The sequence below is a fragment of the Ambystoma mexicanum genome, chromosome 5p (genome assembly GCF_040938575.1).
Source record: "Ambystoma mexicanum isolate Mex_15411 chromosome 5p, UKY_AmexF1_1, whole genome shotgun sequence".
NCBI lineage: Eukaryota > Metazoa > Chordata > Amphibia > Caudata > Ambystomatidae > Ambystoma > Ambystoma mexicanum.
Genome location: NC_090930.1, coordinates 1,144,267,242 through 1,144,843,957, shown reverse-complemented (window position 1 = coordinate 1,144,843,957; position 576,716 = coordinate 1,144,267,242). Strand labels below are relative to the sequence as shown.

Here is a 576,716-nt window from a genome sequence, read left to right as displayed (position 1 = left end):
TTCACGACGCTTGCTTCCATGTGCAAAAGCACAGGAGATTGCCGAGGTTCCTCATAGGGGACAAGCACTATCAGTTCAAGGTGCTTCCCTTTGGGGTTGACCTCCTGGGTCGTCACCAAGCTCATGGCGGTAGTTGCGGTTCATCTCAGTAGATCCAGGGTCCATGTATTCCTGTACTTGGATGACTGGTTGAACCGAGGGAGGTTGGCAGAGCTGGTTTTATCCCATCTTGGGGACACCCGCTCATTACTCCACAGGCTGGGCTTTTCCCTGAACTTGCAGAAGTCCCGCACAACACCAGTTCAGAGGCTCCAAATCATCAGGGCAGTCCTAGACACTGCAGCAGGGAAGGTCTTTCCACCCAAGGAGAGAGTAGTCTGCATTGCACAGATGGTGCGGCTGTTCCAGAACCATGCCACCTTACCAGCTGCTTCCTTCCGCCTCTTAGGCCTCCTGTATTTTTCTAGTGCTAGAGGCCAGGCTGCGAATGAGATCGTTGCAATGGCTCCTACGAGGTCAGTGGCCCCAGTGCCTCGGAACCCTGATGGATGGTCTTTTAGGTGTCCAGGTCTGTGGTCAACCTTTCTTGGTGGGTCAGCAGCAGCAATTTAATAGCGGGGTAACCTTTCTGGCCTCCGTGGCCTCAAGTTCGAATGGTCACGGATGCATCCTTTGAAGGTTGGGGCGTTCACTGCGAGGTCTTGCAGTTGAGCAGCCTTTGGTCAGCAATGGAAGCCAGGTGGCACATCAACAGGCTGGAGTTGCAAGCCATCAGCTTAGCCCTGGAGTTGTTTACTCCGTCTCTGAAGGGGAAGCATGTCCTGATCTTGACCGACCATATGGTGGCCATGCACTATGTGAACAAGCAGGGTGGCCTGCGCTCCCTCTCCTCTGCAGAGAGGGGATGCAGATTTGGTTCTGGCTGTTAGTCTCTGCAGTTCATCTGGCAGGGACAGAGAGCAGTTTGGCAGATGTACTGAGCAGGCAGAGCACAGTCTCACACGACTGGGAAGTGTGTCAGTGTGAGAAACCTGAAGGGGGTTTCACCCACTTATCCCCGTGGATCTATCATCCAGGTGGCCAGGACACGGCAATCCCTTTTGGATCCAGTTCCCGGGGTGGACCAGTGCAGGAAGATCACCTGGATGAGGGGTCTTCGGGGAGTGGAAGTGGGACATTGGATGGCAAGACGCGGTATCTCCTTCCTTATAATTACTTTACCCCATCCTTCCAGGTATGTTACTTAGGAACTCACCCCCCTTAGCCTCCTTTTGCAACACAAACACTTTCTCATGGGCAGTTCACTGTGATAGAAAATGGACTAACACCATACACTATACCTGACGTGTCCCAATACAATAGTCAGGCCATTACTGATCATTACACACACCTGACTTCCATCACACAGATAAAAGGTGAAGCACGAAAGCACACTCTGAGCAAGACAAAGCACATGAAGAAGCAGCCGTTCCAAGATGGCTGTAACTTTCATGAGCCTTCCAGGTCTCTGGATCGAGGCTCTTTCTTCACGATCCCTGTAATGGCCCAATTCCTCAAGGGCATTGTGACTACGTTTCCGCCTGTTCCTTTTTCCTACGGGAATAATGTGTGTATGTATATATATATATCTCATAATAAAATGCTGCCGGAGGGACTGCACACCAGGGTCATGAGATACCAGAAAAATACAAAGACTCCACGTCTAATGAAGTATATTGAATAAGAGACACAGCAGAGGCAGGACAGTACAGGTACATGGCTCGCAGAGCGCTTGCTCACACAAAGGTAGCAAAACATGAATAGGCTTTAAAATGCACAAGAGTCCTTTCTCTCTGTTGGCGATGCATATTAGTGTGGAAGGAAAGACGTGCAAAACAGGTAGAGATCTTGGAACGGAAATAAATGCAGGCTGTACATAGCAAAGTGATATAATGTACAATTGAAATATAAATAAGATGTAAAAACACATTGCACATAGTATTCCGTACAACATATACAAAGGAAAATAAAAGTATAATTAATGGGCGAATCTCAAAGTGTAAGTGCTAGCAATTTGTTATACAAAATTCAAACGCATGGATGAAAAGCAGCATACCATGCAAAGTGCAAATGCAAGATTATTGCAACGTTCATGTAATTAAGAATGTAGATCAATGTCAAGCTAAAAAAACATATTCAATAAAGCACAAGTGCCTGCAACAGATACCAAGTAGCTGCATACGAAGAAACCATCATAAAGTGCTAATGCATGAAAGCTGCCCTCTAAACTACTAATGCAAGGGATTATCTTGTAACCCTCAATTGTGATTATCGAAAATAACCGACGACATGTTCCTGAGAACCACCATGCATATAACAACCCAATACAAAATATAACTGTAGATTCTTAAAAACACAGTGACCGTGGCCCACCAAACAAAATGTAAGATATGTATGCCGGCTGCCTATAGATCTTAAATGACCTAATTCCCCACCTAATGCCAACATCACTATAGATAAAATAAGTACAGGGCACCCCAGCCCAATCATTGCCGCATTGCAGGCGTCTGCAAAGTAAAAGGGGGGCCAAGTGGTGGAAAGGGACCAGCTGAGGGGGGCAAAACGCCATCCAAGCCTACCAGCCACCAAAATGTGCAACCAGAGAAGAGCGGGATGCAATGTACAAAAGATAATGACTCAATGTAAAATATGAAACAAGACCCACATACAACCCAATGCTATCTTACATGCAGGAACAAATACAATGAGAAGAAATAATGCCCACAGTACTGTACAGCTTAATGGAGCAGCACAATCTACACAGAAGACAACACAAATCAATAATTTATCAACACATGAGGCATCAGCGGAATGTAAAATATACAGAAGCCTACCCACATCAGTAAATATTCAAAGACCAAAGTATATATAAAAACGTAGACAAAAATATATGCATGTGTTGGCATACAAGAGAAACGGAAATAGAAAGAAAATAAGCAAATGAGAAAGTAAAAATGGAAAAGAAAACATCAGGGCCAGATCATGGAAACTTTCTAACCACATCAAGGAAAAGTATGGAAGGGACCAGATGGGCAAGAAATCCAACCGTAAGGAACACAAATGAAAATGTTTAAACCCCTATGAAAGTATACAATTTTTCATCGACATTATACCCAATTGGCATTTTGGTGTCGCAATCTAAAATGAATTTAGTCTCGAGCTGACACAACTGTAAATACCCATCTCCCCCCTCTCTGGGATGTTTGGCTATATGAGCAACCCCAAAGAACATAAGCAACTGGGGCTTGTAATCGTGATGCTCCTTAAAGTGCTTAGCCATAGGATACGAAGGATCAGATGTTTCAATGGCCCTCAAATGCGGAAGTATCCCCATCTGTAATTTACAGGCGGTGCTGCCCACCTACCATTTGTTGCAGGGGTAACCGAGGATGTAGACAGCAAATGTAGTATCGCATGTGATGAGCTGTTTAGTGACCTGTGGTAAGACTGTGATAGGATGTACAAAGCATTTTTTAACAATAGCATGAGGACATCCTTTGCACTTGTGACATTTCACAAAACCTGCAGGAGACACAGGGAGCCATGCATCGTCGGTTGGATTCTTAATAGTGCCAGGGGGAGGGGGGAGTCTGCAAAACACTCAAAACCAACTTCTCCTTAAATGAGGGTGCCCGCGGGACATTATTAAAGTAAAGGAGGTAGGTCTTTGTCCATTTTGAGGACTTGCCAATGCTTATGGACAATTTTTCTGACATTTCGTGCTGATGCATCAAATGTGACAATCAGTCGTGGGTCATCATTGATGGCAGGTTTGGGGAGTTTGTTCATGTTAAGTGAGGCACCTCTGTGAAGCTCTCTGGCCTTAACATATGCACTTTCGATGACACCCCTAGATTAACCTCGTGCTAGAAAGTTGAAAGAGGCTGCTGCACAACTTTTATCAAATTGCTTGATGTCAGTACAATACCTCAGATAACGGACAAATTCCCCTTAAGGGATGCTCCTTTTGCAACTGGCCGGATGACTACTGGTAGCATGTAGCGGAAGACCTGAACTGGTAGGTTTTTTGTAAACAGAGGTGTGTAACCAAGAGGTATCGAAAGTAACAATAACCTTCAGATACACAATCTCACTACAGCCGTGACTTTCAGTGAAGATCAAATTCACTCAATTGGTGTTGATGCTTTTATCAAAATCAACCCATTCACATTCGGTACTCTTCCAGATTAATATTTTTAAATTACAGATGATTCCCAGTCTGACGATGATGATTGGTTATTTTATAACGCGCTTAATGTGCTTAATACCCAGAGGTTTCTAAGCGCGGACCCGAGGATCCAACCTGTGTTGCTCCCTGTCGTTTGCTTCCAAAGCGAACACGTTGCCCCTGAGCTATCCTCCCAAGACATGGGGAACATTCAAGCTTGTGAATCTATGAAAGATACTTGTGCTGAAGAAATACAGTTACAGGCAAGTAACAAAGACTTGTATTCCTTCTCACCTTCCTTCAAACATTTCTTTCGCTCTCCCTTTCTGCTTCCCCCGCCCCCTTTTCTCATCCCTCTCTTGTGACATTTCTCCCCTCGTGGCATTACCCTCTTAAAGGGCTAGGAACACGCTCATGGCAGAGCACAGCATTGCCAAGTCATTCCAGTCACAGCTGTATGCTACACAAAACACTGATGACGTATTACAGCAAACCTGGAATATGTTCTCTTCTTTCCCCTAATTGCAAAAGCTGCCAGCCTGAAAACCCTCCCGAGAGTGCTGCCCTGCAGTTGGTGGAAACTGCTTTCTCACATATCCTTACACAAGGCTGGGGGCAATAGAGGCCCCCCTCTGCCTCATGCAGCCGCAACACTTAGCAAGGAGCTCTGCTGCTGGTGCCATCAATTTCAATTTATGCTGGCCCGAATGTTTAATTAAACAAAATCAATACCAAAAAGCATTTACATTAAGGTCTTGCGATAATTGCAGGTGGGCTACGCTTGATTGCCTGGCCTTGTTCAACAGCACTTAATCATTGTATGTTAAAAGGGAGTTCATTTTTCTTTTTTTTTTTTTTTTTTACAGATTAAGGAGATCCAGGACTTTAAAATAGATCAACGTTTTCACTGCAGCTGATTTTCTACAGAAGACATTAACAGATATATATATATATATATATATATATATTTGATTACCATCAATCCCTCTTAGTCTCGAATATAGTAAGAAGTTCATCCGAGTAAAACATCTTTGGTATAAACTATTTTTATAACCATCAATGGCACTTACTCTCGTTTCTAGCCGGTATTTGAATAGTGGTTATTTGTACCTAGTGTATCGACCACCTCAACATCTGTTGAGTTTGCCCTACCGGGATTTGAACCTTTCATGCAATTAGGAGCACAGATGTTTTGGGGCAAGTCCCGTAACATATCAAATGTGACCATCCTTCTGTGAGTGACAATACAACTCGAAAGATGCTTCCTTTTATTTTTGACTATCAACCTCTTCGCCAAAGGTAACATTGACCGCACCCCTATCGCACTTCGGCTGAACAAGGCACAGTTTTCTTTGAGTGAATGGCAGTGCAGTATTTTTCGATCTAGATCTGTCATTGTGGGTGTTGGGTGGGCGTCATAACCGAACCGTACCATATTGAACATTTATTTGCAATTATTATTTTTATATAGGAATCTGGAATTGATTACATTTTTATATTTTACTTGTTGGTATTCTATAAACCGTTACATTTCCCCAAAGGACTGACAGAAAAATCAAAATAACACCAATTTAGGAAACGATTGATCAACACAAGGTGAAAGATTGGGAAAAAAAGTAGCAGGTGTAAAAGAAGGGGTGAGAATTGAACAATGGAATGATGAGCAAGGAGTTTAGTCAGCCATAGGATCCACAAACCACTGCATTTCGGGAAAAGAAAGATCTTGAGCTTGCATGGAAATGCGAGCAAGGTAGACTGCAAACTAAGGTGTCACATGGTCAGAATGTGTGGGGAGCAGGGGTGCCACCGGGAACACTTGCTTCTCTATTGAGGATTTGCGAGAATTGGAAGAATTGGCTCTGGTGCTTCTCTCGGAGTCTCGCTTCTCACCCAATTCCTGCAATGTATGGCGAAGTAACTTGGTTGGTCCTCGTTCAATGATGAACAACTCAACCATCCAGACTTTAAAGATGTCCTAGAGCAATGGAGAACCAGTGAAGAGAATCCATCACCGGAGAGATGCTGCCAAACCTGCCAGTGCCAGTTACCAGATGGGCTGCTGAGTGACATGCTGATTGCAAAAGGTGCATGGATAGTCCAACCAAAGAAGCCTTGCCTTGTTAGCATGCAGTGGCGCTAAAGCCTGAACCTTTTGTGGGAATCATTCGCCCGGGAGACCGTCAACCGCTGGCGCTGATTTTATTTTGTGAGCAACTTTTAGCAGCATATTGATGCCTAAGAAAAAAAAAGAATAAAAGCATTTCAATGTTTCAATCATATTACTTTAAACAACCGAATCTTGCTGATCCTACAGAACAAAATAGTGCCCGTCTGATATATCAGTCGGGTTATGCCTGGAACAACACCCATCCTAAACCTGTGTCTGGAGAAATGGCATGTTCCAATGCTGGCTACATGATGCCCACCAGTGTGTCTGTGCCGGTGATTATCCGATAAGCATTTCTTATTAGCAGGCATTGGCCGATCCAATCATTCTGGCTTTTGGATAAGGAAAGCGTTTTCCATATTGCTATGTACTCCCTACACCGGGCAGATATTGCCATCATATCGCCAGATACTTCATCATTTACCCGGTAGTATCATCAGCTGCACTTTTACTCCATTAGGAGGTCTCCACATCCTAGAGAAGGTATGTCCATCAAATGCCCAGGGGAATTCTTGCAGAGCAGTGCTATCGTACGGCAGATATTGCTAGCATATAATAGATAGTATCTAACATCATATGCCTACGAATCCCTATCATTTGACACGATATTAACCTTAAATGCCAGTTGTACCATATGCCAGGTGTTGCCGTAGGACCATATAATCGCATCATATGGTATTGCCATTGTACGCAGCGACTTGCCCTATTTGACAGATATCGCCTCACATTTCAATCACAGGCCCATTCCGTTGTGCAGAAGTACTCGCACCATTTGCAAAATGTTGGCATTGTATGCCCAGGTGTATATCATTTGCCAGATATTGCAATCGCATGCTATTTGCAAAGTTTATAATATACCCAGATGCTTTGCCAGGTATTGCGGTCATATTAGAAGGCACCCACGACATTTGCCTGGTATCATGCCCAGGTACTCGCAGCATTTGCAAATTATTGGCATTGTATGCCCAGGTGTATATCATTTGCCAGATAGTGCAATCACATGCTATTTGCAAAGTGTATAATATACCCAGGTCATTTGCCAGGTATTGCGGTCACATTAGAAGTCCTCACACCATTTATTGTGGTGCCATTCTCCGGATAGTCCCATGATTGGCTGCTGGCATCGTTTGTAAGGTAATCGCAACGTGTGCCTGTTTTACCATCAAATGCATGAAGTGGTGATCACACACATTTATTGTGTCTTCTTTGCTTCGCCACTTGTTGCTGTGGTGTGTTGGAGATCTCCTTTCAGGTGCTTTTTCCTGAGCAGTGCTTTCTGTCCCCAACTACACTTTTCGTGAACAGTACATCATGGCTGAGCGGGAAGACTTGGACAGCAAAAAGCTCAAAAAGTCACTTTTAGGGCTTGCAAATCCTGTAACATGAAACCTATTTATAGCGATGACCAGCCTGAGGATGTATGTACCTTACACCTTCATCACGCTGTAGAAGACTGTCCCATCGGTGAGGAGTTCAGCGTTTAAACCGTAGGAGACAGGTTGATTTTCTGGGTGAATAAAGGCCGGTGGTAAGCACATGAGGCTGGGTCTTCCAAAAGTACCTCTTCACGAGAAAAGCGGCATGATTAAAACATCCCCAAAGCGGAGTTCGGAAGGGTGAAGGGTACCGTTCTGACATGGGGTTCTTTTCTTCATCAAAATCAGACCCCCTGCAACCACTGTGCTGTGGTCTCCATCAGCACTACCAATATTAAACGAGAAATTGGCCATGAGACTGTTGGCCTTAAGACTGGCAATTAACGGTTCCATGTGTTAATATCCCTGCAGAAATATCGCCATATTTTTGTGGCAATATTAAGCCATGGAGCCTGCAGGGGATACCCCCACAACTCCCGGTCCCATGTACTCCATAAATTATCCCCACCAATAATATCAGCTATGGCCTTACCCCACGACCAAATATATGGCAATATTATTGGTGGGGATAATATTACCTGATACCCAATTAGCCAGGTCCAACAATCCTATACTACACTGTCTGCAATCCACTCCAGCAACAACCAAGTAGTCGGTGTGCACTTCAAGCTTGTCGACGGTAGGGTGTCATCAGATGCTGTTGCCTGCCTGTCAATAACTCTGTTAGCTGTAGGGATATGTCCACATGGCAAGAACTGTACAGGGGAACATGCTGGTCCAATGGAAAAGTGCATCCGCCACGCTACTGTGTATTACCATTAAGGCTGTGACCTTGATGACAACCGTTCGGTCAATTACTGTATATTGATGGCAATGGCAGGCCCATCAACAACAATGATTTCAACAATGGCACTGGTATCGATGGTGGAGATATGAAGAAATGAGAAAAAGGTGCAGGGGCCAGTGGCGATCCAAACGGTGGTCAGGGCAAGTTTACTGGAGGGTTTGACGAAGCCACCAGTTCTTTGCCCAAGGAGAGAACTCAAATACCCTGGGGAGCCACTCACTCTGTAATGAGAGACCTGAAGGTGGGACTTGATAAATCCCCAGAGTTCCCCAGTACTGCTTCGAGTTAAGTAAAAGGACTGCATGCAGTCCAAATCCACACACAGCTCTTATACATCCTATGCAAAAATGTGTTTTGAGGGTCCAGCAGGGTCTGCCACTCTCCATGGCGAAAGACCCTCCAAGAAATTCAGCCACAGCACAACAGATAATAGAAACGTTTGGGTAAGAGGGTGCTATGATGTACAGTTCTGCTTTGGGCTATGGGGCCATGCAAATAGTACAAATCGACTAACAAGTTTGGTACACGAGTACCAGTGCGGAGTGCAAACTGGAGTCGAATTGCAATCGAACTGGAGCCCCAGAAAACACTTGCATCCCCACTCTGGGCAAAGATGGTGGGAACAGGAAGACACCGACAAACAGGAGAGTTTGCGCGCTGGATCAGGGGCCGTCATAACAATGCTGCGTCATCCTAACAAGGCGGCTGGGACTTTTGTAATCTCAGATCATGCAGCCTGGGCTGAAGCCAGCTACTGAAAGACACAACACCGGAATACAAGTGAAAGTTGTAGACAAACACATGGGAAAGAGGTGGCACCATAAGGGCTGACCTAGCTTGAGCCAAGAACAGACCCACCAACCAAAACACGGATTGCGACAATTACTCTACCACCACCTATACAAAAAGAGGCACATCCTTCTGACTTGCTGGTTGTTAGGATGGTGTGCCAGAGAAAGTTGTTGTAGTGAGTTGAAAGGAGTAATAGAGTTGGAACCCGTGATGGCCAGGCCAAAGATGACAATTAGATAGAGGACTACAGAACCAGGTGTGGCTATGCCAATTCAGCCACCTGATAGAACAGTCCAAGTTAAAAGGAAAGGTTAGACTACAGGGCCTGCTAGGAACAGAAGCCCAGGTGGGAGTTCTAGCCTAAATCCTGGTGGCAGCTGCAAGGTGACCAGCTCAATTAAAGACTCTTTCAACCCTTGATAACCCAGGTAATGGGAGAAATTCCTATCCAGAAGTGCTCAGGTAGGAGGGAGAATGAATACCTGCAAAAGCCAAGATCCCCCTCACCCCCAACGGCAAGAGTAGAAGTTATAGGTATTGCCCGGGTCATCACTGGAGAAACCCCTAGGGCAAGTGGGGTACAATACAAGGGTTGCCCCATTAGCAACTTCGAGACCACAGCATCAGCCCAAAGCTAAAAACCCAATCATAGATGCAGAACAAGGCCAAGACACAAAAGCCTAAAGGCCCAATCGCTGAGAGGGATTCCAAGTCTCAGATCTAGAGTCTACGATGGGGATTGCAATCTTTTTCTTAAATTCTGTTTTAGTTTTACAGATAGATGCAACTTATTATTGATTATAAAATCGCACCCGAATTTACTTAATTTTTCACGTTCAATATCAATGTTCCACTACAGGCGACCACCTTTTGCCAATTGGCGTCATATACAGTTTCTATGATTTATAGGTGCAGCAAAAGGTCGCCCAACATTTGGGAAATCCTACATGTACATATTACAATTTAGGGTCATGACCTTACATTTACAAACAAAACCATAACTATTAACTATGTTTGTCTGCTCCACTCCCCCCAAAAGCATCCGCCAGTCAGCACACCCTTGTCACAAGGAACAACATGCCATGCCTTACCGCTTGACACACAAACCTCCCCATTCTGTTAACCTGCTTAAAGGGGGCTTATCAGAGGGGGTGAACAATGGCTGTGTTAATGCATTCCAGGCTGTAACATCATCCCTAACTTCCCTATGTCCCCTATAAACCGCTCAGTGCCTTATGATCGTTTCTGCCATGACCCAACTCTTCAAGTCACCCCACCACGCCTCTATCCGTGGACCTCCAGTTGACTTCCATGCTAACGCAATCATGCGCTTGGCTAGTTACACATATTAGATATTTCGTTCTGGCAAGGTGTGTCACTGAGCGTCTGCACAGGAACATCGCTGACGGGCACCCTCTGGTGACCACTCCTGCATATCAATCCCTCCCCTAGCCACTTTGTCCGTAATTCCATGGCAAAAATCCCTGATCACCGGACAGGTCCAGAACATATGCATTATATACGCTTCATTAATTGCGCATCAAGGGAAGTTCTGTGCACTCGCTCCCTGGAATTGTGCTATTTTGTGTGGCGTAATATATGCTCTGTGTGTGACGTATATTGCTTAAGTTTGAGTCTAGCATTCCTAGACACCCTTCTTGTATACTTGAGTGCGTTAATCCCTTCTGCATCTATAAATGCCCTTCCCAGATCTGCCTCCCATTTAGCTTGTATCCGGAGTTCGTGTGTTTAGCGTATCCAGTAATATCTCATAGAGCCTGGAGACAACATGAGCACCCTCTGATAAGTCATACATAGAATCCAACAAAGTCTCCCTCTACACCATCTCGGAATCCCGCCCACCTTGCATCGATCATTTTAATCACACCCATGTATACCAAGAACTGGCCTTTAGGTATATCATACTCTGCTGTTAGTGCAGGGTAGTCCTTCAATGCGCCATCCTTAAATAGGTCTGAGTGAAGTCTCATACTCGGGAGGATAGCTCAGGGGCAACGTGCTCGCCTTGGAAGCAAGATGACACGGAGCAACGCAGGTTCGATCCTTGGGTCCGCGCTTAGAAACCTCTGGGTATTGAGCGCGTTATAAATAACCTATCATATCATATACAATGGACCTCACAGTGATGCCTCCCATACATTGCAGCTAAGTGTTTGTTCGCGGAGTACGGCTCCTACACATAAAGAAACCTCCAAAGTCTACGCCATACTGTCTTACCCAGCGTCAACTGCATGGACTTTTAAATCAGACTAGCATCGCGCACCCACCATAACGCCCACAAATGATACAGCCTAACTATCACCTGCAGGAGTAGCATATCCATTGAGGGCTCATCAGCCAGCCAGATCGTAACAAATTGCAATTGGCCTGCCAAATAATACAATTGGTAGTGCAGTTGTTTCATCCCACCATCTTTATAGTCCCTGCACAGAGCGCAAACCGATATTCTGCACCTTTTCCATCCCCAAATAAATCCTCTTATTGTGGAGTCCAGCATATGGAAAAATGCCCTGGGATATCATAGAGTATATTCACAAAGTGATACACCAGGCGGGGTAGTGCCACCATCTTGAGTAGCGCCGCCCTTCCCATTACTGATAGGGGAAGCTTCTTCCAGAAATCCATAGATTTCGCTATGCACTGGTAAGCCCTCAACGCGTTCTACGCGTGTGAGGTCCTGAGGTCATGCCATATGTTTACTCCAAGATCATGGAAGGTATCCGCTGCCCACTTCAGCTCTAAATGTGGCAGACAACTCGGCTCCAGTCCAGCCAGTTCCACAAGTGGGAATAGGCAAGATATCTCTGCTTATAGTTATTCCGGAGAGCCAAAAATGTTCTAGCACTTCGATTAAGTACAGTAGGTTAGTCTCCAGGTGTTCTACATAAAACAACATATCTACTGCATATAATGAGACAACGTGTGTGCTGTCGCCTATTGTTATACCGGCTCCTGCAAATTCTACCCTAAGGAATGCAGCCAGGGTCTCCAGGGCAAGGATGAACAACATAGGGGATGGTGGGCATCCTTGATTAATTCCCTTTCTCAAGTCCCATCTTTCTGATATATGCTTCCCAGTTCTCACGCAGGCCGTTGGTTTGGTGTATATCAGTTTTACCCATTGCAAGAATCGTGGACCCACTCCAAAGTGTTGCATTTCGCCAATCTCACCTTACAGAGTCGAACAACTTAATCGCATCCAGCGAAGCCACAACAGTCTATTCTTCGTCCTGTCTATGACATGGTGCAACCGCTGTAGGTTCCAAGAGGTGTTTCTACCCGGACCATATCCCGTCTGGTCCGGGTGTACACGAATACCCATCACGTTCTTCAATCTATTTGCTAGGATTGCAGTAAGGATCTTGCAGTCCTGGTTAACCATTGAGTGTGGTCTATATGAAACGCATTCCAGCGGAGGCTTGTTTGGTTTAAAAATCGGCACTATGATGGACTTGCTTAAGCTATGTGGTAACTCACCTGCCTCATATGTATCCTACAACATTTTTAAAGATTTAGGCATGAGTTCATTTATGTATTCTTTATAAAATTCTGCCGGGAGGCCATCAGCCCCTGGCATTTTGCCAGATGATAGGGAGAGTATGGCCGCTTTCAGCTCATCTTCAGAGAATGAGGCCTACAGAATTTCTGCCTGCTCCAAGCCCAAATGGGGAAATTGATCTGTGACAAGGCATCTTCTATATCCCGCAAACATCCTGCTGTGTCAGTGCCATATGTTTATAGAACCGGCTAAAGATATCATTTATCTCACTCTGGGCTCTCCATGTTCCACCACAGTCATCCTTGATGGCACTGATTATTTCTCTTTTCTCCTTGCTGTGACACAGCCATGCCAGTTTCCCAGGTTTATCCCCACTCTCATGTAGTTTCTCTGTATATGTGGCATAATCTTATTTGCCCAGTCGTTCCCAGTCTGCTATACAGGCCTGTCAGAGCTGAGTGAGCCTCCTCACACTCCCATCCGTGCGTGCTAACCTGTCCTCCATTTCTCGTTCTCGATCCTTGATATTCTGTTCTGCATATCCTTCCTGAGGCCTCCCATTTTGCTGATTGCCTCCCCCCCTTATTACCACCTTGAAAGACTCCCAGATGTTCCCAACACTAACCACACTGCCCAAGTTAAGTTCAAAGAACTCTCTACCTTTTCCCCAATATGATTCCTGAATGGTTTGTCCAGCAGAGCCTCAGTCCACATACGAATTGGTGGTCTGCACATTGTGCTTCGCCATGTCACCTCAAGTGGATCATAATTCGAGAACACCTTTGCTCTACATTCAGCTTCCGTAAACTCACCCAAGGACTCCTTCTCTGTGAATATAGAATCAATCCGTGTGCACGCTCTGTGCAGAATTGAATAATATGAGTAACCTCTCCTATTACCAAGCAGCATTCTCCAAACATCCCTAGGCCGAAGTCTGATAACAAGGATCCAAATACCCTTGCAAGTGGGGCCAGATTTCTTTGTTTCACATCTGACCTGTCCAACTTGGAGTCCAGGGTGCAGTTGAAATCTCTCCCCACCCCATATCCACAGGCCTCCTCTGTATGGTGCCAGCCTAGGGTATAGTGACTTGAATAAAGGGGTGGCATCCTGATCAGGATCATATATATTAATTATACAGACCTCTCCTTGTTCTAAAAAGCCATGCACAATGACCATTCTGCCCTCGTCCCCTCACTTGGTCTCAAGCAATTTGAAGGGTGCTGATGAAGCTATCCATATAAAGGTGCCTCTCACAAATGCCGAATAAGTGGATCCATTTCCTGGCCTCCCTTCCCTGGCAGTCGTGGCCTGGCAGCAGTGAGATGTGTTTCCTGTAGGAGGGCAATCCAGACCCAGTTCCTACACGGGTATGTATGCACTCTATTTTGTTTTGCATAACTATTTAACCCCCGAACATTCCAAGAGATAATCTCCAAGGCACTCCAAGGCACTCCTCTTTGCCATGTATTCCACATCACTCCCAGACGTCCCAGATGTCCCATTCGCATCAATCTGTCTCTATTCACCCATCGGTCCAGCATATGCCAATCCCGCTGCAGCCAGAGATCAGAAGTTCTAATATAAACCATATCCTGTCTCGGGTGCTGCCCTGACTTCCTCCCACTGTACACCACAAGCAGGGAAATGTGAACTACCAACATCACTGTCAGGGCTTCAGAGCAGTGCAACAAACAGCCTAAACAAACATAAAACCAAAACAAAGAAACTCAATAACCTTAAGAATCGCTCAACAGCACACAGCATGTTCAGGCTCAGCTGCTTCTCCCGCTCAACCAGCTCCCATCTTCCCTGTTCGCTAGGTCCACATGCAGCAGCAGGATACCCTTAACCAGTACCCAAATTAATGATTTTGGTGGGAGCACTGCCAGCATCCGTGGCAGCAGATCTGCTGGACTTTGTCTGAGCTCCTGTACTATTCCAGTCCTTACCCTCCCGCTTCGTGAGTAACACATTGTCGCCCCATGCTGTATTGTCAAGAAAGGTCACAATGACAGTACATCCTTTGGCTTCTACATTCCGGTTTCGCTGTTCTCTTTGAGCAGGGCAGCTCTCATATCCATCCAGGAGTGCGCATCTTCCATCCTGTCAAAGAAATGTGACTTGCCATTGTGCAGAACCTTAAGTCTGGCTGGATGAATTAACACGTACTTAAAGCCCGCCTTCCATAGGCGCTCCTTAGAGGGGCCAAACAGCGCTCTCTGGATCTGTACCTGCAGCGTGTAATCTCAGTATTGTGAAGGCATCTTGGAGTGAGACACAGACAACAGATTCTGAGTTAGAAATCAATTTTATTAACTTAAAAATCAGGATAGAAATAGGCCTAACATCCCCTATAGTATGGTGGGATTTCCCTACCAAAATAAAACTAAGTAAAGTCAAAGAGGAATCTGTCTGTGTCCAAAACCTATAATGGCACTCATAACTAATCTATATAATGTGTAGGGATGTCAGTAGCCAACAAAACAGTGTTCAGCCCAAGGTTCGGAGCTTCGTCCAGCTAGCAGCTTTGTTTCAGCCCCCTTCCCCAAGTATAAAACAGTTCCAACAAAAGTCTCAGGATTGCCTTAAATTCAGGATGAAATATTTTAACCAATACTCAGGATTCCCTTCCACAAGTTACAAATAACACAGTTCCAAACACAAAGGTATCTCGGGATTCCTTCCTCAAGTCAATCGTTAGATGAAACCTTAGGGTTCCCTTCCCCAAGATTCAATCTCAATGTCACAAGTCTTTTCCAGTTTTCTTAAAGTTCTGCACCCCACGTGCGCCCTTTGTATAAGATGAATCTTGGTATAAAATTATCTTGACTGGGAATTACAGTTCATTCAGCTTTCCAAATATGTTATTTACAATTTCTCCCACTCTGTTGTTAATTATGCCTTTCTTTGGTTCACTGTTAAAGTTCACCTCCAAAGTTTCATTCACTCTGAAGTTCAACATAGATTGGGTTCACTTGTATTGTTGAAGTTCCGTTCACTTTAAAGTTTGTTGTGTATTAAATTAATCTCAATTCCAAGTTATGTTCACTTGTAGGTTCAACATATATAGATTTTACTTGTATTAAAGTTGTATTCATTTCCAAGCTTGGCACATGGTTTTATTTGAAAGCTCCACTCACTTGAACTTCATAGTTAACAGTTCTGTGTATCTGTTAAGTTTTCCTTCAATTTGGTATTCAATAATCATGAAAATATATGTGTTAAAGTCTTTCATTCGGTTCGGAATGCAATGATCGTGAAGATATTTGTTAAGCTTTTATTCGACTCATCTGGTTTCATATCTTTGTAGATTGCCTTTTATTCAGTAGTTAATGAGAAGTTAATGAGAATTAGGATTGGAGACCTTCGAAAACATGTTTTATCATGCATATACAAAGTAATCCTATGTTTAATTTCAAACACTTGCATACCGGGTTTCCTCTTTCAAAGAAACTCACTAGTTGCTTCATTGGGTTTCCCTGCAGCGTAGATCTCTAGGTCTTCTGTTCTCCGTGCAGGGTTCCACCTCCTGCCCCTCAGGCACTCCTGTGCCGGCTTCTGTCTACAGGAGAATGAGCACTGCAAACACCAGGACAAGGGACAGCCCCTTTTTACGGCTCCCCTTCCAACGTTCATTCGGACGCTCTCTCAAAGAACCCACTGTGCCTGGAAAATGCCAGTATTCTATCCCTATCATTGTAGTTCATGATTTATCAATCAGTGGTCTTGGGGGTGCACAGGGCAGGAGTTTTCTGTTTAACGATCAGTGTGCACGCTCCACTGTGAAGCTCTGCGCTAGGGTGCCCGGAACCACTTCCTGCAGCAGCATGTTTTTTTAATATATCTCATATCTCATGGAGTCACTTTCCTCTTCTCCCTTCAGTAATCCAAGGATCCTAATGTTGTTCTGTCTGGACCTTCCTTTGGCATCTTCAGTCTTATTTTCCAATACCTTCACCTTCATCTTCAGGTCCTTTACATCCAACAGTGTGTCCGCAATGTGCTGTTTGTTCTCATCCACTTACGTCTCTGCTATTTTCATTTGCGTCTCTGCTATTTTCACCCTGTCAGCAAGCCCACGAACATATTGTCTGAGGAGGCCCATGTTGAGGATGATTTTGTAGATGTTCAGCTCCAGTGTTTTTTGCAATGCAGCAGCGGCTTCAGAATGTGATTCTCCTCTTTATGGCCAGGTAGTGCGGGTGTCTGCATAGCAGTGTCTCCATCTGAGTATGCGCTGATGCCCTCTCCTTCTTTGCGCAAAGGCCTCCATTTTGGTATGCCTGGCTTTGCCCTTCTGGTGTTTGTCCGGAATGTGGTTGTCTGAGATGTTTTTGCAGTGTGTAGATATGTTGCTGCTGGGCTCTCTAGAGTGTATGTAGTACTAGATGCAATGTGCGTAAATCCATGGTGTTCGGCTGCAAGCGTTGACCTGAGCTGCTCTGAGGTCCAGCCGCGTTATTCCAGTCCATAGGAGCCCAAGATCACCAAGGTGTACTTGGCTGCCAGCCTCTCCCAGACCCAGGTGCACCTCTGCAATCAGTGCACATATGTGGTGCGAATATGCACTCTGAGCGGTTCAGTCAACTCCAAATTAGCTCCACTTCCTCCCAGAGCCGCTAACTCATGGGCAGCCCTGGCCACAGCAATGGCCTGCCACATTTCCGTGGACTCCCTCGCCTCCTGCTGCCATCTTGATAGCGTGATCCCCGCAGCTGTCTTCTCCCGGTGAGGCTCTGCGGTCCCAGCAACTGAAAGAGCAACGCAGTTCCCAGACGGGGCAGCCGACGCCCACCTGCACTTCACTTCTGGCGCAGGCAGCACCCTCCAGCGATCTGTCGGGCGTCTCACCGCAACAAGTGGGCCATTTTGTTTGCTCGCTCTCCGGAACCAGGACCTTCATTCTCCAACAACAAACACTGCAGCTTCAAGATGTTACCCGCTGTGTCCCTCCCATCGACCGGTGCCGGAATCGGGCAGCAAATCATTCATTGCTTCTTGATCAGGCATTTCTTTGTCGGATTCTGCAGCAGCTCACAGGAGATGTCTTTACAGCATGGCTGCTGGGCACCCTCCCTCCCCCAGGGATTGGACTAAAAACAGAACTGAATGTATACCTATTTCTGCCCATGCTTACCTTAGTATCTTCTTTTGAGTCTGTTCCCAGCTCATAGTCGGGTTGTGGGGGGGGGGACACCACCCGCTTCTTGACCTAGGCCCCAGAAGAATTACACAGAAGATTCTCTACAGCCCGAAGTCAAACGCCACCCTCAGGGTAAAATGTAAGGACAGAACCCAGAGTGACTCAAAGTATCTAAACCCCACCTCTTTTATCTAAGTCCTGGATGGGTCACACATGAGGGATACAAAAAGGGATGATAGGACAGTCCAAGTCATCAGTTGGCACCTGGGGAAAGTGAGAACTATAATGCTTAGAATGCGTCTATTCCTTTCAACATATATGGTCAACACATGTTTCAGCATGTTTGATGAGCCATTTGATGCTCCAATTGAATCCGGTCTTCCTCAGGATGAGAGTGGAGCTCAGTTATGCCCAGCTCTTATGTAACTATGTGTTCACAGGTGTCTGTATCTATTCTACACTTTCCCTGGGTAGAAAGACTTTTGTGGACGTTTCCAATCACAAATTCTGGTGCTTCCATCAGTCTACCTTTACATCACAAAAATTATTTTAATGTACATTTCCTCTTAACATTCCATTTTTCAATTTCAACTTGCAGCATGAGGATGTAGAAAATGGCAGCGTCGCGCCAGAGTACTGAGATATTTCAGTAAATTCCACGAGACAGTGCAACTTCCTGAAATATCTCTGCATCAAATGGCTCATCAAACCGGCTGAAACACATGTCGACCATATATGATGAAAGGAATATAGACACATTGACACATTGCTAAACAGGTGTAGGCGTGATACATTTTTAATAAATTATTTTGGTTGTGAGCCCTGATCAATGGAAATACACTGAATGTGATGGTTTTCATGTTGTGATATTGTACACTGGGAGTCCTGTGTTTGTTGATTCATTGTATTAGGCTGTATGTGATTAATTTGTTTTTTCCATTGTTTTGATGTGCTTGTTTATTTTAGTCATCTCCCAACTGGCCCACCAGTCTGAACTGTTCAAAATCCGTATGGAATTCGCCAATCCTACTGCAGTTTTCACTTCTCCTCTTCCATCACAGGCCCTTTGTACAGCACTGGCCCACCATTTCACAACCAAAACCCAGGACATCCTGTCCTCATTCTCCTCTACCCCCCTCCCATCTTCCCCCACCTGCTCTCCGGCCTCCCTTGGCCCCCTCTCTGCCTCCCCCATATTCAAATCCTTCCCGCCCATAGAATCAGATGTGGTCTCCAAAGCTGTCCGCTCTATGAAGGTCTCCTCCAAACAGGTGCTCCCCTTCTCCTCCACCGCTATGAAGGACAACATTTCCCCTCTCGCTCCTGCCCTGGATGATTTCTGCAACTACTCCTTTGCCACTGGCTCCTTCCGACTATCTCTCAAGCACTCCCTTGTGCACCCTCTCCTAAGAAAGCTGTCTGCCGACCCCTCCTGCCTTGTTACCTACCACACTATCTCCACTACGGTCTTCCTGGGTAAACTCTTGGAGAATTTGGTTCTCTCCAAACTGACCCAACACACTGAATCTGGTGGCTGTTTCCATGACCTCCAGTCTGCCTTCAGAGCATCCAGAGGCATGGAAACTGCTCCCCTAAACACCTGTGACGACCTGCTCTCAAATTATTATTCCAACTCTCCTTCTATTCTCATCCTCCTTCATTTGACCACTGCCTTTGACACATCAATTATGCCATCCTCATAAAGCGGCTTCGTGATTCTTTTGGTATCACGGACCTGGCACTGGATTGGTTGATCTCCTTCCTATCTAACTGACATTGCCAGGTGCATCTGGCCCCTTTCCTCTCCTCCACCTCACTCTCTACCTGCGGTGTCCCTCTGGACTCTATCTCATTGCTCTTCAACATCTACCTTGCCCCTCTTGCCAACTTGATCTCCTCCATCTCTCATTTCCATTGTTATGCTGATGAAACACAACTCTCCTTCAAGCTTCCCTCCACTACCTCCTCTTCTTCCTCTGTCATTCCTGACAGTCTGTCTGCAATTCAGGCATGATGCACGGCTAATGATATCTGTCTTAATGCCAGTGAAACTAAGATCCTTCTGATTCGGACCCCTGCTTCCCTCCCACTCTCTGGCTGCCCTCTTTGGGTCCCCTTTTCTCCTTTCACCATCTTGTGAGGCAAAAAACCTTGGTGTCATCTTTGACTCCTCTCTCTCATTCTCCCCTCAAATTACAGACTTTGCCAGGAAGGCCTACTGTCAGCTTCACCTCCTCAGAGGCATTCTCCCTTTCCTTACCTTCCCCCAGAATCTCAATGTCTCCGAGCTCTGGTTCTCTCTAGGTTGTAAATGAACACAGACAGTTCTCAGTCTCAATGCGCTGAACAGTGCAATAGTGACAGGTGTTCCAAGTAATTCAAAGAAGGAGGGATTTCTCATGAGTCCAATGAGTTAATAACGAAGTAGCCTGACACGTGTTTCGAGTCATCACCGACTCTTCATCTGAGGCTAAATATAATGCACAACATAATGATGAACAAAAATAGTACAGCACAACATAAACAGTTTGAATGAAAGTCGTCCATTGTGAAAAGAAATCAATAATAAATTGATAAGGACATTAGTAAGGACATTCAACCAAAAGGGCAAACACAAGTGAAGGTAGGCCAAAAAGAACAGCAGTTACAGAATATATATTAAGATAAAATCAAATAGCAACAAACGAAAATAATAAAAAATAATAGATAAATAAGATTGGCACGGTACCATATTAGGAGGGGATTGAGTTGAATGGAGAATCCATAGGTTACGGGATGCATGTAAGAAACACGGGTAAAGAAACAAACAAGTTGCAAGGAGTTAGTTATAATGCATCCACGGAACAGCTATAGCAGCGCAGTCAAAGAGGCAAAAGCCACCAAAAAGAAACAAAATTGGAATCATAAATAAAAGGTACCTGAAAGTTTCAAGAGCTAGCCTAACCAATTAAGTATATCGTGGCCAGTGCCAGATGCACACTCTAAAAAGGAAGAGAGAAGAAAAGATTTTTATTTTATATGAAGTGTTTAAATACGCTGTTCAAGCACAAATGTGAAATTAAGGAAGAACAAGAGAGTGTGAGATTAAATGACAAATCATACCTCACTGCTTCGCTATTGCGGAACTCTGTAAGGGAAAAGAAATTAACGTAACAACTGTGATTGCTAAAATGCAGCTACTCGGAGTGCCAGAGGAAACCCAAAACGCAAAAGCATGGCATGCATGCGCAAATAAGAATGGGCAAAAGCTAAAAATTCACTTTCTCTAAACTTAATTGAGATGTGCTAATGCACTAATTAGAAGTATCATAGCAGCCAGGGGGCCTTGAAAACCCGTTTTACCTGTGCAATGCTGCTGAACTGAGTGAAATGAAAGTAAGCCCAGACCATAGAGACAGAAACAGGACTATTTAAATACACAAGGTATTTTAGAACATGGCCGATTAGGTCAGGAAAGAAAACCGCCATGTTGGAATGATGGAAATGAAATGAATACCTCAGGAGTGAATTTGCCCCAAAAAGTAAGGAGCTTACCAAACGCCGCAAAAAGGCAGAGATTAACCTGTTCTGAATTTAAAAATTAGGAGGGCTGGAATTCCACAAAAACGTATATAAAGTGCGTTGCACAGCAAAAAATGTACTAATTGCAAAAAATGGAGCCCCGGAGGGCACCAAGATAAATATATACTAGTAAGGCCTGAGAACGAAAGGAAATTTGCGCCTCTTGCACCAATTGCTTTTGAGCTGAATAACCAAAAGAAAAAATGGGTTCATATAGATGAAGGGGATTAAATCGCAGAGAATTGCGACTACTAGAGCATGCTAGTAGGAACCAAATTGGGGAAAGATGTTAAATAAATTGTGCATCTGCCATCTGTGAATGCACTGCTATAGAAAAATGGGAGGTAACAGGACTGCAAACAGTCATTGTAGAGGGATCACTAGACCCCACACGATTATAAATGACCACTTTGGTGTAAATAAAGTACTCATGTCCACAAAAAAAGGGAGGGAAAACATGATACCTGTGTAAAATAAAGAAGAGAACAACAGTAGGTTTTCACAAAAAGGTTGCAAATTCATGGTCTGAATTTAGACCTCTAAACACAGTACGATATTGACAGATGAGTCTCGCTTCTAACTGGCGTAATTTGAGCGTGAGATTGCCCCCTCTAGGCGGCAATGACACTTTGCAAAGGCCCACAAATCGAATGTCATCCTTACTATCTAATTGATGCAGTTTTTGCCTGTGATTGGCCAGTGGGTATTTGGATTCCTTGCTGCCAATTGTGGCAAGATGTTCCCGAATACGAGTCTTAAAGGGCCTGATGGTGCTGCCTATATATTGCAATCCACATGTACAAATAATACAGTCAACCACAAACTTTGAATTCCAATTGAGGAATGTTTTAATAGTGTGGTCTCCTCTATCTCCAAAGGAGACCTTTGAAGTTTCCAGAGTGCACTTGCACATGCTGCAGAATCCACATTGTGAAAAACAGCAGCACGGGCAGAGTCTAACCATATAGATTTAGGAGTGAGTGGACACATAAATGAAGGGCAGAGTTTATTTTTAAGAGATTTCCCTTTGCTAAATGTTATATTAACAGAGGGATCGAGCCAGTTGGCAATGTCAGAATCTAAATGGACCAAGTACCAATGTTTCTCCAGAATTCTGTGGATCTTGTGACTATCTGAATTGTATCTAGTAATAAACCTGATTTTTTGAGGCAGAAGCGATTTCTCGCGAGTTTTAGAAGTTAGCAGATCTGCTCTTTTCAGCTGACGTACTGACATGAGTGCCTTGTCGAGGCAGCTATGTTGATAGCCCCTCTCCAAGAACCGGGATTTGATGGCGATACTTTCTTGATCAAAGTACAAGGGTTCGGAACAGTTTCTCTTAGCGCGAATATACTCTCCTTTAGGAATATTCGCTATGACATGATTTTTGTGGCAGCTGTCTGCATGTAATATTGAATTCACAGGAGTGGATTTGTGAAAAGTTTTTGTCACCAACCCATTTGGAGTAACATCAATTGAAAGGTCCAAAAAATCTATGTGAGTCTGACTGTAGGTCAAAATAAATTGTATACCCCAATCATTATTGTTGAGAAAGGCCACAAATTCAAGCAAGAGTTCTTGTGTACCAGTCCAAATTAACAAAACATCATCAATATAACGTTTCCACAGTTTCATGTAAGGTAAAAAAGCTTCATTCCCAAATACACATTTTTGGTCAAATGAATGCATGAATGTGTTGGCCAAAGTTGGTGCGAAGCTAGCACCCATGGCCACTCCAATTAGTTGCTTAAAGTACATGTTATTGAAAACGAAAACATTATTCTGTAAAGTAAACAGCAAAAATTCTTTAACCATCAAAATGTGTTCGAAAAATGATGCAGAAAATTCACGGAAAAGAAAGTCCACAGTTGCTAATGCTTTGTGATGATCAATAGAGTTATATAATGCTTTTACATCCAGAGTAACAAGCCAGCTGTTATTTTGAAAATCTAAACTGTCAAGAATTTGTAAAGTGTGCATGGTATCTCTAATGTATGTAGGAGTGTTAAGCACCACTGGTAACAGGAATTCATTGATATATACAGAGATAGGTTCCAATGTTCCACCACTCCCACTCACTATTGGTCTCCCTTCTGGTATATTGATGAATTGTTTATGAATTTTTGGGAGGAAATAAATGGTGGGCATAATAGGTCCGTCTACAGTGAGAAATTGCCTTTCCACATCCGTAAGAAGGCCTATTTTATGCCATTTGGTAATCAGATCGTTGGCTGTCGCATGAATAGTCTTCAAAGGATTATTAGAAAGAATCAAACAACATCTGGCGGAATTCAAGTGCTGCATGCCCATAGTTATATAATCAGCACGAACCATGACAACAACGTTCCCGCCCTTGTCGGCCTCCTTAATAATCAATTCAGAATTGTCAGACAGATGTACCATTGCTTGAAACTCATCTTTATTAAGATTGTGCTTATAACACGGCTTGCGAATTGCACTGAAATCTTCCAATGAATGGATATCCTTAATGACTGCCAGATAGAAAGTATCTATGACGTTATCAGAAGGGAATGTAGGAGTAAACTTAGATTTCCTGGTTAATTCCTTGATGGAACCATTTTGTTGAACAACATCTAATTCTTAAGGAACTTCTGAAATGCTGGTTTGTGTTTGTGGTGCAACATCATCTAGGGTCATAAGGACATGAGTAGTAAGGAGGGTTTGCATAGAGATGTGAGACAGAATAGGAGTGGGAGCTAAAGGTTTATAATTGCGAACTTGCGTTGCAAAAACATTTTTAAGCCTGAGTTTATGTGTAAACTTAAAAAGATCAATGTGGATGTCCACAAAGTTGTTGGTAGCTGATGGCACAAACGAAAGACCCTTGTTGAGAACAGCCGTTTCGGCCGAGGAGAGCGGATGTGAGCTTAAGTTAGTAATTAAATTTATTGGTTCAGATTGATTGACTGTTGTAGGGACTGAGACATTGCTCGTGTCTGTCTTTTGCTGGGTGGAGCGTTTCCGCTGCCATGGCCTACCACCCCTTGTGCCCCTGGTAGTATGCCTGGGGCCAATATATTTGAAGCTACTGGCATTTGAAAACGCACCTTTTTTGCTGCTGCAATCCGATTGCCTTTCTTGAAGCATCTGAGCTGCTCCAAAAAAGGCGAAGGGCCTGATGGAACCGAAAAATTGGGTTCAGAGTCTAATAACTCGTCTTGTACTATGTCATGTGGTAAAGAATCAGAATGTATGGCATTGCCCAAATTAGATGTTGACGGGGTCTGAGGCTCTGAGTCACTATCTACTTCTGAACTTGCTGGGGTGGATGCCAGGCTGCTAGAGCGGGATCTGGAGACCTCGTCATATTTGGCCTGGTATGTATAGATGCGATTATCTCTATAGTCGCGATCATCGCGAGAAAATGTTCTTGATTTGCACATTTTTACCTCATCTTGGTGTTTGCGCGGGATTTCTGTTTCTATCTCTATGGTCTGGGCTTACTTTCATTTCATTCAGTTCAGCAGCATTGCACAGGTAAGACGGTTTTTCACGGTCCCCTGGCCGCTATGATACATCTAATTAGTGCATCAGCACGTCTCAATTAAGTGTAGAGAGAGTCAATTTTTAGCTTTTGCCCGTTCTTATTTGCGCATGCATGCCATGCTTTTGCGTTTTGGGTTTCCTCAGGCACTCCGGGTAGCTGCATTTTAGCAATCACAGTCATTACGTTAATTTGTCCATGTTTAAGTGATGATGAGGGAATTTCTTTTCCCTTACAGAGTTCCGCAATTGCAAAGCAGTGAGGTATGATTTGTCATTTAATCTCACACGCTCTTGTTCTTCCTTAATTTCACATTTGTGCTTGAACAGCGTATTTAAACACTTCATATAAAATAAAAATCTTTTCTTCTCTCTTCCTTTTTAGAGAGTGCATCTGGCACTGGCCACGATATACTTAATTGGTTAGGCTAGCTCTTGAAACTTTCAGGTACCTTTTATTTATGATTCCAATTTTGTTTTTTTTTTGGCGGCTTTTGCCTCTTTAACTGCGCTGCTATAGCTGTTCCGTGGATGCATTATAACTAACTCCTTGCACTTGTTTGTTTCTTTACCCGTGTTTCTTACATGCATCCCGTAACCTATGGATTCTCAATTCAATTCAATCCCCTCCTAATATGGTACTGTGCCAATCTTATTTATCTATTATTTTTTATTATTTTCGTTTGTTGCTATTTGATTTTATCTTAATATATATGCTGTAACTGCTGTTCTTTTTGGCCTACCTGCACTTGTGTTTGCCCTTTTGGTTGAATGTCCTTACCAATGTCCTTATCAATTTTTTGTTTTTTTTCACAATGGACGACTTTCATTCAAACTGTTTATGTTGGGCTGTACTATTTTTGTTCATCATTATGTTGTGCATTATGTTTAGCCTCAGATGAAGAGTCGGTGATGACTCGAAACACGTGTCAGGCTACTTCGTTATTAAACTCATTGGACTTATGAGAAATCCCTCCTTCTTTGAATTACTTGGAACACCTTTCGCTATTGCACTGTTCAGCGCAGTGAGACTGAGAACTGTCTGTGTTCATTTAGGTTCTTAACTGTGGGTGGCATCTGGCAGTGCTCCCACACCCCTCAGCCACCTGCAGCTTTAGTGCTTGCCTAATTTCTTCAGTGTACAAGCGCTGTGGACTTTGACTTGCTCTGCCAAACCTGTGTGTTTCCTTTCTCTCTAGGTTGGACTACTGCAACATCCTCTTCCTCAATTTGCCTCTTTCCTCTCTTCACCCCTTCAACTAATCTAGAATTGGACTACAACATTTATCCTTGGCCTCGAGTCCAGGGGTCGCATCTCTCCAGCCCTATAATATCTCCACTGGCTCCCAGTGGCTGCAAAGATCACATTCCAGACCCTCTGCATCATCATAAGGCTTTTCAGGGCCTGGCACCCTGCTACATCTAACTCTCACCCTAAATACCTTCCTCCAAGAGCCTTCTGCTCCTCTAACTCCAACTCCCTGCAGATCAGACATTTTTCCAAGCAGAGAATGGGGGGTAGATCTCGCATTGGACCTCCCGCTCAGACTTGAACCTGACCTCCTTAAGTTCCGGAAGCTTCTCAAGGCCCTGCTGTTCTCTACTTCCTGCCCTCTTTGACCAGTCTATACAGGCGTCCCCTAACCAGCACTGCCCCTCTGGCGCCCTTTCATCCTGGTGGTTTGGGCATCCCTTCTGTATCTGGTCCACCCCCGTCCTTGCACTTAGACAGTGGTCCACCCTCAAAATCCCATGGTACTTAGCCTCCTTGGGCTCCCCCCCGCACTTGCTCTTTCTTCCTTCTTCCCTGCCCCCCTGCATTGTGATGCCCCCTCCCATGAACATCACCTATCTCCCCCCTGCACTTCTTGTTACTGCACTGGCATGATCCAAATGTCACAAGGCCTAGTAGGACTGTTATTGTTCTTTATCTCCCTTGTCTCCCCCCCCCCCCTTCAACCCTGCTGATTGCTGGCCCCTCGAGATCTTGGCATAGTCCCAATGGAAACAAATGACATGCAGATGTCTTTGAGCACCAAAGGTGGTAGTGCTGACTTCACTCACTCTAGAGAAAGACATCCTGACAAGGCCTCAAAAGACCATTAAACTCCAAATGTTTTGGCCAGTAGTTGGCTGGGACTAAGGGAGAGAGGGATGGACTGATGGACTATGGTCCTCCAGAAAGCCTGATCTACTTCTATTGTTTTCAGATTCCCATTTGTTTCTGTTGCATCTAACCCCTTAGCTTTTGAGTAGTTTAATAAAGATTCATGTATCTTGATGTTGAGTTACTCGTAATAGAGGTAATGCACTGGATTTGATTATTTCGGACAAGACACTAACGGCTACTTTCAATTTGCTGCCAGTTACTTGGTTAGATCCTGTCTTCTTAATTTTTTTGTTTTAAATGCTTAAATTGAGCCTCACCATAGAGACTGTACTAGCCGGCATTATTGTGCTAAAGTATCTCCTACCTAATTTGCAGAGTCTTTCAAACTCAACGAGCAGACTGTTCTTAAGGAAAATCAGGTTGATGCTTGTGTACCCCTAATTAAAACCATGACTTTTCTGGCTGACTGTCTGGCCCCTTTTAAGCAGGGTTTGTGCTGCCAAAAACCTTCAGCTCCCTGGTTCTCTCCTGATCTTGGATCTCTTAATCAGGCTTGTCGCCGGGCAGAGCGTAGATTTTGTATTTGTTATGATCTTGCGGCCAAAGAGAAGTATAAACCGGTTCTACTTCAGTATAAATTGGTTAGTAAGCCAGCTTAATCTCACTATTATGCGGAATGCATGATATCAGTTCCATGTGCATCCCGAGAGCTGTTTAGAGTTACAAAGGAACTCTCAGCATTACGGCCCCCACTCGTTTGATCCTTCTCACTCCCAAGATATCTGCAATGTAATATGTACTTTTTTTGCAGACAATCTCAATAAGATTAGGAATTTGATTAAGTTGTCTGTCTTGGCCATAGTAGATTCTACTTCCCTGGAAGCATCTATTGGGGGTGTTTCTGCTGTCTTTTGTATGTTTGAGCCTGCTACTGATGAGATTGTCTATTCTGCAGTCTATAAGCTTAAATCAGCATTCCGATTCCACCGCATCTCATTCAATCTTTGCCTACGGATACCATTGTGCTTTTTACCGCCGCTATTCATTATTCATTTATGAACGATGTGAATCCAGTTTCTTTGAAACACGCAATGTTTGCCCCACTTCTGAAGAAGCCACAATTGGATCCATTATCTCCTGCCAACTGCCTCCCCATTTCTCTTTTGCCGGTAATCATGAAACTTGTGGAAGGTAATGTAACGCCTTAACTTTCAAGGTTTCTTGAAGAGTCGTCTTCTGCATCGCTATCAGTCTGGGCTTAGGCCTTCGATGGGGGTAGAATCTGTTATGATATCGATTCCAGATGATTTGGCGTTGCTTCAGGACCACAGGGAGGTCCGAGTTTTGATCCTCCTTTACCTCACTGTGACTTTTGATACAATTGATCATATGATTCTTCTGCATTTTCTGGAGCAAGCGTGAATGTCTGGTTCCTTCTTGGCATAGTTTTCTTTTTTTGACAGATTGTGTGCAGAACGTATTTCTCTTTCCTTTTCAAGCAGGTTCAACTCCCATTTTCGTGAGGCATCCCGCAGGGATCGTCCCTATCCACCTCTGATTTTTAATATATACTTATGTCCTTTGGCTGATTTTATTTCTTCTTTTGGAATATGTTTTATACATATGCCGACGGCATGTAATTGCTTTTTAGGTGAATTCTCCTGTATCTGACTCCCCTTCCAAATTAAGAGCTTGTCTGTCAGATTGGTGCCTGGATGTCACACAATTGGTTGAGGCTCAATGGCGAGAAAAGAGAGTCTGGTGGTTGGTCCTCTGAACACCTGCTCATTCGGATTTCTGGCCAGATTCCTTGGGACCTTGGACAGCTCCTAGCTCATCTGTTCCCAGCTTAGAGATAATGCGTTCCCTTCTGTTCCAAGAGCAGCACACAGATTGTAACAGTCTGCAATTCAGGCTTTTTGGAATTTAAACTTTTAAGGAAGGTGCTCCCTTTTTATTATACTGCAGTTTCGCTCGCATTCACTGCCTCTGTTATGGGTTGTTTGGACTACTACAATGGCATTTATTTTGCCCAACCAGACTTGTTGGTCCAGCGGCTCCAGATTCTGCAAAACTCTGTGGCGCATACGACTTTAATGCTCCTAGGCGGTCCTCTGCTTCCTCTCTATTGGCAAAGTTCCACTGGCTTCCAGTAGAAAAGCTGTATAAAATTCAAAATACTTTGCATTGTGCTTTTTGCTTTTCTGGGCCTACTTTTCTTCTGTCTAGATAATGCGTTCCCTTCTGTTCCAAGAGCAGCACACAGATTGTAACAGTCTGCAATTCAGGCTTTTTGGAATTTAAACTTTTAAGGAAGGTGCTCCCTTTTTATTATACTGCAGTTTCGCTCGCATTCACTGCCTCTGTTATGGGTTGTTTGGACTACTACAATGGCATTTATTTTGCCCAACCAGACTTGTTGGTCCAGCGGCTCCAGATTCTGCAAAACTCTGTGGCGCATACGACTTTAATGCTCCTAGGCGGTCCTCTGCTTCCTCTCTATTGGCAAAGTTCCACTGGCTTCCAGTAGAAAAGCTGTATAAAATTCAAAATACTTTGCATTGTGCTTTTTGCTTTTCTGGGCCTACTTTTCTTCTGTCTAAGTTGATCCGCTATGTTCCTCTATGAACTTTGTGCTCCGCTTCTTTGAATTTGCTGAAAGTTCTGAGATTTTGTAAAGCGCAAGCTGGAGGGCATTCTTTCTCGTTCTTAGCCCCCATGTTGTGGAACTCGCTCCATGCTCATTTGTGGGAGATTTTTGGACCATTTGTGTTTATGAAGAACTCTCAAGATGTTTTTGTTTTGAAGTTGGGATGTTTTTGTGGTGTTCCTACTATTGCTGCTAGCACCCAGATGCCTTTTGACCTTGGTGTACATGCTTAATAAATAACATTACATTGTCTGTTGATCAATTGGCCTTGAGTTAGGGTTTTAGAAGTTGCATCACATATACCTTGACCAACTGTAGGTTGACACACTTTTTCTATTTCTTACCGAGGATACAGTTTATCAAAGGGGTGTACTAATTGAGCCTGTTTATATTCACCCTTTCTTGCGATAGGGGAGTTACAGGTTCAGACAAAAAGTCTAACATCCCTGAAACCACCCCCACACACTCGCCCATCAGCCTTCCTCTGAAGCATCAGAACCAGTCCAGGAAGATGCAGAGGGACAAGAGACTTTGACACAGCCTCACTGACCTATGATTAAGCCACCATTTCCAGTGTGCAGACCTATTCCAAGCAAGGGTGGTCCATCTAATATCCATGAGAAGGGTCCAGCTGCTAAGACCCCACCCAGGAAGTCAAGTGCACATCAATGGTTTTTGAATTATCTGAAAAGGCGGAAACACAGTCAACCTTGAACTCTCCCAAGCTGAAGCTACCAGCGAGCGAGGCCCCACTTTAATTGGTACAGGAACAAGAAGGATCCTCTTTCGGTAATGGTCTACCTGCCCGTCTCAGACTTGAGCCGGATCTCCTTGAATTCGGGAAGCTCCTCAAGACCCTCCTCTTCTTGTCTTCCTATCCTCTCCCCTGCTAACACCACTGTCTGCCACAGCGACTGGCTGCCTGGTTCCCTGGTTCCCTTTGAGTTCTACCGGGCGCAACCCCCACCCAAGCCTTGCACTTTGCATGTGCACTTGCACCCCATGCATTTCCCTGGCACTTGCCCTCCTGGCCTCCACTTAGTACTCGCCTAGGCCCTTTACCCTCTTCCCTCCCCCGCCCCCATCCACTTGCACTCTCTACCTCTACCCTGCACTTACCTTCCCACCCTAGCATTTGTGTGACTGGCACTCCACCCCCCACCCCCTCGCACTTCTTGATACTGACTTGCATGATCCGAATGTCACAAGGCCGAGTAGGACAGTTATTGTTTTTTCTCCCTTGATCCCCCCTCCCCTTTTTTCACTTGTGGTGCCTTGAAACACCATTAGTTGTACAGACGCCTTACAAATAAAGCACCTAAACCAAGATCCACAGATTCATGCTTGGTTGTACCAGCAGATGATCCAGAGAGGTAATTCGAACAGTAGCAGCACCACGACCCTACAGTGATGGGAGAACTGGCACCCAGCCGAGAACTCACTAGAATGCCTTTAGAGAACAAATCGTTAATTAACTGACCTTTGGACAACTCTAAGTAATAGAAGAACTAAAAGACAAGGTATCTGTCATGATGCCTACCCCCGGGGAACCAGACCAGGTCCAGCAACCTCAGAAGCAGGCATCAAGTTATTTTGAGCAAGCCCAAAAACCCCTGCTAGGGGCTGTTTGGGTGCGGTCCTGGCGCCTATGGCGCCAGGCTCATATGGAGAGTCAGTCCTGGCGCCATAGGCACCAGGCTCATAGAGTAGAACTTACCTGATGCAGACCATGCTGCAGAGCTCCAAGCCAAATGAGGCTTGGAAGGGACTATTTTACTTAGGGACTATTTTTTACTCGGGTGGGGCTGGGGAGGAATACTTACCTGGGACTACTTTGGAGGCTATTTAAACCACGCTCACCGTGTCTGCAAGCCTGCATCCAGTCTTCTGCCACGCCCCCGCCTCAAGTCTGCAGCTCCTAGAAAAAGGGAGGAACAGAAGGAGAACAGGTTAGAAGAAGAGCAAAACCTTCGATCCTTACCTGAATTCCAGATCCACCGCGCCTTCGAGCTGGAAGAAAGAAGCATTTTACACGTGCCGCTTCTCCTGCTGCAGCGCCGCGCTGAACTCACCGGCCTTCACAGCATCCTCACGATCCACCGTATCCTTCTGCACTTTCCCGCCGCACTCTGGCACCTAAGGGGAACACAAGAACAGCAAAGGTGAGCCAAGGGAATAAACAGAGGCAATAGTAACTACCCCCATAGACTTACTGTAACGCTCACCTGATTCCCACGGAGGCGCGGGTCTTGGCAGGAAGCTGTCTGTGACTCGAAAAGTGATGTGCAGGACTCGATTGGCTTCTGGGGTCGAACCTCTTCGCACTGTGTGTCGGACTCGAAGAGTGAGGTTTCTGCAGGTGAAAGAATATGGGGGTTAATGGTCTGGGTAGTTGAATGTCTCTCTCTCTCTCTCTCTCTCCTCCCAGCTTTTTCGTAGAGTCCCCCCAGGTCAACGTGCTCACCTTATATAGGTGAATGCTGGGCTCTCCATCTGCGTCTGGTGCAGGGTGCCGTTGCCAGTTCCTTCACTGGTGAAACATAGGCCTCTTGAATTCAGAGGATGGTTACCGTCGTTATCTGCACGAGCGGTGAGTTTCTGGACACCTTTTGTCTTTATAGTCTTTAATTGCGTGGCACGTTTATATGCAGACTCTATATAATGCTTTTCCCTTATGTATTGCAGGGCTCTTGAGATGGAAGATGAAGTGAAGCGCCTGGAAGTTCGTAAGTATGGCAAGCGCTCTAACTGTCTCTTTCCTTGCAGCTTAGTTCGTGTTAAAGAGACGCCGGAGTATTTGCAGGGGTTTGATTGCGACGAGCGTGATGGACGTAAGTAAATACCTGCTTAATGTCTTTTCTTTTGCCTTTCAGATATTGGTTTGCAGCGCCGGAGTCCGCGGAATGCCAGTAAGTTGTTAACGATACTTTGTCTTTACAGGTGGCGATGCAGAACGAAGAAATCCGGAATTCACAGCGTGCTGGTAAGTATGGCAATGCTTTTGCCTTTGCATGTGGAGATGCGGCGTGAAGAAGCGGCCGCAGCCGATGGATCAGGTGAGTAAGTACTGCGTGTAAAGTTCGCCTTGCTAACCTGTTGTTTTCTGTTCTTTGCAGGTGCTGATGATGGCTGGATACTGAAATGGTAAGTAGGATTCTTGCAGGTCCAGGATCAGAAGAAGAAAAGCCGGAGCAGACTCGGTGAGCGTTCTGCTGCAGATGCAGAATAACCCGAAGCACGCTTCATCTATCGGGTGTGGTTTAAATAGCCTTGGAGTGATGAGGCGTCTTCTTCCACGGCCCCGCCTAGGTAAGAAAAGAGTTCCAGTTTCCAGAAGAGTTCCAGTGCTGTATCCAGGGAGTGGAGCTGCCCCACCCAGGTAAGAAAGTAGTTCCTGTTCTTAGATAGCTTCTAAGTGGCTGGTAAGTAAGCAGCATGGTCTGCTGCAGGTAAGTCCACCCAAGCATCCTCACACCTAATATGAGCCCGGCGCTTCCAGTGCCGGGACCAATGGTTTTGATGAGCCTGGTGCCACCGGCGCCAGGACAAGGTCCAAAAGGTCCCAGTGGGGACCGGCTGGTGCCTAGGATTAGGGTTAGGGGCCTGCTTCCAAGGACGTTGGGCTGGTCCTGGCTCCTTGGAAGCAGTGATCATGACAGTACCCCCCCTCAAGGCCCCTCCTAAGCGTGTCTTCTCCGGGGGTTTTGGCTTGTCGGGGTGATTCAGATGGAATTTTTTGACCAGACGAGGTGCGTGGACGTATTCTGAAGGTTCCCAAGACCTTTCCTGGGGGCCGTAACCTTTACAATCAACCAGATAATATAACTCAGATTTGGAGATTTTGGAGTCTAGGATGTTCTTTACTTCGAATTCAAGTTCTCCATCTACTAAAACCGGTTCTGGGAGTTCAGTCAATCGGGTTTCTGGTTGCACAGGTTTTAATAAGGAGACATGGAATACTGGGTGTATTTTCATATGCGTAGGTAACTCCAATTTGACAGCCACTGGATTAATTATGGCAGATATGAGATAGGGTCCAAGGTATCTCGGGATGAAGGTGCGGGGTCCCTTTAGAGGCAGGTGCTTAGTGGATAGCCAGTCTTGATCTCCTACAGCGTAGTGAGGAGCCTCTTTACGGTGTCGATCTGCTCCTCTTTTGAATTGAGCTTTAGCTCTTTGCAGATGGGCCGAGGCTTCCTTAAAAGCACGGGTGATCTCCGAGTGCAAGTGATCCACAGCAGGTGCTTCGAATTCTTGGGGAGGATCTAGGTTAGAGGTTCTAGGATGGTGTCCGTATAGTAAGAAGAAGGGAGTCTTTCCTGTTCCAGAATGAATCGAATTATTGTAAGCGTATTCAGCGATCCAAAGAATATCCTTCCAGGGGTTTTCAGTTTGTTGGAGCATGCAACGTAGATATTGCTCTAGAGTTTGATTTGTCCTTTCAGTTTGTCCGTCAGTTTGGGGATGGTGACTAGTTGAAAGTCTTACATCAATTTGGGCTAGACGACAGCAACTGCGCCAGAAGTGAGAGATGAATTGACTTCCCCTATCGGAGACTAAAACCGAGGGAAAACCGTGTAGCCGAACGATGTTTTCTAAGAATTCTCGGGCCAATACTGAGGCTGATGGTAGACCCTTTAGGGGAATGAAGTGAGCCATCTTGGAGAATAGATCCACGACTACTAAAATGGTAGTATACCCCGAGCATGGAGGTAAGTCCGTGATGAAATCCATGGACAGGGTATGCCATGGACAGGGAGGGATGTCTAGTGGCTGTAGTAGGCCTGCTGGTTTTTCCTTCTGACTTTTATTCTGGGCATACACACCGCAGGAGATTACAAAGTCTCTAATATCCTTTTTCCATGACGGCCACCAGAAATGTCTTTTAATCTTTTCCATGGTTTTGGTATTGCCAGGGTGACCCTCCATTAGAGAGTCGTGATAACAGGAGATTACTTGTTTTTGTATTTTCTCACAGGGTAAATGCAATCGTCCTCGGAAATATGGTAGGTCTTGATCCACTGAAAATTCTTTCCCCTTTAATTGCCAATCTTGTAAATCGCCCGGAGTTAGGAGTGATTTAACCATGGTCTTGATGTCTTCAAAAGATTGAGCGCTGACCAAACCCAAAATTCTTTGTTCTGGAATTATGGGTATTGGTTCTGGATTGGTCAAATGTTCATCTACTCCCATCCGGGAGAGGGCATCTGCTTTTCCGTTCTTACTGCCTGGTCGATAAGTAATTATAAAGTCAAATTCTGCTAGAAACAGAGCCCAGCGAAGCTGTCTGGAAGATTGAGCTTTGGCTGTCCTTAGATATTGTAAATTGCGGTGGTCAGTCATTACGGTGACTGTGTGTCTGGCTCCTAGAAGATAATGCCGCCAGGCTTTAAAGGCCGATCTGATGGCCAAAAGTTCCTTGTCTGTAATTGAATAGTTGATCTCGGGAGGCGAAAACTTGCGGGACCAAAAGGCAACAGGATGTAGTTGGTGTGTGACCGGATCTCTTTGTGATAACACTGCCCCCATAGCAAGACTAGAAGCATCCGTTTCCACGATGTAAGGAAGTTCTGGGCGAGGATGTTTTAAAACAGGTGCAGAAATGAATTTAGCTTTTAAGTCCTGAAAAGCTTGTTCTGCTTCAGAAGACCACTCAAAACGTTTGTTCTTTTTCAACAGAGCGGTGATGGGCTGGACTATCCGAGAAAATTCAGGAATGAATCTGCGGTAAAAGTTAGCGAATCCTAACATGCTTTGAACTCCTTTTACAGAGGTTGGTGATGGCCACTTGATAATTGCATCAACTTTCTTTGAATCCATATGGACTCTGTTAGGTGACAATATGAATCCCAGGAACTCTACTTCCGTTACGTTGAAAACGCATTTCTCAAGCTTAGCAAAAAGATTTTGTTGACGCAATCTCTCGAGAACCTTTTTAACGTGTCTCTGATCTTCTTCTTCAGATGATGAATAGACGAGGATGTCGTCAATGATAGACAACAACACACTAATGTCTATGAGTTCTCTAAGGACATCGTTCATAAAATATTGGAAAGCAGCAGGAGCATTACACAGTCCAAAGGGCATCACTTGATATTCGAATAGCCCGTACTTGGTGTGGAAGGCCGTTTTCCATTCATCGCCCTCTTTTATCCGTACCAAGTGGTAGGCTCCTCTGAGATCCAGCTTTGTGTATATACATGCATCTTTGACTTGGTCCAGGAGTTCAGGGATCAAAGGTAACGGGTATCTGTTTTTAACGGTGATCTGATTCAGGGCGCGGTAATCTATCAAGTCCTAAGGTCTCCTTCCTTTTTCGGAACGAAGAACAAAGCCAATGAAGCTGGAGATTTTGAAGCACTGATAAACCCGTTAGCTAGGTATTGGTCCAGGTACTGTCTGAGGTGAAGGTTCTCTGGCTCGGTGAGGGCATAAATCCTGCTGCAAGGAGGAGTTGTTCCAGGTATCAGATCTATTTGACAGTCGTAAGACCTATATGGAGGCAGGGTGTTAGCTTGATCCTTCCGGAAGACGTCTTGGAATTCCTGGTATTCGGGAGGTAATTTGGGAATCTCCTCAGAAGAGATTGCCGCCAGTGAAACATCAGACCGAGGATAACAAGTGGTAAAACACTCTGGAAACTGAACCGTCTTTGCTCACCAATCGATCTGAGGATTGTGCTTCTCTAACCAAGGGATTCCCAGAATGATCTGGAACTGAGGGGCCTTGATGACATCGAACACGATTCTCTCCCGGTGTCCATCTTGACTCACTAGCGCCACTTCTTGGGTGGCATGCGTTACTGGTCCGGAGGCTATCTCCGTGCCATCCACAGTAGTGATGACGTCTTTTACTGCCTTAGGGACAAGGGGTAGATTCATCCTTGATACCATTTCACGGTCCACATAGTTACCGATTGCTCCGCTGTCAATGTAAGCTTCAATTGCATGCAAACGATCCGGACGTTCAGGACTAATGAGGACCATGGGTATCACGAAATGCGAGGTCACGGGACAGATCTTAACGCTCGGCAAGAGGACCTCTACTCTTGTCGGGCGAGGTTGTTTCCCTGCTCAGACTTTGTGGTACAGGTATCCGCGGCTCCTACAGTCTTCTTAGCTGGTTTCACTGGACAGTCCCGAAGAAAGTGTCCTGAGTTTCCGCAATAGAGGCATAATTGCAGCTGCCTTCTTCTTTCCCGCTCTTTCTGGGTTAAAGGTCCTTTCATGCCCCCTATTTGCATGGATTCCACAGTGTCAGCTCCCTTATTCGAGGTCTGTGGTTTAGAAAACACTCGGGTATCAAATCTGGAACGATCTGCCTTCCTGTTCTGTAGTCTATGGTCCAATTGGACAACTAAGTCAATATAGTCAGAACATTCTTGTGGAGGATTCACAACTTGCGCTAACACATCCTTGAGCTCTCCACGCAGGCCTCTGTAGAAAAGCGTTATTCTCTTGTCCTCGGGCCATTGTGTTTTCACTATGAGTCTATTGAAGGAGGCTATATAAGTCAAGAGGTCTTGACTACCCTGTCGTAATGAGAGAAGTTCATTGTCCAAGGCCTGCCCTTGTGCATGTCTTGCGAACAGTTTCTCCATGCTGGACTGGAAGGCCTGAAAATCATGTAAAACTGGATCATCCTGGGTGACTAAAGGGATCGACCAATCTGCAGCGCTGCCACTGAGTTAAGAAAGCACGAAAGCCACCTCGGTCTGGTCTGTTGGGAATGCAGCTGGTCGACATAAGAAGGGTAGGCGGCACTGGTTGATGAACACTGCAAATTTCTTTGGATCACCAGAAAAGCGTTCGGGCGGAGCCAAGGGCACATTACCGGGCAGATTGATTTGCACTGGATTTGAAGCTGAGGCAGAAGGATAACTCCCTCCTGGAACGGGCAAAGGTGTCTGTCCTGCCTGCGTTTGTAACAACTGCCTAGCAAGGTCCTCTGTTCGCTCCTTGGAAATTATCAGTTCTCTTCTTAGAGAGTTTGTTTCCTGACGAGCTGCATGTACTTCTGCTCTTAATTCCCCGAGCAACTGGGCTAGTTGATCAGTGTCTGAGGTTTCCATTGCGCTTGGGTAGGAGTTTTGTGGTGGGCTTCGCGTTCTGTAACGCTCACCTGATTCCCACGGAGGCGCGGGTCTTGGCAGGAAGCTGTCTGTGACTCGAAAAGTGATGTGCAGGACTCGATTGGCTTCTGGGGTCGAACCTCTTCGCACTGTGTGTCGGACTCGAAGAGTGAGGTTTCTGCAGGTGAAAGAATATGGGGGTTAATGGTCTGGGTAGTTGAATGTCCCCCTCTCTCTCTCTCTCTCTCTCTTCCCAGCTTTTTCGTAGAGCCCCCCCAGGTCAACGTGCTCACCTTATATAGGTGAATGCTGGGCTCTCCATCTGCGTCTGGTGCAGGGTGCCGTTGCCAGTTCCTTCAATGGTGAAACATAGGCCTCTTGAATTCAGAGGATGGTTACCGTCGTTATCTGCATGAGCGGTGAGTTTCTGGACACCTTTTGTCTTTATAGTCTTTAAATGCGTGGCACGTTTATATGCAGACTCTATATAATGCTTTTCCCTTATGTATTGCAGGGCTCTTGAGATGGAAGATGAAGTGAAGTGCCTGGAAGTTCGTAAGTATGGCAAGCGCTCTAACTGTATCTTTCCTTGCAGCTTAGTTCGTGTTAAAGAGACGCCGGAGTATTTGCAGGCGTTTGATTGCGACGAGCGTGATGGACGTAAGTAAATACCTGCTTAATGTCTTTTCTTTTGCCTTTCAGATATTGGTTTGCAGCGCCGGAGTCCGCGGAATGCCAGTAAGTTAACGATACTTTGTCTTTACAGGTGGCGATGCAGAACGAAGAAATCCGGAATTCACAGCGTGCCGGTAAGTATGGCAATGCTTTTGCCTTTGCAGGTGGAGATGCGGCGTGAAGAAGCGGCCGCAGCCGATGGATCAGGTGAGTAAGTACTGCGTGTAAAGTTCGCCTTGCCTAACCTGTTGTTTTCTGTTCTTTGCAGGTGCTGATGATGTCTGGATAGTGAAATGGTAAGTAGGATTCTTGCAGGTCCAGGATCAGAAGAAGAAAAGCCGGAGCAGACTCGGTGAGCGTTCTGCTGCAGATGCAGAATAACGCGAAGCACGCTTCATCTATCGGGTGTGGTTTAAATAGCCTTGGAGTGATGAGGCGTCTTCTTCCACGGCCCCGCCTAGGTAAGAAAAGAGTTCCAGTTTCCAGAAGAGTTCCAGTGCTGTATCCAGGGAGTGGAGCTGCCCCACCCAGGTAAGAAAGTAGTTCCTGTTCTTAGATAGCTTCTAAGTGGCTGGTAAGTAAGCAGCATGGTCTGCTGCAGGTAAGTCCACCCAAGCATCCTCACACCTAATATGAGCCCGGCGCTTCCAGTGCCGGGACCAATGGTTTTGATGAGCCTGGTGCCACCGGCGCCAGGACAAGGTCCAAAAGGTCCCAGTGGGGACCGGCTGGTGCCTAGGATTAGGGTTAGGGGCCTGCTTCCAAGGACGTTGGGCTGGTCCTGGCTCCTTGGAAGCAGTGATCATGACACTTACCTGATTACCGCCGGGGGTACTATTCCTCTTCACCGGTCGGCGCAGTCTCCATTGCATCCTCGCCGTACCCCGTCCCCTAAGGGGAACAAAAGGACAACAAGGTGAGATGAAGGGACAAACAAGGGGAACTCTTCTCACCACAATAGACTTACCTAATTTTACCGCCGGAGGCATTATTCCCCGAACTTCATATTTTCTCTCCCTGAATAAGGGAGCAAGCCTCGGGTTACATTCTGGCCTTATTTTATTGAACTTCTGTAGGATAAGCTAAATCCTTACCTGAACTTAGTCAGCTACCGCGAGGAACTCTTCGCTGGGGTCAAGCTGCAAACTGCAAGGAATCGGACAAGAGTGAAAGTCAGACATGTGAACTCTTACGAACTACATACTTTTCGGAGTCAATATTGTTCTGGAACTCACCAATTCCTTCGAGCCAGTGAAGCAACTGGTTATCAATGCGCCCTTGCGCTCAATGCCGGATGGAGAGCTCATCTTTTCAAATCATCAGGTGAGACTATAAGAGGGGACATCAAAGGTGATCTGTGGGGAGAACAGCGGGGGTGGGGGAATTTACGCTCAACCCACGGGTGGTTAATTCCCTTTCTCCATTTACAGAAGAATATTCCTACAGGCCAAGCAAACGAAGCTAGGTGGGCCAGTCCAGTCCGTCATCTCAGCCCTACGCGTCACACTGGTGGAGACCGCAGCTGTCCGGTTTGGATCGACGCCTCTGTGGGAGCCAGGTGAGCGTAACAGTATCCCAGCCCCCACCGGCATCCTTGGCCCTGAAATGTTACACTATTAGAGAAGATCTTGATGCATTTTTCATTAACTTCCAGTAAATCGCAGAAACTACTGTTAGAATTCCACAGCCTCCAGCGGTTCATCAGTGGCACCGATAATTCTTTGCAGTCCTTATGCCCAACATCGGGGCCCATAAGGCTGCCGCTAACTCGGAGTATGCAAGCTCATTTGGGCCTAAAATCCATTATAAGAAGCACCACCACTTGAACACACAACTGGGGTATAATGCAAGCATCAATGTTCCCATTGGAGAACTAAGGGCATGCTTGTTTATCCAACAAAACGAGGATCTACATATCCCAGCCAGCATGCCCTGGGATCCCACCATAACACGGGAATCCTGGTGGCCATTTTGAAGTCCAGCTATGATAAGGACTTGCTGCACGTGCCAGTGTTTGGTGTTCTGGCACCAGAGAGGATGCACTACTTTATCTAGAGCTCCAGCATCTGAATGTATTCTCAGTGCTGCCACTGCAGAAAGCCTTCATACTGCTGCATCTGCTTCGGGTAGCCTTTCACCTGCAATGAAATACAGGACATTATAAAACCACTTGAATCTTCACCTGCTCATAGCACAGATACAATTGTAATAGCACATCTAAGGGCAGGATTGTTTACGCAACTGGATTAATCACGAATCTCAAAACCTGCATGAAACTAAAGTTGGAACCTCCACAAAGACATTGGCCCTAATTACAACTTTGCCCTTATTGCCTTATACTGGCACGGTGCTGCACCAGGAAAGGACAAGTTTGCCGGTGGGTTGGAGGAATTACCTCCAGCTAATTGGTGGAGGTAATTTTGACACTCTACTGGAAAGTAGCCGGTATTACCGGCACCGGAATGGCCGGTTATTCCGGGAAATCCCCCATGGTGTCCAATTGGACTCCATGGAAAGGGGATTAACCACCCTTGCCGGCACTCATATTCAGGCTGTAATTCCACCGAACTGAGTGCCGGTAACAGTAATACAGTTTGCCGGAATCCAGGTGGATTTACCGCCAGGATACAGGCAAACGTGTTGTGAGGCCTGTTGTCTCTTAGCAATATTAATAACCTGTATGAAGTAGTGTTGGGATATTCGCAAGGATATCTTTGCTTAGCAATCCTAATACTCTTGGGACATGGAGCAATTCCCAGGCCTTGCATGAAGTAAATGCAAAAGTGAAAACTCAGACTTCATTAGAACTTAAACTAGCCATCTGCTGCCGAAGATCATGCTAGCGCTTAAGTGCCCCAGAGAAATAATAATTAACCAGACAGACATGTTGATGCATCTGTTGTAGCAGGTAGAAAACTTGCCAGGGAAAGCAAGGAGAATCGGACACAGTACCATGGAACATGCATTATCGTTACAGGTAGCAAATATCCAGCCAAGAGAAACTGGGGTTCAGTTTATCTCAGAACTGTGGGCCAGAAACGTTGGGAGAAGAGACCTCTCACCAATCCTTTTCCACTGGGAAGCCTCTTGTATGCAGAATAACAGTATTGCACTTGGCCGAGTCCATAGGGAATCACTGAGGTCAAATGCAGGGCTTTTACACAGTGCCGCTGGAAGACCAAGTGAGGCAGTTCAACTATGACGTGAGGAAAAAGAACATTGGGAAAGGTTTGTGGCCCCTCTGCATACTGGAGACCACCAGGCTGCCTATCGGGTTTTAACTGTGGATGAGAAAATGGAGTATGACTTGTTAAAGAAGAGGAGGCCAAGGCTTAATCCCAAATACAAAAGATGTTGATTAGGGAATCTGACTAGAATCAGCTGAATCGCCACAGTCAACTGTCATATCGCGTAAACATTCTTTAGGAAAATGGCTAAGTTGCTTGACTTTGAAGAAAATCAGCGACCTGCTACTGTTACTCCAATTTTGCAATTCTCTTGCCCTTTATCACCAAAGATTGGTTCAGGGGGGTGTGGCCAGGGCTCATGGCGTGAAGACGACACCCGCCAGTGCTCCTGCCCGAGATCCTATAACGGACCGTACTGCCTTGGCAAAACACAACATACGGAAACAAATTCAGCAAGTACATGCAGGGGAAGCGTTTCCCTACCCCCGATGCTGCCTCAGAGAGGAAATCGGACTCGAGGAATACAGAAACGGAGAGGGATAAGTGAAGCCCCCCTACGACATACAAGATGGCAGTGCCCGCCGCCGGCTGGTGATCTGTGGCAAGGCTAAACAGACGTGTGGGAACCCCATCACACGCTAAAAGAAGGCAACGGCATATAACATCCTTCACTCCAGGCACGGTGGACGCCTCGGGCGGAGCCCGAACTTACTGCTGAACCTCCGATGATCAGGCGGGGCTGCGACCTGTGGGGGAGGACGCCGCCAGTCCCGCTACCCTGGGCTGCGCACCAACACGAGAACGCCGTCGATGTGGAGGGAGCACTAAAGCAAGAGGCAGGGCAGAAAACCCCTGGCAAGCCCAGGAGCGATCGTGCTGGTGGACTGCGGCTCGCCGGAGCTCTGCTGAAGAAGAGGAAGGTGCGGCCCGTGCTGCAGGCGCGCGCGGCGGGATGGAAGAGGTGATGTGTGCGGGCGGACGACGCAGCGGGCCCCATAGAGGAACTGTAAGGCCAAATACTGCATCAAATGAAAGTGAGTGACTGCACTAGGGGCCCCTAAACGAAAAGACCCAGACCGAGACGCAGGAGATCTACACCCTGCACCGGCAGCTGGGCCCAGGCGTGGTGGTAACCCTACCGAATAAATATGCTACCTAAACAGTAATGGGGTGAACGAGAGATTGGCTGGTGGGCACGGTGCGGGCCCAACAGGGAAAACCACCAGACTGTGGGGGAAGCAAACCAAAGGCAGCCGATAAGCGTGAGCACTGCCTGACCTGCGGCAGCTTGCCCCCCAAACGCCCAAGGCGAGATCAAGCACTGATCAGCACAACGTTCAATGCACCAACACTGGGATGGCAGATGGTAACAGGTGGCACGCAATGCCGAAAACCAACAAGCCCTGGAGACAACTTGCGTCTGCAGGTGACAAGCTGGCACAGAGGCTGAGCCATTACACTGTGTCCAGCGGCGCCTTGGTCCCAGTGAGCACTCACCGACCAACGCGACCTGGGCTCAACAAAACAGTGACCCTGCCGCCAAGAGGCCAACGCAATGGCAGCGGCACTGCTAAACAATAAACAATAAGCCGGACCCCTTCCAAGACAACTCACAACCGATACAAGTAGGCAAACCCGAAAGCCGGCAACATAACTCCACACAGCCAAACACCCGGCAAACAGTAAGCCCCGCCCGTGGCTCTCCCCCCAGGCCCGGCACAACTGCCAGAGGACTTGAAACCACCAACTAGATGGCTACCCCTCTCCCACAGCAACGGACCGAGAGTCCTGGGGCAAAGAGATGTCACCCCCGAAAAGCAAACTGAAGACTGCAACAATGGACTCAAACACGACGGTCAGGCCCAAACTGCAGCAAGATGCCATGGCCGCAGATGAACCACTGACCCAGGAAGGAGACCCTAAAGACACGCAAGTTTTGCAGGCCATGGCAGCGCTGCGCATGTTCATCGACACCAAAATACAAGAAGTTAAATTGGACATGCTGCTGATGCGACAGGATGCCCGCAATCTGGCCGAGAGAGTGACTACTGCGGAGACCACAATACAAGACACTGTTGAAAACACGCTAGACCTGAAAACCAGAGTCCAGCAACTTGAACTGTAAGTGGCACAACTAGAGGCGCGCTCGGAGGATGCGGAAGGATGTGCCTGCTGCAACAATATCTGAATTCTGGGAGTCCCGGAAGATATGGAAGGCACAGATGTAACAGAATTCATGGAAACAATGCTACAACAGGAAATCAGAGCAGGCAGACTTTCCCTGGGGTTCTCGATAGAGCGTGCTCACAGGTCACTACAGAAAAGACCTCCACCGGGCTCCTACCCACGTCCCATAATAGCAAAAGTCCTTAATTTCCACGACAGAGAAACAATACTGTGATTTTTGAGAGAAGGCGGGGAAATTAAACGTCAAGATGCCAAAATAGTCATGTACTCAGACGACACCCCCGCAGCACAATGCGCAAGAAACTCATTCATCCCAGTGAAAGCACAACTACGGAAACTTAAGCTCAAGTACATGCTACTATACCCATCACACCTTAAAGTAATATACAAGGGAAAAGCCATCTTCTTAGAGACTCCAGCTGCAGCGAACATGTGGCTTGAACATAACCTCGCAGACGACAACGAGGAACCAACAAAGGTGACCACAAGATAATGAACATTCAAAGTAACCAGAATTGTCTGATGCCAACATAACAATACATGGAATGGACTATCGGCCCGTACTAAGAACTGCAACACCATGAAAGCAACATCGGGCAGGAGCGCAAAGACCCAAGCATTCACAGATGGCAATGACCCACCCCTCCAGGAAACGTGTAGGCTGCACGCCAACACACCACCCGCACCGGAAGATCTGGCAAGGCCCAGAAGGCTGGGGAACCCCAGAGCGGTGCAAGTTAGAAGCAACTGCTGGGGGCAGTTCACAGTTGACCAATTTGTTGTTCTCATTCGCAAGAAGGAAGGTTATTATAGTTGGTAAGTCTCCAAGTTATACTATGCAAAAGGGGGGAGATGGCAGGGAGGGGGGGCAGGTGAGCCCACACACTAGCGATATCTCTGGCAACCAAATCACGACCCCGAAAACCATGACAGGGAAACAGCACACCCACAGAACCTTTTTTGAACCATCATGGCAGCAACAGTCAAAATAATGACATGGAATGTAAGGGGCCTGGGCACTTACCTCCGCAGGAACAGAATTAAATCCTACTTACATAGAAAAGGGGTGGAGATAGCACTGCTGCAGGAGACCCACTGCACGGCGGAATACATGGCCAGACTCCAGGTGCACTGGGGGGGACAAGGATTTGAAACCATCTACTCCAAATACGCTAGAGGTGTCTACACCTGGATCCACCCACACCTTCCATTCCACCTGACCAAGTCTGAAATAGACCCAGAAGGCCGATTCGTGATAATATGGGGATACATTGAACAAACAGAATTATGTATAGTGAATACCTACCTCCCCAACAACAACATCCCTGCCTACCTGAACTCTCTGTACACTAGACTCATACAATGCAGGAGTGGTCTTTTCATCTGGGGAGGAGATTTTAACTGTGTACACGACCCAGCACTAGACAGGTCCACGCTCCAACAGGCCCATCAGCAGCAACAACCTCCCTGGCTACCACGGTGGACAGACTAGACCTGGCAGATGTATGGCGGGAACTACACCCGGCAATGAGAGGCTATTCATATTTCTCGTCCCCGTATGGCCTCTACACGAGGTTAGATGATATCTTCATAAGCAGGGAACATTTACCCCAGGTGGATGGTGCGCAGTATCTGGGAAGAACTATCTTGGATCACTCTCCGCTCCTAACGGAATGGAATCATACTGTCCCCAGACCCCCGATCTCCATGTGGAGAATGCCCATAGAGGCCCTGAGGGACTCAGCGTTCAAAGATGAACTACAGGTCTCCGTCGACAACTACACGGAAGAGAACATGGGAAGTGTAGAACACGCTAGCACAATGTGGGATGCCCTAAAGGTAGTAACAAGGGGAGAGAGATCATGGCAAAAGTGAGGGGCATCAGGAAACTACTTTGAAAGGAACTAGGCCAACGGGAACGAGAGATAGAGAGGTTGGAGGCCACTCCCACAGACACGCACCAAAGGGAAGCTGAACTCAAAACACTTAGAGATGAAAGCACAAACACATGGAATAGAGTTGAGAAATTTGATTATGCCACCAGAACAAACGGAGCACACGTAGAGGCGGACAGGCCGAGTAGACTGCTGGCCTGGCTCTGCAAAAAAGAGCACCCCAGACATCCCACCACCACATTACGAGATGATGATGGAAATATGCACCAGGCACAACAGAGTATAAATGACACCTTTAAACACTTTTACGAACACCTGCACTCTCATAAGGACAGGGTCCCCCAAGACCAGATAATAGACACACTGGAAGAGATGGGGCTCCCAAAATTACCCCCCCACACAGGTTGGAACCCTAGATGCGGATATCACTCCCAAAGATATAACTGAAGCCATTAGGTCCCTGGCCACAAGCAAAGCCCCCGGTAACGATGGACTGCTTTCAGAGTTTTACAAAACATATGAACCTAGTGGTCCCGATCCTTAAGCCCAACAAACCAGCTGATAGATACGACTCCTACTGCCCACTCGCGATGCTTAATTACGATGTGAAAATCTTAACAACAATCCTTGCCAAGAGGCTGTCCAAAATAATAGGCGACATAATACACACAGATCAATGCGGATTTGTGCCGGGTCGCAACACATCCATGAACTTGCGCAGGTTACAGCACCTCATAGCGCAAACAGACAAAGACAGGGAATCATATGCACTACTATCCCTAGACGCCGTTAAGGCATTTGATTCCATACATTGGGAATGGCTGGTGGCGGTTCTAGAAAAATTCGGTTTCGGACCAGGGTTTATTAGATGGATCAAAATACTTTACACTAAACCAAGGGCACAGGTGAAATCCGGGAAACATTTGTCAGGGGCCTGGGACATCTGCAGAGGAACCAGACAGGGCTGCCCACTGTCTCCCATGCTCTACATATTAGGTTTAGAGACCATAGCCATCTACTTCAGGAAACAATTTTTTTACGCAGGTATGAGGTTGGGAGGGGTGGACCACATTATCTCGCTTTATGCAGACGAGATCCTTTTATACATTCAGAACCCACACCTCAATGTGCCCACTATGCTCAATATTTTAGATAATTACTCCAAGCTCTCTGGGATACAATTCAGCAAGTCAAAATCCTGCTTGTTTCCCTGAGCGGGTCTGAAAAACGTGGACATTGAGGAACTTCCCGCAGTGGGGATACAATGGCAGACCACCTCATTCCGATACCTTGGAGTCCATATAATGCACACACCCGAACTAATGCATGAGCACAACACAAAGGCAGCACTCCCAACAATGCGCAAATCAATAAACTTCTTGGCAAACTCCCATTATCATTGATGGCCAGGGCCTCGATAGTCAAGATGATTGTCCTCCCACGATTCCTCTACGGATTTCAGAATGTGCACTACTACATTAACAGACCTTACTTTCGTCTACTTGAGACAATAATACAAGGGTTCTTGTGGGGGAAGAACAGACACAGGATAGCACTATCCACACTAGTTTTACCATACAAACGGGGCAGAATTCAGCTCCCTAACCTAGAAAAATACTGTGTGGCTGCCCAACTCAGTTTTGTAACTAAATGGCTAGCGGATGAGCCTACATCCGAGACGCCAATGCTGCAAACGATGGTCTCCCCTTTACAACTAAAAGAGCTGATCTGGGCACCTCAACATCTGGTGGAAAACGCACCCTCACTAGTTGCCCTGGGGAGGAGACTATGGCACAGAGCCAAAACGCTTATCCACTCGCAACACTCCTATTCGCCAGAAGTGCCATTAATCGCAGACTTATGCACAACAAGCTTGGACCTGCAATACATTAGGCTATGGGAAAAGAAGGGGGTCTATACCTGGGGGGACCAATATGAAGAGGGCACCTTCAGGGAGTTTGTTTCGCTACAAGACTACAAAGATATCCAGGTCGGCCAATTCCTATGGTACCAAAGGGTCCGCAACGTAGCACGTCAAAAGTGGGGCACTTGGCCTGAAGAACCAGACACGGACCCACTTATAACGCTGCTATACAATTTGGGGGAAGGTTGGAAACCGGTATCCCAAATATACAGCCACCTGAACAACACTCCCAACCCCCGAAGCACGGAAATGAAAGGAAAGTGGGAAGCAGACATAGGTCGGGAAATGACAGATGGAGAGTGGAGTAGAGCGCTCACATTTCCCAAAGAAGTGTCCAGGAACCACAGATTCCGGCAGATACAGCTGAACGTTCTTCACCGCACTTACCTAACCCTGTGCAGAATGGTGAAATTTAAAAAGCAAATACAACCCAACTGCGTTTGGTGCAAGGGGGAGAAAGCCGACTTGATTCACATGCTGTGGGAGTGCCCTAAAACACTGACCCTGTGGGACAAAATAAAACATACATGCAAGAAAGCAGGCATGACCAAGTACAAATGGACCCCAGAAGAGTGCCTGCTGGGAACTTATCCTAGACTAGCCAAAATCAAGCACGTGGTAAGACTTATGGACATAACGTGCATACTGGCCAAAATAACAATTGCAATGACCTGGAAAAAACCTACGGGGCCACAATACAATGTATGGTACAGAGAACTGGAAAGATGGGTGGCCGCAGAGACAAGGGCATGGGAAGACAGTGTCACCAGGTCCACTGATGAATCCAGTATGGCACTAGAGGCATGGAAAGAACTCACCAGAAACATGTTCCAACCCTCAGATGACCAGCCCCCATGAACCATATGCCTCGGACAATGTTGACCTACAACCAAAGTAATGTTAACCCTGGAGATACTTGAACAGTCAGCGATGGTCCCCCGGGGGCCCCTCTTGAGGTCGCCTGGTTGTTCCCACCCCCCACTCCCTTTGGAAACACGCTACATATGCTGGCGTTATGAATGGACAAAATACGGAGACAGTTAATGTTGTCTTATTAAATGTTAATGTTATATTTTGGAATTATTGATAGTACTACGTATGAAAGGCAAATCCGAATGTCATGTGACAATTGTTGATAACAAATGCCAATAAACAAATTTAAAAATAAAAACCAAAGATTGGTTCAGCAACTGACGCTGGAGCAAGCGGTACAGGCAGCTACAGGACATCACCAAGTCTATCTGGCCTGGTCTAGCCCACCTACACCGCCTTCAAAGAGGAGCAGCACTGCCCCCTGACCAGACTTGGGGGGGCGGTGGGGATGATGTCGTGGCCTGTAATGGGAGTCACAGAATGACCACAAGTTAAGTGTGTCGATTGCGGAGAAATAGCCTTAGCCTCCCTTATAAAACCCACAGACAAACCTATGGAAACTTGCTATTGACAGTAGTGGCTTCCAATGATTCTGGAGATATCCTACAGTGGTGGTAGGTACCTGAGCGCCAAGGTGAAGATGACGTTTGCCTAGCGGAAATGCTTGCCCAGTGGACAGGGGGGGAAATAAATGTACTTCCCAGTTGGTGTGGATAAGACAGTAACATCATCCCTGGAATTCGTAAGACCCCAAACAGACATTTGGGTGGATCTTGTTTTCCTGCAGCAAATATTGTGGGAAAAAACTGTCGCCATAATCTGTCTTTGTGGCGCCCAAGAAGTATATCCAAAGGTTTGCGTCATGGTCCAAGTAGGGAGAAACCCAATGCTATTGTAAGCAGCAGCCATGTACATAGACGAGGAGGATATTACACCTGGAACAGATTAGCTGGACTTCTCAAAGTGGATGGACAAATCTCACCAAAAGAATTTACCACAGTTGTCCAAGGAAGAACTTAATTTCACCACAAAGAGTATAAGGCAGGTTAATGGCCTGGTTTCCTGATGGAAGTAAGGCTGATTATCGTGATGTGGCTAGTTGCTTTCTAGTTGAAACCTCAAGGAAGTGACTTTTGATGAGTGTGGGGATCCAAGGAAAGTGTGGAGGGTGTAACAAATTCTCGTGTTAGAGGTCGGGTGATGAGAACGCTGACACAACCTGCTCCATGTTGTAGGCCTTGGAGGAGAAGGTACACAGGATCCCCAGTCCATCATCAGCCACAGGGTAATGTCAAAGGTCAGAACCCCCAAGTGACCCTAATTCTTTCAGCTTTATTATGTTATCAAGACTCCAAAGTCCTGGTTGGGTCACGAATGAGGGAACCAGGAAGGGAGAACAGGAAGGCCTCACCCATCAGCTCTCATTAGAGAAAAAGGGAAAGAGGGACCTATCGGGATGAGGATTACAAAGAGCCTAGGTCCCTTAGGTATGGCAATTGCAACAAGCAAATCTACTGCACCAAGGGCAGAAAAAAGGGCACTGACTTTCCAACCACCAATAAACGCAGACTGTAGCCACACTTGAAGGTCCAGTCATCCAAACAGGTCTGATTAATCTGCCATCCCCCAGACATCCTTTGCCGTGGGAGAAACGACCGGTTCCAACCACCACTGAGCTCATGTTGCTATGGACAAGTCACTGCTATACATGCTTCAACACAGGCACATTGTAGGATTTGTAAAGAAGCTGCCAACAACACTGCCACCACTGGGCCTATAGCATCGGCCACAGGAGTTGTAGGAGGAAGTACAGCTCTTCATCTCAGAAGGCACTATTGAGTTGGCGCCATGCGCCAAAGTAAGCAACAATGTATATTTAGGAATAACAAGATGCAAAGGCCCATCCTGGAAATACAGTACCAGAAACCTGTTTTGAGGAAACAACATTTGAAGATGTTCACGCTTCAGAGCACAGTCCCTTTTCTAGAGAATGGTGACTTTTTAGCTACAATCGGCCTGGAAAATGCGTACTTCCGGTCTGTTTTGGAAACGGGCATGTGGAAGTTTCTGCGCTTTTCTTTTGGGCACGAAAATGACTCATCCAGGTGCTGGCTTTAGGAATGAAAGGCACACCACGAGCAGTCACAAGATCTCCAGCCCCAGTGGCAGTCCAGTTCAAGAGGAAGAGCCATCAAGCGTATGCCTGTTCTGACGAGTCAGTGATGTTTGTGGTAATGATATAGGCCACTCTAGCTCTCTTCACCAGACAATGGTCCTGCTGACGACTTAAGGAGTCCTCTTCAACGCAGACAAGTGCCAGCTCTTGTCCTCACAGGATCTGGCGATTTTGGGGTGCATTTCAATAGTGCAGAGATATATTTTGGGGGTCATCCTGAGACTGTGTTTTCTCGATCAACAACACGATTGAGTGTTTCTATGACAGGCGGGGGGGACTATGTTCTCATGCATCCCCAATTGCAGGCCACACTTGCAACATTTCTAAAGTACCTTGATAACATGCGGAAATGTGTCTGATGTGTGGCAAGTCACAATTCACTTAACAAGTCCATCAGAATGCATTTTTCCATGGTGGACAGGTGACTCCAATCTGCAGGGCACAGCATGACCCTATGACCCCCCCATTCACCCTCAGTACAGGACAATGGTGGCAGCGGATGAGACTGGGAATGGCTGGGAGGACCATTTGGGTGATTTTCATGTGCAAGTGGAGCCCGTCCAAAAGCTTACTTTTTATTAACATGCAGTAGTTGCAGGCAGTGAGGTGTGAACTGTGGTCCCTTCTCCCACTGGTCAAGGGGAAACTGGTACAGTTTTAGAATGACATCTCCATGATGTTTTACATCCTAAAACAAGAGTGGGCATGCTTCACAGCACTTGCCTAATAAGTGCAGATTTTGTGGCACAGGCCGTGCAAGAGAACATGTTCTTCAACTGCAATACTTTACAGGAGTCCAGAACCTGACCGCAGATCCCCTGAGCAAAACATTGTAGCGTTGAGACAATGGAAGGAAGTGACCAAGAAGGATGTAAATTACCTAAGTGCCTGGAAGCGGCTATGAGAATCATGGATGAACTCTAAACAAAAGTTTGATGACAGCAAAATGATGTCATAAAGAATATACATAAACCAAAACAATATGAAAATATTTAAGTGATGTAACAGAAGCATGTACCAAAAGATGTTGTTATGAAAATAAGATGAAGTAACTTGTCGACTCATAACTGTAAATACGCTGTAACGCAATGTAGAAAAAGAATGTGGAAGCTATCTAAAAAGAGGTGTGTGTGTGTATATATATATATATATCTCTAGAACTATTAGGGCGTTCATTGGAAGAAAATGGACGACGTCCTTTGTTTTCATGTGCAGAATAAGGGAGTACGTTGGCCTGAGTCAAGGAGGAGATTTCGATAGATGGGTACAAGGCATAAAGAGAGGCGAATGAATAGACCATGTACATGAGACATATTTCTGCTAAGATTAGGAGGGCAAGGACTTTTGCAGATGCCAAGTATTGGACAACCACAAAGGCAAAGGCATATGTGAGGTGGGGTGAACAAATCTCTAAAGGCCAGAGAGAGTAATGGCACCCTGTTTAAATCAAATAGCAGTAATTGAGAGGCTGAAATGGACAAAATCGCGGTCTCCTAACAGGTGATGAAAAACTAAAAAAAAAGGCTATTCATTAGAGTTTTGAGTTAAGAACAGTGGTGTGCTCACACTGCCTCGAATGTCCCAGAACAGTGAGCAGACTACAAGGTCAACTACAAACGATAGACCTCGTCTAAAGATCAGTTCGATGACATACAATGGAGTAATTAGGCAAACCGAGAACAAGTTGACGCAGCTTGAACACCTAGGTTTTTTTCCTTTCATGTGCTATTAGACGAGCCGAAAGTCCAAGGTTGGATAGGGTTGCCAACCAATAACAAGGCCTGCCACACACGTTCATAAACAATGTTGCAGTTACTAACCTGCTGCCATATTTTCTGTTATTATCTGTATGTGATTTACGAAGAAGTAACCCAGGTTGTGTCCTACAGACAACGGGCTGCCAATGAGATATTAATACTTATATCATTCTATAAGTAGATATGTTCCCCTAATCCTATCCCTCCCGGCGTTAGGTTTTTGTGAAATGCCAAAGCATATAAACTCTGTGCAAGCAAACTTAGTTGTGAATATCGAGCATCTACTATGAACTCTGTATTTCTCCTTGCTTTCTTTCATTGAGATTAAAGCAGTATTTTACCATCTTCCTTTGGTCTGTCCGATAATTTGGTCTGTGATAATTATTGGTAATTCCATCTAGCACAGAGATCTAGCTTCAAGGTGCTAGAGCACAGATCAGTGAAGTGAACCACGTAGCTACCTACCCTGACTGGCCTTTAACCACCTGACCAGGATTGCCAACAACACTACCCCACCCTGTCTGTACCTTGTATGATAAGGAAGCCAAAACCCAACACATGTGGCTGAAGAGTTCCTCAGCTGCAGAAACCTGGACACTAAATCCTTCTCGGAGAGGGACCTCTCTAAAGGGTGAAGAGGAATCCCAGCGGTGTGCCTGTCTGATCCTGAAGGACTGGAATATGGAGGGTCATCGAGTCGGCGAGGAGGCCAGCACTGTTGACTGATCCTAAAGCCTGCCCCCTCCTTATGACAATCTGTAACAGTCTATGACATGGGCCACGGCGAGAGGCGGGAGGGTGAACAGAGGTCTCAAAAACCAGACTCAAAGTTCCAGGGTTTTATTATACACAACAAAATGAGGAATTCGGTAACTGTGGTCACTTGGTGTTTTTTTCCCTAACAAACACAAATTGAGTCAGGTTTTTTTAGGACCATCATCCTGACTCCTTCCCTTCCCCCCCCTAAATGCTGCCTTCCTGTCAAACAAAGAGCCCGTGGCACTCTTTGGCTTTTAAGTGTCCCGCCCGTCTTTCTTTGGTCTGATAACGTTCTTGGCTCTTGTAGAATTGATCAGGATGTCACACTTCCCTTCCTCTGTTCTGGCAAAACCTGACACCGCTACCCACAGTGCCTTGAGTCATTTGAACGTGTACCAAGGGATCAAATTATTGAAATCACAGTGGGCCCTGGGGGTCTTCAGGTTGAACCCCTTGGTTCAGCTGTTGGAACCTATCTTGGGTGCTGTTCCCTCATCCAATTAGGAGCCTCCTGTGGAGCTTAGGTCTTGACCAGCCTGTTCTCCTGCGGATCCCCTTATTCGGCACCATCACCTCCTTGTCTCTTCTGCCTTTCCTGCTTTCTGATTTTCACCTCTTCTTGCTTATTCTTTCTCTTTTCTTTGCTGTGCTGCCTTGCTCTAAACTGCCCCTTCTCCTCTCCTCTGTCAATATTTGTATTGCTTTTCCCTCCAACCTCGCCAGTATTAACTTTCTCCCCTTCTTTTCCTCCTCACTATTCCTCTGCCACAACTCCTCCGGTCCCAACTCACTCCCCTCCCTGATGGTGATCAACTCCTCCTTAGGCCTTCCTGCTCTCATCTCCACTCACTCTTCCCCCTTTAAGACTTGTCTCGCCATCCTCCTCTGGTTTTAACTCTCTTCCCCTCAGATTGCCACTCTCCCTCCTCCTCCCACCTTTTCTTCAAGGCTCCTCTTACTGTCTTAACACATTACTGTCTCCTCTCCAACGCTACCACCTCTGCTCTGCCATCTCTCTGCATCTGTCCTCTTCAGTACACCACCACGCACTCTCTTTCTTTCTGCACATTTCAAGATCCCGATTTCTATATCAATACGTCTCGCTTATGTTTATCTATTGGTCATATGTAGTGCGCAATATACAGCAAACTTGTGTTTCAAGGCGCATACAGCAACATTGTGTTTCTTGTGCCCTTTTATACTTATGCAGAATGACCCGTTTAGCTTCACATTTTTTGGGGTCTCAGCTGTGTGAACACTGGTTGAGCATTGGGTTAGGCTCGCTCACCATGGACCTACAGATTTTTCATTTTTCTAGCGAGGCGAGATGCAGTTCCGTCCGGCTGTGGTTACCTCAGGGGAGGGATCCGCCATCTTGGATTTGCATTTTGCACTGGCGCGGTGGCCACTGCTTGTCAGCTTCACATGCTCTCCTCCTGGATTTGCTGTCGTGCATAGGGCATAGGGCTTCACAAATGCTTCCAGAAGAAGTCTTGGAGGTGGGTGTGAATTAAAGTCATGGACGTGTGATTCTCCAGCATGGGGTCTGGCATGGATTCACATGCTCATGAATATTCCCCGTCATCAGGCTGGGAATCCTCGGTAAAGAAAAAACCAGTATCAGTTTCGTTTCTGATCTGTCTTTCGTAGTAGTAACCAATCACTGATCTCTGCGTCATACTGACCACAGCCAATGACTGCCCTTTACCTAAGCCCCGCCTCTGGCAGCCATCTTCAGATTTTTACCGCACGTTCAAGTGTTGGGATCCTCGTGCTATTGCTCTCGAGCGTTAGTGCTATTTTTTCACGTTTTTTCTCAAAAACTTCGTTTTTTCTGTCAAAAAGAGCCTCAAGCTCCACCGATTCTTCATCCGATCAACGGGGACCCGTGTCGGATTCGTCTACGCCCCTCAAGGGTGAAGATTTCGTCGAGCTATGCTTTTGGAGGACTCCAGAAATTTCTCAGGCCCATCTCGGACATGGCCCAGGAGAAGGGAAGCTCGACGCCCGGAAAGCTGTTCAGGGTCTGCCCTGGATGCCAGCTTCAGAATGTCTTTAAGGAGGACGAACACTCCTTTTGTCTTTACTGCCTACATGAGGACAAGACGCACGTGGAGAAGGACTGTGCGTTTTGCGGCAATATGTCGGAGCGGACCATGAAGGACCGCCATCAACGTCTCGCCAACAGGCCCTTCTGGGAGCCCTCCCCCTAAGAGAAGAAGGATTCACGCTCCACCTCCTTTTCAGCCATCGCGCCCTGTTCAGCCCTCCTCCCCGTCCACGACTCGTGGGGATGATACGGGGACTGACACGGCCGCGACGGGTACAGACGACGAGGTTTACGACGAGGATCTGCCGTCGTCACCTCCCACCCGGGCTTCCCCGCCCGACGAGATTGGATCGTTTCACTCCATGATCGCCAGGGCATCCGAGCTCTTCCAGCTCTGCCCGGAGGAGAAGAAGAAGGAAGGTTTCCTTTATCAACGGCGCGAGGCCAAGAGGAAGACGGTCCTCACCGTGCCTCTACTGGACGATATTTGGGATGAGGGCCTCGCCCTCCTCAAGAACCCATCCACGACGCCGGCTAGAAGGGATCGGTACGAGAAGAAGTACTGGGTCCCGGACGCGGCCCCCTTGTGCCTCCGGGCACAGCCGACCCCGGACTCCGTCGTCTCCGCGGCGGCCAGGAAGAAAGCGGGGGGGGGCGGCCTCTACGTCGACTTCCCCGCTAGAAGGCGAGGGAAAGAAATTGGATACGATGGGACGCAGGGTCATCTCGTCTGCAGCGACGACGATTAAGGCGGCCAACGCCTTGGCTATCGTAGCCCGCTACGACAGGGAGCTGTGGTACAAACTGGTCCCCCTGCTGGACTTCCTACCGGACGACAAGAGGGCAGGGCGGATGCCCTAGAGATCTTGCAGGAAGGTGAGGTGGCGTCGGACCACGCCATTACGATTGCGACGGACATCGCCGACACTGGATTTCGCCAGTTGGGCAACAGCGTGTGCCTTAGGCGGCGTGGATGGCTCAAGGCTACTGACTTCCGTCAAGACGTGCAGACCAGAGTCTTGGACATGCCGTTCGATGGAAACAACCTGTTTGGGGAAAACAGTGGACGATTCCCTTCAAGCCATCAAAGCAGACACGGAGATGGCCCGGGCTCTTGGGGTTCTCCAGCAATGGCGGCCGCCCTTTCGGAGCGGTGGAGGCAAGGGTGCCTCCAAAGGTTTCCGCGGCGGATTTTCCACCTACCGTCAAGCGGCCTGTTCTTCGTCGCAGGAAGCTTACAGGGGACGAGGCAAGTCAGGCGGACCCCGCCGTCGTCGCCAAGGAGGTCAAGGCGGCAAAGCCTCGTCGAAGCAGGACTGAACCGGCCGTGGGGTCGGGCCCCCACCAAAGCACCCCGGTGGGAGGCCGGCTGGCGAGCTTCGTCAGCGTGTGGGAGTCCATTTCCACCGACCGTTGGGTGCTGGACGCCCCAGCCCAGGGTCACTCGCTCGAGTTTCAAAGAAGGTGCCCGCGCGTCCCCCCTGTGGCCAGGAAAGAACATCACGTCCCTCAACTTCTCTTGGAGGTAAAGGCGATGCTCAGGAAGGGCGCCATCGAGCTCGTCCCAAAGAGGCTTCGGGGCTCCGGAGTTTACTCAAGATACTTCCTCGTGAAGAAGACGACGGGAGGATGGCGTCCCATCCTGGACCTACGACGACTGAACAAATTCATCAAGGCACAGAAGTTCCGGATGGTCACCCTCCAACACGTCCTGGGTCAGCTGGAGGAGGGCGATTTCCTGTCGTCGTTGGATTTGGAGGATGCCTACTTCCATATTCCCATCCTAAAGGGACACCGAAAGTTTCTCAGGTTCATGGTCCAAGGGCGTCACTATCAGTTCAGAGCCCTTCCCTTCGGACTAAGGTCGGCACCCAGGGTGTTCACCAAGTGCCTCGCACCGGTGGCGGCGCAGTTGCGCCGAGAGGGGATCCACGTCTACCCCTACCTGGACGACTGGCTCATCCGAGCCAAGACGAGGGAGCTCGCCGTGGAGCACACGGCAAGGACCGTCCAACTTCTCACGGACCTGGGATTCTCCGTAAACTACGCCAAGTCCCACCTGGTGCCCGCGCAAGATGCACTGTTTCTGTGAGCGAAGCTCGACACAGTGCCGCTTCTGGCTTCCCCGTCGGAGGAAAGGACGAGGGCCATTCTGGGCAAGGTGCAGCGGACGCGGCCAGAGTGAGGTCCATCAAGTCCCTCCTCGGAATGATGTCTTCTTGCATTTACCTCATCCCCCTGTGCAGGCTCCGGATGCGCCCATTGCAGGAGTTCCTGGACGCGCGCTGGATCCAGACGACGGGCAGCTTCGAGGAGAGGATCACACTCGACGAGAGTTTCCGACGAGCGATCCGGTGGTGGGGCACTCGTGCACATCTGACGGCGGGCATGGACTTCGAGACCCCCGGCCACCAGGAGACAGTGACCACGGATGCCTCCCTGGAAGGGTGGGGAGCGCACACCGAGAATCTGCACGCGAGAGGCATTTGGCTCCCGACAGAGAAGGCCCTCCATATCAACGTCCTGGAGCTCCGTGCAGTGTTTTGGGCCCTCAGGTCCTTCCTTCCGTCCCTCAAGGGCAAGGTGGTGAGGATCTTCACCGACAACACCACCACCATGTTCTACATCAGGAAACAGGGTGGAACCAGGTCCCCAGCCCTGTCCAGGGAGACGCAGGATCTGTGGCATTGGGCCGTCGCCCAAAGGATGTTTCTGGTGCCGTTTCATCTGGCAGGGATAAAAAACACCATCGCCGACTCACTCAGCAGGGAGCTGCGCTCGTGCCACGAGTGGGAACTACGACAGGATCTAGTGGACCGCCTCTTCCGACGGTGGGGCACACCCCAGATCGATCTGTTCGCGACGGCGACGAACTCCAAGTGCCGGAGGTTCGCCAGCAGGTTTCCCCTGCCGAGGAGCATGGGCGATGCTTTCTCGTTCCCCTGGGAGGGCCTGTTCCTATACGCGTTCCCTCCATTGCCATTGCTGATCCGGCTCATCAACCAGCTCAAGAGGTCCCGGTGCAGGATGATCCTCGTCGCACCTGCGTGGCCGAGGCAGATATGGTTCCCGGACCTTCTGGACTTGTCAGCGTCCCCGTCAATCAAGCTGCCAGTGGACGCGGATCTGCTCTCCAGGGAAGGAGGCGCCATCCTCCATCACGACCCGAAGTCGCTGAACTTGCAGGCCTGGCTCCTGCAGCGTTAGAGTTTGGAGGATACGACATACCGGCCGACTGCAGAGAGGTTCTTGCAAAGGCCAGGGCGTCCTCAACTCTTAAATGCTACAGACACAAATGGAAGAGGTTCTCTGTCTGGTGCCACGCACAGAAGATTAACCCTCTGCGGATTACGGCTCCCCAAGTACTGCCGTACCTACTGACGCTGGCCAAAGCTGGACTGGCGCACGCGTCCATCAAGATTCATCTTGCTGCGATCTCCCGATACACCAGAACCACGGGGCGGACGTCCTTGTGGTCTCATCGTCTGGTGAAAGAGTTCATGAAGGGACTGTTCAGATCGTTCCCGCCGGTGAAGGCTCCGGCCCCGGCGTGGGAGCTCAACGTGGTGCTGACCAAGCTCATGGGACCTCCGTTCGAGCCTCTGCACTCGGGCCCGTTGAAGTTCTTGTTGTGCGAAACAGCGTTTCTTGTGGCCATCACCTCAGCACGACGGGTGGGAGAGATTCAGGCCCTTTCCTGCAAGGCCCCGTACTTGACTTTTCACAAAACGAGGGTAGTGCTCAGGACGCACCCCTCCTTCATGCCCAAGGTGCCGTCGGACTTCCACCTCAACGAACCCTTGGTGTTGCCTGTTTTCTTCCCGTCGCCTTTGTCGCCGGCTGAGAGGACTCTGCACTCGCTGGATGTGGCTAGAGCGCTGAAGTTCTACGTGGACCGCACGAAGGGTTTTCGGAAGACGTCACAACTCTTTGTGAACTTTGGACCTGTCAATCAGGGGAAGGCTCTCTCGAAGGCTTCCATTTCCAGATGGCTCTCCGACTGTATCATGTACTGTCATCGGTTGGCAAACTAACCCCTGCCTGGCCGTCCGAGAGCCCATTCCACCAGAGCGATCGCAGCTACCACGGCGTTCCTATCTAGTGTGCCCTTGCTGGACATCTGCAGGGTTGCTACGTGGAGGTCGACGCACACCTTCACGAAATTCTACTGCGTCAATCGGGATTCCAGGGAGGAGTCCAGGGTCAGCCAAGCAGTGCTGCGCAACCTGTTCGCCTAAGGTGAGCCTGGTGAGGAGGTAAGATTTGCTTAATGTTGAGTTTGATGTAATGCTTAATGTTGAGCCTTTGCCACCTCTCGTGGTTGTGCATGTGTGTACTGCTATGTATTCTTTATTCATGAGCATGTGAATCCATGCCAGACCCCATGCTGGAGAAGGAACAAGTTACTTACCTGTAACTGTTGTTCTCCAGCATGGGTCTGGCATGGATTCACATGCGAACCCTCCCGCCTACCCCTCTGCGGCTCTTCACTTGGTCATACTGCCACTTCACGTGCTACCAAATCTGAAGATGGCTGCCAGAGGCGGGGCTTAGGTAGAGGGCAGTCATTGGCTGTGGTCAGTATGACGCAGAGATCAGTGATTGGTTACTACTACGAAAGACAGATCAGAAACGAAACTGATACTGGTTTTTTCTTTACCGAGGATTCCCAGCCTGACGACGGGGAATATTCATGAGCATGTGAATCCATGCCAGACCCATGCTGGAGAACAACAGTTACAGGTAAGTAACTTGTTCCATCTTTGTTGAAATCATTCCTCTTCATTGATTTGGTGAGTTCTGCGGAGGCCTGTGTTCACCTGCAGCTTTGGAAGTCAAGGGCTGGCAGAGTTGGTAAGACTGCTAAATCTAGTGATGGGCTTGGGAGCCTCGGGGGTCTGCCATGCACCCCCTTCAGGGGCTTATTCATGTAATGGGTGGTGGTCCTTGGCCCCCGGGGCCTCCCAATCGCATCCTCTATACTGAAACATTGGACTTCATCACTGGCAGCGAACAGGGCGAAGGATAGGTGGAAGCATAATAATGCAACCTTGCGATTTGCCCTGTAGACCATACTCCCCATATTGGACTACTGTTGAAGAGGAATAGGATAGTCCTCACAAGCATCATGGAACTTCAAAAAGAGGGAGGGGTTTTTTATCAGGGGTGTTGCTAGGTCTGGAAAAGATCTGGGGCTTCTCTAATGTCAGGACTGTCAGGACTTGGGGCTAGCTAGCCTTTTGTTTGTAGCCCCTGAGCTTCTATCTGGGGCTATAACCAAAGGATCATGGGATATCGCCCCCCCCAGACCACCCCTAGCAACGCCTCTGGTCTTTATCTCCCTCAACCACTCCTTTGTTTAGGACAAATAGTGCAAGGAATAGCAGTGCCAAAATGTCCAGAGTTGGTCTGATCTAATCCTAAACGAAATTGAAAATGAACTCACCTGTTAATAACTGATACTGCAACAGAAATGCTTTCATGGCAGTGCCTAATGCAGCATTGGAATCGTCCTATAATGATTTCCAGTAGCTATTATAGAATAGAGAGAGAATAAAGGTAAAGAGGTTTAATAGGCTGTCCGCTCCATTTCATTCATTGATATTGACTTACAACTGTCTGCAACCGCTATAAACGAAGAGCAACTCCATACATCTTAGAAGAAGTGTAATAACCCGAGGAAGACTGAGATATAAAGCAATAGCACTCCCATCAGGATATGGTCTAGAAGGATGTCTGCTGCGAAAGAGCATTCAAGGAGAATACAAAAGAGTGACTGAGTTAACAATAAGGAAACGGGAACGATCATTAAAATGGTGTTGAAACAACCACACATCAAGCTCCTTGGTGCCCACGTAGTGGAGGTAAATTACCTAGAAACCAGAGAAGTAGTATGAAAGTGACGTGGAGAGTGCAGGTGAGTGCAGAGGAGAAGAGTGCATTTGTGTAGCCGGATTGCACATAGATAGAAATAATGACTACAATGTATCCATATGATGCATAAAGAAACAGTGCAGTATTTGGCTTCAATTGGTTGTACTGGATTTCTTTTATGTCTATACAGTATAGTGAGCGGGGTGTTGCAGGGGACACCCCTGCAGCTGACCCGATTTATTAAAAAAAAAAATAAAAAAAAATAAGGACCTTGCAGTGCCGGTTCCCATTCACGAAAGTGAAAGGGAACCAGAGTCGCATGGAAACAGCGCATCGCAATGACATGTAAGTAGGGTATTTGGGGTGGGGGTTAGTGTTTGGATATATTTGAGGTGGTTTTACTGTGGATGGAAATGTACGAACAATTTTGTGTCACGTACATTTCTCATGCAGTCATTTCCGTCGCGGACATTTCATCTGCAGTAAAACAACCCCAAATCAAAAATTCACCAGGTGGGAACTGTTGTGAAGTCCCCTGCTAGGGCCTGGGGTTGTGAATACTATTGTCATGGGGGCCGCCAACAGTCATGTAATACTGGGCACGGAGGAGATGCAAAGGGATCCTACAGCCCATCCAAGCTTACCCCAGGACTGAGGCCGAAGATTGTCACTGGTAGCACACCCTTAATTCCCATTGCCCCTTTACGGGGTTCTCATGTGCATAGGATGAACCTATACACAAATGTCATGTTACATGATGGCTCCCCTTTGTGGAGGCGTAGGCGGAGGAAAACGTCTGAAAGTCTTACGGGAACTGATCAACACGAGGGTGGCATACTGACAACATCTTCTGCAGAACAAGTGCGGCCATTGTCAGTGTGTGAGAGAACACGCAAAAGCAAGACTGCTCATCAGAGACCAGAATGTGTGCATGAAATCGAGGCTGGCAGCAGAGCTTAAAACTGATCGGTCCATGTTGCTGTGTGCAGAGTGGCGGAGATGTATTACAATTAGGTTAATTCAATACAAGAGCACCACTGCTCCAATTCTTCACAGCCTCAAAGTGCACATGCTGGTATCCCCCACTCCTCAGAAAGACGACCAAATGGGATGGTCTAGGTCCCTATAAGAGGAAAGAGAAGTTTGGCATTGTTGACGGTATTCAAAGGCACTCAATTTTACACAAATTATGCTGACGATACCCAGATCCTCATCCCCCTTACGGGCAATTTTACATCGGATACAGCCTTATTGAACAAAATCTACTTCCTCATTCAGGCATCGATGGCAACCCACGGCCTCTGCCTGAACGACGAAAAAACAGAAATCCTAATCCTGGGCTCAGCCAACAATCTAAAAAAACTTAACAACAATTACAATGCCTTTACCCTTGACGGCACCACAATCACTGTTTCCAAAGAAGTGAAGGCTCTAGGTTTTTACCTGGATTCCACACACTCCCTAAAAAAAACAAGTAAACGCCTTGGCCTCATCTACTGCCTACACCGGCAAACTCATCAAAGCTTGCAGACCTTTTCTTTCACCAGCAAGCTGTATCATTTTGGCCAATGCCTCTTAAAACTGGATTACAGCAACGCACTCTATGCAGGAGCCAATAAATCTATCACAAACAAACTTCAAATGCTGCAAAACAATGCGCTCAGAGCAGCCCTTAGCCTTCCCAAGAAAGAGCATATCTCCAATGCTAGAAGAAACCACAATTGACTAAAAATTACCGATCGGATCCTCCTCAAAATGGTGAACATTAACCTTTAAATGCCTAAAAAATACAGCACCTCCTTACCTAAAGGAAATAATAACTAGAAAACATTCTACCCGCCCAACCAGAACAGCCAATTCACACTGTCTCCTCATCCCCAGATTCCGCCTTCAAATAACAGGTGGAAATAGCTTCCCTGCAAAAGCAGCTCAACAATAGAATACCCTCCCAGTTGAGCTAAGAAGAGACCAGTCTTACAACAGCTTCAGGCGTAACACCTGCAAATGGCTACGACTCAAACATCTTTAACCAAGAGTTACATATCTTACATCATTACTCCCATTATCACTTCCTAAAATGATGTACTAACAATTATTACGTCTGCATACTAGTGTAATTTATGTAACTACTTCTGATTACTGCAACTACCGTGCCTATGTACATACTATAAACATGTGAATTGTAATATTATCTGCACCTGTATATATGTATCTATGCAAATGTAACCAAGCTATAAGTAACCTTGCCATGTTGTGCACCCAGCTACCTAAGGGTTCAGGGCGCCCTATAAATAATAAACAAACAAAACAAACACATAAATGAAGGACACGACACGGGAGGTTGGAACAATACACCTTTCTTTATTAACTTGCAACTCTTAAATAAACCCCTGTCAACTCCTCCCCTTCCTTTTTCTTACTCGCAGAGATCTATAACATCACCCCTGGACAAATGTTCGAATGTCGGGCTTAACACTCTTCTACCAAGCAAGCGGGTCTCCTGGTTGTGCGCTGGGGGTGTGCTCTTCTTTCACTGTGTCCTGGTGTGTCAAGTGTACCTTGCACCAGGTGTCGGTCCCCTTCTGGGGGAATCCACATGTCATCCTGCAGCTCCCTTGGCTCAGGGTCTGGTTCTGGAGGGGGTAACTCAGGTTCCTCTCTTTTGATGAGGTGTTTGAACTGCGAACTGTTCCTTGTGACTTCTCGATCCGAGTTCTGGGCTGTCACCATGGTTCCTTTAATGGCGACAATGTTTAGCGGTTTCTGTGAGTATCTTGAATCGATTTTCCTTGTCTTGGTCTGTTGAATGAGGATTTCATTCCCAACATGGAAATCTTTGGGCAGGGCTCGCCTTCTCATGTCTGAGTCCACTTTTTCCTGTTCGTTTCTTTTAGTGTCCCGCTTATGATTTCCGTGTTCATTTACTCCCATGCGCAAGTATTCCTCACAATGTGGGTGTGGACCTCATAGCGCATCATCAGTTCTGCTGGTGTCTTATTGGTGGCCTCATGTGGTGTGTTACGATAGTCTCGTATTAGCCTGCACAGCGCTTGATGTGGGTTGGTGCCTTCTATGCAAGCTCTTTGGACTGTCTTTTTAATGGAAGCCATGAAGCGTTCAGCCATTCCATTAGCCTGTGGCCATCTGGGGGTGATCCTGTGGTTCGTGAATCGCATGTGCTTTGCAAAAGCTGCAAATTTGTGGCTGTTGAAAGGGGGTCCGTTGTCAGATTTGATGGACAGTGGGATACCACACTCACTGAGTACTTCATCGAAAGTCACGGCCACTTGAGGGTTATGCTGTTGTTGTCACCCTCTTAACAATGGGGAAACTTGAGTATTCATCAATGAATAGCAAAAGGTATTTGTCCGACTCCATTGGGCCATAAAATTCGGGTCATCAGCTAGGGCCATCTTGTTGCAGTCAAATGCTCTCTGGCAGTCCTTGGACCATTCAAACACAGAGTCTTTCTGTAGAACCTCCGCAGGGGCTCGGTAAGGGACGCATAGTGAGGGATATAGCACGCTCAGTAGCCGGCCATATAGAGGAACAATTGTACATCTGCTGCTTGTGCTAGTTCTTGTAGGTTGGTGATTGTACTAAGTTTGTCGGGGTCAGGTATCATGACGTTGTTGTAGAAAATGTGGTAAAAACAATTTAGTGTGTGGCCGGCCTCATGTAGTGCTGTGCATGTCACTAGCAGGGCTGCATCATGGTCCTCTTGTGATGTCCCGAATACGAGGATATCGTGGCTGTAATTTAGTGCAGCCTTGATTGGTCTAATTACTTGTCTTATGGCCTCCTGGAAAATTTCGACCGCAGAGGAGATGCCGAAATGTAGACATCTGTAATGGAAAAGACCTTTGTGGATGGTAAATGTGGTGATGCTCCTCTACTCTGGGTGCAATTCTAGCTGGTGGTACCCTTGAATTAGGTTGAGTTTTGAGAACATTATTGACTTGTCGAGCATCACGATCATGTCTTCGATGCACAGGCCAGGGTGGTGTTCGATCTGTATGGTAGTGTTTGCCATCCTCATGTCTATGCACAGGCGTTGGCATCCACCTTCTTTCGGTACGATGACTAGAAGGGATACCCATGGAGCCTGTTGCTGGCTCAATGATGCTGTTGTGTAGTAGTTGGTCAAGTTCTTTTCAAGACGGCCTCCTGTAGGTGAAACCCTACCCTCCTGAGGTGTTGGGGAATTGGCCTGACGGATTTGTCAATATGCAGTTTGACAGGAGCTCCTTTGCGTTTTCCAAGTCCTTTACATAGGTGTGGGAACCAAGCCAGGATTGTCTCCTTTGTGATGTGGTTTGGCCGTATGGGGGCAGCAATGATCGTGTATACTTTCTCTCCCTTGTCACTTGTTAATGTGGCCGAATGGATCACCTCGCCTTCATTAAAGTGGATGTCAATAAAGCCTAGGCAGGATGCTGTATGGTAACTGAGTAGAAAGTGACCTTTTGTCGGGCTTCGGATGACATGAATGGTGGTGTCCATCGTTAGCCTGTTGTGTATGAGCCGTCTTTTGAAATGTCCAATTCAGTGAAGGGGTAGTGTTGCCCCCGCCAATGACAAATTCTGGCGTTGGTTCTCTCAAGTACCGGTCTCTTTTGTAGGAATTCTTGTTGCCCCATGATATTGACTGTTGTACCCGAGTCAAACTACCAAACGGAATTGTCTGTTCCTAAGGTTGACCGCTATTCTCTGCACCTCTCTCGCTTCGTGCTGGTCCTGGATAAGGTTGACAAATTCGTCTTGGTAGTCCTGGTCATAATCGTCTCTTCCGCGATATATGGCGGGCTGCTGGTGTTTGTCGTAGTCCTGATCGGCGTGAGGGGGTTCATCATATTCGTCCCCAAACTGGGGGGGGGTGCTCGTCATAGTGGTCATAGTTGTGGTCATAGTCTTGCGGGTGGTACTCTTCTACAGCCCTAACGCATCGCTGTTGTCCTTGATAGTAGGGCATGTTTTGGTGGGCTGGTGAGGGCTTCCTTACGTCCTGCTTTGTGGCTGCAGGTTCATTTGTGGGGTGGGGAATGGTTTCCCTTCCCTTCCCTACAGACTGACTGGAAATGACCTTCCCTGCCAAAATTGGCGCATCTTTGTGATAGTGCTGGGCAGATCCCTGAGTGTGGGAATCCCATTCCTCACCGGTAGCATTGTCTCTGTGGCCTGGGCCCTGTTTGGCTGGTAACTCTGTAGGGCATAGGCCCTCTGTCTCTGGGCCGCTGGGTTGCTGGTTGTACAGTGGCAATAAGTTGACCTTTGTCCTGTTTTGCGTTGGAGCTTCCTGTAATGGAAGCTGTCTACGCATCCACCCTCTCAAAGATTCTCACCATCTCACTCACTTTGTCAGTGGAGAGGGGCTTCTTCAGCAACTGTTTCCTGAGGGCTGGTGATAGGCATCCTTCTATCACTTGCAGCCATATTGCTTAATCGGCGGAGAATGCGTGAATTGGACAGTGAGCGCTCTTCACCCGGAGGTGGGTGATACATTCGTCAATGGTCTCTTCCGCCCTCTGTGTACACTGGTTAAACCTGTACCTTTCATAGTCTTGATTTGGTTCAATGATGAGTTTCCTGTTAAGGGAGGTGATTAGCGTGGCAAAGTCTGTTTGGTCCTATGGGGTAATAGTCTTGAGAATGGTCTTTATTTCACTGACAACTAGGTTGATGAACATGTCGTGCAGGTTTGGTGATTTCTCCTCTCCCGCCGCTTTCACAAAGTGGTTGAAGTCTTCTATCCATTCGATCCAGCTCAGGCCTTTGTCAGCCTGAAGCGTTATGGTTAACGGGAGTGGCTTGCGCAGCAAGGCTGCCTTGGACGTGGGGCCGGTAGGCAGTGTCCCTGGGTTGATCATGGTGGAAGTTGTTAGAGTTGTGGTGTGGGCCACAACTTTGAGCTGGCTTTATGCTGTAGCTGGTGTGGCTGCCCCTTTGGTGGTGCTGGGCATTGTAGGTGGGGTGGCTCTTGTGGGTTGCCCTTCTGCTTGTGTGTTTAGGGGTCTCGGCAAAATGGAGGTGTGGCTGCTGCTCTTTGGGCAGTGTGTGCCATGGGTCCTTATGTACGTGGAGGGCTATGTTGATCTTCCTATGAAGCTGACTTTTATTTTTTTTCCTTGGCTGGGCTGCCGGCGTTATCGCCGTTATCGAAGAGTGGGGGCGCTGCTTGCACTTACTGCCTTATTCGTGGTGGTAGCAGTGTGCGTAGCTGCCACTTGTCTACCAAGCCGCTGGTGGACAAAAGCGCGGTAAAACAGAAGATGGCAAAATGGAAGATGGCCGTTTGTCTCTGTCTCCCAACGGGATCGCCAGCACTGTGAAGCTCCAGAGGAGAGACGCTGCATGGGTGTGGTGTGCCATGGGATCACTGGCACCTGGCATCTATGTGTAGGAGGCATGGTTGCCTCGGAAGGATGAGCGGGGCAGTGGGATCACTGGCCAACTCGTGGCACTCTGGTTCACTGGAGAGTTGTTGACGATATTCAAAGGCACTCAAATGAAGGACGCAACACCAGAGGTTGGAACGATACAACTTTCTTTATTAACTTGCAACTCTTAACTAGCCCCCTTCCCTTTTCTCGCTCCAGCTTCCTGCTTCCCACCTGGAAACATGTCTCTGCTATAAAGGGGCAGGGACCTATAACTGGCATGGGTGAGTGTGTACAAATTTGGTGAGTGATTTGCGGAGGAGCAGCTAGTGGTGGTTGAAGGTGCATGGGGAGAGCTGGTTGAATGCAGATGCAGAGATGGTGGTGAAGAGAACATAGGACGGCAGATTGGTAGAAACACAATAGAGGAAGTTGGAATGTGAACGAGAGAGGTACAGGAGAGAACATCAAGAAGGAAAGACAACACAAGGAGGGAGTTGCTAACAAGATAATTGTGAACAGGAGGAAGATGAGAACATGACATTAGGGAATAAAGAAAGCAGAGTCCAGGCTCTAGCTAAAGTATGGTTACCAGTCTCTTGGTGGAAGCTCTGGGGTTTTGCCAACCTGATCATACCCAGCTTTTACCCTTGTTCATCCCTAGCATGTGAACACATGTAGGACCCAGAGACCCAGGAAAAGGGGGTCTTCCTGGAATCGAGGGTGAGATGTAAAGGACCAGAGTCTAAGGGGTGAAATGACAAAAGTGAAGTGCTTTGAACTCTTAGAAACCAAAGCACTGTAAACTGATGATCTGCGTGATGGAGGTAACCAAGACAGCAATTAACAAGCGAAGATACTAACGGCTGATGTTTTATGTTGCATTCTCCTAGCTTTATTTAAGCATCTTACCGCTTAGTGTCTGCCTCCTGTTGCTCTTACTAGAGTTTGTGATATAATACTTTTTAGAATAAACTAATCCTACTTCTAGCCAAGTCATGGTACCCCCTGGAAGGTCTCTATGGCAGGACCAAGCCAGGTGCCAAGCTCATGGTGAAGTGACACGCTACCAAGCTGGATCCTGGCGAGAGGATGTCGGGGTTTATGATGAGAACAGAGCAGATCCTTTACCTGGCACACACCAGTAGAGCTGTTTGCAAATTAACGCGCGTGGATGAATGCTGCTTGAAGCAGATTCTTAGTAGGGCGATATCTCATCCGAAGCAACTAATGCAGCTATGAATGAGAAGCCAGCTCTTCAACCCTCCAACATATATAGAGCTCATCAGGGAGATCCGCACTTTTGGGGGGGGAAAGGAAGAGGTTGACAACCACAGCCATCTTGCAGTAGGTCGTGCAACAGTATCTGACCCAAAGTGTGTACGTTGCAAACAGTATGAAGAACAGCAACATGTACAACAGAAGCTACTGGCTGAAATGGCGTTCAGAGACCCCACCTCTCCAGCAGCTTAGTAAGGTAGGCACGCTGTGCCGCTGCCCAGAGAATGAAGAGAACAACAGTTCCGGCAAGCCATGATCCTTGTGAGCTGGACCCTCGTGGTCCACCGTGGCGACCTTGTTATCAATACAGGCAAGAGGGGCATTCAGTGAGAATGTGTACTATACAACCTTATTGTGATGGAGTGATTGTCCGATTTATTGCAATACAACAACAAGCTCCTGTGCTATTGGGAAACTAGACAAGGTTGTACTGGGGCTGGTTTTGCTGGAATCACTGATGATGTGGGTTTAAAAAATGTCACCATTAGTCCAGATAAATCCTCTACCATATCTGGAGCCCAGAACACCAGGCCCCAGATGTAAGATTAAGGCAGAGCTATATGCCACCTTGAAGAGAAAAACACCCGCGAGTGTGACGGTGCTTCTTGTGTTTTAGAGAGCAGGGGCGTAGGAGACACATAAAATCTGAGTGTTAGGGGGGTGACAGGGTCACTTTGTGGACTTGCAGACTGTGTTCCCGTCCTGAATCCCACTCAGCTAATCTTGGGTGAATACATTGGTCTTGTAGTGGTTTGTTGTTAATTGGCCAAAGGAGCAAGCTCGCCATTTTTTTACCGACATTGCACTTGCTAATAAATTGCTACGAGTGCAACATCATCATGACACTTTGTAACTTCAGCCGCAGAACCAAATGCGCTACTATACATAACTGCACCTACATTATCTTTACAATTTCTCTAACTCATAATCAGGACTGAACATTAAACACAATCTGCATGGATGATGCCGATGGTTTAATTTTTATCGTAGCACTAAATGCCAAAGTGCTGCTAATAACATGCATCCTGCCTGGGTCAGGACATCGGTCGCCTGTTAGGCAAGATTGTATGTAGTAACCCCGTGGGAGAGTACACCAGCCTTGTCCTCTTGGCAATAGGTAACCCAACCTTTGGCAAAGGCCTGTACTACACAAGTTGGTAGTGTGACTGAGCAGCCAGGCTTATCTCAAGAGGGGTCAAAGTGAACTGTAGGGTTGTAACATAGAGATTCACAGTGACCTGTATTCAAACAACACTTATACTCAAGGTTTCTTGATAAAATAATTATTTATCAATTTAACAGTCAGTTTTAAAATAAGCTTTCTTCATAAGGGAGCAAATATGCAACACTTAAATATACTTCAAAAATACAGACTCTCAGTTTCAATAAATAAGTAGATACCCTTTTGGGGTGGAACACAGACACCTCCTACATCCTGAGGTGACTACAATAGTTTAGGACACTGTGGACATTGATATTTCACATGTACATTTAAAGCAATAATGAGATTTGTGGCAAAAGGAAAAGGTAAGGGAGGGAAGCAATGGTTAACAAGTTTCTCACACAGGTAAGCACTTTTCAATCCCCCAATGCAATGTAGGTTAACCCTTTCCCAGCTATACAAGTAAAGAATGTATGACTTTTTGGAGGGACAGTTACACAAAGTCAGAGGGGAATAAGAGTCTTCAGGGAGCCAGGACAGCCGATGTCAATTGAGCAAAGTCTAGGGGAGCTGAGGCACTTCTTGAAGATTAGCACACACATCTTGCACAATGTTAAAGATGGTTTGCTGCAAAAGATATCACTGTTGGGCCACAAGCTGGGAGGCTCGTGAAGGGCAAAGCTGCAAGCAACTCTGCAAAAGGCAGCAAATGCAAGTCTCAACTGAAAGCTAGCAAGCTACACACAACAAGAGGTAAGTAACCCTAGTTAACAGTACCTTGAGTCTGAAGAAAAGGTTCCAGCTGGCTTCTGTTCCGGTTGTAGTTCCTGCAGATCCTGTTGTTCCTGGGCCTCAGTCGTCGGGACAAGAGGGAGGAAGTCTGGGGGCTCCTGCACTACGGTTTGAAGGTCATCGAAAGCACTGGGCGCAATTTAGATCAGCGGCATTTCGCAGTTTCAGCTACTTGCAAATAGCACCACCGTGGTTCTTGGACAACTTGTGGGCTTCCTTCGCTTATGGGGTCCAGTTCTTCTTCGGTTCCTTCGTCCAGTGGTCGACTCTGCCTTCCTTGCAAAAGACCTCGCCTTTTATGCAGGTTTCTCCCATTCATTTGCAGCCTAGCTGTCACTCACACAGCAGGGTCCTCCAAGGACAGCCAGCCAGCCAATCACCTTTGGGTGCATTCTAGTAACAAAGGAGACTAAGCACAGGGAGTTTCGGGCACCTCCCTTGCTTCCTGCCCCTGCCAGACACGCTGGAGCCAGAGGTGGGCTTCACCAGTGAATCCCGCCAAAGATGAAATGAACAAAGGGACCAAACCTGATTTGGCGAGCAGAGTAAATCTCAAGAAGGAACTTTCCAACAAGAATTGGCAAAAAAGAATACTAGGGCCATTTTGACAAAATGGGCACCCATGGGTGCAATCCTGCATCTGAGGATTCAGCCTGCGGTAAAAACGGACAACGGTAGGAAAAATAAACCACTGCCACCAGCCATTCATTGTAGAAAGGGTAACATGAAAATGTTACTTGATAAAGTAGACAAAGGGGATACTAAGTACCCCCTCGAGAACGCCACATAATAGTGTGTGTTGTGGGTCTACAAAGTAACAAAAGGTAAGTAAAGTCAATTTCACTTTACTGCTCTTGGAAATAGTAGTTTATCCAAGAGAAGATATTTAAAACCTTAGAGAAAACCAAAGGACTTCTCTGTGACACTGCACTGAAGGTGATGTGTGTCAGAATACAACATGTGATGCCTATGGAGTTTGTCAGACTCCAAAAACAAAGAGAATACAGAATCCAAATCGAATAACAACGCATGGGTGAGTGAGAAAAAGAGCTCACTCACTCCAAGGTTAAAATTAAAAAGTCCAAAGGTCCAGCAAAAGAGCTGGGGGTCTCTAAGGTAGAAAGGAATTAACACATTTCTGAGAATTCTCCCTAACATTGCAGCAGCGAAGCAGAAGCACTCATTTTGTTTGCGGCGACAGCGTGGCACGGGTGCCGCACAATTCAGCCCATGTGGGCCGTCCAAGAGCAGATAAACAATGATTTTAACCAGGCAATGCAGCTTTAATGACTAGTGTGAAATATGCACCTGTAATTGCAAGCCCATCGCTTCTGGCCAGTGCTGCCAGGAAAGCATTGTGATGGTAATGGATAGCGGCTCACTAGCAGCTGCATCTTCAGGCTACAATTTAACAAAACGCAGTGAGTGTACACTGAAATCAAATACGAGCCCAAAACTAATTGTTAATAATGTTGCTTAGCTTGCCTCACAATGATCAGGTACTATAATAAAGTTGTTTAAATGCAATTTCAACTGTAATGGTTCATACTTTCAAAACTACGAGCTCAGTTGTCTGCGCTCTATAAAAAATCATTTATTTGCCCATCAAGGCCTGGACTGCTTTAGGTATAGGTATCACCTCCAGCCTGCTCATTAAGCAAAATGCTGGTCAGATAGCACAGAGAGTAGAGCGCTCACTTTGACATCCATGCAGAGCTTGCCGACGCAGGTTCGAATCCCGGCTTTGACATCCATGCAGAGCCTACCGACGCAGGTTTGAATCCCGACACGGCCAAACTCAGCTTTTCATCCTTCCGAGGTCGATACATGAGCACCACAAACTGTGGCTAATACTTAGCAGCTTTCAGAAGCCTGAGGGTTTGTAGCGCTATATAAATGCCAATTATTATTATGATCAGTCTGTATAAAGTCTCTCTTAAAACATGCAGCATCAAAAGGACATCAACATTATATAAGAGTTAGGGATTTGACACATTGGGCCTTATTACAAGTTTGCCGGTCCGGGAACTACAGTACCGGTAAGCTTGCTGGTACCATAGTTCCCGGACCGGCAAACTGTAAGTTCTGTGTGTGGGCGCCTTCCCGCCCGCCAGGTCAGACCTTGCGGGTGGAATGGCACCCACACACAGACCATGTTGGATGCACCAGCAACGTTACAAACGGTGCCGGTGCATCGGACCTCCCCATTCCCATTGAGCCCTATTGGCTCAAATGGGAATGGGGAGAATTTTTTTCCGGCGCCCGAGAAAGGGCAATTACCGGGTCAGGCGGGCTGTAATCACCCAGTAATTGCCCATTTGCGGGTGCCAAAAAAATGATACCAGTGGCAGCTGTGCCGGTTTTTACTGGCACGGCTAATGCCAGGTCATAATGACCCCCATTGTTAATCTAGAGATAGACTGAAGCTGGATAAAGTTGTTTAAATGTAATTTCAACAGTAATGGTTCATACTTTCAAAACTACAAGCTCCGCTGTCTGCGCGCCATAAAAAAACATTTATTTCGCAATCAATGCCGGACTGCTTTAGGTATAGGTGCCACCTCCAGCCTGCCCATTCAGCAAAATGCCTAGAATTTCATCCAATCAAAGAGGTGGGAACTGTTACGCTCACAAGCAGAAAAACCCCAGGAGCGCGTGCAGATAGAAAACAATTATGTGCACAGTCCGGACCGGTGCACCAGGCAGTCAGCCACATACAGCCAGCCAGTGTGACTGTCTCTGAGAAAGAGACAATGTATGAGCAGAGCCGAGCGAACATCCGCTCATACAGTGTCCAGCTCCAGCCCTGATTTTAAGTTAACACCGGCAGCGCTGCTAAAATTAAACCCCTGCTCCTCGCCTTGCTTCTGAATGTGGGAGGATGAATGGCATTATATCCCCCCGCCTACAATTGTGGGGGTGGTTTTGTCCCCCGCATGCCCTACACCTATGTGTTGCCCAGAGCATTTTTGCACTGGTGCACAGCCCTCAAGAAACCTGCAGGTCGCCTTCGTGAGTATGATGACATGCTTATTTCTTAAAGTGGCACAAGAAAAAACACTCATCTTCGGCGCTTTCATACTTTAGCCATTTAATGAGAATCTGGCACAAGCTCTTTTGAGGTCAGAGATTTGAACACTTATTTTCATTAAAAAAGACACAGAAGAGAAGTCTTATCTTGTCTTCATCAGATAATAAATATTCATTCTGCAAACAGAACTGTACGTAACACAGTAGCATGAAAGCTTTTGGAAGTTTATTCAGTGACCATACAATATTGCAAAGCAACAGACAACAATACGCCAGGCGGCAGCAAAAGCTGATTAGGATTCACTCAGCACGGTTGAGGTAATTGACCCAGTTTACTCTCTGTGTTGGGAAATTCATGTATGAACATAAAGACAAAATTGGATTCACCCAGAAAGGGGGGGGAAAAACCTTTTAGCCTGGAAGAAAAATGTCAATATATAGGTAAAGATTAACAATAGCACGGCTAAAGTTGGGATAAGACACGGTTTATAGTGATAGCATCGAATGCAAAAGCATTGAATTCAAAAGCATAGAAAAACATTCATTTTTTTCCATTTTTTGTTTAATAGGGCCCCCCCGAACCCTTGTTTTTTTTACCCCTTAAAACCTATTATAATAAAAATAAAACCTTTACCTTTAAAAAAATGCATTTTTTCAATGCTTTGTATTTGATGGAATCACTGGATACCATTAGACAAAGTAAATTACCCACTTAACAAGCCCCATAGTAGAACACAGAAGTGTAAAAAGTAAACACACATGTATATTGTTTCCTTTTGTAGTGTGCACCAAATGTCACTTATTGGGCGACTGCAATGATACTTCACCAAGAAATGATACGTCACACGCCAAAAAGAAATTGAAGATTAGTGATATAGATCCACCACGCAATAAATAGAGAAAAGATAACGGTACACATTATTTTTAATAACCAATATTATTTTTTGGTTTTTTTATAGTACGGCATGTAAATAAGAATATATGTCATCCAGCACGGCAAATTTGATAATGTTTTACCATTGAAGTGTGTTCTGAAGACTGGTTCAAAGGAACAAGTTACTTAGATTCAGCCAAGCACGTGTCACCCCAGTGGATCCAGAAACACTGTCAAGTGTTGACACACAAGATCATAAATAAATTGAGAGGCCAATGCATTGTTATAATTATACCCAACACTTTCTAATACTAACCTCATTTCTATCTCTATAACAACACAAGATTCCATTTTGAGGTACTAATGTGTTTTGTGATTAATATTTTTGGTTAATATCAAATACTGTTTGTTTTATATGTGTTTTAGTATGTTGATGAAGAGATTTTGTATATAACGATCAAAATATGTATTATTTTATGAAACTTTGTACCTCTGTCTAAACAAATTGAGACAGCTCTCTATATATATATTTTGCTTAGTGTGGACATTCACGCCTGGTGTTTGGGAAGGTGGGTAGCTGTTTTGTGGAACCTTTTTGTTCACTAGGTAACCAATGAGACAAATGATGACCTGTGGGCTTTGTATTCTCATGTAGAATTGAGTATTGCCAGCATATTGGTGGATGGCTATAATTGGGATCTTTGTGGAGTGTGTCCAATGGCTCCATGTGAAGGTTAAAAAGGATGGATGATAGAATAGAGCTTTGTGGTACTGTGCCGGAGACTGGGAGTCAGTTAGAATGCAACATGTTCCTCTGGCAGCCTGGTGTGCGCCCAAGAGGTAGGAGGTAAACCAATTCAGGACAGTGCCAGAGAATCCCATCCTATTGGCAAGGAGGGAGAAGAGGGTGCAGTAGTCAATACTGTTGAATGCAGCCGAGAAGTCAAGGAGGATAAGGAGGCATGCGTCGCCTTTATCCATGATTTGCAGGGCATCATCCACCACCTGGATGGCGGCTGTATCAATGCTACACTTAGGGCAGAAACCATACTGATATTTATTTCAGAGTCGTTTTTCAATTGTGGCGAGTAGTTGTGTATCAACTACTATTTCAATGAGTTTGCCAATAAACGGTAGGTTTGTAATGGGCCTGTAGTTGGCCAGGTCCTCTGAGTCTAGGGTCCATTTTTTCAAAAGAGATCATATGAAACCAGCCTTGAGGGTGTCCGGGAATGACCCTTCTGTGAGAGAGGCATTAATGATGGTGAGGAGTGCGTGAGTGAAGGACCCATCAAATGTTTAATGATGGAGGCTGGGATAATATTGTCAGAGTAGGAAGTAGATTAGAGGGATGCAATTCTTTTTAGGAGGTCTGGGGAGAGAGAGGAGAGAAGTTGTTCCAGGGTGGCAGTGTGCATGCCGAGGTGCACAGGGCTAATGCCATGGGAGGTTGATTTGATGATCTGTTGGATTTTGGTTTATTTTCCAATAAAAAAAGTTGTTGATTTTGTCACATTTCTCCTGAGTTACTGGCACATCGGGTTGGATGAGGGTTTGATAGGAGGATGTAGTGATGGTGGTGCTGTAGTAAGGAGCTTTGGCCTCAGTAATCAGAAAACTACGGTTGGCGTAGAGAGATTTGAGGTTGGTTAAGTCTCCACGAGTAAGGTTTTTGTGCCACCATTTCTCTGAGGTTCCGATTGGGCATTTGTTGGAGGCTAGCTTGGAGGTGTAACAATGCGAGGATGGTTTGGTCTTCACTTGGATGGTTTTTAGAGGAGCATGAGTGTCCACCAGTTTCATAGGGGAGTTGTTCAATAATTCTAAGAGGACTGAGACATTCCTATGATGGGGAAGTTTGCAAAGTTTGCTTCTAGCTCATTGTGCGGGAATGTTTTGAATGAGTGGCGCTGAGTGAAGGGGGTGTTAAGCCTTATTATATTGGACCGTAGTCAAGTGGGTTATTGATAGTGGAATGGCAGCATGGTCAGACAAGTCGAGTGGGATAGGGCCTGTGCAGGTGACGAGGGAGGACGATGTAAAGACTAGGTGCCTTTGTTGTCTGTGAGGGAGAGCACAATTTGTTGACGGTCGATGGATTTGGCCAGTGTGAAAATCATGTTTTGAGTGTGGTTGTCAAGTGTCACACTTGGGGAAGTTAAAATCTCAGAGAAAGGCAGTAAATTCCCAGTTTATTATGATTTGTTAAACAACATGTATGGGGGATAGAAATGCAAGTGTGACAGAAACTTTTGATACTGTGGTTGTCACATTAAATAAAAAAAGGCATGACAGGAGCAGAAATTACCCGTTTATGCGTTGTGCATCCCCTGCAACTGTTTCAAGCAGGCGCAAGGGAATTTGTTTTCCTATTTACGAATTCAGGATGTGCATTGAAATGAACACAAATGCACTCTTATTTGTGTGAATGTGCCTTGTGGGTGAAAAAGGGCACATAATGCTAACATTCAAACGCCATTTCTGAATAGAGATCTTTTTTGGCGCAATAAATGTGTTGCAGTGGGTTTGAGAAACTGGCTCATCATTTAGATGCACTGGGAGTCATTGTGCAAGTCCTGTGTATCGGGAGGGGGTTGGGGGGAGGGGGTCTACAGACAGACGTAAACCATGAATGCCTCTCTTCACAACTTTGTCCACGATTTGGGCGATTTTCCTTGTTTTGTGGTGTAGTTGATACAATGAACGGACTAACCATGTCAGTCATGCATCCCAGCACTACCTCAAAGCAACACATGGTTTTATGCCAGTATACATTTTTATGCAGGAATTAGACATCACCTTCCTGCCACAGGCGGCATTTCGGTCGCCTTGAAAACTGACTTGAACCACGTCTGGAAAGCCACTGATACTAACTAGAACATTAACTTGAATTTGAGCAGAGGGGCATTGCCTTTTGATGGCAGCCCCATGTACAAAAAAGGGCCGGGCTAAGATCATCTTAATGTCTTTGTCCACGTGTATTTACTTCCCTGGGGAACGGAAAGCCAGCAGTTGGCTGGGAAATCAGATGAGGAAGAAAGCCAATAGAAACAGAAAGGTGTGGTTGATGTGGGTGAGGTCAAGGGAGGAGAAGGACGACCAATAGACAAATCAGAGGAAGGAGAGTGTAGAGGAGGCTTTGCTGAAGCACTGGTCATGGTGAGGCACTGGTTGTTGAGAGAAAGTGATATGTGATTTGAATGTGTGTGCAAGGTGTGTGAGTGACAGAGGAAGAAAAGGAGTGAGGGGGCAGGCGGTTGTGGAAGTGAAAGGTCCAGGTACCCACTGAAGGCAGGTTCTCCATTGATGTTATGTTCCAATTCACAAAAAAGTAGAGGGTTGCCTGATTTTTTGATGTTTCTGTATGTTATGTTCTTTGACGTATAAGTAGACCAAATTGGCACCTCAGCGGGGCATGGACCATGTTAGACCATGGCAGGCTTTCTCGATACATGCCCTGCATGTTGAGCTTGTAAATGCATGCCATCTCTCCTGATTTAGGTGGGAGACTCCTGATTTTTCATTTTTAAATATTGATATTGATATTTTTATTTTTTCACGCCTAAAATAATTTCAACCCCAAAAAAATCCTATGGGAAAATTAATTTATCCTGCTTTCTGTGGTGCAATCTCCCTCCCAGGTGCTCCAGAATGTTGGCTTGTATCGGATCTATGTGATCACTGTGCCGCCGAAAATGTCGACTTAAAAAATGTTGACTGCAATTACGGCAAGGCACAGTGATCACATAGTAAAAGTATTGGAAATGCACAGAATGAAAAAAGTAAAGGTTCTGATTAGAAATATTAACAATATATTGCGCGTAACATTGACCTCTTAAACGCTACATTTACTTTGTTTATAGCGGGTCAGCAGAGAAGCTTGGTAGTCGGAAGAAACTATGCAAATGTTTCTTGCTTGATAGAAAGCTTCCAGGGCTTCTGTTAAATGCAATTTAGTTTGTAGTTTAATGCACCCTCGCGCATGCCAGGATACAAATAATCTTAATGACACGGATCGCACCTAAATTAAATTGAGGGAAAGGAACCTAGAAATCAAATGTGCAAATACATTGCATTTCTTGCGCAATTTGAACGATAAAATGAACATGCTGTCCTTTCATTAAAATAAAAGCAGGATCTGTCGGCCCGGCATGAATGCAGTGACAGCCAAAAAGCACACAGCTCTAACATGAGGGGCCCATGAAAGCTGCAGCAGTCAAAAAACACATTGGACTAACATGAGGGAAACGGCGGTGCAGCATGAATTCAGCGGCAGCTGAAAAACATGCAGCGCTGACTTGGGCCGGCAGCGCAGCATGAATGGGGCAAACATATGAATCGGCAAAACATAAAAACACACATGGCACTGAAATTAGAGATCTGGCAGCATTGGGCCAACATGAATTGGTAAAACAAAGTTGGAATTGTTGGAATTAGTTGCAATTTTGGCTTGGGGGAGCTGGGGAGGCTTAAAAGAAAACCACGGCAATCATAAATACAACAACGTATAATTGACTGGACTTTCACTTCACGTTTCCCAGGCTCTGGGAAATCATAACCCCACCCCCCCCCCGCCAACAAAAAAACACTTACCAGCACAGCAGCACATGGCAGGAAAGATCACAACTGCAGTCTCTGCTCTCCAGCTGTAGTAAGCAAAAGCCCCCAGTAAGGGGGTTTTGCTTCATTATTGCCACGAGGGCAGAACTTAACACAAGCACAGCAGGCTCATTTATTTCACAAAATGGATGCCTCCTAGTGCTTGACATTTTTGACTTTGAGCCTCATTTGCTCAAAATTTTACATAGGAACTTTCTTTAAAAATATTTTTTATATATATTTTTGCTTATGGCCCATCCCTTGAGACAATCACATTTTTGAGTGAACTTCCCCTTTAAGTATGTTGGAATATTTATGTCGACATTTTCGTATCATTCCCTTTTATCCATAGGCTAAGACAGTTGGCCTGGTACCGTTGACTAACTTCCAGTGTTTGCCCCTGCCCGACACACCTCATGCTCTCGTCTGGAGGCCCTACCTTTTCCTAAATTGCTTCAGTTTACAACCCATCTGGCCACTTTCAAGTTTTAAAAGTTTTATTTAAAGTGTTTATAAGACAGAGCAATGAACATTACAAACCTTACCTAGTCTCTCGCAGAGGGTGACATATTCGCATATAAGAAGAGTTCTTGATGTACACATGGGACCTGGTACCCTGGTACATAAGTACAACGCTCTACGCTCAGTGGTCGAAGTGGGCGGGAGCGGTTGGGAGCAGTGCTCCTCTACTTTTTTAAATTATGTTTTACTGTTCCTATACTTCTATTTTAAAAAGAAACTATTCCGGAATGGTTTCAATTTAAAATAAACATGTAGGAAGAAGTTGAAACTTGCACTTTCAGTACTTTGCACGTTCCCTTTGACACCAGGTCCATGTGTTTGGGGGTTTGTATTGTGTGCGGGAGGGGGTGGAGATCGGGTTTGTAGGGAGCAGGGGCAGGCCATTAGGGTACAAAGTTCCACTGCTTCTTTTCATACCCTTCGACCACTGTCTACGCTTGGTATACACGGAGAGCCACAATTTCTGAAACTGATATGGCCATTTTCCACTCATCCAGGAAAGCGCTGATGAAGCCTTCAGAATCGAAAGAAATATCGTTGTCCATCTGCTGCGCTTTACGGTATTTTACGACATCCATCATGTTGGCTGCCACTTGCTTATGCAGCTGCCTTCTCGTTGTTTTCTGAAGTAGTGCTTTCCGGCTGGCAGAGGGCCACGAGGACACGCTAATTATGAGGTAAAGATTGTAAGCCATGTTTTACCCAGCTAAAGCCTCGGCGACGTGCTGCCACAAATCTTGCGCCCATTCATTTTCATCCGAATATATAACATTGCATGCATATATTCCAACATTTAAATATGTATGTGTGCGTAAACTACGCTCGCCCATGTATCACGTTAGTTTTGATTAACATATTAAATTAAGTGCGAATATGAAATACTGTCTACCCTTTACAATGCCGAGGCGGTGAATATTGATAGCAGCTAATTCATCTTTTTCTGGAGCCATCAGTTAAAAGGGCCAGCTGGTGGTAAGAAAACAAATCAGTCCTGGCTTATAATTGGACCCTACCACTGGTATACAATGATGGCACAGTCCTGGCATAAAAGGACAGCTCAACCATGTCATACATTGGTGAGACAGTCTTGGCATATAACAGCCCTGTTATATGATATCAGTAGACCCCTGCTATATGATGGCGGTCCACCCCTGGTATATTACCCCATGGCAATGCTACCTCAGGGAGGACACTGCATCCTTCTCAGCATGATTTAACTACTAAAAAAAGAGATTGTGTGGCCATGCGGGGGCAACAACATCCCAATGTTATTGAGCACACACAGATATATTGTGTAGTGTGATGGTACATGTTGGCAGCACACACCTGTCATATGATGGTGTTGTGCCCATGGAAAATAATAGCGGCAATGCTATCGTATAATACCAGAAACCCCCCCAGATAATGAAAATGGCCCATTCTATTTTGTTACATATGGCTCTTTTTGTTGAACCCTTTGGAACTCAGTGCAAGAGTAAGGAACTGTGAATTCACCCTTTCAGTTAGGTTGTACTTAAGTTCAACATCTTTTCATTTTCTTTGAGAGTTGAGGTGCCTCAAGCGTTGAGCCTGGGAGTAATAAATGGGTACCAGAGGTAAATGCTGGGCCGTCATGTCACGCAAATTATAGGGGCAGTGACAGGGACATCACACAACCTTTGTTTGTTTGTTTGGGCATTTATATAGCGCTACGAACCATCAGGTATCTGAGCGCTGCTTATTTCCCACGGGGTGTGGTGCTCATTTATCAATGACACCTATGACATCACAGGAAGCAACGCCATCTTTGGCATAGATCACGAGCCATTGCTTATTTCCATTGTTCCTTTGCTACCAAGAGTGGACTGGGAACCAAAAGTGGCCCTGGAAATAATGTTCAAAGTGGCCCCATTTTGAACATTTTTCAGCAAGCCCAACCCTTTTCCTATGGCAAATAAGATAGGTTACCACACAAAAGAGGCCCAAGGTGCAGAGGCCTACCGGGAAATCTCAAAAGTTCCCTACAGACCAGTCCAGCCCTGTTTGCTACCTACTCGTATCCATTTTAGATTTTCTGCATGATCTGGTTTCCATATGTAACCTCTTATTTCCTAACATAGCACTTAAAACTAAGCAATGTCCTCCCTTCACGAGGGCTTTCTGGCGCTAACCTGTAACAGGAGAGGTGCACCCATGTTACCTGAGCTCTTAAACTTGGAGCATAAACCTGGAGCACAAAGGGTGTATGGTGAACATGCGCTGTTTGTATTATAGTATTTGTATACATTTTCTAATTTGTAGAGCGCTTTTCCTAAAGCGCTTTGACGATAATTAATGAGTAACAACGGTACAAAATAACAATGAAGGATATGTAAAGCATAACAGCAGGACTAAGGGTTGTAAGAACTATTGTCAACTTTTTTTCAGCAACCCACACTTTAAGCAATTTTTTCTGTTGGATTTGTTTTCTTCTGCTTTTTTATTTCAAAATACAGGGGCGACCCCCCTCCCCAGCCCCCCACACCTCCCCCGTACAACCTCCACCTCATATATACCCTAGCCCCACTTACCATCTGTATTTTAGCAGCAAACGTGGAAAAAAAAGTCTAACCTTTTTTGGTGGTGAAACTAGGTTGGGAAAGTGGCGTAGACCGGATTAAGCGTGGGAGAGCGACTGAAGGAAATGACTTTAACTGAGTCCGAGAGCCATGGAAGGAAGAGGAGGACCGAATATGAAAAGCAAGGGTGTTCCCAGTGTTTGGGTGCAAGGAGTGTGAATCAACGAAAATGAGAGGAGGCACAGCGTGGGTTGGTAAACAGAATGAAGAGGGACGGAGAGTAAAGGGAACGTGCAGAGGTGTTTAAGGAGACCAGAGAACAGAGATAGGGAGGAGCAAGACCATGCAATGATGCAAAGAAAGTGAAAGTAAACGTAAAGATCAAAGGAGAGAAGCGAGGCCGAGGTGGCAGAGCTAAAGACAGAGCGCAAGGGAGAAAGGGGAGGGGAGACCAAGAAAAAGAACAGAACAGTATTTATGCGGTGGCAGGAACATAGAGTACACCAAGAACTTTGTAGCCTAGAGAGAGAGGAACAGACGGGCACGCTGAAGATTACAAAGATGATAGAGAGCAGACAAAGCTGTGGTAGAGATATGAAGAGAGAAGAAAAGAGAGGGATCAAAAATCACCCCAAGATTGGGAGCAGAGGCGGGAAAAAGGGGAGCATAGTTTGGGGAACATAGATACCAGAGGACAGTGGAGAAGGGGAGACCGAACGGAAGTAGAGGATCTTGGTCTTCGAAGGGTTAAGATGAAAGAAGTGAGAGGACAGCCATGCCTTGAAAGAGAGAAAGAAACAGTGGGCCTCATTACAACGTAGGCGGTATGGGGTTAACGGCGCCGGTCGAGCTGCCGGTGCCGTTAACCCCCTACTGCCTCATTACGTCTGCTCGCGGGACCCGCTAAGGACGCCTGGTAAAACCAGGCGTCCTTAGCGGCTCCTGCGAGCAGACCAGGATTCTAACAATGGGCCCGTCATTAACGGGCCCGTTGTTAGCATCCTCCCCATTCCCATTGAGCTCTAAGGGGGCTCAAATGGGAATGGGGATGTACTGGGTCCAGGTTCCTTGAATGGGGAAATACCGGGCCCTCCAAGGTCGGAATGGCCCGGTATTTCCCCATTCAAGGAACCCAGACCAAGTACCTAGTATGGGGTAGCCATGCCGCTTTTAGCGGCATGGCTACCTCCATACGCGGAATGAGGCCCAGTGTCTTGGAGAGAGGGAGACAGAAGAGAAGAAAAAGAGGATTCGAGTGTCATCAGCACATAAGTGGCATCAGAGATTAAAGAAGCTGATGAGCGCAGAGAGGGGAATGGTGTACAAGGAGAAAAGACGGGGGCCAAGGACAGAACCCTGAGGGACTCCAAAAAGAAGCGGGCAGGAGGAGGAGAGTTGCCCATCCCAAGAGACTGAACGGTTTGAAAGATGGGATGCAAACCACTTGAAGACAGATCCAGAGAGGCCCAGAGAGGAAAGAGTGGAAAGAAGAATAGGGTGATCAACAGTATAAAAAAGGCAGCAGAAAGATTGAGAAGACTAAAGAATAGCTTGCTATTCCGAGATGCCGAGCAGAGAGAAGTGAATTTGAGACATGTTGAAGTCTCATATAGACTCTCATAGTGCCTCACATTTACCAATAATTAATGAACTCCTGGAATGGTTAAGTCCCATATTAAGGCCCACTCCTTTTTTTTAAATATAAAACTTTATTTGTATTTCTTCATAGGTCCTGCCACTGGATGCCAGAAACAAGTGTTTGTAATGAATGATGACGCACAAACTATGTGCAGACCAGCTAATCACTATGTCAGCAATATCTCCAGTAGACAATTGTCAGGAGAACACATCAGTTATATGGTCAATTTTACATGGGGCATGACACCCCACTCTCTGGAGCTGTGTAATGAAGACACCAAGCTGGGTATACAGAAATGAATGCAAGGATTGCCTCCCTGAACAATTGCTCCAGTCAACACTAAGGGAAGGTGTTGACCTCTTTGCAAGTTACTCTATCAGTGACAGGCTGCTAGAAGAGGAACAGAACCTTACTAGAGTCCCAGGAATTCAGCGCCAAGGCACTAGGAAGCAGTACATCTTATATCTAAGTGGTGAACTCTTATCTGGACATGGCCAAATGTAACTGACATTCTCCTCATGTAAGTCACAACACATCCCTAACGCGGATTAGGCAATCTTCCGTGTTGTGTGCTGACGTGCCCCGATAAAGCACTCTACCAGAAACCCCCAGTCAACCTTCATGTAGGAGGCTGTACCCCATCCTCAAACCTATCACCTATGGGACACTCATAGGGCTTAAGGCAGACAACCAAGGGAGAATGATTCCCTGGACACAGAAAGTACTGTTGCTGTTCTGTGCTTGTGGAACTCAGTGTCTGTCCCTCTTTGACTTGCCCCTTCGCTGTCCCTTTTTCATAAGAGTTATTGTTTTGCTATCAGCCCAGCTCTTTCTCTGGAGTTCTTTGTTACACTGTTCTGAGCTCCCATACCCGTGGGTTAGGTTCATGCAATGTAAAATAAAAAAATAAAAAATAAGAATAAAGAGTGCATATGCTGTCTGCAGAAATGGGGCTAGACGAGGTGAGTTAATAAACCCCCATCTCCATGATGCCAGAAGGGAGTATCTCTATAAGGGACTAAGCTCAATACAACCTTTTGTCATTACTCGATAGCATACCACTTTTCTCTTATATCCTCCTAAACCAGGGTTGTCCAACTCCAGACCTCAGGGGATGGAATCCTGAGGGGGGGGGTTTCAGGATGTAGCTCATGAGATAAAATGTGCATACATTTAGAATCATTGTATGCACATTTATCTCATGCATATTAATGAGGGGTAGCCTGAAAATCCACCCGGCCCTCGAGGCCTGTAGTTGGACAATCCTATCCTAGACTGAAATTGAATTATCTCTAACTAGGTAAGTCACAGAGAATCAGTCTTGCTCTGTGATCCCAAATGCTCAAAGCTCACAGGGCCTGTTCCATAAAACCACCCCCTCTTGAATGTTTGCTAGAATAATTAGAAAGCCATGCAGATGTAGTATAACACTCCTTCAGTTATATGTTTTGGAGCTCCCCTTCCAAGGCTAAATGAAAGTGGAGCTCCTGGACTTTAGAAACACAACCTTCTAGTCCAGGGACATTGCTGTAGGACCCCTTATGGCGAACACATTGGGCCTCATTCCAAGTCTGGCTGTCTGGAAGTAAGGTTGCTGGTAGCAACGTACCGGCATCCTTTCCGGACTGCGAGACTACGAGAATGCCTGCAGGGGCCGGATCTCCCACCAGGTCTGACCTGCCGGGAGTATGGAATCACTGGCACCGTTAGCAACAGTGCCAGTGCTTCCGTGCCCCCATTCCCGTGGAGTACTGTAGGACTCCACGGGAATGGGGTCTTACCGTTTCCACCGCCTGACATCCCGGTGCACCGCCGGTCATAATATCCCGTTGGCACCGGGGTGTCAGGTGGCGGAAATGGTGTTATGAGGTCGGTGACCTCATAATGAGGCCCATTGTCTTACATTCTTCTGCTCTCTTTTACTCACAGAACCGAGTCCTGGAAGAACTAACTTCCTACACAACAGAATATGCTTGCAATGGTACTGTGAAATTTGGCATTTCCTCAGAGTTCAACCTATGGTTTCAGCCTATCAATTATGTATGCCATGTAAAGTACTGCTTGGTATGTATTGTGTAGATATGTGCACGAAATGTGCATGCAATGTATTGCATAGCCCTCAACTGCAAACAGGTGCTCTAAGGATTGATAGTTCCGTATTTATACACTACGCCCTTCATCTTTTAGTGCAGTTTCCCCCTATCATTTAGCCGAGTGCCATGCCACATTCGGTCCTCCTGCCAGCAACTACATATTCACTGACACAGCATATTACGCATTGCCCTGCACCTAATGTTAATGTTAATGGATATTTGAACCACGCATTATCACCACCGAAGTGGACCCCTGGCGCTCTGGCGGCTCTGAAAAAAAGAGGGAGGGGAGGGTGAGTTAGTGGTGGTAAACTGGAAAAGTGCAAGAGAGCAGTGATGTGCTGTTGGCAGCCTCAGCCCGGTGGGTCCGTTGGTGTTTTATGGTCGGTAGTCGTCGTGTGCTGTTGTGCGAGTCTATGTGTGGTTTGTTTTGTTGTTGCAGTGTAGTGAAGTTTGTGCAGATTGTTGTGTTGTAGGCTTGTGGTTGGGTTTGGTTAGAGTTTGAGAGGTGCATGCAGAGGGGTGAAATTGTTAGTGCTTTGTTTAATTGGCATTGCTGTCCTCGCAGTTATATCTAGGTGTGATGCTTGCTATCATTCTCTATTCCATCTGAGTGTGGCACTTGCTAATCTTCAATATCCTATCTTAGACGTGAGGCAGGCTACTGATCATGATTCAATCTAAGTCAGGCCCTTGGTAACATTCACAGTTTAATTTTTGTGGCACATGCTTAACATTCACATTTCTATCCAGATGTGACGCAGGCTGAAGCTAAGAAATCCGTTTAAGTGGAGCACATGCTAACATTCACAATCCTATCTAGATGTGACGTAGGCTGAAGTTCAGAATTCTGTATAAGTGTGGCACATGCTAAAATTCATAATCCTATCTAGATGTGAGGCAGGCTAGTGATCACGATTCCATCTAAGTGAGGCCCTTGGTAACATTCACAGTTTCATTTAAGTGTGGCGCATGCTAACATTCACATTCCTATCTAGATGTGATGCAGGCTAAAGTTAAGAATTCCATCTAAGTGTGGCACTTGCTAACATTCACAATCCTATCTAGATGTGATGCAGGCTAAAGTTAAGAATTCCATCTAAGTGTGGCACATGCTAACATTCACAATCTTATCTAGATGCGACGCAGGCTTACATTTTGAATTACATCTAGGTGCAGCAGACACTAACATTGTTACAACTATCTAAATGTGACGCAGGCTAATCTTCACAGTTCCCTCTAGGTCTGGCACTAGTTAACCGTGGCAAGTATGTTAGTATGTAATGCAAGGCAATATTTACTGTCCAGCCATGAAGAGATTTAGGTTGGTGGTCACAAATTTCTCTAAGTATGCATGCTGTGCTTCTTTGCTAGTCTACGCTATGGAAAGATAAGGTAGAGAGGCAGCAGCTTTCTGGAGAAGAGTAATTGCTCTACACCCCACCTAAACACATAAAAACTGCTAATGAAAATGCTACAGTATTAGTCATCTCTGCCAGAAGTCCTAATTTTCAAGCAATCGTAAACTTCTCCTGAAATGCCTTGCACTGTTTATCATGTGTGTTCAGATTACGGTCTGCCGAATTCCTACTCGAGTCCCTTTGAGGGCATGACCAGGGAAGTGAGGTGCTATAAAAATATCACATAACATACCTGCCAAAAGGCTGCACTGCAAAGGGCCACTTAACCTGCCACTTAGTTTACACCCTCCCAGATTACTTGATGACACAAGGGCCAACTCTGCCCTTTGCTAGATACAATGCCACCTCACGCTCACCTCAGCTGTCCAATGAGACTGCCCACTGGAATTGATGACGCTGTGTTACAGCAAAAAGTAAGAACTGTAGCCTGTGCATGCTGCACCCACAAAGTAGTGAAATGCACAAATGACAAGCATTAATACTGTTCCCAGTCCCAATGTAGACAGGAGGTTCGATATAAGCACCCTGCATTCTGCAATTCCAGCCAAGGAGGAGCACATTATATTCTCACTCATGATCAAGGTATTTATACATCTCCTTTCCAATTGGCAGCAGTGCTGCTTGCCTAATTGTGTGCTGCCCGTGCTCGGTCACGTATATAATGGCAAAGAGCAGTGGTGGACCAGATCATATGACAAGGCCGCACTGTGCCAAAATATCCCCTCCATTTTTAGGGGTGGAAGATGATGCTGCATCTATTGACATCAAAGACATCTCTCCCCATGATCTTCATCCCTATACCCACCTGTTTAAAGTTGTAATTAAGGTTTATTATGTTGAATGCCTGTCTGTATTGTCCCCCTTTCATGCTCCTAACTTCATCCTCTGTCTCATGCTGCTCCCTAATTGTAAAGCATCTGGAAATGCAAAGCTTCTGCTGCATGTGTGTATATATGCACCTCTTAAACCGAGCTTATATTAGAAGCTCTCTCGCCACCTCAAATACATACAATAAGTGGTTTCTGGAAGGAAACACAATGATCCATCTCTGGGATTTATTTAATTTGTTAACTCAAAAGGATGAAGCATGCTTGATGGTAGCAGAAGCATAACACAAAATGGTGGGGTGCCCTGAAAAGTGTGTTGAGGGGCCCCAATATTCTCACGGCCCAAATATATACACTGGACTTGGGCCAATATGTTTGCCCTTGAATGATGGCGTCTCCCTTGTAGAGGAGCAGGTGGATACGTCAGCCCTAGCTCCCGCCCCCTCACCACCATCATACTGGAACAGCAGAAGACCCCTATGTGGGACAGCAGGTACCATCCTAATACCACATCAGGTGTATGAAAGACGATATGCACTCAGACAAATGTATCAAATGTACCCTCGCACTGAAAGGGTGGAAAGATGTCGGCACACACCAGTGGACATCATAGAGCTATAAGTGAAATCTGACAAGAGAAGAGAGACATCATGAAGGATAGCTACTGAGATGCACTGAAACGATATGCAAATACTTAAGAATAAAGATGTCATGGAAGTAATAAGAGAAACATGTAATTGAGTATGAAGAAATCATATATGCAAAGAAGATGAAGTAACCTGGTGACTAATAAGTGTATATACACAGAAACGCAAGGTAGATGACACATATAGAAGCTTGCTGCAGAAGAAAACATTAATATGGCTGGGGGAACATGATGGAAAGCTGGACGCCTGACTCGTATTAAAACCAATCAAGCTACCTCAGAGACAGACCAGGACTGCAGAATCGGGAAATGCTGGAAGAACAGTTTTGTGTGAGGAATAAAGAGGAGTCTATTGGCCTGGTATCAAGAATACTACTTCAAGGAATAATTGCATGGCACATGGGGAGTCAGAAGGATAAGAAATGTATGTAAGACACATGTCTCTTAGATTAAGTAAAGAAGAAAACATCTGCAAGAGCCAAGTAGTGGACATTTAAAGATGCAAAAGGCCCATGCAAGGTGGGGTGAGCAACTCTCTAGAGGCCGAGCGGAGCAATGGCATCCAGCATAATTGAATCAAAAAGCAGTAAATAGAAGGTCAGAATTGATGAATTTGTGGTCTCCTCACACATGATTCAGAAGTCGAAAACAAGGGCTATTCATTAAGCTCCAGCTGAAGATAATGGTGTGCCGACACTCCCTTAAAAGTTACAGAAACAATAACAGGCTGCAAGGTCAACTACAAAGGAGAAGCCTTGGCTTAGAGCCAGACCGAAGAGAGATGATGGACTAATTGGGAAGGTGGGGAGTAGTATGACGTTACTCTTGGACCCTTGGGTCAATTTTGCTTACGTGCTGTTAACAAGCCAAAAGTCCAAGGTTGGGAAAGCATGCCAACCAATCAGAGGGACTATGTAGTAACATGCAATACAATGTTGCATAGGCCAATCCTCTGCTATTATTCTGCTATTAACAGTATTATACGTATTTAGAGGTGGTTTGAGGTGTGCCTAACAGATAAGGAGCAGCCAATGATGTTATTACATCTTATACATACTATAGGTACATATGTTCTCTTAACCAATCCCTCCCTTCAATAGGTTTTATAGGTTGCTATATAGGATGACATCATAGCTGACGTACATTGAGGTATGAAACCTTTGTATAACCTGATTTGAGTGTGAGTGTGTAAAAAAGAGCTTGTTGTTCACCAGATTGCCCTACTTTATTTTATGTTAATAATAAAGTAGTACTTTGCTATATTCTTTGAATATGTCCGGTGATTTGGGCATGAGATCGTTATTGGTAATTCCATCTAGCACATGAGATGCTTGAAGGTGCTAGAGCACACCCTTCAGGCCCTTGGGTGCAGGGCTGTCCTTTACTCGACTGAATGGTAGGCAGAGACAAGAAGAGTCAGTCACTAAGTGCTTCTTTGGGAAAGGCCACTTCCTGCCACCTGTTATACAGCCTCCCCCTGTTATACTGCCTCCCCTCTGTTATCCCCCTGCATGTCTCTTGCTCAATGGAACCCAAGCCTGCTACTGGCATGGCACTGGGTGATATGCGCATTAGCTGGGAATGGCTGCTAGTGCTGAGATCTTCCCAGGCTGGAGTATTTACTGGCCTCAAGAAAGTATCCCTCTGTCAAGAAACCCCCCAACCTTTAGTAGGGTTTGTACAATGCAGTTTTACCAGTGCCCCATCAGTGACAGGGACCCCAAGTTTCACAACGTGGCAAATTGCTCATACATGATACCATCTTTCCATCATTAAAAAAAAACACCTAAGCATTTTATCGCTCATAATTGCGTTATAAGTAGCATGCAGCTTTGGGGAATATTGCCATGTTAAAGATCTGATCCTGTGTCAACAGCCCCGCCACGTTGGGCTACCGGGCTTTAATTCTAATTATGTCACGGGGGAGTGATGGGCACTCCTCCATTGGCTAATTTCTGGGCTATAGGAGCCGTTATGGCTCTGAAAATTCATACAGCCCGGAAATTGGCCAATGAGGGGAGCCTCACATTCCCCCCAGTTCACTGTACTGGCAGCATGGCTCTCAGTGTGGCACCCACTGTCAATATGAGAGTGCGGGGCTATCAGCTATGCTGCCAGCATCAAATGGCTTTCAGTGCAGTGCTCCGGTAATGAGAGGGAGTGCCAGTGCTGCATGTCTCTCAGCGCAGTGCTCCCACTCATCACGGGAGTGCCGCACTGATAGCCATGCTTTCATGGCTCTCGGCGCGGCACTCCCTCTTGTCATGGGGACAAGTCTGCCATGCAGGGGTAAGAGTAATTTGTAAGACACCATCTCATTTCAGAATATCACCTCATAATAGAAGATAGATTTTAGCATTGGCTTTAAAAGCACAGATAGAATATAGTACCTTGAATGAGATAAGCAAATAGCTTCCTAGATTATATCCTGTGTTATGTTTAAGTATAGGTAGCAATGATGGTAATATAATACATGCTTGAGGGCAGACAAACTGCAATACTTAAATCAACAACTGTAGTGCTTATCACTGCAGCAGTATACTCAAAGCACTTTAGTGCTCAAAGAGGTTCTTAGAGGCCTATATTAGCTTTGTAGTGAAAAGCCGCTATATAGCAGTGGAGATTTAGAAGTAATGTCTCAGACACAAAGAGAATGTGTTTTTGAGTTGGCATTCATTCATTCATTCATTCATTCATTCATTCATTCATTCATTCATTCATTCATTCATTCAATTCTGTAACCATTTAGCATAGCAAGGCACTAAGCAGCTTGACCATATCAAGTCCTACATACAGGCATGCGTGCTTACATGTGTAGTGTAGTTGGATTGAGCCTTTGCCACGTGGAGGACAGACAGAAAGACATCAATCGCCCACCTGCTGGATCAGGAAACACAATGAAGGTGTAACTCTCACCTGGGGAGAGGGAGGTTGCCACGCCGATTGTGCTTCCGCCAAGGAAAACAAAATGAAAATGAACCTTCCACATGGGGAGGAGAGTAGTGGTGTGTCCTCGCTGCCGCATTAAAGAAGTGAAGTCTCCCACCTAAGGGAGGAAGAGAGAGGTACGGCCTCTGCCGATGCCACAGGCACAGAAATTTAAAATATGTGATTGGAAATTAGAGCTCCTGCTTCGGAAGACAGATAGAGGACAGAGGAGCTGTCTGCCGCTCAGCATGCAGCCAAAGTACGCCTGCCTGGGGGAAAGGCGCACAGCCTATGCTGCTACAGTAATTTTGAGTTCTCCTGCCAGTGGGAGAGTGAGCGCTGTGGCCCCTGCTGCAAGTTGTGGAAAGTGGAACTCTTGCTTGGTGTAGAAGAGCGGCCCATGCTGCCACACTAGTTCGAACTCCTGCCTGGGGAGGGGAGAGGCCTGCGCTGCGACAGTAATTTGCTAAGATCCTGCCTGGGGGAGAAATGCAGCCTAAACCGCTACAATAATTGGGTTTGCTCCAGCCGTGGGAACACACAGAGGAATGGCCTGCCACTTTAGACACTTAGTAGAAAGACTCCTGCCTGTGGAAGCACATTGACACTAAGAGTACTCCTGCCTGGGGAGAGAGTCACCAAGTCATGGTGCTCCGGCCTGGCGGTGGGGGGGGGGGGGTACATTTATGCTAAAGGCACCCCTGTCTAGAGGAGATGTGCCTCATGTAAAGGCACTCCTGTCTGGGGGAGAGGTGCACTGCCTAAGGAAGCTCCTGCCTGGGGGAGATTAGTGGCCCACGCCACCACATACAAGTTAAGCTCCTGCCTTAGGGTGAGGAGCGGACCATGCCGCTACTGTAACATCGCACTACAGGTGCTGGTCTTGGTGGCGCCGTGGGAGGATCAGGTATACTGCATCATCATTAGCCCTTTCCAAGATGGGTGTTGGAAGCGTTGTTCTCTTTGTTCTCGACTTGCAGTTGCAGCTCGCGCTGTGTCTCTGCCCCCACCTGGTTACATGACAGTATTTCTGATGCCAGATACACAGCCACAGTGCGTCGCTACTCTACAGACAGACGCATCATAAGTACGCCAACTATGGCAAATTGTTTCTTCTTCTTTCCGTATTCCCTAGACCTTACAGAACCGTCTTTTCTCCCTAATTCTATTCTTCTTTAGTAGGGCATACGAAGCGAACGAAATTCCCTATTGCTTGCTCCCTCGCGCCCATTTCCCCCCGTCGGCGTTCCTTTCCAGCAGCTCCAGGAGAGCATACATTTGCTGCTGACACCGAGCCCAACTGCCATGACTTTGAACATGGTAAGGCTCGTTTCGTGACCTTTTTCCGTTCTACATCACAGCGGTCCCCGTCCTTACTTAGAATTGTTTTTAGGATCAAAGGCCGGTCTACAAGCCTATTCCCACGCAGCCATTAAGTTTACAAAGGAGCATGATTCTACAGAACACTGTATTCTAAGAAACAAACTCCCCGCAGAGTTACTAAGTAGGTTTTCCGGGCAAGACCTCTTTCTATCCGAGCTGATAGGGATTTCCTTTACTTACCGAATCTCTCGCTAACCGCATAGAATCACACCAGAGATTTGAGAACACATTCAGGAACAACCTGTCCCATGTCTACAGAAAGGTATGTCTTCTACGTGTTCTTGCAGTCAGTCCTTGGCTGCTGGACACTCAACTTTTCTGTTCTTTCTGGCAGACACGTTGAGACCGTCCTTCCCGGGATCTTCCAGTCCAGTCCAGGCAACAGTGACGCTTCGCATATCTACGTAACGAAATCCTGTTGCAGGGTTTTTTCCCTCAACCGGGGTTCCCTGGGAACTCAGGTTCCATTTGATCCTGTTCCTAGGCGGACTGGGGCAGAGTCTTCAGGGGATTTTCATAACTTCGGAGACTGAGATCTGAACCAGGTTAGTGACCCTCTGCATGCCTTCTTGCTTTCATGACAGATAGCGACGCCCAGAAAGCAGAGGTCATGGATCAGATGCAGCAGCTCAGGCTCCAATGCAGTCTCTGAATCAGTAGGTATAGAGTCTGAAACAAGAAAACGCATATCTCTGCCAACAAGTAGCCCGGGTCTCCCTTAACCCCGAACGACCCCCTTCCTCTATACCCAGTGGGAAGTATGATGGGAGTCCTCATAAGGTGAAGGAATTTTTGGATTGCTGCAGTTTAACTTTAAACCACATTTTTTTCTAACTGATAAAGACAAGGTAGGATTCCTTGTCTTTCATCTTGCCGGGGCATCCCTGGCATGGGCAACGCCTTTAGTGACTACCGGTAACCCCATCCTAGAGTCCTATCCTGCCTTTGCTAATAGTTTGCCATACATGTTCAATAGACAGGAAATTACCATCTCATCTCAAGTAAAACTACTAGATCTAAGACAAGGAGCACAAGATCTTTTGACGTATGTTACAAGATTTAAACAATTGTCAGCAGAAACAGCATGGCCGGACGATGCATTTATTACCCTCTTCCAGCGGGGTCTTTCCGAAGACCTGAAAGATGAGGTGTCAAGAGTCCCTCGACCAGCAAACCTGGTGGACATGATTACCTTGACCTTACAGATGGATTACTGGCTTCAAGAGCGCCAACAGGAACGCCTAAGAGGACAAACACCACGAACATGACCAGAAGGTCTTTTTATTCCTCCTAAGGCAGTTCCCACCGAAGGACCTATGCAATCAGGCACAGCCCAAGGGCCTCTTACCCCTGAAGAAAGGTAAAGAAGGCGTTCACGAGGACTATGCATATACTGCAGGGATTCCACACATGTAGTCAGAGAATGTCCCGTGGCCCCTCCTAGACGTACTGAATCAAGGAGATCTGGAAACTACCAAGTCCCGTCGTAAGCGGAACCGCGACTCAGGATTTAGGGAAAGGTTTCTCACACTCACCAATGTCATCACAGAACACCGGCATCACTGAAACCCCCATGGTGGTAATTCTTTTGAAACTAATTGTACAGGAGTAGGAGATTCCGAATATTCCGGCCCTTGTAGATTGCCGGGCGGCTGGAAATTTCATTGACAACCAGTGTGCCATGAGCAAGGGCATTGGAAGGGTACACAAGACAGTATCAATACCCATTCAAGGGGTCGATGGAAGTCCCCTGTTATCAGGTCCCATTAAAGAACAAACCTTACCTCTCATATGTCACATCTCCTCACATGAAGAAGTCATCTGCTTTGACCTTATTAAAGCTGCTCATTTTCCCATCATTTTAGGGTTACTCCGGCTCCACCTTCATAATCCGTTCATCAATTGGACGGCAGGCACACTCTTCCTGGGTTCTGAGCATTGTGTTGCCCATTGCCTATATCAATGGGTAGTTGGAGCACATACAGTACCCTCAAGATCTAGTCCAGGATCATCAACCATTTTGAGTCACCTCAGCGGCCTTCCTGAGTTCTATGCCCCATACGCCCAGGTATTTTCTCTTCCTCAATTTTCGACTCTACCTCCACACCGCAAAGACGATTGTCGGATCGACCTACTCCCTGATCATTTCGTTTTTTTGGGCGGCATGTACGTACTCTCACAAAGAGAGAAGGCAGTTCTCAAAGAATATCTTCGCACCAACTTACAAAATGGACTCATTGCTGAATCCACTGTTACGCTCACCTGGTTCCCACAGGGGCGTCGATCGGTCCCGGACAGCTGTGGTCTCCACCAACGTGATGCGTAGTGCAGAGATGACAGTCTGGACTGGCCCGCCTAATCTTCTCTGCTGGACTCATAGAAGTATTCTCCTGCAAGTGGAGAAAGGGATTTAGCCACCCGTGGACTTTAGTGATGGCCCCCCAACTGTTCTCGTTCTCCCCACTAACCACCTCCGATATCCCCTCTTGGTAACCTCACCTTATGTTTTTAAATGATGAGCTCTCCATCCTGCATGGCATGCAGGGGCGCGTAGATAATAGTTACTTCACTGGTTTGAAGGTACTGGAGGAGTTCCGGAGGAATATTGACTCCAGTGTCTATAAAGTTCAAAGAGTTCAATATGTCCGATGTTCACTCTTGTTCCATTCCCTCGTTAGGTTGCAGCTGGGTCCAAAAGAATATTGCCTGGAGGCAGCTGATGGCGTTCAGGTAAGAGTCTGTATTACCAAACACTGTCCGGTAAAAGTTGCATGAGTTTAACTTGCTGTTTTCTCTCCCTTTATAGGTGTGGCATAGGAAGATGCAGCGATAATACCTCCGGTGGTAAAGCAGGTAAGCCTATGGTGGCAAGAGATTGTCTTTGTCGGTTTTCTCGGCTCACCTTGTTATTCCTTTTGTTTTCCCCCCCAGGTGCTGGGTTTCGACGAAGAAAATGATGGAGGCAGCGCCGAGTCGAAAGATGCGGTGGACTGGTGAGTAAAATGTGGCGTTGCTGCTGGCAAAGCAATGCGTGCTGAAATAATGTCCTTTCCAGGCTCAGAGATGTGCTGGGTCTGGAATCAGGTAAGGAATCAAATAATATCCGTGATCTAACCTCTTCTCCTTTCTTTTCCTTTTGTCTAGGAGCTCCGGATTCGAGGCGGGCGCGGCAGAAGACTGGATGCTGACTTGCAGACACGGTGAGCGTTACGCTGCTGGATGCAGAATAACACGAAGCATGGGCTGCTGTTCAGGCGTGGTTTAAATAGCCTGCAAAGTAGTCCCAGGTAAGAAGTTCCCCAGAACCACACCCAAGTGGAAAATAGTCCCATCTAGGCCTCATGTTGGCTTGGACTCATTTGCAGCATGGTCTGCATAAGGTAAGTAAAGTCTATGAGCCTGGCGCCTATGGCGCCAGGACTGATTTCTATGATGAGCCCGGCGGCTAAGGTGCCAGTACTGAATCCAAACAGCCCCCAGCCGGGGCTGTTGGGGTTTTAATAAGTATCTGGATGCCTGCTCCCGGGGCTGATGGACTCGATCCGGATGCCCGGGGGAAGGCATCATGACAGCACTCCCCCCCCCAAGGCCGCTTCTAAAGTTGTTCTTCCCCTTGTCTGGGAAGTCCCGATGGAATTTTTTCACCAATCGAGGAGCATGAACGTGGTCACTAGGTTCCCATGACCTTTCTTGTGGTCCGCAACCCTTCCAGTTGATTAAATAAAAAAGTCTTTATTTAACCATTTTAGAGTCCAGGATGTTTTTTACCTTGAATTTAGGTTCTCCATCTATTCGGATGGGGCAGGTGGTTTGGTTAATCTTGTCCCGGGTTGAACTGGTTTTAGAAGTGAAACATGAAAGACAGGATGAATCCGCATATTAGAGGGTAATTATAATTTGACGGCCACCGGGTTGATAATGGCCTTAATGGTGTAAGGTCCCAAATATCTAGGATTAAAAGTCCGAGTTCCTTTCAGAGGTATATGTCTTGTAGCCAGCCAAACTTGGTCTCCGATTCGATATGATGGGGTCTCACTTCTATGTTGATCAGCATTTTTCTTGTATTTCTCTTTTGCTTGTTTCAAATGTTTTGTTGCCTCTTTAAAAGCTTGTGTAATAGTAGAATGCTGATGAGTTACTGCCGACATTTCTAAATGCTGGGGCGAATCGAGTTCTGAGGTTCGAGGATGATGTCCATATATGGTATAAGAGGTACTTTGTCCGGTTCCTGAATGTACAAAGTTATTGTATGCGTATTCAGAAATCCATAAAATGTCCTTCCAATTACTTTCGGTTTGGTGGAGCATACAACGTAGGTATTGTTCAAGAGTCTGGTTGCTTCTCTCCGTCTGACCATCGGTTTGGGGATGGTGACTGGTTGATATCCTTACGTCGATTTGTGCCAATTGACAACACTTCTGCCAAAATTGCGAAATTAACTGACTACCTCGGTCAGAGATCAATACGGAAGGAAATCCATGTATTCGAACAATATTTTCGAGAAATTCCTTGGCCAAGATTGAAGCAGAAGGTAATCCTTTTAAAGGAATAAAGTGGGCCATCTTAGAAAAAAGATCCACAATAACTAGAATGGTGTTGAATCCATTACATGGTGATAGATCTGTAATAAAGTCTAAAGACAAAGTGTGCCATGGTGTGGGTGGAATATCTAAAGGTTGTAAAAGACCAGCTGGTTTCTTCTTTTGACTTTTGTTCTGGGTGCAGATGCCACAAGACAGTACAAATGACTTTACATCTTTTCGCCAGGTGGGCTGCCAGAATTGTCTTTTAATTTTAGCTTCAGTTTTTGCAATACCTGGGTGCCCTTCCATCAGAGCTTCATGGTAGTTGGAGATGACTTGTTCTTGTAGTTCCTTGTGTGGTAGAAATAGACGCCCTTGATAGTAAGGTAGGTCATTCACAACTGAATAATCTTGGCCCTTTTTAACCCAGTCCTGCAGGGCTGCTGAATCGAAAAGTTGTTGGATCTTTAAATGAATATCTTCTAAGGTCTGTAGAGTAGTTATCCCAAGAATTCTTTGTTCAGGAATTATAGGCACCGGATCCGGGTTCGAATATGCTTCTCCCATCCCAATTCGGGATAAAGCATCTGCCTTAACATTCTTACAATCTGGTCGATAAGTGATCACGAAATCGAATTCGGCAAGGAATAAGGCCCATCGAAGTCGACGCGATGATTGGGCCTTGGCTGTTTTTAAATACTGCAAGTTTCTGTGATTGTTGATTACATTAATCGTATGCCTGGCACCGAGAAGATAATGCCGCCAAGCCTTGAAGGCGGATTTGATGGCTAACAACTCTTTATCGGTAACCGCATAGTTTAATTCGGGGGCCGAGAATTTTCTGGACCAAAATGCTACTGGATGAAGTTGACCGGTTTCCGGATCCTTCTGGGACAGGACAGCCCCCATGGCTAAACTGGATGCATCGGTTTCAACTATGTATGGGAGCTCGGGGCGTGGATGCTTTAAGACCGGTGCCGACGTGAATTTCAATTTCAGCCTCTTCGGTCCACAAGAAGCGTTTGTTTTTTCGCAAAAGTGCTGTGATGGTGTGTACAACATATGAGAAGTCAGGAATAAATCTGCGGTAGAAATTAGCAAATCCAAGCATGCTTTGCACCCCTTTAAATGAACTGGGTGATGGCCACTTGAGAATTGCGTCCACCTTTCGAGAGTCCATTCGGACTCCTTTTGGAGTCAGGATAAATCCAAGGAATTCAACTTCTGTAGCATGAAAAACACATTTTTCCAATTTTGCATATAACTTGTGCTGGCGTAGTTTCACAAGGACTGCACGAACAAGCTTAACATGGTCTGATTCGGAGGAGGAGTACAGTAGAATATCGTCTATGTATACGACAATACAGACGTCAATGAGTTCACGAAGGACATCGTTCATAAAATACTGGAAGGCTGCTGGTGCATTGCACAACCCAAAGGGCATCACCTGATATTCGAATAATGCGTACTTGGTGCGAAAAGCGGTCTTCCATTCGTCACCCTTCTTTACACGTACCAGATGATATGCCCCTTGGAGATCTAATTTAGTGTAGAAGCAAGCATCCTTTACTTGGTCTAGTAGTTTGGGGATCAGAGGCAATGGATATCGGTTCTTCACCGTGATCTGGTTTAATGCGCGGTAGTCTATGCACGTTCTGAGGTCACCTTCCTTTTTGGGCACGAAGAATGAAGCTGAAGATGCAGGGGACTTAGATGGACGAATGAAGCCATTAGCTAGGTATTGGTCCAAGTATTGTCGTAGGTGACGGTTTTCTGGTTCCGTAAGGGCGTAGATCCTGCTGCATGGATGTTGTGCACCGGGTATGAGGTCGATTTGACAATCGTATGATCTATGAGGTGGTAAGGTGTTTGCCTGTTCTTTTTGGAAAACATCCTGGAATTCTTGATATTCCTGAGGTAACTGCATGACTGGATTAGCGACTGTGGCCAGGCTTTTGTTCAAGGTTTTTTCCGGGTAACAGGTGTGTGCACACTCCGGGAAGGTTACTCTCTTCTCTCGCCAATCAATACAAGGATTATGTGTTTCCAACCAAGGTATCCCCAGTATTATTTGGAACTGCGGGGCTTTGATTAAGTCAAACACAATAGTCTCTCGATGTCCACCTTGACCCAACAGTGTCATCTCCGTGGTGGAATGAGTTACAGGCCAAGAGGCAATTTCAGTTCCATCGACTGTGGTGATAACATCCGAAGTGGTCTTTTTGCAGAGAGGTAGATTCATCCTAGAAGCCAATTTGTGGTCCACATAGTTTCCTACGGCCCCGGTATCAATGTATGCCCTAACTGCGTGTATACGTGATGGCTGCCTTGGATCAATAAGGACCATTGGTATGATTAAGTGGGAGGTCTGAGTGTCCTTCTTTAAGCTCAGCAAGCGGACCTCTACTCTTGTCGTGCGTGGTCATTTCCCGAATCAGGCCCTGTTTGATTTCTATCAGCAACTCCGACTACTTTCTTGGATGGTTTTATAGGGTAATCCCGTAGAAAATGTCCTGAGCCCCACAGTACAGCCAGAACTGCATCTGTCGTCTCCTATCTCTTTCTTTTTGAGCTAAGGGTCCCTTAACCCCCCGATCTGCATTGGTACTGATGCATCTGTTCCTTTGGGAATAACATTGGGTTTAACCAATACCCGATTCTCGAACTTAGCTCGATCGGCTTTTCTATTCTGAAGTCGGTGTCTAGCTGGACCACTAAGTCTATATATTCTGCGCAATCCTGAGGTGGGTTCACAACTTGGGCCAAAACATCTTTGAGTTCACCCCAAAGTCCACGATGAAATAATGTAATTCGCTTTACCTCTGGCCATCCGGTTTCCACCACCAACCTATTGAAGGTTGCGATATAAGTTAGCAGGTCCTGGTTTCCTTGTTTTAGGGATACAAGTTCGTTATGCAGGGCCTGTCCACGTGAATGTCTGGCGAATAGTCTTTCCATGCTCAATTGAAAACCCTGAAAATCCCGAAGAAGAGGGTCATCCTGGTTGACTAATGGAATCGACCAATCCACTGCGCTGCCACTAAGGTATGACAGTACAAAGGCTACTTTGGCTTGGTCGTTTGGAAAAGCTTCTGGTCTGCATAAAAAGTGCAAGCGCCATTGGTTCATGAACACGGCAAACCTTTTCGGGTCCCCAGCAAAGCGCTCGGGTGGAGCTAGAGGAATGCTCCCTGGTAGAACCACTTGCACAGGGCTGCTCGATAAAAAACAGGGGTTGAATACCCCCAAGTCCAGGTAGTGGTGTTTGCCCGGCTTGGTTTTGCAGCAGTTGTCTGGCAAGATCATCTGTGCGCTCCTTTAACATAATCAATTCTCTCCTGAGGGCGTTAGTTTCTTGGCGCGCGGAGTGCACTTCTGCCCTAAGTTCCCCTAACAATTGGGCTAGTTGGTCGGTTTCTGAGGTCTCCATTACGCCCGGGTGGGGATTTGTAGATAGGCTTCGTGTTCTGTTACGCTCACCTGGTTCCCACAGGGGCGTCAATCGGACCCGGACAGCTGCGGTCTCCACCAACGTGATGCGTAGTGCAGAGATGACAGTCTGGACTGGCCCGCCTAATCTTGTCTGCTGGACTCGTAGAAGTATTCTCTTGCAAGTGGAGAAAGGGATTTAGCCACCCGTGGACTTTAGTGATGGCCCCCCAACTGTTCTCGTTCTGCCCACTAATCACCTCCGATATCCTCTCTTGGTAACCTCACCTTATGTTTTTAAATGATGAGCTCTCCATCCTGCATGGCATGCAGGGGCGCGTAGATACCAGTTACTTCACTGGTTTGAAGGTACTGGAGGATTTCTGGAGGAAAATTGACTCCAGTGTCTATAAAGCTCAAAGAGTTCAATATGTCCGATGTTCACTCTTGTTCCATTCTCTCATTAGGTTGCAGCTGGGTCCAAAAGAATATTGCCTGGAGGCAGCTGATGGCGTTCAGGTAAGAGTCTGTATTAGCAAACACTGTCCGGTAAAAGTTGCAGGAGTTTAACTTGCTGTTTTCTCTCCCTTTATAGGTGCGGCATAGGCAGATGCAGCGAATTAAAGGGTAATACCTCCGGTGGTAAAGCAGGTAAGCCTATGGTGGCAAGAGATTGTCTTTGTCGGTTTTCTCGGCTCACCTTGTTATTCCTTTTGTTTTCCCCCCAGGTGCTGGGTTTCGACGAAGAAAATGATGGAGGCAGCGCCGAGTCGAAAGATGCAGTGGACTGGTGAGTATAATGTGGCGTTGCTGCTGGCGAAGCGACGCATGCTGAAATAATGTCCTTTCCAAGCTCGGAGATGTGCTGGGTCCGGAATCAGGTAAGGAATCAAATAATATCTGTGATCTAACCTCTTCTCCTTTCTTTTCCTTTTGTCTAGGAGCTCCGGATTCGAGGCGGGCGTGGCAGAAGACTGGATGCTGACTTGCAGACACGGTGAGCATTACGCTTCTGGATGCAGAATAACACGAAGCATGGGCTGCTGTTCGGGCGTGGTTTAAATAGCCTGCAAAGTAGTCCCAGGTAAGAAGTTCCCCAGAACCACACCTGAGTGAAAAATAGTCCCAGTAATAAAATAGTCCCCTCCAGGCCTCATGTTGGCTTGGACTCATTTGCAGCATGGTCTGCATAAGGTAAGTAAAGTCTATGAGCCCGGCGCCTAAGGCGCCAGGACTGATTTCTATGATGAGCCCGGCGCCTAAGGCGCCAGGACTGAATCCAAACAGCCCCCAGCCGGGCTGTTGGGGTTTTAATAAGTATCTGGATGCCTGCTCCCGGGGCTGATGGACTCGATCCAGATGCCCGGGGGTAGGCATCATGACATCCACTTCGCCAGCTGGGGACTCCTTCTTTTTTATTCCTGAAAAGAACACGGCTGAATTAAGGCCATGTATAGACTATAGGGGACTCAACAGGATTATGGTAAATATCCTATGCCGTTGATCCCCGATATCCTTGAGGCTGTAACCGGAGCCACCATCTATACCAAATTATATTTAAGAGGGGCCTACCATTTGATCAGGATAACTCCGGGTGACGAGTGGAAGACCGCCTTCAGGACACCTTTCGGGCATTTCGAGTATTGTGTGATGCCATTTTGCCTTTCCAATGCCCCTGTAGTATTCCAGTGTTTTATGGACCATCTATGAACCATCTATTCGCAGAGATCCTTCTTCATTTCGTAGTTGTCTACTTAGACGACATCGTAGTATTTTCACCCAATGAAACCGTGCACCACCAACATGTGAGTCAAATTCTGGAGCAATTACAAGCCAATTGCCTTTTCTGCAAGGCCGAAAAATGTGAATTCCACTCATCTATGGTCACATACCTAGGCTATGTGTTGTCAGCACAAGGAATCTCCCTGGATCCGGGCAAAATCTCTGCTGTTCTCAATTGGCCTCCCCCTTCATCCATCAAAGAAATCCAACAGATCGTTGGCTTTGCCAACTTTTATAGGAAATTCATTCCACACTTCTCGGACCTCATCGTCCACTCACCCGGGTTCTCAAAAAGAACACTCCATTCCTGTGGGTCTCCCAGGTCCAGAAGTCCTTTGAAGAACTAACGAGACAGTCACCTCTGCGCCTGTCCTGAGAACCCATGATCAAAGCAAGAGATTTATTTTGGAAACTGATGCATCTCATTATGCCCTGGGGGCGATTCTGCTTCAGGAAGACCCTACTGGAGGAGAATAGCCAGTGGCATACATGTCCAAGACATTTAACGATTCCAAAGTGAATTATTCAATTCTAGAAAAAGAACTATTGGCAATCCAAAGGGCATTCGAAGAGTGGAGACATCTTCTCCTGGGATCACCACACCCCATTGAAGTCCAGACGGACCACCAAAACTTGAAGGCTCTCCAATATGCACAGACTACTAACAGCAGGCAGGCTTGTTGGGCACATGTATTCTCCCCATACAATCTCCATTTCACCTTCCTGCCGGGGCACCTTAATCTACGGGCTGATGCTTTATCCCACAAAGAACACCAAACCGCCAGCTTTCACCCGGAGAAAATATTACCTAAGGCCATCTTCCTACATGTAATCACAGACTTCCTTCAAAGGGTTAGACAAGCTATGCAAGCCAATCAAGCCGTATGTTTGCAGCTTTCACAGACTCACCATTTAACTTGTGAAAGGGGATACTATTTCTATGGTTCACAGGTGTAAAACCCTTCCGCTGATCTTCAGAAGGAAGTTTTACAGATGAGTCACGACTCTCGAGCGGCAGGCCATCGAGGGGTGTCCACCATGATGGAGCACATTAAAAGACACTTTTGGTAGCCTTCTTAGGCAACGGATGTACAAGATTACGTATCATCCTGTACTTTGTGTCTTCAGTCAAAGACTCCTAGGTCTTTCCCTTTGGGCTTACTGTCTCGCATGCCTATCCCTATGAGACCCTGGCAGGTGATTTCTACGGATTTTATCGTTGACCTCCCTCCTTCAGAAAAGTGCAGAGCCATTATGGGTAACCATAGACTATTTCACGAAGACAGCTCATTTCATTTATCTACCTGGTGTGCCTACTGCAGCACAGATGGCCCAGATATTTCTTAGCAACATCTTTTCTTGACATGGTTTGCCCAACAAAATTGTGTCTGATAGAGTTCCTCAATGTACTTAACGATATTGCCAGAAACTATGCTCCCTTATCAACATTCATAGAGCCCTGAGCTTGGGTTTCCATCCACAAACAAACAAACAGACAGACAGACCACCTAAACCAAACCCTAGAAGGGTATCTGCGCTGTTTTGTGTACACTGCTCAGGATGATTGGGTGGAGCTCCTTCCCATGGCTGAGTTTGCATATAACAACGCATCTCACTCAGCTTTGAGGACTAGCCCTTTCCACTGCTCTTAAGGATTCCATCCTTCCTACGTCCCTACTGCAGTTCCCTTGTCCACCCAGTTTCCTGGAGTAGACTCATTGCTGTCTGACATTCAACAAGGGCATCAGTCAGCACGTCACGCTCTACAATATGCACTGGATCAGGCCAAACGATATGTCGATCGTAGGCGATGGGGACTCTGTCTGGCTTGCTTCCCGTTTCCTTCCCCGAAACCTGGTGCCATCCAAATTGTCCCCCCGCTATTTTGGACCCTTTGATATTCTACAGTTGATGGGCTCTGCTGCGATTCACCTACGGCTTCCCCGTTCTTGGTCTCAGATCCATCCGGTTTTTCATTTGTCTCAAATTAAGCATGTGGTTCATGATCGTTTTCAGTGGGGATCATCCTCACGTCCTCCTCCTGTGACTACTCCTTCGGGGTCTGAATATGAGGTTTCCAGCATTTGCGATTCTCGCTATTTCAGAGGCCGACTCCAGTTTTTGGTGGATTGAAAGGGATATTCTCCTACAGATAGGTCTTGGGAACCTGCTTCTGGATTTCACGCTCCGCGTTTGGTCAGGCGGTTTTACCGGCTTCATCCCGGTAAACAGTGTTGTCCGCCTCTGAGAGGGGGGCATACTGTAACATCGCACTACAGGGGCTGGACTTGGTGGCGCCGTGGGAGGATCAGGAATACTGTATCATCATTAGCCCTTTCCAAGAAGGTGGCTAGGAAGCGTTGTTCTCTTTGTTCGCCACTTGCAGTTGCGGCTCGTGCTGCGTCTCCGCCCCCACCTGGTAACATGACAGTATTTCTGATGGCGGATACACAGCCACAGTGCGTCGCTACTCTACAGACAGATGCCTCGTAAGTACGCCAACTAGGGCACATTGTTTCTTCTTTCCGCATCCCCTAGTCCTCACTGAACCTTCTTTTCTCCCTAATTCTGTTCTTCTTTAGTAGGGCATACAAAGCGACCAAAATTCCCTAATGCTTGCTCCCTCGTGCCTGTCTGCCTCCAGCTGGCGTTCCTTTCCAGCAGCTCCAGGAGAGCATACATTTGCTGCTGACACCGAGCCCAACTGCCATGACTTTGAACATGGTAAGGCTCGTTTCGTGACCTTTTTCCGTTCTACTTCACGGCGGTCCCCGTCCTTACTTAGAATTGTTTTTAGGATCAAAGGCCGGTCTACAAGCCTATTCCCACGCAGCCATTAAGTTTACAAAGAAGCATGATTCTACAGAACACTGTATTCTAAGAAACAAACTCCCTGCAGAGTTACTAAGTAGGTTTTCCGGGCAAGACCTCTTTCTATCCGAGCTGATAGGGATTTCCTTTACTTACCGAATCTCTCGCTAACCGCATAGAATCACACCAGAGATTTGAGAACACATTCAGGAACAACCTGTCCCGTGTCCACAGAAAGGTATATCCTCTACTGTTCTTGCAGTCAGTCCTTGGTTGCTGGACACTCACCTTTTCTGTTCTTTCTGGCAGACACATTGAGACCGTCCTTCCCGGGATCTTCCAGTCCAGGCAACAGTGACGTCTCGCATATCTACGTAACGAAATCCTCCTCGCAGGGTTTTTTCCCTCAAGAGGTGTTCCCTGGGAACTCTGCTTCCATCTGATCCTGTTCCTAGGCGGACTGGGGCAGAGTCTTTAAGGCAGGTTTTCATAACTTCGGAGACTGACATCTGAACCAGGTTAGTGACCCTCTGCATGCCTTCTTACTTTCATGACAGCTATAGTGAATTAACATTCAGGCCTGGGGGCGAGGCCTGGGGAGAGGAAGCCACAACCATGACCCTGCCTATCCTTGTGGCTAAAAAGCCAGCAGCAGCGGGGTACATCCCCAGCACCTTCAACGGGAGAAGAGCAGCGCAGCAAGAACCGGCAACTGCAGTGGTTGTACTCTCCCGCCTGAGGGAGCCTACAGTTGGCGTGACCTGGACCGCAGCCACAATGAACTCCCACCTAGGGGAAGCAACCATGATGCGACAATGCCAGTCTGATGGCGGCTCTCCCCTGAAAGAGCGCTTGTGTGGTTAGGCAGGAGGTGAGCCAGGTAAGACAGAGTGGCGCAAGTACGCTGTTGTCAAGTCCTACCTGGAGGAGCCTGGCCGTTATATATTCCTCACCTGGTGGCATACTCAAGGAGAGGGTCTTCGCTTTGCCCCTAACCTCATCCAAGAGGGGGGGCCCAAAAGACTCCAGACTGTTGGCCGCAAGGAATAAGGAACACCCAGGCTCTGCGGGCATGACCATCCTGCAGCACCGGGAGCGGGGAGGGGGGCTCTGAAGACCCTCCGCTGTCTCTGTAATGGCAGCCTGCGTGCTCAGCACAGACTGAGCAGTGACTTGCTGGCGAGACGACAAACAATGTTGCCCCCGATAACCTTGGGCGCGGCTTTGCCAGCTAGTGGAGCGCACTCCACCTTGGGTGAGCGGACAAAGAGGGTTTGACTTGTGACGACTGGCCGATTTGGACCTGGTGTCACCGGTGTGGCTTTTCCGACCAGTGGGGCAATCCTCACTCTCTTGTGGCCTGAGAACGAGGGGCTTCCCCATGACCACCCTGCCGATGTGGCCCCAGTGTCCCCGGTGCGACTTTGCCAGCTAGTGGGGCGGTCCCTACTCTTTTGCTGGACTAATAATGTGTGCAGTGATAAAGTTCTGAAAAGTGTGTGTTACACACCAATGTGTATATCTGTGTAAATTCATATCCTGACATCAAGGCATATTTACAATGCAGTGATACTGCAAACGTGCTACGCTTAAAGTGGACGCAGTAGTAATGTGTATTGAAGCTGTGATCCTGCGTATTTGTATTTTTATTTGTACTTATTCTTTCATTTGTAAAGTGCCTAATCCCAAAGGCATCAGGCCGTGTGTATGAATCCCCTGCTTAAAGTAGGCCCCGTATAATAACATGTCATCAGTGTTTGCCAGTCCTGCAAGTGGGTCAAGTAGTTACCATCATCGCTCACGAGATAATACACTGAACCGCCCAAACACTGGTAGTGGACCCCCTGTAAAGAGTGTGTAGCAGTGTTCTAAAATGACACGAGTGCAGTGTGAGTTTAGCAGTCACTATAACGCATTGCCATGTCATGTTGTCATTGTGTGAATTGTTTGTTTTTACCCTTGGCATGGGATGTTGTGACATCAGCAACGCGACACAGGGTTCGTGCTGAGTCGCACGTTATTGGTCACATTCATGAGCATGTGACCCACACCAGTAAAGGTGCGGAGCGGGCTTCGCTTGGCCATTGCAGCCTACCACTGTGTCTGTGTGTTTATTGCCGCCACAAGTGGCACCCAATGGGCCATCGGGCCGCCCCGCACCATGGGGCATCCTCACATGGTGGGGGCTGGCGACCTCGGCCCCCTAACAGAGCCCTCCTGCCATGAAGCAGGCAGCAGCTTGAGTTGCTGAGCCGGTTGCACCGGCAGAGGGAGCACTGCACACCCCTACCGCTCTGCTGTGGCATCTGAACTTGCCAGGAGGAGGCGATGCATCTTGACCGCTCATTACACAGGGGCCCGCGACTGTAGATAAAGGGAGGTGTAGGAGTTGACATCACTCCCATCGCAGAAAAAGGGACAACATAATCCTTTTTATGCTGGCTGATGGACACTAAGAAAACATAATTGCAGAGCCGTGCCTGCAGCTTTCTGAACCCCCGTCATTTCTGCTGCCGCGATATAGCGAACGATACTTGCCAAGCGCATGGCTTCCCCTCCTGCAAGGCCGAAACTGAACAAATAGGACCCCAGCTTTCTTAAAGGGTTAATTACTGCTGCGCAGCCTTTTAGTTTTTCGAAGTAGGCCCCGGAAATGAACCCTCCATTATCTTTTTGACAGGTCCCAAAAATAGACCTGGGAACCAATACGAATACAAATGGTCAACAATCATGAAGTGTTTTTTCATGACTTTTGCACCCAGTTCGTTTTAGTAATGCCCCAGGGGGGAATATCTTTGGTAAAATGTATCGCAAATGGTTTATCGTATGCCACATTGGATTGATAGGATTGGTCACACCTGCCGCCGCTGGGTGCATTAACTCAAAAATGTTCACGCTAGTCACATGGGCTGCCCCATTTGCCCCCTAGCCCAGTCTGAGCCTGTCCTGGGACAGAGGGGACAACCCCCCCCCTAGAATGGCCTTTATCCCCCTGCCCCCCCCCCCCCCAGAATAAAAGTGTTTGTTGGGTTGGGTTGCGCACACACCCAGTGCACTGCACCGCACTGTCTGCAGTTGCAAACGTCTGCAGGCTGCTGCAGCCGTCACTGCGTGCGTGCAAGGGCCATTGCCACCTGGTAATACCCTTGGAATGAAGCATTTTTGCTTAACAATGTTACAATTCATTGTGCTGAAAACAAGGGGTGGATAAACAATGCGACACCATTTATGACATGATGATGACATCTTAAACTTAATGAAGCCAACAGCACGATATCCTGCACAAAAATATGCTGCAATGGACTCCAATGTAAGTTCTTGTCCCGTGAAGACAATTTTCTCATTGGCTTGTTAAACCTTGCCTCTGGGGTACTCTATGTGCCTTAAATATCACAAACGTTTCCAATCTGACAAATGCCCTGTGGCCTGGACACAGCAGAAGGTAACAGTGGCAAGGTCAACACATGCAGACAGCCTTAAACATGGGCAGGCCAGCACATGAATGACCTATGTTGTGTGATGTTATCTTATGTAACGTTATGAGGATATGTATAGCACAGCACGGGCATGTTCATGCTCTCTTGTAGCCAGTCGGATGGGACACTGTGCCAGTGCACGTGCTGCAGAGAAACCAGTCAGATACACGTGATTGCATTCATAGTTTACATTACCTTTCACCCCATTTATTTAAATGCCTTTCCTCAAAAATAAGTATGTTTTCATGAAATGTACAATATCATCTATGTATTAGATAAACAAAAGAGATCAATAAAAAAATGTGGAAACATCAGACAGAAAAATAGACAGGTAGATAGGTAGATGGATAGGTAGGTAGGTAGATAGATATATAGGTAGACAGACAGATAGATAGATAACTACCACAGTGTTGAATGTGTTACCTTTAGAATTTTGGGGGGAAAGTACATGGGCGTAGGACATGGGGGGACAAATCCCCCCACAATTTTAAGTGGGGGGATAGAATGGCATTTATGCCCCCACCAGAATATAAGTGTTTGTTGGGTTGTGCATAAACCCAGTGCAGTGCACTGTACTGTCTGCAGTTGCAAATGTCTGCAGGCTGATGCAGCCGTCACTGCGTGCATGCAAAAGTCAAAGTTCTTCTGCAGACTGTCTGCAGGCTAAAGGTACATTTATTTGCTCGCAGCTCACTCTTGTGTGCTGCGCACCTGCACATTTGGAACATGCCCGGGCCGCCGGGGAACAAACTGCACGTGCCCCTGCGCAGTGCACTGCTGCGCACCCTCAGCCTTCATTTTTTTCCAAGAACGGAGTGAGCAGCCAGGCAGCAACATGTGCTCTCGTCATGCTGACTGAGAACTTGAAGGCTGGGCTGGCCTCCGCTGACAACGTTATTGAGGAGGGGGGAGAGAGAGACAGACAGACGGCCTCATTACACGGATGGCGGAGAACCATGGCGCTAGTAGCGCCATGGTTCATGCCGGGAAAATACCAGCACCGCCTTGGCGGAAAGGAGAATTACCGCCCATTCCAAGGTTGGCGGGGCGGTAATTCCCTCTTCCACCATTGCCCTTCCCCATTCCCATTCTTGCCCCATAGGGCTCAATGGGAATGGGGAAGGCGCTAATTACGGTACCGCAAATTGCGGTACCATAATTAGCTCCCTGGGTCCCTTTGCGGGTTGGTTTTTAACGCCTGCAAAAAGCAGGCGTTAAATCCCCCAACCCGCAAAGGGACCTCGTAGTAAGGCGGTAAGGATTTACCGGTACCGGTATTTTACCGGTACCGGTAAATCCTTACCGCCATCCATGTAATGAGGCCCAGAGACTCTACTCGACAGCTACGCGCTACTTAAGGTAAGTCAAGTCGCCAATCGGGCCTGCCTGGGCAGATACAACAGTCGTTTCCTAACTTTCCTGTTTGAGACGCATGTGTGTGTGTGTAACATGCTTCACAAACAGGAAAGTTAGGAAACTACAGTCGTATCTGCCCAGCAGGGCCCAACTGCCGACTTGATTTACCTTAAGTAGCACATAGCAGCTGATTAGAATCTCTGTCTCTCTCTCTCCCTCCTCGATAATGCGGTCAGCGGAGGCACCCTGTTTTTCATATAGCGCTTTCATCTAAGCGATTTACAAAGGACATATTTCGATACATTACTATTGTTACCCACTCAAAGTTGGTACTTTATTGATCTCAGTTGGATGTAATGCTTGTTGGCCTTTCTGGTATTTGGACCTGTATCCACACATCAAAAAGACTGATCCCCGCCTCAGAAGTCTTTAACCCATTGGGCCAGCTTGCTGTCTTTTTAGCTGTTTTCATTCATGGGGTGATATCTTTTAAACAAGAGCAGGATCCTTATTTGTCCTGATCCAGTTTTTTGGATTGCTTTGTATTACACTGAAACTTTTCTCACAAAGGCCAGCAGTTTCCCAGTCTGAGCCTTATACGAAAACACGAACATGTGAAATTGTCTCTATTTTCCACTATACTTTCCTAGTTTTCCCCACCAGAGGGGTTTGCTTTCTGCTGAATGTTAACATTTTCCACCCTTATGCCTCCATAAAAATATCTGGGACCGCAAACTACGCGGGCACACCTATCCCAGTGTCCTTTGCTAGGGGGTTTTCAATGTTGGCGTTCAATGTTCAGGGTTAAATTCATTTCCATTTGCATTACCCTGCATTCTGGAGCCTGTAACTCTTTTACTCACGGGAAAATAAATTATAATCCATTATCCCATACATTTTCTGTACGGTTGGATTGTCGACTAATCCCTCCCTATGGCACGCCCGAAATAACGTTAAAAAAAAGCAAGCCGGTGGAGGGTGCCCCGTTCATTTCTTCTGGGCACTGGGGTTGTCGTTGATGCTTGGAATATTACCTTTCATGATTAACTAGCGATCATTAAATGATATACGTGTTGCATATTTCCCCTTACCCTTAAAATGCAGCTTGTTACATACGATGTTTGTAGTTGGGGGGCGGGGCGGGAGAAAAGCTGACCAAAACATGCATGTAACCTGCCGTTTCTATAGATTCACGAGGACATAATGCTTAAATCCTTATGCTTTGGGAAAAGGGGGTGCATAATATGATTAATGCATACTGCCACATTTTATATAGCGCTTCCATATGCCGTAATCAGCCCACTTCTAAGTACTATAAACTGGGGTGTCCTTTTAACGCCATTTTATTTTATTGTTTTTTGTTTGTCATCATTAATTTAGGGGTGCAGTTTGCATATGTATAGCATAGTGCTGTGCCGCACTCTAAACCACTTCCCCAAAACACTATTAATTACACTTCAATGGTGGGGCCCCTCAGCATGTGACCGGGATCCAACCCTGTGACACTCTACAGTTGTTAGCTTTGGGGCCAAAGCGTTGCTCCCGGGCTATTTTCCCCAGCCCATCTGTAGCAACCAAACTACTCCTTGCAGGCCCGTTTACTGATGCTATCTCTGTAAATGAAACATGCGTGTTCAAGGTAATGGGACCCATCGACCCTTTAACACTTACCAAAACTTCGCAATTTTGCCGTGACGCTTGCAACAACACGGCTGTGCATTTTCATGCGCCTCTGCTGCCTGTGCTCTTGACACGGCTTACCCAAAGGCCCTTTTGTCCGCCTTCTTTAGTCTGCTGACTAGAATGTTGGCCCTCCATGTGCTCTTTGTAATGCTGAAAACAATCTTACTGCAACTGTTGCCTCGATTTGCTTCCGCGCTCAGTTTGATGAATTGCAACATTTCCCTGTGTTCACTTCAAACTTCCAACTTGCCGTATTTCGATTCCGCTGCCCACCATATCCAAATCGAGCAGAAGTGCGTGCGGAAAGGAACCAGGAGTCTGTCTGGAGTTGTGGGGTACACTGTATACGCCAAGCTGGCAGGGAATGTCAGCTAGTCGTTCCGGGCTCTGTGCCAGGGCCCATGTGCCCTGACCTGGTTAAACTCTCGTCCCTCTGGGCAGGCGTAGCATCGCCTGGCATGAGCCTGCTAGCATTGATTTAGGGTCCTCTTGCTGACACCGAGCAGGTCGGACAGGTGCGATTTTGATCTGGCTCGTGGGGACCGGTCACGGAAGAGAAGGGGGCTTCGGCCAGAAAGATATATGTGAAATGGCAGTGGCATTCAAAAGGGAAGAGAATGAAGGGCCTGGGAATGAGACAGTAGAGGAAGGGACCTTTGTGTGAGGGAATGAAACAGCAGGAAAGCGAAGGGGATGGGGGAAAGATGGGGAGGGGAAGAGAGGAGGAGGACGTTCATTAAATGAATGGAGAAAGAAAGAGAGAGAAAGAAAGAGAGAAATAAAGAGAGGAAGGGACAGTTTGAAGTCGGAGCGGTCTTTAAAGAGAGAACTCACTTGGAGAAGAGCGGCAATGGGGCGAAGCACAATGTCCATATCCTGGTTCCTTTCCTCACTGCTTTCCTTTTTCTTAATTTTCTTCTGTTTTCTTTTCTCTTGTTTTATACAGTAATGATATATGCAATTTAATACGTACTGCTATTTTAATTTTGTGAAAAGTCGAGTTCTTTGACTAAAACACAATAAATAAATAAAAAAAGCAAAGTCCCTAAGTTGTCTCCTGCCCCCCAAACCCCACCAGATTTTATGTGTCTCCTACGCCCCTGCCTTTGGGTGGCCTGTGCCTGTTTAGCGGGAGTGCTTATGCTTCGTCAGCACACTGTGGAAGACAGGCTCGAGTTCCCCGAACCGTAGCCTACTTGTCATAACTTTGAATGTATTTTCTATCACCCCAGCTAGGTCGGTGGTGGTTGGAGTCACACCACAGCCACATTGGTATTCATATAGCAGTGGAAGAGCCCCCCTCCGCCTCACCAACACCCTCAAAAGAAACAACGTCCCTTGAGGCAAGATAAAGGCAGTCATTTAATCTGCCCAGCCTCATTATTTGATAAACAGATCTAGGGGACATCGTCCAGCCTTCCTTCCCGCCCTGCTGATGGGGCGATTTGCGCGGGAACGCCGATAAGGGCCCACCTGAAAGAGCATCGTTTAGGAAATGCAATTGCATTACCGATAATTTGCAGATCCGTGTCCTGAAAGGGGGAGGAAAGCTCTGGAAACTTCCTCGACCAGAAGAGAGGCTATTGTACCTTCCCATTCCTGTTTTATGCCCGGCCCTTTTCCTCTTTACTCCAGCAGGCCTCATGTCTCTAACACACAGTGCCCAGGAAAAGGATTCCTTTGCAGCTGTGAAATATGTTTCTATTCCCATCAGAAGCTTGTACGGCTGCTAAACGCAATAGAGGCACAGTAGACACAGGTGTGTGCCACCGGGCAATAGTGTCTGCATACCACTTTGTGCATGCGTGCAAAATTACCCTTCCCAAATCCTCTGGCCCAAGAATAAACAGATGTTTTCGATTCTTGTTCAGGGGATGCAAAGCCCCTCAAAGTCATATTGCGAATTCCGTACCATATCATATGCCCGGTGGCTGCGAATATATATGTATGGTGCTCAAATATTCCCGCGTGCTGCCATCATATGCCAAATCGCTGCCTTCAAATATGTCTGGGTGCTCAAATTTTACGCAGTTCTGATAATAACATAATTTGAGTGTGAGGCCAGAGTAATGCTGAAGTAATGCTGGAGTGCTGCATTATGTATCAGCCCCCCAGGGATGGGATCCAAAAAGACCTGGGAAGTCCAATATGCCACGACTGCTCACTTAACCGCGGGAATGCTCAGTGTGCCATGTGCTGCTCATTGCTGCACGGCTATCATTGCGTCAGGAAGCTGCTTATTTGCGTTGGGACACCCTGTTAGGCAGAATCACATGCACCACCCTTGGGGAACACTACATGCAATTAAGACTACAAGTTTCAGTGCAATATCACCTTTGGTACAAGCCTGTACTACACAGTTATGTGGTAGCAGTGGCTGAGCAGCCAGACTTATCTCAAGAGTTGAGTGAGCAGTAGAACAAGTTACACATAGGACCAACAAATACAGTGATTCAAACAAACACTTACTCAAGATTTCTTGGTAAAAGAATATACATTTATTTACACAGTCAGTTTGAAAACATTACACTAGCAAGAACAGCGTAATATCATACCCTAATATACTACAATTACACAACCAATAAGTTACTGAACAAGGTCAGCTCCCCTGAAGTGGGAGCAAAATGGCACTTCAGATACTTTTAAAAGGGGTTAAAAGACAAGGTTATAAGAATCAACAGCACAAATACTTTCATAGGCAGGGCAAAGGGCTTCAGTAAACTACAACCAGCAATTCAGTTCATAGGCCTGGGCCAAAGTCAATGGTTCAGAGTCTTTGTATAGGATAGCACAGTTCTGGTAGTAAACGTTTAAGTCTTTGCCACAGATTTTAGAAGGATTTGGCTAGGCGAAAATTTTGACGAATGTTTAGGGAAGGACAAGCCTTTGAAGTCAGGAAAGTTTCACAAACTTCCACAGTGGACGAAAATATTTCCAGACCGCGTTTGCACAGTACCTTTAAAGTGAAGAAAAGCTGTAGCTGAGGCAGTTGTTCCTGGCAGTTCGAGCAGATCTCGCTGTTCCTGAGCTTCAGTCGTGTGGACAAGGACGACGTCGGGAGGTTCCTGCACTGCCCAGAGATGAGGCCACAAGCTTGGCAAAACGTTGGTTTAAGGTGTGAGTGCCTTAAAGTCCACAAGCTGGTTTCCTTCTCCCTGGCTATGCGGTTTTCAACAGCACTCTGAAGAAAATTCGACCAGGATGGGGACAGTGTCCAGGTGGCTTGCGAGTTGGTTGTACCCACCAAACTCAAGGGAAGAAGTTAACCTTGAAGGGCTTCTCTGTCGATGGAGTTTCAGGCAATTGAGACCTGCAGCAGGGCTTCACTGGTCGTCCAGGAGTTGCAGCAGTCCTCTTCCTTTAGCTCGTCTTCGGTTCTTTCGTTCCAGTGGTCGACTCTGCTTTCCAAGTCCCAGAGACCTGCTTTTAAACAGTTTTCCCCCATTCATTCCAGCCTGGCTGTTACTCACACATCAGGGTGGCTGTCCTTGCTGAACAGCCAGTCGGCCAATCATGCCAGAGTGCATCTAGGTCTCCTAGGAGACTAAGAACAGGGAGTTTCGGGCACCTCCCTCACATCCTGTTCATCCCAGACACTCAGGTACCAGAGGAGGGCTTCAGCACTGAAGCCTGCCAAAGGCCAACGAACAAAGGGACCAAACCTGGTTTGGTACACAGAGACAAACACAAGAAGACCTTTCCTAAAAGAAATGGCGAAAAAAGTCTAGCGGAGTCTGTTTTTACAGATAGGTCTTGGGCCCCATATTGAAAAACATGGCTGACTCGATTTGTAGCTACTGTTGTTCGCGGTCAGGAAAAATCATGGTAGTTTGATCTAAACCACTGCCACCAGGCATTTAAAGTAGGAAAGGGTAACATTTGACTGCTACACAAGTGTTTTGAGCCAGGGGAAGCTATGCAACCCCTTCAGCACTCTATAGGAAGATAGTGTGTACTGGGTCTGTACATTTAAAGAGACTAGTAAAGTCAATTTAACTTTACATGCTCTGGGAGAGAGTAGTCAGTCCCAGAGAAGGTATTTAAACCTTAGGAAGTGTAAAAGACATCCCTCTGCCACTGCACTGAAGGTGCTGTGTGACACACAGAAAAAGGTGATGCCTATGGAGTTGTTTTAAAACTCCATAACCAAAGAACACAAAAGTAAAACACATATCAAAATACATGGAAGAGTGGGGAAAGAAAAGGCTCACACTCTTCCCAGGTAAAAAATCAAATCCTCGAAATCCAGCAAAGTTGCTGGGGGTCTCAAAAGGTAAGGGAACTTAGCACATTCTTTAGTATTCCCCCTAACACTCGTCCCACTCTTTCAGAGTATGCCATGGTGATGCTCACTGGAACAGGCCATCATCACTGTCTCAGGGGGTTCACATTGCCCAGTGAGCTGCTCATTATGCCAGGCCTGTGCATGCTAATGGATCTGCTGGATGACTGCTAATTGTGTCAGGGTTGGTACAAATGTATCAGGAATGAAGAATTTGTGTCAGAGTCAGTGAATTATGTGTTATGTGCGAAAAGTAGAGAATGTGTGCCAGGAGTAGACTGTTGTGTGAAAATACGACAGTGACAGAAATTACATACCCAAGTTTAAAAATTGCCAGCTTGGCTCACTGGCCCACCCTGAGGGGCAAAGACAGGATTGCGTTTGTATTCCAGCTCTGCTCGCCTTGTGCTGGCAGACTGGAAAATCTGCATTTAAGAAAAATGTTTTGCCTGGTGCCATGCAATGCTATCATTATATAAAGGGTATCAGGTAATAGTGTCCCCATTCATTTGGTCGCCATACATAATGTCACCAGGAAAAGGTCATATGTGGCAAAGGAGCATGGGTCAAGGGGGTGTCCGCCATTCCCTTTAAAAAAAAAAACGCATGTTATAAGGTCCCAGCAAAAAAACTGCCATTTTTTGGCCACTTTTTTGCCAGGCGACATTTTTGTGGGGACATTATTACATGGAACCATATGAAGAGTATTATCACATACTACCCACACAGGTACACATTCAATTCTAGGATTATTAAGCATTTGCCCTTTTCTAATTAGCACTATGCTTTGATCACTCTATGCTAGGGGTGTCCAACTGATTTTGGCAGAGGGCCGAAAGTACCTTACATGATGGCTATAGTGGGCCGAAAAGTAAATGTGGGTGGGGCGGTAGGCGCAGTGGGGCGTGGCGTGGCAGGAGGCTTTTTCAAGCCCCAATTTTTATTAAACACATGGAAAAAGAATGCATTTTTGAGGTGTAACAATTTTTATTTGTATTTCAAGCTTACATTTTGTACTACACATTTTCCATTGTTATAATTTATTTCTATTTAGTTGTTGCATATCGTCTGTTTAATAAAATGATATATATTTTATTGACCCTTGATTGGACATTCTGTTATTCTGGACTGCTATACTTTGCTGTTTGAGTTGCCCAAGAGGAGTATGGCCTTCATTGAGTCAGGTTTCCACAAAAAACCAAAGGAGGTACATCTCCTATCTATGCCCGTTTTTGCTTTATTATTGGGTTCACTCTTGGAGTGAGACACTATGCCCCATGGCCCCCACCGCTCAACCAAACACTATGCCCCATGGCCCCCACTCCCCAACTAAACACTATGCCCCATGGCCCCCACCCCCAACAAAACACTATGCCTCATGGCTCCCACCCTCAACCAAACACTATGCCCCATGGCCCCCACTCCCCAATGAAACACTATGCACCATGGCCCCACCTTCAACCAAACCCTATGCCCCATAGTTCCCACCCCTCAACCATACCCTATGCCCCATGGCTCCTACCACTCAACCAAACACTATGCTCCATGGCCCCAATCTCCAACCAAACACTATGCCCCATGGCCCCCACCCCAACCAAACACTATGCCCCCTGGGCCCCACTCACCAACCAAACACTATGCCCCATGGCCCCCACCCCAACCAAACACTATGCCCCATGGCCCCCACCCCTCAACCAAACACTATGCCCTGTGGCCCCCCATCCCCAACCAAGCACTATGCCCCATCGCCCCCACCCCCCAACCAAACACTATGCCCCATGGCCCCCACTCCCCAACCAAACCCTATGCCTCCTACCCCTCAACCAAACACTATGCCCCATGGCTCCTACCACTCAACCAAACACTATGCCCCATGGCCCCCAATCCCCAACCAAACACTATGCCCCATGGTTCCCACCCCAACCAAACACTATGCCTTATGGCCCCCACCCCTCAACCAAACACTATGCCACATGGCCCCCGTCCCCAACCAAACACTATGCCCCATGGCTCCCACCCCAACCAAACACTGTGCCCCATGCCCCCCGCCCCCCAACCAAACACTATGCCTCATGGCCCCCACTCCCCAACCAAGCACTATGCCCCACCACCCCCAACTAAACACTATGTCTCATGGCCCCCACTCCCCAACCAAACACTATGCCCCATGGCACTCACCCCCAACCAAACACTATGCCCCATGTCTCCCACCCCTCAACCAAACACTATGCCCATGGCCCCACCCCCAACCAAACACTACGCCCCATGCCACCAAGCATGCACCATGCATACATACCCATACCGACCCCAACCCCCCACCCCTGCATACAGACTAACAAGCATACACCATGCACCCATACAGACCCGAACCACCCACCCCCAACTCAGCATAGAAACTAACAAGCATACACCATGCACCCATACTAACCTGAGCCCCCCAACACCCAATTCAGCATACAAACTCACAAGCATACACCATGCACCCATACAGACCCAAACCCCTCACCCCAACTCAACACACAACTCACAAGCATACACCAATACACTATGCACCCATACAGACCTGAACCCCCACCCCCCAACTCAGCACACAAACTCACAAGCATACACCATGCACCCATACAGACCCGAACCCCCATCCCAGCACACAATCTCACAAGCATACACCAATACACTATGCACCCATACAGTCACAAATACCCCACCCACCCCCAACTCAGCATTCAAACTCACAAGCATACACCAATACACCATGCACCCATACAGACCGGAACCCCACCCCGCATTTCAACATACACTGCACTTTCACACAAAAACAAACACTCAGGCAGACCTGGCCACCCCCCACCCCCGCATCACAACATACATTGCACTATCACTCAAAAAACAAACACTCAGTCAGACTCGACACTCCCCTCCCGCCCCCGCATCACAACATACACTGCACTTTCACACAAAAACAAACACTTAGGCAGGCCCGACATCCCCCCACCCCCGCATCTCAACACACACTGCACTTTCACACAAAAACAAACACTCAGACAGATCCGACACTCCCCCCACCCCTGCATCACAACATACACTGCACTTTCACACAAAAACAAACACTCAGTCAGACTCGACACTCCCCCCACCCCCGCATCACAACATACACTGCACTTTCACACAAAAACAAACACTCAGGCAGACCCGACATCCCCCCACCCCCGCATCACAACATACACTGCACTTCACACAAAAACAAACACTCAGGCAGACCAGACACTCCCCTCACCCCCGCATCACAACATACAGACACACAAACATACAGGCAGGACAGACCCGACACACAAACATACATGCCTTACTGACCACACCAGCCGTAGTGCTGGCTCTCCATTGGTGCAGCACACATGCACTACGTGACTCATAGGAGCTACGTGGTGCGTGTGCGCTGTGCCAATGAGCGCCAGTGTTTTGTCTGGCCTGGAAAACCAACAAATACTTTTCATAATGGAGGGCGGCCGCGGGCCGCACTCCATTAGGAAAGTCTTTTGTTGCTGACGGCCAGACAAAACAGCATGGCGGGCCGCAACTGGCCTGCGGCTTTAAATTGTGCACCCGTGCTCTATGCCTACACAACGGGCATGTGAACTATCACGATCGCTACCCTCAATCCCTTCTTAATGGCACAAATTGCTCATATGCACTCAACCTCACTCTCTTTTACCCTCTGCTGTGGCCCTTTTCAATCTCTCATAGACCAAGGTCTGGGTAATCCAGTTGGGAAATCAATATTCCACTCTCCAGACAAGTCCTAGAGCTTTGGACCACTAGGGTGGAGACTGGCACAGTATAAATACTCTTAAAATAATGTACGTACAAAACACCTTCGACATTGGCTCTTTCCTGTTCCCTTACTCATGCTCCACTTCATCTTCAGTGCTTTGAGATGGAATCCGTAGAAGTTTTGATTTTAAAAAATGAATGAGAGATTTGTTCAAATTTCGTACAGCCGAAGATTTTGAACAAACCTCCCATTCGGTGTCATTGTAGTGAACAAGGGGAGCAGGGTTTGTGGAGGTCCCCCGCAACCTTGTTCACTAAAATGGCTCCGGGTGTTGCAGGGGTGCACCCCACTTCCGAGAGGATAAAGTTTTAGGAAGAAAAAAAGAAAAAAAAAGGACCCTGCAGCAACAGTTCCCATGCACGTAAGTGAAGGGAGCGGCGTCACAGAGGGATGGAGGAGTCGGCGGCACACGACGAGGTGTGCAGCCAACCGGTAACTAAGGGGCAGGGGGAGCAGGTTTCCAGAAATTTCAGTGGGAGAAAAAAAGTAATTTTCGTTCAAATAACTTTCATTTTTTTCTTCCACAGACATTTTCTCATTCGATCATTTCATAGACAATCCTTTGAGATAGCCTAAACGCCTTGCAGGTAGTACACAAGTAAACAGCATAACAGTATCTTCTTCTACCGCTGCTTCTGTGCATGCATTCCTATGCCTCCTCTCCCTTCTCTCTGTTTCTTCTCAGCATGCTGAACTGGCCGGACCTCAGGGAAATTCAGCAGTTAGAAATCTGCACCCTAACTATGCAAATTGTCTTCCCAATTGTCCCCTTTAAAGACAGCGCAGAGCACCTTGAAATGGAAAGTTGGGGCACTGCTGCTTGGTTGAGGGCAAATCTTACCTTTTTGGGCTTGGATGTGGGTGACTTAGGCCAAATTGCTCTTAGACACAAAGCACATGCTTACAATCACTAAGATAGAGATCACATACTCCCTATCTCGCTTATGCGGAAATGCCAACCACACAAAGAATACATACAAATGCTTGCTTAATGCAGCGCGCAACTAAACTGAGTGTCCATGTAAAGCAAGTTGAAAGACGCAGCCATGGTAGATGGATGGGAGCCATTGAGAAGCATTACCACTTAACACTGTAAAAAGAAAGATCCAGTCTTGCTGAGCCAGCGAAAAAAGGCTTCCCGTGAGCCAGACCTGGAGAGCTCAGACAGCACGTGCACAATGCCAAAGTCGTCATGAGAAGGCAAGGTGGCGCCAGCATTGGAAAAGTACAGACAGTAAGCAAATCCCAGGTGAGAGATTTAACTCTATCTGTATAAACAACAAACAAATGTTGCAGAAATGTCAGTTCTCATCAACATACAACTGACACAAAATAGGAGACAGCCTGAACAAGTCCCCAGAGGCCAAGGGAGGTGAAAACATCTATAGTAAACCCAGCTAAAATCCTCACAAGGTACTGAGCAGGATAATACGAAATGCAATCCCTACACACGTAACTTGCAGTGACAGAGAAGGCCTGTTCAAAGAATCAATTTCAGTGGGACAAAAGAATACAATACAGCATGAAGGTTAAAGGTAGAAGGACCTTGCTTGCAGCCAGGGGAGTCAGAGAGTCGTAACTTTATTGGGAAAAGGCAGCACTCTGAAGCCCTTCTCTCACCACCCCCTATTGTGTTCATGTGCTGGCAACCTTCCAAGGCATCAAGGCTGAAAAAGCTCACACTGGCCAACCCCTCCCTGCCTCTAACGCTGCTCACACTTTGTTGCATCAGCTACTCACAACAAACTAGCATGACATGATTTCACTTGCAACATCTTGTAGCTGGTCACAGGCGGAGCTACCCGATATGGCCGGACCAATGAGATTATCCATCCCATATAGAATACATATCTATCCATACTATTCATCCAATCCCATCTCATGTGATGTCTTAGAAATGTGTCATTTCTTTCTGACATCACAGTTGAATACAACTCCCTGACAAGCCCTTAAACAAGTTGAGAAAGTATTGGAGAATGATATGTTGTCCATAACTTGATCCCTGTTACGAGAGCTCAAAATAAACAGTGGTTTTGTCACATTCCTAGACTCCTCCGTTACTTGGGCGTGGGGATTTCCCATGAGCCAGACCTCTTGCTTTCACATCACTTCAGATGCATGTGTTTGTGTGTGTTCAATAGAGTATTTATGGATGGATGGTAGGAGTGGGAGTGGAGGGTGGCATTTAAACCTCTATTTGCTTTTTCACTCCACTAAGTACACATAATTCTGTCTGCAGCCCCTTGCTCTCATTGGAAGCCCCTTAAAGAAAAAAGATTGTAGAGGAGCAGTTGGACGCATATACCCTAACTGCTGCCCCCCACCAGCATCATACTGGAACAGCAGGAGAAGAGCTGCGTGTGGGACATCCTGTGTTGTTTCTTTACCGCTCAGAGTGGACGAGAGACGATATGCACTCAGACAGCCATATCGAATGTACCCTTGCACTGAGAGAGTGGAAGGATGTCTGCCCGCACCATTGGACATCATGGAGCGCTGTGTGAAATCTGAAAAGGGCAGAGTGATGCCATAAAGAAGATATACGAGGACATATTGAAACAATATGACAATACTGGATAGTAACAATGTAACTGAAGTGACAAGACAAACATGTACAAAATGATAAAGTAATCATGAATGCAAAAGAAGATAAAGTAAGTTGCAGATCAATACTTGTAAATATGCAGTAAGGCAAGGTAGAAAAGACATATAGAAGCTTGCTACAGAGCAATATATAATGTGGCTAGGACGGCCAAATGGGAAAATGGACACCGGCTCATGCAAAGATTCAGTTCAGCTACCTCAGAAACAGACCAGGGCTGAAGAGTCAGGAGATGCTGGAAGAACAGCTTTGTGTGCAAAACAAAGAGGTGGCAATAATGCTATTTTTAAGGAATAGCTGCACAGCACAAAGGGAGGCAGACGGATAAGTCATGGACATGAGACACATTTCTCTTAGATTAAAGAAGACATTTGCAGGAGCCACGTATTGGCCAATTAACAGTGAATAAGGCTCATACAAGATGGAGTGAGCAAGTCTCTGAAGGCCAAGAAGAGCAATGATACTCAGCATGATTGAATCAAATAGCAGTAAATAAGAGGTCGAAATGGACACATTTGTGGTCCCTTCACATGCGATGCAGAAGTCGAAAACCAGAGCTATTCATTAAGCCTCAGATGAAGATAGTGATGTGCTTACACTCCCTTGAATGTCCCAAAACAGAGAGCAACTGCAAGGTCAACTACAGATGGGAATCTTTGGCTCATGGCCCGACTGATGAGAGATGATGGTCTAACCGGGAAAGTGGGTATTAATCTGACGTGATTCAAGCACTTGGGTTTCAGTTTCCTTACGTGCTGCTAGCCGAGCTGAAAGTCCAAGGATGGGTGAGAATACTAACCAATCAGTGGGTCTATTGGGCAACCTGCTATAAGTTACATAGACCAACCCACTGCCATTTTGTCCAATATAATTAGTATTATTTGTATTTAGAAATAGTTTGAGGCGTGTCTTACAGATAAGACATGCCTGACTTGTTGCTGCTAGTCTTATTGTGATTTTAAAAGAAAGAAAGATACTTAATTTTTAGACTGCATCATTCCACTGATGCACCTTAGATCATTGTTCGGGGACTGCCGGCTCGCCGCACTTCCATTAGTATTTTAAGTGGAGTCAGGGGCAGCAAGTCTTCTTTCCCTTTCTTTTTCTGCATTGCGTTCCCACTTACAAGGCATCATATAAACATCAGCCTAGATCGGACGTGGGGCAGGCACGCCCACCTTGCGCTGAGAGCGCGCCAATGCTGTGCAAAAGGCACGCACATCTCGGCGCGTCCGGGACCTAGATGGGCTATGGGCCTTGGCATTATGCCAAATTCATGATGCTCTCATTGAGGAATTCAATACTGGGGTGACTAACAGGGTAAGGTATACACATAGTGAACTCATTGATCTGGCACAAGGGGGGGACAAGGATCTGTAAGAGAGCCCAATGAAGTAGCTATGCAATTCAATACTGAGGTGACTAACAGGGTAAGGTATACACATAGTGAACACATTAATCTGGCACCAGGGGGGACAAGGATCTGTAAGAGAGCCCAATGTAGTAGCTATGCAAGGGGTGCTCAAGATATATGTGCTCCGATGGTAGAGACGAGGGAGGGAGAACCTGAGCTCTTACGGGCCCTCTTAAATGTTTGCTGATCAATGCAATATCTTTGTATGTGTTACAGAGACTTGGTTTTCACCTAGCTCTGACCCTGATCTTTGCCAGATGTTGCTGGAAGCTTATGTGCCATTGCGCTTATATAGGCCCCCCTAGGACGTGGCGGTGGCCAAGCAATAATTTATCTTGCTTCTCCAGTGCCAGCTTATCTTAATAGAGCACTCAATGTCCTGCAAACTTTTTCTGATCAGAGTGCAGGCCAATTGCTACATGACTATTCATTTTTTATTGGTATATAGACCACCTTCATATGGTCGAGCACATTTCTCTGTTAACTTTGCACAGTTGTTTGCTAATCTGGTTTCTGATACATCCTAATTTAGTTGTGCTGGGGGATTTATACTTCATCCAAATGACTCTACTGATCGGTGTGCTAGTCAAATGTTAACTCGCATATTAGACTTATCGTTAGGCCTACGTAATCATCTTCCCACCCATAAGAGTGGCTAATTTTTTCTGATGAGGGTCCGACAGCAAGTTTTACCCTTGTTCTGGTCACCCGGTCTGATCACTTTCTGGTTCCCTTAATTGTTAGAGTACCATCTGCTCTCCTGAGGCATACTTGCACGTTATGGCACAAAGTGGACCTGTCTCTTCTGGCAGATCAATTGTCAGAGGTTAACAAGAAGTTCATGGGAGATGGAGACAATCCCTGTACCTCTCTCCTTAAATCTCTTGCAAAGGTGGCAGATGCTTTGGCCCTTATTAAGTCTCATTTCGGGAAGAACAAAGTCTACGGTGGGCTGGTTTGCTCCTGATCTTCGGGCCAAAAATGAGGCTTGCCAAGGTCTTGAAAGTAATTGGAGGCTAGGCTATGGCTTGGAAGCTTGTACTGCCTTTAAACAAGCTGTGTCGTGCTACCACAAGATGATTGTGGAAGAAAAATAAAAATTCTATGCAAAACTGATATCAGAAGCATCATGTTCCTCTAGGGAACTGTGTATAGTGGCAAAATAACTGATTGTTTGTCCTTCTAACAGGCATGACAAACTACCAGATGCGCAATTGCAATGTAATGCGATTAGCGCGTTGTTTTCTGACAAAATTAGAGATATCGGCCAAGCTATTATGAGTGGTCAAACTGCTGCTGAGGTTGACCAGCCACAGGACCCTCCTTTAAAGGGATCTACCGTACCTACTTACGCAAATATTTTCTGTCTAGAGTCCATGGATGATGGGGTTATACTGAGGGTCCTGCATGTTCTGAAATCAGCTTTGCCTTTTGATGCAGTACCACTTCATATTCTAAAAGCCCTTCCACAGAGGGCTATCTGCATGTTTACAGCGGCCCGACAGTACTCTTTTACTGCAGGGGAAATTCCAGCTAAGCTGAAACATGCAGTGGTCACTCCTCTTTTAAAAAAATCAAATCTGGATCCCCGAGCGGTGGTCAATTAAAAGCCCATCTCTCTACTTCCAGCCATTATGCAACTCATGGAAGCTCTGATTACACTTCGGTTCTTGCAATTTTTGGAAAATAATAACTGCTTATATCTGTTTCAATTTGGATTCCATCCAGAAATGGGTACGGAATCAGTTATGACCTCACTGTTGGATGATTTAGCTCTTCTCCAGGAACGCAGAGATGTCAGAGTGTTAATTGACCTTGGCCTCTCCGCGGCTTTTGATACTGTGGATCACGCCATTCTATTGACCCGTCTGGGGCAAGCAGGTATTACAGGGCCCGTTCTGGTATGGTTTGAGTCATTTCTTGAGGGACGGTGCCAGACCATTTCCTTTCAGGCCTGCCAATCTCCAACTTCTGGTCTGACCTGTGGGGTTCCCCAAGGGTCAGCCTTGTCCCTTCTCCTTTTAAATTTGTATATGTGCCTATTGGCAGAACTGATTGCTGAGTCTGGAGTCCTATTTTACACCTATGCTGATGACACACAGTTAGTGTTTTGGTTTTGGCTGGACTCCCCAAAAGCTAAACCCTCTGGGAAACTTTGTGACTGCCTGGACAAGATAGGCAAGTGGATGTTTGCTAATTGGATAAAGCTGAATGGAAATAAAATGGAGATCTTGGTGTTCGGTCCCCAAACGGCTGATAGGCTCTGGAATTCTCAATTCTGGCCTGAATCACTGGTCCCCAGCCCAGTTGTATGCACATCTGTGAAAAACCTTGGAGTGAGGCTCCTTCCCAGTGCCTCACGAGAAGCACAGATGTCAGTAGTTTGTAATGCAGGGTTTGGGAAACTAAACATCTTGAGGAAAATACTACATTTGCTACGTCCAGACAGCCGAACTATGATGGTCACATCTACTACAGTGGGGTCAATGGACTACTGCAACAGGATGTATCTAGGGCAACCTAAATATCCGATACAACGTATGCAGGTACTTCAGAATTCAGCAGCAAGAGTGGCACTTATGGCGCCTCTTCTAGCCCCTTCTGCAGCCCTCTTGCATCCCCTTCACTGGCTCCCAGTGGTGGCACGGATTGAGTTTAAGGTTCTGTGTCACTCACCAGGCTTTACACAACACAGGCCCAGAGTATTTGAAGAAGAAGATGAGAGAGCTACTATCCAACTAGACATCTGCGCTTCGCCTCGCAGTTACTTCTTAAAATACTGAGGTATCGGTGGGCTCGGCTGGGAGGCTGCTCCTTTTCAGTCATGGCTCCTATATTGTGCAGTTTTCTTCCACTGTCACTGAGAGTCATAGAGGAGTACCTTCCCTTCCGCAGGGCATTCAAAACCCATCTGTTCTAACTTGTCATTGTGCAATTCGGTAACATTTTTCTCTCTGTACTGTCAATATCAGCACCTAGACGCCTTCTGGCCTTACTGTGTGCTTTATGAGTTTTAAATAAATAATTAAGAGACAGCTAATGAAGTACTAACCTGTATACATTCTACAAGTAGACATTGGGCCTCATTTCCAGATTGGAGGTAAAAATCTGTCATCACTGGCGTGCCAGTATGAAAATGTCTGAGTATCCTTGATGCTGCAAACAGCAGCTGATTATGAGTCCTCATGCATGCGCGTACCGGCATGCCGGTAACGGATGTAATGCCATGCCGGTAAGGACCCACATATTCCCTGATAGCGGCATCAAGAAAAGTGCTGATACCTCCTCCTCCATCGACATCCCCTAAATAACGGTACCGCTAATACCATTTATTACCGGGTCCGTCATTACCAGAACCGGAAGTAACGTCATCATGCAGGAACGGGAAATGCACCGGCGGCCATCTTCAAAAACACAATCCATTGCAATCCTCTGCAGACAAGACCTGTACAGGCAAAATCACAAACACACCTGGAAGAGGGTGTCCAAAGCAACCAAGAAAGCCGCAGCTCGCCTGCTTAAACCGAGATTTAGCAATCAGGAGCTAAATATGTTATCCGACACGCTATTGGAGCAGGCCGACGTTCTATTTTGTGCTGACCTGAGGCGTCCAGCACAGCTAAGGAAAAAACAGATATGGGAGGTTGTAGCGAGAAAGGTCAGTGCGGTTGGCACCACCGCACGCACCGGTAAGGACTGTAAAAAGCGGTGGGACGACCTGCGCCTGCGAGTACGCAACATTCTGTCGGCCAATCGCAGCCAGGTGTTGGCAACAGGCGGCGGTGCACAATCCCCCATAAAGTTAATAAGGTGGGAAGAGACGTGCAGCTCCACAATCGATATGGAAGGCATCGAAGGAGTAGGCAGAGCTGAGTATAGAGTCCCAATATCGGCTGATGAAGGTGAGTGACCCTTTGCGCACAACACAAGTCCCCACAAACACCTGACATCCCAAGTACAATGTAGAACAACAAATGTGAATCTGATGAGAGCCACTACATGGCCCATCATACTCACATTCACACATCCCTGTCTAAATGCTGGCCCCACCACTGTAACATCAAATTGCATGCTGCCCTTATACCTAATACACACCCGATACACAGCGCATGTCACACAGCACGCAAGCCACTACAGACCTGTAGGCCACACAGCAGAATCCATGCAAACATGTCAACACCTGAGTGATGCCAATACTACCCCCCCCACCAATCCTGCATGTACCGTATCCGCCAAAAAAACAAGCAATCAATGATCCACATGGCACAAACTGCACAAACACCAATGCATGCATGATGCAAGTACTCCCATCACTGATGCCCTGCCTCTCTCTGTCCCCCACAGGCACGGATGCAAACAGCGATGGGCATGATGCTGGTGCACAGCCCAGGACACCAGCCAAAACTTCCAGTGGTCGGGACGATGGCATCAGGCCATCCACATCCAGGGGCTCAAGGTTGGTCCAAGTGCCCCACAAGGCACACACCAGTGCCCAACCAGCTGCACAGCCCCCGATACATGCCCACCAAACATCTGCCCCTGCACCCCTGGAGACACACGTCTCACAGGACGAGCCCACATCTGTGGAGGCCGAGCATGAGGAGTCACAGTCGGCAGCCAATAGTTTTGTTGGAGAGGCAGCTGCATGGGCACCACAAAGTGCTGATGAGAAGAGGGCAATGAAGACTACACCCACGAGGGAAGCAACTTATTGGGCCAAGTTGTAGGAATGCCCATCCCGCAGGACACCCCACAGGCCACCCCACAGGCCACCCCTCAGCACGAACCTGAAGGCAAGGGCAGACATGCAGAGTGGGCTACATCAGAGGACAGCCACGTATTGGCCATATCAACACCAGCAAATGAACCATCCACCTCTACCGCAATACGGGACCTTGAGGGACGTTTGCCCAGGATGGAGGGCCGGCAACAGGAAATGCACAAACTCGTTAAGCAATATGTTGCCGACGGAGAGGCAACGCGCCGTGCAATGAGGGATAACACCGTGGCAATCATCTAGGCCCAGATCCTCAACAGCGTCCAGCGGCATGTGAGCCACAGCCATCAACTTCTTCATCTGCCACGCCTGCCAGCTCCACGCGGCTCCACGCAGACCAGCCCTGTACACAGGTCCCTGCGCAGCATGCGGCACACTGATATGCAACCCACTCCTCCAAAGAGGAGCCATCAGTAGCAAGGGAACCCTGCACGTGTCCACTGGCAGTGCATCTGGACACATGTTGTGCACTTGATGTGTGGGTGTGTTGAGGGTGAGGGTTTAGGGGGTATGTGGGGGTCTTGGGGGGATGGTGTAGGGGTTGTGTGGGGGTGTTGGGGGGAGAGGGCAGGGGGAGGGGGTGTGTGGGTGTGTTGGGGGGAGGGGGGAGGGTGTAGGGGTGCGTGGGGGTGCTGGGGTGGAGGGGGAGGGGTGAGGGTGTAGGGGGTGTGTGGGGATGTTGGGGGGAGGTGGGAGTGGGGATGGAGTGTTCATTCATGTTGTAATTGCCATCTGCACAATGCACCTGTTGTGTTAAAAAAAATTGCATGACTGGACATTGCTTCTTCAGCATGTGTCAATTTATTGAATGACAGTGTACCTTGCAAATTCATCCCCAAACCCAGTGCCCATATTCCCCCTGTCACAGTGCGCAGGGTCCCAATCCATGTCACCCTCTGCATACCAGTGCTTTAGAGACTATGGTTTATCAATGATTGGTGCACAGCACGTCCTTCATGTGCATCGCGGCCGTGCCGATGTGCAACAATTTCCTCTTCCTCATCTTCATCTTCACCTTTTGGTGGTTGCTCCATTTCAGGTAGCAGAGGAACGTTCTGCCGGATGCACATGTTGTGTAGCATGGCACATACCATGATGATCTTGCCCACCTTCTCAGGTCCGTAAATGAGTTTGCCACCCGACCTGCTGAGGCAGCGAAACCGTGCCTTCAGCAGGCCAAAGGTTTGCTCTATGACCACACGAGTGCGTGTATGGGCACGATTGTAGTCCTCTTCGTGCCTGTTCTGCGGATTCCTGACAGGGGTGAGGAGCCACGGCTTGGAGGGATAGCCAACCTCACCTACAAGGTATGTGTAAGTGTATTTTCTTCAGTTCCATTTGTGCTCAGCCTGTACATCGTTCAAGCTCATGTGCAGTATATTGTGAATGGCAGCTATTCACTTCACATCCACCCAACTATCTGCCAGGTACACAACTTGGCACTCCATTGTGCTGGTCTTGGGTGACGTACGCGATTTAGGGGGCCTGGCTTTGGATTCACCAACCACCCAGGTGGAGTGACAAGGTCCATGATGTAGTCACATATGAGGGTTGTGTGGCAGGGGATGAGACCAAATTCATGTTGGGCAATGTTTGATGCATTAGGCAAATGCCCAACTTGAAACAGCTTGTTTAGTGTTTAGTTTGCTTATGTATAATTGTTGACGCCATGCACGTGTCCCTCGACGTGTTCACACCAGACACATGGGCACAATATGAATGTTGGCAGGGTCCTCCAGTGTATGGATGTGTTCCTTGGATGTTGCAGGGTATCGACTTGCATGCTGGTACTCATGTACTGTGGGTGATTCCCCAACCATTCTCATCCATGTAGGTGTTGTTCAATAGTTAATGGCTCCAATTTGAGGCATCCATGTCACATGTGTTTTCCCATTTGTATTCATCTGCACATATTGCCATGGTGCTATGCAGTGTAACTGTCGGGGAAGGGCAGTGACAGGGGATTTCCCTGAGGGGGATTCCATACTACGCACGCATGGAGGCATGACCTGCGAGGTGCATTGATGCGGTCATGTGCATTCAGCTTTGTGACTGCATGATGGTGCATTGTGGTGATGTGGGTACGGGCAGGTGATGTCCAGTGGACCAATACACCTCCCTTTACTTTCCTGCCTCTCTTTCTCTCTCATCCTCTCACAGTTTTGTTCGTTCAGTGCTGTACAAAGACCAAGCTGACAACTAAGCTGAGCTTTTTTTCCAGAGTGATGTGGGTTCTCCCTAATGCCACCTGTTAACATAAACTAAGCAACTGCAGCTCATGGATTTGATTGGAAAGGGTGGACAGATCCCAGGGGAGCCTAGCACCCACCTCTGTGGGGCCCAGTCTCCACAACTCCCCAAGATTCTCCAAAGTTTTTCAGCTGGGCCCAAAGACTGCACAGGGAGCAGCCTCAAGGCTATTTCTTTCAGCAGGGAACTTGTATATTGAAGGCCACCCTAACATGTCATTTTCTTCATGGTCACCGATTTACAAGGATAGGAACTGGCCATTCGGGGGTGAGGAGACCTTTGGATGCGCTCGTGCTAACGTTGTTGGCCTGAAGCCTCAAAGACTCCTTCCTCATCCCTGAATTCCAATGCAGGGATGTGCCATTAATGCAGCATAAACCTCCATGCCAGCAACAAGCATGCCATAGTTGTATGTGGTAACAATCATACAATATGCACAGACCTCAGTACAGGAACCCAGAACTACCCAGTGACTTCTTGCTCAGACAATATATCACCAACTTGTTACACTAATCCTTTGCATTGCACCACTCTTTCACTACATGACCATGCAAGTCTGGGGTATTACCCAAATTGACCTTTTACAGTTGACCTTTTGTCCTAATTGACCTAATTATAGCGGTCCTAATTGACCTTCTGCACAATTGACCTTTATATTATTTTAGTTTTTTGTATATGTATTGGGTTGATTTTGTATTATAAATAATATAAGAGGATTGGGTGAGGGGTTGCGGGGGGGGGGTTTGGATTGGGTTGGGGGTTGCGGGGGGATTCCCCCCGCATATATGTCCTAATTGATCTTTTTAATTAGGTCAATTCTCCTGAGGTCAATTGTAAAAAGGTCAATTCGTATATATCCAAGTCTGGCACTCTGTGGGATGGACTACACGCCTGTTCTTCTACCCGTTGTGTCCCCCTCATTTCCCTTACACATAGCCCACTCTAGGATCTGTCACGTTTGACAGTCGGCTGAAACATCAAAGATCAATCAATCAATGTGACTTTTATTCGGCACAATGCCATAAAGAGTATACACAATTTCAAAGAACAGTTTTATATAGTATGCATTTTAAAACAATACGATCCCCTTAAAATATATAAAACAATGTAAAACAGATCAAATTAGCATTTGATGATTAAAACGAAGTTTAACCATCATGTCTACAAAACGTCATGACCTTAATTAGTCTATGGGCTGAACGAGGGACAGAACTACTCGCAGCCCTCACAACTCAACATGCCACTATCAAACAGCGTTACTACCCCGCCCCGAGTCTGTAGCATCCATACACTTGATGAATGATATCCTGGCTTGCACGTGTCGCTTTAGTAGCCAGGCACGATGGATATATTTGGCTGCTCTATATACTATATCTACATTACCCGTTCTTCTGCAAAGATCCAAAGCCTCAACAGTGGTTCAAATTCCTTCTAGTCTTAAACAAGGTTTAAGGTCTCAAGCCCCGTGACTGGGGGCAAAAGAACAGGACATGTGTGACTGTCTCCGTGCAGAAGGGGCAGACACCTGAGCTCCCCTTCCCCTTGTAAAATGTGGCAACTTAAGTGCATCCAATCTAAAATTAAGGAACAGGGCGCGACGAAATCGTGAGTTAACATAGTCCAGATATTTGTTTTTAACTAAATTCGTCTTTGATCCCGAGGTAACGGGAAGCTAGCTTCAAGCTGCTACATGCTTCCAGCATATTCTTCCTGTAGTGGGCTACACGCAAGTTGCGTTTCATTTTAGTGGACCTGGCTTTATTAATCGGCATAGGACACAACTGTAAATCATGCTCATTCAGGTCAATGAGTCCTTTTTTTTTGAAACTTTTATTTACATTACCATTGTTACAGATAGCAAGACAATCAACGGAAAATAAAACTAACAATGCAAATAACAAAGGAAAATCACAACTATTTACACAGGAAAAGTGTACAAGTCAAGAAACATAAATAATCAAGCCCCTCCTACCAAATATCAACAACACACAATCAAAATAACCAGAAAAACCTCCCCCCATATTTTCTCAAACAAACCCAATTTACCAATTCTCCGAAACAGTACCCGCTCCATGCTTGCTAGGTCATGCATCTCAGACAACCACGACCCAATGTCCAATGTTAAAGCATTCTTCCAATTTCTCAAGATAATTTTCTTTCCAATCATTGCCCCTCTGAACAACCACTTCTTCTCACTCGGAGTGAGATCATCCAAAGGCACATCACTACCCGAAATAATCACACTAAAGTCCAGATGAGGGAGACCTACAATCACCTCACCGAACACCCGTTCAATCACACCCCAGAACAGTCTCACCTGCCTACAGTCCCACAATAGATGTTCCAATGTCCCAGTCTCGCTCAAACATCTCCAAAAATCTGCATTTTCCAACAACCCCCTTTGATGCAGACTCTCGGGCGACCAATTGACTCGATTCAGAATTTTTATCTGTCTCGACCGCTCCGTGAGACCCAGCGAACATAACTTCACATTCATGCTCTTATTTTGCCACAAATTCTCAGTAACATCCAAGCCGATCCTCCTACCCCACACCTCTCGTAAAGAATAATTTCCTTGAAAGCAAGATACTTTAATGAGTCCTTTTTGAACATGAGCAACCCATGACAGATTCATGCTCCCCGATGTCACGGCGTGCAGGGCACACCCAGACAGCCCTACCATATTGTTGTGTGGGAGGGTTGCCGTTGCGGCCCTTTTACTCAGGGGAAACGACGTTGGGGTTAGGAAGGCGGGTGTTGGGGGAGAAAGGCAGTTCCAGGTTGTCCTTAAATAAAGAAGGACGTTTGACAACCTCTCTCCTCGTCCGTGTCTCATTAAGTATGCGTGGCCTGCATGTGTGATAGATAACCACAGGGCCCGCTGATCAGCCGAGCGAGCAGCCCGCTGAGGACACCACACCCTCCACACTCAACAGATGAATTATTTAATTCCTAAAGACAGCAAGTTCCAGAATCTGCCATAAGCACAGCCAGTATATAACCGGCCTCGTTGCAGCAAAAATATCTACAGGGCACACGTTAAGGCACTTGGCGTACCCTGTGACAGCAAAAGAAGGTTCTTTAAAAACGTATTTTCTACTAAGGCCAGACTCTTGGCATCAGTGTACCCCCAAAGTTCAGCCCCAAAGAGGGCAGCAGCTGTGGCCTGTTTCTCATACACATCCATCTATGGTCTTATTGCCCCTCTGACATGCCTATAAAAGAAAACACGTATCCCACCACTAAATTTTTCCACGGTAGCAGAGGCCTTTTCCAACGGACTTGTCCAGTGACCATTCTCGTGGGAACGGATTCGAGATCATAGACTTAACTTTCTCTAGGATAGTACCCTCGACACTGGCATCCAGTTTCTGGTGTTTTCCAAACTTGGGTTTAAAAACCAGGGTCTTGGTTTTATCAGTATTTAGGCTCAGCCTTAACTCCCCACACTTCTTCCTGAAAGAGGCCAAAAATGATCTTAGTCCCTGAGGAGTGGTGGATAAAATTACAGCGTTGTCCTCAAAGAAGAGGGCATTGTATTTATTTGAGCGTAATTTGGGCGGGGGGTCTGTGCCTTCCAGAAGCAGGGCTTTAATGACCTCCTCTCTATATACACGTGCAGAACAGGAGCGGGGCCAAGACACATCCCTGGCTTACTCATTTGGTCACATCAGGTGCAGTAACCTCTCTGCCTAACCCAAATTGGACTACTGCCTTGTTGTTCCGATACAGTGATTGAATATTTAAAATTAAGAATGATGGCATATTTCTTTTAGCTAGCACATCCCAAAGGAGGTCAGGTGGGACGCAGTCAAAAGCCATCCTGAGATCTACAAAAGTGGCATATAGATTTTCCTCAGGACGGTGTACTTTTTCGAAAAGGAGAAAGAGGTGAAAACTCTGATCTACGGTACCCTTACCGCTCTGGAACCCTGCCTGAAGTCTACTAATTATATAATTACGAGTTACCCATCTCTGAATATGCTTTAGAATCACTTTGGCAAAGACTTTGCTTGAACTGTTCAATAGGGATATTGAGCAGTAGTTTGTCAGATGTACTTTACCTTTTTATTTATAGATAGGCACAATTTCTGCAAATTGCCAAGATTCGGTTACAGTATTTGTATTGACGCAGGCTTTAAAATGCCTCCAGAGTACCGGGGCTCAGATGAATGGTTCATCTTTGAAGATATCTATTGGTACCCTATCGGGTCCTGCCGCCTTGCCTGCCTTCTGTGATTTAATGGCAATTATGAAATCTTCAATACTGAACAAGGCCCTCGCTCAGCTTCCATGGGCATTGTGTATGCTTCATCCACAGCCCCAGAGTCCCGCCCTCCACCAAATAATGCTGGAAAATGACTCTGCCAAGCCTGAGTGGTTATACCGCACTGTACATCAATATCCTCTTTAACTTCTACTCCCGACACTAATTTCCAAAGGATGGCACTATCAACTTTATCAAGAGTGCTTGCAAGAGAATCCTATTTAGACCGGAGATAGATCCCTTTTTTCTCTTGAACGATCTTCTGATACTGAAATCGTCTTGTCCACAGTACATTCCTGTCTATGGAAGATCCCAATGCTAAGCTAGCACCCAAGGCCTGCTTGACCAGGGTGCACTCCAGATCATAGCACTCAACCTTGGGCAGTGATTTATTTTGAACTAAAGATTTAGTGTAAGTGACAGGGAGAATTCCTTCACTTAGTTTCCTGAATTCTTGAATAACCTCAGCATCATGGACTCCAGTGGAACACATTTTCTGAATGTGGGGGGTAACCACCTCGTAAAGAGCTGGTTTGAAATCAGCCTGCACTAATGTTGCCCATTTATTGCCTCTTCAATCATGGCTAGTTATAGTTAAGACCTGGTTGGTAAAATGATGTTCTTGGATCGACAAGGGTCTAGACACTATGGTGAAAGAAGCTAGTAGGGTCTATGGTCACTATCCTGCTTGTTTAAAATCTCCAATTGAACTACTTTCTACCAAGCCTTAGCAGATACAAAAATATAATCAATCAAAGGTGAACCCTTGGGTCCAATATAAGTATTTTCAGTGGGATGATTGATGGTGAAACGGCCACCACAAGCTCTTAACTCCATCTCAAGCAGAATGTGAATTGTGTCATTTACTAATTTATGGGCTTTCTTGGGTTGGCCAGCTACTAAAGGTGGAATGTCCCACGGCTCGTCTTGGTTGTCCCAGATTCCCTCAAGCTCAGGCAATGCTTCCAGATGCATATTACAATCCCCTGTGACACCTGTAAGTGTAGTATGTGGATTAGAACCTTCCCATGTCAAAACCAGTTCCTGAATTTCTGTGAAAACCGTTACAGAACTTGGCCTATTGTAAACTTTATATAATAATATAAATTGACCCTATCAGGTAGAAACAGTAAGATGTTGAAGATCTGGAGTATTCATCATACGGAATTCTAGCCTCCAATTCAAAGTAGCTGGATCTATATAGGTTGGGTGACCTCTAGGGCCTTTTTGTGCTGGCATTTGAAATGTCTGGAATCCCTGCAATTCCACTAAATCTGTTGCCTAGGTTTCTTGAAAAAATATGAACTGGAAATGCCTGATGAAGGTAAGTTAGCCTGTAAATTAGTAAATTAGGTGTAAGCAGATGTTTCAAGAGACCTGCAATGTTCCAAGAAAGCATGTTGAGAGGTCGGGTCAAGACCTCCATTGTGCAATGTGACAAATGCCAATCAACACCCTCCTTCAGCTCCAGAAATAGAACTGGATTTCCTTGACTCAACAATGGCCCTAGAAGTCAGACGTGGTTTAGCAAATACACATTGCACCTCGAAACACATTGTGTATAGGACATTATAATTACCAAATTAAAAAATATATATATTGCTTTGGGAGTCCCTTTCACCCCTGAATCACCCCCGGTGTTGCTCCGAGCCCGCTCATAGATTGGTGGATATGCCCTCAGACTTATTACTGTTCCTTTGGGTGGACATGTTCTATTATCAATAGACAAGAGACCTTCTGAGAGATGTCAGTTAGCTAAAAATAGTTGGATGCGATCATAAAATTCATCAGGCTCCCTCATTCGCACACATGAGTATGTCCTCCCGTATTATAGAGGCACATCCTTTCACACTCCTAATCCAATAAATACATTTATTTATCAGAAATGCGTGGCTTTCAAAAGATTCAGGGGCAACCTAGAGACATTATACATTACCACAAACGGTGGATCCACCTTAGGGTGCCGCATACCCACTGGATCTAGCTCCTTCGTAGCAACTGTGCCCCTCCTAGAGCTGTTAATCCCCATGGGGTTCTACATGCTTGGGTGTTCCGGGCTGCATAGGATTCAATTACTTCTATAATAGGTGTTCTGACTTGAGTGTCGTGTAGACCGTTGAGACCTCCGTCCCCAAGTGACGCACAGGGAAACCAAAAGAAACCCGCGGTGCGACCTTTGGGGCCACAGGTGGGAGATGTTACTTCCCGGATCCACGGAACCTCTGGAACACCGATGCTGCTGCAAAAAGAACGAGGTTAAGTACCAGGCAATTACAATATATCACAAGAACCAAAGGATCTGAATAGTCTTACCTATCCGGTGTTTGGAAAACCTAGGAGGGAGGTTCGAGACTCAGATGAGGCGGTCCCTAGAACAAGAGCAACGCAGGCAAGCGTGGATACAGGATAAGCCACCTGTATAGCTGAAGGCGTAACTTGAATCCCAAGAGGGAAATAGCGTAGAAGTTCAACAAGGTACCAAGGGATGATCCGAAGACAAAGTGAGGGACGTGTCAAAATCCAGTAATAGGTAAGCAGTTCCAAGCAAAAGTACAGAAGGATAATCCGAAGGAGTCCAAGTGAGAGTTCCAAGATCAAGGTAAACCAGTAGTGTTTGTCAAAACGTAGCGCCAAACAGGGTCTGAAGACAGCTGAGAAGCGATGAGTGCTCCGTGCATCAGACTTTAAATACTGTGCGATTCGGGGTCATGTGACGTCCACCAAGGTCACGTGGGAAACGCCGCTCTGAATCACGTGAGCAAGTGAACGATCGGCGTGGAGGTGTTCCGCAGCCCCTTCTGCTGTATGTTCTCCATGACAACGGCCAATGCAGGAAGAGTTGCAACCGAGCCCGTAAATTGTACCTGGTACGGAACTTTCGGTCCTTTGGGTAAACCGAATCACATGAGCGTCGAACCCTGGAGGGAGCTGTGTGGGAACCCGAGGAAGGTGTTGGGGAGATGTGAGCAGTGTTCTGGTGTGCAGAGGATCGTCTAACATAGCCCCCCCAACGGCCCACGACCCCGTGGGCAGGACGGGTGATCCTTATGGAACCGGGCTATCAACCGAGGAGCGTGAAGATCCAAGGCGGAAACCCAAGAACGCTCCTCCGGTCCATAACCCTTCCAATCCACCAAATACTGGAGCCTACCCCTAAACCAACGGGAACCCAAAACAGCTGACATTTCAAAAACATCAGGGGAGGCCAGGGACACCGGGTCTGCTGGGGCCCGAAGGCAGGAAGAATCAGGACATGGCTTGAGGAGAGAGACATGAAAAACAGGATGGATTTGCCAAGAACTCAGGAGAACCAGATGGAAAGCCACTGGATTCACAACCTGAGAGATCACATACGGACCAACGAAGCGAGGCAGAAGTTTCCGACAACCCACCAGGCGAAGGTGACGGGAAGACAACCACACCCTGGAACCCACCGCAAGGGGAGGAGCAGCCAAGCGCTTGCCGTCAACACGGGACTTCATAGAGGCCTTTGCTTCAGTAAGATGGACCAAAGTACTAGCATGAACAGCAGACAGATCCCTAAAACAGGCCGTGGCCGCAGGATTCAAAGAGACAGAGGCGTCAGGGACAGGCAAGACCTTGGGGTGTTGGCCATAGAGGGCGTAGAAAGGAGAAAAACCTGTAGCAGAGTGAGCCGCGTTATTGTATGCGAACTCGGCCAGCCGTAAAGCACTCAACCAGGAGGCCTGCTGCTGCAAGATAAGACAACGAAGATACTGCTCCATAGATTGATTCGTCCTTTCAGTCTGCCCATCAGTCTCAGGGTGATAGGCCGAAGAATACCTGGTATCGATGCCAAGTAGTTTAGTCAAAGATCTCCAAAAACGAGAGGTGAACTGTGACCCACGATCGGACATAATGACAGAAGGAAGCCCAAACAACATGAACACAGATTCAAAAAACAAGTCCGCCAAGACTGGGGCCGAAGGGATCCCCCTACAAGGAACAAAGCGAGCCATTTTTGTGAATGTGTCTACCACCACCCAGATGGTGTCAAAACCCCGTACCTTGGGGAGATCGGTCACGAAATCCATCGTCAGTATATGCCAAGATCTTGGAGGTACCGGAAGCGGAAGTAGCAGTCCAACTGGACAACTTCTTAGATGTTTGGCCTGACCGCAAACAGCGCAAGAGTTGACATAGCATTCCACGTCGCGCTTCATAGAGGGCCACCAGCACCAGCGCTTTAGGAGATCCATAGTGCGCTCCTGGCCGGGATGGGCATTAAAGGGAGCATCATGCGACCATTCAAGGGCCAGGTTACGGGTGTCAGGCGTGGGAAGGAACAGACGTTCATGCACGAAAGGCAAACCATCACAATATACGGGATCCCAATCCCGCAGTTGGTCAGAATGATTGCTCGTCCATGCTCGCACAGAATCCAACAGTGACAGAGAGGGAGTGCAGAGACAAATCACATGATTCTTACCAAGAACCGTATCGGGGAAGGTTGGCAACTCGACTCCACCCGGAGAGCGGGACAAGGCGTCCGCTTTTCCATGAGTGATTCCAGGACGATGAGTAATATGAAAATCAAAGGCAGAAAAGAAGAGATGCCACCGGACCTGTCTGCTACTGATGCACTTTAAGGAGGCCAGATCCTGTAGATTCCGATGATCTGAGTATACAGTGATTGGATACTTAACCCCCAGGAGATGATGGCGCCAGACACGAAAGGCGTCCATGACAGCCAGAAGTTCCTTCTCCGTTACAGTATAATGGGTCTCAATATTGGAAAACTTGCGGGAGTGGTATGCCACCGGGTGCAACTTGCCTGTCGTAGGACATGTCTGAGACAACACCGCACCGAGGGCGAAAGAAGAGGCATCCGCCTCAACTATAAATGGAACATTGGGATTGGGGTGCTGGAGAATCGGTGCGGTGGTGAAAGCGGTTTTCAAAGCCTCAAAAGATTCCTGATGTTCCTTTTGCCACCGATAGGGTACCTGAGGGCTGGTCAAGGCCGTAAGTGGGGCCACAATTGTGGAAAAGGACGAAATAAAACGCCTGTAAAAATTGGCAAAGCCCAAAAAGGCCTGCAAGGCCTTGAGTGTCTGAGGAACTGGCCAATCTAGGACTGCCTTAACCTTGGATTCGTTCATGGATAGTGCCCCAGGGTTAATGTGGAAGCCCAGAAACTCAACAGCCGTTTTATGAAATTGACATTTCTCGGGTTTGGCAAATAGGGAATGTTCCCTCAGACACGGTATAAGACCTCCCGGACATGCTTTACATGGTCATCAAGATTCCGTGAAAAGATCAAGATATCGTCTAAATAAACAACCATGTATACGTCCAGAATGTCCCTGAATATGTCATTCATAAAACGCTGGAATGTTGCCGGGGCGTTGCATAGACCGAAGGGCATGACTAGATATTCATACAAGCCTTAACGGGTGCAAAAGGCAGCTTTCCACTCATCGCCTTCGCGAACGCGCACTAGATTATATGCGCCGCGAAGACCCAGCTTGGTGAAAACGGAGGCATGGGATAAGTGGTCCAGAAGAGGTGTGATCAAAGGAATTGGATACCTATCCTTTTTCGTGATGGCGTTAAGACGCCGGTAATCCACACAGGGACGTAAGTCCCCCTCTTTCTTAGGTACAAAGAAAATGGGACTTGCAGCAGGTGAAGTAGAGGGGCGGTTATGTCCTAATCGTAGGGCGTTCTGTACATAGTGCTTCAATGCTTGTTCTTCCGAGGGGGACAGAGAATAAATCCTGCCCGAAGGAATGGTAGAGTCCGGGATTAGTTCAATCGGGCAGTCATATGGTCTGTGTGGAGGAAGCGCCTCGGAAGAACCGCGATCGAATACTGATTCGAATGCTTTGTATTCAGATGGAATCCCGGTAACTACCCCTCCGACAGTGTGAGAATTCACAACCTCTGATCCATCATCATTCAACGTGAGTTGAGCAAGAGCTCCCAAGGCCCGTGAAGGAGTATCTGTTACCTGATGGGTTGGGAGACAATAGTTCTGGCAGATATCAGACTCAAAGAGCACCGTGCCTGTTTGCCAATTAATCAGAGGATTGTGCTCACGCAACAATGGTATTCCTAATATGATACCGAATTGAGGTGTGGTGTTCAAGTCAAAACTTAGCGTCTCTGTGTGAATATCTTGTATGGTCAATAGTAGAGGAGCAGTTTGGTGTCTGACGGGACCAGAGACTAGTGCAGTGCCATCTACGGCCTGAACCGGTTCAGGTCGGGTTTTTACCACTAAAGGTAGATTGAGAGAATGGGCTAAAGCAATGTCTATGTAATTCCCAGTGGCACCAGAGTCAATGATGATCGTGACTGCATGAGAGATACCCGTAGAGGGACAAAGAGTGGCCTGTACAAAGATGGGCTGGACACGAGCAAAAGCAAGAGTGGTACCCAGAGATGAAGACTGGAAACTCGACCTGGTCTCCGGATCTAAGGTCGAGCTGTCCGAAAAATCTGAGACTTCTTGGGACGTCGAGGGCATTCCTTCACATAATGTCCCGTGGTGCCACAATAAAAGCATGCATTATCCACCCTCCTACGTTCTCTCTCGGATGTTGTGATAGGGCTACGTAAACCTCCCACTTGCATAGGTTCCTCAGTACTAGAAGCAGGGGTACTAACAACTGTAGGATGAGAAGAAAGACCCAACTCAGCTCTGCGCTCTGATCGACGTGCATCAACCTGCAGGGCAAGATCCACTAGTTCCTGATACTGAGTGGGCACGGAAGGAATCACTGCTAAAGCATCTTTCATTGCGTTATTCAACCCGCTATAGAATATGACCGACCGCCCGCTTGCTTTCTGGCCATGAAGTCTCGGCGACCAATTGGTTGAAACGGGTGATGTAATCTATCAAGGTCCCTCTACCCTGGGTTAGCTCTAACAACTCCAAATCCCTAGACTGTGCCTTGTGTCGGGTATCGAAGACTCGAGACATCTCTAGAACTAACAAATCAAAACCATAGAGAACCGGGCTATTGTTCTCCAGTAAAGGGTTAGCCCAAGCGGCAGCTGTCCCAGCCAGGTGGGAAAGGGCAAAGGCCGCTTTAGCAGTGGAATTAGGAAAGGCCAGAGGTCTACACAGGAAGTGTAACTTGCACTGATTGATGAAAGTCCTGAACTTCTTTGGGTCACCTTGATAACGTTCAGGAGCGGCCAAAGGGGAAGGGGTTGGGAGGACCACCAGAGTTGGAGCTGGGGTACTTGCCAACGGAGGAGGTGTGGTTGAAGTGGCAGCATCCCCGAATTCAGAGTCTGCAGGAAGGGAATGCTGAACACTCTGTATGGAATCTAGCCTTTGGTGAATCACCGTATTAGCGGCGGCCATATCTGCCCATAACACTGTAATTGCCTGAACTAAAGCAGCTATGGGTTCTTCCATGGACCCCTGCATTATCTAACACGACTATATGGCTTCTCAGTCTGTTCTGACTTGAGTGTCGTGTAGACCGTTGAGACCTCCGTCCCCAAGTGACGCACAGGGAAACCAAAAGAAACCCGCTGTGCGACCTTTGGGGCCACAGGTAGGAGATGTTACTTCCCGGATCCACGGAACCTCTGGAACACCGATGCTGCTGCAAAAAGAACGAGGTTAAGTGCCAGGCAATTACAATATATCACAAGAACCAAAGGATCTGAATAGTCTTACCTATCCGGTGTTTGGAAAACCCAGGAAACCTAGGAGGGAGGTTCGAGACTCAGATGAGGCGGTCCCTAGAACAAGAGGAACGCAGGCAAGCGTGGATACAGGATAAGCCACCTGTATAGCTGAAGGCGTAACTTGGATCCCAAGAGGGAAATAGCGTAGAAGTTCAACAAGGTACCAAGGGATGATCCGAAGACAAAGTGAGGGACGTGTCAAAATCCAGTAATAGGTAAGCAGTTCCAAGCAAAGGTACAGAAGGATAATCCGAAGGAGTCCAAGTGAGAGTTCCAAGATCAAGGTAAACCAGTAGTGTTTGTCAAAACGTAGCTCCAAACAGGGTCTGAAGACAGCTGAGAAGCGATGAGTGCTCCGTGCATCAGGCTTTAAATACTGTGCGTTTCGGGGTCATGTGACGTCCACCAAGGTCACGTGGGAAACGCCGCTCTGAATCACGTGAGCAAGTGAACGATCGGCGTGGAGGTGTTCCGCCGCCCCTTCTGCTGTATGTTCTCCATGGCAACTGCCAATGCAGGAAGGGTTGCAACCGAGCCCGTAAATTGTACCTGGTACGGAACTTTCGGTCCTTTGGGTAAACCGAATCACATGAGCGTCGAACCCTGGAGGGAGCTGTGTGGGAACCCGAGAAAGGTGTTGGGGAGATGTGAGCAGTGTTCTGGTGTGCAGAGGATCGTCTAACAATAGGCCTCAAGCAGTTAGCAGATGATAGCCTCTAGTTGGAACAAATGGAATAAGGGGGTCCTGCTCAATTGGCCTTTTAATCTGTCCTGGAGCAGCTAAAATATGCTGATCCTGGGGTTGAGGCCGGATTAAACGCTGTCCCACTATGATGGTAGATTATCCTTCACTGCCCATCAGAGTCAAGGGTGCCTTGTCATCAGGGCATTCCCAGCAACCAAATTTCATTCCCGCGTCATGAATGCTACTACCCGAAAATCTAATCTGCGACATCAATTTGTGAAAAGTGCCAACTATCTGTCCCAAATTGAGCTGGATGATATGCTCCTTTATTTCATGCGGGTCCCTAATGGTGTTAAAGAGTAAAACATTGTCGGGTTGAGGGCTAACACAGCTCACACCTTGATGGTCCGCACCTTGATAATTCATATTACTTTCTTAATACACTTAGGGTTCCTGCCTCTTGGTAACATGATCTTTTTTGGAACTGTGCAAGTAGTGGCTTTATTGCCTTTTTTCTGCTTGCCCTGGTGTCCTTTACTTTGGTTAAGAGGAGTACCCTGCTACTGCTTAACACACTATTTGCAAAACTCCTCTTTGGAGGGTCTTGGGACACACACACACACACACACACACTAATAGCGGCAAGTCCGTGGCCGCGCACGCCCCAGACCGGAAATAGCGGCAGGGCGCTAATTGCACGGCATCACAAGCCATGCGGCCATGCGGACATGGCAATAGCGGCACGATAAAGACCCAAAAACCGCTTACCGGCATGGCGCTTATACCGGCATCACGAACCACCCGTTAAGAGACCTGAGCAGTGTTCCCACCTGCCACAGGTGGACACATCCAGCACAGGTGGAGGCAATGGAGACTTGCAGCACAAAAGAGAACACCACACCCCTTCCCACACACCTTCCCACAACAAAATGGTTCCAATACTGGCAGCATTACATGGGCTGGAGGACACGGTTGCAGTGCAGCAGCACCAACAACAGGCAGCACAGAGGAGACGCAGGAGGAGAAGGAGGAGGAGGAGGCCAAGACAGGCGCAGCAAGCACCACCAGGGCACCCAGAAATACCACAGAGCCAGCCACCAATACCCAGGATCGAAGCCAGTCCATTTAACCAAACACCTGAGCACATACATACCCTGTACCGTCTGCACCGGGATACCATCACCAGCATCGTGGATAAGATACATGACGACAGCGTGAGCCTCATAGACATCAGAACTGCAATCCCCCCTCTACTGAAGGTGGTGACTGTGCTCCACTTCCTGGCCACAGGCTCCTAGCAGCATACTGTGTGGCAGATGCATGGCATCTCACAACCAGTAGTCCCATGCACGCCGAACCAGGTACACAATGCCCTCCTGAAAGCTTGCACATGAACACATATCCCTGCCACGGACTGTCCAGGAGATCGCAAACACCAAAGTTTCCATCTATTCACGTGCAACCATCCCAAGTAGCATCGGGGCCATCAACTGTACCCATGTGGATTTGGTGGTCCCACATCACAATGAAGTAGTCCACCGAAACAGAAAACAATTCCACTCCATCATTGTCCGAATGGCATGTGACGCAAACAAAATAATCACACATTGTCACTCCAGATATCCTGGATCAACCCATGATTCAATGGTCCTGTAGAACTCAACCATACCACGAAACATGGAGCGACAAGTCGGCCAACAATCGTGGCAACTTGGTGATTAGCAGGGCATGTACATGGCGGTGTGATTGGGGGGGGAGAGAAACATACACCAACTGGGAATTGACTGTCTTGCGTGGGACAAATGGTCATACAGATGTACGCCAATGTCCATCGGGGGACCCCACATGAAATGTGAAGCTGCACAACATTGAATACAATCCAACTTTCGAAAGATTACACATCCATCCACACCCACATTTCACATCATGCCACACCACATAATACACAAATCAGCAACATGCCGTCAAGACAGTCATACAGAATTTGGCCAGCACAACATCAATACAGCAATGTGCCCTAGAATGCATGCAAAGGGATCACCCCTAGCCATAGCATCTGACCACAAACCCATAGCACCACTGAAGTGATGCTTCACAGCATAGCAACATGGATGTTGGAATGGCAGTACACTGGCATTGCGGTACTAAATTTGCCTGGGCCCAAGGACACCTGAGACCTGGCCTCACCCAGGACATATCTATTACTGTCGAAGGCATGATTCGGGCATGTCGACTTGCATGGGCGAGCTCAGCTTTGTACATTGCAGTCACGCAGATCGTCTGCATGCATGCTGTCAGTTGTGATTTCCAATCACAATGCAAAGACCATTTGTGTGACATGTATAGGCCGCACCATAGTTGGCCGGTAACAGGTACCCATTCTTCACCCCATACAGGCAAAGCCGGCTATCCCCTGAAGAGGTGGCTCCTAACCCCTGTCTGGAACCCACAGAACCAGCAGGAAGAGGACAACAATATTGCACATACCCTTACCCGCGTCGTGATGGAGCAGACATTTGGCCTTTCAAACACACAGCTCTGGTGCCTAAGCGTGCCGGGTGAGGCTCTCCTGTACGGCCATGACAAAGTGCCGAAGATAACCATGGCATGTGTGATGCAGCACAAAATGTGCATCAGATGGAATGTGCCTATGCTACCTGACAGGCAACCACCAGATGAGGATGATGTGGATGGTGATGAGGATGGTTGAAATGGCCCGCCAGGACATGCAAGAGGCGATGGCCAGGAGGGACACGATGTGCGTCAGCATCTGATGTATCAGATTCCATGAGATACAAGGGAAAACTATTATGGATGGAGATGGGTATTGTTGCTCTGATGCATGTGGTGAGTCCCACAAAGAACCATCTCCCCAATACAGTACACATACACAATGATGAAGACCAAGTCTGTGTTTCAACTTCTCAACAGTGTATTGTGAACATAATTCAAACAAAAAGTGCATGGCCCCAACTGTGCAAATGACCTCACCCCCCTCCCCCCACAACACTCCCAAAAACCCCCTTCCCCCTTCCCCCCACAACACTCCCAAAAACACCCTTACCCCCCTCCCCCCACAACACTCCCAAAAACACCCTTACCCTCCTCCCCCCACAATACCCCCATGTGAGCCTCATAGTGTGTACGTGTCCTTCTCCACATGTGCAACCTAGTCCTTGCTGGCCCTAATTCTCAGTGCCTCCTCCGCCATTGGGTGGTTGGAATGTGGTGCGCCTCAGGATGCGCAGAGAGTGGCGCAGGGGGCTTGTTTGCCAGGAACTTCCAGAGGAGGAGGTGCCCGGTTGATCCTGTGTTGTGGGTGGGCATTGGCGCTCAATCGTGTCCGATATACGGATCACGGCCTGCCTGAGTTGGGCCATTTCATTGCAAATCCTGTTCGTGCAGGCCTCCATGCCCTCCCTTGTCTGCCTTGCATACATACAGAGGTCCTCCCTCAGACGAGCTGCCTCGGCCACATGCTGCCCTACAAGCCCAGTGATCTCTACCTGCCTCTGGCTGATGGATGCAAGGTCATGTTGCGTGCTACGAGCAGGAGGGATGACTGCTGCTCCTTGGTCCATGCCTCTGGCATCAGGTGAGGACACCTGGGGGCTCCATGCACCTTCCACGGTGTGGGTGGCTGATCCTCCATGGCTACCTGACCCTGATGACAACCTTGGGCTTGCCTCAATGGGGCGTGTTGGGCTGGGGGTCTGGCTTCGCTCCACAATGTCAAGTGCTTCCTCCTCGTCCGAAAGGGGTGCAGTGGCTGCTGCCTCACCAGTTGAACTGGTGGAAGCAGAGTGCGTGCCCTCCGTGCTGATTTCACATGCAATGGGACACACTGCCGTGGGTGCAACAATGGCAGCAGCCATGGCCTCAGGCTTCGTGGAACTTGTGCTCCTGCTGCCTTTGTCCCTCTGCTGCTGGACACTCCTCCCGGTTACCCTTGAGGTGGTGGCGGTGTCCCCTGTCGCATCTCTCCTGGGCTTTTTTGTAGATGGGGGAGCAGGTGTCGCAGTGCGTGGGTCCTTAGTTTCTGTCTGTGATCCTGTAGGGGTGAGAAATGGGGAATATTGTTTATGGTTCTACCTGCCTTATGCTGAATGTTTACGTCATGCCGCTCTATGCATCGGGGCCTCTTTATTGTGGACTCCGGTAATGGGGATGTCGGGTAGGTCATGCATGAATGGGTCTGTGTTGCACGTGTATGTGGTGATGCATGCATGTATGTTTGTGGCTGGATCCATGGCCTCAATATGGACACATATTTGGGGGGCCCCTCACACTTCACTGTGCATTTTTTGATCTATACACTCACCGCCATCGGATGAAGTGGCCACACCATGCTCCATTTCTCCAACACCCTCTATCCATTCTACTCCATTTGTGGATACGCAAGTCTCCTCCCACTCACAGAGTTTCAGAGGTGAATCGCCGCCACCCCCTGTGCCCATTGCCAGCTTGCGGTTCACTGACAGTATATTTCTGAGACGGAACCGGAGGTCGTCCCACCTCTTACGGCAGTCCTTGGCTCTGCGGGTGGTGGTGCCCACCGCACTGACTTTGTGGGCAACCTCTGCCCAGATAGCCTTCTTCTTGAGGATGGTCTCCCACTGCATGTCATTGCTGAAGACTACATTTGCATTTGCCGATAGTGTCTCTGTGAGCATGATCAGCTCCTCATTGCTGAATTTTTCCTTACGTTGGCGATCAGCAGCTTTTTTTACGGCCTTGGGCATCTTTGGGCTATCCGGGATGGATTTGTGTCCGAGTTTCCTTGAAAGGGGTCCTGGATGCGGAGGATGGCAATGGATTGTGTTTTTAAAGATGGCCGCCGTGCTCTTTTCCGTCCCTGTGCGATGACACTATTTCCGGTTCCGTAATTTAATGGTGACCGCTAATAGCGGTGACCGCTAATAGCGGTGACTGCTATTTGCATGCAGCGTGAAGGCGGAGGTGCTATTAGCACTTTAGTCGAAGCCGGTAAAGGACTTTTTGGGGACTTTTACGGCATGGCGGTAGGGCCATTACCGGCATGGCGCTATGCTCGTGTCCGCGTACTCGTAATAGTATGCAATTAGCGGCCTCTTGCGAGGGCGGAGATGCAAATATCGGCATGCCGGTAAATGGCTTAATTTACCGCACAACGTGTAATGAGGCCCTTATTCTCGTTCATGGAAGGAATTTATGATTGTTTCATTACAGAAGGACACAAAGAGCAATTTACCTTTATTTTCAAGAGGAAAAAGAGAGAGGGAAAAAGTGTGCAACTATGCAAGGAATTAATGATTAATTTATCACAGAAGAAGGAACATTTCAACAAAAGAGTATTTCTTCATTAAAAAAGCATCCTACAAATCACATTAAATAAATGTACTTTGGCGCAACACAATTGGATCCAACTCTTTATTTATTGTGACTACAAGGCACTGGACAGCCTCAGTAGCATAGGACCAATACTGCTGCCTTTGTTCAACATCATTTAATTGGGATTCGCCAACAGCTAGTCTAAGGCTGTAATTCGATTTTTTGATATCTAACATTACTTGATCTACTTGCATTACAGCATCTGTACATTTATTGAACGGCTTGCATGTTCTGCAGTGCTCTTCACACATGCAATTTTCTTTTTGCATATGAAAGTTTACTTGATTATTTATTTCGCCATCAGTTTCTATAAAGGTCATACATCTTTTTCACCTAGTCTTCTCTGTGCGTCACACTCACTTCTTGTGACGTCACCAGCTCCTTTTCTTGCTCTCTTTCATATTCCTTTTGGGATTTCCTCCATGAGATTGTCATCTCCTTGGGAATACATCTGATAGGGTTTTCTTAGTGGATACCTTTTCTCGAAGATTCGCCGCGGAATGGTCACAAATGCTGGTGTCAAGCATGGCACAATCTCAGGCCGCCAACATAAATGTGGGAGGGGGGAGAACTTCCTGCAGGGACAGTTGGCTTCTGTTCTACACAGTAATATCACGAGCAATCCCCGCTAGTACACAATTAGAAGCACAGTTAGTCAAATTGGTATTTTCTACAACCCTCCTCCCTCTACTCCCATTAGTATCTAGGTAGTCAAAGGGCCTCATTACGACTTTGGCGGGCTGCCGCCGAAATCGGGTCCGGGTTCCCAGAATAGGGAATTACCGGGCCATTCCGAGTTTGGAGGGCCCGGTAATTCCTCCCTCCAGGAACCCGGGCCCAGACCTTCCCCATTCCCATCTGAGCCCCCATAGGGCTCAATAGGAATGGGAGAGGGTGCAAACAATGGGCTGATTACGAGTGGCCCGTTGTTTGCTCCCTCTTCCCCTCGCGGGACCCGGTAAGGACGCCTGGTTTGACCAGGCGTTACTTACCGAGTCCCGCGAGGAGAGCTTGTAATGAGGTGGAATGGGTTTAACGGATCCGCGTCCTTTAGCGGAGCCCGTTAACCCGTTCCGCCTCACTCGTAATGAGGCCGAATATCTTGGATTACATTTTTTATTTCAGTGATCAAAGACATTGACGTCTTTTATAGGGCCAAACACATTTTCTAAATCTTTTTATGTTGGTCAGGCGAAATTGAGGTTAGTATGTAATATTAAATGAGCAACAAGAAGAAAGTCCAGAGACTGGAGACCAAACTGCAGGTGCTGTAGACTGAGAATGCAATTCTCGACCAAAGCTTGACCAGGGGCAGGGCATGCCAAAATTGCTCAAGAGGCAGCCAGAGCCTGTCTCCTCCCGCCTGAAACCCTCTTCCACTTACTGTGCTTGAGCGGCAGATGTAACCAAGTCGGCAGCGAGAACCACAGTCCACAGTTACTCAAAAGGGAGCATAAAGCATGAAGCAATGAGTCCTTCCATTGCTCACCTTAATTGATTGTAAACACTTGCCACCTCAAGCATGAGTCAACAGCACTCTGCGTGCTTAAAATGGAGTATTCACCTCAAAGGTCCTCACAAGGCTAAGTCTTAAACAGTGCTTAAAGCGCTCCCACCAGTTACATATAGATATCAAAGAGGAGATAATAGGCAGATAGTAGGTCTTCGTTGGAAGTTAGGACCAGCATCCACAACGACACCTAACACCTGCGGCGCACAACAACGGAGCAAACAGCCCGGGATTTGCCGTTCCGGGCTGAAGGGGGGGGGGGGTTTAAAGTCAGGAGACTGAGATGACAAGCTTGCACCTGCGACACACAACACCGGAGCAAACAGCCCGCCCCTGGCAGCCCAGTCTCACAGATGTATCTTTCTAGGGGCCTGTCAGGTTATGATAACACTTAACAGACAATTAAGCACACTTTAATGGCACGCTGCAGCACCTCCCAAGTCCAGCAGGCAATCTAGTACTTCCCTGTAGGTAATTGACACCACCTACGGTTATACACTCATTCACAGGAGCATTAGGCATTTCACCTTTTCTGATCAGCCCTATGCTTTGATCCTTCTACACTGAGTCTACAGGCGCGCAAACTATCAGAGCCAACCCTAGCCCTCATTTTCTTCATTACGGGTACACATTGTTCGTTTGAGGTACACTTTACTCCCCCTTTGCCCTGGTCTCCTGCCCTTTTCTATTCTCTTGCAGGGACACAATATACGTGTCCGGCTCTCCAGAGAAGCCTTTGTGCTGTCAGACAAGCACACCTAGCGCAGTATAAACAACTCTTAACACAATATAACAGAGTGTGCACACTCTGGGACGGTACACACACTTCATGAACTCTTACATATTCAGTGCCACCTCTTCAATTCACTTGGCCTCTTTCTGAGTTTGGCAGCAAAGTCACTTTTGGGGCAGCTACGGAATGGCTGCCAGTTTTACTGCACAGGTGAATTCCGAGTTGGACTTAAAGTGGTGTGCTTACCACCAGCCGAGGGCTGGGGGTAAATACTCCACTTTAACACCGATGTTTGGAGGAATTATCACAGGCTTGGCGTCCATGGAATCTCATCCAAATTCTCCAGGAATGGGGACCAACCCCGCAATATATCTGACACTAATTCCGCCAGTGGCAGTAACTGTACTCACGTATAGCAGTAAGTCCCATGACTTTACATGCCCCAGTGTAAGTCTGCAAGTGTGCTACAAACATTTGATCTTTTGTAAATAAGTGGTGCAAATAAGTATCTTGGTTTACTGTGTTATGTTGGAAATTGGTAACTGGGTATTAAAACTGTTTTATTTATTTTTAACAGAAATTGAGGATATTTCCTACTTTTATTTTTTATGAAAGTGGCCTGTGTGCTCGTTTCATCCCTACAGTACTCCACAGTATCCCTTCCATAGCTCCTTCATGCCCAGAGAACTCTGTACCTGGGTGATGCCAGCTAACCACATGTTCTACCGGAATAGTGTGGGTTCCCCCTGGCAGAAATATCCCTAGAGAGCCCAATATGTATTCACTGTGAATGGGCTCGTTTCTGGGCCAGTCACCCCCACCGAGGGTTACTGGGATGGGTTCCCCTGTTTAACACTTGTGGTCGGGGCACCTGCTAAATGTGTAACCCTCTTATCAGTTTCTGGAGCCTGTCACTCTTCAGGAGTGGGAGTCCTGTTAATATTTACACACTAAGCATTTTAGATCCTGGTTCCATTTACAAATCTGATTTTGCATGTAATTACTTATTAGTATGCTTTGGGATCATAAACCTAACTCTTTCTTATAGCCAAATGTCCCTACATCAGGCATCCTCTTTGAATTATTTTAAAGGTAATACATTTCCTACAGCTGTGCAGTGCAGCATCCACATCGGTTTTAGCAGCGGATTCCAAATTGGATCCATTTGCAAACAAAGAGGTAGGACCTCAGTTTAGCATGGATTTAGAGTGGGGGTGGGGGGGGGCACCCAAACAGCTGGATGATGCGCCACATCTGCCACACTGTACGCCTGCCACTTCTAAACCAAGCAGTGGAAACCACCACCCGGTTTAGCGGCCTGCGTTGCGCTTGCATGCGTGGCAGCGGATAACCTGATGGGGTCTGGCAGAGGTGGCTCCCACTGGGGTCTGGCAGAGGTGGCTCCCACTGGGGTCTGGCAGAGGTGGCTCCCACTGGGGTCTGGCAGAGGTGGCTCCCACAAACGCAACTCCACCTCTGTGCTGTCACTCTGGCTCCTGGTGGCCAGGACGATGAGTTGATGTTCTGGTTGTCGACTCATTTCAAAATGGTGATTGTCATGGCACATAGCCTCTTTCAAAGCCTGCAACAGTCAGCGCTGGTCCAAGATACTCCAAGGGCCTGATTTACACAGCGTTTTCCTATGGGATTCCGCCACTATAAAATAGTTCTGTGAATCAGGCCCTTAGTGTCATTCATTGGTTTTGAGGATTACACCTTGGAGGGCAATCGAACTCTTGATCTGCCTCAATGACCTGCTGGCTCCCACCCAGAAATCATGGATTTTTTAAAGGAAAATGTTATCTTTGTTCCAAAGCCCACAAATGTTTTTCCTGTGAACTCTTGGGCTTTGAGATCTCTGCAGTTCAGCTGAAACCTGAAAACTCAACCGCCATTCAGTTTATCCCACAAAAACGGTTCTGATGACTGCAAACTGGAGTACAGACCCCCCTTCATGGTTTGAATGATTCCCCATACCCATTTACACGCTGTAGAAACACTCCGTAGAATGCACTCAAAGCAGGTTCCGCGCCCACTGAAGATGCTTGAGTGTAATCTGTTGACTGCAAGATGGAATCCTGACACGGACAACTGAAGGGCCTCGTTCACGGGTAGCTGAAGGTAGCAACTACAGGGCAGCTCATCCACAATTGGTGAGGGGGCGCTGACCTGCCACCCATGATTGATGGCCCACGCCAGCCCAGTGAAAATGCTGAATGCTCCCTCAGATGCAGCATGGCTGGCTTTAATCGTCAAAGAGGAACATTGTTTCCCTTTGACAGTTTCAGTATCCCACCGTGCATGCCCAATGGGCTATGCAAGGCTCAGGGCTTTTTTTCTTCCCCAGCTCTCATGTCCTGTTGGGGATGCAGGCTAGGGAACCAGAAGCCCAAATGTGCCTGTGGGACGGTCATGCACCTCCTTACACATTTAGGGGTTCTTGGCCAGTGTGATGGAGATGCTCCACCTCCACTGCGGATGTGCACGAACTACAATACCACTGCACGTGTGCACGAACCAGGAAGCTCTCCCCACTTCTTGCTGCATTGGAGTTGGAAGGCCTTTGTTGCAGAGAGTGTGGGAGCTGAAGGTGAGAAAACAATGTATACGTATATATGTGCATGCAAGGGTTTGCACCTGTAAGGGCGCATGTGAATGAGACGGTGCATATTTGTGTCAGCATGTGAATGAGAGTGTATGTTACATGTGTGCATGAGTGAATGAGTGTGTGTGCATGAGTGCTGTATGTGTGTACGGGTGAATGAGAGAGTGTATGAATGAATGCATCTTTGCCGGGGAGTGAGCCTCTGATACTGCACAAATGGACCCCATCACTTTCAGACAATCAGTCTTGATTGTCAGGGGGAAGGCGGGATGGGATCCATTTGTGCACCAAGAGCGAAGACATGTTTTCTTATTGTGGCATGGCATTTTGTTACTGGGCATCAAGAGTAAAGCTACTATGATGTGTGTTTTTACGTGGCCATACCGCCTACATTGGTAGTGCCAGTCTGGACATATATGCCTACTGTGGCATGGCATTTTCCACTGGGCATAAATGGTCTTAAAAGCCAGAATGATGAGGGTTCCTAAGTGGCCATACTGGCTTGCATTGGGAGAGCCAGCCTCGACATATCTTCTTACTGTGGCATGGAATTTTTTACTGGGCATGAATTGTACAGCCCACATGATGACTTTTTTTAAGTGGCAGTACTGGCCTACATTGGTAGAGGTAGTCCGGACATATTTTCTTATTGGGGCGTCACAATTTTTTACTGGCATTCTGGTCAACACCAGCATGATGAGTATTCTTAGATAGCCATACAGAACTGCATTTGACATTACATTTCGCGTTTAAGTCCCCACCTAGCAAGATCGTATCATCTTTATTCCTGCAGCATCAGTTTGTTAATATCGAGGTTATATGCTTGAAATTTGTATCTGTTAGCGTTGCCCTAGGAGGATCATAAACATTTATGATTAAAACGTGTTTGATTGGATTATCAGTTACCTGGACTTCAACAATCAATAGGTTATCCACACAACTTGAACGACCAACCTCTCTAGATATAAGATTGTTTTTTTAACCCTGTTATTAATCCACTATAGGGCCTCCCCTCTGGCCCTTTCTTAGCAAGCACCTGGAAGACTCGAAGCCATTGATATACAATAGCGAGGTCAGCCATGACTCCTGACAAAGAAAAATATTATTAGCAGTTAATTCACCAAGTGAGCAATCTTTGCTCAGAAGGTGCTGGTGGCCCCGAATATTCCAGGATATCCATTAACAAATTCACTCCCCCAATTTTGTTCTTGGGGGCAGGATCCCCATAAGCCACTCCCAACCCTGAACATTTTCATTTCCATAAAGAACATTAGTTACAAAACCTTTACCCCTTACAATATTGGCTTTAACAGCACCTTTACTTTTATCACAACAGGGTTTGGGAGAAGTGTCACATTTAACATCCAAGTCGTATCCCATTTTGGGGAAATTTCCTAAATGGGAACGACTGAGTGTTGCTGCATCTGCCATATAGCAGTGTAGGCAAGATGACCTCCCATCGCCCTGTTCAAGCGGCTCTACAAAGTAAATGGGCCTCATTACGAGGTGGGCGGTAAGGAATTACCGCCACCGGTAAGGGCACCGGTGCTGGTAATCCCTTACCACCCTACTACGAGTTCCCTTTGCGGGTCCTCCCTTAACGCCTGGTTTTACCAAGCATTAAGGACAAGACCCGCAAAGGGACTTTAGAGCTAATAAACGGTACCGCAATTTGCGGTACCATTATTAGCGCCTTCCCCATTCCCATTGAGCCCTATGGGGGCTCAAATGGGAATGGGGAAGGGCCCTGGTGAATGGGGAATTACCGGCCCCGCCAACCTTGGAATGGGGCGGTAATAGCTCCATTCACCAGGGCGGAGTCGGTAAGGTTTTGGAGGCAGCCATGGCGCTAATAGTAATGAGGCCCAGTGCTTTTGTGTTCAAAACTCCTAATGAGGGTATATGTTGGAGAAGTTGTAATAAGTCAGAGCAATTTGTTCTCTTCTTATGATGATTAGGGAGGATCCACGTTATAGTTAGAAGCTTTTCGTCCAGACCTGGCTCTTTGTTTCTATTTGAGCACTCTTTATTACTTACATGTGTCCTTGGCACTCAGGAAGTGTACACTGAACCGTTCCTCCGGTCTGGCTATCGCAACTCTCCCTCTCAATTATAGATTGATCCTCGAGACTGACTTCGTCATTTTCCGGGGCTTCATTATCCTTGATCAACCAGCTTGTCAATGTCCCCATGTTGTTAGTGAGTCTTTCTTGCACCGGTTCTCTTTCTTTCTTAATTTCTTGGACTCTCTTTTGGACGCAGATATAATGGTGGAATTCAAAGGGTCCGCCAGATCCGCCGTTTTTTGGTGCTTGACCTTTACCTTGCATGCTCTCTGTCACCTTAATAGCCGCCACTGCCTGTGTGTTTGATGGATTTCAGAGGTGTCCTTTGAGTCATCGACCTCGTTACTCATGCATGAGGCTCCCACAGCACTGACCACAAGTTTGTCGTCAGCTGTAGAAAGTATTGGCAGAACAGAAACCTCACGAGGAATATTGTTCATTATGCCTGCAGGACTCTCAAATGTCTCACCAATGATCTTCTCAATCGGCATCACCAACCCGCCCGGCAATTTCAAATCCTTGTGGATCCTGCTGCAAAGTATGAGTAGAATTGTGGCCGCAAATTGAAGCCTTGCCATGCTATTGGTGGCACCTGAAGACTCCCGCTATCCTAACTCAAGCTTTTCACATCTTCAGATTCTGCATATGACTGTGGGGTGGTGGATAAACGTTGGGTGGTGTTCTGACGAGCTTCTGTCAGTGCCACAAGCACTGGAATCGGTCCAGCAGTTGTCATAGCTGAAGTGGCATTGGTAGCAGTGGGTGCAGCGCTATTTTGCAGAGATTAACAGAGCTCTAGTCGCGAATTATTGTCTAGAGATTTTACGGCTGTTAAGCGCATCTGACGTTTCAGCAATTGTAGCCTTTGCCACCTCTTGCCCTCTCCTTGCAGCCACAGGAGCTGGGCTGCTGACTTCGGGCTGGAAGAAGGAAGTTATGTCCCCCCTGATCACCTTATTTATTACCAGCTGATTGCCCGCTGCCTCATTGGTGATTGTATGATATGTTTCGGGTCCCCCCAATACTTCAGGGTACATTTTAGGGGGATTCCCTGCCTTGCAGTATGGCTTATTTTTTTTTAATTATATGATTTGGTATTTGCCATCACTTTAACTGGCATGTTAAAGCAAGCGGCAGGATTGTTTTTGAAACTTTAATCAATCATCTTACTTTTTTGGGTGCAGAGAGACAAAGCACAGCCACTGCCTCTCACTGCGCTGCAGACTGTAAGACTGCGCTCACACTTGAAGAACACACTTCTGGACGCATGTGCTGACGCGCCAGTTTGCCTTATAAGTCCTCCAAGTCACTAGTGTGGACCGTAGATTCTCCAGCCCCCCATAAGCAATCCCAGCACAAAAGAGCAGCATCCTGCAAGCTGTTCACAAAAAGCACGGAATAGCCAACAGCAACCAAACAGGACTGCAAGACTGCGCTCACACTTACAGAACACTCTTCTGGACGCATGCGCTGATGCGGCAGTTTGCCTTTTAAGTCCTCCAAGGCACTAGTGTGGACCGAAGATTCTCCAACTCCAAATAAGTGACCCTAGCACACAAGAGCACCACCCTGAGAGCCTGCTCACAAAAAGCACAGAATGGCCAACAGCAACCAAACAGGACTGCAAGACTGCGCTCACACTTGAAGAGCAGACTTCTGGACTCATGCGCCAGTTTGCCTTATAAGTCCTCCAAGGAACTAGTGTGGACCTCAGATTCTCCAGCCCCCAATAAGTGATCCCAGCACAAAAGAGCACCATGCTGCGAGCCATTAATAAAAGGCACGGACTAGCCAACAGCAAACAAACAGAACTGCAAGACTGCGCTCACACTTGCAGAACGCACTTCCGGATGTGCCGGGTTTGCCTTTTAAGTCCTCCAAGGTACTAGTGTGGACCGCAGATTCTCAGCCCCCAATAAGCGATCCTAGCACACAAGCGCACCACCCTAAGAGCCTGTTCACAAAAAGCACAGAATAGCCAACATCAACCAAATGGGACTGCAAGACTGCGCTCAAACTTGCAGAATGCACTTCTGGAGCTGCATTGGAGGCGTCTGTCTGGACATATTTTCTTATAGTGGCAAGGCATTTTTTTACTGGCAAAGCCAACAAGAGTATTTTCTTATGGTATCCAGTGATTTTACCTAATACAAAATAGAGAATGAAATTTTAACGAATAGAAAATACTGAAAAAATACTGAATAAAAAAAAGATATGTGGGGTAAAGGGGTTAAGTCTCGTGGGGAGGGGGTTAGGGTGGGGTAATATACATGGGGAAACAGGGGGATGGGGAACCCCCCGCAAAAAATGATTGGTATTTTTTTCCAGTATTTTGGGTTAGCTAAAATGTCATTCTCTATTTTTGGGTGAGATAAAATCACACAGATACTTTTCTTATGTGGTGATACTGGCATATATTGGCAGAACCAGCAAGAACATGTTTTCTTAAAGTTACATCACTGCCATTTTGGGCAAAGCAAACGTGTATGTTCTGATATAGGCATATTGCCATAAACTGGTGCAGCTAGCCTAGAGATGTGTGGGCACAGCCAGTATCAAAATGTTTGGTTATACTTGCCTGCAAAGGCATCATGACAATGCATTGGAAAAAGGCACTCGTGCACTTTTAGTGACTTGCATCTATTAGATTGTTTCATGTGTTACCCATCAAAACCGATTGCAAACTTTGTGGCTTTTTGAAAAAAAATTCAAGGAACACGTGCTGTAAAATGCACCATTTTAACCCACTATTTAAAAAAATCTCTCAGTGGGAGGAATCCCAGAAACACCATTTGATGATTTAGGCTCCCTCGGTACATTCGGTCGGCCATGCATATCTGTGCCAAACATTTACGCCCCGCTAGTTAAAAAATGTACCCGCTGCTACTGAGCAATGGCTATCTGTATGTTTCTGCTTCCAGCCCCCCAGCTGCCCACCCCCTATGGATTGACCCACAGCCTACCTCAACCTAAATACTGCTCTATCAAAAGCAGACTGCTGTTGTGGTTTGACAATGTCAATAGTTTATCAAGGTTGTTGAAAACATTTGTGACATGGCCTGTCATTACTGGTCAAGGTTTGTGGGATGTCATTTCCTCTGAGCATATCGAAGGGCTGAAGGGTGCATTAATTCGCTAGTGCTACTGCTTTGATTTTGCTGAGGTGTTGACCTTCTGATACCTATGAGAGAGTCTATTAGGTTTGAAAACAGTAGCACTTACTATTCAAGCAATTGCACATGTGTTAGTCTATATAGTGGGATTTGCACATGGTCAGTCTTCTTTGTTGGGACCTACATGGATAACCTGATGCCTTTAAGATACAGACCGACCTTTGAAATGTATTTTATTTTTATTTATTTAATTGTGATATGATATGATAGGTTATTTATAACGCGCTTAATACCCAGAGGTTTCTTTACGCGAACGCAGGAATCAAACCTGTGTTGCTCGTCCCGAGACATTTGCAAGGCACTTATACATCAAGAAATTGTATTTCAAAACGCCCACAGGGCAAAGCTGAGGGAACATGGCAACACAGGTACATAGAATAAACCGATGAACAGGGAAGGGGCGGATCTACTAGGCCTTGTGAGCAGGGGCGCTGAGTACGGGGGTGCTGTGGGGCCTGGGCCCCCCCTGGCAGAATGAAGTTGGGGCTGAGCCCCCCACCCCCACGGGCTGCAGAGAAGAGACGCAGTATGGATGGCCCTTTGTTCCATCCATACTGTGTCTCTCTCTCTGGCGCCCCGGGGAAAAACGATGTTTAGAAATTGTGGGACAGATGCAAAGCAAGAGGCTCTTGCTTTGCATCTGTCCCTCAATTTCTAAACATCGTTTTGGGTTGGGTATACTTCTACATCTGTGCACCGGGGTGCACAGATGTAGAGGTACACCCAACCCAAAAACGATTTTTAGAAATGGAGGCACAGATGCAAAACAAGTCTGTCCCTCAATTTCTAAAAAATCATTTTGGGTTTGGTGTATTTGTACATCTGTGCACCCCTGTTGGCAAGAGGCGTGCACAGATGTAGAGGTACACCCAACCCAAAACGATATTTAGAAATGGAGGCACAGATGCAAAACAAGTCTGTCCCTCAATTTCTAAAAATCGTTTTGGGTTGGGTGTATTTGTACATCTGTGCACCCCTGTTGGCAGGAGGGGTGCACAGATGTAGAGGTACAGCCAACCCAAAACGATTTTTAGAAATGGAGCCACAGATGCAAAACAAGTCTGTCCCTCAATTTCTAAAAATCGTTTTGGGTTGGGTGTATTTGTACATCTGTGCACCCCTGTTGGCAGGAGGGGTGAACAGATGTAGAGGTACACCCAACCCAGAAGGATTTTTAGAAATGGAGGTACAGATGCAAAGCGAGGGAGGGGGCAGGGAGCAGGGGCAGGGAGAGGGCAAATGAGACTGTTTGCATGTCTCTGAGTGTGCACGTAGTGAGGGTGAATGCTATGGGCGGGGAGCAGAGGCGTATGAGCCAGCACTTTCTAGTAGAGCTGCCATATTTAAAATGGGGCAATCTGGTACTCCTCAGTTAGCTCGCTATACTCTTGATGGGATAGTACTGCTGTAACAGGGCTTCTATAATTGTAATTCTATGCTTTTGTTGAGGCAATGCTAGTTCATCTTAGTGGGGCTGCTATGCTTTTGATGGGACAACATCAGCACTTCTCAGTTGAGCTGCTACACTCTTATTGACAAGGCCCCAGCACTTCTCAACAGATGTATTTCTTTTTATTTTAATTGGTTATTTATAATGCGTGTACTACCCAGAGGTTTCTAAGCGCGGACCGAGGGAGCGAACCTGTGTTGCGCGGACCGAGGGAGCGAACCTGTGTTGCACGGACTGAGGGATCAAACCTGTGTTGCTTTGTGTCCTCTTGCTTGCAAGGCGAGCACGTTGCCCCTGAGCTATCCTTCCAATACTCTAAAGATCTGAAGTACTTTTAATGATACAGAACCAGAACTATTGAGCAAGTCTGTCATCAGAATAACTCAACACTGTCGTGGTTATACAAGAGCTCATATATTTAAAGGGATGGAATAACTCAGAATTTAGCAGCACTATTCACGAACCCAAAGTTCTTAAGCATAGTTAATGTGAAAATACTACACTTCTCACCATTGGGACAGTACTGCCACTTCTCACAGAGGCTTCTACATCTTTTATGGGGCAGCACTGATCCAGACTCCTGGACAGCTTCACTTTTAATGGCACTTCTCAATAGGACTGCTATACCTCAATAGGAAATGACCAACACTACCCCGCAGGGAATTGCATACTCTTGATGCCACCGAAGCAGCACTTCCACCCACCCACCACAGCTGCTTTATTTTTAATGGCACAGTGCGTGTACTTCTCAGCCCCTCTGCTTTACATTTAAACAGACCAAATTGCCATTTCTCAGCAGGACTGCAACACTATACCATTGTGTTCTGTATGTTGAGTGCTTCTTCATCACCAATGCGGGTTCATGGCACTCTCCCTGTGTCTAAATAGTAGATCTGCCTACATTCAATTGGCAACAGGCAGGTCCCGTGCTGCCTGCTGTACATAAGCTGCCGCTCAGAATGTTGGAAGCCGCGATGGGTCAAGGGATAGAAGGCTCGAGCCTGTAGGAGCAAAAAGATTTTTACCAAAGCATAAACAAAGTAAAAAACACTTTAATCAATTAATTTCAACACACAGACAGATATGGTGGGTACTTTCTGCAAGACACCACCTACATTTGGAAAAAAATCACAGTTTAAAGAAACACCAATTATAAAAAGTCTAGCAAAATCACATGTTCTACCAGTGGTGTCTAAAGTTAGTAGAGTGACACTTATGACAGATCACCTTAACACATTTCTTCTCAATATATTTTTCATATTGCAATTTCGGGGGAACAGACTATCAATGTACAGCATAAGAAAAAGGTACTTGTGCTGCAAGAAAAAGACACAGTTTCAATGTCTACAGGATGTCTACATATGTTTCGGCACAGAAATTACATCAACACCATCCCTGGCGTTCTGCTGTTTTATTTGTGGCCCTCTTCAGGACGATATATTGTTTGTTCAGGTTGACTGAAAGTTCAAAACAAATCCCCAGTTTATGCGCAAATGTTTTTATCGGGCGCTGTAAGAAATGTGAAATGAGTATTAGAGACTGGTCTGGTGATTCGCTAAAAAAAAATGACACTGTTAAAAAATATATTAAAAAATCTTTTGGCAACGTTTATATTTTAAGGGCTGTTTTGTTGCCCTTTTCCACTCTTTTGACTGACCTTTATGTTCTATCATAGTTGGACTGAAGCATGATTTCTTTGGCTGGAAAATGGAGGTTCATAGTGTTTTACACTGCTTGCCCAAAGAGCCTTTGCCAGAGTTTCACACTGAAGAAGTGAGCATGTGATCCGGGGTCTGCAGCCCACACAAACGCTGGGTATTCCCATGCTCCCACTTGCGAGATTTGCACCAAATTAGTGAGATTGTGCTCCAAGGTAGAAGGCACACGCACAGTCTTTGCTCTGACGTTTGACACACTCACAGGATGGGACAGCATTTCGTTCTCCCATCCTAGTTGTGTTGCTCTGCCTTTTGAGGGCTTCTACAACCTGGATGATAATAGAGGGGTGAAGTAGGGGCAGTGATGGCCTACTGGAATACAACTCGAAGGCTTAAATCTCCTTCTTACTTGACTTTAGTATATGCAGTAAATGCTAGCCAATGTTTCCACTGTTCTGCGCTGCGCGCGGCTCCACCTCCCCGCGCGCCGTTGCACCACGTTGGCGACTACATGGAAATTTGCGGTCCTATAACTGCCAGCGATGTCACTTCCTGTATTCGGGCCCCCCCCCCCCTGGGAAATTCATAAGACGGCTCCCCTGACAGGGAGAAAGGGGATATTACTTTACCTGCTCCGATGCAGCGTATGCCACAGAAGGGTTTTCTTTATGTAGTAAACAAAGTCTTCCCCCTAGGTTTTTTTTAATAGTGTGTGCATAAAGCAGAAGTACACAAAGCTGATTATATGATCAAAACACAGCATGGACTGTTCCACACCCTGAGAGTCTACTTATTTCCAGATGTAAGGGTTTACTCTGTGGCCTAGTTTGGAAGAATCCATGCAATCCTAATTGTGTGACAAATACACCAATCCTCCATGTCAGGGGCAGAGTTAAATGATATAAATGTTGGTGGTCTGACATGCATGGAGAGTCCAAAATGCCAATCAAAGCCCCAAATATCAACATGTGACATGTTTTTGCAGGGGCCATATCAAGCTACGCGGCAATAACACTTGGTTCAACTTTCTACGATCTTCCTAGAAATAGTCACTGTTTTAAGATGTTTTAGTATTATTTAAGAATCACCAGGCAATCCAAAGGTGCACACGTTGCTAAAATATATGTAATTTCATAGCTTTTGGAACTAGCTTCAAAACTACTCAACACAATGTGGATAATGTTGATGGCTTTCTGCCTCTTTGCTATAGTCTCGGGAATATAGCTCAGGGGCAACTGCTCGCCTTGGAAGCAAGACAACATGGAGTAACACAGGTTCGATTCCCCAGGTCTGTCCTTAGAAACCTATGGGTATTAAGTGCGTCATAATTATCATATCATATAAACCTTTATTGAGTATTAAGTTGTACTTTTCCATCCCAATCAGACCCGGTCCCCAGCATGTATGGCCCTCTTCCTGTGCCCCCCACATTCTCTTTCACCTCTGGCCGTTGGCTGGACAATCCTAGATTGTTCCTTCTGGGGAGGTCTGGCAGGTTACAATAACACCTAACAGACAAAGCAGCCTCCGTATTGCAGGGTGTGCTGTAGCATAAGTCAACTCCACCACGCATACACTTACTGATGAATTTCAGGACTCGTTGAAAGTACTAGAAACTTCTCCCAAGAGTTACACGCTCGTTCTTAGGAGGCTGACGTGTTAGCCCTTTTCCTGATCAGCGGTCCAGGAATGCAACACTCCCTACCTGCCGTCCTCTCATTTAGCCTATGGAAATCTTGAATGTTTGTTTTGCTCTGCTCTTCCTTCACCCTTCCTCTCCTCTGAAGCCCTTTTCTATTCCTCTGTAGGCTGGGCACTGGGTGCACTGTGCGGTGGCCCAATATGCCACTTTTGGGACAAGCCTCTCTGCTTTTATGCCCCTGCAGTGCTGACTGGTACAATATGAAAAACTATTAAAATCTGATAACATACCCATTAGACACTAAAGTGAGATCAATCAGTTAGCAGGCTTCGTAGGGTAAACAGCAGAGGGCACCCTTCCCACTGGGTACATCGATGACAACATTATCCATTTTATTCCTGAGACGCTAGTCTAGTTCTGGTGTTAACTTGGAATTCTACGACTTTAAGTCCTGCTTTTCAGCATTATAACTCCAGGACTACAAGTTCCAAAATGCAAAGTTAAAACTAGGACTGAACTTAAATCTCCTGAAAGGAATGAATACTGCTGGCATGCATGTGGGTAGTTTAGTTTAAAGAGAATCTGTGAAAGCACCTTCTGTTGTCACGAGAAAGCTTCAGCTTTTGAAGATGAGTGCTCTCATTGCCTTTGTCACTAACACAAGGACGCGTAAACGGGGGTGGACTGGGAACCAAAAGAGGCCCTGGGAATAATGTTCAAAGTGGCCCCAAGTTACACATTTTCAGAAAGCACAAGTGAGTTGGAGGTCACAATTAACCCCATGACCAAGCACCAACAGTGCCCCAAGGGCCGTTTATTTGATTATTAATGATTGCCTTGATACGGACCGCATAGGTCGAAACACGTGTTGGCAAACACAGTCTACCACTGTTTGGAATAAAGGAATTGCTAATATCACAATTACATGTTATGTACCTTTCTTGGACACGCGCATTGATAGTGGCACATCCACATTTGTCTGTCCAGAAGATAGTATTAAAATATCCTGCCGTTTCCTTCCCTATTTTACCTCTCCTATCCCACTGTAATGTACACTGCCTAATCTCTCTTCCCTTTTCGACCCTTCCCCTCCTTCCCCTGTCCTCTCCCCAGCCTTTCCTTTTCTTTCCCTTCACTTCTATTTTCTTTCTTCCCTTTTTAATTCTCCTGCCCTCCTCTTCTTCGACTTGCACCCCTCTGCCCTTATTGTTAATCAAGATAGACAGTGCTTTTGGGAGCAACACGTGTTATCTCCAAGCTCCGCCCTCAACCTGGAAGTCTAACACACAGGAATATGTAAGACATGAGTGGAGTGGAGTTCATACATACAGACATGCAGGGGGAAAGATGTTGCTGCACTAATCACAGGGTGTGGGGGGGGGCTGTGGGGGCTATAGCCCAGGGTCTATTGTTTGATGCCCCGGATGGGGGGGCCTCAGGGGGAACGCGAAGCGTTTCCCCCCGGGGAGGTTTTTGGCGCTGCACACGGCCAGCGAGTGGCCGTGGGGGCAGAGCGCCTCCCGGGGGGTATTTAAGGGCTCAGGGAAGGTTCGGGAGGCAGGCGACGGTTGGACTTGGTGATTGTCAAGTCCTGTTGCCTGCTCCCGAGCCTTCCCTGGTATTAGCTGGGCATAGAGGTGGGTGTGTTAGTTAAGTGAGGCAGGGGAGTGTTGCTAGAGTGGGCGGGTAGGTGGTAGTTTAGTTTAAAAAAAATATATATGTATATATTATAATTTTGTGTAAGGGTAGAAGGGGTGCCGTAGATAAGACACCCCTTGGCTGCTTACCGGTGGGTCCCGTGTGGGAGGGTGCGTGTCAGTGGGAAATCCAGGAAGTTGGTGGGATCGTGAGCTCTGGGGTGCCGTGGGAAGTAGGGGCAGCCTTCTGATGTTTACTTGTCGGTGGGGTGTTTTTGGTTTAGAAGCAGTGTGCTGGGTACTGTGTACACAGCGCCAGTGCCGTCTTCCTGGGTCCTCCTGGAGTGTGGGCGGCCACCCGTTAGTTGGAAGTAGACTGTATTAGAGTCTATGCTGCTGGATACACGGTAGCAGGTGAGGGACAGAGGGGGCAGTGTGGTTCCTTAAAGGGACAGTGCTAATTTTCTGGCTTCCCTATAGTGCGGTGCATCTTGCGATCCACCAGGGGGCAGTTTGACACGGTCTCTCCTATGCCCCAGTTCTAATTGGGCTGCTGGTTTTTGGGGCTTTCCTTTTCTTGTGGCTGTTTATTTGCCAGGGTAAGGGGTTTTAAGGGATAGGGCAGGATTTAGGGGGGTAATTATAAAAAAATAAAAAAATAAATAATAATTTTGGGAACAGTTTTGGTATTTTATATTACCTTTTTGGGTGATAGCAAGTGCTCGGTTACATTGGTGCAAAGCTGGTAGTTTGTCGTTTGGGGTATAGGTCCACGGGTAGATTTTGGCTCGGGAGCTTAGGGTAGTTAGTTTAATTTTCAAGGGGCATATTTTAGTGCACATCCAGACATTTGGTGCACTATGGTGGGACAGGGAGTGAGCAAGAAGGGTCTGTTTGATGCTAGGGCTCTGACGGAGGCCCTGGAAATAATTAGCAGGGCATCTAAGGCCCAATTGGAAGGGGCGGTAGGGGAAGTAACGGGAGAAAGAGAGGTAGGTGGGGAAGGTCGCAGCGTAGAGCTGCGGCAGATGGGGCTCTCGAGGCAGTGGTGGCTTGCACCCCCGCGGCGGGGAGAGGGGAGGTTTTGGAATCCAGGGGCAGGAAGGTGAGGAGGGAGATAGACAGGAGGGCATCCGGGGGAGAAATGATTTCGGGTGGGCAGCCAGTGAGGGAGGGAGTGATTGATAGCCCTATGGAAGCTGGGAGTGCTCAAAAGGAGTTGGCTCTAGGGAACCACAGTGGGGCCAGTGAGGGGGCGCGGAAGGGGGTGACAGGGCAGAGGGGAAGAGGGGGTAAATACCTGCAGAAGAGCGCAGGTGGGAGAAGGAGGGTGAGGTCCCCATCAATTGAGGAGGTTAGAGCGGGGTGCGGAACGGCCCCCCTGGGAAGGAGGAGTGAGGGCGGAGGGCGCTGCGCAGCCCCCGCTGGTCAGGTGGAGGTAGAGGGTTTCAGAACGGCCCCTCCTCGGTCAGCGCAAGGAGAGCCTAGAGGGTGCAGCACGGCCCCTAGTGATGAGGATTCCAGGGTGGAGGACGGAACTCCTTGCCCGAGAGAAGAGGACCAGGCAGGGGTTTCCGCGGCCCCACCGAGAAGACGTCAAAGGAGTGGCGGGGCGGACGCCCCAGGCTCGCAAGAGGAAGATCAACTCAACTCGGGCATGGGCTTGCATCCACAATGGTATTTAAGGGGTGATGAAGTTGGTTTGGAGGATTATGTGGGGCAATGGGAGGTAGAAGGTTATAGGGCGGTAAGGGAAAGGGGGGAGGAGAGAAGAAGTTGGAGGTGGGATCTGGAAAGGCAGGTGCAGGGTGGTCGGGGGGCAAGAGGTCGGGGGAACCATTGGCTGGGTGAGTCTGCTGACATGTTTTGTCACCGCAGTAGGAGCCCTCTAAGAAAAGAGATGAGGAGCATCGGTGTGGATGCCAGACCGCAGACGGCCTGCGTGGAAAGAGGTGAGCAGGAAAGGGAATGGTCATCTGCATGGCAGAGAGGGGTCACAAGAAGGGGGACGGGAAATGGAGGGTCCGGTCTGCAAGGGGTAAGGAAAGAAGTTGGTGTACAGGCCATTGGAGCCTTGGGGGTTGAGAAGAGCATTTGCTCAGTGCAGGTCCAAACAGACAAGGTGGTGGAGCCATTGGTGCTTGAGGTGCAAGTTGAAAAAGAAAAGGCGGTTGAAGTGAAAGGAAAGGGGAAAAACTGCCATACATGGGGATAACTAAACCGTTAGGGGCGCACTTGATGGCAGCGACCAGGGAGAAGATCCAGGCGGGGGAATTTGTAGATGTTTTTAAGTTGCTCCATAGGGAAGTGAGAGCAAAGGAGGGATCTAAAGAAGAAGAGAGGGAACTGGCTTCGCGCCCAAGGGTCCTGGTGAATATTGAGAATTGGACGTCAGCATTTATCATTTATGCCAGTGTTTATTGTGAAAAATTCCCTGAGCGTTGTGTGGCCCTGCTTAAATATATGGACGTAATTAGGAAGGCTTTCACGAGTTTTGGGGGCTTTGCCTGGGTAAGGTATGATGAGGAATTCAGAGCGAGAATGGCGGAGGACAGTCAGTCGGTCTGGGGGGAGATAGATATGGATCTTTGGCTGCAATGGATGGCTCCAACGAGGCCTGCCCCGACATTGCACACAGCAAGTGGGCTGCCTGTGCCTTTCCGGCCCTTTCTTGGTCGCCCCGCCCATGAGGGGGTGGGGTGAGGAGGCAGAGGGCAGTCCTCAGCAGCGTGCTGGGCGTTTAATAAGGACGGCTGCACGAGGTGGATGTGCAAATTTAAACACGAGTGCAGCAGGTGTGCGGGTCGGCATCCGGTTACGGATTGTTTTCAGGCAGGGGACAGTGGGTCAGGGCAAGGAGCGGGGCAAGGAGGTGTGGGGGAAGGACCGCATGCCAGGTAAATTGGGGTGTGCTGGTAGGTCGGGCTCGGTTTATCGTAATAGGAGGGGGGGCACAAGGTTTGATGAAAGGTTTTGGGGGCGATTTAAAGGGGGTAGGAGAGGGGTGAGGAGGAAGAATGGAAGGTAGGGGAGGGCCGCAGGGGGGTGTAACTGTGGAAATTGTTAAGGGGTGGTGGCCGTCGTTTGGAGGGCATGGTTGACGGTGGAGAAGCCCTCACGCTTGCCGCACAACAAGGTGAGTACGCTTCAGGCTGCATGGACGGAGGTGCGGGAGCGCCTCTGGTGCAGCAGGGGGAAGTGGAGATGGGTCTGCATGGACGGGGGTGCACTAGGGCCCCTGGTGCAGCTGGGGGGAAAAAGTGGAGCAACGAAGCAAGGTGCTGGAAGAGGAATTTATGTGGAATGGTCTGCATGGACCGGGGCGCATGTTTGGCCCCTGGTGCAGCGGTGGAGAGGAGTAAGGCAGAATAGGGGCCTGCATGGACGGGGGTGCACTAGGGCCCCTGGTGCAGGTGGGAAACAGGTGGTAATGGACGCAAGGAGGTTGAAGATTAGTTATATGGAAGGGACTGCATGGACAGGGTCCAGGTTTGGCCCCTGGTGCAGTGGCGAGAGGAGTAATAAAGTAAAGGGCCGCATGGATGGGGGTGCACGTGGGCCCACGGTGCAGGGGGGGGGCAACGCAGGGCCAAATTAATAAGGTGATGGAAGGTGGGGGGGCAAGGGTGAGCAGGAGGGTAATAGTTTAGTGGAAAGAGGGGGAGCTAAGTGGGTTAGGTGTATTGTTTAAAGGTTAGGTGAAAGGGGCGAAATATAGGGGGACAGGTAGGAGAGGACCTTGGGTGTTTCCGGAGAGGGTTAAGGAGATGGCCAGAAAGGATAGGGTACTGAGGAAGGTGTTACTAGTGGTGCGGGAAAGGTTAGGAGGATGGAACTTTAGGAGGGGTGCAGCATCTGAAGGTAGCAGGCTGGGCTATTCAGAGGAGTAGGTGAATAGGTTGGGACGCTGGGAGTAAAGGAGATACAAAGGGTATGCCAGGGACCGGGTCAAACGGAATGTCGTTAGAACATTTTTTCAGTAGGTAGCAGGAGTGTTGCATTTATTAGGATGTTGGTGATTTGTAAGTGATTTTGTAATTTCTTTTTCAGATGCTGCTAGGAGGTACGGTCAGATGTCAAAAATCTGGTTTTTGGGACATTCTAGGGTTAAGTGGGCGGGGAAAGAAGCTGAGGAAAGGGTTGTTGGCAGGCAACTTGGGTGTAACTATAAAGATGTTGTGGTAAGATGGTCCGGGTTTGAGGGGCTGGGCTGGGATCATTTGCTTCCTATGTTGGCTGGGTTGAGGGAAAACTATGGGCCTCCAGTTGGGGGGGATTAGTCTTGGTGGGGAAAATGATCTGGTAAGAGATACGGGTGTGGCTCTTCTTAGGAAAATATAAAGGGTTTTTTGTTATGGGTCTGACAAGGGTGGCCTCAAGCAACTGTAGGGGGGGACTAAGTGTTTGCCACAGAGAGTTGGGAGGGGAGCGAAAAATGAGGGTCCGATAGAGAGGGCAAGGAAGGGGATAAACCGAGAGATGGTAGAATTTTGTACATCAGTGTCAGTACAGGTTCTGGACCGTAAGGAGATGGTTTAGAAAGGATTGAGGAGAATTAGAGAGGATGGGTAAACTTTCTGGTTTGGGGAACAATCATTATCTGGCGGACTGGAGCTCTTGGCTGGGAGATTGGTTGAGGAGTTGGAGGTAGGAAAATTGGTGGGGGGGTGGGGCAGAAAGAACACCTCGGGGGACGGTTTTTCTGGTGCCGGGGGCATGGCCCCTTTTGATGTGGGGGGAGGGAAGCACATGGGGGAATGACACGGGAAAGGATGGGGTGGTGCTGTTTGCACAAGCGGGCCACCCTGGGGGAACAGGTATTGAGCCTGGAGGGGCATGGCCCCGGGGAGAAAGCGGGACGCCTGGAAAATGGGTAAGGAGACGGTAGGGTCCAAGGGATAGTTAGGGAGAAAATGGCTTTATTTAATTATTTAATTGTTGGGTAAAAAATGAGAATGTTTAATTATTTAATTGGTTGTTTAAAATATGTCTTTAGTTTGTAAGGCCATGGAGCCAGGTAAGCGTTTAATTGTAAGCTTTGGCCTGTCACATTAAAGCGACCTTTTCCACTTTTAAATGAGTCTGGGTTTTTGTGCAGTAAGCCAAAAGGGGGGCCCCGGGGGAACGCGAAGCATTTCCCCCCGGGGAGGATTTTGGCGCTGCACACGGCCTGCGAGTGGCCGTGGGGGGCAGAGCGCCTCCCTAGGGTATTTAAGGGGCCAGGGAAGGTTCGGGAGGCAGGCGACGGTTGGACTTGGTGATTGTCCCGCCCTCCCACCCCCTGCATTTTGGGTTAGGTCTGGTGTCTGGTTTTATTAAAGGGGGATGGGGGACCATTGTACTTGGTTTCTGCAGCGGTTTTTACGTCCCAGGTCAAGGTTTTACAGGGTTTTTTGGTCTGTTAAGGAGCTATTATATGGTAGTTTTGTGTGACAGGTCGGGGCATCAGTGAAGTTGTAAGGTACAATTTTGTTGCTGATGTGGCAGGTCAGACGGGCTGCAGGTCATAGGAAGGGGGAGATTGGTGTAGAGGGGAGTCTGAGGGGTATTGAAGTGGTCCTGGGCTCCGGGGACATGGCCCCTTTTGATGTGGGGGGAGGGAAGCACATTGGGGGAATGACACGGGAAAGGATGGATGGGGTGGCGCTGTTTGCACAAGCGGGCCACCACGGGGGAACAGGTATTGAGCCTGGAGGGGCATGGCCCCGGGGAGAAAGCGGGACGCCTGGAAAAGGGGTAAGGAGACGGTAGGGTCCAATGGATAGTTAGGGAGGAAATGGCTTTATTTAATTATTTAATTGTTGGGTAAAAAATGAGAATGTTTAATTATTTAATTGGTTGTTTAAAATATGTCTTTAGTTTGTAAGGCCATGGAGCCAGGTAAGCGTTTAATTGTAAGCTTTGGCCTGTCAAATTAAAGCGACCTTTTCCACTTTTAAATGAGTCTGGGTTTTTGTGCAGTAAGCCAAAAAGAAGCTCAAGGGCTACAACCAAGAGGCTAGCTAGCCCCGAATCCCGCCAGTCCCGACATTCGCCTAGCCCCGGATCTTTTCCAGACCTAGCAACACCCCAGCTATGCATCTCCGCTTGCTGAGCCTCCAGGTCACGCACTTGGTGCAGGGTCACTGTCAACCAAATGCAGAATGAAGGTCACCTCCAGTGCAGGAAATGGACCGAATGGACTGTGGGGGTCTGGGTGGGGTGAATGGGTCAGAGTGTTGTGGGCGGGGTGGAGTGGCGAGGGTAGGTGTACGTTCATGTGGGCTTCCCTGACTGTAGATGCTGGATGCATTGCATAAAATCAAAGTGCATTTTAGGAACTTACGAACGACCCCTTATTTGACAAATGTGTCTTTGATAGTAATTCCAGAATGCAATTGTTCTGAATTTGTAACGCCTAGTGGGCAGGGGTTGACTTGGAACCAAAACAGGCCCTGGAGATCATTTTCAAAGTGACCCCATTTTACACATTTTCAGCAAGTCCAACCCTTTTCCTATGGGAAAATGTGGCAATACCACACAAAAGAGGCCCAGTGTGCAGAGGCCTACCGGGAAATCTTCAGAGTTCCCTAAAGGCCAGTCCAGCCCTGCTAGTGGGTGTGGTGCCCATGGCATCTGTCTTACTCGCCTTAATAATAAAATGTCTGCACAGTAACAGCCATCTATCTTCTTTTGGGTCCCTCAGGCAGTTGGTTTTGAGCTCTGCTGATGAGCAAAGGGCGATGTTTCAGTGCAGCAAGTGAAACAATTGTATATTGCTGAATATGGAAAGTCAAAGCATTCAAACTTTAAAACTGAGCACAGGAGAAATTGCAGTCGGGGGAGGAGAGCTTCCTTAACGTGGTGGGTGTGGGCCTCGGAACCAGTGGTCGAAGTGTACGAAAAGAGGTAGTGGAACTATGTACCCTGCTGACCTGCCCCCGTTCCCCACAACCCCCATCACCACGCCCTCCCACAAACAATCCAAACCCCCAAACACACCTGCTATTTAAGGGAATGTTCAGTGCACTGCACTGAAGTGCAAGTTTCAACTTCTTCCTACACTTTTATTTTAAAACTAAACCATTCTGGAACGTTTTTTTTTTTTTAAAAAAGTATAAGAACAGGAAAACCTAAAAAAAAGAAGTAGAAGAGTACCGCTCCCAGCCGCTCCTGCTCACTTCCACCACTGCTGAGAACGCACTCTGGAAAACCATAGTGCAACTCTGTCTTGTTCCGGCCCAATTCTTCCACCGGTTCACATTCCGTCCAACTCATTGGAACGTATGAGATCGTGCAGTTGATGACACTCTCCTGTTCTGACGCTGCTGCCTCAGACACTGCGAACACCTACTGCATACGCCTTGCAACGCACAATTGCTTCGGTAAATACAAAATGGAGTTGGCAGGCCACAGCCTCTGGGTTCACACTGTGACAAACACTGAATCCCCAGAGACACTCACCTTGCTGGAAGGGACTACAGTAAGACAGACACCTTATGTTGTACCCCCTGGTGGACAACTAGTAAACACAGGGCATCATCACGAGTTTGGCAGTAACCCTTAAATCCGGCGGCCCTGCTATTACCGCCGGATTTAAGGGTCCTCCAAATCAGGGCTTCGGTGGATTTCTCCCAAGCTCTGAACTGTGGGGAAATCCGCCAACATTCGCGCTATTACCGCCAGCGGGAAATCCGCCGGCGGTAAGAGCGCAAAAATTCCCCATTGAGCCCAATGGGGAATGGGGCATTCCCGAATGGGCTCAGTGGGAAATGGGGAATTCCATTACCGCCAAACCCGTGATGTGGCGCTTATAGCGCCGGGGGGTTTGGCTTTAGGGCTAATACCGCTGGCGTTACCTCCCAACCCGTGATGAGGCCCACAGTGATCAATAAGCACACCCAATCAGACCTCTTTTCCGAGAAACACCACACAGCATGGAGCACGCCTGCATAATCGCCTAGCATGCTGACGTTAAGCAGCTATGCATTACCAGCAAGTCATAATATACCCATTCATCCAGACTCCAGAGCATGGCCGAAATGCACTGTGAACAATCCACAGCGCTAAGAGGCCTTACCAGTGTGCCATACCCTACGCAAATACCGGTAACATAGCATTACATAACGAAGTGACAACAGAAGAATGTCACAACATGGCTAGTCTATCTGGTAATTCCCCTGATTGTTCTATCAACTCGAATCCCTAGTTGGTCTCCAGCTTTACCTCCGATTACCCTTCATCTTTCCGAGGCTTTTTGAAATCCTGCTTCTTTGATGCTCACCCCTTTTAACCACGCTTCAGTTTCCCATTTAACCTCTGGAATGTGTTCCTGCCTGCTGCAAAGACTTCACAGGCCAATTTCAAGCGGGGGTGAATGCCATGGGCTACTTTTACGGCCCCCAAAAACTAGATGAGTTAACATTTGGGCACAGCCCCTTATGCAGCTTGATTTACCCGTTTCACATTCATCCGTGAGACCATCCCCCACCCATCGACTGACCCTTGAAACACGACTGCATCAACCTGGTCATTCCAGGGGACAACCCCATCTCCTCCAGTCACATGGTACGGTCCGCGACTACTAGAACCCCCATCCACACCATCCTTTCTGACCATAACTGTGAGTATTTCTGGGAGGGAGACATTAATAGTGGCCCTATGAAGAATGATTTGGGAGTGACGCCCAGCCGGCTTCCACCATTGAGATGGCGATCATAGAGGATTATGAACTTTTATTCTATTTCTTGTCAGGCTTATTTTTGTGTTTAGCAGCTCTGATTGTTCCAAGATAGGCTCCATCCTGAGCCTGGTAACAAGCTGATGTCTCAAACAGGATGCGCCGGCAGTACACCGCCCTTTCCCCACCACCCGCAAGAGATTGCATCTGCCCAACTGTAAACTACCTCCTGACATCAAAACTGCACCATTCGCCCAAGTGCAAATCTTTCTACCCCAGAAGTTCCATCTCCATCCATCTCCACCCATCGAGGTCTGCGATACGCCAGGGATCAGCATCCTTGAGCACTTCAGATGTGTTGGACTACAAATCCCATGATCCCTTCTGGAACTTCTGGAGAGCCAAAGGATTCCTACCCCTGTGATACACTGTTTACTTTTCAAAGAGGTAATCATACAGGACCTTGCATAAATTGATCACTGTGGAACCCACCTGCCACAAGGTTGCACCCCACCCCTAATTTATGAGTTCTGCAGCATTTTGATTGGGGTCATTGGCTGTGAGGTACCTTGAGAAACATATTTGGAGATTTATAAAAATCCAATTGAAAGCTTAGGTTAAAAATGGGAAATGTCTTCAGAAGGCGTGGCTGTAATGTCAGCATAACAGGGTATATGGGCGTAGATGCCAGGCGCTTCGTCCAGCCAAAGCACCAGGCCCCTCTGCCAAGAACGTGGATGTAAGATATAGACAAAGTGACTGCAAAAAGCAAGCACTGGCCATTTGATTCTTCTTGTTCCTTTCACATTGTTTTGCGATAATGTCTTCTGAAGTTGGCAGCTCTACTGCTATTAATTGATTGGCTGCCACAAAAATAGCATGTAGACATGGCGTCTGCAACCTTTCGCTATCTTGCCACTTTGCACTACAGTTCCCATCAGCCCAAGCAAGCATAGTCAATGGTGAGAGAGCAGTGGGGTTGTAGGCTAAAACAATCATCACTCCAGCTCTTATTGAGCTTATGTAGCTCTCACTGGATCAGGGGAATCAAGTTGAATTCTCTATGCACTTTACATAAAACTGCCTGCATCACGCTACTGCCAAGAGACATCCTGCCGGCCTCAGCAAGGAAGCTACAGTCCAAGTCCCAAACAACATAGACATTGCAAACAGGCACACGACATTTCTCCACCGAAATGTCCACACCCTGGAACAAACAACCATGAGACTTGAAATGTCAATAAAATCTCTTCAAGCTTTGGAGTCTCTCAAAAGGAAACCTTTCAAGCAATCATTCAACAAGACCTAGACGTCTGCTGTTCCCTAGTCTCTTTGGGTCAGAACCAGCTGTCCTGCTGAAGGTGGTAAGGTTGGCACCTCCAGCGGGGACAGACTCCAGCTGGAATCAGCCTCACACAAACGCTGTTCCCCTGACCTCCCCTCCTCCCTCCAGGGGTTGTTCCTGTCTATCCGCCCTTCCCTCTTGGCGCCTGAAATTATTGGTTCGCAGATGGCTCATTTGAAATAAATAACACATTACAGATACAGTTGCCTGTGCTGGATGTTGACCTGTGAGCTGCCCTTCCACCTCACACTAAGAACTCGAACACAAAAAAGGCGGGAATGAAGATGTAGGCGTGTTGTGTTTTTTTATACAAATCCTTGTTTTATTTTCGTATCCTGTAATGTCTCGTTGAAGCTCCACTGCTGCTCCTTTCGTTGATCTCTGCCTGTATACACAAAATGCCCCCCAGCTCTGCTTTTTTTTTTTTAATAATACTGCATGTTCTAATTCAAAGGGGTTTGAGGCTACTAGTGTGCCAAGGTGGCCTCAGTTTTCCACAGAACCCCCGAAACTTGAGCAAGGAGCATTGGTCGGCAAGCTAGAAGATGTGACCGCCTTGTCACTGACACTGTGGTGCGCACACAAATATCATTACATTGCAATGACAATAACACATGGTGCCCGGGTGCCCCCCGAAGACCTGAGGCGTACCTTGTGCACGCTTGCCCCTTTTGTCTGAAGGACGATATATCTGGGATCAAACAGGGGGGCCACCTCCAGCAGACCTGAAGGTCAGCATTGCACAAAATGACCTCAAAAGGAGTTTTGTTAAATTTTCAAAAAAGACCCCACTCGCCCTCCATGGGTAACTTGAACGCAAGGGCATGTCAAAGTTCTTCCGCGGCTCAGACTTCCCGTGGAGGGCAGATGTCTGACCGCATCTTGAAAAAGGAGCAAAGATTACATTTTTTAAAGGCACAAGTCTTAAAAGAGATTAACTAGTGCACGTGGTCCACTAATACAAACTGGTAAAGCTGATCAGTTCAGGTTTGGGTGTCACGCCATCGTTCTTCGTTAAGGACAGCTATTTCATTACTAGGTATATTTCTGAGGCTGTCTAAAAAGAAAGAAAAAGGTTTTCCGCGACAGAGGCCATCTCCAATAAAGGATCATAATGAACTGTTCTCCATTTCACGCTGCGAGGGGAACGTCTAGAGAATGAAGATGGTTTATTATCTTTTCGCATAAAAAGAAAAATGCATTTCCATTAAAAACAGTGATAAAAAAGAACACTTATAAATTTACAAGTACAAAAAAATCCAGCAACTTCTGACACCTTGGGTAATGGCTTTAAAGCGTGGCATAAGGAAAGGAATCTGATTGGCTGAAGGTGGCCGCGTGTTTCATTGGTTTCCAGGGGTGCACTGTTGGTGTGGACTTTAGCCCTGATGTGCCTCCACCCTAGCGTCTTGTGCCCCTCTAGAGTTCATCCAGCTTCTCCTGTGTTGATGGGCCACTGACATTCAACCACCAGGGAAGCCATTTTCTGGGCTTACACAGTCCATGCTAAGGGACGCGCAACGGAGCAACTGCTCTCTTTAGCGGGGTGACGTTCACCTCCAACATCTGCTTGCAATGCCCTGCTCCCTTCTGGATGATTCGACAAAGCTAGTGTTGCTGCCGTGAACGGGCACCCCAATTTTCCAATTGAATCCACAGCACTATGAAGCCTGATAAGAAACAGCAGCTCAGTCGAATGCTTGGTGGCCGGGTTGGGTTGACGCTGAAGTAGCTGGAACACGTGTTTTCCACACCATTTAATGGCCGTCACAATGTCTTAAGAAGTCCTTCAGGAGATAACGGGCATAAGGAAGTCCCTGTTGCCTTGTCAACCAATTTTCCAGGAAAGCCAATGACTTTCATCATAACACTGAGGTGAGAGCATATTTCTTCATTACATTTGAATAACACGCGGCCTTGGGGAGTTGGATCAGCCATCGGAGCAGAAAAACGTGAACACAGCAGTGGGACGTGAGCTGAAAGAACAATATGCTAGTGCCCCCCCCACCCTGGCGGAGCAAGCGGTATGTTCGGCGCCCTCAACCTTCCGCTCTTCATGCTGTCTGGGAAACTGGCTTGGTTAAGGTGTGGCACTGAGAGAACGCAATGATGGAAACAAAATTGCCTCTTGGAAGCTCATAAAATATATTACAAAAAGTCTGCGACAAGAAATCCACACAAGACTGCAACCATGGAACGATGTGAATCTGTTGACTAGAGGCCCCTCCATCACCATAGGCGGGCTGTGGATAGATATAAGGACGTTGTTGCGCCACGCATTTCAAAAAGCGTCTTTTTGGGACTGAGAGGTGGGAAAACAAGGCATTAGGAGTCTTTGTCACTGTCCACGCCACCGTACATGTCCGCCAGTTTTTTAAAGCGAGGCCCCCAGTCGCTGAGGTAATCATAGTCTTGGTCCGCGTCTGTGGTCACAGACTCCAGGGAGCTGAGGGACTCGGCCACAGAGCCGTTCCCTTCGTAGGCATAGGTCGCTAAAGAGTCGTAGGGGGGTGCCGTGGGGTTGTGGTCATTCTCCTTCAGCCTTTGGTTGATAAAGTCCCTGACATCCGCATTATCCTGGCCGGCGGCAGTCCGGCGAGGCAAGAAAAGAGCCTCTGGCACGATATCCCGCCGCAGCTTATTGTCCTCTACGGCTTCTGGGTTCCGCAGTGTGCCGATGTCGAAGGCTTGGGTGTCCTCTTCTCCGCCGCCTTCGTCGTTGTAGCTGACGATGTTGTCCCTGATGTCCTCTTTGGAAACGATCAGGGGCTCTTTCTTCCTCTGGCGTCTTAGAGTGGCAAATAGCACCACGGTCACTGCAAAACAATGAAACAAGCAGGTAAATAAAAGCGGCATATAAAAACTGTCCTCAAGTTGCACGCCTGTAACCACAAAATTGGTATAAGCCCCAGGATGGAGTTTCTTGCCCCCTACGTAACACACAATCGCCAATCTCGCTCATACTGGAGGAACTGCTGTCTGGGTACAACCATACAACTAGGTGAAGGTCTTGCTCCTATGCTTGAGTGGTCGTTGCATAAGACATTGCACATTGGTGGGAAGGAATGTATGCGCTAAGTACGTTTTCTACACAACAAGCAGATGTTGACCACAGTTCATTGGGAGGTACTAACTTACATGAGGGTTTGCCAAAGAAACCACAATCAACATCCGTTGCCAGGATGATTCTGATGCACAGTATCAAAGCCCAGTATGAAGGAAAGGCATTTAATTTCTTCGCTTATCACAGAAGCCATCCTTCGCTTATCACTTTCAACCGCAAGTCTCTCTTAATGCCCTATGTCCTTTTTGCATAATGTCCCACTTCAAACCTGGTAGAGCGGAATGTGTCCAGGTGGCCGAGTCATAGGGTCCCGAGTGCTAATCCTGGCCACTTGGTCTAGTGTGCATATGTATCTTCTGAATACACTGTCATTGCGTCTTGTGCTTACTTACAATCATATTGGGCCTCATTCCGAGTACGGCGCTGACCAATGGCGCTATTAACGCCTTGGTTGACGCCGTACCCGGACCGGCAGCGCCTTGGTGGATGGCGGAATTACCGCCCCATTCCAAGGTTGGCGGGGCGGTAATTCCCCATTCACCAAGGCCCTTCCCCATTCCCAAATGAGCCCCCATAGGGCTCAATGGGAATGGGGAAGATGCAAATAACGGTGACCGTTCATTACGGTCACCGTTATTGGCTTGGAGGCCCCTTTGCGCCCTCGACTTTAACACCTGCTCAAAGCAGGCGTTAAGGGCGAGGGCGCAAAGGGAACTCGGAGTATGGCGGTAAGGGATCACCGCCACCGGTCTCGTTACCGGTGGCCGCTATCCCTTACCGCCATACTCGGAATGAGGCCCATTGTCTGTGTATGGCGCGGTTTTTGCACTTTGGACCTTCTGTGCAGGTCTGAATTATAGATGCATTCTTTGGATATCAAAAAGTGAATCTCAAGATTGGCAAATCTGAATTGTATAAATGTTTGCTGAATACGCCCGTTCCAGGCTAAGGATACGTTTATTCCAAACATCTGGAAACTCGAAGCATACAATTTTGAAACATGCATACACAAAACATTATTTTGTTTAAGGACTATGGAACCCATCCGTTTTGGCTTTTGTGCGGGCATGGGAACAGCTTGTTTCTGGCACAGCCATACCTTCCCATAAAATGGCAATAGCAGGCCAATAGTGCAGGTAACTGGGTATATTATGCCAGTGCCTGGAAAATGCCTATCTAACGTCTATTCAATACACAAAACTGTGAGGTTTGTCAATGTTTATTTTAACCAATAATTCAGTGCCAGCAACAGATGCAAGGACACATACTGCATATAAATCAAATAATGATAATTTAGCATTTGTATAGCGCTATGAACTCTCGACCTCAGAATGATGAAAGGCTTAGTTTGGCCCTGCCGGGATTTGAACCTGTGTCAGCAGGCTCTGCACAGATGTCAAAGCCAGCGCTCTACTCACTGTGCTATTGGACAAGAAAGTGGATGAAGGCACACTTGGTTAAGAGACGTGTATTATTCAGGAGATGCTTTAGCTGGTATATAGCTGCAGTAAGACATTAGCTTTCAGAAAGCTGCCCCGGAAGCACAAAGCTAGACTGAAAGTGATCAGAGTGGGATTTGTTTGGGGCAGGGAGAGCATGGCAGTTGATCAGAGTTACCATAGGGACTAACATGGCCATGGGCAGTCAATGGCTGCGAAAATAACCAAACAACCCCAGAGCTTGTGTGTCCCTCCTCACATCTCATCTCTACCTTACAATCCTTCCTATGACAACTATTTCGGCTCACAGACAGCTCTTTCAGCTCCGCCCAATAGGCCAAACTAAAAAAGCGTTTTTCATCACATTACTTTGAATGTGACTACTACATGACAATACACTAACTTGTCCATGGGTTTTCAACGTGGCTAGCTTATTCTTTTTCCTAATTTGGTGAACTTTCATAGACAAGGTCAACAATTGATTTCTCACTTTTGAATGTTTAGTGTCATGTAACCTCGTCCATGAAAGCTCATCAAATTTGAGAAAAATAAATAGATTGGCTACATCCAAAACCACAAACAGGTTAAGGCCCTGATTCATGGAATATAATGCGTGCTATATCCCTTTAATTGATTCATGGAATCGACTGCGCAGTACTTTTCAGGGACTTGCATGGACTTCGCACAGGACTGGCACGCATCTGCAAGCAGTGGAGTGCCTTGCGCGAGACTCCTCGGAGATTGTGGGTTGGGCCTACTCAGAGACCTAAATAGGAGGTGGAAGATGCAGAATGACGAAGAACAAGGGAAAATGTGGGCGTTCCGAGGGACTGCACGCATGAGGCAATCTCACGCCCACAACTGCACAGTACAAATCGTATTCATGGATCTGACCGCGCAACCTCACATCTTGGAAATTACCATGCAAAGCTCCCAATCTATCCGCCACCCGAAGGCAGGCGTACAGACACCTGCGCATGGGAATCACTGTGCAGAGGGAAGATCGCATGTTGGATTAAGGGGTGCGTGCACAAGGTCAGGGTTCCGATCAGATAAGCAGTGTAGCGAGGTGCAGGCATGGTTTAGTGGGATTTGCACGCATATTTACCGGGAAATTACAACTTTTACGCTACATGGTACGCATTATGTGGGGGTGCTGGGGATTGTTACAGGGGTCCCTACACAGTGTCGCAGGGGTGCTGGCTTGGCTGCAGGGGACCCCATGCAGGATTACAGGGGTGCATGATTTCATGCCCGAGGACCGCGCCCAGGTAGCTATAAGTGGCTGGATCTGCTTTGCTAGGGGCATGTCGGGGGCGTTCCGGCCGTGACTTGGGTATAGGCTTACCTTGCAGGACCAATTCCATAAAAACACAGAGCGCACAGAAAACCATATGTGCACAGGCTCTTGCAGAGTCGTTCTTGGAGCGCAGGCTTTGCGGGATGTATGCACACTTTTCCATGAATCGGGCCCTTAGTGTACTTTCAGGGACAACGCTCACTTTAAATATTGGGTAGCTTCCATCAGTGCCATCGGTAAAGGGAGCCTTGTGAAGTAGGGATGCAGTGTCAGTTACGGTTTAATTTGTAGTGGTGTAGAGGAGCAGACGTACACATCCGCAGGAGGTCCTACCTCCTACATCCCCTGTATTGGAGACATGAGACCGTGCCCTGTCTAACACCAGCTATTTTACCAATACTGCAGCAAGTATTTAGAAGACGGTATCCATTAAGACAACCATATTGAATGCACCCTCGAGCATGGGCATAGGAAATGTGGGGACAGGGGGGATAAACCCCCCCCAATTTTAGGCAGGGGGGATACAATATGATTTATCCCCCCACAATCTGGAGCAAGGGGAAAGAAGGACTCTTTATATTTCCAATTGTGGCACAGGGCATCTTTTAAGAAATGCTTCAAATATATACAGACACCGCTTACCTTCCAGTGAACTGCTCAGTAAGGTCATTGGGCCTCATTACGAGTTTGCCGATCCGGTAACAACGGTCCCGGTAAGCTACCGGGACCGTTGTTACCGGACTGGCAAACTACGAGTTGTGCTCACGTGCCTTTTTGCCTGCCGGGTGCCGACCTGGCAGGCAGACCGGCACCCGCGAGCAGAACTCGACAGATGCACCGGCACCGTTCATGAATGATGCCGGTGCATCCGACCTCCCCATTCCCATTGAGCCCTATGGGGCACAAATAGGAATGGGGAGTAATGGGTACCGGCACCAAGCAATGGGTAATTACTGGGTGCCAGTAATTTCATGAGTTTGGCGCCAGCCATGCCGGTTTTACTGGCATGGCTACCGCTAAACTCATAAGGAGGCCCATTGTATCAGTAGAAAGGGGATGACTGGATGCACAGCTGTCACAACCCCTCCCACCTTTATGTAAGAGGCTGCATGGCAAATTAGCACCGTATCAAGCGTTGGGTGGTAATTGTTATTTTTGTCCAGTTGCTTCAAGTTTTTCTTCATGTCTTTTCTATTTTACAGGTCACTTTCTTCAGTTTTCAGAGTTCCTCTGTTAACCATCTGGCCACTACCTTTTTCAGTATGGGGTTGACATTTTGTTAAGGGTACCAATTGGTCTAATCCATCTGTGATCCATCTGTGAAGGTTCTTTTCAACAGTGTCTGGTGTCGTTTCGTGTAGTTGGGAGGAATCGGGTTTGGTGGTTTTCAGTAGTTGGGTTAGAGTTTCTAGATCTAGCCTTTCCAGTTATTTTTGTTTGTCATTGGTTGCTTTATGTTTATGGGTATTGTACTGGTTAGAGTTCTAACAGTGAATGGGATCATATGATGCTCCCTTCAGATGATTGGTACCAATGGGGAGGTAGTGGAGAGTCCATCACTGCAGAATATTGCATCAAGGGTGGGCCCAGATCTGTGGGTGGGCCCGTTCACCATTTCTTTGAGATGGAGAATTTCCAGGAGTGTGCCGATGGAGTTAGTTTTTGTTTCGTTTTCTTTTTCAAACCAAACGTAGAATGATGATGTCATCATGATTTATGGCTAGTCTGGCTATGGTATCAGGGAATTTTGGGGCAAAGTTAGGATTGTAGATGGGCATTCTCTAGATAAGAAGGAAGAGTAGGTTGGAATGTTCACTGAGTTTGAGGTTGACTAAGAGTGGTTCGCAGTTTCCTATGTCTGTTAAAGGTAAAAATGTGGAGGTGATTTGTTTTTTTTGTGCCACAGCAATGACTCCTCCTCATCTGCCTTCTCTGTTAGATTGTATTAGTTTATAGTTGCCTTGTATGGCTCCATGAGCGATTACTTTATAGTTGTCTGATAGCCATGTTTCCGTGAGGAAGAGGGCGTCAATGTTGCCTTCACTAATGAGGTCATCGTTTCCATTTGGTGTTTTGCCATAGATAGTACATTGAGCAGGCTGCAGTGCGCCATGTGTACTTTGGATGACACATTGTTGGATGCTTTTCCTGGTGGTCCAGTGGGGGTGAGGTGTGTGCATTGTTTGTCTACCAGTTTGGTGGGGTTGGTTGTTTCTTGATGTTTGTCTAGATCCTCTGTGCCTTTGTTGAGGTGTTCCAGGGGCTGTCACACATGAAATGAAAAATCATGAAAGAGTGAGAGATTACCCTTTCATGACTTGCACCTGCCCCCTGAGACTTTTTCCAAAGGCGCAGGGGGATGACCCTCATTTTAGGACATTTAAATGCCCTGAAACGTCCTCTTATTTCTGCAGATAAGCAAAGGGCATCTAGGTTGCGCTCATTCAGATGACCCTTGTGAATATGGCTTCTCCTTTTTTTGGCTCAATTGAGGAGATGTGCTAGCACATCTCACGCGTCAAAAAGGTTTTGAGAATATGACCCATTGAATTTTTCTAATGACACACCCTTGGCATCACGCCACATATATGCCAATTTCTATTCTTTTAGAGTTCAGCTAGGGCGAAATGGCACAAAAAGGGGCACACAAAGGTTGTAGGTGTTGTTTGGTTATTTGACCACCCATTGACTGCCCATGGCAATGCTAATCTCTATGGCCAAGTCCACCCAGTTCCTGCCCCTCCCTAGCCAAAACACCTCCTCATGGGAGCTCTTTGAGCTTGCTTTAATCAAGCCTTACCATCAAAACTTTGCACTCGAAGTGCCTGCCAATGTTTTTTCAAAGCAGTCTTCTGACAGTTAATTACTTAATTGTGAGTTAATTACAAATCAGTTAAATTGCCAGAATTTTGGATTGCTTGCCTGAACACAGACTGTCTTTCCACACACCTTGCACTGTTTCTCACATGGCAATGTAGTGAAACTTGCTTTAAGGATAATTAATCAAGAGGAAAGTGCTATATCATGGCAAAGAGGAAGTATGGTATATAAAGGTATAAAAGGTTATCCGGATTCCGCTGCCTGGCCGGTGTGTGGGTATAGTACTGAAAATGTGCCACATTTGTTAATATTTTGCCCGGGGTGCACCGGGATGAGGAGAGCGACATTAATTCCAGTTCTTAGGGAGTCTAAGATTCGCCATTACAGAGAAGCTGTTTTATTCCTGTTAAGTGCAGACTCTGGTTTGGTTGCATGGGTATTACTTACTGAAAAGAGGGATGTATTTTAGAAAGGGGATGATACTAAGGATTCAGGGTGAGGAATGCAGTTGATCACTATGTTGAGTGGTTTTGAACAGTGCATATTGTTTTTAGATAGGTTCTAAATTGTATCAGTATGGGAAGTATATATTGTGTTCTTGTGGTTCCTGTGGATGCTCTTAAAGGATGGGTTTTATTCATTGTATGTATTATGTTGGCTTTATGTGTTTTATGGATTTTTGGAATCCGTAATAAACTTGTTTGACTTGACTTGGAAAAGAGGAAGTATGGTATATAAACTGAATCAAATGTTTTAAATGATGTGATAAGTTAATTTGGCAAACATTAGTAAACGTTTTGAATTATGTGCACTATATATATGATGCTGTATATACTTATATATGTGTAAACACATTTCTCCTTTTTCTCTTTTGTGTAAAGCTTTTAATGAACTATAACACAATAAAGTATATATGGACATATATTAATTGGAGTTGTAAAGGTGTAACTGGTGTAATAAAAATGTCTTAACCAAGTCTGCCTCCAGCCACTCGATTTATAAGCACTATGCATGTCCTTCATTGAAGTCCTATGAAAAACAATGTTGGCTTCTGTATAAGTATTTGGCATTTGTCAAGCACTACTCTTGGATGCCCAGGTATTTTTCACCTGCTGCTATCAATGGCCAATTAATACCACAACAGCACTGCCTGGCAAGTGCCTTTCCCATGCCTACACAAATGCTTTTTGGCCAAAAGTTGGCAAAGCAGAACTTCTTTAAAAAGTCTGAGAATGCATTTATTTTTTATTTTAATTGGGTAAATTAAAAGGACATGGATTCTGAGATGTGGTCAACGATAACAAACTCCTTTAATTGTAATCTATGAAGCAGGCACAGCATATGCCCAAGTATGCTTTGGGAATAAACATGCTAGAACCTCATATGCAGCACTGCCCATCACTCTGTATGCACCCCATGCAGCACAGCACATACACACCTCTATCAAGTACATCTAAGAAAAGACTGAATCATATTGCCCTGCAATATACATAAAGATATCATGGATCTGGTAGAAATACAAGCAATAGCAAAATCATTTTCTATGGATTCTAAAGGATGCAAAGATGCAAACAATTTTGAAATATCAAAGCCCCCTTAAAACAATTACACTGAGAGCTTCAGCAAGATGAATAGTACTTTGTTTAGTTAAAATCCCTGCTGTAAGATCTCAAATGTTTGAAACTTAGTTTTAGTCGTCCACAAATACTTTATTTCTAACACTGTTTTGACGAACATTTATTTATAATGAGCTTTAAGTATTGTGCTTTTGATGAGAAATCTGCAACTTATTGGAAGTGTGACTGTTTTGAAAGCTATCATTATTTGTTTTTCTTTTTTTTAAATAAATCTAAGAACAAAGAACACATATATTTAAAGGGCTTTAAGGATTGGCACTCGGCCCTCTGGCGGTTTGGATTGGGATATGTTGTGTCTGTTGCCAAGTCCCAAAGGTGTCCCCTGTGCCCCCCAGATTTGATGTGCCTCCTACGCCCCTGCCCTCGAGTTGATGACAGCCTGCAGGAGGAGATCCCTGAAGGAATATGAGAAAGAGCTAAGAAAATGGACTGATGACGTCATAAGAAAGTGTGCACAGAGTCTTGAAATACTGAAGGAAGACAATGTATGGATCCTAGAGAGGAAATGACAAAGCAAAGAATCAAGTGAACCTTAAAAGTGTAAAAGAAGAAGATTACACGTTAGAACATGCTGCAGAAGTCAGAATTATAATGACTATACATATACTGAAACGCAAGATAGATGAAATCATTGTGTAGGCTAGCTACAAGTAGTGAATAGAATGCAGGCAGAGCCGCCATTGTACAGAAACTGGACATTGGTTTCATGAAATAATAAGCCAAAGAACCATGAAGGAAAAATGAAAGGCTGTCGCAGTAGAATAGCAGGTTGTTGGAGCTGCGCTGGGAGGCTGTCTGGCCTGAAGTCAGGAACTGGGAAGTAGAGGTCAGCTATCTACGCTGAAGAGGAACATGTGTGCAGAGGATGAATCCTCTCAAGTTAAGGTTCAAGAAAGAACACAGAAGATGACAAGTCTTAATTCATTAAAACATTTAAAAGCTTGCAGAATGAACGGAATCATGGTCTCTTGTCACATGAGTCGAGGCTGAAAATAGGGCTTGAACCTGGAGTTCCAGACACAATAGCGAGTGCCCTCACTCCCATTCCATTCCCAGGACAAGAATACTCTGCAAGGCCAAGTACTAAGAGAATGTCATGGCAGAAGGCATGGGTAATGAGAGATGCTGGGCTAATTGGGTGTTACTTGAACCTGGGTCTTGGTTTATGTGCTGCTAATTGAATCAACTGTACAAGGGTGCCGTTATAGTCCATATAACAAAGGACCCTACAGCTTGAGAAACCAATGAAACACTGTGTAACATATTTTTCTTAAATGACCCTTATGAAGAAGTAGTCATAAGTTGTCCACCTGATATCTGACAGCCAATAACACACCTAGCTGCTATATGATTGTATATCTAGATGTGTCCCTTAACCAATCCCAACCCTTGATAAGTTTTTCACTATTTGCCACGTAGCATGACGCCATTCTGACACACAAAGAAAGTATACACTTGTATTTCATGTGGAAATCACGGAGAGAATGAGTGTCCGTCAGTTGATGTTCGTTGTAAACTCCCCGTTTTGGAAAACAGCTAATAAAACAGCAACATGCCATCTTCTTGAGTTTGTCCGGTTATTTGGACGCAGAATTATTCTGGTGTAATCCCATCGAGTAACAGATGCACGTTTCAAAGGGCCATAAGCTCAATGGGATGAATCTTGTGCAAAATAGGCAAACCATGTTTCCCAAAAACATGTGTGAAAGTGGAAAAGCACATAAGCACAGCTTTCAGACTCTGCGCACCCTTGTTAGACTCAATACTGTTGGTTAATAATGAGCTGTTTCAGCCTGCTTTGACAGGCCGTAGCTGTTTTTGTTGGCTCACTCCCAAGCTAATAACCCCACGAAACGCTGAGGGCAGATAAAAAGGAGGGCCATTAATAAATGTTGTAGTCCAGTCAGGGCAGGCTGTAATGGCATTATTTCATTTTTAAGTGTTTTTATTGGCATTTGCAATAATATACATAGCAGTAGAGCACGAGGTGTGCTTTATGTTATTGACCATGTGTCGTGTCTGCCAAGAGAACAACAAATAACAACAAACTAACAAACAAAATGAACAGTGATAACAACCTTGACTGTGCACTCCCATGGAATCGTAACATGGTTTTTATTCTGCGTGTTTGGCCCAGAGCCAGGGCCACCCCTCTTCGTGGCCGTTTCAGGGCACGGCACTTGGAACGCACTCGGGCTCATCAGTCTGATCGTGGTATTTTACCTGGAATTTGTGTCCTGTTGGGCTATTCAGAGAGGTTTGAAGTCGGTCGAGAAGATCATGTCCCTCATGAGGGCTTTCCAGGACTCCAGTGTTGAGCTCACGTCATCCCCGCCTCTTTTGTTTCCCTCCTCCCAGGCCCAGGTTTCGGCCATGGTCCATCTTTCCATTTCCCTGATCCAAGGGCCGTATCTGGGGCCTGCGGGCGATTTCCAAGCCATCGCTATTGTTCTTTTCACAAGAATGGATGCCATGTCCATGAGCTTCACTAGATGTTTGATTTTGCCAAGTCTCGGGTGGGTGCCCAGGAGACACTCCTTAGGTGTCCATTCGTACCTTTCCAGTCCAGCTCTCCTGCAGGTTCGCTCGGCAGCAAGCCAGAGCTTCTGGGACCTGGGGCAAGCCCAGAACATGTGGATCAAGTCAGCTTGTTCGGAGGAGCACCATGGGCATGTCGAGTGGATTTTGTTGTTGAAGGTGGCTATCCTATGCGGGGTCATGTAGGTCCTGTAAAGGACATTCAGCTGGATCATCCTGAACCTGGCGTTCCGTGACACCTCCTTCGGGTACAACAGAGCTCTTGCCCATTCCTCCTCCGTGATTTCAATCCCCAAGTCGGTCTCCCACTTCTCTTTCAGGCGCGCTCTTCTGGGGTTAATTCGGTCGTTTATCTGGGCGTAGAGCCTCGATGTCGGCTTCCAGCCGTCACTCAAGTTATACATCTCCTGAACAAGGGGGTGGGTCTCTGGTTCCTCAGGCCATGTGTTCCATTTGGTCTTGGCTACGTGCCTCACCCTCTGGTAAAATAAGAATTGTCCCGAAGAGAGTCCATCCTTTAGTTGCAGCGAATCAAAGTCCCTAAAGGCTCCCTCGTCAAACATGTCTCCCCATGTGTAGAGGCCACAAGTCTCCCAGTTCCTCATTACTGGGAGGTCGATGGGGGTCCTGCACACGTCTGTCAGCATGGGGATTTCGGGCATGTACGGGTGATGGAGGCCTAGTAGTGTTCTAACCCTGTTCCAGACCCGCCTCCCCAAGGTTACTATCATGGGCGGGTCAGGAGGGCCCACCTGCGAGCCCCATATTATCTCCTTAGGGTGCGTAGGCCCGGTCAGTTGGCGAAGGAGGCCAGTCTCTGCGGAGGGTTCATCTGAGAGCCACTTCGTTACGTGTGTCAGTTGTGATGCGAGATAGTATCTCTGGAAGTCGGGTAGTTGGATGCCGCCCTCGGTGTGGGGGAGCGTGAGGATGTTCAGGGCGAGCCTGTGTCTGGACTGACCCCAAAGGAAGTCCCTGACCAGCGATTCCAGTTTCCTGAAGAAAGGCGGGGGGATGTAGTGAGTGATGTTGGTGAAATAGTAGAGGAATCTTGGGAGTATAATCATTTTGGAGATTGCAGCTCTACCCATCATTGAGAGGGGGAGCTTTGACCAGAATTTAATGGACCTTCGAACCCCGCACATTGCTGCTTCGGTGTTGCGCTCGTGGGTGGAGGCTGGCGTGTGCATAATGGTTAAGCCCAAGTAGCGGAAGGCCTCCGGTTGCCACTGGATCCCCATTCCGGGTAGTTCCTCTGTGTCCAGTCCTCTGAGTCCCGCAAGGGGGAAGAAGCATGATTTCTGTCTACTAAATTTTATCCCTGAGTATTTGGCGAAATTATCGAGGACATCCAGTGCTGTGGGGGCAGTTTCTCGGGGGTTCCTGAGGTATAGAAGGACATCGTCAGCATATAAGGAAATGATGTTGTATGTTCCGCCAATGCTGATGCCAGAGTCGAACAATTGCTTCCTGAAATAGATTGCCACTGGTTCCAGGCCCAGAATGTACAACATCGGCGATAGAGGGCACCCTTGCCTGGTTCCTCTTTGGATGGGCCATGCGCTTGATACCATGCCACCAGTCTTCACCCGGGCCACCGGGTTATTATAGAGTATCTCGACCCATCGGATGAAGTGTTCCCCTAGGCCAAACTCTCTCAGGGTCAGGATCAGCCATTCCCAATATATCGAATCGAAAGCTTTTACAGCGTCGAGCGAGAGTACCGCTAGGTCCTCCCTGCTCTCTGCTGTTTGTGCCGCAACATGTTGGAGCCTCCTCAGGTTGGCGGTGGTGTTGCGTCCTGGGACGAAGCCATTCTGGTCTTCATGTATTAGGGACCCTATCACCCTAGAGAGCCTCTTGGCTAGTATAGTCGTGAGGATTTTGCCATCATAGTTCAGCATAGCCAGGGGGCGGTACGAGTCGCACACGTCAGATGGTTTGCCCGGCTTGAGCATTGGTATTATGAGAGTCTCTCTCATACTGCTCGGCAAGGTTCCAGACTCATAAGCCTCCGAGTAGACTTCATGCAATATCGGGGTTAGGTTCTCCTCGTAAGCCTTATAGAATTCTGGAGTGAGGCCGTCCGTCCCGGGTGTCTTGCCGGTGGAGAGGGACCTGATCGCTTCCGATATGTCTTCTAATGTGATAGCCTCCTCCAGCCTGGCGCGGTGTTCTTGGCTCAGCTTGGGTAGTCCGATTTCGTCCAGGGTGTCTCTTATGTCTTCCTCAGGGATTCTCTCGTTGTGGGCGTAGAGTCTGGCGTAATAGCTTGAGAAGACCTCATTTATTGCTAGTTGCGTCCTCTGTGTTGTACCTCCCTCGTCTTTGATCTCTTTAAGGGCCTGCCTTGGGTTCTCCCTCTTACATAACCAGGCGAGTATCTTGCCGGGCTTGTCTGCTTCCTTGTGTGCACGCAGGGACCGTGTGGAGAAGTCGAACTTGGACAGCCTCTCCCAGGCTGTCCTGCATTCTTCCCTGATGTCCTTCAGTTTGGCTTCCCTGGCAGCGGTCGGAGGCGAAGCATCTTCCAGTTGCCTGATCTCATCCTCCTTGTCCTCCAGCTCCTTCCTCAGTTGCCTCCTGATGCCACCGGCCTCGGCTATTATCTCACCCCTCGTTACCACCTTCATGGCTTCCCAGAATGTGCTCCACTTCTGGACCGATCCTTTGTTGATCTGTACGTACTCGTCTAGTTTCCCTCTTAGGGTTTCCTTGAATGCAGGGTCCGTTAAGGTTTCAGTTGGCATGCGCCACATTGGGATAGGAGGCCGCGGGCCTCTCAGGTGAAGCTGTATCAGGAGAGGAGAATGGTCCGAGATCGATCTTCCCAGGTAGTTCGCCGACTCAACCAGCGGTATCAGTGCGTTATCGACGAAAAGGTGGTCTATCCTGGTGTGTAAATCGTGGGGGGCTGAGTAGAATGAGTAGGCCCTGTCGATAGGATGTAGGTCTCGCCAGGCATCAACCAGGAACAAGTCCGAGACCGCAGTGCGGAGAGCGCGAGAGGCAGGGCCGTTGGGGGTACGCGGCGTTAATGATCTGTCTGTGTCTTCGTTCATCACGCAGTTAAAGTCTCCCCCCCACAAGAGGGCGTCCTCCCTGTGGGGTGCGATCTTGGCGCATATCTGCCTGAGGTGGGAGGGTATGCCATGTTGCGGGAAGTATGAGTTGACTATGCATAGCAGGGAGTTTTCAAGCATGCCCCAGATCATCACATACCTGCCCTCTTCGTCCGTCTCCATCCCCATCTGGTGAAAGGGTGTGTCAGGGCTCACCCACGTGTATACGCCGCGTGCGTACTTCGAGTAAGAGGAGCCGCTGCCCTGGCCGCCCCAGTAGTCTGCCAATTTGTTCGCGGTGTCGGATGTGAGGTGCGTTTCCTGCAAGAGGGCAAACGATATCTTCTTCCTCTTCAAGTAGGAGTGTATTCGGTTTCTCCGCAGGTAGGATCCCATCCCTCTGACGTTCCATGTGATTATTCTGAAGCGTGTTGCCATTGCTTGGTTTTAATCATGGATGGGGGAGGCTCTCCGCCCACTTTCTGGGCTGGGCATACACTGCTGGGTGTCATGTTTCGATTTGCTTGCGTGGGGTGGTGGGCTCCAGTTTCCGGCCTTTGATCCTCCATAAATTGGGGGACAGTCTTCATGAGGAGTGCAGTCATAACAAAAACTGAACAAAAATAACCATAACTGGTGCACCCAGCTGCTGCCAAGGAGGGGCAGTGCTCGGGGGCTCTCGTGCTGTCTGTCCCCGTCCGGGTTTCTAGCACGAGTGGGTTCGTGCCGGCAGCTAGCCAGCACTGGTCTTGCGTGGGTGTGTGCTGGGCTCCCATGAGCGGGAGGCCGGGTGGGCCCCGTAGTCACTTGATGTCCTCAATGTAGTTTCCTCGGTGGTGATGTATACTCTTGTGATGGTGTACAGTGCTGGGTCAAGGGCAGTGGTGCCCAGGTGTCGGTCCGTCGCCCCTTGTGCTTTCGGTTCAGTTCTCGTGGGTGGGTTCAGGGGGGGCGTCCGCCAGGTTATTATGTTCCAGCCACATGGTGGCGGCGGCTGGAGTCTCCAGAAATATCGCTCTCCCCTTATGAATCACTTTCAGTCTGGAGGGATACAGCAGCATATATTTTAGATTTAGTTTTCTCAATCTAGCTTTGATTGGGACAAAAGAGTTCCTTGCTCGCTGTACTGACTGCGTGTAATCGGGGTAAATAGTGACTTTCGAGTTATCCCGCTCTATCTCTCCACCCTCTCTCGAAAACTTCAGGATCACCTCGCGGTCCCGGAAATTGAGGACTTTCGCTATGATGGGGCGAGGAAAGGAGCCCGGGGGGGGTTTCTTCTGGAGCGATCTGTGGGCCCTTTCGATGGCAAAGCCCTGAGAAAGTTTTTCCGCCCCAATTTCCTGCTGTATTAGGGATTCTATGTAGGCCGTCGGGTCCGTGGTCTCGGCTCCTTCGGGAATACCCAGTATCCTAATATTGTTACGCCTAGCGCGGCCCTCTGCCTCCTCCGATCTTGCCTCCAAGTAGCTCACCTTCCTCCGGAGGTCCGCCACCTCAGCCTTGAGGTCTTGTGTGTCCTCGACGATGTCCTTCTGGGTGGTTTCCATGTTGGTGACACGTTCCGTCAGATTGCGGGCATCTTGTCTTATAAGTTGGATGTCAGCCTTCACCTCGCCAATTTTCGTGTCAATAAATGTCCTTAGGGCAGCAATCGCCTCGAGTACCTGGTTGTCCTTGCCGCGTTCCTCTGGGCAGGTCTGCGGAGCTGTGCTTTTAGGCGTGGACTGGGCGCCCGGGTGGGGTTTCGGGGTGACGAAAGGATCCATGGTGGCATTCTTGGCCTTGCCCCTTGAGGTAGACATTACAGAGCCTCTGGTCCCCTTTGTCTGTTGTGAGTGCCCGGTCGTGTGGCTCTCCCCAGCCTGCAGCCCGCGGGGGGGGGGGTGGGGGGGTGCCTCAGCAGGCTAATCCGCCTGTTATGTTCGTCAGGATGGGGCGTCGGGCCAAGCCGGAGGGCGTCTTCGGTGTCTTCGGTGCTGGTTCCGGAGCGCGGTCCCCCGCGTGTTGTTGCAGTGGGCCTCGAGTGCCAGGAGGCCCGATATACCAGTTCAGGGGGTCCCCACAACCTCCCCCCGCTACGATCCGGAAGGGTCCCAGCGGGCGGGCCTCGGGTTCGCCGTCCGCCGTGGATAGAGAGTCTTGCCGGGAGGGTCCTGGGCCCCCCAGTGATGTTCTGTTGGGCGGCGCCACACGGTTCGGCTGATTTCACTCGAGCGGCAGGAAGTGTGAGCGTCCGACAGGTCCCGGGGAGAGGAGGTTCAGGCTCTCCCAGGCATCGAGGCCGCCATTTTGGATGTGCCGCTCGGAGAGGGGGGGAGCCGGGTAAAAGCGCCGTATCGGGGCTCCCGGGCTCCGATTTTCGTCGAAAACAGCTGCGGGGCACGGGTCTTCGCCTCAGCTTCGGTTAGGTTGTCGGAAGGGCAGCCCAGCGAGCATGAAGCACCTAATTCAGGATCAGACTACGGGGCTTGGCCGGAGCTCGAAAGTTCCGCGTCCTCACTCCATGAGCACCAAGCCACGCCCCCCGTAATGGCATTATAATGCTGGGAAAGTAGTTCAAAATGCAAATTTGGGACCTAAGTAAAATATACCAGGGAGCGTGACTCACTCGCGCGGTCCCGGCATTCATTATGATGCCACAAAAGAATGGTTAAGTTGAAGAATGACAGAATTGATGATGTCATGGGTGAAGGACAAGAGGTGAGGCATGTGCCAGGAGAAGCAGGAGGAGGTGGAGCCACGCAGCAGAGAGCAAGCACAGAAGTGCATAGGGCGGGCACATGGCTGTGACGATCTTGGAGCGGGGAGAGGAACCCCAGGACCAGGGATGAATGAGGCAGATATTGGGTACTGGCAGGTAAGGATGTATGGGAAAAGGATCTCACGAGAGATGTCGTTGGTTGAGCTACAGGCCCATAATATAGATCACATATGGAAAGGGGAATGCTGGCTGGAAGCCAGAATGGGCCTAATATTGGTAGATAAGGCCCGCTGCGGCCTCATTGTCCTCAATGGAACAGCCAACGTTCCAATGTTAATAATGAGGTGATATGCCCCGAGGTGGTGGGACATGTCCCCATTAGCATCAATGTAGTACGCTACATGGGAGCTAATGGTTTGAAAGAAAAGGAAAGTATTATAGTATTTTCTCTCTGTCAACGGGATGCCTCGCGGCGTCCCATTCAAGGAGAAAATACTACACCAACATGGCCGCCATGGAATCTTGCACTTCCATGTGGCCACACTGGTCCGGGAGCTGACAGAAGCTGTGGCGGCGGGTCCCCGCCGCTGCATTCAGTTAAGTGTGATGGGGGAGCGAGAGGGAAAAACCACACAAATAACAGGGTTGGCAGGGGGAAGATGGCGGGTGGGGGAACTAGCCATCAGGCGGCTTGGAACACGGGCTTACACTAGTAGTGGCAGCCCACGATCCGAGCTCCCTGATTGGCTGGCGCCCCCGCCCAAGGTGCTAATGTAGCTTTTCCCCCCAAATGACATCATAGTCAGTATATTGAATGGCAACAAGAAGATGAACAGGGCAATCAAAAGAAAAATATTTGGACATTTATCCTGGTGAAAAGGGTGTCAGAGAGGGAGAGCCCTTCTGCAAATTAGAGATCGGCCATTTTGGAACATTAAGCTGGCTGTCCTAGATATCATTGAAGGACTCCTGATTACAAACCAGCTATTGGGCCACAGACCTTCTGCTGCAAACATGGCAGATGCGAAGCACCTCGTTTTCAGTATCGTACAATTTTACTTTCTCTTAATATGATAATTTATTTTCCGTAATAATCATTTCTATAGCTTTAGATCCGAAGCATAGCGGGGACTTGGCATAAAGAATAAAATGGCTTCCGCCTGGTAGCATCTTTCGCTGACTGCACCGGCATTAGACAGTACGGCTCTTGCCAGTACCGGGTTATTAGACACGGCGCGGACACATGCCATGGACCTCTTCGAAAAACAGCAGAATTTATTGCAGGCACTAAGCATTCATTCTCGTAAATTGAGGGGAAAAAAGCCATGCTTGAAATTAAATAAAAATGATTATGCAGAACAATGCTGGCCGCGGGCCACTGCCCTCGCCGCAGTTTGCATCACACCGCCCCCCCCCCTCCGTGATTTGCATCTCTCGTCCGCGCCATAGATCCTAACGTAATTACCTCCAGCGAGAAACGAGATTTGCTGTCATTAAAACAAAATAGGCAAAACTCACTGATTCTCGAAGCTGCCTTTTTCTTTTTTGCTGAAGTGCCGCTTTGATAAATTGGCAGGCAAATTAAATATAAACTCACTACAGCACATTCAAAAGTCTACATCATAAAACACTCGTCTTCTGAGAAGCACGCTGCGTGTTGACATCCCTATTTTTCCGTGGCATCATGAAAACGAATGTCTAAATGAACAGCAGAGTGGGTTATAGTTAACCCTTAAGTGCTGGGCTATTATGCATGTCTATGCAAATAGGACGAACATACTCGTCCCCAGCACTAAAGAGGGGGTCCTGCACCTTTACAATTTTTATAGTGGACTATTTGGTCGTGGCAATTATATTGTCACATCATTATATATTTATATACATATACATATATAGGGAGGGGACGATGAGGAGCAGAGACAAGGGGGGGAAGTGGGTGTGCATGGCAGTTTGAAGGAGGGGTGGGCGGACCCCATCAGAAGAAAGAAGAGAATAATTACATGCCAAAGGTTAAATTACGACGACCAAACGAACCAATATAAAAAGGGTGGCGATGAAAAAAAATAGAAACGTTTAAAAGAACATACAGCCTCATTATAAGTCAGTCGGCCAGGAATTAAAGTGCTGCCATGAACATATACTGGCACGTTACCGGAGCGGCCGACTACAGGTTTGCCCGTGGGGTACTTGTGTTACGGTATGGCAGGCGGCCTACTGGCAAAACATGCCGTCATTACCAGCAATGGTATTGCCGGTGCCAGTAATGACGACAAATTCCCTCATGGAGTCCTATTGGACTCAATGAATGGGAATCAACACCGTCACTCTGGCACTTGTAATCTGGCGATAATGCCGCTGGACCGAGTGCCGCAAACGGTAATAACATTTGCCAGTTTCCTGATGGATTTACCGCCAGGATACCAGCAACCTTATAATGAGGCCCATAGTACTGTATCGGGTGGTGTGCTGAATGTGCATTAGTGCAGCAGTGATGGATGATTCCTGAAAAACAAGCATATGCATGCATGGGACAGGCATTTGCCAGATAACGGTACTACCCGACTTTAAGATGCACCATCTGGAAACAATGTGAGTAGCTTGGCATATGATAGCAGTGCCTGACAAATACCTATCAGATACCTATACACAAGTCAAAACTGTTGGCTATGCCAATCCTTGTTTTAAACAGGATTTCAGGGCAAGGAACAGATGTTAGGACATACACGCTGCTTATAAATCAAGTGGCTAAAGGCACATTTGGTTAAGGTTTTTTTATTACACGAGAAGTGCAATTATAGATGCAATTGAGCCATACGGCACACAGTTTGATGTTACTTCTTGATAGAGCTAGCTCAAAAAGATCCCAGGAGGATGTGTTTTAAGGAGCAGGGGTGGAGGTGTAGTGTGTGTGAATGGCCACAGGGATTAGCATGGTCATGGCCAGTCAATGGGTGGGTAAGGAACTAAACAACACACACACACACACACACGCTCTGTGTCCCTCCTTACATTCTATCTTTTCCCCATCTTTTCCAAAATATTAGTTTCAGCTTATTAGGTGGTGATTAAGCACAACTAAAAAGAGGTGTTCTGGGGACATACAGAATGGTGCTCTACAAGATCAGGCAGCATTACACTAAAGTTCAGTTTACTTAGTACCAAACTGCTCACCTCTATTTTCAAAAGACACTTCCGCATTAGGAGAAACTTCAGAAGAAACCTGCATGATTTTATTTCCCGTCGAATCCCTGTCTGCAAATCTTCTAATCGTTCACTGACTGTCACTTGGTACAGTGCAGAAGATGCTCCGATTCTCGGGGTTATGTTCTGAGGCTGGAGGGCATGCTTACTGAGAGAAGCCTTGCTTGTGCACTCACTCACTCGCAGTATAGGCAAGACGCCCCCGAGCACGGCCAGAGAATGGGGCGCCCTTTACCCCGGGGCAGAATATCGGCTGGTGAACTGGTGAGCATTTGGCGATCAGCCCTTGGAAAGCCACTTGAACTTCTTATCCTTTTTAACTTACATGCATATAATGCAACTTTTTGCTGTTTAAAGATTTTTAAACAAAAAACATGAATAACAAGTATACAGATTTAGGGCCCAATTCATGGAATCATTTTTGCAGTACAAAATGACTTTGCTCAGACTTTGCATGGCAAAAATACACTTTGCACAGTTCCATGAATCAGGGTTTGTGTCGGCAATGCAAAGTCACTTTTCAGCAGGGCAAATTCACTCAGAACCGGGCAAAAAGTCCATGAATCGGGCCCATTGTGTTGGTGGTTGTGTCCGTGTGAATGCAGGAGGCTGTTCATGCTGCAAGGCTACGGCGTACTGAACAGCTTCGGAGGGGCCAGACTAGGTGCTGGCAGGTGTTCAACCACTACTCTGGCTCCCAAGTGGTCGAAGTGGGCGGGAGTGGTGCTCCTCTACATTTTCTTTAAAGTTTTAACATTCGTATACTTTTATTTTAGAAAGAAACTGTTCCGGAATGGCTTCGTTTTAAAATAAGAGTGTAGGGAGAAGTTCCAACTTGCACTGCACTGAACGTTCCCTTAAACTGAAGGTACATTTGTTTGGAGGTTTGGATTGCGTGTGGAAGGGAGCGTTGCGATGGGGTTTGTGGGGAGCTCTGGCAGGCTAGCAGGGAACATACTTCCACTACCTCTGAAAGCGCACCAGCACGCTACAGCAACTTTCATCGCAGGACTCAAGAAATGTGTCCACATTTGTCCCACTCTCAGGCAGTGGTTGAAGTGGGTGGGAGAGGTTGTGAGCGGTGCTCCTCTGCTTCTTTTTATAGGTTTCACCGTTACTACACTTTTAAAAAAAAGAGTTACTGAATTTTTTCGTCTTAAAACAAAGTGTAGGAAGAAGTTGAAACTTGCACTTTGGTGCAATGTGTTTGCGGTCACACTGACAGAGGTACGATGTTTCACCAGCAGCCCCGTCTTTCTTGCTTTCTCCCTTCTGGGGATTCGAACCTGAGACTTGCTGGATCAGCTCCAATCTCACATCACAGTGACCTATCCTAGAACTGCTCAATTATGGTTCTGTTTTCTGCTATCAGGTCCTTTTGCCGACACAAAGGGTTGTGGGTGAAGGTAATTTTAAAAAAATTTAAATTAAGGGGGGAGACCCCCACCCCAAAAATATATTTTTTAAACTTTTGATACATTTTTACGGCAAAACTCCAGCGGCATAAACACCCGTCAGAAAAAAGGGGGTCGGCGAAATGACATGGAACATATTTTCTGTGGCCTGCTTGGGGCAAAGCCCATACCCAACCCCATCATATACTTGCTCCCGCAGTAATCAGAATTTGTGTTTTGCATTTAAGAAACCTTACGGGAAAATACTGCAGGCACAGCTGTATGTGTAGTTAATGGGTTGGTGGGAGGCGTGGCTTTAATCTTTAGCATGACCCTTCAGAGGTGTGAATGGTGGGTGATTGGAAAGGGGATGGTGCGTAAATCTGCGTGATGTGGGGACAATGAATAAAGGTAACGGGGGTCCATTGAAGTGCATTTTGCATTTTTTACATTGTGTTTCTTTCAGCCTTTCTACATTGGTGGGGTGGGGTGGGGGTGGAATGGAGTAGACACGGGACACAGGTATGGGGTTTGTGTTGCACGTGGGAGGGGGCATGGCAATGGGGTTTGTGGGGAGCAGGGCGGCAGCAGGAAACATAGTTGCACTACTTCTTTTAATAAATTTCGACCACTTCTCTCAAAGAACGACACTGGGAACAAGGAATTATACCCAAGCTTGCATCAGCTTCAAGACAGCCTGCATCACCTACAAAGCTACAATGTCAGAGACGCCATCAGACTTCACTGAAAAGACCACCATCTCCGAGTGGGAATGCAATACCAGGAGCCAAGGAACACAAGACGTGCACGAAATAAAAGTTCAGAAAACAAGCCATCTCCTGCTATGTCCCAAGACTTCCCATCCTAACATCAGGCTGGCTCCTTCCATCCTGCGATTCAGAAAATAACTGAAGAACCTGCTCTACAAGGAAAACATCATCGAGAAATGAGGACCATAGATCCACAAGACTATCATCCGCTCCTCCATGTTCGAATCTCCTTTTTGTACAGTGCTCCATTGTTTTCTAGCTAGGTTTGCGCTATATAAATCACCTACATACATGCTGAAGTCTATCTCCAACAGAACAACAGGGTATATGAAGAAAGTTAAACAAGGGAGGTGGCTTATATGTCTATTTATGTGATCGTCATGAAGGACCCAAATCTGACTTGAGGGAAGAAAGCATCTCATCTTGCAACAGTCGATGTAGAAGGAGTGAACCACAAAAAGAAGGTTACATATCACGTTGATGTGAGACTGGAGGGCATCATGTGCAAGTGAGCTGCTCATGTCTTTTAGAGATGGCCCGGCAGGTACTGTTTTTCCCCTGAATTTTAATTTGTCATGTTGCGCTCCTGTGTGGGTTTCTTTCAGCTCTAACACACCCCTGAGTGCCTTGTTGCTTACTTCATGCTCCCTGGTCGCACATGCTGATCATGCTCACGACGTTATCTGTGACGATGGTCCAGATATACTCTGTTTTACGGTAACCTGGCTAACAGCCACCTCAGCCCCCATGTTTCCACAATTCTTGCCTGAGGGGTATAAAAGCATTCATGAAGACTTAAAGCCACCCTTAAGGTTACTACTGTACCAGTAGTCCACGATTTGACCATGGAAGATTTTATAGTGTGCTTGGAAATCACTGCTTCTGACTTTGGTCATTTTCTGCTGGTCTATCGCATGCCTGGCCCGTAAACGCATTTCCTGCTACCTTTCCTGGAACTTCTGGCTTCGTTTCACCTGAAATATGTAAATCTTATAGTGCTAGGGGACTTTAATATCCACTTTAACCCTCCTCTTGTCCCTACACTAAATTCTTTTTTTGAGGGTTTTGTGGATCTAGGTTTAACTCAATATGTCACTGAACCCACCCATCTTCTTGGGGGGATCCTGGATCTTATTTCTTCAGCAGTCCTGTGTCGGGTAGTCCGCCCCTTAATGTCTGTCCTTTGGTCTGACCACTCTCTGATCCGCTTCTCAGTACCCCTTGGAGTTTCCCCTCCTACACCGTCTAGAGGCACGGTTCTTAAGAGGAAATGGCATGGCATTGATAAGTCTGTCTTGGCATCTGCAGTGAAGGGTAAATGTCTGAGTAACTTGCCTGTGGATTTTGCTACACTGTCTCAGACGCTGCTATCTACTGCCGATCAATTGGCACCCTCCAAAATCATGCAGCTGCATGGCCGTCCATCACATTGATGGTTCACAGAAGAACTGAGACTGGCTAAACTGGGGCTACGCCAAGCAGCGCGCAAGTGATAAATTGGCCTTCGTCCTGCTCTCAGAAACTATCATCTGGCTATTAAGTCAGCTAAACAGAAATGTTTTACTCTCAAGATTGAAACGGCACTCAATCAACCGAAAGAGCTATTTGCAGTCGTTAAATCCTTTTCTTCTACAGCTCGCTTTCTTCCCACAGCACCTGCTTCTCAGTCACACTGTGATGCACTTGCTGAGTTTTTCCATTCCAAAATTCTTAATATTCACAAAAATATTCATCCCACACAGGTTAACCTTGGTGTGACCGTTGTGGGCGCAGCCAGCTAGCTACCTCTGGCTGGGCTACCTTCCCTGTATTGAAGGCCATTGCTCACCTGAAATCTGCTGCCCCATCCAACCCTATTCCTCTATATATTCTTAAAGATCTCTTGCCTGAGATTATTCCTCTGGTGACCAAGGCACTAAACCATTCTTGTTGCTCTGGTGTGATCCCTAAAGAACTTAAACAGGCTATCGCGGTCCTTCTTTTAAAGAAGCAGTCACTGGATGCCTCTGTTCTGACCCAAATCCCCCCTATCTCTCTACTTCCCTGCTTTATGAAGCTTCTTGAGACCTTGATATCTTCACTTCTTTCCGGGTTTCTTGAGTTCTCCTCTGTGCTTGACCCCTTTCAGTCTGGTTTCCACCCCGGGAGAGTTACCAAAAGTGTCCTAGTTTCAGTATTCAATGATACAGGCAGGCTGGTTGATGGAGGTGGTATGGGGGTCCTAATTCTGCTTGATCTATCTGTGGCCTTCAACACTGTTGACCGCCCCATACTCCTATTCCCCCTGGCCTCTATCAGCATCTCGGGTCCTGTCCTTGCGTAGGTTACCTCTTTTTTGTCCGATCAGGACCAATCAGTAACTTTACCTCCTTTTCTCTCTTCTCTATATTCTCTTTCCTATGGGGTCCCCCAGGGCCCTGTCATGTCCCGATGTTATTTAACATCTTTGTGCAGCCTTTGGATGACCTCATCTGCTCTCACAGCTTCAGGTACTACTCATATGCAGATGACATGCAGATCCTGGTCCGTTTTGATCGGGACCGGGAGGAGGTGTCGTCCCGTCTGTGCGATGCCTGGCCCGGGGTTTGGGGGTGTGGATTGCCGCCAATTGGCTCAAATTCAACAGGGACAAGACAGAGGTCCTTGTGATGGGCGCCTCCTCTGAATCCTGTTCTTGGTGCTTGGCCATTTGTAGTTAAAAATCTTGGGTTCTACCTCTCTGCTTCTCTGTCCATGGTGTCAAAGGTGAGTGCAGTGGCCCAGACTGGCCACTTCTTACTGAGGGGCCTTGGAAAGATTCTGCCCTTTCTTCCTCCTTCTCTTCATCCTCCAGTTGTGGCTTCTCTTTTTTCCAGCAGGCTGGACTATTGTAATGCTCCCTACCTGGCCCAGCCCTCACCTGCAACTGCTGCAGAACCTGGCTGCTCGGACAACCACAACCTCCCCTTATGGTTCCCACATTAGTCCAGTGCTATGGCCTTTGCACTGGCTCCTGGTGAAACAAAGAATAGTCTTTAAAACTCTCTGTCTTGTTCACCGGGCATACTACCAGGCTGGTGCCGATTTCTTGTGGGATAAATTCACTCCTTTTATTCTTGGCTGCACTCTTCGGTCAAGCAGGGACTGTTTGGTCACTGTGCCCAATTTTGTCTTCAAAGAGTGGGCGTCCGAGCTTTTTCCGTGGAGGCTAGTAAGTTATGGAATGGTCTCCCTTTAACTTTGAGGCTGACCATGAACTACCTGCCCTTCTGTTGCTTGTTAAAAACTCTTTCATTTGCCCCCTAGATTGATGTTGTACTACTGTGACTATACTTGCGCCAAGATGCCTTCGGGTGTATGTTCGTGTTATAAGTCTGAGTAACATAACATAACTGGGGTACCCTTTTTGGCATGCTGCAATGTAGCATTTCTGAAACAGATGCATGCCACTCTATTGCAGATCATGTCTACGCAACACTCTCTAACACATGGTATGGCAATGCCGCCTCAAAAATCACAAAATAATCAGATTCGAATAACATGGACACCCTTAACTAATAAAATGGCAGAGTCGGCAGAAAAAATCTCAACTGCGATTAATTAAGGAAAAAGCAAGTGGATCAATTCATTTAAATTCCATCCTTTGAGCTATATCAAATTAAAAGTCGGTTCACAGAAAGTTCAACAGTGAGGAGAAATGTTGTGCCGATATGTGTGCTAACCGACCAGCGCAAATTACAGTCCACTGCAAAAACACATTTTTCATGTTTTGCTGTGCGCAGCTATCTGTGCTAAACTGACTAGCATTGTAATCACGTGATCTGGTCCTACAACTGCTTTGAGGAATCTGAGAACCAATTTCCAGATAAAGGGCCTCAACAAGAGTTTGGCGCAAAGCTTGTTTTCAGAGGACTGCCTGAGGATTTTGCGGGATGCACTGCATGGTAATTCCACGTGTGGGATGTCTGCCCAATTTTTGAGAAAAACGGGGAACAGGCAGTATATGGCATTACGGGCCTAACACATGGAACTTTTAGCACAGTGCAAAGTCACTTTGCACTGGAGCAAAGTCACTCTGCACTGAGCCAAATGGGTGGTGCAAAAGAGTACTTTGCACTGTGCTAAAAGTTCCATGAATTAGGCTCTATGTGCCAGATTCATGGCATTACTTGTGTGGAAAAACGGGAATTAGCACACCATTCTGTGTGCACAACCCTGTTCGTCGATTCATGGAATCGACTGTGCAGCACTTTTTTTTAATTTGTGGGGACTTTGCGCAGGCTCGGCACATCTCTGCGAGCAGTCGAGTGTCGTGTGAGACACCATGCAGAGCATGGGCGAGGCCTGCGCAGAGGGTGGAGTAGGAGCCGGAACTCAGAAAATGAGGACGAACAATGGAAAAAGTGGGCATTACGACGGACAGGCCGCAGGCAGTCCATAGCATGCCCTCAAATGAGCACGACAAAGTGTATTCAAGGATGTGACCGTGCAACCTCTCGCCTGCAAAATGCCCTCACAAATCCCTCCATCTCTCAGCCAGAACGTGCATAGGAATCACATTGGGGAGGTGGGTTTGCATGTTGGATTTAGGGGTGCGTGTACACTGCTGGGGATCCTATCGGACTTACGGGGGTGCGTCCGCAGTGTAGAACAGTTTGCCGGGGTTCACACCCAGCTTTTCTGAGTTTTACCAGAGTTTCAATATATCGTACTGATTTTGTCAGTGTGCCGGTAACAGTTAAGGGGCACCGTGCGCTGCAGGTCTGCTTGCAGAGGACCCCACACACTCTTTGAAGGGTATTCGTGCATTGGGGGGCATACAAAGGAAGCTGTTTTGGCTGTTTTTTCTTTGTCTGGGGTGTGTCGGAGGCGTGCCAGCCACGACTTGCATATACGGTTACTTTGCACAGAAAATTCCATGGATATGGGGGGGGCATGCATTTTTTATTATGCGTGCAGGCTCGCACACTGTTGTTCTCTGCGCGCAGCCTTTGCGGGAATAATTAGCACTTTTCCATTCATCGGCCCCTAAGTCTGTTTCCAACATTTTGCTGCCACTTTTTACAGAACCACCATACTCGTAATGAGGCCGAAAGTGCCTAACTACATCAATAGAGCTCTCCCGATTCAGAAGACGCTCCTAGATGCACCTCATTTTTATGTTCAGTCCCTAATTTTGAAGAACCCCCATAAATCCCAACCATCCTTAAACAAGAGCCCCTGCTAACATTCTGGTCGATGGAAGACTCAAGAAAGGCAGGGGATAAAGGGGATTATCCAGCGAGGGATTGATAGCCAGCAAAGGACAAAAGGAAGGGCAGCATTTTTCTCACTTGAAATAGGTAAGGATGGATATTGTTTGGGATTCTTTTCAATGTGAAATGTCCGCACCAAATGGCTGACCACACACCAATATGAAACAATATGTCTTCTGGCCAAAGTGACTGTCAATTTAACTGAAGCAGAATTGGGCTGAGGGATATTCAAGAAATCAGTGCAACAGATCAAAGAAGTAATTTGGTACTTCAACGTGAGCTGGCATAATAACATAATTTGGCAGTCCGGTGTGTAGGTAGAAGACAACAGTGTGTCAGTGAGTATTTCAACAGGAGATCAAATACTTACTACTCATCCTCATGTTTGAAAGGTGTTATGCCCTTAAAAATTCAAATGGTACTTTTTGTGGTTGCATATCAGCAATATGTATGCATGCCCTTTTCTCACAAAGCAGCATAAGATTGCGAAATAAGTGCTGGAAGATACATTTTTATATTCTTGGATTCATTCTAATGGGTTGTTGAATTTGGAATCTTTCTTGATTTGTGTATATTTGTATGTAGATGTATAATATATGTAGTATATAATGTGGATTGCTCTTATGTGTCCACACACACACACATGCTATGGAATGGCAAAGGCATGCCATTCCATGGTTTGAGGCCACGTGCCAAATTGACTGTGTAACCGGGAGTGAGTATTGAATGTATCACTTCACACTTTGGGATCGCCATTGTTAAACCGCATCTTCCACGTGCATATGGTGAGAGAAAGTAGGGTGGAGGGGGTCAAAATGAGGTTTAGAGCAGGCATTTTGACAGCCAAGTGTCCCTGCTGAGGGATTGCTTTATAAGTCGATCAGCTGATGCTGGCTAAAGTCAGCTGTCACAGCTGCCAGTAAGCGCCCATTGGGGATGCTGTGGCGTTATCTAAGCTCCCACAGCACTCTTTTAAGTCTTCTGACTGCTGGTATAGTTTGAATAGTCTACTGCATGGAGTTTAGACACACAAATCCAGTGCTTTCGTTTTCGAGGGAAATCTTGGGTGTTGCCCGACTGTTTTGGAGAGAGGAACATGCTAAGTGGTCCACTTGCATTTCTCATTACCATTGCTACTCCCTTCCCAACCCAGCAGCATCTGCTATCCCTGAACCCCCACATGTAGCTGGCCCCTTAGGTGTGTCCACTAGGTACAGCGCTCCATTGCTGTCTTCCCCTCTCAACACCTAGGCCATCACGTTGCCCCCGCGCCGCCGGCTCTCTCCTCCCTGACACCCTGTATAGCTGTAGCTCTCCTGTGTCCCTCTGTATCCCATCCACCACTCTGTTCTGTTGCATACCTCCATAAAGCGCTGTGTATTGTATCTGTATTGTTGTGTACCTCCGTAAAGCGCTCTGTATTGTATCTGTATTGTTGTGTACCTCCGTAAAGCGCTCTGTATTGCATCTGTATTGTTGTATACCTCTGTAAAGCGCTCTGTATTGTATCTGTATTGTTGTGTACCCCCGTAAAGCGCTCTGTATTGTATCTGTATTGTTGTATACCTCTGTAAAGTGCTCTGTATTGTATCTGTATTGTTGTATACCACCGTAAAGCGCTCTGTATTGTATCTGTATTGTTGTGTACCTCCGTAAAGCGCTCTTTATTGTATTTGTATTGTTGTGTACCTCCGTAAAGCGCTCTGTATTGTTCTATACCTCTGTAAAGTGCTACGTTGCTGCTCAAAGATAGATCAGCGCTCAATAAATGCCATAATAATATTATCCATGCAGAGTTGAGCTTTATGCATCATCTAGATACATACGTACAGGGCGTGTAGAGGGCTGAGGAATTGCAATAAGAAGAAAAAGAGGCTCAGCCGGAGAGGATAGCTCAGAGGCAATGCGTTTGTCTTGGAAGCAAGACGACGCAGAGCAACACAGGTTTGCTGCGCTTAGAAACCTCTGGGTATTAAGGACGTTATAAATAACCAATTATTATTATTATCTAGGCACACTGAGGCACTTTCTGTTAATCCCTTTCTTCTGTTTCCAGAAGACAAGCCTATACATCTGTCTATTATGTGCCAAGGCTGTGTGCAGAGCAGCTAGTTTGAGAGGTTGGGCAGCCATGTGACTGTGCTCAAAATCCTTCACAGATCACCCTGCACTGGGAAATCTCACAACATTTCCTTTACTCTCTGCCCCAGATTTTCTCAGCTCTAGCCATTGAGCTCTGGCGTAGGCAGCTATACCTATGTCTCTGAACAGCATTCTGCCTCTGAAAACTGCTTCCAAGTGAGAGGGCAAGAGAGCAAGGCTCCCCCTGCCGGCCTTCACCTGTATCCGGGGGGTGATGTGTGCTGCAAAGTTCCCATCGTCCCCCATAGACCCAGGATTGATGGAAGTTATCCCGGAGTCTAGAATGCATTCTGAGGAATATGACATATACATATACACACACACACACACACACACACAAACACACATACACACACACACATAGAATCCCAGCAAGTAAGATGTTCTAGCAATGCGCTATGGTGCGACTGCCATGATCGAATAAATCTTCGGTTTCCTTCCAAATACATTTTCGGATAGGCTTGTATGCAATAAATCTAACCATTGGCGACTACTTCGCCACTCCCCTGTACAGAAGGCCTCTCTTCCCCACCAGCAGATGGGAGTGGAAGAAATAAGGAGCCGCCATTTCGCAGACAGCTGACCCAAAGCACAGAACCTGGTCTCGCAGCCCCATAACGTCTAAACCGAGCCCCAAGGTTCTGATTCGTCCACATCGTTACAAAGACACAAAACCAGCAGCTCGTCACCTTTGCTTTTGTCTTCACCCATTAAAGTTCCAAATGACCACAAAACCAGCCCTGTCTTCATATACATGTGTGCATGCAAGCAGTACCGCCAGCCTTTTTACCTAGCAGTATGATGATGCAGAGGAGGATGGCGACGAGTGCTCCGGTGCTGAGGCCTGTGGGGAGGACCCGCGCTTCGGCGTTGCAGGACTGCTTGTTTCCCTGGCTGTCGCAGCCGCACACCCGGATGGTCATCGTACTGGTGCTGCTCTGGACTGGGAGGCCATTGTCTGATATCACCACCGGAAGGAGGTAGGAGCTCATTTCATGGCGACTGTATCCATTCCGTTTGGTGTACACTCCCGCCGTGCCATCTGCACAGAAACCCAAGTATGTCATCAAATACATCATCAAGCATGTTCTCAACAGCCTATGTAGCAGGACCGTAATGGCCCCCATGGTCCACAGACCCTAAACCTCATGTACCTTTGTTGTCCTGGATGGTAAAGTTGGCGCTGCTGGCGGATTCTGGAGGCAGGGAGAATGAAAACGGGAGTCCGCGGAGAAATTCATCCTTGTCGATGGCACCTATGGTTTGGATCATCTGTCGGAACACAGAGGAAAACATGAAGATGGCATTGCAATCTTACCAGCTTACTAGCACGATATGGGGCTTCAGGAATCAGTTTGCCCACTCTTCACTGCTAAAGAGGTTGAAAATCTACAACCCCACACAAGAAGTTGAGTGACCCTACAACTCAGCAATGAGTCACAATGCACACTCTCATCTTGAGTAGACCTGACAGTTTCCTAAGTGTGGCAGTAAAAAGACAGCATCTGGACCCATAGTGGAGGAAGTGAATGATGGACGCTCTACTGGGCGGGGGGGGGGGGGGAGATACTGCTTTTTTAAATGCTGAAGGAGAGAGATGAGAAGCCACCTCTTCATGTGACCAACAAAAGGAAGGATGTTTGTTTATAACTTGGAGCGAAGCACGGCTAGTGGCACAAACCATTGCCGGGCCTCTGTCTCAGAGCCCAGAGCTAATTTCCAGCTCTGGCCTGTGAGTCTTACAATACAATTCTGGAATCAAAATCTAATATGCAGTCAAAAAAGGAGCAAATAACATAAATGGATCAACAAAACCATAAAATCTCGACTTTCAAACACCAGCCGCTAAGCAACTCTTCTCTATTGGTCTTGCTTGAGCAGCAGCCGTGTGTAGGAAACATTCCCGCGAAGCATTTTCATGCACCGTAATGTTCAACAAATAACTATTGTTACTTTGTATGAGGCGCACTCTCCAACCAGTGTTCTGAATACTGGGGACCTGTCAAGCAGACAAGCAGGACAAGCAGAATGCATTTTGCTTGCACAATGCCCTGCGCATCTCAGCAGTCCGGACCCGCTGTGGCGTGTCCGCACGGGGCGCAAATGGAAAGGCTCTGTTCCTCAGCAGGCTTACAACTCTGCAGGGGAGCGGCACGCAGCCTCAACATACCTGCCCTGATTTGGCCCTTTCACACACGAAAGTCTCGTAGAACATGGCCAACTCCGGGGCATTGTCATTCACGTCCACAACCTTAATGTACACCGGAACCCTGCTGTTTTCTTTTGGATTGCCTGCAACAACAAAAAAAAAGAGAAAAGAGAAAGGTAAAATGGATGTATACAAGGGAGGGCTGTAAAATAATTACAGAAAGGTTGGAAAAGATTGTTGCGGCCTTTCTTGTAAGACCACTGACACAGCTCCGGAGGTGGGCATCCGGATGCAGCAATCAACAGAAAGAACAAACAGTGGTGGACGGGCTCATGGAAGGTAGCATAAAAGGCAGCCTTCTATATCCAACGCGTCAGGGAGTCCTAACCTCAATCATTCTGCAGCTTCAAAAGCTCGCCCAGGGTTTCGGACCAACCAGACTTTTGCCTCTGCTGTAGCTGCCACGGCTTCAAGAGACATGAAGAGGAGAGGTGGCTCCCAACAGGGCCTGCTCATCAATGTTCCTTTCCGAGTCCATGAGTAGGCGGTGCTGGGGGCCGGGGTACACGATACAACCATAGGCCAGGCCAGTGGTGTTGCTAGGTCTGGAAAAGATCAGAGGATACGCTAATGTCGAGGCTGTCGGTACTCGGGGCTAGCTAGCCTTGGCTTGTACCCCCTGAGCTTCTATCCGGGGCTAGAACCAAAAGACCTAGGGCTAAAGCCGCCCCCCCCTCGCGACGCCTCTGGGCCAGGCCATCAACAACTCTGGGAGACTGCATGGTTCCTTTCACACCTTGGAAAGCCACGCGCATTCTACCCCGCATGCACCAACATCCCACGGTAGTGTGATTTCATTCCATCCGTTCTTGCTATTTATGTTATTTATTTATTTTAATTCATGGATCACGAAATGTACGCCAGTGTGCCTTGGAGAGAATGTCTTTGGTTCCCTTCTGAAGCCCAGATCAGAAAGGGTCACATACGCTGTTAATAGCGGCTTCCGAGAAGCCGCAAGCAGCCATTTTATCTTCTTTAAGGCTCAGGGCTTTAAGCAGGATGGTCTCCTAATTCTGCAAGCATCTCGAACAATCTGACAATCTCAGCTTTTGAATGAGATATTTGGGTCTTTACCCATTTGCTCTGCCTCTGGCAGAACCATATCCTGGTAGGATGTGGGCCCATTTTCAAAGCTCCTCTTTGCAGCCTCTTTTTAGAAACTATGTTACCGAGCACGTGGGGGTCTCTGTTTAGCAGTACACTTCTTAAAATGAGATCACTCTGGACTAGACATAGGGCTGCATAAGTGACCGCTAAGGACTTAGCCCTTCTGTTCCTTCTGAATGGTGTCAGTCCGTATAATATTTTACTTTATGTTGGTTGAGTGCATTGTGGCCTTTCAGAGGCTGCAGAAGAGAGCGGGGCGGAGAGAGGGAAGGGGCGGAACGGTTCTATGTGATTTCATCGTTTTTTTTTCATCGAGTAAGAATTCATCTAATTGTTTTTTTGTACGACTTTTTACCACAAATGTATGCGGGGGAGACCCCTGCATGCCCCCCAAACACCACTACCTTTATTATTACCCTAACCCACTCCCCCACATAAAATTGTGGTAAAAAGCAGTGGTAATAATTAGACACATTCTGCCTTGATGGTAAAACCTGCGATGGAATCTTCCTATCCCGAGGGAACATAAGAGTGAGTCTCAGCGCGCCAAGGAGTCTGCGCTGTTCCGTAAGGCTCTGAAGCTCCCTCAAAGGTATACAAGTGTGCGTGTCTGATAGATACTCACATTAAAAGGGCCGTCCTCCGTGGCCGAAGCAGGGTTTTGGCGCCAGAGCGGGTGAAGGGCTTCTAATCGGGCAAGTGCCAGTGTTATTTCACTGCTTTGTCGTCGGCAGGGCATAGGGTGCATTAGGATCTGAATGGAGCCCCACGGACGCCAACCGCCATGCCCAGTCTTAGCTCCCCCACTGGCCTTCTTAAAAAGTGAACAATACGAAATAAAGTGGAGGCCGCAGAGTGTACCTGAGGCTAGCAGGTGATATGTTTTCTGCTTGTGGGCTTTTACCATAGTTGCCAACATCACCCAGTCCAATCTGTAGGTGCTTATCCACCCCTGGTTTTTTCTTTTCATTCTGGGACTTGTAGTATGAGTTTCATAATGGGAAAAGTAGAACTACAAGTCCCAGAATGCAAAGAAAAAACTCATGACTGTATAAGCAACTACAGATTGGATGGGTCATGTAGGCAAGCATGTTTTACCTACTGTCGAACGTAAACGTAGACTGTGCAATGAAGGCGTAGTGAGGGAGGGTGAAGCGTGAAAGTGTGAGGGAGAGGAAAGATTGAGAGCAGGAACACTTTTGCGGTTTCTTTTGGTTCACATATTCACATCTTGACTTTCTTTTAATTTTATGCCGATACAAACTGTGCACCGTGGTGGAGGCGCGCCACAGACCTGCTACAGTAGAAATGTCAAGTCACCTGGTTAATAAGTGTTTTTAGTAAGGGCTTTTATTTTTGAATACATGACTGACAAAAAGTAATATGCTTTGGGGGACTGTGGGATTGGGTCTTTCAGTGCAATGCTTGGCAGGCAAAAGGTGGGAGGCAGGCTCGATGAGGGGGATAGTGGTCATTACCAGCCACCAAGTTATTATTCAGTATCATGCCTCCGGAAAGAAAGTTTGGAAACACAGAGCCTGACTCATGGAAATGTGCGCAGAAATCCTGCAAGGACCGTGCACCGAGAAGGACACTGCGTGAGACTGCGTGCAGAATAAAACAAGCTCCCTCACGCACTCATGGAATTCACTGCACAAAGTGACTGTAATCTCGAGTCGCGGCATGAACGCCCCCGACACACACACACACACAAAACATAAACAGCCAGAACAGCTCCCTTTGCGCGCTCCCCTGGGAGCGAATACATGCACCCTATAAACAGTGCGTTGGGACCCCCGCAAGCAGTCCTACATCTCGGGGACCCTGTGTAGGGTCCCCCGTCACTGTTGCTGGCACCCCAACAACATGCGTATGAAAATTCGCAAGTCGGTCTTAACTGGGATCAGAACCTGGTTGCGTACACGCACCCCTAAATCCGACATGCAAACCCACCTCTGCGCTGCAAATCCTATGCACAAGTGTACTTAGGCCTACCTTTGGGTGGCATAGTGGCCGAGGGATTTGCCGGACCATTTCTCTGCCGAGAGGCTGTGCGGGGGGTTCTGTGAACACATGTCATTTGGAAAAATGTGGGCGTGCGAGGGACTGCCTGTGGGCCGTTTCTCATAACGCCCACTTTTTTGCATGTTCTTCCCCATTTTCTGTGTTTTCTGGCTTGCGCGGTCTTTCTCGCAAGGCGCTTGACAGATGTGCCGGGCCTGCGCAAACTCCACGCAAGTCCCAAGAAAGTCCCAAGCAGTCAGTTCCATGAATTGATGAGCAGTTGGTTCTATGAATCGACAAATGCAGATTTGCACGCAGTTTGGCGTGCAAATTCCCTATTTGCCACACAAATAATCCCATGAATCGGCCCCTGCGAGTTTTCGTTTTTATGCACAAGGAATACTTTGCTTTTGAGTGGATACGAACGTGAGATGGCCAAGTATTTTATTCCCAGGACCAGGTATTTAAAAGACAGTTTATTTTCTCTAAAATGTGCCCTAGTTGTCAGAATGTGTGCTTTGCGAGACAAAATAGGTTTTTCTCTGAGAAATTAAAAATTAGCTTTGGCGTCCATTTGATTGCTGTTGAACAGCACAGATAGGAGCTACAGAGTAAAAACCACAGCATGGTCAGAAATAAACCTTCTATGCATTGCACACCCATCCTCGCACCTGTTCTAAAGAGCCACATGGGAATGATTAGTGCATTACAGCTGTCATGAAAGAGCCGGAAATATCCGTCCCATTACCATTTGAGTAAAGCTGGTATAAATCATTTATATTATAATATGGATCTGTTAAATAGATTTTCGCAATAGAGTAATGGGTAATGGACACGCCCACAGGTTTTGGGTATACAACATTTCCATAATGTGTCTGACACGGCTTCAGGCTTACTACCAGCAGGGAACTAAAAGCCCATTGATGCCACATTCTTTTGCTCTAGTCACTTCTAGCTTGGACTGCTGTGTGGTACTGGCTACTTGACTGCCCTTAGCACATATCTATGTCTGTGAGTGTATGTATATATATATATATATATATATATATATATGTATCTTTTTTCAGTAAAAAACTTTAGTTAAGACAGAGTTAAGATGATCCAATTGATCACAACAAAAACCCAAGAAATTTGGCAGGTGTGTGCAGTGGGAGCAATCTTAACTCGGAGGTCCCCCCCATTGATGTCACACATGATGTCATTTCTTATCTCATTATTGATCGCTGTTGTGCTCCTGGAATGGCAACGGGGGAGAACTTCAAGTTAAACTTGTCCTCACATTGCACAAACCTCTGAATTTCCTGGGTTTTGTTGCAGTGAATTGGACCACCTTCACTGTCTTCACTAAAGATTGTGTATCTAATTTCATGGGCTTTCTTATACTTTATCTTCTCCAGGGCCCACTGGCCATGGCCACCGCCCATGTTTGCACTTGGGAACTGTTGGGTTCCCAGCATGCAATCTGCAGTTTGTGCAAGGTGGAGGGCAAAAGAAAAGACCAAAACCATGTGAAATCGCCTTTACTCCTCACTTTAACTCATTGTTTTGCAAGCAGCTTGGATTAATAGGCAATGGCTACTGTCCACTTTGCAACAATTAGGATATAAGGTGCTTGTCGAGCGGACAAGATCCTCGGCCATGGATCTTGTCCTATCTATAGCCCCTGCCTATAGCCGTGGCCCATATCCCGGTCACTGGTAAAAAAACATATCCCACTGGCCAGGGCCACTCTCTGTTGTAATAATTAGGGAAAATCACGGTTGCCCAGTGGCCTACCAACGTGGCCCATATCCCTTCTTGCTAGTAAATAATCAGGTTCCACCGGCCATGGCCTTCGGCCTCGGCCACTGTCCATTTTCAACAAATCTACCAAATTATTATGATCTACTGGTCATCATCAATTATAATAATGATTAAAAAAAATGTTATAACACGTTTAATACCCAGAGGTTTCTAAGCGCGGACCCAGGGATCGAACCTGTGTTGCTCCGTGTCGTCTTGCTTCCAAGGCGAGCGCGTTGGCCCTGAGCTATCCTCCCAAGTGCGCTTCCCAATGGCCCATGACAACTTCTTTTTTCCCCATACTTACATTTCTGCTGTAATTTCTCCCAAAACTTTCCAGCAGAAACCTCCCTGTGTTCAATGTAATACCGCCTTGTATTCGCACAGTAATACACGCTTGCCAATGATCCCATAATTAAACCCTGCTGTGACCTCATGTATGCACACATGGGCTGAGTTTCGGGAGGTTGGGTGGTGACTCCAAGTTAAGAGGGTCATCACTTTGCACCCCCAACACATTTTATGGGTTTTGTTGTAATGAATTTGATCATTTTAACTCTCTCTTACTTAAGTGAATGCCAAGGTTTGTGGGTTTTATGCTATATTTTATCAGAGCCAACTAAGCGTATGCCTTAGGTTATGGCCACTGTTCATCTTGCACTCATTATTTGTTAAAAAAAAGGCAGTCTCCCCGGGCTACAGCCCCTATTCCAGGCCAGGGCCATAGGTCGTGGCCTCTGTACATGTTGCAACATTTAGGCAAAAGACTATGGCCCACTGTCCATGAGCTACAGCTGAGGGCCCTATCCCCCGCACCAGTAAATGATCAGACCCCACCAGTAATGGACACTCGCCCTGTCACAGCAAAACATCTAGAAATGCATGGGCCACTAACCATTGGCCCATGCCCTCTATTTTCTTCTCTCCTTTCATTTTTGTGGTTTTCTACCCCGGGAAATTCCAACAGAAACAAACTGCAGTCACCTCAATACTGCCATCCACTACCACGGTAGTCATCACTGTCATCATTCCCGCGGCAATGCATCATTTCCCAATTACCTCAGTAAGGGGAGAACACTCAACATTTTAAAAGTCTTCCCCATCCCCACTGTCACTCTCAATACGCCCCCCATCTCAGCAGCTCTCAGTCTCCAGTCTGCCCCATTCGTGCAAATCCTCCCTGACCCGCTCCAATTACCCCCTTTCACTCACCAGTTCGTGTGATGTATTTTTTTCGAGCGCGCGTCCTGCAGATTTCCCGTGGGAAGTCTTCAGGGAATCTGCAGATTCCCCTGTTGAGATGATCATTTTTTTTGTCACAAAACGGGCTCTCCTCCCCACCCTTAACTCTCCCAAAATGTGGTCCTCTTTCACCCACCCGAACTCTATCCTAATGTGAAACCCCCTTGTGCCCCTCCAAATGTTGTTTTGAGCCGTTTTCTTTTTCGGCTTCCCACAGGATTACCGCGGTAATAACTAGCATCGAACACAAAAAAAAAGAATTGACAGATTTCATTTCTGAATAAGTCTCTGGACTGCAATGCAACATGTGAGATATATGAACGTTTTTTGGACTGGGGCACCCCCTTTGCCACTGAATTTTTAGAAAACAACTGGACGCATTTATAACAAACCCAAAAAATAAATATCTGCAATACTTTGTGCCCAACTTCTTATCACTACAGGTTTTAATAGGAAAATGAATGGAAGCAGGCTGAATATAGTTTTAAAAATGTTCTTAATAACTTTTCAACGGTATAACAAATGTTCCCCAATTTTTCGAGTTTGTAGGAGCTGGTGCCAGACATTTTCTTTAGGAAATTTCAGTCATAGCCGTCCACCAAGTCAAAAGTTATTAGCAACAGAATTCTGTGAAAAGTCAATGCAAATTGGTTTTATCCGAACATTAGGGCAGCGACTGCTGCCCTGTGAGCAGCCTTCGCTCCCCTCGGGAACCTAAGACAAGAAAACAGGTGGGATCTTATGGTTCAGAAAGTTAATAATAGCACATATTATTAGTAATGATAGTGACAATAATAATAAGACATTTGCATGAATGTCAAAGAAGCATCAATTTATTTCTACGTGATATGTGGAAGATCATTGATCACGCTCCGATAGAAATGGTACAAAATGCCAAGGCCATCTATAAAAGAGTTGAGGGAATGTAGAGCCCAGTATATTACGCGGTAAGCGCGTTCCTACCCTCCGCTACCTGATATTTTCAGTTTAGCAGCCGCTGCTCAGTCAGCATAGCGCAACGGGGCACCGCGCGGATGTTCATAAATCGGTGTATCCCATTTAAGGCCGGTGACGTCCATAAAATGTTTCCATGTACAGTTTCATTATATACAGCTGCCAGCGTCAGCAAGTTCAGCTAGGGGACATTATGGGTCCAAATGAATGATATAGCCAAGTCTCCCATCAGAAAGCACTTATAGGAATCAGATGATCGAAAGCTCAGCAAAGGGAGCAGAACATCCCAAATGAGAGATTGGCTTTCTGGAGAGAGGCCATTTTGCAGGAGCTACTGCTGTAGAAAGAAGTGCGTTGGCGAGAATGAGGGGAACGTATGAGTTTCAGGTGGATAACGTGGGGCCATATTGGGGCAAATGACTCCAGCGAACGATGGCACTGGTAGATACTGCACAGACCTGGCCCATTCTTGCTCTGTTCATGAACAGGTTAGGTACTGAGAGAAACATGGCTTTCGTTGGCGCTACGAAATGCTTAAGGCCGGGAAAATCGCTCTTGTGAAATAGAACCCTGCTATGATATGATATGATATTTTATTTATATCGCGCTCGTACACAAGTGTCTCTGAGCGCGACCAGACAAAAGGGAAGGGAACAAGGGAGAACAAAATAAAACCACAAAAAAAAAATCTTACTAGGCCCAGTGACATTAAGAGCACGCAAGTGCATGGGAAGGGGAAAAGGGGTAAAGTGCATGGATGGGGGGGAGTGGGAAGTGCGGATTCTCAGGATCAGCAGATGCGTGAGTGGTTCCCAGTCCTACTGTGGAGCAATCAGATGCACTTGAAAGTGCAGTCATTTTTAAATAACATGGGACGTCAATTCCCATTGAACATTCCACAATTGGTGCTTGGAAGCCAATTCCCATTGAACATTCCACAATTGGCGCTTGGAAAATCCAATAAGATCTATGGATGAAGGGGTGCACTGCAGAATGTACAGACGGATGGTGTGTAGTCAAACTGAGCCTACCCTGAAATGCCAGTTGCCCCTACATTTCCTTTAGCTGTTCTCCCTTACTACATACAGGCCGGCATTATCCATTCCATACAGGAAACATCAGTCCAGTCCTGGTTTTAGCTTTGCCTTTTGGGACTTGCAGTTTGGGTTTATAATGGGGAAATCCAGGACTACAAGTTGTAGAATGCAGAGTTAAAACCAGGACTGGACTAATGTCACCCGAATGAATAGGCTAATGTTGGTCAGTAGGTTACTACTCCCAGAAAGACATTCTTTGTGTGTGAACTAATTGTGTATTAACCACTCAACATATATTTCAGTAAACTTTAAGGTTCTGCTCGATGAGTATTCTGCCATTACACACTCCTCTGGTGGATTTCCAGGAGGATTTCCCTATGGTACATTAAAGACACTGGAATTCAAAGGATCCGTGAATTCACTCTGCAGGAACATGACTTAAAGTTGCTACCTGTGTACCACACTAAGGTGGAGATGTTGGATACCACCTACACATGTTACTCTGCAGTGATCGCAATTTATGATACGCTAAACCAAGGAAAACACATTTTGTATCCACACACATTTTTCCAGCATTAAAGGTTTTACAGTATATATGACTTGGCCCGCGCGTCACCCCTTGGAATCATATGCGCGTGCATGGCGGTGGCCCACAAAACAACATGGCCGCAGTGTCTTGCAATTACTTCTGTGGGTTATGGCATTATCTTAGTGGACCCACACATACAAACACGCTCACCCCCACCAAATACGCTCCATCTCCCACCCCCGTGGGACCTCGTTGACGTCAGCACCGCAGGGGACTTACTGATCTCGGTCGCGATGACTGTGATGTTGTGCCACATCGATGTTTCTCTGTCGAGGGACTTCAAGGTGAATATTGAGCCATTGTCAGCATAAATGTTGAACATCCGGTCCATATCTGTGTGCCGGTCCACGGCGTACCTGCAAACACAGAAATAGCGGGACAGTGAACTTGTGTCACTTCTTCGTATAGCTAATTCTCTTTCAGATAAAAATCAAAGCAGTTTTGGTCTGAAGGTGCGAACTGTGTGTCAGGGAATATGCTTTTTATCTCATTACAAAGGGACTGCACAAGCAATGCCATCTGTGAGGGTGTAAAAGCCTGAGTGTTTTTTTTTATCTGGCTAACGGTGACAAGAGGTGTTCCATCTACTCTTTGAAACTTCTGGTGGTAACCTCCTCTGATATTTGTGGTGATGATCTTATCCCCCACCCACTTTCCTAAGCAGGGGGACACCCGGGGGTGGGTGGAAGCTGGATGATGCAGAAGCGGGGGATTTATGGGAGTTCTTTTTTCAAGCGCGGTCCTACAGTACAAATTGCCTAACATCGAGATATATGATTGGCTACCGCAGCCTTGGAAATGCACCGCTACCCATCTTCTGCCCTGCCAATCGGAGGACAGCACCTGCCCAACTCCCCGCAACCAGTTTCACCGCATTTGGTGAACAGCCATTTGACTGCATTTTTACCAGGGGTGCAGGTTGAGGGGATATTTTATAAGGAAATGTAGGAGCAGTGGTTGTATGGCGGGGCAAACAAGAGAGGTATGGGGGCTTGCCCTCTATAACAAATACTACAAAAATTGGGTGAAATGGCCACCACAGCGAGTTTTCCCAGATCCTCAGGGTACACACACATTGCTGTGAGAAGGATGCAGGAGGGAGCTGTCTTTGGAGCTACCAATCTCTCTCTCTCTCTCTCTCTCTCTCTCTCTCTCTCTCTCTCTTTCTCTCTCTCTCTCTCTCTCTCTCTCTCTCTCTCTCTCTTTTCCCCCCGCCCCCCATGCTGTAAATGTTCTGCATGGATAGATGCTAATATCCCTACTTCAGTGCTTTGGGAAGAAAGGGGCCTTTGTGATGTCTTGAGCAAAAAAGGCCAAAAGAGCTGGAAACATACCCATCTGCTTTACTCGCCTTTACAGATTGCGATTTGCAGGCATACTTATTATTTGGGGTGCTACTCTTTTTTTGAAAAACTATCCTCATTTAGTCTTTTCAAAATATCTTACAATGTTCAGTATATGGATGCCTGCATGCTGTGGCACTCGAACCTGCAGTAAATCGTGACCCTGCCAGGGATGTCATTTCACCAAAATGCCAGGGGTAGCGGAAATGAAATCACATGACTCTTGACATCTGATGACATCACAGGAAGTGATGTCATTTGACCCCACCCCGAAGTGACATCACAGGAAGCGATGGAACATAAACTTTCACCTGTACACAAAATAGGAAGTGGCATCACATAGCATTGTTTCTAAGAACACTATGAAAAATATGGTTATGATATCACTGTCAAGTGATATACATTTCATACAAGATTGGATCACCATATGCATCATTTTTTTTTTTTTGAAAAATTTTTATTGGTTTTTCAAAACATATAACAAACAGTGCGTGGTATGGCGGTGTAATATGTGTAACACCCACACAAAAAAAAAAAAAAAAAAAAAAAAAAACCCCAACAACCTCAACAATCCCTCCCCACCCGTTCCGCCCCCCTCCCCCCGAGACCACAGGTCAGTCCCCAATCATTCAATATGCTCATGTGTCGAGCAGGGACTACCAGGACTGTTTGGAGTGCTGGCCGATGTCGCTGAACGGAGGAGCGGCTCAGTCAGTTCTACCCAGCGGAGAAGATCTGCACTGGAGTCAAGTTTTTGTACCTGGATGGCCATTTCCCAAGCCGCCGTCTCCGCGGCGACCCATCTCTTGAGATCGTACCACCAAAGGGCCTCACCAGGTCCTCGTGCGCTCTTCCAGCTCATGGCTATGCGCCTTTTCGCCGTTATGTAAATCAAGTCCAGGAGTCTATTTAGGGGCTTGTTCTTGGTGCTTCGCTTGTAAGCCCCCAGTATGCAAGCTGCTGGTTCGTGAATTTCGACTTCTATCCCGGCCAGCGCCACCCTATCTCGTACCTGGGTCCAGAACCTCAGGACCATGGGGCAGCTCCAGAACATATGGGTCATTCCTGCTTGTGGCGCATGGCACTTGGGGCATGATTGTGGCGAGGCCCCCTTGAACTTAGATATGGCGTCAGGTGTGAGGTAGGCTCGGTTCGTGATGTATAGCTGTATTAATTGGAGGCGTGCATTTCTGGAGGTCTTTTTGTGGTAGTGGGTAATCTTTTCCCATGCGTTGTCCTCGAATACAAGGCCCATTTCGCTCTCCCATCTCTTTTTGCATTTCAGTTCATTCGTTGTTGTTGCCTGTAACAGGGCCTCGTATATTCTGGAGGTTTCGTGGCCTCCCTCGGCTGTGTCCAGCAAGGTTTCGATGGTTTCATTCTCTGTAAATCGATTGTCTGCCTCAGGCCATCTCTTCCTTAAGGCCCGAGTTATTGCCCCGTGGAGCAAGAACTGCCCGATGGGCAGGCCCGTCGACTCGCAGAGGTCGGAGAATGTAGAAAGTTCGTGTTCGTGCATGAGGTCGCCCAGCGTCGCTACTCCGTGGGGCTCCCATACCGAGCGAGCCTCGGTGTGCCCCCATGAGGGTGTCGCCATGACTGCAGCGATGGGGATCTGTGGGGAGTACGGATCTCGCAGCCCCACAGCCTTACAGGCCCTCTTCCAGAGCTGGGTTCCCAACATGGCCAGGTATGGGTGACGTTGTGGAGCCCCCTTCCCGACCCACAACAAGTCTCTAAGTAGCAGTAGTGGCAGGGCCGGCTGGAGAAGTCTGGTGTCAGTGGTGGTTTCATCCGCCATCCAGTGCGTTACGTGTTTCAATTGGCTGGCCAGATAATATAGTTCGAAATTAGGGACTTTCAGTCCGCCCCTCTCGTAGGGTCTCTGGAGGATGTCAAGCCCCACCCTGTGCCTGCCTCCCTGCCACAGGAATTCTCTGCAGAGTTTGTTCAATTCTCTGAAAAAGGCTGAGGGGATGTTGTAGGGGACATTGGTGAAGCAATGCAGTAGGCGTGGGAGCGCTACCATTTTGAGGAGACCCGCCCTCCCCGCCACAGAAAGGGGAAGTTTGCCCCAGAAGGCCATGGAGTTGGTGAGTGCGTCCTTTGATCTGGCTGTGTTGAGGATGTGTTCTGTGTACGGGCTACGGTGTATGACAATGCCCAAGTATTTAAAGGACGTTACCTGCCACTGGAGAGCCAGTGGGGGCAGGGGTCCGCCCTCATTGCTGTGTAGCGCTGCGAGGGGGTAGAGACACGACTTGTCTTTGTTTATCTGGATGCCTGTGTGTTTTTGGAAGCAGTCCAGAGTCTCCAAGATGTAGGGCAGGAGATGCTCAGGGTTATTGAGGTAGAGGAGGGTGTCGTCCGCGTACATGGAGATGATGTGAGTCACTCCATCAAGTATAATGCCTCCCCCACCGTATTCCTGCCGGATGTACGCGGCCACTGGCTCAGCAGCAATGATATAGAGCATGGGAGATAAGGGACATCCCTGTCGTGTGCCTCTGTGGAGGGGCCATTTGTCAGAGTACGTCTTGTTGGTACGCACTCTAGCCTCGGGGTGTGTGTAAAGCAAATGGGTCCATTTAAGAAAGGCGGGTCCAATGCCCATCCTGGCCATGGTGGCGTACAACCATTCCCAATTAACCGAATCAAAGGCCTTGGTGGCGTCTAGTGATGCCACCGCGTATTTCTGGGTGTCATGCTCAGTGCGGTATATGATGTGGTGCAACCTGCGTAAATTTTCAGTGATAGAGCGCCCAGGTACATAGCCAGTTTGGTCGTGGTGAATCAACAGGGGGATCACCTTGCGTAGCCTGTTGGCGAGGAGTGCCGAAAGTATTTTGCAGTCGACATTGAGCATGGAGAGAGGTCTATAGGAACCGCAATCTGTTCCATCTTTGCCGGGCTTCAGCAAGGGGATGATTACAGCTTCCCTCATGGAGTCAGGGAGTATGCCGCGTTCGAAAGCCTCATTGTACACTTGTGCCAGCAGCGGGGCGAGGGTCTCCTCATATGTCTTATAGAATTCCCCCGGGAGACCATCCATACCTGGGGCTTTCCCAGAGGGTAAAGATCTAATGGTTGCCTTGACCTCGTCTGGGGTGATTGGGTCTTCCAGGGTTGCGGCCAACTGTGGGTCTAGTTTGGGTAACTCTATGCAGTCTAGGGCGTCCTCGATCCCGGTGTCTAACGGGGGCGGGGCTTGAGAATATAAGTCCTGGTAGTATTCGGAGAAGACCATATTAATATCAGCCTGGGTGTGCACCGCAGTGCCATCTGGTCTGAGGATGTGGCAGATGGGGGTCCTAGGGGATTCCCTTTTGTACAGCCAGGCCAGGAGTTTGCCGGGCTTGTCTCCCAGGGCGTGTGTCCTTTCCGTGTGCTTGGCGTAGCTTAGTTTCCCCAGGGACTCCCAGTGTGACAGACAGGCTTGTCTCTGCGCTATTATTTCCCGTACCTGCTCGGGGGTCGGGTTCGCTCTATTCTCCAGCTCCCCCAGCTTACTTTCTGCTTTTGCCAGGGCGTTCGTGATGGCCTTTTGGGTTCCCCCTACCGCTGCCAGCATGTCCCCTCTCATGACCACCTTATACGCCTCCCAAGCGGTGCTGATGCGATCTACGCTGCCTAGATTGTGTAGCCAATATTCGTCTGTGCTGTCTTGTACGTGGTCCCTGAAGGCCGCGTCAAGCAATGCTTCTGCTCGCAGTCTCCATGTAGGGATAGGGGGTCTGGGCGGGTGTACCTCCCAAGTGACCGACAGGGGTGAGTGGTCTGATAATACTCTGGGTAAGTATTGTGCCTCGCTGAAAGTGGCTTGCTGCTCCAGGCTGACTAGCATGTAGTCCAGCCTAGTGTGGACGTTATGTGGCGGGGAGAAGAAGGAGTATTCCCGTCTCTCCGGGTTCAGTTCCCTCCACAGGTCGCTAAGGGACAGATTGGAAATCAGTTTGGATAGTATCTTGGCGGGGGGGGACGGGCGGGAGTGTTTGGTGTCTGACCTATCTTTGAGGGGGTCTAAAGTGCAGTTGTGGTCCCCGCCCCAGATCATGGTGCTGTTTGCGTGGGGGCATAGTCTAGGGCTCAAGGAGCGGAAAAAAGCTGTGGCGTCATGGTTGGGTGCGTATGTGCTAATCAGGCATAGGTCTCTTCCCTCCATGGTACCCTGCACCAGCGCCATCCTACCCTCGTTATCCGTTTTTGTGTCCGTGACTTTAAAAGGGACTGACGGGTTAATCCACACCAGGACCCCCCTAGCATATGAGGAGTAGGAGGATCCCACCAAGGTCCCCCGCCAGGTTTTGGCTAGCGCAGTCAGTTTAGCCTCCGTTAGGTGAGTCTCCTGAAGCATGGCGATCCCTACCTTGCATCGTCGCAGGTATGCTTGAATTCTTCGCTGTTTCACGTAGCTATTCATGCCTCTGACGTTCCATGTCATCACTTTCACTCTCTCAGCCATAGTCAAGGTGGTGTACTCTCACTAGTCCAGGTCCCGGTCGAGGCCTCATTGGAGGTGCTGTGGTATTGGAGGAGTCCCGTGGTCTCGGTGTGTCAACTTTAGGGATCCCAACTAGGGTGCGGATATCCGGCACCCCTTTCCCTAAGAAAGAACTTCCCCAACAAATAACTGGTCTAACAAGGTGCTCCTCGTCGTGACTGTCCCGTTTCCGCTCCCTAGGACCTGGCATGGTCTTCGGGTGCCCTACGGGTGGGTAAACGTACCCTGAAAAAACAGAAAAACACAAGCTCCTGGGGGGTTGAGGGAGCTAAAACCTCGGTGTTCCGCGTGGTAGGATCCCTTCAGCTGCTCCTGGGGTTGGATTGCAGTGTTCTTATGGTGCGGTATAATACAGTAGTCTTAGGTAGGTGTATCAGCGCGGCCTGCGCCTCTTGTCGTCTATGTCTGGTAGTTGCTGCTCGTCCATCCAGTCCCGGGCTTGTTCCGGTGTGTCGAATAGGTGGGCTCTGTTCTTGTGTATTACTTTCAACCTAGCAGGGTAAAGGAGCATGTATTTCAAACCAGCGGCCTTCAACCTGGCTTTGGTGTAGATTAACTGGGCCCTGCTCATCTGCACTTGAAAAGTGTAGTCGGGGTAGATGGCGATCCTGGCCGAATTTCTCAATATCTGGCCCCCTGACCGAGAGTACGCCAGGACGACCTCGCGGTCTCTGTAGTTTAACACTTTAGCAATCATGGGCCTGGGTGGGCCACCTGGCGGGGGCCTCTTGGCAAGCGACCTATGGGCCCTTTCGATGGAGAACCCCTGCGATAGTTTCTCTGCGCCGATTTCCTGCAGCAGGAGGTTTTCCACGTAGTTGGTGGGGTCTGGGCCTTCGATGCCCTCAGGCAGTCCGAGCAGCCGGATGTTATTCCGGCGGGCCCTCCCTTCGGCCTCTTCCACCTTGTTCTCGAGGTTTTTGACCGTTTGCTGGAGGCCTTCCATGTCATGGAGAAGTTGGGTGTTCGCTTCGGAATTCTCGCGTACTTGAGTCTCGAGTGCCTCCGTTCGATTAGCCAGGGAGCGGACGTCTTGGCGGAGGAGTCCCAGATCTATGGCCACTGCGTCGATTTTATTCACCATAGTCGTTTGGATTAGCTTGATGGCCTCCAAGAGTTGCAAGTTAGTGGGTTCAGGCGTCGCTGGAGTAGCGCTCGTGTCCCCTGCGGCAGTCGCCATGGTCGGGCACTCAGGGCTGGGGGGTTCGGGGGCTGTGTAGGCATCCAGGGTGGTCTGCCGCTGTTTAGACCTGGTCCCCCTCCCCGCTGACTTATCCGGGCAGGACATCCCCTCACCTCGCTGTGGAAGTTGCCCGCTTGATGTCCTCCGGCGCTCGGAGGGTTATGGTCCACGCTTCGGGCCCTCCCGCGGGGCGTCAAGCGCTCCGGCGCCGGTTCTCAAGGGCCTCCAGGCACCGCGGGGTGCGATACGGCCTGGCTAGGCCTGATATGGTAGTTCGTGGAAAGTCTTCGCGTTTCGGCCCGCGCTGCTTTTCTCGGTGCCCGGTGGGGGGGGGGAACTCCTTTCTGTAGCTGCCCGTTCCGAATGCCGCGGTTCCAGCACTCCGCCCCCCGTGGCGCAATTCGGGCAGGGGTGCGCAGCTCCGGTGGTATCGCCAACCGGGGCAGCGCGAGGTGGCCGGTGCACTCGCACTCGGTGTAGTGCGCGATCTCTGGGCCTCGGTTCCAGCCGGGCCTCCGTCCCCTGCGGTTCCGACAGCGGGGCCAGCAGGCGCCCTCGTCCGCCTCAGTCGATCACTCGTTTTCGGGCTTGGGGCTCCCGAGCCTACCGCAGGGGTGGCCACCGGGGGGTCAGCAGGGGCACCCCCTCGCCGTTCCGCTCGGCGGCGCAGGGCGGCCCTCTCTCGGATGGCTCAGCAGATGTGAGCCGCCATCTTGGCTGTCCGCGTCGTGGGGTGTGCGATCCTCTCAGCTCGGCTCCCGGGCTTCCACCCTCGCGTGTGAAGGGTCCAGGAGGTTCTCGTCGCCGCCGGCGGCTCTCGGGATGATTTGTAGGCGCTGAGGCCGGCTTAAATACAGGAAAAACAGCTTATCGATGGCTCATCTTGCGGAGCTTGCCGAAGTCGCGTCCGCTCTACATGGCGGTTGGCCACGCCCCCCCACCATATGCATCATTAATATCAGTGCGTATAAGCCCATATTACCAAATCACTGTGAATGCAAGCAGACTTCCAAGGTCAAACGATAATGATGTGTTATTATATAGCACTTAAGCGCCTCATATACAACAAATATACATACAATATCCCCCAATCTGTGTTGGTACTCATTTATCAACCTCAGCATGATGAAAGGCTGAGTTGATCTTGCTAGGAATCGAACCTGCAACCTGCAGTTTACACACACATTGCAGCAGCCACCGCTGAACCAACTGAGCTATCTTACCAGCTATTGCTTCAGAAAACCAGCCACTCTAGAAACAAAGGGCCATATTAAGCTGGCCACAGCCCAGGAGCCTCAATGTAAAAAAAGAAATAAAAAATAAATGGAAAAAAAAATCTTTCTTTTAGGGGTAGCAAGGGAGACCTCAGGGGTCGAAGTTGCGACCCCTAGCGACACTTAAATGATATCCATAGGCCCTTCCCTGGGTGGCCGGCAGGCTATGGTCTGTGGGCTGAAAAGGAAACAGGGTCAAGATGAGTGTGAACGGGGGAGCGTAGGAAAGGTCAGGGAGACATAACTATACGGGAAATGAAAACATAACAGTGAGTGACAGTGATCGTGGGGATGAATGTTTAGTTTTTAGAGTGAAACAACACTATAGCTGGTTCAAACTTCTCTGAGAATGTTTGAAGACCATACCCATAGAACTAAATTCCATTTACGGGATGACAAATTTAAAATATTTGTGACTGACAAATGTGACGCATTAGACACAATGAGATAAAATGAGTTGCCCATGATCACAGACACAGGGCCTGATTCACACAAGCCTGTTATAATGGTGCAATCCCAATGGAAAACGCTCTGCGAGTCAGGCCCTTGGTGTCTGCAGGTTTGTACTTGGCCGTGTTGTTTCCCAATGCTAATACTCTGTTTTGTAGGCCTGGCTTGGGAAGTACAAAAATCACATGATACACCAAAATGACAAAAAAAAACGAAAAATCCTTAAATAAACATGCTATGCAAAAGGAGCATGAGTTTTGCTTTATTTTGGCAGTCATAAATGTCTCTCTAAAAGTATGAGAATACTAATTGACGTGAGCCTAAAGATCTCGTCTGGTTTCTTTTTTACTCTGGAAGATTTAAATACACCCAACAAAAAACACAGTGATACAGTGGCCTGCTTATAATCATTGTTTGACACAAATTCGCAGATTGTTATTCAGGATGTGAAGAAGAACATTTGAAATAGTAAAACAACATTTTTTGTGTCACATAAGCAGATGTCAAAATGAACTTGCTAGAGGCCAGTGACTTTTGGCCAGCCTAGGACCCATTCTCCTCAAAAGACCTAAATGACCATGTAAAATGGGCTAAACACTGCCGCCAGAATGTGTGAAGGCCAACCGTTTCACTGTAGACAGCACAACGCTATACAGCAGTGGTCTTCAAACTGGGGGTCCAAAATCGATTTAGATGACAGTTTGTAATATAAAAGATAAACAGATTTTCTACTGCTTATATTTCCTGTTAAATGCAGTCACCTAAATCATTTTTTTAAATATCCTGGGCCGCCCCTGGAGATCCTTTGGTTCCCCTTGGGGGGAGAGGGGATGTCGAAGAAGGGGAGCGGAAGAGGACAACCCCTAGGTGGGGGGCCCAGAAACAATATATGTACTCAAGGGGGGCTTGGTATGAAAATGTGTGAATACCACTGCTATACAGTGAGAAGATATTATCTGTCCAGGATCGCAGTAGGATACGTTGGGTCACATGTCTAGATAGAATTGCGCTACCAAATCACCTCCCACAGAGTACCGCACAATGATCGTTAGTGTAAGTGGCTGCCCAGTTTTTGCAAGCCTCTTTTGGAGGGACTATGCTCTAGACTAGCACCATAGGGAAGCTATCTTAGTTCCTATATTCTAGCATTTTCTATTGCAGGCATGCTGTGTTGTAGAACAGTAGGTGTTACTATCACCAATGTTTATATACTCAAGTTTTTCAACCTCAGAGAGAGGAAAGTCTAAGTAAGTCTGCCTTGCCGGCATATGTAGCTGTTATCTAGCATATGACACGGCTCCCTGTAACCCACACTTAAAACAGTGAGCTATCTTTTGAATCATCATAGAATTTAAAGCTATCAATCTGCAGGAGTATTGCACATGATCTGTATATTTGCCAAAGGATGTTGAAAGCACTACACAAGTTGTGCTACGTTACGATGAATGTATAGGGCCTGATTCATGGAACTGTTTGCGTGTGATTTGCACGCCATTCTGCATGCAAATCCCTGTTCGTCGATTCATGGAATCGACTGTGCAAGACTTTTCCAGGACTTGCATGGAGTTTGTGCAGACTCGCCACGTCTCTGTGAGCCGTCGAGCACCTTGCGCGAGAGTCCACACAGAGCAGAGCGTGGGAGTGGTTTGCATAGAAGGCTAGGAAGGGGTTGGAACACAAAAAATGGGGAAGAACATGCAACAAGATGGCCGTTATGCAGGACGGCCCACAGGCAGACCGTTGCACGCCCACTATTGCATGGAACAATACGTATTCAGGGATATGATCGCGCAACCTTCCGGCAGGGAAATGGCCATGCAAATCCTCCAATCTTTATGCCACCCGAAGGCAGGCGTACGGACACTGGCACATAGGAATCACTGCGCAGAGGTGGGATTGATTGTTGAATTTAGGGGTGCATGCACGGAGTCAGGGTTCCAATCTAACTTAGGGGTGCACCTACGCAGTGTAGCGTGGTGCAGGTATGGTTAACGTGGGTTCGCACAAAGCTGTTAAGATTTTTACCTGACTTGCGAAGTATCATAAGCATGTTGTCGGTGTGCCAGCAACAGTTACGGCAGACCCTGTGCATGGTTCCTGAGATGCAGGCCTGCTTGCAGGGACCCCATGCACTGTTTGAAGGGTGTGTGTGATTGCGCCTGGATGAGCATGCAAATGCAGCTGTTCTGGCTGTTTATGCTTTTGCATGGGGGGGGTTTCAGGGGCGTTCCAGGCACGACTTGCGAATAGAGTGACTTTTTGGTGACTTTTTGGAGTGGATTCCATGTGCATTTTTTATTCTGCGTGCAGGCTTGTGGTGTGTCCTTCTCGCAGCGAGGCCCCTGTGGGATTTCTGCCCACATTTCCATGAATCATGCACATAAGCTTTATGTACTGCATTGAACACAGGAAGCATTACAACATGAATTGATCAGATCAGTCCTTCATTGGCAGCAACAGGATTCCAAACTCTCGCCATGGCTCTTTAATGTCTATCTCGCTCTGCTTGCTCTCCTTATTTCCACTTTCTCCCCTCACTTCCAGTATTATGCAGATGACACCCAACTCTTCTTCAAACTTCCCTCTGATCCTCTCACTACTTCCTACACAATTCCTGAATGCGTTTCTGCCATCCAGTCCTGGGTTGCCTCTAATGTTCTCTGCCTCAATGCCAGCAAGACTGAGATCCTTCCTATTTGGACTCCTACTCCCTCTTTCATCCCTTGACTCTGGCCACCCTCTATGGGCTCTCCCCCCTTCTCCTGCATCTGAAGCCAGAAACCTTGGAGTTATCTTTGCCTCCTCTCTCTCTTTCCTCCCTCACATCCTGGACCTTGCCAAGAAGGCCCATGTTCAACTCCACCTCTTCAGAGGTATCCTTCCCTTCCTCACTTTTCCCATGAAGTTCAATGTCTCTAGAGCTCTGGTACTCTCTAGGCTGGACTACTGCAACAGCCTCTTCCTTAATCTGCCCTCTTCCTCTCTCCGCCCCCTCCATCTTATCCAGAATAGGACTGCAAGACTTTTCTAACGTATCTATCCAGCCCTAAAATCTTTCCACTGGCTCCCGGTTGCTGCAAAGATCAAATTCAAATCCCTCTGCATCATCCATAAGGCTGTCTGGGGTCAGGGACCATGCTGTCTCCTACTTGCTCTCACCAAATACTCTGCCTCCAGATCTTTATGCTCCTCCGGTTCCAAGTGTTTCTCTAAGCAGCGTGCTGGTGCCCTATCTCTTTCCTCGGCTGGCTCCCTCCTCTGGAACAGCCCCCCCCTTTCTCTCCGTCTTTGGCTGGAACATCTCCAATTCTGGAAGCTCCTCGAGACGTACCTCTTTACTCCCTCTGTCCCCCTCCCCCTCCCATGCTAAAACCCCACACTCAGTGATATTGGTGGCCTGGTCCCTTATGTGTCCTTCTGGGTCCTGGCCTTCTGCCCAATCACCCTCAGCCTCCCACCCTCTACCAGTACATGTCTTTGGGCACCCACTGGCCTGTGTTGTCTCATAGGCCTGCACTTACTATATTGGCAGGTGATCACTCCTTACCTAGAGATCCCTGCCAGGCACTTAACTGTTGCTCGCAATGGACTCACTGGCACTTTCCTCTGTGGAATTGCTAGCACTTTACCCCCTTCCATTGTCCCTTCTCACTCTCTGCACTTGCATGCTCCGAATGCTCACATGCGCTCTGGGCATTTGAAACACAATTTCTTGATTTATAAGCACCTTACAAATGCACAATGAATAAACAAATAAATACATATTAAAAATAAAATATGTCTCCCTTAACAGCAATGGTTTAATTTCTATTTCCTAGACAAAAAGTATTTCAATGGATCTCATTTTAACCTTTTATGTAAACAATGTGATTATTTTGGCTGTACCTCTACTGAACTACCATCCGTCTCTGAAACAGGAAGTGACATCAGAGCAGGTGAAGGAGTGCAGTCTAGACCTCTGTTACAGTAGCAAATCTATAATGTAAGTGGATTTTGCAAAGGGTTGTGTTTAAGGATTACACAGGCTCCCAAAAGCGCCCCACGGAGGGTGGGACCGTATTCTTGGCACTTGAACGTTACAATAAAGTCCATCAGATCAAGCCTGATTGTCTCCTCAGCTTTGAATTACAGTCTACTCCTGTCTGCGTTAATGGAGCTCCAGGGCTGCTATCTTCAGATCTCCCTACTCTCTCATGTTCCCATTCCTCCATCTGAACCCCTTCACCTTCCCGCCACCCAGTGCTCCGAAGAGGTATCTGGCAATCATGGGGTGCATAGTTTCCAACATGACCATTCCAATCTGTAGGTGGTTATCCAGTCCTGTTTTTTCTTTGCATTCTCAGAATTTTAGTTCCACTTTTCCCATTATAAAACTCAGACTACAAGTCCCAGAATGCAACGAAAAAAACCAGGACTGGATAAGCACCTACAGATTGGAATGGATCATGTTGGTAACTATGAGGGTGGAGACTGTGAGTTATTGGCTTCATGGGGGAAGCTTAAGAATGACTATGTTTGACATCTGCAATTTTTGTAACTTTAGAGAACCCAACCCAGCCACTAGATGGCAGAACTATGTCCAACATGTGAAACCATACACATTCACGCTGCACAGATCAGTTTCGTGTCCAGACTCTCTTGACTGGGGTGGCCCAAGTGGGGCACTGACTTATGCGTGGGTGGCATGAAATAAGAGCGCACACACAGATAATTATCATAGGTTAATAGAGTTGTACCTGTGATTGCCAATCAGATTACAGGGGTAGGTCGTGCCACCCCAGGCCACTCCCTGGACCCGCCACTGGCAAAGACAGGTCTCACGACTACCTGTCTCTCCAAAGCGAGAGAGGGCAAGCCAACTTCTTCTAGTATGAGGAAGAAGGTGATGCACGCATGTAGAGACGTGTAACATATTTATAGAGGCTTGGACAACACCCTAATAAAACGGTTACATGTTATAATGTCACCACAAAAATATCGCCATGCAAAAATATCGCCGAAAAATTGTCGTTTTCTGTCGTTTTCTGTGGAACATGGAACATGCGGGGGACACCCCCGCAACCCCCAAATGTTTTCTTATTTTTTTTTTAAAAAATGTGCCCCTGTCGCCATATATATGGTGTCACCCAAATAATATCGCCACGACATTTTCCCGGCGATATTATTTACGGCAACCATATATGTGGCGATATTATTACCTGATACCAATAAAACAGACCTCTGTACTGGGCGGGTGAATGACCCACCGGTTCTTTGGGAAAAGCCAAAGAAAAAAGTTTCTCTTCTTCATGAAGGCTAAACACCCATGTTCCTTCCGCTACATGGAGAAAGGCATGTAGCGGAAGGAACATGGGTGTTTAGCCAGGCAGCCACCAAAACAGCTCAGCGAGTAAGGGAAGGGGAGCGCTCTCTGCCTCCACAGCATTCGGATGACCGCTGAGCTGCCTGTAATAGGTTAGTCCATGATCAATCTGTTAATGGCAGCCGCTAGAAGACATTTTTAAATGAGGTATCGGGAAATTGTACAAACATGTTGTGGGATGTTTTTACCCATGCATCCGAGCCCTACCAAAAAAAAACTGTGCATTACTGGCATTGAAAACATCATGATGGCCAGAGCTTCCCAGAAAATGCACAGGGAAATGCATGAAGAATAGGCTGCCACCCATTTTTGCCGATGTTATGGGCACAGAAGGGCACTGCCTAAAACCACCATGGGCTACCCACACAGTAGCCTGAAACCATAGGGAATGGCAATGCTGAATGCCAAAAGCAACCTAGAACTGTGGGGAATTCATTTTCTTTAATCCCAAAAATGGTTGCATTACCAGTACTCACCACTATCAGAAAGCCGGCGTTTTCAAACAACACCAGACATTTGTGTAAAACTGAATAAATGAACCCAAAGCAGGCCAAAGAAAGACTTACTAAGAGGTGGGTACAATGTAAAGTTATATTCTGAAGTGACTTGAAGGTTTATAACAAGACTGGCTGAGCTCTGCAGGTCTGCAGCGGCTTAAACTGAAACTGGATTTAAAATTACCAAAAATCGAAATGTGTAAATAAACTGAGGGACAGACTTGTGACTGCCACATAGTTTGTCACTGTTAAAATGTCATAGTTTTGAACTTAGAATCAGCATTCCAGCTGCATGTGTAAACATTGTTAGTTTTATTTGAATGCAGAAAACTGGGGAACAAAAAGTGACATTTTACCTGAAACCTGGCTTAAGGAAACTGGAATTCTGCCAGTCAGCTACCCCCGACAGGAGTGGGGGCTTGCCCAACAAATGCATTCCCAGGCCTGGCTGCATTCTGTTGCTCCTGCCAAAAGGAGGTCACACACTCTCTGATTGAATTACCAGGGGATTGCAAGAAACTAAAGAAAGGGCCCAGGCAGATGGTTTATTTGGGTAGTCGTAAATGGCTTCCTTTTGAACAAAGCCCTTCCTTGACTCAGGCAGATGGTTTATTAGGGGGGCTGTAAAATAGCTTCCTCTTGGCAGAAGCTGGGAGGGGCAGGGTCTCTGAGCTTGGCTGAAACTGGATAAACTGGTTTCTACACCATGTGACCTGAAAAGACACACCCCTGTTGGCCAGAATATGATTCTAAGAAAGATGTATAACTCACAATGCGGACTTGTCAAAATTATTTAAATGATACCATAATTCTTGTGAATTTTCTGTGCACGTTTTAAGACGCGTTGGGAATTTGTGTGATGTTCTTGGGCAAAACCCCACTATTCATGGATACTACAGACTCTGTGTTTAAGCTAGAGACATGGGAATTTACTGGAGTATGTAAGGACAGGCCGTGTATATGTGCATAATTTTTAATGAAGAACCAAGGTTGCATAACCCACTAAAATCGAAAATAAGTTGCCATTTTTTAATGCAAGCCCTCAGGAAGAGCAGAGTTTGAACAGAGTATACCTCATGTGATAGGTAATATGTACATGCAATGACAAACCACTATGTATTTGAGAAATGTGTATTTTGATCAAATATAGATTTGTGTGCAATTTGACAGGGGAGTGTCCTTTCTGCAAGCCATTAAATGACATCATTCTGACACACAATCCTGCCCTCCAGTGAGAACGCAAAGAATTCTCCAACCTATCAGAACTCTGAAGGGGTTGGGCCTAGAAAGCTAGCCTCTCCACCCACTTTCAAAACACATAAAATGAGACTGCTGGGACAGGTAGGGACATTCAATTCCAGTTGCTGCGGAGCATGCTGACCGAAGACTTCACATCCAGATTCAACACTTAGACTTTAAAACTCCAAAGAACTTGATTCAGAACTCAAAGCAAGGGCCTAAACCCACAAACTGAGAACTCTTCTCAGTAGGCCTCAGCATCCAGCAACCCTAACAGCGGTAGCAGCATCCAGGAGCTGTGCAGATCAGCGCTGGGTCCAGAAAAAGCTGTGCAGACAGATCCAGAAGCAGTGCTATACCCAGAGAAAGCAGAGCAGTATCCAGAACCAGAGGCCAGAGATCCAGAGTGACCCAGACCGCTGTTAGCAGAACCAGAGAGCTGACCCAGATCACTGTGAAGTTCCGAGACCAGAACCGGAGTGGAGTCAAAAACCTGACCAGATCCGTGGGGAGGCCTATTTCAAAATATATTGTGAGTACCTAGCAGAACTGTGCAGAACCAATCTCTTAGTTAAAATAATATAATTCAATCTATTTTAATCTAACCAGAACTGCCTCCTAACTGTCACCTGTCATTTGCAAAGCTGTCACCTGTCATTTTCTAGGTGCAAGCTGTAACCTGTCGCTTTGAACTTTTAAAATTTCAAATCCGAAAAACAACCTTTATTTAATCGTCCGTATCTCTGGAACCGTTTGTGCTAGGAACTTGGTTTAAGCTTAGAATCTCAGCTTTTCAACAAGCGTAGAACCGACTTGCTACTCCTCATACTCGTAATCGTGATTCACGCATTCACGAATTTTGCCGCGATTCGCTATTTGGTTAAAAATCCAGCCACGTGTGAAAACAGCAGCTTCCTTACTTTCCTTTGCCAAAAATTCGTTTAACCTGCTAGTTACTCCTAGATCCTTGCTAAAGTTAGCCTGAACTCATCCCAAGTATATTTCACTCACCCTGAACCTCCTAAAGGGAATTAAAACCATGTTCAGCATATTCCTCACTTCATTGCCAGCACATATAAAAGCATTTTGGGCCTGTGTTTCAAACTTCTGTAGTCTAAGCTTGCTGGGGTGAAGTGAATTACATTTGATTGCATTTCTGAGAACTGTGTGCTTTCCTTCCATTTCCTTGCATTGCATAAAAGGGGGGGAGTGGATTGCCAGAGGAAAGTGATTACGTTGTCTTTTGCTGAAACCCTATCAAGTTATTTTCTGTACTGCATTTTCATTCCACTTTGCATCCATTTGAAACCATAAAAGTATTGTTGCTATCTTATCCATCCTATAACCACTCATCATTGATTATAACGAAGTGTGCTAGTGCCAGACTATCCATTATTCATTACTGCTCAGATTAAGTGTGATATTCAATTATTAATTTATTATAAAGTGTGATATATATATATATTGTTTAAATTCTCAAATAAACCTTTTAACTTGCAAAACAGAACTACTTCTTGGCTCAGTGGGGTCAGGGGGATTCCAAGAGAGGGGTGTTATATAGGGGTAGTCATCCAGAACTCATGAACTGGACATAAAGATATATCAATAAGGGTTTCCATTCTGTATCCCAGACTAGGCATTGACTTGGCTGTAGTGTTGAATTGAATCCTCTTACAATGTCAAGATTGCACGTAAGGGTTTCTTCAAGAAAATCTTGGGTTTGCCAAAAAGTACCTCAACCATATTAGTCCATGAGGAACTTCGATCTCGATGCTTAGATCAAATAGTGGCAATTGGACCGGCAATGTACCGGCTTAAGCTGTGGTTAGTGCCAAACTGGGGAAATACCAGGAGGGTCTGACTGACATATTAAGCCATTAAGGGGGCTTGGCATTACCCTGCGTCTTGCATTTTAAAGGTCTCCTAAGTGCAATGGGGTGCCTGGACCTCTGGGCTGACCCAACGAGAATTGAAGCCCACAGAAATAAATAGCAGGAGCTGTGTACCAACGAATTACGACGACAAATCCCCCTCTTAATACGCTTCCAGAAGTACTTGGTGATCAAAACTAGCACGGGGTGTATGAGTCTTACCTAGACAAGATGAGCTCATGAACAATGAGTTGCTTACACACCAAGTTGAGATGTGGAACTTTGCCCATGGCGGATAACAGCCCTGCGGATAAATGCCCGCATTGTGTGAGTAGAGTGGCATCTGAAGTACGTTGTATGCGTATCACACGTTTACTGCGGTTACTAAAATTCTGAATGCAAAAATGGCAAACTTTTTTTTCGGATTTCGCTGTAACTATATGCGGGGGGTGGGTTAGGGTAATCATTTAGGTAATGGGAGCTTGGGGGGGACTGCGGGGGTCTTCACTGCATATAATTGTGTGAAAAGAGAGAAAAAATTGACATGTTTGCATTCCGAATTTTTGTTTCCCAGTGATCACACAAATGCCATTTTATGCCATAGAAAGAGGTGCCTAAGTCATCACTTCCGAGAGCCCGGACACAGGAAAACTGAAGAAGCCATACAATTTTGCAAACGTACAGCAGTGGAAGCCGCTTTATTCGCTGTGGCTAGTTGTGTGCACAGAGCTTGGATGAGAAGACTGTCAGCCATTATTCTATTTGTACTATGTATCCACAACTCAAGACCTACTGCTCCCTGCACACCTTTGTAAACCACATGCTTTGACCTAGGTCTTCTTTATATTGTATTGATAGTACCTGATGTAACTAAGCTTAAAGTATTCTTATTTCTGTTGCGCCCAGCTATCCATGGGTTTGGAGTGCATTATCAAATAAATAAACAAACAAACAGTGTGTAGCGGGGTGAAATGAAAGAGCTGATACTCAGGTAAGGGAAGTGAACTTCTTTACTAAGTTCCCGTGACAAGGTTTATACATCAGGTAAGTCCAAGGGTAAGTAAGTCGCAAGGTGCATAGGAGAACTCCACCGGCCTCTTCTCTCACAGGCTGCTTCACTCCAACTGACCTTCATGGATCTTACAGGGGCACTCACCCCACAACATTCCACAGGCCTTCTCTCAGGCACGCATTCATGCAGGACCAAGGCAGGGAACACAAGACACACCACAGTGCAGCCCGGTGAACCGTATATTTCATACCCATGTGACACGAGCAATTGGATTATTGGATTCATCATAAGATTATGTATTGTAGACCAACATTTTTATCTGTATTGTTGTTTCAAAGACGTAACGATAAAGAGTGCTAAAGTAATTGATTTTGGGACCAAACCGACATCCCAGACGAGCAAAATGAACTGTTAAGAAAATGGTGCCCAATCATTAAAGAACTGTATAACATTGATTGTATGTATACTCGTGTGGGTGTGTACCCAAAATAAAGTGTGATTGATTGATTGCAATGTATTATGTTGTATTGGTATACCTTTATTGTAATCTATCTGCCTGTATGTTCTTTTCTTGCAACCCTGTACAAATTGCACCCTGATGCCCCCGGGCCTGATGGTCTGCGCGTTATAAATAAACAAATACAAATACAAATACAAATACAAATTAACATTGTTATTATTCCAGTGCTGGAATTGGGGCAGACTTTTTCAGATCCGGGATCTGGCAAAACATGTCTTGTCTGATCTCCATTGCAGGAACCTCTTTTGTCCGAGCTGCGGATGAGCCCTGCACATGGCAATCTTTACAATGTTCTGGCTGACCCGGATCTTTAGGACCAGGGGCGAGAAGACACGTATCTTAAAGGCCACGTGAAGTCGCTCGCCATGATTGTACACGGCAGCAATTATTTAAACACAGCTTTTAGCTTTAGAAAGAGTGTGCCTTGTATACTTTGCCAGCGAAATTGTAGAAAAAGCTCCTCTCTTGGGATATTTTCCACTTGTTCATCTTCTGAGAGGCAAATGTTCATGGGGGGTGAGGGGTTCCCCCTCGGGCTGGTTGGATCCTACAATAACAGATTCCCATTTCCAGCTCTGTTTTATACATTGTTCTCTTCCTTTGTCATGTTCTTGTGGAGTACTCATTAGATGGGTGCACTAGTTCTATTAACTCATGAAAACAATACTGATGTCATAGTATAAATGCATCCAGCTCTTTTGTGCATGATATTAATTATGCATTCCTTTGGCATAGCGCGAGCCGTACGGGACACCTCTTTTCTGAGCTGTTTGCAGCAGATCACTGGAACTAACCTGCCTGGCTGTGATAGGCCCTGCTCTCTGCGCAGGAATATCAATTGATTTTTTTGTTATTCTAAACACTTCCGCAACCTGTTAGTTGTGTCGGCGCGTCGTCTGTGTGGGGGCTTAATGGCTATGCCGTGTCGATGTTTGAACATAGCCTGCGTCGTCGCCGCCGCGCTTCATTTTCTGAGCACATCGCGCCGCCGCCAAAAGGAGAGATGTATAAATTGCCGGCAATTTTCTAGCGATGTTCCTTTCATCTGAAAGATTCCATTGTGGTCCTTGAAATGATACTGGGTCGCCGAGAAAAGCCGGGCAGAGTTGTGTTAGCAAGAAAGCCACGCCAACTTCCATCTGAGTACACTTTTCTCTTTTGTGTTTTTTTTTATTGAAATACTCAGCAGTAACTCATCCTTCCACAGGGATGTCATTTGGGGGTCGCCAGGGGTCGCAGCCAAGACCCCTGTGTTCTCCCTTTCTACCCCTGCAATCCCCTTGCTGCCCTGGTTAAAAAATAATTGTACATCATTTTTTGAGTAGCAGGGCCCTGCCACATCAGGTCTGGAGGTGCCCCGGCGCAGTCTTCAACCATCAGGGTAAAGGCTGGGCCGGGTCTTGCTGCGTGAGAAGGAAGCGCTCAGTAGGGGTTGGAACTGACCGTGAGACACGTTCCGCTCCAACTCCTTCTCCGGCTTCCTTGCGGCTCATGTATGGGAACCAGGAAGCGCTTCCAGATTCTTGGTTCCTGTTTGTGAGCAGCACAGAGCAGCCGAGGGTGGCCTGGAATGAAGGACCAAAGCTGGAACAACAGATAAGAAGGCTTTTAAAAAAAATGTGATGTGTATTTTGCTTGTGTGAAGTGCATGTCAGAAGTATGTATGTACTATGGGTCAGTGAGCGGTGGTTGAATGAGATGAAATGTGATAGTGTGTGTGTTTGAATGTTCTGGGTGTGTGTGTGTGTGTGTCTGTGTGGAGAATACAGTGTGAGTGGGTGTGAGAGAAGGTGTATGGTCAGTGAGTGGTGGGTGAATGAGTAGGAATCCGATAGTGTGTGTTTGAATGCTCTGGGTGGGTGCGTTCCTGTGTGGAGAATGCAGTGAATGTGAACGTGAGAGGTTTATGGGTGGGTGAATGAGTATGAATGTGAGTGTGTGTGTGTGGATGTTCTGGGTGGGTGTGTGCATGCCTGTGTGGTGAATGCAGTGTGAATGAATGTTAGAGGAGATGTATGGTGGGTGAAAAGGGATGTGTGTGTGTGTAAGGCTCTGGGGTACTGGGGATCACTGGAGCATTTCTGACACATCCTTTACTGACTTTGCTTGTTTGACTGGCTGTTTCGTACAGCCAAGTACATGTGTGCCATTACCTAGCTAGACTGCCAATTTGGTACAGCCAGTCTAGCCATTGCTTACTGTGGCATACCATTTATTACTCAGCATCTTTGATAAAGTAAGCATGATAAGTAGTATTACCTCGCTATACTAACGTTTAGGTGTAGCGGCCTGTATATTTCTTATTGTAGCATGACTTTTTATTAACTGAGCATTTATGATGAAGCAAGGATGTTAAGTCTAGACTGGCTTACATTGGAACCAGTTTGGACATGTTTTCTTATTGCGACATGTCACTTTGAATGACCAAACCAGACGGCGTATTTTCTTACACAGGAGTAGTGGCATATATTGGCAGAGCCAGCTTTCTGCCTAGCGCCAGTAATGATACTATAAAAAATATCTCAAAGTGAACATGAGTATGTTCTTATATGGCAAATCTAGTATATGCATGGAAATGTATTGGCATAACCAGCATGACTTTTTTTAATACTGGCACATATTGAAGGGATTGGCAAGTGACTTGCTTCTATTGCATTTTTTTCATGAGTTACCCTACACCCTACAAAACTGACTGCAAACTGTCTGGCCTCCTACCCACATTTTCACAGAAAGTGTGCTCTGTAATGCACCATTTTATCCCATTATTCAAAACATTTTTCTCATGGGAGGGGGAAGAATCCCCCTGACTCCCCCCAAACCCATTTTCGTTAGCTCAGGCCCCCTCGCTGTGCTCGGTCGCAATCGCGTATTTGTGGCAATTATTTACACCCTCCAATAAAACAACTCACCAGCCACCACTGGTGGCTGTTATATTGGGGACCAGGCACCACCCCCTTCTTTCTACGCTAGGTGAAACATTTAAGCTCGATTAAAAAAACATATTAACTTCTTTAACTTGGAGTAGTTTGGCAGCATAATCATCATGGGCATTGCGCACACATGGTGGTCCGGACCGGCCCGGGGAGTGGCATGCACTGTGCTTTGATCAGGAGCTTGGGAAGGGGGGTGGCTCAGAATAGCTCACATGAGGGCCCCCAAATGTTGTGCTACGCTATTGATTGGGCTCTGCTCACCTTGAATGCATTCAAGTGTGATGTGAATGGGTGAGAGGGGCTGCAAACTCCACCAGGACCCTGCTCGCGTGCAGAACTGTTTAAGAAAATAAGCGTTGGGCACAGAGTCTCAGAAGTGAGAGAGGCATGGAGTGGCCCACCCCTCCACACTTAAAAGCCTTCTTGGAAAGGGCTTTGGGAAAGTTTCATTCAGGGGCCGGCCATGGAGGGTCATTGAATAACGCATCTCGCACATAGAGCTCTGAAAATCATAGATGCATTGATCCCCACTCTTGAGGAAAGTGTAGCCCCCACTCCCCACACCTCACCCTGTTAAAAAAGATTGAAGAAGAGTCATGTCTCAAAGTCTAGGACATTAAGGTGTTATGCTCGTTTCTGGGTTGTGGGGACAACATATGGTTGCTTGTCACATAACTTAGAGATAAATGCACAGAGACAGATGGCCTCAGCTTACACCCACACAATAGGTTTTTTCTATCGTGGTGGTGGCTGACTCAAAGATACATTTATAACCAGGCAATTTTGTGGGTACTAAATCCTGGTCAAGCATTTAATTGTCAGGCCTTGCTCATACAGGATTTTTCTCCTGGGTAAACAGGCAGTGCACGCTTCCCCAGGTCAGTGTTTTTGTTGGCTTGTTTAACACATCAATGACACAGATAACGAGTACTTCGCTGTCCATTGATCTATAGATGTTACATACACTAGCTTCAGCCTACATTACAGATTTCAGTTACTCTGTTACAAGTACTGCATTATGTTTGTTTTACATATAGGCTCCACGTCGAATCTGGAAAATGACATATCCCAAATTGTGTGATCATGAACAAATCTCGCCGCACCCCTGTGTCTCGGTTCTTATATCTGGCTGAAATGAGAGCGCCTGGAATCATGGGTGTTAGACGCTTCTGAAGGTCGTGTGCCATCACCTCCCGCGATATCACTTGAGGTGTGGTCAAATGACATCACTTCCTGTGATGTAATCGGTGGTCAAGGGCCATGTGATGTCACTTCCGCTACCCCTAGCATTTTGGTGAAATGATGTCCCTGCCCTTCCAGTCTAATTATATGAGGATGTAATTTACACAGTGCTTTAAATGGGAAGGGGATAGCTGACTGTAAGTACCTGCATGTCTCTGATGTGGAAGGTAGAGAGCCAGCATTTTCCTCCAGATTATCAGCACTTTTCAGTCGGAATTAAATACTGTCAATGGCAGGGTACTGGCACTTCTCAGCAGGCGCACAATACTTTTAATAAGAGAGTATCAGCACTTTGCAGCCGGAATGCACTACTGTTAATGGGAGTGTACCACCACTTCTCAGCAGGAATACAATACTGATAATGGGAGAGCGCAGGCACTTCTCAGTGGGAGTGCAATACTGTTAATAGGAGAGTACTGGCACTTCTCAGTAGGAATGCAATTCTGATAATGAGAGAGCGCGGGCACTTCTCAGCAGGAAATGCAATACTGATAATGGGGGAGTGCGGGCATCTCTCAGCAGAAGTGCAATACTTTTAATGGGAGAGGACTGGCACTTTTCGGCAGGAGTGCAACCTTTTAATGGGCAAGTACCTGCACTTCTCAGCATGAATGCAATTCTGTTACTGGCAGAGTACTGTCGCTTCTCTGCAGGATTGCAATAATTTTAACATGAGAGTATCGGCACTTTCCAGGAGGAATGCAATATTGTTAATGGGAGATTATCGGCACTTCTGGGGAAGGAGGCAATACTGTTACTGGGGGCGTACCACCACTTCTCAGCAGAAATGCCATTCTTTTTTTAATAGGAGATTAAAGCGTTTCGGCACTTCACACATTGAGCCGGAAATCTTGAATAGTCTTGAATAGTGACCTAGTGGGATTATAACAAGGCTGTGCCTGTAGAAAGACAACAGGTCTTGCCCATAGTCAGAGGCACTTCTTTGTTTTATAATAAGTAAAATACATGCTCTTTTAGCAACTGATTGGTGGAGGCAGGAGATGGGTGTTGCATAGGCTCAGCTTGATTGACTGGTGTGGTCGACAATTGAAAATATGTAAAATATAATGCAAGAACAGTGTATGATAATCAGTAGTGCAGTGCAGTGTGCCTCTTTTCTCAATTACTGTTCCAGTGTGTCTTCCTTTGATTTTACATTTAATCACAATTCTCATAGATTGCTGAAGGAACAGCAGTGTGTGGGTTGGCTACAGTCTGTAGCATGTCTCTAATGAGGCGTAGATGTGAGATTAGAAAAGGGGCGCAGAAAGCTGAACACTCGGGAACAATGGCTACAAGCAGATGAAAGTATGATGCATTTTATCTCACTGTCTTTTTTTTCAATCTTGGGAGTACAGTTTAAAACATATGTTTTGGGGAACACATTTCTTTACAAGCTGGTCAATGTAGACGTCCATTGAGAAAGGGAATATAAAATTACATGTATTCTCTTATTTTGCTCAATAGGCCGCTGGAGTGATTTATACACTGTCAGGTTGGTTTATTGTGCAATTTGTACGTTCAAGTAAGCGCTGCACACTGAGTTTTATTTTAGCCCTGTGGTTTTTTTCACTTCTTTCAAGCGTATCACTGGCTTGTCACGTCTGCACCCCTTTCCCTACCCTGATGCTCCATGATGGAATCACCTAGCCATATGCGCAACGCAACCATTCCGCAGCTACTTGGCCTTCATATGCCAGAGGAATGTCCATGCTGTGCTTCAAGGCCAAAGGATGCCTGTTGGCTTTCGGCGCAATATAAACCATTAAATAAAAATAAGGACATGCGCTTCTTCATGGAGCAGGGATGGTTGCCAAGTCACTGCGGGTCTTTGTTAGGTTGACAATTGACTCCAGAAACAACTGACCTGGTAATGTTGAAATGGGCGCTTTTGTTGCGCATTAGCAACACGCCTCGCAGCCCCGCGCTGTGGCCTAATTACAGCAGCGGGTATACAGCAGCGCGCACGCTGATGCCTTCTGGCACCTGCCCCAAGATTGCCGCAAGCATTCAGCATTAGGCTTGGTAATTGCATCCCATTAATGCGCATCACACAATTATTTAATTATTTGGCTCTTTAAAATCCTCTGCCAAGCCCCACCGCCAGAAGTTCCTTATGCATTTGGTAAAAGCTATAGGTCCCAACCAGGCCATGGCCACCCGTAGAAGTAGGTTCAAACTATAGGGTTGCTGCAGGGGTCAGTGGGACGCCATGTTTTCAGTTCCGAGATTTGACATCACAAACTACTTACTGCATTCTGGGAATTGTAGTCCCACGTCTGCACCAATGTATCAATTGAATTTAAGTACCAAATTCCACTCTCCCAGCCTGGACTGGAAACATATTTATGAAACCCCTGGATATTTTCTCCGTCTTTTCGTGATTTATATTTTCAAATTCCATAATGTAATTATCACGTACATTGAGAACATCACATGACAGCCCTACACCTTCACAAACACACACACACACACACACACACCACTGCAGGTGCACGAAATCACACTAAAGAATGTTATGGTTCTATGTGTTTTTACACCTGCCGTTTTAACTGCTGATTTTTTTACCACCAGATTTTTTAAATTAATGTAACCCCCTTAAGAGCCAAGGATGAGTATGCTCCTCCTTTTAGCATAGACTTGCATAAAAGCCTGGCACTTAACTCATTTCGGCTGCATAATAAAGGGGTACAATCCTCACAATCCTCTTGTCAACACACAGCCTTCCCCCACCTTTGCAAACTCAATAACCCCTTTCCCAAAGTAACCATCTGTTTTTTTAAAATTATTTTTAAATGGTCGATGAATTTCAGTTCAATGAATATTCTGCATTGATGCCACTGGGTACCAATGTCACGCGTGTATATGCCAAGGCTGGCCTTGGAATGCCATACACAGCAAATCCCACCAGATGGTGAGGCCAAATACTTCATACATTTACTCCAAATGTAGCGCCTCGAGGCAGGTGAAAAGGGGGCGTGTCTGAAGCCCACCTTCCCCTTCCCCGTTGGCAATGCGGTACAGTGGCGGTGTGCTCTGCTGCTCTACAGAAACCATTTCATCACCAAAGGGAGGGTGGGAATTGTTTAAACAGAATAATAAAATGAACGCATGTGCATTTACCGACCTGCCGCATCTCTTGGGAGGATAGCTCAGGGGCCAGGCGCTCGCCTTGGAGGCCAGAAGACACGGAGCAACACAGGTGCGATCCCTGGCTCCGCACTTAGAAAGCGCATTATAAAGAACCAATTACAATGTACAATGTGTATTTCAGTAAACCTCCATCTGGTGTTCTCAAAGCCGGGCGTAATGGGCATTACCTCCAGGATTAAGAAACATGGGCCCATCTTTGGGTGGAACCCACATGTCCATACTCTTAACATGTAGACACTGCTCTCCACATGGGCTTAATGATTGGGATAGGGTAGTACTTAGGCGTTCACCAAGACATGGCCGCCACCTGTTCTCTTTAGTCTTTAATCAACGCACATGTGTGGAATCGAACATAACCCGAGAGATGCTTACTGATATAGTGTTTAGGCCTAAATACCGTACATAGAACATATTTACATGCATCATCCCAACCCAGGTTGGTACCCATTTATCGCCCTCAGAAGGATGAGAGGCTGAGTTGGCTCTGCCGGGATTCGAACCTGCGGCCTGCTGCTCGCACATAGATCACAGCCGCAAGCGCTCAACCGGCTGAGCTATCATACCGGCTGCGGGTGACGCATTGCAATGACTGGAACCCTGTACAGCACGTTCTCGGACTTACTTGATGGGACTTTTCATGGCGTCGGGGTCGTGGGCGCTCACTGCCCCTATGACACTCTCCAGCGTGGCGTCTTCCTTCACTTCAAAGACATAGGCTGGCCAGCTGAACACCGGGGGCTCGTCCACGTCTTCTACCATCACCCTGACCGTGGCCAGGTCTTTGAAGGGGCCCAGGCCAAAGAAGCGGGGGTCAATGTGGGTATTGGCAGCCTCCACTTTCAGCGTGTAGAGTCTTTTCTTCTCAAAGTCCAAAGTCTGCAAGGGAAAAAGGGAATTCACAGCACATTCAGTTAGGCAGGCGGGGCAGTTCGTTTTAACAGAGTGCTTCGTAGAGTCTGGCAGTGAGGCTGAAACGTAAACCGTGCACATCACTACACCCCAACCCCAGCTGAGCTCCCACGCCTTGCCCACCCAGCATAGGAACGGAGAAGTACACAGGATCACCATGCTTCATGAGAAGGGAAAGGGAGGCGTGTAAAGAGGCACAGGTGTGTGGAAGAGAGGGAGAGAGTGAAAGAGGGTGAGAGAACGGGCGAGATGGGGCGGGGGCGGGGTTGAGAGGAGAGTGAGAGAGGAGGGAGCAGAGCAGGTCAAGAGAGAATGAGAGAGGGAGAGTGACACGGGAGATTGAGAGAGGACAGAGAGAGGGAGCGAGGGGGAGGAGAGGGGAGTGCGGGGACAGAGGATAGGGAGAGAGCAGATTAGGAGAGAGAGAAGGAGAGGAAGAAAGTGGGAGGAGACAGAGAGAGGGAGAGATGAGAGGGTGAGACAGAGGGGGGAGAGATGGCGATGGACGGGGAGAGAGTGAGGAGGGAGTGAGAGAGAGGGGGAGAGGAAGAAAGGGAGAGGAGACAGAGAGAGACCAGAGGGGAGAGAACAGATTAAGAGAGAGCGGGGGAGAGGAATAAAGGGAGAGGCGACAGAGAGAAGGATAGATGCGAAGGGGAGAGAGAGATACGGATGGATGGGGAGAGACGAGTGGGTGAGAGCAGATTAAGAGAGAGAGAGGGTGAGAGGAATAAAGGGAGGGGATATTGAGAAGGAGAGATGAAAGGGGGAGGGAGAGATGCGGATGGATGGGGAGTGAGGAGTGGGAGAGAGCAGATTAAGAGAGAGAGAGGGTGAGAGGAAGAAAGGGAGAGGAGGCAGAGAGAGGGAGACATAAGCGAGAGAGGGGGGACGGGCGGGGAGAGAGGAGTGGGGGCGAGCAGATTAGTGAGAAAGTGGGAGAGAAGGGCAGAGGAAGAAAGGGGGAGGAGACAAGAGAGGGAGAGAGAGAGGGGGAAAGAGAGGAGGAGAGACGGAGAGAGCAGATTACGAGGGAGAGAGAGACAGGGGAGGGGAGAGGAGAAAGAGAGAGATTTTTTAAAGACTCTATAAGCAGGAGAGATACCCCCACACTGTGTGGGGGCAGTGGCTGGTGTCACTATATATACCAGTATATGCTGGCCTATTGGTGACAAGTGTGCATAGTTAATGCTACACTCTGCTCCATTAGGAGCACAGAGCCCTGGACTGTGTCCTGCAAAAAACTGTGCTGAGAATAGAATAGACCATGTATGGTACCCAAGGGATCCCAGCAAACTTGCATGCATATGATGAACGATGTTCATACAGAGAAGTGGGTACTAGTCCTGGAACCAGGGGCCTTGACAGTGCCACCCCCTCCATTTTTAAATCTCTTCAGGCATGAGAAAGGAAACCTGATGGGTGCAATTGTTTTTAATTCGATATATTTCAACTTGCGAAATGTGTTCTCCTGGGATGTGTTCTTTTTATGTGAATGATGGTTTTCTGCCGAGTATGCCCTGGGATATCGTGTGTCATTTCCCAGCATGCTCTTGGGTTTTGGGTATAGTGAACAGGAGTGCTTTAGCTGGGAGGGAGCCAGCCAGGGGAGGGCCCCGGCCGTCCCCCCCCAAAAATGCTAGTGAGCCGGGGCCCTGATAGGACTCACATAAGCTCCTCACAAGCCACGGCCTAGTCCTTCAAAAAAAGTGGGGGGGCTAGGATGCAGCACGCATTGGGGAGTGACGTCACATGAAGTGAACAGAATCGAAAAAATAAATATTCAAATTTCATGAAACTTGTCTTTGACAAATGAAAAAATGCACAGACCAAAGAAGTATTTCCCCAGAGAACATATTTCCTAATAACACTGCTGGCCAATTACACAAGGCACACACGTACGTGTTTAAGTACAAATCTTTAATAAAACATGTCATTTATAAGGGACTGTCAGCAGCCGATATTTCACAGGCCTCTTATCGGCGATTCCTGTGGTTAAGTCACTTGCATCTCACGTGTGCGACCTGGGTTTGAATCCTGGCCACATCAGCCATGCAGCGGAATGTTATAAAAAAAAAATCCTTATACACAGCAGGGACATGGTGCAAGCCCTTTCAGAAAAGTGGGCGGAGCCCCAGCCAGCATTCAAGAGCACATGGCACGTCAGGGTGTAGGTGTGATGTTCATCTGCTCGCAAAAGCAGTGATCACCCCTCCCCCTGCTCGCCTTGGTTAATGAGGAGAGATGCTTTTGTTATCAAAGGATAGTGGTTAGAATGACCAGATTTAAAAAAAAAATACCTGGACAGGCACTAGACATAGAAGTAGGACTAACGTAAACACAAGTAAAAGTGTAGTCCTACTTTTATGCCGCTGGCCTGTTGCAGGGGTGTGTGTTCACAGACACACTCCTCTCATTGAAGGAGAGCGACCGGGGTGGGGAAGGGGAAGGAAATGGTGGCGTGAAAAGCATTCACGCCCCCATTCACACGCAGGAAGAGTCGCGCCGGGTCTAATTTCGGGATTCTGGTCACCCTACTAGTGGCAGCATTGTGCAAAGTCTCGAGGGGTGAGACAATGAATTTACAAAGGAGCTTTCGGAAAACGAAGCATCTGCTTTTGCTGGGGCTCTGCACTCTAGACGGCAACAGGTTGAAAGCAGCCATCAACCTTTTTGAATCGAATATTGTTAGAAAGGTTTCAGTGCTGTGCTACTGGGAGCCAGATCACACGTTGTCAGGTTCTGTATTGTTTTTGTTGTTGCAGCAACCTGCCATCGCAAAAGCTGACTTCTCCCCCTTAAGCCACGCCCAATATTTTTAAGCCACACCCCTTGTTAGAGGTCCCCCTTGATTTCTCACCCCACTTAAAGCACTGGTGAAAGGTCACCTCACAATTCTGAACGGTTCCATGTCATTTTGCCAACAGGTCATTGAATTCAAAGTGATTACTTTGAAATGTTACATCGTTTTTTTTTTTTACTTAGGGCCTACCACCTTTAATCTCCCTTCCCTTTCACTACTGCCCCTACTCTAAACCCCTCCCCACCTCCCTTTAGCCCGTTAACCCACACGCCTATATATATTTAACCTATAAACCTGGCTCTTCAACATCACAGATTCAAACTGAAAAACCAAACCATCAAACGGGAAACACAATGAAAAGGATGACCAATCTAGGACGACAATGACAAACATCTACAACCAAATAAAGAAACTCTTACTACAACAAGAGAGACAACACTAAGTCTAATAGGACACAAGCAACACCCATGAAGACAGAATCCAGCATCCCTAGCCAACTCCCAGCGAACAACCTTCACCCACTCGATAAATGCTACTATGCATCATACCTGTATAAAGTTGGGTGAACGTTAGCACTTGTCACTCTAACAAAGCTGTGGATATTGGCAGGGGCATGGTCCGAAAAGAGTTGTGAATGAAGGCAGACGCCGCCCCTGGACATAATTGCAAGCGTTAGCATTGCCACATTCCAAAGGGGGTAGGAACGGTAACATGAATGAGCATCTAAATAAGATGATGAATTCCGAGCAGCCCCAACGCATGGAGGGAGTAAACCCGGGCTTACAGATACCACCCTCCTACTAGACTAGATTGGGAATGCTTTCTGGGCTAGACTGCAAGGGACGCAAAAACGCCTGCCTGCCCTGCATACAAACAGGGGCCACGTAGGCGGCCGGTACCCAAGTTGGGCAAGGTTATGCATATGAACGGATGCCATATGGGAAAGGGACCGTGAGTGCCGAACAGCCCTGATCTGGACATAGGCACGGAGACGCCCACACACCCCACCTAATTAGAAATATGGAAATTTAGCGCCTGACCTCAAGACAGCAACGCCAATTAACCAACCCACTAACAACTTCACCCTCTGCATACACCTCTTAAATTCTAACCAAAACACAACCACAAACCTACAACACAACAATCCGCACAAACTTCACTACACTGCAACAACAAAACAAAGCACACATAGACCCGCGCAACAGCACACAACGTCTTCCGACAGTATAACACCCCAAGCCCAGCCAACGGATTTCCGGGCTGAGGCCGCCAACAGCACATCACTGCTCTCTTGCACTTCTCCAGCTCATCCCACTAACCCCCCCCCCCGGACCTCCCTTGTTTTCAGAGCCACAAGAGCACCAGTGGACCACTCCAGTGGTGATAGTGTACGGTACTAATAACCTTTAACATTAACATATTTAGACATCTTTTCGAAGTAAGCACTTCCGAAGTAAATTAATTTGAAGTGATTTCCATCGGTAAACCCACGGGATGCTATTCTGAACATATCATTAAAGGAAAGTTTGGGCTGTGTTTTAGCAGATATTCTTCTCGGCTTGAAGCCTTAAGTAGTCAAAGCACTGGTGAACACTCAGTCTATGCAAACCCGAATTGTCACATCTTCCTGGGAAGCGTACAAGGGCCGATGCGCAACAATAGGGCCTCTAATTCCTTATTGTTATGCCATTGTTATTGCGATTTATATGGTAATCAACTAAAATACCGTATTTAAAATACTGCATCACCAAAGACCTGCATTTTTGGGACTACAAAAATCTTGTATTCCAAAGTACAGAATTAGGGGAACAGTGGATGCAGAGGTGACCCCGCTCTCCTAATTCAGTATTTTGGTCTGTGTGGGTCACGGGGTGTCCCCTGCATACACAAGTGTTGAGCGGGATACGACGAAAAAAAAATCTCGAATTACAAAATGCAAACCTATTGTGCTTGTTATGTTGTAGTTTGAGATTTTGGTTTTCGTGATATTAACGTACATCCGATTTATATCACACTGCTTCCATTTGCACGGTCTCCGGGCACTCTAGAGGATCTGAAAGGGAGGGAGGGGGCTGGGTTAGGCTAGTGTAGACAGAGAGGGAAAAATTCAAGATAGCGTGGGTTTTCCGTTGATGAATGCAGACCGGAAGAACCACGCAGGTTGCGTGAAGGTCAGCTTAGGGTCTAGAGCATAAAGGCATTTGTGCACAGAGGGGAGACTCGTGCACCATGGGTTCTAGGATGCATTTAGCGTGGCTATGGTATGTACATTGGTCTTAGAGGTGTGGTGTTCTGATGTTTGATGTCTGTTGGGGAGTGGGGTGTCCAATTGCCATGTGTGGGTGGCTTAGTTGGTATGCATATTGTGGGTTGGAACATAGACATGTGTGGATTAGTGTGGGGGGCCAGCAGTGGAATCCTGTTGGTGAGGGCTGCAGACCACCCTGAAGCCACACATCTCAAATCATAACATGGCATAAAAATTATGAAAAGGGTGTGAAACTTTCTATCTACACCCCAGAGTGGGAGAAAAGGAAAAGGCCCATGGAGAATAAAGGCAATGTCTCTTTTGACTGCTGTTCTATTACTTTTGAAACGAGCGAAGCACCAGTAAGACAAATGTTTACTCTGGAGCAGATTACGAGAAGACCCGAGACGTCAGATATACACCCGACTACTCCAACGTTGACATGTCTGCTCAACAGTGCACTGATCTCTGTGCATATTTAGGTCGGTGACATTTTAATGAGGGTTGTGCGAAGATACAGAAAAAACACGCAAGAAAGAAACATGTTGAAAAAAGAGCTTGTGGTTCTAGAAGGGGGAACAAAAAGGAGGATCTACCAAGTTTTTGTAAAAAAACAAACACACAAAAAAGCTACAAAAGCACAATGAAACAATGCACCGAGAATGAGGAACCGCCAAAAAGCCAGATCCATATTTGCACAAGAAAATTGGTTATCGCCCCTCTTTCTTCCCCGATTCACACCAGTGAGATTAGGACAATAGGCAACCAATCCAACCATGGGATACTGTGAATCTGGCCCAAAGTCCCCCAGCCCTGCAATGTGCAGAAGCATAGGGGCAACTACTGAACAAGGCCAGCAATTTTAGGCATGTGTCCCATGAAAGGGCAAACGCACCACACAAGGCTTGCATTGGTTTTCGCTGACTGGGGACAGTGGGGAAAATCCATGGAAACACATTTGTTTACACATGATACCGTGCACACTCCTCTGTGGGCTTGCTTTCCTCCAGTCCTGCCAAAAAGTGTTCATTGGACATCCCTGGTTGGCTGCTATAAATACAGTACGAGCGCTGACTTCAGACCTGCCCGTGGATTTTGAGTACCTTGGGAGTGGTGCAAATCATACAATATAAGTGCATAGATGACCTATCCCCACTAGTTTTATCACTCATCAGGTTGCATATATACAGTGCTGGAAATGGAAAACATTTATTGGGGGCCGTCCCTTCTTAGGAGGGGCAGGGCTTTGGGAAGCAGGGGGCGGGGCCAATGGGCGTGACCCCCGGCCAGATTGTGCAACAGAGTATCTCTAGATAGAACCCAATCCTAGCGATTTGCATAAAAGCAAAGAGCATTATGGGAACAACATGTCCACAATGTTGAACATATCTTATAGTGATTCATTAAGAAAACCTTTTAAGCAAATAATGGACTCTTCTGTTTTGATTGGTCACCCTAATCACCCGAATAAAGAGATGTCTGTAAAATGCAGGACATAAATACCAGTTTGAAAAGCTGTAAAAATGTATGTGAGACTTCGGCAGTTCGAAAGCCGAGTCTGAGCATTTTTTGCCGGAGCGCCGCTCCGTCTTGTTCCGGCCCATTTCCTGCACTGCATATATACTGTTGCCAAATAGTTCCCCATTGATATGTTGTACACGGGATTGCTTTGTCACGTCCTCCAGCTGGCTTCCAAAGCATTTCAAAGAGCCATGGCGTTCGCACCTTTTTCACCATGACGATTCCTTCCTGAGTCTCTCTGTCAGTGGTGATCTCGAAAGAGCCGGCGTCGTCCCCGTCGATAATGTTATACTCGATCTCCGCGTTCTCACCTACGTCGGCGTCATTGGCTTTTATCCTTCCAATCGGGTGCCCCACTGGGGCCGTCTCTAGAGTCCTGAACTGGTAGGTGCCTAGGAAAAAAACATTTTCAAAAGGCAGCAGGTTAGGTGTTAAAATGTAATCTGAACATGTACACATAGGACACAGGGACTCTAAATGTCAGAGCGGGCACGGCGGCGGCGGAGCGCGCTGCATCTCATTTCCGCCAAGTGACTTTCAGCAGAAAGGGGACATTGCAAAGAAAGTTCCAAAGGCACCAATCAATACTGTTCGTCCTGTAATTACTCCACATTTCAGCCACAGGCCCAGGAGGCTTGTGTTCATTATGTATTTCACCCCTGCCTTGACTTAGCTCAGTAAACAGCAGCTCGTCCCTTAGTGCACTTCCAGCAGCATCACATGCAAAAATAGCCTATGGATCAACCTATTGCAGCTTTGTACAATCCCATCCCATCTCTCCTGCGATGCAAGCGGGAAAGCAACGCAAGGTGGAGGGCTTCCCAACAATGCAAGGTTCTCCATGTTTTGGGCATCCCAAAGTAGTGCTTATTTGAGTCCCTCCCCAAGTCCCCTCGACCTCTGATAACATCTTATCTGTCTCCCCCCTTCCCTTCTCCTCCCACTCCCTCCCCAGCACTCCCTTGAATAGTCATTGACCTTTTAAGATAGTCACTTGTTCTGTTCCTTTCCTTATCCCTTCTCTCCACCCGCACACCTCCCCTCCTCCCCCTCCTCTTGTCATTCATGGACTGCAACAATTGTCAGGCCTTGTAATGTTACTGCTAGTCTTGTCTCCTTTTTTCCTTCCCCTTCTCTCCCTTATTGTTCCATGCACTTGTACTATCTGATATGATATGTTTATTTTTCACATTCCGATTTGCTTCAAGGACCTGTAAGAATGTAACTGTACCCTCCCATGTTCACTCCCTCCTTAAAGCGCTTTGAAACACATTGTGTATAGGTGCTATACAAATAAACAATCAATTCAATTTAATTCAAGGATCCCTCTCACTGGGCTCACAACTCTCTGAACGTAAAAACAGCAGCCCTCGGTCTAGACCGCTGTCTGCTGCCGTTACGGCGGGACCATGGCTGCCATCTTACTCTGGGGGAATCGCGGTGGGTTGTCGTTGACGTCGGTCAGAGTGATGTTCACGGTGGTGGTACCGGATAGTCCACCCATCTGGCCGCCCATGTCCTTGCCCAGAATGACCACCTGGTATCGCTTCTTGTTCTCTCGGTCCATGTTGGGCAAAGCGGTTTTGATGATGCCTGCAACAAGAGAATGCATGCTAGTTTTAAGAGAAGACTGCATGTATTGCATGAAGGGGAGAGAGCGCAGGGCCAGGAAGTCCTATGCTATATATGTCATGCTATAAATCTTATAAAAACGCCACCAATCACCACCACAGTGGTCTTACGGCACCAGTGCCTTTTCTGAGAAATTGGTATATTGTGCCCCCAACCAGGGTAACGAGAGTCTATTCTATGGAGGAATAAGGGAGCAAAAAGGAAAAGGTGAGGGGTAGGGAGATGCAGGACACACCTGGGAAGACACGCTGGGATTAAGGTAAAGGGAATGTGGTTGCAGGGGTGATTGTGTAATGGTAGACAGTGGATCAAATGGAAAGCTAATGAGAAAGAACACACATGCCTAATCGAACACCAGGTGTGGCCCGAGAGAAGGCGCTAGGGACATGATAAAGCAGCTAGTTTCACAATAAACAGAAGGCAGACAGACCTGTGATATTCGGCTTTTTAGACCTCAATTTTAATATATAAAACAACATGATAAAACACCTAAAACACCATGAGGCACCCGTTTGTGTTCTTGGTTCACACTGGCAATGTCCCGGTACTGCCCATTTCAAAGCAGGCCTATTTTTGCCAAAAGATGTTTAAAACCTTTTGTTTCGGTTCCATCGACCAATGTTATCTTTAAATAGTGTCACCACGGCCTAGTGTTGGGAGAGAGGGTGATGTGTGGAAGTAGACGGGGAGAAGTACTTATTCCAATTCTTCTCTCTGTCTCTCTCTGTCTCTCTCTCTCTCTCTCTCTCTCTCTCTCTCTCTCTCACACACACACACACCCCTGGTCAAAATTAAAAGTCTTTCTGCACCAGGAAGTCATGGTAATGGTTTGAGTGACAACGTCCGGTTTGAAAGAAGATGGCACCTCAATAGACCTCAAACCACACTGATCTGCGGGGAAGGTGTGAGGAATTCAACCATACACACGGTGGGTGTGCGTTCGCCTGGGCTTTTTTGAAATTTGAAATGAAATTGAATGATGGTAGATTAACCTCTGGAAAATGGGGTTGGGGCTAATTTGCACACATTTCCTATGCTCATTGCACGACATACGCATAGACCTGTGTACTCTGGGTGGACACAGCCTACTGATGCAGTCCTCTCTGTCATATTTAGTTGGGTTCTGACAGATGGAGTACATGATGCATCTCAGAAGGGGCAGGGACAAAACCTTCCTTCTGCCATGGCCGGCCTAATTAACTATCAAAGGCTCCATGGATCCCCCTGTCTGTTTGTTTACCCTCTGCAGATGGTGGCAGCAATTAACATAACTAACATACTAATAGAGTATATTTCAAACAGGCCCACACAGGGCCTGGCTGCAGAGGTATAACAAAAGACAGGAAAACCCCAGTAACCTTTGATATGTACTGTGTCAACCTGAAGCCAGCTTCTGCCTCTCAGTATTAAGGGCAGTGACCTGTCATGTCTGGGACTATGTGTTTACCTTAGGCAACCCCTGCAGGTGGAGCCCATTCAGAAGGTACGAGTATGTGGATTGATGTAGACAGAAAGTCTGTTTTTGCGCGACCTGTTGGTTTAATCAGGAACCACAGAGAGCTCCATTAACTAGAGAGACCCTTTGATCCACAACAGACAACAAGATGGGTGGGACTTAGTATTACATGTTTTCACCCCTTTGCCTTTTCTGTTGCAAAGCACTCTGGTTATGACTTATGGATACAAGATATTGTTGGTAGGGACCCAGGATTGGTTCATTTAGGTAGGCATAGCCTACACCAATCAATGTGGTCCATTTGGCTTTAAAATAGGGTCAAGCCCCTCTTTTGTGCAGATCGTCTGAAGACTTTGCAAGGAATAACAAGAAGAACTAATTTGGACCCTGGCTGAAGGTACAGGCTGCCTTACAGCTTCCACAGTGAAGGAAGGCCAGGATTTCCAAGAGGGAAGCAGGATCCCTCCCCTAAACATTTCCCAGGGAACAGAGGGAGATATTGACTCCAGAAGACTCTCCAGCAGCTCCAGAACCAGTACCCAGCCAGCACACAGCGTGCCCTGCTAGGCTCCGCAAGCAAGCTTCCTATGTGGGAAGTGCCAGAGAGTCTCTGAACCAAACCTAGTATAAGGCCGGTGCCTGCAACACTCTCCTCAGCTTTGGGCTGTCTGCCTTAAAGGATAACACGAGCCCAGTGAAGAAGCTAGGAGGAGTGCATTGACAAACATCAACCAATGTCCACCTTAAAGGACATTTTCAAGCAAGTCGAGCCCCTCGAGCGGCAACCAGCTGCGCCGCTGACTGTTGTTACGCCACAATCGCTCACACCATCCTAGACATCTCGACCAGTGCTCCAGACCCACCAAACAGCCCTGAGACAATGATTCCTGACCCTGAGCCACTGTGTTGTCCAGCCTTCTGCCGTCCAGCCTCACTGGCCGAACTGCCTGCCGCTTGATACCCGCAGCTGTCTCCCATCTTGAACCTGAAGCCGACTTGAAACTGTCGAGATCCAAGTACTTCTACAAGCACAAGGTACACAGTGGTTCTGTCCCCCTTCTCCGAAGGCCACTAGGGACAGTTTATGACCCATTGCACCCCTTGTGTTGAAACCAAGTATCCCTGAACTATTGAGATTAATTACTTTAACGACTACCCTCCTGTCAGTATCCAAAGTGCATCCCTTTTCCTTCTTGAAACTGTCTGTCCTCTGCATTCCTTTACAGGGTAGGTTATATTTTGTAGTGTGCTAGAACTGTCTGTTGTGGTAATAATAAAATAGATATTTTTAAACAAACTTGAATGGACAGTCCCTTTTATCATTTAGTTAGAATTGTATTTTCGGTGTGTTCCAACTAACCAACGGTGCACAACCTTGCAGAGATAAGCCTGTCGTTCCGTCCACGTTACCAAAATTGGACAAGGAGTTTTATAATTTGCTTGTATTTCCAATCTGTTCGGATCCCTTCTGGAGTACTAGGTGTTGGGTGATTGATGGTTTAGAAACTGATATTCATCTCTGGACCACTAGTGCCCCGGAAGTTGATTTGTCACAGAAGGTGGACTTTAACTTAACGTCCACAAGTGAGAATTTCTCAGGAGAAGGCATGGGCAAAATACACTCTGGCGAAAAAGGCATTGGCCAAATGCGCGTTAAATTTCACTTCACTGAAGTGGCGAAATTACCGCTGATTTCTTCTCTCCGGACAGAACTGAGTTTTGGTGAATTGTTAATTCAAGCCCACAAATATTTCAACTAATTGGGAGAGAGATATGTTTTTTACCGCCACAGTGGCTGACATATTTTCGTGCCAAAACAAGTAAAGGCCAAATGTGCAATTTCTTGTAGAAGAATCAGCAATTTTGCTTCACGGGAGATATGGGGAAGTGGTCGAATTTGGCCCAACATTTGCCATTACTTATGCTGATTAAATTTTAGACATTTCGCCTGCCTTACTCAGGAGCACTGTTTGCCTATGGTCAGGCAAAATATCAGACTGCCCGTGTGTTGTAGGGTCCTTCCTCTCAGCCAACTACCACGCCTAGAGCACGCTGATAAGTAAGTGCCGTTATTGGCAGTTACAAGTCAGCATAGTACAATGTTAATGTTAAAGGATATTTGTACCGCGCACCGGAGTGGTCCCCTGGTGCTCTGGCGGATCTGAAAAGGAACGGGAGTGGGAGGTGAGTTAGTGGGAACAAGCAGGATAAGTGCAAGAGAGCTGTGATGTGCTGTTGACAGCTTCAGTTCGGTTAACACTGTTCGCTGAGCATGGGGGTGCTATCCGGTCGGTAGCCGTCGTGTGAAGCTATGTGTGGTTTGTTTTGTAGTTGCGATGTAGTGAAGTTTGTGCGGTTTGTTGTGCTTTAGGGTTGTGCTTGTGTTTGGTTAGAGTTTGAGAGGTGCATGCAGAGGGGTGAAATTGTTAAAGGAAAGAAAGAGGAGACCCCCTTTGCATTTCTTCCAACTGTCCCCCAAAATTGATTGAATGATTCCCCACCTGATATGAGATGGTGGGCCTGATTCCCTCAGCATTTTCCAATGGGATTGCCCCCTTATAAAAACGCTTCTGTGAATCAGGCACGTTGTCTTGGTCGGCACACACGTTTATCTATATGTGGACATAACTATGCGGCGGGGCATATGGTCTATGCATTATGAACATGTGGGTTTTGCAGTATAGAGTGGTATGAATTCTCTATGGTTAGGAATGCATATGTGCATATGTGCAAACTAAGTACAACGGTCAGATGCACACCCTGCATTCAAAAAAGAATGACCAATGTAATATTTAATTATTTAATGCCTAAATAGTTGAATGGTTGTTATAAAAAAAAGCACTTAAGACTTTCACAGGTGCCAACTAGGGAGAAAGGAATCGATTCAATGTAAATAAGTCAAGGTTTTAGTGGCTGCATGTTACTTTACAAGTAATCTTGCCGCATTTACATTGGAGAGATGCCTTGTCCCATACTGAGGCATGGAGCGCACTGCCTGGTCGGTCCCCGCTGATTGGTTTAGCAATGGGGTGAAGTCCTAAAAAAAGAAGTGGGGGGACTCATTAACAAACGCAATTGGATGCAAGTCGCCAAAAATGAGCATATCAAGGTGAAATATCCACAATTCATTGAATTGGCTTTTAATAACCACCAAAATTTCACAGGACAAATGGCATTTGCCTTTCATAAAATCAACACACACACAAAAACAAGAGAGGATATTTTCATCTAATAGTGTTTTTAAAAACGTTTCAAGGTGTGCATGTTTTAAACTCCGAGAACCAATTATCAATGTTTTCCCTGGGACTTGCAGTACCGAAATGGGACATTTCACCTTCAGTTGTATGTTCATTTTCATCAGGTTATATAGTGCAGTGGTGAAGTGTCCGCCCTGTGAATCTAAACAATGTGGTTCAAGCTCTGAGGTTGGTGTTAATTCATGAATTCAAAGAAGACACTTTTGCTGGGGGGTCAGGGGGAGGGTCGGATGGGGTTGACTGAGTCCACCCTCTGAAAAAAGTGGGTGGACTCCGTCCACCCGCGTGCACCCTCGACTTGAGCCCTGTATGTGGCAAGATGTGTGTGAGCCGGTCGCCTCAGTGGGGAATGTGTGATTGCAGCTGCAGGGGCATGGGATGTGTTGCCACATAGACGCATGCGCCTGTCCCAATTGTATGAGTCTGTAATCATCCTTCCTGCGCCCCTCTCATTTGTCCTCACTTCACCCCACTCCCACACAAGCCCAGCGAAAGCCAGCTAACCCCTCCTGAAGGCTCTGTGTTTTTTCTCAGGCGGCTTCCTTAAGTGCTCGGTGCTCAGAGGAGGCGGGAACGGGCCGGAAACGGGTCTTCCAGAAGCGTGTTTCCATCCCATGATCTGTTCTTGGCGCACACTGGATCGCCTGAGTGGATTCCTAGTTATTTCACTTGGTGTCGATGCTCAGGTTGTGATGTTGTGATGTCGCTGGTGACGGGTGAGTTTGTCAGACAGTGGCAGGGATGAAGATTGAATTGATCTGAAGTCTGTGTCCATTATCCCCCTCTTCGGGCGACATGAAACTAATAACAGTGGCAAGGAGGGTAAGGGGGAAGGTGATGGGATGAGAGGGATGCTGGAGAGAGTGCACACTGACCTGTCTCAGACTCCACCGAGAAGTATGGCTGCCCCTGGAGGATGCTGTAGACCACGCGTGCGCTGTTCCCGTAGGTTGGATCATCGTCGTCGTTTGCGGTGACCTGCACGACAAATGTTCCTAGGAAAACAGGAATGACACAAGATAAAAACACAATTACTCTTGGCAAACAAGGAATACACAAGCGTGCAACGTTTAAAACCATCCTTAATGAGGACTTGACTTGGTGTTGAGTGGTTTCAGATCCAGAAAACTCTATACCGAGCCCAGGGCCTAGCGTGCAAAGGGCCCGCTAGACATTCAGACCACGAGAGGTCACTTCAAGCCGTTGAGAAGCATCAGATCTGGTACTTTAGCTAGGCCTGTGATGCTGGATTCTGGCTAGTATGTAGCATCAGATCTAGTACTCTAGCTAGGCCTGTGATGCTGGATTCTGGCTAGCATGTCGAGGTGGCCCACTAGCTGATCATGCCGCTAGCCATTGCAATGCCCTTTGTCTTTCCTTGCAAGACCAGCAAGCGTACCGTAGCACCTAGCGGTGGCAAACACTCATTATGGTTTCGCCGAGCCTGGCGACTTCTAGCCAGGAAACACTTGCACCAGCCTGGCTCCTCTCCTTCAAATTGTTGCCCATTCAAACTAGTTTTCATCGGTTGCCTCCAATCGGCTCTATTGTTGATCAGCTCCCAGTTTTTTTTCTTATCTCGTTAGTAACAACTCCATCATATGACACAATACAAACATCTGTATACACTTATCAGGGAACTGCCTTGGAAAGGAACTGCCTATTGCATGTGTCTATAACCCTGCTTCTCCCCAGCAGCGGGGTGTCCAGACTCAATTGATTCGGGTGGCCCAAGTGAAGGACTGATTTATGCAAGGGTGTATTGAAGTACGATTGCGCTTGTGCGCGCACACACACACACACGTGTCTGAATAGCATTAATGTACTATTTGCCTCCACTACCAATATCCACTTTAATTACTAACATTAGTGTCTTACATTCCGATGTTCAAAGTTTAATTATCATAGTTTAAGATAATGGGGTGGCACCCGGGTTAGCCAATCAGATTACTGGGGTAGCACGGGCCACCCCAGGCCACTCCCTGGACATGCCACTGCTTTCCAGGTGTTTTGAACCACAATTCCAATGATCCCTGTCCATTAACTATGCTAGCTGGGGCTAATTGGACTGGTAGTACAAAACACCTGAAGAGGCAGAGGTTGCAGACACCTGGCCTTTTCTCTACAGCAGGGAACCTTTATTGGGTAATGCGACTGACCTGAGGCGGTGTCCAGAAGTCTCAAGTGACCCTGCGGCAGGCAGGACTTTCTCAGCCAGTCCCGTTTAGTTCCTCTGCATTCTGGGACTTGTAGCAGAGCAGTCACAACTGCAAGTCCCAGAATAAAATTGCAAAATCAGAGTTGGTTAGCTATCTGAAAGTTATAGGGGCAGTTTGAGCGAGCTCTCAGTGACATTCTGTAGCCCATGAAATTGGCTTGCCTACATGTGTTTGCGGAATAGCGACCATTAACTTAGTAAATTATAAAACGTTATACGTTGATTTCAAGTGCAAACACCTCACAGAGAAAACCAGAGACTGGAGTTTTGCCTTTTAAACACATTTTCCTAAGTGACTGTTATTAGCAGTTGCCAAATTACTATTAGTACCCGGCGAGAGTCAAGCAGAATGAAACACGCATTCTGATTGGCTCTCGCCGGGTCCTTACCCGGCGAGAATCCGTCGGTTCTTGGCCGGGATCCCATGGTCTTGTCCTCTGCGTGGGGGCGTGGCAGACCCTCAGCCAATGAGGAGGCTCGAAGCAGGGCCATCCCCACTCCGAGCCTCCCCACGGCTGAAAGGCTGCCTTCGCCCCCACTGGGGACTCAGGTAAGCTTTTTTTTTTCCCCTTCCCTCCCTCCTCCCTACCCCACCCCACTTACCTTCTTGCTCCTGCGTCCCTGGTGGGGGACGATGGCAGCCTCCAGCAGTGTGGAGACTCCACGCCTCCACACAGCTGGAGGCTTCCATCATCCCCTGCCCGGGACGCAGGTATCTTTTTTTTTTTTTCTCTACCCCCTTCCCCTCCCTCCCGCCCTCCCAACTCCACTTACCTTCTGCTTCTTTTTTTTCGGGAGCGGAAGCGCTGGGAACACTTGTGGCCATGCAAAGGCCGCCATGGAAAGAGAATACAGACTCCCGTTTTCCCTTTCCCGGCGGCCATTTTTTTGGTAGTTTTTTTTTCTGTCCCGAAATGCCGCGGCTTTTCGGGGCAGAAAAAAATGCTTTTAGTGCCCCGGTCACGCATATATTGAGGGCCGTGGTACTAATAGCAGTATGACCCTCGTGGTGGGGGCATTACCAACTCATTAACTATGGGCCCTGGGACATTACCTGAGTCGGTAATGCCCCCGCCGCTCGGGTCATATTGCTAATTATTATTTATTTATTTGGTATTGGAAAATTGCCTCCCAAGAAAAACCAAAGCCATCTCTGATTGATTTAAAAGGAGCTTTAGCTGGCGCAAAGTGGGCATGCGCCAGATTTGTAATTGGATGCCTTTCATCAGCAAGATGACACTTTTCAGATTACGCCCAGCGTCTCCTCTTCTCTCAGCACATGGCATTGCCATGTCTCCTAGGCATGCCATAACGGTTCAACGTGAAAACACCTTGTTGAAAAACGTCTTACTCAATAATGCCTTTTTTATTATTAATACTTGAATTTAAGCACAAGATAATGATTTTTTTAAGGTTAAGAGAACCGATCAGAGACACCGGCCTCGTCCTCTAGAGGTAGATACTTCATTGTTAATTAGTCCACTGGCTAGCTATCCATGGAGTCTGGTCGAAAATGTACGAGTTTTCTTAAACTGGGCCATTTTCCATCATCTCGTTTGAGGATTGAATTGTCATTTTTAACGCCAGGTCTATAAGTTTCACCGCAGCTATGGTCCATCTTCTGGTTTCCCCAGATATGTCCAGGTCTGCCGTCCGAGGAACAATAAGCAATGATTCCAAGAAGATACGGCGATTCTGGGTTGTCTCTGGGCACATCAGAACACGATGCCTTTCTGCTTTTTTTAACGTTTGTTTCCACTTGTCCTTTTGAAGGGCACTTACCCCCTCCTCTCCTACCTACCAACCGTCCTTTAATTATCTCCCCTTTGTTCACGGTAGATGCAAATGAGAGACTTTTTTCAGAAGGCTTTTTAACCGGATACGCAGGGCCGGACTGGGGCATAAAATCGTCCCAGGCACCAATGAGAAAGTGGCCCACAGTTGCAAATGGCAATTCAGTCCTTTTGTCACAAACTGTTTGAATAGTACCCAAGGGGGAGTTTTTTGATAAAATGTGATGCAGATTGTGCATTTTAAAGAATATTTATTCAGCAGCACTGGTCAAATCTACTAACCACATGGTGAAGTAACTCATCAAACTGGCCCACACTGGCCAAAAAGTGGCCCACTTTGACCCAAAATTTAGCCCACACTAGCATTTTGCGTTTCTGGTTTGTGCATTGCCCCAGGCTTGGACTGGCCAATAGGGCAATAGGTCCATGGCCGAACCAAAAATGCAAAATGCTGGGCTGGCCCAGTTGTTTTGGTCAAAGTGGGACAATATGCAGCTAATAGTTTTGACCAGTTTTGCTGAATAAATATTCTTTAAAATGCACAATTTGCATCCCACTTTATCAAAAAACCTCCCCCTTGGTTACTATCCAAACAGGGTCACAAAAGGAATGAATAGCAACTGTGGGCCACTTAGCGGGGGCAGCCTAACACCCTTCGCCTCCGCCCCACAGCACTCACCACTCTTCCCTCCCGTCGTCCCGGTGTAGGGTAAGGCCGGCACCGCTGCCCCCCCCCCCCACCTCCCCCCATTCCCCTCTTGCCGGCCTTCCCCCTTCCACCTCCCTTCCAGGCGCAAACAATCATAGGCGGAGACAATTGTACGGTTGGAAAGTTAATGCCACAGCAGCTTTATTTTGCATAAAGTCTTGGAGTTATCTTACATACGATCCGTAATTCGCCACACCACAGGTTCTTCTACTCCGTGTGAGGTTACCTAGGGTCACCCCCCCCCCCCTCCCCGTCGTCGTCCCGAGGATGTCTCCGGGGTACCCCGTCCCTGTCTATCTTCTCTCTACCCCGTGCTCCGTTGTCGCTGATTGCCCCTTGCCCCATCTGTATCGTGCCGTACACCACTTAACTTTGTTCCGTAGGCCCCAACTTGCCTCTCCTCCCGCCCCCTCCCCTCTTTGCTTCCTCCCCGGTTCCCCTTCTATCTACCGCAGGCCGCCCCTTGGCGCCTGGCAAGTTAGTTCCTATACAGACACCACCGACAGTGCCCAATACATCACATACATACACCGGGCCGGCCCCGCCCTCCGGTGCCGACCCCCCACCACTTTCTCCCTGCCTAAACGGTCATCATCTTGCGATGTCCTTCTGCCTATTGTCCCGTGCTAATGAGACTCCCCGTCCCTCCTTCTGTAGCCCCGCCTCCACCGGAGGCCCTCTTACTCCAGTTCCTTCCCCCCCCTGGAGGGCTTCCCCTTGTATACCTTAGTTGTGTTTTGACTTCGTTCTTTTGCCCCCCCCCCCGACCCTCTCTTTTGAGTTTGGAATGGTTTCCAAGACCCCTATCACCCTCCCCTTTTCCCAGGGCCTCCCCCGAGTCTAGTACTCCGGGGGCACCGTATGATCTAATCTGTTGGCTGTGCCTTCCCCTATGGGCCGGACAGCGCTTTTCTACAGGGATCGCATTGTAACTCCGCCGGGCGACCTGAAAAAGAAAGAAATTGGTTACAACACATTTCTTCCTAACGGGAGGGCGGGTGGGAAAGCTTCTTCTTGTCCTTGGTCGTGGTGAGGGGGGGGAACAGGAACCCAGGAGACGAGATCGCTCTGGAGGCGATCCTGGCCCTTTTGTAGTGGTCTACCCCTCTCCGGCTTCCTGTTCCCCCCCCCCGGCGACCCCCTCCCCCTATAGCGCTCCACGTGTGCCCCCCAGCCACTTCCGGGCGTCCGCTTCCCTTCCGTCCCGCCCACCCCTTCCCCCCTTGCGAGTGATAGTTCCCCCCCCCCCTCCCCCCGCCCCCGCACACCGCCCGTGAAGGGGGGTGCCGCGTGGGGGGGGGGGGGGGGAGAGGGGCGGAAGGTCTCTGGCCCGGCAACCCCCACTAAGGGGCGGCGCCTGCCATGCCGCGTCCCGCGCGCATTCGCCCGCCGTAGCGGGGGCAGCCTAACACCCTTCGCCTCCGCCCCACAGCACTCACCACTCTTCCCTCCCGTCGTCCCGGTGTAGGGTAAGGCCGGCACCGCTGCCCCCCCCCCCACCTCCCCCCATTCCCCTCTTGCCGGCCTTCCCCCTTCCACCTCCCTTCCAGGCGCAAACAATCATAGGCGGAGACAATTGTACGGTTGGAAAGTTAATGCCACAGCAGCTTTATTTTGCATAAAGTCTTGGAGTTATCTTACATACGATCCGTAATTCGCCACACCACAGGTTCTTCTACTCCGTGTGAGGTTACCTAGGGTCACCCCCCCCCCCCTCCCCGTCGTCGTCCCGAGGATGTCTCCGGGGTACCCCGTCCCTGTCTATCTTCTCTCTACCCCGTGCTCCGTTGTCGCTGATTGCCCCTTGCCCCATCTGTATCGTGCCGTACACCACTTAACTTTGTTCCGTAGGCCCCAACTTGCCTCTCCTCCCGCCCCCTCCCCTCTTTGCTTCCTCCCCGGTTCCCCTTCTATCTACCGCAGGCCGCCCCTTGGCGCCTGGCAAGTTAGTTCCTATACAGACACCACCGACAGTGCCCAATACATCACATACATACACCGGGCCGGCCCCGCCCTCCGGTGCCGACCCCCCACCACTTTCTCCCTGCCTAAACGGTCATCATCTTGCGATGTCCTTCTGCCTATTGTCCCGTGCTAATGAGACTCCCCGTCCCTCCTTCTGTAGCCCCGCCTCCACCGGAGGCCCTCTTACTCCAGTTCCTTCCCCCCCCTGGAGGGCTTCCCCTTGTATACCTTAGTTGTGTTTTGACTTCGTTCTTTTGCCCCCCCCCCGACCCTCTCTTTTGAGTTTGGAATGGTTTCCAAGACCCCTATCACCCTCCCCTTTTCCCAGGGCCTCCCCCGAGTCTAGTACTCCGGGGGCACCGTATGATCTAATCTGTTGGCTGTGCCTTCCCCTATGGGCCGGACAGCGCTTTTCTACAGGGATCGCATTGTAACTCCTCCAAGACTCTCTGCGGGCAGCCGGCGGCAGAGAGTTCCCCCCACCCCCTTTCCCTCCTCCCCGCTTTCCATGCCCTTATGCACAACCCACTTTCCGTAGCCCTTCTATCCATTCCAGGCACATTAGCGCTGTTCCTACATCTGATAAGTGTGTTCCGTCAGAATCGAAATACCCAGGTACTTTTAGAGTTAACAGGGGATGCCTTACCCAGGCCATACCTCTGTTTTTTAGAAATCCCCCCATCTTCCCGTTGATCTTTCTTCTCGATTCCTCGATCGCCCCGTGTCGAGCCGCCCCCCTCCATACCTTTCTGGGGATGATTTCTGACCACATTGTTTCAGCCCCCCTAAATTCCCTGCCAATTCTGGTGAACAGGGCCCTTAACTGTGCGGATAAATCTTTGCGTCCCTTTGTAACCAGATCGTTCCCCCCCGTGTGAATCAGTATCACGTCGGGGTGACCGTGCATGTGTAAAGCCGCTACTAGAATATCCCACAGCTGGTCGCAATGGAGGCCGGCCTTTCCCAGCCACTGTATCCTTGTCTGCTGGAATCCCAGGTTCCCATCCCTGTGTGCCGTCCGCGCTCTACCCGCTGCCCGAGTCACGAAGGAATGTCCTACGATCCACACCAGTGCTGCATCTGGGAGGAAACATGACAGTGATTAACATGTGTACCCCTCCTTCTGTTCCCCCCCCCTCCCCCCCCCCTTCCCGTGCAGGCTGGTTTATAAGCGTACATAAACCTTGTATTTGTCGGACTCCCACCGGCCCAGCTTCTTGACTTCCTCCTCCCCCATACCCTCCCTACTGGCCGTGGTAGCCGCGCCTATGCGGAAAGAATGTGTTGAATATTGGGCTGGGTTTTCCCCGATACTGCGTAGTGTAGTAGCCAGTACCTGTCGGAACTGAAACTGCGTGAGGGGAGAGCCATTGGCGTGAGTGAATAGATACCCTGGTCCCTCCCTCCTTATCGCTAGGTACCGTTCCATGTTTTTTACTGGACAGAATGAGTCTTGCCCTAAACTAGCCAGGGCCAGGGGGCAGCCCTTGGCTCCCTGGTCGGTTTTTGATACCCTAATCCTTATGTGCAGTACCTCGCTCCTGATGGTGATGTCCCCTATTAACAACGCCTTGTACTCCCCATCGCCCTTCGCCGCCGCCACCCGCTCGCTCACCCGTAGAGCGCCAAAAAAGGCCGTGGCGAAGCAGGCCTTGAACATGGTATGCTCGTGGCCCGAATAACATACGTCTGCCAAAGCACTCATTAACCTCTTTAGCAAATGGAACTCAATGGGTCTCCTCTCGTGTGTTGTTCGTGGGGTATCCCTATCCCTGTCCCAGCCTTTCAGGGCAGACCTGACCAAAAAACCTTTGGTTGGGTCGGCCGTACCCTCCAGCTGATGATGGAAGGCCACTGCGCTGAGGTGCGCCGCCATCCATGACCTGGATTTTCCTTCCTCTTTTGCCCGGAGCGTAAAACCGTGTACCTTCGCCTCCCCGCTCACCTCCCCCAAGTGTCTGGTGTAATTTAGGAAAGTTGAAAAGTTATTTCGGTAACGTGCCCTAGTGCTCCCTGCCAATGCTCGGGTGGCTAACTGACGCATTCCTTGCTCCAGCTTACTAGTTGCCACAGCTGCTCGTTGAAGGGTGTCATGTTGTGATGCGCCAGCGGATGTGCCTTCCGGAATCGAACCATCTGCGAACGAGAAAGGGCGTCCGCCGCCGTATTAGTCACTCCTTCAATGTGCCTTGCGCTTATCGCTGCATTTATATACAAGCATTTGCGTACTAGGTTGCGCAGCAGGGAGAGTGTGGCTGGGCATCTTGCCGCGTTGTTATTGATCGCCTGTACGACGGCCATGTTATCCGACCATATCACCAAACGCTTGTTGGTCAATTCGCCCTGCCAAATGTGTAAAGCCGCCACGATCGGGAATAATTCCAATACTGTTATGTTCGTGCACAAACCCCTTCTACTCCACTGTTTAGGCCAGTCGCCCCTGCACCACTCCCTTCCCAATATGGCCCCGAACCCTCCCCGCCCTGCTGCGTCCGTGAACAGCTGTAGCTGAGCGCTGGATGTCCATGGTGTCTGCCATATGCATATCCCATTGAAATCCTTTAGGAAAGTGCGCCATACTTGGAGGTCCTCTTTCATGCCCTTCCCCATGCGCACCTTGTGCCATGCTGTTACGGATCCCCCTGTGGCCATGGCCAATCGCCTGGCGAACACCCTACCCGCCGGAATAACCCTTGCAGCGAAATTGAACTTCCCCACCAGGAATTGAATGTTCTTCACGGTGACACGGTCGCTAGCAAGTGCCGCGTCAATGTCCGCTATAAATTCCTCGATCTTGTCTCGTGGCAAGCGGCATGCTCCCTCCTCGGTATCTATTTCTATCCCCAAGTATGTTAGTTTGGTGCACGGCCCTTGGGTTTTGTCGTCCGCCAGAGGAACCCCCAGCTGGTGTGCCAGTGTAATGAATGTATCCAGTAACGAGGCGCAAATGTTTGTGCCCCGACTTCCTACAAACAAGAAGTCATCGAGGTAATGTGTTTTCCCGCCCCTCCCCTCCATTTTTCCCAGAACCCACTCCAAGAATGAGCTGAATGCCTCAAAGTATGCACACGAAATGCTGCACCCCATTGGCATGCATAAATCCACAAAGACTTGATTTTCAAACTGGAAACCTAGTAAATGGAAACTGTCCGGATGCACCGGCAGTAAGCGGAATGCGGCCTCTATGTCTACCTTAGCCAGTAAAGCGCCCTTGCCCGCCATCCGTGCAAGGCTGACGGCTTGGTCGAAAGATGCGTAAGAAACCGAACAGTCTGACACGTCCAGACCATCGTTCACCGAACCCCCTTTTGGGTATGATAAATTGTGTATGAGGCGAAACTTGCCCTTGTCCTTTTTTGGCACGATCCCCAGCGGAGATATGATGAAGTGTTCTAGCGGGGGGCTCGTGTAAGGTCCCGCCACCCTCCCTAGTTCTATTTCTTTGAATATTTTGTCCCTCACCACCGAAGGCCAATCTTTTATGGATTTGGCGTTCTCCGCATACCTTGACCCAATGGCCCCCTTGTAAGGAATACGAAAACCCATCGTGAAACCCTCGGCCAATCTGTTCCTTTCTTCTGAGTGGGGGTATTGTGATAGCCATGCCAACAACTTCTCTACCTTTATCGGTGAGAACCCTTTGTGATTTAGGACGTTCCGTGATCCCCTCCCTTCCCTGGCCCCTTTAGTTCCATCCCGCATTTCTTTACCGTGGCCGCCTTGTCTGAGCGGTCCCTTGGGAGTCCATGTCCCTGCCCCTGCCATCTGAGAAGTACCATCCACACAGTCACCTTTGAAAACAAAATTTTTTATGGATAACATATCGTTAGGTTACAGGATATTATAACTGCCAAGTTTGTACATATCATTAGGTTACAGGATATTATTAGCTGCAAAGTACGTACTAGTATACACCCTTCTACACCTTCGTGGCACCCCTCCCCTCCTGTCTGCCTTATCGCGTTTGTTTTGTTGGATCGGTCGCTAATCGGCTTCGGCAGCTCCGGGCTGCATGTCCCTGTACCCCACACAGTGAACAAGCGTGTCGGAATTTGCAACTCGGGCCCCAATTGCAGAGACCTCCCTCATTGAAAAATCGGCAATATGACTGGGTCCTCCCCATCGTCAGGGCCGGTGTCCCGCTGCCCCCCGTTCTAGCCGTCCCTTGTGTCAGTGCTGATGGTAATAAAGGCGCCCCTGGCCGGCCGGCTTGCGTTGCTCCCCCGTTATTAACCCAAGTGGATGCCTCGACCCTACTTCCCCCCCCAGGGCCTGTTTTGTTGAGAGCCGGTCCCATGGTTGTTCCCGGCCCGGGCAGGATCAATCCTTCGTGTGTGATCTCCAACTGGTTCCCCCGGCCTCCTGTGAATACTATGGACCCATCTGCCTGTTCAATGGTGCCCCTGGTAGAACCCAACCAATCCTCCACTGATTTGTGTACCCATTTTAAGTCTGGGTCATGTGCCATCCTGAGGCGGAATCGTTGGTCCCTTAAGAACCATTCGTTGCCACCCAGTATGTTGTGTTCTTGAATCACGCAGGCCCTGTAACCCATCAGTGCCGGGCTCAAGGAAGGATCTTTTAAGTGTATGGTCTGGGCCAGGATTTTAAACGCTGCCAGCCAGTTGGCTAAAGTTTTAGCCGGCCTCACCCTCTTTCTGGCTTTGACTGTCTCCCTCCCCCCAATGTCATGCAGTGTGTCCTCCCCCTCCATTTCGTGCTCCAATAGGGACAATAAATCTATAAATTTCCCATCCCAGATCTGCTTCTTTACCCTTCCTGGCAGTAACCAAGATGAATAGTCGTCGCCTGTGGCGGCCGGTAGCTTAGCCGGTGGCCCTGCGCCTGCCTCTCCTTGTACTGGCATTGACGATACGCCCGTTGCCATCTCTCTAGTCGCTCCACCTGTCGCCCCTGTGCCTCTCCAAACGTTGCTCACCCCTGCTGCGGGTGTGCCAATGTTGTTTGCCGCGGGGGGAGACCTGCCTGCTTTTTCAAGTAAGCCGGTTACCACCCGAGTAATGTCTTCTAATCCCGCCCCGTCGTGGTCCCACGTCCCAAAGCCACTGACCAAACAGTATCAAGAACTACGTTACCAACATATGTCCTTTGAAAAACACAAATAAAATTAACAGCGCCCTCCCAGCGCATGAAGCAGTAACCCAATAACCTCCATGTAAACGTTAACATGCCAACGGTTTAAACCCGTGCATGGCCCCCCCCTTTGAAACAGCGCGATCAACACACTTCAAACCACCCCCCCCCCCCGTTTTGCAAACCAGCATTCGCAATAAGCTTTCCCGAAACAGCACTGTGGTCTCTCAGCCAACCCTACGACATCAGATCGTGCGGCACGGCGGCCTGTAAGGGAACACCAAGCAATGGCATGCAACATCAAGCTCCACCGCGAATACCCTCCAGAGTTCTAAACCATTCCTGTATGCTCGTGCTGCCCCCCTGGCCACCACTCGCCCCTTAATACACTCCGTTTAATTTGCCTAGGAATTGTATTTGCCAGCCCTAGGTCCGTTTCCGCTTGGCCCCATTGCATTGTGGTATTTGTGGTACAGGGGGATGATGGTGTAACAGCAGGGCTGACTTATAAATTCCCTTCCCGCACCTCTGCTAATGTCTAGGGTGTGTACACGGGGCAGTGAGTGGTGGGAAATCCTGCCCCCACGCTCCCCCCCTCAGGCGACAAATTCCCGTCTCACTATTAAAGTATACCTCCACCGTGTCCATCCTGAGGTCTATCACGAACCCCCTGTGTTCGCAGACACCTAACCCTTGGCCACAGACAATGACACGACCGCCCGTACCGTTTCTTGCCCTATTAAGGCTGTGATTCCACGCTAGTCAATGCAAAATAAAAAATACCCACCGACACCATGCACCCTCCATTTATGCCTTTAGCAAGCCCCCAACTCGTTTTTTTTTTTTTTTTTTTTTTTATTTTTTTTTTTTTTTTTTTATTTTTTGCCCCCGTGTCGCACGAAATATTGCCGTATATCGCCTGTAATTTCATTTCACATAATTAACCCCCTTACCCAACGTACCGTATGCGGCACAAAATCCGAAATGCCCCTGTGAATGCTCGTGATGAACTTGCCCCGACGACACATAAGTTCCTCGGCGGCAAATGAATGGCAATAACACGCGACACTGAAATGATTCTTCTATTACGCACATTCTCAGTGCCTTGTCACTTGCACGGATTATATATGTTTATGTCTAAAATAGCTCAATTCCCTTCCTCATTAAACTACCGCACCCATAATGCTCCACACTCGATATGTTCTCAAACCTTAATAGTGTCACCCACACTTCGACACATCTAACAATTCCAACCGATTTCCGCCATTTGCCACGTGGCTGCCTCTCCCCACGGTTGCCCGTGTTGCCGGGATTGAAACCCATTTCTGACTGCATACCAGGCTCTGCATATCAACCTATCTATGAGCCCTCATGCACCGAGATCGCATACAGTGAGGTAGGCGAAGTACGCCATCCCGCCGCCCCTGACAATTACAGTAGTGTTGAGGACTCTGGCAAACGCGGTGGCTAACTGCCCTGTTTTCTTGTCATTGCGGCAAGTGATCCCCAGACACCCGCCACAGAAGAAGCCTGCTTGTGCACGCTTTTTTACATTGCCTAGTGCATTATAACCACATTTGTATCCCGGACCCAAGCGGACGCGCAGAGCAATCCCGAAACCCAACAATACAACACCCCTGCGGCTGCACCGGCACTCGCCTGCCATCACCCAACCACCAGCAAGGCGCAACGCTCGCTATGCGATTACCATGCATAATCACAGACGATCCCACCTCCTACCCCTATTCGCCATATGCCGCGGCTTCCGAACGCCCCCCTCCCCCCGGCCATGCACCGCCTACACCGCATATGCTGTGTACTCCCATGGGGGCCGGCTGCAGAACCCCCACCCGAGCACGGGCCCCCTGGGGCCCGCGCCGCAACAACACCGTGAAATCCTCCCCCCCATGTTCGCCCCTCGTGAACCCGTCAGCACGAAACCCACAACAACTGCCCCGGCACTCAAGCGCTCACCTGTAATCCCCCACGTGACGACCTACGATCTCCGGGACAGCAACTCTCGCTGGCGACGCCCGAACTCCTCGCTCCTACACCGGAACCCCGAACTCCTCGCTCCTTCAATCGAACCACGGGAAACCAGGACGCCAACAGCCGCTGGAACCGAAAGCTTCTTCTTGTCCTTGGTCGTGGTGAGGGGGGGGAACAGGAACCCAGGAGACGAGATCGCTCTGGAGGCGATCCTGGCCCTTTTGTAGTGGTCTACCCCTCTCCGGCTTCCTGTTCCCCCCCCCCGGCGACCCCCTCCCCCTATAGCGCTCCACGTGTGCCCCCCAGCCACTTCCGGGCGTCCGCTTCCCTTCCGTCCCGCCCACCCCTTCCCCCCTTGCGAGTGATAGTTCCCCCCCCCCCTCCCCCCGCCCCCGCACACCGCCCGTGAAGGGGGGTGCCGCGTGGGGGGGGGGGGGGGGAGAGGGGCGGAAGGTCTCTGGCCCGGCAACCCCCACTAAGGGGCGGCGCCTGCCATGCCGCGTCCCGCGCGCATTCGCCCGCCGTTTTCATTGGTGCCCGAGACAATTGTATGGCCCAGTCCGACCCTGCTTGCCCTGTAGGTCTGTCTGTCCGAGCGAACACGCCCCCTGATAACCAGGAGAGATCCATCCCCTCTCGAGACTTGCCTTTTGGCTTTTGCCATTGTAAATCCTGGGCCACCGGTCACAGAATGCAAAGAGAACGCAGGCCTGGACGCCCATCTCCCGCGTGACATGGCCGCCACGTGCACCTCCCATATCGTCCACTGATCTTCAGCAGGCAGCCGTCTGTTTTAGGAAGCTGCCATGATAATCAGTGTGGGACTGAAAGGTGGAGACGGAGCCTTCGGCGCCCAGGTGAGGCCCTTCTCCCCGTCTAATTCTGGGCTGGTCACTGCATCCGGGTGACAGATAGGCATGGCGCACTCTCCCCCCCCTCCATTTCGCAAGTGGCAATTAAATGGATGTGCACACGCAGGTTTGCACTTCCACAAACAGACACCAAATCATTCTAATTCATTTAAGCTTCAGTGAAATTGGTCGCTCCGGTCCAGCAAGCAACTTCAAGGGACTTTCAGTGAAGAATTGCGGTGACAAGAAGATTAACAAAAAACGTAAATGAGATATTCCCTCAAAGTTTCTGGGCAGGGCGGCGGGAGTGCATGCTCTTTGGGTGCCAGGGTCAGCCTGTTGCCTCATGTCAATGGCACTGGTGCGTGACTTTCACGTCAGCCTTTTCGGTGCCAGACTGAGTCACACACGCTTTTCCCGGCACCGCCTGTGGGTTTCGGAGAGCAACACATGCCCGCCTCCTCTATTAATTCTCGGGGGCCCATGGAGCAAGATTGTGTGTGTGTGGGGTGGCCAGGCTCGGACTGGCCTATAGGGCAATAGGCCAATGCCCGAACCAAAAACACAAAATGCTAGTGTCGGACCGTTTTTTTGGGTGAAAGTGGGCCACTTTTTTGGCCATTGGTGGCCAGTTTGATGAGTTACTTCACTATGTGGCTTATAGTTTTGACCAGTGTTGCTGAATAAATATTCTTTAAATTGCACAATTTGCAATACGTTTTATCAAAAAACTCCTCCTTGGTTAGTATTCAGTCTGTCATAAAAGGAATGAATTGCCAATTTGCAACTGTGGGCTACTTTTTCATTGTTGCCAGAGACAATTTAATGGCCCAGTCCGACACTGGGAGTGGCAAAGGACGGGGCACTCACAGTTAAAGCACACACAGTGAAGGTGAGGTGTATGTTTTTACGTAAGTGGTGAAAAAGGCATACAACTGCCTTGCAGCTGGAGTAGTGTGATCAAATCAGTAAACAATTGCACAAGGACATGGCTACACATAGGAAACTACTGTAGACTAGAGCATTACAGCCTGCCACCCAGGTCTACAACTGTCATGAGTTAAGGGCCTGGGGCACAGGCGAGCAGCTATACCAGTGGGAAAGGCATATAACAACCATTACATTCCAAGGCACAAGCGATGCAGTGCTCGTAGAACCTTCTACATATTGAGGTATAGGGTGTTCTCCTAAAAGCAGGCAAAGTCAAAGGAGAAACAACGGCCTGTTGAGGAAGAAGGCTTGGCCTGTTGAGGAAGAAGGCTTATAACAGCCCTCACAGCCCTCTGCCACTGCAATTTATTTATTTATTTACATTTGTAAAGCGCACAATCGGCTCTTAGGCATTGTGGGGCTGTTGCAGTGAACTTGCTTAGTTGCGAGAGTAGTACAGAGAAATGACAGTGAAGACAATTGAATACAATGATGATACAAAACGCAGTAGAGGTACATGTTGGAGAACAGGGTTGGCAGTATGTCCCTTGGTTACATTGGAACAGAGTTGAGAATTAAAAACTATAGACGTTTGCAAGCTAATTGAACAGTTTAGTTTTCAGAGCGTTATCTTTTATGGAGCTACCAGTACTCAAATGATCTAGTGAGAGCAAACAGGAAGTGAGAGGACCAGTGCCTGCTTCTTTCATATTGTGAACCGTCTGAGACAGGCACCCCTTCCATAGTCAAATAGGCAATCTGCACCAAACCATAGACACAACAATCCTTCCCGCTCCTAGGAGCCATTCTGGGACCTGCCAATGTCCCCTAGGTGCCCCTTGCAGAATCACCTCAAGCAATACTTCGTTAGGGACATCCCGAATGGACGGCTCCTAAGTCACTACCACATACATACAAACAAACACTTGGCACGATACACTACTTCATATTTTACTATATCTACCATCCCCCACTGCACATAAGCAGGTACTGCCAAGCACTGAAGGGTAGTGCCTAGAAAAAGCGAGGTGCTAAATACATACACTGCAAACCTGAAAGCAAGGCCCATTTTCATTGCTGCAAATATACAATAGGCTAGCTTAATTAACTACAATAGACTGCACCCCCTCACCCAAGGGCATCAGGGTACATCAAACTATGAATGGCAATAAGAGAACACATTATACATAACACATTTTCATGAGTCCAGCAAGTGTTCTTTGGGGAAGTCAGGTGGGTAGTCTTGAGTCTCGGGGTGTACCCTCTCTAGGGGCTGCTTGTGGGATAATTTAGCCCAAGGCAAAAGAAAATGCATTCAGCTATTTTGGGCCTAATAAATGCTGAACCTGGGAAACACACTGCTGGCTGACAGGCTTAAAAAACTAAAACGCAGTATCGCAGAAAACATACTGTGAGCTAAACCGAGAGCATTTCATTTTAAACTGCCACAACAACATGCGGTTTCAAAAGAACTGAAAACCAAAGCCCTTCCTTCATTATCTTGTGAAGAAAAATGAAAGGCGGTATTTTGCTTGCATCTAGCGCAAATTAAGATGCTGTGTTCAAATAAAGAGAAATGCACTTATTGAACAGGCCATGCCTGTGATCGTTAAAGCCCAACTACTACTAGTTTGAATATAAGTGACTGAGGTCTCAAAATGCATGTTTCCCACATGAAAGAAGTCATGGAGAAAGGTGTGCATTTCACAGTATGGAACAAGGTGGGCATTCTCTACAGTTTGGAAGGAAAGGAACTGTTTACCATTGAAATTCCTTGGCCTGATTCACTTACATATATATTATACGGCAAAGAGGACGTTGATGTCATGATGTGAGCTATTCAAAGGCCCCATGTGTTTAAAGTGTGAGTTTTGTGCATGGAGAAAGGCTCTGTGTGTACTCCGGAATTACATTTTTCATGAGATTTGAAGGCCCATGCAAAACTACTTTCCTCCCATTACACGCTCTCCTCTGCTATCTATCTGAAAGACAATTTCTTTGAAGTTTCAGGGCCAGAGAGAAGAGCTGCCATCATGCATAACAGATGAATTCATTGGTGTGGCTGGGTCAACAAAGGCCACCCTTCATGGGTAGACTCTTAAAAATACATGATTTTAAATTTAGGTGTGGCCTAGGACTGGATTGACAATCGACACATTATAGAACTGCCTCATGATGTTGAGAGAGCAGAGGAGAAACATATGGCTTAGCAAGATTAGATCTCTCTGACCTCTGACTTTGCAGGACTGATTAATGACATTATTGCAGGTCAAAATCATGAACAGAGTAGAGAGGCCTTTAACACATGTTTCAGGAGAAATGAAACCTAGGGGACAAAGGAACTGAAAAATATGCATATAATTAAGAGATGTCAATATGAGTGTATGCAGAATCATACTTTAGGGATTTTCTCAGCAAGTATGAGGACCTTTGAGGCCATTCGGTGTCATTTTAAAGCATATTATGAGGCAGTTTCGTTTGATTTAATTTGACCTTGGGAACTCAAGCTATAAACTAAAATGTATTTTTACCTCCCCAGAAAATGTGATGAAGCCGAAACTAAGAGAGACGTTAGCTTCGTGATTCATGTAGCTGTCTGTACAATTTGGTGATGCTGACCTTTATTATTTTTGTGTAAACTGCGAAAGAAATTGCAGTTTGCACCTGAAACCTTCTGCAATCTCCTGCAGAGACAGGACATAGCTCATTAAGTGTGGCATGATTAGAGGAACCCAAATATATATATGTTTTAATGGTTATGTGTAAAATAAAGAAAGTTGCAATGTAGGACTTTTTGAGTGCAGAATTGACATGTTCAAAAAATCCCTCACTTGATTTATTTTTCATAACTCCAAGAGCCTATCAACAGAGAGGGGCTGTACCTTGGTGGTGGAATTGACCATAAAGGTGCAATCAAAATTCAAGACTAATAAGTAGCACCTTCTAATTGTACTATTTCTGAGGTGTGGTTTTGTGCTTAAAAAGTGGTTGCACAATGAGAAAAGGGACAGCTGCCTGAAGTCATCTGGGTGAACTACCGAAAGCTTGATGGAGATTTAACATTGACTGGGAAACAACCTGACACTACATGGGTTGCAAATACTAATGAGATTGCTGAAGGAAAGCAGATAAACTGAGACAGATGCTAGGATCTTTACAAAGAGAGCCAAATAGAGGGTCCAGAAATGCTGATGTCTTTCCTGAGTGCCAAGCCCAGAGATATTCAATGAAAGTAGCTTGTGCAACACAACCAAGAGTATGGGGATCTGTGTGACATAATACCTTCTCCTTAATTAGTGGTGGTGGTATGGAAGTAGACCCTTAGCATATTTTGATAATTGATAATTTAATGAATTCCCTATAGCCAAATAACACAGAGTAATTTTGTTGGAGCTCGAAACCAACACCATGTCTTCCAGTGTGAATATAAATATAGTCATTTACAGTGTGTGGGTATTCCTAATTTCATTCCCAACCCCAAATCTCCCTAAAGGGAAGGCCTGTCCTTGTCTCAAAACATTGATTCATAATACCAATGTTATGGTAATAGGATGTGGCACAATTGGTCTAGTGTCCTGTTTAATTTTGTAGTGACACTTGGTTAGTCTCATTTTCTTGGACCAGTGCTAGCCTGTCCCTCTAGAAATTCCTAACTGTCAACATTCCGCAAAACTTGCCTTTAAGCAGATGGATGCTACATGAAAACTGAATGTCTGAGTTTGTGTGTTGGGGCAGAGAAGTGTTTGGCTAAATTTAACAAAGTGGAGTCCCAAATTGAAAGGTTCACTCTCTCCAGAGCGGGAGAGAGGGGTTCCTGAAAGGAAGAGATTCTGCATTGAATAGGGTCAAAGGAAGAAAAGTTCCATATGTGAAAAATTTGCCATTTTTCAAAGTCTGTTGTGCTGTCATATTGATTGTTTTGACATGCGCGTAGGGAGATAAATAAATAAAGAGCGGTGCTTATGGGAAATTGTTTTACATGTATATTCTTTTTTGCATGTTATCCAAATCCAACTTCATGTTTTTGTAATCTTCCATGTTATTGTTATTTTTGACATAAAGGGTTTGTGGGACAGGAGGTTTGAACTATTTGTCCTGTGTTTCCTGTACATGAGACCCAAAAAGTCAAATCCCAAGAAGTGAGTTTTTGTATTGAAGCCTTGTGTTGTGCCACACGGAATGTGGCACATCATGTGAAGTAGTGTAAATATTAAATTAGTTATAATAATTAATACAAATATATTCTTTTTGTACACCAGCCTGGTACTTGCCTTAACATTGCTAAAGGGTGAGAGATTCACTGGTTCTAGATGAGTCACTGACAGGGCTAGATAGAAAAACAAGGTCTATTTGTGTGGCGCTGCTGATTGGGGGGAGCACTCCCCACATTACCTGTGGTCCCATAAATAATTCCCATCGGCTTATTGTGGCTGACGGAAGTACTCGACCACTGCAGCAGATGTGTGATTTACAAATACCAATCAACATACACATAAAATAACATACTCATTGTGTCTTGACATGAGATACATGTTTATCTGTGTCTTTAAATACAAGCATCATTTACATTTTGCTCTGATTCTATAGGTGTTTATTATGTGACTGGTAGTTACAATAATAAAGTTGCCAAAACACCACATCATAATCAAACCGAGTCTGAGACAATAAGTGCCGGGGCTCAGAAATAATTGTGAGGGCTGAGCCCTAGCAAACATCTCCACAAATTAAGCACTGCGCAGTGATATTACTGACTCCTCTTTCATCCATGTTGCAATCCCTCCCCTAAGTTATTACAAGTTTGCACAGAGACCCCTCCAGTGATCTGGCCCTAGACCTGGGCTTGTGATGATAGGCAGAGCCTTGCCAGTGACTTATGCGACGGACTTATACCAGCTGTGGGTTCCACCGCCTCTACCTCCAGACATTCAAATGCTTTGGTTTGCCCTGTCAAATAGTTCAACGTGTTAAGTGCTGAGCTGACATTTGAGTTCACACTGAGGGTCACAAGTTTGAATCCCGGCAGCTTTTTTGTTTTTCTGAGGACTATCATTTGTGTACAATTGAGGTGGGAAATATTGCAACCTGTTTTTTGCAGCGCAATGAAACAGAAAAACTGTAGTATCAAGCGCTATACACAAAACTCATACTTAAGCCGACATCTAGCATGACTTCTTTTGCAAGGAAGGTTCGGTGGTCATAGAAAAAACATGTAAATTGATTGCAAATGGAAAATGTTTTTGCTCAAAGGCTAATTGCTAATGCAGCACTGTTTTCTTATTTTCTTTCGCTGATGGGCGAGCATCTCACTGATTTGCTGTCCGCCCACATCAAGACTGCTCAAGGAGAAAGAGATGCAAGCTCTGCCACAGCTGCATGCCAACAAGTAATTATAGGTGATTCACAGGCATTTTATTGTTCAGTGCACCACACTATGACACAGCGAAGTGCCAGGCCAAAACATGATGTGTTAGCCAAGGTTTACTGTTCACAGGGTCGTGCAAGGACTTATGCCACTCCATCTGAAGAAGTGCAATTTCAGAGCCCTGACTCCTTTACAACGGGGCCAGATCAGAGTGTCAAAATAGCACCCACCTCTGCCTCTCTGCTGGTGTCATCCCAGGCACCTGCCTAGAACCTCAGGGTTACATTGGGTATATATGCACCGTCCTTTGGGTGTCCCTTTGCCTGGGGCATCCAGAGCAAAGGGAAGACAGAGATACGGGTGGCTAATATATTCATCTCTATTTCATTCTGTGTTCCCAGTTGGCCCCTGTTTGCTACAAGTTGCCACACAAATGCCCTGCATACACCACACAAACAACATTCAAATCTAACTCCAACACTCCACTAAAACAACCTTTTGCATACACCTGCACGTGTGAATACCCCTAGCTTCCTGAGGACTGTACTGTGTCTTCACACTGTGCTACTCACATATAATGCCTTCACTCCTGCTCCTCCTGCTGCTCCTTCAACTCACCTCTCCCTATGCTTTCGCCACTCACGCTACAACTTTCTCCTTTCCTATCCCTATTATAAAACTCACAACTTGAAGCTCCCATTACTCCATCTCTCTTCCACCTCCTTCCAACGAACAAAGCGGACAAGCTTTCCATATCTCCCCTAACACCTATCCACCTCGCCTCTCTTTCTCTGGGACTCAACTTCTATACTCTTCCTTACATAGTGAACTGAACATTGCATTCTGGACTGCTCAGTCTATAAGCTACAAAACTTTCTTTATGACTGATTACTTTTACTACAGCTCTCCTCCTCTAGACCTTCTCGCTATCTCTGAAACCTGGATTTCTCCATTTCCCACTGCCACTATGGTGGCCCTACACAACTCCAAACTATCATTCATTCACTCTCCTTGACTGACTGGCAGAGGTGGAGCTGTTGGACACCTACCCTCTTCCCGCCTCAATCCCTCACACATCTTCAATGCCACTTCCTCTCCCACATCTTTTGAATTCACCATCTCTTCTATTGCTCTGCCTTACATGGTTCACATCATCTCCATCTATCGCCCTCCTGGTCCCACTGGACCATTCTTTGATGATATTGGGCAACTCCTTGATTCTCTTTCTACTAAACATCACCTCATTCTCTTAGGTGACTTTTAACATTTCCTCTCCAATCACTTCTCAAAAATCTGAACTCCACTATTTTCTTAGTGACCACGCTCTCCAATCTATTTATAACCCACACAGAGGGTAACGCTTTGGATCTCTTATTCATCTCCACCTCTCTCTCAGCCACTAATACTACTGCCACACCAGCTATATCTCATCTCTCAATTGTTTCCACCACCATCTCCTTTCCACCCTCTGATCTTTCCTCACCACTTGCTTCACCTATTACTAAAAGGAAATTTAAACCATCTGCCATTTCCCCCATTTCTCTCTGTTCTACAGTTCTCATTCTCCTCCTTCACACCCGATTCCTCTTCCACCAACACAGCCTTCTCCCGCATCCAACTCCTACTATAGGATGCATTCTCCTCTCACTTCCCACTGCTTACTTTCACCCCTAAGTCTCAGCAGTATCATCCATGGGTCACCCCATTCATAAGCTCTCTCTGCACATACATGCATTGGATCCTGTGCAAATGGAGGAGTACCCACTAGCATGCGGACCACCAACTCCACCTCTCTGCCCTGAACTCTCTCAAGTCCACGCTTGATAGAGAGCGAAACGGGAATTCTACCTAACCCTCATTGACTCTCACTCCTGCCACCCTCGCCAGCTACAGGGCACCATAATCTCACAAAAATTTCCAAAATAAGAAACTATCTCCTGACCTTCCTCACACTCCCTCCTCCTACATTTAACACTCTGCCTAATCTATCATCATGCTCTGCCTCTATCTCCCACTTTAGTCACACTAATACTGACAAAGTGCTATCTCTACTAATGAAGCCTAACCCTACTTGTGCCCCTCAGACCCCCTTGCCCCTTAGCTAGTCAAGCCTATTTCCCATTTAGTGGTCTCTCACCTAGCTGAACACTTCTCCAACTTCATTGCCTCTGCTAAGCACTCCAACCTATCCTCTATCCTAATTCTCCTTGACTTTTCTGCTGCCTTTGACATTGTCGATCACTCTGATCTCCTTAATACTCTCTTTCTTCTTGAGATTTGTGATTGAGCCCTTGCCTGGATTGAATCCTACCTTGCAACTTGCCAGTTCTCTGTCTCCTGGAGCAACAACACCTCTCAGCTCACTCCTCTAACTGTCGGTGTTCCAAAAGGCTCTGTCTTGGGTCGACTCCTCTTTACACTCTACACCTCTGCTCTTGGGGCCCTAATTTCCTCCATTGGATTCTCGTAACAACTCTTTGTGGATGACACCCACATCTTCTTCTCTTTTCTGAATTCTCCTCTGATCTCACTATCAAAATTTCAAACTGTCTCTCTGCCATTAAGTATTGGATGGATTCACCCTCTCTGATGTTAAACTCTACCAAAACAGAAGTGCTCTTCTTCCCTGCCAAACTCTCTCTCTTATCTCTTCCTCTTCCTATTCAGTTCCCAGTTGACACTCTCCCTACTCTTCTTCAGCTAGAAACCACAGCATAATCTATGACCCTTCTCACACCTTCTCTACTTTCATCTTCAAAACTGGAACAGCAGCTCGCCTAAATCTCCTAAATATTAGGAAAATCAGGCACCTCCTTCCTTTCAATACTGCCAAGCCTCTTTTAACCATTCTTGTCTTCTCTAAACTGGGCTACTGTGCCAGCATCCTCTTTGGTCTCCCCTACTATGCGTTCTGTCCCCTCGACAAGACCATTAACTTTGCTACCAGGCCTCTCTTTGAACTCCCTCACTTCACACCTACTTTGTCGTACCGTCCCCAGGCTGGATGGATGACGATGCAAAACAGGGCCAAATTTAAATGACTTTTCCCCGTTCATAAATCTATCCATGATACGGCACCACTGTATCTATCCTGCTCTATCCAACTCCACAAGCCTTCTCATAATCTCTGCTCTGCCTCCTCGACTACCCTTGTCACTCCTCGCCCTCCTTGGGCTTCCTCTCGCTTCCGCTCCTTCTGTCTTCTTGCACCACTCTTCCTATGGCCATCTGAGAAACAGTCCACATGGATTTGTTCAAAACCAAAATAAAAGCCTAGCTCCTCACCTCCAAATGAACCTCTTAACCTATGCCACTGAAAAACTCGACATGAGAGTCGCCTGCTACCTGCTGCCCAGCTCCAACGCAATACCTCACTACACTACATATGTGTTACCAAGCCTTTCCATCATTGACATTTATGCCATGGTCATGCAGTGACTTCTACTAGTATGTATACCTTATCAGGTATGAATCTTCATTATACCAATGGCGTTATGGTGAGGATTTTTATTTTATTTTAATGTAGACAGGATGAATGATCGGATTGATCTGTACCTTTCCTTTTAGGACCGCTGGCAAGTCGTGCAATTGACCTAATTGGATTTGGCCAAAATACCATTGGATTAAAACCAAACAGTGAGAGATATTTTGTGCAGGTATATCACCAATTTCTCATTTAACTCAGTGGAAACTCCAGCACTTGCATAAGCTCGATATTGATCGTGCTTTTTTACGTATCGCAGGACCTCTTTATCACTGCTATCAAGTAATTTTCGGGTAAGATAGTTTTGGCAACTAATCGTGATTACTTCACTACTTTACATTTGGTACTTGATTGGATTTTGGAACTCATTCACAGGGTGCTTTTGAGCTATACATTGAATATATCTATTTTCTCTTCTCATCTGGCTAATTTCTAGTAGGTGGTTTGTTGGTGAGCCCTGGTATAGGGTGTTGTTTGCCCGCATGAGACACAATAACTTATTTTTGCTATTTGGAGGCTAATGATTAGCATTTTTTATTCTTTGATTGACTACTTTAGGCTAGGTTGGTCAGTACTGTATTCTAATTTGTACCTTTTTATCCATTACTTGTACTTGCAAGTTCTGATCAACATGACAACTAACTGCTTTCCCTGCCCCCAACCTGAAATGTGATAAGGTCTTTTTGATTTACCAATATTCTCATTTATTCTATTATACATGCATTGTGTGTTTCATTTGCTTATGTGAATATGTTATTTCATTTGTTTATTTGATTTTGGCACGCCTACCATCTCATTGTGGTATTGTACCGATTATGTTAACCATTTTGTTCTCACTTAATATTGGTGGATTTACTATTTTTCATTATTCAGCCTTGAAAACGACCTGTGTGTCGAAACACGTGTCAGCTGTCCACAACTGTTTATTTGCAACTTGAATAAAAATATTCATGTTTCACATATCCTAGTGATTGAAATTTATTTTGACTTATATTTGGTGCTAAGCGCGTAACACCAGCCCATACCCCAAATCCTTAAATGAACTCAACTTGCACCATGTTACCACGTCCATATCAACCCTCAAAAATTGTCTGATCCAACACAGTCGCACTCAACACATCCCAAACTCTCACCTCAGGGAGTGATATTCCACTACTGAGCCTCCTTCGATGTAACTGCAGCCCTTTTCACTTCATAAACCACTGCCAGTGGGACACAAACACGACCAAACCATTGATATTCTATCAGCAGGGGTGGACTGTGCACCAAAAGTGGCCCAGCAAATGTTTTTCAAAGAGGCCCCATTTACGCCATGCAAGCAAACCTAACCCCAAGTAGGGTTTTTCCAACAAGAACATTTGGAAAAATGTATCCAAATGGTGAATTTTAAAGCACATTTGTTACTATATAGCGATTTAAATGTAGTAAACACAACAAAGGGATGTGAGGGAGAAGGAGAGATGGAAGGAAGCAGGTAAGAGTGCCTGGAAGAGAGGGTAAGTGCAGCAGAAAACTAGGGTACCCACAAAGAAGTGGATCATGGTGCCGAGGCCTAATGGAAATCTCCATAGTTCCCTGCAGGCCTGTCCGCCAACGCCTCTCAGGCCTTACACGCAGCATGTTCCCACCTTAAGTTCCATATATGGTGACTGCTGCTAGCGATGCCATTTACTAACAATTTGCTCACTGGCTACCATCTGTCGCAAGTCTAGAGGGATGCAGTCCTCTATGTAAAGTGACAAGAGTGCAACACTTCTAATTTACGGCCATTATCCAGAGTCTGAGGTCCGCCACACCATTTGTGAAGGTAGGCCCGTTCAGTGAATGCGCTCTGATGATCGAGGCAAGACTTCTCTATGCCTTCCACGGTTATCTTATCCTGCTCTTGCAGGGGATTAACAATATGCGGCAATGGGATAGGCTCGGGGGCTCTGGAGATATCTTGTTTTACCCAGGGGTGTTGCTACGTCTAGGAAAGATCTGGGGCTATGCTAATGTCAGGACTGTCGGGACTCAGGGCTAGGTAGCCTTTTGGTTGTAGGCCCTGAGCTTCTAGCCTGGGCTACAACCAAAATACCCAGGGCTATAGCCCCCTCAGCCCCCACCTAGCAACACATCCGGTTTTACCTTTTTGTGTGTTGCCCGCATATGACTTTTGTTTGCAGGCCTCAACATGGCATTGATTTCACGTTAGCAGATGCGCGGAGGAGCAAGCTGTCTTATCCATTTGACGAGGGAAGGGTTCCGTAAAACTGGAGTCACTATTTATGACAATAAGGTTCAGGACAAGAGTGACTGTGAGCCTGGAGGGTTGTGGGGGTGAGACTGGAGGAGTTGGTCTTGCTTTAAGTCCCAATTTCGTGCTGGTGGGTGGGAACCAGAGACCATCGCAGGTCGACCCAACAACTGAAGTACGGAGAGGCCTGTGGGTTTGACCTGGAAAGAAGTCTGGGAGTGGAGATCTCTCGCCGTGTCTTTCTTTACACATACTCCATTATGGGAGCGGCCCTGAATCTGATGCGATAGGATGTTGGACATGGTATCACAAAGAGGCAAAATAACCGAGTTCCACTCCTAGCTGACTTGAGCGACGTGGAGGATACACCGGAAGGTTTTCTGGCTGAAAGGTGAAAATACGACGCAACTAAATGAGTGAAAGTTTGAGCTCTGCCACTTGTGGATTCGGAGCTTCATCACAATTCCATAATGTGGCCCTCAAGGGCACACTATGTGCAGTCGCTGCCTGTGCACATTTGTTCATCTCTCAGACCACTCCCAGCTTCCTCATTTCCTGGATAGGACAGGTGCCGCCCTCAAAAGCATAATGCCGCTTTCCCCCACGGGTACAAATTGTGCTGCTTTTACTCACTACCTCCAAAGGAGAGCCATTTTGGGCTTGGTGGAGGCCTCTTTGAATAAACAGTCACCTCAATAGTGGAGGGAGTTATCAGAACCTTCAATTCCACAAATTTTAAATCCATGCCTCTGATGGGAAACCTCTAATGCGGTGCCACAAATATCTGCCAGTGTCCTTCAAGAATCACCACTGGGCACCTGACTGCCTTATCACTCAGTAAGTTCCTATTTTATTAACTTATTTTATTTCGTAGAACATGGTTTACAATCAAACCTTTTTGTACAAAAAAATCAAAAGAAAAAGCTAAAACACGTTTTCAATATACAAGATTACTAATATACCTATATGATGTGTACATTAAATGCATCACTCAATTAAGTTAAAACAAATCAGGCATCCAATCCACAAGGCTTCAGTATCCTTACATAGCAATACATTCATACATTTCCCGAAAAAAGAGTTCTCTTTGACCATTTATTTCAGGGCATATTTTTTAAGGCAATTTCTATTTGCTATCGCACAAGCTACATCAGACCTCACCGGAAATTCTAGCTTTGTGAAATTTCCTTGCAACTAATATTTTACTATCATTCTATGGAATATGATGGACAGCACTAAGTAGCCCTTGTGTTCGTCTCCTAAGAATTGAAGGATCACTGTTGTTTCTTTAAAAAAGAAATGACAAAAAAACACTACACACAAGATGGTTCAATTACTCGAAATTGAACAAATGTTCTGATCGCGTGAAATTAAGAGGGCATGGGGCATGAGAGCTGTGACAAGGGTGCTTATGTTTTCATGCCATTTCATTACCTGTTCACTCTAAATGATACTGACTGGTTTTCACCTTCAATTAGTATTTGAATTGTATTTGTGATAATACAATATGATACACTAAGGCCTATCTTGCTACAACTACGCAGACCACACCCAAATCGTCTATAAAATCCAAAGCACAATGCCTCCTCACCCCTGATCTCGCATCACATCTCACAGAAATCGAACAGTGGATGACTGCTAACTACCTCCTCTTCAGCCCAGAAAGAAACGAGATCTTGATCTGCAGGAAGACTGCCCTCTTCGCCCAACCCACCCCTTGGACGCTCGCTGTAGGTCCACCCCCACTACCTCCAACACAGAAAAAAAACCTGGGCTGCATCATGGATATGGACTTGACGCTACGACACCACATCAATTTGCCAGTAAAAACCTGCTAGCCACACATGTGCAGTCTCTGCTGCATCTTTCCTTACCTGACCTTCCCTCTTAGACTCTCCACAATCGTTGTTATCGTCCTCTCAAGCTTAGACGATGCTAACGCCCTATACCTGGGGGCCCCCACATCACAACTAGGAAAACTCCAACAGGTACAAAACACTGCAGCAAGTCTCTCCCTTGGCTCTAGGGAACACATCACACCTATCCTGTGTCCTTCACTGGCTGACGATAGGGCGACAATCCACTTTTAAGGCAATGCGCATCACCCACCGAGCTCTCCACGACACAACATGAATATCTGCAACTTCAACTTACATGCTACAGGCCGTCAGGAAACCTGAGGTCAGCCGCAGCACTCCTCCTCATCATCCCAGTGGCTAAATCAACCAGAATAAGGGGCTCGTCTTTCTCAGTTCAAGCACCCACCATCTGGAAATAAATAACATTTACCATCTGCTGCATAGAGGATCACCTCCCTTTCAGGAAAGCCCTGAAACCTGGTTTTTCCCCTCAGCATATTGACAGACTCGGTCCATCCCCTGGATAAACTATTAACTCCACCTGACAGGAATGCAGGGGCACCTGATGAGTCGACAAGATTGAACCTAGTCACTGACAGATAAACATTTCAGTCAGGCCTTACGAGAATCTCTGCAAGGCATCGCTCCACCTAGGTCTCAACCTTGCCTCTCTGTAACGTCTAGCACTCCATCACAATGGAACATAGCTGTACCGCTCCCGGGGCAGAGCCACTCACCCCCATACATCTCCAATAAACACTGCTCGACTTCACCCATCCAACACACATCACTGCTTCCAATTAAATGCAGCTGAGTCCCACGAAAGGAATGAGGTCCAGCTGTGCACATAATCAGCCTCCTTGACTCTCCCTCTGCCTTGACAGTTCATCACGGCACCCATCCTCTCGTCTGATTTCTATGGGCTGCCAGTATGAACCTAGCCACTCCCCAGTTAACTTCAGGCTGGCTAAAACAAAAATGCCCAAACGCTTTTTATAATGTTAGGGACCTAGCCACTCCCTACCTACCCCATGCTTTTTAGAATCCCAACGCCAAATCTCACATCTCGGACAGTGGTCCTCTAAAGAGCGTTCATCCCCATAGCGCTTCGAGGCCATACCAAAGGCAGTAGGCCCTATACAAATGCTATCAAACATAACATAGTAATAAAACTGACTTAGCGAATCAGAGAGGTTACAATGTGCATAGTGATAACCTCTGTGCCCTGCCTCACATTAAGCAATGGCTACACATCATAAGAATGTCCATTGACATGTAGTAGTAAACTACATGTTCCCAGCCAATGAAATGGTCTCATGTTGCAGAAGGAGTTTGAAGGGCAGCGGGAGATTGCACACGTGTGCATTGTCAAATAAGAAGGAGCGGGGCAGCCATCACGATTTAGATTAACACTGTTAAGCCATCTCAGCACCATTTAACTATTGAAAAACAATTCAATAATGAAGCCAAGCCATGTCTGAACAGCTCCATGTTATAATAACCCAGTCACATACAAACCAGACGTAATGTAGAGGCAAAGACAAAGAAGTAAAAAATAACTAATTGTACATTTGAAAGTCATGTAGACAGCCAGAATAACTTCATTTTAAAAGAGGAAAGTAAAAACAGGTACATTTCTTATTTTACTGGGCGTCTTAGTGAATGCATTTTGTCTTAAATATGTGTGTTTTGATTGGTATTGATTTTGTAGTATAGATAGAGGGAGCCCCACCCAGCTCAACTCAGCCCCCTTCTTTTGCACATACACATTGCCCTCTGTACATGTATATTTTTTTTACAACGGGGGACTCCCCTTTCATCTCCTACCCTCTGACACCCTCATCGCCTGCTCTAAACCCCACTGTTTCTGGAAGGAAGTGTTTTTCTTTTTGTTTCGGGCTCACCTGTTTTTAATGAAGTGGTTATTTGGGGTAACTTTGCGTTGTTCATTTTCTAGCTTGGTTATTTTCAGTAAACGTATTTTGCATCTTTATTTTCGGTGTTCTTTATTTTGGGGGATGTGCTGTTGCACCGTCGGGACTGAATATCCCACTAGTCTCTGGCACACATACGTTTAGTTCTGCATATGTTTTAATTTAAGAGAATTCAATGGATTCATGTCAGAAAATGTGTTGCCGGGACATATGTGGGTAGATTGTTGGGTGTACACGTCGCCACTGGACCACCATCAAGAGTCAATGCCAGGGTGTTTCCATGGCATGCACCACTACAAGGACTTCAATTGGCATGGGTTTATCATCAGAAACCACTGAACATTGATGGCATGTCGATAGATGCAAGTTACTGTTTCTATGTAAATGGCGTGCTCAGACTCATACACACAAGTGTGTGTGCTTTTGTGTATTGCTGATTTCCATGCAGCGGTTTGACCACATCTCAGTCGTATTGAAATACCTCCACTGACCTAATTCATGGATCTTTTAGCGCAGTGAAAAGTGACTTTGCACTGCCAACCAACCCCCTGATTCACAGAGTGGTGCAAAGTGTAATTTATGCGCAGCAAAGTCACTTTGCACTGAAAAAGTCCTCTTTGCACTGTGATTTAGGCCCATTAAGCGCTGTGTAAAGAGTACTTTTGCAGTGCAAAGTGACTTTGCACTGCCACCAAACACTGATTCACAGAGCGGTGCAAAGTGTATTTTTGTGGAGCAAAGTCATTTTGCACTGCGCTAAAAGTTCAATGAATCAGGCCCTGTATGTCTGACCCAGAAAGCAATCCACCGCCCCACACCTGACTACTTTACTTAAGCCTTCCCTCCTCTGCTAGTTGACTAGACATCTCTGTTTGACCTCACAAAGGGTGCAGGCTCCAGTCTGCACCCTTAACTCCCAAACATCCCTCATGGCGCACCTGTTAAGGACCGCCTATGGCATTTGAGGTGTCTTGTCTCCTTTGATTCCCCTGCTTTCCCCCTTCATGTACCCGGGCACTCTAAAAGGTTCTTACAGTTTTCAATAGCACATTAGAAAATTACCAAATAAAGAATAATTATGTTTGCTTGCATATGTGGGCGTCTGTGTATGCTTGAGTTTGCGGCTGGTGTATTTGGGTGGATGCGTGGCTGCCTATATGGGTAGCTTTGTCACTGTCCATGTGAGGTTGGCAAGTGAGGGAACATTAAGGCGCTTCCCATTACAATTCTCTTCGTAACTCGGTGTGATCACATACCCACTTCAGACATTTCCGGGACGCTGGCGGTGTAGACGTCCTTGGTAAACTTGGGCTCATTGTCATTGATGTCGTGGATCTTGATGACAAACTCAGACTCGGGTTCCACCGGTATGCCAGTGGCTCGGTTTACAGCCTGGGCACGGAGCGTGTACGCCGACTTCTCCTCCCGATCTAGTCGTTTTGTGGCCTGGATGTCCCCTGTGTTCTCGTTGATGATGAACAAGTCGCCGGCTCCGTCTCCCGAAAGGACGTACTTCAGTTTGCCGTCTCCCTTGTCCTGGTCTGAGTGAAGCTGGAAGTAGAAGACCAAGAAGATAACACATTGAGATATTATCCTGTCATTTCAGTCATCCTGTCCCATTTCTATTTCTATACATAGGAAAACATCTTTGGTGTCCATTCTAGCCCTTCCCTTTTAGAGCTCTTCCCGCCTCCAATGCTTTCTTGGCCCATTCGCTCCTCCCTCTTTCTTTACGCCTAATTTGATCTTAATACTTTTTCAGATCCTGACAAGAATGTTCATTGTGTAAGTACACAATTAGAATGCTTACAGATTCAGATGGCACAACACCGGTCAATCAGGGGCAATGCCTAGTGTTCACAGGCCCTGTCCCCGTAGCCCAGGAGCCTACACACTGGCTTCTAAACTGAGCTCTGCCTTGTTCGCTCTGGCACTCCTCATAGGGCACTTTTTTTAGTTGCCCTCTTCACATTGCTTCCTGTCTGCACCTTTTCTGCTCTTTCCGCTCTTAGGATGCTTTACATTGCCCTGCGGCATGCCGGATCATTTGCTGTGCATCAGCAACAGGGAATCGCCAAGGGGGTGGTCAATTTTGTAGCTACCAAGAGTGCAAACATGTCATTTGCACTTACTCTCCAGTCCAAAAAAGCAGCATTTTGCAGTGTTTGGTCAGTGTACATAACAGTGGTTAATTGCCCAGCGCCGGTGCAAAGTTGCCCCGCATCAGGGCTTTAAGTGGGCCTGGGCTAGGTGGGTCTAGCCCTGGCAGCCTCCAACAAACAGACATGATCCGGGAGCCCCCACTTCCACTGGGGGTTAAGCACATAGCACCTGACTGCACAGGCGACAGCCTCCACCCCCCTGCCACTAAGTCCCCACCACAAGTGAATCCCCAAGCCACCCTGCAAGGAATATCCTGGCATGCACAGTGACTGTAATGAGAACCACGAGAAAAAGGTTGGGACAGGAACACGTGCATGTGTCCAATGGTTATATATGACTCGTGGATAGCAGTCCTTTTGCTATTAGGCTGTTACTACACATTAAATAAGCAGGGAGATCAGTGTGCATTATGAGCTAAGAAGGGGGCTGCAGGTTTGAATCACTGTCATAGATGGGCCATATTTAAATGTTATGTTTATGCTTTCAAAATGCCCTCTGATTGTATGCAAAGCAGCCAGTATTCTTATTTGTGGTCTCAGGCTTAGGGGAAGTTGTGTGTGTGCTCGTGGTGGCTGTGCCCAGGCCCACCTACTTTACCAGGACCAGCACGGTTTTGCCACATGCTTTTTCCAGAGCCCCCCCCCCCCCCTGGATACCGTACCCTACTTAAAGCACTGCCCAGCATCGTTGCAATCTATATGCTGTGGCCTCTATTGCTGTTAAGTCTGTTTTCTATCCCAGCCCACCTTTTACGGTATCAGGTAATATAATGGCAGGAAAAAATGTCGCGGTGAAAAAATGACCCGGTAAAAGTGTGCCCCATTATAATATTTAAGGGGAGCGAGGGTTGCGGTGGTGTCCCCCGCATGTTTTACATGGACTGTGGCGCAAAAACGGCGGCTATTTTGTTACCACAGCAATTTTTGCCGTGATTATATCACATGGAACCCCTTTTGCTTATCTGAATTTGAATGTGGCAGCACAAACCTTCACCCATTGCAAGTTCTGGCTCTTATTAAGATGGGCATCAAGTGAGCATTCGTTGAGCAAAGTTGAAGGGAAATTGACACAATATAGAGAAACACATCCTTTCCTCTGACATTGACAGAATTTCAGCAGAACTGCCCCAGTCACATTACCCAGGCATGCTTCCAAAAACACACACGAATGGACTAAGGATTCTAAAATATGTCTCCGCACCCCATCCCACCCCACCCCACCCTATTGCACGCAACCCCACCCACCCCATGCCATCACATCCCAGCCCATCCTAGCCCATCCCACCTGGCTCTACCCCATTACACCCTCTTGCTTTCAATGTTTTTAGTTGCTGCTTTAACAGATAAGAGGGCTGACTCATGGAATTTGTAGCACAGTGCAATGTGACTTTCCACTGCAACAAACACCCTGATTCACAGAGGGTGCAGCGAGTATTTTTGCAGGTGCAAATTGACTTTGCACCAGTGGAAAGTCAGTGCAGAGTGACTTTTCACTGTCAACAAACACCCTGATTCACATAGCGGTGCAAAGTGCATTTTTGCAGGTGAAAATTGACTTTGCAGCAGTGGAAAGTCAGTGCAAAGTGACTTTTCACTGTCAAAAAAACACCCTGATTCACAGAGCGGTGCAAAGTGCATTTTTGCAGGTGCAAATTGACTTTGCACCGGTGGAAAGTCGGTGCAAAGTCACTTTGCATGCAAATAATACACTATACTAACAATTTTATGAATCAGGCCCTTAATTAAAAACATCATTTTCAGAATGATGGTGCAGCAATGTGGCAGTGACACCATTTGTCTTACAGCGATAATCGTTAGAATACTGATGGAGGGGGCCCTCGAGGCTTTGACAGCCGCAGTGGCGATGCTGCGGGATGATTTGGCAAGTAAGACTACAGAGGGAAAGCTGCTCAGCTAGTTCCTCACAGGAGAAGAGTGCTAAGCTCATGGCAAATGATCAATGGATTCCTTAAAATAAAGGCATGAGCTTGGTGAGTGTGCCCCTTGGGATTACGCCATCACACGCTTCAATCAAAAGGTTTCCTACAATACCCTTAATCCAGGAGAATGAGTTGTCTGATACTATTCTGAAAGGAAAGGAATATTTTGTATGGCTATGTGTTTCCGCTCTGGTGTACATTGGCTGCCATGCGGAATCCAGGCTGGAAAGACACAGCCATAACAGTGCGTTATATGTACCTTCAAACTTATGGTCTAAGATCAAGGGGTAAGGTGGGTCCAACAGGGCCACATTTTAATTACACAAATTACGCCTAAAGGGGTATCAGATCTCCCAGAAGAACGTACTAGTTCATGTTGCCAATTGTGAAGCTGATTTAGTAATAACCACGTACTATCTCACAAACAAACAGAATGAAAAATAAGAAAGTCACACATAGCAGCAATTGGCAGCTTTGCGCATAGAAACCGAGGAAAGACTTCTTGGCTTGGACTCACCTGCCCCAACGCAAAAACGCAAGAGCACATAGCCTGGCAAAACAGAGCTCCCATAAACATAGAAATAAAGGAAAGACTGGCATGCATGCCCACAAGCCTGCACCTTAGGCCTTAAAAAGAACTGGGTTGCAATACCCCAAGCAGGAGTCATATTAATAAACAACACCCCCAAGTTCTTAATATGCCCTTGCTTCACTGATACAAAAGCAAGCACCAGCGTGTCCCTTTCCTTATCCTGAGATTTCTTTTGAAATGTCTCAAAATGCAATGTAAAATGTTATAAACTGCTTAGCGAATGGTTAGTTTGCTTTTTTCTTCCAATGAATGCTCTAAAAAATAGAAGCAGCAGCCACATCCCAAGTATATGGCATGTGCAAGACTGAGGGCCTCATTACGACCCAGGCGGTAAGTTACCGCCTGGGTCGTACCTTTACCACCATGGCGTAAACTACGTTTACGCCATGGTGGGGCGTGGCTTGGAAGCCATGTGAGAGGACGCGCTCTTGGGAGAGCTCCCGGAGATCCTACATTTATCCTGTGCAATAGTGCATTGGCACTAACTCCCGCAGGCCAGAAACGAGAGCACCTGTCCATGAATGTGAGCTGCACAACTATGGAAGAGCTGAAACCTCCACAAGCCCGGCAACGGTAGATAAATGCCATCGAAGTTCCTGGAGTCGCGGACCGGACGGAGTGAAAATGGCGGCCACACCGGACAATGGAGGGGACACAAACGCGTTGAAAGGAACACCCTCGCGGTGATCGGCGGCGACGTGGGCGGTGCAGGCCGTGGAGATACAGATAAGCTTTTGGGAGAGCGTCAGCGCGTCTCTGTGGGCACCGATGACCTAACGCGGGCCTGGGAATCGGTCGGCGACGGTCGGCGGTCGGCACTAGGACCCGCCTGAGCTGACTGGTGCAACGGACTACATGCTTTGGCCCTGACCTTTGGGGGACACTCGGATAGTGGCTGATCCTACGACGGGGTCGCGTGTACGGGCCCACGGCTTACAGTGGCTGAGGAATGGCGAATAAGGCCGTCAGACAGAGAGCAAAACAGCCCACATTGGACGAGTTTACCAAGACACCGACGGGCCCAGAGAGTGCTCGGACCAAGGAGAAGCCACCCATGGCCGCGGCTAGCCCCAACCAGGACGTGCTGGCTGCTCTCGCTGAACTGAAAGCGGACTTGAAAAGCGCTTGGGAGGCCAAGCTTGAAATGGTGGTGGCGGACCTGAAAACAGCGCTCGACCTCAAAGTCGGAGAGGTTCGGGAGGAGGTGAACCTGCTTCGACAGGATGTGAAGGCCCTATCGGAGCGCACAGAGAGTCTGGAAAAGGAGGGCAGCGCCAACACGGCAGATTGTGCCTCACACAAGGCCGACCTGCATATTTTGGAACAGAAAGTACGCAACTTGGAGAACAGGGCCGAAGAAGCGGAGGGGCGCGCCCGAAGGAACAATATCCGTGTTGTGGGCATCCCGGAAGGATTGGAGGGTCATAACCCCACGGACTTCATTGAAAATATGTTGCTCCAAGAGATCACCGGGGGTGCGCTGTCGCAGGGTTTTGCGGTGGAGCGAGCACATAGAGCATTGGCTAGGAGGCCTCCACCGGGCGGTCCGCCCAGGCCAATGATAGCCAAAATCCTCAACTACCGTGACCGGGAAAGGATTTTGGAGCATTTTCGTAAAGGAGGAACCATCAAAAGGGGGGAGGCCACTATAACGGCCTACCCAGACTACACCATGATGGTGCAGAGGAGTCGGATGAACTTCGGGGCGGTCAAGAGAAGATTGAGAGAGGCAGGGAAGAAATATATGCTCCTCTACCCGGCCAAATTAAAGGTGATCCACAATAATAGATCCCTGTTTTTTGAGTCACCGGAGGAAGCCATGGGTTGGCTGGACATGCAGGGCAGCCCCCAGGAGTCGGAGGTCCGGGCGGATGAAGGTGGCAATGAGAGATAAGTGCTCTACGACGTGAGAGGGTGTTGCCGGAGACTATGGGACTTGACTATAGTTATTGCTATGGCCTGGGGAGGTCGGGCCTGGAACTGGATGTTAAATGCACTGTTTGCACTGTAATTGTTGTCGTACATGGGAACCTTTCAGGGCTGGTCCATTCACCCCCGTTTAGTATTTCTTAGTTAAGTGGCCGCTAGGGCGACTTTACCCTACTGGGCTCTGTGTGTAACAGCCGGAACTAGATGTGGGGGGGCCTGAGTTTCCGGGACGGAGCTGGGCAACAGTTGGGGAGGGAGTTGGGGGGGAGGGGATGGGCAGGGGGAATGGGGGGTGTGGGGGCAGTTGGGGTGTACATAGTGTTGGGAGGTTTGAACGGGATCGCGAGCCCTGAGGGAAGATTTTGGATGAGACTTCTGGATAGCATGAACGAGCAGGGATGGTCGGGGGGAAGAGTGCAGGATATCAGTACATCATGGGGGAGCTAAAATTGTTGACATGGAACGTCAGGGGCCTCAATAGCTATCTTAAACGGAATAAAGTTATGTTGTACTTGAGGCGACAAAAGATAGACGTCGCATTACTGCAAGAGACGCATTTGACCCGAGACAAATTAGAGCTGGTGAAGAAAAAGTGGGGTGGAACGGTGGTAGGATCCGCGTACTCAGCTTATGCTAGAGGCGTGCTGATCTGGGTGGCGCCGCATGTCCCGTTTCAACTGCAGCAGGAACGTGTGGATACTGAGGGGCGCCTGGCTATGGTGAGAGGGGTAGTCGAGAACAGAGAGATGTGTGTAGTGAACACGTATGCCCCGAACCAGGGCACGGCAGAGTACCTCCGGACCATGAGTACCAACTTGAGTTGGTGTGTGGGGAGTGCGGTGTTCTGGGGAGGGGATTTTAACTGTGTGTTGGACCCGGGGATGGACAGATCCGACGATAAGGTGATTAGGCCCGCCCCGGCAGCCCGGGTGCTGCGGACGCTGCTGCGGGACTTTGAGCTCGATGACGTGTGGAGGACCAAGCACCCCAATGAGAGACAGTACTCTCATTACTCGGCCCCGCAGCGGTTGCACACTAGGCTAGACTATATTTTTGCCACGTCGGACGTCTTGGGGGATGTGTCTAGTGCGGAATATAGAGCGAGGGTCCTCTCGGACCACTCGCCTATGGTGGTGGGATGGCAATATGGCCGCCCCAGAGCGCGGATCCCGACGTGGCGCCTGCGCGCAGAGGCGCTTAAAGACCAGGCTTTTAGGGAAGACATGCGGGAGGAAATAGTTAGCTATTTCGATACCAACACTGGCAGCGTTGACTCGGCGGGAACTCTGTGGGAGGCCTTTAAGGTTGTGATACGAGGGGTGGCGATTGCTAAATCGAAAGGTTTGCAGAATGGGGCCCTGGTCGATTTACAGAAGGCGGAGAGAGAGCTGGAAAAGGTGCTGAAGAGCGAGCATATAGATAACGAACTGGTGCTTAAACTGCAGCAGCAGTGTACAGAACATTGGGGGAGGCTCTGTAATCTAAATTACAAAAAGTATATTGAAAGGCAACATGCGGGAGGAGATAAAACGGGTCGTCTTTTGGCATGGTTATATAAAAGAGAAACCCCGAGGCCCCCGATTAGGACAATAACTAGAGAGGATGGGGAGCAGATAGATACCCAGGAGGGTGTCAATGAGGAATTCGTAAATTACTATAAAGCATTGTATGGGGATCCGGGCGGCGGCGACCGGGAGGAAATGGTGGAGACCCTGCAAGATTTCGGGCTGCCCAGGATAAGCACGGAGGAAAGAGAGGAACTAGATGCCCCAATAACACTAGGGGAGTTGGAGGCGGTCGTCCGGCAGCTACCCACTAGCAAGACCCCAGGAACGGACGGCCTGCCCAGTGAATTTTATAAAACTTTTGGAGCGGAAGTACTCCCCCCGATGCTTGATATGCTTAATGAGGCGTTCGAGAAGGGGAGGTTGCCGGAATCGCTCAGGGAAGCGATTATTATACCGCTCCCTAAGCCTAATAAACCCGGGCATAGTTGTGGGTCATACAGACCAATATCTATGCTGAAACAGGACAGCAAAATACTAACGGCTGTCCTGGCCAACAGACTGCGGAGGGTGATAGGCAAACTGGTACACCCGGACCAAACGGGATATGTCCCGGGGAGAAACATTGCCCAAAACCATAGACGACTCCACCGGGTGATTGAAATGGGATCTAACAGTGATGGGGAAATGGCGATAGTGTCGTTGGACGCTGTTAAAGCCTTCGACTCGGTTAATTGGAAGTGGCTGCTGGCGGCCTTGAGAGAATACGGACTGGGACCAGGATATATTAGATGGGCGGAGCTGCTGTACAGCGCTCCGCTGGCTAGAGTTCGGACGGGCATGATTATATCCGAGAGATGGCAGCTTAGTAGAGGCACCAGACAGGGGTGTCCTTGGTCCCCGATGTTGTATATCTTGGCCCTGGAGCCTCTGGCACTGTACTTACGGCAGCAGTATGATATCGTGGGCATTGAGGTGGGGGGAGAAAACCATCTGATATCCCTGTATGCGGATGACTTGTTATTGTACCTGAGTCATCCGGAGGAGAATTTACAATATATCCTGGACGTGATGGGGAGATATGCGAGGTTGTCGGGCATAGCGGTCAACCCCCAGAAATCGTACATTTTCCCGTTGGGCTGCTATAGGGGGGTTCCCACGGAGCGGCTGCCGGTGCTCCAGGTGCCCTGGTCAGTCAATACATTCCGTTACCTGGGAATAGACATCTACCACACGGTGGAGGAAGAATACAAGCGCAACACAGAGATGGCTGTTGAGAAGATACGCGCATGTATGAGCTTTTGGCAGAAGTTGCCCCTAGCGATGATGGGGCGTGGGGCGATGATCAAGATGGTAGTTCTGCCTAGGCTGCTACATTACTTTAGCAACATCCCATACATGATCCCTAAGGGTTTTTTCACTAAAATAGATGGGGTTTGCAGAGAGTTTCTGTGGCATGGTACTCGTAACAGAGTAGCGCTCTGGAAGTTACAGAACTTTCATGAAAAGGGGGGAGTCAAACTCCCAAACTTTGAGGCGTATTACATAGCGAGCCAACTACAGTTTGTGTCTAAATGGCTGTCCGACGAAGAGACCCCAGAACTCAGACTATTCGGGCAAGATTGTGCCCCATTTTTCTTAAAGGAGGTCATTTGGTTGCCCGAGGCTGTCACGAGAAGGTACCCGGCGATGGTGAAGCTGGGGTGGAAGGTGTGGAGACGGGCATGTACAATGATGGGTGACCCACGTCCGTGTTCTCCGCAGATTCCACTGGTTGCCCTTGCGGGGGTGGATGGACAGCTGAGGGAGATTATTAGGAACTACTGGGAATCGGTGGGGTTGGTGACATTGGGCGATGTGTGGCAGGAGGGTGCTATTAAGGGGTTTGTGGAACTTAGCGAGGAGATTGGATTGCACGAAGGCCAATATGTTACATACCACAGATTGGGGAAGAAAATTCGGGAACTGTGGCCTGAGAATATCATGGCAGACGAATCGGAGGTTACGATGGCGGGGATATATGATACAACGGAAGGGGGACATGAAATTTCTAGGCTATATGAGATGGTGATGTCGAAAGTCGGGAAGGAACTGACATGCCTACGATTGGAATGGGAGAGTGAGGTGGGGATCGAAATGGGAGATGGGATGTGGGAACGGGCTTTGGGGTACCACAGGAAAGTGTCTCGAAATGCCAGACTGCAGCAAATACAACTGTACGTCACGCACAGAGCGTACATGACCCCTCTGAGGATATCCAAATTTCGGAATGCAGGCAGACAGGCGTGCCCCAAATGCGACGAAGAAAATGCGGACATGACGCATATGTTTTGGGCGTGCCCAGTGATTGAGGGGTTCTGGAGGGAGGCGGCGCGCAAGCTGAGAGAGAGAGGGGTCACGTTTGCCATAGACACCGCCTGGGCATGCCTTCTGGGTGGGTTTCCCAGACCTCGGCAGCAGAAACATGTAAGCAAACTGAAAGACCTAGCGTATGTGCTGGCCAAACGACGAATAGCCATGGGCTGGAAAAAATGTAGCAAGCCACGGGTTGAGGTGTGGTGGAATGACCTACAGAAATGGGCGGAGGCTGAGACAGCGGTGTGGCAAGAGGCGAGTTGTATGTCTTGGGAGGAGGAACTGGGCTCTTTGATGGCATGGAAGACATTGATATCCTACACATTCGGGACAGGGGTTTTGGGAAATCCAGATGATGACGATGCCCGCTCATGTGCAACAGAAGCGGAACAAGACATGGAAAATGGCTCGCGAGGGGGGAGGGATCAGGGGAGTAGTGCGCACTAATGGTTATATGTTTATTGGAATATTGTTTATTGCACTGCTGTTTGGTTTGTATTGTTGTTTGCGTTGAAAAATCAATAAAAAAAAATTTAAAAAAAAAAAAAAAAAACTACGTTTACGCCATGGTGGTTGGCGGACTTACCGCCCCATTCCGAGGTTGGCGGGGCGGTAAGTCCCCAATCCCCATTTACCCTTCCCCATTCCCATTTTTGCCCCATAGGGCATAATGGGAGTGGGGAAGGCGTTAATTACGCCACCGTAAATTACGGTGGCGTAATTAACAACATGGTCCCTTAGCGCCATGGATTTTAACACCTGCAAAAAGCAGGTGTTAAATCCGCCATGGCGCTAAGGGACCTCGGAATCAGGCGGTAAGGGTCGGCGCTGTTTACGCCGCCGTAAACCCCTTACCACCTGGGTCCTAATGAGGCCCTGAGGTCATGACTGCTATCATAGTTTTATAGTGATTGCATCGAATGCCTACGCATCTAAAAAAAAGCAACGAAAAAAAACATCAAATGCATTTTTTCTTCATTTTTTTTTAATGGGGAGTCCCCCCCAGCCCCTGTTTTTTTACCCCTTAAAACCCATTATACTTAAAGTAAAACCTTTACCTTTGAAAAAAATGCATTCAATGCTTTTTTGATGCATTTTTTTTCGAAGCTTTTGCCTTTCAATGCTTTGTATTCGATGCAATGACTGGATACCACCATAATGAATGGGTCGATTTTGCATGAGACATTTGATTAGCAGTGTCTGTGCCATCTACTTTTCGGGCAGTGCTGTGTTTTTTTGTGCTTACAGCTCCTGTCAGAGAAGGCTATTAAAAGTTGAACTGTGGCTATCACGAGTCCCAGCTTTGATCCGCATTAGCAATTAACACATAATGCACTTGCGTGACAGCGTGATATTTGTTAGGCAAGTATTGCTGTTGTTCGTCGCAAGATTCCCTTTGCGAGAGCATATTAACGCCCTGAAGTCCACACCTTTACAGTTTGCTGGAACATTCTTATCACACGTCCTCCGGACCTCATAGAGCATCTTGTTGTGCCCATTCGCAGATAACTCTTTGAGTGGGACGGTGAGCCAGCAGTCGGTGTATTGCGTGACTTCTCTCGATTCGAAGAGTAAGGCTGTGAACAGTGCTCCAGATAAGATTTTGAAGTGGGAGTATTTTACTCCCTGTTTTTTAAAGTTGGGGTAAAATGATTTTTTAGGGAGTAAAAAAGTAAGTCCCATTCCCAATGGGATTATTGTATAAGTGACTAAAACATTTTTCACTGTAAATCAGAAAGGTTTTTGCACTAAATATTTCTTTGCACCTAGTTATGTATGCACATTAAAAGATGCATTTGTACCTCTTCGGATCCGGCAGTATTGTTAGTCATTTCTTTCTCTTGCATCATGCATGCTATTGGTCCAAGCATATCCATTGAGCTAGCAGTGTGGGTAAAAGCAGGGGCACAAGCTTCTATGTGTGGGTTTCCTGTTTTTTGTTGGGAGCATTTTTACTCCCTATTTTGTATTTTTGGGCAGTATTTGCCTAGCTTTAGGTAGTAAAAGTGACTGATACACGCCTTATCTGAAGGGCTGGCCATGACACTCAGTGAAGGACAAATAGGAGCCTGATGCTGCGTTATGTAACATGTGCACCCACACTGTCATGTTATGTTATGTTTGTTAAGTTATGTTGATTCATACCACGCACTGATACCACCCAAGGGCAGTCTCCAGGTGAACCTAGCGGCAGAGTAGACAGGTGAGTGAGGCCTCAGCAGCGCTATTTCGAAAGGCGCACCCTGCGTTCAGGTACGCCACATGCAGGAAGGGGAGGGGCAACTGACTGCTGCTGTTTTTAACTCGCCAGCTTCTTTCCAAGCTATGTTTGTTAGACAGAGCTGCTCGTTAGGCATGCTTGCAAAACATTTCAAATGTTGTCACATCATTCACAACCACAACCTTCATGACTGTGCCAAAAAATTGGTCAAAGCAGGTGGCTTTATCAGACAGTTTCCTTCGTCTGTCTTGAAAGTACAATAGTAAAGCCCATGGGAGATTTGCTTTAGGTTTACATTGTTTTGCATTCTGGTACTTGCAGTCTTCCAAGTTATGGTGAGGAAAATAAAGCCACAGGTATTGTACAGGAGTGGAAAGGACATGAATTTCAGAAGAGCACTCTAATGGGTAGCATTTGTTGTGAAAAGTGGGCAATGGTTTGTAAGCATGATTAGTTTAATGGGCTTCACAGAATGTTCTCACTCGACAGACAACTGTGTGACAGAACAGAAAACATGACAACGGCCTGATTCATGGAATATTTTGCACGGTGCAAAGTACTTTTCACTGGTGCAAAGTGACTTTGCACTGCGAACAAACACGCTGATTCATGGAACAGCGCAAAGTTTCTTTTTACCATGCAAATTAACTTTGCACGGCAAAAATACACTTTGCACTGCCCCACCCCGATCCACGGAACAGTGCAAAGTGTATTTTTGCTCTCCAAAGTGACTTGGCATGGAAAAAAGACACTTTGCACTGTTCCATGAATCAGGGTGTTGGCAGTGCAAAGTCACTTGGTACCAATGAAAAATACTTTGCACCGTGCAAAATATTCCATTAATCAGGCCATATTGTGTGCAAATCACATGGTCAGGTAGACACTTCAGGTATATCTCTGGGATCTGTGGTGATCTGTTTGCAACTTGCAAGAATGTACTGGATTTCCCACAGAGTCGACTGAGTTTTACAAGTTTTTGAGGTCGATGAAATTGATAGCTTTGAGTCTAGCAACAGTTACACATGCTATCAGCATTGCAATGAAGGAGCAACACTGCGGCAGCATGTCCTATAGAAACAAAGACAGTCGTTATGAAGGGAGCAGAGAGAATCGTGGAAGGAGATTATGGAGTGTTGAGTGTTGGTCAGAGCTGGATGGGGAAGAAGTCGGGAGGATAGCTCAGCAGCAACGGGCTCGCCTTGGAAGCAAGACGACACAAAGCAACACAGGTTCGATTCCCTGAGTCCGCGCTTAGAAACCTCTGGGCATTTAGACTCAAAGCAACACAGGTTCGATTCCCTGAGTCCGCGCTTAGAAACCTCTGGGTATTTAAGCACGTTGTAAACACGCAACTAAGACAAACAACTAAACAACTAAGATAAACAACTCCTGTAACAGCACCTCGATGCCCCTGGGCTGTGTGAGCGCTTTAAAAATGCAATAAATAAATAAAAAAATAAAGGGGTGTTGGAGTAGATTGAGCGAAACCGAAACGTTGTCTTAATACGGGGGATTGCCTTTGAAATATTGACCATCAAGAAGCAAAGGGGGCCTTTGGTTGAATTGAGTCTTTGTAACATTTAGTTAAAAGTATTTAGTAGATTATAAAAGCTCAACCTTCAGTACTGTACCGGGGAGCATGCAAGAGAAACAATTTCATACAATAAGTACATTTCCTTTTGTTTATCGGAAGCCATGTATCACCCCTTTGTATTAGCTGAGTTACATTTATTTTGTTGTATTTTTCTTTTTCATGTTCTGATCCTTCTTCACAAAATCTTCATGACATTTCAGTGTAAATAAATGACAGTGCTATCTTGACCGCGTTCGACTTAATATGTGTCATGGCCTCCATCACCCTGCTCCGTAATCAAGTGTTTACTAATCGCTCTCTACGATAGCTCTGCGCCGCGACAATCCCGTCTTTTGTCAGGCCTGTTGTCACCATCAATATCATAGTTATGTCTATTAGATATTGTTTTTATATTATTAATTCTTTCAGCTTTGCTGCCAACAGACTTGTACGTGTGTGTCCTAATTCATTAATAGCACACCTGGAGCAAGATTATCTAACATGCGCTAAATATTGAGCAAATGCAATGTTGTGCCACCATGGCTGCTTAGGTAATACGGAACAAATCATGTTTTTGTCCCAATCTGTACTATCTAAACATGTTTGTAGTAGGACAAAAATGAATGATATGATATGATATGTATCACGCGCTTAATACCCTGAGAGTTCTAAGTGCGGACCCAGGGATCGAACCTGTGTTGCTCCGTGTCGTCTTGCATCCAAGGCGAGCACGTTGCCCCCGAGCTATCCTCCCGAGACAATGAAACTGGTTTTAGCCCTATGTTTGCTGCACAACATAGAAAGAAATGTGTTTACTACATTTCTTTTTATTTTGCACAGTAAACCTAGTTAAAAAACAGTCTGCTTCATTATTGCCAAAATGAAAATATTTTTAGATAATACGGATTGAGGAAAACCCCAGTTGATGCATTCCCAAGTACAAGTAGCAAAATGTGCCTTAATTTCTTTTGCTGCACACAAACAAAGTTTCAATAATATGGCCAAAGTTTGAGACATGTTATGTGACTATTTTACTGGACAGTATAACAAATGATTATTTATTCTGCAATTGCGTACCCAATTGGGGACCTCTCATTTATTCAACAAACTTTTCCTGATCCCTAGTCTATCATCCCTAAGTTCTGTTACAAAGAATCTGCTTCTTCCTTCCTCCCATTGGTTAAATGTTTGCTTCGCTATCAGCCGGTGTAAACACCTGTGTCCTACAAAGTAACATATCAGTGTTGTAATATCTGTCTTGATGGGAAGTTGCTCGTCTGGAGTATTCTAAAGTGCTCAACCGGGCCGCCCTGTTATAGGGTACTGGTATGTATCAGACTTAATAGGTTTTGGTTTGTACCCGCCCCAAAGAATACAATTCAGTCAGGTTTTCGGAAAAACCAGCATATTTGCAAACCCTTTCTGGTGAAATTGATTGTACGTGCATGTTCCATATCAGTATCCTGAAACCCTAACTGAATTGTATTATTTGAAAATCCTGGAAAGCAATGTATTAGTGCGCTTGATTGTATATACTTGTGTAGGTTCATATAGTGCTCATAAAACAATGGTAAGTATAGTTTTGTTTAGATAGTTTCTTTTTGATCAGATATAGTAATCATATTAATTGGTGTCAATTTTGCCGACACATGTTTCGACCAACAAGGCCTTTGTCAAGGCAACTCTTACATCTAAGTTCTGACATGAAATTCGATTTCAACATACACAATTAACAAATGTGTCTGTACATGTTACAGTATCCTAATAATACATATACCATAACCAATACTGTTGTAAAAAGTAAAACCAATTTTTTTGTGGAAAGAAAAAAGGGAAACGTTGTAAAATGTCAAAATTGACACACTTCATCTATCTATTGGCCTAGTTTTATCATGAAAACACATGTAAAATTAGATAGTCTACTTTTGACATTCCCTGGAGTGGGCATGTCCTCTTCTGTGTACTTTTGTAATTTATTTTATTTATTTCTGCCATTTATCAAGATCAAACCTTACTCCAAGTTATCGATGGAGTGATTCCATCACAAATGCTACTTATGAAATGTACACAATCAACAATAGACCTTACTTACAACAATTGAGAAATTAATAAATGGTATAAACAGAAGGTTGCCCTGCAAAATGGGGATTGATAGCAGAGTGATTAGAATGCATAGTCTATTGCAATTTTTAAACAGGATACTTTTGGTTTCCAATCAGTATCTATGTATATATGCATTGGATTTATATAAAGGGCAAACTAGCTGGGAAGCAGTGGAGGGCTGAACCAAGCGGGCCCAGCCAGGGGTTACAATTAGGGTGCAGGGGTAGAAGAGGCGAGGTGACTCCTTTGAAAAAAGTATTCCTTTGTAAAAACGTGGATAGATTGCTCTCCAACACAGCCAATAGGGATGCAGTCTGTATGCCTGTCGCATTCTGGAATGTAGATGCTTTTAGAGGAGTTAGACCCCCCCCAAAATCGTACCTGCCCCAACCCCCTCATCAAGGCCATGCTCTGGAGATCCTCCCACGGTTCAAGCCCTGAATGGTTTGGAACATTATACTTATGATGACAGTTCTTTCATCTTTAATACTGTTGGCTACTTGGGGATCCAGCACTTTGGGCATTCCCTTTCACATCTCACCCTCCCACGAGTCTGGCGCGTAGCAGGAGCAGGAGCAGGAGCGGGAATACAGGATAAAGCCTCAATGTTACTGCCACCAGGTACTGAAGCGAATGTATGGCTCCATGTTGACATGAGGATTCGGATTACTATTCAGACTAATAAGCAGATCACCCCCAGATGTCAAGGACGTCGCAGCATGTTGGACATTATGTGAAGAGGAAAGTAATAATGGCGGAGTGGTTTGGGTCGAGCACCACATCTTCCTCTTGGAGACACAGTAGATGAGGTTTTGTTCAGTAGCGGAGGCAGCTTTCTCTGCCGGGGGTGGATAAAAGGGTGCCAGCAGGAGGTTGGGGGCACACTGGGCACCAGGGAGGATATAAGGAGGCAGCCGCCTCCCCATTCCGCCCCTTGGCTCCGCCACTTGTTCTGTGGTCAGTGAATGCTTTTTGAAGCTCCCATTTTGTTCAGCCGATCTCCAAACTTTGCACTTCCCTCGAGGACAACAATTCAGAGTGGGTAGAAGCAGGTGTAGGGCTAAGAGCACCCAAATCCATAGGTGCCTGACACACCTTCCAGTGGGCCATAGGGGAGAGGACAATGGCCTCCACTGTCCGGGTATACGTTGGATGAATTGGGGGGATTAGCTCTGGTCTAGTACCATGGTGGTTATGCTCAGCTTGTTGTGATGCCAGAGTTTGAAGGATTCAGCATGTGTCAAGGCAGCCCAGCCCCTGCAGGCACTTGTCTCTTGAATTCCCCTTCGACCTCTGGCCAATAGGGACTGTGTCCTCTGTTTACTCCTTAACATATTGGGCAAAAATTGCCCTATGAAAAAAAAGATGCATTTTCACTACATTTTTGCACCAGGGCAAAGTTTGCATTAGTGCTAATACAGAATGGTATTAGAACTAGGTCAAAGGTTACCCTGATGCAAAAATGCATCAAAAATGTATCTTTTAGCACTGGTGCAATTTTAGCCTTGGTGCTATTAATATGCCAAACTGCACTTGTTGAGGTGCAATGGTTTTTTAATGTATTCCAGTGTATATAAAAATAGGGCAAGCTTTGCCCTAGTGCTAATACCGTGCAAACTTTGCACTTGCGCTAGTACAAAGTTTCTGTAATCTGGCCCCAGGACGGATATCCACGGTGCAGGGCAGCAGATAAGAGGCGTGCGGATGTATGTTGGAGATTTATAAAGCCTAACCGCAGCTGGGACGCAAGGGAGCGCTGTACCTACGGGGCAACCCAGGGGTGCATTGCCCATGACCGTTTACACACCATACGGCTCAAAGATGCCCTTTAATGAGGGGATGGCACTAAAATCAAGGCACAAGCCTTCTGGTAATTTGCATCTTTCCAGGTTCTCATATTTTGTTTGAACTTTTTTCACTGTCACATCTAATAAGTACAGACACATCGACCACCTTTTTATATATTTATTTATTTGTGTTTCATGGTTTAAACATTTAAACCATAACACCAAAATCACACATAGCAAAACAACACACTTTAAAATACATTATAATATAGATAAATCAATACCACCTCTCACATAATAAGAACATATATACGTGTTCACATTTATAAATTCATAACTCAAGTCTACGGGCCTCATTCTGAGATTGGAGGTAGCCATGGCGCTAATAGCGCCATGGCTGCCTCCAATAACAGTACCGAGTCCGCCCTCATTCAATGGGGACATACCGGTCTAGTCGGACCTTTGCGGGACCGGTAAGTCCCCATTGAAAATACCATTCCCCATTCCCATTTGAGCCCCCATAGGGCTCAATGTGAATGGGGAAGGTGCTAATAACGGTACCGCAATTTGCGGTACCATTATTTGGTCCCTGGACCCTTTGCGGGTCCCGCTAAGGCCGCCTGGTAATACCAGGCGGCCTTAGCGGGACCTGTAAAGGGACCTCGGAATAGGGCGCAAAGGGATTACCGCCACCAATGTCCTTAACGGTGCCCGGTATCCCTTTGCGCCCACCTCGTAATGAGGCCCTACCTGTTTTGGAAAAAAAATGTTATTTTCTGTGCCCTTATTTCCATGTCTGCTTTTGAGACAAAACAGGAACGAATTTGCCATGTTAAGGCATTTCGTGGGAAACACATCAAGCATGCCCAGAAACTCCAGTGCCAAGAACCCTTGCGGGTGGCAACATAACATAACACAACACAACACAACACAACACAACATAACACAACATAACACAACATAACATAACATAACATAACATAACTGACACCATCCCACTTACAAGGCACATGTGTAAGGAGATCTAAAATGTTCTGGAGCTTTGAGCTTGCACTTCTGAAAACCCCTAAAGAAAGGGCACAGCTCGGGGATGGAAACCAGTAGCCCTTGAGGAATTCATTAGGAAGTTAAAATAACTCTTGCTAACATCTGAATATGGGCGTCACAGCCTTGCAGAGTGGTTAATTGGCCTCCCTAAGTGGGCCAGCAGACACTGCCTTCACCCCATGGCGTCTCTGCAAAGGAGCATGAAAGCTGATGCAAATTATGTGGACGTAAGCATTCATTAACAGCGCCTTGGAGGAGGTTCCAGGGCACACATGGACTTCCAAGAATCTGACGTGGCATCTGCATTGGAAGGTATGGTGGCATCCTACTGCAGCCAGTTGATGTTAATGTTTGCACTAATTAAAGTCTTCTGTGGGCGAATGGATCCTGCGGTTAAGAACCTTGAAAAAGGGCTGGAAGGGAGGAATATACATGTTCTACTGATGTCAACATTAGAAGGCACCGAAGGCACAAAGAGAGCTGCAGCGCAATGTCATTTCATTTCCACAGACTTCCATTGTGCCTTGTCGGCTCTGTGCAGTTTTCCCAGCGTGCACTCTGGCTCAGAAGGCATCCATGTTTCAAGAGACGAGGCACTATGTTTGGAGTTGGGCACCAGCTTTGAAGCCACCCCTCTCCGTCCACACGTCTCCTATGACGAAGTTATCGGAGGAATAGAACGGGTTTTAAGGTGGCACCCGTCGCCTATAAAAAAAATATATGATAGGTATGATATGATAGGTTATTTATAACTAATACCCAGAGGTTTCTAAGCGCGGAGCCGGGGATCGAACCTGTGGTGCTCTGTGTTGTCTTATGCTCATTAGTTGTGATAGATTAATCCTCTGGACTGAAAGCCAAAGAGTGGCTTTGAGAGCTCAGGGATGCAGATCACAGTTTGTTATCCCCTGCCACAAATAATGCCCAATCTTCTCGCAGCACGACTGCACGTGTTCCTCTCGGTATTCAATTTAGTTATCTATTTATTTTTTTATAACACGCCTAATGCTGTACCCGAGTTTGGTTTCTAAGCACGGACCAGGACTCAAAACTCTGTTGCTCTGTGTGGTCTTGCTTCCAAGACCAGGGTGCTGCCTCTGTGCTATCCTCCGTTCTAGTTGTTGCTAAACCTACAATGATACTGAAACAACTCTGTGGGTCGATATTAACAGACTCTACATGCAGGGGTGTTGCTAGGTCTGGAAATGACCCGGGGCTACGCTAACGTTGGGACTGTCGGGCCTCTGGGCTAGGTATCCTTTTAGTTGTAGCCCCTGAGATTCTATCCGGGACTACAACCAAAAGACCCGGGGCTATAGCCTCCTAAGACCCCCCCTCCCCCAGCAACACCTCTGTCTACATGGTGATAAATTGATGTTAAGTTCCATGGTACCAAACCTTGGCAGGAGTTTGCAGCAGCACCCATGTCATCTAGTCTTTGATGCCCAACATATAGAATTTCAGTTGGGTCACTTGGAGCAACGGGGACATATTCCACAGTGACATGTGATAGACATGACTGAGCCATCTATGATGTCACTCGCAATTCTGGCAGTGAAATAGTCTTCGTTCTTCACAGTCACAAAGCTACAATTGTGTTTTGTGCCCCTTTCTCAGCCCCTGTAGGGTCAGCATCAGCAGTATTGGGGCATGAGTTAAACATAGTCAATACAGGGCCACCTTAGGGTACTTTGTGGCCGGGGAACATACATTTCATCCGCACCCCCAGACCAAAGAATCAAGAGTTCCTTAATCTCTGGCAACCCTATGCCCCTCATCATGATCACAACCCATAGTTGGATATGCTCAGTTGCTGAAGTGTACAAAAAGAAGTAGTGGAACTATGTTCCCCACTGGCTTGCGCTGCTCCCCACAAACCCATTGCCACGCCCCCTCCCACGTGTAATGCAAACCCCCAAACAGATGCGCCTGCTGTATGAGGGAACGCGCAGTGCACTGAAAGTGCACCTTTCATCTTCTTCCTATACTTTTATTTTAAAACAAAAGTATTCCAGAGCAGGTTCTTTTCAAAATAAAAGTATACGAACAGTAAAAGGTAATAATAAATGTAGAGGAGCACCGCTCCAAACCGCTCCCGTCTACTTCGACCGCTGGATATGCAGAACTGCCTGCAATCAAAATAAACAAAGGTACTTCCTTCAAGTCCCCTTACCCCTCCATCCTAGCTGGAATCCGAACAATGAACAGGTGGCATTAAAAAAAATTAGCTGTCTACGACCAAGGTACATGTGTTCTAGCATAGGCGCAGGTCATTTTTAACAATTGCAGCCACAAGGAAGTTTTACGAGCCGTAGAGTGGAAGCAGGACACAGGTCTACAGCTGTATGAAACAAATGCATATTTCACAGCATAACAAAATGACATTGGCTTCTTACATCACACTTCCAGCCTCCGAGCAAGCGCAGGATCGGGTATTGAACCTGTGCTGCTTTCGAAGTTTTATGTATGCTATCCTCCCGGCACAAACAGACACAGAACTCAGGTTAACAGCCTCTCAGAATGTACAAGTGTTTAAACAAGGTTACAGGAGAAAGATTGAAACCAACAAGAAATGTAAACATACCACAGCATAGATAGTGCAAAAAGATTAGAAGCTACCAGGAAGGTGCATTTATCAGTACTGAGATTAGAAGAAGGCCCTGCCTTTCAATTGGTGGGCAAAGAAACAAATACTTAGTGATGTGAGGTCACTATTATTATATGTAAAACAACAACATAGCCAAATAAATCTTGAATGAGGATTTTTTTTAAGAGTATACCCTAAGAATTAAATTACTCTTAGGGGCTGAACATTTTCAAATATTAAGACTGGCGGTTTTGCCAGGTTAGATGCTATGAGAAGAAATGAGATGCCCAGGAACACACAGGTTAAACGATGAAGCTGGATTGCGTGCCAAGTGTGTAAACTCTGCACTTGATCACATTGTGTCCCGCCTCTTGTCATACAGCAAATTGCAACTATTTGTGAAGGTTTGACTTTCATGAACTGAAAAATAGTACAATTTGCAGACCTCATTTGGAAAGTGCAACAATCACATAACCCTTCAGGTCAACATTTGTTTTTAGAAAACTTAGAGAAACATGAACATTGAGAATTATTCTACTTTGTTTTTCTCTTTCAGCAAGGAAAATGTGCAAGTACCAGAATGCTAATTGATTTAAGGCTAAATCATCTCGGTTTCACTACTGTATTTAAAAGCTTTCAATAAAACGAACACACCGATTTAGGGGCCCAGATTACAGAAACTTTGTCTGGGTGCACAGGCAAAGTTGCACGGTATCAGCAGTAGGGCAACGTTTGCCCTATTTCTAAAAACACTGGACATGTTAGAAAACAGTTGCACCACCACAAGTGCAGTTTGGGATGGTATACGCACCAGGGCAAAAACTGCTCTGGTGCAAAAAATATACAAGTGCTAGTCTCTGTTTAGAGTCCCATGGCAGATATATTCAACCATTTAATGTCCGGAGAATGCCTATGTTGTCCATTTTACAAGTAAAAGTAGACAGCATGGGCGTTCCTTTCACACTATTCCTATTCTATGTGTGCTGGTAACCATACTGCTCGTTGATGCCTACGGTTTTAGATTGTTATTTTCTATGCAGTGTAGCGAAAACATTTCAGGCATGCAAATGTGTGTTACCAATAAAAGAATGCTGCTTTTATTTCAGAACGTGTGTGTGCCCAAGATTGATTGGAGAGGTGGGTGGGTCATTGGACTCTAAACAGATACAAGCACCAGAAAGGCCAGTACTGGGTTGGTACTTTTTGTCTTTGTGGGCTTGTAAATCTGATTAGATTCACATGCTATGCATTCATTAGCCAACAGTATTGGAGGTGGGTGTGCAGATACCACAACTGAAAATTCATTCCTTAGAACATCCTGCCCCACTTGGGTATCTACCCTTGTTTGAGTGTCAATACAGTAATGCCTTGTAAAGGTTTGTACAGAAGGCCATGTTGCTGCTTTGCAGATGATCTTCACGAGGATATCAGCCATACAAGCCAGTGTAGCCCCTTGGACTGACTCCAAGTGTTTGTTTTTGGCAAGGCGGTAGCATTCTTGGATGGAGTGCACAATCCATCTGGCTATCCTGGTTTTACTGACAGGGCTGCCCTACTGACCTGTTGCAAAGGGCACAAAAAACAGATTTATCTTTCGTGTAGTCTCTGTTCTATCCATATAGACTATTACAACTCTCTGCACATAAAGGGAGTGTCATGTTTTTTTGACTTGTGATTCTGTTTTTTGGAAAAAATGCCAGGAGTTCAATGAATTGGTTGATATTAAAATTGGAAATTTACTTTGGTAAGAAATCCAGGAGTGCTCTAAATACCACTTAGATTTTTGTGGAGAATACCAAATGGTTCTTCCACAGATACAGCTTTGAAGTTTGCTAACTCTTCTTGTATATATAATAGCAACAAGAAACGTCACGCCAGATCTTTAAGCATAAGCCTAGCAAACAGTGCACTTAGATCCCCCACAGGAACCGTGCTGGCTACTGGTGAATGGATTCTTCTGGCGCCTTTCATGAAGGCTTTAACTTCCGACACCCTCTCCTGTGCCACTCTGTTCTCTCAAGTGGTGCCTGTGGCTAATGCAGCCCAATGTACCTTCAGGGGGGTGTACAGAAGCTCTGAATCTAACTTATAAAGGAACTGTGTAACCACATCTTGCAGTGTGTAGTCGATTGAACTGTCCATTGTCCCATGGATGCGGGCTCCTGTAAATGAGCTGTTGTGATGGTCACTTGGATTGGAGGACTTGGGAATACTCTTCCCTTGACCATATGTGTGGGTTCCACAAGTGCAGAGCTTGTATGTCCTGATCTGACATTACCACCATGTCCTCCCAGTCCTCGTTCGCCAGTGACCATTGTGCATGGACCCATTCCTGTACTGGTCTCTTGTGTAGTCTTGCAAGCAATATCATATAAATAAACGATGGCATCATACTGACCAGAATCATGACTTTCCTTACCGCTATTGTGTGATATGGCTGATAAAGGGGAACCACAGCCTGCAAGGCTACCACCCGTTCTCTGCAGGGGTGTGCGTTTGCCTCCTGCATGTCTATTGTTACCCCCTAAGAATTGCTTGGTGAGGGCATTAGGCTTCACTTGGGAAGTGTTGACTGGAACGTCCAATTGATGCAGCAGATGAATTGTTTCTGGTCCCCTTTATAAGCCAATCATCTAGATAGGGTTACATATGCAAAGGTCGTCTGCATAAAAGGGCGGGCACTGCAGTCAATACCTTTGCGAACACACACGGTGCTGATGTTATCTCAAAAGGAAGAACTTTCAACTGCTAGGGTTTGTTGGCAAACTTGAATCTGGGATAGTTGAGATATTTGGGGTACCTGTAAATATGAAAGTATGCATCTCGCATATCTAAGGCATCATGTAATCTCTCCCTTTTACAAAATGACGTCTTTCAGAATCCAGAATGTTTGTGATTTAAATGTTTTTGTGGACTACAGGCCCATGACTTGAATGCATTGTGATGTTCTTCTTGGATACCAAAACATACGTTGAGTACATTCCTGTGTTTTGTTCCTGACCCAGGACAATTTTGAGGGCCCTCTTTTGTACTAATTCTATCGCTTCTGCCTGTAGAAGTAGGAAGTGCTCTGCCTGTATTCGTTTGCCCTATGATGGGGTGTTAGACAATAACATGTGAAATTCAATGGGTCTAACACCCATTGATAATTGGTTACTTCCTCCCACCCATAGGAACAATTCTTTATTCTTCCAGGCACCGGGGTTGCATGGGAGTGCAGAACATAGGGGAAGGCACTGTTCTGTGTGGGTCAACCTCTGGTGGGGCCTCTTTTAGCTCTCCTGTGGCTCTTATTGGCCGCCTGCAGGGGGTTTGGTAGGATTGGGAAATGTGGTGTATGTTGATACTGTGGCAATGAGCTTTGGGGTGAATGAATTCCCTAGTAGGGCGTGATATAATCTGTAGTGGGTTGAGGGCTATAGCCCCACCTTGTGATTCTCTGACCTCTGCTGAATGATTTCCCAGACATCTGTACTAAGGCCTTAAGGTTCTCGTGCTCCTGCGTTGCCTTCTCCTTGCATTTGCCAGCATTTTATCCACTGGGTTTTCTACATGACCACTCACCATCTAGTGGCTTCTTGATGAGTGTAGCCTGTGTTTCAGGCTTACGCCCCATGAGTTTGAACCACAAGTTTCTTTTTAGAGCAGTGGCACTAGTCATCTGTCTGCTGTCTGTGCTGTGTCAAGGCTCTTAAGATTCAAGATGCCCCCTCCCCTTTATGATGCCTTGTGCCTTTGTCTTTAAGCTCTCAGGGAATTCTGTAATCAACTTGTGCATGGCGTCCCATCGAAATCTGTCGTACTTGTTGACATTGGCAGCTGCATTAGTAATATGCACCTTGTGTGCAGCATTGGTGGGTGACTTCTTACCCATTAAGTAGATCCTCTTAATTCCATCTCTGTTGGAGCTTCCAAGGTTGACTCTGGGGCACCAGAATGTTGGCATGCTGTAGTCAGTATCATGTAGCCACTTAATAACGGTGCAGGGATCAGCTGGTGATGGTTGCTCATTTCTCCCAATGAAGTTGTTTACAGGATTGCTGTCACTGGAGCCTTCATAAAGACCTGAAGTGGTAATTGTACTGCTTCCACGGGCAGACAGACAAAGCCACACGTTATGGCTCTTGCAGAATGTCCTCTATGAAATCTTTGTCTTCCAGGCTCGGCTGAATATTGATGCCAAAGGATGCGGCAGCTCCTTTAAGCAACGTCCCATAAGAGCATTGCTCCTTAGCTGGGGAGACAAGAGGAGGGAGATCTGGGTCCTCTGGGGATGGCACTGTGAAATGCTGTGGATCAACAGAGTCGGTATCCCAATTTGAAGTCGGATTTATTTGGTGTGGGAGTGATTGGTCATCTTGGTTTTCCTGTGTTACTAGCTATACCTTAGGTGTCTTGGCTGGTGGGGTACAGCCTCCCTTTGCTTTTTCGATGCTATGGGTCTTCAGCTCCTTAGCGACATGTGTGTTTGCTGTGTTTGTATGTTTGCGGTCTAATGAACCCCTCTTGGGTAATTCTGCTTTGGCAGAACTTTTTCAGCTACAAAAAAGGCAGTCAATTCAGTCTGCTTGGAGACTGGCTAAACTCTAGCCTTCCTTTGCTTCTGTGGCAAAGGTGTGGGCTTCCCCTAGCCTTGTGGCTGCCATTTTGTGGCTCCTGAGTTTGCCTGATGACTTGTTCTAAAGAGATGGGCACTGGTTGTGATGGATCCTTTATGGCTCCATTTTTGGGAATCAGGCATGACTCTGTCTCTTTGGGGTCTGATTGCGCTTCTTCCCCCGCAGATTCGACCTTGTATACCTCTTTGCCTTCAGCAAGATATGCCTATCTTTCGGCTTCCATGGCAAACAGTACTGAATTCTACCGGTCTTTAGGATACTGGCCTTTAAACAAAGTGCAGGTCTTCTCCTTGTGGTCTATCTGTAGACACATATTACATATTCGATGGGTTTCACGCCATGGAAAACGCTTATTGTATTTTGGGCACAATTTAGATTGTATGCATTCGACAAAGGGATTAGAGATTGATAGATCATATGCACTAATTCAGTCATTCTCTTTCATGTGATGTGTCCCTAACGCCTTCATTGGTGCAGAGGAAAAGGCCGCAGCCTGCTCGACGTTTGCTCATGACTCCTTAAATGTTCCATCATTGCCGACGTATGATATTGAGTTTTTCCACCCGGTAACACAGGCATCTTAGGTTTGCCTTTCCCCTGCCCTCCTGCAACCATAGCAATGGTGGAAAGCAAACCTGAAAGCATAGGCACAGAGGGGCGGAATGGGTACTCAAACACGGAGACTATGGGTCCTGTGACAGGAACACTCCTGTCAACGCCTACTTTTACTTCTAAAAAGAGAACTGTAATACTCTGCACCTACCAGCAGATGGTGCTATATGCATAGCATGTGAATCTAAACAAATTCATAAGCCTCAGAAATACATCTATAGATATGCAAGTTTGTCAACCTAGGAGAGGGAAAACTGAATTGACTAGCCAGAATGTAGTATTGTGATATGACATATGAACTCAGATGTCTGCAACAAGTACTTAACACACTGAGCTATCTTCTGAATCATCCTGGCACTCACATCTATCAATATGCATGTTTACTTTGATTATTGCACGTGATCAATATGTTTGCCAGAGAAAGGTGAAAACGCTACACCACTTCAGTGAACGCAGAAACTCTCTGCCCAAAAGTGAACATGGAACGCATTACACGATTCATTGAAGAGCAGCCAGGAAGCAGGCTCAGAGCCTTGCAGTGCACTGTGCAATTTCATTATATGTGATATGTATGTTGTACTAAAAAATGGGCACTGACTTTATGACATCAGGGAGCTAGGAGCAGGAGCGGACTGGTCTATATGGAATTCTGGAGAGTTCCCGGTAGGCCTCTGCACCCCGGGCATCTTTTTTGGGGTATTCCCACATTTTTCCATAGGAAAAGTGTGGGGTTTGCTAAAAATGTGTAATAAAATGAGTAAAACATATTTCCAGGGCATCTTTTGGTTCCCAGTCCACCCCTGGCTATGAGGGGTTCCCTTCCCAAGGTGGTGATGCTGGGCACCAAGCCCTTTTCCCCAGCCATAAAGACGTCTCTGAATCAACCTTCAAAATACCAGGCCTCTTGCCCACCTCCCTGCCTTCTGGGGCCCACTCCCTTTGTGCCCATCACAGAAGGAAAAACATCCAGAACACCTGCCACCCTCTCTCACCTCTGTCTTTGGAGCCCCTCGCTATCCACCCGACTCCAAAAATAAACAGAAATACCTGGCATGCTGCCCCCAAACCCCACACACCTTTTGTTGCCAACTTCTACCTCCCCCACCCCAAAAAGGGTGAAAAATACATGGAATCTACCCTCGCAACCCTCACTTCCTGCCACTTTCCCTCCCTGCCCTCCTCCCCAGGGTATACACGCATTTCACTGCAGTATTTTTCATCGCGTGTTTTTTCATCGCCGTTTTATTTCGAAAAAAACTCATCGTTTTTTGTTTTTTTGGGGGGGTTAAAAAATTTAATATATGGTTGTGGGTGTAAGGGAATAAAAAAACAAAAAAGGGGGGCTTGTGGGGTAACGCCCCAAAAAATTAAAAAAAAATAAAACGAGTTTTTCTAAAAAAAAAAATGCGATGAAAAAACCCGCAATGAAAAATACAGCGGCAAAATAACGTAGAACCCTCCCCAGCTCCCATCACTACTGTTGAGAGTACTTTTCTAACTCAAAGCGCTGGAGCCCGGGGCAGTCACCATCCAACCCTCCGCTGCGGTACTCTAGATTAGCTGTAGGCTAACCAGAAATGGTGGTAGAAATATTCTGAGGACTTGTACTTCGAAAATACCACTCCTAGCTGCTGTATCAGGATTAGTCTAAATTCTGTTGGTCTCGGGAGGCTAGCTCAGGGGCAACGTGCTTGCATTGGAAGCAAGAGGACACGGAGCAGCACAGGTTCGATCCCCGGGTCCCTGCTTAGAAACCTCTGTGTAATATGTGCGTTATAAATAACCTATCATATCAGAAACATAAGGGCATACCCAACATCTAATAATGCTGCGTTCATTGGAACGCCTCTCGTAATACTGCCTCGGCCGCACTAACCTGCCACATCTCGCTCGGCACAGTGTAGAGCAACTATTCATCAAAATTGTTGTGCCCAACTTTACAAAGGACTACACTTATGCATTGTGTCTAAAGGAAGCTCTTGGCAGCCTTCGCTGAAGTGGAACCCCAACCCCCCCAGCCCCTGCTCATCGGCCCTGTGACAGTTTCAGAGCTTGTGATTCTTTTGCCTGATTTGCAATTCTTAATTAATCCTCAAGCGTAAGGAGTACTGTACCTGTACAAATTCCCTGTGACCTCCATAGATCATTTGTTTTTCACCTCTATTTTAGTGAACCGGGAGGTGATTTTACACCCATTCCCATATTGGCGTAAGACTTTGCTAATTCTAGTGATTCTGATATGGCCATTTGGAAATATCCATTGCCAGTCCTTGCTTGACCCAAAAATCACTCTCAGTGCCCCCCCAGCTAATCTTCAAACCAAATTGCTTTGAGCAACCCGAAAGGACGCGAGCAGGAGCGGACTAGAGACGTGTGCTGCCTGGATTAGTACCAAGACACACAGTCGAGCGCTGGTGAAGTCTTTCTGGAGCCTATTTTAAGCCCCAAGGGATACCCGCAGAAGAACTTTCAAGTCACGGACTAACGAAGAAGAGCCAGTGGACTCGAGGCTTATGAAGAAATGTAGGAGCCTTCCTAAAGCGGGCATCCAGAACTACAGTAGATATGAGTCGATATAAACGTATGCAGAGTATAATGGAAGAACCAAGGCCAGAAGCACCGCGCCTGCCTCGCCAAGAATATCACAGCCAATGATATTGCCTTGACGTAGAATGTGATACGCAATTTTTACAATATTAGACCCGAGCACGTGAATCTACAGACAGATGTGCTGGAACCAGATTAACAAGAAGATTTACTAATGGAACAAGACTCTTAAACAATGTACATGATGCTGAAAATGAGTGGCTACAAAAAGGAACGTGCAGACAGTGCTCCCCTGAAGAAATTCCTTCAAAAATATTTTTAGAGAACAGATGGAAGGAATGGAACATGTCGGGACAAATGCAATGAGACTGAATGAGTTGGTAGTGAGAATGAGTGACACAGTATTTTTTGCAGAGGTTTATGAAATAGTGTATTTGTAGATTGGTATATATATATATATATATTGAGATACATGTTATTTTTCAAAAGTCAAAACTTCTCCCAAATGAGGAGCTATCAGGTTTTGTCTGTTGTGTGGACCTAAGACGTCATAAGACCATCAAAGCACCAAGTGTTGATCGTCTCTTCTCTTAAGATCAGAAATGGATGCCTTTTCTCGCTCAAATTAACAGTACTCCACCACGGTGGGCATTAAGCTTCCATTCAAGCATGTTTTCTTTTCTTTAGGCAAACAGAAAATGTGCAATTCAGACTGTGACCACATTAGTACCCTGGTACAACATGCAGGTGTACTAATAGCAATAAAACACTCGGAGGGGGGCATTAACGGTCTGGTAATTTCCCTGGCGCTATGTTAAAGCTAGATCGAAAGCTATCAGCCCAGGGGCATTACCAGACTAGTAATGCCCCCCTCCGAGGGTTCCATTGCTTTAGTAGAACCATTTGTTCCTCTCCGAGCTTGTAGATCTCCAGCCAATCAACGAGCTTAGAATGGAGGCTCTAACCACCTATAAATCCTGTATTGCAAGCTTCCTTTTGTGATGTGTGCATGCATACTGGGCATGGGCCAAGGAAACTTGGAAAAACTATATGACAGGAAGCCACAAGTGAATAGAACCCTCTGGTGTGGGCTTTAACACTTCATTTAAAGCTCCCCCAACGTGCCTTGCCTGAAAGGTTTTCCTTTAATGGAGTGCATCGCAAGCAGCGCAAAGTCAGTGCAAAGTAATGTTGTACTGCCAAAATACACTTTGCACTGACTTTGCGTCGACTTTGCACATCAAAAATACACTTTGCACAGTTCCATGAATCAGAGTTTGTGTTGGCAGTGCAAGGTCACTTTTAAGCAGTGCAAAGTCACTTTGAACCGTGCAAAAATGTCCATGAATTGGGCCAATACTGTCATCATCCAGCCGCGCACTCACGATAACTGGCTCGTTACGCCTCATCGTCTACCTTCAAATCCTGTTAGTTACCCTCCATTATACTATTGGGTTTTGATGTGATTGGTTTAACACATTTCAAGATGCTATGGCAAGACTGACTATTCACATCTGAGGATGAGGCCCACGTTCCTGCACAGTGTGTATTATCTGGCTTGCCCACCAGGTTATTTAAATATTGTTATGTATTGTGGAGTGATGATCAAAATGAGACTGTTAACCTTTCTTGTTTGCTGCCCCTACATGTACATAGCTGTGTGCTGCCACCGAGGGGCTCCAATGTTCTTACACCTGATTCATGATCACCGTCATCTAGACCTTTCGCTCGCTAGATGTTTTGAACTATAACTCCCATCAGCCCTAGTCAGCAGAGTGAGCGGTGATGGATCATGGGAGACAAAGTCCAAAGCCTCTAGAGAGCTACAAGTTGCAGACCCCTGATCTAGACGCAAGTTTAAGAAATTCAGATGAGTTTGTATTCATGGATGCCCACCAGCGTAGTGCTGTAGTGTACCCTGGTGAGGGCGCTATAACTATAGCTTTCAGATGGATTTCCTGGGCATACGGCCATGACTGAATAATCAAATAAAGCCTCGATGTTCTGTATTGCGTTCTGCCAACCTGTGATACTCCTCGCCATTGCACACAGGGAGCTCTAAGTGAGGAGGCAGGAATGCTTCAACCATAAAACCAGATTATAAAACCCATAAAGCTGCCTTTCCCCCCTAGCTTTCCCCCCCATAAAGCTGCCTTCCCCCCCTAGCCTGCGCTGCGCTCCTCCCAGGAGAGCCAGGGGTTGGGCGCAAAGCCCTGGGTTCATTAAATATGCAGCAATCAAAATGTATTGAGAATAAAACAGACTGTATCCCAGGAAGGGAATTAGTTTTACAGAAGGGTTACGAGGAGGGGTGATTAAATGGGTGGTTGGCCATAGGCACTAAGTCGTTGAAATGAAGCTGCTGGAGACTCTGACACATACGTCACGCAGAAGAACATTCTAGTTAACTTCTGATACAAAGCACCTTTTCTACGGAGGATGGGTTTAGCAAAGGAAGGGCATTCAGATGAGCACAGAGTGGACATTTCTGCAGGGGCGTGGATCCGGGATGTTACACAATATAATAATTTTATACAGGTTGAGGAGAAGTCATCTTCCTGATTCTCGCCGTATCGGCTTGACAGAATCATTCGTTGTCGTGATTGCGCCTATGGAAACCAAAGTAATAATAGTACGAAAACATGCATTCTGCCCAAGGCAATATTAACTTTTTGCTAACACATCGCCTGCCAGGAATTTCTAATGCATGTCATTTGTCAAATCTGCTCTTCAAATACCACACGGACCAGCTGTGATATCTTTTGATTGAATATCTTAGCAAACCTTGTTATCGTTGTAGATGTAGCAGAAGCCGCGCGCGAATCGTCAGAGGAGCGCTGGAAATCCCTGCACGCGTAAAAAACCGCCTGCGCGTCTCGTTTCCGGGGAGCGAATGATGGAGATTGCTGCTGACATCCTTCATCTCCGTGAGTTATTGGGACTCCATCAGCAGTTAGAAGAAGATCCCCACTGGGGGGTTGCCAGCCTGAGTCGGTAATGTCTTCAAGAAAAACCAAACAGACGTATCTTCCCCTGGATGTATCCAACTAAAAAAAAGCACATCGCCTCAGCAGGTAGTATCTGCCTCCAGGGCTCCATGATGGATATACCTGAGAAGAAGGCCAAATCTACAGCTTGCCGACGACGCAAGCCCTTGAAATTGAAAGTGCCAGAGGACGACAGCACGCTCTGGGTGTTTTTGTGTGTCATTTCCAAGGCATCTGCCACATTTCACTCAAAGTCTAAACATCTTCAGCGTGTTAGAATACACTACATGGCGATCTTTCTGTTGCACCAGGTGGCTCCACATATGTATTGACGGTACTCCAATGATCCGCTCTTTGAAAATAAACTCTTGATTTTAAAGAATTATACAGGTGTGTGTCTGCTGGTGGTTTTGAGGTGGTGAAGCTCTGCAAAGAGACTTCAGCAAAAGCATCTCCTAATGACAAAGGAGTGTAGGAAGGATGACTACACATAGGCAGAGCAGGGTCAACCATTTGTGTAATTTACTAGGCAAGGGCAGCGGTAGCAATAGAAATCTTAACGCTCTGAGATAGCAGACCATGTCTTACTCTAACCGTGGCTTGGCTCGGCTATGTCCGCTATAGTTGGTTCTTTGCAGGCGTGACCGTCATCTAAGCCTCACCTGGCTTTAGTACAAATCTGTAAATAGATACTGGGCCTCATTACGACCCTTGCGGTCCCGTAATGTAGGGTCCCGGTACGGGACCGGCACCCTTCATTACGGGAGCGCTGATTACGAGGTTCCCTTTGCGGGACTCGGAACAGATGTCTGGTAAAACCAGACATCCTTTCCGGGTCCCGCGGGGGGAAGAGGGAGGTAATAACGGCCATTTGTAATGTGCCCATTATTACCTCCCTCCCCATTCCCATTGACCCCTATGGGGGCTCAAATGGGAATGGGGAATGGTTCCTTCAAGGAGGAATTACAGGGTCCTCCAATGTTGGAATGACCCGGTTGTTCCTCATTGAAGGAACCCGGTAATGGAGCCCGGTTTGGAGCACCATAGCTACCTCCAAACTCGTAATGACGCCCACTGTATTAATGAATATTTCATAACATGTTTCTACCGGATGCCCAGTCTCTAAGCATGGGACCAGGGTTTGAACATTTGTTGCTCTGCGTTGTCTTGCTTCCAAGACAAACATGTTTCCCTGAACTATTCTCCCTTACTGGTGGCAATGTTATGTTTTTCATACTTTGTGCTGTGCTAATCAGCACCATAGTTGTGTTACGGTGCCTGACCTTGTCCAATTGTACATGCATTGTAGTATCAGCACCCTGAATCCATGTGTGACACAAAGGATGCTGGGGTCGGGTGGAATGAAAAACTAACATGTACTTACGTTTTGAGATTTTCTAAACATAAAAAGCATGCAAACAAGTTGGGCAGAGAAGACGTGATGTGGAGGTCAGCAGTAATGCAGCAGAATGGGTTCGAAGCCAGCGGAGAGGCAGATGGTAACTGGCGCTGTTCGTGTGCGGTGGGAGACTGTTAAAAATCCAAAACACTAAAGAAAGTCATGATAGTCAAGGTCAAACTCTGGTCATTTACGGCAGACTAAAGTATGGATATTTATGATTTGGTATTGATCATGGAAACGGCAGAGGTGTTCACCGCAGGTTATATGTGAACTAGTTATTTGGTTGGTGAGAAATATCTTCTTGCTTGAAGGTGCAATTTCAGAGAGGCCATTCGGTCAACAATCCCTTGTAAGTTGTTTGTAATTTTTCTCTATCACTGCATATTGTGTTATTAAGCATCCAACATTTCCAGGAGACTTTGAGCACTAGATCAAATCAGGAGATGCCCATGAGAATCACAGGTCTGCACCCTAGCTTCTTTCAGATCCTCGAAGCCAAACAATTAGAGCAAATCTGAAGATCTATGGAGCATTTCCGAGATGGCCGTGAGCAAATCTCTGTGAATCGCATTCGCGTGTGAGTCTCAAAAGTGCTGCAGGCATATCTGGACTTCCTCCAGTTTGATGCTTTGGGAATCACGTGCAAAGTAGCAGGTTCAAATCAGAGATGCCCAGGGCTTCTCCTGAATTACTCCTTTGAAATTCTCTGTGACTCAATTTCTATCTATTTGTTTTACCCTCGAAGGGACCAAATCATCGAGTTTCTTCCTCAATGTAGCTTCTCTGAATGCATGTCACCACTGAACCCCAGAGCTAGTGTTGGGAAATTCCACACCTCTCAGGGAAATGTGTTGCAATATTTTCAGGTAGTTTCAGATAACAACTATCAGGGCCCGATAATCATAACCACTTTCAACGTATCACACTAAGAAGTGAACTTTTCAAGAGAGATATACACCACTCGCAAAGATTTACAGGGGTAGCACCAGCACCCTCGCCAGCCCATTTTTGGACCAGTGGACCTCACAGTGCCATGGATTAAATGGTCATGGACACGGATCTACTCATGCGTTTCTTCATTGCGGTAACACCAGGAGTAATATTGACAGCTCACCCCACCCAAACAACAATGCTAGAGTAAATCCCCTATTTGTGCTGAAAATGGACCTACTGACCTGCATAAAATCAATATGATATGCCCATTCAATAAAAGGGAACTGCTACTTCTTATATTCAGTATTCTATTTCGTCTCATATGCCAACAAGGACGTGCCATCTACATCAAAACAATTCACTTATTTGTGGCTTCCTCTTCTGGAAGCGCTTGGAATTACTTATGAATCTGTGAGCTCCTAGAGCCACGTTCTGCCATCTTTGGCTGCTCAGATGTTTTGGACTACGACTTCTCGATCCCTCAGTATTGACTATGCCGAATAGGCTGATGGAAGCTGTAGTCCAAAACACCCGGAGAGCCAATGGTTGCAGAACCCTGGCCTAGCGATTACTTGGCTCACAGTGTATGCTATCAAATTATTCCTTTCAGTTCAATGTGGCTGGGGGCTTAAAGGCAAGTCGGGTGACATCCTATCTATCTTAAAGCACTAGTGGTCAAGTGCACTTTAGGCAAAGGCTAAGATTTCTGAAAATGAAAAGTTGCGTTGCTCGTCCGCAGTAGACGGTCATCGGTGCTGTTGCCAAGCTATGTGGAGGTGGATGGCAGAAGAGTCTTTCATTTTCTGAGTGATTACCGCCTACCCAGAGTCATTCTTACTCTTACTCATTCTTACTCAATAGTGCAACATGCAAGCAACTTGGCTGTGGGTCCTTGTGTATCTGAATCGTAAACGATTGCATTGCCTGGATTATGATTTGCCGTCAATTTAGAAAATGGCGACACACACTGGCACATGTGATTGAGGGCTCTACTTGGTGCGATTCCAGAGATTTCGAAGGGTCCTGACCATTTCTCTGTATGTGGCTCAGTGGGAATGATGAAGGCCAAGAAAGACTAGGCTGAGTTCAGAGGTTTCAAACTAGGGGCATAAAGGAAATTGATACCGGGAGGAGAGCATGGCTTACCTCCAATAGACCAAAATTACATGAGAACATACATTTGAAAAAGGGTTACCCTCATTCTGGCCAGCATTTCATCGGTGCCTAGCAATGCCGTCCCTCTCGCCACTATTAGTGAAGTAGCTATGCAACTCTGTGGCACCAGGGCCCACCCTGCTGCAGCCCTGTTAGAGAAGGATGGAGAAGCCTGGATTATGCATGATGAACATCCAGAAGATTCCGGCTCAAGCCAAGAGACACCCACAACTGCATCCACCCATAGATACGTCACGGGTCTACCACCTTTGGCTCTACAGATATTTTCAACTACAACTCCCATGAACTCTTGCCAGCCTTCTCAACGGTGAGGGATCATGGAAGTCACAGTTCCAAACATCGGGGGAGCCGCAGATTGCAGAACACTACCCTATGGGGTTGAGCACGAATACAATCAGCCACTAGCGTCACAGTGACATGTGGAACCCTACGGCCAATGGGAAGAGCCCTCGAAGTAACATGTCTGTGAGTAGTGTTATGGGAGCCCCAAATGAGAAAGAGATTAGAATGTCAACCATCAAAGAGCAAACGTCACTATTTTAATAATCGGGCAAACATTGCTATTTTAAGATGTGGGTAATCTTTCTGGGCGACACCTGTATGCGGTGTCCCAATTTCTGCGGCTACCGCTTTCCTTCAAGCAAACTTGACTTTGTAGGCCGGTTTGCCGGCCAGTAATCGTCCTCATTTTAGGGACACCCGTTTTTCCAGTTTTTTTTAATAAACCCAGCACCGGAAAAACCTTCTGCGGAAACCGTAAAACATGTTTAGAGTGAAGTGGCTGATTCCCCTAATGCGCTGAACTACAAGCTTGGTGGGTGTGAATATTTGAGAAATTCCTCAACGATAAAAGTAGGCTTTTGTTACCAGAATCACTGAAATATGATTGCACTCGTCACATATCCGTGGCCATTTAAACAATGCTCACTTTTCCTCAGAAGGCGGGGATTGGGGCATGCGGGGGAGATAGAATTTGAGCTGGGTGTGTCTCTCATACCGACATCAGAAAATACGCGTTTCCGCATTAAGCCATTCTCGCATCTGGCTCCGAGGACAGGCAGACATCCGACCATCGTCCAAAGGGACGTTGGCCATATGCCTTGCCTGCGCTGGCGCAGCTGTTTACAAATCCCAGCACGCAGGTACAGCAAATGGCTTCTCGCTCAAAAAACTTCTCTTCGGAGAGTAGGGCTCAGATGGGAGCAGATGTTTGTTTCCGAGATAACGTTCCATTTTTTAGGAAGCTCTACGCTTGTGTGGAGAAAAAAAACCTCCACAGCGGCCCCTCAACATTTTGAAACATTCTTGAAGTTAAATAATGACGAGGTGGAACATTATTCATCTGAAGCAAGGCTGCGATTTGCTCACAGGGCAAAAGGACAGTTCGGGAAGGGTCGCCGCAACGTTTTCTGTGCCAATTTAATGGCTTAGTGCACTGTTCCGGTGATAATTTTAAGCAATGCTAATGACCCACTAGGCTTTTAAATGCATCATTTCCCACACATTTTCCCGAAAAATGTACTGCTCAGTTTGTCATGAAAGATTACGAATTGTGATACATAAAATCGGCCACATTTTAATGTGGTGCCCGGGACTGTTTCTTGTGTCAGCCAAACTCTGTCTGAAGCACCCATTTTAACAGAGGCAAAATTGCGCATTTACCCAATTTGCCCTTTGGGAAGTGTTCCATTAAACAGCTCCAGAACAATCTGGTACCTTCTGTTCATCTTGGTCTGATGCTCTGTGCTTATGCACGTGACGAACAGGTGGGGTGGTAGCTGGAACTCGGTTCCCAACGACTATTGTCCACGTTTTAAGATGGCTTCCTTCCATAACAATGCACTCTTCCAACTCAATGGAAGACTCATTTCCAGAAATTGCTATGTCGAACACCTTTTTAATTCGATGTGTTCCTTTTCGTCGCATGACGCGGCTTCAATTGCCTCAACTGACCGGCCTCCTAGCTCTTTAGCAGTTTGTTTTTTAGAAGTCAGTCGCTCAAGCTGAAAGTAATATGCTTGACGCGCAATGCTTTCCCCACATACCGGCAGGTTTTGCAATGAACATGAAGACATTCCCAGCCCCTGGGGTCAGCCTGTAAATCTCAGCTTCAGGTTCCAGGATTTTAGGCAGCAGGGCGCACTAATACAGTCTGGAGTCGAAAACTCTCCTGCCAAGAGTAAAGAGCATAGCAGGAATGTGGGCCTCCGTTGTACCAGTCTGAGATATGTTGCTTCTAAATGTACTGTAGTGTGACCCACATGCTGGCACCAAGTACACAATGTGTTTCGGTGTTCCCATGTAAATTAGACCATGCATGTTGCGGAAGCCCACTCAGACTGTCCGTGTAGGGGGAGTACATGTTTTCCGCTCTGTTTGTTCCAGTACATACATTTTAAATTGGCCACATTGTAGTATTAGCGGTTGGTGGCCACAGCTTGTAGAAATAAGGTCGCTGTGGCACCAAAGCCGCATTCTCTTTCGGTTCCACCATAGACAGAATCTCAATTTCATTTGGGAGCTCAGCACGCTACCGTAGTGGGCTTTCAGTACTTCTCTGTGTTTGGGTGTGAGTCTGTCTTCCATGCGAACCCCTGTGCCTCTCCATGGGATGAGATTTTAACCGGGCATCTGGTTTTCGTCCAAGCTGAGATAGCCCCACCGGCAAAGGATGTGGCTGAAGGGGCATCTCTCTGCCTGATCCCAGGCAAAGGTATGACTGGGATAGGGAGCACGTGCAGGTGGCACTCCCATCTAGGCAACATTCCTCTTCTGATCGGGGATTGTCCCCTGGTGGCCAAGATCACTCAAGGCTCTTTGCATAGGATGCGCAGCCTTTTGCAACACATGCCTGTCTTTTTCGATTAATAGCCTCCATCGTTAAAATTCCTTGTGCTGTCTCCAGGTTGCAGGTAAATCTTTTCTGTAGGTTGACCAGTTTTGGCAGATCGTTCCCATTTCTGACCTCCAAGCTTTGGCATAACCCATTACACAAGGTCAAAAAGATCAGTAAGGATCTGGCTCGGGTCTAATGTAGGCTCATCACAAGCCACTGAAAGATTAGTGAGGACTTGGCACGCGTCTGTTGTAGGCTCATCACAAGCCACCAACCACAAACACTTTGGCATGGCAGTACGTGCGCAAATGAAGACTATCCGTGATGTGCTTGGAGCTAAGATTGCATGCATGGGTTGCCACGCGTTTGCAATGCCAATTGCGGTGCATTGCAATTTGCATTGACAATTGTCTGGGCTTGGTCTTAGTTTTAAAGATGTCTTAGTCATTTAACTTTTTTGCAGGCAGGTAGGCAGTAACGATGGGCTGTTTGACAAGGAGCTTGCATTGCACCAGACACAAACCTTCCAAAGGAGCACCAACACATAAATGGGCAGGAAGGGAACTGAATCTTGTGAACTATACATCCCAACACCAGAGTGGGGTAACACACCTGCTTCAACCAGGTACACAAACCAATAAAGTAACACAGAATAAAAGTATCACCCCATCATACCTTCCAATGAGATGGACAAACTACAATACCAAACCCACAGGATAACGGCAGATGTGCTACAAAGAACAGATACGCAAAGATTAACGAGGTAAAAAAGTCAAAAGAAGAGAAAAAAAACCAATCCAAAACTAGACAAACCTGAACTTTCCCCATGCACTTTTCACACGGAAACCCACACAACCACTTCTCCGCACAGCAATCCGCACGTACTCCACCACACCGCAACAACAAACAACACATAACCGTATCAACAGCACATGGGACGGGTCACCGATCCAATAACCACACTCGAGCTCAGTGCACAGTGAAAACCAAACTGAAGCTGCCAACAGGACACCACAGCTCTCACTATCCTGCTCACGCTACCCTCTACTAATCCCACACCTACTCTTTCAGATCCGTCAGAGCGCCTGGGGACCACTTCCGGTGGTGACGGTGCGCAGTACACTACCTTTAACATAACATGACATAACATAACAATGTTACCCTGGATGTTTTGAACGCATTCAAACACATTGACCAGCGGTTGGTATTTAATCCTTTTGGCACAAAGCTGTGCCCATAACGCCAAGGTACCTTTGGGGGGTAGTGCTAGAGTATACCATGGCATAGCGTGGCATGCTTGTGACTATTCCTCAAAGCTGGTGGGCTTACCCATCATATCATCCCACACCGCCCACAGGCCCGCTTTGAGTGGGAATGCATTCCTGCTGAGGGATTCAGAATTCACACAGCACATTTGCATTTGCATGCAGGCTTTGCAATTTGCTTTTTCCCTGACTGGCCCCTGGATATTTATTTCTGAAAAATGCTCACATTTATCATGCTCGCAAATTACCTGAAGGCTGGCAAAAATGTATTGTGCACGTCCGTTGCAATAATGCGCTTAATGCATCCGCTGTCAGAAGTTATCAGTCTCTATCATTTTAAAACAAACCCTTATTTGTAATAAATAGTTGGCATCCATTATAAGCCCCCCCACCCTCCATAGGATTAGAAAGAAAATGTGCTAGGGTTTTAGGTCACGCGACGTGCGCGGCACATATGCAAATGATACCTTCTACTTACACAGCAAAGGCCATTTGTCACTGTCAGGTGATATATTCTCTTTCACTATCACTTCTCCTGCCTATAAGGCAGAAAATATACCCAATATGCTGGATAGGTTCCCTTTTTCATGATATCGGATTTTTTCCGCAGGTCATTTTAAGAGAGAAGCACCTTGTGAGGGACATCAGACTCCTGTGCCTCATGTCAGGCCACAGTATATTCGTGCTGGTCATTTGAGGGTCGCCTGGGGTAGTGGCAATTGCTTGATTTTTACAACCTATGTAATCTGGTTTGAAATGATTGCGATTTATCTAATCTTACTACTGGTTGATTAAAGGGGGGTGGTAAGCCTTTAGATTCGGCTTGTTTTAGCAGATGGGTGTTCCTGCCAGGTGGCAGACTAAAGATTTAATTGAACATTGTTTAAAAAAATCGAATGGCCCATTATTTTGGTCTCGGTGCTTTAGGATGTGGTTGAGGGTGGGGAAGAGGCGATGTGATGTTTCCAGGATTAGGCAAACTATTTTGAGGGAAACCCAAAACACTCCAATTTTGGATAGTTGGGGGTCCTTATACATTATCCCCCATGAGGACCCTGGTGGACCACAGCGGGGCTATAGGCTTTTGTTTTGGGTGTGATGCTTGGAGGTGGAGGCATAGGGGTCCTGGGGTCAACTAGAGGGGTGCTTTGAAGGTGTGGATTTGGCTAAATGTGTGACCCCCACAAGTGATCTAAGTGTATTCATGTCTCACAACATTTTCAAAACGGGGAACCACAGATCAATTTGTGGGGGTTTGGCCGAGATAATACGTCCGATACCACTATGATTTTGGTGAAATACCACCACTGAGTATATGTGCAAAATAATTGACCGACACTCTCGACAGCCAAAATAGCTGATGAGCGTGAGCCAGAATGAAAACCCCCAGATTACCACCCCTATTAACCCCTTAAGTGCCAGGCTATTATGCAAGCCTATGCAAAAAGGTATTTGAACTGGAAAAATATATAGATTCAATGTTTTAAAGTGTATCTGTTTCTTGGGCCGGCTTCACTGGCCAGAGAATAGGCGCCGGGGGAACGGCTTGCCGGTGGGCTGTACTTTGCGGGACAGCTCACAGCGCGGCATTGCGGAGACAGCGGGCCTGATTCACAAAACGTTTTCTGATTCACATGAGGAGGATGCTCCTCATTCGCGAGTGAACCGGTTGAGTCTGGTTTCTTCAGATGGGCTTCCACCCTGCGCCGTGGGCAGGTTTGCAAACCGGGAAGTGGAATGGGCTCATTCCTACACATTTAAAAAGCGCATTCCAATTCGCAAATGGGATGTACCGTGAAGCAGGTGAACATGAATAGCACCTCCCTGCACCTATTTGCAACAGGCACGTGGGGGTGGGTAATGCACGAGAGGGGGCATTTCTGGCTCTGTGCATTTGTTTGAACCTGGACAGCAGCGGAATGACCCCCTACTGTACTACTTGCATTTCCAGCCCTCAATACCGGGGGTACAGCTGCATATTTCTAGTTTTAAATGACAGTGGGCTTCATTATGATTGTGGCGGTAAGGCAACAACGGCGCCGGTGGTGCAACCGGCGCCGTTGTCATACCGCCACGTTACGAGTTCTGCTCTCGGGTGCCGCTCTGCATGCCTGCTCAGACCAGGCGTGCAGAGCGGCACCCGTGAGCAGAACAGGATGGTAGCAGCAGTACCGTTATGAACGGTACTGCTGCTACCATCCTCCCCATTCCCATTGAGCCCTATTGGGGCTCAAATGGGAATGGGGACGTACCGGCTCCGGGTCCCGCGCAATGGGAATTACCGGGCCCGCTGAGGTCGGAATGGCCCGCTAATTCCCCTTTCGCAGGACCCGGAGCCAGACCCGAGTTTGGGGGTAGCCATGCCGGTATAAACGTCATGGCCACCTCCAACCTCGTAATGAGGCCCAGTTTCTTTTAAGGCTTGTCATGGTCAAATGTGCTCCCAGCGCCCACGTGGGTCCTGAAAGCCTATGAATACATGGCCCCCATGAAAAGCGCAGGCCACCTTTGGGAATAAAGCGAGCTGCGCAACCTCGGCCCTCTTTTTAGATGCCCAAATCCTTGTGAGTCAGACACGGTGGTCGTTTTGCTTGGCAGTCAGGTGGGAAGGAGAGGATGACGCATCACCGCTTCAATGAGACGGAGAGTTACACATTATCCTTGCTTCGACTGGCAGGCAATGGAAGTCTGGGACTGGGAACGATAAGCCCTGATGGTGCGCAGCAAATAGGGAACTTGCACTAATATGACTCTTTGGATAATTAGATAAATTCCCCGGATGTTCTCCTGCAAGAAAGGCAGTCAGGCAGAGGCTCTGACAGGAGGCAACCTGGATAGCCCATGTGAATTTTACAGGTTGCCGCCTGCAGGGGTCGAAGCGGGCGGGAGCGGTTTGGAGAGGTGCTGCTCTACTTTTTTAATTAAGTTTTACTGTTCCTATATTTTTCTTTTAAAAAGAAACCTTTCCGGGATGATTTCGTTTGAAAATAAAACTGCTGGGAGAAGTTAACACTTGCACTTCAGTGCACTGAACATTCCTTTAAACAACAGGCGCATTTGTTTGCGGGTTTGTATTGTGCGTGGGAGGGGGCGTGGTGTGTGGGGGGCAGGCCAGCCGGGAACATAGTTCCACTACTTCTATTCATACACTTCGACCCCGGTCCGCCTCTTGCCGCGAGAGAATGAGGTTGAGTAGCTATGTTGTCTGACCCAGGCGTAACCGTTTTGATTCTGATTTCCCTATTTTACCACAAAGAAATCCCTCTATCTCCCTGTGCCTCAATCCAATTATCTGCCCTGCTGGGAAGGCAGCAGAGCCCGGGTGCCGGACCAGAAGGAAAACAGCATCAGCGGCCACTGTGACTGCTGGAGGGACCGTAAGTCAAGAGGTGGGTAGGAGAGCGGCGACGTTCATTAGAGGGACAAGCTGCCTGGTGCACGGCAGGACGGGAGAGCACATTACAAACACAGTGCAAGCCCTAGTGCGTATCGATGAGGCGGAGACCCTGTGTCAACACCTGACCCTCCGCCATCAGTTCCGACCACAGGCAGGAACATAAGTAACTGTAACCGCCTGCGACAGAACGCAGCAGGTGGGCAAGAACGGTTGCTGGCCCAGTCAACAGCGGCACATAAAGGGGCATACACACTTGAAACAAGTCGCAGACAGCACCGCCTACTGGAATCGACATCCATGTAGGCACAGACCAGGAGCAGGGGCGAAACATGAGCAGCACGCCGGAATACAACACACATATCCTCATAAGGATAAATAAAACTGGATTTAAGCTAGACACGTAACTGCACCATACAAGACAGCATACCCCAAGAAGCAGGACAAGCTACAAATAAAGACCGGTAATCCCAGCGAAACAGGGGGACCAGCTGGGTGCAATGCCTCCAGTATTGTGGGTAAGTGCACATATTTTACGGCTGATATATGTGCTCAAGAGACAACAAAGTGAGGATAAGCCCAAGCACAGACATCCCAGTAGTGTATGTGATAACGGTTGGCCTCCATTAGACATAGAAGACCCCAAAGAGGGGCCTGCATAGACACATGCACCAGCGGACACATATAGAAAGTGAGGCTCGCAGGCAAATGCCAACCTGCCGGAGGAAGACCGCGATAAACATTATCACGGGAATAACACACGTGGGGCACAAAGCCACCTCCTGAAGCGTCATACCAATGCCACTAATACTGAGACATAAGTGACGCAACCCAATGGCGTAATACGTCAGAGACACCTAGAAGGCAGTACAGCTTCTCTTGAGTACAGCGAACAGCCCTCAATACCAGCTGGCGACCTGTAGAACAACTAGTGGCGAGAGCATATTTAAAAGGGAGCGGAATAGCCGGCACTGTGAGAAACATCCATGGCGTCCAAGTCCCAATAAAACAAGTCTAAGCAGCGTACATTGGACACTTTCAAGAAATCCACAAACTTGGCAGAGAGCACCGCACCAGTGACTTTATCCTCACAAGGAGAGCAAAATCAAGAGAAAGGAGACCAGCCGGTCCTGGAGGCAATAGCAGCCTTAAAGATTGCACTGGAATCCAAAATGGATGCCATCAGTCTGGATGTGAATCTGCTGAGGGAAGATGTTCGGGCTCTCGCAGAACGCACAGGAACTCTGGAAAAAGAAGTTTTAGTGAACGCAGCCAGCCTGAAAGACACCTCGAGGGATGTAAGAATATTGCAGCAGCAATTGCGGAATCTGGAGGGTAGAGATGAATATGCAGAAGGGCGGGCCAGATGCAATAATGTAAGAATCATCGGACTCCCTGAAGGGGAAAAGGGCGCAAACCCCACCAACTTTATAGAGAACATGCTGTTACAGGAAATTGACCCAGGTACACTCACTCAGGGCTTCACTGTTGAAAGGACCCACAGATCAATGACAAAGAAACCACCACCAGGAGCCCTTCCACGGCCCATCATAGCCCAAATACTAAATTACAAAGATAGGGAAAAGATCCTTGAGTATTTTCGGAGAGGTGGCACAGTACAGCGAGCATTGGCCAATGTTACTGCATACCCAGATTATACCTTGCAGGTGCAGAAACAGAGGATGCACTTCACATCTGTCAAGAGGAGGCTGCGAGGGGCGAACCTTAAGTATATGCTACTATATCCAGCGAGGCTGAAAGTGTGGAATAAAGGCAGAGCCATCTTCTTTCACACCCCTGAGGACACGCACACATGGATGGACACAGAAAACTTGTCCATTGAAGTGGTCCAACAGACGACAGGAGAAGGGGATACACGCTGAATGGCCCACCGGTTCCGTGGGAATGAGACTGGACATGACCGACAGACAACCAGGGGCGCCGATCTTTTGCACACGATTCAGGCACCAACAATTATGTATAACAGAAGCCTGCATCTGTAAGCGCGCTGCGCAGAGGCATCCTTCACCTAAGAGTGGATTTGTTTTAGGGTACCAGTTGTTGAGTATCAGCTTGCCACACTCCAGACAAAAGCACAAGCAACTAGTGCAGAGGTGAGAAGCAGGGATGCCTGAGCACAAGGTATTGAGCTGGGCAATTGTTGGGGAGGGGTGGGCAGGGGTGTTGGGGTAGTTAGTGGGAAGTTAGCCCAAAGATCCACACATGGAATGTACAATATGCGCATAAGACTGTCGAGGAATGTGAAAATGCTTATTCTGGATGGGGGACTTTAGAATAGCCACGTGGAACATCAGGGGGCTCAACAGTTATATCAAACGTAAAAGAATAATGTCATATTTGAAGCGCCAGAAAATCGACATAGCACTCCTTCAGGAGACGCACCTTACGAAGGAAAGAAAAACTGCCCTAGCTATAAAATGGAGTGGCATAACTCTTGGCTCACCATATTCAGTGTTTGCAAGAGGGGTTTTGACATGGGTGGCGCCATCTGTACCAATTAAAGTCCTTAAGACTTTTTGAGATGACGATGGTAGAATGTTTATAATTCAGGGACTCTTGGTGCCTAGAGAGTCCTGTATCATCAATACATCGAACCAGGATACAGCCGCCTATTTTCATTCGCTATATCCCCAAATTGGCACATATAGGAATGGTGCAGAAGTATGGGGAGGACACTTTAACTGCACACTGAACCCGGTACTAGACATGTCAGACGAGAAATTCGTTCATCCAGGCCTGTCAGCCAAAGTCTTGAATATGTCATTGCGAGCAGTCAAATTGTCCGATATATGGAGAACTCTACACTCGCATGCTTGGGTATATTCTCATTTACACCGCTCCCAAAGATCTATATACTAGATGAGACTATGCATTCACAGGCGAAGAGACACAAGGGGAATTTAAGGTGGCGGAATATAGAGCACGGGTGCTATCAGATCATGCTCCCCTAGTGGTCATCTGGCAGAACCGCCCTCCGGGGGCATGCATGTCGACCTGAAAGTTTAGAAGCAAGTCCATCAGAGATGCAGTGTTCTGGGAACATTTGAGAGAAGGAGTGAAGAACTACTTCAGAAACAACACAGGAAGTGTAGACTCAGCGGGCACACTGTGGGAAGCCTTCAAGGTGGTGATTAGGGGGACAGCAATAGCTAAAGCAAAGGGTATGCAAGTTATGATAGAAAATGAGTTATGTAAGGCGGAAACCAAACTGGAGGCCATGGATTGCCCAGAGACTTGTCCAGAGGTAGGGCCCAAGAAATTGTCTGACTCCAGCAGGAATGTTTGATACACTGGGAAAGATTAAGCAAGCTAAACTATAAGAAATATGTAGAAAGACAACACGCTGAAGAGGATAAGCCGGGACACTTGTTGGCCTGGCTATACAAAGGTGAGTCTAAGCGGGAGGTGATAGCGGAGATCGTAGGTAGAGGTGGGGAGGCTTGTGTAACGCAAGAAAGCATTAACATGTGCTTATATGATTATTATAAGGATTTATATTCAGAAACATCTGCAACACCATCGTCAGAGATAGATGAGGCTCTGGCACAGATAGATCTCCCCAAGCTAGATGCAGAAGCAGTGGCTAGGTTAGAGGCTCCCATAACCATCAAGGAGCTAGAAGCTACCATAAGAGGGTTGCCAACCGGAAAAATCCCCGGGTGCAGATGGATTGTCCAGTGAATTTTACATGGAATTCATTGCAGATGTGGCGCCCCTGTTGTTGGCTATGTTGAATGAAGCACTGGACATGGGCATACTACCAGGGTCGCTGAGAGAGTCTATTATAGTCCCATTATTGAAGCCCAACAACCCGGACACTGACTGCTGATATTATAGACCCCTGTCGTTGCTCAATCAAGACAGGAACATTCTTACAGCCTTAATGGCCAATAGGCTCAAGCCGGTAATATCCAAACTTACACACCCAGACTAGTCGGGATACGTCCCAGACAGTAATATAACGTGTAACCTAAGGAGATTACACCATGCAATTGGTCATACCCAAGCCAGTACACGTCAATATGCTGTGGCCTCGCTTGACGAGGTCAAAGCCTTTGATTTGGTCAGATGGCCATGGCTACTAGCGGTGCTGCAGAGTTTCAGTGGGGGGCAACATACATAAAATGGGTATGGGTACTGTATTGCAGCCCAATAGTGAGAGTTAAGACAGGTACCCAAATTTCAGATCAATGGCAGTTGGGTAAAGGAACCAGACAGGGCTGTCCATGGTCTCCTATGCTATTTATACTGGCCTTGGAGCCATTGGCAGTGTATCTTCAGAAGGAATATCAGGTAGCGGGCATAGTCATACAGGGCAATAGTAACTTGATATCCTTATATGCTGATGATATGCTCTTATACTTACAACACCCAGAAACCAATTTACAATATATTTTGGACATGTTGGAGCGCTACGCAGACCTATCTGGCATCACGATTAATGCACAGAAATCATGTTGGTTCCCTTTAGCAGGGTACAGGGGGAAATCTTTGAGCACATTATGCTACCGATCCAATGGGAGCTGCGCAGATTCAGATACCTGGGAGTGGATATTTTCAATAACTCCAAGACAGAACACGCACAGAATACGCTTAAAGCGGTAGAGAAAGTAGAAAAGCCCACGGCTTTCGGGGCCCGATTGCTGCCCTCACTGATGGGGAGGGAAGCACTGTTAAAAATGGAGGTGCTACCGAGGCTTCTCCATGTCTTTACCAATGTTCCGTACAATATCCCCAAAGGCTTTTTTAATAGACTCAACACTAAATGCCGCAGCTTCTTATGGCACAATTCAAGGTGCCTGATGGCACTAACAAAATTGCAGAGGCCGTAGGATCAAGGAGGGATAAAGGTGCCCAATTTGGAAGCATATTTTCTGGCAAGCCAGCTGCAATTTGTCACAAACTGGGTGTTTGATGAACAGACCCAGGACACCTTGATGCTGCAGCCATCATGCGCCCCATTTTATTTGAAGGAGGCGATATGGACTGCAGCACTGCGTGCCCCAAAACCCCCACTGCTGCTGATGCTGGGTAGGAAGTTATGGCACAGGGCCTGTCGCTTTCTGGGGAAACAGTCACCCTACTCCTCCCACGTCCGATTAGTGGCACTAAAGGCAGAGGATTCACAATTCAGGTTAAATGTGAGGAAGTATTGGGAACCAATGGGGGTAGCGACGGTGGGAGACTTATTACGTGGAGGTAGAGCGCTGCACTTCAGCACACTCACCTTGGAAATAGGCATACACGAAGGGCAACACATAATGCACACTTCACTGCTCCCTAGTGTAAAACAGAAATGGCCGGATGCAGATGGAGCACTACAGGAAGATGACACAATAGAAACACTTTACGATATTTCAGAGGACGGGCATGCAGTGTCAAGAATGTATGAGCTATTAATGTCACAGAAGGGGGACATGCTGGTGCAGACCGGTCAAAGGTGGGAGGCACAGATGCAGCCTAGGGGAAGAGCACTAGCCTATCATATACAAGTGTCGAGGAACGCGAAGCTCTAGTTAATGTAACCCATAGGGCATACCTAACCCCAAAGGAGATTGCTAAATTTAGCAAGGCAACGGAACAGACCTGCCCGAAATGCGGACTGAGTATATGTTCTGGGCTTGTACGAAGATCCAGCAATATTGGAAGAGATAATGCAAGCCTTAGCCAAGGCAGGTATAACATTGGACACAAGTGCCCCTGCGGCCTGCATGCTCGGCATTGTTGCGAGACCGCAACAGGCTAGACATGTCAGCAAGCTAAAAGACTTAGCATATATCCTAGCGAAATGTAGAATAACAATGGGGTGGAAAGCGCACAAGAGTCCAGAAGTGCCTCTGTGGTGGAGTGATCTCCAAAAATGGATGCGCGCAGATACCTCAGTGTGGCAGGAAGAAGCCCGCCGAGGCCTAGGAGAAGAAAATGTAGACCTACACTCTTGGTAGCACATGGTGCTGTAACTGGTGGCCTTGGCGCACAGCGATACCTGAATAATAATAAAACGTCCCGCCACAGGCGGCGGATTGATGTAAACGTGTATACCTAATACAGGTTGATACAGGCGGGGGGGGCGGGAGGGTGTTGAGGAGTTAGGGTGGTGCGGGACTATACAGATGCAATTGGCTGGACATTATCATGCAAATGTATATATAAAAGTCTGTAAATTACATTGTTGTTTAAAAATCAATTAAAATGTTTTTTTTTCTTAATCTGCACGGTACCGTCCTCTTTCATTCAAATGATTTCCGGAATATCACTAATGCTGTTGAGGGATTGGCTGGGTCTATTACTCAAGAGACTCCAGAGGATGATTAATCACTGCCACTCTGAGCTGGTTGTGCCGAACAGGCCTCCAGTAATTATTATAATTGTTTATTTATAACACACTTAATACCCAGAGGTTTCTAAGCGCAGACCCAGGGATCGAACCTGTGTTGTTTCACGTCATTTAGTTTCCAAGGCGAGCGTGTTGCTCCTGGGCTATCCTCCGAAGACAGTAATACAAAGAACCTGTTTCCAGACAGACATTGGCCATAGACTCATCTCCTGGTTTGTTGTATGGTTTGGGCTTGCTCAAATGTAAACCATTTATTTTCAAAGAGTTGTCCGATATTTGAGATTTAGTGGCTCCCTTGTATTTTACACTTTGGAGTTTTCTCGACAGCTGGAAAGATTGGCATCAGTGGTCCTGATGGAACACATGCATCTTTTCTTCTGCTCCAAATTCTATCGTTTTCACCACTAGTGCCTTGTGCTTGCCATACGATTCTTTTCTTGTATTACCACAAATGTGCTACCTGAGTGAAGGGAAAAACGCACCACATCCCTAAATATCCAGTGGTACATATTCTTTTCTCATCGCCAACTCAAAAAAAGGCATAGCATGGCAGGCATGGACGTCATTTCACCAAAATGCCAGTGGAAGTGACATCACACGACCCTTGAACTCTGATGACATCGTAGGAAGTGATGCCATTTGGCCCAACCCCAAAGTGACATCACGGGAACAAATGGAACACAACCTTTCATCCCCTGGCAAAACAGGGAGTGGCATCACATAGCATTTTTCTTAAGTACACTACGAATAATATGGTTACGATATCACTACAATGTGATATACATTTCATACCAGAATGGATCACCATATGTATGTTAATATCAGTGTGTATAGGCCCATATTACCAAATTACCATGAATGCAAGCAGACTACCAAGGTCAAATGATACTGATGTGTTTTTATAACGCACTTACGCTTAAGCACTTTATATAGAACAAATATACATACAATATCACTTACCTGTGTTTGTACTCATTTATCAACCTCAGAAATATGAAAGGCTGAGTTGAGGTGTTTAAGAACAGACTAAGTCAGAGCCTCACCCCCTGAGGTGTGCCTGAAATAAACCTTTAATGACTCTAGCACCCAGGGTTAGCAAGGGAGACCTCAGGGGTCGCAGTTGCAACCCCCAAATGAAGTCCCTGATGGCCGGGCAAGCAAGCCACACTTAAAGACAGCAAAATAGGGAAACAAAGTATCCCATCCTCTTTATGTGACAGGGGAGGAAGATAAGTAGGGTGGGACAAGATGACAAGATGCCGTCATGGACTACATGAGAGCAGGCGAGGTCTCTGTAGAGAACTCACCCGTCTTCAGACGGGGGCATCCTTCTTGTCCTCCACCAACAACAAACTGTTTCCTCCTATGCCACTTGCCAAGCCGCTGGACCCTGCCTAGTGCAAGAGTGTGGCAAATCCCAGGACACGCCTCTCGGCAATGACCCCAAGCATTTCCCCACTCAGTCAAAGGCTTTAACATCCGAAGTGGGTGGTGCGGTGATCGTGCAACTGTGACCGCCTAAACTCTACTACGGTTTGGCCCCTCCTAGGACATGCTCTCTTCTCACCCACATCAACCGTCCAAAGCTCAATGTAAACAACTGGTGCACTATCTGCACGACAAGCACAACATGCATCAACCTACCTCGGCAGCAAGGATAACAAGCAGTGTTGTGCTTTTGCCAAGAAACCACTTCTGTGACTTCTCTTCCTCCATCCACGTCCGTGTGATTGTAGCGTGTGGTTTACTCTGGTCCAGTTTGCATACATATTTGCCAGGCGAGCTTCCCCTAGCCCAACCTTTTTGCCAACAGTACTTTTGATGAGACTTGTTGGTCAATGTCTACTGTGGGGAACACAAAACTGTAAGTCCCAGAATGCAAAGTGCAGTTGGCTGAAAATCCAAGAAACCCTGAAGGTGCCACACATGGTAAAGCCCTACTTGACATCTATGTGTATAACCCCAGTCCATTGTTTCACTACATGTGTGACCCTCTGCTTCAGAAATATAGGGATTGGTGTTGTCTTGTTCCTCTTGGTGTTGCCTCAAACCCATTACTCGGCACCCCATTTTCCTCACATCTGAGGGTTCAGAGTCATGTGGAGCCTTCAGTTATTCTCCATTTTGTAGTCGCATAGGACTCCGATAGAGGTCGCATAACACTGCAGGCAGCAATTACCACAAGAAGTAACATTGCACGCATTAGCGGTTTTGTGTGGCTAAAGCCAGGCAGTATTTGTAAGTTTCACTGTTAAAACTCTAAATTAGGTGGTGCAGTAAATGTGGCAGAAATCCTGTTACCTCACTTGGTGACCGCACCACCAAACTCTCAATGGGGCCCTTTGAGGTGTGGCATCACATGCTTGGTTAATAATCATGCATCACCGTGGGACAAGCACACATAATTCCAGTGGCCATGTCTCAAAGCCTTAGGAGAGTTAGGGCCTCATTCCGAGGCTGGCGCAAAGGGATTACCGGCACCAGTAAGGACACCGGTGCCGGTAATCCCTTTGCACCCTATTCCAAGGTCCCTTTGCGGGTCCCGCTAAGGCCGCAAAGGGTCCAGGGAGCAAATAACGGTACCGCTAATTTGCACCTTCCCCATTCCCATTGAGCCCTATAGGGGCTCAATGGGAATGGGGAATGGTATTTTCAATGGTGACTTACCGGTCCCGCAAAGGTCAGACTAGACCGGTAAGTCCCCATTGAATGAGGGCAGACTCAGTACCGTTATTGTAGGCAGCCATGGCGCTATTAGTGCCATGGCTGCCTCAAATCTCGGAATGATGCCCATAGTTCTGCAAACATGCAAACCATGTGACCACACCACCACAAATGCAGGTTTTTGATGATCTTACGCAGAATAGCGTACTCCCAAAAGTATGTTCTGAGGAGAATATGTATACGTCTTTGAGGCATTCTGCGCCGTAGAAAGCACACGTGACCAGTGTAATCAATGTGGAGCCCCCGTGGCACCCTCTGCTACCTAGAATTGCCTCATTGTAGCAACAGCCCTGAAAAAGTGAGGCCCCTGGCCGAGTGCCTCATAGAGACACAGAAGGCAAAGGAAGCTCATAATACCCTCAACATGCACTTGATGGCGGCACCGTATTGTATGGAATATCCACATGTTAATGGAAATTCATAGTTGAGGCGTTCAATATGTGCTTCATGCTATGAAAATGCGGTCCTAGTGGCAAAGACTTTCATTTTTCAATGCATAGAAATCAAGTATTTGTGAGTTAAAGCGCATGGGCACTTTGCCTCAAAGTGGACCAGGGATATCTCTGGCCTGCAGTTGTCTCCCTTGATCTTTGCGGCCAGTCCTGTAAATGTTGGCTACGATCACAAAGAGACGAGCATTCTATAATTGGGTATTGCCAAGAAGAGGATTATAAGCATTCTATGTCTGACTAACACAGCATTCATGTGAAGAGACACTTGCTATTAAAATATGCCTATTTTCTGTTTCTACCACTGCGTAGCCAACGATACAGCGATCAATACCCACATCATTTGCCTGTATGAATAAAGTCTCGGCGGAACCTACCTTGCCCACATATTGATTATCCGGGCCAGTGTACTCTTCCAGCAGAAAGAACTGGTTCCACATCCAGCTTCTCTTGGACCTGCTGAGCTCCGGGCCGTTGCCAGATGAATACTGCCAGGACTCTTCCATATCCAGTAAGTTGCTTGTAGTCCTTTTGGCTACTGGAGAGGTGAGGCTTTGTTGGAGTTGACCGACCCACATGAGCAGCAGCAGGAAGTCCTTGAAAGTCCTCATCCTGTAAAGGAGGTCCGTAACAAAGGTCGGCGGAACGACTGGCAGTCCTTCGTTCCCTTCTGTCCTTTAAATGGCCGACCTTTCTTCTCGGGAACCCAGCCACGGAGCTCCCGCCTTATTCCTCGCGGTGCCTGGGTTTGGTCTCTCAGGATCTCTGGAAGGAACAATGGCAAGGCATTAGTCATCTGCAGCGATACTTGTAATTCAGCATGACAGCGAAAGGGCGCAAAAAAAAGTAGAACAGAAAATGTAATTGCAACGAACCCCAGGACTAACTCTGAAATCTTATAATTGGCCTTCAAGAGCAGAACTGCACGCAGTGCTCCAAGAGTCGCTTACGTCCTCCCTCTCTCTATCAGACAAGCTGCTTAATTCCTCCCCAACCCCTTCCATGTCATTTAATTTAGATGGAGTCTATAAATCACGGATCTGTAGACCATTGGGTCCTGGGGAGTTGGTGCGCATTGGGACTTGTCACCTGGCTGGGTCCTCATGTCCTCTGTCTGAACAGGCAACATAATGGCGGCATGCTGGGGCACCAGACTTCAGCGCTTCCAAGTGGAAGATTGGATTGGGCCGCGGCAGTCACTTTTTGTGTATTTCTTTTGTTTTGTTTAACACGTCCGGTCACATGACGTGTTGAGAAATTCATGTGAACGGTGCACAAATTACACGAGGAATGTGTGGTGAAGACAAGGGAGTGGGAGTAGGAAAGGAGGAGAGGCTTTTGGTGAGGAAGGCCTACCTTATGGGCCAATACAAGTGCATTATATAGAGTAAATACTTAGACCTGATCATCCAACGCACTCAGGTTTCTAGGTCCGACACTTACAAAGGAAGTTTTCATGGGATAGATGGTGCAGTGACTAAGTGTCCACTATGGAACTGTAATACCAGAGCCCAACTTCCATATTTCCCACAAGAAAAGGGAATACCATACACTCACATGGAAACCTGGTTCAATGTGAAAGGGGGTGGCGTTATAATTTGCAATTGCCGTTGAGAAAACATTGGAGGATCACAAATGTGAGTGCGACTACCAATGTCCCCCATATGAGTTGCAAGAGGAATGTGCCTGAAATAAGGTGCAACCCCTTTAAGGAACTGTATCAATGGTTTGCAGCCACCAAATGTGTGATCCTGGACAAATGTACTTTACAAAGCTGTGCTTAAGATACAGTCAGCCTCATTATAAGTCGGCCGTCTGGTATTAATGTGCCGGTATTGACATATACCGGCACTTTACCAGACCGGCCGACTACAGGTTTGCCGATGGTGCACCTGTGTTACCTCCAGCTTCGAGCTGGCGGTAAGGCAGTCGCCCTACAGGCAAAAAACGATGCTTTACCGGCACCGGTATTGCCAGTACCGGTAATGACGGCAAATCCCCTCAGGACTCCATGAATGGGGATTAACACTGCCACTCGTAATCCGGCGGTAATGCCGCCGGGCCAAGTGCCGGAAACGGTAATTACATTTGCCAGTATCCTAGCGGATTTACCGCCAGGATAACGGCCAATTTATAATGAGGCCCATGATCTGCTAAAACTGAGAGTGCTTAAAAACGGGCAAAATGCGCTATCTGAAAATTACAAATTTATGTGAGAAACGAATCCCTTTGTAACTATTTCGGGGATCCGCTAGATAGTAAATTACAAAATGCTCGATAGATACGTTATTCAGCTCTTTTCAACTCATTCCTTATAAAGAAAAAACAATTCCAATCCACCTTAACAATATAGAACACACTATGGATAATTAAAACAATAAATAAAATGTCCATCAAAAAGCAGCAATCACCATGAGGGAGAGGGGTTTTGCCCATTATACTCACAAATGCCGTACCCGGAGGCTGCCACTGCTATGATAAATCACAAATCGAGAGAAGATGTGTTTGTGTCTTGTTACAGCTGCAAACTGTGCCTGCCAGAACTAATCACCTACGTGGCTTTTAATGTCCCTGGAAATCACAGATTCTGCCCCGTCATTTTGGTTTCTCATTTCACTTAGATAAGCTCCTTTTATTTTCTAAGGATAGGATATGTAAAGGATAAAGTGCCCACTGCCAGACTTTGTAAGGTTATTTGTGACCAAATAGGAGAACGAGGCCAAAGGCTGAGTCTGTTTATAAGGTCACCGAACCGCATAGTGATTTGCAATATCCTTTTTTTTATGTATGGTAGGAGTTTTTTGTTCCTCATAATACAAAGCTGCACCACCACCCCTTTTAGTGCTTGATCTCCTGCCTATTCTAATGCAAGAGAACTTCCATTTGATACACATAATGTAGAATCTATTGAGATGGAAAACAGACTAATATGCAGCTTGTAATGTGCCACAAGAAAAGACTTCAATGGTTGAATGCAATGCATTAAAAGGTCATTTTGTGGCTCAAAAGTAAGTGCCAAGAAGCAGATGTTGCTGTCTAGAGCAGTGCACAAAAGACACATGATACCATATACAGTTGCTTCACAATTAATTTCAGTCCAGCGCATCAAAATGTCATTTCAGTAGAAATGATTCTGAAAATATAGTCACTTCTAGTGCCCCCGGTGGTAACTGCATTCCTGATCTGTGCTGCATGCTCAGACCGCAGGCATTGCGACGTCATAATCCAACTGTAATAGGTGATAAGAGTTACAGGGGTGAGGTCATGTTCCTATTAAAGGTAAGTAGTGATGTCACTGATAAACTGTAATATATGGGATAAATTACCACTGCCATATGCTATAAGGATATTGCAAGTCATTGAGGAGTTACATCACCAAATAGATTAATGCGACCGATGGCCGAGTTTTGTTTATAAGGTCATGGAATTATGATGTGACTTGCAATATCCTTTTTACAAAATGCAGAGGGTATTTTATTTTTTTAAAATACATTGGGCCTCATTCCAAGTTTGCCGGTCCAGTACCAACGGTACCGGTAAGCTTGCCGGTACCATTGTTACCGGACCGGCAAACTACGAGTTCTGCTCGTGGGTGCCTTCCTGCCCGCGCAGGACTGACCTGCCGTGCGGACCGGCATCCGCGAGCAGACGATGTCGGATGCACCGGCAACATTGTGAATGGTGCCGTTGCATCCTGCCTCCCCTTTCCCATTGAGTCCAATGGGAATGGGAATGGGGATTAATTATTACCGGCACCCGGCAATAGGGAAATACAGGGTCCGCCAGGGCTGTAATGCCCCTGTAATTCCCCATTGCCAGGCGCCAGAATAATTCGCAATTTCAGCGGCAGCCTGCCCGTTTTACCGACAAGGCTACCACCAAACTTGTAATGAGGCCCATTGTCTCCTTGTCCCCATGGCCGCATCTGACAGAAGAGGCCCGGAAACTAAAAAAGCCTGCTCCCAGCCCTCCACTCGCCTTACCTTTTGGGTATTGGACTCCCCCCGACCCCCTGCAATCTTTGCCGGGCTGCACCTGGCAGACACGGCATGACCTGGCCTCCCTTACTCACCGCCCCCGGACTACCACTTAATTACATTGGTAGGCCACACCCGGCAGACGTGGCCCAGCCGTGTTGGAAACCCTGCCCCTTTATCCCCCTCAGCTATTGAGCACATGCTCACGCATTAGCATGTGAACCGTGCATTTTTTGGCACTACAACATGCATTAAAGGAGGGGCAGAGGGTGTTAAAAAAAATTCTCCGCTTGCTGGTCAAAGCCTGAACATTTTCAATTAGATAATAATTCTTTTTAAGCTCCTGTTGAACAGTTTCACGCTTTTGACCAGCAGGTAAAGATATTACTTTTTTTCTTTGTTAATTTAAACAACTACAGGTGCACTAATTTCCTTATAGCCCATGCTCTCAATCCGTACCAGGATTTATGGGTCTGTAAACTTTTGCTTGGTTTTCAGGGCCCATAACTCTCAGTACTGCCCGCAAGCATGTTCCATAAGGCTAAAGTATAACCTTTGGAATGCTATCAGAGCGTTCTCATTGGACTATCTGCAGGCAATAACGACCAGTATAGCTTCCAGATTGTTTTGAATACTACATTGCAAGGCTAGGAGAAGAGCAGGCTATACCTGCAGCCAATTCCCTGCAACAACCCAGGATACTTTTGTACTGATGCCACCTATATACTTTTATGTGCACCATTTTGAAGAGTAATGCGTGTTATGAAAACGTTATAGACCTTGCTCTTGGCCTGTACAAGGAGGTATGGGAGCAAATACCCCATAAAACGACCTCACTACTCTCATGCCTTTAATTCAGTATTTGGGCTCATACCTCCCTGTACAGCACCCTGCCTAGCTCCATAATTCTTAATTATTAATCTTGAGAAAGTCCTTGGACAATCTGCGGGCTATATGCACCAATACAGCTGGAAAATTGGTTTGTATAGCTTACATATTGTTCAGAATGTTACATCCCAAAGCTACCGGAGTGCAGCACGCAGGCACAAATAATTTCCTACCACCACACAAGTGGATTTATGTAGTAACCACACTTGTATATGCGTATATTTACTGGATACTATCACGAGCATTGTGGGTTATGGGCCCGTTAAACATCCTTGCTGCTCTCAGGCCTTTAACTGATCTTTACTGCTGATACTGGGCCTGATCACGACTTTGGCGGTAACCCTTAAATCCGGCGGTAGCGCTAATACTGCCGGATTTAAGGGTCTGCCGAATCAGGGCTTCGGCGGATTTCGCCCCAGCTCTGAGCTTGGGGGAAATCCACCGAAGATTCACGCTATTACCGCCGGCGGGAAATCCGCCAGCGGTAAGAGCGCGAAAATTCCCCATTGAGCCAAATGGGAAATGGGGCATTCCCGAATGGGCTCAATGGGGAATGGGGAATTACTTTACCGCCGAACTCGTGATCCGGCGCTATTAGCGCTGGGGAGTTCGGCGGTAGGGATATTACCGCCGGCGGTAATACCACCGGCGGTAACGGCCAAGTCGTGATCAGTCTGGTACGACCCTTGGGTAAGGTCCATAAAGCTTAATTAGCACATGGATTCCATTCTCAGTCAATCAGAATAGTCAGGATGCAGTCTATAATCTATGTTGTAGCCCTCATTCCAAAGATTGCGAACAGAGCAGGAGCCTGGCAAGAAGGTGCCTGACGAGAAGCACAAAAACAATTGCCTTCAGCTGTGTAAAAGCAGAGAGGAGCGTGGGCAGTTCAGTTCCCCGAGCTAAGAGAAATGTGTAAAGTTTATTGTTACTAGGCCCATGTCTATTCAATTACCATTAAGAGCTACTTGAGTGCCCTCATACATCCCCACAATAAGAACGCTTTCCTTTTTAGCGGCAACGCTTAATGTGCTTGGAGACCTCAGGAGGGTTAATTATCACTTGGGATAATGACCCCCCCAGCTGATAGTCCTCAGCTTTGCCTCTGGCAAGAACTTGGGATGGGTCATTATCCAGTGATAATGACCTCGGCCGAGGCACTCACCGATTAGACAGACTTCTCGCTGCATTTCCATGCAGTGCCTTCCAGCCTGCATGGATGGAAATAGGGGCTCTCGAGCTTCAAAAGTACATTCCCGAACCACCTCATCAAAAAGTCACTGAACCCCTTCTACTGACTTCTGTTTTACATTTTTTGTTGTTGATTTTTTGAGAACGGTTGTGCAATAAAATGTTGAAGTGGGCACCATTTTTTGCAAAATCCGTGCAATAAAGTAGGAAGCAAAATATTCCTTGACTGGCAAAATGGTGGCTTGTACACTTCTAGACACAATGCCATGTTACCAGGAACTCATTAAGAGGCTTTCCTCAACATGCCCTCTTTCAAACTCTCGAGTGGCCACAGTGGCATGCAGGCTTCTATACACATCTTTGTGATCAGGAGGATCAGTCATGGTTCAAGAGCTTGGACCAGCAACATGGGGCATGTTTACTGCAAGGTCATTGGTTCAAAAGGACACACGCCCATGGTGTAAACAATGAATTCCCTTATGTAGATGTGTTTGCAGAACTATGCAAAGCTAAAGTCAATGGCTCGGGCCTCTATGGCCATCTCTTGACTACTACTAAAAATGATAATCATATCAGGTTCTATTCAGCGCCTCATTCTGGTATCGTCCTGCTTAAGAGCTATTATTAGCGGTTATTGCCCACTGGCAGGGCTAGTGGGGCAGAGGATGTGAGAGGGACATGTTGGCTGTGGACAGCCGATAATGGCCTTTTGGGTGAAGTGCTTGAGTTTACTGCTGTCTGATCCTCTTAGCAGCAAAGTGAGCTTACCCCGGGCACATGCCGTACCACATAACACAAGCATGATATGTGCAGTGCTTAATTTGTGGGGGTGGTTGCCAGTGCCCAACACCGGCACTCTTTTTTGGGCACCGGAACTCATGCGGGGCCAGCGCACATGCAATTGCTTTGTTCGTTCTTCCACTTTGTTATGCTTCGATTTTAAATCATTGGGATTTGTCATTCTAGTCCAATGTTGGAATGACCCGGTTATTCCTCATTGAAGGAACCCGGTAATGGAGCCTGGTTTGGAGGCAGCCATGGTGCTAACAGCACCATGGCTGCCTCCAAGCTCGTAATGAGGCCAAATGTCTTGCAGAAATGACTTTTTCCAAGTTATACAACACCATGAAGGAAGGGTGAAGGGGGATGCATTTATGAGATGTGATGACTGATAAGGGCTTGAGAGTAAATTGATTATACAAAACACCTGGATGAGGTGACTGAAGAACGGGGTGAGGGGAGGGTGCTATTCCTGGAGGTAACCGATTAACAATACTTGGTTTACTTTAACAGACTGTGAGATGGGGCAGAAGGGGTAGAGACATATAAAGTGCAACAGTGACTGAAACAGAATGCTTTTTTATTTATTTGCATTTTTAAAGCGCTCACACAGCCTGGGGGCATCGAGGCGCAGTTACAGGAGGAGCATGTCTTAGTTGCGTATTTACTACTAGCCTGTGCCAGCATTGCTGCAGCGCCAAGCATGTGACATGGAGCAGCAGCAGTGGTTCCATGTAATAATGTCGCCACAAAAATCTCGCCATGCAAAAATGTCGCAGAAAAATTGCCGTTTTTTATTTTCCCCTGTCCCCATATATATGGTCACCCATATAATATCGCCATGACCTTTTCCCGGCGATATTATTTACGGCGACCATATATATATATGGGGATAATATTACCTGATACCGCAGCAGTGTGATGGGCTGGTGGTGGGCTGATCTAGTTAGGTCTAGCACTGAACTGGTGCGGCCAGTGCACCTGCGCCGAGGGCGGCGCCGTGCCCGCACTGCGGGCGGCGCCGCGCCCGGCATTATGGGGCCAATATTTTTGGGCACTGGCACTTATTTTTTTTACAAATTAAGCACTGGATATGTGTCTAGCGTAGCCCTGCCGTAGAGTTTGGACGCTTGATCATCTGTGTCTAGCAGAGGCCTGCTCCCTATCTACCAGGCTCTGGTCACTCTCTGGCAGAAGCCTGCCCTTGGCGGTCTCCTTATCTGGGAAAGACCTTCTTCCTCTTTACTCAGCGCTGTTTCTCTCAGACCTGCTACCTGTCTTGTAGATGCCATCTGTGTTGAGCCCAGGCCCACTGCTTCACTAACATATTGTTAGTCCTCTCCCTGTCGTGGCAATGACTTTCTGTGTCAAGCAAAGCTCCCTATATAAGACAATGGTGCGATAGCTTTTCACGTTTTGCACGAGCCCAATCTCCTGTAAAACAAAACAAGAGGCCCGCCGCCATAGGAAAAGGGACAATGAGCACCAGGACCAGACCACAAAACTCTGGTCCAGCAGGTAAGTGGTGGGGGAGTGGTGAGGGGGCGATGGGGTGGGGAAAGGGAGCGGGATATCTTTGCGGGTGTGGATGTGGGAGCCAACAGGGAGAGGCACAATCAAGATGGCGACACCTGGGAAAGAGCCTCAGGTGGCTGAAAAAAGCAGGCGGTACAATGTGTGTTCCCGCCTGCATTTCCAGCCACCTGGTTGGCTGAGGGCCCCTTGCTGGGTGCGTATATACTTGTAACCTGAGGGAAGCAGTCTGGAATTGTGCAACAGGAGACTTTGCTTTCTCTCCTTACAATGCTCATTGTAATACCTAATCTTTTTAAGTGGGTAAAAATAATGCGCAAATATGTCTAGGTTAAACGCTGCTTACCTTACTAACCATACATAATATAAATATTGTCTGCCAGAAAATGCGTTGATACACATATAAATACAGTAGGGCTAACAGAATGCCATAGCTGCTTGCTCACGGGTCTGAGCGTCCGCTTAATGCACATGTCTCTTTAAATACATATTTTAGGGCAGTTGGCTATAATAATGTTTAGGGCCACATTCCCCATCAGCTTCAGCCAGAGTAGTCAAGGGGGAGGTAGCATGGGAGCCGTAGTCCAAAATATCTGAAGAGCAACCGGTTGCAAACCCAGGGTTAATGCAGTCGTAAACTTAATGCCAGCATTCATCATGGCACACTGATGAGGCTAGTGTGCACTGCAAATATGACCATGCGCTGACTTTGCCCGGACTTTTCCCGGCAAAAATACACTTTGCACGGTTCCATGAATCAGGTTTTGTGTCGGCAGTGCAAAGTCACTTTTCAGCAGTGCAAATTCACTTTGAGCCGGGCAAGTATTCCTTGAATCGGGCCCTAAGTGCCTGCACTGTCCGGATGGGGAGTAACACGTAGCAGCGGCCATCAGGAACTAATGATCAGAATGTTTTACAAAGCATTTTTCACTCAGCAGGAGGAGCGTCCTAGAACTGCCGGTGTAATCAGCTGGCGCGCCGAAGATGTACTGATGACCAACGCTGTGAGCGATGCCTCTTATTATTCTCCGCCCGATGACATTTACACATGATGCTCTAATCTCGGGAGGACAATTACAGGGGAAAGAAGACAGGACCATTGATATGCATGAGTGCATTTACACTAGGGGGAGGCTGTCCCGGGGTGGCCGGGAGGGCGGCCAGGCCCTGAAGAATGCACGGCACAGAGCCGAAACATACCACAAGCTCTAGACGGGAGGAAATATGGACGCACTATAAAAAGGAGGAAAGAGGGGGTGAAGGGAAGAAAGAAACAACTGAAAGTGTGAAAGAGACACAAGGAAAAAGGTGGCAGTAAATCCATAAGAATATAAAATTAATGGAGAGAGGGAGGGAGGAAGGAATGATGAAAGAGGCACAGTAGGAGGGAATCATTACACGGGAGAGCTGATGGAACGATGAAGGAACAGAAGGAAGAAAATAAGGAAGAAATTAAAGCAAAGAAGAGAAGGAAGGAAGGAAGGAAGGAAGGAAGGAAGGAAGGAAGGAGGGAGGGAGGGAGGGAGGGAGGGAAGGAAGGAAGGAAGGAAGGAAGGAAGGAAGGAAGGAAGGAAGGAAGGAAGGAAGGAAGGAAGGAAGGAAGGGAGGGAGGGAGGGAGGGAGGGAGGGAGGGAGGGAGGGAGGGAGGGAGGGAGGGAGGGAGGGAGCAGGGGAGGGAGGCAAGGAGGGAGTGGGTGAAGTCAGGGAAGAATAGAGGGCGAACAAGAAAGAAAGAAATAGAGAAAGAAGGAAGGCGGCACGGAAGGAAGGGAGCGAAGGAAGAGGCAGAAGAAGGAAAGAAGAAAGGAGGGAAGAAAGAGAAGAAAGGAAGGGTACATGGATGGATGAAAGAGATGGGTAAGGGACGAATGAATAACAGACATGAAAAACAGCGTTACATAACATGAGAACAGGCACGACATACGATCCGCAGCTACGCAGTATTCTGAAGAGATACACACAGGCAGGAAATCTGCCATGCGACGTTAAGAAGCCATTTCAGCAATACAACAATGGCCTCTGAAAAGTTCCCTCGTGTGATAATGAAGACAAAGGCAGCGCCTGTCTGGTGCTGTACGTGTCTGAGCAATTGGAAAATGAGACGGGAGACAAGGGTTACAATGTCTGCAGAAACAAACGGATCGACCTACAAAAGGCCGCCTGCCAGGGCAGCCGCAGCGGAATCCTGCGCGCACAATAGCGGCTGCTCGCGCGCCCAGGGCCGCCCGGTGTCAAGCAGCTCTTCCCGCAGCAGCGGGCGCTTCTGAGCTCGGCCGAGCGGCGGAGAGCGGCCGATCAGCCTTCCCAGGCAGCGGCCTTTCAAATAGAAAGATCTACGATCGCACGGGTTCTCCTCTGCGCTTAACACATGCACTGCCATGAAGCACAAGCCTATCATAGGTTAACCTGCAACGGACAGACTGATGGTCCAGGGGAAAAAGACAGTGCTTGGCTTATGTTATGTGCGGTGACATCTGTATAGCACCTAACTGCCATTGTCATGGCCTCGAAGCGCTGTAGGTCGTCTGGCAATCCGGTAAAGCAGTCTGAAGATGATATGATAAACTGTGCATAATAGTGCAGACTAAAAAGGGCACGTTAGTGGTAGTGGTCAGTGTCGGATTGGGACATAAAATTGTCTTGGGCACCAATGAAAAAGTGGCACAGTTGCAAATGGCTATTCATTCCTTTTGTGACGCTGTTTGAATAGTAACCAAGGGTGAGTGGTTTGATAAAGTGGGATGCAAATCGTGCATTAAAAAAAATATTTATTCAGAAACACTGGTCAAAACTACCAGCTGCATAGTGAATGGACTCATCAAACTGCCCGAAATTGGCCAAAAAAAGTGGCCCACTTTGACCAAAAAAACTGGCCTAGACCAGCATTTTGTGTTTTTGTTCCGGCCATGGGCAAATTGTCCTATAGGTCAGTCCGAGTCTGCTAGTAGTAGTTCACTTCCCACTGTTGGTGCCCACAAGGCAGACGCACACCAAAAAGCGCCCTGGGAAACCAATTTTTATGCAAACATTTTTAAGACTATAAGAAAAGGGCGACAGAAAAATCAGCAAACTGATACTCCTGTAGAGGTGCAATGAGTGACAAAATGGCTGCGTGTTCTCAGTGACAGGCAAAGCCAAGTGAGGTTTATAAGAGCTGGCTGCTCAGCTCATCGTGCCTGGAACGGTTATTAGTGGTGGTAGCTGGTTAGCTGGTTGTGCCCTTAGGCTGGAGCGCGGGTTCAGCACTGCAGCCTACCGTCACAGAAATCTAACCAGCTACCACCTTTGGCTAACATGCCGGTTCTTACTCAAAAACCACACCTGACATGATGATCCTTAACTGCTACGAGTTATGAGGAAGCACATTGCGGCGAAACATGTGTCGGCTGATTAGAATGCGACCAAACAGCACGCTATGAATCCAACTCCCTTTGGATTAGTGACCCCTTCCATGTTGCAAGAACAAACGTACGAGTGCGCCTGAACCCCAAAAGACAGATTCTCTAAGTTGTTCTAAATTCTCATTGTGAGCGTAGGTTGAGGCGCCCCACCCAATCTTGCAAACAGAATCCTTGCTGTGTCCTCAGAACAGTAACATTTCTTGACACCCCGTCACCCAGAAAAGTGAACGCGTGAGAAGGACTCACAGGCTTGGCTAGAACTAGTCAACATGATAGCGTTGCTCAGCAGGCCGGCGGGTTAGACCCGTGGGGGTCGTAAACACAGGCGGACTGGGAACCAAGCAAGGACCTGCAAATCATTTTTCCAACTAGCCCCATATTACACATTTTCAGAAAACCCAACCCTTTTCCTTTGAGAACATTTGGAACTAAAATAGGCTACCCCACAAAAGAGGCCCTGGGTGCAGGGGCTTACCGGGAAACCTCCAGAGTGCCCTAGTTGGAAAAGTCTGCAACAGGGTATTCTTCAGAAGAAACCCAGAGGGGAGACAAGTCTTTGGGGTGCAGGTTATGTTTCTGGGTGCACAACGATCTAAACGGGAGAGGAAAACACTCCCATGTGCACCAAAGCCGCAGCAGTAGAAGTGTGGCAAACTCAGTGACCCAATTCCAAAGCGATGTTGGCCAAGCACGGTAATGGATCACCCTGCATGAACAGGGGCAGCTGTAGACGGAGTACTCCATCAAGTTCAAGCAGACTGGTAAGTGGAAGAGTTTAGGTGAGACTGGGGCTCCTGATCTGCTGTCAAACGCTATATCTATGTAATTATTGGTGATTTACAAGGCGCTAGCTGTGATCCCAGAACAGCACCATGCGTGTCTGTCTACCTTGTGGGCACGGATGTTCTGCCATCTTCCTATGGCATTTTATGTGAAGTATTAAGTAAACGCATATTTACGTGTCAGCAGTGGCGTTGCCAGGAATCAAATTTAGGAGGGGCACAGAGGGGGCCAAAGACAAAAGTAGGGGGGGCACAGACAAATGTAAGGGGAGAACATGGTCACTGCTCGTCTTAGGCAGGGAGGGCACAAGGGGGGGCACATGGTTTTCCAGGGGGTCCCTGCCCCCCCCCCAGATCACCCCTAGCGATGCCACTGCGTGTCAGGACACAGTTCACGGTATTATATACCATGAACGAACATATTCTTCTACTTCACCCAGGTGCCTGCCACCTGTGGATCTCCAGGTGTTGTGGACTAAGACTCCCATGACCCCTCACCATTGACTATGCTGGCTAGGGTTGATGGCATTTGTAGTTCAAAGCATCTGGAGAATTAAAGGTTAGACACTGCTCACATAACAGGTCCAGAATTTGAAGGGCTAAATCTGATTCATTCTATTTTAACGTCACGCGCTGTTCAAGTGATGATGTGCCATGACTCTGGTGGTCCTCAATCGGGGAGCCTCTCCGGCCTCTCAAGGCAGAGTGGCAGTGATGGCCCATGTGTGAAAGCTTGCCAGATATCGTACACACGACTGGAGAAGGAGAACTGCTAACAGGCAAAATCAGGATTAAGGAAACAGTAATGTTCCCATGAAGTCCACGCAATTGGTCAAGGCGTAAAAGCAAGCCCTTACATCACTGGAAACCACAATACTAATCCTGCGGGTGCTATTCCTGGCAACACTTGCTACGTTTGTTTCTGGCTCCGCCTTTGTGTCTTGCCGCCTTTAAAAAAAAAACATTTTTAAAGACAAATTGGATTCAGAAAAGGCTTCCAGGCCCCGCAAACCTTTTCAAGGAATGCATTGCCGGCATTAAATTACTGCACACAAGTAACTTGATTAGAAGCCTTGACCTTGGCTGAGCCAGCGGTGGCTGCACGTGTGGAACAAAGGACAGATTGCTGTCTCCATGGGACTAATCCACGACACCGAGCGGCACAATCAAACTAATCAACATGAGCATTTGGCTTGTGTTCGGTAAAAGGCCTTCAAAAGCCCTAGGCCGTGCCCCGTGCAGGCCCCGTGGTGGGCAACGTGGATCGGTACGTGATGTCAAGCTTCCGGGTGACCTTGGGAGTAGTTTGGGGATTAGGTGGGCCGATTGACCAGAGCATGCTTTCGTTCCTGGGACATGCGATTGGGTCGGTCCTGAATCGAAATCTTTATCAGAAGGGATTTGGGTGGTCTCCGCATTCAGTCTTCAATTGAAAGACTTCCCGGATCAGCCGCAGGGGATGGTTTGGGTTGGATGGGTCGTTTTTGGCGGGCTGTGCCTTCAGGAAGATCCTTCTTGCCATGATACGGGTCCGGAAGAGCGCAGAGGAATATAGAGGGGTCTGTACCCAACCTAGTCCTCTCCCTTCAATAAACACAGTCTTCCTAAGAAGCTGCAGACTTCTGTGCCCAGTTTAAGACTCAGGGCCTAATTCATGGAACGTTTAGCGCGGTGCAAAGTCAGTTTCCACTGCCAACAAACACCCTGATTCACAGAGCGGCGCAAAGTGTATCTTTGCAACCTGCAAAGGCACTTTGCACAGCAAAAATACACTTTGCACCGCTCTGTGAATCAGGGTTTATGCTGGCAGTGCAAAGTCACTCCGCACCGCGCTAAAAGTTCTGCGAATTGGGCCCTCAGTCTTGGCAGATGCAATTGCATGTTCATCGGCCGCTATGGTACATCTCCGGGCTCAGGGTGCGCCCTCGGACCGCCCGTTGCAAACTCATGCTTTGATTGGCAGCACTCTTTTTACGCATGTTCTTTCCTGCTCAAAATAAGCCGGAGTACAGGCTCGAACTCGTCGCAACCTTCACACAATGAATCTGCGTCCCGCTATACACTCCGCTGCTTCACACAAAGGAAACAGTGGCTGCGGAGCTCTCCACATCTTATGCACTGCCGGATAAACACCCCCCTGCATCAACCCAGGCCCTGGCTGCCTCGTGAGCAACTCTCGCCTCACACCCCTTCATACAATATCGCCACCGAAACCACCCCATTGTACACACAAATGGACAATCTCTGCCCAATACCGACAACTAGGAGGTGCAAAGGCCCCAAAGTCTGACCATCCTGTGGATACCATGAGGAGGCCAGGAAGCGGGAAACAAAGCGATGGGCATGCAAGTGCTGCACTTTCAACCACCGGCTTGTAAAGGAAATACCACGCTGGTATACAGCGGCACAGTGTTGCCAGCTCTGGAAAAGATCCGGGGCTATGCTATGTCTGGACTCGGGGCTAGCTAGCCTTTTGGTTGTAGCCCCTGAGCTTCTATCCAGGGCGACAACCAAAAGACCCAGGACTATGGCCCCCCCCTGCAACACCCCCCAGCAACGCCACTGCTTGGAAGGATGAGGGCAAGGAGGCATGTGTTACCTGGCAATTTCAAACCCTTGCTAGGTTAAAGAAGGAATATATCGAAGCCGTGTAGCTCTCCAGGGCAGTTTGTCTGAAACATTTCAAGAGAAATACATCATATTGCCTCATTTAAGAGAGCTAGACCTCTCCAGTGCACATCTTTCACCTATCTATAACACACTTATATCTGCGGCCTACTGCATCAGCGCCGGCTGCACAAATCACAAATGACAGCCAGGAAGACCGAACAGATTAGCTGCCTGAAAACAGGGAATAACATAAACAATAATAGCAAACAGGTGCATGCATCTAAGTGCATACAGAGGCAGCAGGGGCTAGGGGAAAACAGAAAGAAATTGACATGAACATTGGAATACCTGCACTGGGATCTCTGACAGACAAAGCCAAGGTCAGTATAGGCCAAAACCACATCCAAGCACCACCAACTAATGCAATGGTTGCTTAATTTAACTCTACCAGAAGGATCCTGGAGTACAGGCATTCCGACCGCGCACACCGGAGAGAGACCGCCGCTAATTACCAACTCTGCAGACTTACAGATGGTGCCAGACGCGCAAGGAGGAATCCTGATTTAATGTTGCATAAAGGGACATGCCAATTAGCAGTGAAGTAAAAACACTTTAATTGGGAGAGCGGTGAATAGTGGCAGAAGAATATTGTTCCTCGTCAGATCGCTATATTTGGTGCACGCTGCGCCTCTGGCCCCAAGTGCGTGCCAGTGTTGCTTGGTGTAGGCCCTTTCTCTGTGGCGGTTCTCAAAATGTTTCCATCGCTGTACGCGCTAAATATTTGATGCGGTTTGTCACATGCCCTCTGCGGGGAATCTTCGTTCCACAGGTTTGAGTGCAATCAGTATCGACTTTTAACGTTTCCTCCGTCCGAAGCTAATAGAAAGAGCACCCTTGAGTTGCGCAAACCGCTGTTACATCAAAATAAATGATTACACGGTAAGTTACTTTGCCAAAGGCTATTTCGTGGGGGCAAAATTGGTAGGTAAGTATAGAGGAGTCTGGGTTATAGAGGGGTGTGAATTGTTTGGGGGATCGTAAAGGGGCCCCTCATTAAAAGAAAAAAAACGCAAGAGTAATTGATTCTGGTGAAACCAAAAATAATCTTGTGTGGGGTAACAAAAAAACATTTGCTACTAAAGTAACAAGAGTCAGATCACTTTGTGGGACCTGCTAAATGATCCATCATTGGATAATAGTGTTGTCTATTCAGATCACTGAATTGGGCGTGCCAGCACTGATTAGAGTTCTACTTCTAAGCAACTGCTCCTTTCTGTTAGATGAAGTTACCAAATGACGTATTTGTGATTTGTAGTGCACACCACACAAAGACAGGTGGCTCGAGGGAGCTTGGCAGAGGAAAGTGTTGCTGATGAGGGGTGGGGGAAACGGAAATGTGTGAATAGTAAAGGTTCAATTGCGGGGTGACTAGTGATGCATCCCGGGTAGGCTTCTGGTATCTTTAGTCCAGTGGTCTTCAAACTGGGGGGCTAGCCCCCTCAATGGAGCCAAAAGGATGTCCAGGGGGGGCCCCAGACTCTTCAAAAATAGAATAAGATTACTGTTTTTAATATAAAAAAGGATTATGGTGACTGCGTTTGATAGGAAATACAAGCAGCAGAACATCCTCCCTGGACATCTGTTGGGACCCCCATGGGGGCCAACTCCTAATTGGGGGGAGGGGCAATAAACTATATTTCTACTCAAGGGTGGCTGGACACCACTGCTTATGTCCCATTTGCAGCTCAAGCATAATGTTAGATGACAGCACTATTGTACTCCTGTATATTGTATATTTTGTATATTTTGTATCTATGTGAGATTTATATATGCATATTAGCCACTGTATAACTGTTCTTATTCTGTAACTTGTAAGCTTTGCATTTTTCGTATTGCTGCACCCTGCTACCCATGGGTCTGGCGCGCATAACAAGTGAATAAACAAACAAACAATCAAACAAACACTACATTGTTGAGAGTGTCAAAAATGCACACAAGTCAGGGAACTGAGTGCCACGAAGCCACCGAACGGTAGAAGCGGCACCATATGAGACCCCGTTACTCCAGCAACTAAGTGTGCTTGTTTGACTGAGACAGCTGTGCTGGCCCTAGGCTGTCTGTCTGGGAACGCCATTTTCAGCAATTCTATCTTGAGTGTTTTCTGAGTTTGAGAAAGCCTCCCTGTTTTTATTGGAGCCAGCGGGTAGCAGACCTCGAAAGGGAAACATCTTCTCTCCAGTTTGTTTCTGGATGCTGAGTGAGGGAGGGAGTTTTCTCGTTGTTGAGAATCTTAAGAGAGCGGCACACCTTTATTGATGGAGACGTTTAATCAGCATTTGACAGTTAAATGTGATTCTCTGTTAGAGAGGTAACCAGTGCAGAGGTTGCAGGGCCTGTGTGATAGGATCTTTTAGTTGGGGACCCATGGCCAGTCTTGCTTTTTTGTTCTTCACTGGTTGTAGTTGGTAAGTCATCTTCTTTGTAGGGCTGGGTATAGACTCACAGTAGACCAGAAGGGATTGAACTAGAGGTCTCATTGCCCCCCCTGCATGGTTCAATTACCACATTTATTTTCTTGATGAGGCAAAGATGAAAATCTGCCTATGGGTCAGAGTATTAAATTGTGAGGTAAATATTAAGTTAGTATCGAATTCAAACCCAAGTTTTCTTTATCTACCAATGTTGCAGGGGAGAAGGAGGTGGTTGTCCAAGAGTTTGGGCCTTTTGAGCAGGCGAGTGATTGGGATTTGATTATTTGGGAATTGTATTCTGATAAAAGGCATCTCCGATTTGTAACAATTAACTTGTTGTTGTGTGAGCGATGAGTGAAGGCACCACACATCTCCAACAGATGCTACCAATGCATTCTGTCAGCAAAGAACTGTAGTATACGACAGTTAATCCCTCTTAAAAATTAACCCTAAAAGCCAGTCACTGTGTTTCTCCTTTTTTCAGTTATGTCATGCTCATGTATTCCTGGTGGCGGCCATTTTGAATGTTGCAACCAGCGGCAAGCCCATCTCTCACATAGTTGTTGGTATTTAAAAGGGCCAACACATCTGTTTATTTGGACATTAGCCTCAACCACATACAGTTGCTTATCATTTTGCTTTGCCATGTCACTGTGACGGCCTTGGGGAATGTGTACACTATCAACAGGCCTGCGTATGCTCATTTTAATAGATGCAGAGCTGCCATTACCTCCAGGAACTGAAGAACCCTAACCCTCTTTTAGAGAGGCATTTAAAGGCATTATTTGCAGCCACCATTTCTACACTATCACCTCTTTTTTTCTTTCTATAGGCCTCCATCCTTAGGCCTACCGGGCTGTTATGGGACTGTAAACCTTGTTCAACATCCTAGCCGGGCTCAACACTTAACGCCCAGCACAGTCCTTAGACCTGGTCTAAAAAGCTTAAACAGAAAACTGGAATGTTGGAAATTCCATTGCATACAATGTAGTGGGGAGAGGGCAATAGTGGTTGCTCTTAGTCTTCTCTCACAACATTGGAATGTTTCTTCTTTCTCCCTGCTTTAAAGACAGTATGCAACCCTGCAGTGGCAGCCGGCAACTCATCCCATTCATTTCTTTCTAAAATGGACCCGATGCTCAATGGGAGGGAAGCCATGTCTATGCACTTGCGGCACAAGAACAAACCAGGTGCCAATTTGGGGGATTCGGGAGGGGGGCAACAGGGGTGGACTGGGAACCAAAAGAAGCCCTGGAAAATGTTTTCAAAGTGGCCCCATATTACACATTTTCAGCAAGACCATTTTTTCCCATGAGAACATTTGGAAATATCACACAAAAGAGGCCCAGGGTGCAGAGGCCTACCGGGAAATCTCCAGAGTTGCTGATAGGCCAGTCCACCCCGGGCGGCATGGGACTACAGGAGATCTTTACTTGGCTAACTGAATGACAGCCTGAGCTGAGATTTTCAGTGCTGTCTCATTTGCCATCGCCCACAAAAACTACGGGCCGTTCATGGAATTTTTTGCACGGTTCAAAGTGACTTTGCACTGCTGAAAAGTGACTTTGCACTGCTGACACAAACCCTGATTCATGGAACTGTGCAAAGTGTATTTTTGCAGTGCATAGTCAGTGGAAAGTCACTTTGAACCGTGCAAAAAAATCCATGAATCAGGCCCTAAATCACAATTAAAGCAGACAGGAAGCCGCCATGCTCTTATTGTGGCGTGTGGTGCTGTCACACACTAAACACAGCCATTGGTGTTATCGATCACGGTTTATCCCACTTGCTGAGTGCAGGGTGCAGACAGCACAAGATAAATGGCTCCATTATACCTTTGCAATTGGTAACTGTGCACCAACATATCGCTTAATCCAATTTTGGTACCATTCCTCCACAGCCAGAAACGTGTTGAAGATGGACTGCGTCTAGCGCCACCTACCTCAGCTCCTAGGCCCTTGAGGTTTTTCCCATTAGCTATCCAGCTACTGTGAGTCAGAGAGTACGGCCTGCGGGGCGTGACACTCCTCACGTGTACCCGTGTGATTACGCCACAGCGTCGTATGCCTCGCGAGGGACCATGCATTACCCATCCTGTCTTGGGAAGCTGCTTCCGGCCTGAACAGTTTTTCCGAAGTCTTCTCCATTTCGATGCGCGTCATGCTCTAAACAGCATTTCCACCTGCTGCGTACATCTGACCCGCCATCTCTGGGGGCCAGGGAGCCACGTGGCGACAAAGGCGCGCGTTATTTATGGCAACAGCGCCGCTCGACGAGGATACAGTGCTTTTTTCTCTCTCAATGCAGATGCTCGACATGAACGGGTAGGAGACCCCGCTGTGATGCCCCCCTCTCTGTACATTCTATGGATACACAGAAACAAGGTCCCAACTGTCACCCTATTCACTTTCTATTATGTCTATGCCGCTTTCAGGAGCCATTTTTGGCGCCCATTCATCCTTTTTTGGTGTGCTAAAAATAGACCAACCCCTTCGCCCCCCCCCCCCCCCCCCAACCCTCTTTTCGAGGAGCAGAAGAGGTGACACGAATTTAGAAACGGCCGTTGGGGCACAAGGGACCTAGCGAGAGCAACATTGTCCCGCTGGATGACTGTGATTGACAGATTCGAGGTGTGTGTGTGTGTGGAAGGAAAGGGAAGGCAGCAAAGAGAATGAGGCGTCCCTGTTAAAACGAGGATTGGGTCAGCCCGTGTGAGGAGAAATGGCGCCGTCGTTTCCAGCTGAGGCGCCCTGTGCACGACACTGCGTATCACTGAAGCAGAAACCCATTAGCTACTGCGTAGCAAGATTGTCCCAGGACGCACTGCTGCCCGATAACACGGGCTCTCCCGCTTTGATCAGCAACAAACACACGTCGCTCTCGGTGAATGCGCCCGTTGAACAAAGTCAAGATGTGGGATGCACAAGGATTTAACCCTCAAATTGGATCTTAGAGCTCCAGCCAGCAGCGTTGCTCCTCTGATAGCTTTACTCGCTCTCATTTGCGTTTTCTTAAAAAAAACCCAAAAAAGCAGTCCCTTCGTCAGTAACTTTACCCCCAATCTTGCCCTTCCTCACTCTACGCGTGACCTACTTCCATGTGTGGCCTTTGCCCACATCTATCGAAAACACCCCATAACCCCCTTCACGAGGTCTTCTATTCATGTCTCTCATTCTTTTCTATCTCTCCCATGCTATGCCCTTCCCTCTCTTTGTTCTCTCTCTTCACCAGAATGCTCCCTCCTGTCTTTGCCTCACCGCTTTCATCTCTATTCATGTCTCTCATTCTTTTCTATCTCTCCCATGCTATGCCCTTCCCTCTCTTTGTTCTCTCTCTTCACCAGAATGCTCCCTCCTGTCTTTGCCTCACCGCTTTCATCTCCTTCAAAAGGGTCATCTTCTCCTTCCCCATCTCCCTCTTCAACCTCTCGCTCTCCTTCTTCCTCTCCCATGCTTGCTGTATCCTTTCCCCCTTCCCCCTCTTCCCTGTTGTGTGGTCCCTTTAAAAGACACAGCGTGAGTACATCACTGTGTTGTTCAAATAAAAAGGCGTCATGTCACGCAAGACATGTCTTTTAGACCGGAATCCCTGTCTCTGTGTTGTCATTCAGAATGACTCCAATTGATTATCGTGCGAGAGCCCCCGACCCCCTCCAACAATGGCTACAAGGTGGTTGTGGGTGCTGTGACATAAATCACAGCGGAACCACGAGGCCTGCTTCGGAGCTCAGTTTGAACGCTGTGTACGCGCTGCCTGCCGGCAGTGCGTACGCGGGTAGGAAAGCCGGTCCTGAAAGGCAGGGAGAATGTTCCGGCACACCTGGCCTGGGCCCCGGTGTGGAGTCAGCTCGGCTCACTGCGCAGTTACGCTCAGAACACAGCGGTAAGTACTGAAACACCCTCCTGTGGATTTGCAAAGATCTGGCACGGGTGCCAATAGACGTTGCGACTGCTGCGGGAGTGCTTGTGCGCCTCAGGATTTTTTCACTGGGACAATGTCCAGTACCATCTTGCTGGGCTAGTCACTGCTGTGTGACTCGTGTGCACATCGCACTGGAAGTTTGACATTTGGTCAATAACTGGGCGTAGGTAGCAACCATGGCTGTAGAGGCGGATGCAGCCCCAGGTGCTGGCAGATTGCCCTGACAGCAAGGGTTGTATGCCCCGTTGGTAACTGTGGATTGAGAGGCTCAAAATGTATTTCGATGCCACAAGAGAGCCGAACGATCATGCCAAGAAATCTCCCTTACTTAAACTTTACTCAGCTGATCCCGCTGGTCGATTGACGAAGAATGTAGAATGGAAGTATGTATTCAGCTGATCACAGAGGCCACAATTCCGAACTCAATGTCAGTCGAAGAAATGGTCTGAAGACGATTAGTGTTTTTGAATCATGCAAGATGCTATAACGAGCGGCGAATGGAACTGTGTGCTGGCAAATTTGGACAAGCACACAAACAGTGCCAGAGGTGCACTGGAGCAATTGTGGTGCATCAAGAATGAACTTACCTTCAGGGCTGATGTGTTATTACTGAGGGGATCATGGATGGTGGTGCTCTCCAAACTCATACCATGGGTGATTGCATTGACACACCATGGGCACCAGGGCAATGCCAAAAAGGATGAAGGTGTGGTTTACCGGCCTGGAGGAGCTAGTGGATGGGTTTGTTAAAGCTTGTATCTGGTGTAAGCGGCAGCTCTGGGAAGTTCTAGACCATGGGAAGAAATACGCATGGATTGTGTGTCCACCAGCAGAGATATCCACTTTCTGGTAATGGTTGACCAGTGGTCGAGGTATCACGAAGTTGAATGTGTGGCATCCATGGCCGTATCTGATGTAATCCCTGTGATGGGGAAGGTTTTTGTGACTCATTGCCTGCCGGAGGAAGTTTGTTCATAAAATGGACCCACATTTCAGGGAGAAGGATTGTCGTCTTTCATGCAAGCTTGTGGCGACCATCACAGAAAGATAACCTCTGTGTGGCCCAGAGCCAAAAGCGAAGAAGAAAGGTTTATGCAGACACTAAATAAGGTATTTAGGATCGCACACGGCCAAGGTACGTGCCTCAAGAGGGCCCTGTACCAGTTTTCACTTGAATATCGGACCACGCCTCATTGCTCCTTTGGAGTGCCACCGGCAGAGGCCCTCTTCCGGAGACGTCCCTGAGTTCTCATCCCAGATGTTGGCTGCCGGACCCCTGGTTAGATAGATAATCAGGCTGTATGGGACGAGAGAAGGAGGGCTAATGAGGAAGAGAGTAAAAGAAGAAAGTTGTGCAAGCACCAACTAGCCTAAGGGGATGAGGTGCTGATAAGATTCAGACATCCAGCAGGAAAACTCTCCCTGATGTATGAACCCCATCCATTTCAATGGGTCAATGGTCAATGGGTCAAATGCACGTGACAAAGTCACTAGAAATTCCTGTTTCTTTCGAAAGTTTGCAACTGCGTCATGTGACGAGCTTGGAAATGGCTCCACTGGTGAAGAGGACAGTGCCCCACGTTTGGTGGGGATGGACGATGAAGAGGAAAGTGATGATACCTAATGAATGGAAGAGGAATGGGTCCCTGAGATGCAAGGGGGGAGGATAAACTCCACTAGAAAGAGCACTGGAGCATGATGAGGAGCGAAGGTATACGCTAAGGGAATCCAGAGGGTGTACGCAATACCTGCAGGACTATGTGGTCGATGGCTGAAGTAGTGTTGGTGAACTGTGAAAAGCACAAATGGCAAAAGGTATTGTTGATATTATGTTTGGATTGTGGTTCGACGTTATGAAAAAGGAAAAGTGTTGTGTGGTCTCTTGAAGAGACACAGGACGAATACATCACTGCGCGGTTGGAATAAAAAGGGTCATACAAGGCACGTCTTTTAATGGACGAGCAGAGCCCGAGACTGGAATACCTGTCTCTGTGTGGTCATTCAGAATCACTCCAACTGATATGCTTCAATAGGTTATTTATAACGCGCTTAATAGCCAGAGGTTTCTAAGTGCGGACTCGGGGATCTAACTGTGTTGCTCTGTGTCGTCTTGCTTCCAAGGTGAGCACGTTGCTCCTGAGCTATCCTCCCGAGACGTGGGTGGGCCCACAAATCCTCCAACATCCACCTCTTTCTCTGACTCTCTTCATTTTCTTCACCCTCCCATTTTCTCCTTTTCTTTCTCTCCCTCTCAGGCCCGCTGTTTCTCTCTGCCTCAGCCATCCTCACACTCTCTTTCTCTCTCGCTTGCTCTCTCTCTGTCTCTTTCACACACAAGCGCGCTGGCTCTCTTTCCTTTCCCATGCCTCCCTTTCTTCCTCTTTTTTCACTTTCGCTTCCTTGCTCTGTCTCCTTTCTTCTGCATCCCTTTCACATTCTTTCTGTCTCTCACACACACACACACACACACACACACACACACACACACACACACACACACACACACACACACACACACACACACACACACACACACACACACACACACACACACACACACACACACACACACACTGTATCTCTTCCCTTTCCTCTGCCTCTCTCTCTTCCTCTTCTTCCCCCATTTTCTCTCCCTCGCACTCTCTCACATTCCTCCTCTGCTTCCCTTGCCAACGTCCTCTCTGCCCCCCTCCCCGCTCTCTCTCCGTCTCTTCGAGGAGGGTAACATGAAATGGGTGCGACAACACAACTTTATTTTACAATTAGGGTGGTATGATGCATTTGTATAAGACTTGACAGTTGTATTTCCCTTTGAGGCCACCATAGCAACAGGAAGGGAGCGCATTTGGTGATGCAGCCATGTTTGTCACTGGAGGAAGAGGATGCCAGAAAGGTGTAACAGAATTCAAGGTCGTGGTTAGCCTCAGGAGAAGCCCTGACACCCAGGGATTGGCTAAAGTTCACCACCCACGATTTAAACAAAATGTGGGTCAAAAGAAGGCGTGGGCTATGTATCTGTATTTTTTGTTTCCCCTGTATTTATTTAGAGTGCAAATGTAGCGGTTTGAATTGAAACATAGATCAAAACTGCAGGCGGTGCATCCTATTGCTGGGTTCTTTGCAATGAATGGGACTGTGTTTTGGAGGGGCAGGGGGTTGATACATCATGCCCCCATGGCAACCCTTGCACTCAGGGACTGTTTCTGTATCCCTACAGCCCCTACTAACACTTGACACCTGATGTCTGCACTTACCCTGCACTTGCCACCAGCTGGCCGCACTTTTATTTACTATTTATTGTCTCTATTTGTTTTACTGTTATCCTATGTACTGCACTGCCCCCTCCCCTTTCCCCCGCACTTTTCCCCTTCCCCCTTCCCCTGCACTTGCGAGATCTCAATATCACCTCGCCTACTAGGATAGCTGTCTCTGTCTTCCCTCTGTTTCCCCTCCCAGACTTCGTCACGCCTTGAAACACTTGTGTATAGGCGCGTTATAAATGCCATATCATATCATATCATATGAGGGGCGAGGCGGGGCAAGATCAACTTTGGGGACACAGAAGGGGGAATCGCACCAGTATCTCCACCATCACTTGTCTCCTGACTGGTCCAGTCACCAGGATGGGAGGCTGGGCTCAGCAGCGTAACACGAAATGAAACACTCCCATGAACAAAAAATGCGGTGGCAGTCCCCTGGGACTATGACCATCTAAAGACATACGTTGGCCTTGGACGAGTGCGGGCGGCGGGGGGCAACTGAATAGTGACGGCCCTGCTGCACTGCAGGTGTGTCTGTTTTACATTTCTCTTGACACCATACTGATTGGCTCCTGCTCTCCACAGGCTCCACAGGGGAGGATAGCTCAGGGGCAATGTGCTCACCTTGAAAGCAAGACAACATTAAGCAACACAGGTTCGATCCCCGGGTCCACGCTTAGTAATCTCTGGGTATTAAGCATGTTATAAATAAGCAATTACGAAATTCTGGCCTCCAGGCTTTCATCTAAGCATCCTGCTTGATCTCCAGTGTCATCAGGTGCCCCTGAATACCGGTACGCGATGCGTGGCCAACAGTGCCCAACATGAAGACCAGCACTGGGTGCGTGTAAAAGAACAGGCTAGGATCTATGAACTATTTCCTGTCCCAACCTTTCAATGTGACATGGTTACAGTGCCGCTCATAAACAGGAGACTTTTTTCAACCCTTTAATAGGTTGCCTGAATACTTTGAGTTTTTCTTAGCCCATTGCAACAGAAGCTCTGCAACACCCTGCTATTTTTCAGCACACGTGGAGGTGGCAATAATTGACAAAGCTGTGGAAAATTGCTTCAGTGTGGAGCAATGAAATGGGCGGGATATGAAGAGGAAGGGGGAGTAATCATAGAGCCTAAGGAGTAATAATATTAATTCGGCGACTCTATAGAGAAAAGCATAAAGGCTAAAGTGCTTGGCGGGGGGAGCCACACACGCACATATCGAATGAATGCCTTCCAAACATATATTTAAGACTGTGAGATAACATGGTATGCTCATGGCAATGCCACGCAATTGGCGGCTGGTCTCAAGCACTGTGAGCATAATTCAACCCTCCTCTCACCACCCAAACAAATTGGCTGACATTTTATGCCCCCTGTGTGATATCATTGAAGCACAGAGAAATCTTTAGAAAAAAGTTAGATTGCCTCCAGCTACAGAATACGTTTTTGGTGACCCTCCCTGAGCGAGATGGTTGGGATCACTGCTGGTTCAGTAGCAGTGTGAGGCCGAGTAGCCGGTTTAGCCACTACTCATCCCTATACTCCTGCAGAGCAGTAGTCATTTCATCACACTGTCAAACCTCACTCTCCACCCAACATCCTGTTAGTCCTTCTTTTCTCTTTACACTCAGAAGCTACTTGCCACCACTATCCTAAACGAGGCCACACCAGTAGAAAGATTGGGAATTGGAATGCCTGCTTAGTGGCCACAACAGCCGGTAAATCCCGCAAAACTGGAATTCATTCAAGGAACGGGTTCCAGAACAATCCTGCCAGGTCCAGAAGTGTTTAAAATCCATGACCATCTCTTCTTCTGTGCTGTGAAAAATGAATGGCTTCCATGGAAGAGGTTGGACGTAGGGTTTGCTAACATCATCCAAAAATAATAGTCTCCCCTTTAAAAATGATGAGGTAACACGTCTATCTTATAAGCCTCAAAGTCCTGGCAGCAGATTCAACCATTTCCTCTAGAGGCACTCATTTTATCAATCTTGTGAGGATGCCTGGCCTAGACAGGCCTGCCCGGATTACAGTCTGTGACCAAGAAGTTGGACCCAGTTCTCAAAAAATGCCCCACTCACCCATTGAGCTTCATCGCCAGGCTCTGGCAGGCATGATCATTCCCTAAAATGCGAAAGTCTTTATTTTTAGCAGGAAGTTCTCTGTGCTGTCTCAATGTTAAAGTGTGCGCAAAACCTAACACATCAAAGACAGGCTTCATGCTACCAGCTGTCTGTTTAGGGGAGCCATGGAGTCCTCGTGGAGTGGGTGGGATGGACCCACCCTTGCCAGCTCCGCTAAGTAAATGTGCTTTGTACTCGAATCCCACCTCTTTGAGATGTTCTACAAAGAACACTATGTGCGCAGCACATTACGTCTTAGCAAGTCAACTTTTCCAAAATCCACATTTCCAGGGAGTGGTGGGAAATATGACTACGTCCATGCTAGATTTTGGGAACTCTGCCATGGCCGGTCTTCTTAAGTGAACCCTTGCTCACCTGTGGTCATTAATGCACTCTGCCGACCGGGCCATTTCTGGGGCCTGGAGAATAGACCACACCCGTCTAGTGTGACCAACGTTTCACTGACATCACTTCCTATTTGGACACGGATTAAGGTGGGCTCTCTAATTTAGAAGGCAATCCAGTTCACTTGTCCGCCCAACAAACCCTCATGTGGCGACACAGTTAAACACTTACCGCAGTGTCATGGAATCCTGTCCAAGGCTTTTGCTGTTAGTGCCGCAACAACCTGCAATGGCCTTCCATTGGGATTGAAACTGTTGCGTGACTAACCGACTTCTTCCAAACAATGCAAGACAATGGAAGGCCATTTTGTTTGTTTTCTTTATAGTCCAGTCTCGCCCAGGAGTCTGGCGCTCCCTCCACCCCCTGTTTCGCTTATATTTCTTACTCCAGATGATTTTATAATCGTCCTTGGCAACCATTGTGTCTTATGCGTACACAGGGTTCCGTTGCATGTTTGCATCTGTGGTTGTGTATAAAATCAACAAATAGAATAAGCATTTACATTTAAGGCCTCTGTAAAATATAGTCCTAGGTTTTGTAGGGAGTTTATTGGCATTTTAGTAGCGGACAGTGGGTGCCCGCAGCTTTTGGTGGCAGCTTCTACGGTCGATGGGAATTCATATTTTGGAATCAATATTACTGAATCCACCCGGATACTGCCGGATGAGCGCACCTGCTCTGCCTGTCGCTCGTCTGGCCTTGTCTCTGTTTACTTCAGGTGATGTGAGGTAAACGGTTGCTTTCCTGATGTATTCTGTGTAATGGTTTCTTTTGATTGCCGCTGTTTTTGACTGCGGGCTATAATACCAGATAATTGACAGTTTTATGCGCTCCTGTCACTCATTTTTATGAGACAGTTTCCAAACTTGGACAGATATGGTGCTACATCGCCTGTATTGAAAGGAATGAAAAATGGCTCCTACGCGGGCTCCATTATGCCGGCGCAAAAGCATCCATTTACTTTAACTGTCAATTGATATCAATAGGGGCTGATGCTAGCCTTTCTGGCAGCCATTACTGCTTCGCCAGCCGCTGAAATTGAGATCATCCATTCAGAGTGCCAGCATGCAGCGGATGTCGTATTATCGGGCACCCTACATGACGGTCATCTCCCCGTACCCCGAGTTTTGGAGTTAAGTCCACCAAGGGGCTATAGGCCCACGTTCAGCTGAAACACTTGTGTACAGGCGTGTTATAAATGACATAGCATATCCTACGGGCGCTCAGTGTAGAATGTGGAAGGACATTGCGGCACTATTCCACTGCTCGGGTGCTGAGATGATCCTTGTTGACCATGGAAGGCTGTTGGAGCGCCGTAACCTACTCCGTGACTCGGCCCTGGGAGCCCAGTCTGGGATGTTGCTACTGAAAGTACATGACTTATTACCGAACCAAGTACAGCCCCAATTTAAGAATGTCACGGAAGCTAACTCTATTGCCTCCATTCAAACTTTAGTTGTACACGCGCATATAGTTCAGCATTTTGTGGTACAGTAGTGGCAAAAATCACCTGTCCCATCCCTTAAACTGAGATTGGCCCCTGCTTGGTTTAGCACTTTGGTGTACTGGCACCAAAACATGCCAGTTATTTTGTAATTTTTTTATAATACACCTAATACCATACCTGAGTTTGGTTTCTAAGTGCGGATACGGGATTTGATTCTCTGTTGCTCTGCGTGGTTGTGTTCCCAAGACAACAGCAAAGCACTTACGACACACATCAAAGGTACTTCACAGCACAACTACGCTCAGCAAACCACAACCTTTTTACAGGCCAGCGAACAAGAAACAAAAGATGAGTAGACAGGGTAAGGTGTGGGAATCCATCCCCTGATCCACTCCTTTAGTGGAGAAGAATTCCTGCGATTCTGTTTTGTTGTTTCCTTCTTCACACTGGCATTTTTCAGCCAATCAGGAGGCTGGAGTGATAAGCATGCTCTGATACGATGGAATGATTAGAATGTTGGCCAATCAGAGTTCATTTACCATTCAAGCCCCCTGATTTGCCATAAAGTACTGCGCATGCTGCTGGCGGACATGCCAGCCACAGATAGGGTGGATCGCTGCCAAATCGGAGAGGATCATGGGGCTAAAATCCAGTTACGGACCGAGGGCAGGTCTTCAGATGGAATGCACTATGCGCCACATCCGCAATTGTGATCCATGGTACGCGAATCAGGAATGTCACCCATCCCTAGACAGGAGGGTCTCAGTAATTGCCCCAGACTTTGGTGATTCTGGACCATTACATAATAAACATCACTGGCATCATTTAATTCTAAACTGCCAGTCAAATACTTTATTTCGTATAAAACGTCGGTGACAAAGATCAAAAACGTCAACATGATCAAATCAACAACATACACATTTCATGAAGAATAAAATTAGCTGTATATTGCCATGTCTTTAAAATTCTGTCGACCGAATACATATAAAATGCATCTACAAATCACACAAAATCATTCAATGGTCACATGTGGCTACATGTCTAAAGTTCCAGCACCCTAAACAAAGGACATACAAAGTGCGTGTGCATTGTAAGTACCAAAGGTATTCTTCCATCTTCTCGCATATTTCCATTTGTTGGTATTAAGGTAACCCATACATCACCGGGAAGCTCGATGTAGTATGAACATATTTGCCTCTCTTCAGAAGACCCCTGAGGCTAGGATCTCCCTCAGGCTAGGAGCTCCCTCAGGCTAGGAGCTCCCTCAGGCTAGGAGTTTCAAGAAAGCCGTTAATTTTAGTGAACATCTATGTGTGTAATTGGCTACTGCAAACACATTGGCTGGGTTTTTCTGACGTCCTGCCGAAAGACATAGCTTAGCTAACCACACTAATGCCGAACCAGGGAAATCTTGGCCTCAAGTGCATCTTCCTGTAGGGCATATACGGGGGGCCGGTAGTAAGAAATGTCCAAGCGATTGGATCCTATCCTCACAATACGAGCATTGGTGTGACCAAGAGACTCTCCCTTGGTTCCGTAGTGCAGCCACTGGGAGAATGCTGAACGTCAGTGTAACGTACAAGGAACGCAAGTACCTGGGTTTCATGAGGTCCCTTACTTGGACCTCAAGAAAACCCAGGTACTTGCGTTCTTTTGCTCTTGCCTTTTTTGCTCTTGTTCTCCCAATATGTTAGCAGTTTACAGGGGTTGGGGTGCGATCGTCAATAGATCATGCTCACACGTCAACCAGTAATCTCATTTGACTGTTTGTTTGGTACACCTCTCAATTTTCCCTGTAGATACCCAAAACTCACTATGCCCTATCTCACATAATGAACCCTTGACGCAGGAGAGCCATGGTAGGGAAAACCCCTGGACGTGTGCCTGCTCCTAAACCTAACATTTCTTCATAATAGCCTTAACTAACTAAGGAAGCCCTACCACAGAGGTTGATCCCCCATAATTATGCAGTCAATTCAGTACCGCGCTCCAATGGCTGGTAGTGGCGGCCAGGCTGGGTGCCATGTCAGCTTCGAGGCGAGTGGGGGTAAGCGGAGGGAGAAGGCAGGGAAGGAGTCCGCAAAAGCAGAGGGCAGAAGCAAAGTAGGAAATGGAAAGGTGGGTGATGGGGCAGAGGATGAGACAGCGGGGTGTGGAGGGGGGAACCCCTCCATCGAACAAAGAGGATGGCGGAGGGGTAGGAAATAAAGAGGGGAACCCCTGGTCGAGTGTTGAACGCCGCTCTGTGGAACAGGAGCCCCATGATAATGCGACGTTGCAATTCATCGTGCTTGAAAGGCCCGAGCCATAATAGCGGCGCAAGAGAAGCAACGAAACGGACATTGAACCCGGTTGCAGCAGCAAAATGCAATTTAGTTTGTGGTACCAATAAATAATCATAAAGAACTACATGGCGTGCATAACTCGGCTTATTTTAGGAATTGGTATTCTTTTGGCCAATATTATGCAAAGCACTTGCTTGATGGATCCAACCAAGACATCAACTTTTCAATGCATTGAGTACTAAGACGCGGAGGCCGCTCTATCAGAAACACCTATTGAGTGGCACCTACCTCACTGCTGTGCGTAGCCAAGTACTCCAGCTGTCACCTTGTCAGTCAAGCCATGGGCAACGGAACAGAACATGTCTGCCTTGGGAACGCTGTCATTATTACGTGCCTCCACCTCTCCTTCTAGGGTCTAATTGAACAGATGGGAATCGCGACTCCAGTGCTGCTTTTGATCTGCCTCCATCTTCGATCTGTGGTACACCGCAGAGATGAAGCCCTGAAGTGAGCTGCAGCGAAGGAAAGAGTGCAGGAAATGCAAGGCAGATGCTGGCCCGCATTCAATGCAGTAGTGGTATATGGCCGGCCTGTGATTTCTTGGGGACTCAGTCAGCGTTTCACTGGCACCTTACTTCGTTTTCAACGCTGACGCGTGGTGGATGAGTGCTCATGCTTGCAATTGTCAAGTCCAAGTGCATTAGCTAGAAGATGTGCGGCCTTACTTGTGTTGTTTGACCTGCAGGGTTGCACAATGTCATTACAGAATCAACCACATGAACCTTCTGTACAACCGAGACTATGGCCGCTACCTAAACAGACAGAGACTTTGCCGAGGGGATTGAGGGGGGCAGGAGCTTTACTCATAAGGGGACATTGCCCTACCTGGAATATGGCACGGATGGAGACGGCAGTGTGCGATGTATGGTGGTTGCAGGTGAATAGGTCGAGATTATTTGCTCGAGGTAGATTTAATCGAATTCCCCTTTAGGATCAAAAGGCAGGTTCAAAAGGCAGAATCCAGGCCATTGTTCGTTCCACAGGGTGGCTTTTTAGGCAGTCAGACCAGACACTAATACACATCAGTCCTGCCATAGCTGGACCCTGTGCACAACTGACACTAATGTGATATCACATTGCTCTGGCTGCATACTTGTGAGCTCTTAGTAGTCACCAGGCCCCAATCATGAATGGCTTACATTTCAAGATTTACATGCCACTAGACCGATTTAGGCAATAAACACCAATGGGCGGGGGGGGGGCTTTACCGGGCCAAGTAATGCCCCGGGATGAGTTAGAAGCCCAAGTGAGCCAAACAGCATGTTTGCAGTTTCTCAAATTGAAAAAAAACTACAATGCAAGATGGCAGCCATGGATTAGGGAGAAAGGAACTACATAGAGTCCATTTTCCCTTTCCATGGCAGCCATTGCGATGGAGATGCGCTGGGAATGTCGAGTGTTCCTTCTGGTGCCAGCAAGGGATAAAGGAGTACAAGATAAGTGGGGAGGGGTGGTAGATGTGGAAATTGGGTTTAGGGGGTAGGGAAAGAAGGTGAAAGGGAGCGCGGGAGCACACTTACCTGATTCCCAGTGGGGAAGATGTGGCCTCCTTCTTCCGAGGAGGCTTGGAGTGGGGGTTTTACCATGTGGTAAATCCCCCATTCTGAGCCTCCTGATTGGCTGGGAAGCTGCTAGACCCACCTCGCCGTGTACTAAAAAGGCTTACACCTATTATTTTTGAAAACAGAGGCACGGAAGATGAAAAGCCAGCTCTGTCTGCAGTAACTTTCTGTTGCAGCAGCTGTTAGGTATTCACATGTGACCTTTGACCCTTCCTTAGCCCCCTGCAGAGCTGGTGCTGTGGGTGCCCAGAGGCTGTCTAAGTAAAGGCAGATGTGTGCATTATAATGTTGGCATGAAGCAATTATGAAAGAGTCAGATTAGCAGACCTCCCTTTCGGAAACAGTATCATTTTATGAAATAAAACCCCCAAACTCACGCTTTTCACCCTCACCAGATGGCATTCTGTCATAGGCAGTGAGTATTTGTTTGGACAGAGAAACAAAATATCCTAGGAACATCTACGCCACCAAATTGTGCAATTAACTTGGACAAGTGCACGTTGCCTTTGTGCACAATGTACGCGCAGGTGCTCTATTCAGGGCCTACGCTGTATGTATAGTGCCTTGGATTTCAATTGTCTTCTGATCTGTTTCTTCACCCTCAGCCTGATTTGATTGTTCCTGTTAATGGAATCATCCTACCTATGGCCAGTCCTGTGTCGAAGTAGTGTACCGTCCTTGGCGAGGCGCGACTTCGACTCCTACTGGATATGTTACAAGAGAGCATGCTTTTTTAATTTCTTGCATTTTCTGAATTGGTTTACAGCAGCCTTACCCCATTGACCTGTCAGAATGTAAACATTCAAATGTATTAATCTTAATTTTTTTCCATTCGTAATCTACCTTTCGTTTCTCTTTTGCGTGTTTAATTTTACAGACTAAAGCATGTTTTTTGTGTGAAGAAAAGGTGACCAACTGTTATTCTTCACACATCCCAATTATTTAAAACAAAAAGTGCCTGATTCATGGAATTATTTGCGTGGTGCAGTGACTTGGCACTGCCAAAAAACACCCTGATTCACAGAGCCATGCAACGTGTATGTTTGCAGCGCAGTGACTTTGCACTGCCTTTGCACTGCAAAAATGCACTTTGCACCGCATACACTTTGCACCGCTCTGAGAATCGGGGTGTTTTTTTGGCAGTGCAAAGTTTTTTTTGCACCCAGTGCAAAGTCACTTTGAACTGTGCTAAAAATTCCATGAATCAGGCCCATAGTGTCAGGTCCCTTTTGGGGCTTTGTGGTGTTTTTCAGTATTGTGTACCATGTTTGGGATGAAAGCACTTCTCCAAAGGATATAGCATTGGGTTACTGCTTTGTCCTACGCTTATCGGGCGCAAGAGAGGTTAGCTGAAGTAGCTTTCACAATATTAAACCCTATTTTTACAAAAAGTCCAAAGGAAGTGAGTTTGTTGCTAGGTGAGCCTTTTCCCTGACCTGTGAAAACGCACATTTGGTATTTTTTTCTATTTTTTAAGATGTATGTGCTTATAAACCGACAAGGCCTACCAGGGAATGCAATGCAATCCTGCTTTGCTTTGCCCGACGTTCGTCACATGATTTATTTAACCGTAGACGTGAAAACGCAGGTGCAGTTGCACCCAGGGAAAAGGGCTTCAGCGGCAGATGGAAAGAAGCAGCTTCACTGTTAGTATGCAGGGCACTCCCCCTCCCAGCGCGCAGCCTTGAGAGTCACGCGCCATCACCGCTCCCCCAAGAGCTCAAATCAAATTCACCTCTCTATGGTTACAGGGAGCGCGCACTTAGCTTCCTAATGGCGCTAATGAGCGTAAAGAGACGCGAGTCTAGGGGGCTGCACTGAGAGAGCTCGCTTCCTGCTGTGGGTGTGGGGGGCTGCACAGGTAGGAAGAAGCAGAGGAGCAGCCAGGATTGTCTAACACGTGGCCCTGAAGCTAATGTAGTTGGGCCCACCGCAGTGACATTAACACCTGTAAATTCCACGCTGCTGAGTGGGCATTTACAGATTTTGGGTGGGCCTTGCCCGCTCAGACCCTACACTGTCTTCTACGCCTCTGGGAAGAAGCTGCCTGCAACTAATCTAAAAACAGTGGTGTTCTTTGAGTGCAAAGTAGGGACAGACTGGGCCAAAAAATGTGCCCAGTTAAAACCGTGGTTGGCTGGCCCGATATCGATTTTAGTACTGTCAGTCAGGGCAGGCCAACACAGGGGCTAGCATTTGCAGAGAAAACACAACAGTTATATTTTAAGCCGGCTCTCTAAACCGAAGTACTTGTGTGAAGAAAAGTGTTGCCATTTCATGAGGGCTTCTATTCCCCCTCCTGTACGTAGTTGTGTAAAGCAGTGGGGCTGAAGGGCGGGCATTTCTGTGCACTGCAAAATGTATTATGTTTTTTCCCCCATTAATTCATGTCCCACGTGCTTTTTTTGGAACAGGCGCAGAGGCATGCCCAATGCATCTGTGGATGTTTACTGACCCTTGCATGCATTTGTTTGCAAAGTGGAACTGCAGCATATGCACCTCGACCCGCTCACTTGCATTTCTATCACCCAGACAAGGATAGAGCATTTTTTTTACATTTCACAATGACTAGTCAGATAAGGGGCCTGTTGCTGTGAAATGCAAGCGAGGACACATCTGGGAGCCGAACCTTAATTTGTGCTAAGAATGTGCACGCCGGACACTAATATATGTAAGGGAGCTTGGCAGTGCACCATTTGCCTGGCACACAGCTCCCTGAAAGTGTGCATGCCACCTTTGTGAATAAGATGACCTCCAAAGTCCAGGTATCTGGCTTTAATAAGGTGCATGGTCTGCACTGGTTTTAGATGCCCTGCCGGGGCCCTGCAGTATTTATTTATTAGATGCAAGAGTTAGCTACTAGTTGGGGGTCTTGCCAGGCGTCCTGGATAGACTGTGGGCTAGAGTGGGCTCGGGGGCAACCATGTTATCAGGACTCTGTGCTGGGATGGGCCCAGAGCAAGGCTGGCCTGTCGCTGGGTTGGGCTCCAGGTGGCATTGTTCTGGGCAGGGCACTGACTGCACGCTGTGTGCTGGGTTCATTGTTGGGCCGGGGTCTTGCCAGATCACAGCACACATCTTGGTTTTCAGGCAAGTATGGGATCCACCCCTGACTGGTTCCCATGGCGGGCTCCCGGCTGACCATGGCTCTGGAATGGGATCTGGGCAGAGCTGAGCTTCAGGCTGGACTGTACACTAGGCAGGGTTGTGAGAGGGGAATTTTGAGTCAAGCTGGATTCAAATGCCAGGTTCTCAATTGGGCAGGGCTATAGAGAGGGCTTGATTTGGCACAGGCCTGGTATGTGGCAAAGGCTGGGAGAAGACAGGGCTGGGTTTGGTCCGTTCATGTTATATGTGGAAATGACCTGGCTGCAGAAAGGGCTGCCCTGGCGACAGGTTGGGCCTATGGGCAAAGCTGTTGTCAGTGCTGGGATGGATTCTAGGTGTGTGCTGGGCTGGACTCTAGTCTATCGAGCCCTAGTTTTCAAGGTTGGCTTTGAGCTGGTAGGGCTCTAGGTGGGACTGGATTCTGGACCTCCCTGCTGGTGGCGCCCTGGGACAGGGGGTGCTCTGATCAAAGATGGCATCAGTGCAGTGTGCTGAACTGGGGTCAGCACAGGGCTATGCTCTGGGCTTAGGCTTGAGTCTCTGCTCGACTCCAAGCATGGCCGGTCTCCAGTCTGAACTGTTCCCGGAGCTTGGTTTCAGGCATGCTTGGTGAATGGGACAGGCTGGACTGCAGACAGAGGGGGGCTGGGGAAAGGGTCTCTGAGCGGGAAGGGGTTCTGGGAAGGGCAATACTGAGAGATGCTTCTGAGCATGACAGGGCCTCATTACGACCCTGGCCCTAAGGGGTTAACGGCGCCGTTAACCCCTTAGTGCCTAATTACGAGGTCCCTTTGCGGCTCCCGACCTTAACGGCTGATCTGGACCAGCCGTTAAAGTAGGGACCCGCAAAGGGACCTTGGAGGTAATTACGGTATCGCAATTTGCGGTACCGTAATTACCGCCTTCCCCATTCCCATTGAGCCCTATGGGGCAAAAATCGGAATGGGGAAGGGCCAATGGTGCATACAGAATTACCGCCCCGCCAAACTTGGAATGGGGCGGTAATACCCCATTGCATCATGGCAGACTCGTTACAATACCGGCAGCAACCATGGTGCTAATAGCGCCATTGGTTACTGCCGGTGTTGTAATGAGGGCCAGAGTGTTCTCAGGGGTTGCCTTCGTTTGATCTCATTCAGAACTGAAAGTAAAAAAAACCCGGCCGCCATAGTGCTTATCAGCTATATTATTCGAAATAGCGAGTTTATGTTAAACCAATGTATTAATTACCCTTAACGGCATTTGTTAGCAACAGGCCTGGATCTAATTGAACCGGCCTGCAGATTGATGGTTAGATGTGACTGTCCGGGGTTTTCTGGATGCTTTTAATCGTGCTAAGCTTCTTCTTCAGAATAGAGGGTTGGGGGGGGGGACATGGGACTGTCTCCACACGTCTGTGTTGCCTGCAGCCCCTGATCAAGCTGCAAGAGAGAACTTTTGTGAGGGGGTGAGTCACCCCTGCCGTCTCCTCTCTGCCCCACAGTGGGACCCTCAGGCTCTCAATGGGACTGGCCTTTCACAAAGCATGCAGACTCCTGGATAGGCCAGTCAGACTCTAGCGGAACCATGCTCTTTGCATTTTCTTTAATGGTGCTACCAAGATGCCACTTTGACTTTGTTTGTTTGTTTGTTTATTAATTTATATAGTGCGCCTGACCCGTAGGTATCTGGGCGCTTTTACAAAGGTTACAAGTCCAAACAGGACAAAGTATACAGAGTAAACAGGTATAGGCAGTTGTTTACAACACATAATACACAATACACTTTGAACTTTGATAACTAGGAGCCCTTAATCACTTGCCTGAAGTCAGGCCTGATATGTTCTCTCCATCTCTTTGTATTATGGGACCTGCAGGTCTGTTTTTACCAATGAAAGTGTGGGCCTCAGTAGAGGTGCTCACCGTGGCGCAGGGCTGCTACACGGCACCTGTGCTTGCTATTCCCAGCAGTACCCAGACCAGTGCTTTAAATGGGCCGGTCCTACCCGGCCCTCAGTACCCGCACTTCTTATTTTGAGCATTTGAGTACCTGCACTACTTCTCAACGCCTGAAAGAGAGTACTGGTGCTCAACCAGGTGAAAATGAAAGCATTTCAATGTACGCTATCGCAACTGAACGTACTGAGCTTCTGCAGCCTTTGCTGGGGAAAGCAGCACCCTTTCCCTCCTGCTCTCCCCACCACTGGCAGTGCCCATAGTGTCTCCTTCAGGGCCCAGCCTGCAGGAGAAAAGCAGAGGCAAACATGCATCTACTGTGCTCTCAGCACCCCGGGCGCGAACACCGCTCCGCTAAGTGGGCTTCACCTGTGACCATGGGCGTCCTTTGATGGAGCAGGGATGGATTTGGAAAGCCTGGGAAACTACCTTTTAAGATCTTTCTTTGTTATTAGCAGCGCCTATTCTAATATGTAAATGTTTAATTGGAGTTGTGATGGAACGTTTTCGACTGAAAACCCACACACAGCTCCAGTTATCAAACAAATTTCTTAGTAGGCAATGCAAGCGAGCAATAGTAAAGCTTAGTTTACAGCGATGATATCTGCTAGCTTGGATATGCAAAAACAGGCGTCTCATTTAATATACATATTTAAGCATAACAGCAAACTGGAAGTTTCTGTGTAAGGATCTCAGAAACACTGTTTTACCAAAGTGTGTGCTCCTTGACACATAATGTAGTCTCACTGCTCATTGCCTACAAATAAAAGGCATCTGTGCCCAAGGTGCTGCACCGAAACGGCTGGGCACTGAAAGTGCTGCTCGGAATGTCCGGCTTCGTAGCTTGGAGAGTACCTGCACTTCTTTTTTTCCATTTAAAGCACTGACCCAGGCACACCAATAGATGTCCGGAGTAAGAACTTCTTGATATTACTTATAGACAGAATGCAGGGATGCTTGGGTTGTCTGGCTCAATTCTCCTCATACAACCACTAGTCAGCGGGTGGCGCAGCACACTCATAAATGGGATCACATTGATATTCTGATTTACACCATCACATTCATTTTTATTGATGAACTTATTTTAAGTTGCACTGCATGCCAGAGCGGTCCTTGGCACAGATTCTTAATATGATGTTGGGGCTGATTCGACTTGGGGACACCTCTATTTATGGACTCACTGGTCATTTCGGGGGTGCCACAGACTGCTCTTGGTCCAACGTTCTGCATCTTCCCCAGTGCTTCTAATTGGAATGTGATATTATGGGGTAGGGCTCAAACAAGGGGGTATGTCCTGAATGTTGGGGATGGCCTACATAGTGGTGGGTGTGCCCAAAGGGGCGCTGTCTGGCCCACACTATACACCATGAGACCCTGAAAACATCATTTGGGTCACTCAGCTCAGCTTATGTGCTGTTGTTGGCATCCAGTCTACATATTGCAAATTCAAACTCTCTCTATATACAAACAATGTAATCAGTGCGTAACTCACCCTCATTATGTAATAAATCTCCTTTGATAAAGGGAACGGGGACAAATAGTACCAATGTGGGTTCCTGGGGATTTGCATAAAATGAAAGCTTGTATCGGGAACATAAGAATGACCACAGAATAGTATATTTCAAATGTGCTTTTGATAGTGATTCAAACATGAACCACTTCTGAGGCTCTCTGCTAATATAAGATGTCACAATATACAGGAGAGCTGAATCAAATACTATGGCATTATCCAACACTGTTCTGAGAAACAAAAATACAGTACACAGATCTACTCCAAAGAAGCAAAACTTTGAAAGGATCTTTTGTTGGTCAGAAACACAAAAGAAATATTTTTAAATCCTGTGGATAGAGAAATGGAATAAAAATGGTTTTTCATCTATGAAGCAATTTTAAAACACGCAACCCCCCCAAAAAAACTCAAGAGGAGGGCGAACCTATAACAGAGTAAAAACGCTAAAAAATACTCTAGATACAATAGACTTGCCTGAGTCTTCTAATGTGTGAACATAATTGATAAGGGTGCACTCAGGTGTGAGACCCCCTTCCCGGTCCCTTTTAGTGCAAAGTGACAATATACACTCAACCAATAAAAGGCAAACTCACTCGGAAATTGTCAGAAATGGATGTGTGGCCAGGACTGTTCTGCTTGAGCGAGGACAACATCTCATTTCCCTAAATGCTTCATAAAACTTGTAAAGTCACTCAACCACAAGTCTCCTGAAACACGCTTTCACTCTAGGGGTGCATGCACACAAGTGACAGAGGGAGCCCCAGCTTGGGGGCAGTTTATTGAGACTGCCAGGGCCCTCTTAAAGCCCATATCGTCCCAGAGCTTCGACAATGATGCAAAGACACTACTTATGCCAGCGATGCTGATTTCACTGATGAGAGCTGAAACTGTGCCGCCCAGGTTTACGCAGATTGCTTAAACCCACTGAGCTGTACTCCTAGTATAGAATGATGAGCTGTTCTACTTGGAGGTCAATGAATGCAGGGTTTGGGTCTGAAATCCTTGGAACTGCGATCCGGCACAAGGTGTCTCTCTAGGTCGCCATTCCATGGAGAGGAAACCCATGCCTGACACCGACTAACAAGGGGGCTCATGCCCCTCCTACTTCTCTCATCACCTACTCTTTGCCGCCTAGAAGGAGGGCTGGGGCAGCAACTCAGGCAGGTTGGGCAGAGGCAGTGATGTGAGCTTGTGAGCTGACATGGATTAGTTAAATTTTTCAGCAGGTGGCTGGCTCCAATCACATCATATCAATGTGGGTCCCCCTAATACGCCCCTCTTGCCCTCAAACTCTGACCCATTTGCAAAGGTATGAAGCTGGAAAACAAGAATGTGAACGAGTCAGCCGCCCTGCCACCAGGGCCCAGGATCCTTGCCCTGCCACCGGGGCCCAGGATCCTTACCCTGCCACCGGGGCCCAGGATCCTTGCCCTGCCACCGGGGCCCAGGATCCTTGCCCTGCAACCAGGGCCCAGGATCCTCGCCCTGCCACCGGGGCCCAGGATCCTATCATTGCCCTGCCACCGGGGCCCAGGATCCTTGCCCTGCTACCGGGGCCCAGGATCCCTGCCCTGCCACCGGGGCCCAGGGTCTTTGCCCTGCCACCGGGGCCCAGGATCCTTGCCCTGCCACGGGGCACAGGATCCTTGCCCTGCCACCGGGCTCAGGATCCTTGCCCTGCCACCGGGGCCCAGGATCCTTGCCCTGCCACCGGGTCCAAGATCCTTGCCCTGCCACCGGGGCCCAGGATTCTTGCCCTGCCACCGGGGCTCAGGATCCTTGCCCTGCCACCGGGCCCAGGATCCTTGCCCTGCCACTGGGACCCAGGATCCTTGCCCTGCCACCAGGGTCCAGGATCCTTGCCCTGCCACCGGGCCCAGGATCCTTGCCCTGCAACCAGGGCCCAGGATCCTTGCCCTGCCACCGGGGCCCAGGATCCTATCATTGCCCTGGCCACCGGGGCCCAGGATCCTTGCCCTGCTACCGGGGCCCAGGATCCCTGCCCTGCCACCGGGGCCCAGGATCTTTGCCCTGCCACCGGGGCCCAGGATCCTTGCCCTGCCACGGGGCACAGGATCCTTGCCCTGCCACCGGGCTCAGGATCCTTGCCCTGCTACCGGGGCCCAAGATCCTTGCCCTGCCACCGGGCTCAGGATCCTTGCCCTGCCACCGGGCTCAGGATCCTTGCCCTGCCACCGGGGCCCAGGATCCTTGCCCTGCCACCGGGGCCCAGGATCCATGCCCTGTCACTGGGGCCCAGGATCCTTGCCCTGCCACTGGGGCCCAGGATCCTTGGCCTGCCCCCGGGGCCCAGGATCCTTGGCCTGCCCCCGGGGCCCAGGATCCTTGCCCTGCCACCGGGGCACAGGATCCTTGACCTGCCACAGGGGCCCAGGATCCTTGCCCTGCCACAGGGGCCCAGGATCCTTGCCCTTCCACCGGGGCCCAGGATCATTGCCCTGCTACCGGGGCCCAGGATCCTTGCCCTGCCACCGGGCCCAGGATCCTATCCTTCCCCTGCCACTGGGACCCAGGATTCTTGGCCTGCCCCCGGGGCCCAGGATCCTTGGCCTGCCCCCGGGGCCCAGGATCCTTGCCCTGCCACCGGGGCACAGGATCCTTGACCTGCCACAGGGGCCCAGGATCCTTGCCCTGCCACAGGGGCCCAGGATCCTTGCCCTTCCACCGGGGCCCAGGATCATTGCCCTGCTACCGGGGCCCAGGATCCTTGCCCTGCTACCGGGGCCCAGGATCATTGCCCTGCTACCGGGGCCCAGGATCCTTGCCCTGCCACCGGGCCCAGGATCCTATCCTTCCCCTGCCACTGGGGCCCAGGATCCTTGGCCTGCCCCCGGGGCCCAGGATCCTTGGCCTGCCCCCGGGGCCCAGGATCCTTGCCCTGCCACCGGGGCACAGGATCCTTGACCTGCCACAGGGGCCCAGGATCCTTGCCCTGCCACAGGGGCCCAGGATCCTTGCCCTTCCACCGGGGCCCAGGATCATTGCCCTGCTACCGGGGCCCAGGATCCTTGCCCTGCCACCGGGCCCAGGATCCTATCCTTCCCCTGCCACTGGGACCCAGGATCCTTGCCCTGCCACCGGGCCCAGGATTCTTGGCCTGCCCCCGGGGCCCAGGATCCTTGCCCTGCCACCGGGGCACAGGATCCTTGCCCTGCCACAGGGGCTCAGAATCCTTGCCCTGCCACAGGGGCCCAGGATCCTTGCCCTTCCACCGGGGCCCAGGATCATTGCCCTGCTACCGGGGCCCAGGATCCTTGCCCTGCCACCGGGCCCAGGATCCTATCCTTCCCCTGCCACTGGGGCCCAGGATCCTTGCCCTGCCACCGGGCCCAGGACCTTGGCCTGCCCCCGGGCCCAGAATCCTTGCCCTGCCACCGGGGCACAGGATCCTTGTCCTGCCACCGGGGCCCAGGATCCCTGCCCTGCTACCGGGGCCCAGGATCCTTGCCCTGTCACCGGGGCCCAGGATCCTTGCCCTGCCACCGGGGCACAGGATCCTTGCCCTGCTACCGGGGCCCAGGATCCTTGCTCTGCTACCGGGGCCCAGGATCCTTGCCCTGCCACCGGGCCCAGGATCCTATCCTTCCCCTGCCACTGGGGCCCAGGATCCTTGCCCTGCCACCGGGCCCAGGATCCTTGGCCTGCCCCCGGGGCCCAGGATCCTTGCCCTGCCACCGGGGCACATGATCCTTGCCCTGCCACAGGGGCCCAGGATCTTTGCCCTTCTACCGGGGCCCAGGATCCTTGTCCTCCCACCGGGGCCCAGGATCCCTGCCCTGCTACCGGGGGCCAGGATCCTTGCCCTGTCACTGGGGCCCAGGATCCTTGCCCTGCCACCGGGGCCCAGGATCCTTGTCCTGCCACCGGGGCACAGGATCCTTGCCCTGCCACCGGGGCCCCAGGATCCTTGCCCTGCCACCGGGGCCCAGGATCCTTGCCCTGCCACCGGGCCCAGGATCCTTGCCCTGCCACCGGGGCCCAGGATCCTTGCCCTGCCACCGGGGCACAGGATCCTTGCCCTGCCACAGGGGCCCAGGATCCTTGCCCTGCCACCGGGCCCAGGATCTTTGCCCTTCCACCGGGGCCCAGGGTCCTTGTCCTGCCACCGGGGCCCAGGATCCCTGCCCTGCTACCGGGGCCCAGGATCCTTGCCCTGTCACCGGGGCCCAGGATCCCTGCCCTGCTACCGGGACCCAGGATCCTTGCCCTGTCACCGGGGCCCAGGATCCTTGCCCTGCCACCGGGGCCCAGGATCCTTGACCTGCCACCGGGGCCCCAGGATCCTTGCCCTGCCACCAGGGCCCAGGATCGTTGCCCTGCCACCGGGGCCCCAGGATCCTTGCCCTGCCACCAGGGCCCAGGATACTTGCCCTGCCACCGGGGCCCAGGATCCTTGCCCTGCCACCGGGGCCCAGGATACTTGCCCTGCCACCAGGGCCCAGGATACTTGCCCTGCCACCGGGGCCCAGGATCCTTGACCTGCCACCGGGGCCCCAGGATCCTTGCCCTGCCACCAGGGCCCAGGATCGTTGCCCTGCCACCGGGGCCCCAGGATCCTTGCCCTGCCACCAGGGCCCAGGATACTTGCCCTGCCACCGGGGCCCAGGATCCTTGCCCTGCCACCGGGGCCCAGGATACTTGCCCTGCCACCAGGGCCCAGGATACTTGCCCTGCCAACGGGGCCCAGGAACCTTGCCCTGCCACCAGGGCCCAGGATACTTGCCCTGCTACCGGGGCCCAGGATCCTTGCCCTGTCACCGGGGCCCAGGATCCCTGCCCTGCTACCGGGACCCAGGATCCTTGCCCTGTCACTGGGGCCCAGGATCCTTGCCCTGCCACCGGGGCCCAGGATCCTTGACCTGCCACCGGGGCCCCAGGATCCTTGCCCTGCCACCAGGGCCCAGGATCGTTGCCCTGCCACCGGGGCCCCAGGATCCTTGCCCTGCCACCAGGGCCCAGGATACTTGCCCTGCCACCGGGGCCCAGGATCCTTGCCTTGCTTGCTTTTCTATCCTAGTACTCTTTCACCTCTTTTGCCATGTGTGGAATATTACATCATGTTCGGCAACTTCACAATGAGATACTCCGTGTTTCCCTTGACTTGCATTTGAAAATGTGCTGTGGCGAATAATACCTGCATTTTCAGCCTTTTAAATCCACATTATGTGTGATGAAGGATACTCGTTTGGCTCTAGACACATTCCTAAATAAGTGTACATTGGTGTAAAAGTAACCATGGGATGGGAGGGGGAAGTAGACTCCTACAAAAGTGCAAGTTTTCTCTGGGTGGATAGCTCAGGGGCAACACACCTGCCTTGAAAACAAAACTGCACTGAGCAGCGCTGGTTTGATACCCGGTCCTGAGCTTGGAGGATGGAATCCGATATATAAGAAGCCAATTTAATTTTTGTTTGTGTAACCAAGAAACCTGGTCTCAAAACCAGCTTCCCCACCTACACACCTGATGTAAAACTGGGCCAATTACTTTATCTCTCAGTGACTTGTATTAATTAGATGTTAAAGAGGACTTGTGCTAAGCTTTCAAAGTACAAAAAGCCCCACTCATGCATGTTCCAATAGAGTGACGTGTTTCTTAATAATAAAGAAGAATGGCCACTTGGAGGTTGCATTCTCACATGTGGGATGCAGATCGATCACAGAAAAGGACAAAAATGGACTACAGTGTTTGGTCGTTGGTGGATATTGGGTCCTGTCTGGCTGAAACATGACGACAGAGGTGAAAGAGTTGTATGCAGTCCTACGTTTCAACAGGAACATTCACATCATGCATGTCTACCCATAGAACATATTTAGGTAGAACTGCTGGTATCGAAGCTCCTTGTCTGTCAATGTTTGTGTCACAATTCTGAACTAGGGGCACAGGTTTGTATCCCGGTTTATCCCACATCATCACAGGCGTGTGATCCTGAACACATTTCCTTATTTCTCTATACCCCAGTCCACTTATTTGGCAAATTTAGCCCTGCATAAAACAGTAACCCTTATAAGAAAAACGTGATTTTAAAAACCTAAACATCAGGGCCTTTCTATTGTACATGGGAGAGTAACCGCAACGATGAATGCTCCCGTGAGCTCTACGCCAAATCTGCAGCCTGTGCACATTGCATACTAAGCATAGATTGCCCTGAGACTGCATTAAAGTAAGAGTTGTATTAAGATGTTTTTCTTCCAGATCAGCAAGGTTAGGAAAGCGCTACATTCTGATCTGATATCCGGCTTGTAGTTACACCTTTGGACTCCAAGACATTATTGATTAATTTAACATTTTGACATGCCACGTGTGAGGCTGTGGATCCGCGGGGCTACCAAGGATGTCCAGGGCTCTCACCCACACAGCGTCCCCCACAAGTAAAGGATGCCAAGATTGGGACGTCAATAACACTTCTTTATTCTCACTCTCCTCACCTTCCGCTCCCTTTACCCTTCGTCACTTCCTCTTCGGCCCTGCTGCCTAGCCCCGCCCCTCACGAAGAACTGGAGTGGTGCGTCCAGGACATAACACCGCAAAGAATAATCGAAATGTTCTCTTTATAATGTTCCAGTTGCAGTGCCATGGAAAATCTGCCTGATCCAATGACACCATCAGACAAAAGAGCCGCAAATGCATGCACTGGGCAGAGATCCGCAAGCGGCCACTAGGAGGCGAGCGCGGTCTTCCAAAGGGCTGTGCCACTCCTGCTGCCTCTTGGCAGCTCACAAATTACCGATCCGAGGGGACATGCGGCTGTGTAAATAATCTCTCGGCTGAAACGAAAAAATCAGCATTAAATACGGAGAAAAAAAGGACCGCTCGCTGTTTCAAGGAAGTGACAGGTAGCAAGGACGGATGGCCCTTTTAGTGATTCCAAATTATGTATTCAAATGTGAGCAAGAAACCTGTTTCTGAACTTCAAACAACCCAGCTGGAAGCACCGAAGTCAGTACAAAGTGAAATATTTATGGGGATTGTAATTCCCGTTAAGATTCAGCTTTTTCCAACGCCTTAAGAAACGAGGACCAATTACGCGGCCCCCATCAAACAGCAGCCACTTTCCTGCATAGAAATAAATTCGAGGGGAACGAGGCGCGCATTATCTACTTTGCCGCGTATAAGCGGCACTGAACAAATGAAAGCTGAGAGGTCACCCGTTTAAACTCCGTGACGTCACCAAGAGTCCTGGAAAAACACCGATTTTACGTACACGCATTTTTGTTAACAAGATGATGTCACACTGAGGGCCTGAATCATTGAAAAGTGCTCATTGATCCTGCGCACGCGAGAACAACATTGGGCGTCCCTGTGCGCAAAGTTTCCTATGCGCGCTCTGCGTATTCATGGAATTTAGACCGCAATGTAACGCTATGCGCAAGTAGTGGCCGGAACGCCCCCGACGCCAAGCAAATCCAGCCACCTATGCCAACCTATGCCACCTCCTTGTTTGCAAAGCAATGCTCCCCGGCAATATTGCGTGCAAAAACCCCCTTCCAAGGCAGCACCCCGGCAACACTGCGTGGGGTCCCCAGTAACTATTTACAGCACCCCGTCAATATGCGTACCATTTTTTGCAATTGTAATCAGTCCCTGGTAAAGCTACGTGTGAATGTCCATAAACCGTGGCCGCACCCGCTAATCTGCATACGTGCACCCATAACTCTGATCGGCACGCCAAGGGAAGTAAGGATAGCTCAGCGGCAAGGCATTTGTCTTGGCAGCAAGACAACCCAGCCCAACACAGGTTTGAATCCCGGTCCTGTGCTTAGGAACCACTCGTTGGTATTAAGTGTGTTATAAAAGAACAATTATAATAATAACTGCGTCCACACACCCCTAAATTCCTGATCCGACCGTACCTTTGTACAGTGATTCCTATGCAATTGGGGCCTTGCACCTGCTTTTACGTGGCAGTGTGATCGGGAGCTTTGTGTGCTGATTTCCTCGACGTGATGCTGCACGGCCAAATCCATGAATACGCTTAGTTTTGCGTGGTGGCGGGCGTGCAATTTCCTCACGCAAGCCGTCCCTCGACACGCCCCCACATAATGCCTTGTTCTTCCTCATTGTATGTGGAGAGTGGGGATTATGCATATTCCGCCCCTTATTTAAATCTCTGTGCAGGCCTGACCCAGACTCGGCATGGAGTATCGCGCAAGCTGCATGGACTTTGTGGGCCAGACCTGCGCAAAGTCCCTGCAAGTTCTGGAAAAGTCCTGCAAAGTCGATTCCATGAATTGACTGAGGGGGTTTTGCGCACGGAATGGCCCACAAAGTCCATGTTTGCCTTGCAAAATATTGCATGAATCAGGCCCCAAGTGTGTGGAGTACAAATGTGGCATCACATTTAATTGGGAAAAGGATGTCTTCTGTTTTGGTATGAGTTGATAACAACCACTGTCCTTCAACGCGTGGTATTGGGCATTTGTGCTTAGGAATCTCATATGGACTGACTGTTAGACGATGTTACATTATTGGGTGCTCCTATAACACTTATAGGGCATTGTGGACTCTTCAAAGACGCTAGGTATTTGGGCGCTTGTTTAGTGCTTGTATGGCTACGGGGACTGTCTGGTAGTGTTGTTATTGGACGCATATGGCAATTCATTGTATGACCCCCTCAAAGCACTTGATATAGCACTTTTTACCCAGGTGTTTTGGAGCCCATTCAACCGGATTTCCTAAGAGTCCCTGCCATGGGCGGCTACTTTTGAGTTTAACTATCAGGGCAAAAATCGTCCCGCCCACAAATATGAGCAAGCAACCAGGCTCCAACCCTTTCCAGTGCATTTTAGAAAGTATATTACAGAAATAATTTGAATAAAATAAAGGATTTTAGGTTGATCTCAACATATATCTCAGCAACAGTCAGCTAACCTGCTGTGCTACCTTGCAGCTTTCTGCTCTGGAGACTATGGGCCTGATTCACAGAACGTTTTCTAATGGGATTGCACCATTATAAAACGCTTCTGCGAATCAGGACCTTTCACTCAACTTTAAAGAAATCAACATTGCAGTTGAATCCCTGATCCTGCTCGCAGCCATTGTGCGTTATCTTCTGCGGGAATGGCAATGCATGCAATCTCACTTGGAAAGCACAGTCGGCAGCTTAAACAATGTAAACATCTCTAGTTGGGCAAGGTGTAGTTCCTGCCCCCTTGCTACAGAAGTAAGAGTACAGTTGCCCCTTTTGCCCCCCATTACTTGGTGCCTATGGTCACTCCCATCAATTGAAGCACACGCAAGTGCAGATGAAACACATTTACTTGCTCTCATCCTCTTCTCAGACCCTGGCTATGTTTCTTATTACATTTTTTTATTCCGTTTTTTCGAATAGGTCTCATACCAACCTGGGGCAAACCGTTTATGAAGTCAGGCTTCAGATCAACCGAGGCTCAGCTTAATGGATGAGAAATTAGAGTTTGCAGACGGTCATATAAGATTCTCAAAGGCCACAAAAAGGAGCCCCATCTAAAAGGTGAGAGGTGCCCCACTCTCCACCACTGTACATTCTTTTTGAATTTGCTCAATATTTCACATTATCTTCTACCAGAGGAAATCGATTTGACTAAGGATGTTGCAACTTGTCGCTCTTTCTAACTGCATTCCTGACAATGTTTTAGTGTTTGGTGGTGCGACGCTACTATTTCAAAGCTATCCCCCTCTCCGACCTTGCTTCTTGCCCAACAATGGCTCAATGACAAGCGCCTAGAAGGATTTGATCCACAACTCTCAGACTCAGCAACATCTTTAGGCTTCACCATTGACAGCAATCTGTCCTTCCAGAAACACATAGCCAAGAAGTCCCAAATAGCCTAGTTCAGAATCTCTACACTTCGAAAAATCAAACCCTTCATCCCGCTGCAGGACTTCTTGACCGCAGTGCATGCCCTTTTGGTCTCGCACATCGATGGGGGAAATGCTCTCCTGACAGGGCTCGCAGCTACTCACTTGGCTCCCCTAAAAGCAGTCCGACACGCAGCAGCGCGTTTTATTACGGGAGTACAGACATTTGACTGAATTACATCCATCCTGCGCAAACTACATTGGCTTCCAATCCAAGTCAGGAGACTGTTCAAGACTGCATGTATCATCTACAAAGCAGTCACGAGTAGCTGGCAGCTTAGCTCCACATGTCTGTTGGCACGCACTCCTCATGCAGCGAATTGATCAACCGGCTTGAATCAAACCTCGTCCCCAAAGAGAGGATGCACAAACAATCCTTCCCTGACGCTGCAAGTCTAATTTACTAACGAGTGGAACAGACACCACTTCGTACATGTGCAGTGGAAAGTGCAATAACTGATTAAAAGTACAAAAGGGCAAAGAGTGACATAGTGTGCGAACACACCCACTTTATCAGTCATTGTTTCAGACCCGTTGTCATGGTGGACTGGCCTACTGGGAACTCTGGAGATTTCCCGGTGGGCTTCTGCCTCATGGGCCTCTTTGGTGTGGTTCCCTATTTTATCTCACAATGTTCTTATAGGGAAGGGATTGGGCCCACTTTGACGATTATTTCCAGGGCCTCTTTTGGTTTTCCGCCTTCCGGTTTTCCCAGTTAAGAATGTACCCTTTATTCCATTTGTTTCCTTCTCCAGCCCCCTCGAAACTCTATTCAAGTAGAAGGGCGTCCGTTGTTGAGACAGCAGGGACACTCTTTTTAACTTTCCGAGGTCAGGGGGCATTTTGAGGGATGTTCTGAAGATGCACTGGGAATGCCATCTTGGCCCAATATACATAGCCAAGACACAGCAAGTGCAGTACTCTGCAGGGCTTCAAGATTGAAAATATACTCCCTCAGCACTTAAGGGGTTAAACCAATGGACACTTGTGGTAGCAGGGCCCACTGCCACAGCTTCTTTACCCATGGGCATGTTCCCATCAGTGTATGTCTTTAGAGTGGTGCTAAGCATGATGAACGCCCCTGCACGTCTTGTGCCATTCATTCTTTGCTAGGTGCCAAGCACACAAACTTGATGGGAGATGCCAACCCGAGGGCCAACGGCTGAAGGGGCTGCTCGTAGGGTTGTGTGCTTGTTGAGAACGCTTCAGCCCCCAAGAAGCTGCCTAGTTGGTGCAGCCCCTATTACGTGCCACAGAACCAATGGATATGCCTCCATGCGGATCCCCCTCGCTGTAATATGCCACCTACCCCCAAACTGCAAACCTCAAGTGTAAACTTGTGTCAGAACGAGCTATCCATACCAGGACTGTGAGCAGGAGATATTTTTTTGAGGCGAGGAAAACAAATCCTAAAAACATGAACTTTATGTCTTAGTATCGGCTCCGCCCCTCGTAAAGAGGGACAATGTGAGGCGCATTTGTCTCTGTTCTGAATTCTGGAGTGAGGCAATGCGTTGGGCTCCTCATTCGCTCTGGGCCTTTTCCCTTCATCTAGAGACCGCATTCTCCCTGCATAGGTGGGAGACTCAGCTGCAAACACTAAAATGCTCTCCCCTCCTCCTCTAAAGATGCAACTGACCAATATGCACTAGTAAAGAGATTTTTGATATTTTGTCTGGAATATTCTTTTCACAAAATGTTCTTTACTGCACTTTAAACCTTGATGATAACACAGGAAGTGACATCACATGACCTTTGAACTTAATGAAATCGCAAGTATATCCAAATCCTATAGGTGTAGTACAAATACATACTTCCAACATCTCACAGGAGCATAGGCAGAGTCAAGGCAAACTCCTGCGACCTTTACATGTTGCACGTGACAACAGTTGCTGTGCTGGACAATGGCAGGCTTTTGGTTCCGTGTTTGTCACAGCTGGATGGGCGTGGCACACCAATCATCCATTGCTCTGCTCCCACTGGTGGTGGAGACTGGGGAGGTGGATTCCATAGACACTGTGGCGACACTCTGCTAAACACCCCAGGGGAGTGTTATTCAGCATCAGAAATCCTTTGATGGGGCCCGTTACCTAGCAATAGACAGACATGGTCCTCAACGGCAGAGTGAGAGTAGGAGAGTGGCATATCACTTAACACTACAGATGCACTAGAGATGCGCGTTGCATAGCACTAGGAGCGTACTAGGGGGGCAGGTCACCGAGTAGCAGAAAGGCATGTTGCAAAGCTCCGGAGAGACATTAGAGAGACATGTTAATTAGCACTGTTGAGGCTCACTGGTTTGCACCAGTTACCTACGGTTTTGGTGCACCCTACAAATCAATAAACAAACAAACAAACACCAGGGGTGCAAATTAGTACTAGAGATGAATGTTAATTACTGTAGCACTAGAAAAGCACTAGTGAGGCATGGCACTTAGCAGTAGGAAGAGATGTTGCTTAGCACGTCGGAGACGGTAGACGTGTATGTTTTCTCCATGTTCTTCTTCTAATTCAGCTCTTCTATTTGTTTTGTGAGCGCCCTGACACCTACGGGTGTGTGGCGTGTTATACAAATTTAAGTAAACAAATAAATTATAAGATACAAGAGAACCGCCAAAGAGGCATGTTAATTAACTCTCAAGACTACCAGAGGTAGAGCGACACTAGAAAGGAACGGAATGTATCACTAGAGGAAGAGTGATACTGGAAGGGAACGTTTAGTGGCACCAGAGGGAGAGCATCACTAGAAAGGAACGTTACGTGATGATAGAGGGAGAGCAACACTAGAAAGGGGCGTAACATAGCACTAGAGGGAGAGTGACACTAGAAGGGAACGTTTAGTGCTGCTAGAGTGAGAGCAACACTAGAAAGGGACCTAACAGCACTAGAGGGAGAGCGACACTAGAAGGGAACGTTAAGTGGCACCAGAGGGAGAGCATCACTACCAACGAAAGTAACATAGAACAAGAGGGAGAGCAACACTAGAAAGGAACGTAACGTAGCACTGGAGGGAGAGCAACACTAGAAAGGAACGTAACGTAGCACTGGAGGGAGAGTGTAGAGGAGCAGGTGGACACGTCATCCCTAGCTCCCACCCCCTCACCTCCATCAATTTGGAACAGCAGGAGAAGAGGCCTAGGTGGGACACCAGGTATCATCCCACTACTGCATCAAGTGTACGAGAGGCGATATGCACTCAGACAATCATATTGAATGTGCCCTCACACTGAAAGGGTAGAAGGATGTCTGCACACACCATTGGACATCGAAAAGCTATAAGTAAAATTGGACAAGGGCAGATTGACATCATGAAAGAAAGACACAAAGACGCATTGAAACGATATGCAAATATTTAAAGAATGACGATGTAACTAGAATAATGAGGGAAACATGCGATCTATTACGGAGAAACCATATGCACCAAACAAATTAGTGATTAGAGATGAAGTGAATGTATATGTAGAAACGCAAGGTAGTTGAGACATATAGAATCGTGCTGCAGAAGAAAACATAACATGGCTAAGGCGGCCCTGAGGAAAAGATGGACGTCGGACTTATGTTAAAACCAATCGAGCACCTCAGAGACAGACCAGGGCTGCAGAGTCAGAAGATGCTGGAAAAACAGCTTTGTGTGAGGAACAAAGAGGAGTCTATTGGCCTGGGATCAAGATGCCACATCAAGGAATATTTGCAAGACACAAATGGAGTCAAGAGGATAAGCCATGTACGTAAGACATATTTCTCTTCGATTAAGCAAAGAAGAAAAAAACGCTACTGCCAAATAGTGGACAATTAAAGATACGAAAAACATCTGTGAGGAAGAGCAACCAAGTCTCCAGAGACCAAGAGGAGTAATGACATCCAAATTCATTAAATCAAATAGCAGTAAATAAAAGGTTGAAATAGATAAAATCGTGGTCTTCTAAAACGTGATTCAGAAGTCAAAAACAAGGGCTATTCATTAAGCTCCAGACAGATAAAATGGTGCACATACACTCCATTGAAAGTTCCAGAACAGAGAACAGACTGCAAGGTCAACTATAAAGAAGAAGCCTTGGCTTGGGGATGAACTGATGAGAGATAATGGACTAATTGGGCAAGTGGGTGCTCTCTGCACCTGAGTTTCGTTTTGCTTGCGTGCTGCTAATGAGCCAGAAGTCTAAGGTCGGGAGAGAATGCCAACCAATCAGAGGGTCTATGTAGCAACAAGCTATACAGTATTGCACATGTTAACCTGCTGCTGTAATTCTGCTATAATCTGTATTATACATATTTAAGAGGTGGTTCAAGGCGTGCCTACTACATATGGGGCATCCAGTGATATTACTTATACTTATATGATATATATAGGTACATATGTTGCCTCAACCAATCCCTCCCTTCAATAGGTTTTACAGTTTGCCACTTAGGATGATGCCATAGATGACATTCATCAAGGTATAAAACCTTTGTGTAGTCAAAGTTATAGCGTGAGTGTGTGGACTACGGTTTGTTGTTTGCCCGATTGCCCTACTTTATTCTGAGCTGATAATAAAGCAGTACTTTGCCATATTCTTTGAGTCTGTCCGGTTATTTGGGTCTGAGATCGTTATTGGTAATTTCATCTAGCACACGAGACGCTTCAAGGTGCTAGATCACAAGAGCGACACTGCAAGGGAATGTTAAGTGGCACCAGAGGGAGAGCGTCACTAAAACAGAATTTTATGTGATGCTAGAGGGTTAGTAACACTAGAAAGGAACGTTACATCATGCTAGAGGGAGAGCAACACTAGAAAGGAATGCAACATTGTACTAGAGGGTGATCGCAACACTAGATTAGAATGTTAACTGGTGCTAGAGGGAGAGCAACACTAGAAAGGAAGGTAACGTAGCACTAGAGGGAGAGCAACACTAGAAGGAAACGTTAAGTGGCAGCAGAGGGAGAGCGTCACTAGAAAGGAACATTGTGTGATGCTAGCGGGAGAGCAACACTAGAAAGGAATGCAACGTAGCACTAGAGAGAGAGTGACACAGGAACGGAACGTTAAGTGGTACCAAAGGGAGAGCGTCACTAGAAAAGAACCTTATGTGATATTAGAGGAAGAGCAACACTAGGAGGGAAAGCAATGTAGAGCTAGAGAGAAAGCAACACTAGAAAGGAATGCTATGTGATGCTAGAAGGAGAGCAACACTAGAAAGGAACATAACGTAGCACTACAGTGAGAGCGAAACTATATAGGAACATTAAGTGGTGCTAGAGGGAGAGCAAAACTAGAATGGAAGGTAACGTAGCACTAGAGGGAGAGTGACATTAGAGGGAATGTTAAGTGGCGCTAGAAGGAGAACAACACTAGAAAGGAAGTAAACATAGCCCTAGAGGGAGAGCGACACTAGAAGGGAATGTTAAGTGGTGCTAGAGAGAGAGCTACACTAGAAAGAAACATTAAGTGACACTAAAGAGAGAGCAACCCTAGAAAGGAAGGTAATGTAGCACTAGACGGAGAGCGGCACTAAAAAGGAATGTAACGTATAACTAGAGAGAGAGCAAAACTAGAAAGGAATGTTATGTGTTGCTAGAGGCAGAGCAAAACTAGAAAGGAAGGTAACGTAGCACTAGAGGGAGAGTGACACTAGAAGGGAACGTTAAGTGACGCTAGCGGAAGGGCGACACTAGAAAAGAAGGTAACATGGCTCTAGAGGGAGAGCGCCACTAGAAGGGAATGTTAAGTGATGCTAGAGACAGAGCGACACTAGAAAGGAACGGAATGTAGAACTAGTTGGAGTGCGACACTAGAAAGAAACGTGAAGTGGGTCTAAAGAGAGAGCAACACTAAAAAGGAACTTAATGTAGCACTAGACGGAGAGCGGCACTAAAAAGGAATGTAACGTATAACTAGTGAGAGAGCCACAACAGAAAGGAATGTAACATAGCACTAGAGGGAGAGCGACACTAGAAGGGAATCTTAAGTGGCACTAGATATAGAGTGACACTAGAAGGGAATCGTAAGTGGAACTAGAGGGAGAGCAACACTAGAAGGAAACTTTAAGTGGTGCTAGAGGGAGAGCGAAAATAAAAAGAAATGTTACTTAGCCCTAGAGCAGCTGTATTCAAACTCTGGGGCACACCCCCTGGTGGGCCGCAGCCTCATGTCCAGGGGGTCGCGCACCCACACTCTAAAAGGGAAAAAAAGATTTTTTTTGTGGGGAGTCTAGAATCTTGAGTCAAGATTCCAGGGTAAAAAAATAAATAAAAAAGATCATGTCATCAGGGGTGTCAAACGGCAAAGAATGCTATGGGGCATGTAGACAGGGTCAACATTACCCTGAGGCTATTGGTTTTGCCTGGCAAAAGAGAAGCTAAACGTGTGTTTCTCAATGGACCTTTTCATATCAACATCTTCAGCTTGTGCACTATGTTTTGGATTTAAACCACTCAACAGAGAGGGCAGTATGTGTGTGTGTGTGTATGCGCGCACACGCGTGCGTGCATGTGTGGGCATGCCACGGATATGAGCATCAACTTCAGTTGGGATGATAATTGTATGCAAATAGGTTCTAAAACCAGCTCTTTGGCGAAAGCGCTATATAAATAACAAATCATTATCATAATTATTATTTTAGTTTGGATCTAAAAGCCAAACTAAACCCAAAATGGCAAAAGAACGACGATAAACCATCTGCCAAAGTGCAAACCTGTACTTGCCGTTCTGCCTCCCCACCCCTACAATAAAAACCTTGCCTTGCAACCTGCCTTTTCAACCCCGCAACACAAGGCCCATATATTGCACCCTGCCCACCCCCAAAACACAAAACTCATTACTGGCATCCTGCCTTCCCATCACAACTCTAATACCCTCAACGCAAAACATATATCTTTAATCCCAAATTTGGCGGATACTGGCCATTGAGGTAAAATCATCTTCCGAGGATCACACATTGTAGAAAAACAGTGACGCCTGGATATGAACCCAATCTCCACTTTAGAAATGTGAAAAACATAGCTCCACTGCTCTAACAGTGCAACTATGAGTTAATGTTCGAATTTAAGGAGCTAAAATAATACTTTGTTTTGATCAGATACTTGAAATTCCAAACCCTACTAAATAGTGTAGCTGTTTAAAAAATATATTACTGTTCTCTTTGGGTAAAAGGGTCATCATACCCTGCGCACTTGTGACACTTATTTTATTTATTTATTTGCATTTATATAGCGCACAAGTAGCCCGGAGGCATCGCGGCACTGTTCCAAGAAAATGGCTTAGTTACTTTACAGAGAAAACGGCTAGGTTACATTGGCCAATACATGAGTTTACATATTCATGATTGGTTACCCATCTGATATAGCAGCATAGGGTTACAAGTTTAGGCTGTATATCTTGATTCAATGTCAATAGTATACAGAGGTTGCATTAGGACACACAGGATTAGCTGGGTAAAGGTCTTAGTGGCGTGTGTGCGAGGTTTTACACAAATAGTCTGGTTTTCGTTGCTTTGCGGAAGGCGAGATGTGAAGGTCCGCCTCTAAGAGCACGTGGGAGAGAGTTCCAGTGCCTGGAGGCAATGAAGGGGGAGCTAGCAACGCCACCTCTGGCATGCATAACTCGAGAAACAGGCAGTAATACTGCAACATTCCATTCAGCCTTTGTTTACATTCTAGTTATCTTTGGAATTGCTTCTTAGCCTATTGCGTGTTAGTGGCATTCTCAGTTTTTAGAACATAAATGGATCCTAGAGAAATACAGCAGCTGTCACTCATGTCCAGTAAAAAATGCCATGCCTCCCCTGGGCCCCCTGTGCCAATTGCAAACTGTATGGCTTTTTGCCCATTTTTTTGTTTAAAAGTGTGTGCTAAAATGCAGCATTTTAACCCATTATTTAAAAATAAATCCTGGGGGGGTATCCACCCTAAACCCCCTTGATTGTTTTGGCACCCTCGCTATGCTCGGTCGCTATGGCATACCTGGGGAAAATATGTATGCCCCTCCACTTAAAAAATCACCAGCCGCCACTGGTCCTGGAATTGTGATGAGAGCAGGGTGGGGGAGCCCAAGGACTGTGGTGGGAGCCAGATGCGGGGGGAACCATGGGATAGTGGTGCGGGCAGGGTGCGGAGAGCCCATGGACTTTGGTGGGAGCACGGTGGGGAGAGTCCAGGGTCTGTGGTGGGGTGGGGAGAACCTAGGGACTGGGCTAGGAGTGGAATATTGGAGTCCAGAGACGGTGATGGGAGAAGGTGCGGGAGCCCAGGGACTATACTGGGAGTAGGGTGCAGTGACGGCGCGTGATAGTTCATAGTAATTTGGCCTTACTGTCCATTTGGCATTTTTAGAAGGGCTATTCCTGCCTACATTTTGCTCATGGGAGCCTTGGCCAAAAAAGATTGAAGACCACGGCCTTAGAGGGACAACTTACAAAGCGCAGCACCACCGTCAGGCCAGGTGATGTGTTGCTTCTTTATTGTACATACACACAGGGTCTGATTCATGGAATAGTTGCCCGGTTCAAAGTGAATTTGCATTGCTGAAAAGTAACTTTGCACTGCCAACAAAAACCCTGATTCATGGAACCGTGCAAAGTCATTTTGTACTGCAAAAAGGACTATGCGCTGACTTTGCCCTGCAAAAATACACTTTGCACAGTTCGATGAATCAGGGTTTGTGTCGGCAGTGCAAAGTCACTTTTCAGAAGTGCAAATTCATTTTTGAACCGGGCAAATATTCCATGAACCGGGCCCACAGCCTTTCCTGAGGACATCAACAAAACGTGTGCAAATTCACATTAAGTAAAGGACGCCGTGTATTCTGTATCCTGAGAATCAATACATTTAAACCTCTAAATTGGATATCACACTTCACACCTTAACCCACAAAGATGGTGGCAACAGGTTAAATCGTAGAGAAACAACAACTGCATGTCTTAGACAATACCTTTCATTTTAACTCAAATATTCACAATCGATGAAGACATCTCTTTTATATAACAACATCAAACAAAAGTAGGTATCAGAACATATAATTAACAAAAACAAGGACACCGACAAAACATAGACCAGAAGCCCATTCAATACAATCAAATGTAAAAACACTGCAGATAATCAGAGCACCTGCAAAGGTCGAACCAGTGACTACACGTACATGCATAAGCCATTCAATCTAGGCTCAAAGGATGGCAAAACATGTTTCCACTGGGTGGTATCATTATGCCAGCCTTTATCAGGGTGACGCGGTCAACAACAGGCAATGCCTTTGATTAGCGTGGCGCAGAGTGACTGGCATGAGTGACTCAATAGTCGCAGCAGAAGACACCGTTGAAAGAGATGTGGTACAGGAACTTGATTAAACCCATGTCAATTACTGTGTATCTCAAGAAAAGACTTCAGATGTGAAACATAAATGCTGTAATTACTCATGCCAGCTGAATTAATCAGGTTTTCTTAATCACCACCGGGCTAATTACTTTTCCTTTGGGTGTATCAAAGTTGTCAACACTGGAATAATGTGTCTATTTCATGGCGTGCCAGGCTGGAAGGGGCTGTCCGCCATTTCGTAAAGTCGTCAACTTGCGCTTACACTGCCAACATGGCCTCTGTAAGGAAAACAAGTTCTACTCTTTGGTTGTGGGAGTCCCGGCGCATGTTCTACCCACAGGGTTCGACTGCATTACTTCTTCTTGTTATTTTCTGCCACAGTGCTCACCACCCTTGAACATGACGCATGGGAACCAGGCTACTTTTGTGCAGATGGCGATCGCATGCACATGTTCATGCGTGCACACATTGCACGACAGCCACTTGCTCTTTAGAAAACTCTTCCGGGCTGCATTATTCAAGCACACCTTTAAGTGATGACCTGACTCATTGAGTACAGCACCCATAGCCTGCCAAATGCCACAAGCCTCTGCTGGGCCTGGCTGATCCATGCACTATTATTTCCTGCCCCCTGTGCATTAATGCACTGCTCTTTTGCTCGAGAAAAATATGATGGGAGAATACTAGGCACACAGATATGAAAGTAAATTAATAAATTACGTCACACACACACACACACACAAAAGCATGGTTACACACACACACACACACACGCGCGCGAACATTTGCACACAAATCGACACAAAACATCCCCCTCCACACACACGCAAACATACATTAACCCGTGAACAATTGCACATAGGTGGAAAGGTGTTCACACGTCAACACACATACGCACACAACCATGTACAATTCTGCAGAATTGTGCGCACACTTGTGTGCATCCTAACACTGAATGTTAACCCACCCATGATTATGCACACGGATACGCAAATCCACCCACGGCATGCCCAGGCGGCTGCATTCCTGGCTGCACCATGCGTTGCACACGGAAAGCCCGGCTGATCTTACATGAAGGGTGCACGGCGGCATTTATGTATACACGCCTCGGGTAACCCAAGACAGAATACCGCTGAGCTGGTGCCTCTCCTGTTCGCACGCGCCTCACGCATTCATCGCTCGTATCCGCAGCCGGGGGGGTAGCAGGCGTTGCTTCCTCGGGTATGAGGCCTTTCCCTGGAAAGCGGGCGCCCTTTTCCCGCAGCCCTCAGCTTGCTTTGAGGATGTTTCCATATTCTGGGATTTACAGTGTGTGTTACAGGAGCCTAATTACATTATTGACACCCTGAGTAATCGTGGCGGCAGTGCCTTGTGAGCTAATACCGAGGAACACACCGACTTTACCCCTCCCTTCGCACCCAGTATTTCAGAGAGGATGTCGTTAAAATTCCTAATTGTTTCTTGTTCTGACTGCTTTCATTTCCTTTCCAACGTGTTTCATTTCGTGCGGAGGCTTTTTTGTGTGCATCTCCACGCTGTGTTTACGAGAGCAGCGAAGGTTCATGGTTTTTAATTTTCTTGGCAAGCGACGCGCGCTCTATAGCTTTGCTTCTGAGATGCGCCTTTTGTGATGCAGGGGCAATTATCCACATATCACAGCCGTGGCACGTTGGATTTCACTTCCATTCGGTTTTATTTTTAAACAAAGCCATAGATCCTCAACACCACATGTTGTGAGATCGCGCAGAAAGCACAGTAACCAAGAAGTGATCCTGGGCCGTCCTCTCCAGCATGCCAGCGGTGGCAGAAATTATTCCGTGGCTAGTAACATTGTCTGGTGGCCTGAGCGTCCGCAGAGAGGCATGGGGTCCCCAGAGAGGCGTAGAGGTCCACAGAGGGGCGTAGAGGTCGGCAGAGAGACATAGAGGTCCCCAGAGAGGCGTAGAGGTCCACAGAGAGGCGCAGTGATCCCCAGAGAGGCCTTGAAGTCCCCCAGAGAGGCGTACAGGTCACCTGGAGAGGCATAGAGCCCCCCCCAGAGAGGCACAGAGGTCCGCAGAGAGTAATAGAGGTCACCAGAGATGCATAGAGGTTCGTATAGAAGCATCAAGGTCCCCCAGAGAGGTGTGGAGATGTTCAGAGAGGCACAGAGGTCCTCGGAGAGGCATAAAGGTCCCTTGAGTCTCTTGAGAATTATGAAGGTCCCCCAGAGAGGCATAGAGGTGCCTAGAGTGTCATAGAGGTCCCGCAGAGAGGCATAGCGGTCCCCCTAGAGGCATAGGGGTCCGCAGAGGGGCATATAGGTCCCCTGAGAGGCATAGAGGTCCCCCAGAGTGGTGTAGTGGTTACCCAGAGAGGCATAGAGGTTCCCCAGAGAGGTAGAGGTCTGCAGAGAGGCATATAGGACCCCAGAGAGACATAGAGGTCCACAGAGAGGCATAGAGTTCCCCAGGGAGGCGTAGAGGCCCATAGAGAGGCATAGAGTACCCCGGAGAGGTGTAGATGTCCACAGAGAGGCATAGAGGTCTCCAGAGAGGCTAAGCAGTCCGCAGAGAGACATTGAAGTCCCCAGGGGGGCATAGTGGTCCCCAGAGAGTTATAGACGTCCCTCAGAGAGGCATAGAGGTCCCTAGCGAGTCATAGAGGTCCCCCAGACAGGCATAGAGGTCCCCATAGAGGTCTGGATGAAGGCATAGATGTTCCCAGAGAGGCGCAGAGGTCCCCAGGGAGGCATAGAGGTCTCTGATATAAATTGTGCTATGGCCGACTGCATCTTTTGTTCTCCTACTATTGATAACATTTGGACCATCTCGAATGTTTAAGCACCAACGAACATTTTTTTGTTGGGCCCTGTGCCAATTCGACAGCCATTATTGTTAAATCCGCCAACTCGGGTATACGATTGTGGAAACTGGGAATACAGTCCACAGAAGGCCAGCTAAACCTGGAACCAACAGTCAATCCTAGTTTGGGCAGGATGGAGGGAGTTGCCCTGCCCGGTGAGCATGGCTACCGTGTCAGTCTAGATATTTCTGGTTCTCTGCTTCTGGACCTCAGGCATAGTAACAGTAAGACCCGTGGAGGTTAGGCTGATGGCAGGAGAGATGGTTTACATGTTTAATTGGGCCTCCCCTTTAATGACCCTGGAAGTGAGTGTCCCGGCATAAAATTGGCCCAGGCACCAACGAAAAGGTGAGCCCCAACAGCAAATGGCAATTCATTCCTTTTGTGACCAACTGTTTGAGTAATGCTCAAGCAGGAGTTTTATTTGTTAAACTATGTCACATATTGCGCATCTTAAAGAATATCTGTTCAGTAACACTGGTGAAAACGACCAGCTTCACAATGAAGGAGCTCAACAAACTGGGCCAGTATGGACAAAAACATGGCCTACTTTGACCCCAAAAACTGGTTTACACTATTAGGATGGTCTTGCACTTTGTGCATTGCCTTCCCTACAGGCCTGTCTGAGCCTGACGGAAACGTACCCAGAAGCCCTAGCAGCGAAGTACAGAGCTAGGCATCTGTGACACAGACATCCTTGCGTGCAGCCTGTGAATGCATTTAGCTTTTGTTGCAAACGCTCCAATGAAATGCAATGGTCGCTTCAGAGTGTGTGAGCTGGACATGCAGAAATCCATGTGGGATGGGAGCCTTATCCTAAAGGAGGGAACCTGGGGTTATCACTTCTGACTGGGCCTTAACAGCTGTGCACAGGGCGATAGGGCTCGAAGGTGCAGCAGGAAGGTTGGGGTCATCCTGGTGATTTGCATAAAAGCAAAGAGCATTATGGGAACATCATAATGTCCACAATTTTAAATGTTAAACATGTCTTGTAGTGATTCAGAAAGAAACCCTTTTAAGCGAATAATGGAAGCTGGACTCTTCTGTTTTGATTGGTCACAATATTCACTCTAATAAACAGATGTCTGTAAATTGCAGGACATATATATACACCAGTTTGGACAGCTGCAGCACTGTATTTGAGGCTTTGGCAGTTTCTGCACGCAGTCTCTAGTGTTGAGTCTTCTGAAAGCTCCTTGAAAAACAGGTTACAAATACAGCTTAAGAACGGATCTGGTAGGTAGTGTTCTGTGTTAGTCCCTAGGCTTTGGACTTCCTGTTTTGGTGCATAGCATGAGCAAGGTGGATGGGCCATGGATCAGGCATGCCCTCACAGGAACTAGAAGGAATCACTAAAAGCCTGATGGTACAGGGCCATGCGGATCCAGAGCTGCACGCTCTAAAAAGGCACCTTCGGGCCAGACCATTCAACTGATTCCCCAATAGGACGGTCTTGTGAGAGAGTGAGGGGTTGTCGCCCTGCTCCAGAGCTCAATGTTTGTCGCTGCTGAGGGAAGGTGGTGAGTTTTCATTGCCAGAAGACAAAGGCCAGTGGAAATTGATTCCCAGTTGATATCGTGACATTAAGGGATCTGTCCACTTCCTTGCACCCCGACAAGCCTATCGTTCCAGAAATGAGGCAGCAGCCCCGGCTCTCTCATATTCCCACACTTTTCCAAATGGCACTTGCCTTCGAGTGTAAGAGTTCGGATTTGAAGAGCCCAAATAGCCCTATTGAAGGCATTTGTTTCATTATGTATTTTAGAATTCTGTTCTGTCTAGTGTAGTTCAAAACGCGGCTGGAACGTGTCCCGCGTTCTCATGCCCAATGCCCTCCTTCTCAACCCTCTAATGTTGGCAGTTGCACTCGTGCAAAGGAGCCGCAAGCAGGTTTGAGGCATTGTTTATGTTGAAAACAAGAAAGATATGCTGTTTACACCTCGTGAATCTGGCGTTAGCAATACAGACAGGAGGGGAGTGCCCACCACCTGGACAGTATCAAAATATATGAATCCCCAGCAGCAGGTGTGGAGGCCGAGCACAGAATGTTTCGCAGTCACGGACATGTCATGTTTTTCCGAGAACCCGTTGAAACACTTCCCAAGAGAATATAGCCATGACAATCAGATTACCCAACATTATAATGTACAGGAGGACTGCCCCTGAAAGATTTGCATCCTTGAAAGAACCAACTGAAATGTACAACTAAACTGCCCCATTGGAAACAACGGTTACCCAAAGGCATCTGATGGGGAAGGGTTATTTTTCTTTTCTCCTCATTCAACATGAAGTAAAATTGTTGTAAATGTTCCGATAGCTAGTGGTACATAAGAGTCATTGATATCACGTGGATCCCTCTGCGTTTATATTATTATATGTTTCTGTTGTTTTCCATAGGGACAACCACGTTATATTTTGACGCTTCACCCAGAACACATTGTCGTACAGAAATAGTGCATTGTATGATTCGGTACATCGGTCTGAGATACGTGATATACTCTTAGTGTTGAAAAAAAAACCCCACACAATTCAGTGTGTCGGTTTCGGATTCTGAATTGCAGCAGGAGAGGGGAAGCAGTTGTGCTGATGTTCATTGATCGAGAGTCAGTGAAGTATTAAAGGGGTGCTGTTGTGTATAGTTTTTCTTTTAAACCATTGAAGTGACCATCAATGGTACCTTGTAGAGTAGCAATTGGCAATCTGCAAATACGTAATTTATCCCCCAAATGATCACTCATACTGACTCCCATGCGTAGCCATTTTAGAGTGAGTATTTGCCACTCTATTTCTATTGCTATTTCTATGTATTATTTACATGGTGCCTCACACCCGCAGGGCTCAGACCGCTGACAAGACGTACATACAGGAACACAAAAAAAGAGAGGCTACTATGTCTAAAACCACATGAATCTACGCCTTTGTCAAATAATGTATGCCTTTGTCGCCTGTTACTAAGTGTCAAGAATAGATGGATTGCTGGAAGACTGGCATTGTTCTTCGCAACCTACATCCTGCCTGAAAGGAAATGCAGGACCGCATTGTATCACTGCACTATATAGGAGACAACACAACTGAAAAAGAAGTATGGGTCTAGGGATACCTCTCTCTCTCTCAAGGTAGGTAGGTGTGTGTGAGAGAGAGCTTGTGTGAGTCTCGGGAGGATAGCTAAGGGGCAACGTGCTCACCTTGGAAGCAAGACGACACGGAGGACCACAGGTTCGATCCCGGGTCTGCGCTTAGAAACCTCTGGGTATCAAGCACGTTATAAATAACCTATCATATCAGTCTACGTTGCAGCGCGCTGTGTTCACCTTATGCCAGTCTTCATGCAAACCATCAACTCTTGTTACTTTCTAACAGTTGCTGCAGCGTGGCAGGTTCTCCGGGGGTCAGCACGAGTGCTTATTGGGGCGCATACACACTTCCATAGTCTTGGCAGTGGTTTCCAAATGTTGTTATACTGTGCCTCCCTCCTCGAGCTGTTGGTGAGATCCCAATGCCAGAACGACTTATATTTTCTATTAGCCCACCTTTGCGAACGTTCCTGTTGCGTCACTAATCAGGAAGGTGACATTGGCTACTGGGTGAATAGGACCGTTGGGGGCATCCGAGCCATAGAAAGAGGGGGATGGATGCCCTGCGGCTGAACTGATGACTCAGCGAGACCAGGGCACAGAGCAGGCCTCCCTGGAGCCAGACGCCTGCCATCTTCCTAAGGCCACACTTGGGATTCATTCAAAACGATCCATTGTTTCAAAGTTTCACGCGAAGCGAGTTTGGCGCTGCAGGGACTGACTCTCGTGACCTGTACACTATCTAGGCAGCTTTGCAGCAAGCCCTGTTTGCCCACTGTTTTTTGGGCCTTATCCTAAACCTGCCCGCAAACCATGCTCGTTTGACCTACAATACACGGCAACTGATGCAGAAATGCTTCTTGCATTGCCTGTGTTGCATGTGATGGTCTCCCTTGTAGACACAAGCCCTGTTTCTGGTTTTACGAGACGTGAAGGGTATAATACATCTAGAAGTGGGGAATTGTGGGAAGAGATTCTGTGGGTATTTTACTACTCTATTTCCCTTCTTTCCGTTTTTAGTGATGGCTCAGACATGGTGCTTACTGCCATCTGCAGGGGGGCTAGGACAAGGGCTGGGGTGAAAGTGGGATGTGGGATGCAGCAGACAGCGCACCATTTGTTGTTTCCTTCCTCCAGTGCTTCCGTCATTCCTTGTCGGTTCAGTATCAGGTAATATTGTCCCCACATGTAATGTCGCCACACATATAGTCGCCGGGAAACCGGATAGGCAACATTATATATGGGGACAATATATGAGGTAAATGGGAGCGGGGGTTGCAAGGGTGTCCCCTGCTCTCTTTAAAAATACAAAATGTATGGCGACATTTTTGCATGGATATTATCACATGGAACCGTCGGTTGTGCAATAGCACTGCGGCACCCATTGGTCATACGACTGCTCTTGGTAGAAACATGCTTGAAAAGTGCAGCATCCATGCAGCCCCTGGCCTGCTCATGGCTCTTCGATTCGGGCACCTGTCCTTCTACAGCAATGGGCCGGGAGGATAGCTCAGGGGACACACTCTCTTCTTGGAAGCAAGACAACACAGAGCCACACAGGTTCGAATCGCAGTCTGGCGCTTAGAGACTGGTCTCTGGTATTGAGTCCGTTATAAAAGATTAATCAATTAATATCTGGCGTGATGTGAGTGCTTAGCATTTGGCGGGCATGCCTGGTATATGGTGTTAAGCCCTGGCTTTTGATGGTGCTAGCCAAATTTATTTATTTATTTCATTTGTAAAGCGGACAGGCAACCCGTACGCATTGAGGCGCTGTTGCAAAAATATGATTTTAATACCCGCACCTTCTGCCAGTGCCTTGGGTGTTATCATTCGATACCTGGGCGCAGTTACGTGGATGATCGCACGGCATGGCTTCGATCTACTGAACATCACTGTAGACGCGGCTCGTCTTCTCTGCTTGCATTTGCCGACATTTTGTATTTTTCCAGTTCTCACCGCCCTGAAGACCTATCCCTTTCACACCCGCAAGCACAAAGTGCCCTATTCCATAACTGCTTATCAAATCATAGTATTAGGTGTCATGTACTGTTCAGCAGAAGAGCTGAATGTGTAACCTTAGGGTATTGAATTAGAGCGCATTACTGAACAGCTTTGAAAACATGGAGGGCTTCCAAAGCCGAAGTAAATAGGATCGAAATACGATCAGGCATTTCAGGTCTTAGGACTGGCCACACAACTGCATACCTTCACCCTGGAGCGAGAGTTAAAGTCATGGGGTTCTCTCGTGGGCCCTGTGCGATATTACCTAATTGCAACAGATTTGTAGGCCATTCTCCAGGAAGGAGTGACATTCCGAGCAAGCCTTGTGTGGAAGGGAACCCTGCAGACTCTGTGGTGTAAATAGCATTAAATCAGGAGTGTCTCAGGCCACCGTGACTACTTAAAGGGATACATTGCTGGGACACTGCTGGCTGCTTTTTACTCAGAGGACCACTCATTGAAAGCCACTTCCGAGAAATCGGAGCCGTCCATTTGGAGGCGGCTGTTTTGGAAGGATAAAGAGTCCCAGGCAGGCATTTGGAGTTGTGGCTGCCTTGCCTTGCCTTTGCTGTGCTAGTAACTGTCTGCATTGTGTGGCGCTCGCTTACTCACGTCTCAGTAGTGACATTGATGCTTGCTTCTACTGGAAATGACAGGCATGTGCAGCCCCCAGTGGGCGTGGGAGATAGGCAGCCCCCTTTCTGCAGATACTTTAATTCAAGGTCAACCGTTGGAAACTCAGACTGGGAAAACCATGCCGCCCCGCGGAGTGAATGGCTGCTCCGGCTGGACCATTGAGGCTGTCACTGCTCACAAAGCTAGGGTGCTATGGCAACCGGCTTCAATGCACCCTGCCACCATGTGATGAATGGGGAATGAGGGTTGTGTAGTTTCGCTCAGTCCTTCTGTTTTTATTTCATACTGGCTGCACAGCCTACCGGGTAAGGGCAGTTCCATGCCCGTATGGTGATCCGGGTTCGAATCTGTGATATTCTCGTGCACACAAACATGTTGTGTAGGGTGCATACTGGACTCCAGGGAAGGTCAAGTTGTAAGAGAACCCTCCACTGGACCGTGCTTGCTTCCAGTGCGGAATGCTGATAAGTAATTTAGGGCCTAATTCATGACTTTGCTTCGCCAACAAACACGTTGGTTGAACCGGGCCTAATTCACAGAGCGGTGTAAAGTTTATTTTTAAGGAGCAAAGTCACTTTGCACTGGAAAAGTACTCTTTGCACCAGGCTAAATGGGGCTAATTCGTGCTTTATTTGTGAATTGGTCCCATTTAGCACAGTGCAAAAAGTACTTTTGCCATGCAAAGTGACTTTGCTCTGCAAAAATACACTTTACACCGCTCTGTGAATTAGGCCCGGTTCAACGTGTTTGTTAGCAGTGCAAAGTCACTTTGCACCACGCTAAACGTCCCACAAATTAGGCCCTAAGTGGCCCCCACCTCTCCTGAGTTGTCCACTGACCGCAGATGGTTTTTCTCTGATAGTGCATTCAGATGAATGCTGCAATGGTGGGAGGCAGACCAGGGCTGGAAGTAGGGGGCTTACTTCACATAACGTCTTATGTCTAGTTCATGTCTCAACACCTATTTTTTTGTTTGTTTGTTTGTTTATTTATGTTTGTATGGTGCACCAAACCCGAGGGTAACTGGGCGCAGGCAGTACAAGGAGGCTTTAGGCTTGAGATACATTGGGGGTCATTATGAGGTTGGAGGTAGCCATGGCGCTGTTAGCGCCATGGCTGCCTCCAAAATCGTTCCGACTCCGGTCTGGTGGAGGGAGCTATTACCTCCCATTCCAAGGTTGGCGGGACTGGTAATTCCCCATTCACCAGAGCCATTCCCCATTTCCATTTGAGCCCCCATAGGGCTGAATGGGAAGGTGGCAATAACGGTACTGCAAATTGCGGTACCGTTATTGACCCCGGTATCCCTTTGCGGGTCCCGTCCTTAACGCCTGGCAAAACCAGGTGTTAAGGGAGGACCCGCAAAGGGAACTTGTAGTAGGGCGGTAAGGGATTACCAGCACCGGTGCCCTTACCGGTGCCGGTAATCCCTTACCGCCCACCTCGTAATGAGGCCCATTATGTCCTATGCCCCCCACCTGCACCTCATTTACATGCACATGGACAAATACACTGTGTGCACTGCAGAAGTGTATTTGTATTCATTTGAAGAGCAGGGACGTCAATTTTGTTCAGAAATAACTTACAATAACACATTTAAAGATGGCGGACGCATTCCTACAAACGGTGTCTGTACAATAGCATCAAGAGGAGAAGAAGTGTTGAGACAGTTTATGAGGTTGTATAAAAAAAGTGAGACATATGCCCAGGACAAAACAAACAGAAAAATATGTATGTAAGAAACAGGTGACATACAAAGGAAACATTAACCTATGGGTGCAAATGCTTCAAACTAAAGAGAAGGTCTATGTAAACAAACAAAATCAGATTATTAAAACCCCTTAAGTGCCAAAGACGAGTATGCTTGTCCTTTTTGCATAGACTTGCATAATAGCCTGGCAGTTAAGGTTTTAAGAGACACTGGAGGGCATGGTGGGGGTCAAGTTGGTAAGATGGTGGAGAGGACAGGGAGACCTTCATCTTTAACAAGTAAGAAGGAAGGAAGGAAGGAAGGGAAGGAAGGAAGGGAAGGAAGGAAGGAAGGAAGGAAGGAAGGAAGGAAGGAAGGAAGGAAGGAAGGAAGGAAGGAAGGAAGGAAGGAAGGTGAAAAGAGAGCAGTTGTGCATGGAGATCAAAGCAGCATGATGTCGGTAGGTAGAGGTGGGTGGGGGTCAGGTTAAATTATATAGAACGCTGTATGAAAGTCGAGGACTTTGTCTAGAGGGAAAAGGAGGAGAGAGGAAGGTCAAAGAGTGGGCTTGAGTAGTAGCCAAGTTTGCTGAGCATGAGGTTGGACTGTCCAGTCAGTTCACAGATACGGCAAGCCTGTACCCTCCCAAAAACTTCAATGGGCTGCAACACACCAAAATCATCGGATTTCACATGTCCTGCCAACTGAAAAGTTGAGAGGTATGGATTCACACAACTGAGCACTTTCCATAAGGGGATCGAGATCATGCAAAGTGCAAGAGGACAGAAGATTGCTGTGAGCAAGTCCGCCCAGTTTGTCTGTCCACAATGGGCGGTGATTCGCTGGTGTAGTGCCAGTTTACCACCTAAAAAGAGGCACTTCAAGAGAGCAGACGATAGGGTGACCACTCCCTGAAGTGGTCACAGCATCTAGCGCGGGAGACAAAGCAAGGAATTGCTTCAATATGGTCAATCAATGAGGACCGTTTGGGAGGTTGCTGCAGATGCTACCTACCCAAGCGGGCCTCTGACTGCACTTAAGCACTATGCCCATACTGCACGAGAAGCTGCTGTGCATCGACAGAGACACTGGCATCGGCATGTTGCTCCTGCCATCTTGGCTCTCTACATGGCAGTCTCCGTAGGGCAGATGTACAGAAGCCTGACTGGAAATAAATCATATACCCTAGGGTAGGCTTTTTGCTAGGGTACAAAGTGGGGGAGACACGTTGCTCTTCTGGGTGATGTACTGGGTAAGGTGCGGAACCTTGAGGGGAAGTGCAACCTTCTGGCCCTCAGCAACACCTGATCTGGTGTGAACCCCTGCATCTCAGTGTGGTTTTCTTGCTATGTTTCAGATGAAGATTCCTAAACAGAACCCCTGGTTAATAATTATGAGACGTTGTGTTGTTATATAGCGCTTCATGCTGGATTCCTCTAGCTTCGAAGAGCTTTCCTAACAGGTGTTGTAACCCTGATTTTAAATTCTATTTGGCTGGTGAAGTGTGCATGGTTATTCAAGGAGCACACTGCTGGAAGTGGACAAAATGTACTGCAGGAACTGCCCCCCCTTCCCACGCAGGTGGGCCGGTTTGTCAGTGGTGTGGGCGGGACTATGGCAGGATTGCCAATGGTGTGGGCAGGACTAAGTGACAGAGCTAAGTGTCAAATGATGTACATGCCCTGAATAGAGGATGCTGGATGCTTTGCATGAAAACAAAGTGCATTTTGGGAGCATAAGAATGGCCACCAATGTATCAAACATGTCTGTGCTAGCAATTCAAATGTGCATTCCTTCTGAGCATGCAATGTGCATTTGGTGTGGTGCTCATTTCCTCTGTCAGAATAATCACCCTCACAGTAAAATGTGTGCAAAGCAGGAGCTATATATACAGCGTTGGGCAGTTTAATTGTCCAAGTTTGGGCTGTTGAGCAAAGGATGACTTTCAGATGCAGTCTATGAAGACATGCTACTCAACTGCACGCATTGAGACTGTTTGGGAGACTCAAGGCAGTCAGGGGCAGAGAGCTTCTTCAACTTGGGGGGGTTAGGAGCACAGCTCCATCTTGTTTAGGCCCAATTAGACCCCTACGAGAGCACAGATCTTCTGGGGTCAGGCCTATGCTGCTGATGAGGTCAGAGTATGAAGCAGATTTAAATTGTTGTCCAGCTAAACAGTGCCCTTTGTTGTTGTTTTAATTATGGTAAACGGATAATCCCATGGCTCCCCACTCGTGGAACGGTTTGCGATCCACAGATATCGTGAAGCGTACACCCACTAGAGCTGAACGCCGCAGATCAATACCATTTATCTCCCTAGTGTTAAGCCTTACGCTGCAAGCTTCTACTTGAAGCCACGCCATTTAGCCGTCCACACCATTGCCTGCTCGCGGGCGCATCACAGTCATTTGCAATTGTAACATGGCCACCTTTCTTTAACAAACACACACAGCTCCTAACATAGTGGACCCATTTGTACGCTATATTGCCAAGCCTTATAAGAACACATATGAACAGGTTCCACCTCCATCCTTTCTCCATTTAATCCCAATCTTTCACTCCACATTCTCCTCTTCCACAATCTACTCTTGACTCAGCATCTCTTTGCAGCCAGCCAGGGCGGTCCCAGAATCAGTGCTCTAGATAAGATTTGGAGGTGAGGGTATTTTACTCCCTATTTTTTTTAATTGGGTATAAAATGATTTTTTAATGAGTATAATTTAAGTCCAATTTCCAAGTGGTTTTTACAAGTGGGTAAACATATGGTTTAACTGGAAAACAGAAATAATGTTGTAATAATGATTTCTTTGCACCTTAAAAGACACATGTTTACTTCTTCCGATCAGGCAGTAATAATAGTAGGCTCTTCCTGCGGTACTATGTGCACTACTGCTCCAAACATATCCATGGAGCTGTGTGGGTGAAAGCAGGGGCTCATGGTCCTATGTGGCCGTTTCTTATTTTTTTGTTGGGAGTATTTTTACTCCCTATTTTTATTTTTGGGGAGTATTTGTCTAGTTTTAGGGAGTAAAAGAGGCCAGTAAACCCATTATCTGTAGAACTGCCCGGAATCATTATTTCAGGGTTTGCTTTGGGACATTAATAGCACACCCAGACAAAATGGCCTCCACGCTACAAGCACGAGAACATCTCAACCTATCACACAACCGCACGCCACTTCTGGGAGATTATCAGTGGGAACTGCCTTCCTGTAAGCTCCCTCATTTGTACAGACACATGATCACGGGGACTCCTGGCAATCTGCACTCCCTCACCACAGGTTCGATCCCCGGGTCCGCGCTTAGAAACCTCTGGGTATTAAGCACGTTATAAATAACCTATCATATCAGCCTAAGCTCCCCCTCTTCGCATAATGCGGTACTCACGTCACCCCTCTTTCCCCGTCACAGATCATTGTCTGCATCCCCCCTGGTGGGGCCACAGTGCCAGCAAGCCTGTGAAACCGCAATGCTGGTGATTTTACACACAACCTCAAAGATACAGTAACTAAAGAAATTGAGAAATGCCTTCTCCACTACCAGGCACAGTTTAAAAGGAGCCGTCCCCGCGCCATTTTGAGAAGCACGTCGCCCCACAGTTCAGGCTCTGGTGGCAGCTGCGGGTGTGCACTCTTTCGTTCGGAAAATGCTCACATCTACCGCTTCGCCCTGTGGTTATATACCAGCATGCAGTGCGGCAGAAAGCGGGGGTGGGCGTGCAATGTGAGCACCTTGTGGTCTGCTGCCTAAGTTGGCAAATGGTCAAGAGTTGGAGCGGCGTCCGAGCGTTGGCACTGCTATGAATTACTACTTGATCTTGGACTAATCCCTCATCTGCGGGTGCCTTCTTTCCCCTTATCTGCAGAACTCTGCTGCTTAGAAACAGGCCCCCTGTCAGCGGTAAATGCTGCACGAAGGATTGGAGGAGCGTAAACTCCTGGCCCACGGAGCTCCCTGCCCCCCTTTGATCTCCAGTTTACCCTTTTACGGGGCCTGGCCACTCAGGGTGGGGTGGAGGGGGGCGCATGGTCTTATCTGAAGGGAACTTTAGTCTGTCTGGCCCTAAAGGGGAACCCCCACCCCCATGGCGGTTGTGAATGGAATCTTATGCCAGGCCTGCTTTGCCATGAGTCTCACGGGCCTGGCATCCGGCAGATACCAGCCAGGCCTTTGAACACAGGAAATGGCAGGGCCTGGCCATCCCTGCTAGGCCCTCTCTGGGTATCTGGAGACAGAGTCTCTGCCAACCACTCAACCGACGGGGCTATCAATTGTCTGGGCAATGTAGTGTTTCTTGAAGTGCACACCCAAACTCACCCATTCCTGTGAAGGACTGCGTGGGGGGAGGAGGGTGGGGGGGGGGGTAGCGGCATAGAGTGCCATCTGGCATCTACAGTAAAATTGGGCTGGCACGCTGTGTTTTAACGCGCGCTTTCGTCACTTGCCGTTTTGCCATGGCGATTTGGGCGCAGGTCTCTTTTTGGGGCACATTGTTGGCCGTGGGAAACAGGGCGCAGCAAGCCCATATTTATAACCCGGCCGCACCTGACCCTTGTCCCTCGGAAGGAGATCAGACAGCTAATAACTCCCATTTCCAGCAACGATTGTGGGTACATTTTAACGCACGCTTGCAGCGCCCTCTAGCGCCCTCATCTTGGTCAACGCAGTGGTGGGGAAAACATGTATTGAAGGGGTTTCCATTTTGTTTACCCCCATTAGTTGAGTATTCCCGATGAGCTGCCCTGCCAGCGCCGTGTCTTCATGTCCATGGATTACCCATCCATGGGGACGCCTCGAAGGCAGTCGCTAGATTGGACAATCAGGACAATTCTGCTCGCAGCTGAGCTGTTATGGCTGCCTGGCATTCCCAGAAAGATTCTGCCCTACCTCAGACCTAGGTGGCAAACCATTGGCGAGGCTAGGTTTGCTTTCACAAATGGGCTTCCTGAGGTGTGAGGGGGTGTAAGATGGGAGCAGGAGAGGAGGTGATTAAGGCTTCCGGATGTGCAAGCAGTGGGGCACGCTGGGATTGGGAGAAGGGGGTGCTATCAGGGCCAGCCCTAGGGTGCGTGGGGCAAAGTGCAGCAAATTCATTGTGGGGCCCCTTCATTTGCATGAAGTGACATCACAGGAAGTGACATCGTAGGAGAATCACCACTATGTATGTAGGCAGCAGCGAACACGTGTGTGTGTCTGTGTGTGCATATATATACATGTAGGAAAGTTCATTTGAGCCAAGTCACACATTCCACAATGTCACCTAGTAGCCATCGCTGCAAGTTCACCTCCAGTTCTGAAACACAGGCCGGCTTCCCCAACATCGTGCATGATGAAGCTTAAGCCGCTCGTGTCCTCAGGGTGCACTGCAGCATGCTTAGCTACTCGGAGCACGCGGCCCACGCTGCAGCCTGCAAAACAGGGAGTCACTGGAACCCTCTGCGCGGGGCCCCACCAGCGCGGGGCCAAGTGCAGTTGCACATGCTGCACACGCCTGGTGCTGGCTCTGGCTGCTATCCGTGTGCCTCTCTGCCTCACTCACTCGCCCTCGCACTCTGTATGCATGCAGGAAGGTTTCGCGGGCTGCGGCGGGGCCTTCCTGGGCACTGACAGCGATTCCACTAATAAAAAAGATGCCCCAGATCTACCAACTTCCCAACCCTCCCCAAATTAAAGACAAGGCCGGAGAGATGGGGTGGGGAGATTAGAGCTAAAGAAGGAGGCCAGGGAGCTAGAGGGAGAGAGATTACCGCTGAGAGCGCAAGAGAGAGGGAGAGAGACAGAGGGAGAGAAAGACAGAAAGAGAGAGGGGGCGAGAAAGGAAGAGTGGAAGACAGTGAGAGAGAGACAGAGCGGGAGAGAAAGATAGCGAGAGAGAGAGACAGTACCAGTGAGAGCTTAAGAGAAAGGGAGCGAGACAGAGGGAGAGAAAGAGAGAGCGGGGGAGAGAGGAAGAGAGAGTGAGAGAGAGACAGAGCGAGAAAGGCAGAGAGAGACAGTGCCAGTGAGAGCATAAAAGAGAGGGAGCGAGACAGAAGGATAGACAGACAGAGAGGTGGCCCGAGGAAAGTGAGTGGTTAAGAAGGGAGACAGAGAAATAAATGTAAACCTCAGAGAGAGAGCGAGACAGACACAGATGTCGAGAAAGACAAATAGAGATAGAAAGAAGGAGAGAGACAGAGAAAGACAGAGAGATGGGTCAGGGGAAAGTGAAAGTTATAGAAGGAGGACAGGGAGCTAGATGAAAAGAGAGAGAGATTACCAATGAGAGCGCAAGAGAGAGGAAGCTAAAGACAGAGGGAGAAAGACAAAAAAGGAGAGAGAGAAAGCGGGAGAGAGGGACAGAGGCTGAGAACAAGATACGTAGAAAGACAGAGAAAGAGTGGTGAATTAGCGAGAAATGAAAGGGAAGATTGACAGAAAGAAAGAGAGAGAGAGGGAGAGCTAGGGATAGGGAAGTGGCAGTCATGCATAAAGATAATTAGATGGAAAAGGAAGGAGAAGGAAAGGGAACGTGAATGGGTTAGAGAGAATCAGGGGAGCTCTTGGGAGTCTCTGGGCAGCTGAGAATGGCAGAGACAAGGACAGGGGAATATTTAAACTGTCTGGCAAACTCAGTAGCGGGCATTAAAACAATTTGATTCTATTTGCAATGCAAATGCGCTGGAATATCTGGCGGGATGCCTGAGCTATTCCTGTCAGAGGAGAACAAAGGGGGAGGGGGTATCGTGCCTCCTTCACGCCCCCGTCCCCACATCTTGAGCTCTGCTAGCAGCTCTCGACGTGCAGCACAGAGAAGGGTGAGGCCTGTACCTGGGCAGCAGAACCGAAGACAGAAAGGTCGCTGGCTCTGCCAACTTGGGTCCGCGGACTTCGATCCCCGCTCGACAGCGAATGTCACCCTATGACCGAGAGCTGCTGCTGAATACAGACAACTCATTACCGGCGGCAATGCCCAGCGGGGCCGTTCTCCCATATCACGCATGCAAATACAAAGACCTGGGGCCTTATTACGGTCCCCTCGCTGGACCCGATCTGTAGGTCTGGTTTTACCAAACGTCCTTTGCGGGCCCTGCGAGCGGCCCAGCATGCTAACAACGGGCACATCATTAACGGGCCCATTGTTAGCATGCTCCCCATTCCCACTGAGCCCTGTAGGAGCTCAAATGGGAATGGGCATGGTCCGGGTTCCCTGAATGGGGAAATACCGGTCCCTCCAAAGATGGAATGGCCCGGTATTTCCACATTCAGGGACCCCGGGCCCTTGTTAAGGGCATGGCAGCCTCCAAACTCGTAATGAGGCCCCTGGTATCATTCATGCGTGTGTCTTAGCCCCTGATTCACAGAGAGTTTTTCAATGGGATTGCACCATTATAAAATGCTTCTGTGAATCAGGCCCTTAGTGTATTAACTTACTATAGCGCCCACAACCTCGAGAGGTGCAGCACAGTAAAATCACAATAGCCGAAAATAAAAATAGAAAAATAAAATGAAAAAAATGTAGGAAAAAAATATGCTTGCAAACAATTCATACTGTCAGAAACAGCGCCATAGATTGTGTAGGAGCCACATACATCATAGGTTGCCAATTGGAAAACAATGTGTGGGATGTACCGGGCGGGGGGAGGCGGCAGAGCTTTTCTCACTGTATGTATCTTTAAATCAGCCGGTCACGGTCTACTCCTCTCATACCCTTTCAGTCATGATGGAGGTGTTCGGGGGGGGGGGGGGGAAATGGTTGACGTGGGAGCATGGGTATTGGGGAAATGGTGCCATATAAATCACCCATTCAATGGCATGCCATTCTAAGGCATATGCCTACACCGCTAACTCCTTAATGACGACAGGGGGTGGATCTACTTCAGCTATACCTGGCCACAAAAACAGGAATGTTTGGGTTCGCTGGGTGATGCCCAAAGGTTGACTTTAAAATGGCACTCGGTCTATTATGAGATCGCCACAAAGTCACCTTTCTATGCTTTTAATGGACTGTCAGGGAAAGTCAACTTGTGAGGTCACCATTTTCGATAATCAACCGTTATAAATGTTATTTGTCAATGGGGTTATCCCTCGTGTCCCCATTTTCCTTCCCAGACGCCCCCTTCACCTGCTGAACTCTCGTCCTCCCCACCTCACAGGGTAATACTACCCTTTTACCTTCAACCCTAAACTCTAACTGCGAATCCCAAAATGTAACCTTTGACACCAACCTAACAGAAACTCTTAACCAACCACTAACAATCAGCCGACCTCTAACCCTAAACAGCGTTTTGCCTCCTACCGAGGTCAATAAAAGTAGCACCCTTGTGTTCACACGTGTAATTGCAAAGAGGCCCATTAAAGTGTTGTTGACATTATATAAAATGAACACAGATAACTGAGGTGGCGGACCTAGGGATCCCTGCGTGTTGCCTGGGCACAGCGTGTGATCTTGTACACATACGACTATCCCGTAGTGCCTCCCGTGGATGATATGTTCTTGTGTGATTTAAATAACTTTACTGACTGAGTGTTATAAAAGGAGCGTGTCTCAGTTTGAGGACAGGCATTGCAGCTGTCTGACTGGCTGAACCCCATCTCTACGCAGATTGTTGTGTTGATAAGGGCATGGTGATGGAGCAAAGCACAGCCATACAACCTAAGCAGACTGCGTAGCATCCACGAATACCCAAGATTTTCCCTTTCAAGACACTGTGCTTGCCACATCATAGAGATTACAAACACAAGACAATCTAGAAAAACCTCGAAACTCTGACACGGAAGAGTGAGCAGGCTAGGGTCACAATGGGATCAGCTTAGAACCTCCAACTTGCTACGAAGGGCCATCCTCTGTACATGCTCATCTAACCCATGTGAGAGGGGATTGGCCCCACATGCCCACCCCATCCCATCAAAGCACAGGCGGAGAGAGAGAGGAACCCGCCTGAGGCCGGGTGAAGTGCCATTTTGGCCACAATATGGCCAGATTTAATGTTTGAGGGGCCCTTGACAGCCAGCATTGCCTTTTTGTAGAACTGGCCCTGTATATATATTCATACATGTGTGTAAAAGCCTCAGAAACAACATACACCGTCCTTTCCTTCCTTCACCCATGTATTGGCTGTAGGATTAGGTGTAGCATAGCTTCCAAACCGTGTCCCTAAAGAGTTATCTCTGAACGCGCCCCTCCCCCGCATACCAATCCTGGCAGTGCTGTCCAGCAACTGACATTTGATTTATTTAGAATGTTATTCTACCATAGCTTCTCTCCACCCCCCTCGCCCCAGACTAGCAGCCTAGCTAAAGGGCTAGAACATTCGGTAACCCATGGCAGCCATCGCTCTCTGAAACACTTGTGTCGCGCTCTGAAACACTTGTGTATGAGCGCGATAGAAATAAAATATCAATCACCACTGGGGAAACCGTATCAGTTTACCTTGCACCTGTTCTAAATTTGGACCCACAAAACAAACACACCACAAACTTGTTGATCATCAATGGGCCTCATTATGAGGTCGCCTGTAACACTTTTTACGCTGCCTGATATCCCGGTGCTACCGGGATATCATAATTGGCGGTGAAACAGTAAATCCCCATTCCCATGGAGTCCCATAGAACTCCATGGGTATGGGTTCACTGAAGCACCGGCACAGTTTTTCAGTGATAACCATGCCAGCAGGGGCCTAAAACCCAACAGCTCAGGCCTTCTGGGAGTTCTGTGCCCCTAACGGCATTGTTGTGGTATGGCGGGCCGGAAAGGGTGCCGGTACGTTGCTACCGGCACCTTTATTTCCGGATCACCATACTTATGAGGGCCAGAGTGTTTTTTTGTTCACGTTTTGCAGAAGCAAGATGCCTCGAACACAACAGAGGACAATACTCACAAAAAGTACAGAGAAGATAGTGAGATGACTCAGTGGGTTAATGCATCTGTTGAAGAAATATTTGTGTAACCTGCAGTGAAACGGATTATAATGGTAGCAATCTTTATCAGTCGTTCATTACTTGTAGGTTTACAAAATAAGTAATAGCAAGCTGTGTAAGTAACATTGTATCATTAAATCCCATACTCGAGGGCCGGACAAGTTATTATGTTATGCTTTCTTGCATTTGGATAGCGCCTGCTGCCATAGTTCATGGCGTCAAAGCGCTTTTGCTTGTCGGAGAGGCAAAGGAGGAGTATGATAGCACATGCATTAGTGGCAGGGAGAAGGAACGCCGGGTCAATGGCTGGGATGAGGGATAGATAAGGTGCTCAGGATGGCATGAGGTGGAAAAGGTGGAGGAGCTATGTGTACAATTGGACCACATTTATTGTGGGACTCAACTGTATTCGTTGGGTTGCATCACCAAAAGGAGCGACGGCTGAAGAAGAGGTGTTCGCTGCACCAGGAGCTATATCTGGAATCTATTTATTTACTTATAAGCAGTGCTGGTCACTGGGCCGGCTCTCGGCGGATCTGAGATCCGGCACCAGATGTGGAGCCGGATCTCGGGAATCCGGCCAGAGTCGGCCGCCCAAGCCCATGAACCGCGCTGAAATACTTAAAAAAAAAGACGCCAGCGACGGCAGCATTGCCTTTTACCGCCGGGGTTGGCACTGGTGTGTAATGCACAATGCTTGCTACATGCACAACTGGTAGCGAGCATTATGCATTACACACCAGTGCCAAAGCCGGCGGTAAAGGGCAATGCAGCCGCCGCGGGCGTCTTTTTTTTCTTTCTTTTTTTGAAGTATTCATTTGATCGGCGGTCCACTGAAAGCCACGCCCCTCTAGGCCACGCCCCTTCGGTCTCCCCCACGCCCCCCCAAACTCCTCCCCCACCCTAGCCCTTGTGGGATCCCACACCACATTTTTTCCATTTCCACCACTGCTTATAAGTGCTCTGAAACTCCAGTATCTTCGGTGGAGCAGCCATCATGCCATTTTGTATGTAGTGCGCAAACCTCATGCCAGCACACTGGAGTGCCTTGCGGTTCTCAACGCTTCAGTGTTCCATTATGCCATCTTATTAGAAGATGGGGGTCGCGTAGGTGGCACACGGCTAAGCGTAGCATCTGAAAGAAGCAATCAGGCCTAGGGCATGGAAGAGAGTCTTCCGGGAGCATCCAGGCTTGAATTGGAAGCGAGTCGCACTTTGTTCTCGGTGCCACCGGCCGCCCTCCCCATCCCTGACCCCGGAGCCCGGGCGCCTTTCATGCCGCAATTCCATTTCCAAGGAACTCGTTGGAAGGCAATCTAAGGAGGCAGCAGCGCGCGCGGTCACGAGGAGTTCCCAAGCGCTGGCGCGCGCTGACCGGAACGGACACCGCGCTGTGATGAAAAGGGCGCCAAGGCGATGCCTCCTCGCAGCCAGTCAGATGTGCACGGGCATCAAAGGCCCAGCGCCGGCCCGGAGCCACCAGGCCTGATTTCTGGATCGGCAATGGCTCGTCAGACGGAGCAGGGGGAGGAACACACGACATACTGCGCTGCAGGAACACGTCCAGGGCACAAATACAATAAAAAGGGATATCATGAATATTGATTTGTGTCGGCAATGCGTGGTCACAGCCCCTTCTCCTCAAGTCATGCGTGCCATGTACTCTGCACACCCCCTGGTCGCATGTCAAAGGGCCTGCTGGCTCGCTTTTGACTTCAACCCTTGTCAAACGTTTGCAGCAACAGAAAGCCTGACCTAGGAAGGGGTGGGGGGGGGGGGGTTCATCTTTCAAATAAGGCAGTCAAATGTGACTGTGGTGGAAATGAAAACAATTTAAAGGGGGGTCGGAGTTCCGAGGGGGCGGAGCTGGCAAATTAACTCTGTTGCAAGGAAATGTTCAAAATAATAGTTTAAAAAGGTGCCATTTCTTTCGCGCTGCTTCTTTCCAAACTCCACACTGTACACCCATTCCACTTTAAATCACTTCCATGGCACTGGTGCACCCAAAATACTGTTCCTAATGCAGTGATTTTTAATACTTAAGGGGTCCATAGACACGCTCTGCACTAGAAGCCTACCAGGGTAGCTCAGCAGGTTGAGAGACCGTTGCTGAGATGTTATATATTAAAAATGGATTGTTAATCGTATGACTTTTTGCAAGCCCTTATAAAAAAACAAGTGCTATAAAATGTGTTTGGCCAGCGCATGGGTTGGGCTGGTCGCTTGCTTATATTCAGGGTGGAGGTGGGGGTATTTCTGCCCCTGTACTGAAAATCAAAAGTTGGCACCCATGAACCCACAGTTTAATGTCCTAATAACTGCTGTCAGCACAGCAAAAGCATTTATTTCTGATTTAAGCAGGGTGAGAAGCATATAACATCTTTATAAATATAACTGTGATAAAACACAAAGAAAGGGGCTCCAACAATTACAGGGTATTTGTGTGGTAGTCTGACACAAAAAGAAACACATTTCTAAGAAAACCAGTGAAAGTGAGTTTAAGCAGCATTTGAGTTTGGAAATGCCTTTTTTTCTATGAAAGTGTAAGATGCCCATTTGGAAAACAATAGTGTGCCCAGCATGTAGAAAGGCGGCTTCCAACAGTGATGGTCTCGACCCCAGTGATAGTCATGGCCCATTGATTCCTGTGGTGTCCCTTTCAGGCCACAAGAAAGTAACAGCCTGAGCAAATAGAACCTGCAAACGCACGAATGACGGCTGGAGAAAGGAGCATTAGACCACTGAGCCCCGATGAGATGGTAATTGAATGACTTGCGTGACGCGGCGCATAAGGGAAGAAAAACACGTTACGATGTCTGATGTCAGCATGAAAAACGTGCTACCTCCTCACACTGTACACACTGGGTTTCTCAAGTGCATTTATCATGTGCCCGTCCAAACACTGGGTCAATGGGCCCTACTTTTCGCTTTCATATTGATTAATCAGGGTTATTGGCTACATTCTGTTTGTTCTTCAAGGAATGGCAAACCTTTAATACAGAGGTCCACACACCCTCCACTCCCCCACCTCCCCTTCTACAGGGTGCTCTTGTCCCCCGTGGCTCCCCTGGTTGCTTGTAGATCCCTTGCTGGTAAACTGTCTGTCGGCCTCTCCACCCCTTGTTAGCTCACCGCTCCCTTGAATTGATCCCTTGCGTTCTGCTTCCCTCACTCTGTACTTTCCCCAGTACTTGTAAAGCACTCTCTTGCTTCCCGAAGCTATTCCACACTCAATAAATGCATGCAACTCATTGCTCTCAGGTCAATGTAACCTGGAACACTCACCACTCACAACATTTTGGAGTTCTCAGGAGGTGCAAAGCGGCCTTGGGGTGAGACTCCAGACTAGAATCGGCTTTAAAGGCCTCAGCACTGAATGGCGGATTAAAAAAGCCAACTCAGAAAGGGTGGCAGTAGTGAGGAACCAGCCAGGGTAAAGTTGGAGACCGAGGAGGGTGCCTCTCCCTGAGTACTGTAATAGGGGAGGACATTGGTGGTATAGATGGACCCGGGGATCCTTCTTTCCAGGTGCTGTCTAGGAACCTATGCATATGAACAACCTTGTGTAAACTGCCCCGCCCTTCCTGCCTAAGGTCCGCTGAGTAAGAATTGCATGTTTACCAGCTTAGCACAGGCATCTAGGATTGCAATGTCACAGCCAACCTGCAATGTCTACACACATCCTTTGCGGCAGGCACCCAGCCCTCCTCATTGCACCTTCCCTCCTGATGCATTATTTCAATGGACGAAGCTGCAGTCACGGCCCCATGCACTGTCTCGTGAAACTGATCATGGCTCAGCGTCCCCCCTTCTATGTTGTGTCAATAGATTTTATACTGCACCAGTCTCCACTGTAGTGGCCTCACAGCATTGTGACTTGCCCAGTAACCATTATGTCCTGATTTCGAGTTTAGCAGAAGTGGCAAAACATCCCCCAAAAAAATTGAATTATGGGGGGTTTTACTACTTGGCGAAATCCAGAGATTTGCTTTCAAAACTCTTGTTAGCGGAAGCCTTATTGTGTGGAGGGAATTACCCCCACACAAAAGCAGTACTGCATGTGGTAATTGCTTGGTGTGGTAATTATCATACAGAGTACTTAGCAGACCCCAAGCAGCCCTATAGGACTCCAACATTGGAAGAAAAGGAAACGTATGCATGATTTGGAATCGCGCAGACCTTTTGTAATCACCCCATGGGTTAACGGTAACTGAATTTGGCCGTAGTACCAGACGTAATACTGTCAAACTCGTAATCAGGCCCATATGTGTTTATATAAACACTTACATGGCTATGTATTGTCCATTTTTAAAGCCATTTGATTTCACATTTTTCATTATATTGCACAACTAATAGATACCAGTTGTCCCATTTGAGAGTTCAGCTTTTTTCTTTTAAGATTTTCATCATTCTATCTTTTAACAGCCAATATTTTCACATGGAATCGGCTAAGCGCTGGTTCTACTCAAGGACGCAGCCGATCCAGTGCTTGATGGCATTGGCCGCCTCTATCCTTCTAGCCCATTCCAGTATGGCGGGACTAGGAATCAAAGGCGGCGACGCCTTCCTCTCTGTGAAACAAGTTGCCATTTTCAAGGTGCCTTTGACAAACCTGCAACCCCAGCGATACCAATGACGAAGAGCGTGCTAAGGGGAAAGACATAGGTCCGCTGACTCATCGAAAACAAAATGGAACCCTCACTTTCTCGCGCATCCCTGCAAACCGAAATACCGGTCAATCTTGTGCTGCATAGTTCTTTTCTTTGCAAGGCCCCTTGTGGAGCATTGTCCCGCGTGGGAGTCCTTCCACTCAACACACACCAGTGCCTTTATTGCTTTTTCCCAGTTCTGTCTGAACTATGCTCTCTTCTGACCCAAATACTTCCGGGGGCACTATTTCCTGCCTGGGCACTGCATGAGGTCGAGCGTTCAAAGGAGTTTTGTGGCGATTTTCAGGGAGTGACAGGGTGCAATTGTTTCCACTTCTGTGAGACTTTGACACTTGTTTAAAAAAATTCAGCATAAACTTTATAATTTCCAAGATTTTGAAAAGATTCAAAAAATGGAACCCGATATGATATGCAGAGAAAAGATCTGGGTGGAATTCAACAAAATGAAAGTTGGGGGATGGCATTCGGCTCGGCCCAGACGAGATACAACCGCAGATATATCGAAGGAACTTGGGCGGGTGTTGTCAGCACCACTGGTAATGTGTCTTAACCAGTCATTGAGAGCCGCAGGGCCTGATTCAATGAATTTTTAGCGCAGTGGTGCAAAGTGACTTTACACTGCCGTCAAACACATAGGCCCTATTCATGGAATATTTACCCGGTTCAAAGTGAATTTGCACTGCTGAAAAGTGACTTTGCACTGCCGACACAAACCCTGATTCATGGAACTGCGCAATGTGCATTTTTGCAGTGCAAAATACACACTGCACTGCACAAGAAAACTGTAGTTAATTGCTTAAAATGGGAGTGATAAACGACAAAAAAAGGGAACCCGTCAAGGTCCCGACCCTCGTGTATATGCAACGTTTTTGCCTTCTTTTCTGAATTCCTCAGCGGAAGAGCCACAAGCTGTGTTTCAAAAGAGTTCCGCATTAGTGGAGCTCAGGGCACAGGCTCTCCGCACCACTGGAACGCACACTTCATCATGCTGCTGGGGAACTCCAGAGCGGCGGCGGAAACTGAAATATTACCATCGCCCGTGAAGCTTTCAGCGCAGCACTTACTGGTGGGGCTCAGCGGACTGAAATAATCCGTTCCTTCCTTGGAGCCAGGCAAGCCACTGACCCTGCCTAAGTAAGTGTTCCCTCAACACGGCCGGCTAGGAGACGAATGCGCCCAGCCGCACGTAGCAACCGGTCGCGCCGAGGAACGGCCTCCCCCTCTTTTTCTCGATATGAATATCTTTGCTGGACTTCAGTGCACACCAGAGCAGGACAAAGGCAGCCCCATCCCGTTCTGGGATTGCAACGATCTGTTATTTATATAACTGTTTCTCCAAAGGCATGTACATACAATTATCACCCAACCGAAGTTGGTACTCGTTTATTAACCTCAGAAGGAAAAAAAAACGAAGTTGGCCGTGGCAGGATTTGAACCTGCAACCTGCCCATCAAAGCAACGAACACTCAGCCTGCTAAGCTATCTTACCAGCATTTTCCAGCAGCGGTTTGTTAATATTATTGTTTTATTTATTGTGTGCGGGCCTAGCTTCGAGAAGCAATGGAGCGCTTTACAGAGGAATACAACAATACAGATACACAACTGAGTGCTTTAAAGAGGTATTCAGCAGTACAGATGCATAACAGAGCGCTTTTCAGAGGTAACAACAGAACAGACATACAGAGGGGGTAGGATACTGAGGGCGCAGTGGAGGGGTACAGCTGTACAGGGTGGCAGGGAGGAGAGGGGTGGACAGGGCCTAGCGAGTCAGGTAGCGTGGGTTGTAACCTGTAATCTACAGGCTGCACACCGATATGAGCAAGGGGTGCCTATGTCATTGAGCCGACTGTACGGTTGTATCTATGGAAGCCGAGCGGGTTGGGGCAGCTGCTTTCACCATACCTGAGCTTCTCAATGTTTTCAATAACCTGCTTTCGAGTGTGCTTCTCCTTATTAACACTTTTTCATCTTTATTAAATGTTGTCATCTAAAACCTATTCTTCTGTTTTTAAGCAATCAGCAAGGTGCATTTCTTTTATTTTAAAATGAGATTGTTTTTTGGTCTTTTATAAGCTCCAAAGAAAGTTAATGCTGGTAATACTGTGCTAAGGTACTGTGCTGAGTTCCATTTTAGGTTGCTGTTTGGAGGCATGCAACCTATTTTTTTCCTTGCGGTGAAGAATCCGTAGGGACGAGCTCGACCGCTCTGGCTTCCACAGTGCTGGTTCTTTCCAGGGGATTCCAATGATTCACTTCAAAATACTGTGATAGCCGCGGAATCCTGGACGCGCTGGCGTGCTGAATACGGCCCCACATTGGGCATTCAAGCATGGCTCTCTGCCCCTGATGGCAAGGATTCATTGGGTTCGCCCCCAAATTAAGGCCGTCCCTTCGATATAAAAAGTCACAAGGAAGACTGCGCACAGCTGATCCACTCCCAACAGTTAGAACTCAGGGGTGGAGCCCGCCTAAACATTTTGGGGTGAGGGTCCGGATGACAGTTTTCAACGTTGGTCATGAGTGGGGCCCAACATTACATCGTGCTGTCTACACCCCCATTCCTTATGGGCACAGATGGCTGAATAGCTGTTACCCTTCCTTTGGCCCGTTAGATGCATCTTTCACCCCAAATCAGAGAGTGTGTAGTTTCACAAAGAGATGCTAATTATTGGGGGCATGGGGCCATTGTCCCAGGAGGATAGCTCAGCGGCAACGTGCTCGCCTTGGAAGCAAGAGGACACGGAGCAACACGGGTTTGATCCCTGGGTCGGCGCTTAGAAACCTCTGGGTATTAAGCATGTTATAAATAACCTATCATATCATATCTAAAAGCTGAGCCCAGCAGTCAAGCTTTCGGCTTCATGATAGGTCTATATTGATGTCTCCTGGGTGGGATGTTGTTCTCTGGCACTGTACCTTTGCTGCTTCTGCTGTCATGGTAATGATTGTTTAAAGGTAAATACCCTGCCCTCCCAGGTGAGGCTCTTGAGGTAGTACCCCTTTCCAATTAACCCTGGGCTGAGTGTCGCAGCAGAGTGCTACCTTCGGCCTTCAACCTCCTCCCTTTAGGAGGGCTTACACCTTCCCAAGCCAGGGGCTCTGCTTATAATCAAGTGCTCTTCGGCCCATCCTTTTTGTCCTGCCTACCCAAACCAGTGGTCAAAGTTGGCGGGAGCGATTGGGAGCGGTGCTCCTTTACTTTTATTTTTTAACTTTTACTGTTCCTATACCTTTTTTTTTTAAACCATCCAGGGATGGTTTCGTTTTAAAATAAACGTCTAGGAACAGTTGAGTGCACTGCACTGAACATTCCCTTAAACAGCAGGTGTGTTTTTGGGGGGTTTCGATTGTGTATCGGAAGGGGTGTGGTGATGGGTTTTGTGGGGAATGGGGGCCGACCAGCAGGGGACATAGTTGCACTACTTCTTTTTGTACACTTCAGCCACTGACCACGAACACAAAGCTCTTAGAAGAGGCTGAAACACATGGAGCGCTTTTGCAAAACCTCAACGGTTAATAAAGAAACCTGATACTTGGCAGCATGGTGGCTACATCACTGTCACGTGATACACTGCTCGGTAGCCGCGGAGTAACACTTGGAACATTAAAGGCACTGTTTGATGTCAGTCTGAACTGGGAAATGGATGGGCTTGTCTGGAAGCGCAGCCGCCGCCATGCGCGTGTTTGTATTGAATGTCGGTTGGCGTGCTGCAAGCAACTGCACGCTTTCTAAACGCGCAGACGGGGATGCCGGAAATCACAGATGGACGCCATTTGAGAACCCACTCTATTTTCCACAGACCGATGTAGGCAACGTGGTGTGAGCCGAGGCAGGTGACGAGAATGTGAGAACAACTGTAGAACTTAGGGCCTGCCCGCCTCCTGCAGTGGTGGCAGTTTACCAAATAACTGCCCCCATGCTCTAAAATATATCTGCCCTCCGTTGCTAGTAAGCCCGAGTTGATGATTTGAGGCAAAATGGCACCCTCATGAACTCCTCTGCTGGTGGCACAAGGGAATGGACTTGTTGTAGTCTTGTCCCTGGCCAGTGGTTTGGGAGAAAGTGAGATGCAGAGGGACCCAAAAAGTACCTTAATGTAGCACTGACCATGATCAGAGGTACAGGAGGAGATGTTGTCAGCACCCTAAAATTGCCTTATTTTATAGTAGTCCCTGGCCAGCGGACTGGGAGGAAATGCTGGCAGCACCCAATGAATGCCTTATTGTAGCGTAGGTCCTAGTCAGCAAATTGGAAGGAGATGATGGCGGTACCGAATAATTGCCTTATTGAAGCACTTTGCCTTGGAAAAAGGTAGGGAGGAAACGCTAGCGACACCCTATAATTGCCTTATTGTAGCCTTAGCTAGCAGATTTGAAGAAGGCGCTGGTGGCACCCTAGAATGTACTTATTGTTGCCCCAGCAGTGGCCATTGAATTGGGAGGAGCTAGCAGTGGCACGCCAGAATTCGCTTATTATAGCACTGGTATGGGACATCAAATTGGGAAAAGGAGGTGGTGGTGTAATAGAATGGCTTTGTTGTAGCGCTGTTATGGTCCAACGAATCGGGAGGAGTTGGTGGAGGAACACTAGAATTGCGTTATCATAGCACCAGACCAAGCCATCAACTTTGAAGGAAATGGTGGTGGCGTGCTAGAATTGCTTTGTTGTATAACCGGCACTAGCCAGTGAACTGGGAGGAATTATTGGAGGAACACTAGAATTGCCTTATTGTAACCTAGGCCAGCATACTTGGAGGAGATGCTAGCGACACCCTAGAATAGCCTTATTATAGTATCTGCCCTGCCATTGAATTGGGAGGTGATGGTGGTGGCGTGCTAGAATTGCCGTGTTGTGTAACCGACAGTAGCCAGTCAACTTGGAGAAGTTGGTGGAGGCACACTAGAATTGCCTTATTGTAACCCAGGCCAGCATACTTGGAGGAGATGCTAGCAATGCCCTATAATTGCCTTGTTGTAGCACCGGCCCTGGCCAGTGAATTGTGAGTCGTTGGTGGATGCACACTAGAATTGACTTATTGTTTCCCAGGCCGGCATACTGGGAGGAGATGCTGGCAACACCCTAGAATTGCCTTATTATAGTGTCTGCCCTGCCATTGAATTGGGAGGAGATGGTGGTGGTGTGCTAGAATTGCTTTGTTGTATAACCGGCACTAGCCATTGGATTGGGAGGAGTTAGTGGAGGTACACTAGAATTGACTTATTGTTTCCCAGGCCGGCATACTGGGAGGAGATGCTGGCAACACCCTAGAATTGCCTTTTTATAGTGTCTGCCCTGCCATTGAATTGGGAGGAGATGGTGGTGGTGTGCTAGAATTGCTTTGTTGTATAACCGGCACTAGCCATTGGATTGGGAGGAGTTAGTGGAGGCACACTAGAATTGCCTTATTGTTGTCCAGGCCAACATCCCGGGAGGAGATGCTAGCGGCACCCTAGAATTTCCTTATTATAACACCAGCCCAAGTCATTGACTTTGGAGGAGATGTGGTGGAACGCTATAATTTCCTTGTTGTAGCACCCGTCCGGGCCAGCAAATTGGGAGGAGATGGTGGAGGAACCCATGAATCACCTTGTTCGATTTAATTGAATTTTATTTCTGAATTTATCGGTTTAAAAAACCTTTATACCCATCTCTCCCAGTTAATATTAATGAAGCCCTATCATGATCATGACAACACCTTAACATGTTCTCAAATTAAATTCATCTTAGTCACTTTTTCACATTGGGCAGCGGGGATGCAAATGTAAGTCGTGGCTGGCTCCTTCCATTCACATGGTTCATAAATCCCCTTCCAATGACGTATTGTTAAAACTGCATCATTTATTAAAGGGCAATCTTCATCAGCTGCCTAAGCACTCACAAGATCTAATCAGATGTTTCAATGATTCCAAGCAATACACTTTTGAACATAAAAGGCAATTGAGTTTCTCACATTCATCCATTACCGTGACAATTTCTCCTCCCAAAAAATGATTAAATCTGAAATTCATGCATATTCTTCTTGTATCAAGGCATAGGGCGAGCCGCAAGCCTTACATAAGGCTGGACATATTGCCAGCTACTGATATCATCATTACATATCAGGACACTCTCATGTTATCTTCAATTCAGGCATAGTATGCCCAATAGTTTTCATGGTACGTTCATCTTTTCAGTTCTTTTTAAAATTCTAAATGATTAAAATCCTCAAACTTTATTCCTAGTTTGTCCAAGAAAAAGCTCTTCTTGTCTGCGCATACCAATATCCGGCTGCCACAGTGTCCGAAATACTACACATTTTAAAATGATCATAATCAAAGTTTACCACAGTATGGTAAATATCTAGTGTATGCCAAGCTTGACAGCGAAGATAGACCAAATTCCACCCAAATAAACACCACTGACTTATTTCTGAATAGCCCCAAAGATTTCAGCCATATAATACCCTGGGGAACACCAGGCCATATTTGATAATGTGATGCCCAACCCGACACTTAACTCCACTTTACAAATCCAATTTACCTCTTTAATCATATAGAGGTAAAATGCGTAAGATGTAGAGCTGCATAGCTCAAGGCCTATCACATTTACTTAATTGAGGATCTTATAGCGATGAGCACCCACAGCAAACATTTAAACGTATTAGGGCTGCCAACAATGTTAATCCTTCTTCGTGGGATTTTTTCAGAGTCAATTTGTCCTACAATACAACACCAACATATTTAGCAACCACTGTAGTCCAATGCTGGGAGTATCTAGTAAAATGGTATCATAAGCGCATCCCAGAGTTTAGGGATGGACAAAGACCAACTGTGGGAGATATGCGCCAGCCATTGTTAGTGTAATGGGAAGACCTGCTAAGTATAAACTAAAAAAGTAAAGGTGATAAAGTTCAAATTGAGCACTACATGACTAGTAAGTGATCCTTTCTGTGATTGGCCAACTCTAACAGTCGATCCATTGTCGAGTGCCTTGATCATTTTTATCAATCCTTGATCAAAAGTCCGCAGGATGGGGCAATTCTATACATAATCTATGGGCCTCATTACGAGGACGGCAGTAACTTGCTGGTGCTACTGGCAGGTTGCTGCTGTCCTCGTAACACTGAATCCGCTGCCTGGTATCCCACTGCCACTGGGACATTACAAGTCCTGGTGGCCCGGGATATCAGGTGGCGGATTCAGGAAGCCCCCATTCCGGTGGATTCCCATAGTACTCCACGGGAATGGGTTCACGGAAGCACCCATCCGTGAAAACTCTGCCGCCCGGGGCTGCTGTGCCCGGCAAGTAAGACCTGCTGGGCGCAACGGCCCCAGAAGACATACTTGTAGTGTGGCGTTCTGGAAAGCGTGCCGGCATGCTGCAACCGGCACCGTTATTGACAGATCGCCACACTTAGAAGGAGGCCTAATGTCTGATCAATATTGGCCCTCATAAGTTTTCTGGTATTCTTGCGGTAATTCCACCAGGATACCGACAAATGGTAATACTGTTACCGGCTCTCAGTCCGGTGGAATGTCCACTAGATTCTGAGTGCCAGTAATGGTGGTAACTCTCCATTCCATAAGACTCCATGGGGGAGTTTGCCGGTATTAGATGTGCCGGTATTACTGGCACCCGTAATACCAGCCCTTTTTTCCATTAAGGTCCACCCACCTCACTCACAAACTTGTAGTTAGCTGGTGCGGTAATGTGCCAGTATACGGTAATAAAGGCATGTTATTAATACCACACCGCCCCACTTATAATGAGGGCCAATGTGGCAGCCAGCATTCAGTGGATTTTTGTTCAGGGGGCCTATAATATAGCTTTATAGACCTGCAGCGAGGGTCGTACCGGGCGTTATGGGCCCTGAAGTCCGAGTTAATGGCCCGAGCGAAGCAAGGGCCTTTAACGAGGTATGATGGACCATAATGCTCGGTACGACCCGAGCTGCAGGTCTATAAAGCTATTAGTACACCCTCAGGGCCCGATTCTGAACTTGGCACAGTGAATGTGCTAAAGAGCAGGTTCACTGCGCCCAATCAGTACGCCCAGGCTCCACCAGTATTTTCAAGTGAGCCTGAGTGTCCTCATAATGCACAACAGTGCACCTTCATGATTGCGTCTGTTTGTCATAACGGGCACAATCCTGAAATCTCAGCAGCATTTTTGTAAAATAACGACATATTCGTTATTTTACAAAAATGCTGCAGAGAACATCGGTGTATATGAACACATTCATATAAACCAAAGTAAGCAGCTTCAACGTTGCAGAATACAACGTGGAAGCTGCTTGCTTTGCAAACACCCGATTTACGGGCTGTAATCAATCTGCGGGCTATATCAATGCGTATAGCTTGCAGATTGACCAATCAGCTTCCCAGAAACACCACTTAGAGTTAAATTGTTACAATATTGAGCTACTGGTACCTTTTTGGTTTAAGAGTAAAATTCACATTTTCTTCGCTAACAACATATTCCCTTAATAATAATGCCGCTTCATTTTCCCAGGAATACATTATAAAGCAATTAAGCTCAATGGGGAAGACCTTTCTCCGCTTTTAAACATTTAGCAATTCGTAATTGCTTCCGCAACCTTTTTTTGGGGGGCCTTAATATCCCATCACTGTACAGCCTACACATTACTTCCCCTGCCACCTTATTTCTTCAATCATCTGGATGGCAAAATGAGTCTTGAATAAATCCCATTAAATGTTCATATTTATCTAGCCATGAAAAGGGTCCAGTGTCCTTACTATGCAGACCTTTTAATGAGTCAAACCACATGTGTAGACATCCCACTGAGGGGCTCATCTCTTTAGGAGAGCATTTAATCCGAATGCAGACTAGGTGAGTGAAAAGGCCCCCAGCCACTGGATTGGGAGTACAGGTGGTCAGGTCATGATGGTTCTGCCAATGGAGCAAGAGTTTTAACCGCAGCTTCTGCACTTGACCACATTTTGTAAACAGGGGCAACCATTTTATCATCCTGCAATGATAGGGTGACCAGATTTCCAAAACGGAAAACCGGGACGACCAACAACATAAAAGAGGGACTGCCCCATCGCAGCCTACCAATTACTGTCCCTCCCCAACACGCCCCCACAACAACCACCCAACCATATTTCCAGCACTTCTCCTTTCCATAAACTGCATATGATTTCATTGGTGCAGTTTAGTCTGTGAATCTTGGCATGCTAATTCAAATCACGCATTAGCTCTGATTGATATTACATGGCTTGCTGAACAACAGTTTCCAAGCTAGTCTCTGTGGCACAGTCAGTAAGTGTTGTGACTTGTACCTGAAAGGTTGGGGGTTCAAGCCAAACCTCCAATTTTAATTACCGTAGCCACCCAACCATGCAAACCCCGGACAGGGTTTCTAAAATGAAAAAAACTCCTGGGACCCTGGGAAAGAAGGCGGTTTCCCCGGACTGTCCGGGAAAACCGGGATGTCTGGTCACCCTATGTAATGAGGACAAATGGCAAAAATTGGCAATAAAAGCTATATGAGTGGCAAAAATCCCATTAACAAAACAAAGAAACAGACATTTACATATGCCAGTTACAAAGACACGCACGCCTTCAGGGTCGCTGATTCCAGTAGGCGAGTCAGGTGAAATAATATATTTATATAATTCGTTATTTCTAACGTGTTTAATACCCTAAGCGCAGACCCGGGGATCGAACCTGTGCTGCTCCGCGTCGTCTTGCCAGAGACTCTGTAGCGGTATTGGTACTTTCGAATTCACCTTCACAAAGATGAACCAAGTGCTAATTTTCTGGGGTACTTTCAATAATGTCTTGAGAATGTCAAGGACTTTGAAAGTGCTGTGTTATTTTCCACATTTTTCAATTGTCATTTGCTAATGTACAGTATGGCCTGGAAGCAGGTGTTTGCTAATGTGACACGTTTCACTTTCCATGGCATTTAAGAGTAGAATGGGCCCTTTCAGCACGCGTCACAGCGCCGTTTTGTCCTCACATTTTTTACGCAATCGTAACATTGATGGTGTTATGTTTTTATAAATCAGAGAGACAGGCAGCCAGATGTGGCGCAGTTGGGTGGAGTGGTGTGGGAAGCAACTATGGCGGTGTCAGCGAGTGCTGCTGCTGTAATGAGTTAAGTGGGATGGGGGGGGGGTTACTTAAAAACGAGTCTGCGGGTGGGGGGAAGCGGCAATCAGGCGGCTTGGAACGCGGGCTAACATCGGGAGATCCAGCCTGCGTACCTGGCCTCCTGATTGGCTGGCTCCTCCAGCGAGGGTGCTGATTCACAGTGAATCCCTCTTCTGCGTCGATAGTGAAAACAAAAACACCTACTCACCACCACTAAACTGACACCAGACTATCAATCTGGTTGTGTAAACTGTCCTAGACATTGTCACTTGTCCTGAGAGCTCGCCGAGTTACGCATATTAAACTTTGACAAAAGCTGTCAGTGTGGTGTCAATCACACCAGGGAAAGAGATTGTCAGTCTAAGAATCGTCCAAAAACGGCGCCAACTTCTTCCCCTTTATGTTGTTCTGCTGCTTACGCCTTAGATATTATATGTGCGTCATGTCACCCTGAACCCCCGGATTATTGGGTTGTTGAACAACAGAACTGAACCCCCGGCTGTCCTTGTAAAGTGTGTTTACGGGACACGCCCGGTATGGCTTCATTCTTTAATAGGCGCTGAGCCAGATCGATACTTAAGTTTACATGACACTGAGCTGGAGCCTCCAACTCAGTGTCATGTAAACTGGAGGCAAGGCACCCTTTATTTGCTGCGCCGTGGAGGCACCCTTGTACGGCTGCACCCCCAAGCGCCCCTTGAGCCGGCGCTGATGTGAGGAGCGTCAACAACAAAAAATCCCAGACTCCCTTGCCTTTCATAGAAGAGGGTACTCTTCACTGCCCAGAGAACCTCACGTCTTATATTCGCACACATATAGTATGTTTTGCCAGTGCTTTTTTGGTATCATCGGTTACTAGTGAGTTATAATAGCCTGCCACTGAGGGCTTTAACAGCCAGTAATGCCCTCTGCGATGCCTTGACTGCAATGGAACTTCCGACATCCTAGACACTCTGAACGCTACACCGCCACAGTGCTGCAAGCTGCCGTTATGTTGATGTGATATTCTGATGCGTTACTGCCGCTGGCTTTTCTCGGCTGCTGACGAGGCGCACAGTAACAGCATCCAGTTGCACTAGTGAGCACTAAAGCAGTGACCGCTGAATGCGGAAGAACCCAGGAGGAGCTCCAGCAAACGTGCATATTGCTCCGGGGACTACAACCCACCAGAGTTTGGAGGCTGTGCCTGCATTATTTAGTCATGTTCGGTAGTGAGATTAGCAGGCAAGCACATTAATCAGGCGCGGCCTATCAGACGGTGCCTGCCAACCTTCAATCCGCCTCTGGGGGATGGCCAATTCATTCAAACATTTACTAAGCACTGTTAGCTCTTAATTATACGCGAGCTCCCAAATCCCTGTGGTGCCCGACTCATTTTTAACCCTCTCATCCGAGGTACATTTTTTTAGGCAGAAACCTGGCTTCTGCAAGGCGCGTGCAGTCAGTCAGCAACCGCAGGCACAGCGGCAGAACGGTTAGGTTTCTGAAAGGATGTGTCTCGAAGCAGTTTGATTGGCCAATGAACGGAAACACCTAAGAGGGAGGGAAATGAGGCCGCGTGAACTCACAGAGTCAGAGATGGGCTGGGACAGACATACACACACGCGAGTATATATAGAGCAAAGGTCTGCAACCCGTGACTCACAGATTTAGTGGACTACGACTCCCATGCGCCCTTACCATTGACTCTGCTGGCTAGGGCTGATGGGAAATGTAGTGCAGAACAACTGGAGAGCCAAAGGTCGCAGCACCACTGCTATAGTGCTGGGGCTGGGGGCTAAGTTCGGGCTGCAGGGTTGCAGCAGGCCGACAGGTGCAGTGGCATGCTAAAGGGGCCAGGCTCTCAATATTTACGCGTCTGTGTTATTGCAAAAACCACACCCTTTAAGTTTGAATGGTTGCAATGTTATAGAACATTTTAAATCTACAGGCGACTGGAGAATCATACGCTTTCCAAGACTGAAGGAGAAAAAAATACTTTTATCTTTCATCAAAGCATCATTGGCTTCAAAGAGAGCTCAAGCTGAGAGAACATGTTTCGGTGCCCTGCTACCTTAAGATGAATGTGGCTTAAAGCTGGTGGTGCCACGGTACCTCCAGGAGGGGCAGGGAACATACCAGCAGGCGTCTTACAAGCCAGCTGATGTCTGTAAGCCAGTGGTCGAAGTATACAAAAAGAAGTACTGGAACTATGTTCCCTGCTGCTGGCCTGCCCCGCTCCCCACGAAGCCCATCGCCAAACCTCTCCCATGCGCAATCCAAACCCCCAAACACACCTGCTGTTTAAGGGAATGTTCAGTGAAGCGGCACCAAAATGCAATTTTCAACTTCTTCCTTCACTTATATTTTAAAACGAAGTCATTCCGGAATGGTTTCTTTTTAAGATGAAAGTATAGGAACGGGAAATCTATTTTTTTTTTTTAAATAGAGGCGCACCGCTCCTAACGGCTTCCGCCCACTTCGACCGCTACTGTAAGCTTTGGTTCCCAACAGAAACACGCAAAAAGAGGCCTACCCATATCCAGGTCCGGACTGGCCTATAGGGTAATAGGCCCACGGACAAGCCAAAAAACGCAAAATGCTGGTGTGGTGCAGTTTTTTTGGGCAAAGTGGGCCACTTTTTTGGGCTAATGTGGGCCAGTTTGATGAGTTACCTCACTATGCGCCTATTAGTTTTGACCAGTGTTGCTGAATAAATATTCTTCAAAATGCACAATTTGCATCACATTGTATCAAAAATCTCCCCCTTGGGTACTATTGAAACAGTCTGTCACAAACGGAATGGATTCCCATTTGACACTGTGGGCCACTTTTTCAATGGCGCCCTACTTCTCCTTGCAGTAAATGAGTTGGGTTGTTAAATGGAGGCGTTAAAGCACAGGTCCTCGCTTTAACACCTCCATTTGACACCTCGCATCATTAAAATGAGTTTGATAATGTCTCCTAGGGGGCTGGTAGGGTCATTACAGAATGAAAAGCCTATGGCGCGAAAGATAACGCAGTGGTGGATGGCATGAAGAGCACCATTGGTAGCAGATGTCCCTCCGGGAGGGGGGCGCGGAGGGGGGGTGCTTTTGGGGGTTTCATTCAATCTGGTCATCTTCATTCGCCCTAGACCTACTATTGCGTGCCACAGTCCTTACTTTTCTGAAATAATCCTACTTCGTGACAGGCATGGTCCTAAGTAAGTGAGCATATGCCATTTTTCACCCCTAGCCAGTTTGTAAACACAGCATTACAAGTGCGAGAATGCAATATGATGTGAGCCTAAATGCCAAGACTGTTAGACCTGGCATGGGACAACTTGAGTCTCTGCCTAGTGGGCTGTACAACTTTCAAGACTTGGACACACCCAACAAAAGCCTGTATGATAAAGTTAACTGCTTGGAGATATTGCTCCCATGCCCTGCCCTCTTCCCCCCTCCCTCCCTTCCTCCTTCCTTCCTCCCTCCCTCCCTTCCTTTCTTCCCTCCTTCCTCCCTCCCTCCCTCCCTCCCTCCCTCCCTCCCTTCCTTCCTTCCTTCCTTCCTTCCTTCCTTCCTTCCTTCCTTCCTTCCTTCCTTCCTTCCTTCCTTCCTTCCTTCCTTCCTTCCTTCCTTCCTTCCCTCTCCCCTTCCTCTCAGGCCCCCCTCCCTCAATCCGTCCTTCCTTCCTTCCTTCCTTCCTTCCTTCCTTCCTTCCTTCCTTCCTTCCTTCCTTCCTTCCTTCCTTCCTTCCTTCCTTCCTTCCTTCCTTCCTTCCTTCCTTCCTTCATTCCTCCCCCCTTCCTGCCTACCTCCCTCTCTCCTTCTCCCTTCCTTCCTTCCTTCCTTCCTTCCTTCCTTCCTTCCTTCCTTCCTTCCTTCCTTCCTTCCTTCCTTCCTTCCTTCCTTCCTTCCTTCCTCCCTCCCTCCCTCCCTTCCTTCCTTCCTTCCTTCCTTCCTTCCTTCCTTCCTTCCTTCCTTCCTTCCTTCCTCTCCCTACCCACCTCCCCTTATATCTCTCCTTCCTTCCTTCCTTCCTTCCTTCCTTCCTTCCTTCCTTCCTTCCTTCCTTCCTTCCTTCCTTCCTTCCTTCCTTCCTTCCTTCCTTCCTTCCTTCCTTCCTTCTCCCCTTCTCTCCCTCCCTCCCTCCCTCCCTTCCTTCCTTCCTTCCTTCCTTCCTTCCTTCCTTCCTTCCTTCCTTCCTTCCTTCCTTCCTTCCTTCCTTCCTTCCTTCCTTCCTTCCTTCCTTCCTTCCTTCCTTCCTTCCTTCCTTCCTTCCTTCCCTCTCCCCTTCTCTCCCTCCCTCTCTTCCTCCCTCCCTCCCTCCCTCCCTTCCTTCCTTCCTTCCTTCCTTCCTTCCTTCCTTCCTTCCTTCCTTCCTTCCTTCCTTCCTTCCTTCCTTCCTTCCTTCCTTCCTTCCTTCCTTCGCGCCCCGGGCCTCGCGCTTGTGGGGGGCCTCGCGGAACCCTCTCCTAAGTAGAAGGCAGCACAGTCCACCCGTGTCCTTTTATGCACACGGGGGATTGTGCTGCTCCTGCAATGATTTTGCGGTTTGTTGTGAAGCCGTTTGGCTCCGCAACAAGCAGCAAAATAATGGGAGGCAGCAGGGCTCAGAAGTGAGCTCTGCTGCCTCCCATTATTCAGCTGTCAATGTGGACATGCTGAATGACAAGGGAGAACTCGCTGACTGATGGGAGAGGAGTTCTCTCTTGTCAGTCAGTGTGTTCATGTTGTCAGTGTGACCACGCTGACTGATGGGAAAGGAGTTCTCTTTTGTCAGTCAGTGTTCACGTTGCTCAGCATGACCACGCTGACTGATAGGAGAGGAGTTCTCTCTTGTCAGTCAGTGTGTTCATGTTGTCAGTGTGACCACGCTGACTGATGGGAGAGGAGTTCTCTCTTGTCAGTCAGTATGTTCATGTTGCTCAGCGTGATGACGCTGACTGATGGGAGAGGAGTTCTGTCTTGTCAGTCAGTGTGTTCATGTTGTCAGTGTGACCACGCTGACTGATGGGAGAGGAGTTCTCTCTTGTCAGTCAGTGTGTTCACGTAGCTCAGCATGACCACGCTGACTGACAGGAGAGGACTCCTCTTCTGTCAGTCAGTGTGTTCATGTTGTCAGCGGGATCACGCTGACTGATCGGAGAGGAGTTCTCTCTTGTCAGTCAGTGTGTTCACGTTGCTCAGCATGACCATGCTGACTGACAGGAGAGGAGTTTGCTCTTGTCAGTCAGTGTGTTCATGGTATCAGTGTGACCATGCTTACTGATGGGAGAGGAGTTCTCTCTTGTCAGTCGGTGTGTTCACGTTGCTCAGCATGACCACGCTGACTGATAGGAAAGGAGTTCTCTCTTGTCAGTCAGTGTGTTCACGTTGCTCAGCATGACCTTGCTGACTGACAGGAGAGGAGTTCTCTCTTGTCAGTCAGTGTGTTCATGTTGTCAGTGTGACCACGCTAACTGATGGGAGAGGAGTTCTCTCTTGTCAGTCAGTGTGTTCATGTTGTCAATGTGACCACACTGACTAATGGGAGAGGAGTTCTCTCTTGTCAGTCAGTGTGTTCACATTGAGTTCTCTCTTGTCAGTCAGTGTGTTCACGTTTCTCAGCATGACCACGCTGACTGATGGGAGAGGAGTTCTCTCTTGTCAGTCAGTGTGTTCACGTTGCTCAGCATGACCACGCTGATTGACAGGAGAGGAGTTCTCTCTTGTCAGTCAGTGTGTTCATGTTGTCAGTGTGACCACGCTAACTGATGGGAGAGGAGTTCTCTCTTGTCAGTCAGTGTGTTCATGTTGTCAGTGTGACCACGCTGCCTGATGGGAGAGGATTTCTCTCTTGTCAGTCAGTGTGTTCACGTTGCTCAGCGTGACCACGCTGCCTGATGGGAGAGGAGTTCTCTCTTGTCAGTCTGTGTGTTCACATTGAGTTCTCTCTTGTCAGTCAGTGTGTTCACGTTGCTCAGCGTGACCACGCTGACTGATGGGAGAGGAGTTCTCTCTTGTCAGTCAGTGTGTTCACGCTGCTCAGCATGACCACGCTGACTAACAGGAGAGGACTCCTCTCCTGTCAGCCAGTGTGTTCATGATGTCAGCGCGATCACGCTGACTGATGGGAGAGGAGTTCTCTCTTGTCAGGCAGCATGTCTACGTGTCGGCTGCGTGGATGCTTTTTAAGGGTGCATGGAGGTAAGGTAAGTGTTTTTTATTTTAAATTAAAAGTGTATATGTGCATTTAAATTAAATTAATATGTTTATGTGTATGTATGTATGAATGCATGCGTGCATGTTGGTGTTTGTGTCAATGCTTATGTATACATGCATGCATGGAGTTGTGTAACTGGTGGATGAATGCATGGGTGAAAGTGTTTTTTGTGAGTGTGTGTTCAGCACCACCCCTAAATGTAGCTGCCCTGGGGCCCACTTCATTAAGGGGTGGGTTCATGACATCAGAGGTGCACCTAAGCTAAAATGTCAGGGGGTAAAGGGGACTAACACTTCAAATGTTGGGAGAGGCGCTAATGTCAGTAGCTGTGAGGAAGGGGCAAACTTCCTTGTGTGGGGGCACCTAACATCTTTCCACATTTCGAATTAGACTATTCTGGTGAAGCTTCAATGTAACAAGCAGCTATGTCTTGCCTTCATTTCTGAAACGTCACACTTAAGGACTGCTGTGAGAATGAGATGTCTCATGTCACCACTTCCCTTCTAATCACTCCCCTAGCATGCAAGTGCTAACTCCACATCACAATTTTAATTACCTAAAAATGTATGGATATGAATTCAGGTGCTAACAGTGAAATGACTTCTCATGGCCATGCTAATCCCTATGGCAATTCTCACCCAGTCCCTGCCCTCACCACGCAAAACACCTCCTCACTGGAACTCTTTGAGATAGCTTTAAACATGGCTAGCCATCAAACTCTGCCCTCAATGTGCCTGCAAGTGTTTCCTCAAAGGAGTCTTCTGAGAGTTCATTACTTCATTGGAGTTGTAAATACGTAACTGGTATAATAAAAATGTCTCAATCAGGTCTGCCTTTGGCCACTCAATTTAAAAACACTCTGCGTGTCTTTCGCTGAAGTTCTTTTAAAAATAAGCATTGGCAAAGCCAACAGTTTTGGCTTGTGTATAAGTGCATTTACCTGGCACTGCTATTAGCTGCTCAGGTACTCAAACCATTTTGCACTGGCACTATCAATGGCCAGCCAATACCAAAACAGAAGTGCCTTTCCCATGCCTACACGAATGCCCAAATGTTTAGGATTGCCAGTGCTCTTTTTGCTTTACCCTTGATGCACAGGACTATGCATCAAGGTTAAAGCAAACATACTACTTGGCTAAATTGGCCCACATTGAATGTAGGCCAATCTAGCCAGTAATAACACTTATGGTACACAGTCAGCCTGGATACACTTTCTTTGGCATGGCATTTCTACTGGCTGGGAGTCCATACATGGTAATAATGGCAAATATTGATGCAGCCTGCATCAACATAATTAGAACAACCAGCATGAATATATTTTTATACTAGCATATATCGCGTGGAAAGGCGGCATGAAATGCATTGGAAAATGTTCCTATGCACAATTTGTGATTTGCAACTTTTGGGAATATCCATGTCCTTCTATACAAAACCAATTGCAAACTGTGTGGATTTCTACCCAATTTTGCAAAGAAAGTGCTGTAAAATGCATACTTTTAACCCAATGTTTCAAACATGTTCTTGGGAGTGAGAACCCCCCTCAAGCAACCTTTGTTTGGTTTGGGCTCCCTCACTGTGCTATGTTGATCCTGCCTAATTGGAACAAACATTTAAGCCTCTTAAGTTCAGAAATGTACCAGCATCCACTGTACATCATTTGTCACTGTGTATGATGTGTGTTTTAATGCGCACACGGGGGCAGGGTGCTCCTTAATGATATGATATGGCATTTATAACATGCCTGTACACAAGTGTTTCTAGGCGCGACAAGGCAAGGAGGGAGAAACAAAAGAGTAGGACAAAACACAGATCGTACTAGGCCTTGTGTCATTCAGATCGCGCAAGAGCTGGGAAGGGGGGAGGGGAGAAGTGCCGAGGGTGGGGTAGGATGCAGAAGTGCAGGAACAAAGGAGAAACAAGAGTGCAGCCAACAGGTGGCAAGTGTGGGTACTCATAAGTGCAGCCAACGGGTGGAGAATAAGTGCAAGAGAGGGACTGTAGGGTTACAGATACAGACCACAAGTGCAGGGGAGCCAAGGGGCAGAGCGGGATTGCAACAGGACAGGCAGGGACCTGGGCCCGAATTCAGAGCTTGACCAGGTGACCAGTGAATGGATCAGGCAGGTGATCATCAAGGGAGAGGAAGAGAGAAGGCAGAAGCAAATAAACAGGTCTTGAGGTGCTTCCGGAACCAGAGATGGTTCTCCTCAAGTTTCAGCAAGGCAGGGAGGCTATTTCCAGAGGGAGGCCCCAGCCGAAGAAAGAGATCGGCCCTCAACTCTTTGCTTGGAAAAGTGACTGACCCTCAGAGAATTGGAGGTGACGCAGTGGAGAGCTCATGCCCTCCTATATATATTTATTCATATGATAAAAAAGTTAGTCTGCCATGAACCTTTCTTCAGTAGAGAAAGTAGTAATAAACCGTATTTGGGATCCTGCACACAAACTCAAGGGTAGATTTCTCGAGTCTCCTGTTTGCAGATGTGCCGCTGCTGGCCGAGTGGAAACAATTGTAAGGGGGCCTCACCAAATGTTTTGCCCCGGGCCTCACCACAATTTCTGACAGCCCTGTGCCAGGCTGAGCTCCCACTTGCTCAGCATCACGGCACAGCTACCCCCAGCTCCACCAGGGAGAGGAGGAGACGGTGTTCCCTCCAGCTCGCGACCAGCCCCCTCTCTGGGTGCAGGAGCTTCCCATGGGGGGCGCCGCAACTAAACACACCGCGCAAGTTGCTGCTACCCAGAACCCCCTTCGCCTGGCAGACGTTCCCAGTGACGTCACGGACATTAGCGCGTTCTTCTTAATTACAGCACAGTGCAGCCATTTTCATGCTCGGCTTGCTCTCTCTACCGGGCCCAGACAATCATTTTGCCACACGGAGGCAGATAAAAGGCGTGTACAGTAAACAATTTAGAGTCGCATTTTAATTGAATAATGAAGGGGAAGCCGCACTTGATGCTCAAACGAGCACCCAGAGCCTCATATCCATGCAAAGCAGCGCTCCCCCTTCGTTACGGTTTAATTAAGCAGTCGTGTTTCTGTTTACGCTGAAGTTTCTCTCTCTAAGTGGCATCTGCGGTGGCCAATATTTCATCCGCAGCGCACCGTGCTGCTCCGGCGTCCGCGTGCCTCCACGGCAGGCCATACCAGGACTACGGGCCAACGCGGCGCGTGCCGCGTATGCCACCCAATGCGGGCCCGAAGGGTCATTCACTTTAGCCCAAGCCCCAAGCAAATGGTATTGGGACCACAGTATAAAACCTAACACCATACGATGCTCTAGCGCTTGAGAAGGGTGTGGGGTCCAGTGGCATCGGCGGAGACTGTGGAAGCAGCAAGAGAACTAATTCAACTTCTCAACTTGTTGTGTGAACTTGAGCAAATCATGTTTTTACGCTTTGTGCATCAGTTCCGTATGCTCTTAAAAGTGCGTGTGTTAAGTGCTATATCACAAATTCATACTGACGTTCTGGTTCCCTGATGGGCCTGAAAAGTGGATTTTTGCGTCCGCATTTCCTGATTGGTCAGAAAGCCTGCTACACCATGCATGCAATGAAGGAACACACAATCTGAGAAGACAAGATTCATGTAGAGTTCCATGGAACCAATGATGAAACCTGGAGGGGACAAGCTCAGCACACAGTGGCCAGCAGTCTCTCCTAGCACAGGAGTCTATTGGCTCTTATTTCAAGGCACTGCTTGCATTCCCATGCAGCCATGTTCCAATGGTCGAGTGTTAGGACATGTATACAGGTCAACGGTTTGTATAAAGTGCTTAAGGGTCTACTGCTTCAAGGCTCTCCCACTGCCACTGCATCAGGAACCCGGGACTGACAGTGATTCCTTGCTCGCTAATCTCTTGCACTTTACTAAGAACCTGCCAAAAAACGTACGACTGTCTCGCCATTGTCCGACTCATTCCTGACCAACAGCTCCCACCCGATCCACCTGCCGCGAGATCCCAAGCATCCCAGCATTCTCCATATTCCCGACCTAGCTAAATTCCCTGCCACGGGCGATCAGCCCCTTCTGTTCCCTTCCTTCCTCTCACCCTCTCTGTTTTTCTTTTGCCCTCCACAGACCTGTGTCTGTTTCCCCCAGGCGTGTCACAATTCATAGTTTGGTCATGTCTAGGTGCCGAGAGACCACGCAGGCGGGAACTGAAGGATCAGTATACATGACTATCATATTACATTTGCCCAAGATCACAACTTTTGGTAAAGGCAGTGCTTAATTACGGGATTATGAGCCAGGACTGCTCGTTCCATGCCCGTTGCCTCAACCACTAGACCGCACTACTTTTAAAACTCGCCTCCTGAAGTGCAAAGTTGTCAGACTTTCGTTTCAAAACATAGATGGAAATCTCCTGGCTCTCTTGGGCACTAGGGCCTAACTCTTGGGCCCAAATATGGCCTGCGCTCTTCGGGGGCCCGGTACACTGTAAATAAATCCCTGCTGCGAGGACAGACGCGGCCCGTCCTGCTTTGTATCATATCCCAGCCAGCACGGAGGCCTCGTGCGCTGCTAGGTGGCTGCGACCGTTGACAGACAATAAAACATTCACTTCGGCGGCCTGACCACCAGAGACGCTGCTCTGAGGAGAAGCAGAGCCGCGCGCGACGTTTTAAATATTCCTGCCGTTGGTCGGGCGGGACGTGGAGCCGCGTTGTTATGGATCAGACACCCAGGCGGGCCGAGTCTCTGACGAGAAACACCACGTCCTCCTCTCTAAACATGAAACGTCGGTGGCCACAGATAACGGTCAGACTACACAGCCTTCATTTCAGGTTTCGGGAAAGTGTGCTGGTGTTTATTCCCCTCTTCTTGACAAAGCGACAGTGTTCCTTTCAACAAAACACGGCTGCCCTTGGTAACCCCCTAACCCACAGGAATGGCAGATTATGTACCTTAATGATACTTTTCCCACTTCCGTCCAACCTACTCGTCTCACATTCCGTACTAGTCAAGATGTCGACAGCAGAGGCTTCATTCCTCCACAACGGGCAATATTCAAACGTCTGAGCTCTGAATTAATTAATTAATCTTTTATAACGCGCTCAATTCCTTTTATAGCACGCTCAATTCCGGAGAGTAGTCTCTTAGCGCAAGACCGAGATTCAAACCTGTGTTGCTCTGTGTTGTCTTGCTTCCAAGACAAATGCATTACCCTGAGCTATCCTCCTGTCTCTAAACTACAAAACACACTTTATTTAGTACTTCATGAGATGCCCGCATGCAGGATGCGGGGTCCAGGAACTGCTGAGAGGCATCTCCCCGTGACAGCCGATAATGCTGCCTAAATGCACGAGGATTTGCACTGTTGCATCGTTGCATATGCCTTTAGTGGACACCTGATGGACCGGTGCCGAGGAGGCCGCCACACTCCTTTTTTGCTTGCGGGAGTGGGAAATTAGCCTTGTTGTAAGATGCAGTGATTGCACAAGGTATCCATCAGAAGTGGGTAGTGGTGGGTGGTTTACTTTTCCTGGCTGCACCCCCCAACAGATACAAACTACGCGGCCATCCCTTAAGAGGCAGCTGAGCAGTCCTTGTATGTCTTCCAGAATCGGGATAGTGCAGGCCCCTTTCTTCTTCTGGTTTTAGGTTAAAGTGAGAAGAACCACCTCTTGGTTTGCGTGAAATTTTGGTACACAATTTAGGGAGGAATTCCATGTGAGTGCGAAGGATTACCTTACCTGGAAGGAAACGTAGATAAGGTTCTGACATCATCAGTGCTCCAAGCTCTCCAATTCTTCTGGCTCATGCAACCGTGACAAAAATATCACCTTGTAGATCATGGGCCTCATTACAAATGAGGCGGAACGGGTTAACGGGGGCCGCAAAAGGAGGCGGACCCGTAAAACCCGTTCCGCCTCATTACAAGCTCCCCTCGCGGGACAAACGAGGCATGCTTACCGGGTCCCGCGAGGGGAAGAGGGAGCAAACAACGGGCCGCTCGTAACTGGCCCGTTGTTGGCTCCCTCCCCCATTCCCATTCAGCCCTATGGGGCCGAAATGGGAATGGGGAAGGTCCGGGCCTGGGTTCCTGGAGGGAGGAATTACCGGGCCCTCCGAACTCGGAATGGCCCGGTAATTCCCCATTCTGGGAACCCGAACCTGGACCCGGACCCGATTTCGGCGGCAGCCATGCCGCCAATAGCGGCATGGCTACCGCCAAAATCGTAATGAGGCCCCATGAGTCACATTTCCACCTGGAGCCAACTTTAACAAGGACCTCCACTGAGGTCTGAAAAATCAGACTCAACCTGCCTCTACATCAGGGCCATCTTAAGCACTTTTGGGGCTCTGGGCACGGACATCTTTGGGGCCCCCTCCACCAAACCAAAGGAATTAAGTTATCAAGATTATCTGGTCACACCCCCCATCCTCCTGGTCGTGATCACAAGCCATAGGTTGATATGCTGCCTCGCAGCATTTAAAATAAGCATGTTCACTCCCTTTAAGTCCTCTTACCCTCTTTAATTCTTGCTCTAATAATGATGATAAACCAGTAGCATTTGAAGGCCAACTTTAGCAGTCTATGAATAGGTTACTTCTGTTCTACTAAAGATACAGGAGACGTTTTTTTTCAATAGCATCCAAGAAGGTATGCAGCCTTCAGTATTAATGCAGGACCGTCTGTAAAAGGTACATGTAACCCAGAATAGGCAGAGCACTCACGTTGGCTGTTTAACAGAATGCAAAAGTACTCAAGTATGGACAGAAGAGACCAACTGGAAGGATGGAGAAAGCTACACATATCATGGCATGGATAGTGGATGCAGATTAGAAATTACGAGGAAGGTGTCTGTATCCAGGCAGAGATTAGAAGTGGGACATGATTTGCATAATAGTGTTGCCATCAGAGATCAAAGGAACAAGTGCCTGTGGTGTGCAATATATCAAGGCTCACTGTTATAGTGGACACAGCATTATAGCCAGTGAAAACATGATTGAGATTTTTTGAAGATCATACCCTAAGAAGGAAATCACTCTGAAAGGCTGACCATTTTGAAAGGTTTAGGGACTTTGAATTTTGAGAGGTTATGCAAAATAAGATTACATGAGATGCCCAGTATCACACATTGGTTAAGGGATGAAGCTGGGATATGTGCCAACACTGCAATTTCTGCATTTGAACATTTTCTTTTCCAGTTCTTACCATGAACTAAAATAATGTCATTTTATAAAACTGACTTGGAAAGTACACAAATCACATTACCAAACATGACAATTTATAAAAAACAAAATATTATATTTAGGAGTTACGCAAAATGGGAATGATTCTTGCTTCATTCTCTCCAGCAAGGGAAGTATATACGTACCAGCATACCAATCGATGTGATTTAACATATTTAATCTGGGTTTGTCTTATGTATTTTAAAGCTTCAAATACTTCTAAAACACTGGCTTGGGAAATTGTCATTTATAAACGTGCAGAAAAACCTTTGGCTTGTACAAAAAAGCAAACCGTTTTTGTGTCAAACAAGCAGACCTTAAGATATGCTTGCACAAGGCCTGCGACATCTGGTCCACTCTCTTCTCTTTACCACCCCTTCCACTCAAATGGCCTACATAAGAATCTCACAGAAGACAGCACAGTGATGTAAGAGATATTAGATGATTTGACCAGGATCACTGTATCAAGCGTCTGCTGGCAAAGCCAGGATGCAAGCATGAAAGCTTTGGTGCCACAGTTTTGAATTTGGACACTGATTCACTTCTTGGACTAGCAGTTTACGCTCATCATTAGATGTGACTGCTCTGTTTTACAACACCCCACCTGAACAAACCAATTTCTAGACCTACACAATACAGATGAGAGTTTAGTTTTTATAACAACCCCTATCTGGTGCAGGTAAATTGTTGATAGATAATAGCAGCTGTTGTGCTGAAAAACCAAGTACATGTGCAGGCAGGTTTATAAACGTCAGACATAGGCAAGGCTCAGCCAGCCTTGCTGGAATGTGCTATTCTAATCTTGCATATGAATACATATTTCTGCAATGAGTGCTTAACGCACTGAGCTAACTTCTGAACCATTGAGGCACTCAATTTATCAATATGTATTTCAACATTGGCTATTGCACGTGATCAACATAATTCCCACAGGTAGGGAAGAATGCTACAGGAGTTGTGCCGTAAGGAACACACAAACTATGTATACCACAGTGAACACAGAAAGCATTACATGATGAATTGATGGAGGTACAATGTACTTGTCAAAACAGACAGGCAATAGGTTTAGAGCCTCAGCACCACGCCATAAAATATCCTAATGTGTGCTATTTAAGTCTGGTGAACAAAGGAATCTTACTTCTTTAGACCTGCAACTTTGTGGGGCTCCCCTCCAAGGTGGGGGCTGGGGGCAAGTGCCCCTTTTGCCTTCCTATAAAAAAACGTCTCTGCTCAGGATCCTGGAGAAGTTGTTCTGCACAAGAACCTCTTGAGAAATTGAGAACATGCCCCTTCTGGTTAGTTCCCGTTTGCCTTGCTCACCTGATTGTCTGTTCGGACCAAGACCTACTTGTTCAGTAAAAAGAACGGAACATGGATTAATGCTCTGAAAACCACAATCCGATCCCTCCAGTTGGGAGACCTCCTGCTTTCTGTGTGAGACCATCCAACCTGAACTGTCTAATAGTGGAATGTTGGTGTCAACCCCTTCCCGCTGGCATCAGTGATCAGGATCCACAGATGTCCTGGTTCCAGGCTGACCCCTCTCTGCATACTTGACTTGGTCTTTAACCATGAGAGATGATGTCGGAACCACGCAGCCAGTGGGGTTCTTACGATTGTATCTCCTGGTGCCGGGGGAACAAATCTCGAGACGTTAGTTCACAAGTCTCTTCAAGGAAACCCAGTCCAAGTGGCTTTAGCGGTGCAGGATGATAGGCCTCCTTGAAGGTGAATCCATATCCTGGCAGGAACTTCCCGCTGCCCTGGCATTCCCGGCGGGCTGTGGACAAGGAGCACTGGTTTGCTTTACTGCCCATAGTGAGTAGTGTGAAATTTTTGGAATTGTTATTAATCCATTTGTTTCTGTCTGAAAGGCAGATTGCCTTTAGTAGTAAGGACTGTGACGGGAATATGGCTGATCGAAAGTAATGGGTCATCCAACTTGCCTAAAATGTCTGTGTGGTCACCACAGAGTTTATCCAAGCGCATTGTTTGTAATCCAGTTGCTTCCAACGCAAGCGCAAATTTGACTTTGGTTATAAAGTAGGTGATAGGGATGATATTGTGTTTCAGACACAAGGTGGCGACATTGGTAAAAACAAAATGGAGGTACATAATCAGAGAGTAAAGATTGAAACGAAGATTTGATGAGCAGGAGTTAAAGCAGCTCTAGTGTATAGTGAGCAGGACCCTCCTCTGGAGAATGAGGAACTAACACGTAGCATATACCAGATCTAACTTCCATATGCGATGCATCTTTTCTCCATTTTATATGACACATTAGCATCTAAGCTGGCGGATAAGGTAGCTTTTAAACCGGGTAGTAACCGCTGATTTTGCACAGAACCACCTTCCATGCCACGGCACCAGTGCTGTTTCCTCCCCACTTGCTTGCTATGTTCTGCCCTGCTTCCTCTGCCCATCCTCCTGATTCCGCCTACCCCCTCTGGCCGCACCATGTTCTCCTCATCCGATGCCCGCCCCACCTCCCTGGAAATGGAAAGGGAACTCTGTCAACCCTGATGGAGCTCACAAAGGAGAAGGTTCTGTTGATTGATGCGACTGGGTAGTCAGGACAGCGTAGTCAATTTCATGGGATGAAGTACCCCTGCCCCGTCCCACAGCTCTCTAACTGGCCATCCAATCCCTGGCCCAGGGAAGGCATCAGTGCGCCCCACTCTGGGCCTGTGGAGGTCAGTAAGTGGATGGGGGATAGCAGGCGCAAGCTTAATGCTTGTAACTCTGAGCATCTTTTTCTTTTCCATAATCTCTCACAAATCCATGCCTACCTGCGCCAACTATCATCTTTGGCCAGGATCTTGGAGCTGGCAAAGCATCTGGCAGTTGTTTGAGTGTCTGATCTGAGTCAGAAGTGCTAGATCACTCCGTTTTTAAAACCTTCTTTCGCTTTGCCAGCTTAGTTGGGCTCTGCCATTTAATCCTAATTTTCCTCATCTAGAACAGGGGTACGTTGTGCTCTAGTTGTTTTGGACTACAATTCCCAGCAATCCAAACCAGCACAGTCTGTGGTGACAGATCCTCGGGGGGGGGAGCCAGGAGGGGAGGGTGAAGCCATTAGTTGCAGACCACTGATCTAGAGGTTGGGTTATGCCAGTCTTATCAATAAAGGTGTGCTGGCCTGCCAAATTCAATGCGTTCAGAAGATTCAAAGCACTGGAACCTGGCTTATTTTCTGTTTGAAGAAAGGAGGCCCCATCAGACCCTTACAGAGCTCACTACATCAGCTTCTAATTAACAGTCGTATTCCTTTTGAGGTCTACCTGATTACCTTTAAAAGCAGGTAAGGACTCATCCCCTCCTTACCTTACATCCAAAATAAAGCCTTACTTGCCAAAAGACCTCTCCACTGCTCAAGTCATTTGCGGTTCATGCTTCCCCCCACTGGGTCCAAAAGTAGAGGAGGCAGAAGATTCTCAGTACAGGCCCCAGCAGCTTTGGAACACCCTACCTAATGAAATGTATAGTATTACTGTTTGGATCACTTTAAAATCCTGATATAATCCTGAACGAGCCTTTCCGCTCCTGTCAATGTTCTCCCTTCCTTTTCGATGTGCCTACATTTAGAAGCTATTTGGGTTTTCAGAGTTGTGCTTCATGAATTCCCCATAAAATCACATCCAGATCAAGCTGCGTAGCGCTACCGTCCCACTAAGATTCTGGTGGTCTGGCTCAAAAGAGTGGCAGTGATAGGATTACTGTCACTTTTACTGCCCCGCCAGATTTAGAGGTCCAAATCTGAAACCTGCAAAAAATAGACCTGATTTAGTGCGAAGGAGATTTCCTGCACACAAAACCATTCCAGCACGTGATATTACGGCGTGTGATATTACTGCGTATCCCAACAGAGCCTTGTGGAACTCCAAAGTGAGAACTAACTGAAGGGTCCACATGGCTCTGCATCATGCTGACCCTTTGGTGGTATTACCTCTTATGGTAGAGAAGATAGGCGACAACCGCGATTCCAATTTACCAATGAGACCGGATATAGCAGCTGTGGTGGGAAAGGCTCCTAGCCATGTAGACACGAGGCCTATCTTCCCAATCCCATGGCAATGGCCAGTACTAGTGTGTTCTTGGTCTTCCCTAAACACCTCATTGGCCCTCAGCCCTGGTTACAGAGCACGGGAACCGCCACCTCCTGCTTTTGAAGACACACCACCACATCCTGACCGCACCATGATCTCTGCATCGACTCCTTGTTGTGAACCAAATAGAATGCAAAGCTTTGTGCATGAGACACCAGTCGCCTAGGATGATGGCCATTAAGCCCTCAGTAGGACTTGCAATGCCATGCTGTTGGTGCATGTCTACTTCTGACGATTGCCATTGGTTTGACCCGGTTGTGCTGTGTGTATATCCAGGTTACGAAAGAAGAGAGTCTGAGGCTGGGCCTCCTCCATGCTGGCATCCTCCTTAAGCAACACCCTCTACTTCAGTTGAGAGACTTTAGTAAACACGTCCAGCTTAACTTGACTTTGACTGCCAAATTCACTCCTGCACCCAGAATAAATGTAGCTGTTGTCATGTTATGTTTATTCTCAGTAATTCCGTCAACACTTCAGTTATAAAAACATCTTTTGGTGAGGTTAAAATCTTTTACAAAATGAATTGCGGGTCCCTTTTTAGCACAACACTTTCAAAATTGGATAGTCACAATACAAAACTACCCTGCAAATCTACTCCCAACAAAAACCATAACCAAATAAAAAAAGACCCAACTTGTCACACTGTATTCCAAGAATACAGGTTGAACAAAACCAAAAAACAAAGACAGCTGTGTGAATTGTACTCAATAAGTAATAAATAACACAACACAACACACTTCAGTGCCCACAGATAGCTATGAGGGAGAAGGGCGGGTTTTAGTAGGCAGCCATGTTAGGACGAGGGGTTTTACTTTCCACTCACTCTCATCACCTATCCCCTTTCTGGATTTGATGTTGCGTCCTCTCTCATTCGAAAGATGCTCTGAGCACAGCTGGGTGTAAAACGTGTGGAATCTGCAACACATGTGTAGTGACACGCGGAGAGGTTCATGCACACCTCTCCTCCTACCCAGCAGTGCGCTAAACGAAGAGCAGAGCAAGCATGTGTCCCCCCCCTCGACACATGCCTATCGAATGGGACAGAGAGCTCATGCAGACGGATTCGGAGAACAATGCTTGAGTGGCAGTTGCTAATGTTTTTAGAGAGATGCTTTTAGCCCTCTGGCAGCAAGCATGACACGTCCGAAGTCACCTGTGACAAGATGTTGCAAGCAGCTGCTTCTTCTAAGTTACCTGTAACAAGCTGTCGCAAGCTGCTTCTTCTAAGTCATCTGTAACAAGCTGTCGCAAGCTGCTTCTTCTAAGTCATCTGTAACAAGCTGTTGCAAGCTGCTTCTTCTAAGTCATTGCAAGCTGTTTCTTATAGGTCATCTGTAACAACCTGTTGCAAGCTGCTTCTTCTAAGTCATCTGTAATAAGCTGTTGCAAGCTGCTTCTTCGAGCATCAGAATCAGCCTCATTTACAGAAATGATAGTCAGATACATGTCCGTAGCCCACAATAGCAAATTGATAGTCAAGTTCTTGAAGCAAACACAATTGGTGACGCGTTTTAACAGATTTCTCATGAAGCTATAGGTCACACTCTTACTTATTTATGTGGCAAGAACCTTTTATGCAATCTAGTTCTTTAATGCAAACACAACAACAGCAAAGAAAAATGTTAAAAGAAGCACCAGCTAATACAGAAGCATGGGTGAAAGATGCCAATCAAAGTGAAGGACAATACATGATCACAAGGCTGTTTCAGATATAGATTGAGGTGTGAGGCAATGCCAGCCACCTCTCTATGGAAATCCACATAAGGAACGTCATCACCCCAAGAGACAATAGGGCAACACAAACAAGCATGTGCAAAGCATGGGGTGGGCATTTTCTGGCACTGCAATATTGGCACTAACTTGTCATAAGATGGTAATAAGATGGCAATAGCTGGCAAATAGCTTAGAACCTAGGAATATTATGGCAGTGACTTGCAAATGCCCACCTAAAGCCTATATAACAGCCAACACTGTTTTTAACAGGAATTTAATGCAAGGAACAGATTCAAGGACACACATTTCTAAAGAATCAAGTGGCTGAATTAAGGCCCACCTGGGCAACACCATTTTTTATTTAAAAAGGACTGGTTTAGAGCTGCAATCAAGTCATTACCTTTCAGAAGAATGTTCAGATATAACAGAGGCATCGCCTTAAAAGTACAGAACTAGCTTTTTGATTGATTGATATTTTATTTCTATCGCACTCGTACACAAGTGTTTCAGAGGGCGACAAGGCAAGGGAGGGGAACGGGGAGAACAGAACAGCGATCTTACTAGGCCCAGTGACATTGAGAACGCGCAAGTGCATGGGAGAGGGGGGAGGGGAAAAGTGCATGGAAGGGGGGAGAGGTGGAAAGTGCGAAGCAGAGGAGAAACAGATAAATAACAATAAATAAATAATAAAGGCAACAAACAGTGGTAATGCAGCCAGCAATTTGACCCATCGATCCCGCGGTGTGTGTTTTGGGTGGGGAGGTACAGGTAGTGGCTGGGAATGGACATAAGGCCTAGCAGGGACATGGGTGTCCAATAGGTGAAGACAAACCCAAACAACACCTACAGGCTGTGTGTGTCCCTCCTCACATTCCATTTCTCCTATCTTCACTTCCCATGCCAATAGTTTTGGCTTATAGGCAGGACTTACAGCACCACCTAAAATGCTAAACCAAAAATTATAAAGTAGAACGTGGAGTGACATAGGAAGATAATATTTGCCAATCCCCTAATTATTTAAGACCACGGCATTGACATCACAGGAAGTGATGTCACATGTTCGTACGCCAGATTACAGGCAAGCATGTGTTTTTTTAAATAATGCTTTAGAACACGAGGCCACATTGTGTTAATAACCATTGATTGACAACAGGCACATACAGCATACTACTAGGACTAGCCAAAGTTGACTTATTTACATTTTAATAGATGAGTAGCCAGAAGATCTATTAGAATCCTGCACAAATACCCCCTTAAGCAGAGCAAAAGTGCAGCAAATGATATAAATGGTGCCCTTTCAGCAGCCAAAGAAGAAGCGGTGTGGTGCCTTGCCAGCAGACAGCAGCCAAAGAAGAAGCGGTGTGGCACCTTGCCAGCAGACAGCAGCCAAAGAAGAAGCGGTGTGGTGCCTTGCCAGCAGACAGCAGCCAAAGAAGAAGCGGTGTGGCGCCTTGCCAGCAGACAGCAGCCAAAGAAGAAGCGGTGTGGCGCCTTGCCAGCAGACAGCAGCCAAAGAAGAAGCGGTGTGGCGCCTTGCCAGCAGACAGCAGCCAAAGAAGAAGCGGTGTGGCGCCTTGCCAGCAGACAGCAGCCAAAGAAGAAGCGGTGTGGCGCCTTGCCAGCAGACAGCAGCCAAAGAAGAAGCGGTGTGGTGCCTTGCCAGCAGACAGCAGCCAAAAAAGAAGCAGTGTGGTGCCTTGCCAGCAGACAGCAGCCAAAGAAGAAGCAGTGTGGTGCCTTGCCAGCAGACTTCTATAAAGGGAGTGGAGACAATGCAAGCAGAGGAAACGTAACAAGGATGTGACCAAAGGCAGTCCTAGGGCCAATCACTGAGTGAGGAGATGGTGTGGAACTGTACAAAACCAAGTGTGAGTAAAGGTCTCCAACCTCACTCCAGAGCCAATGGCATCCTCCATCCACTGACCTGGGCTCATGCCACCCATGGACGAGAGCCACTTCCATTCTCCAATGATAGAAAAAGGCTAATGCCATCATCCATCAAGAGACCGGGAACGGGCCTGGGCATGGTTCATGGCAATGCCATTGTGATCAATAGACCAGTGCAAATACAATGCCCATTCGCACCGAATGCTCAATCCATCAAATGCACATGGGCGTCAGATTCCTCCATCCGTAGGCTAGAACCAACTCCATCTTCTATCCACGGACCAAGGCCAGCGAATCTCGACATCCATAGAACAGAGTCAACACTATCGGCTGTCCAAAGACATGGGGCAATATCAATGGACCAGGGCGTGCGCCATCATTGCTCTGTAGAATAGGGCCGATATGAACATCTGGCCATGGGCAAGGGCGCTATCCCCCCACCAGGGCCAATACATCCTCCAATAATACCACACTTCAAATATCATCAACAACCATCCTAAGGCCGGGTTCAGTACCGACCCCGCTGTATGGATCTTGGTTGTATCATCCTCATCAATAGACTAGGATGAATGGCATCCCCGGCCAACCAAGAAGGGGTAACACCATGCCCAATTCCATACTCCATCCATAGACCATGGCCAGCATAGCCATAGTATAGGGCCAAACGCTATCCTTCGTTCATAATCTAGAGCTGATGACCTCCACCATCCGTAGTCCAGGGCCAGTACCATCCTCGATGCATCCATAGGGAGAACATGAACCTATATACATGGACGATTGGAAATACCTTCACCGTCCGTACACCCGAGACGAAACAATCTTCTTTCCATTGATGGGTGCTAGTGTTCATTTACAAGGCAGGGACGGTATCATTCTCTGCCCACATAATGGGGCCAATCCCAACCTCTCGCCATAGAAGAGGACTAATCCCACCACGCACCTATAGGTTAGAGCCTTTAGCATCCTCATTCCATATTAAAGGGCCAACGCCATCTTAAGTCAATTGTCAGTATCACTTTATGCCCATAATATAGGGCCAGCCTCATCTTCTGTCCATGGAATCGGCCAATACCATCTCCCCTAAGTAGGCCAGGACCATCCTTCAATCATAGTACAGGGCAAACACCATCCCCTGGCCATGTATCTTGGCCATGACCATCCCCATCCAGAGAACAGTGCCAGTGCAAATCTCCAACCATCCATGTGGGCAGTACAATCCTTTATCCATAGACCACGGTTAGTAATATCACCACCCGCAGAACCGAGCCTAAGGAAACATCTTCCTTTCACCGACCATGCCCGATACCATCCTCTAGCCATAGGCTAAGGCTAGTACTCTGCTCTGTCCATTCCATACTGACAAAGTAATCCTCTCCCCAAACACCAGTACCCTCTGCCCAAAGATCAGGGCCAAACCAAACATTGATAGACATTGACCAGTGCCATCGTTCATTGATAAACCAGAGCCAGCGCCATCTTCTCCACAAGTTCAGGGCTAAGAGCATTCCCGGCACATATCGTCTGCTGCATATCTGGGTCAACAGTACACACATCTTCAGAGCAGGGCCAATACGGTCTGGCGGATCCAATACCTTACTTCTCCTGTAGACCAACGCCAAAACCATCCCTGCTCCAGAGTGACCAACATCAATAGCCCAGGGCCAACACCAAGGCTGATCCTTGCGTGTAGCTCAATGTACTCCACACGGCCTATGCTTAGTAAGTGGCAACCCCACACACATAGAGAATTCGGTTATCCGATCTGGTCCAGCGCCAGGTTTCGCTTTTCCGAAGGGCAGCACATTTTGTGGTTAGCAGGCCCTCTGTGCAGAAGTGTGGTGCCCTGGCATCTCGCCCCTCCCTTCCACGCACGGGGGCCTGCTCTGTGTGCAAGACCCATTACATTTCCCTTTCATGCTGCGCCTTCCTTCATGGCGCGCCCCGGCCTAAACCTTTAAGACGCTCCACCTCGCCATCAGCGTGGGGAAGGCTGTACAGCCAACGCTGTTCATTATCTGTCAGCCAGCTGTAAGCATTCCCGAGGGATAACGGGATTAGCTCTGCAGAGGCAGGAGGGGGAGGGCGAGGGGTTCAAGTGCGCACAGAACCTGCCCATATCTTGCAGACAGGTGACCTTTCTCTGGCTGGCGCTCGCACACAGCGTGGGCCCGGCTGGTTTTCCCGCGCAAGGGCGATCACGGCCTGACGCTCTGGACTAGGGTCTCCGTCATGATCCGGAAGCACAAGTGCACGCTCTAGGGAGGGCAAATGTTAGAGCGGAATTCATCGCATTGTTGCGCAGCCTATCATAGAGGGGCGTCGGCTGGCGACCACTTGGGAGCCATAGCAAGGCTGCCCAAACGAGCTGTGAAGTTCTACACGATATGAAAAATAACACTCATTTCTGGTCTGCTGCGTGCTAGTATAATAACAGCGTAAATGATCCCCCTTTGCTATTCTTATTCACAGGAGACACTGAGTCGGACCTATGAACATTTTGATTTCACAGGTGTGTGTGGACCGAACGCATTTACCCGCTGAGCTACCTACCAAGTGTTTGCGCGCGGTCAAGGGCGGTGGCTGTGTCCGAGCCCTGCCTTGCAGCAGCGAGCCCGTTCGCTGGTGACGAGGCCCTACCGTGACGAGCAAGGGGTGTTTCAGCACACGTGGGGGTGTCCACACGCTTCAGCACACGTTGGGCTACCCACACGCTTCAAGGGCAAGGGAGCCGGGGCGCGCCTGCCTACCACACCTCCAACGTTACGTTGAGAGGGACAGGTCACCCTATTGTGAGGTATATTTTGATAATTACGAACTGAGCACTGGTTGGTTCCAGGAACTGGCTGCGTGCGTTTTCCCGTGAAAGAGTCCAATGCCGTTGTCCGGCTTCAAACGAGACCTGCTATATCACCCGCATCCTTCCCCCCAGCCACGAGACGAAATGGCCTGTGTCCGTACTGGGTGCACGCCCGCCACCTAGCGGCCTATTGAAGTTTCACCCTAGAGCCACCTCTGGGACATTGTTCTCATATAAAAAAAGACAAAAAAACTGCAGCACCTTAGAATTATTTTAAGAAATAAAAAGTCTGCACCTTTTATTCCGGAAACGCAGTAGTTATTGTAATATCTGCTATCGATAGACCATTTTTATTGGGGGGTGCTTATGAAGTAAGGATGAGCTCAAGTCACAGAAGCTTACCCGCAGGGGCATGCGTAACTAGAATACAACCCTCAGCGAAGCATGGATGTGATATGATAGGTTATTTATAACACGCTTAATACCCAGAGGTTTCTAAGAGCAGGAAGCTTTCTTGTTTGGGAGTGAAGACGTGCAAACGTCCAGTCACCAGAGTGTGCGCACCTTGGTCGACGCAGGGGTGAAAAGGGGCGCGATATTAATTAAGCTTGAAGGAGCTTGCAGGATCCCGTGCATGCAAATATTGGTTTCGGAAATAAGGTGACGCCCTCCCCCCCCTCTCCCCAGTGCATCAAGTGCATTCGAACTGACAGGCCCATGGCTCCATTTGTAAAGCCCCATTAAGTCCTGTCGCTTAACACGTCATTTTACTTGAGTGAAATGTTTGCGGTAGGTCACCAATCAATTCCTTCATCTTTGTGACGCCACCACATAAAACAAATGTGCGAGGGAGGGGTGGGGTAGAAGGCACTTCGTGTATAGAGTAAACGCCCCCCCGAGCCCCTGCGGGGGGTGAGGCGGCGGGGGCAGGCCTGCTTCCCGCGAGCTCCCGTGTCTTGCGGCGAGCACATTTCAGCGGCTGGAATCGGCGTTTCACAGACACTGACACCCCGCAGTAATCATCAGTGGGCGGCATTGATTCGCCGGCCCAGGGCGCGCACGGCTCAGCCCGCGTGTGGCAGCCAGGGGGTAAATATACAGGGGGGGGGGGGCGCTCAGCACACTCCACAGCAAACCTGCTGGAAATGTAGGTGGCTAGGTAGGTTGGGTGTGAGAAACACACTATTGCGCACACCTCCCTCAGGAGACGGCTTATGCGTAGAGCATTTCTGGCGTGCTCCACACCGACGCACCCACACTCGACAGAGGCACACCTCGACCAGAGTTCAAACCTCGGAGCCCACTCTATCTCTATCACCTCTTTAGGCCGCATGGCTCACGCGAAGTGGGCCATGTCTATTTGTTAGGGTAAAAGATGTCTTTGCTATCTATCTCTCTGCGACTTCCGGTCACCCCAACCTTTAGTTAGAAAGGCCCTGGGTTCTAAGCCACGCGGGCCCCACATGCTGAGGCGGCATGTTCTCTTTGATCTGCGACTGCCCCTTAAGGCACACCAGCTCGTGTGAGGTCAAAGGCCCTCTGGACACCACCCCATTGTGTGGCCTTCAGAATAGGCGCTCCTGTTCATTTTGTACCCCCCAGCTCCCCCCCCCCCCCCCCCCCCCCCAGCACCCGCGCCCCTTGCGTTCTTGTTTCTCATCGCCATCTGGACTGGCTTCACGCCTGTCACACCTGCAGGCAATCGCGGAAAGCTGTGTAGCTCCTTGGGTGCTTTGCGAGTAACTAATATCCCTTGAAAAATACACACTATCTTAAACCCTCGGCTACAGTCACAAACCACACATCAACTGTAATTGCACTTGTGCACCTCCACATCCCGACACACACACACACACACAGAAATCACGGCCCACGCACGCGTGTCCTGCGAGCTCCCTCGCATGGCACTTGGAACAGTAGCCTGGCCGCTTCCCCAGAGACACCCCCCCTCCCCCCCACACACACATGCTAACCACACAGAGCAGTACACACTACCTAATCATACACATGAGTGCACACGCGTAGGCTCACCAGTTTACGCACACGCACGAAAGCTTACACACATAGATGTACAAAGAGGCAGACACGCACTAATACACACAGGCACACGCACACACGTTCGTGCTCGCAGGCGCAGACCATAGTTGCGGACTCACACACGATCGATCAGCGGCAGCGCCGGCGCAAGTGCAGAACGCTGCGCATTTTAAAGATGCCGCTTATTAAATTAGTTCCTAGATCAGCGCTTAGTCAAACTAATTGAAATTCCGAGGCAAGGACCCGGAAGCCGGCAGCAAGACGCGCGCGATGCAGAGCTCTGGCCGAGGGGCTGCAATAGCGGGGACCCGTGTGGTGTGACGGGCACGCCGCAAACCGCGCCCAGAAACAGGGGTGAGAGGGGTCGGGGGCACGTGTGCAGGGCGCTAGCGCTAACGCCAGGCAAAGGTGTGGGGCAGCGTGTGCAGCGGTCAGGATGTGGATGGGGGTAGTGGGCGAAACATTTGCACGGAAGGGTCTGCCTCTTCACTCGGGAGGGTGGCGAGGCATAGCCTGGCAGATGGCACGATGCCTGACAGACGAGGGGGCGGGGAGGTTGGGGGGGCGGTATGCAAGGCAATTCCCAGACCGCGAGTGTGGGGCTGAGAGTCAAGCAGCACGCGGATCAAGGCTGTGCTCCTACACCCAAAGGTGTGGCGCCCTGCCCTCTGCACGGCCTTTGGGGCTTAGGGAAAATCAGGGCAATGCCCTCGGTTAAATAACGAACCCTTGAATGTAATATAGGCCGCTGCGCCCCAAAAACAAAACCCAGTGTGCCACTGGAGTCAATAGGACCCCTTGCCACGGTGGTGGCAGTTTAGAGCGGCAGGCAACCCCCAGGGCCACGACAACTGGATCCAGTAGAAACTCTTTGCAGCTGGAGGTTCACTAGTGTGACACGTGCTGTGCACTTCCGCCGGGCGAGGCGCTCAATGCATGCATTAAGGACCACCAATGGCCTGCCGCGGGCCGGCACCGCGCTCCGTAGCGGGCAGCCCCTGGGTGCCAGGCAGCACGCGGCCGGTTCAGCCCCGAGGGGGGGTGGGGGGGAGGGGCAGCGCTTTGATGATGCCCTCCCTGGGCATCACGGATCTGACTCCTCGCTGTGCGCACTGAACCGAACACTCGAAGAATGGGAGAGCTCGGCGGACGGAATGATAGTCACCGTGCGGGCCGACTCAGCCTTTCATCTTCCCACATATTATCCGGGTGCATACAATACATCCCTGTGCTGTGTATGAATATATGAACGCATCTTTATTATTTAGTCACTAGGGAGGGACTGCCAGTGCAGTGAGTGACGCGCATATCAACAATCTATTAGAAGGGGGCAGTAACTCAGCATTCACGCGCTGTAATAGTGTAGGACTAGGGCGCACTCGGGCTCAACGAACGCCCCTCAAATATACACATGACACGGTCACGTGCAAGGCAAGGCGCGAGATGCCCCCCTCTCAGACAGAGGTGTCTGCATCTAACTGTCGACTAGAAGTGGGTCAATCGGTCTAAATGCACACATCCTTGATTGGCGTTCCCGTGGGCGGGTGTCAAGATACCTGCTACATTCACTGGCAATTCTTTCAAAATAATGGTGGCAGCGGCTCCGCCTTTCATCTGCGCGATGAGCGTGATTTAGTCTGCGCTACCACGCGCACCTAACATTTATATGCTCACGATGTATTTCATTATTGCACAATAGAGCATTCTTTCCATGAAGCACGAGCCGCAGGCTGAAGCCCGGCGCCGCTGGTGCTCGGACTGCGCTGCAGAAAATGAAGCCCCTAGGACTGTTCCCTGCCCGCAACCTCCCCGCCCCCTCCCCGCAGCGGGACAGCCCGCGCCACTGCGCCCGAGTGCGCGCGTGCAGAGACAGACGGGGCCAGAGACAGGCCTCCCGTGTGCCTGGCACCGTGTGGGGTGCAGTGGAGGGGGACAGAAGGGACCCCGTGAGAAGGGCGTGCAGCAGGGGGAATTCATTCATGGGTATAAAGTGTAAGATTGGGAACAGGACGAGTGGAGAAAACCACACCACGTATATTAAATGCAACACATAGCCCATCCATCCATCCATGCATCCATCTATCCATCCATCCATCCAGACATCCATCCATGTATCCACACATCCATCCATGTATCCATCCATGCATCCATCTATCCATGCATCTATCCATCCCTACATCCAGGCATCCATCTATGCCTCCATCCATGTATCCATCCATGCATCCATCCATGGATCCATCTATCCATCCATACATCCAGGCATCCATCCATGCATCCATCCATCCATGCATCCATCCATGCATCCATCTATCCATGCATCTAGCCATCCATACATCCAGGCATCCATCATGCATCCATCCATGTATCCATCCATCCATCCATGCATCCATCCATGCATCCATCTATCCATGCATCTATCCATCCATACATCCAGGCATCCATCCATGCACCCATCCATTCATGCACCCATCCATGTATCCATCCATCCATGCATCCATCCAGCCATGCATTCACCCATCCATGCATCGATCTATCCATGCATCCATCCATGAATCTATCCTCCTATCTGTCCGTCTACCCACCTAGCCATAGTTCTCCTAATAAATCCATCCTTCCCTCTATCTTTCAGCTATCCCTCCATCACCCCCTCGGTGGCGGGGACTTTAGAGGGCAGGTCTGAAGGGGAGGAGGTGGGCCGGTGTGTGCCCTAGTCTCCGCGCGCCGTGTTATCGATCCCCTCGCTCTATTTTCATCTTTTTATAAGCACAAGCCCATAAATAAAGCATCCGCTGGTTGGGTTATACCCCCCATCCCCCCCCCCCCCCAACCTTCCCGGCCGCATAGAGATACAGAGATGAAACTTTGACAGTGCGCGACAGAGGTCCAATGCAAGCGCCCCGCTCATCAAGGGAAATAAAATGTACGCAGTGCCCGTGCAACCCCCCCTTCCCATGTCACATTCTCGGGGTAGGTGGGCTGCATGCCCGCAGGGCACGGGCAGTGCCCTCCTGCGGGCAGCCGCTGCGGTGCCTCGTCAGGTGCCTCGCCAGGAGTAGCGGGGAGAGCAGCCTCCCCACGCTCCCCGGGTCAGCACCGCCACTGCACGACCCCACCTCAGCCGCGGAGGGTGATGCTGAGCCCACCAAGCAGCAGCAGATCCAGAAACATTGCCCGCCTCTCTCAGACCAGCCGCAAACCCCACTGGGGAGGAGTGTATGTGCCCTCCCTCCGTGGCGCCAGGGGATCGGAGCCCGGCCCCAGTCGGGCTCAGCCTGCCTTGCATCCTCCAGCGCAGGCGGGCTGGGTACCAGTCTCCGCCTCGGATGCGAGCCCTGGTCTGGTCCAACTTTAGAGCCCCGCGGCGAGCTGCTCCCATCCCGCATCTGCCGCAGCGACCCACCTGACACCCACACACAGCAAAGAGTAACCAACCCACGGCGTCCGGCCAGGGTGACCTTCAGGGGCCGGCGGCGCAGCGCCGCAGGGCGATGATGCCCAGGTCACAGATGCAAAGCGCTAGAATGCAGGTCCCCTTACCGGAGAGCATGAGGATGAGGACGGGGCCGCCGCTGCCAGTCCGCTCTGCCGGGGCTCCCGCATCCCCCGGGCAGGGGAGGAGGAGGGCTGCTGTCCCGGGCGGAGCCTGAGTGAGTGGGATGGATGTGTGGGGGGGTGGGGGGGAGGGGGGCACTCCTTCCCCGCTGCTGCTGCCGCCGCCGCTGCTGATGCTGCCTCCGCGCTCCGCCGGGCTCAGGCTGGGGGCGCTGCTGGGCTGGGGGAGGCTCCTGTCTCCTCCGCACGCTCCTGTGCGAGTGAGGGCGGTGGGAGGGTGCGGGAGAGGAGGGCTGCTGCTCTGCCGGGGACCCCCGTCCTCTGCTGCCTCCTCCCCCCACCGTCTCTGTCTGAAGTCAGCCCCAGCCCGCCCCCTCAGATCTCTTGTCAAGCAGCTCCCACAACTTGCCCGTGTCTTGTGTTCCTGGATGGGATTTTTTTTAATGTGCCCTCCTAACGAGTTGCCTTCCCCCAGAAAGCATCTTTCCCAGCCAGCCCCAGCACTTAAGCATTCAGCGCGCGCTGCTCCCGGTGACATATTAACTCGTCTGCAATTACCCCGCTCCGGGGCCTGCTTCCATGGCTATTTACTTTCTTTTATCATCACAACGCCTTTGCTTCTGCTCAAATAAACCCCTTTACCCCCTCCCCCCACACGCACAAACGGGGATCGCTGGTGCAAATTCCCGTACATTTCAGGTGCACGCTACCGTACACTATATATATATATATTTTATTGGTGTCTTTTGGTTGCAGTGGGTGCGTTGGTTTAATCACGAATTGTAACTTCCCTTGCCTGTTGCGTTATATTGCATCTCACACGCCCCCTCCTTCAAATCTTGAAAGTGGTTCTAAAAATAGATAACTGGTCAACTGAAATCCAACTAAAAATGTGTCACGTGATGCTTACGCCCAAAGAAAAGGGGGCGAGGTGGTTGTGGGGTGCTGTATTAGGTGCTCAGTTTGACCTGTGTGTGTAGATAGTACATATTCACCCCCACTTTCTCACCATGGGACAGCAGGCACCTCCAAACTCGCCCAAACTCTGATAGCCGTGCCACACGAGTGCAAGAATTAGCCCTCGGTTGCGCTCCAGTGTCGTCTTTTCAGTTGTGAAGCGCCCAGAGGCGCGTCGGGTTCACGGAGTTGCGCTATCAAATCTTCTCACGTATTCACTCATCGCCCCTGCATAATAGGTACACGTTGTGGGAAAGCGATGCATTGTGGGGGTAAATACATCTCGTTTGTTATTTCCCCGCACCCTGCCACAGTGACAGGGGGCGCGCGCGTGCGCTGTGTGCGCGCCCGCGCGCCGAGCTGCCAGGCCGGGGATCGAATCTTCCCAGCCATTTATCCTTCTCGAGGCGCGCCCTGGGATTAGCCGTCACGGACTGTCCCAGCAGCACCCGCGAGCCTCGCTTTGACTTTTCCAAATTTGGTTTCTTTGTGGTGCAGAACATTCCTAAGGATTTATGGGCCTGCAACGAAGAAAACAAATACAAGAATAACCGTCATTGTTTATTTTCTACAGCGTCCACTGTCATGGTCACGTGGTTTAGTAACCCTACACATAAGACGTGTTGTGATCTCGGGGCACTTTCTGTGCCTCTGACGCACTAAGGTAACCCACCGAGGGCCACTTCGTGGTCGGAGGGGCAGCTAGGGAAGCCCCAAAGTAGACATTTTGTGCGTGGAAGATAGCTCAGCGAAAAGTGGGGAGCACAGGCAAACCCCTTCAGCAGAGTTCTATTCCTGGGTCTACTCAGCTTTTCATCATTCCATGGTCGATATAATGAGTACCGATTGTATTGGGTGTTAACAATTGTGTCTACAAAGTGCTTAGAAGTCTACACCAAGACAAAAAGCTCTGTTCAAGTTAAGGGCCTCATGTCTGTATCTAGGCCTGTAAGATCCAGGGTATTCAGGGTTAGAGTCGAGCCAGACCTGGGTCTGGCCTGGCTTTTAGGGCAAAACACGAGCTGAGCGAAAAGGCCGTGTAGAACGCGGGAGGGCCTGTGTCAGGGGTTGGGGGCAAGAAAATGCGCTAAAAGGGTCTAAAAGGGTCAAGAAAGGGGTGTAAAAGGGACTGAAATGAGAAAATGGGCGGAAGGGACCAAGAAAAGGGACCGGGGCAAGAAAAGAGAGGGAGCAGTAATAGGCGATAAAGTAGGCTATAAATGGGGTAACGGAGGCTAGAAAGGGGTTTGGGGGAAACAAAAAGGGGATAAAAGGGCAGAAAAGGGGCTAAAGAGTGCTGGGGCAAGAAAAGGGGCTAAAGTGACTGGGGGTAACAAAAGGGGCTCATCAGGGCTGGGGCAAGAAAAGAGGCTAAAGAGTGCTGGCGCAAGAAAAGGGTCTGGGACTGGGGTGTAGGGACAACACCAGTGTTTTGTAGAGGGCGAGGGGGCTGCGAGAGGAAAGGGGGATAGTGGCTTTTGAGGGGCCAGGGGTTGGGGGGGGGGGTAGTGAAACGCTTGGGAAGGGCAGCGAGCGCCGGAGGAGCACAGAGTGTTTGTAGGCACTGCCTGCCAAATATTTGTGCTCACTTTCCTATGAAATTGCCACCAGTCGCTGCACGGTCAGGCCGGGAAGCACTCCTGTTCTGACCAGCCAAGGAATGAATGGCTGGGACAGGACAAGAAGTCAGGCAGCATGCATGAACCGGAAGTCAAGCAGAGCACTATTTTTTTAAATCACATTTTTCCGAGGGGCAGCCGGCAGGAGAAGTTTTTGGGCAGGCACTGCCCTGAGAGGAGGTTCAGGCCAGAGCCCAAGCTTTGACCCAGGCCGGCCTGTGGCCCGTTGGGCTCTCCCACCTCCATCTGTATGTGGTGTCTTCTCATCACCCACAACAGAGGGGCAAGTCGAGGAGCAACTGCAGCGCCCGATGAGCTGGCATCCCCGAGGTGGTCTGCCCTGCACAAGGGCCTCGTTCATGATTTCAATGTGATTTGATTTTAGCAGCCCTACCAGCCCATATCCTTTTGTGCGCGCAAACAAAAAACAGAGAGGGCAGAGAAAAGTTTCTGGAAAGGGATTTCACACCTGCACGTTAAAAGCAACACAAGCAAGGAACGGGGATAAGGACATCCTTTTCCTTCCACAGAGTCAGCTATGGATACCCTGGGTGGGGCAGAGTGTGGCAACTCTTGGACAAGCCTAAGGGCTCTGAGACTACTACAGTGGCGATTTGGTGCAGTCTAGAAAACATTAGCGTAACATGAGCGGGACCGATAGCAAATCCAGAAGAAACAGTGGGGAGAACAAGGCAGGGCGGGGCATGGAACAAACTCGGGTAGATGTGCCTTCTTCCCGCTCACCAGGGGTGTACTGGCCTATAGGGAACTCTGGAGAATTCCAGGTGGGCCTCTGCACCTAGGGCCTCTTTTGTGTGATATTTCCATAGTTTCTCATAGGAAAAGCATTGAGCTTGCTGAAATTGTGTCATATGGGGCCACTTTGAAAGTTATTTCCAGGGCCGCTTTTAGTTCCCAGTCCACCCTGGCCGCTCACAAATGTTGTTCACTCCCAAACGTGTCGACACCAAGTATTTCGGTTCTTGTGTGTAGAGATCCGCTCATCCTACAGCATTCTCTTCCATTAATATGCATGGGCCTTCATCAGGACAGCGGGTATAGTTTCCTGAAGAATTGTATTCTACCCCTTTCATGTTGCCACATTATTTAATCTCGCTATTACCTGGGGACAAATGTGTTCTTATTCTGACTTTTCAAACAAATATATTTTCAATTTTTATTACCTTATCTTCTTTCCCCAATGTATATTCAATTTCATGTTGAAGATGGTCAGATTTTTTCGGTGATACGAGTGCAAACCAGGTTTAGAAGAACGTTTTGTCCTGCAAGAAAAACAAAAATGTTTGTCTTTAGAGGACTATCCAAAAATGGGAAAGGCCTGAGATCTTGAAAATGAATATAAATTGGGAAAAGAAAGACAAGGTAATAAAAACTGAAAATATGTTCATTTGAAAAGTCCTAATAAGAACACATATGTCCCCAGGCAGTAGCGAGATTAAGGGCCCGATGCATGGAATTCTTTTCACGGTTCAAAGTGACTGTGCACTGCTGAGAAGTGACTGTGCACTGCTGAGAAGTGACTTTGCACTGCTGAGAAGTGACTGTGCACTGCTGAGAAGTGACTGTGCATTGCTGAGAAGTGACTCTGCACTGCTGAGAAGTGACTTTGCACTGCTGAGAAGTGACTTTGCACTGCCGACACATTGTGGCAAAATCAAAGTAGTATCTAAAAGAATGAAATTCCCCAGGGAACGATACCTCCTGCCCTGTTGAAGGCCCATGCATATCAATAGAAGAGAATGCTGTGGGATGGGCGGATCTCTACACAAAAGGGCCGAAACACGTTTTGAGAGTAGCATCCTTTGTTAGTGTGAATTATGAATGTACTTTACCCATAGAGAGAATTTGGACTAGTCATTCCAAATCTCTGGACAATGACGATAAGAGCTTTAGGCCCTAAAGTTGAGAAGTGTAAGAAAAAGTAGGACAGTTTGGAACACACACCATTAAGAACAATGTTAGGGATGACAGTCTAGTGCTAAAACAACAATAGAAAAAATCAAGGTTTGTGGTGGAAAAATAAGCATTTTTGAAAGAGTTGGCCGCTTCTACTAACCCTGAAAGGCACTTTGTTCAGTATTGTTTCACACGAGTTACTTAGCAGGTTTTGCACACTGCATGATTGATGATTGATTTTAACTATGCTTTTCATTGGTTTTGTAATAATTGTGTGGTGCAAAAATGAAAAATAAACTGGTTTTATATGTGTAATGCGTGAAGATAATTTTTGGGGTGACTAATAGTCCACCAACATTCTTTTCTCAGGTTGTGAAAAATTCATGCTTAGAGGGAGGGGTAGCCGACAACCCCTATGTATTATTAATGGGTGCACCCCAAAGCAAGGTGCAGCCCTTTGAGAGAGCCTAAGGGGTCATAGGCAAGCATCTAACGTTAGCGGTGTCCGCTCACCCCTCTGTGACAGTCTTTCCAGCTTTGGCTTCATGATGTTTCCATGTTCTCCTCGATTTTATCCAAATGACACCGGAACAGGCTTGGACTGTCCAAGGACTGGACCAACTGGACAGTTTTGTGGCCAATTTTGATGAGTTAGTGTACTGTGCAGATGGTAACTTTGACCAATGTTGCTGACCTAGAGTGGTCCAAAAACCTCTATTTGCCACAAAAGTTTACTAAATATGTGGCATGTGCAGTAGTTAAATACTTTGGTGCTGACTTTGACAGACCCTCAGATCGTAATGTATTCCCAATGGCTATCCTTGTGCAGTTGGGTGATTTGGTACATGGAGTTGGCAGCCGGGGAGCATAAAGTCTGCATCCTGCTCACCCAGCTGCTTTGTGTACCAAATCCGTGTCCATCTCCACATGCATCTCCAGATGCATTGCTTTCACATGTTGGAGAAGGTGCAGGCATTCGTATGGATTGTGCTTGACTTTTACAACTGAAAGAAAAGGCAGAATCTGCAGGGATCCATGTTAATGCCCTCCTGCCCAACCGAGCCAGGAAATCCAAGGCTCACCAGATTTCCATGCCTGCCTTGCAGATCCTCACAGCAATAGTTAGGGCCTCATGTTAATCAAAAGTGTAACTTGGCGGTGGGGAGCCGTTACGTGTTGACTTACACGTAGGAGGCTCCCCGCTGCCAAATTTGTATAATTTGCCCTGCACTTTTGCACTCTGTCATGCAAAGTGAGTAAACACTGCAAGGCAGCGTTTACTTTTAATTGTGAAGGCTGCGTGCCATGTTTGCACGGCAAGCGGCGCTCACAATTTCAAATAAATCCTGCCCGACATGCGAGCATGTCGGCATGGTTTTATTTCAATCGTGAACGCTGCTTACCATCCTTGCATGGTAAGCAGTGTTCACAATTACAATTTAACCCTGCCCTACATGCAAGCATGTTGGGCAAGGTTTACTTGTAACTGAACACACTGCCTGCCATGCTAGTAGAATGGATTCCTATGGGGTCCAGCTTTTTTAACTTGTGCATAAAGCCAGCTGACCCCCATAGGGATCTCCAGCATTTGTGCTAGTGTGAAAATCCATGCCGACACAAATGCTGCAGCATTGGCATTGCAGAGACGAAGGGAGGGAGGCGGCGGAAACGCAAATTGCGTTCCTCCCCTCATCTCAGCTATAGAATTGATTGAAAATGTGCCATAACGTGAATGAATGTCGTAAAAGCCTAACTATGCAAGGCATTTGGGTCATTCATTTCCCCTAAGTGCTCATTGAACATGAGCTCTTCGATATTGTGCAAAAAGGGCTGCTTCTCATCCAAGCGTAACTGGTCCTTCCGATACATTTAACGTTTTTTTCATTTAAAAAAATGAACCAGTCCCTTTGTTGCGAAAATCAACGAATAGCGATTTGCGCGCAGGGGGCACTCTTCCAATATGCGCGGAGGGTGCGGCGATGGGGAGGGGGAGTGGGGTAGGTTGTTGTGGGCTATCTTTTTTTGCAGTTTAACCCAGCCCTGACTGGAGTTATGAAGTTTTGCCAAATGCAACCATCCGCAGAGTGGCTTGATCTGGCAAAATGCTGACATTTGATTGATCGTCCATTACCAAATGTCGTCATACATACCATGGCGTAGACACATCGCGCCCCTTTACAGATGTTGGCGATTATCCCGTGTGGCGCACTTTACTTTCTATCCTGACACCCATTTCTGTCTCCACTTTACTTAAATTCTCTGGTATAGCGCTGCATGCGGGAGCCTCGCAGCGCCTGTGTGATGACAGCACTGTGATAGATGCCAGACCTTCGCGCGCTGCCCTTCTTGTACGCCCTGCCCTCCTCAGAGTGACCCTCCCCCCTGCCCGGGACCGGCGAAGGCTCGCAACACAGCGCCCCCTTGAGTCACGTCGGCGACCGATTCCCGCCATGGCACAGCGCGGGCATCTCGGCCGCTCTTGCAGCGTGCGGGAGACGACTGGGGCTGTTTACGTTGGAAGCACCGTGCCCTGAGGGGAAGAATATACCAGTACAGGCTGGGGCACCAAGGGGGGGGGGGGATAAGCGAACAGCCCCACACTATTTCTCTTTCTTTAGAGGTGCAGAGGCGCCGGTCGCACGCTGGGAGCCCCGAGGGTAGGTGCGCCCCAATAGGACGGCGACCGTCCGCGCTTCCCGGAAGGCTAGTGGTGCACGGACGTCGGTCTCCCCGTGGGCTTCTCGCAAGCAGTGCTCCTCGCAGCACCGATCCGCCGCTCACCTCGCCTGCCCCGCCACCAGCAGCACTGGCACTCGCGAGCGACTCTGTGGCAGTGACTGGCGCTGAGTGGGAGGCGAGAGAATGAATGCGGTGGGAGGGCCAGGATACACAGAGGCTGAGGGTGGCAGAGTCTGGGAAGAGACGCGGGAGGAGGAAAAGAAGGAAAGCGCAGGGAGAGACACAGACAGATGACCGATGACGAGAGGGTAGGTGGAAGGGCGAGAGGGAGAATGCGAAGACAGATTGGTGCGTGAGGATGATGATGACGAAGAAGAGAACTTAAAAGGAAAAGGATGGAAGGCAGAAGACGCAAGAAGAAGGCTAAAAAGGTAAACCGGAGAATGAAGGGGCGAGCAAAGGCACAGAAAACGACTCGGTGGAAAATAAAGAATAGCAGGAAGAAATAGAAGAGGAAGAAACGAGGAAGAAGAAAACCGGCCGCCCAGAGGAACGTGTGAAGAAGAAGAAGAGGGCTACTACGAGAACGGGGAGGATGGGGAAGAAAAGAAGAGCCACAAAGAATGGGAGCGAAGTTAAAAGGGGGGCGTGTCACGCTGCAAATGCCGAAATAGTGTCAGGCAGAGAAAACGAGCCATAAATCGCGGGTTAGCCCTCTCTAAGACCCCCTGACATACGTGGGGTATTTTCATGAGGGTGCGGACAGTGTCCTGGTAATAACTCAACTCTCCCCTGCACAACACTGAGCCCGAGGAGGGGCTGGCATGCACGTGGTCCACGCATACTGCTGCAGAATCACACATGTTTGTAATGGAAGCTGTGTGTGAAATCTAATTGGGGATTCCTGCATGAGCCCCTTGAATTTTTTCACCTGTCTGTAAACGATGATTGTGTTCCCTCCACAAACACACAAATTAATGCACTCCTGGTCCTTTTTTATTCCCACTGAGCATATGGCCCTTTGGGTATCGTGCATGCAATGGATGTGGGTGCAGAATAACCCTGACACCAAATAATCGAACCAATTCAGGAAGATAGCAAAGTTTGCTGTTTTAATATCAATTGTCCAAAACCGGGAGTTACAACTGATATCAACCGATGTTCATTCGAGCTCTCAGAACATTTCACATACAAACAACCATCTATACAAAAAATACGTCAGACGTGACGTCATACTATGTGGCAAATTATAAAAACCCTTGAGAAGTTGTGATAAGCTCAAGGCGAACATCCAAGTATACTTTCTGTAAGGGGTGGGATTATGATTGGGTAGTTACTGGCAGGTGATATCTTATGTCTACCTCTAAAACATGACATCTTCAACACTATTAAGTACACAGTATATCATTGGTTCTCAAACTATACGGCCCTTCGTTATATGGTTCTCTACAATTGCTTGGCTCGCTTATGCATGTCTGGAACATTCGGTTCACTTAGCAGCACTTAAGCTCAAACTCAGGTGCTCGGAGGTGGACTTTACCTCTGCACCCAATTAGCCCAACGTCTCTCATCACCCATGCCTTCTGCCATGAAGATTGTCTTTGAACTTGGCCTTGCAAAGTATTCTTGTCTCTGGGAATATAAGGGAGTGTGAGCATGCACTATCGCTGTTCTAGGACTCCAAGCTCTGTCGTGGGTTATTACGCGGTCACACTCAATTCAAAGAGTTCCTTTCCCCTCAATGAATGTGGTGCACAACAAATCACAATGATTTTGATTCAGGTCCTATTTAGTAAAGCCTCCAACCCATCTCGCGCCCAACCCCAACAAATACCCAGTGCCACAATGGACTAGAAACCAGGCCCGTGTGTAGCAAGAACATAGATTTATTCATTTATTTAAACCAAATTTGACAACAGACTAACATCAGCCACCAGTGCTGTGGCAACACAATAAAAAATAACTTCTCTAAAGGCACCAACACAGAGACAATACTGGGATATGCAGTCACGATGTCCCGCAGCTTTCTTGTCAAATCACCCACCAATACAAAAATAGAACAGTTCAAGACACACAGTGATAGGTGATTTGGTTATAATACTTTTTCTCCCAGCAATCACCACCACCCAAACATCAATTAGACTTGAAACCCTCTGAATTGAAGGCCAGTGGCAGAGAGTGTGAACACAATGGAAAAATCGTTTTGGGATGCTGAAAAAATGCACTCTTTGGAAAAAGGGATTCAAGGGGAAAAATCATCTTTCTACTGATGACCCCAGATGCAATATGAGGGAAAGAAAAGCAATGGAAACATTTGTTTCACCACACCTAAAAAGAATATGCAGGGCTTTGTGGTTTTGGTCAGAGCACAATGGGAACAAAGGGAAAATTTCATTTTTTTAAAATCTCAAATGCAAAGGAAATACCAGGCTTCACACGTCTGATTTAAAATGAAGGGGATCAATGGGGGAATATCGTTTTGCACCCCGCACACTCACGTGGAACCAGGGTTTTGGGATTAATTCCTTTGGCAGATCTTTATGTCTATACTAGCTCAAAATGCACTAGCAAAAGCTTGTTAGTTTTGAATGCCAACAAAACACATCCCACTATTTTTATAGGGGAATTAATTGATTTACTTTCATTAAGTATGATAAGGATCTACACAGACAAACAGGATTTTTTGCTACGGGGAAATAACTAAAACAATACTTGAAAATGCACGGTCTACACAATCTATTTCTTTGGGGATAGTTTTACTTACAGGAGAGGCATTGTAATGAACATCAGGGAACAGCAGGCCACCTCTGGGATAGAAAATGTGTCAGTCAAGGATAGTCTCCTCTGAATCCTCCAATGGGTCCCATTCAGCTTCTAAGTCTCCTGGTCCCTGTCTCCAATGCAAAATTTGGGGCCTCTCTGCCTGGATGTTTCTCGCAAGAGTTCAGCAGCAGGCTGCCTCCCGGAATAAGGGAAAAAGCCAAGTTCTAATGCAAACTGGTCTACTTATAGGGCACATGATATCTCAAACCTGTCATGATTCCTGCGAAAGGGATTGGTTGGTTTTCTCTACCTACCCCCCACCTGTGTGCTACTAGGACAAGGAGATGAGGGGTGCGAGTTAGGAAAGCTGTGGGAGGAGAACGCTTTGTCATCCCAAACTGACATGTGGGCTTGGCATGTTCAAAACACTAAAAATGTATCAACATGGTAAGTACCCTAATTTTTCAAAACTTTGCATGTATGAATATATTTTTCAGCATTACATTTTAAGGCAAATCAGATAATGCTAATCCGAGGTCGGCATGCCCTTCCTATGCAGTGATATTTTTTTTTCATTTACTCAGGAGGCGTATAAGTAAAAAATATGCCACTTCTTAGTTCCCATGTTAATAATTTCCTTCACCCTCACATCAACTTTCAAATCTCTCGGAATCAAGGAAAGGCCTGAATCAGATTTTCATTAATAATTTTAGTTATGTTTATCACACAAAAATTGTTTTAGCATGGTTCAAGGGGGTTACTGACACCTTTAATAAAAGTCTAGAATGACTGTTGTGGCACATACGCTGCCCTGTTTGTGCAATAATGTGTATTTTTCTATTAACTGAACTGCATTTTTTTTTCTTCATTCACTTTCAGTTTCATTTTCCCTTAAGAATGGGACCAACCAGAGGCTGGCTCATGTTTATGCTCACCCCCCCCTTCAAGGCATGTGATGGCCTTGATTGCAACTCTAATGGACATTTTATGGGAATTGTGACCTCAAGGTCACTTCTGCTGAAAGAACAGGCATGGCCTTATCTGTATCCACCCTGGTTTAAATCTAAGAAGTGTATTTCTTTCTATATTTTTAAGTAATGACCCTGATTGATGGTTGACAACCAGATCTCTCTCTCCAGTGTAGTAGATGAAAGGTCTTGGAGGTTGAAATGACCGCCTGCATGTCAACATTTTGCAAGCATTGGCTTTTAAACTCACACACAATGGCCCTCATTACGACCCTGGCGGAAATGGAAAAACGATGGCGGAAATGCAATACAGCCATCGAATAGCGCTCGGTGCGATTATGACCCGTCACCGCAAAGTACGATGCCATTAGCGACACCGCAGTGAACGCCAACGCTAACTGCACCAAGTACGCGCGCGCGCGCCATGGCAAACCGCAATTACCACCATGGCGCAACGGTACGCGAATTCTGACCCCAGCGGACATGCACCTAACGCCATCAAGCACGGCGGAAAGTACCATTCCGCCATGGTGAGAAGTACGGCATCGCGAACCAACCGTAAACGGCCCTACTGAGTGCATGTACACCGCTCCCTGGCCACATTGTACAACTCCCCGTAGGTTCAATGAAGCCACACAATGCAACCAGTGAAATGTACAAGTCATCCATGCCTGCCAACGAACAAATGAATCTCAAGAGGGGCCAATGGAAGCTGCAGGGCACAGATGGCACGAATACAGAAGCCACACAAATGGACATGACCTCAGTCTCCCTCCAGGAAACGCACGCAAACACAGGCACCTGTGACCAGCCATATTCTGATAATCACATCATACCACCAATCCAACTGGCTGACCGGCATCTGGTACACAAAAGCCATTCCCCTGCCCCTGAGCATCACATCATCAAAACAGTCACATTGGCAGCCCTCATCCCTGACCTCACTGGGCTTCGTAGGCAAATGCGCCCAGCACAGTACCACGCAACTATACTCCGAAGCTGGAACCCAATGCAGATCTCCTCACAATACATCGCTCCCCAAATAGGAATATGACACATCACCTGCAAAGAAGAACGCTACACGGTTCATATCAGAATAGGAATTTAATGCACAACAAATTCACCAAGGCCATACAGCCATCAGGCCATGAACCCCAAAATACATTTCACCATTGTGGGCTGCATCCGCAATAAATGACCAGCTACTTCTTGTGTGACGCCCTGTACCCTCATGGCACACAGGGGCTACATTCTCGTACGAAAAGGCAACATGGAAGCGCCTCGACCCGCAGGGCCGTCCCAATAGGGAGGCACTAGTCCAGCTGAAAGGCCGAAATGTTGCTCCTAGCCACTAGTACTGCGTAAGGGCATGTGGCCCATTGGCGATCGTCCCATAAGATCGCAATGCTGCTCCACTGATTAACACGAAGCAGCAGGTGTCGGGAGTAAAATCCATCTGCAGGAGTGGCATACAGATGGCAGTGGCAAAAGGGGAGGAGATACCTGTCACCCAAACGAAATGAAAAAGAATAGAATGGCCATCAGAACTACATTTGAATTACTCACTTCAATGATCACACCAAATCCACAGCCATATGCATGCTAGCCCACTCCAAAGGACCATCACCAACCAAAAACCACTAGCGAATCATAACTATCTATATCGAGGTGAAAACACTATCACAAACGCCTGCTTCCATACTCACATGACATGTGAAACTTCCATTGAGTCTGTGCGTAATGCAGCCTGCAAAATCCACTGTTCCCCCAGCCCGTAATTCCAGTGTTGTGAAGCAACATGTAATTGGGAACGTCCGGCCTTATCACCCACTTCGCTATTGCGCATCCCATACTATTCATATCAATCATTGCATCCTCGCCATGGCCCCTGTCCCAAGGACATTGAACAATAGAACGTTATATTCGCAGTCAGACCTGTGGGCATCTCCTCGCCGCTAGCTGAAAACCGAAAGCGCCGTCCTTCGAATTCCTCATTTGCAACATCACGTCGAAAAGGCATCTGTGGCCGCTTGAAATCACTAATTAATCCATCTAGTGCGGCTGTGTGTGAAAATGGCAACTGCCTTCACTCACAAATGGGACGCCCCGCCCGTCGGCGAACCTCGGTGCAGTGTTGCATGAGGGTCCACCGTTACTCGAGTACTACGTTCCACTGACCCTTCACAAGTCTGTTCGCGACTGCAAAGATAGTATGTGAAACAATGGGACCAAAGCAGAATGAACATATCAACCAATGTTACACTGCCATCGGGTACAAATACATGATTGTAATGGCAAGATGCCATTCGTCGAATTGCAGCGTTGTGTGCGGGACGTGCTCGCCCAAAGGGGAGAGCAGCTTGCACAGGTGGAATGAATCACCACAGGTGGAGGCCATACAGCCTGGAAACACATTAATTGCACACCCACCCCCTCCCACAACCACACCCACTCCGAAATGCTACCGGCAGGACTAGCCATGTTGGCCCTGGGGGACCTGATAGCACTGCAAGTACTCCAACTTCAAGAAGAAGACGAACACCGACTACAACCGGCCGCACGGAGGAGACGCAGGAGGAGGAGGAGGAGGAGGGCAAGGCAGGGCCAGCAAGGGCCGCCAGCACAGCCACTACCACCACGCAGGCAGCCCGCTATCCCACGCCTCCGAGCACATCCGTTCAATCTCACTGATGAGCAGATCCACACCCTCTACCGTTTGGACCGGGACACCATAACCGCCATTGTGGACATGACACAGGCTGACCTTGTCAGCATGATAGATAGCCCAACCGCCATCCCACCCCTACTGAAGGTGGTGTCTGTACTCCACTTCCTGGCCACAGGCACCTACCAGCACACAGTCGGACAGTTGCATGGCATTTCACAGCCACTGTTCTCACGGACACTATTGCAAGTGCTCGATGCCCTCCTGCTGCACGCAGACGACTACATCTCTCTACCACGCTCGGAGCAGGAAATTACGAACGCAAAAGTGGGATTCCATGCACTTGGCGGTATACCGGGTTGCATTGGTGCCATCGACTGCACCCATGTGGAATTGGTAGTCCCACATGCCATGGAGGCCCAGTACCGCAACCGAAAACAATTTCATTCCCTGAATGTACAAATGGTGTGTGACTCCAACAGGATCATTACACATTGTTGTGCCCGATTCCCAGGATCCACCCATGATTCTATGGTCTTGAGGAACTCTACTATACCACGCTACATGGACCGACACGCAGGGAACAGATCCTGGCTACTCGGTGAGTCTCATTTCAAGCATGATAGTGTGGGGTATGTGATGCGGCAATGACCTGGCAGGAAGGGGGGGGTGCGTACGTAGCAATGGCATTCCTCTAAATACCTTCATTGTCCACATACAGGTGATGCCGGGTATCCACTGAAGAGATGGCTCCTTACACCAGTCCGCAACCCACGGGACCAGCATGAGGAGGACTACACCATGCCCACTCACGTACCCGTGTAGTCATTGAACAGGCATTCGGCCTACTGAAGACTCGTTTCCGCTGCCTCAGCAGGTCTGGCGGGGCACTCCTGTACCGACATTGGAAGGTTGCAAAGATGGTCATGGCATGTGTCATGCTACACAACATGTGCGTACGTAGAAATGTGCCCATGCCCCCATGACGCAGAACCGCAAGCACCTGAAGATGGTCATGATGAGGGTGGGCATGTGGCAGCACCTCAAGGAGTCTGCGAGGCACAGGAGGGCCGTGACATTCGTCAGCATATCATAGATGCATGCTTCTAGCACTCACGCCTGGTGGCTGATACATGGACACGGGACTTGTGGCACTGTGTGTGTCTGGAACATGCACAATATGGACTGTACGCCTATAATGGCCACGTACACAAAGATCAATGTCCACGCATCTCATTGTATGATCGTGCATTGTACATGGCATATGTGATATCGTGTTAAACACCCTATCGACCCGCCACCCAAGTAAGCCCAACACACCCCCTCCACCCTCCTACCTCCCACCCGAACACCAGTGTCCAAAGATGCTCATTGTCAGTGGGCAGTCGCTATTGCAAGCCCCCTCTCCGGGTATCAGGGGCACCCCTGCCTGTGGAGCGCAGGTTCCTCCCAGATCTACGTTGGGGGCTGCCCTGGACGGAACTTGCAACGGATGATGTCTCTGCCTGCTCACGTCCATGCATGTCCCTAAGGGTTTGTGTGAGCTCAGTGAGCACACGGCGCACAGCGGCAAGTTCAACACATACGTCTTTGGACGTCGCATGCAGTTCCCCCCTCAGGCTCTCGGTGCTTCTCTCCATTTGTACTCTCAGGCTCTCGGTGCTTCTCTCCATTTGTACTCTCAGGCTCTCGGTGCTTCTCTCCATTTGTGCCCTTAGTGTCTCTGTACTTCTCTCCATTACTGCCCTAAGTGTCTCAGTTGATGTTTCTATGGCTGCCTTAGTACCCCCACATTCATCAGCATGGTCCTTGAGGAGCGTGGCCAGTTGCTGCTGTTGCACGATCACCTGGTCGAGGGACTGTTGCCTCTGCTGTGCCATGGCCATTTGCGGTGGTGTCACAGAGGGGCTGGTCACCTCATGTTGCCTTGCCACAGGGCTTGTGGGGGATGGCCAGTCGTCGTCTTGTGGGTGCCCCTGCGTGGTATCCTCATGGTGTACGGGATGAAACAGACAGGGGGATTGAGACAGGTCATGGATGGATCTAACTTCAACATCCCCGTTTTCTGTGTCGGAGCATGCTGCCATTAATGCAGTGTCACCTATGGTGCTGCTGCCACCAGAAGCAGTGCCTTCTGTGGCATCCATTGGGGGGGCCTGTGGTGGTGGTGGTGTTGTGGCCATGCTGGCTGCTGGGGTGCCTGTTGAAGTCCCCTCCTGTGTGCTGCCACTCGATTTGTGCTGATGCCGTGTCTTGATGCGTGCAGCTGAGGTGGAGGGTCTTTGGCCGTTGGTCTTGGCCCTCTTTGCAGGTGTGCTGGTAGGGGTGTCCTGGAGCTCGTCGTTTGAATCGGACCCTGTGGTGGAGTAAAGGAGGGCGAGCGTTATTAATGGGTCTGTGGAAATTGGAATGGCAATGTATCACATGCATTGGGGTGGTACCTGAGGGTGATTTGGGTTGGGGCCTTGGAGGTGGTTTCATTTGTGTGTGGAGTGAGGGTGCAGTTGTTTTGCAGCCTGCAGTTAGGGTGTGCCTGCTGCACGTGTAGAGGGTGTTTTTAGGATTTTTAATTATTTATGTATTTAATGTGACTTTTAAAGTGTGCTATCAGGCCTATGCATGTGGCCGTTCTCCTGGACATGTGTTACTGTTGCACTATGTGGACACGTGGTACTTCACATGATTGGACATTGTGGTTTTGGCATTGTTTTATTTGGGGCACTTACCTGATTCTTCGGTTGTCTGCACTCCTTTCTCCATCCCTCCGACTCCCTCTATTCTCTCCATTCCAATGGTGGAGGCACAGATTTCTTCCCAGGGGGTCAACTTGATGGGTGATTCCGATCCCCCACCGGTAGCTGTGGCAATGTTGCGGTTGGCAGAAGGTATGCTACGGACGCGGATCCGCAGGTCGTCCCATCGCTTTCTGCATTGCTGTGGGTTGCGGGGTGCGGTCCCCACCGCACTTACCCGCTGTGCCACCAGGGCCCATATGGCCTTCTTGTTCGCAAGTGCCGTCCTGGTCATTTGCGTGGAGAAGACGGCGGCAGCATTCTCCTGGAGGGTCTCTGTGAGCACGGTGAGTTCCTCACGGGAGAAGTGGACCTGCCGCTTGCGGTCGCACGCTTTCTTCGCTACTTTTCCCATTGTTCTTGGTTTCACTAGGGTGGCTGACGGGTTGGGATGTGTCTCAGGGTAGTGTTTTTAATGGTTGTGTGGAAATAGTGTTTTTATAGGTGTACGGCGTGATGTTTCCCGTTCCGGGACCATGTTTTTACTTCCGTTTCCGTATATTTCCGGTCACCGTACTTTCCGGTTGCCGCTCATTGCGGTGACCGCTAAGATGGGTGGCGGAATTGCACCTAGGGCGCCGTACGGCGGCGGTGTGGGCCGTTTTGGGGTCATTTCCGCCATCGCGGACTTTGCACTTCCGCCATGGCGTGGTGCTCGTGCCCGATGGGTCGGAATGACCCGCACTTTGCTCCGTCGTGCAATGGCGGAAACGCTATTTACGCTATGGCGGTCCGGTCGGTCGATTTCCGCAAGGGTCGTAATGAGGGCCAATGCATTTTACATGACATTTTATAAGGCACCTTGGCCTTATATCCAGGTGTAATGTACTTCTTTAATCTCACAGTTGCACAATACATGAATATCACTTCTGGACTGTCCATATGTATAGGGCAGTTATATGAGAAAACCGTGTTCAAACTCTGAAAGTCTAGTGAGCCCTTCTCTCTGCATACTGTCATTTGGATGAAGAAAAACAAAAAAAGGACATTCTTTTATTTCTTGTAAATGCAAGAAGCTTGGTTTCAATTACAATTTCGGATCACCGTCTCATGTTGCATAAAGATATTGTACATGCTGCTGTCTGTCCCTTTAAGTAAATGTGCAGCTCTCCATAGATTTAGTAAAACAGCATTGTCAGCCACATGTCTTTCTTTTCCTTGATGAAATGCATTGTGCATATTTTCACACTTTTGAGATTTAAGTCCACTTTCTTTCCTTTTGAGATTTAAACCTGTTTTTGGCTCAATAGGCCTTATGTGTGACATCATAATTTCTGTGCTGGCCTTATACTTCAATGGGATTTTATAAATCGCTCTGGCCTCTTTATTTCTAGAATTCATGGGCTATATTTCACCCCACAGCTCAACCCTATTTCCATCCTTGGCTCACGTGATAGGAGATCACGATTTGGTCCATTTTACAGCATTTAATGTCTTAAATGAATAAAACTTGGCATGCTTGGTGTTCTTTCTTTGCACCTTAACAAAGGATGATTCAGCTTCTCACGTTCACTGGCTTTGAGAATAGATAACCGGCCTTGGCTGCTTCAAATTTGATACCAGGCCAAACAGCCTCGCCATTCATTACCACAATCTCAGCTTATTCTTTCTGCAACACAGTTTTCGGCCTTTCCTCTCCATGGTTCCGGGCTTACTAAAATTCATGACACTGATGTCCAGCTTCTATACAATGGCGACTTCGCCTGCAGTCTATTTCCTACATATAGCTAGCTTCGAAGATTAAATCTACTTGGGCTGCTGCATCTGTACCGTTCTTGAAGCTTTCATTTTCTGCTGTGGGTCACACATGTGCAATCTTCTCTACGCATATGAAAGTTTACTCGATTCTTAACTTCGTCATCAGTTTCTATAAGGCCCATGCATTTTCTTCAGCCAGTATTCTCAGTGCGTCACACTCATCTCTTGTGATGTCACCAGCTCCTCTTTCACTCGTTCTCATATTCCTTCAGGGAGTTCCTCCCTCAGTTTATCGTCTCTTCGGGAATACATTTGATAGGGTTTTCTCAGTGGGTATCCTCTCTCGACTATTCGCTGTGGTATGGTCACGACTGCTGGTGTCAAGCATGGCACAATCTCAGGCTTCCAACATACACGAGGTAGGGGGGCGGAGGTCCTGCAGAGGCATGTAACTGTTCCTCTACACCACCATTACACCCTTTACCAGACAGTCTGCTTCAATAAAAGTAACCCCATCGCTGGCACCTATTTAATGAAATTACCCACCTGTGACAGAGCAATCTGGTGAGGGTGGGATAACTTGAGCTTTTTAGATGTCCAAGTAATAAAACAATGGGCCTCATTACGAGATTGGCAGTAATGTGCTGGTGCTACCAATGGGTTGCCGCCGACCTCGTAACAGTTTCTGCCACCTGATGTCCCAGTGCCACAGGGATATTACAAGTCCTGGTGGCCTGGAATGTCAGGCGGCGGGACTCCATGGGAATGGGGACACGGAAGCACCGGCACAGTTGGTAATGGGGCCTGTGCTTCTGTGAAAACCAGGCCTGCAGGGGCAGGTGCTCCCGGCAGGCCAGGCCCCTGCAGACATTCTCATAGTCTGGCGGTCCGGAAAGGATGCCGATATGTTGCTACCGGCACCCTTATTTCCAGACCGCCAGACTTGTAATGAGGCCCAATGCGTCTAATTCTCTTTCTGAAAAGGAGTTCGGCTAATCAGACCAACCCCCTTTTCATAATGCACCATGCCAAAATTATAGTGCACTGATGTGCCTTAGCTGAGACAGTCTCCCTACAAACCAAGCACTAGCCCAGCAGTGGTAACAGGTCAGGCTCATAAGCCACATGTGCATTCGTGATAGCTTCTAGAAGACAAAGGCCTAAAGACAGGTGACTTTTGAATTTCAACGCTAATTCAAACTATAATAATTGTGTATCTTTGTCAACCTTGCAGCACATTAAGGTGTAGATATCATCCATGCCTGTTTATGGAATGGCGGCTACTGGGGTGACACAATTATACAGCTGGAGCATTTGGATATCATATTGGTGTCAGCTCGGTGAGCAGTGCTTTAGCTATGACAAGGCTGATGTGTATTAGCTGTCTGGCCAGGATATCTCCTACACAGCCATGTGGTACAATGACTGGGAAGCTACTTTTTTGATCACCTGAGTGTAAGAGGATTCAATTCAACACTACAGCTAAGTCAACGCCTAGTCTATAATACTGAATGAAAACCCTTATTGATATATCTTTATGTCCAGTTCATGCGTTCTGGATGACTACCCCTATATAACACCCCTCTCTTGGAATCCTCCTGACCCCACTGAGCCAAGAAGTAGTTCTGTTTTGCAAGTTAAAAGGTCCAAATCTGCTCTTCCTGGGGGCTTGCATTCAAAAATGGCACATATTTCACTTTTTAACTGGTTTCGCAATTTCGGACATTAACCCAAATTTACACACATGTGCGCAAGGAGTATGGACATTAGTTGATGAAGTGTCAGATTTTTCACATGCACACATTTTGAGTAATATCCTCTTTTCCGCTAAAACCCCCCTGAACATGCCACCGGTTCTAAAAACCTCTTAAAATGTGGGCAGAAAAATCACAAGAATTATGGTGTCATTTATACAATTTTCACATGTCCGCTCTATGAGTTATTCATCTTTTTAGAGTTATGTTCTGGCCCCAAAGGGGTGTGGTTTTCCTCCAGCACAAGGTTGAATTTCTGGTTTTTCCAGTTCTGCCAAGCCAGCTTGCTCTCACAGGCAGTGCCCCTCCCCTGTGCTTCCAGGAGAAATCTCCATTTACGACTCCCGCCATAAAACATTTGCCTGAGTCAAGACAGGGCTTTGTTCAATTTCCTGCAGAGCCCAGGTAATTCAATCAGGGAAGTGTCATATCCCTTTTGGTGTGAGCAGCAAAAGGGCAGCTAGGCCTGGGAAAACAGCTGTGACTCAAGTTTCACTCCTGATGGGGGTAGTTGCCAGGCAAATTGGAATCTCTTTAAGCCAGTTTTTAGCTACATGTCATTTCTGTTCCCCAGTTTCTGCATTCAAATAAACTAACATTTTCACATATGCAGCTAGGATGCTGATTCTAAGTTTAAAACTATGACATTTAAACAATTGCAACCTATGTGACATTCAAAAGTAGGTCACTCATTTCTCTTAAACATTGAGATTTTTAGTGTCTTTCAGTCCAAATTTACTTAAACTGCTGAAATCCACAGCTCAGCCAGTCTTGCTATAAACCTTCAAGTCACTTCAGAATATAACTTTACATTGGATCCACCTCTCAGTAAGTCTTTCTTTGGCATGTTTTGGGTTCATTTATTCAGTTTTGCAAAAAGTAAAATCTGGTGTTGTTTTAAAACGCCGGCTTTTGGATAGTGGTGAGTACTGGTACTGCACCCATTTTTGGGATTTAAGAAAAAGAATTCCCAACAGTTATGGGTTTGCTTTTGGCAATCAGCATTGCCACTCCCAATGGTTTCAGACTACTGTGTGGGTAGTCCAATGGTGGTTTTAGGCAGTTTCCTTCTGTGCCCATAACATCGGCAAAAATGAGTGGCAGCCTATTCTTCATGCATTTCCCTGTGCATTTTCTGGGAAGCTCTGGCCATCATGATGTTTTCATGTCAGTACTGCACAGTTTTGAGGTAGGGCTCGGATGCATGGGTAAATACATCCCACAAGCCCCCCTTCTTGCGGTGGCCATCTGATCCTTCACTGGTGGGACCCGCAAGATCTGGGATGTTCCCTCATCTTCTTCCAATAGATGGCACAGTTCAGCATCTTTTTCTCCATCCGGTCGGATCGATCGGTTCTCCTCGCCGGTCCTGATGGGAATATTGGGCGGTACACTGGGCCCGTTGCGTCTCTGCTCCCGGTCTCCGGATCGTCCTCCTTGGCCCGTTTCCAGGTTTTCTTTCTCCTAGGACGACAAAGGAAGAGCGGCAATACCTATCCATAGACATTTTTCCCCCACCATTGATATAGTGGGGCAGCATATGCATTTCATCATAACGAAACATTACATTCTTATTTTGAAAAAAAAACAGTATAACTAAGAGACAGTTTCATGCAAATCACAATATTTTAGAGACTAGATGTGGTATGTTTTATGGTTGGAACTGAATTAGTCTGAGACAGTACCCGCTAGGATTCCAGAGGATTCCTCCAGTTGTTGCAGAGCGTGCCTGGGATGGCAACATTTCAACTGGTTTATGTGGACCCACTTGTCTTCCCCCGCTGCCAAAGGACCTTTGGGGATGTGTATTTTGTAGGCCACAGGGGAGATCTTGTTGATGATCTCAAAGGGTCCCTTCCACGTAGGCAAAAATTTCCGCTGTTTTGCCTGGTTTCTTTGGAAGTTGTATAGATAGACCCGGTCTCCCACCTGATATTCCTTCCTGGAAGTCTTCAGGTCATAGTGGGTCTTCATGCTATCAGCTGATCTTTCTAGATTCCGCTGAGCATAAGCAAAAGCATGTTGGAGGTGTTTCCTTAACTTCTCCACATACTCATGAGTAGTGGAGGCATTTATCAGTGTCTGCTCTTGAGTCCTATAGAGCAAATGCTGCGGAAGCACCATCTTGCGCCCAGTCATCAACTCAAATGGTGACATTTTGGTTGCAGATGAAGGGGTAGATCTGATGGCCATTAGGACCAGAGGTAATCGGATATCCCAACTTGGCCCAGAATCTGCCACAAACTTCTTTAATATGCTCACAATTGTCCGGTTATATCTCTCTACTGCCCCAGAAGAAGCTGGCCTGTAAGCAATATGCAATTCCTTTTGACCCCCAGTATCTCCCACATCTTTGTCATTACTTCACTGGTGAAGTGGCTACCCCTGTCTGACTCAATCCTTTGAGGTAGACCGAAACGGGAAAAGATGTGGTTAATCATCAGGGCAGCTGCAGTTTCTGCCTTGCAATTTGGGGCTGGGAGACATTCCACCCACTTGGTAAACAAGCATGTCACAGTCAACATGTACTTATTCCCCCTAGCAGAGCGAATCACGGGGCCTACAGTCGATTTGTAAATCTGACCATGGCAGTGTCATCCCCCGCTTTTGGAGAGGCGCGCGGTGCGTGAGGGATGATGGCTGAAATTGTGCACACACAAGACACCCCTTCAAGTATTGGTCGAGGTCCTGCCCCATGTGTGGCCAGTATGCAACCTCTCTTAAGATTTCCAATGTTGTGTGAAACCCCCTATGACCGGCGGTGGCCGCATCATGGGCGTGACTTAACATCAGGCTTCGGAATGAGGTAGGAACCACCCACTGATCGTGGCCAGCTTTGGATTTCCTTACCAGCAAACCGTCTTGGATTCGGAACATTTTTGGACATTTCATCAACACTCTTAGGTCCTCTTTCCCAATGTAATCGGTATCCGTCAGGGGAAAGTTCTCAGGGTCCTCAAGGTGCTGGTAAAATTTACCAATTATTGGATCCCCCTTCTGAGCGGTGATCAAATCAGCATCAGGGGTCTCCTTACTCCATTGTGCAATTGAAAGGTCGTTGTGAGCATTTGTCTGGGACCTAGTGATAGCAGTGACCTGGATTTCCCCCAAGAGGGACTCAATCTCAATTAGATCCCCTTGGATGGCCCCGGTTTTGGCCAGCTGATCAGCTAAGTCATTTCCAGTTTTGTCTGGTCCCTCTACTTTGGAATGACCCTTGATCTTTTTCCAATAGATGGTCATCTCATTCGAGGTGACCAGATCATCAATGTTTTGGATCAACTTCCCATGTTTCAAGGGTTTGTTGTTAGCACATAACATGCCTCTGGTTTTCCAATTAACCAGGTGCTCCATGAACCCGTTCCGTACATAATCCGAATCTGTGATTATGATCAGTTCGCGGAGTTGATGCTGGACAGCAGTGAGGATGGCCTGATGCACAGCCATCAATTCTGCCACCTGACTACTTCGGGGACCAATTTTGTATCAAGCGGAGGGTTCTGGGGACTCATTCACCCATGCATTCCCTACGCCAGCCACCAGTTCTTTCTCCCCGTCGTTGTCAACATGGTAAGAGCATCCATCCACATAGACAGTGGGCATTCCCTCACACTTGTCTTCTTCAAAGACTTTGTGTGGGGAATTAAGGTATGCCTCCATGTTGTCCTTTATTTTTAGACTTTCGTCCTCGAGACAGTTTTCTCTGGCACAATCATGCAAGTCAGCCAGACCTTGCGCGAGGGGACTCTTCTTGTTTTGGCCATATCTGACCTCCACAGGAAAGCCTTGCATTGACAGAATCCAGGAAGTAATTCGGGAATTACTCACATTTCTGGCCCGGATTCTGTCACTTTGGAGATATTGCAGAGGCTGGTGTGGAGTCTCCACTATGATGTGTTCCCCCTGGATAAACGGGCGGTAATTCTTCAATGCCCACACCGTTGCCAGGAGTGCCTTCTCACAATCGTTGAATTTTTCCTCCACAGAGGATAAAGTTTTGCTCGCATAGGAGATTACTTTATTGACCTTGTCATGCTTTTGGTATAATACTGCCGTCAAGCACGTATTAGAGAACCCCGTCTCCAGGAAGAACTCCTTGTTTCTGACAGGGTAAGCTAGGCATGGCGCTTGCGAGAGGCTTCTTTTGAGTTGTCTTACTGCCTCGGATTGTTCTGGACCCCATTCCCACTTGACCCCCCCCCCTTCAGGAGATGAATCAGGGGTCTGGTGATCTCTGCATAGCCCTCAATGAACTTTCTGCTGTAATTAGTCAGTCCAAGGAGGCTCCTTAGTTCCCGCAGAGTTGTGGGGTCTTTCAGTTTCTGAAGTGCTTCCACTTTCTTTTCCTGGGGACAGAGACCCTGAGGAGTAATCTCATGCCCCAAGAAATTAACACGGGTTCTACACCACTCTGCTTTCTGAAAGGAAAGTTTCGCTCCGGCGGCCCTCAACTGCGTCAGAACATAACGGATCTCCGCTATGTGTTCCTCCACAGATGAACTTTTGATGAGGACATCATCTACATAAGCCAGGTTACCCCTCGCACCAAGGTCGGGCATGGCCTTATGTAGGAAAATGTTGAATTCATTGCCGGAGTTGAGGTATCCGAAGGGAGTCCGGGTCCATGTGTACTGCTGGCCCCCAAAGGTGAAAGCCAGTTTGTATTGGTCCTCCCTACTGACAGGCACGGTCCAGTACCCATTGGTCAGGTCTATTGCAGTGAATACCTGTGACCCCTGGATCTGGGCCAGCCCTTGGTCAATGTAGGGCAGTGGCCATCGGGAAGTATGGACCCGTTTGTTGAGTTCCCTAAGGTCAGCGCAGAGTCTCCACTAGATGTATGTAAGCATCAGGGTTTTGCAAATATTGTCCTCTTTTAACTTTCACTTCCAGGGGGAATTGTCGGGTCCTTTCGGGGATGGTGACTTCCTCTTTGATCTGAATTTCAACTGCATAAGGTAGCAATTGAGCTGACCTAAATGCTTTTTCTGGATCATCAAAGCCCATGGGATTATCCGCTAATCGGGACCAAGCTTTGAAGTTTATTAGGTCCAAACTAATGGCAAAGCGATTGAGAATGTCACTGCCTAAGTAAAAGGCGGCAGTGACAACTCGCACGACCCAACAATTATGGACTATGCTCTTGTTGCCAATGGAGATTTTGAGCATACACCTGCTTGGCAGGAGATGTTTGGAATTAGGCGCTTCCAGGTCCATTTCCCATTTGTCTATCAGTTTGAATGTGGGAATGGCTGGATCTTTTGGGAGTTGGCGGAACATGGCTTCGCTGATGAAGCTCTTACCGTTGTTCACACACACTCGAGCGAGAACAGAGTCCTTCCCATCATTTAACTGAACAGGGATGAACAACTGCTCTCCAATTTGCTGAATATCAGCCAGGCTCTGAGCTGATTTCACATCTTTCTGGACTATAGGAGTGGGAGTTTCTGATTGTGGATTAGTATAGAATCTCAGAGTGTTTCCTTCCAGCGTGGAGTACCACTTTAGACTGGAAGGAAGGTTGATTTTCAGAAATAGAGAGGACCCTCCATCACCAGTCTGTTGTCCTACTGCTATTACTGTCACGTCTGGAATTTGGCTATTCTGGAAGTGGAATTCTACTTGGTCAGATTTTTGTTCAACCATGTGGCATGTGCCGTTTAAACTAACATGGTTGACACTCTGTTTTAATTTTATTGGTCGGCTAGTCTGGGTCCAGAGGACCTTGTTTACGCAATCTATTAGGGGTGACAACCTTCTCAGGAGGTAATTCCCTAGTAAACAAGGGGTGCCCTCTGGAGTCACAACTATGACTGGGTGTTTCAACTTGTGTCGCCCAATTTTAATGTCCAAATCTGCAGTCCCCTCAACAGGAATTTCCTTCCCGTCAAAGTTCTGGAGTTGTCCAGGAAGTGAGGTGAGAGGAATTTGGTAATTCTCTCCCCTTCCTGCATTCAGTTCGTCAAAGGCCCTTCTGGACAGAAGGGTAGCTTGAGATCCAGTGTCCACCAGTGCCAACATTGTACCCTGCCCCTGTACTTGTACCGGGGCATAATGTTAGGAAAGATTTCGTAATTGTAGGGAATTTTCCTTCCATGTGGCAACCCCTAAACTTTTTGCTATTGTTTTTAACCTTGTTGTTGACTTTGCCAGAGAAGTACAGCCTTCTGCCGCACTTCTCTGGGCTTTCGCTCCTTTCTTACGGGGAAACTGACATGCCCTTAAGACAGTCAGTACCGGGGAACGTGGTTTCCCGTAGTTTCTTTTATCGTGTCGCAGCTTTAGTGCAACACGACACAAGAGGGCACTGTAAGCTAAGTTACAGCTCTCTTGGGTCTCTAGCCTTCTACAGGCCCTAGATACTCTTTTAGGATGGTATTTGATCGGTGCAAGTCATTCAGGGACTCGAATGGTGGCAGCGATCGTTTTGTTTATTTTGAGCTCCTTTTGGCGTTCTGAGCACGTTTTTGCACTGAACCCAAAATGGTGGCCTGGCTCCCAAAATGGCCAGACCGCGAGGCTCCTTTGTCTTGTCCACTGACCGTCTTGCTCCCTTCACCTTCCCCAGGTCAGACGACCCGGGGCCTTCCTTATTTGGGCATGTACTTTCCCGCGAAACGTGGTTGCTTTCGCGGGCTTCTACATGTCGTTTGTGTGCCTCCAGGGTGTGGGCTGGGATGTCTGGTCCCAATACACATCCTGGGTGCCAGAGAGTCTGGGGTGGTGTGAATGCCTGGGACCACCGTGGTCCGTGATTGGTCCACGTATGGTATGTGTGTTGATGTGCGGATCTCCCATTGGCTCCCCTCCGTTTTGGCGCGAAGGGAACCGTGGATAAGAGGGAGCTGGAAACACCACTGCCATGTCGATCTCCTGAGTTCTCACGAACAAAGGAATACAGGAGCCAAGTATCCTGCAACCCAGAGGCTGGACCGAGGAATCGCTGGTGACCCGCTGAAGGAATCCTCCTTTGCACTGCTGTCGTCCTGTGAAACCCTTTCCTCCTTGGATCGAACCAGAAGGCCTGTACTGGTGCTTCGACCTTTGGAATAGCAGGAACAGCTATTCTCGGCGACTTCATCATCTCCTGCCAAGTAAGCCTTCGGAAGTGTCTCTGGGCCATCCAGTTGACTGACCAGCTTACCAGGGAGTCCTGCTCTGTAACTGCCGCCAGGTTGTGTTGTATTTCGAGTCCTTGTCACTCTCCCACGCTTCGTACACTTGGCGTTCCCAAGTCTGAAGGGAGGAGTGTACATTTGGCTTGAATACACACGGCCGCTCCGTTGTCCTGCTGCGGCAACAAAACTGTGCTGGTTTCGTCGATTGGGACGTCTTTTTGCTCTACACGACTACAAGGCGTTCCCTGCTCTTCTGAACCTGCCAGCTGCTGAAACAAACGTGGAGAAGCCTGGGTCTGCTTGCTTCGGGGACCGGTGAGTAGTTTATCTAGGATCTGGTCGCCCTCCTGCAGTATCCCATTGCTTTTCCCTGCTGCGTAAAAACAGCACCCTTTTGGCCGTACTCGCGCTCTGCTTCTGCCTGCTGTGGAGGCTGCGCTTGAGTTGCGGAACCTGTTCTCCTTCTGCTGTGCACTAACCCGAACTGCCTGACTTCCTCCGAAGAGCTTCCCCTTTTGCCCGTTGGCACCGGCGTGGCAGGTACTTTGAGCACAAGGCTCCACTCTTCGCAGGGCTCGGACTTCCATCTAGTTAGGTGCCTCTAAAGGCGAACTGAGTCTAAAGCGTTCTCGCACTGCCTGTTTTCCTTCCCTGGCAGGTGGACTACATATTTCGTGCTTTAAACGCTTGCGACTGTGTATTTGTATATATATTGTGTTGATTTGGTATGTGTTGGCTTAATATTGTGATATTGTGATTTTCTTGCTACGGTCATTGTTTTAAAGGCCTTAAAATAAATGTGTATCTATTTTTGATATAACAACTGTTTGGAGTAGTTTGTAAGCGCTCTTGCTTTGTGTGCTCATTGCGGGCTTTCAGTCACCCTCACCCCTCTTGAGACCTAGTCTTGACCGCCGCGATCGCTACCTTGATTGGTCTGGCTTGTCCAGAGGTTACCCTGTTCCAAGTAATTAGGTTGGCCTTCTGAACTTCTGCGCCACCAGGACAGAGTTCAGAAATCCGTCTTAACAAATTGGTGTACAGCGGTGGGATATGACTGAAGGTATCCAGTGTTGCGCTCGAACTAAGGCATTTCAGGTTATTCCAAACAGTACACGTAGTGAATTGTTGTAATATAACTTTAAAAAGGCCATAGTCCTATCAAACAGTATGGAAACAAATACGTTGTTAACTTTAAATGCTTCCAAATCAGAAACGCTGAAAAAGATGTGTGCGGAGAGAGGTGTTTCCTCTCAAGGCACAAAATTGGAAATGATCCAGAGAATCGTGGCGTGGCAAGAAGCGCAGCTTGACGCTATAACTTCCGAGGACAGTGCAGAAGGTGGTGGGGCTGCTCTCACTGGTAGAACCGACGGTTCTGCCGCTGCACTGATCCATCACGACCACGAGGACAGGGAGGATGTAATGTCTAATGTTTCCTCTGCCAGTGTTGATGGGGAGGCTATGCTTGAATTCAAGAAGCAAGAGCTGCGGTTTAGGCAGCAGGAGCTTGAATTCAGCATAGCCAAACTAAAAATCGAACAGGCAGAAAAACAGAAAGACAGGGATCACCAGTTGGAACTGGCCAAGCTTCAGGTTGCAAATGGATCCAAGGGTCCTAGACATGGGTCTGGGGCTTCCTCTCATCCACGGTTTCCAAAAGATCTGCTCAGTGTGTATGAAGAGAGGAATGACATTATGGACTGGCTGAATGCGTTTGAGTATGCATGCGAGGTCCAGGAAGTTGACAATGCTGATAAGATTGCGTGGTTGCTCAGTAGACTGCCCCATTCTGGCTGCAGTGCCATTATGGAAATGTCGAAGGCTGAGCGGGCTGATTTCGCAATGTTAAAGCAGACTCTCATTTTAAAGTTTGGGAAGACTCCGGCCCAATATTTAAAGCGTTTTCGAGAGTATAAGAAAAAGGAAGGTGGTACTTGGGTATCTTATGTCGCTGAATCTTTGAAAAACTTAACTGGCTGGGTTGAAGGTTATAAGGTTTCTACCTTCGAAGGCATGATCAATCTGGTCATGCTGGAACACATTTTTGCTTCTTCTTCCCCGGAGCTTAAGCAGCATTTGGCCGATTCGAAGGAGATAGATCCTAAGAAGCTGGCCATTGCAGCAGACCTATGGGTGTCACATCGAGTGTCCCATAAGGACAAAACTCATCCTGGTAAGCAGGAGGAAGGGAAAAAGTCCAAAGATATGGAGGGTGGGGAATCTGCTAAATCTTCTTCCCATAAGGGCCACAAAAAGAAAAACAAGGGTAAGACACAAGAGAACTCACAGGGTAGTGGAGGTCAGCCTCCAAAACAGAACTCTGGTTACAATAAGCCTCCCTACGTAAACAGACCCACTGGGGCTTGTTTTTCTTGTGGAGCAACTGACCATGTGAAGGGGGATCCCCGTTGTAAGGTTAGACCTTTGGGGGTCCACTCCGCTAATCTGGCCTTCTCCTCCTACGAGGAAGAAGAGATTACAGGAGCATCCTTCTCCTCAGACTCATTTCCCAGCGGAATAGAGGCTGAGGTAGTTTTAGTGTCCCTGGGTTCCTGGGAGCCTAAAGTCGCAGAGGCTTATGCTAGGATTCCGGATAATACCAAGCACTACTTTAAAGACAGTGTGCTGATCAATGGAGTGGATACTCCAGCTCTTAGGGATAGTGGGTGCAGTCGAACTGTAGTGGATTCTACCTTGGTAGACTCAGAGGAAGTTGCCAGAGCTACTCTGATGCCCACTAAGTTGACTGACGGCCCCCTCCGTATGTTTCCCGTGATCCCTGTAAATCTTACTTTAAATGGTACAGCAGTCAGGATTCCAGTGAGCATTCAGAGAAACGTCCCGGGAAAGGTCTTGTTGGGTAATGATCTCAGAGCTTTAGGGCTCGTAGGAGACACTGCCGAAAGACCCTACACACGGTCTCAAGCACGGGCAGCATTGGCCAAGCCCAATACGCCGCCCCAGCCGAAGGGGAAACCCAAGGCGAAAGGAGTCTACAAGTCAAGACGAGGGAAAGAGAATATTCCCCCGAGCTCGCCTACCACTGCGGTGGAGGAAGTTGGTCAATCGCCCGGGCCTGACGAGGAGGTGGCGATGCCTGAAGTATTCGACCCCAACGATCATCCTGAACTAAAAGACTTGTTAGTTGAAGGAGGTCCTGATAGGGACGAATTCAGTAAAGGCCAACGTGAGTGCCCATCTCTGGAAGGCCTAAGGAGACAGGCCTGCTCCCAGCTTGAGGGTGAACCTCCTGGGATGCATAGGATTTACCAGGAAGGTGGACTCCTGTATAGTGAGCCCACAGAGTCTACAGAAGGAGACCATAGGAGGTTGGTGGTTCCCCTTGCTGTTAGGCCCTTCCTCCTGCAGTTGGCGCATGAAGTTCCCCTTGCTGGTCACCTCGGTATGAGGAAGACCAAGCAAAGGTTATCCATGCACTTCTACTGGCCCAAGATGGGGGAGCAAGTAGAAAGTCACTGCAGGAGTTGTGCCTCCTGCCAGTTGTCTGGTAAGGTTGGCGCGACAATCCAAGCTCCGTTGGTACCGCTCCCAGTTGTGGGGGTACCATTTGAAAGGGTAGGGATCGACATGGTTGGTCCCCTTGACCCGCAAACATCCTCGGGCAATAGGTTTATCCTGGTGCTGGTCGACCATGCAACCCGGTATCCTGAGGCCGTCCCATTTACAACTGTAACTGCCAAGCCAGTTGCAGAAGCTTTACTCGGCATGTTTACTAGGGTTGGCTTCCCTAAAGAAGTTGTGCCGGATGATGGCAGCAACTTTATGTCGAAGTATAGGCAGGCTATGTGGATAGAATGTAGGGTCACCTACAGGTTCTCTTCTGCATACCACCCCCAGACCAATGGTCTGGGGGGGCGTTTTAACAGGACGTTAAAGAGCATGATTGGGGCTCTGGAGGAGCCTCAGAGAAGGAAATGGGATCTTCTTGTTTCATGCTTACTGTTTGCCTACCGAGAGGTACCACAGGAGGGTGTTGGCTTCAGCCCCTTCGAACTTCTGTTCGGTCATCCCGTACGGGGACCCTTAGCCATCGTCAAAGAGGGATGGGAGATGCCCACTCCCCCTGTTACTACCAACGTAGTTGATTATGTGCTAGGGCTCAGAAAACAGATGGTACTTCTGATGGGCTTGGCCAGTGATGAATTGAAGGCAGGGCAAGCGCTGGTGAAACATTGGTACGACCAGAAAGCTTCCCTCATCAACTTTACACTTGGTCAGCAAGTCCTGATCATGAATCTCATAAGGCCTCGAGCTTTACAGGACAAATGGTCAGGCCCTTACCCAGTGGTGGAGCCCCTGGGTGAGGTTAACTATTCAGTGGACCTTGGAAGGCCTGGACAGGCTCCAAAAGTGCTTCCCGTGAATAGGCTGAAGGCTTTCGGCCCAAGCGTCGAAATCGCAGCACTGCTACTGGCTTCAGATGTTGGGGAAGAGGAGTCTGAACCTCTCCCCGACCTGTTCCCAAGCAGTCCTTCAGTTAGCTCTTTTGAGGGTGTCCGAGTGGCCCCTCACCAAAATGGACAAGGCTCAGTGGTTTACCTTGGACATGAAGTAGTTGGAGGGAGGAGACAGCCTCTACCCAGTAAAGTACAAGCAGTACAAGACTGGCCTACCCCCACTACGCACACCCAAGTGACAGCCTTTTTAGGACTCACGGGGTATTATCGCAATTTTGTGGCAGACTATGGCACCATAGCTGCTCCTCTGACTGCCCTCACAACTCCGAAGAAACCCAAGAAGGTAACTTGGACCGACGAGTGTGAGAAGGCCTTCAATGGCTTAAAAGACTCCTTGTGCCAGGCGCCTGTGCTCAGGGCCCCTGATTATCAAAGACCTTTTATCGTGCAGACGGATGCCTCTGACACTGGGATAGGAGCTGTACTATCACAAGTAGATGAGAAGGGTAAGGAACACCCTATCGGTTTTATTAGTCGCCAGCTTAAGGACAGAGAGCTCAGATGGTCCACGGTAGAGAAAGAATGTTTCTCTGTTGTGTGGGCCCTAAGGAAGCTGAGGCCCTACCTCTATGGGACCCACTTCACTGTGCAGACTGACCATAAGCCGTTAAAGTGGCTAATGAACATGAAGGGGGAGAATCCAAAGTTGCTTAGGTGGTCCATAAGTCTACAAGGCTTCGACTTCACTATTGAGCATAGGCCAGGTGTCCAACATAGCAATGCTGATGGGTTGTCCAGAATGTTTTACCGACCTGAACAAGAGACTCATCCAGGGGTGGATTAGTTCCCCCTGTCCATAGTCTGGGAGGGGCGAGTGTTAGGAAAGATTTCGTAATTGTAGGGAATTTTCCTTCCATGTGGCAACCCCTAAACTTTTTGCTATTGTTTTTAACCTTGTTGTTGACTTTGCCAGAGAAGTACAGCCTTCTGCCGCACTTCTCTGGGCTTTCGCTCCTTTCTTACGGGGAAACTGACATGCCCTTAAGACAGTCAGTACCGGGGAACGTGGTTTCCCGTAGTTTCTTTTATCGTGTCACAGCTTTAGTGCAACACGACACAAGAGGGCACTGTAAGCTAAGTTACAGCTCTCTTGGGTCTCTAGCCTTCTACAGGCCCTAGATACTCTTTTAGGATGGTATTTGATCGGTGCAAGTCATTCAGGGACTCGAATGGTGGCAGCGATCGTTTTGTTTATTTTGAGCTCCTTTTGGCGTTCTGAGCACGTTTTTGCACTGAACCCAAAATGGTGGCCTGGCTCCCAAAATGGCCAGGCCGCGAGGCTCCTTTGTCTTGTCCACTGACCGTCTTGCTCCCTTCACCTTCCCCAGAACAGACGACCCGGGGCCTTCCTTATTTGGGCATGTACTTTACCGCGAAACGTGGTTGCTTTCGCGGGCTTCTACATGTCGTTTGTGTGCCTCCAGGGTGTGGGCTGGGATGTCTGGTCCCAATACACATCCTGGGTGCCAGAGAGTCTGGGGTGGTGTGAATGCCTGGGACCACCGTGGTCCGTGATTGGTCCACGTATGGTATGTGTGTTGATGTGCGGATCTCCCATTGGCTCCCCTCCGTTTTGGCGCGAAGGGAACCGTGGATAAGAGGGAGCTGGAAACACCCCTGCCATGTCGATCTCCTGAGTTCTCACGAACAAAGGAATACAGGAGCCAAGTATCCTGCAACCCAGAGGCTGGACCGAGGAATCGCTGGTGACCCGCTGAAGGAATCCTCCTTTGCACTGCTGTCGTCCTGTGAAACCCTTTCCTCCTTGGATCGAACCAGAAGGCCTGTACTGGTGCTTCGACCTTTGGAATAGCAGGAACAGCTATTCTCGGCGACTTCATCATCTCCTGCCAAGTAAGCCTTCGGAAGTGTCTCTGGGCCATCCAGTTGACTGACCAGCTTACCAGGGAGTCCTGCTCTGTAACTGCCGCCAGGTTGTGTTGTATTTCGAGTCCTTGTCACTCTCCCACGCTTCGTACACTTGGCGTTCCCAAGTCTGAAGGGAGGAGTGTACATTTGGCTTGAATACACACGGCCGCTCCGTTGTCCTGCTGCGGCAACAAAACTCTGCTGGTTTCGTCGATTGGGACGTCTTTTTGCTCTACACGACTACAAGGCGTTCCCTGCTCTTCTGAACCTGCCAGCTGCTGAAACAAACGTGGAGAAGCCTGGGTCTGCTTGCTTCGGGGACCAGTGAGTAGTTTAGCTAGGATCTGGTCGCCCTCCTGCAGTATCCCATTGCTTTTCCCTGCTGCGTAAAAACAGCACCCTTTTGGCCGTACTCGCGCTCTGCTTCTGCCTGCTGTGGAGGCTGCGCTTGAGTTGCGGAACCTGTTCTCCTTCTGCTGTGCACTAACCCGAACTGCCTGACTTCCTCCGAAGAGCTTCCCCTTTTGCCCGTTGGCACCGGCGTGGCAGGTACTTTGAGCACAAGGCTCCACTCTTCGCAGGGCTCGGACTTCCATCTAGTTAGGTGCCTCTAAAGGCGAACTGAGTCTAAAGCGTTCTCGCACTGCCTGTTTTCCTTCCCTGGCAGGTGGACTACATATTTCGTGCTTTAAACGCTTGCGACTGTGTATTTGTATATATATTGTGTTGATTTGGTATGTGTTGGCTTAATATTGTGATATTGTGATTTTCTTGCTACGGTCATTGTTTTAAAGGCCTTAAAATAAATGTGTATCTATTTTTGATATAACAACTGTTTGGAGTAGTTTGTAAGCGCTCTTGCTTTGTGTGCTCATTGCGGGCTTTCAGTCACCCTCACCCCTCTTGAGACCTAGTCTTGACCGCCGCGATCGCTACCTTGATTGGTCTGGCTTGTCCAGAGGTTACCCTGTTCCAAGTAATTAGGTTGGCCTTCTGAACTTCTGCGCCACCAGGACAGAGTTCAGAAATCCGTCTTAACACATAATATCTTCCCTCCTTCTCCTCAAAGGGGCACAGATAATGCACATTTTTGGACAACTGGTGGGCTAACTTTCTGGTTTTGGACATCGCTAGCGAAGAGATTTGGGCAGAATTCTGTGGAGAGCCTTGGGAATCTGAAAGAAAAAGTTGGCAACTGGAGATCAGAGCCATTGTGGGTTCCCCTGGCTCCGGTTCCGGGCCGCCCCCCCCTTTTTGGAGGCAGTCACCAGGATGGGTTTGAACCAGGGGATTTTCTTGCTGTGGGTTCTGGGATGAGATGGTGGGCGGCGGTCGCTCAGTCTCCACATCTCCCCAGTCTGGATTTGCATCCCTAGGGACCCATTTTTCTTTGGGAGGAGTTCCCCCCTCTCTGAAGGAGAAGATCCTTTTCCCAGGATCCTCTGAGGATCCCTCTCCCTCAAATTGGAAGACCTGTACCTCCTCCTCAAACTGAGTCTGTTTGGGTCTTTTGTTTCTCCTACCCCCCCTCTGCTCCTTAGGAGGCAGACTTTCAGGGGCAAGAGATTTTGTTTCCAGTTCCTGGGTTTCCAGGGGCTGTTTACAAGTGAGGAAGGAAGCTTCCTACAAGGATTTACACCCCCCTTCCCTTTGTGCCTCCTCCCTGGGAACCGGTGAGTTATCGGGGTGCTGCCCCCGTCATTGTTCTGGAGCACCAGGTCCAGAGTTGGGTGCGTTCTGCGCCGGCACGCCCATCTGAGGGTTCTGCTGAGCCCTCAGTATGTGACCCAGATCCCGCGCCATGTTTTGAACCTGGCGCTCTAACTGGGAAACCCGCTCAGGCTGATACGGGGCCCTGTTTTCTCCCCTGGGCTGATCCCGGGAAGGGTAGCTGTCCCTCCTCTGGTAATACCCCGGGTTGGGAAGATTTGGGTACCCCTCCACCCTTGGCCTCCCCTCTCCCGGATTCAGTGGTCTGGGCTCAGGGAATTGGGGAAAGAAGGATGGATGGTTTTGGGGCTGAAAGTCGGGTGGATATCTGGGGAAAAAGTTCTGCCCAGGGTTTGGTAAATTTCTGCCCTCCTGTGGGAAGTTTGGAGGGAAGTTCCCTGGGTTAGGTGCTTGGCTGGATCCCCCCCCTTGGGCTGGAGGAGTCCGCACATAACCCAGGATGGGTCGATTTCCCTTGTAACGGGGACTTACATAATCAGGAGAGCGAGGGACCCCATTTGTGGGGCTGCCTCCTTGGCTCCCTGTCTGTGACTGACCCGAGGACCTCCTGGGCCTAGCATTATTAGGTGCAGGTAGGTTTTTAGGCCCCCCCATCTCCAAATCCAAAACGGGGGTGACCTTTACCTCTGCCACCTTGGCAGCAGCAGGGGTGCTGTTGGCTTTGGGGTTTTTCTGGGCATTACTTTTGCTATCTATCGGTTTCTGCACCTCATAGATCCGGGTAGCCTGTTCAATGACCCAGTCTAAAGATCTTTTCTCGTGAAAATCCCTCACGAGCTGGGTCATGATATATTTGGGCAAGGCATGGAAAAACGTATTAATAAATTCTCTGCTATCCGTGCGCACCCTTCTTGTGGTCTGTGCAAAAGCACGCTTTAACTCCTGCACAAATTCTTGTGGGGCCTGATCCTCCCCACAATGCAAATTGTAGGCTGCCTTGCGAGCCTCTTGAGGATTTCTGTGAACAGAAAAATGTTTCAAGATGGCCGCCTTATAGGTGGACCATCTTAAATGATTTTGGTCCTCCAGCCCCGCAAAGAAACTGGAGTATTCCGGGGAGAAGGTCCACTTTACATATTGAATACAGCTTTGGCTGTCCTTCAAATGGAAAGTCTCCATCATTTGTTCAAACAACTCTAAGTGCTCCCAAACAGAATACTTAGCGTTCTTATGGTAAGGCGTGATGACGCTCCTGATCGCCTTAATCTGCTTTAAGGGGTCCTTAAGCAAGGCCCTTTTTGCCTTATTGGCCTTTTTGGTTCGGGTAACCCTTGTCCATTCGTCCTCGGACTCAGAGGCACTGTTCCCAGAGGTTCCCGTCTGTTCTTCCAGGTTTTCCCGGATTCTGCGAGCCTGGGAATGGCTGGCAGAATGTGGGGACCTGGTCTCCTGTGTCCTGCGCAGTTCAGAGGAGTCTTCAGATTCCTCCTTGCTGCCAGGATTTGATGGGTACCCCCTCCACTGACCTAACTGGGCAGAGGTTTTCAGGATGCCCTTAATGGGCCTACTCTCCTGGGGTTCCCCATTGAACTGTACTGTACTTGGGTGCCCATACCCGGATGCCCACCCCTCCATTCCTGAGTAGTACTGGCCTATGAGCCCCATACTCTTAGCTGGATAGTAATCTGCCATCCCTGTGGCCCTGTGCTCATGTGCGCCAGGGGACATGGGGGTGGTAGAGTCCAGGGACTGGGGGAGATGAAGGCCCCTGGTGTTAGGGCTCCTGCGGTTATGGTCAGGAATCTCTCTTTCCCAGCGGACCTCATCTCTATCCGCCCCTGCTCCCTGTTGCAATGCAAGAGCCTGCATTTGTGCTTTCAGTTCCTCTGTTAAGGCCTTACTCGACTCTATCAGTTTCTCCTGCATCGCTACCTGTTGCTGGAGCCTCTCATTGTGTTGACAGAGGGCCATTTTCCCTCTGTGCTTCCTGGTTGGTCCTGGAGAACTGGGCCAGTCTTTGCTGCAGGAGGGTTACCTCCTGAGCTGTGTCCCTATTGGCCTGTTCCTTTCTTGCCAGAGCATCCTCCACCCTCCTGGGGTACTCTAGCAAGTCCTGGTGTTCTTTTTGGAGGTCACCTAGTCCCTGGTGGGCCAGGTGATTTTCTTCCATTTTCCTTTTTAAATGGCAGACTTCCTGGCCTAAGGCGTCTCTTTCCTGACTAAGAGCCTGCATTTGTGCCGCCAGGTCGTCCCTCTGCCTTTGAAAGGCACCAGCTTTCTGGCGTTCTTCATCAAACTCTGCCTGGGCATCCAGGTCTTTCAAAATCAGCTTGTTGCTCTCTGCCTTCTCCCTATCTAGGTGGCTTTGCAGGGTGACTACCTGCTCAGCACATGCCCTATTGAAGTCTAGCTGTTGCTCCAGCTTTTTCTGGCTTTGCAGTAGGGAGTCCAAACCTTCTTGGTGTTCCTTCTGCAAGGCCAGAAATCTGGTATCCTGTTCTGACTTTTCCTTTTGCAGCACATCCATATCCTCCTTTATTTTAGTGATGTACTGTCTGGTCTCATTTTCTGACTCCTGGCTTCTGTGCAGCCTTTGCTCAGAAGAGTCCAGATCAGATTGGGCCTTCTCTAACGCCATCTGTTGCCTTTTTGCCAGATCATGGCCTTCAGCACATTTATTCTGTATGGCTCCCATATATAAATATAAATATGCCGCTATCCTAACGATCTTGTCGTGTTCATCTTTGGCCTTAGGAGCCATATATAGTTCACTCAGGGCCACATGTAATGGACCCTGATCTCTCCATAAGTCTGACCCTGTTTCAGTGACCTGTCGCGTGATGGCCTGCAACCAGGCATCCTGGCCCTGCTCAGCCCATTCACCTCTCACAAATAGTTTATGTAAGAAGTGCTCTCTGGCTATTTTCATATCTACCAAGGTCGTCATTCTAGAGATTGGTCTCTGTCCTGACTTACAGAAGTTAGTATTTTATTTTTGCAGAACAGAACTTTTCTTGGACTGTCCCTTTTGAGGAATGCTTCACAGCGTAATGCAGCGTGGTGATCCGACTGGATGTATGTATCCCGTCAGTTAGCACACTGTATTAAGCCGCACAAGTGGTATTCTAACCCAGAATCCCGGATACGAGCCCCCAATTTGTAAGAGGATTCAATTCAACACTACAGCTAAGTCAACGCCTAGTCTATAATACTGAATGAAAACCCTTATTGATATATCTTTATGTCCAGTTCATGCGTTCTGGATGACTACCCCTATATAACACCCCTCTCTTGGAATCCTCCTGACCCCACTGAGCCAAGAAGTAGTTCTGTTTTGCAAGTTAAAAGGTTTATTTGATAATTTAAACAATAGATATATATATCAGACTTTATAATAAATTAATAATTGAATATCACACTTAATCTGGTATGATAAAGATTAACAACGGAGAATCTGGCACTAGCACACTTCTTGATAATCACTAAGGAGTTGACATGAAATGGATAAGATAGCAACAATACTTTTATGGTTTCAAATGGATGCAATGTGGAATGAAATGCAGTAAAGAAAATAACTTGATAGAATTTCAGCAAGGACAATGTAATCACTTTCTTGTACAATTCCCCTCCCCCCCTTGATGCAATGCAAGGAAATGGAAGGAAAGCACACAGTTCTCAGAAATGCAATCAAATGTGATTCGGTTCACCCAGCAACTTAGACTACAGACGTTGAAAACACAGGCCCAAATGCTTTTAAATGTGCTGGCAATGTAGAAAAAAAATATGCTAAAATGCTTTTAATTCCCTCTAGGAGGTTCAGGGTGAGTAAAATCAAGTTAATATTAGTCCAGGCTCACTTTAGCAAGGATCTAGGGTGTAACTAGCAGGTTAAACGAATTTCTGGCAAATGGAAGGCAAGCAAACTGCTGTTTCACACGTTGAGAAATTTGAAAATCGCGGCAAAATTCGCGAGTGCGTTTTTCACGATTGCGGCAAAACTATATGGGGTAGGAATGCGGTTCTAGGTTCGTGGAAAAGCCACGATTCCCAGCTTTCTGAGGAAAGTTACTGCAAGTCTCTAGCACAAACGGTCACGGAGATATGAGCGATTAAATAAAGGTCGTTTTTCAGATTTGAAATTTTAAAGTTCAAAAAGACAAGTGCAGCTTGCAACTAAAAAATGACAAGTGACAGCTTTACAAATGACAGGTGACAGTTAGGAGACAGTTCTACTTAGATTAAAATAGGATTGAATTATATTATTTTAACTAAGAGATTGGTTCTGCACAGTTTACTATGTACTCACACTATATTCTTGAATTAGAATGGGCCACGCCACGGATCTGGTCAGGTTTTAGACTCGCCTCTGGTCTCTGCACTTCACAGTGATCTGGGTCAGCTCTCTCTGGTTCTGCTAACAGGTCAGCTCTCCTCTGCTGGTCTGGTCTGGGTCTCTGGTTCTGGATAGATTGAAGTCTCTAGTTTGGCTCTCTGGAGGTTTGATGGAGGCAAGGTATGGATTTTCCCGGCAGAGCTTCCAGCTGCAAATGGATTTGAAGGTCCCTATCTGTCCTGTCTGTCTGCTTTTATGTGTTTTGAAAATGGGTGTGTGTGAGCAGCATCACTAGCCAGCCCCTCTCCACTTGTCATTGGCCACTTCATCCGCTTCAACTTGATTGAGGGAATGAAATGAAGTGTCATCATGATGAGGTCTGTTTATGATACAGAGAACCCACCCCTGTCAACTTTACACACAATCTATATTTGCTCAAAAAAACATATTTGCATAGGTACACATTTGTTTAAAATTACATGCACCCTTCACATATCACAGGAGGTATACCCTGTCCAAATCTGCTCTTCCTGGGGGCTTGCATTCAAAAATGGCACATATTTCACTTTTTAACTGGTTTCGCAATTTCGGACATTAACCCAAATTTACACACATGTGCGCAAGGAGTATGGACATTAGTTGATGAAGTGTCAGATTTTTCACATGCACACATTTTGAGTAATATCCTCTTTTCCGCTAAAACCCCCCTGAACATGCCACCGGTTCTAAAAACCTCTTAAAATGTGGGCAGAAAAATCACAAGAATTATGGTGTCATTTATACAATTTTCACATGTCCGCTCTATGAGTTATTCATCTTTTTAGAGTTATGTTCTGGCCCCAAAGGGGTGTGGTTTTCCTCCAGCACAAGGTTGAATTTCTGGTTTTTCCAGTTCTGCCAAGCCAGCTTGCTCTCACAGGCAGTGCCCCTCCCCTGTGCTTCCAGGAGAAATCTCCATTTACGACTCCCGCCATAAAACATTTGCCTGAGTCAAGACAGGGCTTTGTTCAATTTCCTGCAGAGCCCAGGTAATTCAATCAGGGAAGTGTCATATCCCTTTTGGTGTGAGCAGCAAAAGAGCAGCTAGGCCTGGGAACACAGCTGTGACTCAAGTTTCACTCCTGATGGGGGTAGTTGCCAGGCAAATTGGAATCTCTTTAAGCCAGTTTTTAGCTACATGTCATTTCTGTTCCCCAGTTTCTGCATTCAAATAAACTAACATTTTCACATATGCAGCTAGGATGCTGATTCTAAGTTTAAAACTATGACATTTAAACAATTGCAACCTATGTGACACTCAAAAGTAGGTCACTCATTTCTCTTAAACATTGAGATTTTTAGTGTCTTTCAGTCCAAATTTACTTAAACTGCTGAAATCCACAGCTCAGCCAGTCTTGCTATAAACCTTCAAGTCACTTCAGAATATAACTTTACATTGGATCCACCTCTCAGTAAGTCTTTCTTTGGCATGTTTTGGGTTCATTTATTCAGTTTTGCAAAAAGTAAAATCTGGTGTTGTTTTAAAACGCCGGCTTTTGGATAGTGGTGAGTACTGGTACTGCACCCATTTTTGGGATTTAAGAAAAAGAATTCCCAACAGTTATGGGTTTGCTTTTGGCAATCAGCATTGCCACTCCCAATGGTTTCAGACTACTGTGTGGGTAGTCCAATGGTGGTTTTAGGCAGTTTCCTTCTGTGCCCATAACATCGGCAAAAATGAGTGGCAGCCTATTCTTCATGCATTTCCCTGTGCATTTTCTGGGAAGCTCTGGCCATCATGATGTTTTCATGTCAGTACTGCACAGGGATATTACAAGTCCTGGTGGCCTGGAATGTCAGGCGGCGGGACTCCATGGGAATGGGGACACGGAAGCACCGGCACAGTTGGTAATGGGGCCTGTGCTTCTGTGAAAACCAGGCCTGCAGGGGCAGGTGCTCCCGGCAGGCCAGGCCCCTGCAGACATTCTCATAGTCTGGCGGTCCGGAAAGGATGGCGATATGTTGCTACCGGCACCCTTATTTCCAGACCGCCAGACTTGTAATGAGGCCCAATGCGTCTAATTCTCTTTCTGAAAAGGAGTTCGGCTAATCAGACCAACCCCCTTTTCATAATGCACCATGCCAAAATTATAGTGCACTGATGTGCCTTAGCTGAGACAGTCTCCCTACAAACCAAGCACTAGCCCAGCAGTGGTAACAGGTCAGGCTCATAAGCCACATGTGCATTCGTGATAGCTTCTAGAAGACAAAGGCCTAAAGACAGGTGAATTTTGAATTTCAACGCTAATTCAAACTATAATAATTGTGTATCTTTGTCAACCTTGCAGCACATTAAGGTGTAGATATCATCCATGCCTGTTTATGGAATGGCGGCTACTGGGGTGACACAATTATACAGCTGGAGCATTTGGATATCATATTGGTGTCAGCTCGGTGAGCAGTGCTTTAGCTATGACAAGGCTGATGTGTATTAGCTGTCTGGCCAGGATATCTCCTACACAGCCATGTGGTACAATGACTGGGAAGCTACTTTTTTGATCACCTGAGGGAGGCAATGCCTTCCTCCCAGGCTACAGGAAACCTCCCCAGAATGGCCCCTCGGAACCAATTCTTGAAAAGTAGCCCCGACATAACAAAGCCACACTCACAGGGTGCTGATCACTGGAGTCCTTTTGAAGTCAACAAACATGGGAAGGGAGTGGGGTAGAGTATCCCAGAAGAAAGTGTAAGCCTGGAGAGGGCTTCCATCCTCCTGGTTTCTACTAGGGCTCTCTCCAATTTCCTGCCCTTACCCACTTCATGCAAACAAAGCACTCTAGGTATGAAATCAGAAGGCAAATAACACTTGTTCCAGCAGCCTAGATTGGACTCTTTGTTGTCAGGGTCCAATCCATGCTGCTGTAACACTTGTCTTTTGGCTTCTGACATAATACCCAGATGCATGGTCCGCAGTAACTTGGGAGGGGAAAGAAGTTGTAGAGAGCCCTAGCAGAAATCAAGATGATGGCTTGCTTTGGACCAGTCCCCAGTAGCAAGCTCTGCTCCCTAACTATCCACAGGCAACACTGGGGGTGACACTGCTGTGGACCAAGACCTCCCTTCTGCCTGTGCACTGGAACCAGGATCATGCTCCTTGGAGGTAAGGAACCCTAGCAGATGTCAAACAAACTTCCTGAAGTGGAAGTGCAGGCCTCCCAGCAACCCAGTAGCCCAAAATCAGCTGGAACTCTGTTTACCACCTTGAGACATCTTCAAGCCAGCTCGACTCACATTGAGCTGCTATGGCAACAATGGTGCTGCTTATGGCACTCTACAAATTCTGAACTGCTTACATGCTTCTTTAAGCTGTCTCAACGCTGACTCAACCCAGTGAAGCGCATCACAGTTGCGACTTGAGCGTAGGTTCGCTGCTGTGGAAGCACCCAACAGAACTCATCTTGTTTGCTGACTCGACCAAATAGAAACATTATCTCAACCCAACTTGAAAGCTACCTCGACCCACTGGAAGCCATCGACTTGCCCTCCTCGCACCCTGACTCGATTCAGCAGATGCATCGTTTCGACCAGACCCGGCCTCTGACTCAAACGGTTTTAATTCATCAAATTGAAATGTCTCGTCTAGAGGAGCAGCTGCATACCTCCGCAGGAAACCCTGCCCCCGTTCCTCCCATATGTTGGAAACATGAGACCGTGCCGTGTTTGACACCAGCAGTTGTACCAATACCGCCACCCGTGTTCAAAAGAAGATACCTGTTGAGACAACCCTACCGAATGTATCCCTGAAGTGATGACTACTTAAGGGAGGAGCTCCCTGAAGGAATATGAGAAAGAGCAGAAAAAGAAAGCTACTGACATCATAAAAAGTATGTGTAACGTCCTAAGATACTGACTGAAGAAGATGTATAGATCCTAAAGAAGCTAGCGACTAAGTAAAGAAGCAAGTGAAGGCTTAAATACAAAAAAGAAGATAACTCATGCACAAAGTGCTGCAGAAAATCAACTGTTCAATAGATGTACAGATGTTGAAACGCAATTTAGACCAAGTCATCATAGAAGCTGGCTATACGTACTGAGTAGAATGCAGGTAAACCCGCCATTCTATAGAAGCTGGACATCGGTATCATAAATTTAGTAAGCCAGGACCTGTGAAGCGAGAAGGAAAAACTGTGTTGCAGCAAGAATCAGCAGTATCGTGGAGCTGCAAGGCAAGGCTGTCTGGCCTGGAGTCAAGACTGAAGCAGCCATGTTCAGCTATCTATTCTCAAAATGAGCGAACGTGTGAAAAATGAATCATCCCTTGTTAAGCTGCAAAGAAAGAACATCAAGAGTGGCAAGTACAATTCATTTAGAGCAGTTTAAAACCTGCAAAATGGACAAAGTCGTGGTCTCCTGTCACGTGAGCCAAGGATGAAAATAGAGTTCAAACGTGGATTCCCAGAACACAATAGTGAGTGCTCTCACTCCCATGTATTCTGAAAGACAAGGATACATTGCAAGGCCAAGTTCGAAGACAACAATGAGAGATGCAGTGCTAATTGGGTGGGAGGTAGTGTCATGCCCCGTCTCCTTGCACCTGGGTCTGTATGAGTCCATATAAAGAAGGACTTTATAGTTTGAAGACCAATGAGAAACTGTATCTAATGTTTCTGAAGATGAAATGTTTTAGAGGTAGGCATATTTCGTCCACCTGATAGTGGACAGACAATCACAATCCTTGTCCCTATAGAAAGATATACTTAGATGTTCCCCATAGCCAATCCCGACCCTTGATAGGTTTTTCATTATTGCCACGAAGTATGACGTCACATCTGACGCATTTTTGGTATAAAGTCTATGTTATGTGAAAAGATTGCTGAGAGAAACTGAGCGTACATCCTTTGATGTTCATTGTAAACTCCCTGTTTTAGAGAATTGTTAATAAAACAGTACTTTGCCATCTTCCTAAATTGGTTCGATTATTTGGACCCGGAAATTATTCTGTTTGATGCCATCCATTACATATGCACCTTCCTAAAGGGGCCTAAACTCACTCGAATGCCTACCCAACCCACTGAGAGTCCCATCTCAAAGCTGACTCGCTGTCGACTTGCCACTGGGTTAACATGCCTTGACTGGCTTGATATAGGCTTGCGTACAGGAAAGTACCCAAAAGCCTGTCTCAATGCTGTCGTACACCCAAGGCAAAGAGACACTGGTATTTGAAGAGAACCTGTCCACCTTAATCGAACATAATGACTTTTAAGCCCCCTTCTTTACCTTTGTAGAGGAGCAGCCGAATGCCTCTGCAGGAAGTCCCGCCCTCCTACTAACTGTATGCTGGCAGCCTGAAATTGTGCCAAGCGTGACACCAGCAGTTGTGACTATTCTGCGTTGAATCTTCAAGAAAAGGTACCCGCTATGAAAACCCTGTCAGATGTATTCCAGAAGAGATGACAATCTCTTGGAGGAGACCCCCAAAGGAATATGAAAAAAGAAGAAAGAGAAGTTGGTGACGTCAGAAGAAATGAGCGTGACACGCAGAGAAGACTGGCTAAAGAAGAGAATGCATGGACCTTATAGAAACTGATGATGAAGTAAAGAATCAAGTAAGCTTTCATGTGCAAAACAAACATTGCACATGTGTGACACACTGAAGAAAATGCAATAGTTCGATAGTTGTACAGATGCAGCAACGCAAGTAGACTAAGTGATCATAGAAGCTGGCTATGCGTAGGGAATAGACTGCATGCATAGCCACCATTATATAGAAGCTGGACATCAGTGTCAAAATATGAGTGAATTCAAACCCATGAAGATAAGGACTGAAAGCTGTGTTACAGCAGAGAATTAGCTGGGAGCATGGAGGAATCGAGAAGGGCAGTCTGGCCTGATATCAAGACTGAAAGGCAGCCAAGACTGGTTATCTATTCCTGAAGGCAGAGAACGTGAGAAGCTGAATTATCCCTTGTTAATGTGCAACGAAAGAACACCACGAGTGCCAAGTTTTATTCATTCAAGACGAATAAAATGCAGTAAAATGGGCCAAATTGCAGTCTCCTGTCACGTGAGCCCAGGATCGAAAAAGAGTTGGGCACACTGTTCTGGAACTATGATAAGCGTGTGCTCATACTTCCTTATATTCCCAGAAACGAGAATACATTGCAAGGCCAAGTTGAAAGACAATCTGCATGGCAGAAGGCATGGGTGATGAGAGATGTTGGGACTAATTAGGTGTGGAGGTACAGTCCAGTCTACCCCTTGCACCTGGGCCTGAGCTCACATGCTGTTAAGTGAACCGAATGTTCCAGAAGGGCACGAGCGTGCCAACCAATTTTAGAGGGCATATAACGAAGGGCCTTATAGTTTGAGAGCCAATGGAGTACCGTGTTTCTGATAACTGTTGAAGATGACTTGCACCACTGGTGGGCATGGGTTGTTCACCTGAGAGTAGAGACCCAATCACAACACAATCCCTTATAGAAAGTATACTTAGAAGTCCCCTTGAACCAACCACAATCCCCTGTAGGTTCTCCTTATTTGCCTCGTAGTATGATGTCACGTATGACGTGTTTTTGCTGTAAAAGTGTTGTTTTTTATTAAATGCTTTGAGAGAATGCTGTGTGATGTCCGTTGATGTCCGTTGTAACTCCCTGTTTTAGATAATTGATAATAAAACAGTAAGCAAACATTGCCATCTTACTGAGTTGGTCTGATTATTGGTGCACAGAGTTATTCTGTTTCCCATCCACCTACATGACATGCTAACTACCTAAGGGCCCTAAGCTCATGCGGTAGCAGTGATAGGATGGTTCAGACCCAATGATTTTCGGACGATCTGACATCCTTTGCCATCTAGCCGGAAGATCTCAGGGTTTCTTGTGGAAATCTTGCAAGAACAACTGAGACGTTGGGCAGGGTCTATCTTTGATGAAATCCCTACCTTGTTTCCATTGGCGCTCTGCGTACGTAAGGCGAAAGGGGTCGGCTGGAGGAGGAGACAATACCGAAGATTTTGAGTCAAAGAACAACCGAATGGTGAGTAGAATGAGGGGAATGACAAATTAAGAGAACAGGAGTGTGCTAATTTAAAAGTAACAGTAAATATTGTGTGGAGATAGAGATAGAAGCGCCCAGAAGCCTGACCTAAGGGGGTCTAGAAGAAGTCGTCTCACACTCCAGTCAGAGTCCCTAGGCTATGTGTGAACAGGTTCACCTAAGGAGACGAGTTAAATCCTGTGACAGGATATTTGATTAGGGGCGAGAAGAAAAAGGGTGATCACAGAGTATTTTTAGTAAATGTGTAAAGTTGGCTAGTCTGTCTGTATTATGTGTTAAAGTAAAAGTTTTGAAGAAGTGACAAAAGTTGTGAAGGAATTGAAACAAAGTTAAGGAGCTAAAATGTTACCAATCCAGAGATAGACACAGATAATTGAAAAGGTAGAGGCCTGAGCAGCGATTGTTGGAGCACTCTCATATTTGTTGTTTTAAGAATATTGAAAAGTGGTGAAAGTATTTTATAAAACCTGGTAAGTATTGACAGTCAATTGAGACTCGTTACAATGGGAGACACTCCCCTGATACATTTATGTAAGACATTGCCAAAGCACATGCCCAAGCTCAAACAGTATAGTGCGTAATGTGTGAAAGGCACAGCAATAAGATGTTCATGCCATGGCCACAAGGGGGATCACTGTCAAAAGCCGTATTGCAACACATGACCACATACTTGCAAGCTGCGTACACGGGGAAGACATTGGAGAAAAGATTAGCGTACCAGGAAGAAAGGGAAGATCTGCCACCTGAGGAGTGGATGCTTAATCAGTGTAAGGAGGAAGGCGTTGAGCCTTCAGCTCCCCTTACCTCGCTGGAAATAAAAGGTGCTAGTGCGGAAAAAGTAGGGTTGTACCCTCAGGAACTGAAGTCAGCTGCAGGGTATAGTAATCTGATATACAAACCGCCTGCTTATAGCAGTGACGATAGTGCAGTGGAGAGTAAGAGAAAAGAGGAGATCTTTAAGATCATACATGACAAAGAAGAGAAGAGTGAGTGGTTGAATATATTGACAGAAATAGAAAGAGAGATTAAGAGATGGAAAGGGTAAAAGGATAAAGCTGACGAGGTAACACTTGTGCAGAATGAATGGATGGGAGGACAGATATTACTCAAGCTAGATGGGAAAAGCATTGAGGAATTAAAGCAAAGAGAAGATAAGGACGAACAGGATAGGAAATGCAGAGAGCGAGAAAAGAGGTTCTAGGAAGATAAGCATAAAAGAAAGAGCAAGGAACGGCGAGAACCAATGTATCAGAAGGAGCAAGAGAAAAAACATGAGCAAAGAACGTATGACACTAGGCAGAGAGCAATAGAAGAAAGGGACAGAAAAGAAAGGAAGAGAGAGGAGGAGGAAGCACAGAATTTAAGGGATAAAAGGATACAGAGACAAAGAGAAGAGGAGGAAAGAAGAGCAGAAGTGAGGAGAGAAGAGCGAAGACAAGAAGAAAAGAGAATTAGAAGGGAGGTGAGAAAATGAAGAGAATTAGATGAAGAGTTGGAACGAAGAAGGAGGCAGCAGGGGTCTGAGTCCAGCCTAATTCGAAGGTAGCCAGCAGGGCCGACTTCACTGATACGATGGGACAGAATAGAAGAGTTTCTTCTGTTAAAGGAGCAACATCAGGGGTATCTAGAGTAGTATTAAATGAAGAAAACTTTGATATAGGAAGTCTCAGAGACAGGATCGATAAAGCCTATCAAGAATTAAAGGAAATCTGGAATCTGAGGGAAGGGAGATCAGTCCCTAGTATTTCAATCATGAAGCGAAGAAGAAAATCCATTTAGCCCCAAGCACAGAGCCTTATCCTTAAGCAGACTGACCTTAGATAAGGGTGATGGGGACGAGAGTCACACTAGTTGGGGACTAGATATGTCCGATGAGGAAAGAGAATCCTTCCTTGGGGAAGAGGAAGGGAGCACGTGTGCCCCAGAGGGAAGCTTGTAGACAGACAAAGAAGTAAGATGGACCGATCTAGAGCATCCTGAGGATAGGATGCAGATCCCACAGCGTATCCAAATCTTCCCAGAGGACGATCATATACTGAGAAGGGAGAATCACTGACATATTTGAGCAGGTTAAGATTGCTACCATCAAGGAGACGGACAGGGTCGATTGTGCCTGCCATGAATAGGCAGACGGTGGGAGCCCACTGCGGGTTAGGGTTTACGTTTTTTCCCTTATTGGAAAAAGTGGGCATGAGACCACAGTATATTCCATGGGCACAGATGGATATGGATGATTTAAGGTGTAAAGTCCTGAGTTTGACTTTGGGAGCTGGAAAATGGACATATGAGTTAGAAAAAAATGACAGGAGGAAATACGCTGGCCATAGGGGACATTCAGGGTCTCTTGACAGCTTTTCTTGGGGAGAGAGCTGGTGACATATGGAGGAGAGCAGGCTATTCAAGTGTGACAGCACAAGACACAGCGCACGATGGATGCCATTCAATAATTGTAGAGCAGATGTTTGGAGGGCTCATAGAGTGCAGTATTCACACGCATCAGATATGGATGCAATCATGACACGTAAGATGAAGGATATTCAAAAGCGTTGGCTGGTTGAAACGCATGAGCTGTGGGAAAAAACAGTGGCATAATTTTACCACATTTTATGACAGGAGTTGCCCGAGCAAGTACAGAGGCAAATGAAGAAACAAGTGGGAATGGAAGCGAACACGTGGGCTGAAATACAGTTGACGATAGTGCATCACTGTCAGCTACTGTAGGAGAAAAACAAGAAGAAAGATGAGGCTAAGAAAATTGATTCAGAAAAAACTGTCAAAATATGCCATGGACGGGTGGTGTTGACAAGTGGAGAAGGATTGGGAATGCAGAAAGCAGTGGGTGCATCACAGGTGAATAATCAACGCCCGATGGACCAAGGAGGGAATGGGTTCATGCCACGAGGCAGAGGTATGGGCTATAGAGGATGGGGTGGATTCCAAAACAATCAAGGTGGGTTTCAAAATGCACAGAAGGAGAATCAGAATGCACAACAACGATTCAAATAAGGGGGACTAGTCAGGCGGCCTCCCCCTGTATGTTGGACTTGTGGGATGACAGGACACCTTTCACGAGTATGTGGGAGCCAAGGGAATGTACAGACTGGTCAGTTCTCAAGAGGAGGGACAGTTTATCCTTCACCATATAGTCACAAAGTAGCGAGAGGTTTGCCCAAGATCAGACAGTGTATCAGACACAAGTGCCACGAATGCAACAGACACAGCAACCAGAGCGATTGCAAATGAATCCACCAAAAGGGAAGTCGCAACATGGCCCCATGCAGACACAACAGTATGCAAACACAGGACAATTACTGAAACTAGAATAGGAGGTGCTACTGTGGTAGGAGGAAATCCCTTCACAGGTACAGGGGTATGCATGTACGCACAGTAGGAGGTTCCATGTGTTAATATCCCTGCGAGAATGGCGCCATATTTTTGTGTCAATATTAACCCATTAAACCTGCGGGGGACACCTCTGAAACCCCAAATTATTTTAAAGGGAGCGGGGGACACCCCCACAACACACGCTCCCATTTACCCCAAATATTATCCCCACTAATAATATTGCCTATGGCCGTTCCCGACGACCAAATATATGGCGATATTATTGGCCGGGATAATATTACCTGATACCCAGTAGGACAGCTCACAGAGCGACTTGATGTGTTCAGTACTATCAGTGACACCAGACCCCCAAGAGGAACGGAGAGTTGATGTGATGGTAGGAGGCAAATCTTTTTCTTTTTTCAAGTAGACACTTGGGGTACTCATTCATGTATATGAGAGGGAAAATATCCAATGTCGGGAATCCCCATGAATGCTCAAGAGTTCTCTGGAGCTACGAGTCGAGTTCCTTTTACTGATGTATTACCAGTCTCTATAGGAAAATGTGACATGTCTGTTCCATTGTTTTATTCATGACAGACATCAGTTAACATTTTGGGAAGAGATTTGATGACAAAACTTAACATGACGATTTCATTTACTGACAAGGGAATAGTGTGTTCGACTCCTGGAATACCCTACCTAACTGTGGATGAATTCATACTGGCGTTCACAGGGTAAATGGCTCTGTGAGGCGTTCCAGTAAAGCCAGAGTTTTTTCTTTATGGGGTGAGCATTTTACTAATATGGCTACCTGGTTTAGTGGGGAAGACTGTGAGGATACCTGATGAATTCTTGTTCAGACCATGGATACCTATGGACGAAGAGGGGGGACAGACTATCCCTCTAGAGTTAGAAGCAGCTATAGTACGAAGGGAAATGGTGATGCTCGAAGGAAAGGATGATGAGAGTAGACAATTGGAGGACAGTAATAGCTCTCGAAGAAGAAGGGTACAGGTTGACTGACATTACTGATGATGATATGTTTAGAGAAGACCCAACAGACAATGAAGTAGTGTTCTTTATGAGCATTACATACTGGATAAGACTAGAGAAAAGGGAAATCCCACAGGGAATGGCAATAACGCAGCAGTGTCTAGCATTTTCTGAAGAGGACTTGGAGAAGGTGCCCAGCATCCTATGGACTACTGGCCCTTATGATGCAGGGTTATTAAAGGGAATAGGGGAAGTTAAAATAAAGCTGAAGCCAGGAGCAATTTTACCCTGAGCAAGACAGTACCCCATGTCTCGAGAGGCTGATGAGTGTATATTCAAGACCGTTTCAGCACTGTTGAAACAAGGTATTCTGGTGCCATCAGAATCATTGTGCAACACCGCGGTGTATCCTATAAAAAATCAAAGGGAGGGTTGTGGAGATTCATACAAGATATGAGACAGATTAATGAAATTGTAGAGGCAGAGTTTTGTATAGTTCCTAATCCGGCGACGATACTATACAGTATCCCAGTAGAAGCACGATATTTGACGGTGATCGATTTGAAAAATGCGTTTTTCTCAATCCCATTGCACAAGGACTCATAAGACTTGACTTAATTTATGTTTTGTCAAACTCAGCTGAAACACACTAGGCGGCCTCAAGGGTACTGTGAATCTCCATCAATCTTTAACAGGGTCCTCCAGATGGACCTAGGCAATGCTGATCTGAAAAGTGCAGTGATACAATATGTAGATGACATTTTAATTTGTAGCACTATAGAAGATGAGTGCAGACAGGACTCGATTCAGTTGATGACTATCTTAGCAGACAAAGGATATAAGGTAGACAAGGAGCAGCTACAATATTTTCAAGAAGAGGTATTATACATAGGACAGTTGATTTTACATGAGGGAAAAAAGCTGATTATGAAAACTGCAAAACCGCACACAGTAAAACAGATGCAACCAGTTTTGGGACTATTTAATTATGTTAGACCCTGGGTGTTTGACTCCAGTTCATACACGAGACCCCTTTGCAGGCTTAAAAGAAAGCACAGATGAATGTGGTTCAAATCGAATGGACGGAGGGGATGGAGGAAGGGTGTGGGAATTGAAGAAAGTGATTTGTACAGCCCCTGTTTTAGGAATTCCCAAATATGCTGAGGAATTCTTTTTATTTTTGCACACAAATGGGACAGTCACGACAGCAGTGCTTACACAGAGGACTACATTGGGGTACAAGCCTCTAGCGTAGTAAAGTGTAAATTTAGACCCAGTTATGAAAGGACACTTTCCTTTGCGAACAGTCATTGGCAGGCACCACATTTGCAATTGAGAAGTCTACAGGTATTGGTTTGGGCTGCTCTATTACTCTCTTCGTGCAACATGATCTGTTTGACATTTTAGAGAAACCCAAAGGTACATTGACAACTCAGAGAGCCTCAGCCTATGAAGTAATGAATTTGAATGCAACGCTTAAAATTGTCAGATGTAAAATAGTGAATTCTGCTACATTGTAGCTGAGCCAGTAATGGAAGGCTATCATGTGCATGAATGTGCAAATTATGTTGAATTTTATGATGATATACCTTGTGTGAAAGAAAATGCATTGCCAAGAGGGGACATTCTTTTTATTGATGGTTCTTCGAAAATTGGACAGACTAGTGAAGAAAGGCATTCTGGTGCAGCTGTATGGAGGCATACATTAAATAGAGAATTTGAAGTTGTAGCAAGTGCCAGGCTACCATCTCACTTTTCAGCGCAAGTGGCAGAATTAGTAGCGTTTATTGTTGTGCTTGAGAAACACAAAGGTCATGAAATGACGGTGTACAGTGACTCTGCCTACGTGATGTCAATCGTACATGCAGGATTAGCACTTTGGAATAAGAGGGGCTACCTCAGATCGTACGGCACTCCAGTGCAGCACGCATGCTTATTGGACAGGTTTATTAAGGCACTACAACTCCCAGTAGCTAGAGCGGTCATTAAATGTGCCACGCACACTAAGTGAACAGATTTTATTTCTTGCGGGAATGAAGCCACAGAATACAAAATGGTTACGTATTCCTCAGAGATCTCAAGTTTTGACACTACAAATATCAAAGAGAAAGTAGTCACGATTATGGTACTGCAGGAAGGGTTTAACCATTTGCCAAATACCCAATTAATGGAGATTCAAGGGAGTGCACCGCAGGAAGAGCAGGAGTTATAAAAACAAAGGGGCTGTTCTTTATCCCCCACAAAAGCATTATGGTGACAGGATAGCACTGGAAAGCCGTTGATGCCAGTAGCATTGTTAAAAGTAGCACTTGAACAGCTGCATTATCCCACACATCTAACTAGGGAAAGTCTTGCTGCAACAATTGTGGAAGACTGGTTTATTCCAAATTTGTTAGAACATGTTTCATTCTTTGTAGTGAATTGCATCGTGTGTCAAACGTTTACAGCTGGGCATACACTGAGAACGATTAACGGAGTAATACCTCGACCAAATGGTCCTTTTCAGCATTGGTGTGTCCGTTCTCTAGGTGGATTTAGGCAGGTCCATGTACACACCCTGATGTCACTGCTCAGCAAAGCTTTTAGTATGTGAAGTCTTTCCAAGATGGGTTGTGTGAAGTGCTTAGATCCGATAATGGGACACATATTGTCAATGAAGTGTTCGAATAAATAGGACTATTATTGAGTATTAAACACAAGTTTTCTTCTTCTTATCACCTGCTTGCAAATGGGATATGTGAGAGACTCAACAGCCTCCTTAAAGAAAGGGTTGGTAAGATCAAGCTAACTTTGAAGAAGGAGTGGCTATATTGCCTTCCCTTAGCTTTATATGCCCTAAGGAATCAGCCTGGTTCGGACCACCACCTCACCCCACATGAAATAGTGACTGGGAGGTGAATGAGAATGCCCCTTACACCTCCATTGAGGAGTAGAAGTGATGCCCAGAGTACAGCAAAACTGTTAGGCAATGAATTGCACAATTATTTGACATGTGTGACCTCTAGCATCTCTCTAATTTCAGATCAACTTTGGCGTCAGGGGGGTCGGTCTCAGAACACAGATGAAGACAATCCTGCAACTGAATCTCCAAAACTTTTATTGGCACCTAAATAGTTTGTTGGTGATACCGTTCTGATTAAAAACGTTATCCGAAAGTGCTATGAGCCATGTTTCAATGGTCCCTTTGTTGTTGAAAATATAACCCCCTAAGCAGTAAAAGTCCAAGGCAGGTGAGCTTGGCTTCACTTGAACAATGTGAAATTGTACAACAGCGAGACCACCCTTCCTACTCCTCCTCCTACTGTTGCCTATTCAGAAGCAAGACAAGAAGAATTTCAACATGTGCAGACTTGATTGATGATGAAGAAGAAGGATGACAGACCTACTAGCTGTTAAATGCAGATTTTGCATTTGGACTGCAACTCATTTGGACACACTGTAGAGATATTATAGCAGGAGTCCAAAACATGTGCTGGAAGTCAAAGGAATATTTGAAATGAACTTTAGAGAAATATTGATGTATCATGATTATGCCTAAATAACAGCACCTAATTAAGAATTGGAAACGAGAACAATACCCTGATTCTTTTTTCACTGAGTACCTATTTGGTTAGACCCATGGTCCCGACTGATGGGGATATACACAGGCTTATATTAGCTGTATTTGTAGTTATGCTTCAAGCTTACCCTGCTCTTGCCGAAGAAATGTTGATGTTCACACTTTTTTACAGGATCCTAAAAATGGCCCAGTGATTAGGAGGTTGTTAATTGTATTCCTTGAGCATATACTGCCACACCAGGAGATATTGCAATTGCAGGAGTAAAAACGTGTTTCTTTTTACTTAAATGATCACAGTAGAAATGAGTAATGATGAGGCAAACACGATTTTAGGGAATTAACAAGCACAACCAGTACCAGGATGGCGAAAAAGGTGGATGTCAATAATCTTATGCATATTGTATGCATGTATAATTTCTATTTTTGTCTTTCTGTTTCTCATGGCTCACAATCCTTTGGTCCTCCCCACTACAGGAACTACTTCTGATTTGTTTATTTCCACTGAGGCAGCGGTCCCTATAACCTCCTCCATCCCACATTAGGAGAACTGCTTTTGACTTGCTTCATGAGTATTACACAACCTTTACATTTGGGAGACACTAGAGAAATGCAGTGGAAGATAATGAAGGGATAAATGCCTATCTAGATAATACATCACACCTGGGTAATAATAACATGTGGTATCAACACATGAAAAGGGTGGGAGAGAGAACATCTAAGGAGGGTTGCTACATGTGCTTTAGAAACCTCTAAAATATTCATAGCCAAAGAAGTATCAGTGAAAAAAGCCCATTGCCTGACACATCTCGCACTTTGCCTGATAAGAGGACATTTCCAAGGAAGAACAGCATCCTTGGTGTGGATGAATAAAGCGACATCTCAAAGAGGAGAATTATGTGCAAGATTTAAAGACAAGATAGAATCCAGAAATAAAGCATCAAATAATAAAATTTGAACAGCCTGGAATGAATTGATCTGGAATCAAGATTGAAGAAGCCAAGATTCTGCACTGTAAAGATAAGAATGGGGAGGAAATATGAGAATGTTGAGAAAGAGGTCAGCTACAAATTAAAGGAACAGTGCTTACTCACGAAGGATGGGATGATGAACTGGTTGTGTGCAGAGCAACAGCATTAACCAGACAGTGGGAAGCAGTTGTGGTAAATGCAGAAAAAGAATGCAAAGATCCATGGCCGAAGATTGCAAGATTGTTGACATGGGCCAACAATAAAGGAGGACCAGTGCAGATACTACCCCTGAAGGATGCATCTTTATGTTTCAGAAATACTGGTACAAGGAAGGTTGTAGAGAATCGCCAATGTGGCCGAATCTTTGATGTACCAGGTATGAAAGAAGGCACAGCTGTCCTGATGGATAATTATTGGGTTTGTGGGTCTAGAGCTTACATGAAGTGGCCCAAGGACTGGGGAGGGATGTATTCCTTAGTGCTCATCCATGTTCCAGGGTTAGTGATTCCTCAGAGTGACCTGAACATTGGAGAATTTCTGAAAGCAGATGGCCATTTAAGAAGAAAAAGATTGCTCGAATTTCTCAATCGAACAAGGGGGGAAAATTATTTTGCAGCAACATCAATAGAAGTCTTTGATGCTATCCAATATGAGCACAGGTTGTTCAGCAAGACTGCCTCAATATTCACAGTTATCTTTATGCCTGGGATCCAGACGATGGCCAATACCAAATGGTTACAGATTACCAGATAGGAACTTCTGCAGACCATCAAAACCACCATAAAGGGATTCAATGCTATCAGGGAAGAATTGAGAGCCATATGACTAATGACCCTGCAGAACAGATATGTCCTTGACATGATCACAGCAATGGATGGAGGAGTTTGTGCCAAAATCGGGCCATCATGTTGCACGTTCATACCTTCTCGTGATGACGAGAATGGGAACTTGGCAGAGGCCATAATGTTGCCGACAAACCTGCACAACAAGATGAAAGATGAGGGAGAAGATATCACAGATGATGGATGGTTCACGTCAATATTCTCATGGGTTCCACGGTGGATGGCGAACATCTTCAAGTTTCGTGGAGCAGTATTGGTGATGGTGATGTTTGGATTCTGTGTGAGCGGGATAATAATTACCCAATGTAATAAGACAGCGAAGAAGGCAGTAGGAATGAAGATCATGTTCAATGTCGAATCAGGGTTAAGACCCAAAGAGTTGACAAACGAAGACATCAGAAAATACATAGGGGCTAGCATCATAGCACCTGAGGGAACCAAGTTCTAGTACCCAAAGAAACACATGAAGTACGTGGGACAATGGGTCTATTGTAATCTGAATGGACAATGCAGCTACATGACCTGGAGTGTGGACGAATATGTAAAATCTGCCAAATTCCTAAAAAGTGATGACTATCTGGACCCTGAAGAAGCACTTCTTCAAAAGAAGAAATCAAGAAGTGGAGACAGGAGAAGATATGGTCGATGACTCTACCAGAGGGGGGAGTGTAGAGAATCAGCTGAATGCCTCTGTAGGAAGTCCCACCCCCCTACTACCTGTATGCCAGGAGCGTGAAATTGTGCCATGCTTGATACCAGCAGTTGTGACTATTCTGCATCGAATCATCGAGAAATGGTACCCGCTAATAAAACCCTACCAGATGTATTCCAGAAGAGATGACAATCTCTTGGAGAAGACCCCCGAAGGAATATGAGAAAGGAGAAAGAGAAGTTGGCGACGTCACAAGAAACAAGCGTGATGTGCAGAGAAGACTGGCTAAAGAAGAGAATGCATGGATCTTATAGAAACTGATGACGAAGTAAAGAATCAAGTAAGCTTTCATGTGTGAAACAAAGATTGCACATGTGTGGCACACTGAAGAAAATGCAATTGTTCGATAGTCTACTTGCGTTGCTGCATCTGTACAGCTAACTGATCATTGAAGCTAGCTATACGTAGGGAATAGACTGCAGCCAAAGCCGCCATTATATAGAAGCTGGACATCGGTGACACAGTTTTAGTCAATTCAAACCCATGAAGAGAAGGGCTGAAAGCTGTGTCACAGCAGAGAATTAGCTGGGAGCATAGTGGAACCGAGAAGGGCTGTCTGGCCTGATGTCAAGACTGGAAGGCAGCCAAGACTGGTTATCTATTCTCCAAGGCAGAGAACATGAGAAGCTGGATCATCCCTTGTTAAGGTGCAACGAAAGAACACCAAGAGTGTCAAATTGTATTAATTCAAGACAAATAAATGCAGTAAAATGGGCCAAATTGCAGTCTCCTGTCACATGAGCCCAGGCTGGAAATAGAGTTGGGCACACAGTTCTAGAACTATGATAAGCTTGCGCTCATACTCCCTTATATTCCCAGAGAAGAGAATACATTGCAAGGCCAAGTTCAAAGACAATGTGCATGGCAGAAGGCATGGGTGATGAGAGATGTTGGGACTGATTGGGTGGGGAGATACAGTCCAGTCTACCCCCTGGCATCTGGGTCTGAGCTCACATGCTGCTAAGTGAACTGAATGTTCCAGAAGGGCACCAGCGTGCCAACCAATTGTAGAGGGCCATACAACGAAGGGCCTTACAGTTTGAGAGCCAATGGAGTACCGTGTTTCCAAAAACTATTGAAGATAACTTGCACTAGGGGTGGGCATGAGTTTTCCACCTGACTGTAGAAACCCAGTCAGAACCCGATTCCTCATAGACTGTATACTTAGAAGTTCCACTTGAACCAACCACAATCCCCTGTAGGTTTTCCTGTTTTTCCACGTAGTATGACATCACATATGATGAGTTTTTGCTATAAAAGTGATGTTTTTTATGAAATGCTTTGAGAGAACCCTGTGCAATGTCCGTTGATGTCCGTTGTAACTCCCTGTTTTTCGATAATTGACATTAAAGCAGTAAACAAACTTTGCCATCTTCCTGACTTGGTCTGATTATTGGTACACAGAGTTATTCTGTTTCCCATCCAACTGCATAACACGCTACTTAATTAAGGGCCCTAAGCTCACCTTTGGATCTTTTGCCTGAACACCCCTGCGTATCAACCCAGGGCACTCTTTCTTCTCAAAGTCTCTATTGTCTGTGTTTCCTTAATAGGGGTGGGTCTTTAGGGATTTTAATTATTTGGGTGGATTGATTATTTTTTATTAAAGCCCCTATTTTAATAGAACTTTGGTTGAACTTTCTTCTATTTTGGTAACATCATACTATTGTTGTTTGTGTTGCAACTGTATCAGCTCACACACCTCCCGAAAAGTATAGCCTGCCCTTGTAATTGTAATTGTAATGGGTTACTTATAAGGCGCTTAATACCCAAAGGTTTCTAAGCATGGACCCGGGGATTGAACTTGCGTTGCTTCACTAAGTTGTATCTGGAGGCCCCTCCTCGCGCTCGTTCAGTGTCACTTGCATAGTGACTGTGCGGAATTCGACCATCCGTACGGTGGGTGTGTGCTCACCTGGGCTTTTATGAAATTGAATGATGGTAGATCAATCTCCATAAAATGTGTGGGGCTAATCCGCACACATTTTCCTATGCTCACCGCACGACATACACATAGACCCGTGTTCTCTGGGTGGGCACAGTTTACAGGCGCAGTCCTCCCTGTCCTATTGAGTTGGGATCTGCCAGATGGATTACACAATGCATCTCAGAAGGGGGAGGGCCAAACCTAATTAACTATCAAAGGCTCCATGGATCTGCCCTGTCCTTTTGTTTACCCTCTGTAGGGATAAATTAACATAATTAACATACTTATAGAGTCTACTTCACACAGGCCAACATGGGGCCTGGCTTCAGAGGCTAAAACAAAGGTGACAGGAAACCCCAACACCCCTTTCAATGCACTGTCAACCTAAAGCCAGCTCCCACCCTAACGTATCAATGACAGTGAGCTGTCATGACTGGTACATGTGTCTACAGTAGGCAACCCCAGCAGGGAGACCCCATTCAGAAGGTAGGACTATGTGATTTGATGGAGACAGAGCATTTGTTCTCGCCACAGCTTCAAGGGAGACCTTTCGCTTTAATCAGGAACCACAGAGAGCTCAATTAACCAGAGCGACCCTTTGATCCACAACAGACAGGAAGATTGGTGGACTTAGTATTACATGTTTTCACCTATTTACCTTTTCTGTTGCAAAGCACTGTGATTATGACCTCATGCATACAGGAGATTTCTGGGGACCCAGGATTGGTTCATCGAGGTAGGCTTCACTACACCAATCTCTGTGACCCATTTGGCTTTAAAAGAGGGCTAAGCCCCTCTTTTGGACAAATCATCTGAAGACTTTGCAAGGAGTAACAAAAATGACACATTTGGACCCTGGCTGAAGGTACAGTCTGTCTTACATCTTCCGCCAGTGAAGGAATGCCAGTATTTCCAAAGAGGGAAGCCTCATCCATCCCCATAACATCTCGCAGGGAACAGAGGGAGATACTGAATGCAGAGGACCCTTCAGCAGCTCTAGAACTGGTACCCAGGCAGCACACAGCATGCCCTGCTAGGCTCTGCAAGCAAGCTTCCAAGGTGGGAAGTGCCAGAGAGTCTCTGAACCACATCAAGGACACAACCACTGCCTGCAACACTCACCTCAGCTTTGGCCCATCCACCTTAAAGGACAACACTAGTCCAGTGAAGAAGCTACGAGGAGTGCATAGACAAGCATCAACCAGCATCTGCCTTAAAGGAAATTTTTGCAAGCCAGTCCAGCCCATCGAGGTGCAACCAACTGCACCGCTGACTGTTGTCATGCCACAGTCACTTATGTCATCTGAGATGCCCCGACCAGTGAGTCAGACCCACCAACCAGCACTGAGACATGATTCCTGACCCTGAGCCAGCGTGTAGGCCATCCTGCAGCCATGCGTCCAGCCTCGCTCGCGAACTGCTTGCCACCTGATACCCGCAGCTGTCTCCCATATTGAACTCTGTTACAGGAGCTTCACAGTGCCCTGAAACTGACTGATCCTGTCAAGCACCAAGAACTTCTACAAGCACAAGGTACATTGTGGTTCTGTGCCCCTGGTCCTTCTCTGAAGGCACCTAGTGACATTGTATGACCCATTGCTCCCTTTGTGTTGAAACGAACTATCCTTGAAGTATTGCGAATAATTACTTTACTGACTACTGTTGGGAAGTAGATATGGTCTTCCCAGTCCCCTAAGTGATTCCAAAAGAGAGATAAACTGTAAGCCGCACATTGAGGGAGCAAGGAAGAGGGGGAGTAAACATAGAGAGTGTATGATTGCATAGTGCATGCATTAAGAGCTATATAGTAGAGAGCGAGTGTAAACGCCATCTTAGTTATCGGCAGCCATTTTGTATGTAGGCCCAAGTGCGACAAAAAGCACCAAACATGTTAGTTGTAGATTTGCATGGCCCACACAGACATAACCTTCACCATGAGTGACATGAGTGACATTCCGCGAGTTACTAGCCCGCAATTGCCTCAGAGGCTGTAGGCGTTTGCGCTCCGTACAGAATGTGCTCTGCAATGCCACAAGAAGCGGGCAGAGCACCTCTTGGCATTTACCATTCCACAATGCAGATCGCATGATCCCTCAGTGCCAACACCCTACACGTAAGAGTTACAGCCTTCCTATGCTTTGATCGCAAGACACCCACATACCACGGTACCAGCCAGACCCAGACCCCCGACCATAAAGTTGTAAGATCCCCTGATTAACCAGAAAGATCAGAAAGCCAGGCTATCTTGCCTTTACATTTGGGTCATGTAATTTGTGCTGCGAGGTGCCAGGGAGGTCCTTGCAAGGTCCTTGTGAGGTGCCAAGGACAAACTTCATCTATAAAGATGCAAGTCACCAGCTCCTAGTCTCAAGGAGCAACCCCTAACAAGAAGAAGACTATACCACCCTGATGATGCTTAACACTTAACTGCTCAGCTTTAGTCAAGTCTATGCAAAAAGGATGAGCATACTCGTCCTTAGTACTTGAGGGTTAATGAGGGCGAAATGCTTATGTGTTTGTCTGCATCCTGGTGAGCTGTTTGTCAGTGATATGTTTATGAACCTGTGTATAAAATAGTGCTGCCCTTTATGACAAAGAAAATGTTGTGAAGCAAAATGCACACCTGCAATGTATTGCTCAGTGGCTATGAATTGAAGCGGAACTGGGTGTTTCTGAGGTATATGTGCTTTATCAGAAATGTTAAATGTTAAATGGTAAAGGTATTTATATTGCGGACCATCACCAATGGAGTTGGTCCCCAGGCGCTCTGGCGGATCCGTAAAATAAGAACGCAGGAGGGGTTGGGCTAGTTAGGAGAAGAGGGAGCAGGAGAGTGAGAGAGGTGGTGTGGTGTTGTCGGCTTCAGTTCAGTATACACTGTGTGCTGAGCTTTGGTGTGAGTATTGGACGGAGGCGAGACCTTGTGTGCTGTTGGTGCTGTTTATGTGTTGTTGGTTTGTTGTTGATGCGGTGTGGTAAAGGGTATGCGGTTTGCTGGGCGAGAGTTGGTTGTGTGAATTTTAGGGTGAGTTAGGTATGCAGAGATTTGAAGGTAGGGTTAGTGGGGTGAGAATCCTGGTTGTGGCACATCTTGTTCGATTTAATTTGTATTACTATGGGTGGGATTAGTTGCTAGTATCCTTTCTTGACCGTCTGACTGTTGTGGGTTTTAGCGCAGCACACTCCCTGCTGTATTCTAATGAACTCTGGATAATGTGATTGGGTGTGTCTATTCTCCCCCTTAGGTATCAGAGCTGGAATGGTTTATTGTAAACTCAAATTTAAGGTAGAGGAGTTTTTAAAATGTTTTGTAAATCTTGCATTGATGTGCACACGCACCCACACACACAGACCCCCTTCCCCCCCACACCCCTGTACATTTGATTGGGATTCTTTGACTGCCCATCAGTAGAGGTTCCTGGTGTGGGGATCAGTCAGTTGGATAAGCTCATTGTGGCTAGAGTTTCAGACAGAAAGAGAGACTGAGACTGACCTGGGCCCCTAATGATGCACGGTGCTTTGTTGAGTTGATACTGGAAGGCTGGAAGACCGGTGTGTCTCAGTTAAGGCAAGGCTAAAAAAGATCCCCAAACTACAAAGAGGGAATCAAAGACGTCTATTGATTAGAGTCGCTTATGTATCTCGTCCATGTGTGGAGACTTGGGTGAATTCTTAAACCGATGCATGACAGTTATTTCAACCTTGAAAGGCTCCTTGTGCGCCGTCCCGCACTCCCTTGAACCACAATCACTGCTCTGCCTTCCATCTACACTTGAAAAATACATAGTAAGCGGGGATGTGTGTGGGGGGTGGAATTGAGGGTATTAAACGCCCCTCACCTTACTATACCGGCTTCTAATTGTTGTCATGGAAGTTATTTACATATAACATTTTAAATATGTAAGTATTTAGACCTAAATAAAAATGACTTGTTTCTCAAAAAAGTTAACTAAACCCCTGCTTCACGAGGCACCACTTTAAAACACCCCTGTCCCCTTCCGTCTCTATAACATTTCAAAGGACAGCTTTTCCTGTGCTCTCTGTGCATTCGCTTGAATGCCAGGTTTTATCTTCAGAGGTCACCATATTCAGTTTTACCCCAGTGTCGAATAATGCACATTGGCCGCTGTGTTTAGCAGTTCTCTGAGTGTGTCTAGACAGCTCGGCAGATGGCCTTTGTACTCAAATAAAACCACTGTGCTTCTTAAATAAGGTTTCAGAACCTATTCGCATTATTTTCTCTTTTCTATGCATTTGCCTAGAAGAGAAGTTGTCCATTCTCTGAAGTGTGCCGGATACACGCCACGGTCGACTTCTGCATGCCCAAAGCCAGCCTGCTTGCTTGCTTGCTTGCTTGCTTGCTTGCTTCCTTCCTTCCTTCCTTCCTTCCTTCCTTCCTTCCTTCCTTCCTTCCTTCCTTCCTTCCTTCCTTCCTTCCTTCCTTCCTTCCTTCCTTCCTTCCTTCCTTCCTTCCTTCCTTCCTTCCTTCCTTCCTTCCTTCCTTCCTTCCTTCCTTCCTTCCTTCCTTCCTTCCTTCCTTCCTTCCTTCCTTCCTTCCTTCCTTCCTTCCTTCCTTCCTTCCCATAACACCGTGCTTGTCCTAAGTAGAGGGGCTCCCACATTTTTGATAACTTTGTGAATTTGGCCCACGTTTTACGACATTATTCGCACCTTTGTGGCTGCGTGCATTTTTCCACAGTGCTAAACACAATTAATGTATGGCACGTTCTAGACGCGTAAAGGTAGCGCTACCAACAAGATATACACATTCTATAGTAGAGGGGTCCATTTGCAAGGCTGATGTATGCAAAAAGTGTCCTTTTATTAACCTAATTACAGGCTCCACTCTTACTTGTGCCACTGCCTCAGGAGAGTGCCACACAGTCTCCGCCCAGTACTACTTAGTCAGTCAATTTTAGCCAAAAATAATCTATTTTATTCATGAATTAAAATGTAAAAACTTCTCAAAGATTAGTGTACATATGCGAATCAACAAACAATTCATGGATGATTCAACATATTACATAGGTCAACATATACTCAATAATTCTTCAGACACAAAAAACCTATACATTCAACATAAATCCCAGCCAAACTGTAAAAGACAGATGTAAAGTGCAAAAGCCCCTGACACATTAGTGGGCCCCTAAAATCGTATGATTCCTTTTTCAGGATCTGCCCCTTATTTGCAGTGTCTTGATTCCGTCATAAACGTCGACACAGTGTGTTTCGGCCTTCTAAAGAGCATCAGATGGTGCTCCATCTCTTTGCAGCCTTCATCTGGGCAAAACCAACATATTCATGACAACCCAATTATTCCTGCGTCTTTCCTATATCTACAATTCAAGCATGTGTAGGTACTGTAAATTCTCATTAGTCCCAGTAATTGACTTCTTCCGATTAAAGGTTGCCGGATTCTTACATATGGGGTGGAAACATCGTTCGCATTATCAGCCCTTGTGTGGGGCAAATTGGAGGGAATATTTTGGTGAAGAGTGTTACAGTTGCCAAATAGCATTCCAATCCATGTGATAAGAGTGGAACTAGGTCTCACATCCCTCTATTCCAGTACAGTATGGAAATCACTCTCATTGTTTGCCAAATGCTGCAGAGAAAAGAGGGAGGGCTGGATGGGGGCAGTGGGATCAGCGATGCTAAATATGGCAGAGCCACTGCTGACCACCTGAAGGCACTGTGTATTGACATCTTGAATGACCTGGGGGAATCTCAGGAATCGCTACAGGTACATCCAGCCAAAGTAAAAAGAAAGCTTTATGATCAGGATTGGATTCATTCGATTGAGGCTAGAGCTAAATCAAAGCTTTACGGTAATACCTTTGTGGACTGCAGAGCAAGGGGCCCCCTCCCCTTTTACCTGATAACATTTCCATGTAAAATAAAATGAGACACATTCTTAAGGGTAAGAATGAATATTTACCCAACAAAGCAAGTTCTAGAGATGAGGAAGCCCGTGTCATTGCAAAACTATTAATGTTGCTTATGCGTGCTCTTGACGATCTAAGTGGCTGGATAAATTCTTCAACAAATTTACAACATGGACAGCTGAGGAGTGGAGTGGTTGGGGGACCTCTTGACACGTTCAAGAACCTTACAGAGGTGCTGGCCTTCTTGGAAGATCTTTTTGGGTGGTTAGAGATGAAATAAGGGTATAAGCAGGTTGGGATCTAAAGGCTAAGGAAGCGCACCTAGATGGGGGATTGTTATTGGAGATGATCCTGAATGTTAATTTGGGAAATAACTATAAGATCTAGCCCCAAGTTTAGAGACACTCCCTGCCGTGGCTGTAGCACAAAGGAACGATTCATCAAAATGTTATAATATTCCGTTGGGCATTTATTTTTAAGCATAATTGTGATAGATTTATTTCTTATGTCATTTTTTCTTTGATTGTTGATAGCAAAGGTTTAAGATGTAAACCATATGCTAATTAATAATAAAAATATATATATATATATAGAGAGAGATTTTCTGTTAGATTAGGGTGGTATATGTGTGATATCTTCAATAGGACGTCCAATTCTGTCATTAACTATTCTTTTCATCAATACCTTCTGGTAGTAGCCAGTCAAATAGTGGTGCAGAGGAGCAGCTGTATGCTTCTGCAGGAAATACCGCCCCCTACCTCAATTTATTGACAAGAATTGGCTCGAATATGTTGGAATAAGATGCAATCCCGACACTGTCAAGGATAAGTTGTTCAGGGATGACTGGAAAATTACAATAGAATCCATGAACAAATATTCTACCAATCGAGCGTATGCTAGGTTTCCCCACAGGTTGGGCCAGCTTCCAGCCTATCTTAAATGCTTTCCCTGCCCCGAGTCCCGAAAAGTGTACCTTAGATTTAGGTTGAATCAATTCCATACTTATGAACGCACTAGAAAGTGGCATGTATCTGACTTAGAAGGGTCATGTATAGGGAATATGTGTCACTTCTGTAAAGGGAAATCTACGGTGGAAAATTTGGGACACTGGATTGTGGGGAAACAATCTATCCCTAACACGTTTGCTTGTCCATTTCTTAAATGAAATTGAATTGATGTGTAAAGATAATAATGTTTTAGAAATGCAATGAATTCCTGTATTAATAAAATCAAAGATTTTAATGTAATGTATTGATTGAATGATCTTAGTCATGATTTTTTTCATCTTTGTATTTTGTGTAAGGTTTTCCAGTAAACCAAATCACAAATAAGTAAAAATTAAAAAAGGTGCCAGCGGGAGGCTGAGGGGTGCACTGGGCCCAAGGGAGGCACCGGGGGGGCAGGGGGACCACTTATGTCCCCACCCTGGCTCTGCCAGGAGAACTGATAGAACACCTGATCTAAGGGGTTTTCTTCCTTCCTGTCCAGTGATGAGACACACAGGAAGTTTTTGCTGCAAATGTTGACATGCTTTGCCATTGGTCGCAACTCTGAATGGAGGGGTTCCACGCTGAGCCTCCAGCACCCAACCACACCTTCCCTGACAAGGAAACCTACATCCTGGGGGAGGCTGTCAGACCCAGTCTACACCTGCCAATTTCTGGTCCCAGTGTCCATCTGATGCTTGCAAATCTCTGAGTGAGCCTTTCTGCCCACCAGTTTGCACCAGTAAGTCACTGCTTCTCCCTGTCCTTGCAGGCTGTTGTAGAGATCATACATGATGGTTGAAGCTCACATAAGAAGATGTCGAATGGAGTATAAAAGATGTTCCTTTATGCCGGAGGCTTCAGTAGAGCAGGCTACTTTAAGTCATCATCAGGTTCAGGAGATTAAGGGGATCACCCACCAGAACAGCCTCAAAGCAGACATTCATGGGCAAATGACACAGTAGAACACCCACGCTTAATATACACCCACGGTTCCACACCTTAACAGTATAATTGCCACATTCACTCTGTCAGTCCCAAAAAGGGTGCATGCACTCAGGACAGGACTCTCCCTCCTTTCAGCCCTATGCATGCTCACACTCACATGCACACACTCATGTGCTAGACACAACATACATGCAAACATGTCCTCTTCTGTTGGGTAACAACAAAGCATAAATAATCTTATAGATTATACAGACAGAATGAAAGCTTGTAGTGAGAAGGTGCCTTGATGAATCATTAAAAACAGGTGACAGCGTCAACCAAAGTGTTTTTTCAATGTAGCGGGCAACTTTATTAAAGAACCTAACCCACCCACCTCATCACGGTTTGTATCTGCGGCATCATCTAGCTCCTCCTCGGATGATTGTACAATAACCTGCTTTATGTACAAACATGCACTCATTTCTTTAAGTGGGGGCCTGCTTTGCTTTAAGGTGATTAGGGGCCCAAACCCACAGGAGGGTGCCTAAAGAGCATTCATGGAGGGGCATGGCCATGTTCTCCCCTTCTATCCTCTGTCTTGTGCCTGGGAATTGCCCACTTGTTCCGTGATTCTTCCAACGGTGCTGTTCCTGCCTGTCCACAAGCTGGACCACTGATTCCCCACCTCCCACCACTTATGCCTTTCCCTATCCATCCTGAGATGCTCTTGAAGGGCCAGCCGATTGTCATATTGGTAGGTTCACACTGGTGCAAGCCCTGCCTTGTAGAACTTACTGATGCCTTTTACCTTTCATTCTGTAATGTCTGATGGCCTCCTCCCACTGGATGCCAGATCCCACATCCCAGTCTGTTCTCCATTAGACTTTGAACATGGTATGGCAGCCCATAAAGCTGGAACCGGCCCATACTCATCTGAGTGCTACTCACTGCTGTTGGATCCCACATGGCCCAGCAGCTGGTCCCTTGCTGCCTGAGGTTCAGGTGGGTGCACTGGGGTTTACCTACCTCCATCCTCAGCCTCACATGTCCCAGGCTCCAGGTGGCAGGAGTCAGGGATTGGTTTCCCCATGAGAGGATGGAGAGGTCGAACAATGTTTTCCACATAAGCTTGGGGCTTGGGTGCTGGGGTCTAAAACAGACCTGCCAAACTCACAAACTATACCAAGAGGGTGAAGACATTTTAGGACAGGTCCAAGGCACGGTACAGTCTGGGTCTCTTTTTATTCCAGTTCTCTTGGAGGGAAGGGAAGGGAGGGGAGAGGAGGACTGAAGTAGTCCATGCTGCCCACTTTGCCTGTACACCTACATTCCACTTACAAGCAAACTTGAGGCCATGCCATGCCTTACTAGTCCTCAATGAATGGGTTATCTGGCAGGTGTCTGTTTATTCTATTAGGCTGTCTGTGGCTGTCATACTGTAATATACTATGTTGTTAGCATGCCACACTGTTAAGCTGCTCAGTTATGCTATGCTGTTAGCAAGTTAGGCAGGGTAGTCTGCCCTCCTGTACCGCTTATCTGAATCCCTCTGTATCCTACCCCCTCGCTGTATATCTGCTCTGTTGTTACCTCTAAAAAAGCGCTCCGTTATGCATCTGTCCTGTTGTATACCTCTGTAAAGTGCTCTGTTGCTTCTCGAAGCAAAGTCCGCGCTCAATAAATACAATAATAATAATAATAATAATAATAATGTTAAATGTTAAAGGTATTAGTACCGTGTACCGTCACCAACGGAGTTGGTCCCCAGGCGCTCTGGTGGATCTGTAAACGAGAAGGTGGGATGGGTTAATAAGGTGAAGAGGCAGTAGGATAGTGAGAGGAGTGGTGTTCTGTTGGCAGCTTCATCTCAGTATACACCATGCTCTGAGATTTGGTGCGAGTACCGGATCGATGTAAGTCCTTGTGTGCTCTTGGTGCAGCTTATGTGTTGTTGCGGTGTGGTGAAGTGCGTGCGGCTTGTTGTGCAAGAGATGGTTGTGTGCCTTTTTGAGGAAGTTAAGTATGCAGAAAGTTTGAGCTTTTTGGTTAGTGGGGTATATAACATTCACCATTTACCATGCCAACATTCACAATTCTGTCTAAGTGTGGCACATGCTAACATCTACAATCCTATCCAGATGCGACACGGGCCAATGTTCACAAATTCTCTCTGAGTGTGGCACATGCTAACATTCACAATTCCATCTAAGTGTGGCACAGGCTAACAATCATAGTTCTTTCTAAGTGTGGCACATGCTAAAATTCGCAATCCTATCCAGATGCGACGCAGGCTAATGTTCACAGTTCTGTCCAAGTGTGGCACATGCTAACCCTCACAATTCTATGTGTGGCGCTTGCCAACATCACAATCTTATCTAGATGCAGTGCAGGTAAATGCTCACAAATCCATTCAAGTGTGGCACATGCTATTATTCACAATTCTATCCAGATGCGGCGCAGGCCAATGGTCATAATTCTTTCTAGGTGTGACACATGCTAACATTCACAATCCTATCTAGATGCGACACATGCTAAAGTTCACAATTCCTTTTAAGTGTGGCACATGCTAACATTCACAGTCCTAGCTGGATTCAACACAGGATAATGTTGATAATTCTTTCTAGGTGTGACACATGCTAACATTCACAATCCTATCTAGATGCGATGCAGGCTAATGTTGATAATTCTTTTTAAGTGTGGCACATGCTAACATTCACAATTCTATTTATGTGTGGCGCTTGCTAACATCACCATCCTATCTAGATGCGACGTAGGCTAAAGTTCACAATTACTTTTAAGTGTGGCACATGCTAACATTTGCAATTCCATCTAAGTGCAGCACATGCTAACAGTCAGAGTCCTAGCTGCATTCGACGCAGGCTAATGTTCATAATTCTTTCTAGGTGTGACACATGCTAACATCCACAATCCTATCTAGATGCGATGCAGGCTAATGTTGATAATTCTTTTTAAGTGTGGCACATGCTAATATTCACAATTCTATCTATGTGGGGCGCTTGCTAAGATCACAATCCTATTCAGATGTGACACAGGCTAAAGTTCACAATTCCTTCTAAATGTGGCACATGCTAACATTCGCAATTCCATCTAAGTGTGGGACATGCTTACATTCACAGTCCTAGCTGGATTCGATGCAGGCTAATGTTGATGATTCTTTTTAAGTGTGGTACATGCTAGCATTCACAAATATGTTTATATGCGATGCAAGGAAACTTTTACAATCCTGTCATGAATAGAATCAGGCTGATGGTCAGAAATCTATCTAGGGTTGCATGGTGTAACTGGTGTTTGCATGGCAGTCTATGTTTTGGAAGGGTAAGATAGAGTGGCAGGGCTTTCTGGAGTAGAATAATTGCTTTACTCCCCACCCATGCCACAGTTACTTTTTTGTTGATGTCTATTGATGGCTGGCTTCACTGGCTTCCCTTGCGGACACCTGCCAACATTTTCTGGAGCCGCCTCTGTTGGAGCTGCCCTTTGCCTGGGGCCCTTCACTGCAGGGGCTGCACGGGCAGAGAGCTGCCCTGTGGGTGCCAGTTACTACCAGGTTATTCGCCATTCAGGGATGTGGGGCGGGCCGGGAGGTGGGAGGCTGGGTTTCTAGGAAACGGAGTAGGGAAGGGTTCCGGGTTCAGTGGTGTGAAATGGTGCTGGGGAGCACAAAAAACGCACAAAATGTGTTTCATGGAGCCCAGGAGGGTCTCCTTCCTGCTGTCCCTCACCTGCTATTATTATATAATAATAATAATAATAATAATAATAATAATAATAATAATAACAATAATAATAATGCCAGGCTAGTCTACACAATAACTTCGTCTTACAAATATTCTCTAACTTTCATTCCAAACCTTATAATCACCTTTTGCCAACATGTCTGAAGAAAACCAGAGTTACATTTGTAATGGAGATACTTTCGAGACAATTCCCCCAAATCTTTTTTCATGCACGAGGAGAGATGCAGCTGTCCATCGCTTCACTGGAATAACTAACATTGAGCCCTCACCACAAAGGGCATCACAATGTGTGCATCATCTATGCACCCATTCAGATGATATGCCCCTGCCCCATCCCCCTGTGCAGTTGTGCAGACCCAAGGTGGAAGAGGCTGTCTGCAAGCATTCAAATTTGCATAGGCATTTATACATTTGTAGATGCTTATATGAGGCAATCATCCCCTGGTCCTGTTTGGTACAGGGAAAGTACAGTTCACAATGCACAAAACGGTAACTTATGATGCTTCTGTGCATTATTTTCAAGTCAAGACAGCGGCTTTGTGTGCCACCGCTTTTCCAAATGTGTCTGTGTCCATTAAGCAGGGATAGGAATTCGTTTTCATCTAGTTTACATTTCACCATAACATCCCCTCTATTATCTTTCATGTTGAAATACATTCTCAGCACCGCTGGCGGTGCTGGGAGCCTGTCATACATTAGTGTTGGACATGCAAGGCACGCAGGCAACACACTACTTACGCTGGCACATGATCCTCGTGAAAGGTAGAGGTCTGTTTTGTGAATACATTGACACATGCTCATTTCATAGAATCGAGCATGGATAAAAACACATAATCTGCACTATTTGTAGATGCTGATTCTTTGGGAATTGATGTCTTTGTTTTCCGGAACAAAAAACCTGTCAAATACAAAATAGATGTTTAGAGACGAGTGAACAATTATGTGAGTTCCTGATGTTGGGGTGCCTGGGTAATGTGTGTTATACTGACCCTGTGCAAAGCGAGCACTACATGCCACAGAGGGTTACATAGAAATTAATGGTGCATTGGGACTAATAAGTGCTGTTATTTTAGACTGTGCATTAAAGCACGTGGGAAAGTGTGTTCTAGTAAAAAGACTTTGCGTGACGCTTGGGGAAATATGCAGCTTTGGTGCAACTGTGTACTCAACAGGGGAACTGCTTAATAATAACGTTGGTCCCACTGGTGTACTGCAGTGACTTTGGGGGTGCGCCTGAAACTGGCAACCATCGATTTCCTCCTTTATATTTCTCTGAAAATAACAATTATTGCAATCACTGCGTTTAGTGAAAGGCAAAAAAGTATGCAGCCGTGATTGGCATAAGGGTGATTGTGTGTAGTACACAATAAGGCCCCGATTCATGGAGAGATGCACATTGATTCCGCAAAACATGCATGCAGAGAATGGCCCCGCACGGCCCTACGCGCACATTTTTCAACACATATTCTTGGATTGAAACGTGCATTCCAACCCGACCCGCAAAGAAAACTGAACTGCACGAGGAATGCACCCACGACACCCCCCCACACGCAAACCAAAAACAGAACCACAGACCAACCGTCCACCATTGACTCAACAGCCAGCACCACTGCAAACCTGTGCGACCTCCCCCATGCGTAACAGCTGCACCTCTGAGAACCTGCACAAGTTCCCCCCATAAGTAACGAGAGCACTCCAGCCAATCTGCGTGAGGCCCCCCTCAAGTATTGGTTGCACCCCAGCAAACCTGCACAATGCCCCCCTTAAGTAATGGCTGCACCCCTGCCAATTTGTGTGATGCCACATGCAAGTAACGGCTGCACACCTGTGAACCTGCGCAAGCTCCCCGGTAAGTAACAGCAGCACCCCAGCCAATCTGCGCGATCCCCCATGTAAGTAACGGCTGCAACCCTGAGAACCTGCACAAGCTCCTCCGTAAGTAACGGCAACACCTCAGCCAATCTGTGCGATGCCCCATGTGAGTAACAGCTGCACCCCTGTAGCTCATAGGCCTCCATGGTACATCACAATCGGTGGCACAGCAACAGGACAGCAGAATGTAGCACCAGCTACACAGTGCTAGCACCATGTACATGTGACACAGTGAAGCAATGGAATGCAATGTGACGTATTATTGTGCCCATGTGCCATTGCAATGGCCCAAAGTGCCATAGGTGAATGACCAAGGAGGACACAAGTCCAAGACATCACTGATAGGACGGAGTTACATGTACTGTGATTGCATCGTAGCAAGAAACAACCATTCAATGAAGGGACTCAGGTAGGAAAGCAGAGCATTCCAAAGCCCTGCAACTAACACAAGTTGAAAAGGCATGTGTTGGGGTGAAGTGAAGGAAGTCTGAGAGTGTGTGAGCCAAGCAGATGGATGATGTGCACAGCCAGATATAAACAAACTCACATGTGATGATGAAGCATTCCAGTGGCAGATGTGCAGCATGACATGAGAGCACCCACTGGCTGGTACCTGATCTGTGTAGGTGGGTGGCTATAGCATCGGGAGGCAACCCCACCAACTGCACAATTGATGAGTGTATGACACACATCCACAGTTAGGCCCTGAACTCACGTGACAGTCACAAAACAAATGCATAACGAAATAAAACTAAACCAAATGCTTGCACCACATGAACAAAGAGACAACAAGAACTTTGTGATGAACAAAGAGAAAACCGTATTAGCAATATGTACACTACTGTAACAAACTACATGGAAGGGAGAAATTTCCAAGGGTAAAAATGTGAAACAGTCCAAAAATCAAAACAACATAATGAACTATATACATAGGCAGCGGGCTCAATATTCTCTAATGACATCCTTCAGGGCAGAGTCATATTCATCGTCCTCCACTTGGAGGCAGGATGTCGCCCCCTCCTGGACAGCTTGCAGGCTCTCCTTCAACCTCCACACCTCCTCCTCTGTATCCCTGCAAGCCTACTCCAGTGTGGCAACCCACCTCAGTGTCCTTCTCTCCATTACCTCTGCCCTTGCCCTATCAACCCATGCCCTCTTCACCCGCTGCCTCTCCACCATCAGCTGCATCCTGAAAGTCCTTCCGGATGCACACCAATTTGCGAAACTGCCTGCGCTCCTCCTGTCAGGAGACTGTATGTTGCTGCCTCGCTTGCTTCCTCGATGTTGATGGGCCCTGCGAGGATTGGCCTTGCCACTTGTATACTGCTGCTGCCTGGCCAAAAGTACACTGCGCAAGTACCCCCGCTGCCTGGATGTTGTACCTCGAGGGGTACAGTACCAGCACTGTCCTGTTTTACCAGCTGTCCCACTGATGCCTGTTCCTGTGCAGGGGCCTGGTAAGGCACAGTGACCACCACCTCTATACTTGCTGGGACTTCCACCTGAGGCAGGGACGTGCTGACCACCAGATTGGGTGGTTTGGGTGGGATTGGAGTAGTGGGAGCCATGATGGAATCTGGGGCTCAGAGGAGGCAGTGGAGGAGGGGGCAACTGAATATGCCAGCGCACAGAGTCCACCCGAGAGCAGCACACCTGCCAGCTGGCCCAGGTAGAGGGCCATCGATTCCTGATGCTGTGAGTGATCGGAACGCAAAGCTCTCACATCATCACAAATTGAAGCTGTCCGCCGTGTAATCAATCCCAGCCAGCAGGGCATGCATCATCTCAGAGGTGATCCTCGTGGCCCTAATGGGGGCACGGTCTGGGTTAGGCATCCATAATGGTGGTCATTGCTGCATCGGATGGAGCAGGGACAGGAGGTTGGGCAGTTCCATCCATGGTGCACTGTTCATCCTCCTGTCCCTGACCCAGGGGTGCAGCCTGAGCAACCTCCTGGTTGCCCCCACCCAACCATGTGCGCTGCTGGCTTTCACCTGCTTCCTCCTCCACCCCATCTTCCATCTCCCTGGATGACTCCAAATAGCCTTCCTCCCTGGCTGTCCCCTCTGTTTGTGAACCCTGGCACACAGCCACTGAGGAGTCCCCCACCACAACAACCTCCTGGGACGTACCCCCAGCAGCTTCGCCCCATGGAACCTGAGCTCCCCCAGCCAACTGACCCTCAGATGATGTGGACTCAAGTTGGGCTGCCCGGGGTGTGCGCTTAGGTCTGTTGGTTCTTTCCCTGCTCTTATGATCCACAGCAAGGTATTAGTATAATTGACCTACAAACATTTGACCTAAAACATTTGATCGAATTTCTTTGACGTTTTATTTTGGTCAAATTAAATTAAATATGTATATGGGGTGGGTAAGGATATAGTTTAGGTTGAGGGGAACTAGGGAGGAGGTTGCGGGGGCTCTCCCCTGCATTTTAGACCCATAAAAAGGTCAAATCAATTAGATCAAATGTGATTAGGTCAAATGTTTTAGGTGAAGTAGGCCCAAACCCCACAGCAATGCCTCTGTCCTCTTCATGAGCTGCAGCAACTGTGGAAAATTTGGACAAAAAAGCATTGACATCAGTAACCACCATCGATTGATGTGTGGCATACACAAAATAAACATGACTAATCATGCAGCATGTACCAACCATGAACTGACACACATACATAATGCACATACACAGAAGGATGTAGGTTGACCACATTGACAGATGAAGAGCTTTTCAGGGAAGAGAGATTAGAGAGTCAGATGGTGTTTGAAATGTGAGTGTGACCTATTGGTTACAGAGACACTACAGGGAAGTGCCAGAGAGGATGGCAACGGCACTCAAAGCACCACCCCCATTCTGGGAGGAGGAAATGGCCAAGGTACCCAGCACCCTATGGACCACAAGTCCCTATGACGTGGGTCACATTAAGCATAGGGGAGTGAAGATCAAGCTGAAACCAGGAGCAATTTTACCAAGAGTAAAGCAGCATTCCCTAACCAGAGAAGCAGATGCGGGCACTTATGAGACAATCACAGCCCTGATTGAGAGAGGCATTGTTTTACCATCAGAGTCCCCATGCAATACCATGGTGTACCCAGTGAGGGAGGCGAAGGGAGGTCATGGCATTTCATACAGGATTTAAGGCCTCATAACCACATTGTAGAAGGAGAATATCCTTTAGTTGGAAAGCCTGCAACAATTTTGGAATCTACCTGTTTCATGGTCATTTATTTGAAGAATGCCACCTTCTCAGTACCGCTACACCCAGACTCATAGGACTTGACCAGCTTTATGTATAGAAACCAGAAGTGCAAACATACTTGTTTACCACAAGGGTACTGCGAGTCACCATCTATCTTTAACATAGTGCTACAGATGGACTTGAGCAACATACAGATGGAGAGCACAGTTTCTCAGTACGTAGATGACATCTTGATTGAAGACCAGTGTAGGGAAGACTGAGTACACATGCTGACTGTGTTAGTTGACAAGGGATACAAGGTAGACAAAGCCAGGTTACAGTACTGTCAGAAAGAGGTGCTGTGCATTGGATGGAAGATATCCAAAAATGACAGACAGATACCCCAGAAAGAGCAAGGACAATACGCAATTCACCTAAGCCCAAGACAGTCAGGGAGATGCAACAGTTCTTGGGGTTAAGTAACTACTGCAGAACATGGGTCTTTGACTACAGCACATACACAGGCCACTGTTGGCCATGCTAAAGGAAGCAAAGAAAGGGAACAAGACAATGACAAGGACTGCAGAAATTACTGAGGCGTTCGAGGAACTGAAGGAAGCAATAAGCACAGCACCAGTTCTAGGGATCCCAGATTACAAAAAGGATTTTTTTCTATTCCCTCACACTGACTGTGTAGTGATGAAGGCAGTACTGACACAGCAGACAAGCATGGGACACAAGCCAATGGCTTACTACAGTAGGCAACTCGACGAAGTAATGAGAGAACACTATCAGTGCGAACAAGCTTTGGCAGCTGCCGCATTCACAGTGGAGAAATCAGCAGCGATAACCATGGGATGCACTACCACTCTTTACATGGAGCACGCCCTTTTTGCGATACTGCAAAGCCAAAGAGCACTCTGACTGCACAAAGAGCATCAGGGGATGAGGTGATACTATCGAATGTAGGCCTGAAGATAGTGAGATGCAGAATTCTCAACCCAGCAACATTTGTAGCAGACATACTAAAGGTAGGAGACTATGCACACAACTGTACAACAAATATAGAGATGTTCAGTGACACTCGCAAGGTAGAGGAGGATGCACTTGAGGGGGGAGACATGCTCTACATTGAGGGGTCATCAACAATTGATCAGATGGATGGTATCAGGCATACTGGGACTGGAGTGCTAACACTGAAAGAGGACAGAACAAGCAAAGTAGTAGCCAGTGCGCGACTGCCATCCCATTATTCAGCACAAGCAGCAAAATTAGTGGCCCTAATATTAGCACTGGAGCACAGCGTAGAGAAACAAGTAACAATCTATTCTGATTCAGACTATGTGACGTCAACAGTACACTCTGGACTGTCACAATCGCTCAGTAGAGGGTTCAGAAGGCGGATGGAATTCCAGTGCAGCATGCACTTCTACTGGGCAGATTAATTGAAGCAGTTACTTATCCAAACAAGATAGCCATAGTGAAGTGCCAAGTACACAAAAAAGGGAAAAGATCCCATCTGAAGGGGGAAACAAAGCAGCAGACTTTGAGGCAAAATGCGCACCATATTTTGGGGAACCATGGGAGCTAGGAGGAGGTCCAAATGCGAGGGAGTGCACCAGAAGTATGGTACTTAAGGAAGTGTACAATGTACTGCCGGAAGCGCAGATCATGGAGCTGCAGGGAGCTGCACCCTGGGAAGAACAGGAATCACCTGAACAGCCTCCTGAAGAAGTGCATAGCAAAGACGCAGCAGAGCACCAAAAAGAATTGGCTTCATTGCTTACCTCTCGCCTTGTTTGCATTGCGCAATAAGCCTGGGTCTGACCACCATTTAACGCCCAATGAGGTGGTGACAGGACGGGACATGCATCTTCCCTGGCCCCTCCCACAACAGCACTGAAGGATTGTGAGAATAGTGCAGAAGTGTTAGGTCAGGAGATGACTGATTATATTACTTCTTTGGTGGCTAGCGCTTCTTTTATCTCTCACCAGATACAATGACACCGGGAAGGCCCATAAAACAGCGAGGAGAGCAACTGCGACAGTGCACCACAAGACTCTAGATTTAAAAACTCTGGGAATTCTTTGCACATTGTCCTCCTCAGGAACATTTTTCAGCACTGGAATGCACCCAGGATCACAGGACCGCACATCGTGGAGAAAGTGGCAGACCGTGCTGTCAAGCTAGAAGGGAAGCTGGTCTGGAACCACTTGGCGGACGTCAAGTCCTACAAAGCAGCGGCCTTGACTGGCAACCAGGTCACTGTGACCGACAGGGCCGATGTTCTGCACCTAGCAGAGCTACAAGCGCGTTCTGATCTTACGCAATCAAGAGAAGGGCATCCAATGGTCAAGCGCTCACGAGCAGCAGAAGTGGTGACCGGACTCCACGTGGACATAAATTAGGGCATACTGTCTGTTTGTGATTTTCCTTTTCCGCACACAATTTACATTTAAGTCAATGTAACTGTTGATATTTATTGGTATCCATGTTGCCCACTGCCATCACCAAGATACTTTCTCAAACCAATTTGTCCATACTGTGAGGAGACCCAGCAGATTTCAAGCACGATGCCCTGGAGCAGGGATCCCCAACGTGTAGCTCGGGAGCAATATGTTGCTCACGGCACCATAAATTGTTGCTCGTCAGTTGCCCTGGGCCATGGCGTGAAGGCCTAGAAGGAGGTGCTTAATGGATGAGACCTCAGTAGCACTGTAGTCAGGACAGAGTCCTGGACTGTGCAAGAATGTTGGCCAATGAGCCGCTGTGCTTCCTGATGGATTATTTTTATACATGCAAGATTTGTTTGGTGCCACCATGCACATAATTCTTCAGTAAATGTACTTACTTGTTATGGTGGTGTCATTGCTAAAACCCTGTCATCTCCAGTTATTTTGCCCAGCTGACAAATGTATTAATGAGTACAATATTTGAACCATGTTTGTGTCATGGAGAAAATTGGCATATTCTGTTCTTTGGTACAACTAGTATGAGCATAATGGACAAGGAGGTGGTATGCATACCCAACTTTCCTTTATTAAATAATGTGCATGCACACTGTCTGTACAAGTGATGTTTGTGTTTGATCCCACCATGTATATTTATCGACAATATTCATTTTGGTGTCTCCTGTATTTATTATTACATAGTGTCCTAGCGGGAAAATGGTCTTCGTTTGATAACCTGCCCATCTAGCACTTTGTTAATGGGCAGATACGGTAAATGCATGCCACATTTTTCATAATTAATTTGCCCTGTATTCCAATCCAATCAATTGATTGTTAATAAGTTTAAACTAACAAGTCAATTAATTGATTCAAATACTCAGTTAACACCACCACACCCCTCTATGAAGTGGTCATCAAATGCTCAAAGGTTTGACCAATGTTTGCCACTAAGCCTTGTGTAAAATCCCTTTTGGGCAGAGTAAATAGGCTCCAAATAATTGGGAAAGGTATTATTTTTATTCCTAACCACTTTTTCACCAATGCAACAGCCTATTGGAGCTTTAATACACACCATTTGCCATAACATTCCCAAATAATTCTCAGGAGGTAACCTCCAAAGGCCCAATGAAGTGATCTTTAAAGGCTACTATGTAATGACCTGAAGTACTAATTCATATTTATATTTCTCCATTAAGTCAGCAACATTTAAAAACATGCTTCATATTTTTCATACAATTCATACAGAACAAGCCCAAAATAAAAAAAGCAACTTCAACATAATCAAACTTGCTATATATACAAGTCTGAACATTACAATTAATTATATATAACTTAGCTCCCATGCATTCCATGCTTATGCAAAACAGAGAAACAACAGCAAATTAACAGAAAATGAACCAAATCTTTGACTCCTATTTTGCAAGCGCACTTTGTGCTTTCTCCTGCACACTTTCTTAATTTATTGAGGAGTGGGTACATTTAAACGTACCATTACCACCAGCCTCCTGCATTCTGGGGATCTTATTTGACAGATTTCGCCTTGCCATCTTATATGTGTACGTAAGTCTGTATATAAGGCTAAAGTGGGCAGCCTATGTATATTTTGGACATCTGACGCTTTTTCCATCGGACACGCTCTTGCTTTTGGAGCTATTTTGAGTTGGCTTAATGCACCAAATGTAGTTATATTGCATCCCTATTCAAATGGACAGTGCCTTACAACCGTCCATAACCCAAGTATTTCTCTTCACCAGGGGAGGCTACAATCGCACTTGCACTGAAATTCACTTTATGATTAGCAGAAAATCCCAGATGTGCTTTTTAAAAAAAAGGAACATTCTTAACTGGCCTGACACTCAAATTGAACACCCCCAATTCGGCTCACAAGGGGCTAGCAGGTGTATCTGCAGGGAGACCTGCTATTTGGCACAGGAATTTATTTTGCAACCCCTCCAGGAAATGACAGTTCTAACCACCCTAGATTTTGCGGCCTTACAATCATGGAGCAGACCTTTGTCTTATATACCTCCAACTTCCTCAATCAGAATGCCGCAAACCTGAAATAACAACGTAAAAAGTCATTTAATCATTAATGATGCCTTTTCAGCTATCTTATTAAAATTACTGACGCAAGCACTGCTCTTTCAGAAGAGTAGGCTCAGATAAAAATGAAACTGCCCCCTCATCTCTACATTCATTTAAAAACTATCTGCAAGGTTTCACCCTTTGCCTGAACACCATCCTTTTTATTTGTATTATATTTAATTTCAAACTGTAATTCCCAAAATAGTAACTTGTGTTTAGCAGGCCCTGTTGGAGACCTGCTGGGGCAAGGCCAAATTAGTTGTGTCTTCTGAATAAGGGTGCATGCTATAAAATTAACCCTTCAGGTGGAGGGTGGATTAACTTTCCTAAGAGAAGTACTAGAATCAACATCCAAAAGGAATACATTGGGACCAACTGACATCCCAGCTTGTCACCTTTATTTGTGTTTGAAAACAATGTATAATTCCACAATCTTGTATATTGGCCAGATGTTGAGATGTCTGCGTATCACATTGGATAAAACTTAAAAAACCATTAGTGACCTGTAAGAATGTAGAACTAGGACTCGGAAACAGTGGCCTCATGTTGATTGACATATACTTTTATTGAAAGGAAAAGGGTGGGGGTCTGGGGAAACTCCTGCCTTTCCCTAAAGCTAAGAGGGGGTTCCCTTCCTCAACCAAAAGTAAGGAAACTGCTAGTATGTCTTGTCTAAAGTAAATAGTCCACTGTCTATCACAAGTCCGAAGCTTATTTCCATCCCTCCTATTTACTAACCTATAAAAAACAAAATGTCTTCTTAATTCAGAAGAATAGGTTGTAGATCCAATCAAAGAGTTCCAAATAACACAGGTTCCAAACCCAAAGTTCTTAAATGCAAAACAAAGTTCCATAAAGTTCTTAGATATTTCTCTGTTGCACAAACTTCGTAGCAACCAGGGACAACAACTCCCTTGTCCCGGTTCCTTCTCTTGGCAACTCTGTATTTATTGGACCACAGCCAGGGGCAATGGCTGCTTTGCCCTGGTTCCTTCTCTTGTAGGTCCTAGATCTCTGCCTTTCTCTCTTTCTACTTGGGCCAATTTGGTTCACTTCCCTGCCAAGTATGGTCCTTAGTAAATTACTCTGTGGTTTTCTTTCTTCTCATGGGATTGTGCCCCAGACCCCTCTTTATGTTTGGGAACTGGGAGCCCTCTTCTCCCAAGTACCACCACGAGGAAGAGGACTTGTGTGTTTCTCCTGTAGTGGGTCCCAAACCCCCCTTCTTTGCGTGAGGGTACTTGGAGCTCTCTTCTCCCATGTACCACCACGAGGAAGATGACTTGTGTGGTTCTCGTGTAGTGGGTCCCAGGCACCTTTTTTGTGTGTGGGTACTTGGAGCCCTTTCCTGCCAAGTACCACCACAAGGAAGAGGACACATGTTGCTTTCGTTTGGTGGGTCCCAGACCCTTAAGTTTCTCTTGTTGGGGGACAGACATGGTTCACATGCCTGCCAGGGACTGTGACTATTAAGATGCTGACTGCACCGTCTTAGTTTCTCACCAGCCAGCCTGAGTGCTCCCCTTTGTAGTGGGTTCTGGTCTGCCCAGGAACACTGCAATGTCAATCTTTCCCAGGACAGTGTGGTCTTCCTTTCACGCGCTTCCCTGTCTGCAGGAACACCGGGAGCTTCTCTCTGCCAGCGCGCCTTTCGGTCATTCCACTGTGGACTGGCCCTTGTCCTTCCAGCTCCTCTCGTGGCATCCTGGTGTGCTTCCTTGCACTTTCCTGCACTGTGCTGGCTCCTGCAGCTCCTTCATGGAGGACTAGACAACTTCTTCCTGAGTCCCTCATCCTTTTCTACTATGCATTGACCAATGAGCAGCCAGCAACAACTAGACTGCTCATTGTGGTTCTTAGGAGAACTCTTCATGCCTCTGCTCCTCCTCTTCATCCCAGTACTTATTCCAAGTTGTCTAGAATGCTCATGTTGGTTATGCAGAACACTCTACATTCCTCCATGCATCTTATTTGTCTCAGTGGTTATCAATAACATATCTTTGAACTCTTTCCCATTCTTCCTCGTCTCAGTATTTCTAACCTTGATCTCCCTTGGGTCAGTTGTGCTCTTCATAGTCCCAGTACTTATCTAGGGAAGGGGTTGTTCTTTGGGTTATAGGAATGGAGGGGGGTCCTAGTGTCTGGCAATTGGCGAGTATATTGCGTTCTCATGGTAGGGTTGTTCCTAGTCACAGGAGGGGTTTCCTCTCCCATGTGATTCTCTCCCTGTGTACCACCCTCAGGGGAACCATTGTACCGAGGACGTACCGCCCTGGCCACATGGGAATGGTCTCCCCCATAGGGGAGAAGGGATATCATCCACAGATTTGTCACAGACTCCAATAAAATGTAAATTCCGCCACATTATGTTTCTATCAATCAAATACCGATGAAATCCATCCTGGAGTGCTACGGACTAACACCGCCAAACCACCACTTGGAATCTGGCAGTGATACCGCTGGACCAAGTAGCAGTAACGGTACCGTTGAGATGCCACCAAACTCGTAATAAGCCCCAATGTCCAGTAAGGGAATTGGCCTATAACCTTGAGGGACTGGTGTTCCAAGAAATACTTGTCTAAGGGGATGGCATAATGCCTGTCTTGACAACAAAAATAAACATAAAACAATTTGGTATCCTTCAAAAAAGCTTCCATTTTTTTCTCAAATTCTTTTTTTATCTTAATGCAATTTTATATGCCATTTTGAAACTATAAATCTGACCAGCAGTGTACACACCCCTCATTAAATCATGGTTCAGTTTTCTTTTCGAGATTCTACATTCTGCATCGAACCATGGTGCATCCCTTTCTATAACCTGGAACTCCTGAACTTGGGGGAACGGTTTGCCAATAGCTCTGTCCTGGATAGTTTCTCCTAAAGACTCAGACAAACTGATGCTTTCCTTTGTGGCCTCTGAACTGTTCAACAGTTTTAAGAGAATATATTAATTTCTTGTGAATTAGTAATTCTTTCCAATTCCTCCTTTTTGAGCGTAGGCATCGCCACCCAGCCTCTCTGGCTGTCATATATCTTCTTTGTGGTGCCTACCCTGGCCATTGGAAAATGAACTCAAGAGGATTGTGTTTACTCTTTGATCAATAAGAAATGTAACATTTCATAACATTTCTGAAGAAAAAAAACATCGACAATAAAGTCATCAATGACTGTGGAACAGTATTGCCGATCTTGCATGCTTAGGTATGCACTATTTGCCATGAAAGATCCCATAAAATCCTTGGCAGAATCTCAGGCTCAGTTTGTGGCCATTTTTACTGTCCATACATTTGCACTAATATTTTGTTCGGGAACCTGAAACCCCTGGTAATGTTTATTTACTCCTAATCTATTTTTGAACAGCTGGACTGGTCCTATATGTCTATAAATGTACTACTGACCACTCAATTTCCTCAACATTCCTTGTAAACAACCACTTAAGGTCAAAATAAGTTAAAGGCCTTGCACATTTCCTTGACTAGAATAACATGTGGTCTAGATAACTATTAAGTACTGCAAATTAAATGTTCTATATGCAGTTTTAATTTTGTTACATTTCTAATTTGTGTTGCAAACAATTTGTCCGCCAACTGTGCGCCGATATATTCCGTCGAAAAATGGATGTTGCTCACCATTTAATTTGATATGCCAAAGTTGCTCATTGCGCACAAAAGGTTGGGGACCCCTGCCCTGGAGTATATTACCTTGGCTTTATAGAATATTTGGCCCAAACATACCCTCAGCTCGAGTGCGGAGAACCCCCAGTCCTTGCCACACTAAGAGACCCATCTGTGAGAAAAGTGTGGGAAGAAGTGTTTGCCTTTGTCATCAGTGATTACCTATTCTGCGGGGCTTAAAAGCATTTACACCACTAACACAGTAAAGTATTTCTTCACGCATTGTTTGGAGGGCAACTATATGTCCAAGCTGCAAGGATCAACCAGCATAAGTGAACATGAATGACATATTAAAGAATGTGATGGTTCTGTTGGTCCTAGTTATTCCTAGCGGTGTCATTATATTCATATTTTGGAAAATTACCTGTGTTGCGAATGCTGCCGCTGTAGCCTTTACTAACATTACCCCAACCCAAGCAGGTGGAACGACCATGTCAGGTGGACAGGAGGACACTGCTGATAAGGTAAGGAGAGGTAAGCGCAGTGTTGACACAGACATGAAGGGGGTAGACATGTATCTCACATACACTGTCATGTGTTTGTACGTGTGGTACAAACACATGACAAAAGTAGATAAGGAACCCACTGGGGAGAGCTTTTAAGTCTTCCTTAAGCCCCTATGCCATGAGTACCTCCAGAACATTCATAGCAACTGAAAAACCAGCAGCAAGAGCACAATGCCTAATGTATCTATCAATGGTGACAACTCGAGGAAGATTTCAAGGGAAGACAGCCACACTGAGATGGATATCTAAAGCAACGTTCCTGTATGAAGACAATTACATAAAGACATTAGATGTGATGAACAATTATTGTCAGTTAGAAGAAGGTATACAGTACATAACTATTGGACCTAACAAAGGGGAGACAAAGACTATCAGCCTGAAGGAACTACTGCATCCACAGACAAGAGTGAAGGAGACAGGAGGAGAGCCTCATTGCTGGGAAAGACCACAGGTGCTAGTGTATGACCAAGTGTACACAAAGGATGGATGGAAGGACGGAGTGGTGGGAAGCAAAACACTGACACTAGCACAGTCAACAGTAGACAAGGTGCAGGAAGAAAATGACAAGTGCCTGAAAGAATGGGACGCGAGTTCCAAGTTACTGACATGGGTTAAAAATGAAGCTGGGCCAATGCCAATAATATGTCTAAAGACACAAGCACTGTGCTACCAGAAAAACAGTGAAGTTGAAGTTGGCGAAAATGTGGGATGCAAGAGCATTGAACAAAACACTGCAATGAAAGCAGGAACAGCGGTGCGGATGGATCACTACTGGGCTTGCGGATCGAAAGCATACGAGAAGCTGCCACATGACTGGGGAGGAGTATGCTCGTTGGTACACATCAACATGCCTTTGTTGGTCATGCAAAACAAAGTTGTGAAGCTTGATGAGTTTCTGAAAATTGAAAATTAAAAAAAGAAAGAAGAGGTTGATTGAAGGGGTACCAACAGCCAAGACAGAAAGGGCAGAGAAGCCAGCTCACCTGAGCAGAGTAAAGGGAGGAGGGAATTACTTCTCAGAAGCATCAGAGAAAGCATTAGATGAAATTCCAATAGAACACAGGCTGTTCAGCAGGACACAAATGGTGTTTGCTTCAATAATACCATCTGTACAGACGCACACAAATGCAAAGTGGGTACAGATCACCTGTTGGGCGCTGATAATTAATTCCACAATGAATGGGTTCAATGTAGTAAAGGAATAGCTCAGAGCAATAAGGTTGGTGGTGCTCCAGAATAGATACATTCTGGGCCTCCTCACAGCCATGGAAGGAGGAGTTTGTACAAAAATATGAAATTCCTGTTGCACATTCATACCTGCCAACAATGAAGATAACGGAACCCTATCATATGCAGTGGCAAAGTTGGCGTGGATGCATGTCAAAGTGGAAGAACAAGCAAGAGGGGCAGGGAAAGAGCTGGATAGCGTATATATGGTCATGGATGCCATCATGGCTGTCAGATGGACTAAAGGTGATAATGAGTGCATCAATACTGGAAGCAATGTCGATGTGTGGGATCAAAATCTGTGTGGCAAGGTGCAAAAGGACAACAGAGAAAGCTATCGCGTGAAGGTTCTGATAGATGTGAATATAGGCGACGCAAGGACAAGATGGTGGCAGAAAGAAGCAAGGTAAGAGAAAGGATTGCACAATCTGAATTATTCCCACTTGGAGCAATGAAGTTGGGCAAACCATTTGATGCAAAGTACTATGAAGGAAAGTGGGTTTGGTGTTACCCCGAAGGAGTGTCCTGCTACATGAGCTGGTTGTTTGATGATAACACAAACTAGTATGGGCACCTCGGAGGAATAACAAAGATATGGCATCCAAGAGAAAAAGGACTGTCATATAAGGATGGGGCCAACAGGGGGGACTGAAGAGGGATGGGGAAGCCTGTCACCCCCAACCTCTCCTACTAAATTCATAACAAGAAAGAAGGCCAGAAAATACTGCAATCACCCATTCTATGTTGGATGAATTCCCAACGGACCCATGATTGATAAGTATGTGTGAAAGGTATCCCCTCAGCCAGCCATACCGACCAAAGGACATACAAATCTATCCATGCATGGATGAAGAGCCACAGGCCATGATTAAGGACACCCACGGTGACAGCTTGGACTAACCACCTCGAAGCCATGTTGCTGACGTCGTTAGAGACACAACAACATAGCAGCATTAGACATGAAACACATGTGCCATCCGCACATCGGGACATAAACACGCACTTGAATACATGAAGAACACAGTTAGTTGACTGATACATATACATATACATTCTCTTATTGCTTTTATTATTTTACCAATAGTCAAATGGAGCAATGCAGAAACAGCAAGACAAGAGTTCCTGAGCAAGGCTTGCAGATGCTTAAACATGACTAATCCTATGGCACTGCAGGAGCACCTATGGGACCTGACACAGCCAAGTGTGACTAACCTATGGAAATGCAGCATAGCATGGACACCGTAGAAACAGCACTATAAGGTTTAGGAAAATTACAGCAGGCCTCAGGCCTCTGAGAAAAAGATGAGCTGAGCTGATTCAGGCTGGACAGAGAGCAAGATGTGTGAGACTGAACCTACAGCCAAGGTTAAGAGATACGGATGACACTCCAATCCCCAGATCACAGAGGGACCAGCTGCAGAAAATTACAATATATCCTCATAATTGAGAGCTCCACAGCTCAAATTCATGGTCTCTGAACATGTTATTCGGCCAAAGCAGATGATAGACAGCGATCGACTGTGGGAAAGGAGAGCTGGTCTCAGGCTCCGAGAGACAAGTATGCTCAATATGTGACAAGTTGTCACGACCCACATCCAGAAACCCCTCTGGCAAGCCCATGGGCAAGGAGGGGTCTTGGCTCGGGTCTCCAATAAACTTAGGCATCCATTGCCTAGGCCCTTGTGGGGCCGGTCCTGGTGCCTTTGGCACCAGGCTCATACTTAATAAAGACTTGTGTTTAGGGTACTACTTTATTTCAAGTGTCAGCCAACATGGAGGCATCCACATAGCTTGGTTCCTTGGAACCAGGCTATGCGGTACAGTGTTTTGGGTGTGGTAGCCTAGGAACTACTTTACCTGAACTACTTTCTTGAGCTATTTAAACCACACCCGACTTGGATAACACGCTTCACGTTACTTTGCAATCCTGCAACGTGACGCTCATCATGTTCAGCTGTACCCGCGAACCTCAGAAGAACAGCATCTGTAAGGAGACAAAAGGACATCATTAACAGCAGCAGTTTACCTGTAATTTTCAACGTTAGCTGCCCACAGCTTCCTAGGATCAGCGCATCTCCCGGACCGACGGATCTGCAAAAAAGGAAGAGAAATATACCAGAGTCCCCACGGCTGGGTGGCGTACCCATGGATACCAGGTGAGCATAACAGAACGCGAAGCCTGCCAAACCAATCCACCTGGGCACCATGGAGACATCAGAATAAGACCAATTGGCCCAATTGTGAGGAGAACTTCGTGCCAAGGTTCATTCTGCCCGACAAGAGACTAATGCTCTCCGGAGAGACTTATTAGTGACCAAAGAGCGCACTGAAGAAATTAGCAGGCAATACTTGCAATCACAAGCAGGACAGACGCCTCTACCTGGAAACAACCCAACGATGCAAAATTCTACTATGCCATCCACTACCTCTACTCCGGTACAAATCATGTTACCGGGAACAGTTCCTTTTGCACCAGAGGAGAGGTTTGCTGGTGATCCACGGAAGTACGCAGCTTTCATGAATCAGTGTCGCCTTCACTTTCTTTGCAGGCCTGGAGCATTCCCAAATGACCAAGCCCGGGTAGCCTCTGTTTTATCATACCTGAGCGGTAGCGCAGCAGGTTGGTCGGTACCATTGGTGACCCATGATGATCCTTTATTACATGACTTTGGGGGATTTCAGAGGGAAATGGAAAAACATTTTGCTTGCCATACCCCAGAGCAAGCAGTGGACAATGAACTCCTTTCCCTCCGACAGGGGAACCAGGACTTGTTAACGTACATTGCTACTTTCAACAGATTGGTTGCTGACGCTAGGTTGCCTGAAAACAAAAGACCACGTTGTTTCATCGGGGCTTACGAGGTGAATCAAAAGACGTTCTAGCTCAATTGGTTGATCCTCCCAGAGACTGTTCTGAATTCATAGATCTGGTGGTCGTACAACTGGACCACCAGTTGCAAGACCGAAAAGCAGACCGTTCCAAAATCTACCCTCGGGCTGTGTACGTTCGACCTAGAGACAATGCAACTTGAGTGCAAGAAAATACTGTGGAGCCCATGCAAATCGGAGGGGTACGACCTCCACTAACAAAACAAGAGTGAGATAAAAGGAGACAACAACAACTATGTCTGTATTGCGGAAAACCAGGACATTTCCTGAAGGACTGCACAGTGAAACCTCCAAGGAAGATCGTCGGGGCCACTGAAAAAGATGAAGAGAAGGAATCAAAATTGGAAAACTACCAAGCTCGGCAAATGTAGAGGTCAGTTTGTCGAGTGAGAGAAAAGAGCCACCGACCCCACACTTTGCAATACCGGTGATCTTAATTAACAACCAACGGTCGTCAAGAATGCATGCCGTTGAAGCATACATCGACAGTGGAGCAGTTGGGAATTATATAGATCAAGACCTGGCTGCAGAGATGGGGCTTCCCCTATGTTCCAAGCCAACTACGGACAAGGTAACTACGGTGGATGGGACAGAAATCGCTTCCGGACCCGTAACCCAGTGCACAGCCGAGATAACTTTTCTGTGCCAGGACAAACATCGGGAACTTATTTCGTTCGATCTCATCAAGGCACCTCAATTCGAGCTTATACTAGGGATGCCATGGTTAGTTGCTCACAACCCTTTGATTGACTGGCAGGCACGGAAATTAACCTTCCCCAGCGACTGCTCCCCAGCCTGTTATTATCAAGTACAGAAACCTGCTTTCAGTGTCTCTACGACTCCTGGAGCGACAGCGTCAACCCTGTGAGTAACTAATACCTTGCCTGAGGAATACCACGATTTCCAGGATGTATTCCAGAAGGACCAAGCAAACATGCTGCCGCCGCACAGGCCCTATGGCTGTCAGATCGACCTTGTCCCAGGTATTCAAGTCACTTGCGGTAGAATCTATGCTCTTACAGAACCACAAAACCTTCATCTGAAGTCTTATTTAGGCCAGTACCTTGCAAACGGATTCATCCGTCCATCAAAGTCCCCTGCAGCCAGTCCTTTGTTCTTCGTACCGAAAAAATAAGGGGACTTAAGAACCTGTATTGACTACCGCGCATTAAACCAGATCACTGTGAAGAACCATTACCCCTTGCCACTTATCCCTGAAATGCTGGACCAGGTCAAGATACCCAAATTTACACCAAATTGGACCTTCGAGGAGCGTACCACCTGGTCCCGGTCAGAAGCGGAGACGAATGGAAAACTGCTTTCCGTACCAAATACGGTTTGTACGAATATCAAGTCATGCCCTTTGGGTTATGCAACGCTCCTGCAGCATTTCAATATTTCATTAGTGATGTCTTGAGAGAGTTAATTGATGTCTGCGCCCTAGTGTACATAGATGATATCCTAGTGTACTCAACCTCGAAACAGGATCATATCAAGCACGTGCGTTCAGTCCTCACCAAGCTCCGTGAACATCGTTTATATGCAAAGCTTGAAAAGTGTTTTTTTCACGTCACTGAAGTTTAGTTTCTGGGTTTCATTCTTACACCAGGAGGCATCAGGATGGACGTGCATAAAGTAGACACCGTTTTGAAATGGCCATCACCAACGTCAGTGAAAGGGGTACAAAGCATGTTGGGCTTTGCGAACTTCTATCACCCGTTCATACCAGACTTCTCTCAGGTTGTACACCCGATTACCGTATTGCTTCGAAAAAACAACAAAAAATGCCTGGACTGAAGAAGCAGACAAAGCTTTTCAGGAACTTAAGAAAAGGTTCACCTCCGTGCCAATCCTGCGACTTCCTCGCCCAGATCTTCCTTATATCGTGGAAATGGACACTTCCAGTATAGCAATGGGAGCTGACGTCTCACAGAGAGATCCAGAAACCGGCCAGCTACATCCAGTGGCCTTCTGGTGAAAAACATTCTCACCTCTGGAGATTAATTACGCCATCACAGACAAATAACTCTTGGCAATCAAATCCACCTTTAAAGCCTGGCGGCACTACCTTCTGGGGGCCAGACGCACCATTACAGTTATCACGGACCACCGAAACCTGCAATATCTTAAAACAGCTAAAGCCCAGTCTTCACGCCAATTGTAGTGGGCCCTTTTCTTCGCCGAAAATGATTATGTCATCACATTTCGACCAGGGGTCAAGAATGGAAAAGCTGATGCACTCGCTCGTACGGGCACAGATGACATAGTATATACGTCCCCATCATACCTGAAGACAAACTCTTGGGCCTCACTACGGCCTTAACTCAAGTAGAGCTGAGAAACGTGATTCAACGAACCATGAGTCCTGATACTTTCCTTGCATGGCAAGCGCAGGGGGAACAATATTCCATCAAAGATCATTTACCCTTTTTTAAGGATCGTCTGTACGTACCCACCAAGGACTTACAACAACAAATCATTTCAGGTTATCACGATTCTCTGATCGAAGGGCACCCTGGAATCACCAAGACTCTAGCCAAGGTAAAATAGAACATCTAGTGGCCTGCCTGGTGTAAAGACGTCATCCAATATATTCAGCCCTGTGGAGTCTGCGCACAAAATAAGTCGCAAAAACAAATACCATTCCGTCTTCTGCAACATTTGGACATTCCTCCCACTCCATGGCATACTCTTTCCCTCGAATTCATCACTGCCCTATCTCCCAGTCAAGGGTTTAACACCATTCTTCTAGCCGTGGACTTATTCTCAAAGATTGCACACTTTATTCCGCTCAAAGGCCTCCCTGACGCATCCACTTTAGCCAAAGTCTTCCTGGATGGTATTGTTAAACTACATGGCTTCCCATCAGTCCTGATCTCCGATCGAGGTAGCCAGTTCGTCTCCAACTTCTGGAGACACTGTTGTGCAATGGCGCAGATTGACGTCCGGCTATCTACTAGCCATCACCCCCAAACGGACGGTCAGACCGTGAGAACCAATCAGACTCTCGAGCAATATCTACGGTGCATGTTGCACCATGAACTAGGAGACTGGAAGACTATGGATAGCCGAGTAGATAATTCCTTGCATTCCAGTACAGGACAAGCACCCTTTTATACCCTTTATGGTAGACACCCACGTACCCCAGAACTGGACCTCCCAGCCAGTTTGGAAATGCCAGCAGTGAAAAATCCTCACACCACCATCACTCAGGCTTTCAAAAAGGAAAAAGAACATCTTATTCTCGCCAAGGAAAAGCAAAAGCAATTTGCCGATCAACACCGGAAAAAGGCCCCTGACTATCGGTTGGGAGACAAGGTTTGGCTGGCTGCCAGATTCGTACCCATCAAGGGAACCCGGACCTTTCAACCCAGGTACTTAGGGCCTTACACCATCAAGGCAATTATTAATCCATCGGCCGTCAAACTAGAATTACCACCTAACCTACAAACCCACCTTGTATTTCATGTGTCCCTTTTAAAACCTATGCAGCCCGGTACAAGGATTGGGACACCATCAAAGCCCATACTTATTGACAGAGAGCCAGAATTCGAAGTCAGAGGCATCCTGGATTCCAAGTATTCTAGGGGCAGGCTATACTATCTAGTCGATTGGAAAGGATTTGGGCCCCAATATAGATCCTGGGAACCTTGTGAGAATATTCACATCTGATCAAAAAATATCATCAAAGCTTTCCAACTAAACCTGGGCTGGACAGAAGGAACACCATGAGAGGCGCCTTGGGGGGGAGTTCTGTCACGAGCCACATCCAGAAACCCCTCTGCAAGCACATGGGCCAGGAGGGGTCTTGGCTCGGGTCTCCAATAAACTTAGGCATCCATTGCCTAGGCCCTTGTGGGGTCAGTCCTGGCGCCTTTGGCACCAGGCTCATACTTAATAAAGACTTGTGTTTAGGGAACTACTTTATTTCAAGTGTCAGCCAACATGGAGGCATCCACATAGCTTGGTTCCTTGGAACCAGGCTATGCGGTATAGTGTTTTGGGTGTGGTAGCCTAGGAACTACTTTACCTGGACTACTTTCTTGAAGCTATTTAAACCACACCCGACTTGGATAACACGCTTTGCATTACTTTGCAATCCTGCAATGTGACGCTCATTGTGTTCAGCTGTACCCGCGAACCTCGGAAGAACAGCATCTGTAAAGAGACAAAGGACATCATTAGCAGCAGCAGCTTACCTGTAATTGTCATCATTAGCTTTCCACAGCTCCTGAGAACAGCTTCCTAGGATCAGCGCATCTCCCGGACCGACGGATCTGCAAAAAAGGAAGAAACAAGATATTAGAAACTTTACAACTTAATGAACTGTGCCGAAAAGCTTACCTCGCAAGTCGCCCCTCAACCAGCATCGCCTCGGTATTCCACACACCGGGTGAGCACCGCGACCAATGGGAAATAAAAGACAACAGGTTAGCAAAGGCAAAGGACAACGCGCCCCTGCCAAGAAGGCAGGACGGAGAGCACACCTGAATTAACAACAAGGCAGAACTCACACCTGAGAACCGCAGAGAAGGATACCAGAGTCCCCACGGCTGGGTGGCATTCCCGTGGATACCAGGTGAGCATAACACAAGTGTTGTGTCGATCAGGAGAGCACTCTCATAAGCTAAGGTGGTACACACAAGTTACAATGCAGCCACATAGCCATTCAAATTACCTTGAAGAGGTACACAGTGAGCTGAGAACCTTTGCGGATCCCAGGACTGGGAACGTCAGCTCTAGTCAAACACAGTTTAGTAGCCCAGGGGTGGGTAGTAACAGGCAAGGACCAATGGTGAATCCGCAACACTGCAACAATGTTATAGTTAGTTACTTGGGATGGAACAGGCCAGCCACCTGACATGCGAGGACCAGTAGAATAACATCTAAAATGTCCACTATAGGTGGTAGAATACTCAATACCCAATCCCTTGGTCCGATAGGTTTTCTGGAGAGGGGCCCAAGTGGTGACTCAATGCTGACGACATTGGGTGGTAAAACCAGCCTGCAAGCCAAGGAAGAGTGAAATGTGCATGCATATTCTCTCTTCCTGTGCTGATCCCTGATGGTTTTGCCTGTAGTAAACCACAGTTTGAACTTGCTGTTGACTGAGTCCTCTCTGTATCTTGGGGGAGGGAGTTGGGCCCTCAAAGTCTGAACACAAAGCTAATTCTCCAACATCTCCTGACTCTGCAGCCCTGGTCTGTTTCTGAGGTAGCTGAATTGAATCTTTGCATGAGCCAGCGTCCATTTTCCTATCATGGCAGTCGTTGCCACATTAAATTAGCCTCTGTCACAAGCTTCTATATGTCTCATCAACCTAGCGTTGCTGCGTATTTGCACTTATTGGTCAACATGTTACTTCATTCTTCTTTGTATATATGATTACTTTATCATTTTGCACATGTTTCTCTTATCATTTCAATTACATTGATACTCTTCAGTATTTTCAGATTGTTTCAGTATGTCCTCATATAGCTTCTTTATGACATCACTCTACCCATGTCAGATGTCACTCAGCACTACATAATATCCAATGGTGCATGCTGACATCCCTCCACACAACATCCTTTCACTCGTTCAGTGCGAGGACACATTCAATGCGGTTGTCTGAGTGCATATCATCTCTCGTACATCGTACATCTCTCGTACACTCAATGCGGAATAGGCATAACACATGCAGTCCTATATTGGGCCCTTCTCCTGCTGTTCCAGTATGATGGCAGTTAGGGGGCGCGAGTTAGGGATAATGCGTCCACCTGCTCCTCTACAAACCTTCTTTGCATCCTACTCTTCCTGCTATTGCCCCATCTCTCATTTACCCTTTCTCATGAACCTTCTTGAATCACTGCTCTCTTCTTTACTCTGCTCCTTTTTGGAAAGTTCTTCCTTCTTTGACCCTTTTCAATCTGGCTTCAGACCAGGGCAAGGAACTGAGTCATTCCTTGTCTCAGTCGTAGATGATCTTGCGCAATAGTCTGACTAGGGAGAGGAGGAGACTCTAATTGTAATAGATTTTGCTGCTGCCTTTGACACTTTCGACCACTCCACCTTGCTCGTAGGCTGAGAAGTGCTGGTATCTCAGATTCAGTCCTGTCCTGGTTTGGGCCTTTTCTTGGTAACCTCTCACAATCCCTTTCTCTTTGACCTTTTCACTGAACCCCTATCAATTGTGGAGTCCTCCAGGGTTCTGCTCTTTCCCTCATTCGGTTTAATGTCTACATGCAAACTTTGGCCAGGCTCAGTCAGTCCCATGGGTTCTGCTGCTACTCTTACGTCGACAAAATTGTTGTTTGTCTAGATCTGGTGGCAGCTGGCGCAGCCACTCATCTGTGTGGCTGCTTGGAATCCATGGGTAGTTGGATAAATCAAAACTGCCTAATGCTGAATGCTGATAAACATAAGTTCTGGTGGTGGGCCCCCATTAATTCACTTCCTTCTGGACACAGGCTTTTTGGCCTTTCTCTTGGTCCGCTTCCAATCCCAGTTGCGGTAGTGAAGGTCCTGGGCTGTAAAATGTCTGTGTCTCTTTCTGCAGAAACCCAGTTCATTATGATCCGCAAAAACGACTACTTTAAACTCAAAATTCTCCAGAAAAGTTCTTCCGTTTCTGCCAGTTCATCTTCACGTCCCTTTGGTGTCATCTTCCATTCTTGGAATGATTGACTACTGCAAATCTTTGTATTTATCGCAGCCCCTTTATCTTCGGAATAGGCTACAGGTGTTGCAGAATTCTGCTGCTAGAGCTGCCACTGGCACCCATTTACATACTTGCATCTAACTTGTTCTTTGAAGTCTGCACTGGCTGCCTGTTGCTCACCACATTGAGTTCAAGGCACTCAGCAGCATTCACCATGCTTTGGAATAACTTGCCATGGTCCTTAAGCATGACTAACAATCACCTGTTATTTTGACGACAACTTAAAACCCTCCTTTTCTGATCATTGGTTTTCTTGGTTCTCAGCTGCTCTCCTCTTAGGTTCACTTGAGCGCCATGATGCCTTCATTGGGGTAGGCCTGCACTTTTCAAGTCTTTATAACATAACATAACATCAAGGTAAGAGGCAAGAAAGTTCTGCCTGACTTTCCTCTCAAACTTCCCTCACTTCTGACTGTCCGTTCTGTTTTGTTTTATGTGTGCCGTGAGGCCTGCGGGCGATTTGGCACTCTACCAAGAATTAAAAAATAAATAAAAATAAATTAGTCATTGAAGTGATGAGAGGGCTTGTACGTTGTTTGTTCGGGTAACATTGCTCGAGGCCGATTTGTTCACACATCATTTCCTCACTAATATAATATTGGGGGAGACACTGACACTCTGCATCCCTCCCACATCCACCCACCCATAATTATATACCTAAACCCACCCCCATATACATTAGAGGAAATGTGTTACAGAATTGCGAACAAGTGGCCCTCGAGCAAATAGGCCCGCGATGAAATGGGGTTATTATGGACAGAGGAGGAGTAGAAGGTGAAGGGGCTGAAATGTTAAAGTCAACAAAGAGTGATCAGAGGAAGAGGGGCAAATGAAGAGGTCAGAGGAGGAGAGTGAGAGAGAAAGAAAAGGTCAGGAGAGTTCCTGCCAGAGTGGGTAGGCTGTTTTTGGAGGGAGTAGAAAGAGTGGTCAGATAAGCGGAAGTTAAGTTCAAGGCAAGTGTAAAGTTCCCCAGCATGACAATGGGGATGTTGGTATGAAGTGACTGAAGGAGAAGGGTCAGATCAGGGAAGGAGGCATTGAGAGGACCAGGGGGTTGATAGAGAGCCATAGCAATGAGAGGTATATGTCTGACGAGTTGAATAGTGGGTGGCATATTCAAAAGAGGAAGAGTTGACATCAGAAGGGGGTAGAGGGTCCATGTTGAGGACCTTATTGATAAGCAACCCCACACAGCCGCCCTCCCCAACAGGTTGGGGAGAATGGGAGAAGACTGTAGAGTCAGCGTGTATAGCTTCTAGTGCAGAAGAGTCATTTGGGGAGATTCTGTGATAACAGGAAGTGCAAGTTGAGGGTGATAAGAGTCGAAGTGGCCAGTGATGTGTGGTGACTTGTTGCATTCAAGAGGCCAAGTGAAAGAATGATAGGAGGTGGGAGAGAAGAGCAGGTGTTGTGCGGTAGGCGAGTGGTGTAGCTGAGTTTAGAGATCCTGGGAGCACAGAGTGTCTTATTTGAGGGGTGAGGGGGCAGTGGGGAAAGAGGGAGACGGAGAGTGCTGAGAGCGATGCAGAAGTTATATCAAGTTGATCAACATGATCACACATTTGAAAGGATGTTTTGCCAGTCCAATAAAAGTGGCCTTTGACTTCATAAAGAGAACTTTTCGTTTCTACAATGCTCCCTGGAGTATCTGGGGTACATAATTTCCGAGACAAGCATTGCCCATAAACTCAGACTATTAATAACCTTTCAGGATTCTCCCCAACCTAAGACTAAAGAAAAGATCAACTCTGCCTAAGCATGAGCACAGTGCATTACTATGCAAAGGTTGTGGAATACTTTTCTGAAAAGACTGAACTGCTTAAGACACTTCTCAAAAAGGAGCCTGTTTTAAGTGAACCAAAGCCTGTGGTCGTTTTCAGATCTGCCAGAACACCTGCAGCCCATGCAAATGGCAGCGGTGTGCAGTATATATCCTATTAACATCACATAACACCACACATAGGAGCTATCCTCATGCAGAGGTCTAGTAGCTCTGAAGCGATAATCGCTTGAGCTTCCAAATCCATCAACTGCTGAGAGATCAACTACTTGAACATTGAACATAAAATGCTCTCTTTTCGTGGGCCTTTGAACATTTTTGTACTGGGATGTCAATTTTCCACTTCACACTGATCGCAAATGCCTGATACACATACCAACAGCCTGCAGCACAGAGGAGGTCATGTTCCACCTTGCCCGTTTTGCAGCAAAACATCAAGAGTTCTTTTTAAAGGCCCAATATGTCACAGGCAGAAAGAATGTCCAAGTGGACAATCTTTTTCGTCTACCATCAGCAAGTGGTGGACATGGTGCATGGAGTCAAGACCAGTGAATAGCTGCATGTTTCACTGATGCAATTGAACTTGTCATGGGCTTCAAGACAGCGAAAAGGGAAAAGTGATCTGTTTCTTCCTGAAGCTAGGTCTGCCCTACACCCTAACAATAATAAGCAACACAACTTGCCTGCCTGAACTGTGTCAGCACTTTTGCAAGTGAACTGTTGGAGTCCCTCTCTAAAATACATAGATCTAAATAGCTTAATGTTCCTTGTGAAATCCATATCTCATGGTGAAAATGATATTTGTTAACAGTAATATTTCCTTTGGTTTTTTTAGGGGGTGAGAAATTATCTCCATACCAAGAGGCGTTAAGCGGGCGTAGTCCAGAGCTCGTAGCTTCAAAGACGTTTTCGTGCCACCAGCAGTTTTCGGGAAGTGATGAAGTGCAACTACAGGGAAAAGTACTGGTGGCCGCCCATGGACAGGAAAGCAGGGCTTCATGTAAGGAATTGTGCCGCATGTGTAGAAAGTGAAAAGCACCTGTAGACCCAAGTGCCTCCCACGTGCAGTGGAGAGTAGCCAGGAAACACATGGAGAATGGTAGGAGTTGGCTTTAGTGGACCCATAGACAACCTGCCTGGAGAAGACATGTATCCACCAAAAGTGGCAGACTAATAACAAAGTGAGAGTGACTACTGACAAAAGGATTGGATGTTCTCTTTATGCAAGAAATAACCATAGCCTTCTTTTTCAAGCTAGTCTAGGAGATATTTCAATGTGAGGGGTATCCCAATTAGATGATGTTTGATACAGGCCTTCAATTGACCTCAAATTCTATGGCACCCCAAATATGGGATAGTTCACCCTAAAGTTGTCCTTGTATCACACAATCTGAAATGAGAAAGTTGAGAGGAAAGACTAGTGATGCACATGCAAATCAAGAGGACGGCTGTGGAGTCATGAACAGGGCGATTGCAAACACCACTACAGGTGTGAAGACATTCTAACTTGTGAGAGGTCACTCACCTACTTCCAGAGTGAATCCTGCCTGGACTGTTACTACATCTCATTCCTCTGTCCCCTCGCGCCATACAAAAGCAAGTTGACCCGACTCAACAGCGCAGAGTTCAATCAGCACCATGGAACAGGATCATCCGTTCCATACAAAAGTGTCCCCTCTCACCATACAAAAGCAGGTTGACCCGACTCAACAGTGCAGAGAGAAAAGGTTCAATCAGCACCATGCAAAAGTGTCATCCATGCCATACAAAAGTGTCCCCTCTAACCAAAGAAAAGCAGGTTGACGCGACTTAACATCGCGGAGAGAAAAGGTTCAATCAGCACCATGCAACTGTGTCCTCCGTTCCATACAAAAGTGTGCCCTTTCACCATAGAAAAGCTGGTTGACCCGACTCAACAGCGCAGAGAGAAAAGGTTCAATAAGCACCATGCAACAGTGCCCTCCGTTCCATACAAAAGTGTGCCCTTTCACCATAGAAAAGCAGGTTGACCTGACTCAACAGCGCAGAGAGAAAAGGTTCAATCAGCACCATGCAACAGTGTCCTCTGTTCCATTCAGAAGAGAGACTGGGGTGTAGGTAAAGCTACCCATGAAAACTTGTAACATAATTTCCACGAAGATCACACCTTGGGAGGTAAAAAGAATGTCCAACAATGCAGTGCACCTGAGTAAAGGTAGACATTTCAATGTCAGCCACATTACATTATACAAAACGAGCAACAAGAGCAAGCCACAAACTAGTGAGAAATGTACAGCAGTCAGATTCAAGAGTCCCCCACCCCAATACAAGAGAGCAGCCAGAGAATTCAGGAATCTAGTCTTTCGAACCATCATCACGCTCAGAAAAGTTCCAATGCACATAGGAATGATAGACTATTGGAGCGAAACAAGGCCGACGTGGGAATCACAGGGTTGTGACGTGCATCCACCAGAAACAGGGAGAAAAAGAGAAAGCACTGAAAAGAGACTACCTAGTTGAAGGAGGAGAAGGAAACAACTGCATGAGAGGCGTGAAGATAACGTCATTACAACCTCTATGGGCCTTTTCCTCCTTCAACAGCAGAAGATGCTCCAGTATCCTTGACAAACACACCACGTGTGCTTGCCCGTCTTCCATGCATGTTCTATTTGATGCACAGAGCCGCCATAGACTCTGTGGAAGGACACTTCACATTGGCACACAGTGGCAAGCACAACGACTGACAGCAGCACGTTCTCCCGTGTATTGTAGCCCTGAGTGTTGTGTTTACTGTACGATGCAAATCAAGATTGGTATCATCACACCGCCTGTCCAAGAGTGATTAGAACATGTTCTGATACCATGATGAAATGGTATGTATCAACTCAAAAAAGCCTACAGACAAAGCTGTATGTGCTGCTCACCTTAGGCTTGACGTCATGCTATATTTGATTTGTTCTTCATTTAGCTACAAAGGGGGGGTTTGTAATGCACCGATGTGTCACTGTAATGATGCTTCCGAGTGCTTTGGGTACACTAAGTGGAATGAACACCTGGCGAGTTTATGTTGGTAAAGTAACTGATCCACATGTTAGCTGCAATACATTTGGGAGGAAAGTTGGATAAGCCTTGTGTGTGCTGCCATCAGATGCATGACCTTGATTTAAGAAGCAAAGGGATGGTGCCCATTTTATGCCACTAATTTGCTGAGTAGGCATCTTGGGCAGCTGTGAGTTGAGTACGAAAGACGGGGAGGGTGGCATAGGTGGGTTAGTAAAATGACCAGGAGCCAGATTACGGAAGGTTTTGCAAGCACAGATTTGCACAGTATTAGCACTTGGGCAATGTTACCCTGGAGCAAAAAACATTTGGGCTTTATTACAAACCTTTGCGCTATTACAAGTGCACCTTTGCATGGTATGAGCACCAGTGCAAAGTTTTCCATTGGGCAACACCCTCTTCTTTCAATGCGTTTTCGCCCCAGGAATGATGTTAAAAACAGTCCAAACTTTGACCTAGTGCAAAAATGCATTAGATGTATGTGTTTTTTCACTCTGGCAGCTTTTACCCCAGGCCCAATACCATGCACAATTGCACTTGCCATTGTGCAAACGTTTTCTAATAAGATCCAAAGGTTTTTTTGCACTAGGGCAAACTGTGCCCTACTGCTAATACAGTGTAAAATTGCATTTGCTCAGGTGCAAGCTTTTGGTAATCTGGTCCCTGGGCACTTGAAAAACTGAAATGGTGTGCCTTCACAGCAGGGTGGCATTTCAGATAATTGATTCAAGACTTAGGTGAAGAGCAGGTGGGGTGTTTCTTAGAGTTGACCTGTGAACATGGAGTTATGTGCTGCCTAGTGTTTTTGAATTTGGGAAAACAGGTAGCTGGATGGTTGAGTGAAGCAGACCTTAGGGGTTCGGTGCCTGATATATCTCTAAGACCTTCAAGATCTATGTTGGGGGCACCACTGTATTGCCTGAGTACTGAGTATAGTGTATTGAACTGTGATAGCTCTTTGAATGGCAGCCAGTGTAGAGATTTCAGGACTGGCTAGAGAGAGCTGGGCAAGCAATTGGAGGCTGACGCTAAGTCAAGACGCAAGATTCTGGGCTCTGTAGATTTGTGAGATGCCAAATTGGGAGTCCTGTAAAGATGGTGTTACACTAGTCCAGATGGGAGGTGACCACAGCAATGATCAAGGCAACTTTGTGGGAGGGGTCAATTAGTGACTAGTCTGGCAATTGGCTACTTGGTGGCAATTTTCAAATTGCATGTGCAAGTCATGGTTGCTGTCCTGTGAGCAATGTTTCCAGTACTTTTCCAACGCAGGATTACCCTCAAAGGCCCTGAGTTTGCCATTGATTTAGGTTTGGCATTGAACTTTGTGAATAATGGGTTAAATATTGCAAGTTTGAGTTCAGAAGGAATGGCTCCTAAAGTAATGGAGTAGTCCCAAGCACCACACATGCGGCCAAGTCCTCATGCCCATTGAGCATGCACGCTACCACTGCAATCACTTCATCAGGGAACAAAGACCGCTATGTCTAATTTTCAAGGCATTCACGTTCAAACCTCCACATTACGTAGAATCACAGCTGCATTGAGTGCAAAATAACAAGCAGTACACAATGTAGGTCACAAATTCCGCAGACAATGATATTGTGCCATGTCAGAATCCTTGTACCAATGACAGATATGAAGCCATGGAAGCAGAAAAGCACACTTCGTACCTGGTCCACTTCTGAGAGAAGCCTCATTACAACAGGTAGTACAAGAAGAATGATTGCAGAAAACTGTCCATACAGCTTCTTTTCTTGGATGGGATTACACCAGAATAATTCTGAGTCCAAATAACCAGACAAACTCAAAAAGATGGCAAGTTACAGTTTTATTAGCAATTATCTAAAACAGGAAGTATACAACAAACATCAACGGACGTACATAAAGTCTCACAATGATCTCCACAAAAACATGCAATTATATACTTCTTTATGAATCAGAGTTATGTCATACTACGTGGCAATAGTGAAAACCCTATCAAGGGTTGGGATTGGTAATGGGGCACATATAGATATACAATAATATAGGAGCTAGGTTTGTTATTGGTTGCCCTACTGTCAGGTGAACAACTTATGCCTACCTCTAAAACATAGACAAGAGCGAGGAGGGGGTCACGTGAATCCAACCGCTGAAGGATCAAGCGGGATACATTGCTCTCAAAGTCGGAGCTCAATGAGGGGATAGGCCAGGCCAAGGATCATATAAAATCAGTCAATCTTTATTATATATACATATCTAATAACATTAAACATAATGCTGAAGTCATGATAAAACAGCATAAAATTGGACAATCAATCTTGGATCTCCAGTTAAAGTGCATATAGATCTAGTAAACATATTATAGAATAAAGTGAACATAAAGTGCATAGTACAATTATAAATCATAAACATATTGCACCAAGCCAAATTCCAATCTCAAAGGAATAGAAAATATTATAAATTCCAACAGACTTATACAGCCAAGAGAAAAGAAAAAGGAAAACCAAAAAAACTAATATAAGAAAATAGAAAAAGAATTAAGTAAAAGGTAGGAGACACAACATCACAGGAATAAGGACAATCAATATTTCCTGTGAAATACAATTTTTGTCCCCAATTGCAAATTAAATTTACAATGATATAACAAGCTAAAAGTGCATCAATGAAAACCAAATTAAATGCACTACTTGTTGCCAATCCGACCTAAATAGTCAACACCCAGTACCTAGTGCAGTTCCCAACAATCTCATGGGCTGCGTTGGTATCCAAGACCAGGTAGTTTCGACGACCTATAAAAGTTGTCTAAGGCGTCTATCTCTTTACCTAAAAAGAGAGAGAAGACATGACAGTCGTCTTCCTCAGGACAGGATAGAATTGGTAATCAGTTCTAAAGAACGCATACAATTTATTTGCATACAATTTTTTTCCCCACACAGTTTTTAACAGACAATGATGGATGTCTTGATGTTATTCCATATGTTCTTTCTTCGTGTGGTTCTTCCTCCCTTTGTATGGATGGTAAATACGTTCCATCTTAGTTCAATTCACAACTGAATTTATATCGACCAGGAAAAAAACAACAAAAAAGAAAGAAGGAAAGAAAAAAGTGTAAATCCATATGTCTATAAAAGCTAAAAACATTTAAATAAAAGATCCTTGACCTGAACTAGCAACCCCACAGTTGCTCCAACCAAGCAAAATTAATGATGTTCTCAACTTTAATTAATGAAGAACATGCACACTGTATGCTCAAACCAAGTCATGGTGTGAAGTCCTAAATGGATAGGAAGATGTGAGGGAACATATACATCCCTAAACCCATGCCGCGGATGTACAAATAAATTGATCCGGCTAGGCAGGAGGGGGGGAGAGGAAGGCCTAACAAAATCATGGCATTCACTACAATCCCAGTGGCAAGTAAATACTACAGAGGATGGAACAACCTGACAGTTCAACATTCAACAAAGGGGAGAACCATACCTTCAAATTGGAGAAAATGGCTCTTCCTAAGTGAAGCCAATGAGGGAAGGAGCAAAGAAGAGAGAAAAAAATCTCTGTAGTGGAGTAGTGATGTCTTGATTGGAGTACAGTTCGAATTTAGGTGTACTTGATCTGGGGCCCACCTATTCAGTGTATTTCACTGTCAGCACTGCAAATCACCCAAAAAGAGAACAAGAAAAAAAGAACAAGAAAAAGAAAAAAGGAGAAAAAATCAACAGTGAAAGAGAAAGGGAATTGTCAACTCCAAAGACAATTCCGATCACGAGTTCTGGCTAATCCGATATGGGTAAATCTAATCTGCCTCAATTCATCATAAAGTTCTGGTTGGCTATTTAGGGCTGCCCAATCGAAACATCTGATTATACTGTAGGCAAAAATGGCCTGAAGATTAGACAGTATGTTGCTGATATATTATGGTCCTCAACATAAGAGGGAAATGGACCATTAAATACTGTTGCGTGAGTCAGAGAGATACACCCCATCGTGTTGAGACCCTATATATCAAAGATTGTTAAGTTCACACACGAGCTCTCATGACCACCCCATGCCGTATTCCATTGGCACTATAAATCATAGCCATGGACTACGGCAATGGAGTCGGAGGAGTTTCCTACAGTTCAATAAAACAGTAAATTGGCCTGGTCTGTGGTCTAGTCTTCCAGCATCAAAGTTGAAAAGCAATTTCAAAGAGCCCAAAAATCATTATTAGCCCGACAAAGAAAAGGAGAGAAGTTACTCAAAAGCGAACAGTTAAAATAGCCCCGGTCTTACTGTGTGTTTGGAGACATGCACCTGCTGAACGCGTGACACGCAGAAATGTGTCAAAAGGCAGCCGCGGTCCCGTGTAGCCCGCTCTCGAGAGTCCAGCCGTGTGTCTGCGGTCCTCGTATGGCCCCGAAATGAATCGGTCGTCCGAACGAGTACCTCTAAAACATGTCATCTCCAACACTATTAAATACATGTTTTATCATTAGTCTTCAAACTATAAGACCCTTCGTTACATGGCCCTCTACAATTGGTTGACATGCTCGAGCCATGGCTGGAACATTCGGTTCACTTAGCACCACTTAAGCTCACATCCAGGTGCCAGGAGGTGGACTTGAACTTACTTCCTCACCTAATTAGCCCAATATCTCTCATCACCCATGCCTTCTGCCATAACGATTGTCTTTGTACTTGGCCTTGCAAAGTATCCTTGTCTGTGGGAATATATGGGAGTGCAGGCACTCACTATCGTTGTTCTAGGGCTCCAAGCTCAACTCTATGTCCATCCTTGGCTCATATGACAGGAGACCACAATTTGTTACATTCTTCAGCATTTAAATGTCTTAAATGAATACACTCTTGGCACTCTTGGTGTTCTTTCTTTGCTCCTTAATAAGGGATGATTCATCCTTCGAACCTTCACTGCTTTCAAGAATAGGTAACTGGCCGTGGCTGTTTCTGTTTTGATGCCAGGCCAGACCGCCTCGTCATATGCTTCCACAATCTCAGCTTATTCTTGCTGCAACACAATTCTCAGCATTTCCTCTCCATGGGTCTGGGCTTGCTAAATTAATGACACCAAAGTCCAGTTCCTATAAAATGGCGGCTTTGCCTGCATTCTATGTACTACACATAGCAAGCATCTATGATGACTTGGGCTACTTGCTTTTCAGCGTCTGTACAATTATTGAACTGTTGATTTTCTGCAGCACTTCGCACACATGCAATCTTCTTTCTGTATATGAAAGTTTACTCAATTCTTAACTCTGTCATCAGTTTCTGTAAGATCCATACATTCTCTTCAGCCAGTATTCTCAGGGCGTCACGCTTGTCTCTTGTCATGTTACTAGCTTGTTTCTTTTGCTCCTTTTCATATTCCTTCAGGGAGTTCCTCCCTCAGATTGTCATCTCTTCTGGGATACATTCGATAGGGTTTTCTCAGTGGATACCTTTTTTTGAATATTCGCTGCATTGGCAGAACTGCTGGTGTCAAACATGGTACAGTCTCGGACTTCGAACATATAGGAGGTAGCCCCCTTGGCTCAGTACCATGGAGGAAGCAGAATAGGGGCAAAGGCTACAGATCATGGAAGGCAGATAAGGTAGGTGGGCATAAGGCAAAGGCATATGGGGAATTAAGGAAGAGGAAGAGGAGCATGTGGCAGAGTGTAAGGAGTGGAGGGAGGGGTTAGAAAGGTGCAACCAAACAAGACACAGAACAGGCACACAGAAAGGTTAGGGGTAGGAGAACAGGTTCTGCTTGGAGGGTAGGCGGCTCATTGGCAGGCAATTCAGATAGGCTGGGGAAAAAGCCTGGGCGGATTGGAGCCATGGTGAAGTCTGCAAATATGATGGGCCGCAATGGTCGGCTATCCCGACCCCTTTCTTCAATATCTATGGGCCTACTTGCCTGATAATTATAGATAGCTGTGCAGCACGAGGTGAGCACACATGAACCTTTAACTGAAGAGCAGGCTCTGTGGATAAAAGGCCTTATGGTTTTGCCAATTCTACGGCTCATCAGTTCTAGTCCTATGTGGAAGAATGGTCTGTGTTACAAAGTGTGTCTGCATCTCTATTAATGATTTGTGGTAGATTAGACAAGCCCAATGATTTCAACATACACATGGGGGTTTTGCATTCTTGTGTTTAGTATCATGCACAGCACAGTTGCACGTATAATCCACGAAATGCCTTTAGCTTGTTTTGTCTAATATGTTGCCTGTAATATTTCTTAACAATTGCCATAGCAATTTTACTATTTAATTTGACATTTTGCAAGTCAGCCCTATTGAAAAAAGGGATGGGATGATGGGATGATGTGGTTTACTTTGCAAAACTTAAGCTTACCAGCACCCTTGCTTTCGGACCGCCACACTACGAGTCTGCCTACAAGGGTTGTTGCGCCCAGCATGGTCAGCCTTGCCGGGCGCAATGGCTCCTGCAGGCATAGTTTTTACTGAAGCATTGTCACCATTAGCAACAGTGTCAGTACATCCGTCTCCCCACTCCCACGGGAATGGGGAGTTACTGAATCTGACACCTAACTTCCCAAGCTGCTGGGACTTGTAATGTCCTTGTAATGTTCCTTAATCGGGATTACAAGCCTGTGTTCCAGTTCGATGGTGCTTAATAGATAGAAACGTTGCTTCATATATAGTGTCAACAAGACATTTGTGTCATATATTGTACTTTACAAATTAGCCCTACGAAGCAGAACAATAACATTGACCATTTATAAAGCGCACAATGCAAGCTGAATTGCCTTGTTGCAATTTCACCTGTCAGCCATGCATATTTCCTTACAGAAAAGTAAAATATATTTTACATTACTTGTAATGACGCATGCATTTCATCATCATCATCAGATAAGTTTCTTTCGGAAACACGCAATAATTTCCATTAAAAAAATTGCTTAAAAAGGCAAAAACTGTTTACTAAAGCATTTGCAAACAGGGTAAGAACCATAAAATACAGATAATTATCAGTTCACATTCCTATCGATTTCATTAGATGTTTCCTTGTTAATAATGCATTCTGCAAAAAGGACAGAAGTGCCCACCCCAAACGGGGTGATCCACCCACAGCAGACAGGTTGAAGCATGTCTATATTGAGTATACCACACCTCCACAGGAGAGGTTTTAGCGTTTGCCCTCTCAGTCTAGAACAAGCAGGGATAAATAATACAAGATGGGACAGGTCCTCCCTGGGTGCATTACACAGAGAGCATGATTTATTGTCAGTATCTTCAGTCCATGCTGCCACCACAGCTCATAAAAAACCACAATCAAAACATGCCTTAGTTATAAGGCACTCAGCCAAGGACAAGTGGAGAAGGAAAATGCCTTGAAAATGTGCACTCAGTATGGTAACTGTCCAGGTCCCAGGAATGGTGGGACACATTCTGCCCAATCCAGATCCACCTTTCACCTGGGGATATAATTTGTTGCAAGGCTCAATGGTCTCTCCACAACCCTGCAGCATTGTAGACCGATACTAGTAAAGGTTGTCTTAGGATGGGCCAATAGACGTGGCTATCCAATTTTAGAACTAACTTGTATATCTTCTATATTTATTATACACAAACTGACCAATGTAAATGGGTGATACGTTTCTGGGATGGAGCCTGGATTTGTGACGTCACATTGTGTTAAAACTGGGTGACACATGCTTAGAAGACGAGAGCTGTTTTTCTGGTGTGATGCCTGTCATTTTGTTTGCTAATAAAAGACAATGGTCCTCATTCCGAGATTGGTGGTAGTCATGGTGCTATTGGAGCCATGGCTGCCACCAATAACGGGTCCGGCACCAGTGTTGTTCAATCGGGATTTACCGGTCTAGTCCGACCCTGGCGGGACCGGTAAGTCCCCATTGAACAAACCATTCCCATTTGAGCCCCCATAGGGCTCAATGGGAATGGGGAGGGCGCTAATAACGGGCTCGCGAATGGCAAGCCCGTTATTAGTGCCCTGGTCCCTTAGCAGGACCCGTAAGGAATGTGTGGTCAGACCACACGTTCCTTACAGTTCCCTCCAAGGGACCTCGGAATAGGGCAGTAGGGGATTACTGGCACCGGTCTCCTTACCGGTGCCCGGTATCCCTTACCGCCCACCTTGGAATGACCCCCAATAACTTTGCCCCATGGCTGAGTCTTCCGTTCTTGTGGCAGGGAGTCTTTGATGGGCCCAAGTGTTCTCTGATGGTAATTGGTGTGACTGCTAGACAGCCCTGGCCACACCATTACAATGGTAAATTCACATTTCTGACATACAGCCTCTCCCAAATGTTATTATAAGGGGTTCCTGGAGTAAAAGCTGTCCAGATCTTCATTTCTCTCACCTGCAAGGCAGTTTGGCAGCAACTTTCCTTCTGTTTCATGCCCATTCTTTCCACTTTGGCTGGTTACTTTTCTTTAATTTATTTATACTGCGCACCACTTACCCTGAGGCTTAAGGGCGCCAACAAACAAACAGTAACATTGATACATAGCCCAGAAACTGAGCACAAAATCTGAAACACAGGCTTGTTGGAATACATCAAAAAGAGGGAAGAGGAGAAAAAATTATGCAAAACATACATAATCATATGAAAGAAGTCAATTCCAAATAATTCTCTACTTAATAAAAGTGGACGTATTCGGCTGATTTGTGATTTTGTTCAAAAACAAGGGTAAACTACTTAAACCAGAACCAATAACAATACAATCAGTGCTGTCAGTGGAACACCAGTAATTAATCTATGCCCTACGAAGGACTCTCAAGTCTTGGGTTCTGACACAATTATAGCCCACTTTTTGATTGAGCCAGGCTAGGATTTTGATTTTAAGTGCCTCCCTTGATTCATATTCCCTTGGCTTGTCCACATTGGTGATGATAATGTTTCTGGAGTCTATAGCAAAACTCCTTACACTGGGATCCGTAAATTGCCATAGTTGATTGTTTTAGGCGAATATCCTTCAAAATTAAGGGATCAGATGAAATAACAGATTTTGCTTTGCTACCTTAACCTGCGAACACATTCCTTTGTGTAGACTCATTAGGGCAGGTTTGGCAGCCTTGATGGACCCTGTTCTGGAAAAGGGGGCGGATGGGTTGGGAGAACTTTCCGTCTCATTTAGGCTCAGTTTGGCTGGACTTATCTAAGTTTGGTGGATGTAGCGCAAGCATTTTGGGGCTTAAAGAAACCACCCAAGCATGACAATCCTCGATGTTTATTCATGCAGCAAAGTCCCGCAGCATGTATTCCTTAAGGAACAGCCAATTTTTGGAAATATTGGAATCACCAGACCCCATACTGGAACCTTCATGGGTGGCTTCTAACCACTCCCCTGTTTTTTTGTACTGAGATGGAGATATCGGAACGCACATAGGCACATTATTTTCCAATTTGTGAAGTCCCTTACCCTCTAATGGTGCCCCATTTACCCCCCCCCATCAGCATCATGAAAAGAGGGCACCTTGTTTAATGATTGCATATATGTGGGAGGGAGGGGACTATCTTCGCTGGCATCATTCTTGTAGACTTTATTGATGGACAGGAGGTGATCTTTCTGGAGCCTTTGTCTCCTTTTAGCACTTAGTGCCAGGACTTTCGTCAGACGGCTACCACTCCTGCAAAGAGCAGGGGATGATGAAGACTGTAAGGGAGATTCCACCCTCCCTAAGGCAGCAGAAAAAGGTTAATAGAAGCCGGTGACCCAGAGCTAAAAGCAGTTTCAGTGGGCGGGTCGATATTCTTAGCCCTGTTATCCATAGTGTGTAACCTTGTAACTGGCATTTTACTAAATAAATAGTTTAAAAGTCAGGAGGCAACAAGGCAAAAGTATGGGGGTTTGAAGAAAGATGACGAGGCGCTTACCAGGGAATACTGCCAAGGAGTCCGACGGAGCCCTGAGCATGGCATAGCAGATATGCACAGTAAGGCATTGCCAAAGCTCCCGCAGACATAAGGTGCAGATTTGGGTACAACCTGAAAGATTCCCTCCCTGCCCCTTGGTAATATGAGGTGGCCTTACTGTTGCATAACACACTGTACAAGCAACAAGGCATGCCATAGCCTAATAGTAATAGTCAAAGCGTAGTAACATAACATAACATAAAATAACAGAAGGGTGCCAGAATGTCACTGGATCCAGAAGGGCAGACATCCAGCCCTTCCCTGCCTTACCTACCCTGTTTGTCACACATGCATCTCCGCCTTTCACACAGTCTAATGAACAAAGGCTGCATTTGGAGCTCAAGGCCATATTTTCTCCCCCTAATTGGCTATGCATTAGCATAATCTTATAGCCTTATCCCAAGTACGCCACCACCCTTTTTCACGGTGAACGAAAATAAAGTCTAGGAAGACATGACATCGAACAGCCTCCTAATAATAGCCTTGTGACATTAAGGTCCCAGACCTTTTCAATTTCACCATACTAGTTTGACCACTGCATTCCTCTACCCTCTGCTACCCCCAGCGTTCACCTTCATGCACAGTCTAGAACTCTTGGCAAAGGCTTGGCAGTCACAGAATTAACAATCTGGAGTTTGCCCAGGGGTACAACATCTATATATTACCCTGCAATTCAGGATTTTCATTGAAAACGTACTTTACATGTTACATTTCCAAATTACACTTAATTTATTGTTATTCTGTATCCCTTTTCTAAGTTGTACGCATACAAATAAAGCATTTAATTGACTAATCAACCATTATTTACTTTATGTAACAAATGTCTTTTTTTGTCAATTAACATTCTGGCTTGGTGGAAGAAACTGATTTGTTTGCAACTGAATTGCTTCCAGTTGCAGTCAAACTCTAGGCTCTTTGTTAGCTAACAGTTATGGTGATAGCATTGTAACAGATGACATGGAAAGAATACTTAACATGACATTAACTCATTTAAAATTGGAAAATTCTTTATCAAGGAATTCTCAGTCCATAAGTTCACTGAGGCATTTCAGCGGAAGAAAAACTAAATATACAAAATGTTCTTAATTTTGCCTTTAGGTCTGTTTGTCTCGGGTGGTTTCATGTGCTCAAACATTTGAAAAGAAAGTTGGTTCAGGAAAGGACAGTAAGATGAATCACAGTAAGATTTCAAATGTTTTGCAACACCTGTTTTTTTGTTGTTCATTGTTCTGATATGGGATTTAATGTTATCCTTTCTTCAGAGTTTGTGTTATCGTCCACATATATTTTGTCATACATTACTTTGATAAAATTAAAACATAGCTTACAGTGACAATTCTGAAGTCTTTAAAAATTACTTTTTACTCATGTGTGAGGTGTTACATAAATGAACTTTATTATATTACTGTAAGATCATAACTGTCAAAAAGTACCTTTTCTATGAGGCATTAAGTATGATGTGGAGCTTTCACTTGGTCTGCTCTTATTATAATGACGTGGGTATTCTGCATTCTTTTACATGCAGAAGAGGCATTTTGTAATTTATGGGGGAGCATTTCCTCATATATTTGGAGAATGCTCACATTTTTCATTCTTACCTTTTGAACGCTGGTGCTGGCCAGATCTTATGACTAAACATATACTAGCCTGTCATCATCACTTATCTATAAAGTCCATTTTAAAGCTTTTTCATATTTTAATATTAGCTTTCAAAACTGCCTCTTCCCATATTTCAAATGGGCAGTCTCCTTGTGGAAATTTCTCCAGCATCACTGGAGGATCTTTTCCAAATGATGATTGTTATGTGGTTTAGCTTTTTAACTCCTATTAATCGAGAATGAGGTAAGCAGTGTTAAGTTGATGAAGAATGTTAAGAACCTGCTTGCAAAAATGCTTTTTATCTGCAGGTTTTTTAAAAGTTCTTTTGTTTTAGATTCCCACCAGAAACATTCACAATAGCGTCCAAGAAATATATTTCCTGATTTCTTATTTCACTGGAGAAAGGTATTGTCGACTTACGGTGCTCAACCCGTCACAGATTATTTTTAGAATTGTAAGGGCCTCATTACACGGAAGGCGGTTATGGTTAACGGCCACCGTTAATGGTAACGGTGACCGTTAACCAGTACCGCCTTACTACGAGGTCCCTTAGCGGGTTGGTGCTTTAACGCCTGCTTTTTGCAGGCGTTAAAAACCAACCCGCTAAGGGACCTCGGAGCTAATTACGGCACCGCAA

At 47.3% G+C, this 576,716-nt stretch overlaps 1 protein-coding gene across 3 annotated transcripts; it reads right to left on the bottom strand.

The window, feature by feature from the left end:
- Positions 1-177,255: 177,255 nt before the first annotated feature.
- Positions 177,256-472,321, bottom strand: LOC138481457 (cadherin-6-like). Of its 3 annotated transcripts, XM_069613608.1 has the most exons (13): positions 472,288-472,321; positions 468,774-468,872; positions 342,645-343,032; positions 290,421-290,715; positions 259,616-259,735; positions 253,821-253,988; positions 252,600-252,787; positions 245,537-245,790; positions 218,554-218,690; positions 209,581-209,702; positions 208,565-208,682; positions 208,201-208,452; positions 177,256-178,921 (listed from the first exon to the last, which is right to left on the bottom strand). In XM_069613608.1, the coding sequence occupies exons 3-13, from the start codon at positions 342,876-342,878 to the stop codon at positions 178,431-178,433; spliced, it is 2,379 nt and encodes a 792-aa protein (XP_069469709.1). In that variant the 5' UTR covers positions 342,879-343,032; positions 468,774-468,872; positions 472,288-472,321; the 3' UTR covers positions 177,256-178,430. The 3 variants fall into 3 exon arrangements, with proteins under 3 accessions (XP_069469709.1, XP_069469708.1, XP_069469710.1); XM_069613607.1 differs by lacking the exons at positions 468,774-468,872; positions 472,288-472,321 and adding an exon at positions 464,999-465,347; XM_069613609.1 differs by lacking the exons at positions 468,774-468,872; positions 472,288-472,321 and adding an exon at positions 464,862-464,883.
- Positions 472,322-576,716: the final 104,395 nt, after the last annotated feature.

What these genes read in the sequence shown, in the direction of transcription:
- LOC138481457 (XM_069613608.1), bottom strand. Translation starts at nt 342,878, where the DNA reads ATGAGGACTTTCAAGGACTTCCTGCTGCTGCTCATGTGGGTCGGTCAA. An exon ending in GCCATGAAAAGTCCCATCAA is followed by an intron (nt 218,691 to 245,536) that starts GTAAGTCCGAGA and finishes CTGTGTTTGCAG; the next exon opens with GTACGCCGTGGACCGGCACA. An exon ending in AAAGGGCCAAATCAGGGCAG is followed by an intron (nt 208,683 to 209,580) that starts GTATGTTGAGGC and finishes GTGTTCCGACAG; the next exon opens with ATGATCCAAACCATAGGTGC.